At 43.6% G+C, this 495,799-nt stretch overlaps 3 protein-coding genes across 4 annotated transcripts; 1 reads left to right on the forward strand and 2 right to left on the reverse strand.

The window, feature by feature from the left end:
* Positions 1-2,707: 2,707 nt before the first annotated feature.
* Positions 2,708-476,693, forward strand: LOC144936855 (teneurin-3-like). Of its 2 annotated transcripts, XM_078864031.1 has the most exons (30): positions 2,708-2,854; positions 143,186-143,475; positions 161,532-161,654; positions 261,716-262,127; positions 278,477-278,575; positions 286,258-286,496; positions 305,440-305,547; positions 332,696-332,907; positions 341,603-341,774; positions 348,458-348,562; positions 374,989-375,183; positions 380,623-380,823; positions 412,152-412,337; positions 418,510-418,656; positions 423,701-423,923; positions 425,057-425,176; positions 431,992-432,253; positions 435,777-436,040; positions 436,153-436,300; positions 438,878-439,127; positions 441,638-441,658; positions 446,742-446,977; positions 448,228-448,382; positions 450,858-451,735; positions 460,001-460,179; positions 465,060-465,295; positions 468,498-468,794; positions 469,445-471,056; positions 471,735-471,865; positions 473,464-476,693. In XM_078864031.1, the coding sequence occupies exons 2-30, from the start codon at positions 143,235-143,237 to the stop codon at positions 474,220-474,222; spliced, it is 8,211 nt and encodes a 2,736-aa protein (XP_078720157.1). In that variant the 5' UTR covers positions 2,708-2,854; positions 143,186-143,234; the 3' UTR covers positions 474,223-476,693. The 2 variants fall into 2 exon arrangements, with proteins under 2 accessions (XP_078720157.1, XP_078720158.1); XM_078864032.1 differs by lacking the exons at positions 2,708-2,854; positions 143,186-143,475; positions 161,532-161,654 and having other exon boundaries at positions 262,053-262,127; positions 348,461-348,562.
* Positions 476,694-479,953: 3,260 nt separating this feature from the next.
* On the reverse strand, positions 479,954-487,088 carry CYC1 (cytochrome c1). The gene is made up of 7 exons (XM_078864021.1): positions 486,965-487,088; positions 485,307-485,497; positions 484,572-484,698; positions 483,153-483,310; positions 481,584-481,744; positions 480,512-480,612; positions 479,954-480,321 (listed from the first exon to the last, which is right to left on the reverse strand). The coding sequence occupies exons 1-7, from the start codon at positions 487,043-487,045 to the stop codon at positions 480,217-480,219; spliced, it is 924 nt and encodes a 307-aa protein (XP_078720147.1). The 5' UTR covers positions 487,046-487,088; the 3' UTR covers positions 479,954-480,216.
* A 1,787-nt stretch (positions 487,089-488,875) lies between these two features.
* Positions 488,876-493,519, reverse strand: EXOSC4 (exosome component 4). Its single transcript, XM_078863854.1, has 3 exons — positions 493,111-493,519; positions 491,939-492,145; positions 488,876-490,430 (listed from the first exon to the last, which is right to left on the reverse strand). Exons 1-3 carry the CDS (start codon positions 493,279-493,281, stop codon positions 490,074-490,076), a joined length of 735 nt encoding a protein of 244 aa, XP_078719980.1. The 5' UTR covers positions 493,282-493,519; the 3' UTR covers positions 488,876-490,073.
* Between the last annotated feature and the right edge of the window lie 2,280 nt (positions 493,520-495,799).

A 495,799-nucleotide genomic window follows, 5' to 3' on the forward strand; every position in this document is an offset into this window, starting at 1 on the left:
CGTGTTCACCGCTTGCCAGAATGGAAAACAAAACAGCTGCATTGTGGAATCTCCCCGTGGGCGTACGCTCGTGCGAATAGACTGCATATATTTAACATGACATTCGGCACACTTTGCTTTCTTGAGGCAGATTTTCTCACACAATTCAGGGATATCCTATAATAACAGCCAGCCGGGGCACCTGGGAGCCTGCGTTACATGTGGACCCGTGCCCAGGCCACCGTCATCAATAAAATGAAGCTGCTTGCAAATGTATGCAAAGCATTTTAATCTTAAAGTGCCAAGTATCCAGCTTTCAACAATGTAAGTCTTACCTATTCCACTATGAACATGCCATTTCTCTTCCAATTTCTTTTGGTTGCTATTCACGTTTGTTATCCACATTGAAATCACGGTGATTACACGCAGGCTATTTTAATCACAACATATTCGTAATCAGTGGCCCCTCTATACTGGCGGGTTGTTTCGAGCGAGGCCGTGGTTAGCTGTGGCGTGAATGCTGTATACACTATAGCTGGCTTTGTGGTGCCGCTGCATAGAGATACGTGAATACATCATCATCAGCCTTGGTCAATCCACTGCTGGATGAAACCCTAACCAAATCCACAGCCATCTCCACGATGCTGTGTAGTAACCCACCCGGCACCTGTACACACAAGCTGACGAGTTCCATTCCTTGGCTGCCACTCTGCGATCACTCTTGACCATCGGGCACGAAACCTTCGAGTTTACGTGTCCCGCCCAAGCCCACTTACGTTGCCTAACAAGTTATCTTGCAATATTTTCGAGTCCATGTGCTCCTCTGTCTTCTCAGCGGGATTCCAATCACACCAAGCAAATGTGGATGCATTAAACCGCGACATATGTTCATGCGAATCATGATGATCTAAGTTGGATACAACCGATACGGTGACTTAGGATTACACCCAATCTGGAGTCCCTCAACATCTTAACCTTCTAGCTTTAATGTAAATAAGCCCCAGAGCCCAGACCCGTGATTATATATGTTGGCAAGTGTACATTTTATATTTCGTCGAGGTTTATGGATAGTGGTGGCTTAGGGCTATTGCGGTGCTTAGGTTTAATATTGATACAATCAATATTGATCATTGTCAGCCAAATGTCGCCACTTGCTTTCTGCTGCTTTAGCTGATGATTCTGTAGCCGCTTCTGCTTCTTACTGCACCTGGTTCAATATAGCTGCTAATCCACTGCTCTGCTGCTTCCGCTGATACTGCCCTCACTGTTGCTTCTGTTGTTTAAGCATTGCTGTTACAGCTGCCGCTGCGTATTTTTTGTTTACGACTTGTTGTTATGCTTATGATGCTACGTCCACGATTGTTTCTGATATTACTCCCCCTACGAAGCGATTCCGATGCGTCTGTTTCTGATAATGTTACTCTTGTTCCAGCAGCTGCTTCTCTCGTTGGGCTGTTCTGACGTTACGTTGACTACTACAGCTGCTGCTGCTGCTGCTGCTGCGTCCACTGTTATTCGTGCGCTGTTAATATTACGACTGTCATCACCGCTGTTTCTGTTGTTGCCTTAACTGTTTCTCTTCTTCTCTTTCTCGATTGAAAGCTTTCGTGACTTGCAGGGATTCATCTTCTTGGTTCTTTCGGTAAAGTCACGTAGAAGGGAAATAATAAAAATAAAACATAATAAAATAATTCTCACGACGTTTCTTCCCGACAGACCTGTTCTTCACCTGAGGACGGCTGCTTGCGTTGTGGCCGAAACGTCGTGAGAATTATTTTATTATGTTTTATTTTTATTATTTTTTTTATTTCCCTTCTACGTGACTTTACCGTGCCTCTGCTGCTGCTTCTGCGTATGCAGCTTCTGCTGCTACCAATCTTCTTCCTGATATCATCATCAACTACCACCGCAACTGCTCCTACTATTGTCTCTGATATCATCACTACTATGACAGCTGCTTTTTGCTGCTGCTTCTGCTGCTACCACTCTTGTTCCTGATATCATCATCACTACAACCACCAGCCGTGTCTTACTGCTGTTAATGCTGCCGGTCTCACTCTTGGTTATTATATCATTACCGCTTCTACGACCACAGCTGCTAATTCTGCTACCACTCTTGTTTCTGGCATCATCATCATCATCAATGATCAATCGCATCGTCACTCGCTACTCCAATACCAACAGCTGCTTGAGCTGATTCTTCTTCGTCTCCTTGCCGCTTGCTTGCTCGCCGCTGCTGCTGCTCTTTCTACCGCTGCTGCTGCTGCTCCTTCTGTCGCTACTGCTGCTGCTGCTGCCGCTGCTGCTGCTGCTCCTGCTGCTGCTGCTGCACCTGCTGCTGCTGCACCTGCTGCTGCTCCTGCTGCTTCTGCTCCTGCTACCGCTACCGCTGCTCCTGCTGCTGCACCTGCTGCTGTACCTGCTGCTGCACCTGCTGCTGCTCATGCTACCGCTGCTGCTGCTCCTTCTGCCCCTGCTGCTGCTCCTGTTGCTGCTGCTGCTCCTTCTACTGCTGCTGCTATTGCTGCTGCTGCTCCTGCTGCTACTGCTGTTGCTGCTCCTGCTACCGCTGCTCCTGCTACCGCTGCTGCTGCTCCTGCTACCGCTGCTTCGCTCGCTTCTCTCTCTGCTCCCGCGCCCGTGCTAACCCCACCCACTCGCGGGCGGGCGGGCTCAGCCCGCGATGATGTCAGATGGAGCAGGCGGTACCCCCCCCCCCAGTCCGGGCACTGCGCTCATCCCATGCGCACTCGCCACAGAGCAGCAGCAGAAGCAGAAGCCAGCTCAGCTCAGCCCAGCCAGCTCAGCCGGCAGGCAGCTGACACTGCGCGTCGCCGCTCGTGCTCCCGCTCGCCTGCCCGCCGGCTACCGTACGGTGAGGAGTGTGACCTGGAGCATTGGGATTAGAGGCGGGTTGGGAGGGGGGTCCATCGTATGAGAGGGGTGCTTCCATTGTGTACAACTTGCGCGGCGAGTAGCCTCGTCGGTGTGCGGTGGTCGCTGTTGCTTTTTATTTCATTGGCTTTTATTTAACGATGCGATGTGACAGTGGCACATCTCCAGCACGCTGCGAGAGAGGTAGAGAGGTAGACGGAGAGAGAGAGAGGGAGAGAAGGGCTGCGTACAGAGCGAGAGAGAGAGCGAGAGAGTGAGCGAGAGAGTGAGCGAGAGGTGGGGGTTTACATAAAGCAAAGTTATTATTTTAAAAAAAATATTACGAAATGATGAACGAACCAAAGTGCCGAATACACCGAGCATCTTCTTGTTTCCACTGATCGTAAAAAAATGAGCAAGGCATGTTTCTCTCTGCGTTCTGTTACTCGCTCTGGGACGGATAAGATTAACCCTGCCTCTTTTGCCGAGTGAGACACCGCTGTTTGATGCGCGCACTGTGAATGCCGTGACATTTTTTTGTTTGTTGTATTTCTTCGTTGCGAGAAACGATCTCTCCGCTTGCACGTGTTCAGTGAGCGTCGTTGATTGCAAAACGCGCCGTTGCCAAAGCGGCTGTAGCGGCAGCATCGGCGGTGGCGGCATCACAAACAATTGCGTCTGATGATTGACGGGTGGATGAACGGGATGCGTGTTCGTTGGTTCAACCGTGGCCGTTTGTGTACATTTGCAATACCTGCGCGTGCGATTGTGTACACGCGCGCAAATGGTGTGCATCTGCGTGCGTGTGCATGGTGTGCATGTTGAGTATGTGTGTGTGTGGGTCTTGAGCGCGTAAGCTCTGTAATGAATACGCGCATGTGGATATCGAAGCGCACACGTGCAATGTTCTTAGAATGTACACATAGCCGAAGGTAGAGAGTGTAGGGGATGTTCCTGCTCGCGTCAATGTACGTACGCGAATGTAGTGTGCATAAGCTTGCCTATGGTGTGTGTATCGGCTACTGTTTGTGTGCTGGTAATGCATACGCGCACGCGTTTGTGTGAATGTGTCAGTTGTAGAGGTCAGCGCTACGCTGCGCTACGAACCCGGGCGACACGAGTTCGATTCCCGCTCACGGCCAACACCAAGTGACGATTATCTGAACCGGTCATGGGCATCCCCTAGGTCGACTCAGCCTCAAATGAGTACCTGGTTCGGTGCGTAAAAAAATAAAACATCGCCACTGGGGAGACAAAGGCGGCCGGGCGCGGTGTTGACCAACCCACCTCGTGTCCCGTGCCGCCCTTCGTAGCTGCTCGCTAACAGCACTTGCCCCAACAGTCTGGTAAGGCTGTACGGGGGACCTTTGTCGTTGTGCGGGTGTGTTGTGCATCAACGCGCCACCTCCACACGACAATGCGCATGTAACGGTGTGCCCGTGCAATGTGATCGAATGTCATCATCATCATCATCGCCACCGCCACCATCAGCCACGATGGATCCACTGCTTGAATTGAGGCTTCAAACAAGCCGCAAGCGTAACGATACCACACGGCACCTGCCACGCGGGGTGGGGGGGCAGAAGAGCGGCAGATTGTGCCGAGGGTTCCGTGCGACCCGGGCACATTTCTCAAGGCGGTGTTCTTTTAAAAATGTGTTTCCTTTCTTTCTGTTCTCCTCGCGAGCGTTTAACTTGGAACGAGTCCGCAAATCCGAAGGAAGAATGAAAACAAATATCCACGCTGGCCCGACTCGCGAGCGCTATCCATCACCCAGCGTGTATGTGCGTGCGTGTGGTTGTGTGAATGATCAGCACTTGGGGAGATAAAGGCGGCCGGGCGTGGTGGTGGCGGTGGTGTTGGCCACCCCACTCCATGGCGTTTGCCTTTCCTGAATAAGTGCTGGGTGCTACCGAAGCACTTTGCCCCAGTAGCCTGGACGGGCTTTCTCTGTGCGCCATTAGAGCCGGTTGTGTGTTATCACCAGCCACGCAAAAATCCACTGCTGGATGAATGCCTCCCCAAGCCATCGAACATGTCTCACGTTCACGCGATAGTACATCAATCCACGTGACCACCTGCGCACGAGACAATCTCAGCGCTCCATCTCTCTTCGGTGGACGTGCTCTCTCTATCGAAGCCGCGTTTCCATCCCTTGAGCTTGCCAGCCACTTGGTTATTATTTTTTGACCATCGGACCATCAAACCCTTCTCGCGGCGTTGTTATTACCCAAGCCCACACACGCACACGCACTTACTTTAACACGACGCCGTATTTAACCCGCGAATACACGTGCTCACGCATTGTGTATATACGTCGCATTGTGCCTATGTGTGTGTGTGTCAGTCGTGCTTATCCTGTGTGCATGCACGTAGATATAATGCATGCGCTACACGTAGGATTAGTGGAGTGCAACATACCGTACGTATCCTGTTGTGCGCTTCTTACTGGGAGCGGTGGCGCAGAGGTTAGCTCACCGCACCGTGAACCCGGCGACCGTATACGTTCGATTTCCACTCACGGTTAACGTCTGTGGCGGGCGATATCTGGGGCGGCTCTGGGTCTCTCCCGCCCATGCGCCGAACGGCACAAAGCAGCGTGGTGAAGTATGGCCAATCAACCTCTGACGACCGACACGTGGTGGGGGACCCAGTGAACGTGGAACGTGGGGCCAATGTTGGTCCAACGGTTCCAACCTCATGGAAACGTTGGCTGAACGTTTGCGTGTTTGCTGGGGCGGCCTTCATCCAGCAGTGGATTGGCAAAGAGATGATTTTTTTTGTTATAACACGAAGTTAACTGCTCGAGTGTTCAAACGCTTCTCGAACGGGGACGTATTGTCTGAACATTGCCCGACTTACGCAGACCATATGCGGGTTATACGACGCCCTTGTTTCCCCTTGCAATTTAAAGCAAAAGTAGGGGATGCGTCTTATAAGCCAGGAGGCGTGCGCGCACGTGTGCGCGTGTGTGAGCAGTTCCATGTAATTGTATTTACAGCGGGCACAGGTTTGGGAATGTGCCCTACTTTCAAGAGCATCTCATAATCTAGAAAATCCGGCTATAATATGAACAAACATTTATATTTTTGAGCAGGTAAGGCCCACTGAGCGATATAGCTGCTTTTTTTAGAAGCGACCTGGCCACAAATGATAGCTCAACGAAGTGGCTTATTACGTGGAAATGTATAGCAGCAAAATACCCTAAACGCATGTCTCTAAACGTGGAGGGAAAACCGGAGGACCCGGAGATAAATTCACGCGACCACGGGGAGAATATGCATACTCCAAATATATAGGCATCAGGGTTGAGATCGAACCAACGACCTCCTGTATACCAGCCAAGATAGATAACATCTCACCACTGTGACACCTATATGGTGTTAATGACAGGGAATAAATCATTTTCATCCTCAATTAAAATCGTTTTTTTTTGTGGCGAAGGGGCGGGACACAAAGGATAGTCTTGCACAAATAGTAACATCTCATCCTGTGTTCTTGGAATCGCAGAATATAACAAAAAAACGTGAACGATAATAAAACAGCCAAAGTATGACAACTGCTGTTGATATATATATACGGTCACAATTTCCACGTCAGTCATCGCCACTTGGCAAAATGTTTTTTAAATCTTGTGCAGCCGCTGTGCACGTGGTAGGAATATAATCCGGTTGTGGTGTGTGCAATGTGAAATCATGAGCCCTTGCCTCCCTGCCACTTGTGTCGCTGATGCGGTGAGTGTCCTTAGGTTTGTTTTATTTTTTATCCCCAAACACTGAGTTCATTCGTAGAATTAAGGCGTGATTTATGTGCGTGCGTTTGTTTGTTGTTCAGCCTGCCTGAGAGCTGACTCTATTGAAATCGGATGTGATTGTTCATAACACGTCCAAAGGCACTCGAGTTGGATGATATGTTCATTGTTAGTGTACATTCATGTTTTGGCATTTGTAGATATTTGTAGATATTAAGCTTGGTTGCTGGGGTTGTGGGAACACGAGTGTCTTTTTTTCGTGGCTAATTAATCTTATCTTAACTGTATTTCTATAGCACCTCATTATAATGATGTTCAGCCGTTTGTCAGTACACTGCTCGAGGAAGGCATGCCCACACCTTTAAGAGATGGAGGTTGTCTGACGATACTCCACCATGGGATCCAGTGAAGGTTAGTACAAGGGATTGGCCAGGTCTGGCTCAGATATCGGTGTTCTTCGGTGTGGCTGGGAATTGGACTGAGTTTGTTGGCAATACATCTTACACACCTTTGAGTGAACAAGTCATAAGCATGTAAAAAAAAGAAAATTACTTAAAGCTGCTCTGAATGATGCACTTGATGGGAGGCCCAAATGCCAGTGTCAATATGGTAGTTTGCCTTACTAGCCATGGTTCAAAGGTAAAGGTGAGTGCAGCTCACGCCTCTGCCTGTAGAAAGGCCTCACCCAGAGAGGCTGCTCTCGAAGGTAATTTGACCAACTCTCACCAAGCTGGCCCAACCATCTTGAAAGTAAGCAAGTGAGTAAAACTCAGTTTTTTTAACGCAATTCACACAAGGCCCAGCAGCGCTTGTGTTGGGAGTACCCACAGTTTGCTCCACCACATGCAACCTGCCGATCGACTAACTGTTGCGTATTCGGGAGGACAGAGATTGGGGGTCGGGAGGGCATTTAAGAAATGTGCCAATTTATTCAACTGCCATGCCTGGGAGATTGAATAAAACTGGGGAACTCTGGAATGCAAGTCCGGTGTGCTCGCCGTTCTGCCACGGTAGCGTTACATATACATTGCCACAGCTTGGGCTGCATCAGGGAACCGAGTCTTGGTGCCCTTCAAATGAAAGGATACCCTCTGCGTGTGTGCTGCTTTTTCACTGATCCCTGAAACGATGATTGGTTTTATTTCAACATCTCTTCCTGCGGAGCGCGCGTGGAGAAGGGGGCCTCTAAAAATTGCATTAAGGGGGCAGTTCGGGGTGGAGCAGGGCGAATGAAAGAAGGTGACAGTGAAGCATGTTTTAGTCAAATATCTATTAGGCGATGCAACCTCATTTTAACAAATCACCTCATTTGTATGACAGATATGATACATCATGGACAGTGCTGGTGTCTCTGCCCAATGTAATCGGGGTCTCGTGGTGCAAACCCCTCACTTTAATAATCCTGAGAGAAACGTGTCTCTTTTTAATATGTTCCTAAAATTAAGTACCTTCAACCGTTTAAATGTAAAAATTTTGAACTGTAGGGCTTCTTTGTTACCATTGAAACCAGAACCTTCTGCTTACACAGTGAAGCCGCCTTCTTCCCTGTGCCTTTAATGAGTATTATTATTATCCCCTGGAAAGCCATTTGTCCCTCTGCAAATTAAACACCGGCCACTTATGGGCACACCCCCTGTTTAATTATTCCTGGACGTCCCGCCTGTTTTGTGCTCACAACGACTTGGTGAGTGATGTAATTATACATAGTTACAAAATGATCAGTTATGCCTTAATGAGGATCCATAATTTATTTTGTTTATTTCTTTTTATCGTGCTTCAGGACTTAAACAACTAAATTGTTCCGCGAAAGCATATTTAGCAATCGCTTATTGATTGACTTTTCAAGCAGATCGCTGATGGTATTAATGCGTTCCCGCAGCCTTCAGTTGAAAATTCAAATTGGTTATTAGGAGCTAGGGGTGGGAGGTGCAGCCCACTGTGGGAGAGAGGATTTGCTGTGCATTTGTTGAGCAATCATTTGTGGCCAGGTCGCTTCTGAAAAATTTAACCCGTAAAAACAAAGTTTTTCACCATAAATCCTTTATATGCGTGGCGGCTAGAGTCCTCTCGTCCTCTGGCTTGAGATGGCTGCCACCTATGGGTCAGATGATTGCCTGCCACCATTAAGCAATTGGTAATTAAATATAAAAACATTTTCCCTAAAAAGTGTAAAATTTTGGAAAACATTTTTCACGAAAATAAATTGTCACGCACAACGAGTCTGTGTGCAAAATGTCAGCTCGATTGGATCACGGGAAGTGGGTTAAAAAACGACCGAAAGATTTGCATGGTCATAAGCGCGCAAGCAAGCAAGTGAACTTAATATAAAGGATTTAAAAAGAACGAAGAGCTCGGTGGGCTTTACCCGCTAAAAATAAAAGTAGTTTCGTTGTAGTTCGTGTGTGTGAGATTTGATTTTCTTCCGCTTCACTTTGCACTCCTGTTGTAGTTTTGTTTGTTTGTTGCTGTTGTAACCTTCTGACCCGTCCCTACTGGACATCCGTAAAAAAAAAGAGCTTCATAGCTCATGGGATTTCTCCAGGATAAATAAACATTCTCATTCTGATGTATCGCTTCCGACACCGAGCAGCTGGAGGCATTTCATACACGCTGTTGACGGCGCAATTCTTGAGATCAGGTGGTCTGACTTTGTTACAAATATCACTGTCACATCCCGCACTGGTCTTTCCCGACATAGGGGACCTCATCCGACACCTCTATAAGGCCTATTCGGGCGCGTGACTCGTTTTCAACCGGATGTTCCATCTTGCCGTGCCCTGCGGTTGAGTGTCCAAATCAGACCTGGATCAGAACGTGACTGCACGTAGGTTCACCCAAGGGGTCGCCCAGGCTCAACCTGGTGCTGCTCATGGATCACCGCACTCGACGTGGACATGCCTATCCAGGAGGCCTGGCTAGGGCGAAATGTTAACTACCTCGCCTGCCACACAGGAGGTCGTAGGTTCAATCTTGACCCTGACGCCTGTATATTTGGAGTTTGCATGTTCTCCCTGTGGTGGAGTGGATTTTTCTCCGGGTCCTCCGCTTTTCCCCCTCCACGTTTAGAATCAACATCACGCGTTTCGAGTATTTGGCTGCTGTAATTCTCCGCATGATAAGCCACTTCGTCGGGCTGTCATTTGTGGCCAGGTCACTTCTGGAAAAAGAGCTCTGTAGCTCAGTGGGCCTTACCTAGTAACATTTAAATTAGTTTAGTACATATCTTTTTGATTCTTTCGGTAAAGTCACGTAGAATGGAAATAAAAAAAACATAATAAAATAATTACTTTTATTATTTCCATTCTACGTGACTTTACCGAAAGAACCAAGAAGATGAATCTCTGCAGTCACGAAAGCTTTAAATCGAAGTTTAGTACATAGTTTAGGATCGTGACACCTGGGGGAGAATTCAGATTGGTCCATTGATGGCTCAGCGATTGCTTCGACTGCTGCTGCTGCTGCTCTTTGGGAGGAATAGGTTTAGTGGCTTCTTTTAAAAAAAAAATGCTTGAGAAGATGACAATCATTCCTGTGGTTTGCTACCAGTCTTTGACGGCTCGCACTTTCAAATCTAGCAACTCGGAGGAACGGGTATCTGGATCGCGCCGCTGAAGAACGAAGCAGTCTGCTGCACATGCAAGGCCGCCAAGTGCCTGTATGAGGCAGATAGCAAAGCAGGTCACACGTGCGTCTACGCATGCCGCCTTTTTTCCCCTTGTTTGTTTCCTCCCAATGTACGTTAACATACAAAAGAGACAGGTTCAGAAAGGTCATGGTTACACGTGGATTAACCGGCGCTCTCCAACATGTGCTTGTCTATAGAAGAATCGAGTGAGCGGTTGTCGGCGCAACATTTCGCGCGCGCGTTTGTAAAGACTCCGTGCTTGTTGTGGGTTGCGTCTGCAAGTTTTTTTGGGGCAGCCCTTTTTGATCAATTTGGCATGTGTGTGTATAGATAGTGAGTTCCAACCAGCAACACGGCTTTATAGAAAATGTTGTTTATATTGGCTCATCCTTATGGTTACCGCCCTCAACCCCACCATTACGTCAGACACAGCTAAGGCACGAGAGCTTGAAGCCGCAGCTGGAACGCGTAACAAAGAAATTGGCTGAATGTCCCAAGCAGGACCAAGAGCTCCCCTTGGAAATATTATTTTGACTCCGTTGAGGATTTCCTGGGTAAATAATTAATTACATTTTGTAAGTTACTCTGTGTACGCGAGCCACTTCAGGGATGTCAAGGTCCCAAGTGGGACCAGTATTTCCCCAGGTGCCAACCAAGTCAGACTCTTACTGGCCCGGTGCACAGCTCTCTCTTCGGCAGTCAACAATGTGTGCTGTCATAAAACGTGCTCGGGGGAAGCCGGGCCAGGGAAGGGAATCCCTGGTGGCCACAGATTTCTCTGATAGGCAAGATTGGCATTGCCTATGCAGAGGTTAAGGTGTCTGTCAGCGTGACATTGTGCAATTGCTCGGTCGAACTCGGCGTGGGCGCTCCCACAGACCTAGGCAGAACACCACGCTGTAAAATACATGGCTCAAAACATTTGTCTTCCAGAACTTGGAAGCGGGAAAGCAAACAGCAGCGGTAATATTTTTGCAACAACAACAAAAATGGCTTAGAGAAAACGAACGCTCCGCATCGGCTAATGCTGGTAAAAAAAAACCCAGAAGTACATCTGCGTTGGCACAAATCAATTTAACCCCGTGGTAAGGACATCATAATTTGGGGTGATACTACATTCGCGCTGGTGCACAAGCACAAATAACAAAAAACGCAACACGTTCGTCAATAATAACCATGCCCTGGATATAGATGGAAACCAAACAAATCATCGGCGATTCATCTTCTTGGTTCTTTCGGTAAAGTCACGTAGAAGGGAAGTAATAAAATAATAAAATAAAATATAATAAAATAATTCTCACGACGTTTCGGCCACAACGCAAGCAGCCGTCCTCAGGTGAAGACCAGCCCTGTCGGAAAGACAGACCTGGTCTTCACCTGAGGACGGCTACTTGCGTTGTGGCCGAAACGTCGTGAGAATTATTTTATGTTTAATTTTTATTATTTTATTACTTCCCTTCTACGTGACTTTACCGAAAGAACCAAGAAGATGAATCCCTGCAGTCACGAAAGCTTTAAATTGAAAAATCATCGGCGATGTTTCGCGCATTGGCCCTTCGCGATGGTCCCTTTGCTGTGAAGAGCGTGTGTTGTTGAACAGATGGCGAGTTTTGAGGTGTGGGTGGGTTTGGGGGGGAAACGAATTCCCGGGGAAGGGATGTGAATGTGGCTTTCACAGCTGATGACAACGACTTGAGAGTGGCCGTTGGTAAGCTGTTGCTTGTGCTGGGCCCGCCGAGGAACCATAATTAATTGTTAATTCATCCGCAGGGCGCACGCGGGGGCTTGGTCTCCTAAGCGATAAGAAATACCGACCGTGTCCAGGTCGTACGGTCCCCCCCCAACCCCGCCCCCCCCCCCCACGTTTCCCCGCGGCACGCGACCGATCCGCCGGCCGCCTGTTTGAAACTCGCCCGTGCCTTTGTTCAGCTTGTGCTTGTTAGCACAGCGAAGCTTGAGACGATCACAACGGTCAGCAAGATGGGAGGGGGGTGGTGGGTTTACACCCCTTCTGCTTTCCTTTTCCACCCCGTGTGTCCCCCCATTCCCCCTCCCCTCTCCTCCCAAACTCTTTTAAAACCATGATTCGGGGGGGGGGGGGGATTGAGGGGTTTGGGAATATTCTCCTTTGTTGTTTGTTATATATATAAAAAAATGCAACTTCATCTACAGCTCGGCTACGAAACCTGGAAGATTAATAATGACAGCGTTAAAGCGTGAGTGTAGAACGGAGGGAGATTTTAAATCGATAGCTATGGTGTAGCAGCTTCCAAGAAAAAAAAAAAGACTTGTGCTCTAATCACCAAACACCTCACTAAATCCCTAAAGGCACACCGGTGCAAATTTACCATACATAGCCTATATTGTTCATCTGCAAAGAGGTGCAATTACGTCTGCAAAGTTGTGCATTTAAGAGATAAGTATATATGCTGGGGCGTTTAAATGGTAGATGCACTTTCATGCGGCAGGATTGCGAGTTAACCAAGATGCGTGCCACGTTTTATTGTCTTGATTTGCATTGAACAGCGAAGTAATTTATAAAACCACAAGGCATTAAATGCATTTTTTTAAAAAGAAGAACATTTCTGTGACCACGAGCTTTTGCCAAAAATCGCACTTATAATAACATTGAACACTGAATATGTAAATGTTGAAAACTGCCATTCATTCCGAATGCTTCATTATGCCCTTGGTTATTAATTTTAAATGTCAGTGATTAAAATAACCTTTCCACAAAACATTGAACTTTAAAGCCGTAAATGCTATCCACTTTTCATGACATATAACCGCGCTCATTTTTTTTTTCATTTAAGCCCACCTTGTCTACAAACAAGTGGATTTTATTAGCCGCGGTATGTCGACAGGCTGACCACAATTAAACTTGAACTCGTGTTTTCTGATGACTGCGCCGGTTTTTTTCGGGTGGCACTTTGGCGACAAATAATGAGGGCATGGCGGGGCCAAACGACTGTCTCAAGCAAATGCGACAGCGAAGGAGGGTGGAGGTCTCATTGCGAGAGGCTAAGGAATTGATCGCGACCTGCATCTGTTGAGCCGCCGCACCGAGCGAGGCGAGCGCCTTGCATTGGCACCCTGAGTGCTCATTCGCCGGCACGAAGCCGTTGCCGATAGCTACCGGCAGCTCGCACGAGACGCAGGGTCTCCTCCCAGCCAGTCTTAGTTCAATGATAATGTATTTTTTATGCTGTTACGCTTAGAGCGTGTGTGCATGAGTTTTGCGTTTGAATCGATAAGTGATTTGTACTTTCAACATTTGCTCCCCCCCCCCCCGTCCATCGATTTTTTTGATGGGGGGTGCGCTCGCTAACAAATTGTGCGTGTGTGTGCGCGTGTGTGTGTGTAGTGTAGCGGTTAGCGCGCTGCGCTATGAACTTGGCGACCCGGGTTCGATTCCCGCTCACGGCTAACACCGGTGACGACTATCTAAACCGGTCCTGGGCCTCCCCTAGGTCGACTCAGCCTTAAATGAGTACCCGGTGTGGTGTGTAAACATCGCCACTGGGGAAACAAAGGCGGTCGGGCGTGGTGCTGGCCACCCACCCCCTCGTTCGTTTACCGTTCCGGCCTTCATAGGTGCTCGCTAACAGCACTTGCCCCTACAGTCTGTTAAGGCTATACGGGGGATCTTTATCTTTGTGTGTGTGTGTGTGTGCGGAGTTTGGGGTTTGCGGATGGCTTTATTATAGGGGCTCCTTTGTTTGTAGGTGGTGCATCATCCGTCTCGGCGATTACTCGCAAACAGCAAGCTGAGTCAATCTGACCTCTTGTTGGGCCTGACGAAATGAGACATCAATTCTGGGAAAATAAATAACTGCGTGCCCTATGGCACGTAAACTAAAAATTTAAAGAGAACATTCAATAAAAAATATTATAGAAATCGTGATGATTGTAATTTCTCGGCACTTGCTCATTGTTTGCCTTAAGTAGCGTTCATCGCTTCGAGGCAGGGAATCCATTAAAAAGGAAGGATTTAGTGCTTGAGACACATTTGCTCCTGTCGACGCGTTAAAAAGACTTTTGGGTTTTACGAGAACGGCAGTTTGCGGGCGAGGACACTTTTCCGCAACTTTCGCATTGTCAGTTGCGATTTTTCCTGCAATAGGTCTGCGTCTCATGTGTCTTTCCTCCTACGATTGCAATGGGTGTGGATATGTATTGATTTTGATATAAAATATTTAATATGAGTGTAAGTCAAATTCCGCTTCATTCGTGGCATGCTGCGTCCCCTAAGATGCCGCATATTTATTCACACTGTCCTGTAAAGTGTGAGCTAAAGAGGCTTTTAGGAGTTACAGAAGCGTTGCACAGCGAATAGCCAACTTGTCTTTTGAGCAGCATCTGGTAAAGGTCACGTCGAAAGGGCACTGGGGACTCCTACGGGTGTCCGAAATGAACGCAACTCGAAAGAGTTGGAAGAAGGGCACTTGCCTCAAGCTATAGTTCTATTTTATTCTGAAAACATTTTGGCAGTTTAATAACAATAAGTTATTGCATGCACTACATCTGGCGTTCCAGCCAAGACCATTACTTATATTGTGACAGTGTCTCCGGGTGTGTACAATGTATACGTTTTGCATATATTGTATCCGGTAGATGGATTAAGTTGTTCACGGGCTGTTGACAAATAAAATATCCAACATTTGCGCTCAAAGCATCATCCCATGTACCCAGTGTCTGGTCAGCTACGAAAATGCGGGCTACCAGTAATTGGCCGCGTCTGCTATATTTGTTTCAACTCCCCAGTGGAAGGCTTATTTGTTTTTTCGAGCCGAGATAACCGACCCTGGGTGGTCCGTTTTTAAAAAAATCCTTTATATTAAGTTCGCTTGCTTGCTTAGGACCATGCAAATCTTTCGGTCGTTTTTTAACCCACTTCCCGTGATCCAATCGAGCTGACATTTTGCACACAGCCTCGTTGTGCGTGACAATGCATTTTCGTGAAAAAATTTTTCCAAAATTTTACACTGTTTAGGAATTTTTTTAAAATATTTAATTACCAATTGTTTAATGCTGCCAGACAATCATCTGACCCATAGGTGGCAGCCATCTCAAGCCGGAGGACGAGATGACTCTAGCCGCCCCGATGCCACGCATATAAAGGATTTATAGTGAAAAACTTTGTTTTTACGGGTTAATTTTTTTACATTGGTGTGCAACATCCTAATGGCTTTCTGTGGAAATGGTGGAGGAGGGGGCAATTGTCTAAGGGTAACTTTTTTGACCGCCGCTATGGCAGTCTCCTTCAGCGGCGGCACAGTGATGTCGGGAATTTGCCTCCGCGGTCTTCCTGCAGGAACACAGCGCGTGTCTATTAATCACGGTTGTTCAGGCCACTCCGGACGGCATTAATACAATCAATCTTTGGGGTAGTTGTCAGGAGAGTGCAGATTCTGGGTCATAAAATCTAATTTTTGTGACGCATGTTTCGTGAAATCTGATGAATCTCGGCTATGATTGTATTAAAAAAAGATGCTTTAATGAAATAAGGCTATGGCAGTATGTTATATGAATGCCACGAGGCTTTAGTGCTTAATGTAATATTAAATCACGAGACCTAACATTCTGCGATGTTGCCTATTTGGCTGCAAAACTTTGTTCCTTGGCGTTATATTCATAAAGATGTGTTTAAATATTCACAATTTTCTTGAGTTGCTGTTGGCAGGAGTTCTTTTAGATAGCAGGCTTGCTAGCATGTGCCGAGTACATTGCCGTTTAATGAGGAATAAATGTGAGAAACTACTGAATTACTACTGAATTTCCTGATATAAAAATGTAATTACTAATATCACAGATTTGATGGTCAGGCTTGGTCGATAGTTTTTGATAAAAAAATTTGTTTATTTTGAAAATGGTATTTTTGAAAGGAGGAATTGAATTACTAATATCAATACATTCTAGGGTTAGGGTTATGCATGGTCATTCATCCTTTTGACACAAACGTTTTGAAATGAAGATTCAAGTTTTAAGTGCTCCATTCAAACTCAAAAATAAAGTTAACTCTGCGTAAAAAAAGTAGGTGTGATTACACGTCTTTTATACATTTGTACATATAATAGCTGATATGTTTAATTTAAGGATTTATTTAAGTGGAAACTGGATTGACTTTAAACCCAACACAAAGAATAACAATTAAAATGTATCAGTTGGGTGCAAGCCGATATCTTGTCTTCGTAAAATGGCTGTTTGGGATTGATATATAATCAAAACTCCATTATTATTTGCAATTACAGTTTATGTAAGGGTTGTGCATGAACGTTATGAATATTAGTTAGCTATGCCACACACAGCGGGATGCTGGCAGAACAATTTCCCGTCGTGACAGCTTCAACAACCGTGCACATTTCTTAAATTCCTTCCTTCCCCACCTGTGCCAATCCAGCAATATACATTTGTAACTTCACAGTTAAGCGGTCCACGGTTAACCCATCGACATGGTGGGGTAAAGTGTGGGCACTCCAACCCCTTCCAAGACGGTCTGGGGGCCAGCGTGCAAGAGTAGAGATCAACATCCTCTGAAGGAGGGGGGCTTTGTAGAGCGCCCTCCAATGAAAGCCCCTTCCGCCACCAGGGTGGGGAGCAAGTCCTTACTGGGTTGCACCTTTACCTAATGCACAGAAGGTAACATCAACCGAGCAATTAATTCTTGGATATTTTTCACGTGTGGAAGGACTTGCGAAACAAATAGAAAACGTAAAGTCCTCTTCCTTATCATCCTCGTCGTCGTCACACTCGCTTTATTGATCGACGGCTTGGTAAGAACACAATTTCATAGGCGAGTGCAGGAATTTGGAAGGAATAGATGAAAATCAACTCTTTTATCCTGAAGAAGCTCCTAGGACATTGAGCGCAACATTGGACGTTGTGTCTGACAGCACCCGGTACAACACGAAACACACGGCTTGACTGTTCAACGGCGAACACTCGCCATCATCAAGATCAGAAGTCATTGCACTCTAACTTTCCAGACCAAAAAAAATATATTTAATCAGAGAAGCCTGCTTCAGATGGAATTCAGGTACATTGCAGAAAGGTTTGCTCGGTTATCCTCGGTACACGAGGCATCACACATGAATGAGAATTATTCGAATCTGGTATTTATTCCTGACACCAGACAGGTCAACAACCTATTGCTCGACTCCATTGAACAGGCCAAACCCTTGGCCTTTGCAGGAAGATGTCACCACACGCACAATGACGATGTTGACATCTTTCGATTTAAAGCTTTCGTGACTGCAGGGATTCATCGTCTTGGTTCTTTTGGTAAAGTCGTCACGTAGAAGGGAAGTAATAAAATAATAAAAAGAAAACATAATAAAATAAAATAATTCTCACGACGTTTCGGCTACAACGCAAGCAGCCGTCTTCAGGTGAAGAATGAGACACTGCCAAGCTAGGAGCTTATATATAAGCTGGGTTGGAGGTGGAAGAAGAGCGCCTTAACAAAAAGAATGTGCATATCAAGAGGAATTTAGTTGACATCTGCACAATCCACCAGCCTGGATGTTGAGTTGCAGTCATGCGCCACCACGAAGTGAGCGATGAGGAGGGGGGTGAGGATAGTTTGAGAGCAGCGGGCAACCACTTTGCAGGGGTGAGCGGGGGGGAGATCGCAGGGTACAGGAGTGCACTGACAGGTCAGAGGAGTACGGGTTCCAGAGTCCCATGCCACGCGGGAGACATGTTCACCACATCCGGCTGCGAGCTGTGGCAGAACAGTGCAACGGGGGTCTGTCAGATGCCTTTGGCGGCTCCGCTTGTGACCGCGCATTAATATATTTGCATATTTTTTTGTTGAGAACAAAAAAAAACACAACATCCTCCCGCATTAGTCATTCTGCACCAATAGTTTCCAAAAGAGTACGAGGCAGCGCGCTTGACGCGAAAGAGCCAGCCTGTCTGCGGGTAAACACGTTTTGTGAACATGGTCGAAATGCAAATGCCGAGTGAGTGTTTTTTTTCGGTGGTTAATTGGGGTGCTTGCCTCTGACCATTTAATGAGGCCGTCTGATGAACTTGAACAGATGTGGTTTCAAAACACATGCCAGCTTTTGCCTGTGTTGTGTTTGAAGCAAACTGTCTCTCCTCTTGCAGAGATGTTGCACTTACTTGTCTCTCTGTGGATGTACTGTAATCTAAATTATTAAATTTGCATCAGTAGACTATTGTCACCAATGTCCTTGCGAGATTAACCCACTATGCCAAGGAGGCACAACCCCTATTACTATCTCATTGTGATTCCAGTTTTTCAGTGCATTAAAAATATATGAAGGAGAGGGATTCTCTGAGGATTTTTTTTGTATGACCCATGGCCTCCGTGTGAATTCATTGTGCGGGAAGCCGTTCACTTCCGCATGCATATTAAAGAGTGCTTAACAAAACATTAAAAAATCACGGTGAGGAGTGGACGATGACAAAAACTCACAGCGTGATATGGGCACTACCTTCCCTCCCCCCCCTTTCTTCACATTACACGATTTATAATTATTATTTAGTCTGGAATTTGCAAATGCCAACGACTGCTTGTGGGATGAAATCTCGGGCGCGCCTTTTCCTTGCCGAGTCTCGAGTCAGCGGCCAATCCCAGAGGCAAGCTGCGCCTAAATAAAAGCGCATCAGTGTCACGCGGAGACGCACATCGTTGTAAGCAAGGTGGGGGGGGGGGTGTGCAGGGTTGCAGGTGGGCGGGGGTGTTACCGACGAAGTCATTGCATTGCGACAATAGTTGGGAACGGTGGCTGTCAGCCACAGACTGCGGTGTTCACGGCCCCATAGCCTGACCGACGCTATTGTGCGGGCAGGGCAACGCGCGAGTGCGAATGTGTTGATGCTTTTAAATACGACCCGATGCTTGACTGAGAATCGGGGTGAGCTGGGCCAGTCTTGTAAGTGTAAACATCTTATTACCGACCCCAGGAGTTTGCTGTGTGAAGAAGGCATCACCTATGACAAGGGCTGTTTTGTGTTCGGTTCGAGCGTAATGGAGCGTGTTTAGGTTTGGATGGTATAATGCTCTAACAAAAAAAATCTTAGTTAATGTATTAATGTATATATATATGAAAACGTAGAAGCTTTAGAGAATGTTACGTCTCAACGATTCCTAATAAACGGTTGAGTCGGACGCTTCTGTATCTCGCTACTGCGATGAAGCAACATTTTTCCTGTATAAATAATAAAAATAGAAAGTTTACATTGCATCGGAGCGTCTGTGTCATAATTTACAATATCGCTGGAACAAATTGTTATTTTCATTGCGTTCACAAAGCAATTTACAAACAGCTGACGTGCTAGAAAATAATAAATTATACATTGCTCATGATTATTCATCATTCCAAAATCCAGAAGCTAAGACAATCTTGTTGTTTGTCTGCGAAAGTGCTGAGGCGGCTTAGCCTCGTAATTTACGTAAGATTTTCGTTTTAATGTAACGACTAATTGCCTCTGCAGGTCACGGGACAAATAGGTGATACAAAGAAGTGCGCAAACACAAGCCCGACGGCGTAAGGGTTGTGCCGTGGACCCATGATGTCAAAGGGGTAATGCCGCACGCGAGCTAATAAACACTCGGTGGTGTGAGATAAAAATAATACGAAGGCACCTTGGGTTCACGTTGTTAATTCGATGCAAGTAGGGGGACGCGTGGCAAGAGAAGGGTTATTGTTGGCTTAGCGGCCACCGTCTGGGCTAAATGCCTAAGCAAATTATCCCCGTGTGTAGAGTTCACAATATTAATCACCAAGGGGGGGGGGGGGTGGGGGGAAATCTAGATTTCAAAATGATAGAGAGTACTCCAACATTCCGTTTCCTGTTATTCTCCAATGCGCCCGATCTCGACGCATCTCAGAAGCTAAGCAGGTTTTTTGAGCCTGGATAGTGCTCGGACGGGTGACCGTCATCATGCACGCACACAGACACACAGGTTGTCTTGCGAATTGCGAGGCTACGTGGTAGAGGCAGCAGAGGGCTGTGGAGCACAATTCACTGTTGTATTTTACTTCTGTGCTCCCCGACATCGCCGGCTCACAACGACCCAGCGTCATGGTGTATTGACAAACCCACCACTGCGACTGGGCGCGGGTGTGTGGGTGAAGGCTTTCATCCATTCGCGAATTGAAAATGGCTGTGGTTTTTGTTCTCTTCTTGATGTAGACTCTTTCTTTCTTTCTTACGACACAAAAGCGTGGAGGAAATGTGAGGGTGAGAGCCAGGGCACTTGGAATGGGGTTGAGTGGCGGTGGAGAGAGGGAAGAGGGAGTTGGAATTAAATAAGTGCAGCATGCACGGCCTGATGATGGCTCGGTGGGGCGGTGCGATGCACAAACGTTGCCCAATAATGGGCTCGCTCATGTTGAGAACGGAGCTGTAATTAACTGACGTAGCAACCAAACTCCTTTTTATGAGTTTTTGTCGCGTGCAATGACCTCGCAATCAATGGGGGGATGGGTGGGGGGAATATGCAATCACGCTGCGGCGAGGTGAGCAACCCTCTCTTACCCCTGGGGGCCGTGCGATGCTCATCCTTCAAATGTACACAGATTTATTTATCAAGCTCAACCTCAGCAACGAGTAGCAAGCACGACGGCGGGCGGGCGCGATGCAGGTCACATGACCCACACGGGTGCCGTTCAGGCCTTAATAGGTGCTCGCTGACAGCACTTGCCCCAGTGGTTATATGAGGCCTGTCGAGTAGATATTTTGTTTTTATATTGGTGGTGTTATCCCATCAACGGTGCCTCCGAATCGCGGCCATGCGCGTAAGTGGCAGTTGGAAATGGATGTGTCTGGTGTGAGACTCTCTTGGGTTGGACTTTAAATGAGTGCAGTACAACGTCGCATATCCATCCGTCACGTCTCCACGCGGACCAATTAACTGCCCACACTCAGCGCAGTTTATGTGCGTGGTGTAACTGTAATTGTTTTGGATTTATGTTCACACATCTGACCTCATGCCTCGGTCCCCCAAGCCAAGTTGGATATGCGACGTCGTACGTGTGTACAGGGTGGTTCAGATATCTTGTGACCACCCCCCCCCCCCCCCCACAATTAATTATCTTTCAAACAGAAATTAATATGTGAACGAAAAATTATGTTCGGGAATGTCAATTAATTGCGGGGGGGGGTCACAAGACGCCTGGACCACCCTGGGAACAAGTGGCTGGTGTTGCTGTGCTCAAAATCGACACAAAGCACATGGCATTGACCCCCCCCCGCCTGCCATGTTGGTGCCACCAGCATTAATCAATGATTTCCACAAGCGCTTACCGCTGAATACACATAGGCTTACACGGTGATTTATTTCTTTTCAAAATTGTCCCTATTGTACGTACGCAGTAAATGTACCAAGGACAAGGTCAGAAAGGAAAACGCAATGACAATTATGTATTGTGAGAAAACACGGTATTTTTGTTATTCCGCTCGCAGTCATTTTCTGTTTAGAAATCAGTGTCTGGTAGAATAAGAATAATGATGACAATAGGGCCCTTTACCCTTGAAATCCTCGGATGTTCGGCCAATCCTATTGATGACTTTTAGATATGTGGATGGAGGTTAGATTATCCAGAGAACATCTACACACAAGAGGGGGTGACACCCGAAGCTCCACGCAGATAGATTCACGAATCCATTACTCTATTGCCATCTCTTGTCCCATTTTCCAACAGTACTTGCAACTGGGAGGGGGTGATGAGGGCAGAATAGTAAATCGCATCATGATTGCCCATTGAAATAGATGCAGAAAAATGCAAAGACAAAGATTCACCATTAAACGTGCATAGACTGCTGGGGCAAGTGTGGTTAGTGAGCAGAGTAAAGCCAGCATCACGTCCATCCAACTTTGTCTTCCCAGTGCTGATGTTTACACACTGCATCAGGCACGTATTTAAGGCTAAGTCAACCTAGGGGAGGCACAGGGCCAGTTCTCATATCACTCACTGCTAACGTTAGCCGTGGCTATGAATTGAACTTAGGTTTCTGAGACCACAGCATAGTACACAAATGCCCGTGTCACCCCTCCTCGCATAAATGCACGCGTGCACACACAAATAAATGGGTGCGTGTGTATAGGTCATCATTTATCAACTGCTGGATGAAGGCCTCCCGAAGCCGTCACCATCTCTCGCAGTCATTAGTACATTAATTCATCATTTGCCACACGTGGTATTCAATCTCTTCTCATAGAACAGGATTATCACAAAGGCAGCATGTCTCTCAGACGTAAAATGTGACAGCAGGGGGTGACGTTGCTGTGTGTAATCCAAATTTAGTCATTTGCAGCGTAATTATTCAAATTGTACAAATTTGGACCATAGCAACCACCATAATGGCATACTCATTTCGAATGACATCGGGGTTGGGTGGTGGTGGGGGTCACTGATCATCCACTGTAAAGTTTGACGGAGTGCGTCATTAGTATGGTGAATACAACCGCGGCATTAACCAGGGCAGCGTGCCGGATTCGAACCACGTACGTTCGCTGCGATGGTGCCGCCCGTATGGGCGTACACACGAACGCTTGATCCAGTGATGGGCCGAGGCCAGAGTAGGTGGTGCAGTGTGCGTGACGTTAAGCGCCATGCAATGCGTTTCGCTCCTAAATCACTTCTGTGTCTGCGCCATAACCATAAATGGACACTTTTAAAGCCATCATTGGCGCTGCTAATTGTGTTGCTCTTGCCCACAGTCACGTGATGAGTCTAACGTACACGTGCACAAACCGTGCAGACACTTAACTGTGTATATATATATATTTTTTATTTGTGTGGGTGGGAAAAAAACAATCTGCATCCCTGGTGTGCAAGAGATTTAGAAGTTTGTGCTTGGGCAAGCAGAATTCGAATTTTTTTTAAATCTTGCATTAATAACGTCCATGATTTGGTGTTCTCTCTAAATATATTAAAAAAAAACATGCAGTTAGCTGCTGTCCCAAGCATGGATTCATTAAAATATGATATTGAAACTTAACCTAGGAGACACCACGCACAAATACAATTAGCTGATGTGTAAAATCAATGCAGAGCAATGCAATTAAGATATTAGGATAACAAGCTGGGCAAGCAAGCTCAACGATTGGGCCTTCATTTTTTTTTTGTCTCGATAAATCCTTAACGATGGCATGCGAAGGAAATAGATATATCTCAGCATTTGGAAGACGGTCAGGGTTTTTGTGTGTCATTGCGATAACACGGGAGTTATGTGTCAGTGTAAGTTAATGTAGAAACAGCAGAGGTGTGGACTCGAGTCATGTGACTTGGACTCGAGTCAGACTCGAGTCATGAATTTGATGACTTGCGACTCGACTTGGACTTGCATAACAATGACTTTGTCCCACCTATGAGATGTGGACTCGAGTCATGTGACTTGGACTCGAGTCAGACTCGAGTCATGAATTTGATGACTTGCGACTCGACTTGGACTTGCATAACAATGACTTTGTCCCACCTCTGAGAAACAGTAATACAAGCTGAAAACTTCATATTTACTGTATATATATAATACAAAGCTCTCATGTCACCACCAAACAACCCATTTTGATGTGCTGTCTCCAGGTCGTTTCATAGACCTTGGGCTAAGTAAAACTGAGGTCAGTTCAAAGACAAAAATCTTCCATCTGTTGGGGTGAGTGCTGTTAGCAAGCACGTTTGAGGCTGGCATGACTCACGAGGGGATGGTGGTTTGGTCAGCCACTGCACTTGGATACCTTTTAACCACACTCAGTTTAGGCTGAGTCAACTTAGGCGGGAGGCCCATGTTGGCAGGCAATATCAACCGCGTCACTGAAAATGAACACAACGCTCGTATCCCCACGCACATACACACGTGACGGCATTTTTTGGTTTTTAAAATATATATTCCCCTGCAGAGTAGCAAGAGAACGATGACTCAAGCAGTTACAATGTGTGAATATTATTCGCGTATTTAACTTCGTGTTGAAGAGTCGGGTTTGCACGAAAGAAATTAACGCGTTGACGAAAGTGCACGGCGTGTGCATGCAAAGCAGTGCGCTTATTCGCAGGGGTGACTAGCTGGGGGGGGGGGGGGGGCGCTGAGTTGAAGAACAAGATCCTAACGGTTTGCGGCCGTCGACGGTCATGAAACAACATCCGACGCGGCGGTGAATGATGGGCCAGGAACGATCGCATCGGGGTGCCACGCAGTTGCCCCGGATAGCGGGCGGCGTGTCGGAGGCACCCCACCAGTTGTGCTGGGGCACTCGCTTTGTGCTCTGGCTCTGACTGTCTCTCTCTCTCTCAGGAGGTGCATAATGGCCATGTTCTCCTGGTTTTGCGCTTCCTTGGCGACGGTAGATAAACTAAACTGAACTCGATATATTTTTTTTATTTTACCATATAAAACCCACTGAGCTCTACGGCTCTTTTTCAGAAACGACCCGGCCATAAATGATAGCTCAACGAAGTGGCTAATAACGTGGGAATTTATAGCAGCCACACACTCTAAACGCACGCTTCTAAATGTGGAGGCACAAACCGGAGGACCCGGAGAAATATCGATGCGAGCACGGTGAGAGAGAGACACACACACACGCACGCACGCAAACTCCAAATATACAGCAGGTATCAGGGTCTGCATCGAACCCACGGCCTCATTAATACCAGGCCGAGGTAGTTGACATCTCGCTACCGGTGACCTTCGTGAACGGCGTCAGGTCACCGCGTGGACACTGCGGGACACTTTACGCCAAAAGGCGCTGGGCCCCGCAGCGCGAACGCGCCGAACGAGCGGCGTCGCGCGATGCGACGTTTGAGCGAACGAGCGTCCCCTGGTACTCGTTCCCCCAGAAATATCTCCGAGATTTACTCCGCATCTCCCGAGGCCCTTTGACCTTTTGTGTTTAGTGCGTTGTCATTTCCCCCGCACCTCCGTTGAGCGCACGGTTGGCTATACACGGTGCAAAAGAAGTTCAACGTGTGTACCATATGTACGACTGGATAGCAAAACTCAACACAATACGTTTAAATGTCCTTATTTCTCTAAACGACATCATCATCATTTGCGTATACGTAACTGATTGCTAAATAAAACTTGCATTATTCGTGCTCTTCAGGCATTTATACTTACCCTATGTCTAAGTTGTACTTAAATGTAATTGGCTTACCAACTTTTCCGCAGGCTTTGCCAAGAGTTGAGTGCACTCACCAATTAGCACACAAACAAACGACACGATGAACGTAAAATGAATGCGTTTAAAATTATTTGTTTGTAGTACTTTACAACATTTACAGTACACGTCCAGGTTTGCTTTGCCTGTTCACTGTTGAACAAGGATAGATGTTTGCTGTTCTGCCCTCGATAGCTCACAGTGCCTCTTCCACCTGTGTTTGTGCTTGATCGCCCATCCAAGAAGAAGCTATCGTCAGGCCGGCTTAGCTTGCGAGGTCTGATGGGATTGGGCGCCCTCCGTGTTGATTTGGTCATAGGCACTTTAACACAATTAGAGTATCCATTTTTTATTGTTGTAATGTTTTATTCAGATACGCAACACGGCTACAACAATTGGTTCACGGCACAGTGACAAATATAATTACGTACATTAATTTCAGTGGTTATTTAGAACACCATGGCACACCATTGTTACGAACTATAGAGAAGTTTATTTAAGAGTTTTGTTCCAAGCATAGGCATGGGTTTTTCTCTGTTTGAAATGTTAAAGGTGTTGTGTTGTTGCGATTAAGTTGAGCAAAAATCTGCTGAAATATTCATAGGGGGGAAGTCATTATCGTTAGGAAAATGGTCACGGGGAAATATTACGAAAATAAATATTTGCACACGTGGTCAATCCACTGCTGGACGAAGACTTCCCCACCACGCTGCCACGGACACCTCTCACAATCTCACGGTGTAATTATACTCGACCAAGCGCCTGTTTATTGTGCGTCTTTATTGATTATTTTTGGCACGGGTAAAACCCATTGGATAATAAATGCTCCTTTTCGATAGGGACCTGGTTACACAATACAAACAGTGCCTGCTCTCGTACTGATTTCATAGCTCCATCTCCAAGGTGGATTAATCTCTAATAGCTTCCATTCCTTGGCTGCCAAGCCTTTATTTCCGACCATCGACTAAACTAACAACGTGCTTAGACTATTGTGACACAATGACAGGGTACAAATTGGAACTTGCCGTGGAACCGTGAGCATTTTGTTAAACGTGGCAGGAACTCAGCATGCACGGCAATAAAAACAAAGACTCACAGTGAGTGTATCGCACAGGGGTGCATACCTACACAGGGACACTCACCGCAAAATGCCCATCGGGCTTTTGTGTCAGGTCCAATTAGAGAGCCTGATCATTGCTGCATGGTCTGCAAGGAAGGTGAGTGGGTGGCCAAATGAGTGTGTGTCCAGAACCATAAACAATTGCTTTTTCTCCTTAAAATCTGAAAATATTCAACCGGTTCAATCGGGAGTCTGCCATCGCGTGGCACATTAGCCTTTAGGGTGCCAATTTATATTGATCGAGCTGAAACCCAGGGCATATGGAATCAGCATGGAGTCTTCCGCAGCATGTTGGTGGCGAGATATTATCCTCCTCGTCTGCTACGAAAGAGGTCGTGGGTTCGATTCCGATGCTGAAAATACGTGTATATTTGGAGCTTGCATGTTCTCTTTTCACGTGGCCGCGTGCATTTTTTTTCCGGGTCCTCCGGTTTTGCCCTCCACATTTAGAAACAATATGCGTTTAGATTATTTGGCTGCGACTAGAAATTCGCACGTGTGATGATCATACTACATAAGCCATTTCGATGGGCTATATCATGTGTGGCCACGTTGCCTCTGAAAAAGAGCTGAAAGCTCAGTGGGCCTTCACCAGTACATAGAATAGTAAATAGTAGTAGCATGAAATGACGAAGAATAAGCTCGACATTTTGGTGTTGTGTTTATCACGTGTGAAACGCACCCACTAGCCTCCAGTATAAACGCCGCAAATCCAACTCGCTGGGGTCCAAATTATCGGCGGTTATGCGAAAAAGGTCGGATATCCAAACAATTCCAGTTACACCTCTGCGCACAAATAGGTCAAGACATCAAGTGCACACTGCTTTGAACATGGGGCAAATGCTTCACCACCGTGCTGCAGAAGTTAGAGAATGTTGCGCGCGCGGGTGTAAGAGTGCATTACCTCGTGCGAACACTTTGGCTTTGTGAACAGCTGCAGAAAACGACGGCCATCGACACCGCCCGGGGGGGGGGGGTGCGGGGGGGGGGGGGTGCGGGGGGGGGGGGGCGGGGGGGTTGCGGGGGGGGGGGGTGCGGGGGGGGGTGCGGGGGGGGGGTGCAGCAATTCAAATGGCCAGGGCAGGCGTGTGACGGATATGCAACCGTGCTGTGCGTTTCCATCTCGTGGAACCCAGTTTGAATACGCGAATGTAATCCACAGCCCTTTGTCAATTCACGGCTGGCTGAAGGTCTCCCCCATGCCGTGCTCGTCGTTTGAAACGTAAACTTCTTCGTCCCGGTCATTGTGGGGTTGGTGATGGTGGCTGGGAGGCTACCAAGCTCCGGGTCAGACAATCTGCCTGCCACTGGGCGTTAGCCGGGGGACCTGGAATCGAGCTCAAGTCGCCAGGTTCATTGCACACCACGCTCACCCCTGAGTAATGAGTCAGAAAGTTAAAATAATTTTTCACATGCCGTACCAGCATGTATAACCCTCAAAAAACACATTTCTTTCCACGTTTAACTATGCAAGGATATCCCTTTCATATTCCGGACTGCATCGGCCCATGTTATGGGCATGCATAACTGACAATCGATGATTAGGCAGAGCGATATGGGGCAGCGCTCCAGTTCGTGAAATATTTCATTCAAAGTCCACTTTCATCCCATCAACAATTATTACCGCATTGGCCCAGGCCGTTGAAGATTTGCGCCGTGGCGTGTAAAGAAGCCTGCTGTCACTTGCCTGCCTTTTTTTTTATTATTCTGACTGACTTTTCTCGTAATCCTGACAAGCTACCTCTGACTCAACCCCCGCACCCGCCCCCCCGTAGTCTGCCCCTCACCCCCAAGACGCCCACATCCTTCCGCTACCCCCCCCCCACACTTCCCCCCTCCCCCAGCCCTGATAAGGCAGTGAGGCAGCCTCAAGGACGCCACGCAATTAGAATTTCATTTTAGCACGATGGACTGTTGAAACAGAAATTTGATATTTTGATCAAATTGTAATTTGAATTTTTTTTTGCGATATTGCATTCGTAAAGGTAGCGTTTTTGAAATGTAAATTAAATTGCATAATTTAAAGGGGACATTTCATCTTTGCATCTAAGAAGTAGTTACATTACAGAACACAGTTTGTCATTTCAACAGCCTTAAATTGCACAATATAAGGACCTTAAATAGCTTTTGAAGCATTTTTGGGTATTTTGAAAAGTAATCAACAAAGAGCTCAGACCGGCTATTTGTGTCTCTCGCAAGCATTATGACTGCATCTCTAAGCCACAATTAAACCCACGGTAATATCAGCACTGTTAAAACAAGGTGCACAAAGGAGGCCTTTCTCTGTGAAATGTGGGTGCAGAACCAGACCACGTTAATGAAAGTGCGGTCTCTCGCTATAGTAGCTGCTATGTCGAGCATCCAGCACGGGGCTGACCCGTGTGCTGAGGTCGCCTGGGTCATTGTGAGAGAACAGATGCTTTGATTGTGGTGCCTTCGTAGCTAAAGCTGCCTTGCAAGAGAACGTTTCATATCTTTTGAGGGCTAGGGCACCCCGCAAAACGAAGATGGGTGGCGATTTTTTTTTCTCATCTGTCCAAGGGTTGAGCTGGAATCAGCAGATAAAAGATCTCCAGATGAAGGGGAGGGCATCGCTGCTGAGTAATTTCTGCCAGCCAGCGCAGCTTAGGGGTTTGTGCTCGACGGCCAGACGTTTTAGCCTCACCTGAGACGAAGAAAAGTCGTCTCGAGGTTTGTGAGGTATCAGCAGAAGTGGGTTGCGGGTGGAGGGTCCCTGTTTACCCGTCTGTTTTGTCGTTTTAAAGTTTGAAGACTCGAATAATCACTGACAGCAACAGATAAGAACGGTGCCCTGAAAGTCATTCCGAAGTTAATGCTGCAATACCGACGGCACCACAAATGTAGGGGAGTAAACGATAAAATACAATGTAATGATTCGAAAAATGGTGGGGGGTGGGGGGATGGAATGGAATAGAATCTGAAAAGTGCGCAAAGAAGCGTGGAGAGATAGATGCATGTTTGGAATTGCACTGAGAGATGGAATGAGGAACACGTGGATTAAAGAGCATGTACAAGACAGGTTAAAGACATGATTGAAACTGTTAAGGGAAGAAAGTGGATTTTGGCAGGACACATCGCTAGAAGTGATGGTGGCAGATTGGAGAGGCCCTCATCCCGCGGTGGATTTAACATAGGTGATGATGATATGGCAACATGCAAACCTATAGTGCAATATAAATCACTAAAGTTAGTAAATTTGAGCAAGTTGTTTGGAAGTTTATATGTCTGGTGGCATAGTGTGTAAGCTTGTTTACTGCAAGTGTATTTTAGCACGGTAGAATAGTTTTTTTTTATGTTACATGCGTTTATCTATGAGCGTGAATGATTACAACTTCTGCTCGAGCATGGTATATGTATAGTCCAGGGGTCGGCAACCTACGGCTCCGGAGCCGCATGCGGCTCTTTACGGGCTGCTTCTTGACGATATGTACGTATGTACAGTATGTACTCAGATGCATTGCGGCTCTTGAAATACTGAATTTTGTACCGAATTGGAAAGAAATGGCTCTTCTTGTTATTTTGGTTGCCGACCCCTGGTATAGTCGGATAACACACACTGCCTGCACTAGATGGGGAGGGCCATATCCAGCAGTGGATTGATTAGCAGGCTGTACATTTACATTTACACGTGCATCCAAGTGCCGCATGCCTATAATATGTCCGTTATTCAGCCTCAAAATACATTGAGTGATTTTTATTTATTTATGCAGATTGTGCTTAATTTAATATTCTTTGTGGTAATTCGAGCACGTAATTTTCTTTCGAGCATTTGCATACACGAGAAGTAGCTTTTTCTGCTTCGTGCAAATATTCCTCTATATAGATGTGAACACAGTGAAAGCCCGTGGTGCAAAGAAACTGAATAATTGCTTGATCTGCATCAATTACACCTGGCCACGAATGCAACTAATGAAACTCGATGGTTTCTACCACTGAGATTAATTTTCACGAATTATTTTGAGCTCTCACCCGAGGTGTTTTCATGTTGTAACGAAACTGTGGCTGTACCGGACAGCGATGAAAACCTCCGCAGTAACTTACTTTCATTGTAAATTTTAAGTTTTGTACAATACACGTGTCGGTGAGCGCGTGTGTGTGTGTGTGCCTGCGGTGGGGAGCGGTAGTGTAGCAGTTAACATGCTGCACTGCTCTATAAACTCGGCGACCGAGGTTCGATTCCCGCTCACGGCCAAACCAGTGACGATTATCTGGACCGGTCCTGGGCCTCCCATAGGTTGACTGAGCCTCAAATGAGTACCTGGTGCGATGTGGAAACATCGCTACTGGGGTGACAAAGGTGGCCGGTTGTGATATTGGCCACCCACCCCTTCGTGTAATGTGCCGGCCTTCATAGGTGCTCGCTAACAGCACTTGCCCCAAATGTCTGTTAAGGCTATACGGGGGATCTTTGTCTTTGTGCGCGCACGTGTGTATGTATGCAGGCAAGTGTGCTTGGGTTTTTGATGAATAGATATCGTGTTATCCCAGTTGGATCAGAGTATGCACAGTTGTCCAAGGCCTTGTTGCATCCAGACGTAGCCAAGGGCATTCATCTGAAACACTGGAGCCCTGGGATAATGGGGGTAGATATGGATCTAACCAGGGCTTATATATGGTTGTCTTTTCTCAACGTTTCTCGTTCACTATACATAGGAGCAATAGTGTCTGCATGCATGCGTGTGCATATATTAGGAGTCGAATGCTAAATTATTCTATAAATGCCGATTATTTCCCCAAGACAGACTCATTACACGTAGAGCAATGTGTGTGTGTGTTTTTTTTTTAAAGAAGCGTCCTTCTATATCTAAATGGTTGGCCGATGCAATCAATGAGCGTTCGGCTCCACGATGTGGGCTAGAAAGCCGAGAACCCGGAGAAAACCCACGGGCTCGAGGGGACGGTGCTCAGCGTGGCCACTTCGTGGCAGCCCCAGGCCGACAGCACCTGGAAAGTCGTGGCTGGTGGTCACACATCCGAGTACGAAGCAGGCCCTCTGCCCTGTTCGAGCGGGTGCATTTGACCGATGTGGTTACAGGCGCCCTCAAGAGTGATTATTATAAGTTCACGATGCACGCGTCGAATTCTGTACACGTGTAACGACCAAATGTGTTCATGATTATAATTGTATTTGCGTGTGTTTGTAATAGATTCGTGTGATCTCTGCAGTTGGTGCTACCATGTATTGCATCGTTAAAACGTAAATAAATTATGGCATCAAATTTCGACTGAATCAGCGCATTTCATCAAATTGCACACACACCGCACGCTGATTTTCTGTCTTCTCGTGGTGGTTTTGATCACCGCACCTCAAATACAGCGGCAGCACTGGGCTTAGGCGAGCCAAGCAAAATCGTAGGGCCCCAAGCAGCTCAAGGGGCCGTGGCTTTATGCAGCAGCAACAACAACAACAACGAGCAGCGGGAAATTAATGTCCTCATAAACATAAGAAGCTAATTATCTTAAAACAAACAGTACTCTGTCTTGTCTGTCTTGTCTCATCTGCCCTTATGTCTATATTTGTGTGTGTGTATTACTCTTGATCTCACTACGTATGTCGATATCGCTTGCCCATGTTATCTTCTGTTATGGCACCAGAATATTTACACATCGAATGGGGTTGGGGAGGAGGGTGGGAGCGGTGGAAAAAGGAATGTCTCCTGCTTAGAGCCCTCAATGGGAGATCACTACTGCCGCCTCCTCAAAAAGATCCTTGTGAACAGCCAACGCGTTTGTTACGCGGTCTCCTCCTCCGCAATCAGATCAAGGCAAAAGGTTGCAGGATTAAACACGATCTGAGACGCAGGCAAATCCAAGCCGACTCCTGCCGACCCAGAGGCCAACTTGGTCTTCTTACAATGATGCTGCTACCGCTGCCCGTGTGTGTGTGTGCGTGCTCGCGTGCGCATGTCGTTTTCGTCTTCATGAGTTTCGCGTCTTCACGCTGAAAGGAGAGTTGATGCGCGAGGAGGGGTTTTGCAGAGTATCCCATGTTACGGTGGCCACGTGGTCGGCTGGCTGGCTCTCTGGGTTCACTGGATATGTGCGGGAAGTGACGGATTAAGCTCGTGCCGGGCCTGTAGCATATGTTATAAAGGGGCCCCAAATAATAAAAAAAACAATCATATGAAAACACATTTTTGTTACTTGTATTGTAAAGTAATTGTATTTTTTCACTTGCTATACAGCCAGATAATACGTCAAATCGCTAACCTTTAACACCCAGTCGTTCATAAAAGTTGAAGGCAGTATAGTACTATAGTAATAGATCAAGTGCAGAATCACTGAATTTGAATTGATAGCTTGAAAGCATTTAGCGCGGGGCCTTTTGCTCCTAGTGCATGGGTCTCTCTATCTGGCTGTGCGCCTCACTGTTTCTGTATGGCTGTCTTTGTACTCAGATGCCGTTGCAATGGTCTCTCTGTCAGTGAATGATGCACTTTGTATCAATCGTCTGTGTGTAATTTAGGCTCTCCATCCGTCTGTCCTATATGTCTGCGTGTTATTTAGGAACTCGGTGTATCTGTCCGCCTCTGGTGTGTGTCGTTTAGTATGTCTATCGATTGTCCTGTTTCTGTCTATAATGTCCTTCAGTTACTCTGTCTATGTCATAGAGTCTGTCGATTATGTGTATCTGTCTCTTATTCAGGCTGTCTGTGTCTTTCTCCGTCTGCCTCTATCTGTATGTTGAGCTTCTCTAGCACTGTACGTTTATACTGGAAGGAACCTCCTGGTTACACCAGCCCACAGGGGATTATTGTGTCCGTCCGTCCGTCGTGGAGGGAGGGGCTGGGTGGGGAGGGAGGGGCTGGGTGGGGAGGGAGGGGTTGGGTGGGGAGGGAGGGGTTGGGTGGGGAGGGAGGGGTTGGGTGGGGAGGGGAGGGTGGGGAGGGGCTGGGTGGGGAGGGGCTGGGTGGGGAGGGTGGGGAGTGGCTGGGTGGGGAGGGGCTGGGTGGGGCTGGGTGGGGGGTGGGAGGGGTAGGGCTGGGTGGGGAGGGGCTGGTCACCCCGTGGTGCCCTTATAAAACTCAACGTTTAACCTACTCACGCCGGCTTGTGCTCGCCCTCACAGTCGGGCATATTTGCGGAATACACCACGCCGCCGTTGACCCTGGCCATTGACCGAGCAACCCAACGTTCCTAACAGCTCCCTCCCCAGGAATGTGTTTTATCTGTTATTCATTCATTCGGTCTGTCTGTCTGTCTCTGATTCCTGTCTGTGATTAAGTCGTCTGTTTGTCCGTCATTCATTCGGTCTGTCTGCCTGAAAGGTTGTCTGGCAGCCCGCATCCTGGCCACGTGCTCCCCGTTCTTTTGCGTGCAAAGTAACTGAGAGATCAACTGTAATACCAAGCTATTGGAAGTGTTTTAATCTGCTAACAATGGTGTTTTTGAAGTTGAAACGCCGTGTGCTTTTCAAAATTATCATAAAAAATGAATTAACTTTCAAATAAAAGTAACAAATGCTGACACATTGCGGGCGTTTCTGAAGGGCATTGGAGTATTCGGAAGTGCTAAGAGTTGATGGGTTATGACGGGGACACGACTGTTGGGAACACAACGAGGAGGAGAATGAGTCCCGCATTGATTAATGCCGTTGCAAGTGGCTGCTGTAAGTATTGGTCCCTGACAACTGCTGCGACATAGTTTGCGTTTTTTTCTTCTTGGTTCTTTCGGTAAAGTCACGTAGAAGGGAAGTAATAAAATAATACAAATAAAACATAATAAAATAATTCTCACGACGTTTCGGCCACAACGCAAGCAGCCGTCCTCACCTGAGGACGGTGAGGACGGCTGCTTGCGTTGTGGCCGAAACGTCGTGAGAATTATTTTATTATGTTTTATTTGTATTATTTTATTACTTCCCTTCTACGTGACTTTACCGAAAGAACCAAGCAGATGAATCCCTGCAGTCACGAAAGCTTTAAATCGAAATAGTTTGCGTTGCTGTTGTAATTGTACACCCACAAGCTTTCCCTGGCACAGTCAACACATTCACACGCATAGCTTTGAAGATGGATGTTTAACTTCAAAATGAGCCTTGCTGATTGTCAAATTAGCATCTTGGCAACAGCTGCAGCAGCCGCCTTTGTGTCTCCAATGTTGTAGGGAGGACTCTTCCCACACCAGTGCCATCTCTCAATGTCAGTCATGGGGTGGTGTTTTTTTTCCACAAGCCAAACTTTCACAAGCTGCTCAGTGCGGGTTGATGAAGAGAGATTTTGGTTATCCCACCTCTCGCGGAATATCTGGCTTGCCGGTGTGGGTGCCCCAATGCAGTGTGGCTGGCCACTCAGGTGCTGAAGGCTCTTAAACCTTTTTTTGTGCCACATCTACACATCAAGGAAGTGCCCCATCGAAAGAGACAGTGGTATATACAGGGTGCTTCAAAACAAATGTGAACACTTCTGAGAATTTCGATTTAAAGCTTTCGTTACCACAGGGATTCATCTTCTTGGTTCTCTCGGTAAAGTCACGTAGAAGGGAAATAATAAAATAAAACATAATAAAATATTTTATTGTTTCATTTTTATTATTTTGTATTATGTTTTATTTTTATTATTTTATTATTTCCCTTCTACGTGACTTTACCGAAAGAACCAAGAAGATGACTTCTGAGAATTTGCAACAATGCCACAAGAAATGTGCTGCTTCCAGGCTCTGGAGACCACCTGGAGAAGATTCCAGGGCACGCGTTGACAACGATGGCGAACAAGTGGAGACTCTTTGACTTTTTGAAGCTATTAACGTAAAATTTGTTATCATGTTGCAGTGTTTTATTTTCCGTTATTTTTCCATGCAAAACTATAGTCCCATGCAAATGTTAACATTTTTTTGAAGCAAACTGTATTTGCATGTCCCCTCCTCTCCCCTTTGGTCTTTGCAACGGAATAGGCTCACGGTGATGACATCGCCGTTGCTCCATTTAAGACCGTGACAGGAGGACTTCTTCACAATTCTGGCTAGTCGCCTGATGAAGTTGGTTGTTGTGATCGCCAGCGAAACGTCGCGGCACTCGAATTGTAAATGCTGCTGTGGGTTTACTCTCCAGCACACAACCGGTGTGCTGAAGCAGTAACTAATTGGCACGTTTTATTCTACTTTGCAAATCTTTCTAATGTCGGTGGTGGTGGGTTTAACAACACATTCATATTTACGTGATCTAACAAACAAAAAAACCCCTTTATTATGGATATATGCACATACTGTATAGAAATGGTGCTTAAATATTTTTTTTATACGAATATGGGACTATAGTTTTTAATGTAACATGATAACAAATGCAATGTTAATAGCTTCAAAAAGTCAATCACTGTCAACACGTGCCTGGAATCTTCTGCAGGTGGTCTCCAGAGCCCGGAGGCACATTTCTCGGAGCGTTGTTGCAAATTCTCAGAAGTGTTCACATTTTTTTGAAGCACACTGTATATATCAGCCCCCCCCCCCGCCGCCACCCCCAATCAAGGAAAGTAAATGGGCTTGGGGAAGACACATTGCTCGATGAGATGGTGGCCAATGTACGAGACTAGTAACAGAATGGCATCCAAAGGGGTGTAAAACAAATTCAAGAGAAAATGACCATCGCGGAGATGGGGCGGTGAATTCAGTTTACGTTCAGGAGTGGGATTAATGAGAGCAGCAATGGACCGTGAAGGATAGTGGCGGCTTGAGGAGGCCTTCATCCAGCAGTGGATAAACATTGGCCGATGATGATAACGATGATATACTGTACGTGCATTTTTCTTCGACATTTTTTAAAGCATTGCTCTTTCCCATGGAATAATGGGATGTCAGTTTGATTGATGAAGTTCTGCTTTTGCTGTTATTTGTATATTCTTTAGGAACATGCATATGACACAGAGTCCATAAGAGGAGCAGTCAAAAGCTTTTAGCCCAGGTTATTGCTGGTACACACAGAGACTCATGAACATGAATAGAATCAGAGGAAGGATGAGTCACTCTCCGGGAATTGGATTAATAGCCACGATTTAGAGTTGATTTTTTATTAAAAATTAGTTTTATTAATATTAAGATGAATTTTAGTACCTCTAGTGCTTGCAATGGTGTGGGTGAACCCTGAACATGCAATATATATGAATCAACAATAAAAAAATGACAAAATAAAAGCTTCAACGATTGAGCACAAAATAAAGTGTTTTTTTCTACCTATAAGCTACAATTGCTTTACGTTATTTTTGGTTCGTTATGTATTTAAACCACCAACATGCATTAGACTGCATTGTAGAGTTAACATTATCTATGTTACCATCCTCCCCTTTAGAATTATCTGGGATATTGTAAAAATTAAACAAGATTTGATCCCCCAATCTCAGAATTCGACTATACTGTGTCATTGTGATGAATTAATTTTTCATGCTCATGCCGGGGTCGAAACTTGTACCTCATCGGCCCTGGAACATTATCTCTATCCCTCCAAGGCACCCCGATGATTGTAAATCAGCACACTCGTTATTAAACGGCGGCGGCTCAATTTAACGAGCGGTTTAAGTGTGGAGTCCTACACTTCGGTCTTTGCCAATCCTGCGGCTGCAAAAAAAAAATTACATTGGCTGGAGTTTCTGCAGGAGATCAGGGTACTCTGCCATAGCTTTCTTTTTGTTGCATTGAACAGGGCCCCATAGTTTACATTGATTGCTCTTGTCAATTGGATCTGGTAATTCAGCATCATTTAGTTTAACGAGCCCAACTCATCTTCTTGGTTCTTTCGGTAAAGTCACGTAGAAGGGAAGTAATAAAGTAATAAAAATAAAACATAATAAAATAATTCTCACGACGTTTCGGCCACAACGCAAGCAGCCGTCCTCAGGTGAAGAACAGGTCTGTCAGAAAGACAGCGTCTGAATGAACACCACCAGGCTAACTCAGTTGATAAAAACACCAAAAACGCTAACAACAAGTGCAGCGTATGCCCGCTTAAACAACATTAGCCTGGAAAGCCAACGGGCTGATGGACTAAAGTAACGTGTTAATTTGAACGCGAAGACACAGAACGGAGTTCTGCTTACAAGTGCTTCTGCCACAGCGGTGCTGTTTGTCAGGAGGGCACAGAGAGTACTCCTTTCGCTGAGCGCCGTGCAAAGTGCTGCCGAGGCGATCAAGCGATCTTCCAACAGGCCTAATGCACATCCTGTATCTGAGCCGTCAGCGCTGTCATTTTATTGAGTTGCATTTATATATTTCTTAATAATAAAAATAAAATATCTGCACTGATCGAATATGAACTGCAAGTAACGGTAGTTCGTTTTCTCTCTGTTCGCTTTAGATTTTTTTGGGGGTTTGGTCGGTGCAGAATTATTTCATGAGACGTGTTATTTTTTGTTTCATTGCTCGTTTTGAATCATTAGTTTTTTTATCATCGGATGATTCCTTTAAAGGTAAATGGAAAACTGTCCGTACCACTGCAGGCCTCACGTTAATTCTATTGCAACAGCTGGCAACTAAAGCATCACAAAAAAAAACACCCAGACCAATTTGATTTCTTAAAAAAAAAGGTTTTCAGAGCTGGATATGACGTTGAAAGCCGCTACGGATGAGGAGCAGAAGTACATTTTCACGCTGGTAAAGGGTTTTGCTGAGCTAAAACAACAAGTAGCCAGTGAGGAGAGCAGACCATGCTGCCAGCCACATGTGGTCACTGGGCCGCGTAATTACCATTGCGCCTGTTTAGATTTCTCTTCATATTTCGTGTTGTAATAGTATTTATTTTTTTACTTATTTCGTATTTATTTATGATGAGGCATGCGTATTGGGGGAAAACGTTTTTTTCAAAGAATTATTTCTTTCTATTCAGCCAATGGCTTCTTTCAAACATTAGTTATTGAAATTGGCCGAACGCTCAAATTGCAGGAGCCTCCTGAATAATAATCTCCAGACTCAATATCAATTTCCTCGTCAAATAAAGGGCGTTGATGGTTATCCTCCAAGAAATACTGTGTCGTCCTTCCACGTGTTGTGTAGCCCGATGTCTGACGTTTTCACTCCACGTGTTGCGAACTTTGTCCGGCAGCTGAACTGAGGCAAAACTTTTGACACGTCTTGTCAGTCAACACCCGGCGCATCCCGTAAAATACATCTGAGAGCGATACCGCACAAATCCTATGTAGCATGTTTCTGTTCTGGCGACCATCCTGTCGAGTTGTCAATGGTTAACCTCATCAAAACCTTTTTTTTTACATTTTCTTTCCCACGCTCTAAAAATATAGAAATGCATTAAAAGAAATCTGAAATCGTTCATCTGCCTTTTAAAAATACATCCACCACGAGGCACACTGCTTAGTTATTTGCAAAAAAAAAATGTATTTTAAATGTCAAGCTTTTGTGTCATTGAGATGGACTGAAAATAATTCATCGCACACGCGGAAGTTCGTACTGAAGAAGGGACATTTTTTATGCTTCGTGCTGTTGTTACCATTGCTGCTACAGCAGATTTTTTTTTTGGACACACAATGTATTGGTCCTGAGCAATTTCATACCTGCCTGGACGCGTCTCGTCATCTGCTGCCGTTCGTTCACAGGAGCCAAGGCCGTTATTGTTCTGCAGGCAAATGTGCACCGCATTAACTGCGCCCGGACAAAGAGGTCATGCATGCAGGAGTAGTGCCTTTGTCCTCGTTGGTGCCGCATCAGCAGACGTGTGGTTAGAGTAAAAAAATAAAATATGGGATGGCGATCCAATACAAATATTGTATCATATCAATGTAGCAGAGGTTGATACATTGTTTACATGTTTATGAATCGCACACACAACCAAGTTGTAATGGCATGCGTGTGCAAGTTGTCAGCTATGCAGAAGGCTGATGCAGTATCCAAAATGTCAGAATAGTTTCGATTTAAAGCTTTCGTGACTGCAGGGATTCATCTTCTTGGTTCTTTCGGTAAAGTCACGTAGAAGGGAAGTAATAAAATAATAAAAATAAAACACAATAAAATAATTCTCACGACGTTTCGGCTACAACGCAAGCAGCCGTCTTCAGGTGAAGACGGCTGCTTCAGGTGAAGACGGCTGCTTGCGTTGTAGCCGAAACGTCGTGAGAATTATTTCATTGTGTTTTATTTTTATTATTTTATTACTTCCCTTCTACGTGACTTTACCGAAAGAACCAAGAAGATGTCAGAATAGTGGTTATCATACTATGCTATGATGCTGGCTAACAATGTTCGATACCCGGCCATGCATATCTATCTAAACCTGGCATGGAATTGTCCCCGCTCCGCTCAGCCTAAAGCGAGCACTTGTGTGGGTCAACACAAGTACCGAGGAGACATTGGTAGCTAGCTGGGCTGAGTGTTGGCTTCATCGCCACCCCAACGTCGTGTGCCTTAATCCGAATTTTTGTTCGACAGAACTTGTCCCAAACATTCTGGAAAGGTGTAATGGGAGATTTGAAGTTTTCGTGACTGCAAGGATCCATACTCTTTGTTTTTTTCGGTAAAGTCACGTAGGTGAAAACAAAATAAAATTAAAATAAAACAACTAAATTAAATCATATTTTGTTTTCACCTACTTGATTTTACCGAAAAAATCAAAGAGTATAAAATGGGGGAATGTGTATGTATTTTGAGCTTCTTTTGCACCGTACGTAGCCAACCGTGCGATTCAATTTTGCTGTTGGTGGGTGGTGAATGCTTCACATAACTGAGGTCGCACTGTGGAGATGCTGAGTTTGAATCCTGGTGCGCATACATTTAGAAGAAAAAAAACAACTCACGCTAGTCACCAATATCCACACGCACGCACACACACACAAATACCCATCACGTTCGATTTGTTGTTTTCACTCAATTTGGATGATTTCAACATGTGAGAACTCACAACATGTATCGGGTTTGAGTGTCAGGCGATGAACATTTTCTCTGTAGCAGGAGGTGTGTGCATTGATACTGGTCACTTGAAAGGATCCAAGAAGACATTCCGTGACATCAGCTTCCACAGTTAGTTCTTTTGCCCACAGGTTCAAATCTATATTTAAACTATCCACGCACTGTTTCTTTAATGTGGCGTAAAAAGCTAAAATCGAGAGGCTACAATTGTATTTTTTTATTCAAAGCTTTCGTGACTGCAGGGATTCATGTTCTTGGTTCTTTCGGTAAAGTCACGTAGAAGGGAAATAATAAAATAATAGAAATAAAAACTAATAAAATAATTCTCACGACGTTTCGGCCACAACGCAAGTAGCCGTCCTCAGGTGAAGACCAGGTCTTAGCGTCGCGGCATCTCTTCAGAAAGGTGAGAGACTCGATTAGCTGAGCCTTCTTATCCCGGAGTTTGTTGAAAGATCTTAAAGTTTTGTGGAATCCCACCCCGTAGTGGAGGTTAAATTTCGATTTAAAGCTTTCGTGACTGCAGGGATTCATATTCTTGGTTCTTTCGGTAAAGTCACGTAGAAGGGAAATAATAAAATAATAAAAATATAAAACAATTAAATATCTCACGACGTTTCGACTGCAACGCAAGCAATCGTCATCAGGTGTGAAATCCACATCTCTACAATTGTATGTTAAATGTTGTGAGCTCTTCCATGGCATCCGGGGGAGCTGAGTGGAGTCTGCTTGTTCCAGCCAGAGTACACGTACTGTATTGGGCAGCTAACAGTGATGGTTTTCACTTCAACGCATTTATAGTTTGGGCGAGTAATTGATGTTCCATTTATGGAGGAGAAGATCCACACCTTCTATGTGTTGTTTGGACATGGTTGAGGGTGGTTCACCGTCGTCGGGGCAGAAAGAAATCAGGCTCTTCTTTCGATGGGGACTCAATAAGGTGGTCCATGGTTAAATTGGGTTCCCGAATGTAAGTGGGATAATGGTTGTAAGAGCCATCACAACAACAACAACAACAACAAAAACCCCATCTGATTAAATTTAGTTTTCCTCTGAAAATGTAAAAAATATCGTTGGGATGTTTCTCTGTAGCGGGGCATGCGGGAATGTGCAACATTTCCCAATTTTGTGGATTACAAAAGGTTACTTTAAAGGGTCTCAGAAGTAGTTCTGTGAAATCATCTTCCGCAGTCAGTTTCTCTTAAACACGGGCGATGGCACTTTTCCTGCCGAAGTTGCCAAGAGATTCTACACTTTTGTGGCGCAACGCCAATCGCACAAATTGGAATAAAAACTCAGTGGGGAGCAAAGGGGAAGGAACGTTGTGGTTTTTATTACACATTTTTTTAATTGAAAGTTAATCTTATTTAACTAGGAGAGAACTCGAGAGACCAGGATAGAGTCTATTTTGCAACAATTATCCCGGTGACCAAAATTACATGTTGACTCTTGTTGACTCTTGAATAATTTACAATTATATACTGCTTCAACAAAGTGGTGTGCTTTCTTTTTTTCCCAGCATATGCATCGCTGCACTGCCGAAATCCATTACAATGTGAACCGGCTATTTATCTCTCGGTAAGGCCAGCGCTGGCACATGCTCTGGAAGCTTTATTAAAGATTATGGTTCGTGTCACTTGATTTTGTTTGAGGAGGAAAATTCACTGAAATGCGTCGAGATGTTTGTGACAACATCTCCTCTGGCCAGATAGTCGTCTTCCGTGAAACATGTGGAAAATGTTATTTCACATGAAAGAAAGCATTAAATCTCATGCTTCTGGTAATGTGATAATTACGACGAATATTTCTCGAGATAAATGTAAAAATGTTCTCGGTGTATTCAAAGCTGGCTAATACGGGGCACACAAAAGCAGTGCGGACATGGCAGGAGAGATGCAATCTTGACTTATCTTGCACGCTGGTGCTTGACAGTGTTCTGCCTTTGAGGTGGGGTGGGCTGAGATGTCAGCGTGCTGAGTTGGCACTGCTGAGATTCTGGGTTTGGGTCTCGGCAGTCACCTTTAATTGAACTTTGTTCTCAAGTGCAGTGAGTTTGTTGGTCTTTCCCTGGTTACGAATGACTGCACACACAAACAAAACAACAACCCACTGTATTATATTCATTTTTAAACTTAATTCTGCTAAATTTTAGCTCTGAAAAAAAAGATGTGTTTGACTGTAATACAACGAGCATTACTCTCAGTGGAAGAGTGCGTGGGAAAGTGCTGCCCCCTGATGTGTGGAAAGGAGGTCACTCAGAAGTAGCCCTGTTATATCCGCTTCCGTGGGCCATTCTCTAGCACAAAGGGTCTGGGCTGCTCTGCGAGAGTTCTGAATGGATCCTTCATCTCATGGCATGACACTGGTAGCACACACTATAACACAATTGGTGGAAAGGGTAAAACAAATATTTAAAGTGTATTGCTTTGTGGACGTTCCAAGCACACATGCGAAATGTGCGTAGCTCAGAATGGACCAAAGGAATAGCAGCTGGAAGCCACGCATTGAACTGCAAAAACACGATCATCATTATCAGCCATGGTCAATCCACTGTTGGATGTAGACCTCCTCAATCTGCTGCAATCAATCAGGATCCTGTGATGTAAAAAAACTAAAACAGTAATGCATACAGAAAAGACAATATTGAGCAGAAACAATTTAGCACGCTTCGAATTCGAAATGGACGCACAGTGAGTCATTATCAATAATCACAAATGTTCTGGATTGGTAGCTCTGCAGGCAGTGAGAGTTTGTTTTAAGGACGGAGTGTACCCCTGAGAACCTGTGTGTTCATCCTCTTGCGGTAACTGTAGCGGTGAACACGCTGCGCTACGAACCCGGTGACCCGCTTGTGACCAACACCCAGTGACGATTATCTGAACTCGTCCTGGCTGGACCTCCCATGGGTTGGCTCAGCCTCAAAACGAGTACCTGGTGTGGTGAGTAAACATCGCCACGAGGGAGACAAAGGCGGCCGGCCATAGTCCTGGCCCACCCACTCCTTCGTGTGCTATGCTGGCCTTCATATGCTCTCGCTAACAGCACTTGCCCCAATAGTCTGTTCAGGCTATGCGGGGGATCTTTGTTTTTGTCACATACCTACCAAGTCTTCTTGGTTCTTTCGGTAAAGTCACGTAGAATGGAAATAATAAAATAATAAAAATAAAACATTATTTTATTATGTTTTATTCTTTCGGTAAAGTCACGTAGAATGGAAATAATAAAATAATAAAAATAAAACATTATTTTATTATGTTTTATTTTATTTATTTTATTATTTCCATTCTACGTGACTTTACCGAAAGAACCAAGAAGACTTGGTAGGTATGTGACAAAAACAAAGATCCCCCGCATAGCCTGAACAGACTATTGGGGCAAGTGCTGTTAGCGAGAGCATATGAAGGCAAGCATGGCAAAGAAGATGAATCCCTGCAGTCACGAAAGCTTTAAATCGAAATATACCTACCAAGGTTGCCACCTCCAGGGCGTTAAAGACCTGGGCATATCATGGGAAGAAGACTTTCACAATACCAGAAGAGGGGAGAGCACGCAAGTGCACAGTCTTCCGTGGTGTGTTACCACGCAGCTGACGACTTTCAATGAAGACTCGGAGATATCCTCGGACGGCAAACATGACTCTCCAGATGAAAAATTGCTCCAGAAAGTAAGACTCAAAACCAAACTTGTGCCCGGTGTCAATAAAGTTACAAATCTGGTCGTGCACACACACACACACACTTACCAGATTATAAGAGGCACCCCCTACCCCCTCCAACTTTGAAAGTCATGGGGAAAAATATAAATGTATTTTATAATCCAGATAACATGGTGCCTTTAAAAAAACGCAAGGATGTCCTGGGAAAAACCAGGATAGGTGGCAACCCTCCTGGGTTGCTGCCCGTTTGTGCGATAAAATAACATGCGGTACATGTATTTTTAACACGTAGGCTTTCGCGACCAATATTATCCATAATAGAGTTTTTTTTCGGTTAGATCGTGTAAATATTTAAATGTGTCGGTAAACCCGCCACCACCCGACACAGCCAACTTGACAATCCTTACTAGTTGGCTGTGTCGGGTGGTGGCGGGTTTAACGACACATATATTTATTTACGCGATCTAACCTCCAAAAAAACTCAATTTTACGTGTGTTTTGTTAATGCCAGCAATTTTGAGGATTACACAAACACATTTTAATGCTGCGTCGTGCTTGTTGTCTGTGGAAATGTTTATATAGCGGACGGTGAAGCCGATGACTCCGCTGTTGAGCAACGTTCGTTTCTCGAAAACAATTGGAACATCCATTCGTAAAAAAAAATACATATTTAAACATCCGTAATTGTTATCATAAGATATTTAATTGTCGAACTTTAATCTATATTCGTATAGGTCTCTGTTTTCATTCTGCGTTGCAGTGAAAATTCATTTGGTACAATAACAACAGAGCAATTCATTGCAGTTAGTTGATTGCATTGCAGTGAAACCCATTGGGTACAATGATAATATAGCAGTTAGTTCGTTGCATATAGGTTTGCAAACGAATACAGCCAACGGTCACACTATTGCTATTAATACGGTATGAAATGCAGCCCGGCAACAGTCACACATACAGATGTGTGTGTGTGTGTGTGTTTATTAAGCATACAATTCCACGTGGATGCAGGTAAACACAGCATCTATGCAGTGGCAGATTCAAGCGTGCAAATTAACATCAAGGCGAACCTCCCCGCATCCCCATTGCCTGACTGCGCGATCTGCGGCTAATTATACCGCATGTGCGTGCGTGCGTGTGTGCGTGTGTGTGTGTGTGCGTGCGTGTGTGTGCGTGTGCGCGCGTGTCTGCGTGTGTGCGTGTGTGTGTGTGTGTGCGTGCGTGTGTGCGTGTATGTGTGTGCGCGTGTGCGTGCGTGTGTCTGCGTGTGTGTGCGTATGTGCGTATGTGTGCGTGTGTGTCTGCGTGTGTGTGTGTCTGCGTGTGTGTGTGTCTGCGTGTGTGTGTGCGTGCGTGTGTGTCTGCGTGTGTGTCTGCGCGTGTGTGTGTGCGTGTGCCCCATGCTCGTGGCTGGGCGAGCAGGTGTGTGTGTGTGTGGACTGATTACGGAGCATTCCGTCTCTTTCTGCGCTTACAAGTCCCCCCCCCCCTTCCCTTTAATCTCCGCCACCGGTCTGTGTGCTCACGTGCCTCTTGGCGGGAGTTGTTGTTGTTGTTGTTGCCTTGTGCTTTGCTTGCTTGCTGCTTGCGAGGCTGGAATTCCGCTGCTTGTTCGCGATTTAGGGGTCGGACGCAGCCGTCTCTGCGGGGGTCGCATCCGTGACCCCTGCGTGCCGAGCGGTCACGGGGGGCGGCATTTCGGTGTTGCGCTACAATGACTCGCATGCGAGACAGGCGGATCCTATGATAATAGTAATACATGGGTGCTGCACGTGTACGACGAGTGTGTGTGTGAGTGTGGTGCTGGCCACCCCTCGTGTGCCGTGCCGTCCTTCATAGGTGCTGCTCGCTGACAGCACTTGCTCCGACAGTCTGTTAAGGCTACACGGTGGGACCTTTGTCTTTGTACGAGTGTGGGGAGCGGTGGAGTAGCGGTTAGCGCTGCGCTGCGCTACGAACCCGGCGACCCGAGTTCGATTCCCGCTCACGGCCACCAATACCAGTGGCGATTATTTGAACCGGTCCTGGGACCCCTCCCCGAGGTCGACTCAGCCTCAAATGAGTACCTGGTGTGGTGCGTGAACATCGCTACGAGGGAGACAATAGCGGTCGGGCATAGTGCTGGCCACCCACCCCCTCGTGTGCCATGCCGGCCTTCATAGGTGCTCGCTAACAGCACTTGCCTCAGTAGTCTGTTGAACCTACGTAGCATGGCATACTGGTGCTTCATGTCATACATTGGCATAAAAATGTAGTACATTTCGTGTTGCTCTTTGTTATTGGCATATATTGTGAATTTATTTTTAGATGATAGAGCCATGCTGCCTCGAAGCCAGAATGTTTCTGAATCACTGAAATCCCTTTTTTGAATTGTTGTATCAAGACCCTGCACAGACTCTCAATTATTTTGTGCAATGTATCGTGTCAAGTCCTAGCATTAATGCAGTGAACTACGGTTTTATTTTAAAATGTAGACTTCTAAATCGACCGATCTTGAAACTTTTCCGAGGCTCAATTTTTTTAAATGTTTTGACAGGGTATCATCAAATCGCACTTGGGATATACAACACTATTGCTTTGCAGATATTTGGACCAGAGGCATGGAATGATCTGTTTGCATATAAGTGTCTAACCCTGGTAGGTGATGTGGTCTGAGTTGCAATACATGTCCTCATATTATCACCTATCATCCAGCCATGCTTGGCAATTCGTCATAGGTATTTGTCCATGTTTACTGGTTGGGGGGTGTGTGTGTGCGCGCGCATCTGCGTGTGTGTACATGTGAAGTATTGGAAATGACGGCAGGAAACTCCTTTGACGGGAACACACTTCTTTTATTAAATCTTGACTTGAACGATACAACGCGTGGCCTCTCTTCTTCACAGTACGGTCACCATACAACGATACAACTCGTGACCTCTTCTCTCCGCTCCACACTTCTCTCGACTCCCGTAGACTCTGTGCTGCTGGCTCTCTGTGCCTCGTGTAGACTCCGCGCCTCGGCTACACTCTTCTCTCGTCTCGTGTAGACTCTGCGCCTCTGCTACACTCTTTACTCGTCCCGTGTAGACCTTACGCCTCCGCTACACTCTTCACTCGTCTCGTGTAGACTTTACACATCTGGCTACACACTCTTCAGTACCCGTCTCGTGTAGACCTTACAACTCCGGCTACACACTCTTCAGTACCTATCTCGTGTAGACCTTATACTCTCTCTGGCTACACCGTATGCATTACTCGGCTCGTGTAGACCTTACACTCTCTCTGGCTACACCGTATGCATTACTCGGCTCGTGTAGACCTTACACTCTCTCTGGCTACACCCTGTACATTACTCGGCTCGTGTAGACCTTTCTCTCTCTCTGGCTACACCTTGTACGTTACTCTCCATTACTCTACATTACTCTCCATTACTCTCCATTACTCTCCTCTCCGGGCTCTATCTCTGCACCTTCGTCTTCATTCCTAGATGGTTCCACTTCCTCCCTCTACTCCTCTGTGCATCACCTTATATACCCCTTCCTCCCGGGAGACGGAGCGGATGCGGACCTCAACGTCGGCACCGCTCCTCAGTTACCCAATCACCATGCGCTATCTCTACGATCCGTTTCCGCCCAGCGCGTGTTTCCACTCCTCGACCAATCACACCGCGCTGCCACCCGATCACTCCCTCTCAGCGCGTCACCGGCACACAGCCAATCAGCAGCACTACCCCCACCCGCGCTGACGCCTGCTCCTCCCCGTCAGCGCGCGTCACCACACACACACCCGTACATACGCGCTGGCACACGACGTATACCCCCAGCGCGTATCACCACTACACATGTATGTGATGTGCAACTGAAGAATGCTTTGATATAATCGAGTCAAAAATGTATGTACATTCGGTGCATGACCTCCCTATCTGGCTGGGGTTCGATAGTCGGTCAAAAGTCACGAGTCATACTCGCATCGGTGCTTTTCAATATTGCATGTGTTCACATTCCCATTTTAATAACATGACCTCAAAAGTAAAGTAAATTAACGCTGCCATTGAACTTTGCTAAGCTAATTATTGTTGACCAATCGGGCAATGGGGCTGTGATGCCATTGATCTGCAATGTTAATATTAAAACAAATGTGAAAATTACAAGTTAAATGCTATAAACTTCACCACAAACATGAAGTTGCTGTTTTCATCGCAACGTACCCTTTGGTTTTAAAGGTGCAACTGTGATATCACTTCCGTTTAATTTCATTACATATGTTATATTACAGCAGAGAGTACTAATTTATATTTTTATAGCCATAAATGCTCAGTGAAATTGGCTTTCCAGGTGTGAATTGGCAGATAAATTTCCTCCCCCCCCCCCGTCCATTCCCAGCTCTCCCAGCTTATTTGATTTTACTCAGCCCATGGCGCAATAGTCGCCCACACCCTGGGCTTGCCATCCAGAGGTCGCCAGCTCCATGTCCCCGCATTTCCATTTAAATGGGAAACACCGCAGTTATTCAATAGTCAGGTCGCTCGCTTGTGGTGGGGCAAAGTGTGGGTAATAAATTGTTTTAAAGACGTCTGGCCAGCTTTGAAAAGTAGGCCTGAGACATCCTCCAGAGGGGGGTGGGGGGGTTTCTCTTGGATCTCCCCTCGACTGGAGGCCCTCTCTGCGTGCATCTGCAGTGGAGTGAGGAAGCCACTGCCAGGTTGCACTTGCATCCTTGTTTTCGAGATGTTGACTACCTCGCCTGGTATACAGGAGGTTGTGGGTTCGATCCCGACCCTGACGCCTGCTGTATATTTGGAGTTTGCGTCTCTCTATCATCACGATGGCTAGGAGATGTTGACTACCTCGCCTGGTATACAGGAGGTTGTGGGTTCGATCCCGACCCTGACGCCTGCTGTATATTTGGAGTTTGCGTCTCTCTATCATCATCACGATGGCTAGGAGATGTTGACTACCTCGCCTGGTATACAGGAGGTCGTGGGTTCGATCCCGACCCTGACGCCTGCTGTATATTTGGAGTTTGCGTCTCTCTATCATCATCACGATGGCTAGGAGATATTGACTACCTCGCCTGGTATACAGGAGGATGTGGGTTCGATCCCGACCCTGACGCCTGCTGTATATTTGGAGTTTGCGTCTCTCTATCATCATCACGATGGCTAGGAGATGTTGACTACCTCGCCTGGTATACAGGAGGATGTGGGTTCGATCCCGACCCTGACGCCTGCTGTATATTTGGAGTTTTCGTCTCTCTATCATCATCACGATGGCTAGGAGATGTTGACTACCTCGCCTGGTATACAGGAGGTTGTGGGTTCGATCCCGACCCTGACGCCTGCTGTATATTTGGAGTTTGCGTCTCTCTATCATCATCACGATGGCTAGGAGATATTGACTACCTCGCCTGGTATACAGGAGGATGTGGGTTCGATCCCGACCCTGACGCCTGCTGTATATTTGGAGTTTGCGTCTCTCTATCATCATCACGATGGCTAGGAGATGTTGACTACCTCGCCTGGTATACAGGAGGATGTGGGTTCCATCCCGACCCTGACGCCTGCTGTATATTTGGAGTTTTCGTCTCTTTATCATCATCACGATGGCTAGGAGATGTTAACTACCTCGCCTGGTATACAGGAGGTTGTGGGTTCGATCCCGACCCTGACGCCTACTGTATATTTGGAGTTTTCGTCTTTCTATCATCATCACGATGGCTAGGAGATGTTAACTACTTCGCCTGGTATACAGGAGGATGTGGGTTCGATCCCGACCCTGACGCCTACTGTATATTTGGAGTTTGCGTCTCTCTATCATCATCACGATGGCTAGGAGATGTTAACTCTCTCGCCTGGCATACAGGAGGTTGTGGGTTCGATCCCGACCCTGACGCCTGCTGCTGTATATTTGGAGTTCGCGTGTTCTCGCCCGTGGTCACGTGGATTTTTCTTTGGGTCCTCCGGTTTTTCCCTCCATATTTAGAAACATGCGTTTAGAGTATTGGCTGATTTAAATTTCAACATGATATGCCACTAAGTTGAGCTATCGTATGTGGCCAGCTCACTTCTGAAAAAGAGCCATATAACTCAACGGGCCTATCCTGGTAAAATAAAAACATATTAGTTTCACGTATTACTCATATTTACAATAAAATCGCGTACTATCATACAAGGAAGGAAACATAAATGCGAACAAACAAATGACATGTTCATTAGTTTTTAGCATTTCATTTTTTAAACTGACACCATTCGTTTTCCCCTTCCGTGCCACGACCCACAGTATTCTCTTTAAATGTACTTTGCCCTCAACGCGACTTGTTCTCAACAATATTTTTTCACTTTCAAAATCAATAGCCACGTTGAGACCCCCTGGCCCCCATCCATCGTGCTCACGCCCGCACCGATGTAGCCTCGGCCAACGCCGCTCGCCGCTCACCCCAATGCCTCCATCGCTTATTGCGGGGATCGCGTCGCTGCCTCCTGTTTTGCTCCACTTAATGCGTCGACGCGGGGACGCGCGGTATCCACCAGTTTCCCCCTCGGTCACGTGGCAAAGAGGCCATTATTTCCCCACCACCCACCCCACCCCACCCCAGGCAAGGGCCTTTGGGGCAGCGCCGCGTCCTGACGGGAGGCCGACTAAAAGAACGGCAACGATCAGCGGGGACGAGGTCTCGGCGATAAATAAACAGGAGCTGGCGCGGCGCGTAATTCAGGGTTGGCACCACCGGGATTTACACTGGGGCCCTTTCTGCTTTGCGTGACCAACTTCAGGAGGCATACGGTGTGGGGGGTAAGCGCGCTAAATGGAGAGCGCGTTGATCCCAAGCTGCCGTGTATCAGCTGCAACGCGATGAAGACAGATACGCGCGGAGCCCCCTACTGCATTTGTGCCTTGGTTCTAAATCTCTCCTCGGTCAATTGCAAGTGATTTCACCGAATTAATTCCAAACAATCCAAATAGATTCTAGGCGTGCGTGTTCGATCGCTCGAGGTTCCGATTCCTTTTGAGTGGATGGCGTGGGGATATGTTGGCTTCGAAACGGTGGATATGCGATGGAGTTTGTTTGCCGTGCGACACTTACGGTGGCATCGCAATCGCACGGATGGCCATCGGGTGGAACCATTAGTACTCTTAGTTTTTTCGGTAAAGTCACGTAGGTAAAAAATAAAATAAAAATTAATAAAAATAAAAGAATAAAAATCACGACGTTTCGGAGGCAACACAAGCTTCCGTCCTCAAGTGAAACCGTCACAGCAAAATATCTGTATCAAGTGGGATATTTTGCTGTGACGGTTTGACCTGAAGACGGAAGCTTGTGTTGCCTCCGAAACGTCGTGATTTTTATTGGTTCTTTCGGTAAAGTCACGTAGAAGGGAATACAATTTTTTTTTATTGATGTTTTATTTTTATTATTTTATTACTTCCCTTCTACGTGACTTTACCGAAAGAACCAAGAAGATGAATCCCTGCAGTCACGAAAGCTTTAAATCGAAAAATACAATTTTTATTATGTTTTATTTTTATTATTTTATTACTTCCCTTCTACGTGACTTTACCGAAAAAACTAAGAGTATGAATCCTTGCAGTCACGAAAGCTTCAAATCTGGAACCATAAGTAGTTTGCGAGGCTCCCTGAAAGTTTGAAAGAATATTGTTGCAATAAAGGGGGGGGGGGGGGGACGGAATTAAAATACTTGCCGGCACTACACATTGACGTTTGTTCCTGAAAGACTCCGCAGTCTGTAAACTCAACAGTTGGTATATAACGTGTCTTTAGAAAATTCTAAAATAGCAACAATGGCAAGGGGAATTGTTTCACTTTTAAAAAAAAATTATGCCATCAAAATCTGACGCTGAAAGAGACAATGTGTGCACACATATACATAAACACACAGTATATTTATATATTTTTTCCCATTCAGTATCTAAAAAAAAACCCCCACGTACTTTTTCCACTGCTCGCAAATATTCCACCCCCCCCACCCTTTCTGAAAGGACCACGTCCAAGCGTTGTGTTTCCCCAACAATGGGGCATCATCTGACCCCGCAAAAAACCTCGCGCGATCATACGTCTGCATTTTATTTACCCTAGAAGACGTGTGGGGGGGGGGGGGATCCTCATTTCGATTACATCTGACAGAGCAAATTATTGTAATCATATTTGCCCTCCGGGGCACTTGGAGGATTGCCACTTCCACCCCCCCCCCGTTCAGCGTCGTGAGCCACGAGGACTTGCCAAGCGGCGGAGAAGAACGGCGGCTCGCCGCGGGAGGGCTGCTCACCCACTCACCCCCACCCCCGCCCGGCAGGGTATGCACGTGGAACTTCCACCGCACCGTACGTAGCCAACCGTGCTAGTCGGAGGCGTTGCGGGGGAGGGAGAGGCGAAGGTCACTCACCGGCCCGATTTGGAAGTGTCCGCTGATAGAGTCACATGGTACAATCGCAGCCCTTTTGTCCGTCCACTGCTTGCTCGACATTTTATCCCCACGCCTTGGTGGTGGTGGTGAAAGTGGTGGTGGTGGTGGTGAAAGTGGTGGTGGTGAAAGTGGTGGTGGTGGTGAAAGTGGTGGTGGTGGTGGTGAAAGTGGTGGTGGTGAAAGTGGTGGTGAAAGTGGTGGTGGTGGTGAAAGTGGTGGTGGTGGTGGTGGTGAAAGTGGTGGTGGTGGTGATAGTGTTTGTGGTGGTGGTGGTGAAAATGGATGGTGGTGGTGAAAGTGGTGGTGGTGGTGAAAGTGGTGGTGGTGTTGGTGAAAGTGGTGGTTGTTGTTACAATGCTCGCCAGTGCCAGGTGGAGCGGAGACGTGGGAGCGTAGACGTTGAGGGGTAAACACGCAGGGCTAAGACTTCAGCCGGAGCTGTCCAGGGCTGAACACTCGAGGGGAGCGGGATAAGTGGTGGGGGCGGGGGGGGGTCAGGGTCCAGTAGATTGGAGGGGCAGAAAATAACCCATGCTGCTCTGGTAAGAGGTAAAGGGGCAGCCCTGTAATTGGTTGTTTATGTCACTGCTGGTGGACGTTCCCTCACCCATGGAATCTCGAGTAGAACCTTTTGTTTCCTTCCATTTGTATCATCATCATCATCACGATCCATGCGCAGACAGCTCGTAGGTGTCCACTGCACATTCCGTCATTTGTTTCCACTTTCCTCGCTGTCTTGTGCCAATATGAATGTATAAACCCTCATTAATTTGGCTGACAATGTTTTTAAAATAAAAACCCAACGCAGGACCCTCCTAAAAAAGAGTCTTACTTCTCGGCGTGGCGTTCCTGGATTAATAATTCACAAGAAAGCAACGTGACGAGAACAAGTGCATTCTGGGTGAATTGGTCATCGGTGGTGGTGTTACACCATGTGTATATAACTATTGATGTTTAATTAATAACATTAGCTCGGTATTGTCAGGCCATTATGGAGTTGTGGTCCCTTGAAAGCGCTCGTGATTGTATCACAAGGTATTGCCTGCTACGCCCAGTGGCGGTGTAACGATGCATCGATTACATATTAATATACATTCCTGAGCTCTCAATACTCGCATAGCATCGTGTGTGTGTGTGTGTAAGAATCAATGTTTTTTGGTTTATATATGTCGTATGTAATGGGTCCATGGGACCCCTGGAGCCACTAGTGGCTGCGAGATTGATCACAATGCAAAAAAAATGGATCGATCCTGAATCATGAAATTGCTGGTGGGGTGACTAAATTGTCACACCTCTAATACCTCGTCATATTTCTGAACCTAAGGAGGGATTGACCTCTCTGGCCTCTCCATGTGCTGTCAAGAAGGGCCATTGCCAAAATGTCACCTATTATATACTTGTTGTTTGTTACTGTTAAGGCAGTGTTATTGACAGAGGTGTTGAGTTTAGCCAGCATGGACGAGTAGGCCAAAAATCCCTTATACGTGGAGAGCCTTCTGCCAGCAGTCGCATGACCAAACATCGGCAGGGCTGCAACTTTACTTTCTACCAAGAAATCGCCTCTCAAGCGATTTTATTTATTTATTTTAACAATACCCAATATTGCGACACGGATCGCATTTAAGCCGCGTCGCCATCTGGTGTCAAGGCGTCCTCTGTAAAGATCGGCAACACTTGAGAGGCGTTACTTTTGACAACACACGTGTGGCGTTCCCCGCATCCCAGATGCCTCGCTGCACAAACATCATGCGGTCACCCCTCGCGCCGGACGGCTTAAAGATTCCCCCCCCCCTCCCCCGGGTGAAAAATCCAGCGGAGTGCTGTGATAGTCCGTGACGCTCTCCGTCATGCCGGGATGGGTCGTAGCCTCTTTGAAGCGAGCTTTTCACTCACCTTCACCCGCAACTCCGCACCTGCGCGGAGATGACACGGTGTCCTGTTGGCAACAATTAGGAAGAGCAAAGTAGAGCTCGCCCATGATCGGTTATGCCTTGACTGACACCGATTTAGCGAAGGATGCGTGTATAATGCCGTGACAAATAATGATTAAGTTGTCAGCCACTTCGTGTTAAAATTGAGCAGAAGGGTTTTTTTGGGTCATTAAATTAAGTGATATATTTTGACAGTATTTTTTTTTCAACTATATGTTTTAGAGTAACACATTTTTACTTAATGTTTCTTGGCAGTCGGTGAACTTTTTAAAGTTTATTCATCACGCTCATATTCACGTAATTTAAAAGTGGTACAATTCAGGTTGTTTTGAATGCATGACCTGCACTGACCGGTGTTTGCAGATTAATGCATGTACAACGTATCAGTGAATCAATGGAATTTAATTTTAATTTAACGCCCTTCACAATAAAACCGTCACAGAGTACTTCACGTGTAAGCATAACGTTACATGCAGTTCATATTTGAGAAACACGAAGTAGTAAAACATTTACACAGAGTTCTAAAAATATATATATATAAAAAGAGAATTTAAAATATATATTTTGCCTAATTTTTTAAAACGCAATACCTTCCTTATCTTTGTCAACCTACTGGGGTGAAGGCCTCTCCAAGCCATGTCGGTAGTGGGAGTTCTTTCACTATACTTCACCATCCTTTCGTATGCTCTTTGAGGATAATTTATCTCCGGTGGTTTAAATGTCCATTTTCCAACTAAAAAATATTGCCCGAATGCATCGCTTCCTGCCACCTGCTGACTTGGGAGAGACTGGCCCACGCTTTTGTGTTATCCCCACTCGACTACCGCAACGCATTACTGGTTGGGACTCCGAGCAAATTACTGGGAGAACTCCAGCTTGTTCAGAATGTACCTGCTCGAGTGCTTACACCACGTACACCATTACGTGAGCACATTACAGCAGTCCTCTTATCTCTTCATTGGCTACCAGTCAAATTCCGAGTGGATTTTAAGATTCTGCTATTAACCTATACGGATTTAAAAGGGCTCACCCCACATTACTTGCAGGAACTAATACATTTATATATTCCATCAGGGTCCTAAAGATCTTATGATCTACAACTGCTCAGATCTAGGTTGCACTCTTTTTGGTGATCGGGCTTTTGTTAGCGTGGCACCCAAACTATGGAACGCCTTGCCACTTGAAATCAGACAATCACGGTTGGTAGATCGATTTAAGTCTGTTTTGTAAAACCCAACATCTTTAAACTGGCCTTGCCTCTTTAGTTTGGTTGGTTGCCCTGGTTCTGTTTTTGTTTCCTGGTCTGCATGCATTGCGCATTGAGACCCTAAGATGGAATGTGCGTTTTTAATTTTAATTATCATTATTAATAGCAGCAGATGAAAGATGTAATTTCGGATTTGGTGTCCACTCAATTGTCTGTTCAGAATCAGAAGTGGATCTCGTCCGTTCATCCTTTAAAGGAGTGATAACAACAGCAGCGGAGTGTAGTAATAGGTTTTTACCCTTTCAACTGGTACAGAAATTTACACCTTTATACAAAGAATCATGTTTGCAATAACTACAACACAAGCAGTCAAAATGCAAACAAAAAGAAACAACTCTGATAATGATATGCACTGTCCTTGAAGTTGATTGGTCCACATCCGAGACAGCTTTTCTTAGAGCCTAGTCTCCATTGGTGTTGGACCAGATGACGCCAAAAGGCATATCATTATCAGAGTTGTTTCTTTTTGTTTGCATTTTGACTGCTTGTGTTGTGGTTATTGCAAACACAATGCCATGTATAAAGGTGTCAATGTTTGTACCAGTTGAAAGGGTAAAAACCTATTACTATATTTTGCCACTGGTAAAAGGAGATGTCTCATAGTGTAGAACAGCGGAGTGTTTACGACGCGGTCGTAGGTTTTGGGATTCGCGCTCGCATGCCGTCGAATCTTTGCATCGGGTGGCCGCGTTGGTGGCGTGGAAGGTTGATTCCGTGGAAGGGAGGGTCGGCGGTAAGGTCGCCGTGCGAGATGTTTTTTTTGACGTAGAGCGCAGTCCGGACTTGCTTTACATCTCTCGCCTTCATTTGTATTTGTGACGTAGAGCGAGGCTGCTGCTGTGATCCAGAAGGGGTGGTGTGATTTTAGGCGAACAGGCGGCGCTGGGTTGATGTCCCGATGTATCGGAAGGTGCTGGTTGATGATAATTATTTTTGTTAGTGAAGGCAGGTAAGTAATATATATGCACTGGAGTAGAGAAATACAAGAACAACAATGGATTTTTCTGCATTTCTGTCTTCCGCCTACCACTTATCCCTGCAGCCTATAGCAACGGAGCTGTGCGTGGTGCTCACCAATTCAAGTGCTGTCAAAACTCAACCCTGATTAGCTTCAGAGAGCTGATGAGATGGACGCATTCCAGCTGATTTGGTTCAAAGACAGAATAATGCAGAGGATCATGCATTGTTATGTATCCAGCTCCTTTATGAAGCCGACTGCATGCCATATATATATGCAACGAATATTCCGTAATTCTGCATATACACACACACATTCCTGACTTCAACGTACATTATTCACAAATGATTGGTCACAAGGGACCATCATCATCATCATCGCCGTGCCCAGAGAATTCAACTTTGCGAGTGAGTGAACCAGGGCATCCCTTGAGGCTGATAGAGCACATAGCCTTTCTCTCTCAGCAATCACTGAACCTAAACTCTCAAGAGGAGGAGGCAAGTCTGTTTTCTGGGGGTTGAGAGGAGACGCTTACCACATTGCATGTCCCCTATGCACAATCCCCGCAATAGCACAGCAATTCACCGGAGGCCTTTCAAGCCAACTTGACGCCGGAAAACACAGAAGGCAATTTTGAGTCGCACGTCTTTCGATTTGCTTGTAAATGTTTAGACGTGTGTTAATGAAATGCGCAGTGTTTAATCAGGCTCGTTCGCTGTCACAAAAGGAGCGTTGATGTGCGGCTTTTGTTTGCTCGACGATTCAACTGATACACTATTATAATTGACTGCGGAAGTTCTTAATCTAAAAAGGGAAACATGTATTTATTTAATTTCATAAATAATACCTCCCCCCCCCGCTCATCTAATTTAAAGCCTTCAAGTCCCACTGATTGCACTCTTAAATAAACGGAAGCTATGCTCTTTAATTACTGCGGAGTCTACATTGTCAAAGAACGTATTAGCTCGGCTGATGAAGTAAGTGCTGGGGAAGATGAGTGTTGGTTGATACCATCTGCCACTCCCTCCACGTGCCAGCTCCTTGCCACATTTGTTTACGGATGAAGTGCAGGTGAGGCCCTCCCCGGGGGGGGAGGGAGGGGGGTGATGTCAAAAACAGAGTTTGACAGGACGGTTGACGTAGCAGCAGGCACTCAATCTGCTGCTGGGGGAGGGGACCTTCCAGACCCTTCGAGTCGCAAGTTTTCACAACCACGCTGTGATTATGTTGCCCCCTAAAGCATCGAAATCAATCCGCATGCTTTGACAACCTTTTTTTTATATTTCGGTCTGCGCGGAGAGAGATGAGCTGCGTTAATCACGGCTCTGCACACGTGTGAGTATATATGTGTATGTGAGTGTGTGTGTGTATAGCGCGCTGCGCTATGAACCCGGCGACCCAGGTTCGATTCCCGCTCACGGCCAATACCAGTGACGATTATCTGAAGCGGTCCTGGGCCTCCCCTAGGTCGACTCAGCCTCAAATGAGTACCTGGTGCGGTGTGTAAACATCGTCACTCGGGTCACCCACCCCCTCGTGCGGCCTTTATAGGTGCTCGTAAATAGCACTTGCCCCAAAAGTCCGTTATGGGTATACGAGGTATCTTTGTCTCCGTGTGTGGAGCGTGTTAGCATGGTCCGTCAGTTGCGACTATCGACGGAATTAATCCTGGACCTTCTATCTTAAACGAGCACCTGGTGTGATGTGTAGACGTGGACATCGGGGAAGGGGCTCAAAGGTGGCCTGGTATATTTGTGAGCCACACCAGATCTTCACGCTTGCTATTCATAGGTGCTCGCTAACATCACTTTTCCGAACAGTCCATGGAAAGATATTTGTATTCTGTGGTGCTTGTGTGTATATCGTAGCATTGCCACCTCCAAGGTACAAAAATAAATCGGACATTTTACGAAAATAAAAATAACTCACAACACCATCAATGTGGGAGAACTCCGCGTAAATGCATTGCCTTGAGCTGTGTACTATTAAACAACGGCCAAAAAAAACCAGGACTTAAAATAAAAAAAATGTTCCAGGTGGAAGACTCACAGATTTCCCGGGGACAGCCACCATACAAAGAGGACATGCTCAGACAAGCAGGACATGTGGCCATCCCCATGCGACGCTCACCCCGCTGTTGTTTGTCCCAGCCTTGCCCCTGTGCACAACGCAGGCTGCGTGCATGCCGTTCGTTTCGAGTGCTGCGAAAAATGCAGCGATAGGGGCAGCATTTGAAGGCAGTGCTGGCTGGGAGAAGCCCCATCTTCACTTTATATCATTGTCGATGCTCTATGGCCGCAAGCCCCTACTCACTTGTGCAGAGTCCTCACCTGCACTCCATCAGGAACTGAAAAATCGGCTCGTTAAAATCGTCTCCCGGCCTGTAGGAACGCGCCGGTGAAGTGAGGTGGGGTTTGCGTTGCAGCTCGCTCGTGCCCCCCCTGCCCCCCCCCCCCCACTTTCAACCCAGTGATCTGCGCGTCGATCGCAGCCTCTGAGGTCCACATTTCAAGCGGCTTCAATCGGGCCCCGTGCTGGCTGAGGGCCCTCTCCTGGGTCATCTCGACTCTGAATCCGGGCACCTCGCTCCCCCGCTGCTCAGAAGAAGCCGATTGGGGGGAGTTAGGTGGGATGAGAACATCGAAGTGGATTTCCACTACGGCCAATTGTCCTACCATTTAAGGGAATGGTGTACCTAGATATATATATAGATACGGTATTAAACAAATAAAATTTTATTTTAAATGGATTAGTACAATTGTGCAAGCTGTGCCCTTTAGCGAAGGCAGCTGGCACCTAAACAACAGGCGTTCCGACTCGATTATATCTTGGGACGTGTTTATTATTTATTCCGTTTGGTACACAGAAGTGGTTGCGTCAGAATCTTAATTTATGGTGGAGCAATCCGACGAGCTATAAAGCTCTTTTTCGCAGACGTCCAGCACTCACTGGTGTGGTATTCGACATTGGCGTGCGGCTTTACCATTTCATGTTCTGACTGCTTTGGTTGTGACACTGGCAAGCCAAACGTGTGGCGTAAAAAAAAGAAACTCGAAGGCACACCTCTGAAGAAACCCTCATTATTTCCTTCCGTTCTGTTTAATGGCGCAACCTAAAATGTGCTTTCATAAGAGAATACTCGTGAATGGATGACAGCGCGAGTGTAAAACGCCTTCCTGCTTATTCGGGAAAGATAACAAGAAATACGATTGAGGTGGGAGGCTGTCGTGGTGCAACGGTCGGTCAGCAGTGCACCTACGTGACTTTACCGAAAAAACCTAAGAATATGACCTTGCAGTCACGAAAGCTTCAAATCTAGAATTAGTGCACGTTGACTTGCAATCCAGATGCCGCCGGTTGGATCTCTCCGCACGACCAATTGAAGCAATGGGGAAAGTTGATTAAATCCTCTCACCTCTGGCACGCGGCAGTCGATCGGTTGGCCCTGTGTGGTGGGGTAAAGTGTGGGACTCCCCCCCCCCCCCCACACACACACACTGTAATTGAGGCTTGTTTTTGGTTAGATCGCGTAAATGTATAAATGTATAAATGTGTAAAGGAAAGCCGACACAAGATTGCAGGGGGTTCGTCTTTTAATCCTTTTCTCCCATCCACACCTGTCCCCAGCCATCCCAATTTCGTTCCCGCCAAAGGCCCCTTCTTCCCGCCCGTTCTCCCCTTATATCTCCTCGATTACCCCTCCCACTAACCCCCCTCCTATTGGTGGGAATCCTTCCCCTGACACCCCTACAAATGTGTCGTGTAACCCGCCACCACCCGACACAGCCAACTAGTGAGGGTTGTCACGTAAACAGAACGTGGCCAATTCGTCACTAGTACAGCACTAGTGTATAGTGTAGTGTATATTAGTGTAGTGGATAGTAGTGTAGTGTAATGTGTAGTGTATAGTGTTGTAGTGTATAGTGTTGCAGTGTATAGTAGTGTAGTGTATCGTGTATAGTAGTGTAGTGTATAGTAGTGTAGTGTATAGTGTATAGTAGTGTAGTGTATAGTGTAGTATACTAGTACAGCACACCGGTGTGTTGGAGAGCCAGGCCACAACATTTACAATCTGAGTACGACGTTTAACATGATGAACTGCTTTGACTTCCGAACGTACATTTTGTCTCAAAACACGATGCCGAAGTCCCAACTTAAATAACATTTGGGGAAAAGGAAAAAATATAAATAAAACAACATTAACATGAACTAATACATTTCAAATCAGAATAAGGTTACCCCTCCTTTGTAGATGCAGTTACTTTGAAAATAATTGGAATGTCGGAGAGAACAATTTGCGCAATCCGTGCTGTTTAAAGAGTTACTATGTGCCACATTTGAAGATGAAGCCTTGCAGGGATTTTTTTTTAAAGCCGCGGTTGCTTTGAATACTTCCAATTGAAATATTTCTTTCATGTTACTTTGGGTTTAAAAAATGATTTTTTTTATTTTATTACCAAAGATCATACGGAGGATGAGGGAGAAATGGCCAACACCAGGTAGTCTGGCTGCTGTTAGCTAAGTATCTGGAAAAGCATTCAAATTAAGTTTAGAGCCACTTAAGAAGCCACTAACCCAATTCTTGTCTGATAAAACTTGCACCTAATGTTATGTCCAGTTAAACAGAATAACCTAATTATCCAAAGCCACATTCTAGGGAATAAAAGAAAAGATCCGGGATTCTCAGACCGGTCCTGTCAACAATTAAACTACTTCTGCTTTTATAAACTTAAACCACGAATTTTCAATGTCGATGATCACTTCCGAAACCGTTGCATATGTCAATAAAGTGCGAATGAAATTAAAATGGAGTACAGTTTGAGCTTTTAAGATGTTTGTAGCTCCCGTGTGGCACAGATGCCCTGATAGTTTGATTAAAACCAATGTCGTAGTTTAATTTTGACTTGGATTTTAACCCGATGATTTTTGGCTTAGTTTCAAGTGAAACGTTGTGTATCTAATTGCTACATTTCCTTTTGAGAATTGTTATTCAACTCATACCGCTGAGCTAAAACAACAACAATTTGTCGTGTTAAATACTTATTGTATGCATGTACGTTGAACTTCCTTCGCACCGTACGTAGTCAATCTCGCTAATCGGAGGTCCGGGAAATGTACATTGTTGACGATTGAATTTGTTTGGCAAGATCGAGCGGTGGTGAGTCTTGCGACACATGCTTGGTCAGGTCGTTACGTGGCCTCGCCAAAAACAATTAACATGGCTGGGACACTATTACTTGTCTTAGTCTTGGTCTTGGTTCAAATTTACTTCGACATGTTTCCCTCGATTCGCTATGAACGTCGATGCGTCGTAAACAGGAGTATTCGCGAGGTGGATGGGTAACTCGGGAGTCAGAGATTGATGGATTTTGTTTGTTGACGCGAGTAAGAAACACTCGGCCGTAAGCTGTTTTACAAGAATGACCCACAGACCACTGAGTTGGCACTGCCGATTTTGAATCTGGGGCAGCCACCCGTTTGCAAAACCCTGGGTTCTCAGCCCAATTCACAATTGCTATTTCTGCACATACAAGCCATCACTGTTGTCGAGCGTGATCGTTCCACTGCTGGATGAAGGTCTCCCCAAAGCCCACGCCATATCTCTCACGGTCTGGAGATGCAACGATTCGTCTGGCATCGCACGCGAGGCTGATTTCATCGCCCCATCTCCGTTGATGGGTCTACTTCAGGCGTAATATTCACTCATTTGGCTCTGCCACTTCACTTGTAGTCTTGACCACCGGCCATCATCTCCTGGAGCGATGTGTCTGGCTCAAGCCCACTTTTCTCCGCAGTCAACGTGATGTCTCTAACCAATCCACACGCTCCCTATTTTCCTCCATGTAATGCACCTTTCCACGGCGGAAATGTCAGCTTTTGTTCAATTTTCTCTGTCAATGTAAATGTTTCTGATCTGCAATTCGTAGGTAATATACACATATTATATATATAAAACACACTCTCTTCGTGAGACACAATGGTATCCTTTTCATAATAAAGTTTAGCTTCATAAAGCACTTGAGGCTTGTCTTATCTACCACCCCCCCCCCCCCTTTATCAAGTTGATCCTGCTGTCTCGCCAATAACCACACTCGGGGCCTATATACCGATGTGTTGTCCAGTTGATTGTTTAACAAACTAGTTTAACAAAACAAATATTCGAAGGGAATCGAAGTCATGCGCATTCACCGACGTTATTATTCATAGCGATATTAGACGATGTTTTCAGATCATTAGTATTGATGGAACAAAGCCCTAAAATAGTAATTTTGTCTTTTCACTATTTGCTCAAAATTCCATGTCTAATAATGGGGGGGGGGGGGGGGAAGTTAAATTCGGCTTCCATGCAGTGAGCATTTCTACAGCAGTGTGTTTGTAAAAGTGCAACCCACTCGAGTATGAATGAGAGGTCACTGACATGGATCTCGGGAGTAGTTCTATGATAGCACCTTCCCCAGGCTATAAGCTAACATGGGGAGATGCACTCGCTCCGTGAGAGCTGCAAATGGACACTTTGCCTGCACAAGATTATTGCTGTTAGGGGTGGAGGAGCGTGGCAGAGACTGCCCATCCACCCAATAAATAAATGACAAAAAAAAATACAAAAGGTAGTATTGTGGTTAAAGGTAGGTTAGAAAAAAAAATGCAATCACACAATAATTAGTCCACCCTCCGTACGCTCGTCGCGACAACACGGCAGCATGACCTTGCACGACCCTTCTGGGAGTGAAATATAAGCGCACTGCTAAGAGGCGCAAAAGTTAAACCCCGTTGTTTACAGCCATAAATAATAGAAAATGAAATCGCTCGTCGCTACGTACAGTATTTCACGTGAGCCGACTTCTGAGAAGCCGGTTCGAATTTCCTTCGGCGGAAGCGAAGGGCCCAACAACCCCCCCCCCCCCCTCCTTTAATCTGGAAACAAAACCGAGCTCATACTTTACAAACCTGTTTGGAATTTAAAACATGAAAATGGGGGGCGTTTGTTTTTATTTGCGACGCGTTTCTTGTATGCGGGAGCAATTTCTCGACGTCCACTTATGATTTCCAACAGCGTTATAAATCCGTGCGCTGAGAGGGCTGAACCAGAGGTGTGGACTCGAGTCATGTGACTTGGACTCGAGTCAGACTCGAGTCATGAATTTGATGACTTGCGACTCGACTTGGACTTGCATAACAATGACTTTGTCCCACCTATGAGATGTGGACTCGAGTCATGTGACTTGGACTCGAGTCAGACTCGAGTCATGAATTTGATGACTTGCGACTCGACTTGGACTTGCATAACAATGACTTTGTCCCACCTCTGGGCTGAACATAAGGAAGCAGTGCGCTAACTTTGATCAATGTGAAAGGGCCTGATCCGGAAAAGCGCAGACTCACCGGCTATGCCGACATATATTTACAAAAAGTTGTCAACGCTCTGCTGGTGGCCGAGGAGTCTGAGGTTGGCTCTAAAAAAAAGACTCTGCTTCGCTTTTGCACGTTTTGTGTTCCGGGAGGGCTCCGTAAAAAGTAAAAAAAAAAGTGAAAAGGCACGCAGAATTCCCCGCTACGAATAGTTTTTCATCTTGTGAGCACCCAAAGGGAAAGCTTAAGATGCGTACAGTTCGACTGCTATCCTCACGTCGACACACGCCTTCCCCAAAGGTAATGACAGCCGTGTTAGAAGGTATTTTCAGCAATTGGGAGTGGATGAACAGAGGCGTAATTAATTGCGGAGAAAATGTTCACCGTCTGAAACAAAAAATACATACATCTCAAAACAGTTGTCAGTAACTCTGGCTTCAAATGAAAAGTATGAAAACAGTGACGTTTCGGGCAACTCATCCCTTTTCATAACACAGGCTACTTTTAATTTTGTTTTGTTGTGTGTGTTTGTGCACCACTGCCAATGTCAGTATCACCAAAAACAACTTGTTTGGTGAACCATCTCCGTTCTAGATTTGAAGCTTTCGTGACTGCAAGGATTCATATTCTTAGGTTTTTTCGGTAAAGTCACGTAGGTAAAAAATTAAAATTAATAAAAGTAAAATAAAAATAAAAGAAAAAATAAAAATCACGACGTTTCGGAGGCAACACGAGCTTCCGTCTTCAGGTGGGACCGTCACAGCACGATAGCTGTATCAATTTTAATTTTTTACCTACGTGACTTTACCGAAAAAACCTAAGAATATGAACCATCTCAGGTTTGTTGGCGACATCGCCGTGACGTTCGATTGGAGATGAGCTGCAGGAAACACCCAGACGAACCTAATAAAGGAGGCTGCAAAGTTGGGCTCAGGATAATATTATGAGTAAAATCAAAGTCGCACGCAACAAGTTCCGCTAATGTTCAACGTACGATCCTTGCTGTTTTTGCGAAAGGAATGCGGCGTTCCAAACTCGCGAGATATTCTTTTTTAAATTTCGATTGAAAGCTTTCGTGACTGTAGGGATTCATCTTCTTGGTTCTTTCGGTAAAGTCACGTAGAAGGGAAGTGATACAATAATAAAAATAAAACATAATAAAATAATATAATATAATAAAATAATATAATATAATAAAATAAAATAATTATTTTGTTATGCTTTATTTTTATTATTTTATTACTTCCCTTCTACGTGACTTTACCGAAAGAACCAAGAAGATATTCTTTTTTACTTCAACTCTGTGCTAACCGCGTCACATTTCTCCCCTATTACTTCCCGCGGTCTACAAATGGGCCCACATCATGAAAAACGCCCTGCTGATTTGAACATGTAAAAGAGGGCTCTAGGCTTGGTTTAAAAACATTTTCAGTCCCCCCTGTCGCGCGATTTCCCACAGAGCCTGATTCTGTATCGGCAGAAAACAGCACACACCCCACCCCCCTCCACCCTTTTCTTTTGTAGGCAGCGCCAAGCTGATAGGGTGACCATCTGGACTTGAGCCTGTCTTTCACCTGGCCCGGTTCCCCCTTGTGCTCTGACAGGAGCTCTTACAGGGCTTTCATTAAAATGCCAGCGCCATGCGCCTTGTCTGGCTGTCAGCGCCTTGGAACCGGCTCAGGCCACAGACGTGGAGGCTTCTCTGCCTCTGCACACGTTGGAAATAAATGGAAGTAACTATTTATCTGGCCAGCAATCTGGACGTCCTTGCATCCTCGTCCGGCCTCCCTCCCTCCCTCCCCCCACCCCCATGTCTATTAATTCATCCGCCCTTTGTGCGTTCGTTTCGTGCGTATAAACACGTCCGTGTAAGTGTGTGCACGTGTGTGTGTGGGGGGGACGGTGGTGTAGCGGTTTGCGTGCTGCGCTAAGAACCTGGCGACCTTGGTTCGATTCCCGCTCACGGTCAACACCGCTGACCATTATCTGAAACGGTCCTGGGCCTCCCCTAGGTCGACTCAGCCTTAAATGAGTACCTGGTGCGGTGTGTAAACATCGCTACTGGGGAGACAGAGGTGGCCGGGCGTGGTGCTGATCACCCACCCTCTCGTGTACCGTTCCTGCCTTTCTAGCTGCTCGCAAACAGCGCTTATTCCGACAGTCCAGAATGCTTTGATGGTTAATTTTCTATTTTTGTATGTACACCATATACATATGTGTGTATGTGCTCATATTTGTACGTGTTGTGTTTAAAATGTAACTCTCACAAAGTTTTGATTACCAAATATTATCTGCTTATAAAGTTCCACCATCCTCATGTTAGCTATTTTGAAAATGTAATTCAAGTATATACATAACTCGTGTCGACCTCTGTGCATATAAAATGTTCTTCATTGCCTCTTTGTAGTGTATGTCATGTGCGGTAAAAGTCCGTATTGTGTCAATTGGAAGACGTGGCGGCAGTGGTTGGTGCACCGTGCAATGGGCCCAGTCATCCGAGTTCTATCCCTGGTCACAGCTCACATCAGTGGCTAGCAAATTTCTGAACCCACGTTGCCCCCGCACTGACCTGCACAACAGGGTAAGGTCACACGACTCCCGTGACCAGCATGGCATGGAGGGGGGGGGGGGTCTTAATCTATAAATGTATTTGCAAACGGCTGTAACTTATCCTCACGATGCATTATTATTATTGCTGCTGCTGCTGCTACATCCACATGCACCCATAATGCACGATTGATGCTGCGGTGGTGTGGTGGTGAGCACCCCCGGGCTTGCAATCTGCAGGGTGACGATTTGATCTCCTGGTACGGCAGATGGAAACCGTGTGGGCAAGCTTCGTAAATCCTCCCAGGTTTTCTGGGGAGGACCCCCCCCCCCACTCCCCCCACCTGTGTTGTAGAACATCTGGCCAGCACGAAAGAGTTGAATAAAAAATTAACCCGTAAAAACAAAGTTTTTCACTATAAATTCTTTATATGCGTGGCGGCTAGAGTCCTCTCGTCCTCTGGCTTGAGATGGCTGCCACCTATGGGTCAGATGATTGTCTGCCAGCATTAAGCAATTGGTAATTAAATATTTAAAAAAAAATCCCTAAACAGTGTAAAATTTTGGAAAAATGTTTTCACGAAAATTAATTGTCACGCACAACGAGTCTGTGTGCAAAATGTCAGCTCGATTGGATCACGGGAAGTGGATTAAAAAACGACCGAAAGATTTGCACGGTCGTAAGCACGCAAGCAAGTGAACTTAATATAAAGGATTTAAAAAGTGGCGTCTGCTCGAGTCACGCCAGCAGTGGCATGAGCAATAAATTGCATTTACATTTGAATGCACTCCGAGGAAAGTGGCTTTGAACGGTGGAAGCGCACGGGTTGCTGAAGAGCGGAGAGATGCGTGGTCTCGGTGGTCGGCCCTGGCTGCCAAACGAGGCTGATGCACGTGATTTGAAATGAGATAACCGCAAAAGCTGTTTACCACGCAAGCAGCACTGGAGTGGGCCCGCGTAAGCCTAATGGCTGCGAGGTGGGACAGAGCGTACAACACACGTGCTCTTCTTGGTTCTTTTTGTAAAGTCACGTAGAAGGGAAATAATTAAATAATAAAAATAAAACATAATAAAATAATACAAATAAAACATAATAAAATAATAAAATGTCTTTCCGATAGACCTGTTTTTCGCCTGAGGACGGCTGCTTGCGTTGCGGCCGAAACGTCGTGAGAATTATATTTTATTGTTTTATTTTTATTATTGTATTATTTCCCTTCTACTTGACTTTACCGAAAGAACCAAGAAGATGAATCCCTGCAGTCACGAAAGCTTTACATCGAAATTTAACACACGTGCTGTTTTGTACCTAGTGTCCTTTACCACTTTATTATTATTATTCCACTTTTCCCACTCACACAGTGAGATTGCATAGGCCCTCTAAGCTAATACTGTAATAACAACAACGGTAACCCCCCCCCCCCCCAACAAGGACTGTGTGATCCTAAGCGGGTAACAAACAAGGGAATAAACAATGAAAGTTAATGAAACAAACAATGGTGGCATTTATATTGAAAGAAGGTCTGGCTCGTGGCGTGTAAGGCCAACATGCAGTAAGCCGCTTCGCATAATAGAAGGATGTTTATTTACGTAAAACAAAGAGCAAAAACCTTTTCATTTCATGAAATGTCTAATAATGAATCCGTACACGACGTCGTTTCTAACCCCAGGTAATTGTGGTGACGCAACAGCTAACGGAAAAATACTTAATTGATCGCTGCTATCATGCTGCCTGTCATATCTCGGGTGATCGTGTGTGAGTAAGGCATACGCGCTGTAAATTCTCTTGCTCTGGCCACTTTAAGTGTCTGGTTTTGTCTCCGCCTGTGAAATTTGACCCGTCTGATAAGGTGGTGGGTAGAGTAAAGTTCTATCTCTATGGTTTTTGCTCACCCACTGCAATAAAATATTTATCCAGGAATTATCGATCCGAGAATGTGGCCTTGGTATCATAAGACTTTCGGTGTGCATTCAACCACAACAATGCATATTGATTAAAAATTATATACAGTAACATTATTATAGCTAGAATTTTTTTCTGCTGCAAATATTGTCTTGTTGAAATAAAACATTATTTAGTTTAAATGAATGATGTTTCGCTACAAACAATTAGATGTATAATATATTACAATCATAGAAAATCTTTTGCAATTTATTTTTCATTTCATCTGCGAGTTGTTTTATTGATTTACCTTTGTACCTCTTTTTTATATCACATTTTACAATGTCATGGAAACAATTAAACTTCCCATTTATTAATACATTTATTACAGCCCCTGAATGAAGGCCTCCCGATGCCTTGTTGGTCATCATGGTTGGGTGCTGCACGTATACGATGAGTGTGTGTGTGAGTGTGGTGCCCGGCCACCCCTCGTGTGCCGTGCCGTCCTTCATAGGTGCTGCTCGCTAACAGCACTTGCTCCAACAGTCTGTGGAAGGTGGGATCTTTGTGGGGAGCGGTAGTGTAGCGGTTAGCACGCTGCACTACGAACCCAGCGACCCAAGTTCGATTTCCGCTCACCGCCAACACCAGTGACGATTATCTCAATCGGTCCTGGACCTCTCTTAGGTCAACTCAGCCTCAAATGAGTACCTGGTAAAATGTGTAAACATCGCCACTGGGGAGACAAAGGCGGTCGGGCGTGGTGCTGGACACCCACCTCCCTCGTGTGCCGTGCCGGCCTTCATAGGTGCTACTCACGAAACAAAACTTGCCCCAACAGTCTGTTAAGGCTATATAGGGGATCTTCGTCTTTGTCTTGACCTTACTTCACCTGGCCAGGAGTCACTGCATCACCACTAATCACTGCGACACTTCGTCACCACATGATGTATTCTAGTTTCCCCCGTGTTAACGATATAATGTCCTTTATATTTTACCCATCCCTTGTTCCATGTTTGTATTTTCCCCCTGGACTCGCTTGTAAGCAACACGTTGTTTCAATGGGCTCTCACCTGGCTCAGAAGGGCTCTCCCGATGGATCGATTGAAATTAACTTTTAACATTCATCGCGCGAGGCCACGCCTTTTGAGATATATACGGAAATGTATGTAAAATTTAAAATACATAGCAGGCCAAATTATTCGTGTGCCATTTCAATCTCCAGTGAAGCCCCATTGTATGTGTTTCCTTCTGGGAGACTGGCTGTAACTATAAATTGCCTGCACGCCACTCCGCGTGGGGATTTCATGGTGACTGTAATACATTATGCCTCCAGCTGCTGTCAGCAGCCCAGGTCTTTGGTACGCAGAGTGCAACATCCCGGACTCGGCCACCAGTAGTTTGTCCACTGACATTACACAAAGCGCACGCGCGCACACACAACGTGAGTGCAGACGCGCGCGTACAAACGCTTTCTGGCGCAAGTCAAAAAAAGCCCCCAACGCGAACACTTTGACATTGTTCGTGATATTGAAGCGTTATGTAATTACGAGTAAAAAGGCCTCCGTGCGGCCATTTTATTTTTTGCGTTCCTTACCCACGAAGGTCCCCACCCAGTGAGCGCGTGTCATCTGCGTGTTCTTCAATGCGAGGATTAACCTGAACTTCACCCCTGATTAGATGAATGTGCCAGCTCGGGGTTTTTTGTGTGTGTGTCCAAATTACACACGTCAGACGTGGCCAATACAATCGTTTGATTGATATTTTTTTTATTCTCTTCTCTGCGACTTTGACATCAAATCCTTTGGTCACACCTTGTGTCGGCGCTCCTCGGAAGCCCTGGCCCGACTCATTTGGCTAATCGGAGGATGGTTTAAGTTAATCCCTTTGAATCCATAAACATAACTTATTCCGGCAGCATTTTTTTAATTAAAGGTGAGCTGTGGGTCACGCAGGGTGTGCTTGGAATTAAAGCATCTCGCTCAAACAGGCACGTCCCTCGTACCTGCTATGTAAATGAAGTCACGGTGGCAGATGTGCATTGCCGCTCTGATGGCCTTGTTTTATTTAAGAGATCAGCCCGTTTTCGGCACCGCAGTATGCTCATGCTTGCTGCTATACGGTACTACATTTTGCATATCTGTAACTACCAAGTAATTCAGTAGAATACACTGGGAGAAGGTGCAGGAGTCATCCTCAGTCAACAACCGTGATCTATCCACTGCTGAATGAAGGCCTCCTCACATCACCACAATCCATTCAGGGTCTTGCAATGCCGTAAACCAATCTTGTTGCCACACATGAACTGATTTCGTCGCTCCATCTCCGCCGGTGGATGTCTTCTTGAGTCTGTTCTCTGCTTTGACTGCAATTCCATCACGAGACTTGAACCTTCGAGCCAACGATGTGTCCTACACAAGCCGACTAACTTTTTTTTAACAGTCAATATGATGTTTCTGATTTGTATTTATTCCCTGATTCACATGTCCCTCTTTTGATGCATAATGTACGTTAAAATGTTGAACTTCTTTCGCGTCACGCGTAACAGCCAACAACTAAACACCAAAAAATCAGTAAAAAAAACTGTTTGTAAATCTAGATGATTTAAAAGGGCGCGGCTCCAGTTGCTTCGTAATATCGTAAGGAAGAGCATTCCAGGCGGCCGCACAAGCGCATCTGAAAGCGCGCGATGCGGTGACCACCTTCCTTTTGACGATGGCTTTCCAAAAGCCACCGGTGCTTCTGCGAGGGTGACCAGAATTGGCGTGGTTATTGTGGTTTATGCCCCTTGACGAGAGCGGAGAGATTTCGATTTAAAGCTTTTGTGACTGCAGGGATTCATCTTCTTGGTTCTTTCGGTAAAGTCACGTAGAAGGGAAATAATAAAATAATAACAATAAAACATAATAAAATAATTCTCACGACGTTTCGGCCACAACGCAAGCAGCCGTCCTCAGGTGAAGAACAGGCGCCCTTTCCCCTCCAACCCAGCTTAAATATACGCTGCCAAGCATGGTGGTGCTCATTCAGACGCTGTCTTTCCGATAGACCTGTTCTTCACCTGAGGACGGCTGATTGCGTTGTGGCCGAAACGTCGTGAGAATTATTTTATAATGTTTTATTTTTTATTATTTTATTATTTCCCTTCTACGTGACTTTACCGAAAGAACCAAGAAGAGAGCGGAGAGGTATTGTGGCTCATCCATCAGTATAATTCTCAACGAGCAATTCTCTGCGCTTCTTTGCACAGTTTACATGTTTGTCCCAGCGTTTGGTCTGTGTTCTGTTGAACTTCTTTTGCATGGTACTTATCCACCGAGCCAATTGGTGGTGTTGTCTTTGTGGCTATACAATGGGAGCGAAGTAAAGAGGCAAACAGCAACCGGGCAAAATCTGCACTGACAAAATGAATCTTCTGGATATGAGAGGAATGAGAATGGCACATCAACGACAGAATGCATGTGCCCCTGTACAGCTGAAAAATATGTTTTATCTATTAGAAATCTTAGGAAGGCAAAGTAAGAGAAAGTTTATTAACAAACAGTGGGAGAATCGGTGCAGCGCATATTACGTTGATAACGGGTAACTCATAAAAGATATCTCTTAGAGACCAAGGTGGAAGCGTGATGCATGATCAAGACATTGTCATAGCAGCAGTGAAGGCATTTTATGCAGACTCCTTTATCGAAAAAAACCGTATAAATCTACAGGACAACAATCCTCAGTTGAGGAGGAAGAAATGTAAGAACCCTTCACTGTTTTTGTTTTAAAGGGAAAGCTCCCAGGCCAGATGGGATAACTGCGGACAGCATCAAAGAAGCGATGACCAGGTGTTGAAACGTAAAGGGGATGTAGCTGCAAATTGTATAAAGTGGGGGGTCAACTGTCACGATCCCACCATTAACTCGGCGTGGATTCGCTGATTACTCCACTATTCGTGCTACACCAAAGTGTGCACCTGTCACATAAAGGCCGCCACTTTCTTATCGTGGCATCATCTCCTCTCTCTCTTTCTTTCTCGCACCAGCTCCCACGCCCGCTCACCCACTCACCCGCACGCTCTCACGCTCAACAGCTCGCACGCTCATATAATCATCGTCCACCCTTCCGCACGCTGTCCTGCTCACCAGCTCGCATGCTCACTCGTCCACCCTCCCGCACGCTGTCCTGCTCAGCCACCCGCATGCTGGAACGTGGTGCTCAGCTCATTTCGCAATGTTGTGCAAAATGTTTGTAAGGAATTAATTTGCAGTAAAGCAAAGAATTGACCGCGATCCTATCGAAATTGCTTAATGATGCAAGGACTTTTTAATAGCGAGACCCGCTGTAATGTATGGCAATGACAGATTAATGTTACAGTGCAGGGATTAATGCTGTTTGTGCCATGTGAGATCTTTTTGCAGAATGATGCTATTACTTTATGCGATGCCAATTTAGTGGCTGATATACGTTGAGCTCCTGCCTTGTTTTCTGCGACCCCGCGCGGATATGTTTGGGGATTATGTAAAAGAGAAATGGTTTATTGTGTTCTACTCGGCAGCGTTGGCTGACGTGTTCATTTATTTCCAAATTAACACGTCATCTCAGAGGCCACCTTTGCAAAGATTAAACGAAGTTGAAAATGCCGACCTGAAGGCACCTGCAGGAACTCACAGGCCCGGGCTCATGAAAGTAAAACTGCGTTATGACAATGCGATGAAACTCTGCTCGTCATTAATTAAGTGCTTGGAACTGTTTCTTCGTGATGTGCTATGAGATACTTCAACGTGAAAGGCTTTTTATAAAATCGAGGATATTATCACACGATTGTAAAAGCAACGAGGACATTTGCAAATACATTCTTGTCTTGACTCGTTCAACCTGCGCAGCTTAGTGCGGTTTTGCAATTTCGAGCGCGGACTTAAATCCCTGCCTAATTTTCCAGCCGATTTACAAACGCTGACTTTAGCTCGGTCGGAAAAGTTGCCTCCGCTCACCGCTCTCAGGGAAAATGTACGATCGTCTCCACAGCGGTCGACAACCCTCGGCGATCGGGTCTCTCACACGGCGGGAAATTTAAAATGAATACACTTTATTGAAAAACAGAGATTGCCTCTTCTGATAGTTCATCCGATTGCATTTTTTTTTCTCCCCGCAGAAACCATCCTCGGAAACAGCTACATGCAATTTATACGTAACAATGAACACTGCACGAACGATAATAACAATAATACTGCATTCTGTAAACACCGTTATTGAAGGGCCTCGTGTAGAAAGGAACGTCACACGGCAGTTGGAGTTTTGGATAAATAAATATGCGAAGCGCTAAGATTCTAGTTCAACTCCGCTGATGTCCATCTCTGGCCAGGGATGAGAGATTCGCTGGTTTTATGAGAATCTGCAACGGCCCGGAACTAATGAGCGAAAGCAAAACCAGCAGTGCCAACTCCAGATAGGGCACTTTCACTTGTCCACTCTTTTTCTTTATTATCCAAGAGAGACCCGGTGACCCACGCCTCCTTTTTTATGTGTGTGTGAGTGTGGCCACGGGCGCGGTGTTTATTCAGAAGTGGACGTCCGTGCCTTGCCGACTGATTTGCTGGCGAACGGTCGGACCTCGTTGACAATCTGGACATGCCCCTGGGCGTTCGTGCGCACACGGAACACTTTCCCCGTGACTTGTCATCGCTGTTTGAAGCGGCCGTTGAAGTCTCGTCACGGACGCGAAGCTTCATTTATGCCGTGCCACTTCCAGGCCTTTTGTTTCCTGCGCACCTCGGAGCGCCGGGCGCCTTGCATACATTTGTCGAGGGTGCCGTCTCTTCGGAAACCTCACGCAGCAAGCAATACGACGTTTGCGATTGTGGCGTTATAGGAATGTTAAAAAGGTGCCCGTTTAGTGTGCTGGCCACGTGGGGAGCGGTCGTGCAGTTAGCGGTTAGCGAGCTGCGCTACGAACCCGGCGACCCGAGTTCGATTCCCGCTCACGGCCAACACCGGTGACGATTGTCAGAACCGGTCCTGGGCCTCCCCTAGGTCGACTCAGCCTCAAATGAGTACCTGGTGCGGTGTGGTGTTGCTCAACAACCGTCCTCGTGTGCCGTGCCGGCCCTTGCCCCAACAGTCTTTTAAGGCTACACAGGGGATTTTTGTCTTTGTGCTGACGACGCAGTTCGTACACCGCCCTAACTTCTCGGAAAGACACGTGTTCAATTCACGATCACCGTGCACGTCGGCAGAAGCGATACAAATTGGAATTTCGTGAACTTTGCTCGTGTCTCTGGCTTACGAGCATCTGGTACATCCTCACATCTGCCATGGCAGCCTTAAAAAGGTTCCCTTTAATCACAATCGTCTTATTTATTTATTTATCTACTTATTTATTGCAGTACGTATATTTACAGGAAGCCGCCGTGGTGTAAGGGGGGGGGCATCGTGTCGCACTCACAATAAGGTGGGAGCAAGGTCAGATTCTTGGTTCAAAGTGACTGGAACGCCTCGGGCAAATTCATACAAGAGTGGCCTGTGTTCACCGAGCAGTGAATGTACATCATTAAGTTGATTGATGGATCGCTTGTGGTGGGATAAATTGAGGGTACCTCCACCTCTCTCAACCCATCTGACCAACATGAAAGTGTAATAGACATAATCCCCCTTGCATGCTTAATACCCCCATGCCTGCAGTGATTGTTGCACGCTGGGCTGCCCATTTCACCCTTCGTATCTACAGAAATTGCATTTAATTGTGAACATTTTTTATTGCGTACTATACTTTTATTGCTGACTTGAGCATAAAAAAAGCCACCGCATTTGGCAATGCACCATTAATTATCGTAGGTTGTGACACAGTATAAAATTAGTAATGTGACAGCAATTAAGCGAGAATAGTAGGTGTTTCAGCAGAAACAGCTCACCAAATAGATGGTAAGTGAGGTAAAAAAAAGCGTGAGTCATTTATTCAATTATCACTGTGCATAATTGTACTGTGCGCGGTTAAACCGTTTTTTGTTGTGCGTCCATTTACATCAAAAGTCTTTGAAATTGAAATGGCACGTATCACATTTAAATTAGCCTTAATAATATAAGCGGCGTTCTTTAAAATGCCGCCACATGTTTAACTAATGACCGCCCCTTTGAATAGACGCATGAGGCTTTTGGGCGCAATTCGCTTGCATTTTTGTTTGGTAAATGCTGCGGTGGAGAGGAACTAAATTTAGCACGTCGTTGAAGTTGTTATAGTTTCTGTTGCCAGGCGACTGAGTCTCAGGTGATGTCAGAGACTCTGAGACAAACTAAATGAATAATAACATGTTACAAATACTCCTTGCGTGTGTTACATCGCGTCTGGGGAATGCAGCGGTTAGCACGCTACCTGGTGGTTAATTCACTGCACTCTGATTATTGCTTCATACTGGTAGGAACGGCCAGGTTACACCAGCCCACAGGGGATTATTGTGTCCGTCCGTCCGTCGTGCAGGGAGGGGCTGGGTGGGGAGGGAAGGGTGGGGAGGGGCTGGGTGGGGAGGGTGGGGCTGGGTGGGGAGGGGAGGGTGGGGAGGGGCTGGGTGGGGAGGGGCTAGGTGGGGAGGGTGGGGAGGGGCTGGGTGGGCTGGGTGGGGAGGGGCTGGGTGGGGAGGGTGGGGCTGGGTAGGGAGGGGAGGGTGGGGAGGGGCTGGGTGTGGAGGGTGGGGATGGGCTGGGTGGGCAGGGTGGGGAGGGGCTGGGTGTGGAGGGTGGGGCTGGGTGGGGGGTGGGAAGGGTGGGGCTGGGTGGGTGGGGAGGGGCTGGTCACCCCGTGGTGCCCTTATTAAACTCAACGTTTAACCTACTCACGCCGGCTTGTGCCCGCCCTCACAGTCGAGCATATTTGCGGAATACACCACGCCGCCGTTGACCCTGGCCATTGACCGAGCAACCCAACGTTCCTATCAGCTCCCTCCGCAGGAATGTGTTTCCCAGCCTTGACACATCACACCCATGACAATCGTTGTCTCAAGCTGGCTTGGACCCTCCCCTAGGTTGACTCAGCCTTATGCTATGACCCAGTGCAGTGAGTCAGCTCGGGTTGCCACCTGTCTTGGGAAATTAAAGGCGTCAGGATGGTGCAGTGGTTACGCTCGTGCCTCACATCAATAATCACTTGAGTTCGATTCCTAACTCGGGTGCCTTTTCTGTGTGGAGTTTGTATATCCTCCCCTGTTCTACACGGGGTTCGTCTAGGTCCTCCAGTTTCTTCCCATAGCTAAAAGAAATACACACAAAGTAACACACCTCCCAATGCGACAATATTGCCTGCAAATTACTCAATTGTGATTACACATATAGCATCATCGCCTACTACTGGCAGGACCCTCCTTTGAAAAAAGTATTGAGTCTCAGTTGCTGAACAACAATAAAGGATATAAAAAAAAAATTATCAGTTGAATGATACTACAGCACTCAAGGAAATTAATTTTTCTGGTAGCGCTCCCCTGTGAGAGTTTCCTTCTTGTTGTGACGCGTCTCTGTTTTATATTTTGTACCTTGGAGGTGGCAAAGTCTCGCATCGGCACTCAGGAAATGAAGACAGCCGAGTGCCGGCCATGAAACTCTGCCCATTTTACGTGCAGGTCTGCGAGTGGATGCTCGCTAACAAGGTGTGTGCGAGGCAAAGCAGGACGCCACGGTGGCGAAATGTTCACTACCTCGCCTTGTATACAGGAGGTCGTGGGTTCGGTCGAAACCCCCTGTCGCGTTCATTGTGAGATTCGCACATTTGGAGCAATTGTGACTGGCTCACGCCAGTGACTTCCAAATACCTTCAGGATGTTGATTTCCAGTGTTCCTGGATATTCCTGGGCACCACGGTGAGTAGGTGTTAACTACCTCGCCTTGTTTACAGGAGGTCGTGGGTTCGATCGAGGCCCCTGTCGCCTGTATTTTTGGAGTCGGCGTGCTCTCCCCGTGGCCGCGTGGATTCTCCTCCGGGTCCTCCGGTTTTTCCCTCCACATTTAGAATCAACGTGCGTTTGGATTATTAGGCCGCGATACGTTTTCACGTGATAAGCCACTTTGTCGACCTATCATTTGTGGCCAGGAGGTCTCTTCTGAAAAAAAAGAGATATACGGCTCAGTGACGCCTTACCTGGTAAAATACAAAAAGTAGTTTATAGGTTTATCTTTCTCTTGTTGCCTCGCATAAACCGAGGCCGCGTGCCTCTTTCGGTGCCACTCGCTCTCTGAAAATTAGGAATGGGGAATGCCGCTGGCGGCATTGTAAGTTTCTGCACGTCTTCGCTCGCCGGCGTGCCGTTCACCGACAGCGTTAGAGCGATTCTTGGCAAAAAAAGGCAAAAGTGTCGAGGAGGGCGAGCAAGTAAATGCGCAACTTTGTAGTCTGAGCAGGCGCGGTCGCGACAGAAAGCCTCACGGCGGGCGTGCGAGCTCGCTGCAATGGCACCGAAATAATATCACGAAGTGAAAGATCGATTTCTCGTAAAAAGGTGAAAATAAATAAAAGTTATTCCATTGACTCGAAGGTGTGTTAACTTTCACATCAGAATGTAGCAATGAAGGTCGTTCAGTCGTTGGCACTTGCATTGCACTTTATTTCATCTTGTCTGCCGTTTTGTACGTTGTCCGGGGATTATGATCTTGAAAATGGTACTGCTACGATGTTTTTCTTCTTCAAAGATCGAACATTGGGTTGGGATGCTGTGAATTAAAGATTGTCACAGGTGTGTGCACAACATATGTACGCCAGAAAGGCCCCTTGCCTCAAAACATTGGGCAGTTCAGAATTTATTCAAGCAAGCTTGGCTCTCTGCTGGTGAGACGCCGAATGTCAAACTGCTCATGAGTTTGCTCTCATGCAGTATTGAACCAATGCTGCTGATAAAGATGCCCTCCCAGAAGACTATTCAACCGACGGGTTTCTAAAGAAAAATGTTTTATGTGGAGTGACAAATATGGGAAGGAGGCATTATTTACTTTGTAATGTACCACGAGTGCTCACTCTTATCAAAATTTTGGCCAAAATATGTGCTGTCTCCCATCGCCAAGCACTGGGGAAATTTATTCAACGCATGACTGGCCCGATGCCCCGTCTACCGCTGTCCTCATCGGCGTCTGTGCTAATTAAAAAAAAACTCTGTTCCCAAGTCAGCGTTGTTGTCTTTGCCATTTTTATCCGCATCCTCAGAAGACGAAAACGAAGTTCAATAAATCCGTACCGTAAGTCAAGATTATCTTAATCCAGAGGCACACCACCCCCAGCGTCTTTTTTCACACTCTCTGAAGCTCGTTCCCAGAAGCGCACTTGCTCCTGGATTGCAGCAATACCAGGGATCAGGCGCAGTGACGTCATGGCACAAGACAAAGATCCCTCCCCTCCCGTGTAGCCAGCATAGGCCGTTGGGGCAAGTGGTGTTAGCGAACACCTATTCGGGCTGGTACGACACACCAAGGGGGATTCGGTGTTACCAGCGACACGCTCAGCCGCCCTGGTCTCATTTGCACCGACGCTTGCACATTGCACCGGGTACTCATTTAAGGCTGAGTTGATCTATGGGAGTCCCATTGCCCGTTCAGGTAATTGGGAAGTCACGGATGCTAGCCTCGGCCATGAATCGAACACAGTTCGCCGGGGTTTGTAGCGCAGTGTGCTTACCACTATGCTGCCAATCTCCAGGTAAGAAACCTTGCTTGCTGCTCCCGTGTCCACAGGTCAGGTTAGTAGACAATCAGTGGTGATTCATGCCTCCAGACTACAGCGCCGCATAGGTGTTGGCATTCTCGCGGTGCAGTTAAACTCTGATGTGTTTTCTGGTCATTGTCGAGTATTGTTCGGCATGAAGTCTGAAGTCTCGTATCGTGCCAGGAGCTTCGTCAGCGACGGAAGTTTAGTTCCTGAAAACACATCGGAGCACTATTCACGACACACCGTCAATCAAATAAAGATGAATTACTATTATATACAATTGTGCCTAGCTTTTGGAGATCGCGGAAAGGCATTTGGCTGAGTGTAAATTGATTGTAATCCAAGCTCTTATAAATGCACTGGTACAAATGTTTTGTTCCGGAAACTCTTTCACAAACGTTTACAACGACGGAACAGCATCGCCGAGGTTGCGTGATGAAACGAGCTCAAATTAAAAAATCAAGGTCCTGAAGGAGCTCCCGGTGCACGTGGAACGAAACGTTGGACTATCGGTGGAGCTGGGCAAGATAAACTCTTCTTGGTTCTTTCGGTAAAGTCGCGTAGAAGGGAGATAATAAAAGAATAAAAATAAAACATAATAAAATGATTCTCACGACGTGACTTTACCGAAAGAACCAATATGATGAATCCCTGCAGTCACGAAAGCTTTAAATCGAAATTTAAGATAAACTCTGTTTCCAGTCACGGCGAACGCAATGCAGGCGAGAGGCTGGTGATCAGAGCGTGACAGTGCCGAGCCTAACAACGCACCAAGCATTGCTGCTTCTCCCACCCATGGAAGATGCTTTGATGAAGCCGCTTGGCATTCCTTTTCTTTATTCACTCGATTGCGCGTGTCACCTTGTCTTTCCCCATCACACCTTGTGTTGTGTTTCCTCACCGCACCTCCGATTAGCACGGTTGGCGATGTACGATGCGAAAGAAGTTCAACACACATCAATTACATACCTGAGGCTGAGAAAGCCGAGAGCCAGCAATGCCTCTCTCATGCAGCCGCAGTCGTATGTTGTTGCTGCTTCTGCTGCTGCAGTGCATTTTTCCTGCTCAGTATTCACCCAAAGCACATCTCCATGCGATGACATTACTCTCAGAAGCTGATGTTAAGCTGTTTCCATTATCCACAAATTGTTTCATCCCCAGCCTAATATCCTGAAGTGGGATGAATTCAAAAAGTTTAACAATGTTTAAAAAAAAAAACATTATTTAATGCAATTTCGTTTTCAATAGCATCAGTCAGCAAAATATATATATAGACGCTACAGTCACAGTAGTGTGCATAATACGAGTGCTGTAAGAAATACACTTGGTATGAATTTACAAATATATATTTACGAGCTTTGTTCTGCTGAATATATTCGCGTAGTGTTTTTTTCTCCTCTTAACAAAATACGAGAAATACAATTTTATATTATACGACGTTTTTTTTAAAAATCTCTGTTAGAAAATTCCACCGATTGATTGACTGCGAGCATAGCTTCTATGCTGTCCCATAAGTCACGGCGAAAATACCAGCTGAGACCCCCGGCTATTTCCTTAAACTACGCCGCCGTTTCATTATTAACAATAGCAGTAATTAAACGGCGGTACCAGTTATAAGGGCACTTCTCTACGAGACCCAGCATCCCGAGTACGATTTCTGGATAACATCGGTCGTGGTGTGATAACTAATTGCAGGTGGCCTCCACTTGACCAAACTGCAATGACCAGCGTGGTGAGGTATGGTTAAACATCCCGCCCATTACTGACACAGCATGGGGAGGCCTTCTCCCAGCAGTAGATTTGCAACGAGATGTAAACTGATAATTGTTTTTTTTACCCTTTTATCTGGCAACAAAACTGACACCTTTTTTACGAGGAGTCATGTTTGCATGGACCACAATACCTGCAGTCATAATGCAAACAAAAAAGACAACTCTGATAATGTATGCATTGTCCTTGAAGTTTATTGGTCCACCCATGTGAGACTAGGCTCTAAGGAAAGCTGTCTCGGGTGTGGACCAATCAACTTCAAGGACAGTGCATACATTATCAGAGTTGTGTTTTTTGTTTGCATTATGACTGCAGGTATTGTGGTCTATGCAAACATGACTCCTCGTAAAAAAGGTGTCAGTTTTGTTGCCAGATAAAAGTGTAAAAAAACAATAATCATATTTTTTTACTGGCAAATGAGGCATTATTGTTGGGTCTTTTCAACGATAATAACGAACAGTGCGGTGTCTTGTAAGCGTACTGATTTAAGAGGCCGCTGGCAAAATTCCCGAAAGGCAGCTCTGCTGCAAGGAGATAAACAATTGGCATGCAGATGATGAGTCCTTCGCATGAAAGCGCCAACATTATTGCAGAAAACCGACATTTGTTTGAGACCATGTGTGGAATATCGTGCGTGTACTTTTGTTTAATTGAAACCTGCCAATCAGTTCCCTCTCGTTAAATGACGTGAAATTAAACTATTCATGGCCCCGTGAATAGCGTTGGGGTTTCACGGTGACCCAGTCACGCAGCGTGTCCCAGAATTGCTGTCACTTAGTTTTATTACAAAAAAAAGGAAAAAAAATCTGAGCGAAAAGGTTTCTCGGACAAAGGGTTCACAGACTGGTTACGTGATCATAATAACAATAGTAATTTACAACCATGTGTCAATCCGCTGCAGGATAAAGGCGCCATCCGTGTCATGTAGGTCATGGGGGCTTGTTTTGAGCGTACTTCGTGAAGGAGGGCAGGGAAGAAAGACTGGCTCAGATTTCACTCGCCACTGGCTACTAATAGTAGCCATAGGCGGGAATCTAATTCAGGTTTCTGGGTTCATCATGCAGTGCGCTTTACCACCGCACCGCCGCTCCCTCCCCCTCCCCACCAAACACAATTGTGTCCTGCTCCATCTCCTGTTTGAAGACATGCAGGAGGTGCTTTCTCAGCAAGACGGGCACTTCCACGTTGCGGTTCATGGCCCATGAGGTCATGGACAGAGATCATCATTGAGAATGTCTCGGACAAAGAGCGACGAACGAGTGGCACCTTCGTTCACTTCATCTGACTCTGTGCGGCTTCTTTCTGTGGGGACATCTGAAGGAGAACATCTCATCATTAGAATCATCAATAATAGAGGATTTTTTGTTTGTTTGTTTGTTAGATCGCGTAAATATAAATGCGTCGTTAAACCTGCCACCACCCGACACAGCCAATTTCTAAGGTTTATTACGTAAACTAAACATGTAAATTCGTGACTAGTTCAGCACACTGGTGTGTTGGAGAGTGAACCCACAATATTTAAGATTTGAGTACGACTCTTCGCCGGTACTTACAACCAGCCTCATCAGGTGACAACCCAGTAAAACCTCCATTTGGATAATATTTGGTCGCGAAAGCCTACACGTTAAACTGATTACAATCGTCATCGTCATCACCAGCCATGGGCCATCCACAGCTGGATGAAGGCTTTCGGTTCCCCAAGCCGTCGCCATGTTTCACGATCCTGCCTCGTAACGGTAGACTTGGCGCATGCACACGAGCGTGATTAACCACTCCATCTTTCTCTGGTAGAAGTCCTCCCAGACGGCGTTCGATTCCTGGGGGAGGTCCATTCCCACAGAATTTCAGGCCTGCGGCAACGCCAACGTTAGCATTGCATATGAATGTGACACCCCCCCCCCCCCGCCCAGATATTGCGTACATCAGCCCCTTATCAAATGCATATAATGTCTTCAAGAAGATCATAGAGAATTGATTAATCGTCGATTTGGAGGCCAAGCAGCTACAAGAGCAAGCTGTTCTAGATTTGAAGCTTTCGTGACTGAAAGGATTCATATTCTTAGGTTTTTTCGGTAAAGCCACGTAGGTAAAAAACATAAAAAAGTAAAATGAAATAAAAAATCACGACGTTTCGGAGGCAACACAAGCTTCCGTCTTCAGGTGGTACCGTCACAGCCACGAAAGCTGTATCAAGTAAATGAGGGTTATTCTACACATTGCCCGCATATGATCAATGGTATACTAGAGATGATAAATTAACGTAAAATACTGTTTATCAGCTTTTGGTGATTATGAAAAGGCATTTGATTCAGTGTAAAATGATTCACTCATTCAAGATCTCAGTCCGAGGCTGTAATGAAATAAAATATCGACATTATTAAAACCATTTATAAACAAGGGTAAAAGATTCACTGAGAATGCATGATGAAAATAACACGATAGAAACCAGGATTCAGGCAAGAAAATACACTCTTGCAGAGGCTATTGTCAGCAACACTATAATATATTTACAACACTTGTATCGTATCAAAAGAGGAATGAAGATCACTGGTTGAAATATTAACCATCTCACATTTCCCGACGGTAGAATTATTCTAACCACCAATGATACTATAATGAAAGATAGATGATGATGGAACAAGCAAAAAAATAAGCTGTCAGAGCGAAAGGAAACTTTCTGGATGGACACAACTGAAACTGCAACAGGGTATCTGTGTATCGAGGGCAGTCAATCGAAGCTGGACTGGGATTAAAATCATGAAATGAAGAAGCAACGCAGGAGTAGGATGGAGTGCTTTTGGAAAATGTAATTTATAATAAAATTGAACATACCGATGTAGCCAAAGAACATGTTTTAAATCAGCACATATTATCTACCATGACATAAGGGTCAGAAGTTTAGAATCTGACAAAGAATGTGGAACAAAAGCTTAAACATATATACTCGGAAGCACAGAGAGATGCATGCTGGGAATTCATTATTACTTAAACTATTTCTATTTCATTTGATCAGACAAGGCCCACTGAGCTACATAGTTATTTTACAAAAGCAGCCTTGCCACAAATGAAAGCTCAGTGAAGTGGCTTATCACGTGGAAATGTATGAGCAACCAAATACTCTAAACGCACGTTGTTTTTAAATGTGGAGGAAGAAACTGGAGGACCCTGAGAAAAATCCACGCGACCACGGGGAGAGCGTGCATATTCCAAATGTAGAGGCGACAGGGTCGGGATCGGGATCAAACCAATGGCCTCCTGTATACCAGGCGAGGTAGTCAACATCCCGTCACCGTGGCACACATTAGAGACACCAGAAGTGCCGATAGCGACTGGACGAAGACTGTCACCACGGAGATTGAGCGGTAAGATGTCTACATGTGCAGGAGTTTCGATTTAAAGCTTTCGTGACTGCAGGGATTCATCTTCTTGGTTCTTTCGGTAAAGTCACGTAGAAGGGAAATAATAAAATAATAAAACTAAAACATAATAAAATAATTCTCACGACGTTTCGGCCACAACGCAAGCAGCCGTCCTCAGGTGAAGAACAGGTCATTCAGACTCTGTCTTCTCGACAGACCTGTTCTTCACCTGAGGACGGCTGCTTGCGTTGTGGCCGAAACGTCGTGAGAATTATTTTATAATATTTTATTTTTATTCTTTTATTATTTCCCTTCTACGTGACTTTACCGAAAGAACCAAGAAGATGTGCAGGGGTGGCTATGTACCGCGGCATCACGAGACCATGGCGGAACGTGGCCTCCGAATAATGATTACGATGATGTACAATATCATGTGTTGTTATCAGGGCACTGCTGTTGATGACAATTAGCCTCAATCATTTTGTATCGGTAGCCGTTCTTAATACTAATAATAATGTCGGCTTAAATTGTGAACGCAGTTAAACAATTTGGAAACATTTTGCTCACTGAATGAATACATAATTTAATGTATTACGTGTTAAAATAATTCAGGGACACCCCGTAGATGCATTTCTCCGGAGTTAATTGCCCATATGGACTAGCGCACAGCAAGACGGGAAAGTGGAGTACACAAGCTATGGGAGATATGCCATTCTGCTGGTGGTGATGTATGGTTTTGGATCATCGTCTAGATCCACATCAGTGGTGATGTTTGCTCAAATGAGGTTAACGCTTCTGCAGATTTCTACTCAGCCCCTTTGGCCCTTATAAAATAGTTGTCTGATACGTGAATACCATACTGATTCAATAGTGCTTCCTTTCACAAATGCGTCTCTTAGACCTATATCGGTATTTAACCTCATTACGTTTTGCCAATTTTTTCGCGAAGAATATTTCCGATTGCTGTGCGTAATTAGCAATTAAAAAAAATATATTTCTGAAAAGAAATAACTTAACATTCCCTTTGTATGAATTGCATTTTGAAAGGCATGCAATAAAACCGAACGTTCCGCTTGAAAGCCGCGGGTTTCGAAATCGGATTTTAGTAAAATGAGCGAAAAGCTACCAAGCGATCACTTATTTTGATTCTCGATTTCTGGAAAAGGTTTCTAAAATGGTTAATGCCGTGTTGTCTCTGTGGGATATCTTCTACCATTACCAGTGTCAAATGGCAGGTTCCTTTTTTAACATCTGTGGAGCTTAGACACACGTTAATTAACAGGCAGTTTAATGCATTTCATTAATAAATGCCCATTTATTAAATTTACACGAACAAAAAAGCTGTTACACATGCTATAACAATTTAATGGTCTAATTATATAGAATAGCCACAGCCAGTATCTAATTAAGTTAATTTGCAAATTTATAAATTAACTCTAACAAGTTCACGTAGGTTTTAGTGCTTTATTAAACATCTCAATTTGAATAGCATAATATGTACAGTACTGTATTTAAATGTGAAAGCAGCAGAGAACGGCAGTGTCCTGTAGATATATCGTCAATGAGCTGAACGTATGAATTCATCTATCTTTCTAATTGTCAAAGCAGTAGTGGTTTTGCAGCATATTGGACGTACTTATATTTTTCGGGAACACGATCATATGGGCTAGACCTCCGATGTGTTTTCTCGTCGTACCCCACTCTGTTCGGCATCTTGTCCCGACGTGTTTTTCGCTCCACGAGGTTTTTTTCCCTTGTTCAGGCTTCTTCAGGCTACCGCCAATTTGTGGAGCGAAACGTCGAAAAACCCCAAAACAAATTGGCGAGGTATGGAGCGCAGCCGCGAAGACCTACACAGGAGTATGATCTGAGGCTGATACCGGTGGCTCATTTGAGAACCATTCTCAGATAATGTCGTCAATAGTAGCGGCTGTGTGATGCTCTTAGTCACGGGTCAGCTGTTTGATGAATGACACATCATATCCTTAGGCAGATGGATGTGGGATGACCCCCATAGGTGCAAGTTCTCTGGGGGTCAACATAACCCTCTCAACAACCGAGGCACTTGAAGTGTGACCGTCAGACCGTGGTGATGCTCCCAATGCCGTTACTGCTCATTATCTTTATAAATAGAAAAACAAAATGAAAGTGCATCCGTACTTGCTGCTGCTGGCGAACAGAGCCCCGAACCAAGAGTAGCCCTCTAGTGGTTATTCGACCTGCACTTCCACGCCGGCCAGATGTCTTGGAAGATGTGGGAGTAGCTCACATTTTACCCCGCCGCACGCGACCCGCCGCTCTACTTACTGTGGTGTCCCCATTTGTACTGCCGGGTGTAGCCAGAGGCAGTGACGAAACTTGCTCCATTATTTCAACTGCGTTGCCAGAAGACCCAATCAAACTGGTCACCTCTGGATTGTATGCTCGCCATTAAACAGCGGCAGGGTCCCCTATTGCATATATATGTCATACAATACTATTGCATTTGATCTAGAGATAATATTTAATGGAAAAAAGAGCAAAACGATGTTTAGCCGTTTTTTATTTATTTTGGTAGGAGCTTATGTTGAATTGTTGAATAGAGATTCTTCAAAGGGTAAGCAGTACATCGCTTAATTAAAACTGGACATCACATGCTCTACCAAGTATGTTTTTAAATATTTGTTTTGTCTAAGCTGAAAGAGGATGTTGTATTCCTGGAATACAAAGACCATCAAGCAAAATAGTAAAATAGTGTGAAGGTATAATGATGATCAGGGACCTATTCAACTTCATTATTGGCTATGAACAAATGGCACACAAATTTAGCGCCCAAAAAAATGGTGGTAATGTTTCCTACAATTGTGTTATACAGTACACGGTGATTTGTTTATAGATTCCGCAACTGATTTCCAATGACCCCTTTTGCTTCTCATTGAATTTTGTAAGAAAACCAGGCCAGCTTGGTTGATAAAGTAGAGCCAGAGAGTGATACTCGATATAATAAGTCCACCCATGCATAGCGGTTTGAAGTTGTGCTGTGCTTTCGGCTTGTTACTGTTCGCCTTGATGTGTGATGTATCGCTGCACGTGCTGGGAGCTCTTTCAGGAACTCAAGTGCAGTGAGATAGTTGGAGACATGCACTTTATAGGCTTTGCAATAAAATGTTGTCACCTGAAGACGGTTGCTTTGTGTGGCGATCGAAACGTCGGGATCTATTATAATTTTTCTTACCTACGTGACTTAACCGAAAGAACCAAAGAGTATTGTAATTCCCCCGCCTATTATTTCAGAGGGATATCTACACATCGGTCACCCTTTCGTTTGCTGCTCTACTGATGGGCTGTATGTTTAATTCTAGATTTGAAGCTTTCGTGACTGCAAAGATTCATACTCTTAGTTCTTTCGATAAAGTCACGTAGGTAAAAAATGCTATTATTGTATTTTATTTTCATTAATTTTAATTTCATTTTTTACCTACGTGACTTTACCGAAAGAACTAAGAGTATGTATGTTCATTGTAAGCAGAGGCTTGCTGTGCACACAATGGGTAAGAATACAAAAAAAAAACCCTGATTAGCAGAGTGCCGATGGAAGGTGTGTCCAAGATCTTAACTGAGCAATTTGAATGGACTTCAAGTCAATTGCATTGGCACTTCACAAAAGCATTTCATCTACAGCTGCGCAGAGAAACGTATAATGTGGTTCCTCTCTCTATGCTTTCCAGAGACTTCCATTTGAATCAGAGTTTAGCGAGTGATGGACATTTGGCTCTTTGGTTCAGACGCCGTAAATTCTTCAGGGGGAATTTTTTGTTGTTGCTTGCGAGCACTTGCCTCTCTTTTTTTCGGTTGGTGCGCCGCGATGGAGTGGGTGCCTACGCCGAGCTCAGTCACGCTTTACCCCTCGCGATTGCCAATAGGCAACTTGTATCAATAGCCTCATGCCTTGGGTGCATTTGATGCCCTCTTGAGGTGAAAAAGAGAGAAAAAAAACAGCAATTGAATCTCTGCCATTTGAAAATGTTGGCCTCGGAGGTTCAAATTAAAGTGGACATTTACGCAGGAGTAGCAGGCCCAGTGGCTGCCGGCAGTAAATGGCCCTCAGCTTAAATGCAGTCAAAGCGCAGCGAGGCGGCGCAAGTTTTTCAAACTCCTCGTCATTAGTGAGCAATTTATGCATCGAGACTTTGCGTATTCCTCTCTCGGCCACATCTGGTGCGGGTAATTATTTAACATGCGTGGAAGGTCACTGAGCTGTTGCAAATTGTCGTTTAAGCCTCCACTGACCACGGCAGCCCTTTAAGAGACGTGTACGTGTGGGTGGGCGCAGTCAAACGAGTGGATTGGATCAGCGGGGACTTTGGTGTCTCCTGAAATGTTATTGTGATGATGCAATTGGAAAGTATATATGCTAACGAGAGAGTACCGAATCAATGTCTTTATTAATTGTTAATTGTAACGTAATTAGATTAATAATAATAATGTTCAGGCATTTGTTAATCCACTTTTGGCTGAAGCCCCACCCCCACACGAAATAAGTTATGGGGCTTATTTGACCATACTTTACAATACTGTTAGGTTTTTTCGGTAAAGTCACGTAGGTAAAAGAAATAAATTAAAAGTTAATACAAGTAATAATGGAAATAAAATAAAATAATAAATCACGACGTTTTGGAGGCAACACAAGTCCCCGTCATCAGGTGGGACCGTCACATGCAGTAATTTTAGCTGTGACGGTCCCACCTGATGACGGGGACTTGTGTTGCCTCCAAAACGTCGTGATTTATTATTTTATTTTATTTCCATTATTACTTTTATTAACTTTTAATTAATTTTTTTTACTTACGTGACTTTACCGAAAAAACCTAACAGTATGAATCCTTGCAGTCACGAAAGCTTCAAATCTAGAATCATACTTTACAATGTTGGTCAGCGTGGGTTAGCTGAAGGGGAGGAGTAAAAACTGGTTCAGATATCATTCACCAATGATGTTAGCTGTGGCCAGGGAACGAATGTAGGTTACTGGATTTCATAGCGAAATGCGCAATGCACTGCGCTACCACACCACCTCAAAATATTGATATTTGTTTCCATCGTTGCGCGTGCAAATGCTTTATATATTTTTTTTAATAAAATCACTGGCTGAAAAAACTAATGAACGATTTTACACATGATAATTGGTTTTTTACCCTTCTATCTGGCAACAAAACTGACACCTTTTTACAAGGAGTCATGTTTGCATAGACCGCAATACCTGCAGTCATAATACAAACAAAAGAACATAACTCTGATAATGTGCACTGTCCTTGAAGTTGATTGGTTCACACCCGAGACAGCTTTCCTTAGAGCCTAGTCTCACATGGGTTGGACCAGATGACGCCTTTTGGCCTTTTGGCGTCATCTGGTCCAACCCAGTGAGTTTACGAATCGATATTAATCGATGCATGAATGCATCAGCGTACTGCAATATAAATATATACATTTTATCTGATGTCAAATATGGGTAATTGTTCATTTTGAAACCTTTATAAAGAAACAGAGGATGGTGACGCAGTGGTTTGCTGGGCTGTGAACCTAAGCGACATGAGTTCGATTCCCAGCCACTGACTAAGATCAGTGGCGATTTATGTATTGAGCTGGTGTTGGGACCCCCCCCCACCCATTCACAACCCCGCACTGACCGGCATGGCGAAGTTTGATCAAACAACTCCCTAACCAATTTCTGTGTGGGGAGACTTTCGCCCAGTAGTGGATTGACAAAAAAAAAGCATTGAAGTTGTATTGCAGACGCATAGAAGCGTAGACTAAATGCACCGCGGGAAAGGCAAGACCCCAGCTGCTGTGGGGAGCATGCGATGTAGTATACCCATGGTCAAATCTAACCCCCCCATAGTAATGCATACATTTATGAGCTACAAAGCATGTGGCATTTTCTGTGGGTGCTTTCAGACACGGTGTTCTGTTAAGAGTCGTTTCTTGATACCGAGGGGACGGTGGGGTTTTTACCTTGCACTGCCCAGTAGAAAGATAATGAGGCAGCTACCCAGGGAATTAGTTTCATTTTCACATTCTGACCTCACAAATTCAATCTAAGAATCGTTTCTTCTACAGTCTCATTTGTATTTTTCTTGATTTTTTTGTGCCGTCGGTAGGGCTGTGTTCGCTGCTTTCACCTCAATGTGACAGCATCTGTTACATTGAGACTTATACCATGTGGAAAGTATCTTTTTGTTAAGGCGCTCTTCTTCCACCTCCAACCCAGCTTATATATAAGCTCCTAGCTTGGCAGTGTCTCATTTTTCACCTAAAGACGGCTGCTTGCGTTGTAGCCGTAACGTCGTGAGAATAATTTTATTTTATTATGTTTTATTTTTATTATTTTATTACTTCCCTTCTACGTGACTTTACCGAAAGAACCAAGAAGATGAATCCCTGCAGTCACGAAAGCTTTAAATCGAAAAGTATCTATACTCTTAGGTTTTTTTCGGTAAAGTCACGTAGGTAAAAAATAAAATTTAAATTAATAAAAGTAATAATAAAATAAAATAATAAATCGCATGTCGGAAGAAACTGATCCATTGGTGGTTTGACAAAGGGCTCGATATATCATGAACACAAGGTAAAGGTGCAGCCCTGAAACGTCTTGCTCATGCCACTGCTGACAGAAGGGCCTCTCAAGAACCCATCTCACGTGGGAGATTTGGGCCTATCTCTTCCACAATCACTAGACTTTTTGGAAGAGGGCATTTTACCCACACTTGACCCCACCACGCACGACCTGCCGATCATTTAATTGTGGAGTACCCCATTCGTCATAAGCGTAAGAATCAAATTAAGCAAGCCTGCTTGTCCAGCCAGCATGTTAAGACATTTTCTATTCGCTGGATAGAGCACACGGTTCATGGCAATCAATACTCGTAATCTTCACGTGATCCACCAACGCCTCATGGGCAGCCTGATGCCCTTTGATTTAAGCCATCACTTTTGCAACCCTCTTCAGCTTCTCTGATTCTCTTCCTATACACCCGAGATATTCTCCAGGCCGTCACGTGCTGCTTAAATTAGAATACAGTGCTGTCGTTCGCGTGATACTTAAAACTCACTCAAGCAGTAGTTCTCAAGGGAGACACTGCATAACACTGGTCAACAAAAAAAACATTTTTTTTCTGGCCTGGACTTTTGCAGCTGTTTTAGACTAATTTCAGGGTGCTGATTCCAAATCTGATCTCAGATTTGCTCTATCACATCTCATTTTTATGCTATCGGCATATCCCATTTTCATTGAATTTACCCGAAATTAACTCTGTCGCTTATGATTGCAAGTTGTTGCGAGTCAGTGACTGCTTTAGTGTTAAAATATGGTGCTGTATTTTTAGGATAGTCTGTTTATAATATCAATTTATGTAGATATCCACATTTATTTAATATTTTTCTTCTGCAGTTTTTATTGAAAATGTAATATTTGATATCTCAAAAACCTGATGTGATAGACAAAAAATGATGCCAGATTTGAAATCAGCACCCCAAAATTACATTAATACCGTTGAAATACCTTTTGCCAGAAAAAGTGTGTTGACCAGTATAATCGAATGCACCTCTTCAGCGTTCGTGTCGTGCACAATCTTTGCAATTTCTACATGAACGCAACTTGAAGTCACAAAAGAACGGGCAGCAACCACGCCTTTGTCTGCCATGAATTATAGTGCGACAGTGAGACTACGCCACGAATGAAAATGTGGCTCCCCTAATTGGCATGTTCAAGATTCTTGAACACATTTTGGGTGTTTCATTGCACAAGTAAACAAAGGCAAGATTGTGGCGAGGCATTTGCCGCAATAAAGTCGTTGTTTTTCAAAAGCGAATTAACTTTCTGCTTGTTTGCCTTAATGGTGCGTGCACTCCAGCAGTGCTAAGGGTAGAACTAGTTTTCCTGTATTGTGCCGCAGATTGAGAAGAAGTTGAACATTTTTCAGAGAGCCGCACATAAGGTAAAGAAACAGAAGCCTCGGCAGCTCCATGTGAGGCAGAGGTCGCAAACGGGTTTTGATGCCTTACCCGTACCCGTACCCGGCCGCACCAGGGTCGCAAACGGGTACCCGTACCCTACCCGTACCCTACCCGTACCCGGCCGGGTACAGGTAGGGTACGGGTACCCGTTTGCCGGCCGGGTACGGGTAGGGTACGGGTACCCGTTTGCGACCTCTGGGATGAAGCCATGTTGCAGGCGCGGGTGGGTTGATTCTAGGAACTTGAATTGTGAGAAGAGACAAGACGTTGGGAAATGAGTGACAAACAGTTATTCACCGGTGACTCACGGTCTACCCGTACCCGTACCCGGCCACACCAGGGTCGCAAACGGGTACCCGTATCCGTACCCGGCCGGGTACAGGTAGCCGGGTATCGGGTAGGGTACGGGTATCGGGTAGGGTACGGGTATCGGGTACCCGGTTGCAACCTCTGATGTGAGGGTCGGCTATTGCGGGGAAACGTTCTCACGAAGTGCAAATCACGTTTTGTTTGTTTTTCCGTCAGTGTGTTTTTTTAAAATTAATGAATGGATTGGGTCCACTATTGAAAGTGTAGGGGTGTCAGGGGAAGGATTCCCACCAATAGGAGGGTTAGTGAGAGGGGTAATCGAAGAGATATAAGGGGAGAACGGGCGGGAAGAAGGGGCTTTTGGCGGGAACGAGATTGGGACGGTTGGGGACAGGTGTAGATTGGAGAAAAGGATTAAAAGACGAAACCCCTGCAATCTTGTGTCGGCTCTCCTTTACAAAAGTATTGTAAATGCTAAATTGATGACAATTTGTATGCATCTGAGCTTATTTATATATAGTCATGATCAAAGACGAGTAATGCACCGTACAATGTTTTTTAAAAAATTAATACCAGGTGAAGTGTCTGTTGGAACTTAGGTTTAATTAAATAAATCATAACAGAAAACACATTCTAGGGTAACACATTTACATTCAGAGTTAAACATCCTAACAGCAAAATGCTATTAAACATAAAAAATAATTAAATATTATATCAGCAAACTTCTTTAAATGTGACATTTGAATCATCCCACTCAACTGAAAAAATAAAATATTTCCTGAGACATTCGATTTTGATGTTGTCAAGATCTGCATCTATTTATTCTGCTAGTTTTATGATGCTATCGTGCATTCCGCGTCCATCATGCTCTCTGAGGTTTTCCAATCGTGATTTAACCAAATCTCCAACTTCACTTTTTGCCGATTCCATGTTCCCGTTGCTTGTTATGGCATCTTCAATTATTTTTGTGCTGTGCTCTCAATTTTTTTTCGTTGTGGCTCTATGGAGTTCTCTGCGTTCTATCTTTGGCAGATCCATTTTCTGATATTTCCTTTTCTGCAGCGTGCGCTTTAGTTTCCGACGAGTGCTTGACCAACTGTACACATTGGATCCAGTTTGGCACGGACGCCCGACGCAGACAATTAAAAACAAAAAAAGTAACAGCGTTGAGGGATGCATGCTTCGGAACGAATGCAAATTTTCGACGTCATATGAAACTGTGAAGAAAAGTAAGCGGACTTTGGCGGCACAGGTCACGAGTTGGGGATGATGACCGATGGGTGAGATTGGTGATCGAATGGCAGCCACAAGGGGTGGGAGGGGGGGCATGCTTGAGAGGACGACTGCGACGGAGATGGAGCGATAAGATAAGGTCAGTTTCAGGGGAGGAGGGCCTTCGTCCAGAAGTGGATTGATTATAGCTTTTGATGATGGACAGCGAGCATCGTAGCTGCAAGAGGTTCTTGATTCTGAACAAATTCAAATTCAGGGGTCGGTGAAAGGAACAGAATCAATATTATTGCATGAGACCACATCGAAGTGAAAACAAGATCCAAAATTTAAACAACAATACAAAATTAAGAGTACAATAATATATAGAATCAGATAAATAAAAATCATCAAAATATGTTATGTTTTACATTTTTTCGTTTAAATCACGTACATTTTAAAGAGTTTTTTTTTATTGTTGTAATGCTCATAAGCTCGTTCATAGCAATAATAATAGTCTTGTCAGTTATGCAAATTATTTACCCAGGGAAAGCCTCACTGAGTCCGAAGACACATTTTAAACACGTGCCACCGAGTGACGGCGTGTCGTCTTCACATAATGTGTATCCACACCGTACACGGTGACATCTTACCTTTGTTTAACCTTCCGAGCATCGGAACAATAAAAGGTGACATGCATCGAAATGCTCCTCAACATTTCATTTCGATTGCTGAGCTCTGAACCCAAAGGTTTGTCCCGGAGAACATTGATCACTTTGTGTTGTATCAGCGAACGTGACGGAGGGATCCAGGCCTGGGCTCCCTTTTAGTCCATCCAGGTGATTTAAACACAATCATTCCTCTAATGTTCTCCATTCTGTCATATAGAAGTCATTTCCTTTGTTTGAAAAACTACGTTTTCATACACGTCTGTATTTTTTTTGGCAAGTGTAGTTTTTTCATTCAATTGTATATACATATAAACGTGCATTTGTATGTATGTATGTTGAATTTCTTTCGCACCGTACGTAGCCAACTGTGCTAATCTGAGGTGTGGAGGCTAATTGGAAGTGCATTTCAATGCAATTAATCGTCACTTAAAATTCTCAAGGACAAGTCCAAAGCGACGATGATGATAATAATATTAGTTTTAATTATATTAGTAATTTAATCGTACACATTATTTACTCATTAAAGTCTCACTGAGCCTTTTTCTTTCCCATGAGGAATGTTTGACCAATTCCAGACGGGAGTGTTTGGAATTTGGGAGTGAAGTGAAAATTCTATTTTGATGTTTAAAATTCCCCTCCCCATTTGTGGTAAATGCCAGAATTGTGCTTTCAATGTGGTGATTTCACGAAGGTAATTCAAATATAGGCGATGTCTGGTTTACGACGATCCACATTTGCGACGTTGATAGAATGGCACCATGGATCTATTTACGACGCATCTTCCGACATGACTCTTGTTTTTTGTGGATTTTTACCCATTAAACCCCGTTAAATACGGCCGATAAAATGAAAGAACGCATCGGTCAGTGATATTTCTACTGTTTCAACTGTCTATGGTACAGTAGGGTCCGATTTACGACGATCCGATGGGGCTTTTAGCAACGGCTGCCGATATGGCGGTATTTTTTAATTTTTATTTTTCGATGAATATTTTTGAAAAATCCGCAATGCACTGAGGCCGTGAAACTTGAACCGCGAAGTGGCGAGGGATTACTGTAAACCCTTTGCATCTTGGCAGACACCATTGTAGTCTAATTATTACACCAATCACCGTCAAATATCTTATTATCAGGAATTTGTTGATATATATGTACTATCCCCTACTTATCTATACAAGCAAACCTTTTTTCCTCCATATTTTTCCAGGCAAACTGTAGCGACGTAAATTCCACTCCACTTTGGGCAAAGGGGGCCCCCCTGCCTCAATTATATTACTATGATTAAAACCTACAGACAGTGATAAAATAAAGCGTGAAAGATTATTGCTGGGTGTGTGGATGCCCTAGAGGTTGCCTCTTAAGACCAAGGTTGGCTCGTTTAAGCTGTCATCTGGGTCTTCTGACATTATCAAAAATAATCTCACCATCTGTTTGCTCGTGGGCGTTAAGGGCCGAGTGACAACAGCAGCAGCAGTCCTTTGTGAGTTTGTGTTGTCGCGGCAAAAAAAAATGATGTATCCGATATGAGGACCGTTGCAACGCGGTGCCTCCGTTGAAAAGCGAAGTCTGAATGTTGTGATCGAGTAACCATGTACAGCGACGGACGAAACACATTCCTGCGGAGGAAGCTGGTAGGAACGTTGGGTTGCTCGGTCAATGGCCAGGGTCAACGGCGGCGTGGTGTATTCCGCAAATATGCCCGACTGTGAGGGCGGGCACAAGCCGGCGTGAGTAGGTTAAACGTTGAGTTTTAGAAGGGCACCACAGGGTGACCAGCCCCTCCCCACCCAGCCCCACACCTCCGACCCCACACCCAGCCCCACCCTCCCCACCCAGCCCCTCCCTGCACGACGGACGGACACAATAATCCCATGTGGGCTGGTGGAACCAGTGGGTTCCTACCAGTAAAATGTACGTATGTAGGTTGCACTTCTTTCGCACCGTACGTAGCCAACCGTGCTGATCAGAGGTGCGGGGGAAGGCCAACAAAGTAAAGACAAAAATGAGAAAAGCAAACACATAGTGCGTATACGTATACATTGTTTTTATGCACTCAAACGTGCGGATTTAATCCCATTTATCTCCATGCATTCTTTAGATGGCAGTCATGAAAATGAAAAAAAGTGTTTGTCTCTTGTCCACAAAGAGAAGCAGAGCTCATTTCCACCTCTTAAGAAAGAGGCACAGTGATTGATCGAATAGCGATACTCGAATTAGTTAATTACGAAATAACAAAAATTATAATCAGACATTCTCAGCTGAATTGAGAATGCAGTGGTGCTCATCTCGTGGCAATTGCTCAAGGGCACAAGAAAGAAATCCACATTCCTGTGTTTTCATCGTAATGAACCATTCACTGTTGGATGAAGGCTTCATGCTGCTGCCAATGCCTCATGGTCCTGCAATGCCGTAATCCACCTCAATCATGCACATTCACTGATCTCATCACCCTGTGGCCTGTTTTTACTCATTTGGTTGCCTTTCCACCAGCAGTCTCGTGCACCAGCCCAAGCACACTTCCTTTTCTTGTTCGTCAAAATTATCTCTTTGATTTGCATTCGTTCCCCAATCCTTGTGTTCCTATTTTTCTCTTTCAGGTTAATTAAGGTTAATTAGTTTGTAATTATTCAAATGCGCTACCATCTCCGTTTTTTAAAAGGGACAGTGAGGTTTGATTCAGCGATTGAGGAATTAATGTTTTGTGCAAACATTTCATAAATCGGTTCGCTATTTGCATTTGAACAGCTGGTCCTGCTTCTTTGATTACATCCACAGTTATTCCATCTGGCCCAGATCCTCTCACTTTTTTTGTGTGCACGCTGTGAAGGGCAATATCTACATCTTCACTTGCGACATCTGGAACATAATCCTTATCTGCGCAATGATTTTGTACCGTGGGAAAAAATGTTCCTCCAATAGTTTTATTATTATTATTATGTCTTTCATGCATTATGGTTCGATCTTGCTCTTCTCGTTCGGCCATTTGTGATTTACAAATATCCAGCATCAATTGTTTTGCTGCTTATATTATCTTCAATCACTTTGGTGCTGCGTTCTCTAATTTCAGCTGAAATTATTTTCCTAATACGTTTACGCACAGGTCTGCGGTTTCCTATCATCAGGGCTCCCCAGGCCGCCACCATCTCTGATGTAACAGTTTTTCTATGTCATAGTTAAATAGATCCACAGCACCACCTCCGTTCACCTTCCAAAAAGTGATACTCATCTTATCGACCCCATAGGGATGAAGGACGGTGTTGACTCCTGACCAGAATTTGAACTCACAACCTTCCAATTGAGATTCTAACGTAACAGACCACTGAAGAAAAAAAAAATATATTTTTAAAACGTGAGAAAAAGTGAAGAGAGCTGAATGCCTAAATTGGCCAAATGTACATATTTTACGAACAATAATGCCTCTGACACCACTCGCGTATTTCATAAACGATTATTGGTTCAGTAGAACCTCTCTGTTTGGAGAACAAACGATTAACAAACCCCTGTGTCGAGGCAGGCTGATATAATCATTTAATACAGACAATGTGAGCTTTCCTATTAAGTGACTTACATTACATGACCCCCCTGGAGCCAATGCGGATTTCTTTTTTTACGCTGCAACAAATTATATAAATGCAGGTGATCCGCTCTCAGGATAATTCTTACTTCCTTTATCTGCTTACTCAAACACTTTAGCGCTATATTTACAGTTATACGTGTGCTTAACTTTTAATGATATTCAGCAACAAAAAAATGCTTTTTAGCAATAAAAAAAAGGCTTGTTAACCATTTTTCCGTTAAATAAAGGTTTGCTCTAGTTTATTATTGCTTATTTATTGCGCACTATTTCTGCATAATTTGCAAATTAGAGCTTGTGTCGGTCACATTGATATTTTGCTCCGCAACAAGCCCACACCATGCCGGACGGTCTTCAGCAGCTTTCTCTGCTTCACCCCAAGACAGGCCATGGTCTTTAGTTGGTTTTGAGACACTGAGTAGTGGTCGGTTATCTTGAACCCCACGTTGCATCTCAACCCGACAGCGTGACTCCATTTAAACGGGCGGGGGCGGGGGAAACCCAACACAGTCGATGTTAAACAATCTTCAAACAAATGTGTTTCTAATTTGATTTGAAGCTTTCGTGACTGCAGGAATTACTCTTTGGTTCTTTCGGTAAAGTCACGTTGAAAAATTTTTAATTCAATAATAGAATACAACGTTTCGATTGCAACACAAGCAACCGTCATTAGGTATGAATGAATGAGAAAATAAACCTAGAAAACTTGCAATACAACACCGAGAGTCGGCTAACACAACAGTCAACACCCTACCTGGTTGATTACATTCCTCCAAAGATTGCTAAATTTGAGAGAGAGACAAAACACAGACACGGAGACACATACAGACACACAAGCAGATACACACACACATAGGGAATACTGTAAATGCATGTTTATAAATGTGGAGGGAAAAAAACCGGAGTACCCGGAGGAAAATCCACTTGACCACGGGGAAGACCATGCAAACTCCCACAGTACAGGCATCAGGGTTGGGATTGAACCCATGACCTCCTGCATAGCGAGCGAGGTCGTTTCACATTCGCCACTGTGGCTAAAGGGCCGTGGTGGAAATGCACATCTGCAATCCAGCGCTGTAGAGAGCGAGGGTCGTTTACTCTTAGTTTTTTCGGTAAAGTCACGTAGGTAAAAAATGAAATAAAAATTAATATTATTGTTAATATTATTATTTTATTTTTATTAATTTTAATTTCATTTTTTACCTACGTGACTTTACCGAAAAAGACTAAGAGTATGAATCCTTGCAGTCACGAAAGCTTCAAATCGAGGGTCGTATGTTTAACTTTTTTTGCACTGTTTGTAGCCAACCACACTAACCGAAGGTTGGTGGATGGTGGGAAACTTCATTCCCGTGGATGTCGATGAGGCACCATATTCTGTCTCGCATGGAGAATGCGGAACCGCAACTGTGGACTCAATCTGCTCCGTCTGTGTGGGATAGAGTGTTTTCCCCTCGCACGCGTGCGTTCTCACTGGGTGCTCTACTTTCCTCCCACACGTAAACGCTCATTGATTGGCCAATAACACCTCGATATATGGAGGACCACGGAGCTTGGACAATCGTTGAGAGCACCGACTCACTGTGTGGCCGCCTTTCCACCTTGTCTGTGATTCCTCCTCGTGCCCCTTGAGTCATTCTCTCTCTTTGAGAGTGAGCGAACGCTGAGAATGAATGTAAGAATGGGGGGGGGGGGGGGGGGCTCAACATTCAATATTGAGGGGACCAGCTCCCTATAGTTCCACCCAAAATCCACAGGGGCTGCTGCGCCTTCAGTCGATGATGTACTATGTCAAGTGGGAGAGGCAAAGCTTGCTGGGGCCCTACTTCCAACAAAACTGCAAACGCTGATGCCCCTGAGTGGATTGCGTTTGTTTTGAAAATGGCAACTCACGAAACCTTTCGGAAGCCGCCTCTCGCCCATGGCATTCGTCATTACTCGTTGGCAATGGCCCTCCCAAATGTATTGACCCTTTTCACCTTCTCACCCTGTAGGGATGTTGTCCATTGCGGTTCCCACCTACCCGTTTCTCACCACTTTGACTGGGCACCCCTGCAAATTGCTTACAGTCCTCAAAGCACCCAACCCAGACAGCCATTCTCACAATTCCTGGGTTTATTGGCGTTGACATTATAATTTTGACATTTCAGGAATGCCGCGACACGAATGTTGCGTTTAGTGCTGTGTCACTCCGTGAAATGTTCGGAGGTGATTGATCTTTATCACAATAATAATGAAGCATTAACTGCCGGTTGAGCAATTAAAGAGGGAAGGGGTGACATGGCTGACAGGTGGTGGACATGGCCGAGCGTCGGCGCTTTTCCCTGCCTTGTTTCAGGAGGTTCGCGGTTCGAGAATGAGTATATCAACCGTGCAAATACACACACCATCTGCTTCGCATTGGATGTTAAAGATCCTGTGATGCGAGACCCAAAAACACGAGGCCATGTGCGCTGGCGACAAAGTCCAAGTTTGTCAAATTACCCACAAATTACGAAACTCAATTTGTTCAAACCATATGGCAACGTATCCCGACCCCCGCCCCTCCCCCGCACCCACTATAGCAAAACTACTGCAGACGATGTTTGTGAAACATAGTGACCTCCTCCCTCGTGATAGCCTTGCGCCACAAGAACGGGACGATGACAAACGCACGAGTCGTTTGATTTGACGTGGGATTGAGACAGCAGTCAACATTCCACTCGTGGTGGCCAGCGCAACCCAAGGCCAGCGCAACCCAAGGCCACTTGGACACGTGTGCGTCGAGCAACTGAGTGGTCAATATAAAATGCAAAAAAAAAAACGCGTCGTACAAAAACCCATATAAATGTACCATATTTTAGGTTTTTTCGGTAAAGTCACGTAGGTAAAAAATTTAAATTAATAAAAGTAAAATAAAACAAAATAAAAAATCACGACGTTTCGGGAAGCAACACAAGCCTCCGACTTCAGGTGGAACCGTCACAGCCACGACAGCTGTTTTTTTTTACCTACGTGACTTTACCGAAAAAACCTAAGAATATGAATCCTTGCAGTCACGAAAGCTTCAAATCTAGAATTTACCATATTTGTTTTAAAATGCACCATCTTTCTCTACCCGCATACATCTATTCGTCTACACGTAGGCGCATTTATTTCAATGATATTAAAAAAAAAATCTTACAGTTGAAATTACTCGTTGGCATTGCCTCATTAGCAGCCGTCGAGTTGCAGGAGCTTACCTGACGACGAGCGCGACGTTGCAAACGTGCGCTCTTGTTCCGGGCACTTGATACGTTGCCACAGTTCTTAATTAAATGCCGACCGTGGCGGTGTTGCGACGGAAGAGCTCGTTGCAGCCAATCACATGCCGGTGGTTGTAATTGCACGGGATTTCTGAAGAATTCACCGAGTGTTGAGAGGTAAAGCAGAATAATGTGTTATCCGTTTTCTGTTAGAGGATGCTAGGTTTGTTTGCAGTGTTATTGGCTGCACATCTCCCATACGCCGCTCTATTGTCCTCTCTTAAGTGACAGAGGTCATCGCAAAGGCGTCCTTCGTGGGATGCAAGATTCCCTAACCTTGTGGAACACAATCCAACACAACAATACGAACACGGCATTACGCATGCACTGTGTGTATGTGCCTGCAAATCCACACATCTCGCTCCGAATTGGCGCCAGATCTCCTTCGCGTCTCTTCGCGCCGTGATCAATCTGGGTGCATTATGCCCTGGGCAATTTGCGCTGCAGGGAATGTAATATTTAGCTTTTGAAATACGTTGGCAATATTTTTCGATTCCTCATGCGGACGCAGTGGGGTTTTTTTCTCCTTCATTCCAATGTTTTGTTTTGTGTGTGTTTGCGATCGCTTGACTTCGTCGCTGCACTTTATCTCTCGCTCGTGTGTCATTTCGGTGACCCGCGCCACTCCTGCACATTAGACTCCTGTCCGGGTCTCTTGAGTTCTCACCACCTGGTTAAACAAAGTAAATTTTAAACTGGAAGCCTAGCAGGGTTGAGCCTTGTTCGTACTCGGAGGGGTTTTGCTGTCCCCGGAATACCAGGTGTTGTAGGTTTGGGGCTCTGCCGTGTAGCAGGAGATGGGCGCACAGAAAATTGATTCTCCATCGGGGCGACCGCCCTGGGCCCCGCGCTTTGGGGGTGGGGGGGGGCGTGCTTTGAAGGTGTTGGGGCGGGGGGCACACACAGCGTGATTGGCCCTGGGCACTGCATCCCCCCCCCCCCACCTATGGACGTCCCTTCCCGTGTGTTTGTGCGCTGGGTTTTCTCCGGGCACTCTTCACTTCCCCACCACATGCGGCTAAATTCTAATAGAAAAAAAAGAGTTTCGATGTTCAGTGAGGCTTGCCTGGGTAAATAAAGGACGTTACTTTTTATTATTATAATAATCATTACATTCTCTTATTTTAATGAGCCCGCATGCTCAATGTATGCAGCAATGGTATCACCAAGGGTGTTAATGTGTGCGAACAAGTGATTTTCTGCGTAATGGCATCCTTACGCTATATGGCAGCAAAACATAAATAGAATAGTTGTAAGTATACATGTGTATGCGATGTAATTATACTACATACAGGTGTTTTATGGTGTTAGATTTAATTATTGAAGAAACATCGGGGTATCCTGATTTAAAATATATTAAGTGACACATATATTTTGAACGTACTCTTGTTTGACAATAGGATTTTGACATGACTGCGGAGAAAGAGAGAGAGGGGGGGGGGGGTGTAAAGTTTATTTTTCGGAGGTATTTCTATTCATTCATTTGCCCTCCCATACTCATGAGTGGCATCGTGTGCGATGAAAGCATTTCTACTCACAACTGTCACGGCTAACAGTGCAACATCTTGTGTCAGAGAAAGAGTCCCAGAAAATGATGCCACAGCTCTACTTCTGAAGTTTCCAATAGGACTCTGTGTTCATACTGTGACTATGTCTTTCACATCCCAATTTTTCCGATAATTTTTTCCCCTACATATTGAATAAGCTAAATTGGGTAAAAAAAAGCTTGAATATTATGTATGTGTGTTGCAGTCATTTGTGAGCAGACTTTGTCCATCAATTGGCTATACTTGAGAACCCAGTTTAATCACGAGTGCTTTCGCCGATGAAAACGCAGGGACTCAGTGCTTCTGCCTCAGTGATCAGAAATGGTATTAGCCCCTGAACCATCTGGCGAATTTCTAGTTAGCTCAGGGTGTAATGATGCCCATGGTAATGTCCGTGGCCATCTTCTTTTGCTTTCACAACCCAATATAATTTACAAAGAGAAAGTAAAGTTGGACAGTCGTGTTAAGTGCATACAATATATTTATATTCCCTCCATTTTATCCTGATTGTGCTATCGGCATCACACCATGTGTTAAAGTATCCATCCAGATCTCCCACAGAGCGGTGCAACTCTTTGTGTTCGATGAATGGCCTACAGGATGCAGATTTCACAGAGCTAGCTATGAGATCCCTTCAAGTTACCTCTGGTCCATGCAATAGAGCGATGCATTTTTTCCCCCATCCACTCTGCATGACAGTCAAACCAAATATTGTATTCTCCGAGCTGGAATTTAAGCCAAATAAAGCACAGGAAATGATGTAATTTTTTATTTTTTATTTAAAATATATATATAATAATAGCTTATGAAATGGACATGTTCTGAAAGAAACAAGTTATTGTCAATAACTTCTTGCAAAAGAATTGCGGATATCTCCATTGGAGGCTTAATGTTAAACAATGTATTTCTCAGCCTCAGTGGATACATTTTAATGCTTGATTAGTTAATGAAAATAAAATTGGACTTCACATTCATATACTGATTGTATGATTCAAAACAAAGTGGTAATTGCGACATTCGTGAGACCCACCTGGCAGTTACTTATCCACTTTCACTGTTGGATGATGATGGCTGCTCCCTAAAGTAAGTTAAGCCACAGTCGGTAGTATAAGGGACACATTTTAGACCTTCTTCTTGGTTCTTTCGGTAAAGTCACGTAGAATTGAAATAATAAAATAATAAAAATAAAACATAATAAAATAATTCTCACGACGTTTCGGCCACAACGCAAGTAGCCGTCCTCAGGTGGAGAACAGGTCTGTCGAGGAGACAGTCTTAATTGAGATCCCTTCAAGTTACCTCTGGTCCATGCAATAGAGCGATTCAGACTCTGTCTCCTCGACAGACCTGTTCTCCACCTGAGGACGGATACTTGCATTGTGGCCGAAACGTCGTGAGAATTATTTTATCATGTTTTATTTTTATTATTTTCTTATTTAAATTCTACGTGACTTTACCGAAAGAACCAAGAAGATGAATCCCTGCAGTCACGAAAGCTTTAAATCGAAATTTTAGACCTTGTTCACATTTCAGCAAGATGCATACAATACCGTATACACAAAATAATTACGGTCTCATTGATGGCCTCGTGGGACCCACGAGGCCAAGTCTGAGGAGTGTTTTACATTGAGGCCCATGTCAAGGCCAGTCAAAGCCGGATCCTCTGTGCAGAGGCCATTGTCAAGGCTGGGACTTTATAAGCCAAGGCCTGAGACCGAGGCCACCACTTCCGAAGGCAAAGTCAAAGGTCAAAAGGTGAGGCAATGTCCTCAAGTAAGCCTCGCCCTAGGACTAGTCTCAAACATCTTCAACTGCTCATATGCAGACAGGCCTGTGAACCGGCCTGACGAGTAATTTGTGTGCATTTATCACCAGATAACTGCATCATTCTTCGATAAAGTTCTTCATAGTAAAGTAGTGCTCGTTGAAACAGGATTCATTTGTTCCGTATTACAAATGTAAAACTTTTCGTATCATATTTTTCGAAGGTCACGTCAAGGCTGTGAACGCTTTAGGCTTTTGGAGATTATTTTTTTGCACGCATATATTTTTGTGTGCACTGAATTGGTAATGTTTTACAATACAGGAAAGTGTGTTATTTTGTTGGTTAATCCAGTCTGTTTTTGCGAGGAGACCGTTGCCTTTGTATGGACACTGTCAGCAGTTTAGATTAGGTCAGCTTAGAGTATCGATCCAAATTACGCGGGCTATTTCACTGAGCTTCCCTAATTTCCTCTGAGAAAATGGTTTTCCTTCCTTCCATTATGAGACCCTTATGATTCAGCTATTGAACCACCGACAATGTTTATATGTGTTTAAAAAAGTGTACCCACATCATCATCGCCAGTCATGGTCAATCCACTGCTGGATGAAAGCGTCCCCAAGCCGCTACGATCTAATGACGATGCGACGATGTAATAATCCACCCAGCACCAGCTGAATTCATCGCTCCATCTCCTCAGTGGATGTACCCCTACGTATCACAGTATTTGTTGCTTAACATCAATTATAAACAACTGAAAGTTTTGTATTATTTAAGCAATGAGGTATACAACAAGTAGGGTTGTGTACCTTACCATGCAATTGTGGGGTTTCAGCCAGAAAGTCTGGATTCTTCCTCAATTCAAAATGCAAAATGCTTCAGTAAGTGGCCAAACATCCCAATGCAGGACACTGCTGAAGATGTGCCTTGAAACTGAGTGAGGTCCTCATAGATTATGCTCATTATCAGCCAATGATCTAACCACTCTTGAATAGGGCCTCCTGAAGTCATCGTCGTATCTCACGGCCTAGCAATGACCACATTTTTCCTGCGCACGACACGATTTCGTTCTGCCATCTCTGTGGCGGATGTCCTGCCCGATGCTTCACCTCCTTTGAGCTCTATCCTGTCATTTGTCTCATCCATCCGCCATCATCCCGTCTCCGGCTTTGTCCTGCTCATGTACAATTACGCTTCTTAGCAATCAGTGCAACGTCTATGACTTGCACGTGTGCTCTAATATGTGTGGTCTTGTGTTGCAAACATCAATCTCTAGCTCCTACACATGAGCTGATCTCATTGCTCCATCTCCACAGGGCGACGTGCCCTCAGGAGTGTTCCATCCTTAGGCTACCACTGCATGGCCAGTCTTGACCATCGGCCTTCATGCCTTTTAGCGATGTCCTGTGATATGTTTTCTTCTTTCGTTCTGTCACTCGGAAGTGTTACAGGGACTCCACGCATCTTTGCTCAGGTATCACTGTCCACTGATGTTATCTAAGAATCAGTCAGGTGACCGGGTTCGTACTAGTGATACAAAGCAGTCCATATAGAAAATACACACGTCCACCTGTGCGAATGTGTTCAAGTAAAACTAAAATACTGCAAGGAAAGGAATTAACTTTTTTTTTCTCCCAATAGCCTTAAAACTATTGGAAAAGGAATAAAACAGCAAAGTGGTGGCATCCCACCATCAAACGCAATAGATTTATAGACAGTTTACTTGGCAGTGGCAGACTTCATGAAGAGGGGGATGGAGAAGATCCATACCGAGTACTTAGTTTCTGGAGGAACATTGGATGCATTTGCGGACCAATTTCACAGAGCATAGTTTTTTGCATCGCTAAGACACATCTTTAATCTTCGGGTTGAGATCAGCCTCTAGTTAATCGCTGGGTTTGACCATGATGTTAGCCTTCTTGCATGTCCTTGAGGAATATCCTTAATGGATACCTCAAAGATTTTTTTTGCACCAGTTACGCGTTAAGGCAACCTGCAGAATATATTAAATTAAGTTTTTCACTCCCAATCCACTTTCTTTTTAGTTTTAATGCCCGCAGGGTGTTGTTGAGGCTACACACTTGGTCGTTACACATGCAGTGACCTCTTCTTCCACCTCCTCATGTGCGGGCGAGCAGGCTGTCGTGCTGCTCTCTCTGTACGCAGACATCGGATTGCATCCGCTGCCTCTTGCCCTTGTGTGATTAAAAAAAAAAGTTAAAATGTCCCGCTGGCATACTAGAATTCTCTTGCATTCATTTAGCTTTTCTTAATGCATGTTCTGTAAATGCTGTAAGGTACACTGATGTTGTTTCCCATCAATGTGTTCACAATGCGCTCCATTTTTGTTTAAGCACAGCAAAAATTAATTGGTTTTCCTTGCTTGATGGTGCGATTCGTCGACGCTGTCATCACGACGCAAGTGCAAGCAGTCGCGCTCCGGAGATGTCTTGTAAATGGGCTGTCTTGCTCAAGCATGCAATTTTGGCGGAATATACATCTTCGATAAAACGAAAAAAATATAATTCCACTGCACACTTTATTATTTTAGGCAGTTGTCATGTATTAAATCAAATCTGGGCCTCTGGCTCATTGTTGTGACTCTTGCCAAACTGACTCGGCAACCTCATCCAGCTTTGACACATTTGCTAGCGGGCATGAGCGATTACAATGCTTATAAACAAATAGGACTTGAGACTTACGTAAACACGCCGCTTGTAAACGGTGCTCCCGTTAGTACTTTTCGAGCTCGTTTATGTATTTAATTCCCGCCCTAAATTTTTCGCAATCTCGTTGAAGCTTTTTTTTTTACCTGCCCGAGACATCCAGCCGAACCGATCTCCGAGGCAATCTCGACTCGTCTGGCCAGGGATGGACATTTGGACACGCACTTTCCATGCATTGCATGCTCGGCAAGTCTTGGCAGCAGCACCCTGCCCTGCTCTGCGCGACAACTCCGAGTGGTAGTAGGTTTTTACCCTTTTAAACTGGTACAAAACTGACACCTTTATACAAGGCATCATGTTTGCAATAACCACAACACAAGTAGTCAAAATGCAAACAAAAAGAAACAACTCTGATAATGATAATGATATGCACTGTCCTTGAAGTTGATTGGCCCACACCCGAGACGGCTTTCTTTAGAGCCTAGTCCCCATTGGTGTAGGGCCAGATGACACCATAAGGCGTACAACTCAAAGACCAGTTTAAAAGGGTAAAAACCTACGACTATATTTTGCCACTGGTAAAAGAGGTCTCATAGTGTAAACTCCGAGTGGTTCACGCCGTGTGTGAGCAGCACCTATGCACCGAGTAGCCAGCTTGGGAAAAATTCTCCCAACCCCCACGCTCCTTGCGTCGGGGGAGAAAAAAATTAACCCGTAAAAACAAAGTTTTTCACTATAAATCCTTTATTTGCGTGTTAAATGGGCCACAACCCAGCCCACATTGGTCTTTGAAACGGGCGGCTAGAGTCCTCTCGTCCTCTGGCTTGAGATGGCTGCCACCTATGGGTCAGATGATTGCCTGCCACCATTAAGCAATTGGTAATTAAATATACACATTTTTTTCCTAAAAAGTGGAAAATTTTGGGAAAAAAATTTCACGAAAAGAAATTGTCACGCACAACGAGTCTGTGTGCAAAATGTCAGCTCGATTGGATCACGGTAAGTGGGTTAAAAAACGACCGAAAGATTTGCACGGTCGTAAGCACGCAAGCAAGCAAGCAAGTGAACTTAATATAAAGGATTTAAAAAATATATAATTTTAGGAAGGGGAACGCAGAGATCGCCCGTGCTAAGTGAATTGCAATCAAATGTAACTGTGTGGGTGGCTCGCTAATGCCTCTGTCAGCGTGAACTGAGACGGTGGCTCTGCGTTTGAGCCTTCCAGGTGCAGATGCTAATCAAAAACCGATCCCCTCTCCTGAATGACTGACGCATGCATAACGGATCATGATTACTGGAGGTAGTGCAAAGAAAGGCATCGTCAAATTGTTCTTTAGAACTCATTTGTTGCGATTTGAGAGGATATATATACGTGAAGAACAAGCAGTGTATCTGCACACGAGGGCTGCTTTTGTGAATTACAATTGCCCATCCGGACTTACTTGGCCATGGAAGTCTACAAAACTAACAATAGATAACGATTTCTTAGTTTAACTTTCAGAGCGCAATCAGGGACTTGCGTACCACCTCCGCCTTGTCCGTCCTGTTTCACTCCAACTCAGAACAATGTCGCTCACGTGGGCGGTTTGCGGACACATTTGTTAAACTCGCGTCACCGTGGCGTAAGCCTGCACTGCACAATCTCTGGGAATTCCCTGGGGGGGGGAGGGGGGCTATCGGAGTCGGCACGAGCGGCCTGCGTTCAGCCGCGAAGTGCTGTGACACATTGCCACCCTCTGCTGTGTGCCTCGGAAGGCCGTGTGATGAAGGCTTATTGTTTTAAAGGATGTTTTGAAAACAGTCTTGTTTTGGGAGCTGATGAGACTGTGTTCGGGGGTGGAGGTGGGAGGGTACCTGACAGAATGGGAACAAATTGTTCTCCCTTCTTCATTCAGGAGTGTGCTGATTTGCAATGGTTAATGTTGAAATGTAATGCATGTTTCCATAATGCAGGTGTTTTGGGTTAGATCGCGTACATATTTGAATGTGTCGTTAAACCCGCCACCACCCGACACAGCCAATTAGTAAGGTTGTATTTTTGTTGTTGTATTTACTGAATAAAATAAATAATGTAGTCATCTTTGTTGGCTTGTCACACATGAGTGCATCAGAGCTCATTTCCATCTATTCATCTCCGGTAGAATACATGGCTGTCCTGTAATAGGCTCAATACTTTAATTTAATCCAGATTAAAGAGGTTTAATATGTAATCTGATTAAGACTTTGAAAAGTAAAAACCTAAAATGGGACTTGGTAGCCGAATGAGAATTCAGGATTGTGCGGATGGTTTTAATGAGAACTAGTGACTGTGCCAACATCCCCAATGTTTTGCAGATAAGTTGTAAACATTCTGCAACAAACTCTGTGCAGCGCTCAGTGTATGACATGGGGTTGTAAGGCACATCACACTAGGGAGCTGAATAATTTTTCAGTCCACTGTGAAACGAAGGCCTCTCCAAGGTTCCACTACCTCTCGTGATCCTGTAACGTTTAATACCGTTTGAAATAATGTCATTGTAACGTAACAACAAAAGTTGTTGGGCTAGATTGCGTAAATATCAATGTGTCTGAACACACCATCACCCGACACAACCAGTTGCTACGGTTTGTCACGTGAACAAAACGTGCCAATCAGCTATCACTTCGGCACATATGAGTTTGATGGCGAGTAAAACCCACGGCATTTAGAATTTGAGTACGACATTTCCCCTGGTGATTGTAGCCAGCTTCATCAGGCGATTTGCCAAGATTTGTGAAGAAGCCTACCTGCTTCCGGTCTTAAATAGAGCAAGGTGATATCATCATCTTCTTGTGATGAGCTGAAGTAGTATCTAATTGGCACATTATCTTCACGTGACAAACCTTACTGATTGGCCGTGTCAGGCGGTAGCGGGTTTACGCCAACATTTATATTTACGTGATCTTACCCAAAGAACCTTTGTTAGGAATTATATCGGTTGCGAAAGCCGACGTGTTAAAGTGTAATTGTATGTTGGCTTTAAAGCCTACAATTTCAAGTTTCATAATCACGTACAACAGAATTGTGAAACATGTCCCGTGTATTTATGTGAGTCACATTTCTATTCTCGCAAGAGACAATGAATCTCACGCAGCTGTCGGATAATTGCATGTATCAGTTTCCAAGTTGTATGTTTGTCTAGGAACTGAAAAATGGAAATCAAGTCAAAACAAAGACGTACATTTTGATGTATCAAGCAAATAAACAAGCAAGATAAACAAGCACGCGAATGTAGAATTGTACATAAATACACACAATGAATTTCGATGTAAAGCTTTCGTGACTGCAGGTATTCATCTTCTTGGTTCTTTCGGTAAAGTCACGTAGAAGGGAAATAATAAAATTAAAACAAAATAAAATAATTTTATTATGTAAAATTTGTATTATTTTATTATTTCCTTTCTACGTGACTTTACCGAAAGAACCAAGAAGAACACACAATGAAGTTGTGTCCTTGACATGCGCAGTGCTTTTTTATTGGAATGACGAAATTCGCCCCCAGGTGGAGTCGCCTGGTTTATAGTTGGCACACAGCCCGAGAGGATGGCAGCACCACTTATTTATTTATTTACATGCTTATTTGCTTATATATTTTTTTGTGTAGCATCTGATGGATAGAGCCAGCGTGTAATGCGACGCACGAGTAATGTGTTACACTAACACGTACGAGGTTTAACACGTAGCAGGCTTTCGCGACCAATATTATTCATAATCAACGTTTTTGGGTTTAGATCGCGTTATTTATAAATGTGTCGTAACTCTCCACCACCCGACACGGCCAATCACTAAAAAAGTGTCACGTTGACAAAAGACAAATAGTTCACTGCTTTAGCCCACCGGTGTGTTGAAGCGTGAAACCACAACATTTACAATTTGAGTAGTACGACGTTTCGCTGGTAATTGCATCCAGCATCATCGGGCAATTCGCCAGAATGTTGCACGCACGGGGGGTAATGGTGCCACTTCTTGACACCCTCTGGTGATTGCGGAATAAAACTAATTTCTTAATGTGCCTTCGTGTTTCACAGCCACTCCCCCCCCCCCTCACAAAAATAAACACTTAGCAACTTTTATTTTTAAATCCTTTATATTAAGTTCACTTGCTTGCTTGCGTGCGCGCTTACGACCGTGCAAATCTTTCGGTCGTTTTTTAACCCACTTCCCGTGATCCAATCGAGCTGACATTTTGCACACAGACTCGTTGTGCGTGACAATTAATTTTCGTGAAAATGTTTTCAAAAATTTTACACTGTTTATGGAAATTAAATTAAATATTTAATTACCAATTGCTTAATGGTGGCAGACAATCATCTGACCCATAGGTGGCAGCCATCTCAAGCCAGAGGACGAGAGGACTCTAGCCGCCCGTTTCAAAGACCAATGTGGGCTGGGTTGTGGCCCATTAAACACGCATATAAAGGATTTATAGTGAAAAACTTTGTTTTTACGGGTTAATTTTTTCGTAGCCGTTCTTTTGTCGGCTGGTGGTTGCGTAGAACACTGGAACGCACGGCTCTCGGTTCGAAGGTTGTGAGTTTAAATTCTAGTTGGGCTTCAACTCGGTCCGTCTTCCCTCTCATTATCATTACAATCAGCCATGACCAATTCACACTACTGGCCAGATGTCTTGGCAGAGGTGAGGGGTACAAATGCCTGATCCCACAACAAGCGACCTGACAGAAAGAAATAGGAAACATGACCATTGTTTTTTAACTGCTATGCTGGAAGAAATCTTATTCGTGATAGACCTCTGCATTGCAATCCCAAACATATACTACAACCACTGGATACTACCAAAGCAAGACATCATATTCATAGTGGCTGTTGAAGACTCCCGGGTTTAAATAATGTATGGCAAAGTGTGCGAGTGTCATCGCCTAAGTCCATCAATTGATAAGCAATTGCGAGATGGTGGTCCATCAGTTTATGACAACTATGATATTTTTAACCAAAGAAAATATCACTCAAGCGTAGAATTATATAGTTCAAGACAGCTGGGATACATTTCTGATGCATATTTTATGAATGGGGCAGAAGTGGCACAGTAGTTAGCATGCTGCATTGTAAAGCCGGTGACCTGAGTTTGATTACCGGCCGTAGCTAACGGGTGATTGATGGAACGGTCCTGCCACCCTCCTGCCTTGCCAACCTTTATTGGCCAATTTGGTGAAGAATGATGAAACATTCTTCACGTCCAACAGGAGGATGAAGGCCCTCATCCGGCACTGGCTTGACAAAGGGCTGTGAATTATTGTTTAAAAATCACGTCCTGTTCAGCTTACGACTTTCAACTGTTGCTAGTCGTAGCCGGCAATACAATTCCTCTCGCCATGTTCGCAGAGCAGAGCGGTGCTAACCACTGCACCACTACTCCACCCAGGGTATATAAGTGTGTAATACTGGTAGGAACCTCCTGGTTACACCAGCCCACATGGGATTATTGTGTCTGTCCGTCGTGCATCCGAAAATGGGAGGGGTGGGGCTGGGTGGAGAGGGTGGGGAGGGGCTGGGTGGGGAGGGTGGGGAGGGGCTGGGTGGGGAGGGTGGGGGGTGGGAGAGGTGGGGCTGGGTGGGGAGGGGCTGGTCACCCCGTGGTGCCCTTTTAAAACTCAACGTTTAACCTACTCACGCCGGCTTGTGCCCGCCCTCACAGTCGGCCATATTTGCGGAATACACCACGCCGCCGTTGACCCTGCAGGCCATTGACCGAGCAACCCAACGTTCCTACCAGCTCCCTCCGCAGGAATGTGTTAAAATGCCACTGAGGGTGGGATACATGACGTGAAAATGAAGGTCTCTCTTTACACAGAAATATGCTTTGTATGTGATTTTCATTTTTCTTTTTATCATCAAAGGTTGCATATACATTGATTGGGCCACATAATTACTTTACTGCAGTACTTTATGAGAAAATTGTGAGCTGGTTGGAAAATTTAATTCTGGTTTGGATTTGCTTAAATAGATTAGTTGGTAATCCTTTGAATTTGAGCTCATTGTTCGGGGCACAGTAAGTGTGGTAGCTGACAAGTGGAGGAAAAAGTGCTTCATCTCGTCATTATCTGTCGTTTAAAACATTTTGAAACCGTATACCTGAGTCATCCCTTTTAATGCATTTAATATCAATGGTACCTGTCAGTGTGTGAGGGTGCAAAATAATTATATCATATCTTTTTTCAGACTGTCCCTTTAATTAAAAAAAAGCTAACAATATATAAATCTTTATTTAAAGCGTTCGTGACTGCAGGGATTCATATTCTTGGTTCTTTTGGTAAAGTCACGTAGAAGGGAATTTATTTCTAATTATATTTTTATTATTTGATTGTTTCCCTCCTACGTGACTTTACCGAAAGAACCAAGAATATAATATATAAATCCTGAGCAGATCGAAGAGCGGAGACATTGAACCATCTCAGAGATATTGTGGCGTCAAGTTGTTCGCGTGTGTTTTTGTAAAATCTAACAGCGGCTCCTCAATTTTTGTAGCTTTCCTTTGGTTGCGGCGACAGACCTGTGTTAACACCTTGCCACGGCAGACCTTGAGAGGGGGGTACGGCACAGATTTAAATTCTCCCCTCGGCAAAAGCCGCAAGGCCCCTGTGGACTCGATTGACAGGTGTGCGCGCGTCCCGCACGTATCTGCGAAAGGTGTGCAACTCGTTCAAGTTCCGCTCCGCTTCAGAGTGACAATAATATTGCAGGCATTTTTATTATTATTATTTTCGGTTGTTTTTGTTATTGTATTTACCTATTTTAATTATAGTAATAGGTATTTACCCTTTTATCTGGCACCAAAACTGACACCTTTATACAAAGGATCATGTTTGCAATAACCACAACACAAGCAGTCAAAATGCAAACAAAAAGAGACAACTCTGATAATGGTATGCACTGTCCTTGAAATTGATTGGTCCACACCCGAGACGGCTTTTCTTAGAGCCTAGTCTCCACTGGTGTTGGACCAGATGACGCCAAAAGGCGTATTTTAATTATTGTTTTCAAAATGAAAAAAACCAAAACTGAACCAGGATTTAAAAGGATGTCCGCACGTGGTTGACGGCGAGTGGATCCCGAGTAGAATCTATTTGTGATCTAAGCCAGGAAAGAGAAGCAGAGGGAAGATGGGGAAACAAGTGGGAGAGGAGCAAACGAGTGATGTGTGTGGAGTTTTATTTGCATGCTTTCCAACTAAGGTTGAAAGCACGAATGCATTACCTCTGTCCGTCTGTCCACCTGTGTGCGTCTGTTCTGCCTTGTAAAGGGTGGTCATGGTAACTCTCGCAAAGACGATCCAATGTGAATACAATTTTTGCGTGAAGTTGTGTTTGTCTGCAAGGCAAGGGGTAGAATCTTGATTTGAAGCTTTAGTGACTGCAGGAACCCATACTCTTTGGTTCTTTCGGTAAAGTCACGTAGGTAGAAAAATGAAACAAAATAAAAATAATATATCATGACGTTTCGATCGCAACACAAGCGGTCGTCCTCGGGCGAAAAAAAGAATCCAGCAGTAGAACTGCTGAACCTTCAGCAGTGCTGGATTATTTTTTCTGTCCAAGGACGAGCGCTTGTGTTGCAATCGAAACGTCGTGATATATATACATTTTTTATTTTGTTTTATTTTTCTACCTACGTGACTTTACCGAAATAACCAAAGAGTAAGGGGTAGAATGTTAAGAAGAATGTTTGCCGTCTTGATTAAGAGCCCTCCTGTATTTTGGTTTGTTAAACCAAATGCGTTGAAGAGTAAATCTGCTGTGTTCCTCCATGCAAAGGAAACATTTTTTAATGACGTGCAAAGTCAAGAATACATCGACATAAATTACATCTCCTCTTTTTAAATAAATTCTGAATCGTGTGGGTTACACCACAATAGACTGGGCGACACTACAACAACAACCGCCCTTGCTGCTGAATATTTTATGTAAAAAAAAGTGTAAAAAAAAAGTGTAAAAAAAAAAGTGAAAAAAAAAAGTGAAAAAAAAGTGAGAACTGACTCCCATGGGCGCAAGTCAACGGTGTCAGCCCCGCGACAACTTGTTCACGTCGCTGCAGGCGACTACAGTGGTCATCAGCTGGGCAGCGGTGGGCTATGCACGTGGCCTGTAACCCGTGGGCATCGAGGAGGTGCCCAATGCCCCTGGCTCCCCAGGAGAAGGTGGTGCAGCGAGTGGAATAATCGCCATCTGTTTCCATCTGTACGGGGATGAAGCGTTGCCCCCTCGCGCGTGCGGGTTTTCTCTGGGTGCTTGCGCTTTTCCTTCTTCCACTTGTACAATAATCAACGCTCATTGATTGGCTGAAAACATCTTAAGGTAAAAGCAAAACTCAATGCAGGACCCTCCTCAATAAGAATCCCAAAGTCTAGGTGTGGCTTTCGTGGATAAATAAGGACCTTTAATTATTTATCAGCTGGAAACACTCAATAATTGTCTTTGAATCTCGCTGTTGACTTTATGGCAACCTTCTTGGTTACAGAGAGTGGAGGTCCGTGAGAGCTGTTTGCATTATTGCAAAAGGTTCAAGTGTCAGTCTCCGAGACTTGCGCTTATTTGTTGCATGTAATTAATTTCGGCCATGACACTGCACGTGCACCGATAGCCTTCAGAACGTGGCATCGTGAAAACTCTTTAGTATTCAGGAGGACATCCGGCTTAACATCGCCTGGCGAGGAGGGGAGAATGACTGACAATTTTCTGCAGTGTCAATTGCAGTGAGTTTATATATTTCACATAAAAAATAGCCGACTCCGTGCCGCGTGATATATTTACCGGAATCTCTGAAGGAAATTCAAAATTCAATTTAATATTAAATCTGACTATCAACTGATTATTCTTTATTAACCCCCCATCGGTGGAGAAATTATATTTGACGTGGTATGATGTGCAAAGAAAACACACATTGATATTCATCTCCGCGGTGAGTGAAGTACAATCTGCCGTGCTGCGACTTGCGGTCCGCAGAGGAATTCGGGGGAAATTTTACATCGAGGTACAGTCTAGATCTTCTCTCTGTCACCACACGACTGGATACAAATGTAACAATGTATTGGATACTCTTTGGTTCTAGATTTGAAGCTTTCGTGACTGCAATGATTCATATTCTCAGGTTTTTTCGGTAAAGTCACGTGGGTAGAAAAATCAATAATCACGACGTTTCGATCGCAACACAAGCAATCGTCATCAGGTGGAAAGATACAGCAGAAGAACTGCTGAACTGTATTGGATGTTTAATCCATTTAAATTCGAAAATATTGTTATGCTCATGATAAATGCATCGCCTTGTCAATGTAGTAATCGCTGTTCTTAGACTCGTCGCATATTCCATCGTAGCTTTTCATCACCACTGCAGCCACGCTATCATAGACATCGTCTTATGATGTAATTTTTGTCGATTTAAATGCTTAAAGACTTTTGAGTTCTCATGATTACACGCATCAAATTGTGCAAGAGTCACTTTCCTTAGATGTGTATATTCCGCATCTGCCAGTCATCTCCGTCTGTCAACCCGTGACACCTAGGGTCTGTCCCGTGACCTCCTTACCAGCGGGCGTTCGACACTTCACGTGGCCTTAAAGTGCCAATACCAATACCCCGGCCATTCACCACTAAGTGACGGTGACTTCACACCACGGCGCTTATGCCAGGCCAGGTGCACGCTGAGGCCACGTGAAGTGTCGAAGGCTCGCTGACAGGAGGTGACGGGACAGACCCAGCAGGTGCCATGGGTTTGGTGACTGAAATAACCGGTAGATGCACCACCTGTACCACCTACTGTGCCAACTTGCTGCATTTTAGCCGCCCGGCACTCTGCTCGTTGTTGCGAGTGTCGCTCCTCTGCCCTCCGTTGTTGCTGGAGGGCGACTGCCTCCAACTGTCAAGTAGCCTCCAGTAAATTGTACATAGTCGGGCACGAACGCCGTGGTGACGTCACCGACACTTGGTGGCGAATGTTGGGTTGTTGTAATATTCCGTCACGTGTTCGCATCACGACTGCAGCCACGAGAGGCGCTACCATTCGCCAAAATAATTGCTTGATTACACGACTTGAAGGAATGACAGAAATGCACACCACGTTTTCTCATTTCAAATATGCAAATTTCAAAATATCACTGTCCTGGTCACAAAAGCAAAGTTTGTGGGGAATAATTGCAATTTTCTGCACTTTTGAGGCATAAGCAATTAGAAAATAACACTTACTACCCAGGAGCAAAATATATATATTTGTTGTGCAGTGTTATAACTGCAGAAATTTTCAAATCGCTGAGGTCGGACAGAATGGGGAGTGGGGAGTAGGTAGCATCATCAGCCATGATCAATCCACTGCTGGATGAAGGCCTCCCCATGCCACCGCCACCTCTAACGCCCTTGCGATGCAAATATCCGTTCAGCACCTGCATGTGGACTGACGTCATCGTGTTGAATCCCAACGTAAACAGAACAATTCTGGGTTGTTGTTCGCGCACGTTGACGGAGCTTCGAGACTCCGAGATTAGATCCACCTTGGGTACCTTGCAGGCCTCGTTTGATGTGAACAAAAGCGATAGTCGCTGCGTTGGTGTGCTTCAAGTCAAAATACGACAACATGAAACACAAATGAATTGGCATGGTTTATGTGGCATATGCCATACCGCTTTACTGTGAAAAAAAAATACCCCGTGTTAAATATATATTTAAGCAAGCAAAACATTTGCGGCAGCTAATTAAAGTGGGGAGAGAGAGCGAGATATTGTATGATTGTGTAATGTGATTGTTTGCGTCTGCATGCGCTAGAACCATGATGGATGTGAGTGGAAGTTCAGTCAGCTAATAATAATACACAATTAATCTTAATATTTTTTTTTTACATGACTGCGCGATTGTTATTTTTCTAATAATTTTTGGCAGCGTGTCATTGAATGACCTTAGAAAAATCAATAACGGATAGATTTTTTTTTGCTTGACATTGTCTACAAAAAGCATGTGCAGTTGGTGTGTGGTGCCGTATTGGCTTCTGACTTAAAAATAATAATAATTTATTAACAAGGTGTGTTTGCGTAATGAAAACATTCTAAGAAAATGTTGGCAATGTTGTACGTAAAGTTTCTTACACGAAACCCAATGGTTATCATTTTCGTTGGAATTGATGATGCAATTTGAACTTGTTTATGTTTTTTTATTGATTAAAGGGGCATGACGTGACGAGATGTAATTTTTATCGCCTGGTGTGCAGGAGGTCGGGGGTTCGATCCCGACCCTGACGCCTGTAAATTTGTGAGTTTGCGTCTTCTCCCCATGATCACGTGGGTTTTTTTGTTGCTCCGGGTCCTCTGCTTCTTCCCTTCACATTTAGAAACATGCATTGAGATTATTTAGATTATTTTGGTGCTATAATGGTCCAAATGATGGGCCACCTTGTTGAGCTATCATTTGTGGCCAGGTCGCTTCTGAAAAATAAGTGAATATCTCAGTGGGCTTTGTTGTCTGGTAGAATGGGGATGGTTGAGTTTTATTTGTATGTGTTTGGGTGATTTGTTTACAATTTTTTTTACTTTGCACGACTATCATGTTTTTGTACTGTTTGTTGTTGTAACATTCTGACCCGCGCCTGCTGGGCATCTGTGAAAAAGAGCTTTATAGCTAATCGGATTCTTCCAGTATGAATACATATTTTTATTCGATAATAAAAATTTGCATTGCATGTTGAACTTTTAATATTCAAAGCATTGTATACTTCATGGTTATAGGACTATCCCTTATAAGTAATTGAGTGCAAGAAGCCAATTTATTCCAAGTTTCTCAGCTGTTAAAGATTTATTTTCCCTCAGATGCCTCAAAGGTCCACATGGGTTCAGGAATAACAGAAACATTTTGAATTTAATACAATAATTATTTACTGCCCTTTGTCAATCCACTGCTGGATGAAAGCATGACCCACGTTAGTTTACCCCTTTCCAAAATGTTCCGTAGAAATTATATTGACAAAACATGTTTTAAATATGAAGGGGAACAATTACAGAAGCACAGTTGCTGAATTTCTAATGGAAATGTATTGCCATGGGATATCCATGAAAGTCTCCCACACTTTTTTTTTTCCATGTAATTGCCAAAATTTGTGTTCACATTTTTTTCCTCGACCGTCCCACAATAATCGATCCTAAAAAAATTAACCCGTAAAAACAAAGTTTTTCACTATAAATTCTTTATATGCGTGGCAGCTAGAGTCCTCTCGTCCTCTGGCTTGAGATGGCTGCCACCTATGGGTCAGATGAATGGCTGCCACCATTAAGCTATTGGTAATTAATTATAATATTATTGTCCTAAAGAGTGTAAAATTTGACAACATTTTTCACGAACATTAATTGTCCCGCACAACGAGTCTGTGTGCAAAATGTCAGCTCGATTGAATCACGGGAAGTGGGTTAAAAAACGACCGAAAGATTTGCACGGTCATAAGCAAGCAAGTGAACTTAATATATAGGATTTAAAAACATAAACACGATGTGCACACGGATCAATAAACGATGTAAATGAATAGGTGGGATTGATACAAAATGTACGATCCAAATTTGCATATTCACGAATACGGGTACATTAGGCTGGGAGAACATAAACATATACACGAACATATAAAACAGATCTTAATAAAGTTTATTGCCATTTTTTTTCGCATCAACCGACAGTTAGATTTATAACTGCAGTATACTTATATGCATTTAAAACTGTTTTATTTTTTACAATTACTATAGAACGACAGTGTCATTGTTTTGTTTCATGATAAGGCATAAATAATAATAGTAAACATATTTCACAGATAAAAACAGATTATTAAATGTGTGATTTACTCTACTCTAGGGTGGGCAGTGCACTCGGTTGATTTCTCTACAAATGTATCCCTGCACTGCACTGTATCATACCGGTTCTGCACACTCCGTGGTGGAGTATTAAGGAGGTGATTCAATATTTAACATTTGTATATTACATAGAATTTTCCCGTTAAATATTACCGGATTTTATGTCAGATGCCACGTGCAACACACAGGCTTTAACTCGCTGACCTATGCCTAACCTCATCCCGTCTCGTGCAAGAGGCAGTTACATTCGTCTATATTTTAACACCACCTGGCACAAGTGAACGTAATGCATAGCCTATATATTATATATAGCATATATAATGCATATTATAGTACAGCGTGGTTGTTAAGGTAAAAGTGCAGCCGTGCGTTTTGCCTGCTTATGCCTCTGCTGGTGAAATGACCTCCACGGGAGGCAACTCTGGAGAACTCCGAACCACAGTCGACATTAGTTTGGCCTGCTCTGCCACACAGGGCAGATGTCTTGGAAGGGGTCGATGTCCCCTCACTTTAACCCATGACACACGACCTGCCAGTCGACTAACTGTTGTGTACTTATGTATATTTATGTTTTGAGTGGACACGCCTCGGATGGATTCCAAGACACCTGCACCATTGTTCCAACTGCCTCGCTGACAGATTGAACCAATGACCTTTGGATTGCAAATCCGGCATGCTCACCCATTGCTTCAGTGCAGCGTCACCTATTATAGGCATTTAGACGACAATGTATACGGTTATTTATGGTCGAAATAAAAAAATATGTTCTATAGCATAAGCAATAGGAGACACGTGTAATACATTTGTAACTGCACTATTTTGTGGACATTAAATGAAATAAGGTGTATTGGGGCCCCAGAGATTTGCCACATTATAGCACACGATCCAACAATGTGTAATGTGATTAAGCCTTGTAGTTCAAAAATGTGCAACAGCAATGGTATTGAGCAGTATTGACAATGTGTTGTTTAAGATGTTTTTCACATTTCTAAACATTTGTGCGCTGAGTGTGTATTGACTCTCGCGTGTATGAATTGGTGGTGATGGGTTTTCACGTGGAAAACTCGTGGAAGGCAATCATCGGCAAAAGGTTTCCATTGAACATCCAATGGATGTGAGCCTGACCTCAAAGAGTTCAGTGGCAGGCTACGGAATATGAACGGAAGGCGAGAGATGTCCACGGACATGCACTAACTTGCATGGAATTTACATAAAGTATGTAGGTAAGGGACCATACACCAAACGGCGTGGGGTGGTAGGTGTTAGGATGCTAGTTGTAATTACTGGCGAAACGTCGTACTCAGATTGTAAATGTTGTGGTTTTGCTCTCCAACACACCGGTGTGCTGTACTAGTGACGAATTGGCCACGTTCTGTTTACATGACAACCCTTACTAGTTGGCTGTGTCGGGTGGTGGCGGATTTTAACGACACACTTATATATTTACGCGATCTAACCCCGAAGAACTTTTATTATGGATGATATTGGTCGCAAAAGCGTCCTAAGTGTTAAACTGGGTGGTAGGGGGTTGCCAGGACAGATTCAGATGTCATTCACCACTGATATTTGCCACGAGTTGGGAATTGAACTCAGGTGGCTAGGATCATAGTGCAGTGCGCCAGTCGCTCCGTGATCACTCCACCCTGAGACGTATAGATGCTGGAGGTACAATTCTAATTGCTTTTCAGTGAGTATGCTCAAAACGTGCAAACTAGCAATTCTGCAATCAGCGAATATACTCATATAAACCATGAATTTATGTCATAGTTTGTGAACAGATGTTGAGTCATAATTGAAATACATCACACGAACTGAATGATTACGTTTTTTCTGTCATATATATTATACGAGTTTATAAAGCCTGTCTTCGCCAGACAAACGTTTTCACTCAATATAATAATTAACCTGATATGATTTTTTTAAACAATTATTTTATATCTACGATCAGACACTAAAAACTACTGCAAAAGTTGGTATTTTTCCACAAAAAAAATTGTTGACGACTTGATTAAACTTCTTACATTTCAAGATGCACCCCTCCGAAACCGTTCGATTTAAAGATGCCGTTATTTTTTTATTCGAAAGAACAAAAAATATTTAACTTAATTCTCTATGAGGGGAAGCTTCTATCTTTTACCGATTTCAACATCATAACATGCGTATTTCTTCGTTCAAAACCGCTTGAATCCGAAATATCTCAAAAATAATAAAATATAGAATGGTTCTCACTTTTATTTGACTTGCTGTTAAATGCTCTATCAAACGAAAAAAACGTTATATTATATTTTGAACGGTTTCTGAATGATACCCACAAACATTTTTATGGGACACTTAAAGTCGAGATTTGGAAGTCTTGAAATGAAAAAAAATCGGAATTTCTGATTTGTCCTGTTGTTTGTGTCCGAAAAGCTACCTATGTACGACATTTAAACTTTCTACCTTGTCAGAAAGTACCATATAAGTTTTTGAGACATACAGATTAAGGTCTTTATTTATATGCATAATATATATTTTATATTATATAATTCATATTTAATATTAACAGATATTATATAATTTGCCAGCTCGTTGGCAATCCACTTCTGGGATGAATGCCTCTCCAAGCCATGTCAATCATGGAGGTGTATTGACCATACTTCACCAAACTGGTCACTACGGATGAGTGAAGGAAGGGTGGCCCAGATAGAGTATCACTTGCCACTGATGATAGCCGTGGTTGGAAATCGAACTTTGGATTCTGGGTGTGTGGCGCAGTGCGCTAAGTGTTACACCGTCACTGTCCCACCACATATTGCCGTGCTGTCAGGGTCAACAACACTGGACTTTCTTCAATACAGAGGTCACCGGTTCGATCTCCGGGCGTGGCAATTGAAACAATGGGGCATGTTATTAAATCCCCCCCCAATGACTCTGTTCACCCAGCGTCATAATGGGCTCACTAAAGTCGATCAGCCGATCACGTGTGATATCGTGTGGACACTCCCACCTCTCCCAAGCAATCTGACCAACATGGAAAAATAGACCAACATTCTTTCCAGTACTCCCTCGAGTGGAGACCCTTCGACCAGCAGTGGGATGAGCAAGACATTTGAGGGAAAACACCATGATGTTTTATGCATACACCCGTCCTAACCTTGCGTATTTGTTATTTAGTGATGGAATGGCATTTTTATTCTTCATGGCTGCCTTCAGTTTTACAATCATAGGTGTTATTGTATTTCAAAAAGTTTGGTCCGGAGAGCTTTTGTGTGATCATTGGAGAGTCGAATCGTTGCGCACGCCTGGGATATGGAGACGCACGTCACACATTCAGAGGGGATGGCTTTTTTTTTCTCTCCCCGAGGTGAGCTGGGGGGGACATCCAGGGGTCGTGACCTCACATTGCCTTCAGTGCCGCCTTGCTCACAGCTCCTTCCTCTTCAGTGTTATTTGTCATCTGTCAGAAGGACTTTCTCACCTTCAAGGACAGTCTGCGTTTTCAAATCTAGAAGTGCTGGCTTGTGACAGAAACAAAGTTTCGCCGTTGCTCTTCACACTCGGGGTACCGTTGTATTTTGTCGATATGAATCTCTCCGGCGTGTTTTCGGCTTGTTACCGTGCGCCGCTGTCCAGCATGGCGTCCGACGTTTCGCTCCACGTGCTGCGAGCTCCTTCAGGAATTGAATCGAGCAGCTTTGCGTTCTCTCCGTTGGTTTCCGTAGCGTTGCTCGCCGTCAATTGGTCCTCTCCGCGTATTATTGACGCTCGTCGGCTCTCGCCCTCTCTGGCGCAAGTGGGAACGATGTTTTTTTGCTTTGCGCTTCGGCTGAGAAGAAACACCCAACAGCAGCCGTCAACCCCGTTTAATGTGTGTACGTTTGCATGTTGAATTTCTTTCGTCCCTCGTACCTGCTACGTAAATTAAGCCATTGCCGCTCTGATGGCCTTGTTTTATTTAAGAGATCAGCCCATTTTCGGCACTGCAGTATGCTCATGCTTGCTGGTATACGGTCCCATATTTTGCATATCTGTAACTACCAAGTAATTCAGTAGAATACACTGGGAGAAGGTGCAGGAGTCATCCTCAGTCAACAACCGTGTTCTATCCACTGCTGCATGAAGGCCTCCTCACATCACCACAATCCCTTCAGGGTCTTGCAATGCCGTAAACCAATCTTGTTGCCACACATGAACTGATTTCGTCGCTCCATCTCCGCCGGTGGTTTTCCTCTTGAGTCTGTTCTCTCCGTTGACGACAATTGCATCATGGGACTTGAATCTTCGGGCCAACGATATGTCCTACACAGGCCCACTTACTTTTTTTAACAGTTAATATGATCTATCTCATTTGTCATTCCCCGATTCGTATGTTCCTCTTTTGATTTATCACGTATGAATATATGTTGAACTTCTTTCGCACCGTACATAGCCAACCATTCTAATTGAAGATGTGAATCAAGTGAGGTGGTAATCTGCTCAACGGAGTTCCTGGAGATGCTCCCCCCAAAACGTGGAGCAAAACGTCGGGCATCATTCAGAACAACACTTGGTCCAACCTGAAAACTCATGGGGGAGCAGGAGAGCATGGCCATGAAAACCCAAGCAATTGTGTTTTTTCTTTTGGCTTTATAATAACCTTCGGGTGCCAGTTTAGGTGAATGCATAATTTCACTGATGCGATTTTCCACCACGTTTAACGGCTCCGAAAATACATAATAACACAGAATAACAAAAGAGGACCTTGGAAGGGTTATTGCAAAGGCTCACATTTCTTTCATGTGTTTACATTTTAAGCCTCGGTGGAGAATTAAACTCTGTTCATTTTTACATCGGGCGCCCAATGGGACGTGTGCTCGCTCTGACATTGGTGTCACCAACTGAAAGTGTGCGGATGCACTTAATTGTCGTCGTGGTGCGAACCGAGTGGCATACAAAAGCAAGGGAAAACTGGTTAATTCATGAAACTTTCTGTCGCTCAATAGGAGCGAAGTCAACACATGAAAAGCTCGCAAATGCATTGTAGTAGAAATATTTAAGAAGTTAACATGGGGAGCACAAAAAAGATGGTTGTGTGCCTTTGTCTGCACTTTAAATATATATATTTTCCCGTTGATAGCAGCACGCACAGCCTTGATGCACTTTTGTTGTTTCCATCCAACGCGTTGTAGCCATTTCGTATGGCGAGCATCTTCAATGCCTCGCCGTGTGATCTCGCACTCTGCCAGCGGATACGCGGCTCGTGGTCTGATGCGTGACACCCTGCGTGTGACTTTTCTTAGTCCCGGGAGCGCATCAATGATGCTGCTGATTTTTGGGCAGCGTGCATTGGTATCTGCGTGCTGTGTGTATTCTGGTATTAGTTTCTGCACGCAGTGAATTTGCCAGGTCTTGCACTTTCACGCGGGTCTTGACCTTTGGGGCGACTCCTCGTGCTTGTTCTTTGTGCATTCGGAAACGAAGCCCAATATTCAAATGTCTGAATATCTTCTCTCAACAACGAGTAGTGGTATGCACAAATTGGCCATCTGTGCAAAGAAAGATATTTTCGCCTGCTTAAGAGACTCGCAGGAGAGTAAATGATTACATGTATTACTTGGCAGTCACAGAGTATGCAATGTAAACACCTTTTAAAATATAAGTGACTGGAGGTTTGTCACAATTTTTTTTACAATTCATTTAATAGCCAGGCATTACAAATATTTTGACCAACAAGCTGTTGATACAATACTTTGGCTTCCTCTTCTTCGTAATCCACGTGAACTCTACAGAGCACACTCGGCTCACACGTCTGTCACGGCATACACATCTGATTACGCATTTATATGCCTAACCACTGCTCATGCAGGTTCCTAGAATAGTTCTGTTTTTGCAGAGTACATTAGTCGTGTTGGCGGCTTCTGTTGGCAAATCATGCTTTCTGTCACAGCGTGTTTGTCCTACTTTGTGCCAACTTTTTTTTACCGGTTCCATGCCCAGCATTATAAAGGCTTGCATGTGTGCCTTCCAAATGTTGACCTTGGACAATGGGGGCGTACCATCAATTATACTTACGCACTTCTGCTAAGGCAATTTATGTATTTATTTAATTACATGCGTATGTGCACGCACTCATGTGTCAAACAAATTATACTTGCAAAAATTAAAATAAATAAGCATGGCACTGATAAATAACAATGCAAGTGTTTCAATGCTTTCGCTGATGTGGCTTGATGAGTCTAAAATACATAGCCTGCAGGTGGCTTGTTTGGAACTCTAAAGCCATTTTATTGTTATAAAGGAACATCGTGGTATTTGTAACACTTGGGGCAGTCGTTGTCTCTTCAAATCTTGTATTATCTGCTCAGCTGTTAGGAAAGGCTGTGCCGCAAGCAAGGCTTTTATACACCTTCCAAGAAATGTCAAAGGATCGAGCCGCTGGTACTTACAAAGCTACTTCATGAAAGTTCATTTCCTCGTGTCTCGCCTGGAGCAGTAATTTGAGCCAAGCCATTGGTCCCAGTGGCAGAGTCATGTCGACAGTGTGCGCTGAATAATGGCCTTAACTACGGCACCGTTTGTGGCAAGCTCAGCAATCAGGCAACGTATCCCGATGCAGACAGCACCACTGTAACTATCGGATGCGTCGTTAAAATTCCAGTAGCCGGGCAATGATTTCAGCTGTCTTCTGCCTGCGACGTCTGCTGGCCACCAATAGCGTGGCCAGACGGTGCTACTACAAGTAGGTCTCCAAAAATAAATTAAATTCTTACTTCCCCTGCTTCTCTCTTCCCTCTTACTCGTTCAAACGGCTCGTTCTGCAGAAACTTTGGCGACGTGCCGTGGCCGCCCGCAACCTTTGCTTGAGCGTGACAATGAACCCCCACCCCACCGTGTTGAGTGCACGAGCACGACACGAGTGAGACACAGATCACCCCCGTGGTATTGCCTTGGGGCAAGTGCTGTGAGCGAGCACCTATGAAGGCCGGCTCGGCACTTTTAAGGGGATGGTGCGGTAAGCACCACGCCCGGCCCGCCTTGGCTAACGAGTGCCAATGTTTTACACACCACTCCAGGAAAAAAACTCGTTTGAGGCTGAGTCGACTGAACACGAGCGACACACACGCACCGCGCTCGCAGCTTTGCTGAGCAACAAACTCTTGCAAACTGGGCACATAGCCAGTTTAATTGGACACCGCACCCTAGTTTAATGTGGAATTTAAGCAAGCCCACCTGCAACATGGGAGACATTTCAAGAGTATCCAATGAAGAACAATTTTACTCGCAATGTGCCTGCTTGTAGTGTGTAATAGGGCTTTTGTTTTTGCCATTGAATTTATATATTTTCTCTTTACGAATGAATATCTTGCCGCGGTGGTGAGCTGTTAATGACCTCGCCTGGTATACAGGAGGTTGTGGATTCGATCTCGACTCTTGACGCCAGTATATTTGGAATCTGCATGTTCTTCCCTTGGTAGCGTGGACTTTTCTCCGGATCCTTCGGTTTTTCCTTCCACATTTATAAGCTGCGTTTAGAGTATTTGGCTTCTATAAATGTTCACGTGATAAGCTATTTCATTGGGCTATCATTTGTGGCCAGGTCGCTTCTATAAAAGAGCTATATATCTCAGTGGTTCTAACCTTGTAAAATACAATTTTTAAGATAGTTGCTTGCTTAGTTTTGTGGTTTAACGAAGTCGGTCATCATTGTCATCATATTTTCCGCAATCATTGCTTATCGTCATTATCATGAGCATCATCATCATCATTCAAGCATTGACGTGTTTCCAGGTGAATCCTCCCAAGGTGTGTGCAAAAACTTCCACCCCCACCGAAAAGTGATCCTGAAAGGGAGCTATCTGGTAATTTAGTAATTTCCAACAATTTCCCCCCCCCCAAAAAAATTGACACTCATGACACCGATGTCCAATAGTCCAATTTTGCACAAGATATTTCATGTCTCTGCAAATTACACAGCATGTGGCACAGTGGACCTCCGTTTTTTAGCAGATGCATCACCAGTGAGCTGGTTAGAAAGGCTACGAGGCACTGCCTGCCGATGTGTTTTTTTTTGTTGTTTTCAAATATTCAAGGTTCAAGTGCTCGAGCAGACAATCTGTGGAATATCTCTCCTCTTTTCGCGTGCAACTGATTGTGTAACCTTGCTGTGTACATTTGCATATCCTTTTGTAATTCTTCCTCTGTGCAATAATGAGAAACAACACGGAAATTTAATTTCGCGAAGGGTCTGTGTGATGAGCGCACTTTGCGTAGCTAGGTAAAAATAAAAGCCGTAATTGATTTGATTGGGTATTATGGGAAAAAAATATGAAGTGTTTTGGGATTTATTTTAATCGAGGAGACATGAACAAAATGAGTCTTCATGCCCTCTCAAAACAAACCTCCAAAAAACTGTGAAATGAACACTTACATTTCGTTGTTTGTATTAATACCTAGGTCAAATTATGATGCGTTGGCATACTTTAATTGGCCTCTTAAGATGCGAGTCAACCCGTCTTTATAAGCATACAAATTTATTTTGAATCAGATCTTATTGGCTAATTTGATAGAACTACACTTTACATTTGTGTGCCTACAAAGTAAAATGCTGCACGTATTTTCTTTCTGTTTGTAAAGCAGAAATCTGTACGATTGATCATAGATTTGTAGGTTAGTGCTCGTAAGGATCTGGACAAGTTTGTGTTGTCAAGACCCTCCACCACCCCGTACATCCAAAAACACTAAATTGTCCCGTATGTGAGCATTTATCGAACCAACCAATTATTATTGTTACAGCTCACCGGGATATGATGAAGAACAATTATCACAAGCAAAATGTATCTAACTTCTAAATTTGCTCATTAAAATTATTATTCAACTTATATCAGTGAGCTGAAAAAATATACATATATAATTGGTGTGTTGAACGCTCGTGTGTGTGAAAATTGAATTTACTCGGCTGTTTAAGGTGGGGGATGTTCTCAACGCCACGAATTTGGCCAGATGGTTATGTGGACGAACCCAAATATCCATGATGAATCGTAATACTGCCGGCGAAGTCGACATGTTTATGAAATCAATACGGGCACTGTCATCTTGGTTTCTCTGTTTGATTAACGGTGCTCCCCCACATTTCGATCAGATTTCACGACCCCCTGCGATGTTTACATTGCCCGGTGCAGGCCGTCATCCTCGCTTTCATCTCCACCACCATTCCTCCCCTCGTTCGTCTATCCTCCAGCCAACGAAAGCCGAGGAACGGAAGCGAAGTCACGAAAAACGTTAAAATTCCCAAAACACCAAAAACGCCGAGGTGACGTTATTTATTTATCTGTTGTTGTTCAGGGCGGGCTGGCGAGCGCAAGGGAGAGGTTGGCGCGGAATTTGTAAAGTGGTCGACTGATTCTGGATCCCTTCACGGAACGCTGCGGCTGATCATCTCACGTTCTGGGGCAGAGCACCCAGCAGTCTCCTGTAATGCCCATTCAGGCAGCATGCCCTGCTTATTTGATATCGCTGTGTTTGACACGAGCCCAAGGAATGTTGACTCTTATGCTGTACTCTTGCAGCACCGTCAGGCCCATCGTGATAGTTTTTTTTTGTAAGCAGGTTTTTTCTTTTCGAGTATATCTTGCTTGGCCTGTATTTGCATGAGAGCTAAACTTAAATGATGGGATGGGATGCAGGAGCAATACAATCAACTCAACCGCGAGCATGCTTCGGGTTGGTATAACATGTTTATTCTCACATTATCCCCCCAAAAAAGGGTGAAGGTAACTTTTATTACCACATTCATTGCAAGGAAACCAGGTTGAGAAAACACACAGAGAGCTGTTCCAAATCGACTTTTTTGCAATTATAACGGCACTTTTCTCAATGTACCTTCACCACGAAATCACCAGTTGTGAAATCCATCCCATTATGAGCGTGCTTAGTGCACGCTTACATATGTGGGAATTAGTTTAAAAGTAACTTGCGGCTCATGCGGCTAAATGGCACGAGTAAAAAAAAAGAAGAATACATCTCATCTGGCTGTTCTGCTTTTACCTGCACATTAGGCTGAATCGGCTCAGCAGGAGCCGTGAAGTGAAGTCGTCGATGATTGCAGGACGCCGATGTTGATGGCGTGCGCGCCTCTCCTCCTAAGTGCCCCTCGTCGTCGTCCCATGGCTGCAAACGGCTCCGGTCTCTATTAATAGCGAGCGAAAGTGATTTCTGACTGCACACTTAAAATCCCCATGCCAGGTGTGCCCAAAAGGGTTAATGCAACTATACTGCTTTGCAGCCGCTCATTAATTAACTACATTGGCCACACTTGGCATGAATAATTTTGAGGATGTATAATAGATCACTCTTTTCGCTTTGCGAGCGAAGTTAGACCCGTCTTAAAGGTGTGTTTTTTGTTGTTGCGAGATTCATTGCGAGCGCAACGAAATTGCGGGGTGTTGCATTTCACCGTGCAAGTCGGGGGCCCTTCCATCTGTCGCGGTCACCAAGACGACTCCCAACGGCGGGGGGGGGGGGCGGGGGGGCGGCAGGGCAAAGGGCTCCGAGGGCCTTCAACACGAGGCTAAGGGGAGCTGCAGGTGCGGGGCCTTTCTGTGCCCTGATCAAACGCGCTTCGCAAAGATGAGAGTCCGATCGATAATAACGCCCGTGACTTTGATGGTAGACACTGGGGAGATGGACTGGGTGGTTTTTTTTTCCTTCTCCAAGATTGAGCTGAGCCGAGTCAAACTTGGTTAGATGCTCGGGGGAGCCAATTGTCACGAAATGAGTTTTACTTGAATTCACACGTAGCCTATTATCCGAGAAGATGGGAGCAACGAAAAGCAGACTGGTTGGCAATGTTTGATTGCGACGGGGCTTTAGACACAGACGCTGATGAGACACTGACAAAGATGCTGGCAGCAATCAGCATTCATCGTGGGCGAACGTGTAAGTGGGGCTTCGATGTATGGAGCTGAAGGATGCTCTGGCATCTAATGAATTCTGCGGCTGTGTTTTCATTTAGAAAGTCATGCACACCGGCGTGTTTGTGCACGGTACTTTTAGACAAATACTCGTACTGGAAATCCATTAGTGTAGCTTTAATATGCAATTCTTAGCCTGCCCACGCTTGATAACTACAGATATCTACTTGGTTCTTTCGGTAAAGTCACGTAGAAGGGAAGTGATAAAATAATAAAAATAAAACATAATAAAATAATATAATAATATAATATAATAATATAATAAAATAATATAATAAAGTAATTTATTTTTATTATTTTATTACTTCCCTTCTACGTGACTTTACCGAAAGAACCAAGAAGATGAATCCCTGCAGTCACGAAAGCTTTAAATCGAAACTACAGATATGTTTATCAAAAAATATCTTTCATCTCAATACAGATGGTTCAAAGGAGATGAAGATGCGAGTCATGTTGTCAGTGCTCATCCAAATGGACGACGGGACACTTGTTTGTTGACACATAATTATTCCAGACCTTGGTAGATGTGAAGGCTTTGAAAAATTATGTAAAATTTTAATGCTTACACACACAGGGTTAAACCAATGTGAGTGATATTTTTCAGAACGCATTATTCAGATTACGTTTCTTTACACTACTTTAAGGAACTTTACATCAAAGTTATCCAATGCTTCATTTCGAAACTTATCCTGTGAAAGATTTCACGTGGGTCGAAAAAAATAAAGAAAATACTTGTCTGTAATATGTTTCCTGGCAGGATCTAAACTCGCAGGAACCACCCATTTGTACGCTACATTTCCCATCCATTTTTCTTCCTTTGAGCAACAAGGAATGTACACCATCACAATATGACTGTGATATTGAGGACACCCTCACAGATGCACACTCTGAACCTTTTTCTCTCACCACCGCCTAATGGGATTTTAGCCCATTTCTGTTAGCAGCGTAAACAGGCTATTTCTTCGCCTCCACAGAAGTGAACCCATAACCTTTCCTTGTCCCATTCCCTTACTTTATAGATCAGCAGCTTCACAATCAATACAAAACAAAACATGAAAGCAATATGGAACCGTGGTTCTTTTTTTGTGTTTTACTTAAGCCATTGCAGTGATCGATTCGCTGGATGGAGTGATATAATTTCACAAGATGGATGGAATTTTGGATTTCACTCAAAAATGGAAAGTGATTGCTAACTTGGGGCTAAATGATGTCCACTGTTATTTAGGGGACAGATACATCATCAGTGAGCTCTCTGTCCTCAGAGGGAAATTTAGCCTGATGTCCCGTCTGTTTTCCTGGGATGTAACACATCCCACGGTGGTTCTTGCAGGAGTAGGTTATTGTGTTCCAGGGCTGTGGCCAAAATCGGTGATAAAACTGCCCAGACGTGTTCGAATTTTCTATTAAAAAGTGAGACAGAGAGAGTCTTCTTGTAAACAAAGTGTACTCTGCCGAACGGAGCTGTCCTCTACAGATATGTTGAACAATTTAACGAGATTGTATTTAATTAATGACCGTGTCTTTTATTTTTGTGCATTTCAATATGGCGCCATGCAACGTATCTCAAGCAGCAACTGCACAATGAACGTGTGATTCCTGTTGTATGCCAAGACTTGCGCAATCACACGCACAGTTACAGGCGTCAGAGTTCAGTTTTAAACACATTCCTCCTGCGGAGGGAGCTGGTAGGAACGTTGGGTTGCTCGGTCAATGGCCTGCAGGGTCAACGGCGGCGTGGTGTATTCCGCAAATATGGCCGACTGTGAGGGCGGGCACAAGCCGGCGTGAGGAGGTTAAACGTTGAGTTTTATAAGGGCACCACGGGGTGACCAGCCCCTCCCCACCCAGCCCCACCCCCTCCCCACCCAGCCCCACCCCTCACACGCCCCCACCCAGCCCCACCCTCCCCACCCAGCCCCTCCCGACCCTCCCCACCCAGCCCCTCTCCACCCTCCCCACCCAGCCCCTCCCCACCTAGCCCCTCCCCACCCTCCCCTCCCCACCCAGCACCTCCCCACCCTCCCCTCCCCACCCAGCCCCTCCCCACCCTCCCCTCCCCACCCAGCCCCACCTTCCCTACCCAGCCCCTCCCTGCACGACGGACGGACGAACACAATAATCCCCTGTGGGATGGTGTAACCAGGAGGTTCCTACCAGTACATACACACGTATGGACTGAAGCCAAACCACACTTTTTTCAAAAGCGCGTACAATTGGGCGCTTCTATTCGAGCAAATTGAATGAGCGCTAATTTGTCTTGTGAAATACACGTGGAAATGTATTGGCTCCAACCAGATGTGTCTTTTGACAATCGCAGCTGCTGTGTATTTGTTCCACACGTGGACCAAAAATGTGACCCTGAATGAAACAGTCAACGAATATTACGTCTAAATGACATTTTGAGGTAGGGCAATTCCTCCTATCATGCCACGGAGTGACCCAACATAGATTTTTAATATCCCATATGCCAGCTGTGTGAGATGAAGACAATGTTGAGTATTGGGTTGTGCTGCAGAGTAATCATGGTAATTAGCAGAGGAAATGGTATCTGGAATTAACTATTGTGATGAATAAAATAACTCTTGCCGCTAGCAAAACTTGGTCATCTTCTCATCATACCTTAGCGACATCGCTTTCTATTAACGCGTGTTTTTTCCCTCTTGCTTAAAGCGACCAGGGTAATGTATAAATTATACTGTTGTAAAACATAGCGGCGTACATGTATTTATTTGAGTGGGGCTCATTAATGCTGTCGAATGTCCTTGTGTGAGATAAGCCGTAATTATTCGTCAAACGGCTAAATATTGTGTCAAAGTTAAGATTAGGGTGCTGTTTAAAGGGCCGTCGTTTAAAAAAATGTTCCCATTCAAGACTACAAATCAACAAAAGCTCTTGATACACCTACAGTGCTCCATATGCATACTATGTTGATGCACGATCCTTGTCAATCCACTGCTGGGTGCTGGATCAGGGTCTCCCCTACTGTGGGTGGTTGTTTCACCATATTTCACCACGCTGGTCACCAACGCTTGGTTGTGAAGGTGGGTAGCATAGACAGGGAGGATAAAAGTACAATACTGTAATCCACCGCCTATAACAACCTGTTTGTGCGTGGCTTTCACCCATCCCAATACTGTATTAAAGTTTATCAGGTTCACACCTTGCTAAGCTTTCGAGATGTGATGAGTTTGGGCAGGTATTCTGGTTGATTTGGTAATACCCTCCGTAACAGTTGAAATGTCAGCGGAGATTCTAGGTTCATTATTTTGTACAGCTCTTAAGCCCAAAATGTACTCCAATATTTATGACTCTTGTGTCCTGTGCAACATTTAAAAATGATACAAACCTACAATGATACATTCCTTGCCTGGGGAGTTCAATTACTTAGTTGGGTGAAACTGCATAGTAACATCAGCCCCCCATTGCTAGACTACACCCATCTGTGAAACGTTAGTGCCATCATGATCGCCTTGTGCTCTAAGAATGGCGCAAATATCACACGTACGAATAATTTGGATTACAAATTGATTCTCAATTCAACCGTCGCGCCTTGGACTGATAGGTGCTGTCGAATTGTTTACTGTGCATACTTTGGGGACGACGTTTTTTTTAGTTGTTTTTGTTTTCCACCCGCAGATATTAATTGGCCCTTAAAATGCACGTCGATGGTGGGTAGAATTGGCAGCGGTATTAAAGGGTTGCCACGTCTGGTCCAAGGCTGTTGCAATCCATCTGACTCTTGAGGCCCCCCCCCACCCCCTCTCGTTCCCCAATAGAGTAGCTTGTCACACGAGCAGTGGTGGGTTAGCCAACACCGCCCTCTTCCCCTAAGCCCTCCTTTCTGGGGACATCCATCGGTCCAGGGCTCAGGTGTAATGCACCTGTTTCACTCCCCCGCCCAACTGCACTACTGCCCCGAGACAATTCGCTGTATGCCCATTATACAACCTCAGGCAATACATTTATGCCACCGAATTGTGCTTCCTTAGCACAAAGCCCTGGCCCTTTGTTCTAAAAAATCAAATTCTACCGCTCACGTTCTGCTCATTAAACAGAATTAATATTGTTGTAAAACATAGTTATTATTGTTGTTGTTGTTGTACGGATTAAATTATATTATTAAAAATTCTATTTGAGCTTTTTGTTGACGGTATCTTTTTCAAAAGAATGCCGTTCGCTGGCTTGCTATTTAAAGCGTGAACGTAGGAAGGTTGATGTGTAATTAATCCCGCAAGGAGAGCTGTGAACTGCTTCTGGAATTGATTTTTTTCGACCACTGCAGCCGACATTTATCAAGACTCGCTCCATTTTATATGTTTTACATTGCATTTACTGCAAGTGCGAACCCATCAATACAAGGTGGTTTTGTGTGGTTTCTCAAAATCATTTTTGAACGTGCATTACCTGAGAAATCTGTCTCTGTCCGTTATGCATAATATAAGGCCCGCTGACCGCCGGTGTGCGCTGAAGCATACCGATGATCTGGCATCAATGTACAGAGGTGGGCGGTTAAGGGGCGGATGGTAGCTCTCCCGAGAATGGGATCACTGTACCACTTTGCCGTCATGTGCTTTGGTCTCTGCGCCACTGATCTCCTGGCCGTCTCGTCTGACGGAGAGCACCGAGCATGACGAAAGAACAGCACGCCAAGCCCACGCGCTTTCCAAATTAAAGTTCACTCATTACGAATTAAAAGGAGGCAACCATTTTAACAATAAGGGTGTTGTTGTTGATCTTGACCAAATTATGCTCGACAAAAAAAGTTTGCGATGCGCGCAAGCGTGGGCGCTTGTCTTCGCCGATGTGTCTTTGAAGTCATTCTGGCTGGACTCAAATAGTTCAATCATCTTGCCGTGTGTTATTTTACGGCTTCGTTTTTAATTGCCTGATGAGGAATGATTTTATATAATTGCTGGAATCGCCATTTGCTGGTGGGTTATAGCGCTGCAGATGCTTTTAAGAGCTGAGGCAGGGAGTGATGAGACATTTTGGTTATGGAGCAGCGGTTACGTAACTTTTGTTTCAGGTTTCCATTTTTCCTTACGTGAAGAATTACATTGTAAAAACAAGCCATTGCAATCGAATTGTTTAATTCACAGGAAATTGGCTGATGTATACAAACATGTGATTTTATTTTTCAATTTTGTTAGTCTAATTGCCTCGAGGATTATTGTGTTTGTCATTTCTAGCTGTCTGTTAGCAATGTGTACATTTCACGTGAAAATATATAGCTTTAAAAGAGGGCACATCTGGCCATAATTAGTAAAAAAAAAAATCAGCTCTTTACTTTGAACATCCAAAGCTGAAACGGATAATTATACTGCATAGTGTTAATTTATAATGTCATGAAAAATTACGTAATTACGTGCTTAGAGTACGTACTTTGGGACTCGGCTGTAGAAAAAGAAAACCTATGAAATTATAAATCCTCGAATGCCATTTGGTTTGGTTTTCTTTGATTCCAAGGTTGGTTTGTCACTTGTTCAATTACGGTGCCTGTAAACTCTGCTTTTTTTTTCCAGTAATCACGAAAATTTTCATTGCCTCAGGGTAGCTTGAGGGCTTCGTGCCTGCCCTCCTGCTGCCAAGCTGCAGGGAAAGTGCAAAGACAAAAAAAAATTAAGCACGCAAAGCTCCAGAGAAGACTTTGTGCCGGCTGTCCCGTCTGCTCTGGGTATTGGAGACTCCATGGCACCAGCCCCCAGGTGTCAGTTATCTCATTCCTTGGTGCAGTGGCCAAATTAACCACCTGCAAGAAGAAGTCGTATTCCATACAAACATATCACGAGCCCACCCACCCACCCCCCAGATATATAGGCAGGCTGTGTGTATCTTAATTGAGGTGCAGCTTGCATACTGTATTTAAGAAGATAGAAATTAACCCAGAAATCATAATTCAGAAAATATGTTTTTTCGCAAAAACATTTCACTCTGGGTGGAAAAGTAAAGTACGGTGAAAATGAAGAATGGGAATCTCACTATGAGCTTGGAAAAAAACGTTACGGATAACAGGAGCTGCCCTGAAATGACTTGCTCATTTGACCGCTTGTAAAAGGATCTCAATTCTGTGCTTTTACACACTGGGCAGACATCTTGAAATGTGTAGGAGTATATTCTTAGGTTTTTTCGGTAAAGTCACGTAGGTAAAAAAAATTTAATTAATAAAAGTAAAATAAAAAATAAAATAAAAATCACGACGTTTCGGAGGCAACACAAGCTTCCGTCTTCAGGTGGAACCGTCACAGCACGATTGCTGTATCAAGTAAGAGAAATTCCAAGAAAACAGTCCTTGTATATATACTGGTTGAGGGTAGGAGGAGCCAAGGTAGGCCCCTGGATATTATTATTGTGAGGTTCGGTGCGGCTGAAGTACGTTGCTAGGAATGAGCCTTTGTTGTGTAGACTGGTTGAAACGGGTGGTTCCAAGAGTTGTTAAGGTGTGGCTGATGTAAAGGTGCGGCTGCTGCGAATGGGACTGAGCCTTTGTTATGTAGATGAAACAGCACTTTGCTACGTTGCTGGTATTAATTCTAAATTTGCCAAATATGTGTGGTAAAACTTAAAGCAGGAAAACCAGTGTATAGGAGTACCCACAAATTACCCCACCACACACGACCTATCCATCAACCGACTGTGGTGGCCCCCATTTCTACTCCTGAAATTGAGAACGATACCTATTGTTTCAGCGAACGTACCATTGCAACACGAGACAAGTTCCTTATGGACAGGCATTGCTGATGTACATTGAATAAAAAATATATAACGATCACTTGAAATTGCAGTGAAAAACAAACTAAATTTAATTCCAAATGATTTTATTCATAATGCACTATGGCTAGATTTTTGGTTTCTTTTCACATCTATGGATTTTTATGTATCTAAAAATATAATTGTCTTGGGGCACACCCTTTGGCCATTTCTAGTTTTATGATATTCCCTGAATTGCCTCCATTAAATTTTGAATTGTAAGAAATACAATTTTCACGTGTCCCTTCAGGATCTTAAATACACTCGTTCATTATCAGTGTTAGATGCAAATACATCATGCAATGAAAAGCAATCATAAAATATTAGAATTTTACACATGTATTGCAGGATACAATTTATTGAAGCCTTATCTACATTAACGGGTGTGTGTATATTTCAGGATTGTGATAACGCAAAGTATTGAAGATTCCTAATATCTTCAAATAAAAAAAACATATCTGTGGAATGGCGACACGTTTGTATGCAAACATTGTTGTTATTTCAGCCCTGTATTTAACTTACAAAATACAAACACAATTTGAATTCATGCATTTTATCCCAATGAAATTGCTTCTCAAGATGCTGTACACACAGCAGGACATACGCATCACGGGGATAGAAGGGAGATAGTTACATGATTAAAGTAAGGTATGATTGGTTTCACCTTTAAGGTGGTCGTGGGGGGAGGGGAGGGGCACTCAATCACAGGCAAAGGAGAGGACGGTGTTGAGCCAAGACAATAGTAGGGGTAGGGAGACAGCGGCATGGATGGCCAGGGGGAGTAATTAAAACAAACCCGTTATAAAAAATGTATCTATGAAGATATGTAGTGCCCTGGTGTATATCAGTGACACTATAGCTGACCACACAAGACAGGCAGAGGGTGTGAGTTTGGCATTTACGCTGCAAGCAAAGCCACTGGAGGTCATTAAGCTGAAGTGCAACTTCATAATGACCGTATTTACCCATAATTGGAGCGGGATTTTTTTTTTTTATTAAAGTGCAAATCACCCGACTGGCCTTAAATTGAAGTTGGCTGCTGATAATGCACACCTGTGTCCAGTTATGTAACGGCTTTTGCAATGGCACAGGGAGCAATTTAAATGATGGTAATGTTGGGAAATTATATTCTGCAAAGGTGGGACGACAGAAGTTGGAAACTTCCCAGCAGCGGCATTGCTGTTTGTTAATGCATCATGAGCATGACGCTTGCTCACAACACAACCCCGATACTAAAGTAAGTTTATACGTCGCGTAGGCATTATTTTAATGGGTCGCCTTATATCCGCGTACGATGAAATGTGCCAAAATAGCAAGCTACGTGTTCGCGTTGCGGTCGCAAGAGAAGGCCGATTCTGCTCGTTTCCATAACGAGTTACAAGGCGCGTAGGACACAGCAAAATGCCGTGTGTGCGTCACCGTTGTGTGTGCGTGTGCTGTAGTGGTAGCGCGCTGCGGTAGTGCTAGCGGTTAGCGCCACGCTGCGCTACGAACCTGGCGACCCGAGTTCGATTCCCGCTCACGGCCAACACCGGTGACGATTATCTGAACCGGTCCTGGGCCTCCCCTAGGTCGACTCAGCCTCAAATGAGTACCTGGTCCGGTGTGTGAACGTCGTCACTCGGGAGACACAAAGGGCGTGGTGCTGGCCACCCACCCTCTCGTGTGCCGTGCCGGCCTTCATAGGTGCTCGCTAACAGCACTTGCCCCAACAGTATGTTAAGGCTATACGGGGGATCTTTGTCTTTGTGCGCTACCGCTGTACTTGCACACCTGTGCGTGTGCGTTACCGCTGTGTGCGCGCGTGTGTGTGTGTGTGTGTGCGTGTAGCCTAGCTCCACCCCCACAACTCCCAATCGGTGATGGGGCAGTTGTGGAGAGAGTGGAGAGTTTCCCATACCTGGGCAGTGTGCTTATGACCGGCTCCAGTTTATCAGCAGAGGTCTCACTCCGAATCAGTCGAGCGGCAATATCTTTTCATCGGTTGCGTAACGCTGTGTGGAAGCTACCTGGTCTGTCGCTCCGCACGAAGCTTCAGGTCTTCTCGGCCACGGTCATTCCCTCCCTTCTCTACGCTTGCGAAACGTGGACCCCCCTAGTGGAGCATCTTCGCCGGTTGGAAACATTTAGGCTGGCCTGCCTACGATCCATCCTGGGTTTAACCAGGCTGGATTGTGTGAGGAGCTCACAAGTCCTTGAAAGATCTGGGCAAAGTCCTATCAGTGAGCTCCTCCGGCAGGCAAGGCTGCGTTGGCTGGGTCATGTAGCCCGCATGCCCAGCCACCGCATGCCTAAACAGCTTTTGTTCGGCCGGATCGAGGGGGCTAAACGGGCGCGGCACGGGCTAGAGAAGAGATGGAGTGATGTGGTACAGGAGGACGTGGAGCTGAGTGGACTTGCCGATGACTGGTACCAGCGGTGTCAAGATCGGCCTCAGTGGAGGAGGCTCGTGAAGGACGCTACTGGGCAGTTGGAGGCAGTCGCCCTCCAACAACAACGGAGGGCGGAGGAGCGACGCTCACAACAACGAGCGGAGCGCTGGGTGGCTAAAGCACAGCAAGTTGGCACAGTAGGGGGCACAGGTGGTGCATCAGCCACTCGTCTCGGTCATCTCGGTCAGTCGACCCGTGGCACCTGGGTCTGCCCCGTGACCTCCTGCCAGCGGGCGTTCGACACTTCACGTGGCCTCAGGGTGCACATGGCCTGGCACAAGCGTCGTGGTGACGTCACCGCCACTTAGTGGCGAATGGCGGTTGTTGTGTAGCCTAGCCAGGAGCCACCCCTATACTCGCCCTTGCGTTTTCCTCGCGTGAAGTGTGAAGTTCATTGAGTCACTTTTTTTCCTCCAGCCTGCATTGCATAAAGCAAATTGCATATTTGATTTCATACATATAATTTTTTTCGTATAAAAAAAATCTATTCATTTTAAATTACTGTTCCAAACTTTGGGGAGAAGATGAGTTGACCCTGGCACGCCCAGCGTAGTTAATTTACAGACTGAGTCTCATCCTGCGAACATCACGTTCATGGGCACGATGGAATATGACAATTGACTCATTTTTGCTCGTGCGGAGGAGCGAAACTGGAAGCATGGATTTGAAATGGCTTCAATTGAGGTACATGTTAGGGTGACTAAGAGCGAAGCACAGCGTGTTGAGCTCTATGTAGGTAATTATATTTCATTCAGTTACGTACGAAATACTAATATTGAGCAGATTCATCTGGGTTGGTTTCATCTGCAATTGCACAGCTGCATTTGACCAAGTACGCGTGGAAAATGTGATCAATCCCGTACGATGAAATGCAGATTCTGGATTATGTGCCATTTAAAATATTCATATTTATTACAATTTGGTCATTTAAATATTTCACCTGGGAACAATCCCTGAAGGTGGACCGTCTCGTTTGCATTGGTGTCCATGGTAAGGCAGTCGATGGCAACGTCCATCCGTGCGTCAGTGCTTTACGTGTGTGTGTAGGTGAGTGTGTGTAGGTGTGTGTGTGTGTGTAGGTGAGTGTGTATAGGTGTGTGTGTGTATGTAGGTGAGTGTGTATAGGTGTGTGTGTGTGTGTGTAGGTGTGTGTGTGTGTGTAGGTGTGTGTGTGTGTAGGTGTGTGTGTGTGTAGATGTAGGTGTGTGTGTGTAGGTGTGTGTGTGTAGGTGTGTGTGTGTTTGTGTAGGTGTGTGTGTGTTTGTGTAGGTGTGTGTGTGTGTAGGTGTGTGTGTGTATAGGTGAGTGTGTGTAGGTGTGTGTGTGTGTGGGTGTGTGTGTGTGTAGGTGTGTGTGTGTATAGGTGAGTGTGTGTAGGTGTGTGTGTGTGTGGGTGTGTGTGTGTGTAGGTGTGTGTGTAGGTGTGTGTGTGTGTTTGTGGGGAGGAGGAAGTAGTGTAGCAGTTATTTCCCTGTGCTACGAACCCTTTAACCCGAGCTCGAATCCAGCTCACGGCCAACACCGGTAACGATTGTTTGAACCGGTCTGGGGCCTGGGCCTCCCTTCGATCGACTCAGCCTCAAATGAGGAGCTGGTGTGGTGTGTAAACATTAGCACTCAGGAGACAAAGGCGGTCGGGCGTGGTGCTGGCCACCCACCCCCTTGTGTACTGTGCCGGCCTTCATAGGTGCTTGCTAAAAGCACTTGTCCCAACAGTCCATCAAGACTATACGGGGGATCTTTGTTTCGTGTAGCCTTGACAGAAATTGCAACAAACGATAAATAACAACGACAGATTTCACTGACGGCCACGTAACTATGCAGTGCATCGAGCACGCTGCTCAACGTCACAAATGAATTGAATTGCAAACAAATGTTTTGTCTAATTACTTGGTTAATTGTCTAATTAATTAATTGATTGGTTGCAACGTGTGACAGTGCGCTGACCTTTAAATGTCATCCAACAATCTGGGTGTCACATAACACCATGGCCTTTTATTACGGCAATAAAAGCCATGTCCAGGGTGCAGACGTCGCTTGATTTAATTGTTTGGGACTTGGCACGCTCCATCATATTAGAAGAGTTGCCCTTTAAAGCTGGCTTAGGCGGTCGACGCCTCCTCGCACAGCCTGACCCCGCGATTCTTTCGAGGCGTCGAGGGAATGATGATGTTGGAGGGGGCATGGCAAACTAAATTACGTAAAAATGTGGACGCGAGAAATTTGACTCAGGCATGGGTTCAATTTACACTGCTTCGCGCATCATATTTGACATGGACACCTCCATACGGTGCTAATATGTTAGTTAACACACTTCGTTGTTTTAACGCGTAGGCTTTGGCGACCAATATCATCCATAATAGAGGTTTTATGGAGTTAGATTGCGTAAATGTATAAATGTGTCGTTAAACCCGTTACCACCCGACACAGTCAACTAGTAGGGATTGTCACGTAAACAGAACGTGCCAATTCGTCACTAGTACAGCACATCGGTGTGTTGGAGAGCCAAGCCACAACATTTACAATCCGAGTAAGTTAGTTGTAATTACTGGCGACGAATTTACACTTCGTTGTGTTGGAATGATGCCCCCTCCCCCCGCCTTTTAAAATATGGTGGATAAAATTCTAATTCAAGAAGAAGTAGAAGAAAACCTCAATTTCTTGGCAGTGTGCATCATTGCATGGACTCACATGTTTGCAAGGGAGACCCGGTGCAAATTGAGAGCGTTGCCCTTTTTGTGTTCGCCAGTGGAGATTTAGCTACGTGCGCAGAGGGCTTATTGGCCAGACCAATTGGCAGACAGAACATGGGGGCAAAAGCTGCATTTGAGATTCAGTTGTGAGCGCCGCATTGAATCCCAGTGCCCAACAACTTCTCCCCCCCCCCCGCCCCCCGAATTCATATGCAATCATGTTCGCGGTGTATTTGTATTCAAGTGTAACAAGCCTTAATGGACAAGGCACTCACAGAATAAGTGGCCGTGCAGCAGCAGCGGCGGCAGCAGCAAGCAAGCAAGCAACCTCGCCTGCATTTGCATGACAGCATTTCGTGCGTGCGTGCCTGTTGTGTTATTTGCCGCTGCCTCCCCCGTGCGTTACGCAGGTAGCATGAGCGTGTGACTCGGGGCTTGGCGCGTTTCGACCCGCGTGACATGGACGTGAATGAGCACCGGCCGTACCGCTCGCTGACCCAGAGCCGCATGGGGAAGGAGCCTCGCCACCTGGGCCCCTCCATGGATGCGCAGGGTTGCCGTGGACAGCCACCGCACCGGCTGCACAGCGAGGAGTGCATCGCCCTGCCCAAGAAGTCCTACAGCTCCAGCGAGACCCTCAAGGCCTACGATCAGGAGAACCGCTTGCTCTTCGACAGGGAGGAGGAGCTGTCTCAGCAAGGTAAAGTGGTTGGCAACTCGGGTGACCGCAGTTGGGTGGCGTGGCCTTATTAAAACAGGGTGGAGTGGCGGGCGGGGAGGGGGGGGTGGAGATGACCCCGTCGATCTTAAATAAACTTGAAACAAATTTTAAACACCGAGCGGAATGGGTAACGATGCGAGATGATTTTGTCTGTTGTGCAGTCTGCTCTCGCTCTTACACCCTGTGTGTGTATGGTCACATAATGACAGTTGATGGCATCAAGAGTTGCTTGATGTATTGCGCGGTCGTACATCCTACGGGAGGAGGAGGGGGGGGGGGGGGCTTGGTTAACCGTGTCATCGGAGGGCGTCTGCAGGAGTGACCAGCCTCTCCTTTCGGAAGGACCCTCCGCCGGTATTCACTCAAAGCGATGTTGTTCATCGCGTCCCCCCCCACCCCCCCCCCCCCCCAGCGCAAACTGCGTCGCTGATTTTGGTTCCACGGCAACAGAACGCGCCCGTCGACCGGTGGCTCTGCAACGGCTACCGGCGGCGTTGGTCGCTTTGTCTTCTCGAAACTCCCGGCCGACGGCGTGAATTTCTTGAACGCGCCGCGTCACAGCGCGCTCGCGTTGATCGCGCGGAAAAAATGTTGTAATTGGCGAAGTCACCCGCTGGACTCTTCTCACAGTGATGCTGCGCAGGGCTCAGGCGGGACTAAAGTTAAGCGACCTGATACGAGCATTGCTGGAAATGTCTTCGGAGGAGAGATGAAGACGGCTGTCGTTTTTGTGTCGTCGGTCCGATGTCTATTCAATCCTTTTTTTGATACAAAATCTTGCATGTCCAGTGCATTAGACTATCGTGTATGTGTGTTGGTGTGTGTGTTTTTTTTAAGATGTGAATTTAAAATGGTTTTAGATGGAAAAAAATAGCTTGTGCTTTTGTTGTTGGGAGGGTCTTTGCACGAGACGTTATTGAGAGTAGACATTTTTGTAATGCATTTTTAAACTGAATTAATTATGTAGAGGGAATTAATCCACACACTGGGTAGTTTTTAAGCTGTGCCCAGGAATCCCCATAGACCTATTGATGGTAAATTAGGCTTATTAGAATGATTCATTACATAGAAAGAAATCAATTATGTACACAGCTGGGAGAGTGATCAACTAACTCTTATTAAATAAATTTGGGGCATCTTTTATGAATTAAACATGGACATTTTTAGACTTCCCAAGTTTTTCCCAAATGGCTTCTGCTGTGCATAAATTCAGCATTCCCCAACCGGCTCCAGGTCTCGGGGCCCAGTCGAACACGACTCTCCGTGTTCTTGTTTGTCCTTGCATGGGCTCGATCGATCTTTTTCTCGAAGTGGAAAAAGTCACCCAGTTTTTTTTTACCTTTGGAACAGCTGTTCAGAGCCAGAACAGGTAGCATCCCAAAGCATTACAAACTGGACATGTTGTAAAACAATAACGAGCATTGCCTGAGCAATTGTACACGGTCAGGGGCGGTGGGGGGGCGGTGACGTCACCGTAGTGTACTTCCTGGCCCACGCGCCAGTCAGTCAGCCAGCAAAACTTTTATCTCATATTAGTACGGGAGTAACAATGCCCTGCATTTTCCCGGGGAAAACCTCGTCGAGTCCCAAAACTACATTTTAGGAGGGTCTTCCATTTGCATGTTTGGCCAATTCTATTGATGAGTATTCAGCACTTGCGATTAGCACGGTTGGTTACGTACGGCGAGAAAGAAGTTCTACATACATACATTAGCAGCTGGGAGGAAATCAGAGTATGCGGAGAAAACTCAGATATCTGGTGGGCCGGTGATGGCACACACAACTATAATCCAGCACTATGAAGGAGAGAGTTTGTTGATCACAAACATGATGTGAAACTATTATTTGGTTCTTTCGGTTAAGTCACGTCTAAAGATAAAATAATAAATTAAATTAAATAATAGAATACGACGTTTCGATTGCAACACAAGCAATCATCATCAGGTATAATGAAATAGCGACATAAAATCTAACCAGAAAACTATAGACAGACATATTAGCAGACAGATATCACCAAGATACATAGCGGGAGCAACACAGGTAAGAGAGAGGGGTGATCGTCTCTGTGGGGTGGCCTTAAATAGACAGAGGGGGGGGGGGGGGGGGCGGAGGCAGAGAGAAGTAAGGTGGGTTAGAGAAAAAATGTGCATATCAATGAGTGGTCAACAGACGTGGTGCTGCACGGCAAGTAAGCCTGAAAATTGATATGCAAATTTTTTCTCTAACCCACCTTACTTCTCTCTGCCTCCGCCCCCCCCCCCTCTGTCTATTTAAGGCCACCCCACAGAGACGATCACCCCTCTCTGTTACCTGTGTTGCTCCCGCTATGTATCTTGGTGATATCTGTCTGCTAATATGTCTGTCTATAGTTTTCTGGTTAGATTTTATGTCGCTATTTCATTATACCTGATGATGATTGCTTGTGTTGCAATCGAAACGTCGTATTCTATTATTTAATTTAATTTATTATTTTATCTTTAGACGTGACTTAACCGAAAGAACCAAATAATAAAATTAAGAATGATGTGAAACTTCTTTCCCTTGGATGTCGAGATGCCGTACTTTGGCTTACCAAGAAAAGGTGGTGCAGCAAACATGTGGACTCCACATGTTCCATCTCGATGTGATATAGCGTTGCCCCCTCATACACGTGGGTTCTGTCTAGGTGCAGTTGGCCAAAACATCCCAATTTAGGGCCACACAGCCTGGGCAATTGTTGGAGTGAGTTTTTGCTGCCTTCCTGCTTGTCCGTGGTTTCCCATGCCTCTGAATCTACAGAAAACATGCACATTTCGAAATTGTGATTTTTTTTTTTAATATGTAGGCATAACAGCTAAAGTTCCATACAAATAAATTAGATTATCTATCATCGCGCGCTTTCAGATGCGCTTCTGCGGCCGTCTGGAACGCTCTCTTCCTCCGATATAAGCAAGCGACTGGAGCTATGCACTTTTAAATCGAGATTGAAAACTCATTTATTTAGAACTGATGTTTAGTTTGTTGTCCTTCCCGTGCATCTCCGATTAGCACGGCTGGTTATGTATGGTGTGAAAGTTCAACATACATACATACATACTATGACATACTACTATTTCCTGGTCACCTTAAAGGCCATGTCTGCAACGCCTGGAATTCCCAGGTAGTCTATCATCTAAGTATTAACCAGGCTCAACCCTCCGGGAATGTTCTTAAGATTGTATTAACACTTCCTTGGGAACCCCCCCCCCCCCAAAAGTTTATTTAAATATATATTTTCTGAGCGAGCCTCACTCTATGCCTTTCATTTATAGCTAAGCGCAGAAACAATTAGTAATGTATCTTAAAGTGTACCTGCTTTTGGGTTTTGCATCTACATATATATCTGCACGTATACTGTACGATAGTCACCCATCACAGGTGTTATAGGCAAGAGGCTGTTGGTCAGCAAGGTGGACAGCATAGGTCAGTGTAGCAAAATCCATTGTTGTGCTGTTACTTCTATACACCCACATCTCTGCTCCCTGTCTCAAGCAACCCGTCATACTGCCCAGTGTGGTGAAGTACAGTCATCATCGATCAGTCGATTGACACAGGGCTGTACATATACACAAGCTGAGCGCGGTACTCACTGCCTCATAAACACACACTTGTATTTGCATACACGTTATATATATATATTGGCACAGTTGTCAACATGCCTCAATGCCAGCGAGCAGTGCTCAATCAACCTGACCTGTATTGTACATTGACATTTCGCTGTTGTTATTAAGACCACCGAGACCACAGTTCAATGTAAAGATTTTTCTTATGGTTTAAGGAATGATGCATGTATGAGCAGCAATGGCATTTTTAAAAAGCCACATTTAGAATGAACATGAAATCTAGATTTTGTTGTTGTCGTGTCCATGCTACGTGTGACCACCACAGTCAATCCATAGAACTCACATTCCATGCAACGAACACATCTGACGTATGTTGGATTGCCACCTCCAACATACAGAACATCTGGACATATCACAGGATGAGGAATATCCTACGAGACCAGACTAATTCTATTGAGTGATGTAGCATTGTTTTTTTTATTATTACACCACTGACATAAACCAGTACTTTTAATGTCCCGGGGAAAACTTACATATGTATGTCTTGTTGGGACAGCTACTTCAAAATGATGATCCTGGGCAAACCAGGACAGTTGGGCCCTCTAAGACCCACCTGGTTCATTATTATACTGCACTCAGACTCAACGTTGATACCTTCATTATTTATTTTAAAACCCAATGCTTTCATATTTAAATTAAACTGTGAGCTGCTGCTGGTAAGTGCTGAACACAGAAATTGGCTCGTAAGTGCTGAACACAGCTGCTGATGCACCAAACATGTGATAGCATAGTCATCAGATATCACGCTGATATCACTTACATCTTTCCATTATCAATACCTCATTGAATTATTGATCGCAATGTTCGTCACCGATAGAGAGGTACGCATATGTCGGGGTGACCCCTGATGACCTTCTCTCGCTTCATGACGCTTGAGCTCGAAAATCTGCAGCATTACACATTCATACGTTTCATTAATTAACTAATCACAATTATCAATGCGTTCTCATTGCAAACCGTGGAGCACTCTGCTTGTTTATCTCCGTGGGGAAATGTTGGATAGGATTTGGGACCCCCATGGCTATTAAATTAAAGAGTTTAGAAGTCAGCAAGCGAAGGCGCTCGAACTAACAGCAAATGCCGCTTGTCACCTCCTGCTGCGCTCTTCACACTTACCCCTCCCTCCGCCACCCTCAAACTTTCCCTGTTGCCTACTTCTGCCACGACGATCATCACATACCCCGTTCACCCTGTCACCTTTCAACCCAACCCACAACGCTCACTCTCTGGGACACCCAAATGTGAAGCAATGATGAGGTCTCCAGCTATGACACATGCACAGCCTGCACATCAGTGAACTTGTTTAAAGCTCAGTGTATTTATAAACTGTTAAATTGCACGTACAGAGCGAATGCACCCGATTCTTTGAGGATTGATTTAAGGCCGCGAGATATTTTTAACGTTAGTAATTTTGTGTACATTTATGGAAATGGTGCAATTTAACCAACAAAACTGTGATGGAATTCATTTATAATTTCTCTATATACTCATAAATTATTATAAATTTCAGTGGTTGCAGTGGTGCAATTGATAGTTCCTTGTACTATACAATCAGCTCCCTGAGTTCAATTGCCACCCGGTGATTAAAAGGCGTGGTGAGGCCTTAATACAGCAGTGGATTGACAGAGGGCTGTAAATGACTGTAATCAATATATACAGATATAATAAATAATTATAATTTTATTTTTCACCTACATGTCTTTACCGAAAAAACCTAAGAGTATGAATCCTTGCAGTCACGAAAGCTTCAAATATAGAATTCAAATCTAGAAAGATAAAATAAAGTTTACTGAAATTATGCTTCTACATTCTTAAATGGATTGCATATGTAACATGGCATTTCCACAACTCTCCTAAAAAAATTATTGGACGAAGAAACAGAATAGAGAAAAAAAAACTTTAATTAACTTCATTTCCCAGTGCAAGTGCAATGTCCTGTTTTTTTTTTGTAAACCGACCTGAGTAATGATTTTTGAAATATCGACGTTACTGTGAAGCTTTGTACAAAACGCAGGGCTCTTCAGCAGACAGGTAATTTTGTTCACGTGCCAAATTAGAACAAGGTGACTTGATCACTGAGTGTTGATCTTCACGCCTTGAGCTGTCGCTGCCTTGTATAGCACAATGCAAGAGTGAAAAAAAGTAAACGCAACTGCAATTTTGTTCAAATAGCAAAGCATTTATGTGTAAATAAACTTCCACAATGACATTTTCTTGAACACAATGCCTTGAAATTGCTATAAGACCAACACTCCTTCTTGTATAGCAGCATAAATTAGTTGCACAATTTCGATGTTGAAAGAAAATACTTATTTTAATGATAAAAGTTCACACTTATTATTCTCTGGATTATAATATGCATCCAAAACTTGTGCTGGTGTCAACAGATGTATACAAATCTGATCTCACACACGAACGTATAAGATAATAAGACGCACAAAGGGCAGGGCGACAAAAATGCGTCCTATAATCTGGATAATTAAGGGTAACAATTATAGTTATGTGAAATATTTTATTGATACACAAGGAAGAGATATGGAGGAGAGACTTGGGATTCGTTTGCTGTTCTCACCCCGATGCTCGGAATACATTTTCAACCACCAAAGGAGCGACGCTTCGAGCAATTTCGATTTGCGTGCAGGCAAAGTTCCCAACCCAAGTCCGAATTGGCTGAATTCAGTTGCCCTGCTGTGTCTGTGGCGCGGGGCAATACCCCGAGGTGGCCCAAGCTTGATGTTGACTTGCGCGACGCTCTTGACGTTTTATTTTTTAGGCGAACAAAGCTGCGGGCAAAACTCGCGAGCCTCACTTGAAACCGCGCTCCTTCAGAGCCGTTATCAATCCCGTCGGTTATTCACGTGATTGTTTTTTTTTGGTTTGACGTCCGCCTTGAATGAAGTGCTGAAGTGTTCGCGGCTTTGTTTTTTCTTCTTTGTTTTTTTTACTCGAGTGCTCGGCGTTGCGCGACCGTGCACCGTAGCGACGCGAAATCAAGAGCGTGGCGTTTAAAACAAATAACATTTTGAGGGGGTGGCAGCGTCCTGAAACTTTGAAGGGAAAAACTAAATAAAAGCGCGCCCTTTCTTCCATACTTTCCCACCTGACGCTTGTGTTGCGCCCGAAACGTCGTGATTTATTTTATTTTCTACCCACGTGACTTTACCGAACGAACCAAAGAGTAGGGATTCCTGCAGTCACGAAAGCCTCAAATCAAGATTGCTCTCTTCCACGAGTCGAGTGCCACGGCAAACACCCAGAGCCCTCGTCGCTGCTCTCTCCAGTACGGGGGGGGGGGGGGTGAAGAAGGAGCTTGTGGACACAGCCTGCAGCAGGAGTTGTTGGGTGCGTGTGATTGCTTTGCGTGACTCGCTGGGCGAGGGGGGAACTCTGGAGAACCACGTCTCACCCCTCCCTCCGTCCCCGATTTTCTAGAGAGTATTTTTGTTTGTTTGTTAACCGACTCTTCCACGCTCGCGGTTGTGGATTCGGAGAGCAAATGGAGTAGGGGGACCAGTCACGCTTTTACATTTTGTTGCGCGCTGTTACAATGCCCGGAATACAAATCGCAAAGAAGGGGGCTTCTCCCTCCAGGTGAATGAATTTTGTGCGGGCATCGAGCATCTATATGGTAAAAAAAAACCCCAGCAAATGGCAATTGACCCTATTCGAAAAAAAACAATTGGAATTCAGATGGGAAGTAATAATAGCCGTCACCTCCAAGTCCCCGTGCAGAATTGTATCCCTGCACGTTTGGGAGTTCTGCACAAAGATAGAGGAGGCAGCCAGGGCAGGAGGAAGCAGAAAGGTGCTACTGGCGATCAGGGCTATCGCTTACGTGTGCCGATCACGCCCTAAATGCATTCGAGGGTTAATTAATTTCTTGTCACGAGGCTGAGTGGAGCAAAATTACGCTTGAATGCATAAATAATGGCTGGCTTGAGTAGCCGTTGGACGGAAGAGGCGGGGGGGGGGGCCCTAAGCGTGTGAAGGGTAAACAATGGATAGGCGTTGAGGGCGAACTGAAAGTCACGCGAGGCAAGTGATGGTACAGGATGGAATAACGTACAATTACAGCGTAACACGCGGTTCACGAAAAGTAAAAGTACCGGGGGTGATGAGTCAATAAAATTCGACGATAGGGCTTTGTAGAAAGTTGGATAAACATCTGCCTACTAGTGTAATTGGAAGAGTTTCTTCAAGGAAATGTATGTGACCAGCAATCCCTTCGCCAAAGTCTATTAGAGCAACCACATATAATAAAAACAAATTATTTTGACAAATATTCATTTGTATTCATCATAAATTTACACAAGTAGGTTTACAGTGACTGCAGGTTATATGCAGACTGTCTCTCTTGTGGTATATATTCCTGATTTATGCAGCAGCTGCAGTGACAACTCTATATACAAGTAATATATTTTGTATAAACATCTCTTCGTGACCACCAATTTACAATTCCATTAAACCGAGTCATCCAGGGAATACAAAAAAATCACCAAAATACAAATGCGATTTATTTTTTTAATGGACTGAACTATTTCAATTCCTTCGGTGTATTAAATAATAGACAATAATAATTTACGTTCCTTGGCCAACCCACTGCTGGATCAACGCCTCCCCCCACACTGGAGTTGGTGATGAGGGTTTGTTTGACAACGGCCAGTGCAGGTGAGTGCAGAATAGAGCTTCGTTGGACGAATCTGGATATCACCCACCGCTGATTGAAGCTCCCAGCATGTGGAGCAAAACGTCGGACATCACGGCAAACAACACGCGGTTACAACCCCGAACGCTCGTCAGAGACCTAAGCATACCAATGCAGGTGTGGTTTATGCATGCACGCACTTGAATTTGGCAAACTGTTAATCAGAATAATGGCCTATAAAGCTTTCACCTTAAATCACCTCGGTGTATCAGCGCTCTCTCTCTCTCTCCTGGTTCTCTTTGGAGACGAAAAGAATGTCAAACAAATTGCTTCTCAAATATAAAATCTTCCACGAGGAAGTGTCTGCTGATCACATTCTGGCTCTTGAATGTAGATTTGAAATTATTGCATTATAATCAATTTGGCCTTTTCTGATATACGCTTGTAACATTTATCTGTATTGTAAGCTCAATATTGAAGATTTTTTTATTGCTGCCATTTCAGTCGTGCACAGAATAATGGAATGTATGAATGAAATGCTATTTTATCAATTCCACACCACAAAAGATTTTTCAAAAGTTATCACTTTTAATTTTAGTTATTATTTGTTCGACAACTTGGTATCACTGACGACACTTGGACCGATTAACCTCTGTTCGTGATTTTCTTCTCTCATTTTTTGTGGCTGTGGCTCAATCTCATTCGCTCTCCTGAGAATTTTTTTTTTAAGATGACAAAGGGGGTCACTGACATCATCTCAATTTAAAAAAAAAATGTAATGCTGCTCTAGGATTTATTTAATCATGACAACTGCCAAACCTTCCTCATTTAAAACTGGGTGATGATACAAAATACATTTTGAACACCTTAAGGAGCTCGGGAAATAGAGAGGTGCCGACTGTATGAGGATCCACTGCATGGTTAACCTGGGCCATATGAACAATAAAATAAACTACTGAATAGATCTTTGGTCGATCAGCCCAAATTTGATCTTAGAATGTGTGCATTGTTCATTTCAACATATCATTATCATCATTCTCATCTTCACCAGCCATGGTCAGTCCGCTGCTGGATGAAGGCCTCCCCGGGCAACTGCTCTCTCTCTCTCGTGACCATGCATGCAAGGTAACACTTTCACCTGTGACCAAATCGACATTCCAAGGGGCCCTACTTTTGTCCTGAACATTTAAATACATTGGATTTATTTTTTTGGTTTTCAAACATTCTTTAAAAAAAAAACTCGTTGAAGCAACAGCTTCAACAGATGAGAATGCCAGCATATGACTGCAGAATGCTGCATTTAATTTGCATGGACTGCGTGGGGAAATGTGTGAATTTGAAATTCTGTTGTGAATAAACACCTTTGCCAGTGATAATTGCCATTTATGAGCATGCATGGCAGCAGTCTGCTAGGTTGACTCTCTTGACATGGTATCACAACATCGCTAAGGTCATGGGGGCAGTATGTGTTTCATTAAGCTATATGTACAAATACATCATCAGTCGTCTCCTGCCCAATGCGGGACGAAGACCTCAAGTCTTCAACATCCTCGCAGCAGCGGATTTTGGCTAACCATCGAATAAAAACGGCCACCGCATCGCGCGCTTTCAGATGTGCATCTGCGGCCGTCTGGAACGCTCTTCCTTCCAATATTAGGAAGCTACTGGGCGCTACGCACTTTTACATTTAGTTTGAAAACTAATTTCTATTGAACTGCTTTTTGTGTTCAGTTTGTTGTCCTTCCCCCGCACCTCCGTTTCGCACGGTTGGCTACTTGCAATGCGAAATAAGTTCAATACACTTTCATCCCTCCCGTGCCCTGTGATTCCACGATCTATCTCGCTTCTGCGCTCCGGTTTGCTCCCCTCGCTCCTCCGCTGCCGTTGTCCTCTCTCCGGCGTCCTCACCCCTTTGGCTGCCATTCAATCGTCAGTTTCGTCCACCGGCTATCAGCCCGACTCACGATGCATTCTGCCCAGGCCCATTTTCATTTGACTATGATGGCATTCGTTTTAGTTTGTCCCATCGCTTTTTTTCAGCTTTTCTTCGACATTCGTCGTCATATTCCATGTTTTCTATTCATACGTCAAGGCAGGCAATGGTGGAGACAGGATTTTCAAGTGGTGGGGGGGGGGCAACCCCTCCAGCAATGAAAAATGATAGGAGTTGTTAGTAAGTAAGGACTTGTCTCTTGCTATTTATTCGATGTGTGCGCAGCCATCGATCGAGGATCGAATTCGAATCGTGTGTGATCGGTATCGCGCTCGCTGAAGGTGTTTGCCTTCAGGGAAGTCGTGGATTGTATACGCAACTGCGCACAATTCTGAGTCACTTATAACTGCTTTGCCGTTACTTATTGCCAATTATGGACTCAGACTATTGTCCTATCATCTCATAGAGTCCCGGGCACGTAATAATATGCTACACAGTGGCAGTGGGGGGTCGCAAAATGCCGATTTATTACTAATAATCCCTAATGATCCAATCGAAATTAGGGATTTCGATCGGATTATTGGGGGGTGGGGGGCACGTGCCTTACCCCACCCCACCCCCACTGTTTCTTTACGTATATACAGTAGGTACGTTTTTTATTCTAAATTCAAATGTCATTTAACAAAAGCAATCCCTCCTGCTCTTGCTCATCTGTTTATTGAATTACATTATTTTATCCCGTTGTATATTATATGTAATTTATATCACATGATAACAATACATATATGTTACTTTGGGTTTATTTAAGTCATGGATTTAATTATCCTTTGATAAAAATCTAAAATAATCTGCATCCATAAAACGTTTTTTTGGGATCGCGTAAATATAAATATGTAGTTTATTATGTGATGTAACTAAAAAAGTAAACATTTATTACGGATAAAATTGGTGTCGAATACCTACGTGTTAAACTAATCTACATCCCTCTGCAAAGCCTCTGTACAGCACTTTCCATGTAAGTCATGGGTGTAGAGTGACCATATTTCACCACACTGGTCAGCTGGGAGTCCAGGATTGCTTCTGATATCACTCTCCACTGATATTAACCATGGCCAAGAATCGAACTTAAGTTGCTGAGTTCATAGTGCAGTGCGCTAACAACTGCTCTCCTGCTCCACGCGGTTTTTTTCTTTCCAAAACCGCTCTCATCGTCTGGAACGAATTTGCCTAAGTTGTCCACAATTCGAACATTCCCACGTCATTTAAGATTAAAAATTTGGTTCTCTTCTACAGTGCGTCGGACCTCACTTTTCCTGCATACGCAAGCTACATCTCAGCATTCTGTTGCAGCTGTGTTGTAGTGGAAGTGTCAGCGATTAATAACGCAAAGACTACATAAAATAAGGCTATTCTATGTCCTACTTATCGTCACACGAGAGTCTAAGCACTTTGGACGTTTCACTGGTCAGTCTCAGCGGCAACTAGAAGCAATTGACTTCCAGAAAAAAAAAAACTTTTCACTTTATTTTACAAATGAACGATGAGAAAATAAATAAGTACACGCTCTGTCTTGCTGTCAGAAAGCAATATACGTTAATATAATGTATCCACTTGTGTAAAAGATTTGAATCTGCTCTGTGTCAAGTGCGCTTGAGCCTGCTATTTAAAGGGTTAATGTCACAGGCTTGTTTTCCCATTAATTTTTCATTTTTCAAGCGGACTGTTACTAAGCTGGTTCCGATGTTAAGGGCCAATTAAACTGAATGCAGAGCATTTATATTGGGCACTGTGTGCCGTGCACTTAACGCAGAGTGATTGGACAAAATGCACGCTTTAAATGGAGTGAATTTTCCTCTGCGAGAAGCAATCCTTGAGCACTATCATTCAGAGCAGACCGAGGGGAGTGCAGTGGCAATAGAGAACCTGTGCACAAGGTGTTAATTAAGACAGAATATTTGCATGAAGCTCCCCCATCAGGATTATTCATTTTGATGTAAATTTACTCAATTTTCCTCAGATGTCTTTTTTTGTGTAGTCTGGAGCAGACTGTTTGAATGTTTCTGGAAACTGATTTATCATCCTTTATTACAGAAATGATCCTGATGTTAGGAAAAATACATTGTGAATAGGGCCTGTAATGATTTGACTACTTTGTGGGGAAGTCAACAGTGGGTTTTCCTCCAGAGAGACTCGCCACCAACAGTGGAATGGGGAATCTTCACCACCGACTCAGGGATGTGAATGTGAAATGAGAACGCCTCAGTGCTCACATGACACGCTTTGACTCGACTTTGTAATGATTTGCCTCACTTGCGATTTGATGAATTGTCACAATTCTCGGTCACGATTCAATAATTTATTATTTTTAAAAAAACATTGAGTTGAATATGGAATCTCTAGTGGCTACATGGAACACACAAATCCCATTACATCCAAGATAAACAAATACAAAAAAATCATTGATTCTCTTACTTGCACGATTCAATGGGTTTAGTGATTGTGAAAATCTATTTCAGCCGATGAATCCATGGCATCCTTACAGCCCCTAAATGTGAAGCTTGACATGATGGCAGTGCAGGGGGGAACTTCTGATGGAATGGTACTTTGCTAAATAAAATGATAAAAGATGGACGAGTTATAGGCAATACATTTCTCTGTGAAAAATTACCCACCCCCCCCTAAAAACTAAAAAAGTGGACAATTTCTTTTTTAATCACCCATGTTGACAGGAGAAGGAACAAGTTGCATTAGCATACTTACCCTTGGATTGTTACCGTACACCACACAATGTTCAACGTGGAGGCTTTTTTCCCCACTTGCGTGCAGCTTCTTTGAGCCACGCGTCTCCACGTGTTGCTCTCATTTTACGCAGTAGGTGACGATGGTTGTTCACCTCGGGGTCCATTTTTATTAACTTACAAATGTTCCATTTAATTTGACAATGAGCAATATGAACATAGAAGAGGGAAACAACACATGCAAATGTTGTTTTCATTACATGCTATATTTTGCGTCTCGAAAATCTACACTAATAATTATTAAAGCATAAAAAAGGAAATTGCTTAGTGTTCTGTATGTAAATACGTGTTAAAGCATGTCAGCAGCTATATTACACCAGTATCTTTTAATATATAGATAATTGCTATCAGAGATCAATATAAAACGGCTTTCGCTGATTAAAAATTGTGCACGAGCTGTTGCAAAGGGATTAATGACCCCCTGCATTAAAATTAAAGTAAAAACAATTTGAAGGGTGAGGTAATGTCACCACTACCTGCCAGATATTTCAGAATCCTGACAAAAGCCATCACACTCCGCGAGACTTGTTCTTCTGCAACATTGAACTTTTTTTCTTTTTTCTCAAATTGGGTTCGTCTTGCTGTAGGTGATTAATTATACCCCACCGTATTTACCTTTCACTGCGTCGGATTGAGAGTTGCAGTGGCGGGAACAGTAATCTGGGTTTAATTCCCAGTTCCAACACATACGTTTCCAACAGTTTAATTGGATTCTAATTGCTTTCTTTATGCAACAGCCTTAAGCCAATTGCATACAGGGTATCATAACAGACCTCCGTTCAATTTATGCATTCATTTAAGAAATGAAATTACAGTTACATCGTAAGGATGTTCAACATAAAATGCATGTAATTTGCATGCTCAATTTAAAACAAAATACACACCATTGTAAATGTTTTACTCTCGTTGGATTGATGGGGATGATTATGTTTGAAGACCAGTAAATGAGCTTTTGCCAAAACACTGGCCTACCCTGTATTTTTTCTTCTAGTACAGGGCAGCAGAGGTGGGACAAAGTCATTGTTATGCAAGTCCAAGTCGAGTCGCAAGTCATCAAATTCATGACTCGAGTCTGACTCGAGTCCAAGTCACATGACTCGAGTCCACATCTCATAGGTGGGACAAAGTCATTGTTATGCAAGTCCAAGTCGAGTCGCAAGTCATCAAATTCATGACTCGAGTCTGACTCGAGTCCAAGTCACATGACTCGAGTCCACACCTCTGCAGGGCAGTCTTAATTACGATTGCATTGAGGTGTTTTGACCAGGCTTGTACACATTCACAACGATATCCCTCTTGTTATACTTCAGCTTTCGCTCGTAACTTTTGCAGGATAACTTGTTTTATAGTTTTTAGCAATGTTGTTCATGAAGTTTTGCGACAATTTCATGGGAACTGAGGCCTCGGTTATTCCCTCCTCTCATGGAAGTGCGTGCACGTGTGTAAGATGTGTGCATAGTTGCTTTTCCTAGGATAATTCAATAAGGATTGAGGCGCCATAAGGATGAACGGCATTATAAAAAAAAACGGTTGTAGAAGGCCATGAATTTTTATAACCGCATAAAAAAAAACTTATATCAATATAATTCGAATCTAAAATATGATATCGTAGAGAGTATTTTTCCCGGAAATTTAATGAGTTTTATGAATGCATTCACTACAACATAAATATGAAACATAACTAATGTAAATCTAACCCCCGCTCCCCCAACCAAAATTATATACTGCACAGCCTAAGTGTGTTGGATCTTATTCCCCTGGTACATCAATATAGCACAGATCACCTCTGCAGAGTTGCTGGAGGGGACTCAGCCCCCCTCCCTCCGTGCTGAATGCCTCGGCACCCCCATTAAATTCCCATCCTCGGGTAAAGCTATTGGTGGAGCGACATTGAGCAACACGAGTGGTGACAATTACGTAGTGGGCGTTGCAGCCTTTAAAAAAAAAAAATCTAAATTCTGTTTCTGAAATGCATAGGGGTTGAGAATGTACGATAGACAAAAGGCAGACGATGAGGCAAGATGTTATTTCCCTCGCCTGGCATGCAGGGAGTTTTCGAGGGTTCGTTCCAGACCCTGGTGATGCCTGTATATCTGGAATTTGCGTGTTTTCCCCGTTTTCCTCTGGATATGCCCTCCACGTTTTAAAAAGTGCATTTAGAATATTTGTCAACTATACTTTACCACATATGATAAGCCAAGTGGCCACATTTGAGATATTAGAGTTAATAGCTCCGTGCACTTTATCTGGTAAATAAAATAGTTTAGTAAAAAAGTTATTTAGCAGTTAACATTTCTTTAAAGTTAGTTTAAGATTAACTGTATCTACATCACTCTCTGATCTGCATATCTCATCTCTTATTTCACTCCGTCTCTTGCCTATATCTCTTTAGTGCGTCTCACGATGAGTAAATAATTTGAAAGGGGCCCCCCTAAAGTAATTTCTGCTTAGGGCCCCCATTGGGCCTGCTCCACCACTGACTGGCAACCCTACCCTGGGTGTAAACATTTAGCATTTGGTGCGTGAGTGCAAGAGTGCCCGTTACGCTGCGGGGTCGCCCCACCGTTACATTTATGGCACATGTAAATACACTTTCAAGCTTACCAAACGTTTTGGGGTTGCCTGCCTTGTTTAAGATGGACCTGTAAAGAATGGCCGAACCTCCACTGTAATATATATGGGACATTCGTACCAGTACAGTTGTCCAATATCTGTCCGGTTAATACACAAACATATATACTGCAATGCATAATCTACGCATGATCAAAGTTGCAAGATGTATGTATCGTTTATGTCTATATATGCAATGCTCACGTACATTTGTGTTTGTCATGCATAAAAGGGGAAAACTTTAAATTAGCTAATTGGTCTCATAAATTTGGAGAAAGAATACGGTAATGTGCTTGACTCGTAGATAAGTGTATTATAATGAAGCTATACGGAGTCAATCATAGCCTCTGAATGAAGGCCATTATGATCGTTACGTGTAATTGTCTTAATGAAGATTTAAAACATTATTGATTTATATAAAAAATATAGTAATGAAATTTTTACGTTACAAATATGCGGTATAAACGGAGATGAATATGTCTAGAATTTTATGAACTTTCCGAAAATGTTAAATGTCACCAGGGAAAGCGACATTTTAAGAGCATTATCATGGCATGCTCACCTTGTTTGCAAAATGATTTCCTCCCAAATATAAATTCATCGCATATTTTGTTACAATGGGGCGTGAATGCGAGGCAAAATTATACACAACAGTAGTAAGGCACTGACATTCACCTAGGAGATGGAAAAAATTGCTTGTGTGCTGGTGCTGAGAGGTGGCATTAACTTAGGGAGGCATTCATCAAGCAGTGGTTAGACCCCTGGCTGATGATGGTGATGATGGTGGAGGTTTGGGGAGGCCTTCATGCAGCAGGCCATGGCTAACGACGATGATGACAACGACAATGATAAGACACCATGATTGGTGACGTTGAGTTGCGTACATAACAACCTCGCAGGCGTAGTATTTTAAATTATATATGTTTCGTGGAAAGTGCCATTGTGTACCTGCGTTAATGCCAATGAATTGTCTCAATGCATACAAAATTTCACATGACGTAACACGAAATATTTTGTATTTTCATTGGTAATATATTTACGGGCATAAATGTTTAGCACAACAAAGCTTACACACGCAAAAAAGTAATGTGCGTCTGTTGGCTATTTAAGCACGTGTTGGGATTAGGTAATGATGAATCAATCCATTTTCGGAGGAGTTAATCTCGATGCCTGATCCGCACATACAGATGTTCCTGAATAAATAATTCGCCATGTGGCGTGATGTTATATCTGTTCCTAATGTTTTCTAATAAATGTAGGCAGGCGGATAATGAAAAAAAGAATATTCAATTGAAGTGCAAACTTCTGTTTTGGTATGTAAATTTGTAAGTTTGACATTATAATAATGTCTTAACATAATTATTGTTTTGTAGATAAACGAGATGTGCTTTAATATTGGATAAAACTTTTATTTTAACATGCCTAAGACAATCGTAATAGAAATATTTAATAATTATTGTGCTATTTGCTGCATGCAGTTTAAATGGATATTTTATTTTTCTTCTCATTTAATCTTCTACATTAAAGGCATCCGTTTGGATTTGCAGCTTTATTGGCAATGTTGAAGGAGTCCAGCGTTCAAAGATAAAATTATTCAATAACGAATGCATGCAAAAAAGAAAATCAATTATGCCTTTTTATCCATTAATTACTTATTTATGCACCGGCCATTTAAGTTATTTCGTTTTAGGTTTTAGCCAATAAAGCATACGTAGAAAATGTTTTATTATGAAGACCGAGCAAACATTTTAATTTTTTTTTAGTTGCTGATATATATTTGAGGCAAGCATCGAAGTAAAAACGAAGCCAAACACAACGAGACGATGTGCAACCGTGCACGACATCTCGCACGCGAGTCTAACAATCGCTCGCTCGCAAGCGGACCTGCAATCGGCCTCGATCCCAACATGCCCTTTTCACGTGACCTTAGCTGCGCGGGTACTTCCTCGTCGACCCCGAAACGAGCCCCTTTGGCGGTGACCATTAATGTGCGAAGTAAACGGACAGAACTTTCCAAGACGGCGTCGTTCCTCTTCATCACTTCCACCCCATTTGCAGAGGGAGCTGCCACCGAAACGTCGATTCCCCCACCGTGTGTCTCCACGTGGCTTTCACTGGGCAGCTTTCGGTTGACCACCCACGCTGGGGCCAGTCAATCGCCGATGCCCCCTGCTCTCCGTGGCGAGTGGTGTGCCCGCGAGTGCTGTCGGAGCGTTGCAGCCAAACCGCGGACATTTTTTCAGAGCTTTCTTTTGGTGACGTGTCTCATCCTGAATGTTGATAGATGCCGAGTGTGTGATGCAGCCTGCAGGGGAGTGGGTTGTGGGGTTGAGCCCGTGGTGAGACCACAAAGCACACGGAGGTGACCGATGGAGAAGCGTCAATGCTCGCGGCCCTCTTGTTCTCAGATCGCCTGGCGAGGCTTTGGGGCAGGGAGGTGACGGGTGGAAACTCCTGCGTTTCCAGCCGAGCCAACTCGGTCCTCACTCTCACCGACACGGAACACGACAACAAGTCCGACAACGAGACGGGTACTCCTGCATTCACGCACCGAAGCCTAAATGTTTGCACCCAGGGCAGGGTTGCCAAGTCAGTGATGGAGCAGCCCCAACGGGAAAACATATTTTTGGGGGCCCCCTCTTTGAATTCATAAATCTCCGAGTGAGATGACAAATGAGATATCGGCAAGAGATAGAAATGTAGCGAAATGAGAGCAGAGAGATCCAGATCAGACATTGATGCAAGACAATGGACAAGGATGGAGTTCAATGAGCGAACAGAGAAACAAGATGGAGATGAGAGAGTTGAATTAGCTTTATACGTGTTAATTCGCTGTTGATGTGCATTAGGGTTTGAATGAAAGCTAATATTTGCTTTGCCCCAATTATTTTAATGAAGATTAGAACCACCCCATGTTGCCACCGCCGAGGTACGAAAAAAAATCTCGGCATGTGATGGAAATGAGATATCTCACAATGCCAGAAGACGGGAGGGGCTACATGTAGGACACAACGTCTTGGAGTGCCGCATTATTACACAACTGACAAAAAAGCGGGGACTTTTAATGTCCCCGGGAAGACTTATGGATCCCACGACAGCCATCTCGCAAAGAGCATGTCCTGGGAAAAAGCAGCACCAAGTGGCAACTCTAACTCAACGGCAGATTGGACAGTGGCCAAGCTGGGTATGACGACATTGGCATTAGATCACCATGACCTCTTGAACTCAAACGATATGGGATGAGGCTGAGCGGCATGTAGGAATGTTGTAACGTCAGCAGTCGACCGATGTGGTTACTCGATACCATAAGCTGATGCGAAAAAGAGAATGGGGGATGGTGACAACGTCATGATTTGATTTCAACGACAAAACATGAATCTTGTTCCTCTTGTCTTTGTGCTCGTATCGTGGTTGTGCATTGTTTGTTGTTATTACTTGCTCACCCGCCTTCGACTGGACATCTGCGAAAAAGAGCTTTATTGCTCATCGGATTCCTCCAGTATAAATAAAGATTCTGATTCTAACTGATGATACTATTGTGAGCATCGTTGCGAAGTGTACCAAATGCATTTTGTCAAGATGGTCTGCAGCAGGCAATTCTATACATGCGGATGTTGTGTATGTATAATAATTAATCTGCATATATATATACATCTGCTTGGTTTAATGTGATATACTAAATAGGTCCGCATTCTAGTATTGTATTTAAGACCTTCCAATCGTCTTCACACGTACAGGGCACACATTCACATCTATGAAATATTAGATATATATAAATAAATGTTATTAACATGTTGGGCCCTGTGTTACAATCCACTGCTGGACCAATGCCTCTCTCCATGCCGTGTCAGTTATAGAAATTGTTTTGCCATACTTCACCATGCGGGTCAGCGTGGGTTTATTAAGAGTAAAGTGCCTTGGACCAGTTCAGATATCACCCCTAACTGATGTTCACTTATATCGTGACCCTGAATCAAGGCAATACATTGCATCAAAAAGGGGGGTAAATCATGAGGTGCCTAGTGGCTTGCTAAAGAATTCGGCTTCATTGTTAGGTTGAGGTCAGAGCACGCATTCACACATAGAGAGGCATGCACACAAACACGTGTTTGCGCATACACGTGTTTGTCCCAAGCTATTCTTAAGGCACAAACGGCCAAGTCGATTTCTCCCCTCTTCTGTATTGTTTGTCAGGAATAAATGGGATGCTGGTTTCCGATTGATTTGTATTAGCAGTATCCTCGTGTAATATAATTAAAATGATAATAATTCATAGCCCTTTGTCAATCCATTGCTGGATGAAGGCCGCCCCACGCCATCATGGTGGTTGATGGATCATGGCAGTTGATGGATCATACTTGTCCAGGCAGGGCAGTGCTGGTCGGTAATGGTGGGGGGGGGGCAGAATTGGTTCAGATATCACTTGCCACTGATGTTTGCCGTCGCTGGGAATCACATTCCGGTCGCTGGGTTGATAGCGCAGTCTGCTAACCACTGTGCAAGGATCAGATTGTCGCAGGGGCTTAAGGTGCTGCAGATTGAGGCCTCATATGCAGAGGTGCCCCAAAAACTGCATAACCCACGTGTCATGTTTGAAATGCAATACTGGAGCACTCTGATTAATTCTCTCGGTAATTTGGTAATGAAATCGATAATGTCACTACGTGTACTACTCCCAGTTACGTGCCGAAATGAAAATAGTTTTGTTCTTTTAAACTTGTACGCAGCTTTACAATTCGTATCATGGTTGTTTTCTGTCCGTAGATAGGTCCGAGGCACAATAATCTCCGTGTTGCTCTGTCTTCCGCTGCTCTCTTCCACTGCCCGTTGGACATCTTCTCTTGTGGAACACCATCTAGCGTCACGGTTCTTTTCCTGCCCCTTGGGTTTTCCCCCAAAGCATCTTCCCCCGGTCACCACCTTCAGTAATCCGTTCCCCCTCCTCACCACCACCACGTGCACAATCACCTCCTTCGGCAATCCATTCCCCATCACCACCACCACGTGCACAATCACCTCCTTTCGCAATCCGTTACAACCTCACCGCCACCACGAGCCCCAAACCAGATGTCCCCCCTCTTCTTCGTTGATCTAACGAGGTTCACGTTGTTCTCCGACCTGACGCAGCACCTCTCCGCTTGTTTGTTTTTTGATTGTTGGTTTCTGCCCATATTAAATGCGATATGCAATACGTATATCACATTTAACAACAATAACAACAACAAAAACACAACCGAATCTGAAATAACCAGAGGTAAAACGAGAACGGAGTGTTCGACATCGGGCGCGAGCAGTGGCAACACAGGTAAAGGGAGGCAATTGAATGGGCAAAGATTCTCCACCCTCGTCCTCACAGCTCCGAAAGGCCCCAGGGCACCCCCCCCCCCATCCAACTTAAACCAATCCTGCCATTGTGCCACTACTCCCTAACATTGCCAGAGTCGTGCTCTCTTGAGCAAGTGTAGCCGAAACTCGCGCGCGTAATGTGCAGAGAACCATAGGGGTTTACAGTGACTCTTTTTTTGTTTGGAGATGTAGTGCCTTCGGGTGGGATAAGGATTGTTCATTGCCATAGGGAAGTACATCCCTCGGGGAAAACAAATATTCTTCTTAAATAATTTAATAACCGCAAGTTATGGACCAATATACATGGTAAATTCAGAGAAAACGTAGACTATCACATCCACTGCAAGTGGAGGATTCCAGAGAAAGAATGCTCCATGTTTGCACATAAATCAAAATACCCATTAGTGGGCCGCTTTTCATAATAAACGGAACGCAGACGGAGAGCTCTAACCCATTCGCTCACCGTTTCCGAACATCACGGGGCTACGCTAAATGGTGGCATGGCCACATTGTAATTGTTCTTTTTTTCCTTGGTAAAGATTAGGAACGGGCCCGCGACGGAAACTAGGGTCAAGCCACACTGCATCCTGGGGGAAATTATTGGCGGCGGAGAGAAGAACAAAAAAAAACTTGCCTCCAAATGCCCTCTCTGGAGGAGCGTTTGCAACATCTCGATGCTTGGGCGTTCACTGACGTGTCGTGGCGGGGACTGCGCGTGTGTGAGAGGGTTAAATCAGATTGGATACTATTTAAATGTGGGTCCACCACGTTTATTGGTGTGCCGCTTGCGGGGGCCAGTAAGTGCTTTCATTGTGGTGCCTCTTACAATGCAGCTTGCCAAAGCTGTATGTCTGCATAAGGGTTAGCAGACACGGGAGGTATTATCAATGAGTATTATTGTGCACAACAATGAAAGAGCTTTTTTTTATTTTTTGAATACAGCTTTTAGAGATGTGTGCAGATTTTAATGTTAGCAAATATGCAAAAAATGTTAAACGCTCGCGAAGAACGTGGTCAAGAAAGGCAGAGGTTGTGGTAGTTCAATTATGCGTACTTAAAGCCTCTAATTTTTTTCTGCGTATTCTTATTTCCATGGGCATTCACGTTCGATTTTATACTGTAAATAGAGGCATTTTAACCTGAAAATGGTAAAGCCGCTAACAGCTGTCTGAGTAAATGAGTTTTTTAACCGTATTCAGAGAGAGGTTGTTTAAATGTGACGTAAGTTGTAATTACAGTAGTTGTAAACTTTTTATCTTAACGACGCAAATAATGGTGGCAGCTCTGGTTAGGCAAAATCACAAATGTTGCCCATAACAATAACAATCATAACACTTGCTCTGACCTCAACAAAAACGGTTGCTCAAACAACTAACCCTAACCGTAGCACCCTAACCTTCAAAGGGAGACTCAGAAATAGATTTACGTAGGCTTACAACGCCAACCACAAACCTCGAATTTAAATATTATCAAGTGATAACACAACTAATAATATATTCTTGGGGGGAAGGGGAGGGAGGGGGGGAAGAAATCCAGTGGTTAACGCACTGCACTGCAAACCTGGCAATCTTTAAATTGTTAAATTCTCAGCCATTGATAACACCAGTGAGAAACGATGAACTGATTCTGCCCTGGGGCCCCCTGCATCAACCGGCACTTTGACCGGCATGGTGAAGTATGGTCAAAACAACCCCCATGGCTGACATGGTGTGGGGTAGGCCTTAGCCCCGAAGTAGACTCTAAAATAATGTCAATTATTATTTTTAAATGTACATTAAATCTATATTTTTGTGTGTGACAACATAGCATCTATATATTTACTCTTGCAATGTATTTAAAAGACCAGCATATATGTGTTCTGTCTTTTTGTCAATGAAAATAATACCTTTATAGGTTTCAGTAACATATATATATAGATATAAAATGGCACAGATGCAAATAAAACATTGTATTATAAAAGAGGAATTTGTCTCGACTCAGATGCCCTTTGCGTTGTAGGGTCCTGGTCTAATGGTGCATGGCAGTGCTGGTCACGTGATACAAAAGGCAGGTCCAGTGAAATGATGTGCGTATTGTGCAGTGGAGGACAGGTCTCATTGTGCACGGTACAGTGACTGCGAATTGAAATTGGCTTATTCATTCGTGGGACATTTCTGTGTAAGTTCATTAGGAAATGCAGCAGTTGCAAAACTGCAGTGCGGGATATTACACACATTTTTTTTATTGTTGACCACAAGTCCATAAAATGTAGTTCAATTACAGTTAAAAGAGATCCAGTTGTATTTCGTTTCTTTTTCTGCCTCCGTGGAATGATGGATACAGCAGTAATGTTCCACGCCTTTGCGTCCATATTTGTAGTTATAAATTGTACTGAGTTCAATGATTTATCATGCAATGAACATTTTTGTCTTTGGCCAACAGCTGTAAACCACTCCCCCCACACACACACAATGTCTCAAGCTGATTTCATTTTGAATAACAAATGTGTGGTCATTTAGAGAATGGGAAAAATGTCACGGGCTCACAGCACGACTGACTTACTTTAAAGGTTACCTACGGAGACCATGATGCGTGCTGCTACACAGTGTGGTGAGATTGTTTAGACACTGGTGTGAGTTGGGTGGGAAACACGGATCAGTTATATAGCCATAGTTGCCGTTATATTCTTGGTTCTTTCGGTAAATACTCTTAGGTTTTTCGGTAAAGTCACGTAGATAAAAATAAAAATAAATAATAAATAATAAATAATAAAAATAATAGAAGAAATAATAGAAATAAAATTATAAATCGCGACGTTTCGGAGGCAACACAAGCTTCCGTCTTCAGGTGGAACCTTCACAGCACAATTGCTGTATCAAGTAAAGATTATTTCTTATATTGTGTTATTTATTTTTCGATTTAAAGCTTTCGTGACTGCAGGGATTCATCTTCTTGGTTCTTTCGGTAAAGTCACGTAGAAGGGAAGTAATAAAATAATAAAAATAAAACATAATAAAACAATTCTCACGACGTTTCGGCCACAACGCAAGTAGCCGTCCTCAGGCGAAGAGGACGGCTACTTGCGTTGTGGCCGAAACGTCGTGAGAATTGTTTTATTATGTTTTATTTTTATTATTTTATTACTTCCCTTCTACGTGACTTTACCGAAAGAACCAAGAAGATGTGTTATTTATGTTTTACCTACGTGACTTTACCGAAAAAACCTAAGAGTATGGATCCTTGCAGTCACGAAAGCTTCAAATCTTTCGGTAAAGTCACGTAGAAGGGAAATACTAAAATGATAAAAATACAAAACAATAAAATTCTCACGACGTTTCGACTGTAGTCGAAAATTCTCACGACTGCAGTCGAAACGTCGTGAGAATTTTATTGTTGTATATTTTTATTATTTTATTGTTTCCCTTCAACGTGACTTTACCGAAATAACCAAGAATATGAATCCCTACAGTCACGAAAGCTTTAAATCAAAATATAGTTGCCATAGTTTTTTTCCCCTTTTTTATGCAAGAAACTGTTTGAAAACGCCTGATGTGAAATAAAGTTGTGGTCATGAACACCGGCAACTTTTCACTCATCTCAGCCGACGTCATACTCAACATCTTAAAGAACTTGCTATATTTTTTTACGGGCTTCGTGTTATAACATTGCTGTTAACAATAATGGATTTACCAGAGCAACTCTAAAGATCAAAAGTGAAATTTTAGAGATAATTCGGCAATCACCGACAAGAGTTTAAGCTATGGTATGTTGATGCTATACAAGTTCTAAATTCGAATTTGTATCCCCAAATGAAAAAAAACTTCATTTTGAGATGATAATGTTTTTGTGTTCATTTCAGCAGGAAGGGCCCAATACGCCGATAGAGTCTACAGTATGTCGTGGTCATCCTGCGATGGTACAGATGTTGTACAGTACAAATCTTCACTACAATAATGGTTTCATCAGTCGCGATAAAAACAGTGTCGGTATATTCTTTACACGTTACAGGAATAGGGAACCAGTAGAAAACGTAAAAAAGGCCCCACGACTACATTATATTACGAATACAAATAAAGGGAGGGGAAAAAGTGTGATTTAACGGACCAATCTCAATCGGTAACTGGGGAAGCTTAAGTACAATCCACACCGATTTGGGCTCACGCTTCTCTGCCGATTATTGATTACAGCTACGTCTATGAAGGATCTACAGCCCTTGGTGATCCTGCTGCTGTACCCGCATGTGAACATTGTGCTGTGATACTACGGTCAGCGCAGTGTCGGGGTCTCTGGCCCCGGATACCTGGAACCCAGTTACAGGCAGCAGATGTTTGAGGTCTATCCTTGAGCCTGAGCCAGCTTTGCAACAGACTTAAAAGAGTGTTGTTCAAAAGGCCTTGCTACGTGTGATCAGTGTACATTCGTGACTGGACTCATAAGGGCGCAAGGTAACACGTGTTCAGACCGACCTACTTACTCACTCCCCCAATTTTATCAGAATATTTATTTATACTGGAGGAATCCGATGAGCTATGAAGCTCTTTTTCACAGATGTCCAGCAGGTTAAGTGTATATACACGTATATTTATATTTTTGGCGGTTTCCCCATATTGCACGTCTCCCTCTTCTTAAGCAGTGTTATGAGATGAAGTTGCATTTACACGCTATGCCAACCCGAACATGTCTTTACCTACATTGTAATTTCACCTGCAATGCAGCGATTCGTGTTTGCTATGATATTTTCAAAGACGATCAATGCATAAATGATATGCACTTTTATCAACAACTATATGACAATGGAGGCTCGTGATCAAAGCACTATGAATAGGAATGGTATTCAACACGCACACAATTATATTATATATTGTCATCCGACGGTAATGTCAGAAATGAATTTAATTATTTTGGAATGGTGCAGCCTAATGTCTGGTGTAACCTTTTCCCATGACACTTCTTGGTTGCATTGTGAACCCACATTCTGGCCCATTGGCCTGTAAAGCAATTCCAGGGTACAATGCCATCAGCCACGATTACCCCTGGAAACTTCAACTTAGATTGACGGAGATGGTCAGGCAATGTGTGTTGGAGATGGAGCGCACATGTGGTCAAATAACTGTGAAAGTCATTGCATCATTATGGCATTGCCCTTTGAGAATTGACCTTTTTACCTCTCTGCATGCAGACAGACAGACATACAAAGACACAAAAAAGAGACAAGGGTACAGACAGACATACAGACAACACACAGACAAACAAATCCAGAGACAGGCACGAGCAGAAAAAGGCAAACACGCAGACAGAAATAAACAAAGAGAAATACACAGATAGACAAACATACAGACCGACAAGGACACAGTGAGACAAATGCACAGACACACATGCAGATAAAAAAACACAGACAAACTCACAGACAAACTCACACACAGACAGACACATACGTACAGGCAGAGAAAAACACGAAGAAAAACAATCATTCATACAGACACACGTGTAGGCAGATAAGCGAATTAGACAAGCAACACCTAGACCGACAAACACACAAATAACACTCAGACACACACAGAGGAGACACAACGATTATTTTTCACCTGGCAATGTCTTCCCTGAAAGAGGCAGGGGGGGGGTAGGGTATGGCTCTGCATGCATTACATCCCACTGTCAATTTCGTCAAAAAGTGTGTTTGTGTGTTGAGCGTTATTGCCACAATGACCACTTCCCAGGCAGAAAAAGCACGCCTTACGTCTACTTGTTATTGCTTGTGATATGTGCAATTGTAAAAAAAAGAAAGAATACACATGATGCAATTTTACTCTTAATTTTGGAGCTTTCGTGACTGCAGGAATTACTCTTTTGTTCTTTCGGTAAAGTCACGTATAAAGATAAAATAAAAAATTAAATAATAGCATACGACGTTTCGATTGCAACACAAGCAATCATCATCAGGTATAATGAAAAAGCGACACAAAAACGTACATGATGATTGCTTGTGTTGCAATCGAAACGTCGTATGCTATTATGCAATTTTACTTTTTACCGGTGCTTCCCGACTGCAAAGTGCACGTGGAAAGAAAGAAGTTGGTTGCACCGTCTCCGTCTCACACCATTGGCGTGTTAGCACACAGCAGGCAACCGGCATTTTGAGCCGTAAGAACAAAGGCATAATCTCGAAGTTTTTCGAATTGACATTTGCGCCAATGGATGCATCCACTTGCTGTGGCGAAAATTGCGAGACTTATGGTGTCGTGTGAAAGGGCAGGTATGAAAGGCATCAGACTGGGCCAAACAGGAGTGATTCTTTTATAGGATGCAAGCGGCGCTCAAGCATTTTCGCGCTCAGCCCCCAGAGCGAGCGCGGCCTCACCTCTTTGGAGGCTGTCAGCATTGAGGTGCGAAATGAGCTCAGTTGCAACAAATTGGTAGGAGAGTGGATTGGAGCACAGATTCGTGGTGTGCAAGAAAAGAGGCAATTTAATTAACCTCTTTGCCAGTCCGAAGAGTACGCTGAGATAATTGCACCAAGATTCAAATTGGCAACTTGGCGATGTTTACAAAGGTTGTTTTGAGATGAGTAGATTTAAGCAACAACAAAAAATGCAACTCGTTTCTTTTGAGGTGGTTGTAATCACATTCATGTTTGAAAGTCGCCTACTAACGCGGGTAGGAAGTTATGCGCATGTCCATGGGCTTGCCGTTCTCAATGCATTCCTTCGCAGCCCCTCAACCTCCGTTGTCTGTTGTGACATTGAACACAAATGTAAGAGGATGCAACAAACGGGGCACAGTGCCCGACCCGTTGCGAAGTGGCAGACGGTGACATCGCAGAACGCAAGAGGTTAATGGCTTCCTGCGTTTCAAGGCCATTTTTGAAACATTTACACATCGCAGTGAGGTCCTTGGGCCTTGATCCAGAAATAAAATTATAGTATAATTGGAGAAAAATCTATGAATGTCAGAGGGGAAATTAACACCCATTTATAGATATGCCAGGCCGCAAAGAACATGGGGTGTGTTTTCCATTTGCTGTTAAATGGATGCCAATAAGCTATCCAAAACGATGCTTAAGAGACAGTCCAAGCACTGTTAGGGCAGATGCAGTGAGGCCGATTAAAGTTATATATAGCCAGACTGATAATATAGCACTCTTGGGTATTGCAGTAGTACAATATTCAACGTTTCCACACTCAGAGGCCCTGTTCATGGGCTGCAGAACATAACTCAGTTGGTGCAGTGGTTAGGGGGGCTGTGATCTACGTGGGCATGGCAAGTAAAAATACATGAAGTTAAAGGTGCAGCCCCGAAATAGTTCCCAACTGCCGGTAGAAGGGCATCCCTGTTTCACGCTCATCAGACGTTTTTCGGGAATAGATGGGAGTGACCACAATTTAACTCACTGCATGTGACTTGCCGATCATTTAATTAAACTGCTTCGTGGGTAGAGGTGGGAGCGTTTTGGAAATTGGCAGCATTGTTTCAACTGCTGTAAGTACATTTCAATTTAAAGCTTTCGTGACTGCAGGGATTTATCTTCTTGGTTCTTTCGGTAAAGTCACGTAGAAGGGAAGTAATAAAATAATAAAAGTAAAACATAATAAAATAATTCTCACGACGTTTCGACAGACCTGGTCTTCACCTGAGGACGGCTGCTTGTGTTGTGGCCGAAACGTCGTGAGAATTATTTTATTATGTTTTACTTTTATTATTTTATTACTTCCCTTCTACGTGACTTTACCGAAAGAACCAAGAAGATGCTGTAAGTACGTTCAACTTATTCTGCACCGGACGTAGCCAACCCGCGCTACTCGGAGATTCACCAGGAGATCGAGTGGCAGCCTCTGGTCCAATGTGTTAGCCGTTACACCACGACAGCGTCCCTGCCGCTGTAAGAATTGCATGTAAACAGCTCACAACTTCACATGACTCCACAGCCACTGGTGCAAGTGAGAGTGGAGAAATGGACTTGATTTCAAATGTTTGTGTCTTCGGCAGAATAATAATTCTGCGTCCATGTGTCGTTCAGATGTGTTTTTTTTTCTTTCTCTCGCTTGCAGCATTGAAGGCAACCGACAGTGGTTTGTCTATAGGTTCCCTTGTCTTCTTTGATATAAGCCACGAGAAATCTTCCATGACATTTTTTGTAATAGTAGTTTGATAATTTTGACAGCACACTAACTGTAGGCTAACCGCCATACAATACACGGAATCCATACTCTTTGGTTCTTTCGGTAAATCACGTAGGTATGAACCTACGTAGGAATCTTCCTCGGTAACTCTTAAAGGTCACGTAGGTATAAACCTACATAAACCTACATTCCATCTATAAGAAGCGACATCTCAGGTAATGGTTCCTTCTTCATCGCAGAAAGAATCGCAGAAAGAAAGAGAGGTCATTGGTCTCAATGGGTTCTCATTTTGTTATTAAATAATGCAATCTGTCTGTCTAAGTATGCATTTACAATCATACTGGACTCACGACTACAGTTTAATTTAATGTTGGCTGCCACGCGAAAAAGTAAAAAAAATGCCATCATGGAACACAACACAACCTGTGATTAATAGGTGTGAGGCAATTAACATTTCACACCTGTTAACCGTGGAGTGCATCAAGTTTTTTTGTAGAGGTATGTTTTCCGTGTACTCTCTCCCCAGAGCGTTGGCGAGCATGCAAATTCCTGTATTGTCTTCGATGGAAAGTGCACACACACATACACACACTCGGAGAGTTCTCACCTTTAAGAGTTACTGAGGAGGGAAAACAACACTAAGAAGGAGCAGGGGTCGTAGGGTAATGACGGGAGATGGTGTGTGCACGCACGTACGTATGTGCCTTCATAGGTGCTCGCAAACAGCACTTTCTCCTACAGTTTGTTCAGGCTATATAGTGAATATTTGCCTTTGTATATATCTTGGGGGATTTCATTACTACATTCTAATTGGCTCAATCAAAGCTAGCACCAATCACATTTAGAACATGCGCTCGCTTGATTTTGTGATATCCAACACGATTCCTTAATATGTAAATTCTGGCAAATTTGCCATTCTATTTTTCCTTGTCAAAATTTACCAACTGTATGAAAGTGAGACTGTATATTTTTGTTATTCTTCTAATCTCAAAACGATTAATGGAATTCTATGAATTCTACTTCGCTCAATGTGACATTGCATCGCTTGTGAACATGGTCACATAGTAACACAAAAAATAGGTACGGAAGGCAATCTTAAAAGCGAGACATTTTTTATTGTTGCGAGTAGCATTTTGGTGTTCTGTATTGAATAAATAAGTGCTACCACATTTGCAGAATGTAGTGCTATCATTACCTTTCTGTGTCAGTCATATCTTATTCCCATGACCACGTAATACCGAGCGAGCCTGGAAGACAAACTGGGAAAGTGTGCGCGCCCTAGATTCCCACAGGATCCTTACACCGGGCAAAGCTAGCCTCAACTGGACCGCGTAGCCTGCCTTTTAGCTCGCCACGTAGATTTCTTTGCAAAGGGAGCGTCATGCATTTAGCCTGGCCACTGTCAGAATCAGTTGTAATGTTATGAGGTCAGTGCCGATGAGAGATATGCTGTCACGAGTATCTATCAACTTCAGGGCTGTGGTTTTGAAAGCCGCAAAATTGAATGTGATATGATCACAGATGAAACTAATTATTATATAATTGCATGGTTTTCAAGTTGTTGGGTTTTTTTGGAGAATAATAATTTATATGCAGGGGCCTTGGTTGAAGAAAGGTGCTTTTAAAGAAATAAAGTTTGATTGATTGCAATGATAGTCTATGAGCCTGGACAGTGCTTCTGTGGGTGACCACCATGCATGGCTGTCGGAGGACGAGCTGGTGATCAGGAGAGGACAGTGCAACAAAATGTATTGTTTGTTGTGCTGGTCATGGAATGGCCCATTACCTCTCGGGTCTGGTTTCTCATGCCCGTGAGGAAGATGGCATTAGTGGACCGATATAAATACAACATGGGGCTATCCATGCAGATTGCTTTCATGCGTTGACGTAAATGTGGGCATTAGCCATGCATTCGGAAAAAAGACGTTTGTCGCATATTCTGCCAAAAAGTGCTAGAATTACGACCGCCATAGCTACACGGATTAGGCTCGATGCCTGCATGCTGCACAAGTTATCAGCGGGTGTGTGAATACGAGTGGCTCCAATTGTGTTGGAGTTGTTAATAGTCTGAAATATACATCCTTGTTGAAAATACCCCCTTATTTCGGTCGCAAAGGACATCGCTGGCTTTTGTGTATTGAAACATGTTCAAACAATAAAAATACAAGATATTAGGATGCATTAATTCTGCTATGACAAAGTATAATGTCGACTGCTGGCCATTCCGTGTATAATTACCAGCCAGTGTGCACCGCTATGCACACATGGGGTGTTCGCCACATGCATGTTCCACGGGGATTCACACCCGGCCCAGGCATGAGGCTCCAATTAATGCCATTCCCAGCAGGCAGTCAGCAGAAGTGAAAGAACTCGCAACGATGTTTTGTTTCCGAGCACAATACTCGATACGATACAATTCAATGTAAGGCATTCAGGTTGATGGATGATCCAGCACTCCCTGATTAACTCAAGTCACTCGCTTATCAGTAGTCGGTCACCTCCCTATCACTCTTCGATCACTACTACGACAGTTCCTGTGACCAGAAACTTCACTCGATAATTCCACCTATCATATCGCATCTCATCCATGCTGTGTTGACTCACCCCACTGCAGGTCACACCACTTTTCTTTATGCTTTTCTTTCTCCCCGCATTTCGACTTTAGAATTTTCTAGCATCGTTTCCTTCCCCAAGTTCATAATATTGTGCTCACTTCCAGAACTGTATTGCCTTAATGTTACACTTTCAATAGTGCCGTTCGTTACAGTGACCTTGGCATTTTGGGGCTTTGGGCCTGTGCTTATAGCAACCATGATAACAAAAATACAATCCGATGCATATTGGCTAACAGCTAAGGCTGCTTCCGTTTATTTGTATGTACTCCTGCACATAGAGTTAAAAGTGAAACTGCCAAATGTGTAGCGGCACATTTTCCATTGATTCAGAGGCACGGGAAGCCAGACAAGTGGGAAGGACAACCAGAACCCAATGCCGACAACTGCCCAAGCCGAGTGACCCTAATGTGGGTTATGTGGCCAACTCCCATTAAATGCGGGAAGAAACCAGAGCAGGCGGAGAAAGCACACGCGTTTGTGAAGGAAACACTATACGGATGGAACAGATGGGAGCCCGCTCTTGTTCTACCACAAGCCTTTGCCAAGCCAGAGTATCGTAACCTCGACGCTCACGGGAAGGGAGTTTCGCAACAACTGCGCGATCCGCCAAACCTCACTGCTGCCTCTGCGATGTGCTGCAGTACATGCGTGCACTAGCACCGCATTAATCACTTCACATGAGCTGGCAAACAAAGTAAAAATGCGTGGGTTGGAAGCAACCTTTATTGTGCCGCGTGTTTTTTTTTATCTCCACAGTTTGCGGCAACAGAATGCCGATGTCTTCTTGGTTCTTTCGGTAAAGTCACGTAGAAGGGAAATAATACAATGATAAAAATAAAACATAATAAAATAATTCTCACGACGTTTCGGCCACAACGCGATTATTCTCACGACGCGATGCGTTGTGGCCGAAACGTCGTGGGAATTATTTTATTATGTTTTATTTTTATTATTTTATTATTTCCCTTCTACGTGACTTTACCGAAAGAACCAAGAAGATGAATCCCTGCAGTCACGAAAGCTTTAAATCGAAATAGAATGCCGATGTTTAAAAATAACACGTCCCAAGTTTGTTTTTCTTTCCCAAAGCATGGAATGTTCTGTGCGTGTGTGAGTGCGCACATCGCTCTGGTATTGTTATCCGAAAGCGCGAGCGAGCGGAGGAGGAGGGCGAATGTCTGGCCGGCGCGATCTGCCAATGCCCATCCCTTGTGGGGTGCTTCCTGTTTCATTGTCGAGGATTGGCCCGGGTTGCGCTGTTGGGACGATAATTTTTCACTGAAATGCGAGGTGGCGGTGGGTGGTGGGGGTGGTCGCAGATTGTGTGAGGGCGGGAAGTTTTAACACACGAGAGGGTTCAACGCAAATCTCATTGGCAGTCCATAAATACAGGGTTTTTTTGGTAAGATCGCGTAAATATATAAATGTGTCGTTAAACCCGCCACCACCCCACACAATCAAGGAATGAAACCGGTGGACTTCTCCACAAATCTGCCTGTCGCCTGATGAAGCTACTTACTTGCGAAACGTCGTACTCGGATTGTAGATGTTGTGGCTTGGCTCTCCAACACACCGGTGATGCTGCACTAGTATACTACACTATACACTACACTATACACTACACTACTATACACTATACACTACACTATACACTAGTGCTGTACTAATGACGAATTGGCCACGTTCTGTTGACGTGACAACCCTTACTAGTTGGCTGTGTCGGGTGGTGGCGGGTTTAACGACACATTTAAATATTTACGCGATCTAACCCAAAAACCCTGTATGATGGATGATATTGGTCGCGATGTTGGGGCACGCATGCGACCCCCCGCCGGGTGGAGGATCGATAACAAGAAGACGACCACCCGCTATCACATGAAACATTCTGATAATGCCCCTCGCGTTGCGAGACTCGGTGGAAACACGACGAGTCCCTTTGAAACCTTTAACATTATCATTGGGTAACCTTGATTTACAGCTTTCGTGACTGCAGGAATCCATACTCTTGGGTTCTTTCGGTAAAGTCACGTGGGTAGAAGAAATAATCGATCACGACGTTTCGATCGCCACACAAGCAATCGTATTGCACCTGAAGACGATTGCTCATGGTTTAATATAAGCAATCGATCTATTATTTTTTCTACCTGCGTGACTTTACCGAAAGAAGCAAATAGTATCATTTGTGTACTTAGCCTCAGAATTGTTTGACACTTGACGAATCGTGCCTTGTGAAAATATGGGGGCTTTGCGGGGTTGTCACCAGGGGCTGTGTTTGGTTAAGGTCTTGCATACTTTACATAGCAAGTGCCAAATATCAAACTTTTACACACTGATAAAGTATATCACAATTGCTGCACTGTTGTAACGAATAAATAATTGCCAAATTAACATTGAGGCAGTGGTCATCTCCTGTTTCTAGGCCTGAGCCAGTGGTGGAAGTTCCCCAATACTTTTCGATTTCAAGCTTTCGTGACTGCAGGGATTCATCTTCTTTGTTCTTTCGGTAAAGTATTCACCTGAGGACGGCTGCTTGCGTTGTGGCCGAAACGTCGTGAGAGTTATTTTATTATGTTTTATTTTTATTATTTTATTATTTCCCTTCTACGTGACTTTACCGAAAGAACCAAGAAGATGATTCCCCAATCCTATTACAGGGTGAGTCTTTACAAAGGAAAGTCGATGTTGCCTTTTCTACTAAGTTGTACCTATTTTATCAACCCTGGAGGGATTATGGGCTGAATCAGTCCCCAACCAGGAATTTAACTCACGACCCTTCCGATTGCGAGCCAGTCACTCTACCGCTAGTACTGTACTCAGAAAGAGTCAAATACACAACTATTACACGCTGGTATTGCAACGTTACATTATTGAGATGGAATCACAAATACATGCTTTTGTGTGGATATATACAGTATTCATAAAGATCATCCCTTATTTTATTTAAACGTGTTTGGATCTTCACTGCAAACAAAACTTAACACAGCTTTACCAATTTCTTGACAAAGTATAAACATTTCATTACATCTAATCGGATACCACCACTGCCATCGCTGTTAACACAAACTGATTGCTACCCAATTTATTCTAATTAGGCATGTAGTTATATGTAATTAAGAGGACTGTTTTCTTATTACAATAAAGTGCAATGAGTTTAATGTTACAACATCATTGTAAGTGTTTTCAAGGCTTCCAAACAATATAAATTATCGCAAATGTGGCCCCTTCCTGAGTAAAACAAAATCATAATTTACAGGCCCTTGTGAATCCACGACTGGATAAAGGGCCCTCCCCCACGCCACAGCGGTGGTGGCTATGCACGTGACCTGTTGTCCAGCACTGTGGAGGCAGCAAGGGTTGGCGGATCACACAAATGTTGTGATGTCTTCTTGGTTCTTTCGGTAAAGTCACGTAGAAGGGAAGTAATAAAATAATAAAAACAAAACATAATAAAATAATTCTCACGACGTTTCGGCCACAAAGCAAGCAGCCATCCTCAGGTGAAGGAGGACGGCTGCTTGCGTTGTGGCTGAAACGTCGTGAGAATTATTTTATTATGTTTTGTTTTTATTATTGTATTACTTCCCTTCTACGTGACTTTACCGAAAGAACCAAGAAGATGAATCCCTGCAGTCACGAAAGCTTTAAATCGAAAAAAAATGTTGTGATGCTCCCTTCACACCTGTGCGCGTCGAGGTGACCATATACCCTTATGAGCTCGGGGAAGGCGGTCCCGCAGAATGTGAACTCATAGCGTCTTCCCCTTTTGTATGGGATACAGTGTTTCCCCCTCGCACTTGTGGGGTTCTCCCGGGTACTCCGGTTCCCTCCTACACATGTTAATGGTCTGAAAACTACGATACAGGGACTCCTCTACTTACGCACGAGTTAGGTTCCAGAGGTCTAGATTTCGATTTAAAGCTTTCGTGACTGCAGGGATTCATCTTCTTGGTTCTTTCGGTAAAGTCACGTAGAAGGGAAATAATTAAATAATAAAAATTAAACATTAAATAATTCTCACGACGTTTCGGCCACAACGCAAGCAGCCGTCCTCAGGTGAAGAACAGGTCTGTCGGGAAGACAGCGTCTGAATGAAACACCCCAGGCTTGGAGCGTATATTTAAGCTGGGTTGGAGGGGGAAGAGCGCCTCGACAAAATAATTTGCATATCAAGAGGAATTTAGCATATTTATGGGAAATGCAGATATGGGATTAGTACTACTTGTGAAATGCGTAGGAGGAGGTCTGTTCATAACTTTACTCCTGTCGATTCCAAACACGTTGTTCGACATGTACACTGCACACGGGGAATGGCTTTAAACGTTGTATCATTTCCTGTAGATGGATATGCCACTGGTTCGTCATGTTTTGCACTTCACGTTCTGCAGACGTAGATGCCACCACCGCCATCTATTGCGCGGCAGTTGAACTTACGATTTTAGATCTGTACAGGCAACTGGACATACGGACATGTCTGTTCGTATCTCTGAATGTTCGTAAGTCGAATGTTCGTAAGTAGAGGAGTTCATGGATATAGTGAACCGCAAAGCAAGGGCAATTGTTGGCGCCAGCTCACTGCCTGGTCTGCCTTCCAGCTTTTCTGTGCTTCCTTAGAGATTGTGAGCTTTTAATTTGCATGAACGACGCAATACGCTGCTATGCATTAGACGGAACCCAGGACCAATTGAGATGCCACTGATATTAGCCATAGCTGAGACTGAAGCTCAGGCCGATGAGTTCATATTTTGCAGTGCAATAACCACTTTGCCACCTTTTTTGAGTACGATATTCAGTCGACTGTTGTCTAAAGGCATCCTCACGCCGTGTCGATCTTGAGTTTTTTTTTAGCATACTTCACCACACTGATCAGTGCACTCCGGGAGGTGGGGGGGGCCTCTAACTGGTTCAGATATCACTCGCCACAGACGTTCGCTGTGGCTTGGGAATTGAATTCAGCTCGCTGGGTTCATAGCAAAGTTGTGCTAACCACTGCGCCGCCACTGTCACAGCCGGCATCGGCCGTGCAAGTGCGATCGTACTTGCACGCACGTTGTGCATAATCCTCGTACGTTCATCATGGGGTCCTTCTGCGGCGATAAGCCACCGCCATGCGCCTTGCCGCGGTACGTACGATGGTCGCATTGCTGCCAAGAGGAAGTGCATAATTGAAATAGAGAACACGCATGGGCAACAGCTGGGCTCTGCAGGCCCTGATGAATGTTGAATTGTTGCAGCTGAGCCGGGTTGTGCGGGGTCGATGGGTCGATTCCCGCAGTCGCCCGGTAATTTCTACGGGGAATTACCAAAGCGTGCTGTTTGCTGTAAAGTTGATGTTAAAGATCCTATGACATCACTTTCAGGAGTGTGCTGGCGTTTGATCCATTGTTGGTCTTGCTCGTAGCCTGCATACAGAGCAACCTTTCATTGTATTAATATCGGAGCTGCTCTTATAGCAATGTGAAAATCCTGCCTCTGGCTTAAATGGAGCGTTGTACTCTGGGCGGTATAGTTTGTGAAGAACAAACCCTGGTAATGAAGCAATTACATAGACACGCAGTTGACCAACCCTGCCCTTTTGAAACCCCCCTTTTCAATTAATTATGAATATTTTCCTTTGTGAGTGCAGTAATTTGGCTGGCACTCTGGCAAGTGATGACCCAATCTCACAAAGAGTTTTTTGCAGGATACCCAGCAATCCGGGACTAACAAGTAAGCTAATTGCAACACCTCAACTAGCATATAGTTAATTTAAAAGTCCTGCGCTCTGCAGGCAGATTTTTTGTTCATTATGCTGCCCCCTTTATCTCCTTTGTATATATTATTTTTTTTATATAAAAATGCTGTGTTACGAGCATCGGCGGCAGACTGCCAATACTACTGAAGGTTATGCTTCATCTTGCATTTCCATTTGGGAATTTATAAAGTCAATGGTTATTTTTAAAGGGTACAATGCATCCGTGGGTGCTGGCTGACTTGCGATAGCGCTGCTATGGAGGGAGGAAGGGGGGGGGGTGGCGGGTGGCGTAAGATTTGAACGCATCGATTTTTAAAGAGCCGAAAGACATGCCACTCGCCAATATTCACGGGGCGTTATGCCGTGAGTAAGAAACGGCAAATTGCATTTGAAACGACAACGTAAAACGCAGCGTAACAACAACATTGCTTTGCAGCGTCGGAAGAAGGGAGGGAGAGAGCACGATGGCTTAGAGCACAGTGTTGATCGATTCATTGAGACACCTACACACTCTTGGCTTGAGTTCCCAGTAATTTTCACACTAACTTCGCAAGGAGTGTCTGTTACCACCGGTTCGGTCACCTGATCCGAATAGTGCAATGGTGGTCACAGCAACGGGCTTAGAAAGAGCTTCCACATTCAAGCAGGGATTAAGTAGAATCCTCGCGTTGATGAAAGTGGAAGGATTTTTTATTTTTATGGGGGCAACCATAATAGTGTTTTAACCGCACCGGGGATTGTATGATTTAGTAGAATAGGTATGAGCTGTGGGCCTGAATCGGTGCAAGGTTATGGAAGCATGACGGGCAAAATGGGAGGCGAGGCAGCGGGGATTTTATTATTCTTAATTTTTTTGACATTGTACGGTTTTAGTTTCTCCCCAGAGAAAGATCAAATTGTATCATGTATTTTTTAGCTCATAAAATGTGCGTTTATCTACCCTAGAGAGAGTTGAAACTTTTGAGAAGGAGATGCTTGAAAAAAAAAGTGGTGGAAATCTATTTTTCATATCCTTTTTAAAGCCACAATTAATTTTAATGTTAAAAAAAATGTTCCTGGTTTATTATCAATTACTGCTTACAATTGATTTAATAATAATTCAGGGTGGAGTGGTGGCAGTGGTGTGCGGTCAGTAGCACACTGTGCCCTGAGTTCGATTTCCGGTGATGGCTAATATCGGTGGCAGGGTAGGTCCTCCCCACTCGCTGACCAGTGCGGTGAAGTATGGTGAGGATCATTATCTAGCAGTGCATTGACCAAGGGTTGAAATTTACTATTTCTTAAAACTTTAATTAATCCACTATACGTGTGCAAGTATGTATACGAGTATCTCTCCAATGGCTTTGAAGCCACACGGATTACCAGCATTGTTTGGATTTATCTGGTAAAAAAAGGATTAAATTTACCTCATATAAAATCTTGTTATAAGCACTCAGTTTATTATCCCTAGAAATATAACAATTACATGCATTGTTCTCCTTAGACTCTGGTCCTCTTATTGAACATGTTCTGTTGAAGGTGCACGCTAATTGTCTGGATCAGGACCAGCCGCATTTGCCTTTGGGTTTCATGCACATATGGAGAGATTTTCAACCAGGTCAGTAACCGTATTTGACAGGCTTCTTCCTGCATCCCAGGTTCTTCTCATTGCTTTACGTTTTCTTTCGTGACCTGTTTTAAATATAGCTAAATGCCGAAGTAGTTATTTAAAATAACACAGCTTACAAAAAAAAACACTTTTACAAAGCACAAGAAAACCAAAAAAATAATAACACGAAGCATTGCTTCTTTTGGAAACTACAAAGAATAGTTCCAATATTGCACATATCTTGGACTTCAATCCAGATAACAACGCAATATAGAGCGCTCACATTTGTACGACCATTGTACCAAATTCATTGCAGAGCACGGCAGATGCCTGAGAATTACTGTGCATCACTTGCGGCACATTCCATTTCCTTCCATGAGAGTGTGCTGCTATTTTTCCATGCTTAAAGAAGATGCACTTTGGCTCCTGTGTAAGGCTGACTTTATATTACATTTTCAAAGCACACCAATAGCTTTCCTTTTGAACCAAGGCTGCGTATGAGCCAGTGTTGCGTCTGGTGAACACTGCAGCGAGCGCCGGTGGGGTGTCACATCCCAGCCACCAGTGGCTCTCCAGTGTGCTTTTTGGTTGTGCGTTTTTACAAATGCTCGCAACGCGTATAGCCTAGGTTTATCGCGGGAAGGTGCACGTTGTTTGGCACGTTGTCCGATGTTTTGCTCCACGTGCTGGGAGCTTCTCCAGGCATTCGCTTTCCTCAGTTTATCCTCCCCCCTTTTGTACGGCTGATGCAGATTCAGAGCAACAACTAAGACTTCACATGCAGGTGGTCAAGACAGTTAACCGCATCAGGAGTAGTGGTGTATCGTTGTGATGCCTCCTTCGTATTTGTGGATCGGGCATTGCATCGTTATACGTTGCACAGTCTGTTCTGGATGACCACAGTCGCACACTGGAGAATTTTTTATTTTCCATTTGTGCATCGGGTATCCGCGTCTGCCATAGTTTCTGCGGATGCAGTTTAGGGTGCACCATGAGCTTCGTGGAAGACCAAATCCAGAGATCTTCTGCGTTGGGTCTTTCACAAGGTGTTTGTTTGTGAGTCCTTTTGAACTCCAGCTCTCCAAGTGTCATCGGGGTTAAATTTGCCATTGTTTTAAAATTAAGCGCATGGGATCCGAGACGGCTCGTGGTGCCTTCATTATTTGACGAAGCCTAACGGCACACGGTACAAAACTGAACACGCGCCAGGGAGATATACGCAGCCGCAAAAAAATGGCAAAAACCCACAGAGGGCGGACACTGCCAGTGGGCCGCTCATTTTGTCGGCGTGAACGTCGAGGGCCGGGAAAATGCCCTTTCCGAAAAACGCCACGCTCAAGATGTGGCATTTTGCAGCGGGTTTTTTTTTTCTCCCCCGAGCTCGTTAGAAATAACCGCAGCAGTCAGGGAAGACGCGTACATAAAACGAAATAATTGCGCAAGGATTCTGCCGTTTTAATGTGGCGAGACATTTCGAAAGGGGAAGGCATGAAAAGGTAAAGGACTTTGTAAGGAATTGGTAATCTTGAGTGTCAATTGCTGTCTACAGGAATTTAATTATTGACATATATCCACCACTCCCATCTTTTTTTTATATATATAAAACTTCTGCTCCAAACAAAATGGAATTGGCGCATCGTCTATGACTCAGTTAAATCTCTTAGAAATTTGTCGTGAAATATAACATTTCCAAGTGATGCCCGTTTCACTGACAAGTGACCACGTTGCTGTATATAACATTCACCATGTCAAGTTTATTTGGTGTGGATTTACGGATGTTACAAACCAAGTTACGAACCAAACCGAAGGGGAATTCTTCATGTAGCAAACACTGCAGATGCCACTTTTCTGCTTTGCCAAGTTCCCAGGATAGCTTAAAAATTGTCTAAATGAACACATAGCATGACAAGCGTGAGCCTTGCCAAATGTGAATTCATCTTAATTCTAATGTAGAGCCAAACACCCCATTCCTTGCCACGTTGAATTCCATCAGGGATGCACTCTGAAAGACATCATCATATTCAGCATCATCACTAGGGATATCAGGAAAGCAGGCATACGACGTTTGATCCATTTCAGAGGGCATTTAATCTTCTCATCTATGCTGACCAGATGGGTTTACAGAGGGGGCATAGAGGGTAGGCAGGTGGTCATATAACCGATATCTACCCTCGTTTACTGCACGGCGTGGCCATTTTGCCCAGTTTTTTGGACAGTATTCTATCCGAATTATTAAGTACGTAAGTAAATCCTGTAACACGCTCACTTGGTTTTAAATGAAGTCTCAACGAGATGGCAGCGCGGCCCTCCTCACCCTGTGGCCAGAAACGAGCCACAAAAGATGCTCGTGTGATCCAAACCAAACGGGGCCCTTGGCCAACGAGCATCTCCGGTTTGATGCCAAAGCCCCCTTTGAAAGGCTAACTCTCGTCTCTTTGTGATCCAATCCCAGAATGCGTGTCACGCTGTAGCATTTTAAAGGATCATGTATTATTTATTAAACATTCTCGGCACGGCAGTTGAAACAAGGGGAGAGTTTCTTAAATCCCCCCCTCCCTCCCCCCTGTCCCCCCCCCATCTCTGTCCACGCAGCAGTACAAATGGGTATACAGTGCCGCAGTTAATTGATCGGCAGGTCGCTTGTGGAAGAATAGGCCCAAATACCCTTTGGAGGGCCTTTCTAGAGCTCTTTTTAGTGGAGGCTGTTTTTGTCGGCAGTGGCATATAAAGGAATTTGCAGGGCTGCGTTCTTACCTTTACTTACATATTCTTGGTTCTTTGGGTAAAGTCACGTAGAAGAGAAATAATAAAATAATAAAAATAAAACAATACAATTCTCACGACGTTTCTATTGCAACACAAGCAATCGTCATCAGGTGTGGTTGCTTGTGATGCAATCGAAACGTCGTGATAATTTTTTTTTATTTCCCTTCTACGTGACTTTACCGAAAGAACCAAGAATAGGAATCCCTGCAATCACGAAAGCTTTAAATCGAAACTTTATTTACATTTCAAGAAAAGTTTCCCCGGGTTCGACAACGGAGATGCAGCATTATTAACATTCATTGTAGCATGTGTTGTCTCCAGGCGGTTTGTGTCCTCACGCTTCTTTTCGCATTTGCTGGCAGACGTGGCAAATAAGCTTGTGGTCAGATTGTGCAAAATTATCCCTCACGCAGTCTACCAAGTCAAATTCTTGCTTCTGTAGTTTGGAAGATGGCCCATATACTAATGCTTTGAATTGTCCGTAAACCTACCATTTTTGCTTGTGAGCGTACCAAAAAGCCTACCATTTAAGATGCACCCAATTGGACGGCATGTTACATTACGTCATTAGCATTTAGACAGTCGGGCACTTACTTGAAAGGTTAATGCTGTCAATAATTTTTCTTTACAAAAATGAAAGTGCAGGGAATGTGCTCGCCTTGCTATCAGCTGGGGGGAGTGGTAACATTTGGAATTTAAAACGGCTGGAAATCGCTATTCGTTTTGGAGATGTCTGATATAGGCCATGCAGTCGGAGCTAAATATGTGCACACTGATACTGCATTGTCTTTTCTGAAAGCCCCCCACTGTACTGGGCATGCACGAGTCAAATACAGTCAATAGACTTATTTAGTACCGTCTCCTCTATCTGTAATGGCATCTGACCCTGCTCATCATAAGCAGTGTCACGAAATGAGTCCTCACATCTCAGCTGTGTGCAATTCCAAGTATGTTATTTGTAGTTGATACGTGCGTGCACACGGTGCAAGGTTACATTTATTTTTTACTGTTAATGTTTCATTGCGTCTTCATGCCCGGAACAAAAACAAAAAACCCCATAGGGAATCGATAGAGCTGCAGAAATAAGAACTGGCTATTATTGATTCTAAAGAGCAGTGCATGTCTCTAGATTTGCATGACCACGATTACTTTTGTATGAGCGGGGTTCATTTATTCATGATTTTGTACATGAAACGATACCGAGCAAAACAACAACAACAACAACAAAATATGTATAATGCGCACTCCGAAATCGGGAAAAGAAGAAACGGGGCATAGTTTGCTTTGCGCAAGACAGGAGGCTGCTGCCAAAAAAGCATCGCGACTTGTCTCCTTGGGTCCCCTGCGGCTCTGCTCCTGAGAACGATTTCGCGAGACTCTGGGCCCTCTTGGTTCACTGTACCCCCGGTACGTTGCGTTCAGGAGGCACGTACAATTATTGATTCATTTAAGTTTTTCGCTGTTTTTAGCCAAACGGTTTTATATCCGCTCTTGAAAATTTAATAACCTCGTGATAGGCATCTCTGACAGCGTTTGTGAAGGTTTTAGCGTAATCGATGCTCTATTTTTTTGTAGTTTACCACACACGGTCGCTTACGCCCACGCGCAGTGCAATTTTCTCATTTTCGCTGCAAGTGGAGCGACTGACATTTAGAGGCAGCAAGATATGAATTCGTAGAAAATGTTTTCTACCGAATTTGTGTGATATTAATTAAAATCCCAAAAAATGCATAACCAGCTCAGCTACAGCATCCCTGGGTAATAGGCTAATGGAGTGAATGTTGCCACAGCGGTAAGCGCATTCCACTCTGAACTGCGTTGACCTGAGTTCGATTCCCAGCCATGGCTAAAACCAGTCACGATCAGTGATAGCTGCCTCTCCCCCGCCCCTCACCTCTGTCACGAGTGTGGTGAAGGATGGCCAACCGACCTCATGCTGACATGGCTTGGAGAGGCCTCTGTCCAGCATTGAATTGCAATGTAATAATTACTAATAGTTTGCATTGCAAGTATTAACTCTCGTGTTTGTGACATGGTTTCGTGTGATGAGCATTATAACAGCATTCATGGGTGAGAAGGAGAAAATAAACAATTATGGAACCCTAATTACATTTTACAAAGTTGTCTTCAGTATAATTCAATGCAAATGTAAGTGAACGTTTGATCTGCAGAGGCCATATCATGAATATATTAGAATCTATTGGTTTACATTTTTGTATTCGTAAAAATGTATGGTTGAATATGTAAGCTTGCACATTCAACAATGTGTACCATGTCACACACTCTCTGAGACAATTCACAATGTCGCAACATTTTTTGCACACACTGAATCATTCCATGAAAACACACGTGGACCAAAACATCTGCAGTGTGTTTGCTTGTCTAGGGTCACACGACGAAAAAAAAAGCCCAATTTGTTGGTAGATTGGCTGGTTATTCTTGGGTTTTTTCGGTAAAGTCACGTAGGTAAAAAAATAAAATTAAAATTAATAAAAGTAAAATAAAAAATAAAATAAAAATCACGACATTTCGGAGGCAACACAAGCTTCCGTCTTCAGGTGGAACCGTCAAAGAACGCTCGCTGTATCAAGTAAATGAGAAATTCCAAGAGATCCAACCCCGTATATATACTGGTTTACTTGATACAGCAAGCGTGCTGTAACGGTTCCACCTGAAGATGGAAGCTTGTGTTGCCTCCGAAACGTCGTGATTTTTTATTATTTTTTACTTTTATTAATTTAAATTTTTTACCTACGTGACTTTACCGAAAAAAACCCAAGAATATGAATCCTTGCAGTCACGAAAGCTTCAAATCTAGAAGGAATAGATTGGCTGGGTTGACTCAGGTTAGTCGTCGGATGGGTGACCACCAGGCTCTTGCCAAGTATTGTAGCTGTGAGGCTGCAAGATGGGCCAGGAGATGGCAGTGCTGAGTGCTGCCCTCTGATCCGTATGGGGTTTTCTCTGGGTCCTCTAACATCCGCCCAAATTTCGATTTAAAGCTTTCGTGACCGCAGGGATTCATCTTCTTGGTTCTTTCGGTAAAGTAGTCACGTAGAAGGGAAGTAATAAAATAATAAAAATAAAACATAATAAAATAATTCTCACGACGTTTCGGCCACAACGCAAGTAGCCGTCCTCAGGTGAAGACAGGTCTGTCGAGGCGACAGCGTCTAAAAGAAAACACCACCACGCTGTCGCCTCGACAGACCTGTTCTTCATCTGAGGACGGCTACTTGTGTTGTGGCCGAAACGTCGTGAAAATTATTTTATTATGTTTTATTTTTATTATTTTATTACTTCCCTTCTACGTGACTTTACCGAAAGAACCATGAAGATGAATCCGCCCAAATGCCAGATGTAGCAGGACTCTCATTGCAGAGTAAGCCTTGAGACTCGGTGAGGCTTTCCTGGGTAGATAATTTGCTGTATTCCTATCACTATTTGTATGTTTATTTTTTTATTAAAGAGGCATACTAGTAGGGTGTGGTCGACTGATGCAACCAAATCAGTAGAGTAGCAGGAGTTTGGGGGTGGGTCATTCTTCACCAAACTGGTCCGTTTGCACCTTTATAACCATTTTCATCTATTATGATTATTGAATAGCGTTTTCCTCATTTAGTAAAGATAAATAATGATCTAGTTTTTGTTTTTAGAGTGCTGTGCAGTTTTCTGGTAAAAACTATTGAAAGCACCTGTTTTTACTATTGTCAAACATTGCTGGATTTTTTTAAATAAACATTGCTTTTGTGTGAGACTGGTCCAAACGCTATTCGCACTTGCACAGTCAAATAGGCAATCATGCTGTAAAAAAGATAATCTGTAAAATAACAATAGTAATCATCACTGGAAATCATATCCCTTTCACCAAGAATATGCAACTTTGTAATCCACTACTACAGCATTAAGAATACAGAAAAATATTGGGCTGGCATTGACCTTTTTTTTTCTCTGAGATATTACCTGAGGTATGTATCAAGCACACGAAATGAGCTATGCACTTTGGGGATACACAATCGGTTTTTAGCATGCATTTTAAAAACAAAACAAAAAAATTCAGTACCTTGAAAACAGTTAATTGAAAGTATTCAATGAGAAGGTAGCATAAAATATATAACTAAAGAGAGTTATGCGAATGCATGTGTCCTTGCAGTAGAATGAGTATGATTTGTTCTGTGTTTCAAGGTCCCACTAATTCTATAGCTGTATTTGCTTCTCCGTTGCCTTGTCTGCTACAACAGAGTAAAAAAAACAACTCATTAGCAGCCCTCACAGATAAATTTCGTGATCATTGTGTGAAATTGATGTCGTTTTTATTTACCAAAAAAGTAACATTTTAACATACATGTAATATGTGCTAAACTGCCACAAAGATTCTCCAATCAAATTGTATCATCTACCAGCGTGTCTTGATTACAAAGCAGCTTTGAATACCAATACATATGAATATGAATTAAAAATTAATTCTACACAAAATTAAAATGAGTCTGGATTGATTATAAGAGTCTTTAAAATGATCCATGCATACCATTGCAGGACACTTAGGAATCCCTTTTTAGATGACGTAACATGTATTTATTTTTACGAAATATAGTAATTTTTGCTGCATGTTCTTTGAATATATGTAACGCAATTAAAATGTGTGGAGTCATACATTATCATGTGAAAATAAAATAAATAAAGAATACGATGTAATTTAGAAGGAAACCAGCAATATTTATCTCCCATGCAAGTAAATTTGTTTGAAAAAAATATATTTAATAGTTATTTTAACAATTCAATTTCCGAGTGTGTTCATTATATATCATCCTTTTAAAATCCAGAACTCTGCAAAATGGCATGGCCAAGTGCAATTGACGGCAATGAAACTTCTTCTTTGTACATTTATCAGGACATTAAATATGTATGCTTTATTTGAAAGAGTCTCACATCATTAACTTGAAATAAAATAAACACTTCAAAAGTACTATTCATTGCAGATTGCATCGTGCGTTGATATAAATAGTTACAGAAAGAATAAGTATTTTAGCCTTTTCATAAAATAGCTTTATGATAAAGTTTACCCTTATGGAAAGATTGCGACAGTGTTATATTATATATTATTAAGTCCACTGTGGTAGCGTCTCTTTATCTCGATCGGCATCATTGCCACCGTGCGATGTGATTTTTTTTCTTTCTTGAGCCCCGTTGCGTTTGTGCCAATGTGAACACATACTTCGCTACATCGGCAACATTGCCTTAAAAAAACCTCCGTACAGCGGGTTTCTCCGTGGCTGTTTGGGCCCTTTGCACGAGACACATTGCCGCCACGTTCGTTGGCAGTGCTCTATCAAGTCAGAGTGGCTGCTCACGTGACCACTGTTGTCGTTCCCCCGCACCTCCAATTAGCACAGTTGGCTACGTACGGTGAGAAATAAGTTCAACATACATGCGTACATTACAATTCTGCGTTCTTGTGGTGGCAGCGAGTCTATCCACAGCACAAACATTGTTGAATTCCCCCAAAGTGGTGCTCATCTTATTGACGCCAAACGGATAATGCGCTGAGTCAATCCCCAACCAGGATTTCAACTCGCTCCCTTCCGATTGTGAGTTACTCGCTCTACCGCTGAGCAAGCTGGCCTAGCTCGAACAATTGTTCAATCCGTATGCCGGAGAAAATAACCCCATTTGAACGTAACCCCACGATGAGAAACCGGAATCTGGGTAAATAATGACATTTTTGTATTCGGCTGACCTTTGAAACAAATTGATGCGCGGGAAGATATTATAAAGCCAAGGTGGTGGTGTGATGGAGTGTGGGCTCGTGCCGGAAAGAGTCACCGAGCTTTTTCATTGATTACGTGGGCGCTCGGACAAATCTCGCACCTTGAACCTGCGCTCACATTTCAAAAATTAAGGCGTGAGCTGCACGGTGCAGGACAATTAATGGCAGCGCGTGCCGTGGTCCCGTTCACGACCTTGGGAGGAGGCTTCGTGAGAAGAGAGTGGCTGCCCTCGTGAGGCTGCCATGCACGCTTATGACAAATACTTTTTTTTTCTTTTCGCGAAATATTTATGTAAAATAAAAACGAGCAGAAAAAAAATAGGTGGAGGTAATGGACGACTAGGTTTTCCAAGGGGAACGCGTAGAAATGACTATCTGTTCATCTTTGCCTCCATCTTTTAGGGGTTTTTTCACGTTAAAAGAAAATGAACGTGCAGACAAAAATATCCGTTTAGTTGTAAAGGACTACATTAAGAATGTTCTCCAAAGCTTCCCGGATATTTAAGGATTTTAAAGGGCCTCTGAAGATTATTTTTCACTGCTTATTGGTGGAAATGGCGGGGGGGGGGGGGGGTATAAAGATGAATGCTCCAAAAAGAGTGGGAAAGGTAAAATACAATCAGGAAAGCTGTAATGAAATTGGGATGACTGGTGATTTTTGGATTGTGCTCTCTGAAAAAAATGAGCCCTGCAGTAATACAAGCAACTGGATTTTGCTAAAAGACTCCGCTGGGATTCTCAAAATTAGATTTAGTTTAATTTATTGTCGGTATTTGCGAGTGGAGCGAAAATTATTGTACATCCCGAGCAGTGCACAAGAGTAATGATTGCGGTAGTGAATAACGGCTCAGTCATAACCTTCAACCAACTTACATGTGCTTTGTATACATTCACGATGTTTCTTCCCCCGCCGCGTTGTTACTTGATAAGAGATAGAGGTGATAGTTACGCGAATGGATTCATAAACAACGCGAAAATGTCTCAGGGGTAATGATCAACCACGCGTCGTCGTTCTCTGGAAATATCCCCCCCCACCCCCCTCCTAAAAAACCGCAATCACACGACGTGTTCCTTGTATACAGTCAGACGGATCGTGTCCAGGGGTATTAAATACTTCAATTAAAAAGTCATTATCTTCATCGCAATAGCAGATAAAAATAGCAATTAAATTAAGAAACATTTGTCCTAAATACTAATGTCTTACATGTCGTGAATGAGCGCTGTGATCGTTCGATGCCACGTGACATAAAAAAAAAACACAGATTCACGATGAAAAAAATAAATCTGGCGCAATGCAATATAATTAAGCCGTGAAATATTAATTTCAGTACCTTTTGTGAAAATGTTATTCTGCTTGAGAAATGCCTTCTTAGGTTGAACGGTTTGGGTGGCTAATCTCTCCATCATTGCCGTTGCAATTTGTAATACATGCTTGGGGGAACATCGACGGTCAGTCCGTCCATTCCCTTCATTCCACCATTCCCAAGAGGCCATTGACACAACAGATTGCTTGCAAAGGAGGTAAATACAACACTCAACACCGATTGTACCATGATGCACAATTAAAACTGCTTTCTGTGTTTAGTTCGTTGTCCCCCCCACCCCGCATCTCCAATTTGCATGGTTGGCTACGTACGGTGCAAAAAAACTTCCACATACATTGATACATAATATAGGCTTTTTTTTTGGGGGGGGGGGGGTAAGATCGCGTAAATATAAATGTGTCGTTAAATCTAAATGCGTCGTTATATTTACGCGATCTAACCCCCCCCCCCCCCAATTTTTTTTTATTATGTATGATATTGGTCGCGAAAGCCTACGTGTTAAACCAATACATCGGTCCATAAACATACGCACATTATAGTATTGGACCTTCGAAGCCCTATGCTCATTACAACATTGGGCGCGGTTGAGCTTGCAACCACCGCCGTGCTTCAAGAGGGCTTCATTCCGAAGGCTTAGCAATGACCGTGAGAGAAATTGTTTAGGATTGGGCTATACCAGTGTGCCATTGGCTGAGGTGCAAATTACTCTGCCGTGTTTCGGAGTGATTGATTACCGGGCTCAGGAATGGACAGAGCTGGGTGAAAAAGAAAAACTAAGAAAATTCTTTGTGCTGACAAGTGTAAGGGAACCTCACCCTGCGAGCAGTGCTTTTCAACGTGGCGTCTGCCCGCCTACAAAGATGTTCAGTGCATGGACGCCGAATGGATTTCACCGGATTTGCGGGGGGGGGGGCAGGCGCTGTCAGCGAGTGTCACTTGAGAGGCGAGCGCGGGACACGAGAGACGGTCGTGTGGCCAGCGTCACGCCTCGTCGCCTTTGTCTCCCCACTGTTGACAATAACACGCTGTCACGGGCACTCGTTTAAGGCTGAGTCGACCTAGAGGAGGTCAAGGATCAGCTCCAAATACCGCTCGCCACCCATGCGTAGCCATTGCCGGGAATCGATATCAGGTTGCCAGTTTCACGAACCAATGCACTACTTTCTTGCCGACACAAAAGACAAAGATGCCCCGTTATACCCTGTGCTGTTAACGAGCACCTATGAAGGCCGGCACGGCATACGAAGGGGTGGGTGGCCAGCACCACGCCCGACCGCCTTTGCATTCCTAGTGGCTATCTTTACACACCGCACCGGGTACTCATTTGAGGCCGAGTCGACCTAGGGGAAGCCCAGAACCGGTTCAGATAATCGTCACCGGTGTTGGCCATGAGCGGGTCGCCGGGTTCGTAGCGCAGCGCGCTAGCCGCTGCCACTACTGCTTGCCCCGACACACGCACACTCGCCAAACCAATATCACAAAGATACTCGCGAAGATTTGAAATCATAGGCTTTGCTTTTTATATAATAACACGCCCTCCTCCACCACATCCCATTGTAGGCGCGGGAGCTCCGCTTGCCCGTCTGAGGTTGTACCTGTTCAGCAAGCCTTCGCCGCCGTCCCACTGATTAACGTCAGGTCAGCAATGCTTTCCTTACATCGTCGTCCGTTTCCATTCCGCCTTCATCTCCGCCGTGTGATGCGGTGCGTTCATTAAGCTACGTGAAAAATGACTGCTGTCCCCAGGTAGGGTAACACACACGCGCACACGCGCGCGCACGCGTGATCCATTGAATAAATGCGTGAGCGTCAGTGGGCATGAGCATGTTGGTCTCGGCCGATGCTTGTTCTGCTCCACGGAGTGAGAGACCCCCCCCCTCCCCTCTTGTATAACCGCAACACAACGCCATGAGCCACAGCTAGCAAATGATGAAGGACTTCACTCAAAAGCATTTCTCTGCACAGCCGTATTAGTTACACGATGCTGTGCAGCGAGCGTTTCTCCTCGGTCCATTACGCGAGCTTGCTTGCGGAGTTTCACTCCGAAAACAATCGAGCAATGCTTTCTTCTTCTTCTTCAATCTGTGCACTCGCGAAGCACTGTCGATCAACGCTTTGGTCCGACACGCACAACGTCTACGTTTGACGGCTGTATTCCGTGTCGATTGAGCGACCTACAAGCGAAAGTGATCCAAATCTTCTAGAGTAACAATCCAAATCTACAACGGTTACGCCATTGCGTGTCATCGGCTTATGACTGTGAAAACGTTATTCCTGCGTACATTTTTGTTCTTCTAAATTGTATTCAACGTATTATAATTCGCTACCGTTGTGTGTTTGAAATGACAACAGCAACAACAGCAGCAGCAAAACCTTCCCATATTTCAATCTGCAGCCCGATTAGTGCCTCTCCACACACATGTGGGTCAAAGAGGTTGTTTGTCCATGTGGCAGTGCAGGTTGGCGAAGGCGGAGAGCACAGATGTGGAACCAAACAGTGCAACATTTGACTTTGCCGCTCCGTATGCATGCATGCATGTGTGTTGAACTTTTTTGTTGTTCGCACCGTACGTAGCCAACCGTGCTCATCGGAGGTGCTGGGGGGGTTGGGGGGTTAGCTGCAACAAACAAAAGACAAAAATCAGTTTTGCCCTCTGCTTGCCACCACGTGGCCCCGAACGAGTCCTGTCGCAACCTTTGTGTGTGCATGGTTGTCACCTATCCTGGCACTATACAGGCTCGGAGCCTGCTTAGCTTGCAAGATCTGACGAGATCCGACACGTCCTGGATGATTCGGTTATAGACCACCGTTGGCAAATAAACAAATTACATTTGAATAAAAACAGCACTTTAGAATAATAATGTAACTGGCCAAACATCACAATGCAGGGCCGTCTTGAAATAGTCTTGGCACTCAGTGGGGTTTTCCTAAATAAATAACATTATTTGATCTTTTTTTATATTCTTACTGTGAGGCTTATATTTAATGAGTATCCTGAAGGAATGTCAGCCAGGTAAAATATCAACTTTCTCTTTTGCCCATCAGCATAGAATTAATATATATATACTGCAAAGGATGTTACATCCTATATATATATTTTTTTCTCTTCATCTCCATCTCCGTTTTTCTTCCCCTTTTCTTTCCATCACCAGATATTGTCTGTCCTTGCTAGACAGCCGGACAAATTACGTATTTGCCGGACTGTCAGGCATCAGTGCTTTGCCCTGGACAGGTGTGCAATAATTTGTACCCAGTCACTCAGCCATCCAGCCAGTGATGTGTGTGTCTGATGGAGAAAACATCTCATTAGAAGACTCATTACGAGTCCCATTCTGTTACCGCTTATGTGAAGTCCACGTTTAAATAAACGCTTTTAAACACTCATACGTTTAACATGCTCGCACTCTCCTTTACAAACACACATATGTGCACGTATTCAAACAAACAAAGATCCCCCGTATAGCTTTAATATACGTTTGGAGCAAGTGCTGTTAGCGAGCATCTCTGAAGGCCGGCATGGCACACGAGGGGGCGGGTGCCCAGCACCACGCCCGGTCTCCTTTGTCTCTCCAGTGGCGATGTTTATACACCGCACCAGGTACTCATTTGAGGCTGAGTCGACCTAGGGGAGGCCCAGGACCGGTTCAGATAATCGTCACTGATGTTGACCATGAGCGGGAATCGAACTTTGGCGGCCAGGTTCGTAGCGCAGTGTGCTAACCGCTACACGACCGCTCCCCCCACGTATGTACGTACTTACATACACACATACACAGTCCCAAAACAGATGGTTGTACATTACACTCTCTGGAGAGACATATAATTAGACATAAAAAGAAGCCGCTGTATAAATTAGAAGTGATATATTAATAATTTGAGCGACATACAAAGTGGCATTGGGTTGCCCATTCTGCCAATCCATGTTACTCCATGAATATGAATCCATGTTATATTTGTCAAGCCATACTGCAGAAGCCAAATGGAGACCTTGAGAACAAGATCTGCCCACCAAATGCCTATTGCAGGTCTGGGTGGGGAGATATCACATGGGACTTTTTATTGCTTATTGTGGTTATCCAAATGATGTTTGTTGTCGCTGATTGTCGAACCCCCAATCCAAGGATTGAGCCAAAGAACGTGTTCAAAAGAATGATACCCTTAAAATGCATCCTGCGTGTCTTTGTTCTGTGCAACTGTTATAATGCAACACATTTTCAGACAAATTATGAATTATTCGAAAATGCAATACACGCACACGCACGCAAAGGTTTTTTTCCCAATAATATTGCATTCTTGCTTTCATTTTAAATTGTCTGCACGCTTAATTGACCTTCTATTTGCATTCACCCCAGGTACTCTTTTCATTTAGCTGTCACTCACCCCTAGCTAATGATGAATCCTTTCGCAATGTGTTGGTGTTTATGGATGTGTGCGTCTGGGTGCACACTCATTGTTCGGGAAGGCACAAAATCGTACACAACAGTGGCAACCATTTGTCCAGTGAGACAGCAGTAAAGCATAAAAGGCATATAAGATCACTGCGCAATTATTGTCGTGTTGCCAAGAGGCACGTTTTGGCCTAAAGGTAATGAATAAATTAATCAATGTATGTTGGAATTACGGGCAGCAAGCACTTTGAAATATAACCCTCTGAACAAAGTGGATTTTCTTTCAGGGCTATTAACAACACTTAACAATATATGTATGCTCTTCACTGGCTGAACCTAGCTTGGATTAATTCCTTAACAGCCATTCACTCTATTACAATATTACAAAATAGAAATGTTGCAAATGTTTTACGAACCGATATTTCAGTCTCAAAGTCAAAGCAATTTCTCGCCGAGTTTAGTATCCATCTACTATTTATAACAAGGAGTCAGTGGTTGTAATTCCACATTCCTATGATGGGGGTAAGTCTTTCCATTTAGCCATCTGCTGTTGATTTCCTCACAAAGTGGTACTGTTTTCTAGACCCTCTCCTCCTGGGGGATGAAGGGCTTTACCTGGTAAGATAATAATGGTGTATACTCTTTGGTTTTTTCGGTAACGTCACGTAGGTAAAAAAAGAAAACAAATACATTAAATCACGACATTTCGGGCAGCAGCACAAACGTCCTGTCGTGATTTAATATATTTGTTTTCTTTTTTTTACCTACGTGACTTTACCGAAAAACCCAAAGAGAGTATGTATCCTTGCAGTCACGAAAGCTTCAAATCTAGAAATAATGGTTTAGTTTCATTTCTACATTTTTAAGCGATTTATTTACCTTTCCTATGCTCTGCACTCCAATCGTGTTTTTTTTTGTATTGCTTGTTGTTGTTGTAAAGTTCCAACCCGCCCCGACTGGACATCTGAGAAAAAGAGCTTTCTCGCTCATCGGATTACTCCAGTATAAATACATGTTTCTGATTCTGACCTCTGACCAGGACGTGTAATTACCACCCGTCTGATTTGAGAGCCGTGCGTTCTACCACTGCACCACCCGGTCGGATTAAGTCTCCACGCGTCTTAGCAAAATACTAATTGTGGAGGTTTTACAGACGTGCTGTATAACCCTCTGATACGTTTTCTGGTTGTACCGCGAAACATTTTCTTTTTCAAATGTTTCATATTACGCTCCCAGTCTGCCTTGTCGATGCGGTCGCTACAATATGACTTCAGGAGGCACGAAGATGATCCACAGTATTGTCGCTATGTTATTTAATTCGTGCAGTCTGAACATAGCCAGTTACTGACTATCCAGTTTGTGTAGTAATTATTAGCCTGACTCTACAGAAGCTTCCATTTATACTGGTAGGAATCACCTGGTTCTACCAGCCCACATGGGATTATTGTGTCCGTCCGTCGTGCATCCAAAAATGGGAGGGGTTGGGCTGAGTGGAGAGGGGAGGGTGGGGAGGGACTGAGTGGGGAGGGGCTGGGTGGGGAGGGTGGGGAGGGGCTGGGTGGGCTTGTGCCTGCCTTTACAGTCGGGCATATTTGCGGAATACACCACGCCGCCGTTGACCCTGGCCATTGACCGAGCAACCCAACGTTCCTACCAGCTCCCTCCGCAGGAATGTGTTTGTGAAACATTAGAATGGCTATGTTTGCACCGCATGAACACTGCTCTGAGTGTTGTTACAGGCCAACAAGAAGATGCCTGTTACTTTAAGGATATTTCTGCAAACATCACCGTGTTGTAGGGTTTCCATAAAATGGGGTGATGAATATCTCGTTATACCAGAAGGGGAAAAAAATACATGTGCGTATGCTGTATTTCATTCGTCGACAACCATGCTAATTGAAGATGCAATTAAACATGCAAATACATTGTTTTTAGTGGTGCATTATTGCACAGCTGACGCAAACCGGAATATTATTTATGTCCTGAGAAACCTTAGCAATTTCCAAGAATAGCAACCTAAACAAAAGGACGATACTGGGGGGACCAGGACAGGTGACAATCCTATCACGTGCACCTCTTGCTATCACACCATACTGCTGCAAATGTACTATAGACATTTCTGCTTTTCTTAAAAAAAACTAATTCTGATTTTCTTAACTCCAAAAGATAAAAAAAAAAATAATTCAGATGGGGAGGAACAGCGGTGCAGTGGTTAGCACACTGCGTAATGAACCCGGCGACCTGAGTTCACTTCCCTGCCACGGCTAACATTAGTGGCGTGCGATGGGGCTTGTGGCCCCCCCTCCAACAATCCGCACTGACCAGCTTGGGGAAGTATGGCCAAACAACCCCCGTAACTGACACAGCATCGGAAGGATTTCGTCCAACAGTGTGTTGGCTAAAAAGAAAGATCGTACATTAAAAATGTTTCTCCTGAACCTCATGCGTTGCTTGTTTAACGGCACACATCGTTCAAGTTAATACCGCTGAGGATTGATTATTTTCGTGAGTCTTGAAAGACGTGAAGATGAACATATTCAAGACGAGTACAGGGGAGTTTGACGAGAGATTTATGGTTTTCTGAGTGGTCGGTTGGTTGGTAGGAAAGGAGACGTTTTAAGACGGTGCAATACAAACGGGGCATGGCGCAACAGCAACGGCTACTCATGCGCCATTGCGAGTGAGACAAAATATATTCGAAGCCTAGTTAATCCTTCCCATGTAAATGAAAAGCATTGTTGATGTCAGGGTGTAAAGAATACTAAACGTTTGTTTATTATTTTCGTTGAAAGATTGCAATTTAGATACCACAGGAGTCTAGTGTAATCTCATCTGCAACAGTTCTTCAGAGCCAATAGCGCGTGGCACGGCGCTGCCCTGGTGTGTAACTATTGGGTTTCTTGATTTTCTGACACAAAGCGGTCTCTTTACAGCCTCTGCCGAACATAATGGTATGCCAATTTGTGACAATCAAGATGCAAGAGCGATGTTATTGTTGCATTTTCAGCGCCCTATGCATGTAACCGCCCCCCTTCCTCCTCCTCCTCCTCCTCCGGGTATGTGCAGTTGTACGTGACCAGGGTTATATGAATAGTGATATTAATGCAAGAGCAGCGGTGCGGGTGGTTACTGCATTGCGCAATTTAATCGAGTGAGCTGAGTTTCATTCCCAGCCCCAACTAACATCAGTGATGAGTGATGGCACAAACGTTTTTCCTTCACCAACCCAAACTGATGGGCGTGGTAAAATATGATCCAACGACCCAATTTACTGACATGGGTGCTTGTTTATGAATCCTTTCCCAGTGTGACAACTACTTCGTCAATTGCCCCCACTTTGCACAGCTGACCGCTACTTTAAAAAAAAAATCTTTCTGTGGTTTTTACACCTAATGATGATTGCTTGTGTTGCAATCGAAACGTCGTGAGGATTTTATTGTTTTATTTTTATTATTGTATTACTTCCCTTCTACGTGACTTTACCGAAAGAACCAAGAATATGAATCCCTGCAGTCACGAAAGCTTTAAATCGAAATTTTCTCTCACGTTGTTAATTTTACTTGTTATTTATTTTCTGGTAAATGTATTTTATTTAAGTCTCCGAGAGTTACCCATGTAATACCTCGTTTAATTACACGGTGTTCCATCTCATTGTTGGGTGCATTATCGATCACAATGCACTTTTCCAGACAGTTTTTTCTGAATCGAATGTAATGCTTAAGTAAGGATTGTGAGCGGTACGGTATGAGTACTGTTCTGTGCATACAATGGCCAAATGGTGGTATAAGACCACAACATTAATTGTATTGTCAAACTAGAACAAAGTTAACCTATACAAGAGCATTGCAAAAAACGACAAGCAAATGTACGCTTTACAGTAAATTGCATAAACATGGAGAACTTACATTCACCAGTGGAGATGTTGCATTAGATCAGACCTAGAGTAGGCACAAAAATACCTATCACGAGTCACGCCTCCGATTTGCGTGGTTGGATATGTACCTTGCTAAAGAGGTTCAACATGATACGTTTTTAATGGAACTCATCATCATCTTCCATGGGTCAAGCCACTGCAGGATGAAGACCTTCCCAAACCACTGCTATCTCTCCCAACCCTGCGATGTTAATAATGCACCTCGCTCCTGCACACGTGCTGATTTGATCGCTCCATCCCCTCGATGAAAGTTATCTGGGATGCGTTCCAATTCCTTCTTTCCTTCCTTCCCCGGAATAATAAATGCTTGAATATCCCAATTATCATATTTTTTTTACTGGCAAATGAGGTTCCAATGGTGTAAATGCTTACCCCGAGCTCTCATACTCTGATGGTGCATTGTCTTTGAGTTGTGCGCCTTTTGGCGTCATCTGGTCCAACACCATGTGAGACTAGGCTCGAAGGAAAGCTGTCTCGGGTGTGGACCAATCAACTTCAAGGACAGTGCATACATTATCAGAGTTATGTTTTTTTGTTTGCATTACGACTGCAGGTATTGTGGTCAATGCCAACATGACTCCTTGCAAAAAAGGTGTCAGTTTTGTTGCCAGATTAAAGGGTAAAACACCAATTATCATATCCCACTCCTGTCTGATTATAATTTCAATGCAGAATTACCAAGGAGTTTACACTCCCTGTCGTATTGTCTGTAAATAGTAGGTATTGTGTTTCATGTCACAGCCGAGGTCTACTTCATGGAAATTACTCACTTAAACTTTAAAATAGTCGTGAACACCGATAGTGTTATTGGACTACTATATTTGCATACAGCAGGTAAACAAAGGTTACGAGAACTTCCTCCGTTGACTTATACGGACTTTTTAGTTATTAAAATGCTCATAAAGTATGTATTATTTGTTGTTATTGTTGTCTGGTTATGACTATTATTATTATTTGCCTTGTAAGAAAAGTAAGTGGGCTTGGGCAGGACATTGCCGCTTGAATGAATAATATTATCGCTTGAATGAATAATATTATCGCTGTGGGTCATGGATAATAGCAGCGGCAGCCGAGGAATGGAACACATCTGAGAAGATCGTGGGAGTTGGAAGCAACTCGGAGATGCCCCATCCAGCAGTGGATTGACCATGGCCAACGATGAGGAGGATGATGATGCTGACGATCATAACATGGTTGTGCGTTGACGTGTGTTACGATATTCTTAAAATTAATAAAAGTAAAATAAAATAAAATATTTATTTTATTTTTTTATTTTATTTTACTTTTATTAATTTTAATGTTTTACCTACGTGACTTTACCGAAAAAACCTAAGAATATGAATCCTTGCAGTCACGAAAGCTTCAAATCTAGTGTGTTACGATAGTGCCGTAAACACATCAATCAATCTGTTTTGCCTTGGATTCATGCTGAGAGTCTGTGCGTTTACAATAAGAAGCAACTGTGCTTCTAAATCAATGGAGATCCTTCCGTGGATTGCAGTAGGGGATTCTGTAACGGAGGTGTACATTAAGCAGATGAGCTGCAATATCTTTCGTAGATTTTCTTTTTTTTAAAGGACTGGAAAAAGAGCACAAATACCTTGTCGGGGAACGCGATCGGTTGCTTTGTGTCCTTTTAGAGAATTGTCGAGAAGAAGCACAAACACAGACAAAAGTCAGTGTCATGTCGTGGACACTGCCTTATAATTTAGGAATCAGTGTACGCGATAGGAAGGGTTATTTGTCAGTGAATGAATGAGGGCTATTGCTCAAAATGCAGCGTACAAAATACATGTTTTCCCGTAATAAGGCAGTCGTTATAGCTCACGCGAAGCTTTGTTGGGTGTGTTCTTGTGCACTCCTGTAGTCTCTAAATTTTGAATTTTAAGCACCTGTTTTTTTCTTTTAAATAATTGCACATTTCATGCATGTTTCTGCTAACAAAAGCAAATGGAAAGTTGAGCTCTATGAAGTGTTTGCCCTCATTTCCCGTGTTTGTTAAAACGTACGACAAAATCGCATGCGGGACTTAAAAAAAAAATGATGGTAATTGGAGTGGTCACAACACACACGAAATTAAATATTCCTTGCTCGCAACACGTGCATGACAAGCATTGTTGTCAACGTTTCTTTCAACTCAAACAAAAAAATGCTCGCCCATGTTTTTGTTGTTGTTGTTGTTTAAGTCTCGTCTGACACCCATAACGGTAAGGTTAACTACAAACAGCTGCTTTTCACGGTTGAATAGCTGATTCCGCAATTCATTTCCGACTCGAATAGCCAATCATTCCCACGCGATCATCAACGTGGCCTTCACTAATCGGCTGGCCGCACGTGTGGCGCCCATTCGCAACCTTCAGCACAGAGACGCTCACGTTTCATCCGTCGCTCTTTTGACGCCGTCAGTCAATTGCCTTTCAATTTATTGGCAGTGCACGTGGATGTTGGTTTTTTTTCACCGCCCAGAGACGCGGCGGCGGCAGCGGCATGAACAACGGCTCCTCCAAGAAACCCCGGTCCTTATTAAAGCGGAAGTAAATTCCAAGGGGTGGCGTTCCTTTCCCGACTTGTTCTTTGTGTCCTTGCAAAAGAAACACTATTGATTTCTGTTCCATCACGTGAATCCCAGGGTAAGCCGTAAGTAAAACAGTTACTGAGCAGATTTATCTCTTATCATCCGCCCCCCCCCCTCCAGTGGCTGCGAATGTCTGGGATGCCATCTGCTATGCGGCTGGGTCAGCGGGGACTGAGTTGTGATTACAACGTTACTGTCTGCGGTACACTCCCTGCCACGGATTAATGCTTAAGCTGCACCTCCCAGCAAGAATCGAGGCTGCCTGTTCACGTGTGCCGGCGGCCGGAGAATCGTTGTTTTCCGCTGAATATGTTAACCTTGCGAACGCCACGGCATCTCGTTCCCATATAGATGTTCCCTTTGGATTTAATCTAAAATGGATTTTTAAAGTACATTTCATAGGGCTGCCACATCGAAGCACAGTTGTCAATTAATAAATACATTTTGGTTGGGGGATTTGGATTGGGGGGGGGGTATAAAACACGAGTCAATCAGCATGCCCTAACTGCTATGGTACTGACAAACTGCAATCTAATAATACAAAGCATGCTCAGGTTGGGAGGCAGAGTGAGCAGAATCTTCGCACAGAATAAGCTATCACTTTGCACGTTTTTTTTCACCCTGACAGTATTGTGACACACAATGCAAAGCAGTCCTTGCTCTGTCACAAACTCTTTTTTTTTTCACTGTATGTATGTTTAAATTATTTCGCACCGTACGTGGCCAACCGTGATAATCGGAGGTGCTGGGCAAGAGGAACAAATAGCACAAAAAGCAGTTCTGTAGAAATTATATTCTTGGTTTTTTTTGGTAAAGTCACGTAGGTAAAAAATTTAAATTAATAAAAGTAAAATTAAAATAAAATAAAAATCACGACGTTTCAGAGGCAACACAAGCTTCCGTCTTCAGGTGGAACCGTCACAGCACGATAGCTGTATCAAGTAAATGAGAAATTCCAAGAGATCCGACCCCGTATAATTAATTTACATTTTTTACCTACGTGACTTTACCGAAAAAAACCAAGAATATGAATCCTTGCAGTCACGAAAGCTTCAAATCTGTAGAAATTAGTTTTCAATTTAGATTTGATACATCCAGTGGCTTTCTAATGTCGGAAGGAAGAGCGTTCCAGACGGCCGCAGAAGCGCATCGGAAAGCGCGTGATGCGGTGACCGTCTTTGTTCGATGGCCAGCCAAAATCCACTGCGAGGATGACCGGAGTTTGTGTATTGATGGTTTATGCGCCTTGACGAGATCAGCAAGGTATTGTGGTTCATTTGTGGCAAGTACTTTGTGTGTAACGATGTCAACCTTCTAACGTGTTCGTTCGTAAACTGGAAGTCAGTGCAGCTTGGCGAGCACTGGACGGACATGGGATCTTGCAGTACCTGTCACGACGTGTACCAAAGAATTTTGTACACGCTGCATTTATTTTGGGAGTTAATGATACGTATGTATCTGTCCAGGTCGTGCAGCGGTAGTGTGCGCAGTTTGCAATCTGATGGTTTCAAATTCAATTCCTGGCCAGGATATCGACTCAGTGCTTCATTCCTCTGGGCTTGATAAGTTACGTAACACTCTATGGGAAAGTCAACAGTGGTTGTGTTATGGATAGACTGACCGCTGTCATAGGAATGTGGAATTTTCATCAATGGCTCAGATATAAAAGCTGGTCCACACTCAATCAGGAAATTACTTTTTTTTTAATTAAGGCAAATGTGCTTGCTCACACCACTGCCGTCTGAAGGGCCTCCACTCGAGGAATCTCTGGAGATACCCTCGGGAGGGTGTTTTGGCCTACTCTTCCACGCTGACCAGATATCTTGGAAGAGGTGAGAGTACCCACAACAAAAGCTTCCATTCACCACTCAGTGGCGGTGACGTCACACACGGCGCTTGTGCCACGCTAGGTGCCCTTTACCCCACCACACGGGCCCTACCGAGTGACTAACCGTGGCGCACCTGTTTATGCTGCTGCGTGCGTGAGCAGACGAGGCTGGATTCATCTTCTTGGTTCTTTGGGTAAAGTCACGTAGAAGGGAAGTAATAAAATAATATAAATATAAAACATAATAAAATAATTCTCACGACGTTTCGGTCACAACGCAAGCAGCCGTCCTCAGGTGAAGACCAGATCTGTCGAGGAGACAGCGTCTGACGCTGAAACGTCGTGAGAATTATTTTATTATGTTTTATTTTTATTATTTCCCTTCTACGTGACTTTACCGAAAGAACCAAGATGATGAATCCCTGCAGTCACGAAAGCTTTAAATCGAAAATTTGAGGCTGGATTTAATCAACTTGGCCGTTCTTTCGACTGCCCTGCCAGAATATGGAATCAAACTGGTGAACCTCTGGATTGCAAGTCCAGTGTGCTCGTCAATCTACCAGGGCAGTTGTCCTCCTTTAATTAAGTCATGATTACATTCACAATCCCGTCAGTTCAATTCACCGTTTTCAGAAAGTGCGTGGTTAAGTAGTTTATCTGTTGTGCCTGCAGGAAAAAGAGTGGGCTGTTCATTTTAATATCGCACACTTAACGCGCGTTATTAAGAAACCGAACGACTGTTATTAAAAATCTGTCCTAGTCATTGGTGGATGAATGCAGCCATTTTTTTTCTTTCTTCGAAAATTCAATCCTCAAAATGAACCGAATTGCGATGTAATTAATTCCAGATTAACTGTCAGTTTTGCTTTTGAAACCTCGCACTTGAAAAAAATAATGAAGCGTAACACCCTACCAATTTAAAAAAAAAAACTGCCTGAGGAAGAAAAACACAGTCGGTTTATAACATATAACTTGAGCGCCGAGCCAGCGCTTGTGTGTGCGCAGTGTCAAATGTTTTCAGAGCTGTCAATGAACGTGTGACAGATCTCTTGCAACGGACAACACAGCTGCCTGAATGGCAAATTGCGTGGGATTAAGTGCAAAATTAACATTCACGGAAGGCGATGCATTTTTGGACTTTTGCTTACGAGCATGCGTGCACGCATGCTCTGTGGGCACTTGTGTTGGACGGCAACAACCCTGCGGGTAATCCTTCGCAGGACGTGTGTCCTTGGTGCACCTGGAGCGGTTGAGCTACATGCTGATAATGTGATGGACATCAATGAGCAAGCTTCACTATTTACAGCCAGAGGATACGGAGACCAAGGGACACTGGGGGTCGGTAGCAAGGCTTAGAAGACCGATAAATTCTACAAAGTGCTTGCGCCCCGTTTGGAGGGCAGACTGCTTATGTAAGTCATGCTCAATTATTTGGGGGACTGACTGTGTGACCTGGATTTCAGATTTTTTACGTAGATTTTATTTTAGATCTTTTTAATTACTTTTTAATTGTCAAGTTGCAATCCAGTTTTTCATGCTTTTCCCATTGTTATTGTTATTATTGTTGTCGTCTTTTAATAGGGATTTATTTGACATTCACAAACAGGTTGTATTTCTGCTAAACCACATTGTGTTGGTTTTATTCATCACACATGCACATGCTGATGGGTAGGTTAATTGGTAACTCTTGGCAACAGCCACATTGAGATTGACCTTTAAAAAATCAACAGATTTAACCCAGGTAACCTTCAATGGCGCCAATAACACCAGCTTCCGAACACATGATAGGGTTGGTTTCTTTTGTAACCAAACAACAAAGGTCTACATTTCTTCGTATGAGCATTTTTAAAGTTATAATGCACTTAATATTTCAAACATCACAACTGATGTTAACTACCTCACCTGGTATACAGGAGGTCGTGGTTTCCATCCCGATCCTGACGCCTGTATATTTGGAGTTTGCATGTTCTCCCCATGGTCACGTGGATTTTCCTCTGGGTCCTCCAGTTTTTCCCTCCAGATTTAGAAACATGCGTTTAAAGTATTTGACCGCGATAAATTTCCACATGATAAGCCACTTCATTGAGCTATCATTTGTGGCCAGGTCGCATCTGAAAAAGAGCTATATAGATCAATGGACCTTACATGATAAAAACAAAGTTTCGTTTAGGAATACACGTATTTATGCATTTGTAAGAATGCACCCAAAATATGTTGTATGAAAAACGATGGTGGCGTAAAAGTGCAAGTGATGGCTTCACAAGATACCCTTGCTTGGAGACGTCCTGTCTCCACTGCTGTACACATCTCGGGCCCAGTTGTGGCCATTACCCAGAGGTGGCTGGAAGCTCGAAATTACTGGAGCACCGTTAAAATGCAGTCGAGGTCAGTGGATGTTCACACTGAGAAAGGCTCAATTTCAAACAATTGCGGCCAGTTTAGGCGCAGTGTGAATCCACCAAGGGCTTATAATGTTATTAAATGTAATTGGCGTTGCATCGGCTGACTGCCTTTTAACATGGTATATTTCTTGCATGCTGCTCTCAATGATTTTGGAGGGGGTGAGGTGGGCTGGTGGGCGCGGGGGGGGGGGTATTGAGACATTGCAAGTCTTGGCAGCCAATCAGCACATACCACACAATATGATGTTGTCTACATAAAACCCCAATCAGAGCTCAGAAACACAACGACAGCATAGAAAAGCCTTACGATAGCCTGAGATTCATCTAACCTTGCAGCTCAGAGGGTGTGACACCAATGTGTACGGTGTGCGCGTGATGGTATCAGGTCATTGAGCAATGTTTGATCGCTGTTTGCTACAATTGCTTTTGAGCACGTGTCATGCAATGGAAACTGGAAGCCTTAATACCAGCCCCGAGTAAGCCATCTCTGAATCACTTAGCTGTGCGGATAGAGCACATCAGCATAAGAATAGATGTGATAATATTTGCATCAAAGCAAGTTTCCGGCATGAAATCACAATCATAAATGAATCATTTTCGCTTTACATAAGGCCTTACTTTCAAACTGCATTTTATTGGATTTTTTCCCCAATGTTTTTTACAATTGTGATTTTGCTATTCTGTCATAATATGAAGAATTAATGTCGAAATCTTGCAGAGCAGTGTGACCCGTGTATCAGAGCGGAAGATATTTTATAAAAATAAATAAAAATGCTGTAGTTGCCTTGTTTTATCCTTCACACAGTATGCATGGCACTTTTATATACACTCTGCGAGGAGATAGTTTGTTGCGTGACAGTGAAACGAATATATATATAATTGTCAGAGCTGAAATTTTGACAAATGAAATGCAAAACCAAATTTAGTATTGATTGTGATTTTTGTGCAATCAACGGTGATCAGGCAAAGACCAAAAACTTGTTCAACTTGAGAACCCAGTTTGATGACTGTTGGCTGCTCAGATTCAAACCTAGGATATCAGCAATGCCGAATCGGCTCTTTGATCTCGAAACCACCATGCTACCTCCAAGATAAAGAAAAAAAAAATCGAAGTTGCTGATCACAGGCCCAAAAGCATAGAACACAGAGCAGCCAGCAACTAAGCACACCAATAATCGTAAACCGTATTGGAAGAACACATTCAACTCGTTGTGCTCTCACTCACATACAAGTGGGTGGGGGATTGCTTAATTTGGAGCTTTCGTGACTGCAGGAATTATCTTTATACGTGACTTTACCGAAAGAACCAAAGAGTGGGGGATTGCTATTCAACTTCCATGTAGTAGAAATATTGACCGTGGCATTGTTAGTAGGCTCCATGAGTTTGTGAGTGTGTATGTTGAACTTCCTTCGCGCCGTACATCGCCAACCGTGCCATGAGAATGGCTGACGAGAGATGGGAAGAACATCGCTTTGTGGTGGATACTGCAGGAAGGCGAAACAAGCAGAGGGAAGAGAGTGGAAGAGATGAAATGGCAACGTTAAAGAGTTCATAGGCCACTACTGAACTGGAGCTACTCAGGAAATTAAGGAATGGAAGAAAATTGGGGATGCCTTTGCCCAACAGTGCGAATTTACAGGCGGACAATTTCCAACAATGTCAATGAGTAGTAGCAGATGGCCTACTCTGGTCAATGATGTCATGGGGTTTATATTGTTCAATTTATCCAAAATGTCATGTTTTGGTTATTTCCCCGGAGTTATTGTTGGAAATTAAGTAACTGCAGCATACGCGCTGGCTTGGTGTCAGGCATGCTTTCCACTCGCCGATTCAGAAACCTAAAAATGTGGACAACTCTATTGATTTTCTGCAATTCTTGTTTACTTATTTCTCAAGTTTTACTCTCTTGGCAATCAAGGCTGCTGACGTTATGTCTCAGTGGCAGCTTATGCCACCAATTCAACTATGCAGGTCTCGATGTGTATATCAAGGTGCTTAATAGCTCCGTTTTGTTGCTTTTCGACCTGGTTAAGTGGTACATCTCCTCTTATGCAAAAAAAAGTGTAAACATTTATTACGGTTCATGTTGGCCGCTGATAAGATTTGAAACAGCTCAAGTATCAGACAGATAGAAGACCACATGCGCCAGAGATGAATCACAAATTAGAGGCATCATGTCGATGATTAAAAAACGTAGCGTGCTTGAGCAAGAAACATCACGGCTCCAAAGGATGAGAAAAACGAAACTATTTTTTATTTGATCAGGTAAGGCCCAGTGAGCTATGTAGCTCTTTTTCAGAAGCGACCAAATGATAGCTCAACGAACTTGCTGATGACGTGGACATATATTGCAGCCAAATACTCTAAACGCATGTTGATTCTAAATGTTTAGAGAAAAACCCGAGGACCAGGAGATATACAGGCGTTGGGGGTGGGATGGAACCCACGACCTCCTGTATACCAGGTGAGGTAGTTAACATCTCGCCACCGTGGCGCCCTAACGATGTCCGATGGTCAAGACTGATGATGAAGTGGTAGCCAAATGATAGTAACATAAACGCTCGACAGGATGATGACCACGGTGGAGATGGGGCGATGAGATCAACCGGTGTGCATGAACTGGATTCATCATTGCATCAAGAAATCATGGGGGATGGAAAGGTCTTGGGTAGGACGTCATCAAGCACTCCATGCATCGTGGTTGATTAACACATTCCTGCGGAGGAAGCTGGTAGGAACGTTGGGTTGCTCGGTCAATGGCCAGGGTCATCGGCAGCGTGGTGTATTCCGCAAATATGGCCGACTGTGAGGGCGGGCACAAGTCGGCGTGAGTAGGTTATACGTTGAGTTTTATAAGGGTACCACGGGGTGACCAGCCCCTCCCCACCCAGCCCCACCCCTCCCACCCCCCACCCAACCCCACCGCACCCTCCCCACCCCTCTCCTCCCCACCCTCTCCTCCCCACCCTCTCCTCCCCACCCGGCCCCTCCCCACCCAGCCTCTCCCCACCCTCCCTACCCAGCCCTTCCCCACCCTCCCCTCCCCACCCTCCCCATCCAGCCCCTCCCTACCTACCCCTCTCCACCCAGCCCCACCCCTCCTATTTTTGGATGCACGACGGATGGACGGACACAATAATTCTCTGTGGGCTGGTGGAACCAGGTGGTTCCTACCAGTATCATGATGAAGTGTATCAAGCATTAATTCATAGTCATATATTTAATCTTTTGGTAAGATTTAATGATAAAAATAATAATAATAATCATTACATTCTGCAATCTAAAAAAAATACTTAAATGCAATATCATAGCATTTTTCTTTTTCTTCGAGGCTTTAAAATAATTCACTTTAACGTGTGCTGGAACGCACGCAATGTGGATCACGTCTTCTTTTATACTTAAGCCACCTGTTTCAATGCAATTGTATGAACATAGTGGGTGTTTAAAAAATGTCAAATGCAGACCATGCTTAAGTAATCATAAAACAAATATCTTAGATGTGAGGTTTCCACCGACTTTGATTAAAATTCACATTTCAACTTCATTCGGCTGCGACTCCGTTATCAGTTGTGGCTCGTGGTGCTCTCCTTCCTCCCGGTCTCCCGAGATCACAAAAGTATTTTATTATGTTTTATTTTTATTATTTTATTACTTCCCTTCTACGTGACTTTACCGAAAGAACCAAGAAGATCACAAAAGTAGACAACGAATCCATGAGTGGGAATTTCACAGGATGGTAAATTATTCATAATTGGTTTCTTTTGGATGATATCATGGGGGTATAAGTCTATTTTTTACAATACTGTATATATAATGGTTATAGTAAAACAACAATTATTTATGCAATTTTTTCTAATAATTGTTTTTTAAATTATTTAAAAAAATTCACAATTTTGATTAAACGACGATCTAACCCAAAATACACTTTTAGAAATAACTCACTAGCTTTATGTAGTTGCTAACAAAAATAAAGCTAACCAAAATAAACGAATTATGAATCATGATATTGTTCGTGTACCAGAGAATACAGAGTACAGATTATTACTCGAATATGCGACGATGCATGAACCACTTGATGTCAACTGAAGTGCCTTCTGTATCAGAAGCAGCAAATTGTACAGCAGCAGCAGCAGCAGCAACAGTTCAGTACATGAAACCTTTGGCATCAGAAGCAAACATTTTCAGCTTTGATTTGAAGCTTTCGTGACTGCAGGAATCCAAACTCTTTGGTTCTTTCGGTAAAGTCAGCAGTTCTCCCGCTGTGTTTGTCTCACCTGATGACGGTTGCTTGTGTTGCGATCGAAACGTCGTGATCTATTCATTTTCTATCTACGTGACTTTACCGAAAGAACCAAAGAATAGGGATTTCCAGGGGAACATCTTCAGGTCAGAGAGAGAAAGCTTTCTCCCCATCTTCAGGTGAGAGAGAGAGATAAAGTTTTCTCTCTCTCACCTGATGACGGTTGCTTGTGTTGCAATCGAAACGTCGTGATCTATTAATTTTCTATCTACGTCACTTTACCGAAAGAACCAAAGAGTAGTTTCAGCTTTGTTGTGAGTGGTACACGCACACTGGAGAAATCTGGTACAGCCCTACTAGAGTAGCAATTCCAAAACGCAAAGGTATCAAAGTATTTTTGGTTGTTGTTGTTGTTGCAAGCGTGGTGAATATACATGTACATGGGAGATATTGTGTTCATCGGGTTATAAGACAAATGTTTTTTTCCCTGCACTGTGAAATCAAGAGTTCGGGTTGCGTATTATATTCGAATCGGTGAGTGAGAGAGATGGGACTTCTGCAACCGTGTTGATGCCGGGGCACCATTTGGGCTACATCTTAATTTTTGGAGTTCTTTAAAATCTTCGCAATAGGATCATTATTTTTCTACAAACATTAACAAGGTTTGTTTATGAAAAAAAAAACACGTTAAAATATTTGACCTATATTATGCTAGTTTAGTATCATTTGTATTCATCTGCGTTTGTATTTGAGGTTCCCTGGAGATCGTTACAAAGACATAATGTGACGTCTTTTTTTACTCGTGTTATTGTTGATTCGTGCTTTTGTTTTTGCCGATTGTTTGTTTACTTCGGGGAATGAATTGGTCAGGTGTTATTCACATATATGTGATCTGCAAATTTGAACTAAAATAGGCCATCTTAACACCTCGTGCCGCTCTGGAACTTTTAGCATCTGATTTTCGAAGGAAACGCACGCAGAGCAGTAACGAGCCTGCGACGTTCTGCCGAGAGGATGCGGGCAGAAAAGCATTTTCAAATTGAGTTCGTAGGCGCGTCGATACCGTGGATCAACAACTCTCTGCTTGTCTCCATACAAATCCATTACGCCCCTTTTGTCGCGAGAGCACGTGGCTTGATGGCAATAATTGAGTTTGTAAAGATGAGCAATTATTTAAGATCTTGAAGTGCTTTATGTAGAAAGGACTGATTTAATTTTGCTACAGTGCAGCCGGCAGTGTAGTTGTGCACTTTGCGCTACGTGCTGGTAAATCTCCTACATATCCCGGTAGTGCCTTTCAATCACCCGCCGCTGAAAAAAATGAGAGAGCCTCTGACGACAATGTCACTGCACCCTCTACGGATCCACCCAAATTTCTGAAATGCGTCTTTCTCTTGCAAGTGCTCTTGCTTTCGGCGTGTTTGCATTATTTATCCAAAAATAATGTCGCGTTCAACAAATATCTACGTAAATATGCTTTATAGACCACCAGGGAAGCTTTTAGTAAGAGTGCGAATACTGCGGTTGACTTGAAAAGGTAAAAAATCCCGTGGTGGAAAGGAAATTAGGGCATTAAAATTCCTTCGGCGCCGTGAGAGTTTGTGCGGCTGTTTGGTTGACAGCTGTGTTCAATGACAACCTATGCACCGAGAGTCTATAATTTTGTTTATTTTTGCAGCATCAGGGGGGCTAATCAAAAGGTGCGCAGAGGAATAATCGTTTTCACGCTGTCCGCAATGCCCTGTCTGCATTTAAAATATCAACAATTCTGTTCCTGCGGGACGTATTGCGCGGTCATGTGCAGAGCTAAGATTGTCTAGACGTTGCCTTACGACGACAGTGGTCCTTCAACTTTCAAAACGTCTTCGCCGCATTGTTGATTAGGACACAGAAACGGGAGCGTTTGCACAGTGTCATGGCACACATTCACCTTGCTCGGGAACGAGGTACAGGCAAACGTGTGAGAAGGCGGGATACGTGAGCATCTTTGGACAATGGCAGATATATTCTTGGTTCTTTCGGTAAAGTCACGTAGAAGGGAAATAATACAATAAAATAGATTTATTTTATTTTATTATTTCCCTTCTACGTGACTTAATAATAAAATAAAATAAATAGATTTATTTTATTTTATTATTTCCCTTCTACGTGACTTAATAATAAAATAAAATAAATAGATTTATATTATTTTATTATTTCCCTTCTACGTGACTTTACCGAAAGAACCAAGAATATGAATCCCTGCAGTCACGAAAGCTTTAAATCATAAATGGAAGATATGTCGCGCACAAAATAACTGCGCTGGCGTGTGGGCGGTTAAGTGGTCAGTGCTCAATCGCGACAGTCAGATATGCGGCCCGGTATTCTGTTGCGGAGCTGCGCCCTCATGCTCAGCTAAGGTCAAATTATCTGGCCACTTCGACAACTTCCCCAGTGTTGTGAGGCTGAATGTACCTGTTCACCGCAACAATAAGACGTGGTTACAGTATGAACGTTCACGAGATACATTCCTTTAAAAGGAAAGAGACAGGAGTTTTGCTCGCAGCAGTTTATTGCGAGCACTCAAAATTGATGGATGCTTTCACAAACCTTGCCAATATGGCATTCACTTCATGGTTATTCCCACTGTTTCACTTTGCATCCCTGCACTTTTAAACATTTTAGTGTGGCCCGATTCTATCAAGTGTTTGCTAGTCAAGGGTTTTGAGAGCTGTTGCACATCCTGGAGGGGAACGAATACCGACAAACACACACACACACATTTATATTTTCATATATGGTACTTGGAAATGTTTCCACTGCCTGAGGCTGATGTGCAGAGGCAGAATTATTAACCATGAGTCCATGTGAGCCAATTTGTACAACGTCTGTTACATTGCAGCTGCCAAGATCAACAGACCCACCTCACTGTGCACTCGCGGCTGCTGCTGCTGTTGCTGATCTCTTGTCCAATGCCTCTCCAACGGATGGCTGCAATACCCACGTGTGGTCCATTTCCCTTGGCAACGGATCACCGGATCTCTCCGTCTTTTATCTACGAGGACATATCAAAGACAAACTTGTTTACCGCACGGCTCAGCCACGTTGGGGAACAGGCGGGGAGAGGGATGTATGGCATCAATATCGTCTGCGCTCAGTTCGTTGTTCGAACGAGGCCAGTTTTCCTGTCCGTAGCACAGTGGCCCACATTAGTATACTCCCGTGAAAAGTGTCGTGGATTTTTCTTTTTTATCAATCCAATGTATAAAGGTGCACGTTTGTATGCAGTGCATTCTGTGTAAAATGTAAAGGCGCTGCGCTGCAATTTCTCTCTCGTGTCACTGTTGGTGGAATTGGCCTCGACTAGAGGGAGCTCTGGAGAGCCCCCAAAGAAGGCATTTATCTCGATGTAAAGCTTTCGTGACTGCAGGGATTCATCTTCTTGGTTCTTTCGGTAAAGTCACGTAGAAGGGAAATAATAAAATAATACAAATAAAACATAATAAAATAATTCTCACGACGTTTCGGCCACAACGCAAGCAGCCATCCTCAGGTGAAGAACAGGTCTGTCGGCAGACCTGCTTGCATTGTGGCCGAAACGTCGTGAGAATTATTTTATTATGTTTTATTTTTTATGATTTTATTATTTCCCTTCTACGTGACTTTACCGAAAGAACCAAGAAGAAGGCATTTATCCTCCTCTTACATTCTGGCCAGACATTCTGTACGTGCTATAAATGTAATATAAAAAAAAAATTATTTGTCATCTCGACATCAATCTTCTACAGGATAACGGTCTCCTCACAAGACGCTGGATCGTGGGGGTTGTTTGACTATACTTCACCTTTTTGTGTTTAGTTTGTTGTCCTTCAACCCGCACCTCCGATGAGCACGGTTGGCTACGTACGGTGCGAAATCAGTTCAACACGTGTACAGACCTGGTCAGTAGAGACCGGTAAAGGGGAAGCATCAACATACTATGGGAACCTCATTTGCCAGTAAAAATATGATAATTGGTTCTTTACCCTTCTATCTGGCAACAAAGCTGACACCTTTTTACAAGGAGTCATGTTTGCATAGACCGCAATACCTGCAGTCATAATACAAACAAAAGACATAACTCTGATAATGTGCACTGTCCTTAAAGTTGATTGATCCACACCCGAGACAGCTTTCCTTTGAGCCTAGTCTCATATGGGTTGGACCAGATGACGCCAAAAGGCGCACAACTCAAAGACAATGCACCATCAGAGTATGAGAGCTCGGGGCAAGCATCTACACTATGGGAACCTCATTTGCCAGTAAAAATATGATAATTGGTTCTTTACCCTTCTATCTGGCAACAAAACTGACACAATTTTTTTTTTTTACAAGGAGTCATGTTTGCATAGACCGCAATACCTGCAGTCATAATACAGGTATTGCGGTCTATGCAAACATGACTCCTTGTAAAAAAAAAGGTGTCAGTTTTGTTGCCAGATAGAAGGGTAAAGAACCAATTAGCATCAACATAGTTCAGATGTCTCTGGTTACTCATGTTAGCTGTGGCAAAAGTTCACCGCACAGTTCCCTAACCACTACATTACTACTCCACCCCTATCGAAATATAATAGAGTTATGTAGAAATATCTGTTGATGTTATTGAGTGTCCATTCATCGCAGATCGCACAATAAATTAGATATCTAACATTGCATCAATCTGAAATATATTTATGCTCATGATAAATGCATACAATCGATGGATGTAGAAATTGATTGCTTTAATTATTTGCTTGTATATTCAGCACAGTGCATATGTGTTTTTTTTCCATCGCCGGTTGTAATTCCTACAGCCATGGTAGAGTCTTACATGAAAACCAACAAATAATAAAAAGGAATCAATTTTTGAATTGAATCTTGACCCTGAATCACTACAATGCATTGTGGCGTGGAGTGCGGTAAATCATTAGATACCAAGTGTCGAACTAAAGAATTCAGCTTCATTGTTATGTAGAGGTCATGGCGTGCATTCAACACATTTGCGTGTGTACACGAGTGTGCCTTTGTAAGCTGTTCTCGTGGTACCAATGGCCAAGGTTATTGCTCCCCTCATTTGGATTGCCTTCCAGCTACCAATTGGATACTGGTTCCAACTGATATATATATTAGCAGGGTCCTAATGTAATGCAATAATGGTTTTGATTATGGTGCTCATGAGATATACTCAACTAAACTCACTTTTTTTATTTCACCAGGTAAGGCCCACTGAGCTATATAGTTATTTTTCAAAAGCGAACTGGCCACAAATAATAGCTCAACGAAGTGGCTTATCACGTTGAAATGTACAATAGCTCTTAAACGCATGTTTCTAAACCTGGAGGGAAAATTGGAGGGACCGGAGAAAAATCCACGCGACCACAGGGAGAGAGACATGTAAACTCCGAATATACAGAGTGTCAGGGTCAGGATCTCACCCACAACCTCCTGTATACCATCAATCCACTGCTTGATAAAGACCTCCCTACTCTGTATTGGCAATGGAGCCATTTCAACATACTTAACCATCCTCGCTCATATGGGTTGGGGAAGCGGGATTAGGAGTGGGAGATCCGAACCCAACTCTTGGGGTCTTTCGGTAAAGCCACGTGGCTTTACCGAAAGACCCTAAGAGTATGAATTCCTGCAGTCACGTAAGCTTTAAGTCAAGGTTCCGAACCACCAGTTGAGACTTTTTGCTGATGTTAGCCAGAACTGGGAAGCATACTTGTAGTGCCGGGTTCATCGTACACGCGGTGTGCTGACCATTTCACCCCCTTCTCCGCCCCCATATATTGCGGATGTTTTACATATTTATGCACTTTGCTGACATTTATGTGCTGTGAATATGCATGTAAACATATTACGAAAATTATTTCTGTTATTTGTGGAGTGAATTGCTATCATAAGAAAAATGAAACGGTGCTAATGGAGTCTGTCTGGATGTACTATCTCAACTCAAAATGGAAGCGGAGAGGTGAACGAGTTGTTTTTGGAGTCTGCAAGAGTAATCAATTCATCAAAATTATTGGTCTAAAGACACCTTCTCTTGCCTCTGTTGCCTTGCTGATCAAGATTGATGGTGTGCGGCTTTCACGGCAGCTTGTGACAAAGCACTTGTTTGTAATTGGATGTACCGCCACGGTGGCATATGCCACAGATATGACATGCCCCGCGATGCAAAAGCATTCTAATTAAGAACGGTATTACGGTCGGTATAAAGAAGGTTTCATTATCATTGCAGGAGTTTAAAGTCCCCCGCTCGCTCCCATTTTTCAGCAGCACATGGAATTATTAATTTGCGGTTTATAATAGGTTACTGATTGTTCTCAAAGACCCGTCCGATAATTAAGGTGAATAATTGACACTCTTTTGTGTATGCTTTTTTGGAAATCGATTTGATGAGCTTCCAAGGAAGTGACTGAAAAGTATTTATGTTGAGGCTCTGTGCTTTTGTTTCGGATTGATGACACTGGTTCGTGCACTGTACCATGAACCTGGCCCAGCTGAGTTTGATTCCTGGTCATGGCTGAGCATCAGTGGTGAGCGATATCCGAACTGGTGCTGGTCCTCCGATAGGTTGATACAGCCTCAAATGAATACCTTCAATGATCATTGTGTAAACATCAACACAAATGTGCCTAGGTGTGTGGTATACAACTAACCCCCATTAGTGTTGGTTGCATCGCACATTATTTTTTATTTTATTTCACTGGTCAACAAAAATTTTTTTCTGGCCTGGGCTTTTGCAGCTGTCTTAGACTAATTTCAGGGTGCTGATTCCAAATCTGATCTCAGATTTGCTCTATCACATCATTTTTATGCTATCGGCATACCCCATTTTCATTGATTTTACCCGAAATTAACTCTGTCACTTATGATTGCAAATTGTTGCGAGTCAGTGACTGCTTTAGTGTTAAAATATGGTGCAGAATTTTTAGGATAGTGTGTTTATAATATAATTTTATGTAGATTTCCACATTTATTTAATATTTTTCTTCTGCAGTTTTTATTGAAAATGCAATATTTGATATCTCAAAACCCTGATGTGATAGACACAAACTGATGCCAGATTTGGAATCAGCACCCCAAAATAACCTTAAAACCGTTGGAATACCTTATGCCAGAAAAAAGTGTGTTGACCAGTGTTTTCTTACGTTCCACTTGAACCCATGTACAATAATACACGTGCGTGTGTATTGGGGGAGCGACAGTGTCGCAGTTAGAGCACTGCGCTACGAACCTGGCGACCCGAGTTCGATTCCAGCTCACAACCAACACCAGTGGTGATTATCTGAACCAGTCCTGGGCCTCCCCTAGGTCCACTCAGCCTCAAATGAGTACCTCGTGCAATGTGTAAAAACATTGACGGCCGGGCATGGTGCTGGCCATCCACCCTCTCGTGCACCATGTAGGCGTTTATTAGGTGCTAGCTAACAGCACTTTCCACAACAGTATGTCATGGCTATGTAGGGGATGTGTGTCTTTATCTCTGTATCGTTTGGCAGAAAACACACCTCTCGCCGTCCTGCAGTGCGAAACGGCGCACATTTATTCTAGTGTCTGAGCTGGAAATTGAGTGAATCCACTCTTGAAAGCTATTGGCTGGTAAGCACAATGTATATATCGAGAAGGAATTTTGGTGATAAATTAAATACATTACACTTGTGTTAATGTGGAATTCTAATAAGAATGTAACTTGTAAATTAATTTAACGTGAACTATTTAAAATTAAAATGGTCTGCTTATAATCCACTGCTCTGTCAAATTATCGCTGAATGGAAGCTGTGACAGTCACGGTGCTTGATTGACCATTCTTGACCACGCTGGTCAGTGCGGGTTGGTGAAGGGATCTGGGTGGCCTGTTCTGGAATGGTTCAGATATCGGCATCACAGTGGCGAGATGTTAACTACCTCGCCTGGTGTACAGGAAGACGTGGGTTCCAATTCTGACCCTGATGCCTGTATATTTGGAGTTTGCATGTTCTCTCCGTGGTCGCCTGGATTTTTCTCCAGGTCCTCCGGGTTTTCCCTCCACATTTATAAAGACACGTCGAGGGCATTTGGCTGCTATACATTTCCACGTGATAAGCCACTTCGTTGAATTTCGATTTAAAGCTTTCGTGACTGCAGGGATTCATATTCTTGGTTCTTTCGGTAAAGTCACGTAGAAGGGAAATAATAAAATAATAACAATAAAACATAATAAAATACAATTCTCACGACGTTTCGGCCACAACACAAGCAACCGTCCTCAGGTGAAGAAACAGAGCTGTCAGAAAGACAGCGTCTTAATGAGATTAATGAGATTTAGAATTTGTCTTTCCGATAACTCTGTTTCTTCACCTGAGGACGGCTGCTTGTGTTGTGGCCGAAACGTCGTGAGAATTTCATTTTATTATGTTTTATTTTTATTATTTTATTATTTCCCTTCTACGGACTTTACCGAAAGAACCCAGAATACCACTTCGTTGAGTTATCATTTGTGGCCAGGTGACTTCTGAAAAACAGCTATATAGTTCAGTGGGCCTTACTTGATCAAATTAAACTAGTTTAGTTTTACATATCACTGCTTATGTTAGCCATACCTGGGAAGTAAACTCGTGCCACGGGACTCTAAGCGCAGTGCGCTAACAACTGCACTACAATGCTACCCCCCTCCCCAATAATTACACTCAATATCATACATTATGACAGACACAGTATAATTCCTGAGAGAAAAATGAGAAACTAATTGTCTGGTAGCACTATTGCTTCCAATTATTATGATGTCAATTTCAGCAGAATGTAAGAAAAGCAAGGCATGGCTTTTCAATGCCAGTGCTTTTTTTTTATAAACCAAAGTTATTAAGTCATTTTCCAAACACAAATGCACTTGAACCGCTATTCTCACTACTTTGTTGTCTCAACAACACCGGGCATATATGTGTGGATCTGTGAATTTGTACGAGTTTGGGGATTTTGGTCTCAATCATCTTCGTGGGGTTGACACTTACAATCACTGCCTGAAAAATGAGGGACATTTCACCTGAGGGGGCTGAGCGATCACGATTTGGGGGCTAATGAGAGGGAATTAATGAATGCGTAGTGTTTAAACTTTTACAGTAGAAACCGAAATGTTAATAAAACAAATTCCATTCCGCACCACCCTCTGCGAACGCCACGCTATAAATTCCATTTACGCATTTATTCATTTACATTCTCTTTTAAGCAACGGTTCACTGAAAATGAATTCATAGTGAAAACGCTGAGTATTATGGTGTGTTTGCAGTGAGCGGATATTAATCTGCAGCAAATGTTATGCATAAATTGCAATAACTTTGCCTGCAGTTGCGTACTGTAATTGCAGTGTTTATGCCTGCATTATCCTTCACTTGCTTATCTGTGCATGAATGTAAGTAATTTGGTCTGTTTATGAACATTTTCTTTAATGTGTTTTGTGCAGTTAACAAATGTTCCTCCTTAGATACCACAAGGCATTCAATGCCTTTCGGTTATTTAATGCAATTGGCATTTCGTCGTTACAGCTTCGCAAAGCAAATGTCTCCTTATGCAGCCACGTGGACGCGTTTTGCGGCCTCAAACTTTGTTTTAGTTTTTGTTGTTGTTCGGAAACGGTATGGGCACAGCAAGGAGGCTGGTAGCTCGCTCGCTCGCTCCACAGTTCCAGGACGGAACTTTCTGTGCCTGAATGTCCCAGTGGACCTTCGTGATCAAAGCATAGCAGCTCAGAAAGCTTAGAATGAATCAATTTGAAAAAAAAGTGCTCGTTTACAAAATGTTGATTAAAAACAATGAAATGAACAACATCGGTAAAACCACGTAATGACATCACCCCCCTTACTAACGGTTCGTCTGTGAACTTAGCACCTCCATGATCGCCTCGTGCCATACCATTGGGGCAGATACCAAATGTACTGAGTTATTATTATGATGATGATGATCATCATCATGTCAATTCCACCTTTAGGTGTTTTGATCAGCCTGTCAAATGGTGCACACGATGAAACGCTGCAATGCTACTGATGAGCATAATCAAGGCGTGGAAGCATGCTTCAAGCAATCAAGTGGGGCTCAAAGTTCCACGTTTCAATGTTCATATTTCTTGCACTGTGGGGAGTAACTGTCTTGCATTTGCATGGCTTTCTTGTTTGGCCTGACATTGTTCCAGCAAGACATGGAAAGCCTATTAATAGGATCGGTAGCCAGTATAAACCTACAAATATTTATATAAATAACGTCTGTGAACATAAATAAAGGCTGTCCAGCAAATCCCAGTTGATTCACAGCATCTCTGTCTTAAGGCCATCCTTTTATGAGCATAAATTGGAACGTTATGAAAATATTAACTTAGCTCATTTTAACAACCAATGCATTATTTGCCGTGAATATCAGCATGGTGATGTTAATGCATTAACTAACATCGCAACGTTTAAAGGTTCCTGCCTACTAAAAAAAATAGCACTGCTTACAAGTGTTTATGAGGGGAGAAAATCTGCAGAAAATCGTGAAAATAGAGATGGGAAAACTTCAGGGAATCTTTTTTACGTACATTATTAGTTTGATAACACCAATTTTTTTTTTAATTAGGATACATGTCAAATATAAAAGATGAAAAATGTAATACATCTCCATTATGATTGTCTAAATTGCAAAACAATGAGCCTGGAACAATTCCAACCCTCGTCGCATTTTTAAAAAAAAACGTTGACAATCTCATTCAAGACATGGGCTTGTAGTGCCATCTAATAGCTCCAGAGGTCATGTAAACTAGTTACTTGAAACAGCATCATCAACCATGATCTATTTACTGCTGGAAAAAAGGACCTCCCCTAGCTGTCATCATTTCTCATTGGTCTCACGACGTATCAATCCATCTAACGAATGCACAGGAGCTCATATCATCGCTCCATCTTCACCGTGCATGTCCTCTTGGGCAACTTCCCGCCTTTGTTTCGACCAGCAGCCATCTTCCCTTCTACGCGACGTGTCTTGTCCACACCCACTCACTTTTCTTAACTCTCATTCGAAGGTTGCTCGTTTGAATTTGTTCTCTGTAGCTCTCTCTCTCTCTCTGCCATTATAATTCCAAGCGAGCGCCTCTGCGCACCACTTCTGTGCGAGCTGTCGAGTCTTTGTTCTTCTTTTGTCGTCGGTGTCCACGTTTGTCAAATGTTCCGCATACGATAACACAAAGAAAGTAACAAAATACGTCCGGCAAGGCGACACTTTCGCACCAAATTTGTTCGCGAAGATGTGAGAATATGTTTAACAAACATTGGATTGGAGAAATGAAGGCGTTCACATGAATGGGGAAATGATGAACCATTTCAAATTTGCTCATGACATTTTTTTATTTATAACAACCAATGTAAATGGTTTACAAGAAAATGATCGAAGAGCTTAATAAAGAAGGCTGCAAATCTGCGCTCAATAGAAAAAAACATTACGTAAACAAGTTGCGTACGCAAAACATTAAAAAAAACACTTTAAAGACAATATTCGAGGGACGAAAGTGGGAAAACACATCAGAGCATGTATACCTCGAACAATTACTGAACGTGAACCAGGCTCAAATTGATGAAACACAGCTACTGTATATGCAAGTCTAAGATAATTCAGTCACATTACACACGACTCCGCGTGTACATCGCGAGCGTGAGAATCGATTTTAATTGATGAACCAATGCACTTTGGCGTTTCTTGCCCTGCAATAAACGTCGGGCGAGTGCTGCCCGCCGGAGAAATTGCCAATTGTTGTTCTACCACTTGTGTGGAACGTGAAGGCCACACAAACAGAGTTTACAAAGTAATGGGACATGGGAGTTGGGACTTGATCAAAGGGTGGAAAGCAATCGCCTGTTAAACAAATCTTTCTTTGCTTTGTCACTCCACGTAAAAACCGCCTGTGACACGTCCCATGGCATGGCAGCGCGCGGATAAATTATTATTACGTTTCAGCATTTAATGCATCGGGGTCACCGTGCCGCACGTATCAAGCCCCTGCCACCGCCGTGCCGAAATGCGCCCGCATTCTCATCCGCCAGAGCCCGACGCGTTTGTCAGCAAATGGCCCGGAATAAGTATAACCCGTAAAAACAAAGTTTTTCACTATAAATCCTTTATATGCGTGGCGGCTAGAGTCCTCTCGTCCTCTGGCTTGAGATGGCTGCCACATATGGGTCAGATGATTGCATTGCACCATTAAGCAATTGGTAATTAAATATCTTTTTGTTCTAAAAAGTGTAAAATTTTGGGAAAAAAATGTCACGAACATTAATTGTCACGCACAACGAGTCTGTGTGGAAAATGTCAGCTCGATTGGATCACGGGAAGTGGGTTAAAAAACGACCGAAAGATTTGCACGGTCCTAAGCAAGCAAGCGAACTTAATATAAAGGATTTAAAAATAAGAATCTCTACGATGGCACTTGGAGTGGCCATTTACATTTGAGGCATCGTCGTCATTCTCAGGGCAGAAAGGATGAGTTGCGTATGTCTTTGTGTGTCCAGTGCCGGCCTTCATAGGCGCTCGCTACCAGCACTTGCCCCAACAGTGTGGGTATGTAAGTGTAGGCGTATATATGTGGGGAGCTGTAGTGTTGCTGTTAGCTCGCTGCACTACGAATCCGGAGACCCGAGTACGATTTCCGCTCACGGCCAAGACCAGCGACGATTATGTGAACCGCTCCTGGGTCTCCCGTAGATCGACTCAGCCTCAAATGAGTAGCTGGTGCAGTGTGTAAAAACATCGTCACTGGGGAGACAAAGGCGACCGGGCGTGGTGTTAGCCACCCACCCTCTCGCGTGCTGTGCCGGCCTTCATAAGTGCTCGCTAACAGCACTTGCCCCAACAGTTTCTAACAGGCTATATGGGGGATCTTTGTCTTTGTTCATGTGAGTACCTGTGCGCGTGTATGTGCTACGAACCCGGCAAATATCTCAGCCTCGAATTAGTAACTGTAAATATCGGCACTCGGGAGACAAAGGTGATTGGGTGTGGTTATGGCCACGTGTCCCCCCTCGTTACATCCCTCTCAGCCTTCAGAGGTCCTCACGAGCATAATTTCCCTGTTAAATGCCATAAGTGGGATTCTTGTAATTGTATGCGTGGTTGTGTGTGTGTGGGTGTATGTATGTATGTGCTGTGTGGAAGCTACCTGGTCTGTCGCTCCGCACGAAGCTTCAGGTCTTCTCGGCCACGGTCATTCCCTCCCTTCTCTACGCTTGCGAAACGTGGACCCCCCTAGTGGAGCATCTTCGCCGGTTGGAAACATTTAGGCTGGCCTGCCTACGATCCATCCTGGGTTTAACCAGGCTGGATTGTGTGAGGAGCTCACAAGTCCTTGAAAGATCTGGGCAAAGTCCCATCAGTGAGCTCCTCCGGCAGGCAAGGCTGCGTTGGCTGGGTCATGTAGCCCGCATGCCCAGCCACCGCATGCCTAAACAGCTTTTGTTCGGCCGGATCCAGGGGGCTAAACGGGCGCGGCACGGGCTAGAGAAGAGATGGAGTGATGTGGTACAGGAGGACGTGGAGCTGAGTGGACTTGCCTATGACTGGTACCAGCGGTGTCAAGATCGGCCTCAGTGGAGGAGGCTCGTGAAGGACGCTACTGGGCAGTTGGAGGCAGTCGCCCTCCAACAACAACGGAGGGCGGAGGAGCGACGCTCACAACAACGAGCGGAGCGCCGGGTGGCTAAAGCACAGCAAGTTGGCACAGTAGGGGGCACGGGTGGTGCATCAGCCAGTCATCTCGGTCATCTCGGTCAGTCGACCCGTGGCACCTGGGTCTGCCCCGTGACCTCCTGCCAGCGGGCGTTCGACACTTCACGTGGCCTCAGGGTGCACATGGCCTGGCACAAGCGTCGTGGTGACGTCACCGCCACTTAGTGGCGAATGGCGGTTGTTGTTGAATGTATGTGTAGTTGTTTATATGTGAGTGTATGTGTGTATGTGTGTGTGGGTGTATGGCCTTGTAGCACAAGTGAGGAGGAAAGCTGTTGACAGAAATGGGTCACAAGAGGCGAGCCCTGAGAATGGCCATGTGTCAACAAGATCAGTCAGTCTTTCCAACAAGCCCAAGCTCTTGGGCAATTTTCACTGCTGGGATGTACAGAGGTCCCATGTGGGACATCAATTGCTCCTAATCTCATCTCAGCGCTCCTGCAAAAACCTGGAACTGAAAATGTGAAAGGCGGCCAACATAGTGCACACATTACCCTCCTCCGGAGTGGATGTTAAGCCGGCTGTCCAGTTAGCATGTGGACATTAAAGATCCCACGACACTCTTTATAAGAAAAGGATATGTTGTGTCATGGCCAAATTAGCAACCTGTTTCAAGTCGAATACTTGGAAATGGACAAAATCTTGGCCTTTTTCACGATGCCCGCTATCTTTTCAGAGATGGATTTTGGTTGATGAATATTGCCTTTTGGTTTGGTAATGGGTGGAACAGCGGTGCACTTGGTTTCGCGGACTGCGCTATGCAACCCAACGGCACAAAATCGATGCCTTGGTCACGGCTACCATCAGTGACGAGTGATATCAGAATAAGTCCTTTGCCATCTTTCCCCCCTCCCCTCTCAACAACTCACACTGACGAGTACGGTAAAAATATGGTAACACATTTTTGTTACATTAATGGATTAGAAATGGTTGCAAATTATTGTTATTTGAATATTGCAATTTCGTACTGAACGATAAGAGCGACTACATTTTAAATAAGTCCTAATATTATTTTTTAGCTCAAGCCAAAATTGCAAGTTTTGCATTCACGTTATTAATTTTAGTGAAGAAAGCCACTGGAGCTATGCACTTTTAAATCCAGATAGATTTTTTTACAACTGCTTTTTGTGTTTAGTTTGTTGTCCTTCCCCGCACATGCGATTAGTACGGTTGGCTATGTACGGTGCAAAAGAAATTCAACATACATACATTTAATTATGAACCTTCCCAAAAAACGGATTATATAGCCCTAATTTTAGTCCAATACTTAATTTTACCCCAACATACTCTCTGCCTCTTTCGGTAAAGTCACGTAGATAGAAAAAAGAACAAAAGAAAACACGGACGCTTGTGTTGCGACCGAAACTTCGTGTTTTCTTTTGTTATTTTTCTACCCACGTGACTTTACCGAAATAAACAGAGAGTATGGAGTCCTGCAGTAACGAAAGCTGCAAATCAAGATTGACCCCAACAGTGCAATTAAAACGAATACTGCCCTTTAAACAACATTTTTGTTACGGGCTTGTGTCTGTGTGTGTTTATCGCACGAAATGCACTCTCATTGCATTGCCTTGCATACTTTACATTCTTAAGAACGTTTGCATTTACATTTAATCTAATTATATTTCCTCATGTTGTCATGATTAGAATAAAAATAATAAATAGTCACAATGAAATCAAATTGTGTGCAGTGAACGCTGGATCACTACATTGCAAGATCGTGAGAAGATTGACTATTCTAGATTTGAAAGAATCAAAGAGTAAAGATTTACTATGCTGCTGCTAATGATGATGATAATAAATCTTGTAGAGTTCTATGCCAGTCCACTAATGGTTGAAGGCCTTCCCATGCCATTTCAGTCATGGGGTGTTTGTTTGACCATACTTCATAACACCGGTCAGTCCAAGATGACAAATGTGGCCCGAACACCGTTTACAGATGTTACGCACCAGTGATGTTATACATGGCTGAGAATCGGACTCATCAAATCACCAGGTTCATGGCGCAGTGCACAAATCACTGCACCACCAGTCCCCACCGTGCTCAAAATAATATACTTCGTGATCCACTATGTATAATCCACTTTTCTTTTTTATTTCTACCTACGTGACTTTACTAAAAGAACCAAAGAGTATATAATCCATTATTCATAAAATAAATGTTTTAGTTAAATAGCAAAAATAGTGCTGCAGTGCAATGAAATTGGATTGGTTTCACTGTCGATTTGCAGCCTGATTTTTCTGGTTGCCATGCTTTGTCCATTTCTTTTTTTCTTCTGCACAATGACTGTTCGACATGAAGTGAAAACAACTAGGTGTTTCCTATCTGACATCTTGGCGTTGATGCATCACGTTTGTGTGAAAAATAGCATGCCAAAAATACGTTTAAGAATACCTCGGTTTTGACACGCATAACAATTTCTGTCAATCAGGCTTTTCAGCCAGCAAGTGGCCCAAACTCAAAGCATCATATTGTTTTTTTTATGCTTGTTTGCTTTGCTTTCATTATTCATCAATAGACAATTAAACGGTGACATGTTGCTGCCAGCAGCACACACACATCTCCCGATTCGCACGGTTGGCTAGGTATTGTGCGAAAGAAGTTCAACATGCGTACGTGCATCATTAATAAGTAGACCGATTGTAACCCTCCTCGTGGTTAAACCTCAGATGAGGCTGACCAGACAGTTGAGGCCCGTCTTCAGAATTGTGAAAGAGCGAGGCAGGCTGAGCACCATCTGGTGGAGTGAGTTAATGTTGATGGTAATAGCTGACTGGTTGCACAAGTGTTAATTTAGTCAGCCTTTGTTATTTTAGTCGTAGTCTTTGTCTTCTAGTCGACGCCGACCTGTGGAATGTTTAGTCAGGTCTTAGTGGAATTCATTTGACCACTCTCTTCGTCGTTTAAACAAAAGCAGTCAAAAACGGTAGTTCGCACTTAGTGATTCAATGTTGGTTTGAGGGTCACACGATTCAATTTTCACACCACACCCAGTATTAACAGGTGAGCCAATCGGTGAACTCAGTTAAGCACGTTATTTACATATGCAGTTAGTTACCATTTAAAAATAAAAGTCTGCATATTCGTTGACACCTAATGTCGTCTCTTCATAGTCACGCTGTGCTCCCTCATGACGAGTCATAGGCGTCGTCACGCTTGACGATTGTCCTCCACTCATAGTCACCATTGACTCATGAAATAGCATCAACACTTCCTTGACACACGTTTTCACCGTTGATTTAGTTTCCTACTGCTAGTGAATTAAGAATGTTCTCACTCGTCCTTATGATGAACACCCAAAGGTGGTTTATATGCTGAGGCCCGTCGTGCATTGGTGCGCATGCATTTTAGCAACAATGAACCCGTTCATTCAATACACTACTTGCTCAGGGATACTGCTGTGGTGAAACGGTTTGGACACTGCGCTTGCAATCCAGAAGTTGCCAGTTTGATCCGATCTCTCCCCACTGCAGTTGAAACAATGGTGCAACGTTTGTTGAATCACCAAATCCTCTGTCCACTCAGCAACATGAATTTGTAGAACGGTTAATTGTGGGCATCCCCACCTCTTACGAAACGGTTTGGCCACCGCGGGAGACTGGTCGGTCAAAATACTCGGTAGAATTTCGATTTAAAGCTTTCGTGACTGCAGGGATTCATCTTCTTGGTTCTTTCGGTAAAGTCACGTAGAAGGGAAGTAATAAAATAATAAAAATAAAACACAATAAAATAATATAATAATATAATATAATAAAATAATATAATAAAATAATAGAATAATATAATATAATAATATAATAAAATAATATAATATTATTTTATTGTGTTTTATTTTTATTATTTTATTACTCGGTAGAAGTCGAGAGGGTGCCTCTTGAGCTGGAGGGAGCCCTCGAGAATTACCTCTAGGGGAGATTCAGCCAGCAGTGATGTGAGCGAGCAATTGCAGGGCTGCACCTTTGCCTTTTACAATTTGCATCACCCTCTTGGCGTTGCTGTTCTGATGAATGATTCCTGCAACCAGGTCCAGTCGCAGTCATATGCTGCCATTTAAATAGATTTGTAATGTTTAAAATAAAAATAAAAAATATAACCCAGAAAACGTGTTGCTTGAAAATATTGAGGAAACAATTTAAACTGTGAAAGGTAAGCAGACAGTGCATTTGTTTATGCAACAGCTGCTTGTTCCGTAGCCTGAGTGAGGCTGAATTCTCATTACATTTTTTTATAAAGATGTGGTGTTTAAAAAACGAATCTATTCCTCCGCACAAATAAAAAAAATGCAACAATTAACACCGGCAAATGTTGCGGATAGAGTTTGGTGTAAATGCATCCATTGACAAAAGTTTAAATGTTTACATTCGGTGTTGTTTTCTTGTTTTTCTCCCTTGCGGTTTTGTGTAAATGTAGTGAAGGGTTGCTTTTTTGTGCGTGTGTTTTCTGCATCTCTCCTTTGGTGTTTGTCCTGGTAATGCAGTGATATAATAAATAAATAAGGACCCATGCTGTGCCACAATTTAACAGGAACACAGTAGGTTCTTTGTGTTGGCCTTGGACACCTTAATTTGAATAGCCACTTTATTTGTACCTGCATTATCCGATTTTTTTTTAATCTAATTAACAGGCAAATGCCGACAGTGTGAACTACTAATCCAGAAAAGCACCATTGGCTAATTTCAAAGTCAATATAATCAACAAGAATTCAAATTTAGATTGGAAGCTGTTCACATGAAATAAGTCGCCATATATCCGCGCAAAATTAACGAGCTCTACTATTTTTCAACGTGTTTGCACCGGAAAACATCAACACTTGTGTTCGCCAGCTCTTCGTTGTATACTCACCCCTCTGTAGCCACGCATTGAACACATCAAAATGTCACATTGCTTGTAAGCGTGTACTTACCAATTCAGCAGCCTCAGAATATATTATTTTAAATAATGCAATAACAGAGACACCGGATAAGGCTTCACAGTACCAACACAACAATGTCCGTTGAGCATATGTGGTATATCTTGAAAATTGTACGTGTATATAAATTATGTTGGATTTTTAGAGACTTGGTAGGCTGAACGTCGCATATTTCTGTAAGCTATTTATTGAAAGTCATGGAACTTGTAGCCCATTTTGTGTTGCTCTATGTTATGGATATGTTTACATTTTACATATAAACAAAATGCTAATGTTAAAAAGTATTGTAAAAAGGCGTATTATTTAAGTATAAATCAACATTTTTAAAATACTAAATTATGGTTACCTACTCACGTCGCATTACTCATCTAGCCTGAATGGGCATACTACAGAGTACCTAAACTACAATTATTAAATATATTAACATTGTTAATAGGTTGTTTCCTCTTATTTCTGGCAATAAAACAGGTGTTAAGATGTTAAAACATCAACTGAAACCTTTTCCACACCAGAGACAGTTTTCGAAAGGCCTTTTGGCGTCCTCTGGTCTAACACCGTTTGAAACTAGGCTCAAAAGAAAGCTGTCTCTGGTGTGGACCAATCAGTTTCAAAGACAATGCATATATTATCAGAGTATGTTTATTTGTTTGCATTCTGACCACAAGCATTGTGGTTAATGCAGGCATGATTCCTTGTAAAAAGGTTTCAGTTTGCTGATTTAACATCTTAACACCTGTTTTGTTTCCAGAAAAAAGGGGAAAAACCTATTATCATATGTTGGTACTGGCAAAGGAGGTCCCATGATATACATTAATATTAACACAAACTATATACATGCACAGTATCGCATAATCGTTAAACAGCAACACATATTTATTTAAATACAAACGTTAACAATGATCTTCATGAATTGTAATCTAGTGTTACGAATGATTTTGCTTATAAAACGGAAACATTTTCTACTTGCAAAGAAGGAACTGAGAATCCAAATCATTCATTCTCTCTCCAATTGTTTAAATTGCAATGATTTGGTAAGGGTCCATTTTAAATATCCTTCAGCAATGCAATCGCCAGCAGCTTATATTTCTTTTTCTCAGTGCCATTTTAATTCTCTTGTATTATCGTAGCCAATTAAGAAACATTGATGCGGCAATTAGAAATTCCTGTTGATTTATCAACCGTTATTATCTCATGTGCATGTTTTATAAGCCATTGACCATCGTTAATATTCATCAGCACATAATTGCCAATGTGCCCCGGTACAAATGCTTTACGCTCGTATAATTACGTTTTAAAGCACACGTGGATTGTTGTGTGAGAGGGTCGCAAAGACTTGGGGAGGTCCTCATCCAGCAGTGGATAAATCATGGATGATAAAGATGATGATGTCACCTTGATGGACAAGGAAGCCGTGCCAGAGTCTGGCCATATATAATGCCGATGAAGCAAAAACATGCCACCAAATTAAATTGCAAAAAAAAAAGAATCCACAATCGGTGGGGGCAAAATTAACCATGTTTAATTCATGATATTGCGCAAATTAAAATGAGGCTTCCTGCTGAACAAGAGGCAGACATCAGTGATATCCTGCATTCAACTCTGAGCAGATTAAAGCGGGTTGTGATTAAACGGAGTTTTTTAAGTGCAGTGGATGCTGTCATCAGTGATTGTGCAAAATGCGCATTACAGAAACATGACATCGGTTTTCATGTAAGCCTTGTCCAGCTTTGGAAGGTGCTTTATTATAATAGACATCATATACTCTGGATAACACGCATGCACCCCCCCTCCCCCGTATTAAAAAAAATGCATGGGCTCATCTTTATGAAAAAAAAAATCCATTGGGTTTGTGTGTGAGAGACCAGATTTTTTTCAAACTTTTTATTGACAACGGGCGAAATTCTTTGGTTGTGCCTTGCTTTCCGAAGTTATCTAATTACCTGGATAATTCGCTCGAGTGTGACCAATGTGGAAACTTTCCTTAACAGAGCATAATGGAGCTGTTGTTGATCTGTGACGGTTAACAGGGACCAGTGGGTATATTATCAGGACCATTTGCTTACACGATGTGGGTGTTTTCTAACTGACAGAATTATGGTAGAATGCGTTGTTGGTTTAGCTCACAACTTGACTTCAGTAGCACTGCTGCAATGCAATTAATGACAACATTCCAAAGTATGATTTGAAGTAGTTTATATTTAGTTTTTTCACATAGGTGTATTATATGGTAGTAGGGCATTTGCAGTTCTTTAGAAACTCCTTTTTTGTTGCCCATATAATGCACGAGCTTGATACGCGGTGGTTTGTCTGCTGCAGCTCCTTACGATTAAAATGTCCCTCCCTTTATTACTGCTAATCCTACTTCCTCCCTTTATCACTGCTAATCAAACATAATACACTAGCATAATATGGCTTTGACCCCCCCCCCACCACTTACACATTCCACAAGGAGTGACTAATCCCATATCTGCATTTTCCATCAATATGCTTAATTCCGCTGTTGATATGTAAACTCCTTTGTCAAGGCGCTCTCCTCTCCCGACCCAGCTTAAATATACGCTGCCAAGCTTGGCGGTGTTCATTGGGACGCTGTCTTTTCGACAGCTCTGTGTCTTCACCTGAGGACGGCTGCTTGTGTTGTGGCCGAAACGTAAAAATGAATTTTATTTTATTATGTTTTTTTATTTTATTATTTCCCTTCTACGTGACTTTACCGGAAGAACCAAGAAAATGATTTGAAGCTTTCGTGACTGCAGGAATTACTCTTTGATTATTTCGGTAAAAGTCACGTAGAAAGAAATTGAATTAAATAATATAATACGACGTTTCGATTGCAACACAAGCAGTCGTCATCAGGTAGAACTACATTTGAGAGAGAGACAAAACACAAACACGGAGACACAGACAGTCACACAAGCAGAGAGACTCTGTGTGTTTATGTTGCGTGTCTCTCTCTCTCTGTGTGTCTCTGTGTTGTCTCTCTCTGCGTGTGTGTCTGTCAGTGTGTCTCCGTGTCTGTGTTGTGTCTCTCTCTCAAATGTAGTTCTACCTGATGACGACTGCTTGTGTTGCAATCGAAACGTCGTATTCTATTCTTTAATTAATTTTCTTTCTCCGTGACTTTACCGAAAGAACCAAAGAGTAATTCCAAAGTATCTAAGGAACAATTTAGGTAATTATTAGCAAACTGACGGATTTATTATTGGCTTGCTAGTAATTATTTTCAGTGTTGTTTACTCGGAAGAACTGTTTATATATTGATAGCTTTACCACCCGGCTTCGCCCGGGACTTGGATTCTTGTCTTTGATGAATACACAGCCTACGCGAGAGGGTGGGGGGGGGTGACGTCAGCAGACACACTGCGTGACGCTACCGCATGCGGGTGACATCACAGATGTGACGTCAGCAGGCACACTGCGTGACGCTACCGCATGCGGGTGACATCACAGATGTGACGTCAGCAGACACACTGCGTGACGCTGCCGCATGCGGGTGACATCACAGATGTGACGTCAGCAGGCACACTGCGTGACGCTGCCGCATGCGGGTGACATCACAGATGTGACGTCAGCAGACACACTGCGTGACGCTGCCGCATGCGGGTGACATCAGAGATGTGACGTCAGCAGACACACTGCGTGACGCTGCCGCATGCGGGTGACATCACAGATGTGACGTCAGCAGGCACACTGCGTGACGCTGCCACATGCGGGTGACATCACAGATGTGACGTCAGCAGACACACTGCGTGACGCTGCCGCATGCGGGTGACATCACAGATGTGACGTCAGCAGACACACTGCGTGACGCTGCCGCATGCGGGTGACATCACAGATGTGACGTCAGCAGGCACACTGCGTGACGCTGCCGCATGCGGGTGACATCACATATGTGACGTCAGCAGGCACACTGCGTGACGCTGCCGCATGCGGGTGACATCACAGATGTGACGTCAGCAGGCACACTGCGTGACGCTGCCGCATGCGGGTGACATCACAGATGTGACGTCGGCAGGCACACTGCGTGACGCTGCCGCATGCGGGTGACATCACAGATGTGACGTCACCGCTCACTTGCCGTGCAAAATATATCCATTATTGCGCCCACCCTGCCAAAAACGCAAACGTCTATTGTTATACTTTTTGCATTGTGTACAGTCTGGAAGCTACCCACATGCCAAATTTCAAGTTTGTGGCATGTTCGGAAGTATGCTTAACATTTCGACAGCCACACATATTGACAAATGTCCCTTTTATACATGTAGATTAAATGCATACATGTCATTGGCCGGGGTGGGGGGTATTTTATGGATTAACCTTTACAGTTTGAGGGTGCATGACGACAACCATGAGTTTGACGTGTGCCGTTGTTTCAAGGGCGCCGCGATGGTGAGATGTTTACTCCCTCTCCTGGTATGCGGGAGGTCATGCGTTCGATCCAGACCTTGACGATGCCGGTATATTTGGAGTTTGCATGTTTTTCCCGTGGTCACTTGCATTTTTCTCTGGGTCCTTCGGGGTTTCCCTCCATATGTAAAAGCATGCGTTAACAGCATTTGGCTGCTATACATTTCCACATGTTCAGCCACTTCGTTGAGCTATCATTTGTGGCCAGGTCGCTTTTTAAAAAGAGCTATTTAGCTCAATAGGGCTTTACCTGGTAAAATAAAAATAGTTTCGTTTACGAAAAGTTGCATTGATTAAAATAGAGTTTTCAAATATATATATTAATATTGCAATGAGATTAATGTTCCAATATTATCATTATTTCAATGTTTTATCTTTTGTTCATGTCTTTACAAAAGTTGAATTCAATAACATTTTTGAAAGCTAATTCATTTTAGTTACGTGAAAATGTCATACCTGGGTATTCAAAATGTTTTTCTTATCCTTAACTCCCATAGGGTGATGAACATTTATCTTATCCACGTCCAGCACTTTCATACTGGTAGGAACCACCTGGTTCCACCAGCCCACAGGAGATTATTGTGTCCGTCCGTCCGTCGTGAATCAAAAATGGGAGGGGTCGGGCTGGGTGGAGAGGGGAGGGTGGGGAGGGGCTGGGTGGGCAGGGGAGGGTCGGAAGGGGCTGGGTGGGGAGGGTGGGGCTGGGTGGGGGTGGGAGGGGTGGGGCTGGGTGGGGAGGGGCTGGTCACCCCGTGGTGCCCTTATAAAACTCAACGTTTAACCTACTCACGCCGGCTTGTGCCCGCCCTCACAGTCGGCCATATTTGCGGAATACACCACGCCGCCGTTGACCCTGGCCATTGACGGAGCAACCCAACGTTCCTACCAGCTCCCTCCGCAGGAATGCGTTTATCGAGCACTAGTAGTGTCCCCATAAACAAGGGCATATCTTTGCTGGGCTCACTAACTCGGCTGAGAGGCGAAACATTTGGCTAATAAAGTGTAAAGCCGCGTGTGCTTGCGGAATTACTGAGCAGATGTGTGAGCAGTAAAAGTTGTGCAGAGCAATCAGCTAATCTCTAGAGAGTGCACCTTGTAAGAGGCTTGCACAGTGCTAGGCCAGTTAGTGATAATGTGTTGGCCTGCAGTACTAAAACGAGACAGGCCAACACTGGCATATATCCATTATCAGACAGCTCTCATTAAAGGCGTAATTACTTAAACAAACCTCCATTACACTCACGAACAAATTACTTGCAAACTTTTACCAATTCAAACTAAACCCTCCTCCCCAAAATCCATAAAGTTGTTGGAGGTATTGTTGGAGTGTAATGATATCTGGCGAGGGATGAATGAAAAGTCTGATGCAACTGATAGCATTTAATGCCCACGTTTCACCTGTTATGGGCACTGCTCACCTTGACTATACCACACTCCTTGGCCCTGTTAATTTACACCCTCGGCTGATTTTTCCGTTTCACGTTGCTACGTCCGTTGCTTAGCTTTTCTTTGGTAGGGAGGTTTCTATAGAGCTTGCCATTGCATTTCTGGGCATCGAGTAAATTGGCAATGAGCGAGCTTGGTTGTTTACTCAATGGGTGCACAGTATCCCATGGGCATGTGTATTTTGGGCATTTCACAAGCTCTGGATGGTTGGCAATGAAGTAGTGCATACAGCCAAAGCTTCCTTGGTGTACCACATGACCGTGACTGGCCATTACCCCCCCTCCCTACCTTCCCGCAGTGAGTAAAGCCCCAGACACAGTGTGATTTGGGCACCGTCAATGCCTCACCATCCGATTCCACTGAAATTGAAATGCAATTGGTCACACGCCCACTTGCTCTGCCCGCAGCCCCACCTCTCGCTTAGTTTTTTTACTCGCCGTTGCACAAAAAAAGTAGAACCCAGCTTAATTTTGTGGAATAAGTATGGTGGTTTCACTTTTGGTGGCGAAGTGTAATATGTTTTTGTTGGTTTTCATGTAATACATGAGTGCTATGGGTGTAATGGTTAGCACGCTGGACTTGCAATCCGGAGGAGGTTGGTTCGATGAACATCCTCTGGCGTGGCAGTAGAAACAATGGACGAGTTTTTAAATCCCTCCACCTACTGTCCACCACTCTCGTTCGACCAGGAGGGCATGCGTTGGTGGTCAGCGTGGAAGTGTAGATCAAAATAACCCGATAGAACTTCCTCGAAATGTAAGCCCACGTGCCAACGATGGTGTGAGAAAGCATTTGCAGGGCTGCGCCGTTGTCACACGCCTCGTGAGAGGTGTTGCCGCCGTTGACTGTGCCTGTTTTATGGTGACTCCTGCATATCAAGGACTGTTTGTGCATCAATGAGTTCATTAATGTCAATTTGCATTCACTTAGGCAAGGTGTGACACAGGAGAGCAGGTTAATTAATGTCACTTCATGACAATTGTGTGATTGGCATTGGTCTGTGGGTGTATTTATTTTCTTCGAAGTTTGACTTTTTTTATTTTTTTCAACAGTTAATGTTCACGTTTTGTCACGTGATGAACAGCTCACTCCTCAAGATTTTGATTCACGAGGTTATTTGTGAAAATGTAACAAAACACGTCCTTGTAGTTGTTTTCCGTGTCCTTAATTGCTGGGGTGAATATTGAATAGACAGTGTATTACAAATGAAAAATAAATCACAAAAACCAAGTTTCCCACACCAATTTAGGGAGCGTGTTCATCAATGTAGACGCATTTACCATCCACGCCAAAGTTGCATTGATTGATATTGAGTGATGTGATCAGCCGGTACGTGAGAGCAAGATAGATTGTGGCATGGCAAGACCATGAGAACTGGCAAGGTCCTGGGTAGGCCTTCATCTTGCCGGAGATGGGGCATAGATTTTTAATGACGATAATATCTATCCACGCGCTGAACAAAAAACACAAAGTGTGAAGAAGAAAAAGAAAACAACCCCAAAATGCTTGAGTGTAGCTCCAGGTAGATGCTGCATGGCTTTTTCAGGTAAAACCATCACACACACACGCACACCTACGCCACAAGAGAGCGAGTGTTCACGGGGGCCTGTCACAGATTAGCTTCAGGTGAGGAAAACCGATGGGGGAAGGGCGGGGGGGTGTATTCAGCTATAGATGTTGCTGGGCACAAGAGCCCCCCCCCCCCCCCACATTGCCTTGCCAGCGCTCTATCATGCGCAACATTCTGTTTGCATGGTTGCAGACAACGTGAACATCCTCCCTAAAACAATTTGAAACCGTTAACCTTCTAGCTCACAATCAATCATCGTCGTCGTCGTCGTCAGCCATGATCAATCCACAGCTGGATGAAGGCCCTCCACAAACTGCCGGCCCACCTTTCGCGATCATGTCATGTGATGTAATAGTCCACCTAGCACCTGAGCGAGAGTCCATTTCATTGCTCCATCTTCTCGGTGGTTGTCCTCAAGGACTCATTCCATTCCTTGGCTGGCACTCCGTCTCTATGCCTGACCATTGGCCCTCATCCCTGACAGCCATGTGTCCTGCTCAAGCCCTTTAAACAAATTAAGATAAATGGGCCCAAAAATTCAGCTTTGTCGAAGGCATCTATAATAGTTTTTTGGGGTTATATAATATAGAGGTTTTTTGGTTAGATCTAACGCAAAAAAACCCCTCTATTTATGCATGATATTGGTCGTGAAAGCCTACGTGTTAAACTGTTGAAGGCATATTTATAAATTTGTTAAATGTGTGTGATTTTGTTTTTGTTGCAGCATAGTTATTTAAAATCTATTTTGTTTCTGTTTTATTTTCATTTCAACCGCAATGCTGCCTTCGATTTCCTCACTGCGCATTACGAATGCGTGCAGAATGTTGAAAAATCCAATAGAAAATTCCAAAACAACAGCGCCACACTCTGAATATGTAATGAGCCATACTGATGTAAAGCTACATCCACAATGAGGGATGGACCAGAAGCACATCAGACTCGTTACACACTGCCGCATGTATTAAGTTATTGCCTTCAGGCATTTCAGCGTCGGTTGCTAGGTTTTTATGCTGATTGACATGTTTGGGACATTTTTGGCTGAAAGGTTTTTTTTTTTATCAAGTTAATTTGACAATAAGCAAATGTATGCATGCATTATTATCACATGGATAGGTTAGCTACAATAGTGACTAGCCCATGGCAAATGCAGTAAAATAATTTGTCGTGGCTTTAATTAAGGTGTTCTAGTATCGCTTAGGGTGGCAGTGTGCAGTGGTTGGCTCACCGTGCTCCGAGTTAAATTTCCTGCCACAGCTTTCATCCTTCTGCTGTATTTGCCTTAATCACCTTCAGAGTGTCCAGCAATATAAGGAGGAGTGTGGGATTGAAAGAGTTGATACATCATAATACAAGTGAAAATTCTAATTGCTGGTGGTATAAGTTTGCGTGCCACTGTCGAGTGATGTTCTGGCAGATGGCCTGTAGTTTTTTGTTGGTCTTTGAGGGCTGCCTCTGGCTGTTCCCCCATACAAGTGTACCTGCTCTTCTGTTTGGTCAGAGACGCCTACGTTGGGTACACCAGTAAGATCGAGCATCCTGTCTTAAATGGAAGCGCATGCATAATTTACTCCACTTCCTAATGCAGGAAATTCACTGCAGCGTAATTCCAAATGGCATAAATGGTGTAGATAAAACAAGAATTCAAACCACAGTAATTTAATTCAGTGATTACCAGTGTTGGAAGGAGCTGCAATCGTAACTGGCAGGGATATAAAAATGAGATCTTTAGGGACTGGTGCTGCACAGTCGGCTGGCTTCAAAACCAAACATCAGGGCATTGAACTCTCCTCCAACGGCTGTCAGATGCTTGCTATCCAACTAGAGCTTCCCATTAAAGGACCAAAAACTGTGACAGTGAGTGACTACGAACGTGCTATTGCAATTAGTACAGCAACACATATAGCGTGTAATGATAATCATGTATAGCCTAATATCAATCCATTGAGTGATGAAGGCCTCCCCATGCTGTGTGCCTAGGACTGGTTCAGATATAACGCACCAGTGATGTGAGTCGTGGACCTAGAAATCAAATTTAAATTGCTGGATTCATAGCGCAGCGCACAAACCACTGTGCCATTGCAAAAGGCAAAGATCCCCGGTATAGCCTTTAACAGACTGTTGGGTCAAGTGCTGTTAGCGAGCACCTATGAATGCCAGCACAGCACACGAGAGGTGGGTGGCCAACACCACGCCGGGACCACCTTTGTCTCACCAGTGGTGATGTTTACACATACCAGTTATTCACTTGAGGCTGAGTCGACCTAAGGGAGGCCCAGCAACGGTTTAGATAATCGTGACTGGTGTTGGCCATGAGCGGGAATCAAACTCAGGTTACCGGTTTCTGAGCACAATACACTAACCACTATGCCACCGCTCCTACACTGCAAAGACAAATAAAAAGATCCCCGGTATAGCCTTAACATACCGTTGGGACAAGTGCTGTTAGCAAGCACCTATGAATGCACACACGGCTCACGAGAGGGTGGGTGGCCAACACCACGCCCGGCCGCCTTTGTCTCCTTCGTGGCGTTGTTTTACACACCGCACCAGGTACTCATTTGAGGCTGAGTCGACCTAGGGGAGGCCCAGGACAGTTTAAAATAATCATCACTGGTGTTCGCCATGAGCGGAAATCGAACTCGGGTGGCTGGGTTCATAGCGTAGCGCGCTAACCGCTCCACTGCTCAACCGCTATCACATACATATGTGCTTTTAACATGTGAACATTCATGCGTTGTTTCACAAATGCGATAGCCAAGCAATGTAAATATTGAATCGGTGGTGTATTAAGCCGTGCCACAATATTCAGTAAATCACGACTACGAAGAATCTACTCAGGATGTATACGAGGGTTGATGCAATGGAAACCAACACACAGAAAGACAAAAACAAAAGAGGCGAACACCTAGGCTGAGATGGAAAGACACATCAGACAGATATGAGATCTAACAAAAATCAACGGCAGAGAGACGGTGTAAGATTGGAAGAAACTCGCATTGACAGCACAAGCAGAAATGCATAACGCTGCCTCATTATGATGTTTGATGATATTCAGTATTGTACCTGCTGAGGTGCTTGAGACAGCAGCAGTAAGGGCTAGAAGTAAAGGACTGACATCAGAAATAGTGCAACTCAATGTTACATTTGCAAAACTAAAGCAACCTTCACATTGCAGGCGAATCATATAGCTCGTGTTGTGAAGTGCGTCATCTTTATTTTGAAGGGATAGAGTTTGTATTCTTAGGTTTTTTCGGTAAAGTCACGGTTCCACCTGAAGACGGAAGCTTGTGTTGCCTCCGAACGTCGTGATTTTTATTTTATTTTACTTTTATTAACTTTAATGTTTTACCTACGTGACTTTACCGAAAAAACCTAAGAATATGAATCCTTGCAGTCACGAAAGCTTAAAATCTAGGGATAGAGTTTTCTACTTGTTTTGGCCACACGGGTAAGGAATGTGGTGGGGCCTCGTGTTTGAATAGTCGAGTAGAAGAATTTTAAATTCTGACCCATGTTCTGTATCTCGGGCAGTCGAAACGAGCGTTGAGAATGAGGCATCGAAAACATCCTTGGCCTCGTAAATACTCAATATAAGTATATATATAGAAGAAGAAAACGTTTCTTTTTAATATATTTCACCTGGAAATATATTATCACACGAGGATTACACGAGGACAACCTTTCAAAATAAACTGACGATGAGGTTCTCCATTACCGTTTTCAGTGCCTCATTTTCACAACATTTCGACCATTGTGCGTTTTTTTCTCCCCCCCCCCCCTCTTAACCAGGACGATAATTTAGCCATTTTTAATGCGTTTTATATGAAGTGCCCCCCTTTTTATGGCACCATTTTGATGTGCGGACGTCAGCTGAAGCTCGCAGGGTTTCCACACGTGAGTAATTAAACAGCAGACAGTGAGATTGATGAGCAATCACTTAGAGCATAAGCTCTCTGTTGATCAGGATGCACCCCCCCCACCCTGCTCCCCACCCAGAAACTGGCCCGGGCGCTAAGGGCCACGAGTGACATTATCTGCAGTATACAACAAGCAATTAAAAGACACCATCTATTATGGTTAATGACGAGTGATGGCTGCGATTCACCTTGAATCCTGAGACCCCCCCCCACCCACCCGGGGTGCTTTATGGTCAATCCTGCACCGGTCGTCAAGTGGACACTTTTATCACCCACGGCGCCGTAACATCTTGGTGGCGGGCTGGGTCACTGCACGCGCACGAGCCTCCGAGTGAGATCACTCCCGGTTCGATGCCTCGTCGAAGTGGTCGCGCGGCGGTCGCGCGTGCGATGATTCGCTGAGATGGAGACGCGTTCACGCCAGCTACTCTTGAGCCTGCGGCGAGCCACCACGTGCCAGTGTCACGGCCAATATCGTCATCCGAAATGAAAGAAAGTAGATGTAAAAAAATATTGCGCGAAATGATCCCGGCCTTCGGTCAACAAGCTTCGTGCTACCTATGGGTCTGCCGTGCGTAAAAATGTCAAGTAAAATAACGGGAACCGAGACTGTCAATCTGCGACGGTCATGTGATGTGCACCATAGTTAACAACTCTCACGCTTTGCCACTCTGGGATGCTTTAAAATGTTTTTTTTTAATATTTTTTTTAAAAACCCACTCAGAAGGCCTCATCCAGGTGGGGCTGCAACAGCGGAATCACATTTTACGCCGCATAACGCTACTCAGTTATTGATGTTACGTTTGAAACCCAGTTTTTCAAAGGCCTCGCCTTTTTGATGATCTAAACAATATCTTCTATTCATCTGCCGTTGTCTGTTGTGCATTGTGAAGTGTAAATACAATGTGATATATATATTTTTTTCTTTTAATCATCTGAGAATCTATGTCGCTGTACGTGAGAACCATTGCAGACCAAGTAGGCGCCATCCGTTTTGCGCGTGTCCACCCAGCACTTGAACTCATTATCTCAGTGTTGCTGGCCCAGTGCACTGACATGGTTGCTGTGCAATCCCTGAGCCACCCCCTGCCACGAAGGCCCCTTGTCTGGTGCACAACATTTTATCAGCACTTAATTTGTTTTGGGTTCCAGCAAGACCTTTTAAAATGCAAAAAAAAAAGTGTGGCTTTTATGACATCAATTCTCATCGATTTGTCTGAACTAGTGGCCGGTCAAATGGATTTTCTTTTAGATATATACAAATATGTTACCTGGTGATTGTGTACTTTACACAACATTCATTTCAGTGGCCGAGACTTTAACGTAATTAAACGTAACAATGGTATTAGTTGCTCTCTCATAGCATCGTTTGTTGATCAGGATGCATTACCAATTTTTCTTCACCTGTTGGTGCAATTTGGTACCAATGTGTTTTTTATCCAACAATAGTTTGACATTGTTTCTGTAATGTTAAATTGTAAAACAGCCAAAAAGATGTTAAACAAATGATTATTATTATTGCACGGCACTTTGTCAAGCCAATGATGAAATAAGGCCTCTATCCATGTTCTACACGTCACGTGGGCTGTTTGACCATATTTCATCCCACCAGTGAGTGTGGCTTGGTAAAGAGGGGCCACCCAGCACTGATTGAGATGTCACTCGCAACTGATTGTAGCCATGGTCGCGAATTGAACTCAGACTGCCGGCTTCAAAAGCATGAACTGCTGTGCCACGGTGCCACCCCACATTAAGAATAACTCCAGGAGAAATTTCGAGTATTTTCTCAAGTAAGGTTAATTATACCTCATTTATAGTTAAGAAAAATGTATTTGATGGTCCGCTTTAATTACATAATCATTGTGGCAGAATGAATTATAATATAACTTCATTCGCTATAATTATGTTCCAGAAGATTTTTTAAATAATGTTGAATTGCTTTCCATAACGCTAGTATTATTTCACAAATACATTGCTATACTGAAGACTTGTGGAACAAATATAACAGTGTGCAAATTGGCAAATTACATGGGTGTAAACATATTACGTGTGCTAGCTAAAATACTGACGATTTCACATATGGGTTCTCCAGTCCTCTGCAAAGAGGTGACCCAATTATTTTACGATTGCCCAGCGGTATGATGATCTCATCCCTGCTCTGTAGACTGGAGAGATTGATGCCTCGCCGAGTGGTGATATGCTAACCATCTGCTCGGCACTCTATCTGGAAAGTTCGTCTGGTCTTTTGATGCAAAATTTGACCCCCAGCAGTGAGAGTGAATTCCCAGTCTACCAGGATAGATGGGTCAATAATGCGATCATCAGTCCTGTGCGAACTCAAGGCATTGCATGCACTAGATAAACTTTTTTTTTTAAGCGAGTTGATGAATAAGATAAGTGTGTAACGATATTGAATGCATAAGTCATTGTTGCCTGCCCTGAGCCCAGCTCAGTGTATGTTGGATTGAGATAATCCTTGTGTTTACAGGAAGCTATTATTAGTCAAATTACAACATTTCATGGCATGATTGTGTAATAACAATGGGAACAAAGCTATTCGCTAAACGATTCATTATTTAGGATAAATAATTCTCCAATCATCCATGGCAAAGACATTTACTTTTTATTAAATCTTGACAAAGGAGGTCAGAGTACATGGTTGATTTGTCGAAAGGTAGCTTCAGAAGGAGGTCGCTTCATGTTTGACCTCCAGTCTCACCGACTGAAAAAGTTCCAATTAAATCTACAAGGCTGCTTGACCAGAGCAAGGTACAGAGAGTTGACTTTACTTTTGTGGTGGTGGTGGTGGTGGTGGAGGCAGCAAATGGGTGCCTGTGTGTGATTGTTTGTGGAGCGAAATCACACAAACGGCACGACACACAAACACTTTGTGAGAGTGAGCTTTTGTGTTTGCTGGCGTAATAGCCGAACGATCCAACCCCATCAAAGAGATAATGTCCCAAAATGAGAAATTCCTCATTGTGGGAAAGCCCAGCTAAGCCTACTGCACACGTACTGCCTAATGATATTTGGCAGTAATTGGTTTTATTCTCACAGATGGGCACAGGAGGAAGCTCACAGAATTGTATTTTAGCAATTAGATGCGTTTAAATCGTTGCATCCTAAAAATGCCTATAACTTTGAAGTGCGTTAAGACAGCATCAGCAGCTTGGAAGTAATTCATAACTGTGAATTATAAAACCCAATAATTATACCGATGAAAGTTTACGAATCTTTTGTGAGCTGTTATTTTATTTTTTAAACAAATAGAGGGATATTATCACAGCTCAATGAAGCTAGCTATTCTCCACTAAACGTTAATGAATGGATCAGTCGTGCAATACCCCCCCCCCCCAGGCAATATATCTATGCAAGGTCATGCTCGAGCGGATGTGTGTGTGTTAATAACAGCAAAAATATGATGCTTATGCATTCTGAACATTTTTTCAAACATCTCTTTATGTGCGTTAGCACAGATGCATGTTGTATGAAGTGGGGGGGGGGGCGGGTTTATTCTGAAATAATTGCAAATTTAATTAAAAATCAGAAAGGCAAATTGGAGGATATTCCAGCCAAGCCACAGCAAATTCTCGGCACTTGTTTGCTTTGAAGCTTCTTTCATATGCATATAAGTGCCATGTGGGTGTTGCGTGAGATAAATTAGTGCTCTGATAATCCTTTGACTCAGGCCCCTTGCGTGTGCTGTAAAAATAAGTTGCACGCTGATTTTACCTTTTGTTAGAACATGATTTTATCATTATTATTGTAAGTCATGTTAGTAACCATGGCAACGTAAAGATATATGGTGGAATACAGTATTTTAATGTTCAATTGCACTCCACACAGCTTTATTTAATCCCAGTTTAGCAATTCCTTGTTATTGTCTGCAAACTTGCTGATCATCAGTCGTGCTCTATCCACTGCTGGATGAAGACCTCCTGAGGTCACGACCAATGCCACGTCATCCTGCGATGCAGTAATCCACCTCGTTCTTGACCTTCAGCTCATTTCCCCACTCCTTCCCTGCAGTGGTCATCCTCTTGGGTATGTCCTCTGCTTTTGCTGTCATTCTCTCCTGAGTCCTGTCCATCGGCCATCATCCCTCCTTGTCATGATGGGCCCTGTCCCACTTACGTTCATGATATCAACATGGTGTCTTTGAGTTGTGTTTTTTTCTCTCCTCGATGTATTTGTTTCTCTTTCTGTTCCTCCGTTTCTCTTTCCATCTTGTCAGAGTAATTCCCGGAATGCGTACCTCAATGCTTATTTGTGTACTTTTGAGTTTTATTTTTGTGAGCGTCCATGCAACTGATCCACCCGGCGTAGCAGGCAATATTCCCTTATTGCATTTTTTTTCTCCGTTTGAACACATTGATATGCGCATGTGTTTTTTTGTTCTATGGTCATTTCTTTGAAATAAATATAAACAACGGCAAACTTATTTACTTCGCGGGTATTTCGTATTTTACAGCCCTTAGTCAAATCACCGGTGGATGAAGGCCTTACCATTCTGTGTTGGTCATGGCGCTGTTTGACTGTGTTCTGCCATGCTGGTCAATGAGGGTTGCTGAAGTGGGGGTAACTGGGAGGGGGGGGGGATGTAGGTGGGGGCGGGGGGGGCAGGAGGTGTCAGGACTCGCCATTGATGTTAGCCATGGCTGGGATTCCAACTCAAATTACCGAGTTAATAGTGTAAAGTACTAACCACGGTGACATCACTCCACCTCAATAGGCGTTTAGAAGATGTGTGGAATGGGTTGCTTTAATCCACAGAGAGCGCACAGTAACACCGTCGTTGTTTGGTTCTGAGGTCCTTTCTTCTGTGCACACTTGACCTACACGTGAGAATTAAATTTCGTCCGATTAAGATTTTTTTTTTAACTAAAATTAAAAGTGTTATGATTTCATTATTTAGTTTCTGGACCATCTTCAAAATCGAATCAGCTTCCGTCCTCATTATAGCCATGCTGCAATTGAATTTGTCACAGCAATTGGTTTGGCCATCCAGCGAGGTCTCGTGGTTCGAGGATGGCACGAAGCTTTTCTCTCGACAGACGTTTGCACCGCCTCTCAGGCTCTCTCTCGCCTACTTTCGCACTTTCTCACGCGGGGTGTCTTGCAGCGAGTAACTTCCCTTCCAATGCACTTACTTGAAAATGTATCGCAACGGCCTTGGTGTGTGCTCATGTCACTACAGCATTCACGGTAAGATTTTTTTTTTTTTCGAATTGCAGCTTTCGTGCTGCACGCATCAATAAGGACGAGACAACGTGGGCGACGGTGTCACTCACAAAGAAGGCTCCCGTTTTCAGGGCCCCGCATGGAAATGGGTCCGTCACATTTGTGCACGATGCTTGTGTGCAAAGTGAAGAAGAAGAAGAAGACCGGAAGCAACATTCTTGCCCGATGAAGCTGATTGTAATTATCAGCGAAACGTCGTACTCAATTTTTGTTTTTTTAAATGCTGTTGATTCTCTCTACAGCACACCGGTGGGCTAAAGAAGTGAATCTTTTGTCCTTTGAAAAACGTGACACATTTTTTACTGTTTGGCCGTGTCGGGTGGTGGAGGGTTACGACACATTTATAAATAACGCGATCTGACCCAAAAACCTATATTATGAATAATATTGGTCGCGAAAGCCTACGTGTTAAAGATAATTGGAATTGGACAAGTTATATAATCAGGAATGTGTTCCATGTGCTCCTATAATTTCCATTACTCTGTAAATTATTGCATGAGTTTTGAAAAGATACGGTTTGAGAGATCGGCACGTGCCAAGTTTTGATGCTAAAAGGACCCTTTTAAATACGTGCCAATTGTGTTCATACAAAAGCGTGTGTAGTATAGCTTTGCGTGTAGCAATCAGCATCACCATAGCCATGATCTATCCATGATCTATCCACTGCTGGATGAATGCCTCCCTATGTCACCATGATTCCACATGGTTTTACAATGCCCTAATCTAGCTCACGTTATTGCTCTACCTCCACATTGGTCGTCATATGGCTGCCATACAACCACCATTCTCATCCAAGCACGGCTTTAATCTCTACTGGCAATGTGTCCCACCCTAAGTCCACTTCCTATTGTTAACCTTTAATGTGATGTCTCTGAATTGCATTTGTTCTCCCACTTCGGGGTTCCTCCTTCTATCTCTCGGTGTATTTCCCAGCGTGAAACTGTCTATGATCTCTGTATTTACTCATCAGTTTTTGTTTCATCTTCTTGGTTCTTTCGGTAAAGTCACGTAGAATGGAAATAATAAAATAATAAAAATAAAACATAATAAAATAATTCTCACGACGTTTCGGCCACAACGCAAGCAGCCGTCCTCAGGTGGAAAACAGGTCTGTGTCTTCTGTCTTCTCGACCTCTGTCAGCATTCACGCTTCCAATTTATATTGCATTATCTATATGACATTAAGGCCATTTTGCAAAAGCACTCCAACCCACTCTCTCTTGTTTCATTTATTTGATTATTTTGATCCTGATCTACCTTCTAGTTATGTCTATCCAACTCGTATTCGTGCTTCGGAGAAATCTAATGTCGTTTTCATTTATTTATTCTGATATTTATCTGCAGCCCGACTCTGCAGCATTCTTTGTTGAGTTCTTCAATAATTAAATGCCGGGACAAAAATTGCCTTAGAAACCAAAAATATACACTTTAACTGCTTTTTAACATCTTTAGAAGTATATATTTCTTCCAGTGAATTAACATTGTTTGTTGAATGATTGTCGTCAGCAAATTTTAGGTGGTTAAATATAAACGTCTTTGGCTTAAACAATCCAATCCAGTTTCATGAAAATATCCTCTAACATCAATTTGAATACGTTTGGTGAGAGTGGATATCCTTTCCTGGGTGCCTCCTAATGATTTAAATATTTGTTACTTCCTACATGTATCTCAGTGTAACTGTCTCATCTTTAAAAATTGTTTTGATAAATTCTCTCGATATATATTTCATTCGGCCTCGGTTAGTGAGGGCCTGGTAGGAACATTGGGTTGCTCGGTCAATGGCCAGGGTCAACGGTGGCATGGTGTATTCCGCAAATATGCCCGACTGTGAGGGCGGGCACAAGCCGGCGTGAGTAGGTTAAACGTTGAGTTTTATAAGGGCACCACGGGGTGACCAGCCCCTCCCCACCCAGCCCCTTCCCACCCAGCCCCTCTCCACCGTCCCCTTCCCACCCAGCCCCACCCTCCCCTCCCCAACAAGCCCCTCCCTCCCCACCCAGCCCCACGACGGACGGACGGACACACTAATCCCCTATGGGCTGGTGTAACCAGGAGGTTCCTACCTGTATAATATCTGTTCTCATAGGCTACAAACATTAGGCATTCGTTTGTCCTCTGTAGCATTTTATTGGGAGTTTGTGGTCAATGGTGGGAGGAAAAAAACCTCTCCTAAATCTAGCTAGTTCATGTGACTGGTTGGCCTCTAAATTGTCTATTATGTGGTTGTCTGTGATCTTTGTCACGCTTATTGCAAATGTAAAATGGGTGCATTGTTGCATCGCAAGACGTTGGAAATGGTGATGATTTAGAAAGGCTTTCATCCAGCAGTGGATTGATCATGGCTGACGACGATGATGATGATGATGATTTTTTAACAGATGATGAAGGCATCGTTCCACATTCATTTATTTCTCCGTCAACATGTGTTTTAAAAAAAAAATCTGACCATCATGTGGCGAAGTATGCTTAAAAATACCCCAGCTGCCCTCACAAGGGACAAGTCATCCTAAATCACAGTCCCAAGCAATTCTGGTTCCACCAGCCACAGCTTTGGCTGATAGATGAAGGAGCAGAGGGGAGCTAAGATTGGCTGGGTACAAACTGGATTTGGCTCTTGCTGAATATAGTCAAGGCACAGTATTATGTGATTAAATATGAATGAATTCCCGAATTAATTTACATTCATAGAACACCTCGGATTAGCACGGTTGGCTCTGTACGGTGTGAAAGAAGTTTACCTACATATGCACATTCATAGTATGCACTTTTTAGCCGAGCACTGCCAGTTGTGCATGAGAATTGGTCTGTCAGTTATTTTCAAATGGGAGTTAAGCAACGTTACTGGAATGAAATTCCATGGAATAAAGTAGTTTTGCCTTGAAAATAATTTAACATTGCAATTACTGCACGACACGCGTCGTTATCGTCAACTTGTAAACAACCAAAAATGCTTGGTTTAATGCTTTTGCAGATTGCTTAGCGCCAACACGCTTGCCATTCAGCGCAGAGTGTGATTTGTTGGCGCCTACAACAATCAAATTATAGTTGCATGGATTACTTCTATCAATACCATAGAGCATCGATGGCAAACTATAAAGCAAAATATGGGTCAATACTTTGTTTTAGGACGCAAAGAAAAATGCGACTACAATTTGTCTTGTGATGCTGCATTTTTTCTCAAAACTTAAAACAAATTAACGTATTGATTCTAACTTTCTTGTTTACATGTATGTATGTTACAAGTCTGCAGTCGTACAGTATGTTGAAATGAAGGTATTAGTATTATATCTAAATAGCTGTAAATCATTTATATATACAAAATCATCATCATCATCAGTCTTGGTCAATCCACTGCGAGATGTAGGCCTGCCCGTGCAGCCACTATCCCTATGTATGTATGTTAAACTTATTTCACACCGTACGTAGTCAACTGTTCTAATCGGATTTGCGGGAAATGGTCATGCGATGGTATGATCCACCAGGAGCCTGCACACGAGCTGATTTTATTACTCCATCTCCTCATCGGTTGCCCTCTCGGACGCATTCCATTACTTGACGCCACATCATTATTATTCTGGACCATCTGCCACCATCCCTTCAAGTGACGGGCCCTGCCAAAGCCCCACTTACTTTTCTTAACTGTTTAAATGATTCCATTAACCTGTGTAATGCTCTATAATTCACATTAAACGAAACTGATTAAAGCCGTATATATTAGTGTTGTTGGAGTCCTGGAGAGACACCACGTTTTGACGTGTGCCTTGTTGTGCCGGGCTGTTCACGTGCGCACGTGCGTCACTCAACCCAGCGTGATGATGCGGTCATTGTGCGGGGTGCGTGTCAAGTCGAGTGACACGGTGCTCGTCCACAGGGCATCGACCAGAATGGATTTCACGAATTTAGGAGAATGTACGATGACCCTCGCGGTGAGGATAGCATGCAAAAACAATTGCAGGCTGCGCCTGGGGCACAATACTGTACTTATTAATTGTTGCATAACATCGCGCGCGAATCAAACGTGTGAGTTGCAAGCGGATTCGTTCGGCATGAAATTATGTTTGGAATAGAAATTGGAATTTAGGGGGCGCGGTTAAGGTAGCTAACAGAACTGGCAAGTACCACAGCAATGGGTTCGTCGGCATTACCGAGATGCTGGATTTAGAACCATCAGGTGACAAATGTATGCATTATTAATCAGGCTCTCGTTTTCAGTGAGTGTTATTGGTGGTCGCGGCAGAAAGGCACTAAGCAACCCACTTATTTGTCTCCATAGCTTAAGAGGGGATAGTGGTTAAGAAAGCCCCTTGATGGATATGATGTAAATGGCTGCGGTGTCACTTGAGATTTATCCAACGTTGTGGCCATGTTGCAGCAATTCCTCAAGGTAAAATACTTCACTCTTTTGACTGCATAATTGCACCGCAATTGGCATGTGTTTTTGTAAATAAATAAATACAAGTTTCGCAGCAGAAAGTGGCTTGCACTGCCTGCAAGAACAAATATACGTTAAAAAATATTTAAAATCTTTTGATCATTGTCATTACAGCAACCATTGGAATTTAAGCTGAGAGGGAATGAACGGAGGCTTTAATATAATACAAAAAAGCTGCCGACCTGGGTTCTAGATAAACAAGAGAAAAAAGACAGCAACCTACAACAAGTCAACAAAACAATGAAGTTTTTGTTGGGTTAGATCGCGTAAATCTATAAATGTGTCGTGAAAACCCGCCACCACCCGACACAGCCAACTAGTAAGGGTTGTCACGTCAACAGAACGTGCCAATTCGTCACTGGTACAGCACTAGTGTATAATGTAGTGTATAGTAGTGTAGTGGATAGTAGTGTAGTGTATAGTGTAGTGTATAGTGTAGTGTATAGTGTAGTATACTAGTACAGCAACACCGGTGTGTTGGAGAGCCAAGCCACAACATTTACAATCTGAGTACGACGTTTCGCCAGTAATTACAACTAGCTTCATCAGGCGACAGCCAGATTTGTGGAGAAGTCCACCTGTTTCGTTCCTTATATAGAGGCGTAGATGTGGTGAGCACACTTCTGCGCTCTTGCACAAAGTGTGGGGGGGGGGGGATTAATGATTCAACGTACATTATGGATGCCCATTTTGCGAGCCCAAAGAGATAATGTTTGTTTGATGGTAAAAACTCGAAAACATAGCAATGTGGGATCAATACTTTGGTAAGGGCTAACAGATGGAAATGTCCAGGGCGCTGGGGTGGAAAGATGTTAACTACCTCACCTGGTATAAAATAGGTCATGGGTTCGAGCCCAACCCTGACGCCTGCTGTATATTTGGAGTTTGCGTTTGCTCCCCCGTGGTCGCGTGCTTTATTATTTGGGTCCTCCGGTTTTTCCCTCCACATTTAGAAACATGCTTTAAGAGTATTTGGTTGCTGTAACATTTAGACATGATAAGCCACTAAATTTGAGCTATCATTTGTGGTTAGGTCACTTCTGAAAAAGAGCTAAATAGCTCCGTGGGCCTTACCTGGTGAAATAAAAAAACACGTTTAGTTTAATTAGATATAATCATATTGACTGTTCATGAACGTAAGCGGGCTTGTGAAGGCCGAATGTGATGTGAATGGTGATGGAATAGCAGCTCAAGGAGAGAACATGCCTGAGAGGACAGCCACTTTTGAGATGGAGCAATACAATTGTCTCGTGCAGACGTGAGATGGATTGTGGCATTGTATGAATCTTGCGAAATGGTGGCAACATTGGGAAGCCTTCATCCAAAAGTAGATATAACGGCGGCTATCGTTTAGTGCGGTCGTATCACTACAGTTCTCTGCGGTGAGTACAATGTCTTTTAAAAACAGCGGTGCTATGCCTCTCTAAATAAAATGAATGCTAACCGCTTGCACGTTCCGAGATTCAGCGGTGAACGGGACCCCCACCCTCCAACTTGCAGACGTCTCAGAATGGGAAAGGGTTAATATTGTAAAGAGCAAGTACATAGTTCACGTGACGTGTTATTTAGTTAACATCCTGCGTCAAAAATATCCTCTTTACAAATACGGGCACAAAACAAACGTAAATAGATTGAGTCAAGTGATGTCCTTCTTGTAGAAGCTTGAGAAGTGCTGCTTTAAGGCCAATTAAAACCTCGCACTACCTTGGTCATCCAATATGTTCCAGGTGCCTTTAAACAACTTGGCTGACTTTTTTAATTAAGTATTTGTTTCCAGTAGAAAACGCAGCACTTTTTGAGAATGCAGCCAGGTTTTAAGCCTTTAAAAACAAAATCTTGGTGATGCACATTCAGTAATGGAATTCAGCTCGGTGATTGTATTTTACCGCCCATAAATTGGACTGCTGTGTTCAGCAGCCTTTCCTCCAGCCTGGTAACCACACTCCACAATTCAAATTGATTATCAGTCACCGCAACACAGCACTCTCTCAACTCAGCTAATATGAGCGGGCATGCCGAATACGTGTTCCTCGAAACGGGTGGCTCCATCTCGCGAGATCGACTTCACCGATGCCAAAACTTTCACCGGAGCTACGTCTAAACAATAACACCGTTGCTACCACTTTCAGAGCAGCGGCGATCGAACCTTTGGCTGGCTATGTGAGAGGTGGGGGGGGGGGAGTCAAGAAAAAAAAAGATGTGGCTGTCTCATGCTCGTGATGCACAAGGAAACGTGTGAATATCGTTTGGGAACGAGTTATGGTGGGAAGAGGCTCGCAGGTCTGACGTAAGGTTATTCGGCCAAAAAAAAGTGTGATCTCCTAACTTTATCCTTAACTAAGCTCCTTGACATTCGTGGTATTTCTATATTCAGAAAGTACATTGGTGAGCGGGTGTGCACGTTTGCAATATCTCGGACACCAATTCTTTTTGACAGCCACTCATTCAAACTTGCACGTTGCATGAAGCTCACGATATCCAGTTGCTAGAAGCAGCATAAAAAGCCGCCACATTTTTACGCACAAAAAAAAAGAATAACATTTACCATGACCATCTGGCTACCCGCTCAGCCTCCCACCACCCACCTCGATGAGAAAGTTCCTTAACCCAGGAGAGATGGGTAAGCCACGTTTGCTAGGCGCTGTATTAAAATCGCCTCAATTCTCTACCTGCCGCTTATTAATTGAGACCCAGTGGGAAATGCGGCATTACATACAAATGTTGTTTACAAAAATCTGCCATTTGAGAGTTAGTCTCCTGTTAAATGAGGTGGTGAATTATACAAAGCAGTACAAAACAAATATATGTAAATCAGCATTTTCCATTTGTGAATCAAATGTACATTTCATAACAGGTTTCCGTGCTTTATATCCTCCACCACAAAATATGTAAAAGAGGCAGTCTATGAAATCCCAGCCAAATCTTCATAACATTATTATTTTTTTTATCCTATGCTGTGTTATTCTACATATGCACAAGCATGTGCTTATGTGCCTAATCAGCATTACTTCATTCGTTGGACAATACAAATTGGCTGAGATATAATAAAGGTGTGTGTTTTGATAAAATTCCATCTCTCTTCTCAACACATTTGTCAATAACAATGGCATGAAAGAGGTAACAATATATGTAAAAATATTAAATAATATGAGATCATACTATGATTAGATGATCTCTCTGCTATGAAGATGAGCCGTTGTTAAAAAAAACGTCAACTATTATATAATTGTTTCCTTTTAGGACAGTGTTATTGACGCGTGTTGAGTTTCAATTATTGGTGCTTGTGCACCATTTATCCCACGCACTAATTGTTTTTTCTTCTCTTTAGATTCTAATGAGTAAAATACAATTCACATTTTAATGCTGTGCTTAACGGAATTCATATTTATTGCAATTGAAACTATTTCAGTGTTTACATTGTACACATTGCGTGGGTGACAATGCCAGTGGTGCTCAAACATTTAGAATTTTATTCTTCATACAGATGGCTGCTATTTTAATTTCAGGATATTGGAATTCTTAAATGGATAAGCACATCAGCGTAGCTTTATGTCGACCTGTACAATTATCAACCTCTTATTGTCAACATCGACTTAAAGGATTTTTTTTCTTCAGGTCCCATCATTTGGGCCGTTACGAAAAAATCCATTGGACAGATTACATGTATCCCTCTCAGGCCATAATATATAGTATGTTTCTTAATGCCACCACATTATTTCAGTGTCAATTTATCATCCGGGGTTATTGGTGTTTAAATCTGCCCACAATCATGTCATGTGATGGATATCAAATAATCTTCACAATAATCTATGCCAGTTGTACGCATTACTTATGTGTGGTACGAGTTTATTTGCAACTATTAAAAATCCAGCTAAATGTGATGCCTGCAAGCGTAATGAGTAGATTGCGCTGACAGTGACTCAATTCCAAATATTGTGCAGGGGTGAAACCATCCAAATGCACCATTCTTTTCAGTATTTATGAGATTTCTTTTTAGGTGGGGTGTTGGCACAGTGGTTACCAGGGCTGCCAGATTTTTGGTAAATAGCACCCAAACTTATGGACAGAATAGCCAAACATTGCTCCATGTGAGAGGTTGCCAGTTCGATATCCTGGCATGGCAGTTGAAACAATGGTACAATGGTTTGGAATCCCTCCTGCCTCCCTTCACCCAGCATTATAAACGGGTATACTCCCTGCAACTGAAAGTCTTTGCCGGTGGGGTGAGCAAGCAATTGCAGGGCTTGCACCTCGCTGTTAATCGTACGATTTAGTATTGCTTTGCGAGGACACACACCTGAATTTCCACGGACACTTCAGGTGCACCCCTCGAAGAGGAGGGCATCTCCCCACATACACAGAGACACGCGTTTTTTTTAAATCCTTTATATTAAGTTCACTTGCTTGCGCGCTTACGACCGTGCCATTCTTTCGGTCGTTTTTTAACCCACTTCCCGTGATCCAATCGAGCTGACATTTTGCACATAGACTCGTTGTGCATGACAATTTATTTTCGTGAAAAAATGTTTCCAAAATTTTCCACTTTTTAGGAAAAATTTGTTTTCATATTTTATTTAAAATACCAATGTGATAAAAATGAATACTCTTACTCAAGAAAAACAGAAATGAATAATAAAATAAAACCCATGCCACGCATAAAAAGGATTTATAGTGAAAAACTTTGTTTTACGGGTTAATTTTTATTGGTCGTGTTGCCCTGCCCCCCCCCCCCCCAACTAGAAATTAAGCATTGCAAGTGCACGACAGCTCACGTCCTCACTGGGGCCATCCATCAACGGCCACCCTGCAGAGCACGCTCAGAGAATCCTCACCTACCGACCCCCCCTCTTCGCCGCATAGTTCAGACCATAATCTCATCGATTGCCATCTGTTCCCTCGATTGAAGGAGCACCTTTACCAAGAGGCGATCCTCTGTGATAGTGGCCAAGTTTAAATAAATGCCTGCAAGAGGTAGCAGTGAGTCATCAAACGCCCCGGTATCGATGTCGTTCTCAGATTGTGTCGTGGACTCTGCTGTGGGCAGTGGCGGCAGCAGGCTCTGCCTGCCAAATGCTCCCTTTGGCTCGTCTTGTTAGCCAGGAAAGTAATTCAATCGTATCTGCCGTTATATAACTGGTGTTTATGCAATTGGTTATTTTAATGTGTTTCCGAGGCCCGGGTTCCACGTAAAGATGAAGACAATTGGTGTTTGGAGAAGATAATTACTGTAATCGCCGTATTATAAGATGCTCCTCAAAGTCATACGCGTTAAAAACGTGTACGCGGTGTCAATAAAGTTCTATAAATCTGCTCCCGCAACACACACACACACACCTGCTGGATTGCAAGACGCACCACCAACGTTTACTTTATAATTCAGGTGGAAAAAGGTGTGTCTTATAAAATCCTGAGAATATGATAAGTGCAATATAGAGCTTAACGTTGGAATTGATGGCGTGTTAAAAGTGTGAAAGCAGTCTAAGTTTCACATAAATGCCGTTTTTCGTGCTTGCATATATGTTAAATGCATGAACACATTACTGTGGAAGTTGTAATAATAATTCATTGAGAAATAAATTACGCATATTTATAGTCTGTACACACTGTATACAATTATGTTAATTGTGCACGTATGTTACTAACCGAGATTTCTCAGGGGAGCAAGTGCTTCAATTAAAGCATTGGACATGACAGAGGACCGGAGTTTGTAAGGAAAAACAATTTTACAGCAATACAAGACGGCAAGCCTTTTGTCCAATACCCATCACTTTTCATTCAGTGATGTTTGTAAATCGATGACTGAACCTGAATGTGTAATATTGTTTGTAGCTTGGAAACAGATGCGGGGCCCTGCTCTCCTGCTGTTGTATTGAAGAGACCATAATGGTCTGTTCTTTGTGCCTGGAAACCATATTCAATTAAGCATTTTTTTTTTCATATATGCACAGAGCATCGCAGTTTAGAAAAAAGCTTGGCCAGCAAGCCAAAGCTTTTGAGTCTCTTATTGTTGTCATATGTTTTATTTCCATTTGCCGCTTGGCAAGAAATCTGTAAAATTATACTCTGTTTGGGATATGGGGTTCAGTGGTTTCATTACACACATTTGCCTATGGCGCTGATCTGCCAAGGGTCTGTACTAGCAAAATAAACTTTCACATTTATTTAGATCACAATTTACTGAAGTCCATATTTTCTTCAGATGGAAATAGGCGTGTGCAATGTTGTATGAATACTGTATTAACATACATCCAACTTGAATTGTTTACTGCTATGTAATATGAACACACTCCCTCCACAATACGCAGCCATTTTATTTTTTAGTGCAGAATATATAGTACGTACATGAAATACCTATCTCATTTTGAACAATTGTACCACTTTTTATTTGTCTCTTTTTTCATTAATCACAGGAATTTACCTGATACTTCATATTTAAGGAAACTAAATTTTAATTACTTTATTGGCAAAAGGACATCGAAAATCCCCTACATTTCTACGAGGTTTAATCAACCCAGTGCATGCTCACACAATGCATATATTAAGATAAAAACATTGTTATGCTGACTATCCTTCCTAAAAATGATACCTAACGTTTATGCGGGTCACATAATTGAGTTGTGGTCTCTGTGGAAGCATCGCAGCGAGCAGTGGTTAGTGCACTCCTCTGTGAACCCGGCACCCTGAGTTTGACTCCTGGCCACAGCTAACCGCATTTAGCGAGCGATATCTGAAGTGGACCTGGGAACCCCTTTCACCCACCCACACTTACCAGCAGAGTGAAGTATGATCAAACTACCCCCCTGCCCGACACAGCTTAGAGAGGCCTTCATCTAGCAGTGGATGGACAAAGAGACGTAATGTATGGTTATTATTCGTATTATTATTACAAAGACACCAAGGTGCATTATCTTGTCTCATCAGAAATGGATTTCAATTTCAGCCGTCAGGTGTGGGTGTTATCGGCCATCACTCATATTTAATTTACTCCTTCTCCAGCTCTGCTTTCACTTGTAGCCTCGCTAACATTGTTGTTGCATTCGACCTCTAAGAACAGTGTATGAATGCGACGCTTGTCATCAGCTCACACATTGGTTTTTGTTATTCATTGGTTTGCAGAAAGTGTCCAGCATTCGACACTTAGGAAACGAGCATTGTCCATGCAGTTAAATAGGAGTTGCAATAAACTCTTTGTAGTGGCAAGAAAAGCATAGGCTTTCAAGCTGAAGTTATCATATCTGCCACACACCAGAGGTCGCAACCGGGTACCTGATACCCGTACCCTACCCGATACCCGGCTACCCGTACCCGGCTGGGTACGGGTACCCGTTTGCGACCCTGGTGCGGCCGGGTACGGGTACGGGGTAGGCCGTGAGTCACTGGTGAGTAACCGTTTGTCACTCATTTTCGGGTAGGGTACGGGTACGGGTAAGGAATCAAAACCCGTTTGCGACCTCTGCCAAACACACAGTGTCTGGGCTGGCTTGCGGTGTTCAAGCCAGTATGGTTGATGCTGTATGTAAGTTTATATTGATATGACTATGTACGTTTCTGGTCAAGAGCAGGATATGAGAAGCGTGAATTGTTTTATTTAATTGATACAAAGTGTAAGCGAAAAAAACTAAAAAATCTCCCCCCATCAGTAGCAATTTCAGTTTCCATCTCTAACTTGTGTTTTTGCCGTGTACTCCGCAAAGTGGTTCATTTTGGATATAAATGTGCGGCGGCCCGTTTGTATTGCGCACATTATGCAGCCTAATCTAACCTCTACCTGCACCTGATCTCGAGCGCTGTCGCGTTGATGGATGACTGTTTGGTAAAGGCCATTTTTTAAGAGAAATATGATGCTAAAAATGGAGCTTTGTTCTCAGCCAAGGCATTGATGCCCTGCCTTCTAGACGCACCGATTTGAGTTTGCAAATGCTAAACAATGTTTACCGACGAGGAATACATTTGAATCTATTTAATTATGTTGACTACTTTGAAGTAAAAACGTGCATGTTGCGAAGATCCTACTTTAAAAAAATTTTAAACATGTAAATCGCTGCGCGGAGGAAAATATTATATCAAGTGACAAGTGGCAGGTAGTCTAATATTGGTGAAGGTTGTGAAGCATCCTTCCTGTACGCGACGGTTCAGGCAGAGTAATAAATTATAAACAAGATTAATAAAAAATTGCTTCTGTGGGCATGTGCAGAGGGATTTTTCAGTAACAGTAATGAGCATAGATGGACAATTAATCACAATCGTCACGTCAATGCTGGTCAGTCTGATATCCATTTGCTTTGTTATTTGATAGTAAATTTCCCCATTGCTTCTGAAATGGTACGTCTATCTGTATTTTCATTACAGGAGAGCAAGCATGGTTTATATGGAATGCATATTTACAATTTTCATTCATAATTAGTTTATTTTGGGTTAAATTGTGTAGGTCTAATGTAATCTATTTTTGATAACCCCTTCACCACCTTACAGAACAAATCAGATCAAGTTGTCACGTGGGCAAATTTATTTGATTTTCAGCTCCCACATGACAGTTGAGCTTTTTTTCACACCTGATGATGCTGGGTGTAATCTCCATTTAAAGGACAACAATGTCTAAGATTCAGCTGGCTTTTTAACATTCCTCCGGTTTTGCTGGAAAACCCCACAATCAATGGGCATATTCACACCGATGACAACTGGCTTTGATTGGCTCTGTTGGGTGGTGAACATTGTACCTGCACAACGATCTAACCCAAAACAAAGCCTACGTATACAATGTCTAATTTTGTAAAAAAATAAAACATTGGACATACAGCAGCATTAAAATAAAACGATGATATGCATGGGAAATTCAAATTTTGTGGTGACTTCTGCCTGAATTTAGATTTTTGTTTGTGTATTTGAAGTTATATACATGCCTTCCAGAGAATCCTTCCAGGTGGTTTATGAATTTTAAACAAAACAATTTAATGAATTCGGCTCCTGGGGAAAATAAAGGACGCGCTTGGAATTCTGTGACAGCAATTGAATTATATTATTTCTCAACAAAAATAATAGCCGCACAAAACATAGATTGGTGACACTTAAGGTATTTGAAATGTTTTGCTATTTTAATTTTCCTCTGAAGATCAATGGTCCATATTTACAAAGTGGTCTTAGTGTTTTGAAAACCAGCCTTTGAGGCAAGCACCTTTAAAGTGAGGCCTATTTTACTTTCATAAATGTATGCCTTAGGCAGTGGACTAACACTAGGCCTAAGCATTTTGTTTGTTTTGTGATTCCGTATTTATAGGTTTAAAGTGGTCCTGATATCACTTTCGGAATACAAATAAGAGCATCTTTCTCTACACATGCAGTATGTATATAGGACAGTCAGTTACAAACGGTTCACACACCATTTTTTATTCACTTTAATAACTCCTAAAACGAACCTGGGTTTTTGTCATTCAAGTAAAACGTATAGATGAGGTTAAAACAAGAGTACTTTAGTTAAAGTGACTTTTTTAAGTATCTCACAATAAAACTATATCGCTGTCTGTCACGTATGTTGCGTTCTTAGAGAGTAGCGGTAGCATAGCAGTTAGCGTGTTGTGCTACGAACCTGGCAACCCGAGTTCTATTCCCGTTCAAGACGATTATCTGAACCAGTCATAGGTCTCCTCTAGGTCGACTCAGCCTCAAATGAGTACCTGGCACAGTGTAGAAACATCGCCATTGGGGAGACAAAGGCGGCCGGGCGTGGTGTTGGCCACCTACCCCTCATGTGCCGTGCCGGCCTTCATAGGTGCTCCCTAACAGCACATGTCCCAACAGTCTATTAAGTCTATACGGGGGATCTTGTCTTTGTATAGTTCTATATGAGCATCTATAATGTGAACATTTTTTTCGTGCGGCTTTGCTGGCAAGTTCTGAAGGTTAATTTTATAGTCATGGTTGGAGCTGTCACGAAGTATTGGGTGTAGAACACAAACAGTATTTTTGACAATCTTTTAGCGTGTCAGCTCACTAATTTATTCTTAGGTTTTTTCGGTAAAGTCACGTATGTAAAAAATTAAAATTAATAAAAGTTCCACCTGAAGACGGAAGCTTGTGTTGCCTCCGAAACGTCGTGATTTTTATTTTATTTAAATTTTATTTTACTTTTATTAATTTTAATTTTTTACCTACGTGACTTTACCGAAAAAACGTAAGAATATGAATCCTTGCAGTCACGAAAGCTTCAAATCTAGAAGCTCACTAATTTTCAATACATACTTTCGTGCGGGAGCTTTAAATAAAAAATATATACATGAACTCCGTTACATTAAGAGCCCAGCGTTTGAAAACAACCGTCCCCACCATCCCCTTGCTCCTGTCGCTTCTCAGACCCGTTGACTCCATCCAGCCACCAGCAGCCGTCCACGATGCGTCCGCCGCTGCCACCGCATCCCAACGAGCGCGCTCAACACAAGCTCGTCCACGCGCCGAGCCAGCACCTGCCGCACACCTCCAGCCCCCAGCAGTCCTTGCACGCGCCCCACGCCGCCACCAGCAAGCACCACAAGGCGCCGGGGCTGCAGCAGCAGCAGCAGCACGGCCGGCGCGCGTCGGGGCAGCTGGAGCAGCAGCAGCAGCAAGCCTCCTCCGTTGCCCCCGCGCACCAGAACTCGCTGGGAGCACGCAGCTCCCTGCGCGAGCGACGCGGATCCCGGCAGGTGTCCGTGCAGCCCTTCCGAGCGCCCGAGCCTCTGCACCTGCGTGAGAGCTGGGAGCTCGTGAGCATCCCTCTCGACAGCAGGTGCGGACTTTTTGCTGGCTCTCTTTTGAACTCTTTTTTTTATTTAAAAAAAACTATAAAAACTTTTTTTTTTATAAAAAAAACTTTTTTTTTTAATAAATTAAATTTCGCTCTATCCAGTGTGGGTTTTTTTTGGGTTGTGCTGGGTGTTCGGCGTTAACGCCCGAAGTTTTTGCTCTCCGTGCTGGGAGCTTCCGATGCTAAAGAAGTTCCTGAAGAAATTTCCCAGCATGAGAAGCGATGATGATGATGATGTCTGACAGTTCGCTTAACCTGCTGAGAGCTCTCAGCACATCGAGTGCAATGTTGAACCTCACGCCAAGCCACATGCAGTATGCTCGGAAAACACATCAGAGAGCCATTCGGGACTACCGCCAAAACTTGCGCAGTCGAAATCCCATTTCTTTTATACATTTTGCCGATGTATCATCACCACTTGTGGCAGGGAGGAGGTTTCATTATCCGTGAGAAGAACTTCCACTGTGAATATGGCACGCATCAAATTGTTGGAAACAACCCAAGATTGGCAGAGGAGGACTAGGAGTTAGGTCGCTACCTGTTGTGATGCTTATGTCACTTGTGAGCTGTGAAGCAAGTTACATTTTTGCTGCTACCATCGTCACATGTTGTACCAAAAAGTGGACATATCGATTTAATGATATGAACAAATCTGGCTGCTCCCTGATGATACTGGTTGTAATTACTGGTGAAACGTCGTACTCAGATTGTAAATGTTGCTCTCCAACACAGCGGTGTGCTGTACTAGTGACGAATTGGCACGTTCTGTTTACGTGACAAACCTTACTAATTGGCTGTGTCGGGTGGTGGCAGGTTTAGCGACACATTTAAATTTACGTGATCTAACCCAAAAATACCCCTGTATTATGGATAATCAAATAAATTTGAAAATTTTGCCACTGAGAATGATTTCCTTGCCCCACCCAGGACTGCCTAATCTGTGAACACATCCAGTTCAAGCGCGTTGGCTGTTTATTCACAGTGGACATTTAAGATCGACTGATGTCATTCCATGTGACTGGACCGTTGTGCGCTGGCATTATAATCCTCATTTGGCAAATTCTAAAAAAAGACACGCACATCACTCAATCGAAAATGCACATGGCACCATCGCCACCCGACTGTGAAACTACGGGAGAATGCAAATCCTTTTTTTTTGTTGGATGAAGAATGTTCTTTTTGCGCGTGTTTATTTTTTCTTTCATGTTTACATCCAGCAGTGCGCTTCCTCGCGAGCGTATTTTGCACGGAACTCGACTTTATGCATCCTGAGAGCCGTGTGTTCGAGGACATCTGCTTCGATCCTTTCCACAGGCCTCTTCACGTGTGCCTTCATGTGCGCGACGAATTAATGTGGATAAAAAGCGGTCACAAAACTTTTAAGAACAGGATACTGCAGACGTTAAAACGTCGAATTAGGATCACGCTGTGGTCACGTGGTTTATGTATCCCTTTAAAGTTCTCATATCCAAATAGTTAGCGCGTTCAAAAATAAGAAGTGATTGTGAGTGTATGTAAACTGGAATTATCCGGTTCTCAATATATTTTCACCAGCCCTTGTGTGACTAATTCAAGTGATATATGGGCAAAAAAAAAATCAACAGAAAATGAAATTTCTTGAACACAAGAACCTTTATAAAGCTATACGTGCCTAGAACATGCATCTATTTTCGAGAGTCTCTTCCTTTACCAATCACGGCAATACATGATAAAATTGCAGTCACATCACCAATGGTGATATATTCTGTGGACATATTATACTGCAAGTGACATTTTATAGGATTGCATTTAATACAAAACACGCGGTATATCTACTACGTGTGTGGGGATATATATAGGTACAAAATTAAATCACTGACCTAGAATTTTTTTCTGAAAGGTTGAAGTATTCCTTTCCAAACTGTTCAATTATTTGCCACAACCACATTCCCTGCTTGATATCAGGCATAGCTGGAAGTGAATGCTTGGGGCAATCTGTTGAGCCTCCTTGAATGCACGGAGACACATTAACCCTTTTTTTGGCACCCACACTCAGCCAGACACGAGAAGGACACCCATATGATGGCAAGGCAAGGCTCTTTGCCTTTTGCTCGCTCTCTGTTCTAAAGTCTCAACTTGGCAGCTGAAGTCGCCTTGCTCAAGTCTGGCACTTTGATCCCCACGCAAAGTGACCTTGCAGATTGATTTGTCTCTGTTTTTCCTTCATGCAGCCAGATATAATAATAATATTACAAGCGAAAATGTATACGGCGGAGCAGCGAAAGGATTAACCGCGATAAGATATGGTACAGTAGATAGCATTGGATTGGTTGATGCGCAGGCCAGATGAGATAATGTATAAAATTGTGTTTTTAATATCATAAATAGAATTACTGATATCATCGGTTCCAAATTAAATGCCAGCCCTACTTTCCACTTTGATTGAACTGTACTTATATGAGCTAGAACATTACATTCTCAGCCAGTGATGTACAGTAGTTCATGGCTGGTTTGTCATAGTATTCTAATTATGGCCTTTGGGGCTCTGGGGTAAAATACTTTTTTTATGATGCACAGCACTTTTAGCTATAAGTCAACCAGAGCATGAGAAAACCTTTCATCTATAACTTTCCCCCACTGAGAGCAGTGAAGGGAATTAAAGTAGCACAGAGCAGGGGCTCATTTACACGTCGCTATGAAATACATTGTTCATCATCCATAGATTGAGTTTTCCTGGCCCAGTTTTAGAATAAGTGAATTGTCTTTGTTCATGCAGGGATTGTGCTGGGATATGTAAAAAAAATATATACGAAGGCAAATTGGTCAAGTCTTCAGCTCAAGGAGTTCAGTAAATTAAAGCTTTTTCACCCAGTTTTGACAAATTGCAAAGAAAAGTAATGGAAAGCCACGGCAGTGATGTAATTTATGGGGATGGCAACCTGATAAGCAGCCTAAGAGGCTGCAATCGCAGGAAAAAGAAAGACTGTGGGCATTCCTGAAGGATCATCTGGCAATGCAGACCACCTATTGCTTTTGCATAAAAAAAATCCAAACCAAATACATTCGCTCTATATTTCATAGCCTAGCTATATTACAAATTTCACGTGAGTGGTCCGGTCATCTATATGAGATGGAGAGTGTGGTGAGACTTTACAACACACCGCCCATCATGCAACGTCTTTCGAAAATGAGCGCGCGATGCAATTTTCATCGGAGCTGTGTTGAGGAGTGCTGAAGCCAGTGGCTTTAGTGTTTTGCAATAAGCTACCCAATAATTAATTCTAGAATTAAGGCATTAAGCACCGGAATTAATGTCAATAACTATAATTTGAGAACAGCGTTGTGTAGCAAGGTAATTAATACATGTCAGTTGGCCAGACACAGCACTGGCTGCACATGGGAATACGTTTAGACTTGTTCATCCCTGGGCATTATCCAATGTGAATACAGAGAAGTATTGGATGCAGACCTGCTATGGGATTGGTTCACCAAAGCTCATCTCTCTGCCCATTCGTGATGGGGCCTTTTTTTGCCAAATGACAGAGAAATGGTTTGGTATTCTTAGGTTTTTTCGGTAAAGTCACGTAGGTAAAAAATTTAAATTAATAAAAGTAAAATAAAATAATTTTTTACCTACGTAACTTTACCGAAAAAACCTAAGAATATGAATCCTTGCAGTCACGAAAGCTTCAAATCTAGAATTAAATGGTTTGGTAGTTTGATCGCTTTTCGCATCAATTGCAAATTATGCCAAACCACTCAGGGAAATTATATCGGTGCCAAGAAATTGTGGAGCTCTTATCCGGAAGGAATTTCTTCTTGTAAATGCTTGTTGCTGATTAAAACTGATCCCCCGCAGAAAGCCTCGGAGGTTGTAAAATAACATAACAAGGAACGTTGTTCGCTGCCAACAGTTATAAAAACGCAACACTTGTACCAGGTAATTGTTTGCACTTAACAGATCAACTATAGTGTTTATTTTTTTTAAATGCTACCATGTTGTGAAATACTTGCAAAAAAAGCTAAATATCAGAAGTCTGTTGTGGAAAAGTCGAAGACATTAACATGAGGTGAATTATATTCTTTACAATGTAATTGTGTTTTTAGTATTAAAAAAAAGCAAGGTTGCATATCATAACACATTTACTGTACATTCAACAATAATACCGTAAATGACAAGCAAGCATAAGTGTTTTAAGATGTCAGTATAAAGACAAAGATCCCCTGCGTAAGCGTCAACAGACTTGTGGCAAGTGCTGTTCGCGAGCATCTATGAAGGCGGGCACGGCATACAAAGGGCGTGGACGGCCAACACCACGCCCGGCCGCCTTTGTCTCCCCAGTGCCAATATTTACACACAGCACCAGCTACTCATTTAAGGTGTATTTGACCCAGGGAGGCTTCAGGACCATTTCAAATATTCGTCACTGTCATTGGTTGTGAGCGGGAATCGAACTCGGGTCACCGGGTTTGGAGGCCAGTACATGAACCAAGCACTTTACCGACTTTACCAAAAATACGAAAGAGTATGAATCCTTGCAGTCACGAAAGCTTCAAATCTAGAACTGGAGGGTGTGTTTATGATACAGAGGCACTTGTTAGAAGCTTGGAAAGTTATTTTTTTGTCATCAACAATAGGGGTAGAACTGCATCTAATCATAAAGCAGGTCCAACACTGTAGAGTCCACACCTGATTGAGGAACACAATTATAATTTTAAGGGGTTCTGCCGTGAGATTCCCAGCCACGCATCATCCTCTGTACCCTGGCCCGGCCATTAAAAGAAGCAGAGAAACATCCACACGTTTTGAGAGCAAATTAGTCATTTGGCATGCGACATCACTATTAGGGTATTTATCAATCGTGACGCACAAAGCTTTTAGCTAAAACATTGGAGCCCTTGTAATTACTATGCATGAGATCTACACGTAATGAACATTCGGAAGCCATATTCACGGCGGAACATTTCTGCACAAAAACAAAAAGTTAAATATCGCGAACATTCTCTGCACGTGAAACATTAGTTTGATGAGTAGTACTTGACAGCATTTTAAAATTAGGTGATTAAATACATTTACAAGTTTTGTTAAATCTTTATACGTGAATTACGTGTTACATTATGATCAACTTGTGCTCGCAGACATTTATCGGTAGTTTAGTTTTATATTATGATAGTGTAAATATCCGGTGCGTCATGTGGTTATTAATAATTCGTTTTTCGCTTATTAAGAGTTCATTGTTATTCACGTATAGTACGGGTAACTTTAAACATTTTTCTCAAGTAAAACAAATGTGTACATTACTGCACGCGTGTGCGGATGCACATCCGCACGTGGGGAGCGGTGACGCAGTGGTTTGTCCGCTGCGCTATGAACCTAGCGACCCGAATTTGATTCCCGCTCATGGCCAACACCAGTGCAGATACTCTGAAACGGTCCTGCACCTCCCCTAGGTCGACTCAGCCTCAAATGAGTACCTGGTGTGGTGTGTAAACATCCCCACTGGGGAGACAAAGGCGGTCGGGCGTGGTGCTGGCCACCCACCCCCTCGTGTACTGTGCCGGCCTTGATAGGTGCTACTCGCTAACTGTGGTTGCCCCAACAGTCTGTTAAGGCTATTGGGGGGGATGTTTGTATTTGCACATGCGCTATTGATGATAAAAAGTCTCTCTGCGAGATCCGATTCTTCTTGTGGATAGAAAGCAAGGAAACAATTACAGTGTGTGGCACCAAATGGCATGCAACTTGGGAAAGACAATTGGTTAGTTCATTGGCAGTGTCCATAATATGACCAGTAGATAAGCACAAACGTGAAGCAACTGTGAATAGATATGTATATGCGGCTCGCATAAAAATATCCTGTTGGGTTTGAAGTCACTGCTGAAATAATGCTCCTACTTACCATATTTTATGCAGGTAAAATTAAAGTAGTGTTAAGTGTTAGGCTCATATAATAAAAATGGGAAAAGAAAATAAATTTTGCATTAAATACCAACTTAGCAATTCATGAGCGTTCTCAGATCAGGACGTGACCTTTCTAAGCCCGTCCCGTTAATAATCAGAAAGCGCTGGGTGGAAGAAAAGAAAAAAAACTCGGTGCCAGCCTAAACGATCAAATTCGGGCACGCGCTGTGTGAGCAACGAACGCAAGCACACTGCGAAGGCACAAAGCGGCTGCTGCGCAGATGCAGCGGACCGAACTTACTGACCTTATCACTCCGCCTGTGCTCGTGAACTCTGCAAAGTCACGAGGAGGGCCACGTTTTTTTGTTGTTGCGCTGTGTGACCACCGCCACCGCACAGGCAAGTCGAGGAAGCCAAGAGTTGTAAATGCATCGAGGCGCGTGAAGGTGCCGCCAAAGTCACTGACTGCATGGGGAAGGGAGGAAGTTGTCCATGTCCTCCCATGTTAAAATGACACACACTCCACGTGTCCTGTAAATTGAGCCCTGGAACACGATGAGTACACGTCACATGTATTGCACTCAATTTATCTCTCGTCCGTTCACCGGTCGCATTAGCCATTAGGGGCGCTGATGGAGTGGAGGAAGGGGGGGTGGGTGGGAATCAACACCCAGCAGTTTTTTCTGTTTCTCTCACAAGCTGATTCTCTCATGGTCAGTCCACTGCTGGACCAAGGCTTCCCTAAGCTGCCTGCCATCTCTCATGACCTTGTGAAGAAACGAATCCATCTAATACTTGCACAGGGACATGCTTTCACATCTCCGATCACTCCTCGAGGCCGCCGCTCCCCCATTATTCTTGACCGTCAGCCATCATCCATCCTGGAGACGTGCTCTGCCCAAGCACACCTATTTTCTTACCAGTTTTAATGATGCCATTAACTTGCACGGTGCTCTCGGAAGCCACGTGCTCCTCTTTCGGGCTCTCTCGGTGCGATCTGAGCATGCATCTCTCTAAGCTTCATTGGGCACTTTTCAGGTTTTAATGGGTGTGTTTTGTGTTCACGAGGATGTCACCCATGTCTGTTGTGCTCCAACATAATTGCTGTTGCTCTGATTATCTGTGGTGGTATCACAGTTTATGTGGTGTGTCTTGCAATGGAGACATTGTTTGCTTGTAATTATCTAATCCATCGAGCTGCGTATTCAGATTGTTTTCTGAGAGCACATTGCATAACTGATGACAAGACTGCATATCCGCAAGTGCATATTTGTATGAAAACGAATTGTAATCACAGCAATGTGAATTCCAAGATGCAAAATAAACATTAATGTAATGACACATGACTTAAATACAGAAATCAAGCAGATATGCAATTCATGAAAAATTCTAAGGAATGCATAACTCGTCATTATCTTTCTGAGTCATCGGAGTAAATGCTAATTAGTCTCATAGTTTTGACCGAGTTGTTCATGCTGCGATGTTACCTGGAAAGGGGAATGTCAGCATTCCTTTTTAACAGATGACAAGAATTGCTTGATATATAGCATACGTTAAATGCAAGCACATGCATTCAATGAAACTCAAATCAGCATTGTGTTCATATCGAGAGTAAGTCCACATGGGAAAAAATGGAGACATAACTAGATTCAACACCGGCTTCCAGCACTTCCTATAGGTCTTAATAAATCGATCGTGGCAACGCTGCAGTCTAACGCAGTTGGCCACACGACCAGCATTCGAGCTTAATCTTCTGCCCTCATTCTCTCTCCTCGCTCCTTCCCACCCACACTTCACCCTCCGAGCATACGAGTCCCGACCCCGTACATCAAGCTGAAATGATGCCCCTTACGTGCCCCCCTGGGAAAACCAGTGGCATCACGCCACCACCACCTCCACCTCCTCCTATAAATAATCCGGTGCACCTTCCGCACCTCCAGTTTCCATAATCCCCTAGATGTGCCACTTGCCCCTCCCTCTCTTCCTGCCCTCCTTGCCCACCCTCCCCTCTCTCCCTCCCCTCCCTCCCCACCCTCCCCTCCCCACCCTCCCCTCTCTCCCTGCCCACCCTCCCCTCCCCTCCCTCCCCACCCTCCCCTCCCTCCCCACCCTCCCCTCCCTCCCCACCCTCCCCTCCCTCCCCACCCTCCCCTCCCCTCCCTCCACTCCCTACCCTCCCTCCCCTCCCTCCCTCTCCACCCTCCCCACCCTCCATCCCTCCCTCCCCACCCTCCCCTCTTTCCCCTCCCTCCCCTCCCTCCTTCCCTCTCTCCCTGCCCACCCTCCCCTCTCTCCCTGCCCACCCTCCCCTCTCTCCCTGCCCACCCTCCCCTCTCTCCCTGCCCACCCTCCCCTCCCTCCCTGCCCACCCTCCCTCCTTCCCCTCCCCACCCTCCCTCCTTCCCCTCCCTCCCCTCCCCTTCCCTCCCTCCCCTTCCTCCCTCCCTCCCCTCCCCTCCCCACCCTCCCTCCCCTCTCTCCCTGCTCACCCTCCCCTCCTCTCTCCCTCCCCTATTCCCTCCCCTCCTCCCTCACTCCCCTCCCTCTCTTTTTTTTGTGGATGGATGCTTTTTATTATGAACGGCTGTTGATTTACCTTGCATCAACTCCATCATCAACATCATTAACAACATCCAAAACATCATCAACATCAATATTAACACCATCTTCAACATCATCAACATTATCTTCTTGGTTCTTTCGGTAAAGTCACGTAGAAGGGAAACAACACAACAATAAAAACAAAACTCAATCCCCTCCCCTCCCTCCCCTCCTCCCTACCTCCCTCCCTCCCTCTTCTCCCTCACTCCTTGCCCTCCCCCCATTATTCCCTCTGCTATAATGAAGTGGTGCCCCTCTTCTGCACAGTCTTGTTTAATAACCCTTGGATTTCCCTTTGACTGTCATCGATGCAGTATATCCTAGGGCAGTGCGACTGAGAAAATGCTCTGCCCTGACAGAAAACAATTGCTTCTCATATCAAATATATGTTTTGTGTTTTATGTTGGGAAAAAACTATAAAGTTTATATTATTGCCTCGACGATGCTATATCCACAAAACACATTGACAATCCTTGATTTAATATTGTATCAGAAGTGTGTGCCATATAGATGAAACAGATATATTTTTCAATACTTATGAGAAACATACATTTTCCGGATGGCTGCGTTTGAGCTGACCATAGCCTGCAGGATGAAAGAAAATTAATCTTCTGCCGCGAAAGAAACACAACCCAACATTCGTGAGCAATGCCATGGTGGCCGCTAGTCTCACACCCGTGCACAAATATACATGCCACCACAATGAGCTTCACGTTGGATTCTCTATCTTGACATCTTTAATCGCCATATTTTAATGTAAACCTTTTCATATATACTGGATACTCACAATGCATTCAACGTTTCACATATGTGTTTATTTGTATTCCTGGAAGGTTGCTGAGCATAAACATTAATATTGTGGCAGAGACATAACTGGAAAAGCAACATAGTTTTATATACGATGTTGCTTTTCCAGTGTATACACTATGTTGCTTATATATATATCTCTAGGGCTGGAATAAAAAAGGACCGTGAGCTAAATAATTGAATTAAATTCCAATGAAAGTTGGTTCGACTCATACGGGGGAAAAATACATTGATTTGCTAATAAAAAGCAAAATAGCAATGCACCCAAAAGAGTAGAGATGTCAATCAGTACGTACGACCTGTGATGACATATGGATCGGAAACATGGACATTGACACGTAAAATGAAGAAAAAAAAGCGGAATTTTCCACGAGGAAGGGTGGATAAATGATTCCTTGGAATTGCAATGAACAACAGATAGAGGAATTCGTGGTTCAGAGAACAAATGTAATTTCGAGACACATTGACTGAAGTGGCATTGCGCAGGGCAACTGACTACAAAGGATGATGGCCAATGGATGAGACTGGTGATGGAATGGCAGCCAAAGGAGGGTACATGAGGAAGAGGATGGCTATCTGAGAGATGGAGGGTTACTATTGGCCCGTGAAGGAGCTAGAGCTAGATGGATTATGATGATGATAAACTATGAACATTTTAATTTATTTTACCAGGTAGGGCCCACTGAGCTGTGTAGCGCTTTTTCAGAAGTGACCTGGCCACAAATGATAGCTCAACGAAGTGGCTTATCACTTGGAAATGTGTAGAAGCCAAATGCTCAAAATGCATGTTGATAAAAAAAAATATGATTTGGTCATGACTTAATTTAACAGTGGATTTATCATAGTTGTAGTTGATGATTGTTTTCTTTCACTTACAATATTTATCAACTAACCTTGAATTTCCCATCATATTTAGGGCTTAACTTTGTAAGCTAAGAAAGCAATGACTGCTTTCTGCGATTGAAATATCCAGTGTAAGGATGTTCAAGCTACTTTTTCTGAAACAGTGTTCCAGTCAAAAGTAATCTATTACAGTATATTGTTCGTTGATACTTTTTCCAATATGTCTTAAACAAGTATAACATTTATTTTTCTCGAAATGGGTAATCTCCGGGAACAGAATAATTACAACAATTCGGTCAATGGATAGAAACAAATACGTTTCAGATGGTATTCACTCATACATCTTAGCACACGTAGTTTAATACACATGGAGGTCGCGTGTATTGCCACGACTTGGCCACTTAACCATAGCCCCAGATAATTACATTGAAGTCGGATATTTCTCTAGGCAATCTACTTTAGAAGTCACTTTTAACTTTTCCATTGCATAATGTTTCCACGTTTCCCATAACCTCGTAGATTTACATTGTTCAGCCGTTGATATGTAGGAGGTCATTTGAAATTCTCGACGTTTTGTAACCGTTGTCTTCTATGCTTTTTGTTCTTGTTGTTGGGTCGTCCTTTTGGTGCGAAGTAAAAACATTGCCTTTTGTGTGCCCTTGCACAAAACTTCCACTCAGCCAAATAGCACAGCTCAGAAGGACGATGTAAAATATTCAGCCATCTTTTGTTCGCTTTAAATATTTTTTGCAGGTCCCATTTTCTATTTTTTTCCAAGCTGGGCAACTGTGCGGTTGTTCATGCCTTGTTTACAATGTCATCCTCGCGAAAGCACAGGGCGGACTCATTACAGCCAGTCTAGGCAAAAGTATATAAACAAGATACATTGCGTAACATAAGAGCGAGACAACAAATGCACGATGTGTACGCCCCTGTGGAGGCCCAAATAGATGCTGGCCTGCCTGAATGTGCCACAAAGTGAACGCTCGTCATTCTGGAGAGCGATGGCCAGGCCACGTGAATGTAAATAGCAGCCCCTTGCTGCCTGCAATTCTTTCAAAAAATATAAAATGGGTTGCTGATTTGTTTGTTTAAAAACCAAAAAAAACCCCACATGGTTGTAAAATCGGTTTGTAAGAGCATATCTCTGATATTTGCATGCACGTTGAATATGGGCTTGAATTTATGGGCCCATTAACAGAGACCGAGATAATGAACATACTGTAAATGGAATACATTGCAAACTGTTAGGGCCATATTATTATATGGGGACACAGCCGTAATGGTGCAACATTAGCATGACATACTTGGTCTCTGAACACATTTTCCTTTCATAACTGCTAATTTTGTTGTCGTTTATTTGTTCAGTTTTGTCTTTTAACCCACAAAACTACACACAACATCTTTGTAGTATGATGCTCACGCTGCTGTTTAGTGGAGAAAGGGCAGTCAGCTTTGTTTTACAACAAGGGAGCTGGCAAATGGTCTCGGGACATTTCTTCCACTACTCTCTGGATCTTCAAAATTATGTTTAAAAAAAATGTTTTCCCGATATTGGATTGGCAGTAGTACACATAGGTCGAAATACCAAATAACTCAATGCCCCCGCCAATAACATTGCCCTTAAAAGGAAGAGAAATATATATAATGGATGATGTTACAGGAAATGGCCTTTTTTCATAATGGATATATCGCGGATAAAATACCCTTAATTCAGATGTAGGAGCCTTTGGCATTCACAACAATCTTAAATATCCTGGGGATGGTCACGTATTGACTTGAGCAACTTGCAGTCTTCTGTAAAAAACACATTCCTGCGGAGGGAGCTGGTAGAAACGTTGGGTTGCTCGGTCAATGGCCAGGGTCAACGGCGGCGTGGTGTATTCCGCAAATATGGCCGACTGTGAGGGCGGGCACAAGCCGGCGTGAGTAGGTGAAACGTTGAGTTTTTTAAGGGCACCACGGGGTGACCAGCCTCTCCCCACCCAGCCCCACCCAGCCCCACCCCTCCCACCCCCACCCAGCCCCACCCTCCCCACCCAGCCCCTCCCCACCCTCCCCTCTCCTCCCAGCCCACCCCTCCCATTTTGGATGCATGACGGACGGACACAAGAATCCCCTGTGGGCTGGTGGAACCAGGTGGTTCCTACCAGTAACACTGGTTGTGAATATTTTTTTTTCTTCAATTGCTAAAAAAAAAATGTATTCATCAGAGTAGTAATATGTAATACTCGTCTCTTGCATAAACCATCATCACACGAACTCCAGTCATCCTCGCAGTGGCTTTTGGCTGGCCATCGAACAAAGACGGTCACTGCATCGCGCGCTTTCAGATGCACTTCAGCGGCCTTGTTGACCGCCTTTCCTACCGATATGAGGAAGCCACTGGGAGCTCTGCACTTTGAAATCTAGATTGAATACTCATTTCTTTGCAACTGATTTTTGTCTTTAGTTTGTTGTCCTTCCCCCGCACACTTAGTGCTTGCATGCTGTGGCTTCTCCATGCACCACCACTACAGTGGCGCTGCTTTGCGGCAGCCCTCTTGCCTTGTTTGAAATAAAAATTCTTTATTTTCAAGTTTGTAAAAACTACAAGTGCCACTTTGAATTTCTGCATGTCACAAATTGAAGCTTGCGTTTGCAGGTAATGTGTGGATGTAACAGATCGGACGCAGATGTACAGTGTAAAGATAACGGTGTATTTTTCGATTTAAAGCTTTCGTGACTGCAGGGATTCATCTTCTTGGTTCTTTCGGTAAAGTCACGTAGAAGGGGAAAAAAACGTAAGAAAATAACATTTCTTTTATTAAATAATAAAAATAAAACAATAAAATTATTTTTTATTATGTTTTATTATTATTATTTATTTCCCTTCTATGTGACTATACCGAAAGAACCAAGAAGATAATGGTGTATCCCTTGCAATTGCTTGCTCACACTACTGCTGGAACAATGGGCCCTCCACTTGTGGGAGCTTGAGTGAATCCCTCTCGAGGATCGTTTGGTCGACTCGTTCACGCTGGGAAGATTTCTTGGAGGAAGAGGTGGCAGTGCCCACACTTTACCCCACCAAACACCCTGCTGTTCGACTAGTGGACATCGTGGAGATGGAACAAATGACCTAACCATTACTCTGTGGCATCATCAAATATATGCACAGAAACTGAATATATTTGTACCTGTCAGTGGGAAATATCATAATAAATAAATGAAATGCTATATACCACAACATATCGCTTAGCACACATTGGGATCATTGTGTATCATTATAAACGTTCCATTGCATCATCATAGCGCACTTTTCCTGTTAGATGTTTTATTGATCTCATAACCAAGCATAGTTATGTGACTTTGCATTGCTCGGAAAGTTGTTCCACAAAGACAGCATTGGTTTCATTTTACAATTCAAACAAATTGATTTTTACCTCTTAGCATATTTTTCATGTTCCTTAAAATCACTTTTGCTTGTTTTTGTGTTATTATTTCTGCAAATTCGCTATTAAAACCCCAGGTAATGGATTGCATCCGGTGAACGGAAATGCTTGCAAGTGCATTTTTTGTTGTAAATGTCTGGACATGCATATTTTCGACATTTTAAAGTGGCCATTAACATAGAATGCACAGGCATTAAATTTGCAATGTTTGCAGGGGTATTTTTGTGCGTTTCGTTTAAAGGGCTAGTATACAGATCGTTAGCCGATGAGATGAAAATATGTTGTGCATGTTAAATGCCCAATTTGCAACTTCCTGTTGTCATATGTACAGCACTTGCTTTTTACAAATCAATCACACGTGTAGATTATGTTAATTGTGCAGCCAGTGCGTCTCCAAACCTTAAGGTAATGTGCAGTGTACGTGCATTTATATATATATGTACACTTTGGAATATGCAACGCTGTAATGTATACATCGTGTCTGGTTAATATGCACTGCACACATTTTTAGCGAGAGTATCAACTCCAGCAGCGGATATCTTTGCTTTGATTTTCTTTACTTGGAATTCATTTTTTTTTCAAAAACTATGCATTGTGCTTCCTCTTCAGTAATTGTGGGATACGTTACAGGAGCGTGTTTGGCATTTAGGGCGTTTGATTTATAGCAATATAAATACCGTACTGTCAACATGAAGAACCACAGTCGAGGGTGAATTATGAAAGCAGTGCAGGAGTAACCAACCGACCTGTGTCATCATGATTGCAAGAGCGATACCTAATTATGATGACCGAGGCTGAATTCGTTTTTTTGCGAAAAAAAAAAACGTAATAAGTAACCAGCAGGTACAAAATAATAGGACATACATGGGTTCCCGGAACACATCATTAGATCAACACTGGCTTTTGATGTGTTTTCTGGAGTTATTGATTTTTCTTAATGGCTATTGGTCATGTTGTAAAAGTATTACTGTGTCTTCGGTAAAAAGGTTCACCAACGTGCACATCGCTTGAGAGTTTGACGGAAATGTTGTATACGATTCCCCGCTCCGTGTTGCACAGCATGACCTCCGATTTTTTTTCTCTCTCCAACATTTCAAAGTTGGTAAACCGTCTGCTAGTTCCAGTTATTATGATACTTCTTTTCGATGTGATTGTAAACACAGTATAGTTATAGCTCATTCCATGGGGGGGGGGTGTGGTAGGGGCTTGTAACTAAATGCGGTTATGAGTTAAGATTGTAATAATAAGTGTCCTGCTGATAATACCTCATTCTAAGTGGCCATTTAATGGCAATAACACGTTGATGAATGCTCCAGTACTTCAATAACAGTTCATTAATACATAATGAATTTGATCGTAATGAACAGTTATTATGCATTAATTATTGAATTACAAACCTGCTATTAGGGGCTTTAAGATTGTATTAGAACTAAATAAAAAAATGTAGTGTGTGTGTATATATTGTATATACATTCAAAAACGCGCATGCAAATGCATAAATATAATGGCCATTATCCACTGGAGACCTTGCAACAGCTTTTAATTGTGCCTCATTTCATAATCTTTTCCTGCGTCTGCTTGTGCCGGCGAGGTGTGTGCACGTTTCGCATCGTGAGCTCCCTTCTCGTCGGACCGGCTGGCGTTTCCAGGCTGCGTCATGTGCCCAGCCGGGGGAATATTTTATCTGTTTGCCGCTGATAATTGGCACGCAAGAACGCGTCTTTAGGCAGTCGTCATGCGAGGCCACCTTTGCCAGTGTTTCTCACAAGTATTCACAATGTGACGAGAGGAGTTTTTGAATGTTTTTTAAACGAATGGGGGGGGGGGGGGGTGGGGGGTAAAATATCAGGGTTAAATGGGAGGGGGGGGGATAAATTGGGGGGGGGGGGTAGAATGGGGGGTGGGGGTAAAATGGGGGGGAGGTGAAACAAATGGCAGTGGGTGATAGTTTGAGCTCTGCTAGTTCAACCCCTCGGCCTCCCCAGTGCTATGTCACAGCACGTTGGATGTCACAACAATTTGGAGGCTGAATTAACGGAACCTGTAAAAAAAAAAATATCCACAATGCTCATTACAAGGTCAAGACCTTGTGTGTCATTGTTATGGTGAAGGCAACGCTATCGCAAATTCACGTCTTTTTTTTGTCCCCAGGTGGGAATATTCCTGACATGTGTCACCTTCTCCTGTCATTAAAAAAATGTAATTATAAAATAATATCTACGGCACAGCTTTATACACATTAGTATGTGGCTAGTGCAATGTAAGTTACACAGATTGTGATAGGAAATGCTGGAGAAACTACTTACAAAACCAGGACTAAATTCCATGATCATGTCGACGCATTAAACTAATAATAGAGATGCTGCTGTGGTGCAATGGTTAGCACACTGGAATTGCAATCCAGAGGTCACCGATTTTATGCGATGTCCTGGTGCAGCAGTGGAAAATAATGGGCAAATGTATTAAATTCCTAACCTCTGTCCACCCACCAGTGTAAATGGGTATACCCATCGTCGTTGGGTAAGTCACGTGTGGTGGGATAGACTCGTGCGTGATACTCCCACCTCTTCCAAAATGTCTCGTAAGCATGGAAGAGTAGGCCAAATACCCTCTTTAAAGCTGCCTTTTGCGAACCTGTTTTGTTTACCTTTTATGTTATTGAAATTAATTATTTAAAAATACATACTTTAACTACGACCAATCCCTTGTCCTCCCTTGAACACTGACCCCTCCTGTGACCCCGTTGTGCCCACCGACTCACATAGGACGACGGGGAAGCAGGCAGGCATGGAGAATGGGCAGGAGGGCCTCATAGAGATGGCTGTGTTCTCTCCGGCATACCAGGACCTCAGCTACGGCGATGGGTATGCTGCCGTTGGGGCAATGTCTGCACCTCCTTGAATGTCATCTCATTGTCATTTGTTTGCATCGTGCAACAGTGAGCAAAGCAAGTTATACAAACTAAATGTCAAAGTTTTTCCAACTCACTGTCCGATGTGTCTTTTAGGTTGTATCTTGTGCTGTACCGTATGATGCCGGCTCTTTCACTCCATGTGCCGGGAGCTTTTTCAAGAACTGAATTCAATTCTCTCAGATTATGAAACTTTGGACATCGTGCCAACCAACACGCGGTACAACCCAGGATATGTTCAGCAAAAAAAAAAGTGAAAACCTACGAAAGGGTTGTCCCACTCGATGGAGGGCAGGGGTGGGGAGGCACTCATGCCATATTTTCCAGCCCTAAGCCAGCAGTCAAAATGCTATATTCCTATGGTTGGGGTGAATTTTTAATCGGATAATCCCTGTTGACTTGCCCATACATTGGTATTCATTTTGTCAACTCCAAGAGGCATGAATGTTCCACACCGTGAATGTAAGCCCCCACACTCCACCGCTTGAAAACGTGATCGGCTGAAGCAAGAATATTCGATGCAAAATATAACAACGCCACCAAAGTTTCGTATTAACAACATCCATGGCAGTCAATTTAGATGAAACTAAAACAACAACACATTTTATTTTAAATGTTTGTTGTGTGCTAGATATGCATGATGCATCCCGAGTCACGTGATCAAGGCACAGTGCATCACGCAATGTCTCCATCATGTTTAAAAATATAATTATTTTTCCATATTTGCCTAACCTCTTTACATATATAATCAAACTTTAACTATTAGCCGGAATTAATATTTACAGGCACATCACTCCGTGGTTTGTTTCCTGCTCGTATTGGCGTATCCTTGGTGTTCCCTTTCCTCCGCGTGGCATTGCGGAAAAAGCACAACAAATGTAAAACGAGCGCAGCGTAAAGCCACTTGAGAGTCGGCTGCTGCGCGTTGAGTCTGATTGGCAGGCTTTACGGCTGTGCAACGTTGTATCAAGTTTATTTTTGCATTGAAAATGTTGTTGTTTTCGCGTTGGTAGACTTAAGATTATGGATCCATAACAGGTCTCAGCTTTGCAAGTAAACTTGAAATCCAGAGCCACATACAAGCATGCCCGCCACCTGCCCCCCCCCCCCCATAGTTTGAAATAAATGTGTGTGTGCAAGTTTGGGATTTCATGGCATTAGGGGTTAGCCTTGGTTTTTAGAGAAAACACTAGTTTATATGCAGTATTATACAATGTTAAAAAAAGTGAAAGTGAAAAGCAGTATTTGAAGAATGAATAAATAGCGCACAGACCCGGGCAAGGCACCACACCGAGCGACTCCAGCTAATGATCTCACAGGAGAAAAAGGTGTCTTTTCCCATCTCGCTGGTTAATCTTCAAGTTCTCGATTCTCCAAAGGGCCACACCTCGTCCACAGCCGCCTTCAAAGAGTTTGTATGATTTGGAGCACTGGATGCACCCTGCTGATGCAACATAACAGGTTTAAAGCGCTGCTGTTCAGAGCCAGATACGCTTCCAACGGTACGCCGTTGCTGGCGAACACAATATCCGCTTAGCGATGTTTTCCTGCTTATATTCTTGGTTCTTTCGGTAAAGTCACGTAGAAGGGAAATAATAAAATAATATAAATATGAAACAATTAGAATTCTCACGACGTTTCGACTGCAACACAAGCAACACAAAATTTTGATTTACAGCTTTCGTGACTGCAGGGATTCATATTCTTGGTTCTTTCGGTAAAGTCACGTAGAAGGGAAATAATAAAATAATATAAATATGAAACAATTAGAATTCTCACGACGTTTCGACTGCAACACAAGCAACACAAAATTTTGATTTACAGCTTTCGTGACTGCAGGGATTCATATTCTTGGTTCTTTTGGTAAAGTCACGTAGAAGGGAAATAATAAAATAATATTAATATAAAACAATAACAATTCTCACGACGTTTCGACTGCAACACAAGCAATGCTGTGGATTTCACACCTGATGATGATTGCTTGTGTTGCAGTCGAAACGTCGTGAGAATTTTATTGTTTTATATTCATATTATTTTATTATTTCCCTTCTACGTGACTTTTCCGAAAGAACCAAGAATATGAATCCCTGCAGTCACGAAAGCTTTAATTCAAAAAATGTTCTGCTTACTTTGAATTTTGCCCCAACTCTGCAGCATATACATGCACACACGCACGTATTAATTCGGGTATATAAAAAAATATTCTACCCTTTCACAGTCCTCAAATGTGAACAGAAAATATTAATGTGACCATATTTGCTCGTTTTTTTATATAGAAAACATAACAATGACAGTTGTCCGTCACGCTCTATCCACTGCTCTATTAAGCCCCCCCCCCCCCCCCCAAATCATCGCCCACCCCTCTTGGTGTGGTGACACAGCAGTCTGCATAGCTCCTGCATGTGAGCTAATCTCATTGCTCCATCTCCACAGTGGATGTACTTCGGCTATCACTCCATCGCTAGTCCTGACCATCGGGCAGTGTTCCTTGCAGTGGTGTGTCCTGCCTCGGTGTTTTTCTTTCTGTCTCTTCGTGATTCTTTTGCACATTTGTTTAGGCTTTACTTCATTTGCTGTGTTGGAGGTCCATGTTTCCCATATATACGTCCTAACATGCAACACGAACTGATTAAATGTTTTATTCTGTAGGCACAGTGACAAAGCGGGTATTTGGAATTGCATTTCATCATCAACTGCCGTGGCAGTTGAAACAATGGACGGGTCTTTTTTTTTTAACCCCCCGCCCCTGCCTCTGTCCACCCAGCAGCATAATGAATGTACACCACAGTTAGGCGATCCGCAGGTTTTGTATTGTGTAGCAAAACATCGGTATTCGCACTTCTCCCAAGATGTTTGGCCGGCGTGGAAGTGTAGGCCAAATATCCATTACAGGCTTTCTGGAACGTCCGATAGTGGAAGCACTCAAACAGTGCAATATCAGAGTATTGAGAGCTCGGGGTGAGCATTTACACTATGAGATCTCTTTTACCAGTGGCAAAATATAGTAGTAGGTTTTTACCCTTTTAAACTGGTACAAAACTGACACCTTTGTTCAAGGCATCATGTTTGAATAAAGGTGTCAGTTTTGTACCAGTTTAAAAGGGTAAAAACCTACTACTATATTTTGCCACTGGTAAAAGAGATCTCATAGTGTATGTTGAACTTTTTTCACACCATACGTAGCCACCCATGCTAATGAGAGGTACGGGGGGGGGGGGGCAGCGGTCAGGCAAGCAGGGGCAGCAGGGCTGCACCTTTATCTTTTCCTCGTTTAATGAAGCACAGCAGAGTTCTTCCTGGTTTTTTTTTTGCAGGTTATCGTCAGTTCACGCAGGTCCAGACGAGTAGATGCTTACAGCGTCATGAGCTGCCAGGAGATGGCTGGAATATCCATCTGTAAGCCCAAGTCCTTGAACTGTCAATTGAATATATTCTGCTCTCTTCTCAGTTACGATCTGTGAACGTTGTGTTTATAAACATATAAATACGGCTACCCATTATTTTGCCTCCGCTGTCTACATGAATAATGCCAAAGTAATGCTGTGTTTGTGTGCGAGTCTATGTGTGTGCTGGGGGCTGTATGTAGCATTCCTGGACCTATTTGCCAAATTAGTCCACACACCCTGGTTTGTGTGAAAAATTCTGCAATACTGCATTATTTTTCTTCCAGCAAATTGGGTCCCAAAGAACGTGGGTTTAGGTGGCCGGTTTTGAGAGACTTGTCTCAGAGGCAACATGCCCCTCCCGAAGGCCAAGGTTCACTGCTTTAAGTCTTCATCTTGGCCCATAGTGCATGGCCTGTGGGCTAGCGCAACTTGACGATGTATATGTACACCACCATCCTTCGGAGACGTTCCTGAGCCAAACATGTTGTGCATGCATCACGTAATCCCACGATGGTCTTTTACACACGCGAGTCATGGTGGCTGGGGTTGTGTCGTTGCCAAAACGAAGCACTTCCAACAAGTAAAATTCGGTGCTTCTCATTCGCCAATGCGGGTTCTGCTGCAACTTCGAATATTCCTCCGAGGTGGTCTGTGTTGCTCTCAGGGGTCGGAGAACTGAGAAAGCACTGCGGAAATCCTGAGTTATAATCCAGACAGCCAGCTGTGATTAAATCCATTGATGATCTCAGTCCGTTCACAAATGGCTGGACAAAAACCCCCCATAATATTTGATTTGCCTACGTTTCAGCACTGAGAACTAAAAATATTGTTTAGTGTCTCATCTGACAATCTCATAATATAGTTTATGGGAAAATACAACCCCATACCGTGTAAGAGATAAGGCACTTTGGCTGTATTTTTGGCAAGATTCCTTTGAAAATATCTGTAATAACCATTTTCTAAATCGTGGGGATGCGAGATTCATGAATAGATTATTCATACCACGATGTGATTCCAATCGCACAATTTGATTTTTTTAAAAAGACGAAATGAAGCCATGTTGTTCTGGCTTGGCCTGCAATATGAAAAACAAAATATTCGTACTAATGAGGCTTCCCGTTTTGATAATATTTTTTTAAATGCTTTTACTTCCACCCCTGACAATAATAAAATATAGATTTGACCAAAGCTGCATAGCTCGCGCATTTTTAATTACCGTCTTCCATGAGTTTAATCTTATTTTTTTGACAAAGGCCATGTACTTCCGGCCAATTAAGGCAAAGCTAATGTCAAACATCAAGGGAATCAAGGTAACAATTTTGTAAAAAATTTGGACATTGTACGAGATACTTTCGTTTTACAATACTGTATTGTGAGTTGGTCTACTCATAAAACCCACACCCCCACACAGGCTTTTAAATATACACACGTAAGCATAGGAGAGATCGGTAGTGCAGTGGTCAAATCATTGCACTATGAATCCAGCAATCTGAGTTTGATTTCCAGCCATGGTTGACATAAGTCAACCAGTCCTGAGCCCTCCCTCCATCACTTCACCAACACGCACTCACCAGTGTGGTGACGTTTGGTCAAATAACCTCCATGAAGATTTGGTGTGAGGGGGCCTTCGCACTCAACAACAACCAAATTTTACTTTTCTTGACTCGCAGGTCTGTTAAATAATTGTTTTTAAACTACAGTGCAGGTTTATCTTTCAGAGTAGACCCAAACTCTGAATTAAACATCCCGGTGTATCACAAACTAAACCCATAATTTTTGTTTTGTTACGAATGACAGTTGTGAATCGCACGTCAAGAAAATTCACCTTTGCGTTTTTGTCAACTTTTAAGGCTTCGATGCCCCAACATCTAACGATTTCCCATGTTCGCTGTGTGGTGGCAGACCTGAGGGCCAAACGGAGGTGGAATCTGTCCAGATTCGTGGGAAGTGAGCAAATCTGAAAGTAACGACGGACCCCCGCTGAGTTTGAGAAGCTTGTGCAGAAGCACACAGTCTCCCATAGTTAAACGCGTTGCGCCGGCGTGTCGTGATTGCGCGTTGTCCAAATAAATAAAAATCCCCCTGTGGAAAGGTTATGGGAAAGATGGTGTGTGTGTGTGTGTGTGCAAATTGAAACGTAATGCATGGTGGATGCAGACCTCCCTTGCGAATAACGAGTCACCTCCAAAGCAAGAATATGTTTAGCGTGGTCTTGCAGGCGTTAACCCTCCAAGCAATGTCATTTGTTGCGAACCTGAAAAAGCATATTTTGACTTTGGCCAAAATAATACCTCATGCTTTGCCCGTTGAAAAAAAATCTCCTTCCTTTGCTAACTTGACATTTCGTCAATGCCTGCTGAGTCCCAGTGGCTCTCTGATGAAGTTTGTAGTGATACTTCTTGGACAGGATTTTCACAAAGTGTTGCGCAATGCATAGGTGATTGCAACGGTTGCGATTAAACTCAGGGGGGTATGTAGATGTGATTGTACGTGCGGCGACATTGCAAATTTCGTTTTTATACGTATGAGGTTGATTGTGAAAATGATTAACGGTTGAATTAAAAAAATACACTTTTTTTATATTTCTAAATTATAAATGGCTGCCCACTGTTTTAACACTGAGAAACTCTATTTGGTTGAGCTATGGCTACAGCTTGTTATGGTTCATGGAACGTCTATTATTTTACCAATGTTTCACCCTCAACACAGTCAGAAACATCAACACATTTTCTCAACAGAGAATTAGGAGGTTGCACACGTGCACACACATAATTTATCGAAGCTGGTGTATTTATTAAATAGGGTCCATGTCCCTAAGCAAACACTAAAGCTCAACGGCAAATATTCAACACATGGATATCGTATATACACTCACCTAAGTGTGGCCGTACTGAATTTGGGACGGTCCATTTTCACACGCTGGATCAGGCCGTGAGAACATGGCACCATACACCCTGCTCATCTTGGCTAATGGTATGGCTTTCCGATCATTATGGATTGTCAGACCAATGACACGACCTTGCATTTTTTCAGCGTGGCTACATTGTGGTGCATGATAAACGACTCGTCCTGCTTATCGGCTAATTTACATCTCTCCAGCTTGCGATACTTAAACACCGTACATCTTCAATGTTAACAATTAATATGTAATCTTAATAGGTGATTGCTATGATTGTAGTTTTGCATACTGCCTTTCTAAAAAAACATGATGCCAGTAGAAATGAAGATGGTGACCTACAAAATCATAATGCTGACGATGATGTCTTTGATTTTGCAGTGAATCCGAAAGTGATCTTTGGACGTTCATTGCCAATCGATTGCTTTGCGAATTGTGCAACATTAATTCGACAGAACAAGCACTTGTGTGATTATTTTTCAAGGCTCCAAGGGTACGCAGCCTTAACATGTCACAACTCCCGGTTACAGGGCTGCTGTGGGAATAGCAGGTGTACCGTTACCTTGTCATAATTAAATTTCATCCATCCCCTCCGGGGATTTCCGGGTGAATGGGTTAATAACAATCAGCATTATCAGGCCCTTGTTTAACGTGACTTATGTTTTCTAATGATTAATTTCTGCGCGGTAAATTTGCTAAACCTACTTATAGATTCAGTTCAACATACATACATACAGAACGCCTTAACAAGACACTTTTGTAAAGATACCCCCTTTTATACTTTTAATTCAGCCTGGTGGCTAAGGGGTTGAGCTAGCGGCATGCAATTTGAAAAATGTTAAAGTTTAAATCCTGGTTGGGGGTTAACTGAACCACTTTCTGGTGAAATAAACAGCAGTTGTCCTACGGATAGACTCGCTGTCGCAGTGAGAACAAAGAATTCCCACGACTGGCCCAGGCCCTGTAAGCAGGAGATGAGGACTGCCCAATTGCTCGTTCGAACAGAAAATCACCTTGACTTTACTTTTCAATTCTAGATTTGAAGCTTTCGTGACTGCAAGGATTCATACTCTTAGTTCTTTCGGTAAAGTCACGTAGGTAAAAAATGAAATTAGAAATTAATAAAAAAAAAATAAAACAATAAAATCACGACGTTTCGGAGGCAAAACAAGTCTCCGTCATCAGGTGGGACCGTCACAGTCAGATTTGCTGCATCAAGTGAGGCAGGGATTCCAAGATGCAAGCTCTTAAATACAAGTTAAGCGGGAGGAGAGGGGGGGGGGGAGCTTATCAGAATGTGGTAGCCGATGAATGGAATAATTATTTAATTTCTCTCTTTTTCTTTGTCCACAGCCACTTTGCATTTAAGGTGGGCACCAGCTCCACTCCGCTGTTCGGCACGACGGGGCCCGGGTACCCGCTGGGCTCCAACACGGTCTACTCCACCCCACCGCGCCCGCTCCCTCGTGGAACTTTCCCCCGCGCCGCCCCCTCGCTCAAGCCGGCGCCCAGCGCCTGCAGCTGGAGGTGCACCGCCCTGGTCGCCATCTCTCTGGCCCTCGCGCTCACGGTCCTGCTCTCCTACTTCGTCGGTGAGCGCCACGCGGCTTCGCTCTCGATACCCGCGGCCCCGTGTCACGCGCGCATGTGTGGGCTCGTCGCGCGAGAAGCCGAACTGGTTCCGGGCCTCTGCTGGGTCGACTGGGCCTCAAATGATTACCTGGTGCGGCGTGTAAACATTCAAAGTGGGGAGAATGGCTATACATTGATTGTATTTTCTATACCCCATGAAATGTGGATGCCAGTTCGTGGTGAGGAGTAGAAATCCTCTCCAGTCCCGATGCCTGGTGCCATGATAAACCACACCACTAAAAACGGTAAAGGTGCAGCACTGCAATTGTTTGCTCACACCACTGCTGCCAGAAGGATTTCCGCTGGATAGCCCCTATCTAAGGTAATTGGCCTACTCTTCCTTGCTGACCAGACGTCTTGGAAGAGGTAGAAGTACCCACACTTTACCCCATCACGCGCAACCTGCCAATCAGCTGCCTATGGTTGTACCCATTTATTATCCTGGGTGGACAAATATGGGGGGGGAGGAATAAGCAAGTTGCCCAATGCCCACAACTGCTGACCTGGAGATCAAATCGAACTGTTGACCTCTGGATTGTAACTCCAGTGTGCTGACCATGCATCACATGAGCATCCCAACCACATGTAACCCGGGAAAAGGGCATTTCTTATGGTGCCTGCTTAATGGCACCTGTCCTGGTAGATCAGCCAAGTTGGCCAGAATTCTCCGCAATCGTTGACACGCTGTGCTCTCACGGTGGAGATTCATTGATATAAGTTCCTCCAGTGTTTTTGTGACATTACTTATGATTGAACCTAGCCAGACCCAGCCAAACTTGCACCTCATAAAGGGGCCCTTTTGAAAACCTGATATAAAACGTAATTTTTTTCCCTGTTAACCGCCCCGAGGGCTTGAACCCGGGATCAGAGATTTCCTGGCTCAGTAATCTGACACGAGATTTAGATCTGCCACATTCAAGGCCACCTCTAGAAGCGACTTATCCTTTCGGCATTCATTTCAAATCATGTAGCTCCTCACAGGCTAGAATGAAAAGCAAGTTATACGCGATTGCAAGACTATTTGTTTATGTAAATCTGGTACGCGGTTGGCATAGCGTGCTTGGCATAGGCCCTGATTTAAAGAGTAAAATGGGGCCTCGCCAATTTACCCTCAACCCCCCAGCCCCTTTCCGTAGCCCGGTGCCTGAGGGCCCTCTGGCCTTGTGCAGCATCTGTGCAGTGGTGCGCCTGCACACTTCGATAGCTACGTTTCCGCAGACGCTGCCAGGTCTAAGGTTTGATCAGACCTGGATAAGGCTTAGTTCGTTCATGTTTTTGTTGTTAAATATTTGCGTTATATTTTTGCGGTACACAAGAACAAAGGCCCGCCGCAGAACGTTGAGGGCGACAAAAGCCAAAAACCGCACGCGAATATCCACCAGGCCCCATGTACTCGACGCGTCCTGGTTGAGGGGAGGGGGGAGAGGACAGACAACCTGGGGAAAGGGGAGGGGCAGATAAACTACTGTCTCATTTACATAGACAAATCGCGCAGGTAGAACATTCGTTGTCTTGTAACGTAGGGGCGGGCCAGGGGGATGTGGTTAACATACGGGTGGGGATCAGTTTGTTCATGTTTACGCACGTAACAATGTATTCGTTGATTTCGACGAAATGCTTCCCTACGCTTTACGGCGCATTGAATTGTGCACGGTTCAAATTCGTGCAAAATACACGTGTGCACGTTACATTTCGCCTCGCAGTGAAATAAGCTGTACACACAAAACAAAGTAAAACAAAGGATAAACAGCGCAAACAAGACGGCAAAAAACGACGATGAGGATTATATTATTATACTGGATTGTGACAAATGTGCGCATCTCCGGGGGTTGGAGGTGAAATGTTACTTACCTGTAGATGGTGATCAAAATTAAAGTTGAGTTGCTGGATTTAAAGACAGCTAGATCTCATTGAGATCATTTGTCCATTTTGCAAGGGAGACAAACACAAATACAGATATGGATATGGAAGAAGAAACACGCTTTAAATTCCAGCAGTTTTGCCTCCTGTTAGAACTTGATATCCATGGAAATGTATCGGTATTATTGAGTGAACGAAAGTGACTTTCCGCCCGAGATCCGTCACCATTTCTCACACCCGTCGAGCTTCGTGATTTTACAATCGGCAAAACATTTGACTCTCTGAAGACCAGTTCAGCGCAACGTTTGTTTAAGCATCCTTCAATAATGCGCGCTTTTGTGAATGCTCTAAATCTTAAACGGGCCCCACGGTCGTCGTTTTTGGTGCAATAAGCAATCAAGGCTCGGCGCCGCTTGAAAAAAATAAATAAAACTGCAGGCATGGCAGCAGGTGGGAAGGGCAAGTCAACGTTTAAATAATGCAATTAACCTTTTGCATTGCGGCTTAGGAAGTCTAAGCCCCGTTCTCGTTGCCGAGGAATGACACCAATTAGGGTGTGTCACTTAGGCCACAGCGTATTTTGTTGACATTTAATATTTATACCAACATTTACGCGACCAGTGATGCTTGCAATAGTAACAACACGGCCGTCGGAATATGAAGTAACTTTATGTTGTCACACGTGTTTTTTGTGAGCCTTCAAAAAAATGCACGTAATTTGGCAGTTTATCGATTTCTTTCGACGGGGACAAAAATAATGTTTTCCCATTTAAATTCGTGCGCCTTGACAATGAAAGGGACTTTTTAAACGTAAGGGTGGTAATTACTGTGACACTTTTGCAGTCTCTCATGCTTGATGATTTCGATTATTTTCACGCGTGGGATTTCCTAGCGTGTACTTTCATGATAGCGTTAGCGTGCCAAAGCAACAATTATGGGATTCTGAGGTGAGTGGAATATATTTATTCATACTCGTGTGGATGTTGGCATTAACATTCACTTTCCATGCGCGCGGATAGTGAGTAGCAGGATATTTAGCAGCTCGAAGCAGACCTAGCAGCTCGCTTAATGTTCTCTTGCAAGGATGTCGAGCTTCATGTAGTTATACTTCACTAAACCCATCGTCCCGTGGGATGCATGCGTCTTCAAAATTGTGATCACGTTGGGGCATAATGAGGGTAGCGAGACTGCGTTGGTGGTAATAAAACTTGGGCCTCTTTGTCTCAAATGTTGTAAGTTCGTGTTAATCCTCTAAGCTTCAAATGTTAGCCCTCAGATAGTTCGCCCCGTGAGGCAATCCCACTTTCCCCGAATTAAAATCCATTGTCGCTGGGAGATGCGAGAAGGATATCATTAGTCAGACTCGATTTCCATGCTTTCTGCCAGCACTATTCAGCACACCAGGGCACCCCCCCCCCCACCTGCCTCCCCCCCCCCCCCGAGCGCTGAATTGTGGCCCACCAGTTACGAGCTGGCAAGATAGGGCCAATGCGGTCAAGGCTTTAATTAGTGCATTTGCAATAAAATGATGGGCCCGTGTGGTGCAATGGGAGTTTTGTGTGTGTGTGTGTGTGGCCCACAGAGGTGGTTTGCTGTGCTTGCACTAAATAAGGATAACATGCGCTGTACGGATGCCATCATCCACTTAGAGCAGTGTGAATGAATGTTGCAGGAGTGTGTTCTATAATGTAGGCTTATTTGGGTCGTCCTTATTGACAGCATCAGGCATTGCCATCCCTCTCTGGTTCACAAGAGACCCTCCAGGCGTTTGGAGCACATCTTGACACGTCCTTAATGCTAGGAACCGACATCAATCAATGAACACCGATTTAAAATAACGTTCTGAGACTCCCGTCTTTGTGGTCTCGTGGCGGTGAAAATATAACACATCACGAGTGTGGCGAGTTTTGCTTTTTTGTGAAGATGATACCATTTATTCTTGATTTGAAGCTTTCGTGACTGCAGGAATCCATACTCTTTGGTTCTTTCGGTAAAGTCACGTAGGTAGAAAATAAAATAAATCACGACGTTTCGGGCGCAACACAAGCTTCCGTCATCAGGTGGGAAAGCATGATGCTAGGACAGTGATATTTAGAGATTGACCTAACTTCAATGAGAAAACGTGTGCATTTGTGTCATGATGCTTTCCCACCGGATGACGGACGCTTGTGTTGCGCCCAAAACGTCGTGATACGATTTATATTTACTTTAAAGTGTGCTTTTCGGAGGATCAAAGGTTGACCTGATTGAATTGTGTTCATTACTGGGGGGTAGATTTGACCTCAGGTTCTTCAGCGAGTCGGCTAGTCTGAGTTCTTGTTGGGAGCGAGCAGAAATGAGTTCCATTGAAGGTGCGTGCACTCCTTGCAGTGCATGGTTATTTTAAAGCGAGACTTGCATTGAGCAAATTCACACTAGCGAATGCAAAGTTTGTTACATCGTTACTAAGTTGTGTAGACTCTCTAAATATGTAGTTAGGTGTCTGGCACACTACACAAGGCATGTTTTTAACGCTGCTGTCAACTAGTTGTGGGTACGCGCTGGTGTTTTCTGAATTCTTTCATCATGATTTTTTTTTTATCATGAACTCAAAAGCACTTGAACAACTAGCATCATGTGTAATTATTTTGTACTGAACATGCAACATCATGGTTAGGAGGCATTTGAGATTAATGAGATAGAATATGGGCCTAATGTGATTGTATGAGATTAATTAGATATATTATTCTGTAGGTGTGTTGGAGGCATATGGAATTAATTGCAACATTCTGTCTCATTAACTATTTCTTACATTGTCATAACGGTATAGTGAATTCATTTATGCAGCCTGAGGACTAATACTCTGTTTTGGTAAAATTTTGTTTTCTTGTTTGCTTGGTTGCCCCCATGCATTCATGTGATAATTGCCACTTTGTGCTGAAGTAGATCATCAAGACTCCGAGTTCAAAAATGCATTTCATACGGCCTGGTTCCTGCAAGTGCGCCTTCATCTTGGTCGTCTTCACAATGGACATTTTACATTTTGCCCTCTCATTCGCAGTCACTGTCTTTCATCGTCATGGTTATACCACTGCTGAGACCGAAAGAGAGATTGCATTATCTTACATTTGCCAGTCAAGGTTATTCAAAATTAATTGGCCCGACATGCCGAAGCAGTTCACTTAGAAAAATGAGCCTTGCAATTCAGAGTCATTTCTGTGATTTTAAGGTAGGTAGGTACGGCGATGAGGTTGGATGAGTTTTTCTTTGAATCTTACAAAGGAAACAACATGCAATTAATCTTCTCTTAGCGGCCTCCAGATTAAAGTCCTTTGATAGCATCTATATAAACAACAATTTCCCATTTTCAGATAGATCAACTTTGTTTTCTTTTGGCAATTAACACGCCCTGCCTCCTTGATTTTTTTTTACATTCGTAATTTCATTGAGCGAAATTAAAAAATAACGTCCCCCGAAATGTATTGGTTGACGAACTGTTAAAGTAATTGTTAAAAGTGCAATCTTGCAATTACTTGCCCACTTCACTGCTGGCAGAAGGGAGCTCTGGAGAGCCCCTCCAGGGCATATGTGGTCCACTGTTCCATGCTCATCAGACGGTTTGGAAGAGATCTTGTGACCTCCCTTGCCAGTATCAAAATATAAGAATAGGTTTTACCCTCTCTGGCAATAAAACAGTTGTGTTAAGGTGTTAAAACACCAAACTGAAACCTTTTGCAAGGAATCATGTCTGCATTAACCACATATACTTGTGGTGAACATGCAAACATAAAACGTGCTCCGATAATATGATGCATTGTTTTTGAAAATGATTGGTCCACACCAGAGACAGCTTTCTTTAGAGCCTCGTCTCAGACAGTGTTAGACCAGAGGACGCCAAAAGGCAATCAGCACAAAGACAATGCACTATCAGAACATTGGGAGCTCAGTTTGGTATTTTAACATCTTAACACCTTTGATTTAAAGCTTTCGTGACTGCAGGGATTCATATTCTTGGTTCTTTCGGTAAAGTCACGTAAAAGGCAAGCAATATTATTTTATTGTTTCCCTTCTACGTGACTTTACCGAAAGAACCAAGAATATCTTAACACCTATTTTATTGCCAGAATGGGTAAAACCTATTCTTATATTATGGCTTGGAAGAGGTCGGGCTATCTCGACTTTACCTCGCCACATGCAAACTACCGATCAACTTAAGAAAAAAATGTAATCTACAAGTGCCTTTGCTCATATACTTCGGAGCAATTTCTGTATCGTTTCAATTTAGTGTTCAATAATTGTTTCGCGAATGTACATTTAACTCAGTTGTTATTGTTGTAGTAGCAATTGTTTGCCTGCCAGTGCTTGAATTGTTTGATTATACACAGTTGGATTGCAACAAGTAAATGTATAACATAATCCTGCTGGGCAGCACAAGGTCCCCCATGTTATTCCACAGACAGATCCACAACGATGGGCAGCGCAAACTGCATGTTTGTTTAAGACGCATTACCAAAAAAAAAAATGTGCTGCTCAAATTCTGCACGTTATGTCGCCTGCGTTTATATTCGTATCACCGGCCAGCGAAAAAGTGGCGAGTTTCTTAGAATACCCCCTGCAGGCAAAGGCATTTGTCAGAAAGGTTAAGCGACTTCTTGCATCCCATGTTATGGTGCAGAATGGTGGACGATTTGGTAATGAAAATTTGTTTGTAAAAAAATCAGATTTTCTTTTCCACTGTTCTTCTTTTTTCTTCTGTTAGCCTATATGCATTCAAAAAGGGACATTGATGCAGTTTAATTGCATTAAATCTATTACCTTGGTCGGTTTGGAGAGAATGTTGTTGTCATATGTGTTTGAGCGTTTGAACGATGCGTTAATAACTGGACAAGATTTTCTCTGCAGGAGAGAAACTTTGAAAGGGGAGGAATATTTACGAGCAGTTCTAGATGGACCAAATATTAGTTTTTCTTATTTTATGTCTTTGCTTTCTGTACTATTAGTTATCCTCCCATCACTTCTATCTGAATTGAAACGTGTTTGCTTCAGATTTAAATTAGTGTATATATTTAAACACAGATCTGATCTATTCTATGAAACAAAAAAGAATTAAATTTGGCAAAATTTTCCTGCGTTTTATTTTTTACTGTATATGTTTTTTTTCCCCTCTGCAATCTGTAACGTTTTGGCATTAACCTGGGTATTGTAAACAAAAAGTTGTCACATCTTCATCACCATGTCAGGTGTCAAGTGCAAGAACACACGGCTGAGTGCGTTTGACAGTTGCCTTTCTTGATTGACTTCTTACAAGTGGCCTCGTTTGATTACCGTCTACATAGTAAATACTTAACAAACGGATACCGAATTCATGAATCGTGCAAAATGAATTGAAGGTAATATTGTTCTGCCTTGGAACTTTGGCATTTCAACTGATGGTGAAATGAGAAGAAGGCAAGTAAAGATCGAAAAAAAAACGATGTAAGGCAGAGATGATGAGAACACAATTGGCTGCCACAGTGACAGAGATGTCCCTGAGGATGGACTGCATTGCTCTTGAAGCTGCCAAAAATCTTGGGGAATATCACGATCTGTCAGATAAGGGGGCACATATTTTTGATTTGAGCAAAGCTGAAATCGTACTTGTTATAGCTGTACCACTCGGAAGCATGTTCGAAATGGGCCGCAACACCACCGCAGAAGCGTCACGGTGGGGTGAGAAGGCATTTAACTTCATTCAAAAGGGGGGGGGGGGTGGCCTCTTGGGGGCATCCCTTATCTCGCAGAATGAGTAGACAATTAAATGGAGTAAAAAAAACATCACCAACTCATTAAAAATTACCTTTGTGTCAGTTGAGGATGTGTGCTAAAGGGAGAGCCTCGAGGGAAACAATAAAAAAAGTATAATTGTTGTCTACACATATATATCTGTATTATTTTATAATGGCTTGCATGGGTGAAAACAAATAAAAAATAAAGGTTAGAAAGGTAGCCGTTGTAATTCCATGGAGGGGCTCAGATAGGATGCACACTTGTATGCCAAGCCCAAGTATAGTTTTTCTTTACAATAAAAAATTATCGTTCCATTTTGTGATGTTCACCGATTAAACGAGCAGGTTTATGTTTACCAACTGGAGTGCTCTGTCCACCTTGTATTTTTGCCTTTTATCGTCTTAAATAGAAGGAAAAAAAATCCCAATGAATTCCAAGGTGGCATGTCACTAGATAAAAAATGCATTTGTAAATCGCACATGTGCCAGAGAGGAGCATTTGTCACAGGATTTCTATCGCCTTTAGATTTTACAAAGTAGAGGTGGAACAATTTGCCATGCACTCTGCAATGAGATTTTGACATTACAGTCAAAGCAAAATATATATTTCAAATTTTGGAATTTATCCAAATCAAATGCAAAAACCAAATTTAAAACGATTCCTGTAAGAATCGTCCAATTGTCGAATCATCAGAATTAAATATGATTCTTGTGGGAATTTCAAAGCTCTCACCTTGGGGTACTGAATACCATGCTCAAAGCCAGGATTCAAACCGAATTTCAGCAGTGCTATCTCTGACCTCTTGGCCACACGGTCACTTCTTGCTCTTTATCTTCTCATCACGTTCGATATCTGAATATAAATAAACGAAGCATCATACCTGAGTCACAAAGCTTCTCGCAAATGTACTGTATCTTATTTTACTGCATAATGTAACTTTCCACGGCATCATCTTTTTAGTTTACAGTTCGCAATATGTTAATGCAATCAATTAACATTTAATCATGCCCAATTAATGATCTAACTTCATGTTATATTCAATGTAAAACAACTGTTAAAAAAACATAATTACTTTGAAGAAGCTTCATGGCAAATGTACAGTATTAAATATAAAGTGTCAATTTTTGTTGCCAGAAAAAAGGGGAAAACCCTATTAATATATTTTGGTACTGGCAAAGGAGGTCCCATGATGATTTTGACTATCAGTTTGACACTCTTATTCTTTCACCTTTGCGGCATGCGCATATATTGGCAACAATATTAACACCGTTGCAGTTTAATAATGAAAGCGATGAAAGCAGAAAAATAGAACTCACATTGTCCTTTTCATCTCAAAGGTGAGGGCACTAAAAAGGTAGCGTGCTTGCCTCAGGCCACCGACAAAGAGATGGCCTCATTTTATCCTGATGAGCAGAATAAGCACAGCAACCAGCAGGGATATGGGCAAATCACTGAAAGCACAGATTTAGACTGCGAGCAGCCTTATTGATGTTTGTGTAATTATTGGAGTTCATTGAAGGGCATATTTTCTAATCAAGGTTTGTTAATACAAAAAAAAACAAATCAAAGTTTTTTTTGTTACGCAACAATCTCCTGGCGTGTGCACTTTTGTGAATATTCATCATTTTGCAGTGTACTATTTATTTTTCTTCCAGGCATTGCTTTGTTGATGGGGTTGGTGTCATACTGGAAGAACAATTGTTAGACACATCATTACTGTCATAAAAAGTGATTCATGAAAAAAGCCAATTGTTAAGCTAGCCTTTTACAGGTTTATTTCAAAGTCCTGGAAAGAAAATGGCCCATTTGTGCCTTTTGAATGTTGCTGTTAAATGTGAGTTAAGAAGGATTCCTGTCAATTTTAGCCATAAATATCCTTGAATATCCACATGTCTGTGCTTGACCATCACCTGCCACGTATGAAGCGCATTGTCTGTCAATTCAGTTCATTCATGGTACCTTCTGCACCGTCCTTCATCAAGACCTAACAAATAACCGTAGTCACAATGATCCATGAGATTTTTTTTTGGCATAAATATTTTGAATAGAGGTGCAGCAGTGGCACATTTGATTGGTGCACTACACTGTGAACCCGGTGACCTGAGTTCGAATCCCGACCACAGCTAGCATCAGTGGCAAGCGATAGCTGGACTGGTGCTGTGCCCCCCCCCCCCTCCTTTACTGACACACGCTGGCCAGTATGGTGAAATATGGTCAAAAATCCCCCTTGACTAACATGGCATGGGGGAGGGCTTTGCCGAGAGGGTGAATTGACAAAAGCTGTGAATTTATTTCAAATTGAATTATGTAACAATTATATTTGCAAATATAAGTTATTTCGTGAAAGCAATTGCAATTGTGAATGGTGTTTCTTGACTGGGGGTGTGAATGTTATTGTCGTGAGTTTGTGGTCATCTGAGCAATGGAAGCCCTGTATCTAGTGATTTACAAATAAATACTGTCATCCTCATGAGCGCAAAGTAGATCAATTCCTGAGAGAATAAAATCCAATACCCACTTGAAATAAAACAATAACTCGTTTGGTGTGCAGCAAAATATGTTTGGACAATCGTTTAAACGATGTTTTGAGATGCCAACTAATGGAGGAAACACGTAAAAAAAAACCATTCATACAGATTATACATATCCGTCTCTCTCACTTCTCTGCCCAAGGGCAGCTCTATGCCTCTTTGGACCTCAATCCCCATCTTCACGTTTGCAGCACTACACCCCATGCCACTGTTCTTAATCCACAGCCATGTAGCTATAGTTGAGATGTTTGCGCTTGCTTTCCCGAACACTGCGTGTTTTATTTATGTGACACAGATCGCGAGATGCAGTTTACCACCTTACCCAGGACGTTTACACATTAACTATAATATTCATCAAAATAACGCGTTGGTATGCTAGCAACATTGAATGATTTGGACCCCTTGACAAAGAACATGCAAGCTCATAGAGCTACGGACATGCATGTTGGTAGCTTTAAATAAATAGCTAATATATTATCAGCTCGGGTATTTTATTTTTGCTTGAAATGTTAAAATATGCTAATTCATGTTTTATTCTCAGAGGAATGACATTTTTGATCTCCTGTTATTTTTGTTTCACATTGGTATTTAAATGCAATTAAAATGATAAATGAAGCCACCATAACTTTAAAGGCATGAAAGAAGCCATTAATCTTAAATTTGCCAGTTTATCTTTATTTCTTGGATGCTGCACCGTTGTCATTATCTGTTCAAGGTCTATTAAAAAATAATCAAGTATATTTAATGAATAAATTACCTTTAGGAGTGTGCACCTTTGCAACCTATCGTGAGATGAATTTCGTCTGCTACCACCAAAAAACTAACAAGCCACTCTGTCTGTAAATGAACTATTCCACATACACTCAGAGATGATTCGTTGGTTCTTTGCAGGCTGAAAATCGTAATTAAGTAGGCGAAATAATGTATTTTAATTTCACCTAATGTTTTGGGATTGTTTTAATGAAATTAGTGTTTTACATGATGGATTAATAAGCCAATTAAATTTACATTTTTTTAATGCTACAGCATAAAAAAATATATATCTGTGATTGGCAGCATGTTTAATTTAAAAAGTGTGGGTTGGATTAAAAATGTATTATTCAGAAACTTGTCTCCAGGATAACTGCAGTATTGTCATTATCTTTATTAATCCTAATGGAATTTATCAAGGGTAATAAATTAAATAACCATTTTCCATCTCGTAGTTATGTACATCGATTCCAGTCATTGTTCGTGGAAAACCTCCCCAACACTGCAGCTATTGCCACTGGTTGTCTACAATTGTTAATAATGACATTTATTTTTAACAGACATTCAATTCACTAAACACGTGGTTATTACCAAACGCCATGCACATATGTAACATACGACTTGTTTGGGTTAATTAAACATTACAAAATAAATCATAGTCTAACTGGGGTGGGGGGGGGGGGGTGATTAGTGAAACTGTGCTGTGAACCACCCAGCAACCCAACTACGGCTAACATTGGTGCTGAGTGATAACTGAAACCCATTATAGTGCTCACCCCTTCACCAACTAGTGTGGTGAAGTGTGGTCAAACCACCCCCCATGACAAACACAGCATGGGAGAGGGTCTTCATCCAGCAGTGGCTTGATAAACGGCTCTAAAATATTACTGAGTAAAGTAGAATGATATCACAGCGAAACACTCCGCTGCTCCTGATGCAGTTATCTGGCTTGACCACCTGAACGTGAAACTGTGCGTGTTGCTCTGCATCTGCATCCGCCATACGAAAGAAGAAGAAGCAGTGTCAAAATAACCTGCTGAAGAATAAAATAAAGCGAGATTAGCATATAAAACATTAAACTACACTACTAAGCATAGGTGTAATTGAATACGAACATTTATGCCATCGTTGGCAAAATATGGTGTATTTTAAGCCTCGTCTGTTTAAATTGTGAAATTCACAAATATGTGGTTAACATTTTTAAAATAAAATTTTCTTATAAATTACAAGTGCCTACATTGTTTTGAAAGTAATTTCCAGCAGCAAGCACTGAAAGTGCTTCGGTTTCGCTTGACTGGTCGTGGGAAAAAAAAACGAGTCAGTTAATTAGCTTCAAAATGAGCAACACAAGAACGTCCTCGAATAATGTTTTTGTGAGCGCATGTAAACCGATGTGCGCACTGCCACATCCGTGAAATCGCAGTGATCGCGCCACCAGATCACTTGATATGCACCCTCGCTGCTGGAGAAGGGAGCTGGTCCTCACAGGAGAGAGCTGGTCCCCACAGGAGAGAGCTGGTCCCCACAAGAGAGAGCTGGTCCCCACAGGAGAGAGCTGGTCCCTACAAGAGAGAGCTGGTCATCACAAGAGAGAGCTGGTCCCCACAGGAGAGAGCTGGTCCCTACAAGAGAGAGCTGGTCCCCACAAGAGAGAGCTGGTCCCCACAGGAGAGAGCTGGTCCCTACAAGAGAGAGCTGGTCATCACAGGAGAGAGCTGGTCCCTACAGGAGAGAGCTGGTCCTCACAGGAGTGAGTTGGTCCCCACAGGAGGGAGCTGGTCATCACAGGAGAGAGCTGGTCCCTACAGGAGAGAGCTGGTCCCCACAGGAGAGAGCTGGTCCCCACAGGAGAGAGCTGGTCCCTACAGGAAAGAGCTGGTCATCACAGGAGAGAGCTGGTCCTCACAGGAGGGAGCTGGTCCCTACAAGAGAGAGCTGGTCATCACAGGAGAGAGCTGGTCCCCAATGGAGTGAGCTGGTCCCCACAGGAGAGAGCTGGTCCCCACAGGAGAGAGCTGGTCCCTACAGGAGAGAGCTGGTCCCCACAGGAAAGAGCTGGTCCTCACAGGAGAGAGCTGGTCCCTACAGGAGAGAGCTGGTCCCTACAGGAGAGAGCTGGTCCCTACAGGAGAGAGCTGGTCCTCACAGGACAGAGCAGGTCATCACAGGACAGAGCTGGTCATCACAGGATAGAGCTGGTCCCTACAGGAGAGAGCTGGTCCCTGCAGGAGAGAGCTGGTCCCTACAGGAGTGAGCTGGTCATCACAGGAGAGAGCTGGTCCTCACAGGAGGGAGCTGGTTCCTACAAGTGAGAGCTGGTCTCTACAGGAGGGAGCTGGTCCTCACAGGAGAGAGCTGGTCCCTGCAGGAGAGAGCTGGTCCCTACAGGAGAGAGCTGGTCATCACAGGAGAGAGCTGGTCCTCACAGGAGAGAGCTGGTCCTCACAGGAGAGAGCTGGTCCTCACAGGAGAGAGCTGGTCCTCACAGGAGAGAGCTGGTCCTCACAGGAGAGAGCTGGTCCTCACAGGAGAGAGCTGGTCCTCACAGGAGAGAGCTGGTCCTCACAGGAGAGAGCTGGTCCCTACAGGAGAGAGCTGGTCATCACAGGAGAGAGCTGGTTCCTACAGGAGAAAGCTGGTCCCCACAGGAGAGAGCTGGTCCTCACAGGAGAGAGCTGGTCTTCACAGGAGAGAGCTGGTCCCTACAGGAGAGAGCTGGTCCTCACAGGAGAGAGCTGGTCCTCACAGGAGAGAGCTGGTCCTCACAGGAGAGAGCTGGTCCTCACATGAGAGAGCTGGTCCCTACAGGAGAGAGCTGGTCATCACAGGAGAGAGCTGGTTCCTACAGGAGAGAGCTGGTCCCCACAGGAGAGAGCTGGTCATCACAGGAGAGAGCTGGTTCCTACAGGAGAGAGCTGGTCCCCACAGGAGAGAGCTGGTCCTCACAGGAGAGAGCTGGTCTTCACAGGAGAGAGCTGGTCCCTACAGGAGAGAGCTGGTCATCACAGGAGAGAGCTGGTCCCCACAGGAGAGAGCTGGTCCCCACAGGAGAGAGCTGGTCCCTGCAGGAGAGAGCTGGTCCCTACAGGAGAGAGCTGGTCCCCACAGGAGAGAGCTGGTCCTCACAGGAGAGAGCTGGTCCCCACAGGAGAGAGCTGGTCCCCACAGGAGAGAGCTGGTCCCTGCAGGAGAGAGCTGGTCCCCACAGGAGAGAGCTGGTCCTCACAGGAGAGAGCTGGTCCCCACAGGAGAGAGCTGGTCCCCACAGGAGAGAGCTGGTCCCCACAGGAGAGAGCTGGTCCCCACAGGAGAGAGCTGGTTCCTACAGGAGAGAGCTGGTCCCCACAGGAGAGAGCTGGTCCCCACAGGAGAGAGCTGGTCCCCACAGGAGAGAGCTGGTCCCTGCAGGAGAGAGCTGGTTCCTACAGGAGAGAGCTGGTCCCCACAGGAGAGAGCTGGTCCCCACAGGAGAGAGCTGGTCCCTGCAGGAGAGAGCTGGTTCCTACAGGAGAGAGCTGGTCCCCACAGGAGAGAGCTGGTCCCCACAGGAGAGAGCTGGTCCCCACAGGAGAGAGCTGGTCCCTACAGGAGAGAGCTGGTCCCCACAGGAGAGAGCTGGTCCCTACAGGAGAGAGCTGGTCCCCACAGGAGAGAGCTGGTCCCCACAGGAGAGAGCTGGTCCCTACAGGAGAGAGCTGGTCCCTACAGGAGATAGCTGGTCCCCACAGGACAGAGCTGGTCATCACAGGAGAGAGCTGGTCCCTACAGGAGAGAGCTGGTCCCCACAGGAGAGAGCTGGTCCCTACAGGAGAGAGCTGGTCCCCACAGGAGAGAGCTGGTCCCTACAGGAGAGAGCTGGTCCCTACAGGAGAGAGCTGGTCCCCACAGGAGAGAGCTGGTCCCTACAGGAGAGAGCTGGTCCCTACAGGAGAGAGCTGGTCCCCACAGGAGAGAGCTTGTCCCTACAGGAGAGAGCTGGTCCCCACAGGAGAGAGCTGGTCCCTACAGGAGAGAGCTGGTCCCTACAGGAGAGAGCTGGTCCCCACAGGAGAGAGCTGGTCCCTACAGGAGAGAGCTGGTCCCTACAGGAGAGAGCTGGTCCCTACAAGAGAGAGCTGGTCCCTACAGGAGAGAGCTGGTCCCTACAGGAGAGAGCTGGTCCCTGCAGGAGAGAGCTGGTCCCTACAGGAGAGAGCTGGTCCCTACAGGAGAGAGCTGGTCCCTACAAGAGAGAGCTGGTCCCTACAGGAGAGAGCTGGTCCCTACAGGAGAGAGCTGGTCCCTGCAGGAGAGAGCTGGTCCCTACAGGAGAGAGCTGGTTCCTACAGGAGAGAGCTGGTCCCTGCAGGAGAGAGCTGGTCCCTACAGGAGAGAGCTGGTCCCTACAGGAGAGAGCTGGTCCCTACAAGAGAGAGCTGGTCCCTACAGGAGAGAGCTGGTTCCTACAGGAGAGAGCTGGTCCCTGCAGGAGAGAGCTGGTTCCTACAGGAGAGAGCTGGTTCCTACAGGAGAGAGCTGGTCCCTGCAGGAGAGAGCTGGTTCCTACAGGAGAGAGCTGGTCCCTGCAGGAGAGAGCTGGTTCCTACAGGAGAGAGCTGGTTCCTACAGGAGAGAGCTGGTCCCTGCAGGAGAGATCTGGTCCCTGCAGGAGAGAGCTGGTCCCTGCAGGAGAGAGCTGGTCCCTGCAGGAGAGAGCTGGTCCCTGCAGGAGAGAGCTGGTCCCCACAGGAGAGAGCTGGTCCCTACAGGAGAGAGCTGGTCCCTACAGGAGAGAGCTGGTCCCTGCAGGAGAGAGCTGGTCCCTACAAGAGAGAGCTGGTCCCTGCAGGAGAGAGCTGGTCCCTGCAGGAGAGAGCTGGTCCCTACAGGAGTGAGCTGGTCATCACAGGAGAGAGCTGGTCCTCACAGGAGGGAGCTGGTCCCTACAAGTGAGTGCTGGTCCCTACAGGAGAGAGCTGGTCCTCACAGGAGAGAGCACATACAGATGTCCAGTATGGGTGCAAAATATAGAAAGTAAGCAGGTCACTAAATATGAAAAGTATATATACATTAATAAATTAATTACATATATTCGATGTATCATGCTTGGGCAAGACAGCAAGAACGACAACAAAACAATGCCAGACGACACAAAGATAGCACACGATCGCTCAATAAAATGCCACATTAACATCGAGCTGTCGATACACAGGCAAGGATCACGGTTACAAATCACATTTGCAAATGTGATGTTGTCCCAGCACTAATCTTCTGCTTCAGGATATAACATCACCATTAACCTGATCGAAAAGCCAGTTCTGCCTGCTAAAACCAGCACGAGGTCATGCTCTGGTGTCCCTGAACAAGATCAAGTGACAACCTTGGCCAATGCCACCATGCCACCACATCTCGCCATCACCTCATCCCTTCAGCAACATCCTGCGGTTTTCACCTGACCTTGAAGGACCACTTATACAGTATCCAACCATCTAGTGGAATTGTCTTCTTCTAGCTGACCAGCTTCTAGTTGTGGATATTTCCCATCCCTACAATGGGCTGTTAACTGTCCCCCACCCCCCTCTGGGCTTCGCACCTAATTGGCTCACAAGTGACGACATCACATTTATCCCTCAATTTAAGACCGAAACAGGAGGATTTCTCCAATGATCTGTCCGTCGCCTGATGATGCTGGTTGTTATTCCAGATGAAACGTCGTACTCTAATTGTAAATGTTGTGGGGTTGCTCTCCAACGCATCGGTGTGTTGTACTAGTAACGAATTGGCATGTTCTGTTTACGTGACAACCCTTACTAGTTGGCTGTGTCGGGTGGTGGCGGGTTTAGCGACACATTTATATTCATGCGATCTAACCCAAAAACTTCTACTGTGGATAATATTGGTCGCAAAAGCCTACGTGTTAAACTGACCAACCTCTGGTTGTGAATATTTCACATTCCTATAATGGGATGGAACTAATTTATGTTACGTTGTAATATATGAAGTATAGGCAATGTATTAATTACACTGTTACATGCAATTGATATTTTTTAATAATATATATTCCCGTGCAATTAAAGAAGTGTTTTTTTTTGCTCACATGTTTAAAGTTGAGAAGTATGTTTGATGCCTCGGTGGTTTTGGACGTGCAATGAATGTACAGGTGTAGGTGTGGATTTCGATTAAATTATTCCTCTAAAACGTATTCATTTCCCACTAATGAGCCCCTAATGGGATCCTGGTGGTAATGGCAATAATATCCTAGGTGCCATGTATTTAGTTACTCAGGATTTCAAAGTGTATGTTGAAGACGGTCCTCATTAAGTATTAATTGCGTGCAAAAAATAAAGCTGTAAAAGTGTTCTGAAACCCATGAGGAAATGCTTTTTTAGAATAATAAAATAAAAGTCTGCGAGGAAGATTTGATCTCAAATTTGTAGTAGTTATGAACATTACTTTGTTTCGTAAAAAAATATATCGTTTTTCTCAAATAAAATACGAGGAAATATGACCATCAGCTTAATGTGCTGAGATGTATTTGATACGTTCGGCAGAAATTGCAATTCATGCATGAAATTCTAATAACTGCATTGCTAACAAATAGGTCTGACACAGTTCACCTGCCATTACACAGCAGCTCATACATATTAAAGAAAATGCCATGAATATGACATCCACAACAGTATCCCAGCATATAACAAATCCTGTGACATAGCAATGAATAAACAAAAAACAGATCTCCCTTTCGATGCAGAGAAATACACTTTTCCATTCCACGTTGTGCACGATGTCATCTCACGGCGCAATTCATGCTGCCTTTATCGTATCGTGCTGTATTCGAAGGAAGTTTGCTCGCTGGATTCCTGCCTGAGATTCCTGGCTGGTGCGCTGGCAAGTGTGCGGTCAAGTCACCGTGCACATCGAAGCGTTGTGCCGTGTCCCTGCATCGCGCTAACATAGCGTCACCCCACCCACCCACCCTCTACCCCGGCCATGTATCCCACACAAAATGCGCGAGATGCCATCATATAATATACTGCGTAAGAAAAACAAGTTTTGCTCGCTGGCTGAAGGGAGGGGAGAGGACGGTTACGTTCAAAGGACGCAAATGCGATAGACAACAGAGATAGAGGGAGGGAGGGAGATAGAGGACGGATATAGAGGAGGGAGGGGAAAAAATGAAGAGGAATGTGGTGGGTAGAGGGGTGGGGGAGAGGGTGAAAGGGCATGAAACGGAGAGGAAAAATAGACAGAAAAACTGAAAGAGGAGAGCGAGCGAAAGCGACGAAACGGTGGGAGGGAGGATTGTGGAGAGGCAGGAGAGATTGAGAGGTGGGAATAAGGAGAGCAAGGGTGCGGGGGGGGGGAGAGACAGGAATAGAGATGGGGGGGGGAAGCGGGTAAGATAGAATGGAGTGGGGAGAGGGATACAGGGGGAGGGAGAAGTATAGGGGACAGAGGAAGAGAGAGCGAGAGAGAGAGCGAGAGAGTGAGCGAGAGGTGGGGGTTTACATAAAGAAAAAAAATACGAAATGATGAACGAAGCAAAGTGCCGACTACACCGAGCATCTTCTTGTTTCCACTGATCGTAAAAAAAAAGAAAAAACAGAGGCAGAGCAAGACTTTGGGATACACAGTGCAGAGCTGGAGAGAGAATGGTGGGGAGAGCGAGAGAGACAATGATCGCGATATAAAAAAAGTGTTTTCTGGCTGGCTGGAAAGAATGGATGGACTGTCATGTCCAAACGATGTGCGGATTGCTCGTTACATTTTAAAGTGCACTGTCGTGTTACATATGAAATGTCATTTATGCATGCGATGTATGCGAGGATATTTTCAGTCCCGGTCTTCTCCGGCAGAATTTAAGCCCCGCTTTAAGACATGAAAAAATAAAATTGAATCCTGATTGCGGTTCCTGTATTGGAAATTGTTATTGGACCTTGAATCGCTTTCTTCACTGACGCTCTTGGTGCTTCCCGTGTGTGTGTTTCCCCCCCCCCCCCCCGTGCAAATTTGGTGCCGGCGGTGTCGTTTTGTGCAGTGCTTCACGTGTATGGGCTTGACTGGCGCCTGCAGCGACCCGTGGAGGAGGGAGCTGCCGGAAGTCCTGATGGCCCGACCAGAGGTCCCGTCGTTTTCCCTGGAAGAGGTGAGACCCTGAGGTCCCGGGGGGCACAGAGCACCGTGCACTTCGCTCGTTTGCACAGCGCCTGGGCCCGTGCCAGTCACTCGTGGGGGATTGGGGTGCTTTGGATCGATGAGTCTCCCCCAGTTAAAAGTCAAAACGCCTCCAAAAGCAACCCCGCATCGCTTCCCATGTCACTTTTATTTTGACAGACTGTTAACTTTGTCGTCTTATGTTGCTAGCTTTTGTGCCATACGGAGCGTGCGTGGCAGCAGTGTTTCAATTTGGGGCGCCACTGTGGCGAGATGTTAACTACCTCGCCTGGTTTAAATTTGGGGCGCAACTGTGGCGAGATGTTAACTACCTCGCGTGGTATACAGGAGATTATGTGTTTGATCCTGAAGCCTGTATATTTGGAGATTGCATGTTCTCCCCGTGGTACGGGTTTTCCATCAACATTTAGAAACATGCATTTAGTTGGCTGTTATATATTTATATATGACAAGCTAACTTCGTTGAGCTATCATTTGTGGCCAGGTCGCTTCTGAAAAAGAGCTATAAAGTTGAGTGGGCCTTACCTGGTAAAATAAAAATTATTTATAGTTTAGTTTCAATGTAAGAACTCAAGATTCTCACCTCACGGATCCTTTGCTTAAACCCAAGCAATTATGATTAAAGCGCATTCTCAAGTATGTTAATGGTAATTAGTCTGTTCAGCGAAAACTGTACACAAAAACAAAAACCATGGCATAAAAATATACATATTTTGTCATGATAATTTCGAAAAAAAATCCATCTTTCAAAATTTTATATCAGTTTTATAGTCATGCGTGGACGCGTTACACTCGTCCGCAGAGATGGTGGGAAAATGTGTCCCTTTGTGTGAACCAGATGTTGCTTGAAGGGATCTCCCAAGGTAGCTCTGGGGGGGAGGAATTCCATCAAACAACAATGCACGGCTTTTTTCGAATGAAGTTTAATTCTCCGTGAATTCATGATTGGGTTTCAAATGAAAACACCTCCCCCGTGTATATTGTCATTGCATACCTTTGCATTATTTCGCAACATGCGCCATGGAGCTCATTACTGCAGGACATATTTAGTACTGTTGCATGAGCCATGGTGCAAAAGGTCAGACTCACTGGACACAACCAATCCATCCTCCTTCCTTGCTCACAGTTCCGCCCTTGCTCTCTCACGTCAGCATGACTATTCAATTAACAGAATCCCGCGGCATACTCTATTAAATCATGAGGGTGTGCTGTGTGTCTAGCCCGCCGCTCATTACTGATTAACCACTCAGCTCTGCCCACCTTTCAGTTAAATAGCAATTTAAGCCATACTTCCCTCCTAATTATTTAGTTTACAAGCCACTTTTCTGCCAATTGATGGCTGCACTCCCAGTGATATAGCATTTCCTAATAGTAAAGAGTTATTCTGTTGTTGTAAACGATTGCCCTCTCTGGCTACAAGCCTCAAAATCCCATAAATACGCGCTGTGGGCGTCCTGAGATGCTCAGGGCGTCCATGGAGTCAGTGAAGGCTGAAATTTTGCACTCAATCTTACAGAGCGAGGGAAGGCGAATGGCGGCTCTGGGATGCTTCGGGCCAATTGACATGTGCCTGTTAGCGGTCTTCCAGTCTTGTGCCTCTTATGGAGCGTTGAAACGATAGGTACACTTACACGAACGTGCGCGTGTAGTGTAGCGGTTATTGCACCACCAGTGACGATTATTTGAACCGGTCCCGGGCCTCCCCTAGGTCGACTCAGCCTCAAATGAGTACCTGGTGCTGCGATGTGTAAGCATCGCCACTAGGGAGACAAAGGCGGCCGGGCGTGGTGTTGGACACCCACCGCTTCGTGTGCCGTGCCGGCCTTGAAAGTAGTGCTTGCTAGCAGCACTTGTCATTACAGTCTCTTCAGGCTATACGGCGGATCTTTGTCTGTGTTTCAAGTCGGGTGTAACCTCAATACGTCCCATTAACGCTACACCCCTGTATCAGCAGCGAAACGGCCTTGGTGACAAACGGCCACAAGTCAGACCGCACGGAAGTTTTTGGGGGAAAACTTCTGGTTGGCCGGAGAACGTTGGGAAAACTAACAGAAAAAAAATCCGAGCCGGGTCGTGGCAGCCACTTTAGTTGCTGAGGCTGAGTGTTTGTTAGCGGCGTCGTAGCCGCGTGATGAATGTGCAGGCTCCTGCCGACCTCCCCTCCCCACATGCCGCCTGCCACCTCAATTAGCGGCGCCCGTGCACACGGGGCAAGTGTTTGCGTGCACTGCCCGCTTTTGCGATGGCTTTAAGCATTAAACGTGGCCTCCTTTTACACCCATTTCGCGTCGTCGATTTACACCGCACCGCCCCCCACCCCTTTCCTTCCCAACAAATGTGCACGTTCACGTTCGCAGGTATTAACGGTGCAAAAACTCTTTGCATTTTATGTCTGTTTCAGCTACTGCGAGTGCAGTTAACTCGTGCGTTGCATGGTGATGTTACCAGCAAGTGTTGAAGGGAGAAGTGCTTTAATTTAGTTAATTAGGAAGAAAAGTTAGTACAGTTATTGCCTTGGTATTACAGAGGCGCTTTGGGTAATCACTCGAATCCATGGAAGATAGATAATGGTATATCATTTGTTTATGTCAATTTGCTTTTTTCGATTTAGTTCATAAAGCAACTCAAATGTACAATCTAACTGGAACTGGCAAACATCCCAAAGCCCAAACATTTAGCTGTAAATTCCTCAATAGGGATTACACAACAGCAACATCGTCCCTACTGCAAAACACTTGGCAGGACCCTCCTGAATGAGAGTCTTGAGACTCAGTGAGGCTTTACTGGGTAAATGAGCGTCATAATGATACATTAAATCGAAGATGTTAACTACCTTGCCTCGTAGAAAGTAGTTTGTGGGTTCGATCCCGACCCTGACGCGTGCTCTTTATTTGGAGTCGCGTGGATTTTTCTCCAGGTCCTCCGGTTGCTCCCTCCACATTTAGAATCAACGTCACGCGTTCAGAGTATTTGGCTGCTCTACATTTCCACGTGACAAGCCACTCTGTTGAGCTATCATTTGTGGCCAGGTCGCGTCTGAAAAAAGAGCTATATAGCTCAGTGGGACTTACCTTGTGGAATATAAATAGTTAATAGTTTAAAAATATATATATATACCATTGGAACCTCATTTGCCAGTAAAACATATGATAATTGTTTTTTTACCCTTCTATCTGGCAACAAAACTGACACCTTTTTTACAAGGAGTCATGTTGGCATAGACCACAATACCTGCAGTCATAATGCAAACAAAAAACATAACTCTGATAATGTATGCATTGTCTTTGAGTTGTGCGCCTTTTGGCGTCATCTGGTCCAACCTATGTGAGACTAGGCTCTAAGGAAAGCTGTCTCGGGTGTGGACCAATCAACTTCAAGGACAGTGCATACATTATCAGAGTTATGTTTTTTGTTTGCATTATGACTGCAGGTATTGTGGTCTATGCAAACATGACTCCTTGTAAAAAAAAGGTGTCAGTTTTGTTGCCAGATAGAAGGGTAAAAAAACAATTATTATAATATATATAGTTGAAAAACAAGTACATAATTTGGGATCAGTTTTGTAGTGGTTAGCACACGGTGCTGTGGAACAGATAACCTGAGTTTGATTCCCGCCCACGACTAATATAAGTGGCAAGTAATATCTGAACCAGTCCTGTGCCCCATCTTTGCCAACCAGGACTAAATAGTGTGGGGAAGTATGGTTAAATAACCCCCGTGACTGACCCTACATAGGCTTGGGTCATCCAGCAAGGGATTGTATGTATGTATGTTGAACTTCTTTCACGCCATGCCGTGCTAATCAGAGGTGTGGAGGAAAGATAACAAACTGTTTAACAAAGGACAGTAAATTAGCATCGCTATTATTATTGATCTGTACGCAATTATGAAAGGCATGATTCATGAAAGGAAGTGTGTGCTCTATTTGAACTATGCTTAAAATGATATAAAGCCTAGGCAATGGCCTGAAAACCAAAACCAACATTCGACTCAATCTGTGTCTCCGTGTACACAATAACGTCATCACCATTGTTCATTAAATTTATTTGTAAATTTGAAAGTTTTCAGAGTTTTCCATCCTGACCGACACTCGTGCTACATCATGTAGCCTGGACAATGTGTTCCAGCAAATGCTATGAAGTGACATTTTCAAGCTTACCACCCATGTGTGCAATTTGCAAGACATTTTTTCCGTTCTTTTTTTTGCATTTTGTTACATTAGTTTTACGACTTGAACCTCAAAACAATGGAATAATATTTTAAAAGGTCATGTGTCTAGCGTTGCTTCAATGTCCTCGGTAGATGTGATGTTGATCCAATTTCAGATTGTTGCAGGGTGGCCGCAATGTTAACACTCATGCCTCACAGCAAGAACGGACTTGAATCGATTCCTGACTCGGGTGCCTTTCTGCGTGGAGTTTGTACTTGTATGGAGTTTGTATGGAGTTTCTATGGAGTTTGCATGTTGTATGTTCTACCACTGGTTCTGCATCGGTTTCCTCTGGATTCACTTGTTCCCCCCCCACTCCCTTAACTAAAGAAAAACTCGATTAATTACGCACATGCTATTTCATAGCAATCACTGACCCTCTACTGGCAGACATTTACGCCTCGACAAGCCAGCTATTAGGTACATTTATGCCGTACTGGGACAGCTACCACCAGGGCAGTGTTTCCCAAACTTTGTTTGTCCCGCGGACCACTCAGACCTCCCACCCCTGGTGACAAAGCTCATTCACGTATCTCTCTAAATACCAGTAATACAAAATGATTCATATTACCGGAACGTAAAAACATGTTTTTTTTTAGATTTGAAGCTTTCGTGACTGCAAGGATTCATATTCTTAGGGTTTTTTTCGGTAAAGTCACGTAGGTAAAACATTAAAATTAATAAAAGTAAAATAAAATAAAAATCACGACGTTTCGGAGGCAACACAAGCTTCCGTCTTCAGGTGGAACCGTCACAGCCACGACAGCTGTATCAAGTATTGTGATTTTTATTTTATTTTACTTTTATTAATTTTTATGTTTCACCTATGTGACTTTACCGAAAAAAAACCTAAGAATATGTTTCTTTTTATGCAGCTTCAGTTTTTTTATATATATATAGGGGAGGCATTTAGATCTTGGGGTGAGGGTAGTTTAATTAATTAATTACCGTGAGTAAAATATGAATTATTTTGCGAAACAAAAAGTATGCACACAACCTGCGTTTGCATCACAGCCTCACGCACCACCTGGAGGACCGTCGCTGACCTCCTCCGATGGCCTTGGGACCCACACTCCGAGAACCACTGCACTAGGGGGAGATCTGCAGTTGGAAATGTATGGTTAGGTGATAGCGCGCCATATGATTGGACGTTCATTCATCAAACATACAACACACGTGCATGCCGGCACTCATATACAGTAGTTAACACGACCTTGTTTTCGCATAATATACCTAAACTGAAGAAATACGTTTTTAATTAGCACCTTTAGCTTGTAAATTGGATAGACATGAATATTTATACGGTAATGATGCAATCATTGCTCACCAACAGAATTCCTACATTAATGGGGTCAAGGCAATGATGTTTTACATCTTGTAGATTTCAGTAATAACCCTATATACGTGAAGGTATAGACTGAAATAAAAACATACAATAATATACTAACTTATTTATATGTATGCATTGCCATGGTAATTATATATATACTTCTTATAAGTAGAATACGTGATAATATAATATAACCCTGGAGCATTGCGAGTTTTAATTACATTTTTTGTTCTTGTCAAAAAAAGTGAAAGTGATAATATCTTTTTCACTCAATTTAGAACTGAAGCAGTGCTCCTCTTATTTACAGCCCTGAGCAGCAGTTAGACATTTCACACTCCTATAGTGAGGGCGAGTCTCTCCAGAGAAGAGCCACTGTTCACTTTCCCACACAGTGGTACTTTTTTTTATTGACCCCGGTGGGATGATGGGCTCATGAGTCAGTCGCCAAAACATGAATTTGAACGGTGCAACCTTACGATTGTGAGCCGCTCGCTCAACCTGTGAGCCAACAAGTTTGTTGTTGGATCAGTCTCTTCAGAGCAAATAATAATAATAATACATTCTGTGCTGGAAATACTCAAAACACATCATTTCGATAAGATAAAAAAAATTTTTGTCCGAATTTGCACGTGTCACGATGACACACGAAATTATAGTAATTTTTCACACATTTCCTAGAATGGATGTTTTTTCTCACCTATACTTTGAATAACAAGTGAGAGAGTTACGGGTTTCCAATGTGTGGGAAATTATAATGTGAATGAGTAACAGATGGGTTATTGTGGCAACCAGAATTGCCTGCACAATGCTGTGCGGGACCAAGGGCAAGTGGTATGAATCAACACTGCTTGTGGAGGCCTTCGCTAGTGTTGTTTACAACAAGCCTGAGTGGACTGTCATCGCGGTGGGTTTTTTTCCCTCTTTTCTTCTTTTTCCTGGAATGAAATGTCGCACGAATGTGCTTGTGTTGATATGCAAAAGAACATGAGAAAGGTTACAAACGAGAGGGAGGGGGGGGGGTCCATTTGGTTCCGTCTGCCTTGTCAGGTTCTTTATACCCTTAATTGGACTACGCTTCTTATGAAGGACATATCCATAGCCGAGGTGTCCACTTATTACAAATACCCATTGGGAATTTTCAGTCCCAAGAGATTATTCTTGTATCTGTAATATTTAATTCAGCATGAGCGCTGAGTTCCGGCTCAAGCCTGTCAAGTTTTTTCATGTAAGTTAAGGCGTAAAATATCATGGAATCAGCAAAAACATTTTCAGATGCCACACGGTTCATGCTGTTTGTAATGCAGCTGCCTCACTAATGATTTGTCCCACTGAACTTTTGTGAGCGCTGCTTAGTCAGAACCAAAATTAGAAAATTTAAACACGGTGCAGTGTTACTTGAACGTGTATCGGGGTCGTTGCTCTTGAACACGGAAGCTTGTGTTGCCTCCGAAACGTCGTGATTTTTATTTTATTTTTATTTTATTTTTATTTTACTTTTATTACTTTTAATTTTTTTACCTACGTGACTTTACCGAAAAAACCTAAGAATACAAGGTTATCTGTTTATATAACCCACCATTTGTTCATGACCCTCTTACTTGTACTTGTTAGAACACAATGGCTATATTGGACAGAGTAAAACTTGGGAGGAATAATATAGGTAATTTTATTGTTTTGTCTATACTTTTCCCAAGGCCGTAATTATAATATCTACCAGGTTGTTGGGGGGCGCCATAGCCGCCCCCCAACAACGTAGTATGTGGTTGTTCGGGGGCGCCACAGGCACAACCACAGCCTCCGTCGGCTCCACCGGCCCACCCGGCTCCATCGACTCCCTCCGTTGGCTCCCTCGGCCCTCTCACAAACGGCCCCGCCAGCCGCTGCTGGGAGCGCACCCCAGGAGCGCAAGCCTCAGGCGGCCATCAGTGGAGAGCACGGGGCTCCCTCAGGGCAGCAGTGGACGGAGCACGGCTCTGCCTCAGGGCAGCAGCGGAGAGAGCGCGGATCTCCCTCAGGGCAGCAGTGGACAGAGCATGGCTCTCCCTCAGGGCAGCAGTGGAGAGAGCGCGTCTGGCTCCCTCACGGCAGCAGTGGAGACAGCGCGGCTCTCTCTAAAGCCAGCAGTGGAGAGCACGGGGGTCCCTCAGGGCAGCAGTGGACGGAGCACGGCTCTCCCTCAGGGCAGCAGCGGAGAGAGCTCATCTGGCTCCCTCACGGCAGCAGTGGAGACAGCGCGGCTCTCTCTAAAGCCAGCAGTGGAGAGCACGGGGGTCCCTCAGGGCAACAGTGGACGGAGCACGGCTCTGCCTCACTCTCACTCACCAGTCTCCTCACTCTCACTCACCAGTCTCCTCACTCTCACTCACCAGTCTCCTCACTCTCACTCAGCCGTCTCTTGCTCGCGGTCACGTGACGCACTTGAAGCAATCCGTGCCGCATTAATCACAGAATGACAGAATCACAGATAGACAGACCTGGGCGTTTATATATTAGTATTGGGGGGGGGACACATCAAATATGCTCAAAATGCCCCCTCCCCCACAATACGTTGCTATAAAAATATTAAAAATGATAATAATTGCGATGCTATGTAAATAAAAAGAACAATTTGCTCAACCTTGGCCACAATATCTGGACTTGTCTTCATATAACAATGCATAGGTTATGTTTATATGATTGTGGTTATGGTTGTACTTTATGAATCCCTAATCTCTGCCATTACATAAAATGAAACAAGAAAAGGTAAAAAAGAAAAAAACAGCAATGTAATACAATACACTATTAGACATTATTGTAACAACAACAAAAAGTCCATCCCATATGGAAGTGAATTTTTTTATATTTTAGGCAGGAAATGGCAGGAAATGAGTTTTCAAATTTCGATTTTTTTTTTTCTGGGGGGGGGGACCCCAGACCCCCTGGAAGATTTGGTCCCCCCCCAATGTTGACTCCATGGCTACGGCCTTGTTCCCCCCCCCCCCCCCTATTGTGTTCGTACGGATGCCGTTAATTCAGCTTTGTTTTTATTCAGAGCCATGCCATGAGGATCAATGCTAGAAGAGACAAAACATGAAGCCAAGACGTCTGGCAGTTTAGGATAACACCAAAGCCATGGACTTCAATTTGTGGTCCGAGCTACAGCTCGTATCCTTAAATGACTATGCACAGGCAGTGGAGGACCTGTAATTGAGGTCTGATCAGTTATCACAAATGATCGTTTACATCTCTGTATTGATCAACTGGCAGGTGACGGTTTCCCCACGTCACGTTGGCTGTGAAGGTTTTTGAGCAGACTGCGACTGTGCGGGTTGACAAATAGGGGCCCAGCAACAGTTAGAATCGTGGCTCGCCCGCTTGATGTTAGCCATGGCCGGGAATGTAACACGGGCAGACGGTTTCATAGTGCAGTGCGCAAATCTAAAACATCACCACTTCCGCCAAAGCCTGTATAAGTGTATATCGTGGGTGGTGATTAACAACTTTGCATTTATAAGATTTACGTAACATGCAAAATAGGGTAATTGTGCATTCGTCACCGAGACACTCAAAGTGCTTATAATTGTGGCATCCAGCAGATTATTGTCGTTTCAAGCTTCAAAGTTGGACATTCACAACAGACTACATGTACACATCTGTAGTCAATGAAACATTTTGTTTGACAGCAGGAGGTCTTTTTGTTCTTACACATATGCCATTTCCCCGCAGGGATGTGTAAGTCAATTAAACGAATTTAATAACTTGCCATTTTGCACACGTTAATTGAAATAAACTGGTGCTAGACATAGGATGTTATTATTACTTTAAAAAAAGTTAAAGACTAGTTGTGTAATAGATGAGCTTTGTGAGAAAGTCATACTCAAAAGTAAACTTCACAAGTTGTGCTTGTGCAAAATAGAATTGTGCATGAGCGTGTAATCCAGTGATTGGTGTCAAGTCAAATTCTGGTCAGGGATAATTAAGTACAGTACATTAGAAAAGACATTCAAGTTGGTCGAAGAACCAAAAAGTTTAAAGGCATTTTTTTATAAAGTTATATTTTCTATCAAGCTGCACTGATTAGCCTTTTTTTTGTCCATAACATATTTGGACCGAGGAAATGTTGTTTCCTAACTCTTTCAGATACGTGTTATCTTATATATATAGTTTTAGTGTGTGAAGAAAATATAATCGTGTTTGAACAGCACATGCTCTTTAATTGACTACGCATGCCTGCCTATGAAAGCATGCATTTTATTTAAATGTTGGGCAATGTTTATATAGTTTATCAAAGGAAAACACCGATTATATATTGAAAGTATAAGTTGAGCTCTTCAAAACAGACTTAGTGTTTTCTCACACGAAAAAATATAAATCTGTAGCTACATTTTCCACACAACAGGAAACACTTTTGTCACTTGAAGGCATAAAGAAAGAAAAGTTGCAAACCAGAGACAAACACAAAAAGGCCATTACTCCATTGAAATTCCTTTATCGTTTTTGAACAAGCTCTCATTCTGACACTTGTGCGCTGTTTAGTGTTTAACCATTTTTGCCTATGAATTGTATTCATTGAACTCCCACTTCTTCTCGATCAGTTCCATTCATTACATAAAGGATGTGAAGTATAATGAAGCAATGATTTATGGCTGTGTAAAAAAACCAGCATTGTGTTCATTAAAAACAAACTCCCACACACTAAAAATAGGTTTGAAAACTACTCCGGAAATTCAGAGTTCAAAAACGCACAATTTCCGAAATGGTTAAACCTGCCCGAGCTTGTGCTGTTAGTAGCCTTGTCAATTTTTTATTTTATGCTTTGCATGGACGAAATAATCCATAGTTGCCCATCAGCTGGCCCCAAGGCATGCCTTAGCATGGCCCTGAGCTCTCTCTGATGAAACTAGTTTCTGACAACATCCTTCTCATTACCACAAAAAATATGCAAATTACCTGTTGCCCATGCCCCCTTTCTTTTTTAACTTGGAGCCATGTGTGCTGGCAGGGCAGAGCTCTTGAGCATAAACACTCCCAAATGAGACAGCTGTCAGGGTTGGCCCACTTTTTTGCACGGCGCATTGGCTTTGACGTGCGCCTCACGTGACTTGATTTTGCAATTTTAGTCACCGTCTTCTTGGACAAATTTCAGTTTTTGAATCGAGTGCACAGAGCGCATGTCCGATGCCTTACAAGCTCCAAGGTTCCTTCCATATTTGTTTTATTTTATTTTTAAACTATTTAAAATCTGTATTTACCAGAGACATACACAATACATATATAATTTAGATATGAATATATTACAATATGTAAACTCTATGTTTTGGCATGTCAGTGAATTCATGCTACTTTCTCCTTTCAAAGGGTAAGAGTTACCAGTTTCGGTAGCTTACAGTGATAACAGTTCTGCTCAGCGCCACCGCATTGCACACATGCAACGGATTCATTGTGATTGTGTGCAGCGCAGAGAATGCCTTCTTGTGCATCTCACTCTTACAACTCTGCAGAGATGGTTCTATTTGCAATGGTCCCATCACAACCTGATGTGCCAGTCAACATTCTCGAGCATTCATGTTGCACCGGCACATCAAACACTCATCAGGCGGCTGATTCTTGTCTAATGAGTTCATAATTCATCAGCCGTTTTTGAAGTGGGATATGGCCATCACGCTATCGCCTGTTCTCGTAAAAATGTATCACGTTTTACGTAGAATTAATGGATTTTTCGTCTTAGTTTGTGTACACGTGCCATCTGGCGCATCATTAATGCAAGCAAAACTCACCGCGGGAATGTGGTTCGTGTTTAAATATTGGTTGTTGATACTGTTTGGTTCTTTCGGTAGAGTCACATAGATAGAACAATAACTATTAGATCATGACGTTTCGATCGCATATACGTTTGAGGTGGGTACAACCTAAGGGTAAGTGCTGTATTGTTTCACCTGAAGACGATCGCTTGTGTTGCGATCATAACGTCGTGATCTGTTAAGTTATTTTTCTACCTACGTGACTTTACCGAAAGAGCCAAACAGTATGAATACCTGTAGTCACGAAAGCTTCAAATCAAGATTGGTTGTTGAGTTTGCTGACTTCATTTGGCAATCTATTTAGTTCAAAGTCAACCATATTGAGACATGACAAACGGTTAGGTACTGAACTTAACTGTTTTATTATTATTATTATTGGTTCTTTTTATTATTGACAATAGACTCATTGATCAATAACACTGCCCTATATAGGAAACCACTAAATAAAAGGTGATGGTTCAGGCAATGCCTAATCTCCATAGGTAGAAGTGTCAATCATGATCTTTGCTGTGCCTTTGTTATTTGTGCTTGTGCACCATTACCAGAGGAGTATCACAATTTTGTATTCTTTATATTAATGGGAAGACCTATCTACGGCTAAAACAATCAACCATGGCTGGATATATTCGAAAAATCCAACTTACAAGCAGTTTTGTTTCTGTGATATCATCTGACCTTTTTTTGCTTGTATCAGAGTATGAAAAATAAGAATAGCCCCAGTGAGTTGGAGAGCAAATCCACAACATTTACAATCTGAGTACGACGTTTTGCCAGTAATTACAACTAGCATCATGTTTCATTCCTTAAATGGAGGGATAGATGTGATGACGTCACTTGTGAGCCCACACGTGCGAAGGGGGTGGGGATTCATGAATGCATATACATTACAATAGGTATCCATTGTCGGTTGGGTTGTTCATATGGTAATCAACATACATTATGCATGCACATTATGCATGTCCCCCCTGTCGTTTGCGTGAAATAAAATATCAGTACCTGTTAATGTCTGCGTACAGGTAATCCCCATGCATTTAAACAATATTATTTGATGATTCGCTTCCAAGCGGCACTAAACCTGTAGATTCTCTAATTAGTGTTGGCCAGACGTAACGAGTTTTGCACAGAACGTCAATATGATCAACATCAATTGAGTGTCCTTGTTGGCACGTGTGTTCTGATGTAGGGTTGTATTTGTTTCGTTACATATAAGGCTAATTTGTATGTGGCACAGCCTATTGTACTAATTATGGGTCTTAATGGGACATCAGGTTTGTGAATCTTTAGTAGCCCATAACATCTTGGTGGTTTTGACGCCCTTGGTTTGATCAGGTATTGCTATTCCTTTGGAATTGATGACTTGGCAATGATTGCCGTTGTCTTACATTCCAGGTATCTATTTGGTGTTTGAATATATTGACACCTGTTTTATTGCCAGAAAGGGTTAAAAAGAGCTTCAAAGCTCATCGGATTCCTCCAGCCTCAAGAAAGATTTGTATTCTGATCAAGTAATGTTGTTATTCTACAGTGCAGGGATGGCTTCTAGCTATTAAAATAGCCGTTTGATTCCATTTCCCACCTACAACATCACTTTGAATGCTGGGAGTTGAGTGCAAAAATTCAAGTAACACTTTGGGCCATTTTTTTAAGCCACTGAATAGTGGCAAAACGGTTTACAGTTGATATGTCGCGTTGGTTTTTGTTGCTTGTCTATACTTTGGGGCCTGATTCAGAATCAGAATCTTTATTTATACTGGAGGAATGCAATGAGCTATGAAGTTATTTTTCATCAGATGACCAGTAGTTTCACGGATGTAAAGTAGATTAAGGTGTCGGCATATGGCGATGCATGAATTGGTCAATCACAATGGATTCTTACACTCACAATACAGTGATACCTCGGTTCACGAACTTAATTCGTGAACTGACTCTGGTCGCGAACCGAATTGGTCGTGAACCGAGGCACATTTCTCCACAGGGTTCAATGTAAATCCGGTTAATCCGTTCTGACCTTTTTTTGGTTTTTGAAGCACAAAAATATGAAACAAATTACAATACACATTAGTACTGTACAGTATAGTAATGTATAAAGAGAGAACACTAACCTTGCTTGAGATGACTTCAGTAAGCACTCAAACGGGTGAACTGTACAATACAGTAAGTACAGTATTGTACAGTACAGTACAGTAGTACAGTACAGTACTGTATGTGCAAAAAAGCACACCAAAAAGCAAAAAGTCACTGAAAGTGTCTTCACAGTACTCACAGTACTTCTTTCTGCGTCTCTGCTTCTCTCCACGATCTTCCTACAGGAAGTCACGACCACGTGACAGCCTGGAAATAGCATTAAAATGGCCGCGGCACCTGTTCGTGAACCGAAGCGGAGTTCGTGAACCGGAGCAGATTGTTATGAACTTTTCTGTTCGTGAACCGAGTTGTTCGTGAACAGAAGCGTTCGTGAACCGAGGTATCACTGTACATGCATCCAATTATTCGTGTGAGGATTTATTATTTACGATGCATGCAAATTGTTCGACAGTGAAATCCTTGTGCTACATTTAGGCTAATTGAGTTGAACAGAATGGTACAAATGGGGATAGAGCAATGTTTCTAGTGACAGAGCCATTGGCACAATGCACCCATTACTGACAACGTGGGGAAATGTCTAGGTGATGTTTTTCAGCCATTGCAACCACAAACAGAATCTGGCGCAAAATTTCACGATCAACGTGGAATGGTGGGGCATTTGTGAGGACACCACACTATGATCCCAGCCACTGGAGTTTGATTCTCAGCCACAGTTAACATCAATGGTGAGTGATATCTAAACCAGTCCGGTGGCACACTCCAATAATGCGCAATGACCAGCATGGTGAAGTATGGTCGAACAACCCTCCCATTACTGACATGACGTGGGGAGGCCTTCATCCAGCATTTGATTGACACTGGGCTGAACATTTTATTTTAATTTGTTCCATAACTACCCATGATGCTTGCATATTGAGTCCCATTATTTACCCCGATTGTGCCTGTATTCGGTAATATGCCTCAGCCTGAATTCGGTAATAAAATGTGGAAATTTGAATGTCTACAGCAGTTATTGACAAATAATACACTATCTTGCTGATCTATAGATGAGCGCTAGGTCTGAGTCTAGGAGAACACTCAATTACGTGTGTGTGTGTTTATGATTGTGGGTAGCGGTGGTGTAGCGGTTAGCACGCTGTGCTATGAACCCGGCGACCATAGTTATATTCCTGCTCATGGCCAACACCAGGTCCTGGGCCTCCCCTAGGTCGACTCAGCCTTAAATAAGTACCTAGTCTGGTGTGTAATCATCGTCACTGGGGAGTGGTGCTGGCCACCCACCCCCTCATGTACCGTACCGGCCTTCAAGGGTGCTCACTAACAGCACTTGTCCCCAAAAGCCTGCTAAGGCTATACCGGGGATATTTGTCTTTGTCTTGTTCAATATAATTGTCATGCTCAGTGCAGATAGCTACTGTGTGGTGGGTCCAGTACAGAGTAAAAGGCAATTGCTTGGAAATTGAGTAAGTAAATTGTCTGAAAATAAATACTTACATTTGTACATTTTTATATTACGCAATTGATTTACAACTTTAAGTACACATAGGGTGTAAAGAAAATGAATACTTCTTTTTCAATTTTGAAAGTAAATCATGAAATCAAACCCGCAAGAGATAAGACAATGTAATTATTTACAATACTTATTGTTGAATGTTAGACCCAATTGCAGATACGTTCTTACATTCTTGTTACGAACCAAAGCACATCAAACGGCTCATTCTATAAACCCTGAATGTTTGAATCATGATGATTTTTTTTACAAGCCTTTGTTAATTTATTTGCTGGGTTCCTGGGGCTTGCTCCAGTTGCAATCAGCAAACCCATTTGGGTTCTGTTACATTTCATAGCTGTGACAGGGATGTGTTCCAGATACCTGATTGGCAATTGATTTTATAAATGTGCTTTTGTGTTGTAATTACAAAAATTCATTTCAGGTTCATTAGCTGCTTTTATTATTCCCAAATTCTGTAGTGTAAGCGATTTTTGTTGTAAAAAAAACCTGTCTATCGTCCCTTGCTATTCTATAGCAAAACATGATTGTCATAACATATTGGTGATTCTGAAATATTTTCTCAACTTTCACTACTTCATTTATATTATAAAAGCCACAATGATACATTTGATTGCCTCAGCCTGAATTCGCTGTCGTGTAACATTTATGGAGAGACCCTCTTGTTTAATCCGAAACTGCGTTTATGTAAAACAGTACATAGGTTTCCCTCTTTTTTGAAAATCTACTTTGTATTCTGGGTTTCTTTAATGATAATATTTTTTATATATATATAATATATATAGTATACAGGATGAGATTTGCTATCAAAATTTGATCGCTGCTAATAGTGTATCTCCACATTTCATTTCTGCTATGTTTGAATGGCAAGCATAGAATGACATTGGATTTTTGAAATATTGTCGTGTGCTTAAAGCGACTGCATGCAATTGACTGTTTCTCTCTCGCTCTCTCTTCAGGGAATAATTAAATAAAGAAATATACATCCTGCCACTAGGATTCCCATGTTACACTCTTTCTATACAACACCTCGAGATGCCTTTGTATTGAGAAGTTATATATATCCAAATTGTGTAAATTATACTTCCTCAAATATATGGCTCAAAAATGTGTATAGTGCCTAGCACATTAGTTGTAAAGTGTGTCACTGGAAATAAAAGATGAAGCCTCGGCTTAAATTTTTTACAGACAGTTGTTGAACCATTCGAGTAATAATAATAACGATAGTTTGCAGATTGTTGTCTTTCCACTGCTGGGTGAGTGTCTCCCCATGCCCTGTTGGTTGTGATGGCTTTGACCACACTTGATTTTGCTGGTCAATGATTGGTTCAGACAGCACTTGCCCATGACGCTTGCCATGGCCGAGAAAAAAAACTCGGGTCGCTGGGTTCAACGTGCAGCGCACCGACCACTGCACCACTCTTCCACTCCTGGGCTCGTTGAGGAGGCTTAATTATATATTAGGATTTACTCTGGCAATACACGCCTAACTTCTCAAACAAAATATTGGACGTCAAGGAACGTGTTGTCCTAAATCCACATCAAAATGTCGGCACTGTGCAGGAATACAAAGAAAGGCTTTTGATTTCGATGTGTTCGTTATGTAGTGACTGACTTGGAGACATAACTTCTTGGAGGCAATTATTTAATTAAGCACCGAGCACACTTTGCACACTTTATACAATACACACCCTATACTGTTACACTCTCTCTGTCTCTCGCTTATACGCAACTCGACACTTGTTGTTAGCCTACAACACAACGCTCGCTGTCTGACACTGACGGCGCTGAACAGAGACAGCCAATTACGTCTAGCAGCGCAATTATCAATTGACGACGTGACAGCGACGAAGGCACGAGACGACAGCGGCGATGGCGACGATCTTCAACAGCGACGACGACGGGAATCCCACTCCAAACGACAGCCCCGAGCTCTCGCTCGGGGTCCCCTTTTATCCTCCCAGCATGGCCTCGCTCCACCCTGGCCACGCCCCCTTTCTAGAACCTACTAGCGGGTTCCCGACATGTCCCTTCCGTAATCTTTCCCCTAGATCCCTCTCGGGTCTATCACGTGGCCTGCTGTCAGTCAGAGCTGCTTCAAGTTGCAGATGCCCTTCCCTGCCAGCAGAAAGCACTATGCTACGTAGTGACCAATTCTATGTCACTACAGCTAGTTTGTTAATCCTCTTCATCCCCAGTGGGACACGAGGCCGCAATGAGTTCCCTCCACTTCTTTCTGTCCTTGGCAACATGTTAAGCCTCGCCCCAAGAGACGTCGATCACTGCTACCGGCTCGTCCTTGACGGTCAAAAGGAATCCTGGGTCTCCCAGGTTTTTTTTTGCCCAGTGGTGTCTATCTAAGGGCAATTTTTGGTGTATGGTGCCTGGTCCGTTTTAAGAACATGTCTGAGCCATCCAAGTCACCGTCTCTCGATGTTTTGTGTGATATTAGGGCAACCGGTATTCTTGTACACTTCGCTGTTGTGGATTTCGTTTCGCCAGAAGATGCAGCCGATTCTCCTGAGTCATCTGTTATGGAAGGATTCCATCCTCTACCGTGTCGGTCTTGCCATCACGCCAACTATCCGAGCCGTACAACGGTGCCGGTTTAACGTTACTGTTATACGGCTGGATCTCAATGTGCAGCTTGTGCTTGCTCCGTTTCCCAATATTTTATTTAATCTCTATGTTCCTGCAACCACCTGATAGTCGAGTCCAAGCAGATAACCAATGCGTCATGCATCGTCGCCAGAAGTGAGGTTTTACATTTTAACATTTTAAGATTGATGGGAAAGACAATGTGTTATTTATACGGGCAGCCTAATGGAACAGAATGCACTAAAAATACTTATCGAGCGAAAATACAATTAAACTTCTCTTTAATCTGCGTGATAAATTTGCATACGTAATCATCACAACTTAATCATTTGCATCCCTTTCTCAATCCAATGCTGGATGAAGGTCCCCCCCCCCATGCTGTGTTGATCATGGAGGATGTGTGACCATACTTCATCATGCTGGTTAGTGCGGGTTGGTGAAGGGGTGCGGGGGGGGCAAGACCAGTTCAGATGTCACTCACCACTATAGTCATGCATTGAATTATTTTGGACGTGCATGCATATGTGCTAATTGTGGGGCACAGTAGTGTTAGTGTTCGGCCTTCATAGGTGCTCCCTAACAGCACTTGCCCGAAAAGTCAGTTAAGGCTATACGGGAGATTTTTGTCTTTGCCATTTGTCAGATAAATAATTAATTCCTCTGCTGGAGCACAAAACTTCAGTAGAAGTGGCCGTTGTCAGAACATTAAGCCCATTTGTTTGCTAAACATATGAAGAATGGCCCTTTGATACCATTAGAGCACTCATAGGAACTCAGCTCATGAGAGTTGAAAGGAGCACCGTTGTACAATCAATAAGAAACAGAGCTAGCATATGCAGGAAACACAGCATGGTAAACATACGCATGCTGGTCATTACAGGGATACAATACGTAAATCGTACTTGCATGCAGTTAGTGTGGATAACAATGAAATGAATCTAGAATGAAAGGACAATTTACGCGAGTAAGCTGCTGGTACCGAGTAACGCCCCCCATGAACTCATATTGCCAAGGGGATTACCGTTACACATGATCACCTACTGATGCTCAGAAGCTCATACGATATCAGACTATAAGCAAAGGCAAACAGTAGATGCTATTTGCTCAGCGGGCGCCATTTAGGTTTAAGGTGAATGGCATTATCATTTCCCAATCGAATTTTGAATTAGGGAACCCGCTGGAGTGTGAAAGCATATCCAGGCACAGGAGAGCAGATCATGTCACGGAGTTTAAATGTGTGTCCGCGAGCTGCGGATGAAGCGCTGATGGCTTATTTACGTGTACGAAATGCTATTTTCCTGTATTTTAGTCTAGTATCCTTGTAGCACCCCCAACTGCTCCGTAGCGTCGTATGGCTGGAGGGAGCTGAGCCCCTCCTCCACCCCATACAAAGACAAAGATCCCCCTTTGTAGCCTTAACAGACTGTTGGGGCAGGTGATGTTCGCGAGCACATATGAAGGCCGGCATGGCATGCAAGGGGGTGGGTGGCTAGTACCACCTTTGTCTCCCGAGTGGCGATGATAACACACCACACCTGGTACTCGTTTTAGACAGAGTCGACCTAGGGGTGGCCTAGGACCAGTTCAGATAATTGTCACTGGTGTTGGCCGTCAGAAATCGAACCCGGGTTTTCGGGTTTGTAGCACAGCGTGCTAACAGTTGCACCACCGCTCGCTCCCCACGTGTCATGACAACAACAGCCGGCATTCGCCATGAAGTGGTGGTGAGGTCACCACGATGCTTATGCCAGGCCTGGTGCACTTCGAGGCCACGTGAAGTGTCGAAGGTTTGCTGACAGGAGGTCATGGGACAGACCATGGGTTGACTGACGGAGATGACTCGCAGATGCACCAGCTGTGCCCCCTACAGTACCAACTTGTTGCATTTTAGTCGCCCGGTGCTCCACTTGTGATTGTCGCTCCTCTGCCCTCCGTTGTTGTAGCCTGACTCCCTCCAATTGCCCAGTAGCATCCTTCATGAGCCTCCTCTGTAGAGGCCGATCTTGACACCGTTGGTGCCGGTCTTCGGCAAGTCAATTCAGCTCCACATCGTCCTGTACCAAATCAGGCCATCTCTTTTCCGGCCCGTGTCATACCCATTCAGCCCCCTCTATACATCGAAACAGAAGCTGCTTGGGCATTTGGTGGCTGGGCATGCGGGCTACATGACCCAGCCAACACAGCTTGGCCCGCAGGAGAAGCTCACTGATGGAAATGTGTCCAGATCTTTCAAGGATTTGTGAGTTCCTCACACAATCCAGCCTTCAGGTTAAACCCAGGATCGACTGTAGGCAGGTCAGCCTGAATCTCTCTAACCAGCGCAGATGTTCCATTAGAGGGGGTCCACATTTCGCAAGCATCGAGGAGGGGAGGGCATGACTGTGGCCGAAAAGACCCGAAGCCTCGTGTGGAGCGACATATCAGGTAGCTTTCGCACAGCGTTACGCAGCTGATGGAAAGATAATGCCCTCGACTGATTCAGGAACTGAGACCTTTGCTGTCAAGGCAGAGCTGCTGACGTCATGAGGCCACCAATAGCATGGACATATTTCCATCAGTTCGACCAGATTTCTGTAGAGCGCATCCCTAATAGGAACACAACTTCATATTGGATTATCTCTATGGGAGTTACCGAGCCCCCCCCCCCCCCCCCACGTTACAGAAAGGACAGGAGCTATTGCCTTAACCCCTTTCAACCGTAGTTGGAAAGCATTACGAATGGATGAGCAGGGGGTTGTTTCGCGGTACAGTTTTGGATGAGCTGCCACGAGACGGGTCTCGGCACTGTTCACGTTGAATCAAATTTGACCATAACATTTAATCGGAAAAGCAGCTGGTAATTCATGATGTGTTTAAATGCTATAATAAATACCATACGTGAGCTCGTCTCGTGAGTGTCATGCATAATATTATTTTGGATTTCTAGATAGATTTCCATCATACAAAGTTCAGGTCAGTTGATTAAGCCTTGTATATAAAATCTCCTTCCTTTTAAATTTTGACTCAAAACATTTCGTGACCGCAGGAATTCATATTTTTTGGTTCTTTCAGTAAAGTCACGTAGATAGAAAGATACACTTATCTCTAAACCTCTATAAACAGTTTGCCTTTAGAGGCTAACCCCCCTTTTCCTGATGATGACTGCTATTTAAATTACTGAAAAAACAAGAATAAGTCTACATTATAGACTGCCAGTACACTCACTCAGTTTAATAACCATTGCTACAGTCTACATCATAGACTGCCAATACGCTCATCAGCTTAAAACCCAGGCTACAGTCTACATTGTAGACTGCCAGTACACTCACCCAGCTTAATAACCATTGCTACAATCTACATTATAGACTGCCAGTACACTCACAAAACTTAATAACCACGCTACAGTGTACATTAGAGACTGACAGTACACTCACAAAACTTAATAACCACGCTACAGTGTACATTAGAGACTGACAGTACACTCACTCCGATTAAGAACCAGACTACAGTCTACATTTGTGGTTTTTTTGTTGGTTATTATTCTATTTTTTGTTCATTATTTTATTCGTATTCACTTAATTTTTTGTTTATTATAATTTTTCTATCTACTTGACTTTACCGAAAGAACCAAAGAATACTCCTTTTTGTTCTATGGAACCCCTTGTAAAAAATGCTCCTTTCCCGTGTAATGTGCTTGCTACCGAATCAGCCAATAACAAAATGGCGTCTTCGCTTCGTGGGCCTCACCCAAAATAAACGGGCTGACTGAACTTTTGTAAAAAAAAAAAATCTCTAATAAAAGAAAGCTGAAAAAGTAGGGCAGTTGAGAGAAATGCATATTAGAAGCCTCTTTCAACTTTTGCTAAATTACGATCTCCACCCCTTGACTATTCGGTTGCACTGGATTGGATTGCTTGAGTATTTCTGCACACACGTTGGCTCAATTACGTTTTCATATGCAGGCAAAGGCTCCATCCAAGTTTCTGGATAATTTTTTTTCTCTTTCTGAGCTGTACTATTAAGCACCATATGTCGTTTTTTGTAAAAAAAGAAAAAATCCCAGTGGATTTAGCGCTTTTCTACAGCCGTCTTCGGTATTGACAAATCTACAGCACATTTGTTGTCAATCAATATTCTTGCTGACTCTTACCAGAAACTAAATTAGCGACACATGTGTCCGTGAAATAATGGCATGATCAAATTTGCATATATTTGTACAGCATTATGGATTTCTTACAACTCCCGTTGGGTACTTTTTCTGCACGATGCACAATTTGATTACTATTGAAGGCGTTTCATTATTAATGTACACTCACAATTCTATGGATTATTTATATTGAAATAATAGAATATCATCACAATAATTACGTTTGTATCAGACCTTAATAGCATGACAGCCTATTACCAAATCACCTGAAAGGAAAAAAAAGAGCTTGATCTTGTCAAAATCTCACAGGATTTAATCTTGTTGGTGCTTGGATGGGTAACCACTACGCACAAAAACAGGTTTAGTAGGCTTTGTGGGCATAAGGGGGCAGTGCAGCATTAATATTGTTGTGTACTCCGTCCACCTCAACAAACCTACACAGCCACATGTGGAGGCCCTCATCCAGCAGTGGATTGACAAGATGGCCTGTACGTGTGTGTGATCTGGTAAAATCACATCTCAATGAAGTCCGCCTCTCCAAATGTTCACTGACCTCTGCATTTTAATGTTTCAAATTGCATTAACAAATGTTTATTTTATGCCTTAACTCAATCAATCATTGTCTTTAGTTGAATGAATTTTATTCATATCTCATGACATGCCAAAACATTAATTTATAGCACTGTTTAAAGTGTTGCAGTTATTTATTAGACCACTTTACATTTTTTTTATTGCAGGAGATTCATATTTATATTATCAGGAGATACATATTTAACAGACATTTTTGCAATTTATTTGTGGTTTACATTGATTCACTACACTTAATAAATATCACTGCAAAGTATAAAAGAGCGCTTGATTATTGAAACTATTTAAATACTTTGAAGATTAACAAAACAATTCCCCATTGTATTTAACGATATGTTTACGTGCAAAGCGTCATTATTATTTTACGAATTACAATAACTACGTTTAAATAAAGAATGTGTGTGGCTCTCACATAGACAAAGCAATCGCTGCTTTGTAAAAGAGATTATCTAACTTTTAGAAATATGCGTTGTCATCCTACATAGGCTGCTGCCACATTGTAATGGTTAGCACACAGGACTTGCAATCCAGAAGTAGCCGGTTTGAGCTCGTGGCATGCCAGCTGAACCGATGGTACAATTTTCTTATCAGCATCGGAATCTTTATTTATACTGCAGGAATCCGATGAGTGATAAAGCTCTTTTTCAGAGGTGTCAAGGAGGGGCGGGTCAGAAAGTTAGAACAACAAACAATACAAAAACACGATAGGAGTACAAAATATAGGAAAGGTAAGCAAATCACACAAAAAAATAAACAATTTTTATTTGACCAGGCAAAGCCCACTGAACTATTCGCTTCTTTTTCCGAAGCGACCCGGCCACAAATGATAGCTCAACAAAGTGGCTTATCGTCACGTGCAGATTTATAGCAGCCTAATAATCTAAATAACTGTTCCCACCGCGGTCCACCTAGCAGTATAAATGAGTACCCCATAGCTAGTTTATCAGCAGTTAGTGTATGGTGGGATAAAGTGTGGATTAGCACGGTTGGCTGCATATGGTGTGAAAGAAGTTCAACATACATACATAATGGAGGCACCTTCTGCCAGAGTGGCAAAGAATTTCATGAATTCAACTTAATATTTTATCCTATGTCGGGTTCTCTAGAATAGGTCAGGTATGTTGTGCAATTGGATTTTGTGTTTTTTTTTATACATGGGAAATCAATGTTTCTCTTATATCCAAGCCAATTTCAAAACATACCAAGTGGAATCTTTTCAAATTGCATCCCATTACACAGTGGCATTCTTTTCTGTCGGCAGTCATCTTGACATATGCAGCTGCTCTCGTTTTTGTCATCCTTGAATCATATCTAATTAAACAGAAGCTTGCATGGTTGACGTTTTCTCAAGGAATCATTGAAACTGCTTTCACAAGAAGCTTCCTGCCAAGTTAATATTACCTAGTAGTAGTAATATTTCCAAATAATTAGAAGTTGCTTATTATCCGCCATTGTTCAGGTTTTTCTTGTGAACTGTCAAAAGAAGCATGGCGCTACAGGGCATGAGCACAGATGCGAGCACGGTCTTCAAGTGCAGCAATGCATTCTAAGGTTTCCCGCCTTGCTTCCATTGAGACCAAGTGCTCTTCAGTCGAAGCCCAAATCACCAAGGATATTGTTGGGGTACATTTTCCGCACAGCAGCCAGCTGTGGCAAAGAGCGTTGCTCGACAAGAAAGCAGATAGAAAAAAGCAGCCCTCTGTGGACGGCACTCCTGTTGATAACGTTCCCGTAACACAGTGCCAGGAGGAGAGAGGGAGCCTTGTTTCCAGTCGCAAGCAAGCGACGGCCATGCCGCCTACATTAATAAGCAAAGGGCGCCGTCTCATTTCAGAGTTCCAGGAGGGCAACTCGAACTGTAAAATAACACAAAAAAAAATCGGTAATGCACATTTCAAAATTATAATATACGTGCATAATGTATGTTGTTGATTAACTGTAAATAACCCAACTAATAATACAGATGCGTTGTAATTTATATGACTACATTAACCCCCCCCCGCTCCCCCTCTGGTCTTTGACCTGATTGGGTCACAGTGACGACTAAAACAGGAGGATATCTGCACTATTTTAGCTGTCTCCTGATGAGGCTGGCTGCAATTACCGGTGAAACGTCGTACTCGAATTGTAAATGTTCCGGGTTTGCTCTCAAACACAGAGCCGGTGTGCTGAACCAGTAACGAATTGGCACGTTTGGTTTTACGTGACAAACCCTTTACTTATTGGCTGTGTCGGGTGGTGGCGGGTTTTTTTTTTTCTTCGACGCGTCTATATTTTTACGTGATCTCAACCCAAGAGAACACCCCTCCATTATGGATGACTGAATTGAAATTGTATTGAGTGTGAATGCACGAGAGCAATGGATCGGTGCGCATTACTTGACCGCCGACGCACATTAACACACAGGCAGCATTTAGTTGGGGGAAGGGGGGGAAATGTGACATCTTTTGAGTGATTGCAGATTACGCTGGTTCTGCGGCCTCTTGTTAATCCAGAACTCTGCCACAGGGTGAATTTGGTTACGTTCCCAAATGGGATCATGGTCTGCGGCTCGAGATTCAGCTCCCATCATAACCCTCGGCGACGCGCATCAGCGGTTCGTTTGAGAGGGAAGTCAAGTGACGAGACCCACGTGCTAATTGAAAATGTTCACAGAATTTATATTGCTCAGCTCCTTCAAGTAAAATGTGTAAATATAGAAAACTTTCTGCCGGTTAAAATTAATAACAGATTCCTAATTAGAAATTGGCCGCAATCTGAGATTACCGTTGTGTTAACATCACAGGAAGAGGACACTTAATTTTCATTTTAGTTGATATGTGAAAAGGTGTGAAGTGGTGGTGCGGTGGTTAGCGCACTGCATGACGAACCCGACGACCTGAATTTAATGCCCGACTAAGGCCAATGATTAGTGGCAAGTTGCATCTGAACTAGTCCTAATCAACGTTTTTGGGTCAGATCGCGTTATTTATAAATGTGTCGTAACCTTCCACCACCCGACACGGCCAATCAGCAAAAAAGTGTCACGTTGACAAAAGACAAATAGTTCACTGCTTTAGCCTACCGGTGTGTTGAAGCGTGAAAGCCTACGTGTTAAACTGAACTAGTCCTGCCTCCCTAATGCCCCATCACCAACCTGTACTGTCCAGCATAGTGAAGTTGGATCAAACAACCCTCGTGAATGTACAGCAAATGGAGACTTTCATTCGGCAAAGGGCTGTAAAAAAAATTAATTATATTTTAAATCACACCTTTGTAATGAATGTAAATGTACATTCCATAATTATGTTTTTAACACAATCTAGAATGTCCGGTGCTAAAATTTTACGAATGCCTAATCATGTGCAAAAATAAACTCTCCCACCATTTACAAATGTGCAAGTCAAGTAATGATAGCCTTCTTCAATGACTAATGTTGTAAATATATGTTCCTGCAACTTGTAATGAATGCTATTTTAATATTACTGATGAAGTATTTCCATTCAGATGGAGCTGAACCAACCCATGGGAATATTAACGTACAGTGATTCTTTGCATGTATTCTGATCTTTCAATGTTTTGTTGATGTTTCTTGTTTCACCCAATATATATTCAATTGTGCTGTCAGAATGGTGTCATGAGATTAAGAATCCATTTAGAAATCTTGCAGAGTGGTGGGCTCCATGGACTTCTGCGCATGGCAGTAGATATGTCCACAGTACTTCTGAAAAAAAACCTTCAAATGACCTCCATGACCTTTGTATCTTTTCCACAGTTCGGGCCACACTTCTCCATACACTCTGCTATTGAACTGTTTGCCATATGACAAACCAATATTTAAAATTTAACAGAGCTGTAATTTAGCCAAATTAAGTGTAAACATATAATTTAATATCATGGGTTTATTTGTGCAATCATTGAAGATCAGGCTGAAACAATCAACAATTTTCACTTTCGAAACTGGTTTAATGACAGGTGGCTAAAACCCATGTTCAAACCCAGGATCTCAGCTGCACCAATTCAACAATGATCTCTGGGCGACCCGACTACCTACAATATAAAAAAAATTGTGCATGATATCATACTGTTTGGTTCTTTCGGTAAAGTCACGTAGAAGGGAAGTAATAAAATAATAAAAATAAACATAATCAAATAATATAATAATAAAATATAATAATATAATATAATAATATTTTTTATTATGTTTTATTTTTCTTATTTTATTACTTCCCTTCTACGTGACTTTACCGAAAGAACCAAGAAGATGAATCCCTGCAGTCACGAAAGCTTTAAATCGAAAGATATCATCCTGGTGAAATTTCCTAAATCCTTCCCGCCTCTGTCCACCCAGCAATTTATATGAGTATACAATAGTTAGTCTATCGGCAGGCCACGTGTGGTGGGGTAAGGTGTGGGTACTCCCACTTCTTCCAGGACATCTGGCCAGCGTGGTAGAATAGGCCACAACACCCTCTAGGGAAACGCTTCTGAGAGCTCTTTTTGGTGGAGGACCTCCCGACAGCAGTAGCGTTATGTTAACTACCTCGCCTGGTATACAGGAGGTCGTGGGTTTCATCCCGACCCTGATGATGCCTGTATATTTTGAGTTTACATGTTCTCCCTGTGGTTGCGTGGATTTTTCTCCGGGTCCTCCCGATTTTTCCCTCCACATTTAGAAACCTGCGTTTAGAGTATTTGGCTACTATAAATGTCCACATGATCAGCCACTTAATTGAGCTATAATTTGTGATCAGCAGGTTCTTTCGGACAAAAGAGATACAGAGCTCAGCGGGCCTTACCTGGTAAAATAAAAATTGTTCATGTTTTCTTTTTTATATAGCAGTGGCATGAGCAAGCAATTGCAGCGCTGTACGTTTACCTAATGCATTAATATCATGTTTTCTTTTTCATAGGCAAGGCTGGAGGCTCCTCAATGGAGGTTTCCCTGGACAGTGGGAGGTTGGACCCGGGGCAGGTGGTTGTTCAGGATGTTCCCCCTGGAGAGTTCTGGAGGTCTCACCTGCACGTCTCCCAGCCACAGTTCTTCAGCTTTAACATTTCAATCGACATGGACGCAGCACTCGGCTTCTATGGACGTAAAGGGCTCCTTCCCACGCACACGCAGGTGAGTTTGCGCACGTACCTGGGCACCGAGGCTCGCTGTTCCGATAACAGAATGAACGCTATTGTCGGCTGTGAATTCATATTGCGGGGAATATGTCTAAAGTTGGTCGTCAGTGTTAAAAGCCAGGTGCGGTGTTTACAGGTTGGCTGCCACATCAAAACGATGATGACTGCTGGACGATGATGATAATTATAAGAAGATAGACCAGAAAGTTGATGGGTTCACTGACGAGTCCAATGGTGGCTGTACAGCTTTTGCTCCACTCTTGACATGGACTCACATATGCATGTGTGGTTATCTAAGTAAATCCGGGTTTTTTTGTTCTTCCCCTGCACCTCCGATTAACACGGTTGGCTACGTACATTGACATGGAGACTCACATTACATCTTTGGTCAGAGGTGTTTTCTACAGTCTCTTCTGCTTGGTTTCTTAGATGCGTTTGGATTCAAAGGTTGCCACATCGGCCTGAATCAAGGCATGCCCTTTACCGTGAACCATTATTGCTTTTCTTTGTTCAAGTTGTCTGTGTCGATGTCGCATTTGTCTTTACATAGCCGCAAGGACAAAGTACGATAACGTGACACTGCAAATTCCGAGAGCAGTGTTCTTTCTCCACCAATGCATCGATGTGCGTAGCGATATCTAGGGAAGTGACACAATGATGCAAGAAGTTTGTGTATTACCGACTGAAAATATATTGCGCCCGTCTGAGGTAGGTGCACAGAAGACTCTTGTGGATTCCTATAGATGTTTACATCAGAACTGTCTGCCCTTTGCCCATGAGAAATGTACAAACCCCTCATAACACTGCTACACTGCACCGCATTTACCTGCGTTTACAGGGATGGCAGGCAAAGAAAGCAGCGGTACCGATCACAGCGATGACCACAGTTAATACCTCCTACCCATGCGCTACTCTTTGAAGGTTGTGTTGATGTTCACAGGTGTATGACAGTAATTGCGAAGTGAGCCATTTCTTAGTGAAGTGATCCTTTAAACCGCCCACTTGTGATGTATGCCACTGCTGCGGCAGTGAATCTGGCAGCTCAGAGACAGCGCGGTGTGGAGAGGGATTGTATAGTTCTCTCCCAGATATGACATTAACAGGATTGGATTACTTTTAGCAAAAGGTTGACGGTCCATTGTTTGTAGAGAATGTATTGCTCGGATGCAGATATTGGATGCAGAATCCTTTTGTGAAGCTGTGTGCTGCGAGACTCAGATATATAAAAATGACCTTAAGATTTGCGGAAGCTATAGCGTGTTTAGATATGCATCCCAAAATCCTTTCGAAACATCATTATAATTGGATGTAAATAAGGCAAGCCAGCAAGCCAGCCAGTAAAGAGAGTATCTTCTTGAACATGGGCATACAATTTGCTTGAGCAAATTAATTTGCTCGAGCAAATTAATGTGACATTTCAAGCAGCTGGGAAAAATAATATCCTTTAGTGCTTATTTTTAAACATGTCTTACAAAGATATGGTGGGGGGATACATCAGCTTGTGTCTGCTAGGTGGATTATTACATTGCAGAATCATAATAAATGGTGACACCTTGGGGAGGCCTTCATTCAGCAGTGGATTGATCATGGCTGATGATAATGATGAGTAAATAAATGTAGATATTGGCAGTGGTGCTATGGCATGGGCACGCATCTCACTCTCAGAATATTTAAAAGTTCAAATCCATTCACGAGTTGATTCAGCTTCTCACGGCTCCAAGGCAGAAAACATTAATACCACTTTGTAGGTAAACAGTGTTTTTTTTTCCAAAGAAATAAAAGACGTTGCCTTCAGCATCGCAATGCGGAATTTCAAACACTGTACCCGGAGCTGTGAACACGATATTGACACCCCCCCCCCCCCCCCCCTATAAATGATGTATATCGTAAAGTTATCACACGTTGTAATTGTTACCTATATGCAAACTAATGATTGCAAAGCGTATCTTTGGTATGAAGCCCATCATTTGCTACTGCAGCGGTCACCCATTTGCCAAAATTATATTCCTGTGGAATATCAGTGGACTGTGGGTTTCAATCCCACTTCCATAATGCCTCTAATACAAATAAGACCCCTGGGCACCTGCAACATCAATCAAGCATCTCGAGGGCTTCGCGAACAAAAGGAGAAGGTAGATCTCTGGTGGCGGAACTCTAAAGCCCACGTTGGGTTGACAGTTTGCTGCTGATGGAGCTCCGCTGTGTTTTCAGGTTTGCACCGTTGTTGTTCAGGGATATGCTTGTCCGACGTTTTTCCTCCACGTTCTGGGAGCTTCTTCAGGAACTGGGCTCCCAGCGCGTGCAGCAACGCGTCGGGCATCGTGCCGAACAACGCGCGGTAAAGATCAATCAGAGGCCTATATAGCACAACCCCGAACAGCTACGAAGCAGAAATATTACGGACGACCATGACTCACGTGAATCCCTCCAATGCCACCATTTCGCATCATGCACTTATTTATTAACTTGCATAAAAATTCACGCGGAATTAAGGGAATGGTTTCGTATAAGTGATGAATGCAGACTGGCTTGAATGTGGTGAGGTAGTATTGGCGATTCATGGTACACTAACCGGTGTTTGTATTGGCTGGGTAGTTGCGACGCTTTCCCTGGTCTCTGTACGTACGCTTCATTTGGTGCTCATGATTTCCACTTCTTGTAGAAAATGGAACATTTCTTGAGTGTGTGAACCCACTGACCTTGCAAGGCTCACCCTCCTGTGCTCATGAATATAGCCATCAGACGTGTTGATGCTTGCATTTGCAGACACATTTACAAGGGGGAGTTCATGACGGCTAAGAGCTTGCTGAAGGGGGGAGAATGCACAACTGTCAGTGCCACCAATTCCATTCTATTCCCTCAATCTGTATGCTGAGCAATCGGCCGTGACGCTATACTTAATCCTGGTGAGCTGCATCTTGAATTTGTGAATATATAAGAAAAAATTCGTGCCGGTTTCTGACGCCTTAACGGCGGCTCTCGAACGGCCCCTTCCACCGCCGCGACGCAATCTCCCCAGCACTGCCCCCCCCCACCCCCCCGCCTGTGAAGCTGCGAAGAAAAATAAATACTTCTGTCAAGCCCTCGAATGACCGCTTCGCATCTGGGCTCTCATAAACCACGGCGGCGTGGCCTAGGGGGGCCTCGGCCAACGCCTCGCAGCCGCGCACGTGCCCTGCCACCCGCCTTCGCTCTCGTTACGCGCAAGAACTGCGAGCGATCTCATGCAACTAAGCTTGCTGATAGACTTAATAAGTGTCCCCGTAGGGTGCAAGGACAGGAAAGCCAACATGTTAGTGCAGATAATAAAAGGACACATAATAAGTTCATAATTAACACATAATTGAATTGTGTGTGTGTGTGTACGTGCGTGCGTGCGTGGTGTGATCCTTTGCGCATGTGTAGAGTGTGTGTGTGTTTTTGGGAAGGATATATGCGTATATGCATTGGCCATTGGGAAAATATGATCCAATCAAACCCTGCCGATGGGCTTTAGGACACTTGATGGTTAGCCTCAGAGAAGCAGCAGTCCAATTAGGGTTTATTACCTTCCTCTTCAAGATTGTGCCCCTCCAAGATAATTAAAGTTAATTAAAGATTATGTTTTTGAAAGTTTTTTTTTCCAATAATAACCTTACGTACACTTGAGATAGCACAAGTCGCTCGCAGCATTTCAAATGTAAAAAGCACAACAATTTTGTAATACTTTTTTTTTTATCACAGTTAAATTTACAGTCACGAAAATAACATGCAAATCCCAGCAGGATGATGCCCACGTATTATTTTTTTTTAAGAGAAAAGTTTACTGGCAATGTGACAGGACAGACCTCACCGAAGTTTTTTTTTAAGATTCCGGCTTTATCGTCACATGATGGTGGAAATGGAAACCCCTGCCCGTGTTGACACCTGCCTTAAAAAAAGAAATATAGAGGGCAGGGATTTGCTCATAGATGATTGCAATGTTAATAGCTGGAGCGCCACTGTGTGCACGCTGATGACTGATGGCTACCTGTCAGACGTTAGATGGACTGCAGATAGACGGCACGACAATGTTAATGCAATAAAACAACGTGTCACAAAGTTTGCTAATGATCGCATGGGTATTTTTCAGAACTGCCATACAAATAAATTGTCTGATGCCTACAATTCCCCTGGCAGGTCATTATTGCGTGCATATTTTTTTTTAAAACTTCCCCCTTTCACCGCTTTTTTTTATGCCACTCAGTTTCAACCTTGAGAAGGAATGTTTTTTTAGTGAAGCTTCCCCGTGAATTTCATGCGGCAGGGTTGTGACTCACCGCCCGTTAAAATTAGTTTCAATCAGTTTTGGTCAACCTTGTTCTCATCCATCCAACGGATCATATCCATTTGGATCACGTTTATCTCTCACTTAAGAGTGCCAAACTCTGGGGACAATGTGAAAATATCACAGGGTAGTAATGCACATGTTTCAATTGTTAAGCTGTCTTAATAGTGGTCCACACGATATTAATAAAATTCCTCTCCGAGTACATTTTCCAATGATGCAATACATTTCATAGATATACTTAGCAGTGTAGATTACAAAAAATACTCGCCCAAAAATCCCATGGGTGAAGTGGTTAATTGAGTGGCAAGGTGATTGCACACTCAAGTGCTCAGAAAAAGGCAGTTGAGCAGGTGTATGATGGTAGCAAGAATTGTTGTAAGTGGGTCAGGAATATAAGCGCTGACTTTCTGTTTTATTGAACTGTCGCCTGCTAATGGCTCCTGGAGCAAGCGCTGAGTGACCGACCATTGCACCTTTCCCCTTTCACCCCTTCATTATTTAAAATTACAAAGTAAAGGAGCGAGTTATCTGGATGCAATTTCTCCACGGTATGCATTGATTCACACCAGCATTCTGAGTCAACGCACACGTGTCCCAGAGACGTATTTGTAAAGAAAAAATGCTTTATTACGAGCAGTGATTTATACGCGCGCACAAGCGATAATACAGTAGTTATTTCCTCCAGTATGGGGATATACGGTAATTGGTGAACAAACAACCGAAGCAAAGAATAAACCCATGAACACACGCATCTCATGGGGGCATTGTACAGGCCATCCTTGCGGCAAACCAATGAGATGTTTGGTTGCTAAGTCCTCCGGTCGAACGCTCTGTCACAAAGCATCAGGCGCGCTTCATCAACCGCAATGTTCCCTAATAGGCAGCGGGAGCACCTGGTCACCTTGGATGCTTACAATAAAATAAGCTTCTCTATAAATAAAACAAAATATCGATTATAATGCCGGTATGAATAAAAAATTAAAGGGTTTTTCTGCACGGTGCCCTTTATGGCTCTGTTTTTTTTAATCCACGGTGCCACTCGTGTTCTGCGTCGCACGGATTTCGCTATTAGACTCGAGTCCTCTCGAGACTCGTGTAATCGTAGACTCGCGACGACCGCCGTCGCCTGCCTCGCCTGCGACGGCGACGTTGTGCGTAAGCCGTGCGGTTACAAATTGCCGTGAGGATTGTTTTAGTCGGGGGGTCAAATTGGAGGGGGGAAACGTTAATGTCAGGCACACGGCCTCGTAATTTTTTTTTTTTTGCCAATCACGGTAGCTACACACACTTAGAATGTCTGACCCCCCCCTCCTCCCCAATGTTCCATTTAAGCCAGGCTAGCGTTCGTATTAGCTTCTGATTTTTTTTATTGAAATCGGATGGGGACTGGCATCGTGGAGTAGGGACAACAGTGATTTTAACAATTCATTTGGCTTAAATCTGGGGGAATGTGGATCTTGTTCGAGAGGGTGGTTCCATCTTCTTGGTTCTTTCGGTAAAGTCACGTAGAAGGAAAATAATAAAACAATAAAAATAAAACATAATAAAATAATTCTTACGACGTTTCGGCCACAACGCAAGCAACCGTCTTCAGGTGGAGAACAGGTCTGTCGAGAAGGCAGAGTCTGAGTTGTTAGCCGGATTAATTAGACACAAGCGCCAAGAAGATTCAAGAGCCCCCGTGTGTTAAACATGCGTGGCAGTGGTAGGCACATAGGCCGCCATACACTGCTGCGAATCAAGTCGGTGAGATGAATGAGATGAACAATGTCCAATGGAGTTACGTGTACAATACAAACGCACGTTTTATCCAGTCGTCTATATCCAGGTGCGAAGTGTGAAAAACGAACGCGCACTTTTACAATACGTTAATATTGCAATTTACGACGGCGCATCTTCAACGCGTCTGAAAACGCGACCACATCTCAAGACGCCGCACGCGTGCCCACGACGTGTCCATAGAAATCGTCTGAAGAAGAAGAATGTCTTATCTGAGGACAGAGAGAGAGAGAGGAAAAAATTATCGGTGGGAAAGGAAAGGACAGACATTTCAACGACAGTGTGTGGACTTTATTTTGGAGAGGCTTGCATTGCAGGGGGCTTCCGTTGAGATGGAGGGAGAATCGCATCTAGGAACAAGCAACGCTATTTAGAAAATTTTGTTGGGGGGGTACATGTGATGCGCCTAATTTCGATTGCATTGCTTGGAAATGGTTTGACAGGCAGCAGTTGGTAGCAGAGGTAAGTAAATCAGTATTTTCTCTGATAGTGTTTGTTATATCCTCGTGATTTTCGCTTCAGGCGTCTGAGACCGCCAGGGCTGTGGTGACTTGTAGTTCGACAAGATGTCCGACGTTTTGGGAGCTTCATTGAGAACAAGCTTGCAACATGTAGAGTGAAATGGCAGACATCATACCAAACAACACGTGGCACAAGCCTGAAACACATCGGAGAGCTGTACACACAATTGCGTAAACCTACACGGTAATTTTCATGAACGTAATTGTCCAAACGACTCAAAATAGACCTACCGAGTAAACTATTATTTAATTTCTAGATTGTAACCATGACAGCACAGCTGCCAATTAGGCTTTACAGAAGGACAGCCATTAAAACACGATACAATATTTCTTTTTTGAAGATGTAGAATCTGCAGGGCATTCGGCAGGGTTCAAGATGGGATACAGGACACATTATAGATGAGGCTCTCTTCGATAAATAAAAGGTATTATCATTCATAACCATTCATTGACGCATGCCAAGAATGCCTGAGAGGGTGTTGTGACAGGTTTTATACCATAACTACATTTGTCTGAGTGAGAACATCCAGTTACCCTCTGCATTGCCGAAATGAGGATGCAATATCATTTTGACTGATTGTGTTCATGGAATCACAGCAATAATATATATATGTATATGTCTTTGTGAAATTTCTCAGGGGAGAGGCTTTGATAGGCAGAGTCTAATAATGTTTCTACCCCATGTGCATTGGAAGCTCTGAAGATTGTCTCTAATTGTATTTACTGCAACCTGGCAACAGCCCACTCTCCTGACAGCATATCTGTTCCGTCGTTGTGTGTCGTACGGTTTGGTGAGAATATTTCAATATATGGATGACAACAGGTTCATGCTAAGTGGGAGTAATTTTGTGAAAAAAACATATTGCGAGGTAAGGATCAAGTAAACCTCACACAACCTCTTCTTGGTTCTTTCGGTAAAGTCACGTAGAAGGGAAATAATAAAATAATAATGATAAAACATAATAAAATAATTATCACGCCGTTTCGGCCACAACGCAAGCAGCCGTCCTCAGATGATGATTAAACGCTGTCTCCCCGACAGACCCGGTCTTCACCTGAGGACGGCTGCTTGCGTTGTGGCCGAAACGTCGTGAGAATTATTTTATTATGTTTTATTTTTATTATTTTATTATTTCCCTTCTACGTGACTTTACCGAAAGAACCAAGAAGATGAATCCCTGCAGTCACGAAAGCTTTACATCGAAACTCACACAACCTGTCCGTATGTATGTTGAACTTCTTTCGCACCGTACGTAGCCAACCGTGCTAATCGGAGGTGCCGGGGTAAGGACAACAAACTAAACGCAACAAAATTCACGCTTTCACAACAAACCTGCTGTGTTTTAATCATGCTTTTAAACTCTTGCACAATTTCCGATTTCAGGTGGTGGCAGGTGGGGGAGAGGAGTATGTCCTTGGCCCTGTGCGGGTCCACAAGTTCCTTCTTACGTGTGACTGTGCACGGGATCTTGCGTGGTGTATGCCTCCGGGCTAACTGGTTCTCTCCCTGTCAATCACTGACGTTTTAACATTCGGCTCATTTAATCTCCCCCAGCATGGAAGGGCACGTTGAGAAATTGCCACATTTTGTGACACCGTGCAAGAGGGATACTACCGTTGCAAATAAGTGGGCAGTGACAAAAAAAAAGATAAAACAAAAGGTGTTGTTAAAAGATTACAAAAAAAAAAGTTGCACCGGAGAAGATTGTAGGGCTGCTTTTGTAAAAACTGAAATTGATCATGAAATACCAAAGCCCCAATCGTGGATTGGAAACACAGACAGAGATGGAGAAAGTGGAATAAAATCTGAAAAGTACACAGAAAAATCACTGAGAGGCCCTTGCTTGAAATTGCACTGGGTGGCAGTGCAGGAAGACGACATGGATCAACAAAGAAAAGACGACGACTCGATTGCCAATATGTTCGGAATGTCTGTGTGTGTGTGGCCATCCTCCACAGCGTGGTGCTGGCCACTCACCCCCTCTTGTGCCGTGCTGGCCTTCATAGGTGCTCGCTAACAGCACTTGCCCCAACAGTCTGTTGAGGCTATACGGGAGATTTTTGTCTTTGTCCCCCCGCAGTACGACTTCGTGGAGGTGCTCGACGGCAAGCGGCTGGGCCGGGCCAGACGGAGTGCCACAAGCAGCCCCCACGCTGGCTTCACGCAGTACCTGCAGGCCGGCGTTTGGCACCTCGCCCTCTACAACGACGGCGCAGACAAGGAGCACGTGGCCCTCGCTGCCAACGTCGCAGGTCAGAGGCCTTAACTTTCGTTTTTAAATCCTTTATATTAAGTTCGCTTGCTTGCTTAGGACCGTGCAAATCTTTCGGTCGTTTTTTAACCCACTTCCCGTGATCCAATCGAGCTGACATTTTCCACACAGACTCGTTGTGCGTGACAATTAATGTTCGTGAAAATTTGTTTCAAAAATTTTACACTTTTTAGGACAAAAATATTATATTTAATTACCAATTGCTTAATGGTGCAATGCAATCACCTGACCCATAGGTGGCAGCCATCTCAAGCCAGAGGACGAGAGGACTCTAGCCGCCACGCATGTAAAGGATTTATAGTGAAAAACTTTGTTTTTACTGGTTATACTTATTTTATAAATATTTTTTATCACGTTGCCAAATGTGTCCGGCTACAGAGCGCAAACCACGACGTCGGCAGGGGGCCACAGAAACTTTGCGGGCAGAAGTCCGTAAAAACTCTACGCTCCGGGGGTTTAGAGGAAGGGGAGAAATTTGGCTCACTACCCCACCTAGGTGGGGACTGCAAGCGGGAGGAATGCACTTTTATACGGGGAGGGGGGAAGATAAGGGGGGATCAAAAACGAATGCAAATATATTGACAGATACCTGTGACCAAAACACCCATAATGTGCCCAATCTTGTCAGATCTCAGAAGCTATGCAGCTTTTGAGCCTGTACAGTTCTTGTACAGGCTCAAAAGCCTGGGCTGCAGGGCTACGTGGTTGACAGCACAGGACCATGCAGGGAATTTAATTGTTCTGCTGTAGCTTTATGTTCCAACCTCTCTGCTGGACATCTTCACTGCACCGAACAAACATGGTGAGGTATGCTTAATCATGAACCCCATGAGCTGCGATGCTTGCGGAGGCCCTAATCCAGCATTGGATTGGGGAGGAAACATCACGAGAATGTTGATGGCAAATGATCGAAACCAATGATGAATTAGCGGGAAATGGAGGGAACACGTCCAAGAGGATTGCCACCCTGGAGATGGAGCGAAGAGATCAATGCTTGTGTAGTGAGTTCAACTGAGTCGCAGACGTACTCTTTGGAGGCAACACATTAATTAATACCAACACACGGGGTAACTGCCCCTTAACAGAATAACAACCTATGGTGGTGACCACCAGGCTAGCTACACTAGTTACAACGTAACGAGCTACTACGGACCGGACCACAGCTCGGTTGCAGGTCCACGTGTTGGAGACTCGGTAGAACGTAGACGACGGTTTCTTCAGGATGAACAACAGCGCCGGTCCCTCTGGGGGACCCGGCTTATATCCTCTGCGGCGGGGCCGGCTCCGCCCCAGGCCACGCCCACCTTCCAGAATCCCTCGAGCAGGATCTCGATCCGGACCACGTGACCACCCCCAGCCCCCACTTGGGGCCCCTCTGTAGACTTACTCGTTGGTTCTTTCGGTAAAGTCACGTATAAAGAGAAAATAATAAATTAAATACTAGCATACGACGTTTCGATTGCAACACAAGCAATCATCAGGTATAAATGAAATAGAAACACAAATCTAGTATACTTAGAAATGTAATGTAATACAACAAATTAAGTATATACCCCTCTGTAGACTTAACCGGTCACGTGTCCTCTTGGGTCAACCAGTGTGCACGGCCTTCAGTAACCCCTTCCCTATGGCCAGCATTCTCACAGCCGATCCTCTAGGGCTGGCATTGCACGCCGAGCGTGATGGCATCCGGCGCTGTCAATCAGCGCTGAGCGAGCCCCTCTAGGGCCGGTACTGCACCCACATCACAGCGGTGTCTGCGATGTCAAGACACCGCACGCCGTGCCTCTCTGGGGCCGGCATACACAGTGACATCCCGCGATGTCACCACACTTGTACAGGGTCTAGATGGATTGCAGCTCCGAGCGAACATGATCATCCGGTTTGCCCCCCCCCCCCCCCACATTTAAAAGCATGCGTTTCGAGTATTTGGCTGCTATATATTTCCGCATGATAAGCCACTTTATTGAGCTCTCATTAATGGCAAGGTCGCTTCTGAAAAAGAGCTGTATAGCTCAGTGAGCCTTACCTGGCAAAATAAAAACAAATGTAAAAAACCACTAAAAACACATGGGATGGCAATCATTTGGGGAGTTCTTCACCCAGCAGCAGATAGATTAAGGCTGAAGACGAGGATTATTCTGCCTGGAGCCACATTTTATCACATTGTTTAAATAAGAATACGTTCCTTAATCAAATCGTGACCCAGAATCACGACAATTGAATTGCCATAGGGGTGATTCACTACATCCCTACTATATGTGTACGAAATGCTTAGGTGACCAACTTTTTTTACGCTGCGATGGCTAATTCGGCCAGTCCCTTAATTGATATGCATTTCTGGGCTAACTCGATAGCGTTTTATTTTATGCATTTATTTTCATTTTATACCTGGTTATTGCTCACACTGCAAACATTCAAAATACAATTTCTCAGCGTGGATTTCTCTTTTTTTTCCCAGGCGAAGAAATGGAAGTAACTCGTACAGTGATTTAATCACACCAAATTTGTGATTTGGTGGATAGTTGAATTTTTAATGAGAAACTGGCAGCAGCAAATATGAGGCAATTTGGATGACATATGAAAAACGTCTCTGAAAAGGAAGGATATTACCCACCTGAATTAATTAAAGGGATTAAGTGCAGCATATATTTCTCATAAAAAAGTAGCTGAGTCAGTGTGCTATAATTTGACATAGACATTCGTATTGAATTGATGTAGAATACTTTCTCAGGCAGATCACGGAGTTGATGAACAAGATAGCTGTCTTTTTCATTCTGTCAGAGTTAATTTAAAGAACGAAGTGACTACATATCTACATTTATAAATGTGGAGGAAAAAAAACAGAGGACCCGGAGAAAAATCCACGTGATCATGGGGAGAACATGCAAACTCCAAATATACAGACATCAGCGTTGGGATCAAACCCCACGACCTCCTGTATACCAGGCGAGGTAGTTAACATATCACCAATGTAGCACCCAGCCATGGTGGCAGCGCCCATTACCTCCCGTCCAGTGGCACATGTGGACCAGAAAGTGAGACTTTTTCAAAACTAATTTCATACCGTTCGATGAGGTGAGCATTCGAGCGATAATCGGCAGGGTAACTGAATCCTTAAATAAGCAGATAGCCCAGCTCTACGCCAGATGATTGCTACATCTTCAGGCTTTTTAAGTCAACGTTTTAAATGTAAGCCAGTCATTAACACACACTACTTTTCCTTCACATTGCCACCATTCCTGATTTTTTTAAATATATAATTTACCTTTTAACAATGCGTGATTATGTCTGTCGTAAATATTTGTGGTTTACCAATGTATGATGTTTTGGAGTCATCCGCAGTATTATAGTAGCTTCTTCTTGGTTCTTTCGGTAAAGTCACGTAGAATGGAAATAATAAAATAATAAAAATAAAACATAATTAAATAATTCTCACGACGTTATTATGTTTTATTTTTATTATTTTATTATTTCCATTCTACGTGACTTTACCGAAACAACCAAGAAGATGAATCCCTGCAGTCACGAAAGCTTTAAATCGGAAGTATAGTAGCTGTTTGAGAAGATCACTTTCCTTAATTTGTTTTGAGAGGAGGTTACTTGACCCCTCTTGCTTAATTAACATAATTGTCCAAGGCATTAGCACGTTGAAGAGTACGTCAAATATTCACTCAATTACTGAAATTCAGTGAGAAGATAATTAGGTGAAATAGTTCTTGCTAGAGGGAGACCTCGGTAACCGTAGAAGGATGATAACATTAGACAGACAGAAAAACTGCCGTCCAGAACTCCATCGAGCAAGTGAATCAGAGCCGTAGTCTCCAGGCCAGCAGCGCACTCAGCATTTCTCTGCAAAGTACTCTCAGTTTTTAAGACCAATAAGAGCGTCAAGGGAAATTAGATGAATGGAGTCGACGAAACTTTTCTTTTTTAAATTGGCCACCTAAATCACGGAAAACTTGACGCGTAAACATAACGCACGCGCCTTGCGTGAGTCATCAGTGTCATCCCAACAAAAGCACATTGCAGTTTTATTTATAATTCTTACAGTGCTCGCAGTTTGCCAAAGAAACCTGCTTCACGATGATAAAATGTGGCGCAGCTACTTTCGAAGCGATGCGTATGTGGCACGTTGGCCGGAGTCGAACCATTAATTCTTGCAGATATCTTTTCTCGATCGATGTGCGAACGAGTTTTGACAGGGACAAGCTTGTCCACGGTATAATGAAAACAATGGAAGATTTTGCTCCTCTGAATTATTGAGCGTCGCCGGCTGCCCCAGAGCCTTGCTGAGATTAATTGCTTTTGACAAGTCTCTCACATCATTTAGCGGAGAGGAGGGGTGTCATTCTCACAGATGTTTCCATCGGTCTTATTGTGTGAGATATAGATATATATCACTCTTCCATGTGTGCTGTAATTTAAGCAAGTTTTTTTATGATAAATCCATGTTATTCGGTATAGCGGGGCGGGGGGGGGAGGAATTTAATTGGTGTTCACTAAAATTACGACATTCTTCTCACGAGTTATATATGATGAGATCTGAGTTTGGGGGAGGGGGGAGTGTGGGGGGGAAGAAATAATGGTCCCTATGAAATGATTGCCAATCTGGCAATAGCAAAATTTTGACTTCCACATAATGAGTGAACACTGCACGCTCACTTAAAAGAGATAACGGAGGGGACTAAATGATTGTAAAGGGCATTTACCATATTGACCACACCCTGACAGAATGGCCTTGAACGTGCCACCGATTATATTCTTATGTATATTTTTGTTTCATTAGAATATTGTTCATCTGAATTGATGCCACACATAGATACCATTGTCAACACATTCTTGTTTGTATGCGTATCACACCCGTGTGCGTATCGGGATGATGCATTTTCTTCAGTACTTTGTCTTATTCATCTTCGTGCTCATGATGGCATGTCGCAAAAAATGTAAATTGCAACAACCGTGACAGTAAAAGCCTAAATATAAGCAAGAGCAGAATTGGGAATGGGTTTTTTCAGCTTTTTTGTATGAAACGAATTCCCTCAAACCATTTTGTTACGTATGATTTTTTTTAATCATAAAAAACCTCTTGACATTCAACTGTCCTGCATTGCCGAGGTTTCAGGGGTTTTTTTTGTCGGTGGTCTAACAACTGCAGAGCTCAAGGTGAACAGGACTTGGCTTTAAGCGCACTCAGAAACCCTTTCAAAATTTTACAATTGTTCATTTGTCACACGCACAAATTTGGCAGACAGGTTCACATTATTCACAGGTCACACCTTTTCATCAGACACATCCCATTTAAACGTGCGCACGCATTTGCATAGAGAGATGTACATATGTTGGCACGAGTTATAGACACGTGTCTGTACGTACATTGTGCATACATATTCAATTACAAAAAAACACACACGGCCACATTTGCATGAGCAATGTAAAGCCGTTGTAACGGATGTGTTCAAATGGTACACAGTTCCGCGAGAACGGGCAAGCGCGATTTTACTTGAAGCCTTTTAATCTACGAAGGCTGATAATTAGGTGCCGAGTAACATTTTATGTCGGACTACATACAAGTGAAAGATATCGGCGTGAGATTATGACTTGTCAAAACGGCCTTCGTGGACGTTTGTGTACAAAAGCAGATCCTATCCATCGCTTGTAACTGCAGGGAGCTCATAAAGGTATCATCCATCATTACAGAATTATAATTTGACCACAGTTCGAGTGAGGTCAATCAACCTCAAAGACAAAGATTCGCCTATATAGCCTTATGACACTGTCAGAGCAAGTGCTGTTAGCGAGTAGCACCTATGAAGGCCGGCACGGCACACGAGGAGGTGGGTGGCTAGCACCACGCCCGGCCGCCTTTGTCTCAACAGCGGTGATGTTCACATACCGCAGATTGTAAATGTTGTAGATTTGCTCTCCAACACACCGGTGTGCTGTACTAGTGAGGAATTGGCATGTTCTGTTTACGTGACAAACCTTACTAATTGGCTGTGTCGGGTGGTGGCGGGTTTAACGACACATTTATATATTTACGAGATCGAACCCAAAAAAAACCTGTATCATGGATACCACACCAGGTACTCATTTAAGGCTGAATCGACCTAGGGGAAGCCCAGGACCGGTTCAGATAATTGTCACTGGTGTTGGCCATGAACGAAAATCGAACTCGGGTCACTGGGTTCATAGCGCAGCGTGCTAACCGCGACACTACCACAAGAAAGACACACACACATGATAGGGGGCAGACACTGCATACACATAGCCACCATGGCATGTGTGCTGTTGATGATCTCTCAAGCATTTGGTTGAAACAGCTCAAGTATGTGAAGGACACCTCTGCCAACATCTCAACAACAACATTCAAACTTGCGGTCGTAATTGCCGTGCAGGTTTCTTTTCGCGGTTTGTGCCGCTCTGCGCGACGTTTCGCTCAACAGCCTCAGCGTCGCAAAAACGTCGGCCATCGCAGCGAACAAGACGGCAACTGCCCGAAAACAGCTACCGGCCGTCTTTTAATATTTGCGTACCGGATTGCTCCGCTTGCAACCCACGCCACTGTGTTTCTTCCACGGTTGCCGATGCCTCAGCAAGTGCCCCCACCGCCGTCCCCTGCTGCTGTTCCAGCAGACACAGTCGGCTTTGTTGCTGTTCCAGCAGATGCAGTCGGAGGTTGTCCTGGAGGCTGCCACGGCAACGGGGTGTGTCTGGCTGGGATCTGCCACTGTAACCAAGGATTCCTGCCTCCGCACTGCTCGCGAGGTGAGGCCGGAGAGGGCACCGCGGCCTGCCGCCCCCTCCCCTTCCCAGCACTTACAGGCCAAGGGGCAAGTGGTGCCCGCTGGAAAGTTTGGCAGCTTCTACACTCGGGGCCGGATTTATGCAATGGGGGGGGGGGCTTTAGGGGCTTTAGCCTGGGCCCTTGGATGTTGAGGAAGGGGATGAGGGAAAAAATGTATAGACCGCTTTACAATGGTTGAAACGTAATGCTGTGGGAATAAGAATAGGTTTTCACCCTTTCTGGCAAATTAAACAGGTGTTAAGATGGCCAAACACCAAATGGATACCTTTTGCAAGTAATCAAGCCTGCATTAACACTGTGATCCTAAAGTGTAATTACATCCATAGCATCAGATGTGTATTGCTACCAGTTACGTGCCGAAATTAAAATATTCTCGTTTGCTTTAACTTTGATGTAGCTGTCCAATTCGGAACCTCACATTTCAGACCAAAAGGGGAAAAAGCCAAGGTATACATAGCAATGGGGTATTTGGCATTGGGCACGCGTAGTGGTAAACCAGTAAAGGGAAGGAATTTAATATACAAAGAGGGGTCTCCGAAACTATAATAACCCCAGGCTGCCATCAAAGTGAATCTCGCTCTGTCTACAATAAAAATGTTCCCTCCTGCCAGAGTTTCCCCAAAGTGCCATCGCATTGTCATCAGTGCATCTGATTGGTAGTCTGTTGTGTGCATCAACGTCACACCTAAAGACCACACAGATTCCTCCTGGCGTTGTTTTCACATGAAGTGTACATATCCAAACTAGGTAGGAATCTCTCTTCCTGTCCTGCCCGTTTAAAAAAGATCACTGGGTCAACAAACTCCCTGCAGCAGCAGCAGTTCTCCACTGTTGGAAATAATAATATCCCATCGATTTTGTACGTTTCCATGTCATTCCACTCCATTTTAGTGCCTCGTCCTCTACACCATCACTACATCTTTTTCTCGATCGTCCTCTGTCTATGTTACCTTCCACTTGCATCGGTCTGACATTACCATGTAATAGCAGTCTGCATTCATCAATTCTCGATGTTGTTGTTTGAATACGTACTTGGAAAATGTGCACTTCCTGCAGTGTGTTTATATGTGTGTGTGGAGCAGTGGCTTTAAATGAAAGGTTTGAAATATGGGTGCTTATCTTCTTGGTTCTTTCGGTAAAGTCAGGTCTGTCTTTCCGACAGACCTGTTCTTCACCTGAGGACGGCTGCTTGCGTTGTGGCCGAAACGTCGTGAGAATTAATTTATTATGTTTTATTTGTATTATTTTATTATTTCCCTTCTACGTGACTTTACCGAAAGAACCAAGAAGATGAATCCCTGCAGTCACGAAAGCTTTAAATCGAAATTTATGGGTGCTTAGTTTAGGTGCCTCAATGTACGAGTCATTTCACATTTGTTTGAGTGCAAGGCCACTTTCAAAGTAAGTGACAATGATCCATGAGCACCAAGCAATTATCAATTTGCATCACTAATCTGTGAAATCATTTTGAATTAAAGCTTTCGTGACTGCAGGAATTCATATTCTTTGGGTCTTTCTGTAAAAGTCACGTAGATAGTACTCTTTGGTTCTTTCGGTAAAGTCACGTAGAAAATAAAATCAAATAATAATAGAACACGACGTTTCGATTGTAACACAAGCAGGTAAGAATGAATGATAAAACACGGACACGGAAACAGCATAGGCAGACACACATGCAGAGAGACACACACAAAGACACACCGAGCGAGACACACACCAAGACAAACAGAAGTACAATGAATCTGTGCCGAGGCCTTAAATAGAGATAGGGGGAGGGGTCGGGGCAGAGAGAGGACTGGGGAGGTGGGACCAGCGGACAAACGAGGGGACAAGGAGGGAGCAGTGCGGAATTCTGGACCACAGTGGCCGGAGGAGAGACAATGGTTTAGAGCAAGAAAATCGAAAGTTTGAGAAAGCAAATTTACACCATTGGAACCTCCTTTGCCAGTAGCAAAATATGATCATTGTTTTTTTTACCCTTTTATCTGGCAACAAAACTGACACCTTTTTTACAAGGAGTCATGTTTGCATTGACCACAATACCTGCGGTCGGAATGCAAACAAAAAACACAACTTTGATAATGTATGCACTGTCCTTGAAATTGATTGGTCCACACCCGAGACAGCTTTTCTTTTTTTAGCTTTTTTTAGAAAGCAAATTTAGTAAAATAAAAAAAAATTAATGCAATGTAACACAGAGGGTCGGTTAACACACAGTTAACGCATAGCCCGGTTGATTAGTGTTCTTCCAAAGATTGCTAAATTAGAAGTAAAGTGTGATAAAACACAGACACGGAAACAGCATAGGCAGACCCAAATGTGGAAAGAGACACACAACACAAAGACACACCGAGCGAGAAATAGGAAGTTTGACAACAAATTTAGCTAAATTAGAGAGTGTAATGTAATGCAACGCAGAGAGTCGGCTAACACACAGTTAACGCATATCCTGGTTGATTAACGTTCTCCCAAAGATTGCTCAATTATAAGTAAAGTGTGAGTTGTGAGTAAACCCTCCCCGTAGAGGTGGTTCAAACTAGATTTGAAGCTTTTGTGACTGCAGGAATTACTCTTTGGTTCTTTCGGTAAAGTCACGTAGAAAATAAAATGAAATAATAATAGAATACGACGTTTTGGTTGCAACACAAGCAGCCATCATCTGCATGTGTGTCTGCCTATTCTGTTCCCGTGTCTGTGTTTTATCATTAATTCTTACCTGATGATGGTTGCTTTTGTTGCAACCGAAACGTTGTATTCTATTATTATTTGATTTTATTTTCGTGCAGTCACGAAAGCTTCGATTCACGTAGATAGGTTCAAAGAAAATAACAAAAAACTAGGATGTTTCGATCGCAACACAGGCGTTCGTGTTGTGATCATAACGTCGTAGTTTTTTTTTGTTATTTTCTTTGAACCTGTCTACGTGACTTTACCGAAAGACCCAAAGAATATGAAATCTGTGAAAATTAAAAAGTTAAAGTGGTGTCAAATTGCTTGTCCGTTTATGACAAGACAGTGGTTTTTTATCACTAAACTCAACTTAGACAGGTTGTGAAACGGTTTGGGATACATCGCTGCAGATGTGACAAGATCTGAAATCGCTGCAACCCTCAAAAGCGCTAAGATACCAGTCAGCAACATCAGTAAGGAGGAGCGCTTTGAGTTATTTCAATAAAAAAAGATGGAAAATATCGTCATCCTCTCAGTCGACAAGGGTAATGCCACGGTCATCATGGACAAAAACGTGTACAATAGCAAAATTCAGGACCTACTTAATGATAGTCGCTACACAAAGATTAAAAGAGATCCTACCAACTGCCTCGTTACAAAAACGAACAGTATCATCTTTGATTCAGCTTCATTAATTGAACAGACCAAAACGTTTTCCCTAAAACCTTCTGCTGCTAGACCACCCAGACTATATGACTTACCAAAAATCCATAAAGAAGGTACACCCCTTCGTTCCATCGTCTCCACCACTGGCTTACCCACCTACAAACTGGCCCGATATCTGTCTGAGACCTCACAGCCATTCGCTGGTAAGACCACCTCTTCTGTACTTAACTCAGCTCACCTGGTATCGTCAATTAAAGACATTTCACTGTCCCCAGGTGACTTGCTCATGAGTTTCTACGTAGGTTCTTTGTTCATCAAGGTTCCTGTGCCCGATACCATTGCAATAATTCAAGATTTGGTCCAACACAGATTGAATGCTGATGTACCAGCCCTGGTGAGACACTGCCTCACCAATACATACTTCACCTGGAATGGAACATTCTACAAACAAACTGAGTACACTCCAATGGGTTCTCCCTTATCTCCGGATGTGGCCAACATTTACATGGAAAATTTTGAGACGAACGCCATCCAGGCAACCACTCTACGCCCGTCCTTTTGGAAGAGGTACGTGGATGGCACGTTTGTCATCTGGCCACATGGCCGACCAGCTCTGAAACAATTTATCAAACACATTAATTCCATACACCCAGCCATCTAATTCACCATGGAGGTAGAAAAGGATGGTATGCTACCCTGCTTGGATGTTTTAATCAAAAGGAGACCAGATGGCTCAATGAGCCACTCTGTCTACATGAAAGTAAACTATACTGATACCTACTTAAAACCTGATTCCCACCACCATCCATCCCAGAAGAATTCCCTCATCGAAATGCTACACCATACAGCTCAATGTATCTCCAACCATGAACACCTGACCAGTGAACTCAAACACGTACATTGGGCTCTCAAGGCGAATGGATATTCTGACTACACAATCCGCAAAGCCATCAACTCAACCGTGAGGAAGGAGCCATCTGAAGATCCATAACACTGTCACCTTACCTTACATTGCAGGGATAACCAAAAAGATTTCCAAAATCTTGAACAAACACAAGATCCAGGTCCGATTTAACACAGTACACAACATTCGTGACCTGATCCCATCTGTGAAGGACAAGACCCCTGACATGCAGTATCCCAGCGCCTACAAACTAACCTGTACCTGTGGCAGCAGTTACATTGGGGAAACCAAACGACATGTCTCAGACTGTGTTCGTGAACATAAGGCAGATCTGAAACATGGCAGGACCAATACTTCTGCCATAGCTGATCATTACTTTAATGCGGCTGGCTCATGTGAAATAGATTTCTCTAAAACGATGGTACTTTGCAAGCCGACTGGCTATCAACAGAGATTCGTTCACGAAGCCATCCATAAATACAGACACAATTTCAACCGAGACGACGGTTTTAACCTCAGCAATCATTGGCAAGATGTCATCAACCACTTTGGGTCATGATTTGAATTTGTGTTTCCTTGTCAACCTTGTCAACCTCCACCGTCAGCAGTGTGAATGGGCGTAGCGAAGTGCATTCCCCCCCCTCCCATCTCTACCCCTCCCCCCTCTCTCTCCCCCTGTCTGTGAAAGGCCTGCTCGCGCAGGCCTTTCACCCGCCCACTCACTCTGGAGCCCTTATAAGCAGCTGCGTTTGGAAGCTTGCCCCCTCTTTTCTCTCCACCTGAAGAAGACCGCTTGTGTTGCGATCGAAACGTCGTGGGATTTTATGCTTTTAATTTTTATTTTTGTTCTCTATCTACGTAACTTTACCAAAAAAACTAAGCATATAGGTTGTGAAACAGTGCTGGGGTATGTTTACATGCGTCGTGAGTCTTTCAGAGACACTATTTAGGAGACAACAACGTTTATTCTACACTTTATGCAACACCATTATACATGGGACTAAATACACCTTTTCTATCTTGATTTGAAGCTTTTGTGACTGCAGGAATCCATATTCTTTGGTTCTTTTGGTAAAGTCACGTAGGTAGAAAAATAAAATAAAAAAATAATATATCACGACGTTTCGATCGCAACACAAGCGGTCGTCCTCAAGCGGAAAAAATAATCCAGCAGTGGAACTGCTGAACCAGGAAGAAACACAGCAAGAGAGCTGTTACAACAAGATGTTATATATGTGGTGAAGGGCAAGCAGGCGGGGTCTGAGCTGGAAAGGAATTTCATCCCTGCAAGCAAGCACGTCAGTTGTGTTAATAAGGGAGATTAGGGAGAGAGATTAGGGAGAGAGATTAGCATGAAATGAGCTTCCGTCGCCGTGTAAGAGTATCACCCCCACATATGCGCACAACAGCAGTGTTGATGGGAGATTAGCACTATGTTGATGAGAGAGATTCGGCAGATAGATTAAGGTGATTAGCAGGTTAATATCATGTCTATGTGTAACACAAGATGTGGCACTGCCAACTGCACCGTGAGAGACAAGCGCGTCCACGCAAGAGAATCACCGCAACGGTGGTCACGCCAGTGAGACACACAGCCCATCACACAGCCAGAACCATCGATACATCGGGTAGAGGTGGCCATGTTAGTGAGACCAGCCCGTTAATGCAGAGGCATCTAACAGGGCAATGCAACTCAGAGAGTCGGAGATAACAGCCAAACGGAAGGGAAGAATGGAAGCACCACAGCAAGTTACGACTTTGCTTGGTTAACGTCCTTCCAATGATTGCTCAGCTTATACCCATCTTCTCGGTTGAAATTGTCTCTGTGTTTATATATCTGGATGGCTTCATGGACAAATCTTTGATGGTAGCCCGAAGGTTTTCAGAGTACCTTGGTCTCGGAAAAAACAATATCGTGCGAGTCCACTGCGTTATAACAATGATCAGCCACGGCAGAGGTATTGGTTTTGCCGTGTTTCAAATTTTCCTTGTGTTCGCGAACACGGTCCAAGACATGTCGTTTCATTTCCCCAATATAACTGCTGCTGCAGTCACAACTTAATTTGTAGACACCAGGCTATTGCATGTCAGGAATTACATCCTTCACAGATGGGATCAAATCACGGATTTTGTGTACTGTATTGAATCGGACCTGGATCTTGTGTTTGTTTAAGATTTTGATGGTTTTGATTGGGTCCTCAGATGGTTGTCTCCCCATGGTTGGGGATACAGCTTTGCGGATTGTGTGGTCTGAGTATCCATTCAATTTGAGGGCTTGGTGTATGTGCTCCAGTTCACTGGCTAGGTGGTGCTGGTCGGAGATGCAGCGGGCCCTATGGTGTAGTGTTTTGAGGAGGGAGTTATTCTGGGCCGGATGGTGGTGGGAGTCAGGCTTTAGATAGGGATCCGTGTGGGTGGCTTTCCTGTAGATGGAATGTTCCAACGAGCCATCAGGCCTCTTCTCGATCAAAACATCCAGGAATGGTAGCTTGCCATCATTTTCTACTTCCATGGTGAATTTGATGGATGGGTGTATGGAATTGATGAAAATTGGTTGAGTGCTGGCTGGCCATGTGGCCAGATGACGAAAGTGTCATCTATGTATCTCTTCCACAGAGAAGGATGTAGGGTGGATGTCAGGATGGCAGCTGTTTCAAATTTCTCCATGAAAACATTCGCTACCACTGGTGATAAGGGAGAACCCATAGGGGTACCTTCATTTTGTTTTTAAAATGTACCATTCCAGATGAAGTAAGTGTTGGTAAGGCAGTGCCTTACCATTCTCACTCTTGTTAGGCATAGGGCCACAATACACCTATTTATCTCGCATATGGGATAACTATAATTGGGTCAGAGCAGCTAACGTGCTGCCGGACCCACGATGACGTAGAAGTAGCACTTGGGTTCCAATTCATCTGCAGACAGCCTCGATCGCATATCGGGGCTTCCCTTTTATCTCTCTCAGCGCAGCCTGGCTCCATCCTCGGCCGCGCCTACCTCTGGAGTATTCCCGACGGCTCTAGGCTACACCACACCTGTTCCCTCTCTGGCTCCGCCCTTAACCACGCCTCCTTCGGGACCTCTCCAGACGTTCTCAACTACTCTTCCCATGTCCCCTCGTTCACCTTTGGCCCACATTACTCACCCTGGCCCATCACGTGCTTAACCTGTTGCCGGGGTAACTCGTCCTCACATGCCTTCCCCGACCGCCAACCGCCCCCACCACAGTCTCCCAGTGGCCGACTCTGCGGCGATTACCTGCGGCGCTAGCGGAGGCTGTTATCCCCTACTCTTATTATTTGGTTCTTTCGGTTAAGTCACGTCTAAAGATAAAATAATAAATTAAATTAAATATTGTATTCTATTATTTAAATATTGTATTCTATTATTTAATTTAATTTATTATTTTATCTTTAGACGTGACTTAACCGAAAGAACCAAATAATAATTCCTGCAGTCACGAAAGTTCTAAAATTAAGATCCCCTACTCTGTCGGTATGACTCATCTTGCTTTCTTCTGCGAGCACCCAGTACCATGCCCCTAGTGGCTGCACGGTGTTAGTCTCTGCCCATTTCTACGGCACTTGGCGCTACGCACCGTAGTGATCCATTTAACATCACTACACATGTACTATATCACCTCTATGGCACATTCCAAGGACCCACAAATCTGTGCTATAAACACAAGTGCAAAAAATTGTCAGCAATCGTTGGAATTATATCCTCGCAATTGGGTATCAAAATATTTGCTCTTTTATTGTATTCGTCACGCATCTGCGCCAATTATGACAATGTAAGTAGGTTGACCATTTCCATCTTCAATAGATTTTTGACCATCCAGTGTCGAGAATATTTTAATGGGCACTCCTGCGGTTTGTTACCAACATATTTTGGTTCGTAATTTAGTGAAAAGGAGTTCAAGTTTCAAGTTCATTTATTAGGTATAGCCCTGTGAACCATTCGGCTCTTGAATCGGGTGCAACCGCAACAAACAAGAAAACAAAAACATGAACAAAAAACATCTTAAAGTGAATATGTGACTAAGTGCAAACAAAAAGCCAAGAAAAGACAGCAAAATATTGCAGAAAAAAACACCGTACACCAACGCTGTGTGCAAAAATCCCAGGAAAACAAATGGTGTAAACTATCATGAGTGCAGTTGCTTTTAATTTGGCAGTTAGAAATGCCAGATATGCTGTCATAACCGTGGGCGATGCAAGTGATGTTGTAGTTAATAATGGGTGCCGTAGAAGTATGGTAATGACACTTAAAGAAAGATATGGTGATTAATTGCAATGAAATTTTGAGTAATTAGGTGCTGTATATAATGGGCATTTATAAATAAAAGTTGTGCCAGTATATTGGCTAGATAGTATACTGTGTTATGCCAATTAGTCTAAAATGTGTTTTTCCATGTTTTTTATTTGAACCTTCTGATTTTTTTATTCTCACAAGTACATTCAATGATGCACGCCATACGACTGTATATAGTTTGAATGACTTACATTTAGGCTACTGCATTTTTTTTTTACATTTTAACATGGGACACGTTCAAACAAACTTTTATTAACATAGCCATAATTTGATATGTAAAGAATAAAATGAGCATATTATTATTTAATCTGCTGTAGTTCATTTCCTGGATATAATTTAATATTTTGGAATGTGGTTTTTAATATCCGAGGCCAAAGACTTGCCTTTAAGCCTCATTTGAAGAAGTCTGTGCATTTAAATATACGTACATATGATTGAATGTTACTGCACTATAATAACAAGAGGTTGGTTTTTAACACTTTCCGACCAAAGTTGAAAGCGTTGATGTATTTTCTCTATCCGTCTGTGTATGTCTGTATGTGCATCAGTCTGTCTATCTGTAACATGGGGTCACGATTGATTTCGAAGAAGATCAAATACAAATTACATTCTATTATAAAGTTTACTTGCTATGAGGGATTTATTGTAGAAAAAAATAGTCAAATTGATCAAAGTGTTGACAAAAACTTGGCAATCAATAACGAGTCCTTATAAATAGATAAGTGCCTTTTTCAGTCAGAGTGATGACATCATTATGTGTGAAATCACGATATTATGTAATAACGTCTCATGTTATCAGAGGTGTGGACTCGAGTCATGTGACTTGGACTCGAGTCAGACTCGAGTCATGAATTTGATGACTTGCGACTCGACTTGGACTTGCATTACAATGACTTTGTCCCACCTATGAGATGTGGACTCGAGTCATGTGACTTGGACTCGAGTCAGACTCGAGTCATGAATTTGATGACTTGCGACTCGACTTGGACTTGCATAACAATGACTTTGTCCCACCTATGAGATGTGGACTCGAGTCATGTGACTTGGACTCGAGTCAGACTCGAGTCATGAATTTGATGACTTGCGACTCGACTTGGACTTGCATAACAATGACTTTGTCCCACCTATGAGATGTGGACTCGAGTCATGTGACTTGGACTCGAGTCAGACTCGAGTCATGAATTTGATGACTTGCGACTCGACTTGGACTTGCATAACAATGACTTTGTCCCACCTATGAGATGTGGACTCGAGTCATGTGACTTGGACTCGAGTCAGACTCGAGTCATGAATTTGATGACTTGCGACTCGACTTGGACTTGCATAACAATGACTTTGTCCCACCTATGAGATGTGGACTCGAGTCATGTGACTTGGACTCGAGTCAGACTCGAGTCATGAATTTGATGACTTGCGACTCGACTTGGACTTGCATAACAATGACTTTGTCCCACCTATGAGATGTGGACTCGAGTCATGTGACTTGGACTCGAATCAGACTCGAGTCATGAATTTGATGACTTGCGACTCGACTTGGACTTGCATAACAATGACTTTGTCCCACCTCTGCATGTTATGTATACTGTGTGACGAATCTCGTTGGGAGGCTTCGAGCATATCATTATTATCGCGAGGACGAACGAATGTGGGAAAAAGTTACACATTCCATGCATTACACTGTTTGTTAAGCTTAAGGAAAACTATTTAAGGAGGAAAACCATGCATGTGCATGGATTTTGTCTCTTCGATGACAATTTTATTTATTTATATATATTTCGTTCTCAAAGCAATTCAATTTCTACTTGCATGCAAACATTTCTGCGAATATTGGAAGTTACGGATTTGTCAAGCGGCCACTGAAATAACATTTTGCAACATAGTTGCCAACATAAATATGCCTTGATAGGTTTTCTTTGGAGCGCAGACCTGCGGAATTTAAAAGAACGTGAAATAATTGCGCTTTTTGCTGGAATACTCTAACGCGTGCTGTGGGGCACCATGTTTGGTTTTGGTGTGCCGCGCGATATGCAGATGGCTCACAATACAGCATATTGTGAGTCATCTAAATAAGGAATAAGTACATGATCATTTACAATTTATACACTCTTGATTTGAAGCTTCCGTGACTGCAGGAATCCACCGTCCCACCTGAAGACGGTTGCTTGTGTGGCTATCTTAACGTCGTGATCTATTATTATTTTCCTACCTACGTGACTTTACCGAAAGAACCAAAGACAATGTACACGATACAATTACAGTGTTTGCATTACCTAAAATGCAACCTCATCTCAGGACCCTGCACAAAACAGTGCAACAATTGGTATCCTGGGGTAAGGAGGGATGTAAATACCTTTATTTTTTTAGTGACAGTGACAGTCATTCGTAGGCAGGGGGAAAAAGAGGAAGGTCGTCTGGGTTTGAATAGGGGCAAGGAGTCCAACAACGCAGATGGCTGGGGGAAGGGAATACCAGACTGCTGGGAACACAGAAAAGCAGATCGAGCGACCGGCCACTGAGCGGAATTTTACTATGCGTAAGTCGATTAGGCCCAAAACTATCTATCAATACATTACAATTGGTTCGAATGCTGCTCACAATACATGACTAGAATTGCACGCGCAAGTAATCGATTATATGGAACTAATGCGCAATGTTACATTTTGTCTAACGGAGCAAACAAAACCACAACATGAGGCAAAAACCAAGACACAATATAAGCAAGATGGTAAAAATGAGACCAACATTATTGATCCTTGAGGCTAATCAATAATCTTATTATGGTTCAGGGTGGGTTTTTAGGGGGAAGAGGGGCAGTGTGGGTATGAACTATTATGTGGCCTATTTTTCTTTACCAACATGTGAGCAATGCACATCTTTACTACATATCTTAAAACCACAAGGTCACCTGTGTCCAATGTCAAATTCTCCCATTTTCTAAAGTGTGAATTGTGAATGCCAGGTCTGTTTTACACTTTATCAACATTCCGTTTCTTTGAGTTCGTGGTCTGGATAAGGCTGAGTGCTTTTGTGCGTGTTGTTAAGTCTAAATGTCATCGTTGAGTATTCATACACGGGCCATTTAGTAATAATTGTCCTTGATTCTTTTAGTTTGTTTCGTTCCTTCATATGACTTTCATCGATTGGCTCATACCTCGGGAACGTGCAAGTGATCTGGACATGTGTCGGTGAACTGAAGAACAAAATTGTGAGACCCAATTAATTCTGTAAATGCGGCTTTGGCCTTGGTTCAAATAGAGCACGGTGCGTAGGAAAACATTAACTCGCTGTCCTTGAGCAGCCCTAATAGAACCGATATAGGTTTTGCTTTGTGACGGGGAAGCCATTTACATTCTATTGAGGCGCAACAAGGCCTTCAGAAAATCACTTTTTTTTCTTTTCTGGGCGAGCCATACATTACAAAGCTTCTGTTCTCCTCCACCACTCGCGCGCACCTATTCACAATTCTTTGCACGCCTTTGTGGTCAGTGATTTGGAGGCCACTTGTTCATCGAGGGGGGGGGGGGGTCAGCATTTCAACACGTAAGTGTCACAGAGCCCGTGCGCAAGCCGTCTGTAAAATGCCCGGCCTCCGTGCTGGGTTAAAAGAGGACGTCGCCTCGTTGCGGGTGTTATAAATAATATTAATAAGACTGTCGTGGTTAGTTATCATCGTTACACTCGGTCATCGATAATTATTGTCAACGCGAGCCGCGGTATCATTCGTCAACGTTATCCATTTTATCATCGCCGTTCTCTAAAATTGTCTCAAAAATTATTCGCGTTAAAATGCCTTTGATACAGAAACGATGCTATCAGCTGATTTCAAACAGAATGCTTCACGTTAAAATAATAATTTTAGATTGTCGTCATAAGTTATGCATATTTCAGTAACAATTGTGAACGCGCACAAAGCGCGTTTTGAAACGTGTCTTATTTGGGATAAAAATACATATCTTTAAATATGTATTCATTAATTCCCTCAGCTGGTCATTCTTCAAATTGCACATTCCCCCACCCATTTATTCGCGAGCACCTTTCCCCTCGACCCAACCCTGCTACGCCAACACGTTCTCAGACATTCCAGAACATACTCGCTCGCCTCATCCACGCGACTCTTGAGACACATCCACAGCCATCTCCTTCACACAAAGACAAAGATCCCCCGTGTAGCCTTAACAGACTGTAGGGGCAAGTGCTTTTAGCGAGCACCTATGAAGGCCGGAACGGTACACGAGGGGGTGGGTGGCCAGCAACCACGTCCGACCGCCTTTGTCTCCCCAGTGGCAATGTTTACACACCGCACCAGCTACTCATTTGAGGCTGAGTCGACCTAGGGGAGGCCCCGGGACCGGTTCAGATAATTGTCACTGATGTTGGCATTGAGCAGGAATCGAACCCGTGTCGCCGGGTTCAGAGCGCAGCGCGCTAACCGCTACACTATCGCTCCCCACTCTCCTTCACACACACACACACGTGCTCGCCCCCACAGCACACTGACGAAAAATCGGATCGTCACCCCACACGTAGGTGGTCACGCTCCGTTTATTATCCACCCACTCGCGGAGGCGGACCCTCATCCATGTCGAACTCAACGCCCTCCTTCCGCTCACCCACCTGCTCTCCTCCACCACTCTGCTGAATATGCCCAGCTGTTTAGCACACACAACCGATTTGCTCACCGGACTGTTAGCAAGCTTCCAAGCTCACTCACATGATTACACCAAGCCCCGCCTGGCCAGCTGTTGCTCCAACACTCCTTCTCATGGCCACGTGCTTTGAAGACATGCTCGGGTGCCATCTCATCACCGATTCACTCAACACTCTCGTCGGTGTCTCGTGCACGTGCCAGAGATTTCACACGAAATGTAGTCTCGTGTGAAGTTTCGTGCAAGATTTTAAGGCATGTTGTCAATTTTATTTCAATTCACTTTTCTGAAGGAGGAAGAAAAAAAAAGCAAGCAGCATAGATTAGCACAAAGCTCCGAATGAGCCACAATTCTTGAATTTAAATGGACCCACTGCGCATACACACTTGTTTATCAGGAGCCATTGCCACACTCTGAATGACTTCGACACAAACACACACACTGAATATTAAAGAAAACTTACCAATGATGCCGTCAGACAGCAGTTATCACGTAGACATGGTTGTAACTTACACAGCAACATTTGTCCAATATTGATCAAATATTAAACATTTGCGTACCAGATATTCATTTCGGTGACTTTTTCCCATTTGCCATGGCTTTGCAGTTCCATCACTCCACATATTTTACGTGTTTGGGCACAGAGATTATTTTGGAAGAAGTGTTGCCTGCCTCAGCAAACAAACGCAGATGAATCATCCGGAATGCCTTTCCAACTTAAATAACGCATCACTTTAACGTTGCGTACGTGCAGCACTGAAATTACTTGACATACTGAACTGTAGATCTCATGTAAGGTATAATAGTTGTTATCAAATTAATAACTTGCAACCGAATGCGTGCTTATTGATTCTGTCGATTCCACCAACACCTCTGAACTTTAGAGACTTGCCGAGCATACTGCCGTCTTGCTGTAGTGGTCTTTTCTAGAATGCTTCTAAATTTCGAAGCCACTCTGATCGGCATCAGAGAGAGTCACACCACACCCACGCTCCCTTTCTGGCATACTATTCGCTGGCTCCACTATCAAATTCTCCGACCACATCAAGTTCCTCGTTGACACTCCCGACTCAACATTTTCCTTTGACGTCTACGTCAACCACATCGTCAGACCTTGACAACTAAAACCTCAGTGCCCTCCATCATTTACGTCCACTTATCACCTCCGAAATCGACAATACCCTTTCCCTGCAGCAAAGTAAGGCCTGGGCCTCGACTGTTACAGCTCCATCATTGTTCGACCAAGAAACTCCAATGCTTGCAATACATTCTCGTTCACGTCATCCTCGGCATCTGTGATCCTCGACTAGATTCCATCGCCTCCCTCCACTGCCTCCACTAACTTCCCATCGCCAGCAGGGTCAGCGACAATATTGCCTGCCTGTGTCACTGCGCCTCGCTTGCTGTCGCCCCCACCGTATCTTTCTTCTCACCCGTCACCCTGCACTGCAGCGCATGGTAGAGCTCTCCACGGCAGCGCGGCCTCGTCACTACACCAAGGACCAGGGCCACGGCCACTGCCAGACGTCGTTTCTCCAATGCGGCCATCACTGTTGCACATTCGCAGCTTTTGATCTACACCGACCATTTAGGGACACTTCAAGGCCTCCGCCTCTTTCTTGAAGGCCGTTCTCTTTCTTAGAGGCCCCACCTCCTTAACCTGGTTTTGGAGTGACACTGAGCTTGGCTCCATGCATCAGAGTCATTCATTCGCAAACTGAAATTCGGTATGCGAACCGTTACACCATGACAGTAGTTAATGCAAATCAGTAAACATTTTGGTATCTGACTTTAACTGGCATTGGTAGAAATGTAAATTTAACACGTGCTTTGGCTTTGGGTCATTTACTCTGCTGGATATGCACTCCAACTTATTTCACTTCATGCCTTGCGCTCGCCGATTGAGCTGTAGCTGTCAGTCTCTGCAAACACGAGCACACACAGCAAGCGGGGTGCAATGCAAGCACAGTTAACGGGCTCTATTTCCAACAACATTCAACATAAATGTGTGATACTGCATTGGCAGTGGGACACAAGCACACATAACAAAAAAAATCAAACACACGCGTCATTAAAACTACCTTCTTAGCAGAGAGGTATGAAGGCAAGATACGTTGAGTAAATATATGATATAGAGATTGAGTGAATATTTACAAATCTGATGCTGAGTGGTCGATTTTTGGTGGGAATTCATAGTTTCTCATATTTAATCTTGCCTCTAAAAGTATATTTTTGACAAGTGCAGATTGTATTGGGGGGAGGGGGGGGAAGCACCAACTCCGTCCATGATGATATTTATTTATTTCGGCAAATGCAGTTTCCTTTACAAGGCATCCCTTTGTCATGTCAGCTGATGTTTTAATAACAAATAGTGCTGCCCTGTTGTGACCTTTTTGACGGTTGAGGTCAGTGTTCTTGACCATTTTTTTCCGTGACCAAAATATCACAAAGTTCTGCCTTTATAAAGGCCACAGAGATCATTGTATTATATAGTATGATGTTTGGCAGTTGTTGTTATTATAGTGGTCTTCAAGGTTTAAATCATGATGATTATATTTGAGCTTTCACAGCCATTCAAGGCATTCTTTTTGGTTGACTGCCATAGATTGGCTATTTTGTACGTCGTACAAAGCAACACAATATTTCACATTCGGACGGCCTAACGGTACAGAATAAGGTTGTTTTTTTTACAGAATGTATTTTCGATTTGGCGAGTCCTTTGGGAAAATGGGCTTGTTTTGTCACGTTCGTAGAATTGCATCTAGAGCTTGCAAGTATAAAAAATAAAATCATCAAAAACATGAATTGCGATCATAAACGCAACATTTCAACTGTTTTGTGAGCACACACACAACTCGGCCAGAGAATGTGAGGGCCTCTGACGCACGTGCGTGTGTGTCTCTGTGTGTCTGTTTGTTTGCTTTTTTCAGGACAGAGATAATGGATTTTTGTGTAAGCAAAAATGTTTGAGTTTTTAATCCTGTTTGCAAAGCTGAAAGAAATAGAAAAATAAGGGCTAATGCTCCCCGCACCATGCTGAGCGACGGGAATGTGATTCCATTCAAAGACTCGGGGACTCTTGGCACTACAGATTGACTTGCCTGCGGACATTGAGAATTTGCGTCTGCATATCACCCGTAAAATGTGGCATGGCATGTCTTTCCCTCTTAATTTTGCGTGTAATTTTCGTAAAGGATTGTCCTTTACTTATTTTATTCACGTATTGTTTTTGTCCTTCAGAAGATGAATTATAAACGATTGCAATTACCATTTTCTCTGATTTTTTTTTTTACACTTGGAAAATGTAATCTTAATGACAGTGTTTCGGTGAGATTTATATATTCAGCATCCCATTCCCAAGTAGATCAAATACTATTTTATGTTAATGAGCAGTTTATAATTCCTACATAAATGTAATGGGGTTGAAAAAATCAAAACACTAAAAAATTAAATGCATTTGACACTGTTTTGCACACGGGTTGTCACAAATTGCCTTCTAAAACATAAAAAGTATTGAGCAATATTGTTTCAAAATGTAAATTATAAAATAAGGCGTAGATGTCAAAACATATTAAGATGCAAATATAGTACACGGTGAATACCAAGTTTAAATTGGCCCTGAACACACACCCAAAAGGGACATAGCACAAGCACACACAGCATCCAAGCGTACCGCGAATTCAGCTTAGCAGCAGCATTTTGAATATAAATATACTCATCATCATCAACAGCCATGGTCAATCCACTGCTGGATTAAAGCCAGAGGTCGCAAACGGGTTTTGATTCCTTACCCGTCCCCGTACCCGGCCGCACCAGGGTCGCATATGGGTACCCGTACCCGTACCCGGCCGGGTACGGGTACCCGTTCCCTACCCGTACCCCTACCCTACCCGAAATGAGTGACAAACGTTTACTCATCAGTGACTCACGGCCTACCTGTACCCGGCCGCACCAGGGTCGCAAACGGCTACCCGTACCCGTACCCGGCCGGGTACGGGTAGCCGGGTATCGGGTAGGGTACGGGTATCGGGTACCCGGTTGCGACCTCTGATGAAAGCCTCAACAAGCCACCGCCACCTCTCGCGACCCTGCGATGAAAGCGGAATGCGTACGTCAAAATGTTTTGCTTTGCCTTTGTAAAATAATGAAGTGACGTGCAATGTAATTGTTGGATGACATTTATTAATTTCGTTTTTGAGGGGCATGACGGAATTTGACAGGCAACATATTAAATACGCTCAAACTGTATGAAACTGATTTATATTTATTTTCAGCTTCACAAATTTTCAGTTTTAGTCTTTAAATGACAATGCTTGCTGCTATTGTCATCAAACCATGCACTACTGAAGGGAGGTATTGGAAGTCCCCCTGCACCAAAGTTAATTTCACTTCTTTTAGCTTCATGATGTTTTTTTATTCTCATTTATGGCGTCGGTTGTTGAAAGTGTTCATTTTCAGATTATGGTAATTTCACAATTAGGTAACAATCGTGGCAAATTATATTTGAAAACAAAAGTGCGATGAATGTCATACATTTCAAAGACTACAACTGACATGTCTTAAAGTATACATGCCTAAATCTACGGTTATTATGCATCGTTACCTTGCCATTGTGCAGAATTCTATTTGGTGTGACTGACACTAAATGTTCATCGTGTCGTGTCCACGAAAAACAACAGTCAGAAATAATTATGATGTTCAAAGCCATGCAAAGGTGGAGCTTACCCATCTCCCATCAAGGCTTCCCTCCTGCCACTGTTGACCTCCACAGAGATCCCGTCCAGAAGGTCACGCTGAGCCGCAGTCTTTCTCTCTGTCTCCCTACAACACGTGGCAATGTGTTCCACTTAAAACCAGCTGGGATACCTGGATCGTATGGGCTAGTAGTGCTCCAACATAAATATTCGTCGCTAAAAAACCTGTTTTTTTAAATATGTATATTGAACTTCTTTCGCACCGTACGTAGCCAACCATGCTAATCGGAGGTGTGCGGAAAGGACAGCACACTAAACACATGCTACCGTAGTTTAATGGGCTTCTCCTTATGAATGTAAATTATTATTAGACCGAACATACGACGGGTGCAAGTCCGTTGTGTTTAATGGTTAGCACACTGGTCTTGCAATCCAGAGGTCGTAGGTTCGGTCTCCCATTAAATCCCCTTGCCTGTCTCACCAGCAGTGTAAATAGGTAGACCACAGTTAGCTGATTCATCTTCTTGGTTCTTTCGGTAAAGTCACGTAGAAGGGACATAATAAAATAATACAAATTGCTGTCTTTCCGACAGACCTGTTCTTCACCTGAGGACGGCTGCTTGCGTTGTGGCCGAAACGTCGTGAGAATGATTTTATTATGTTTTATTTTTATTATTTTATTATCTCCCTTCTACGTGACTTTACCGAAAGAACCAAGAAGATGAATCCCTGCAGTCACGAAAGCTTTAAATTGAAAGTTAGCTGATTGTCAACTCTAGTGTGGTGAAGTAATTTGCAGGTATTCTGACGTCTTACAAGAAGACATCTCGCCTGCAAGCAAGAGTAGACCAGATGCCCTCTGGAGGTGCACCTCAGAGCTCGATCTCGTCGTGGAAGTCCTGCCTTCTGTGGCATGAGCAGGAAATTGCCAGGCTGCACTTTATTTGCAATTCAATAAAGAGGTGCTTAAAACCAGAGATGCAATGAGTCATTGGCAGCCAAACCACCGTACCAGCGATTTAATTAATTGCCATCATTCAGATTTGCGATTCAATTGAGCAATCATTAATTATTTAATTTGCATTTTGGTGACGTTTCTGCGTTTAGTGGTTAGAACCGGTGACATACCACATATCCAGGTAAGAATACTCACTCAGTCTCACATATGCAATTCAGTACGCATGTATTGAATTGATATTATTTGATGAATCAATGCATGGTTGCACTGCAAGCTTAACACTAATTAGACCACATACAACAATCAGAACAATGTATAACTAATTAGGTTGCATAGAGTCACTAAACATACTATAGATTGATTAAATATACTTGATTTTGTATGTAAATGTGGCCTTATATAAGAGATACTCAATTTGTTTTCCCATGAAAATGTAAAACAAATATTCACGCGATTACTGCCGTTATCAATATTGACTATAATTGGCTAGCGCTAAAATAATATTCGAACAATATTAAGATATTTAGAAGTCATGGGTTTACTTGTCTGTTTAACGTTTTACTTTGCTCTTGTGAAAAGTTCTGGATCATCGTATTCCTTTGAAAATATCTTATCAAGTGCCTAAAAGTTTTAACTTTGTAATTTTTCATCACAACCCATTGTCATATAACACAGATTACATATTTCACGGGGTTTAGCACAAACCACATACATAAAACATTTTTAAAAAAATGTTCAAAGAGCTACACTTCATTAAAGTTGTCACTAAATGCTTGTGCGCCGATTCAGTGTGAGAATTTACACTTTAAAGTCATAAATTCGCGATAGCCTTATGATTAATCTGTATTATTTATGTGCATATATTTTTCGCGTGTTTTTGATAAAACTTTCAAAATTAATGTTTCGCATGCGTGACTCGAAGCTTTTCTATTTAAATGCAACAAAAATAGTATTTCACTTGAGATGAATTTTTTTTTATATTCTTTTAAAATATCGAGAATTTGAATTTCGACATTTCTTTAACTGTTGGATGACTTTTCTGAATACATTTGTACCGGGAAGTATAAAATAGGCATTTACAATATATTTTGGGCCCTTGGGAAAGGTCAGTCAACATGACTTTTAAAACCATTGTCTTCAAAGATGATAAGAAAACGTGACATTGCTAAAAAAAACGTTACGTAAATGTTTTGTTTGTATGAAATAGGTAAAGAAGCCCTCGATGTGTTTCAACATTTCCACTTCTCTTACGTCCACCGTAAGCACCTTGACTGGCCGCTGAGTGTGTTCTCCAGAGACATAAGGCAATTGGATTGTGCGCTTTGTCGAGATGCGCCTGCCTCTTTCAAATACAACTTTGCACTTGAGCTCTCTCGCAGGGAGCACAAGGAGGATATACATTTTCTTGGTCGTTCACAGGGATTAAGTTGGATTCCTTCTCAGGATAAAAAAAAAAACATAAATCCTTTCGGAGTTTCTCTCAGAATATGGTCCTTGGAGACCAAGCCCCTCATCGTGGGGAAGTTTTCGGCTTTCACGAGCTCACTATGTATGGTTCTTTCGGTAAAGTCACGTAGAAGGGAAATAATAAAATAATAAAAATTAAACATTTATTTTTTATTATTTTATTATTTCCCTTCTACGTGACTTTACCGAAAGAACCATACATAGTGAGCTCGTGAAAGCCGAAAACTTCCCCACGATGAGGGGCTTGGTCTCCAAGGACCATATTCTGAGAGAAACTCCGAAAGGATTTATGTTTTTTTTTTTTACCAAAAGAACCAAGAAGATGAATCCCTGCAGTCACGAAAGCTTTAAATCGAGGAGAGACCTGCTTATTATTTTATTTGTATTGTGACGAACACCACAGCGCTGCGCGTGTCTCTTTCGAAGCTCGTCGGCTTTTGCGACCAATGTTATGACTCATCGTTGTTGTTGTTTTTTTTCGGCCTAGGTAGTCGCCCGTAAACCCCTCCACCTGACACATTATCACGTGAATCAAAGGTGCCAATTTGCTTAATGATTTTAGCAGCACCGTTGCGTTAGAGTTAAACTCAGCTATTATTTAATGTATTATTTTATCCTTATACGTGACTTTACCGAAAGAACCAAAGAGTAATTCCTGCAGTCACGAAAGCTCCAAATTTAAGATTAAACTCAGCACTTAAATGGCTAACGACGTTTCGCTGGAGATTACATCCAGCGTCATCTAAAAAAATTGAACAATAGTGTCTTAATAGAATTCACGCGTATAAACAAATAAGTTTGCCACTCGAGATCTGAGCTCCTGTTAATGACCTGATGATGCTGGAATTTCATCTCCAGCGAAATGTCGTTAGCCATGCAAATTCGTCAGTTCGTTCTCCAACAACGACACCAGTGGTGGACCTGAAGAAGTCAATAAACTCGGACCCGTTGGATCCACGTGACACTTTTTATTAATTGGCTGTGTCCGGTGGGGGAGGCTTTAACGACACGTTTATTACACGACCTCATCCAATAAAACTATTATGAGCGTCAGATTTTAGGTAAATTTTTCCACGACTGACGCATTGCAAAGATGATGACGGTAAAAAAAACAATGGTGCATTGAATCCAAAATCATTTACAGCGTCAACTCAAAAGCTTCCATGCGAAGGTTTTGAAAATGTTGGCAGTTTTGCACAACTTAAATTTCTGTGCATCTTTCCACTGAGCGTGCACTCCAAATATATAATGTGTTGCAAACATTGTGTGTTCCCTCATAATTGTAAATGTGGGTTTTAAATTATCAAATAATATTAAGTTGCCAGCAGTGGTTTCAGAGCGAGTTTGTAATGCATCGTTAGTTTTGTAAACTTTTTCATTGCCTATAATCCTATTGCAAAATATAGCGTTATATATTTACAATTATCCTACCTTGTGTTCCATTTGATTTCACTTTATTACGTGGGATGCATTTTTTTTTATGCACTTACGTTCTTTGCACTTACACAACATTCGTACTGTACATGATTCATTTTTCCTTTGTACCTTTCGCAGGTTTCCCTTTTAAAAAGACTCGTGCATGGTTGACTGTAACATGGTGGTGTACACCTGTAATCGAACATTGTGGATGCTTGGGTCGGTAGATCGCACACATATTTTGAAACACCCCATGGGCGTCGAGGTGCCATACCCTGGCTCTCCATGAGAAGGCAGTACAGCAAGTGGACTCATTGCCATCTGGTTCCATCTGTACGGCAATGGAGTGTTGCCCCCTCAAGATCGTGGGGTTTTTCCAGGCACCCCGGTTGTTTCCCACTTGTATGAACGTTCATTAATTGGCTGAAAACATTTGGCTAGCCATTGAACAAAGAAGGTCACTGCATCGCGTGCTTTCAAATGTGCTTCTGCGGCCGTCTGGAACTCTCTTCCTGCAGACGTTAGGAAGCCACTGGAGCTAAGTACTTTTGAATATAGATTAAAAACGAATTTATTTAGAGCTGCCTTTTGTGTTTAGTTTGATGTCCTTCCCCCTTCATCTCCAATAAGCATGGTTGCCTATGTAGGGTGCAAAAGAAGTACAACATACACAATAAAAATCCAAATCGGGACCCTGTTGAAAAAGAGTCATACGACTGTGTGGCATTCTAGGATAGATACTTTTTTTAATCTTGTAATTAGCTTATTCTTTTTTAAAAGAAATATACAACAGATTGGTGGTCTGTGGTCAGGGCTAACAATAGAGTGTGCAGCAAAGGGAGGGATGACACCAGGTGTTGGGCAGGGCTGTGAAAGACGGAGATGGCTTTTGGAGGCCTTTATTCAGCGGTGGATTGATAATGCCGATGACGATGGCGATCATCGGCATCATCAATCCACACTCAAGCTAACCCTGATGACACATGAAGTGGAGTTTAATATTTTTTGCCAAACCATGAACAAAGTCTTCCTTTTATACCACATTTAATACTATCGTTATTCGTGAATATTATTTTTTATTTGCGGTCCTTGGGGTTTAAAGTTCAGGAATGTGGATCAATCCTATTCAATTGGTGCTATTTACTGAGCAAGCCGTTCCATTACAGTTTTTATTTTGTTCTAAATATCTCGAGCACGAGTGATTCCTTGGTATAAAGATATTAAATTACCCCATCTCAATGTGCAAGTGCATTCGGCATTCACGCCATTCTCATAGCACAGAGGCTATCATTAGCACCTGATGGTTGTCTTTCTCATGGCAGCCTCACGTGCTGTTGTCTTCTGCTGTAGATCTTTCAATGCACATTTTATTTTAATAAAAGCCTAAGGACGTCTGCAACAACTCAGTTGGCTTCCAATTATACGTTGCTCTGTCAAGAGTCAGATCGTTTGCTTCACCTAGTGTAGTGTCGGAAAAGAACCCAGAAAATGACGATTGTGTATTTCGACAAATCTATGATTATAAAAATATAAGTTAAACAATTTAAATAAATGGGTGAATGTTTAACTAAGATCTGCTGGATCGTTGCATGTTACGCTGGGTACAGCTAGTATATTTTATTGGTTCTTTACCGTTGACTGATTATACTATACACTACGTTGAGAATACAACGCAGGACACACTTTCATTTTATCTTTCTCCTGATTTTGCAATGTTTAGTGAATGGGCTGACACCAACTAGATTGCCAGACATTTTCCCCTCCCCATCATCTTGTCAAATGTTCCCTCTTCTTCAACGTCATATTTTTGTAACAGTAAGCAAATGGTGTCATCATTTTGTGTTGACGATGAATAACAGGAGGCCAAAACCAATACAAACATTTCATCTGACCAGCCTCTACAAAATGTGATGAATCTCTGTTGGCCACGTTTCATTTTGCAAAGGTTTATTTTTCCCCCCACTGATATTTATTCCGTATAGATGCTATGCTTTTTTTTCCTTCGCCTTTTTTGTCCTGGGGCTTGACCCAGGATCAAAGGAATTGTATTCCTGATGTCAAGTAGGGAAGGTTATCGGTAGGGTTAGGTTTGAGATTTGTTTTTTTGCTCAGAAACATACACATGTACCGTTTTTTTATATATATAAATACAAAAGTAAATGTTACTCCAAAGTTGATTACACGGATTATTAATCTTAGATTGCCATTCTATTTTTAGTGCAATTATAAAATTGTTATAACATTGTTTTCTACGCATTGGCTTACAAGCTATGCGTGCAATTCATTGCAATGCTCTTTAACCATTTGGGAGTCAACAGGAGCTGGCTCATGCATGGTGACGAGCTTCAATCTGTTGTCGTTGTTGCCTCTTTGCCCTACAGACTTGCAACAACCTGCCCGTTGATGCAATAGAGATATGGAATCTCTTGACTCTTGTTTTGAGTGTGTTGTGCTTACTTTGAATGATTTAGGATATTTTTTTTTTTATAAAAGCCGTATACATAAGATCAGAATAAGAATATTTATTTACACTTTGAGGAATCCGATGAGCTATAAAGCTCTTTTTAACGGATGTCCAGTAGGGGCGGGGAAGAATGTTACACCAACAAACAATACACACACATGATCGTAGTGCAAATTGCAAGAAAGTAAAACACATCACCCAAAGACATACAAAGACAAATGTCATGGAGAGGCGTGTAGTTTCTGTCCATGGAGCACTTAATAAAAAAAATGATTAATAGTGCCTTCGGAGAATTGACTCATGAATAAATAAATACTTTGACAAACAGGCTACATCACCTTTTCTTCCATAAGAATATATTTTTTTGAGTCTTCACAATCGATCTAAAATACTCTCCGCAACAACGTTTTCATATCAGGGACATTCGATCGGTGGGGTAGAGTGTGGGTACTCGCACCTTTTACAGGACGTGTGGCCAGCATGGACGAGTCGGCTCTATAGAGCTCCCTCTTGTGGAGCCCCTTCCGCAAGCGGTGACCTGAGCAAGAAATTGCAGGGCTGCGCCTTCACCACATCGTATACTTTACCGAGGACTAAAGCGGGCAGTTAAAAAGTCCTTATAGCTTGGAGACATGAACCAACTTTATATGAGGCAGTGAGCTTACTTTCCACAAAGTTTACAGACCGTCTGTGGGTTTTTTTTCTCCTTTTTTAAACAGCAAACGGATCTAACCAGAAGCACAGCAGAGAGAGCACAGGCATTTGGCCGCACCATCATAAAAAAGTGACGTAAGCTGTTTTGAACCATTTTGGATTTTTCAAAGTTGCCCACGCCAAGGCACAACTAAAGAATGGCTGCGTAACAAAAGCTTTCACTTTAAGTCTTTGGCCGCACCTGGCGTAGGGAATTGAGAAAGCCTTTGACAGAGGTTTCGTGTCTCCTAAATGGATTGCTCTGCAGCTGGTGGTGCAATCAGTTACCGGCAGTGTCTTTAGAAATTTAATATGCAATTCGAAAAATTCAAAGTTTAAAAAAAGTCAAAATTGTCACAGCGTGTGTATGCATATCCATTATTTCACTTTAAAGCGAATTATTTCCCTGCTTAAACTAGTGTAGGGTGGTGCATTTTACTGTTTACAACACTGAGAAAGTAACGTAAATTCCACATTGCCACGGCAGTGGGGGAGACTATCCTCACAAATAAATTGCTGTTGACTTTCCACAAGGTGGTACCCATTTAATGAAACCTCGATGAATGAATGGATGGTTGAGTTGACTCTGACCGGTATTTTAACTTGCAACATTCTGATTGTGAGCAATTTCCTGTTCCCATCGCATCACCCAGCTTAATTTAAGAAAATACATATTTCATGAATACAGTAAAGTTATTCGTTTTTTATAAATTAGTTCCACAAGATGTGTGTTTTCATTCTATAGAGTTTTATTATAAAAACGACGTAAATGAACTTATTACTGAATGGAGAATTATACCAATTCTAACAAAAAATGTTTTGTATTTGGAATGTTTTTGTCACTGCCATTTATTGGTGCTGAGAATTAATTTGAAAATTGAGCTCACATGGCCATGCCATACATAACTCATAACTCATGATCCCATCATGCTCCAAGGCAAGCCTCATCACGTAATGGTAAATATTGTAACAACATAACAACATAAGCAGTCCCTCGACTCATTAAGGCAATGAAGGGAAGCGTGTGCAGATGTTTCCTTAGACTGGGCTTGTTTTCCTCTCCTACACACATCCGCAGACGGTCTGTATGTATGTATGTGTATGTATGTATGTTGAACTTCAATCGCACCGTGCATATCCAACCGTGATAATTGGAGGTGCGGGGGAAGGACACGAAACTAAGTAAAAAAGCAGTTCTAAGGAAATGAGGTTTCAATCCAGATTTAAAAGTGCATAGCTGCAGTGGCTATCTAATATCGGAAGGAAGAGCGCTCCAGACGGCCACAGAAGCGCATCTGAAAGCACACGATGCAGTGACCCATCTTTGTTCAATGGCTCGACAAAGCCACTGCGAGGATGAGCGGAGTTCGTGTGATGGTTTATTGCTCCTTGACAAGGCCGCCCGGAGTTCGCGTGACGGTTTAACCTCCTTGACTTGATGTTCTGACTCTCAGCCACCTCTCTTCTCCGATTGCCCCCCCCCCCCCCCCGTAGCCTCGTGCCCGGTCCTGTGCAGCGGGCACGGGCAGTACGTGCGCGGGCGCTGCCTCTGCCACAGCGGCTGGAAGGGCGCGGAGTGCGACATCCCGGCGTGGCAGTGCACCAACCCGGCGTGCGGGGGCCATGGCTCCTGCATCACTGGCGTCTGTGTCTGCAATTCGGGCTACACGGGCGAAAGCTGCGAGGAAGGTGAGCGGATCCCGTCCATCACGCCTGCCGCCAAAAGTCCGCCGATGACGCCCCCGCTGGATAACCTTTCAGCGGAGGAAACATTAACTCTGGCCGGCGGCGACATCAAAATTGACTCTGCTCGCTCTCGGTACCATTCAGGCCTCCGTGCCAATAGCCACGCCTGCACGTTGTAGCCCTTCTCCCGGTTTTAGCTTTGCCGGCCCCACAAAGAGGCCTTTTCATTCGTCGTGAATGACAGGTGTGGGACAGGGCCATCGTCTCATAGCCCATTATATTTACATATCGGGGCACCGTTGCTGACCTGTCTAATACAAGGCTCACAGCAGCGTGACAGCATTGCCCATACTCGGAAACGTTAGCCTCTCGTATTCAGTCTTTCGCCGTCGTGCTTTGCGGTGCACGTACACAGGGACGGACGCAGGAATTTGCCGTTCACAGCACATGGGGCATGTGCCGAGCGTGCCCCCTCGCCTGGGAAGCACGAGCCCCTGTCAGAGCGCAGAAGTGTGTGAGACGCAACGTCTGTCCCTGCGCCGCTGTCTTCGGTGTGTGTTTTCTTCTCGGCCTTGGCAGACTCCGAGTAGTTGAACTTACCGTCTTGCACGCCGGTCGTGCCCCCCCCCCTGGGAGCATTTTTTGGACATGTTGCCCATCAGTTTGATTCGTGGATACGCGAGCACAAGGTGGGCAAGTGAACACGGGCAGGACCTGGTGGAATAGGCAAAGTAAGTGCGCAGTGTCTGTGTAACGGTCCCCGTAGTGAACAAAAGGCAACTTGCTGCTAAATAATGCACAGGGTCGGGTCGCAGGCATTGGCTGGCTCCTGTCCCACAGCTTTTCCTTACATGTGGCTGCCATCCCACCCCCATTCCAGCGAAAGACAAGAATCCCTTGCTTCATGTACAAAAAAACGTAAACTGTGGCAGAACCAAATAAAGAGATCCATTCATTATTGAATGCTGTAGTTACTGGCACGTAACACGCGGTGCACTTCCAGAATAGATCATGTTTAATTTCAACCAAAATGTGGCCCTTTTTGCTTTTCTGTGACAGGCAAAAGCGTTCTCAAAACGCATGCTTCCTTCTTCCAATGGCACTCAAATGTTGTTGTGCCTCACGAGAGTTGAGGAGTTGATCTGCATACAGGAGTGAGCCATTAATTAGCGATCACTCTCTTTCGAGCTTAGAAGATGTACGCTGTCCTTGATACACAACAAGCGTTGCCGCTTTGCACGGGCCACTTGAGGGACGCCCCCCCCAGCCCCCCCCCCCCCCCCATTTTGGCAACTCCCCCACTCCTTCTCGTTGAGTACCGTAACGTCGAGTGAATTTGCCCACTTTATGGATGCGCCAACCTTAGGCCCCCGCATGCTGGAATGGTGCCACGGAGACTTGGCATCGTAAACATTGAGAGCCGGCATTTCGTGCCCTTGGCAGGCATCCCACAATGCTATTTAAGCGACCGAAGGTGCTGCCTGGCGGCTCACCTGATGCTCAAGGTGCTTGTTGCCGGTGGAGCCCCCTTCGGAAGTAGATTACTCAAGCCCATTTCTGCGGGCCATGGCCGATGGGCACCTCTGTCGTTGGGTAAGTTGCCAACGAGTGAAATCCGTTCTATAACTGCTGAGTGAAGCAGTTGACCTTTGGCACAGACACTAGGCTTATTGTAAAATTGGAGCTAAAACTTCCCTGAGTGCTCTGGGCTGTATTGCACATTTTGTGTCTTTTTGTGCGTAGGCCACTGTTCGGTTTTCCCATGTTGCTTGGAAGCAACGATGTCAAAAAAGTCAAATTATTATTGAAGCAGTGCTCATTATCTCCTGTGTTTAACCCTGAGGCAATGCTCGAAATTCCTCCCTCCTATGGCGGCGGCAAATTCTATCCAAAGGACAGGCACAGTGGACTGCCTGGCAAAGCGGTACTCATTTTGATTGACCCCCGGAGGAATGATGAGCTGTGGCAACCCCCAACCAGAATTTGAACTTGAAACCTTCCTCTTGCGAGCCGCTCGCTCTACTGCTGAGCCACGATGACTGCTCGCTAACTGGCGGGAAAAAACTACTTGACATGAAGTTGTGTACCTCCTCGGGCATGCAATCTGGCTATTTTCACGACCCTCACATCCACGCCGTGAGTAGTGTGTGCCAGTGTGTTTTGTCAAAGTTGACTCATACAAGTTGAGCGCTCCATGTGCCATTTTTTTTATCTTACGAAGCTTTTTCGAAGAACGTTTTATTTCCTGCGTCCTATTTACAGTTATATTGGTACGAACCTCCTGGTTACACCAGCCTACAGGGGATTATTGTGTCCGTCGTGCATCCAAAAATGGGAGGGGTGGGGCTGGGTGGAGAGGGGAGGGTGGGGCGGGGCTGGGTGGGGAGGGTGGGGAGGGAGGGGCTGGGTGGGGAGGGTGGGGCTGGGTGGGGGGTGGGAGGGGTGGCGCTGGTGGGGAGGGGCTGGTCACCCCGTGGTGTTTAACCTACTCACGCCAGCTTGTGCCCGCTCTCACAGTCGGGCATATTTGCGGAATACACCCCGCCGCCGTTGACCCTGGCCATTGACCGAGCAACCCAACGTTACTACCAGCTCCCTCCGCAGGAATGTGTTTTAACAAGCTTTACATTTCTATGAATGGCACGTAAAAAAAAATTGTGCGTATTAGGAACGGGGGGGGGAAACAACTGTAACAAGACGTATCTTTCTTTGGAGCCTGCTTGCGAATTATGCAATTGATCTATGTACAGAGTGATTATGTAATCAGTGCCTTTGTGTAGTTTTGGTAGAGGGGCATTTTGTTTGGTACAGCTGTGGAGATAAGAATGGATCTTTCTTCCGCACAATCAGTTCCATAGAGCCCAGGCTGCGATTAGATACATGAGATGAGGAGGAGTGTAAAGACATACAATCAATGGGACGAGGGTTAGTTATAGCTGTGGGCGAGCAAAAACAAAGGAGGGTCGTTAGATAGAATGATTAGCCTGCCAAATGTGGCGAGAATTGCGTCTGTGGAGTGGTAAGATGGAGATATGGGTGGGGGGGGGTTTGGGACCTCTGTGGTTTTATCGTTGACTGCTTGCAGCGGAAGGAGTGAAATTGCTGTGCGTGGAATTATGCACGCTTGTATTTCTCACCTTTCATTAACAGCATTATAATGTCTTCTTGGTTCTCTCGGTAAAGTCATGTAGAAGGGAAATAATAAAATAATAAAAGTAAAACATAATAAAATACAATTCTCACGACGTTTCGGCCACAACGCAACCAGATGGCTGTCGGAAAGACAGCGTCTGAATTCAGATGCTGTCTTTCCGACAGTCTTTTTCTTCACCTGAGGACGGCTGCTTGCGTTGTGGCCGAAACGTCGTGAGAATTGTATTTTATTATGTTTAATTTTTATTAATTTATTATTTCCCTTCTACGTGACTTTACCGAAAGAACCAAGAAAATGGAATCTCTGCAGTCACGAAAGCTTTAAATCGAAGCATTATAATGCCTCTGCATCCCTTTTTTAGCAAAGTGGTAAATAAATTAAAATAAAACACGTTATAAAGAAAGTTGGTGAGATTTGAATGAGGAAGGTAGTGCCGGGCAATGTTACGGCCAATTGGTCATCGTTGTAGCAAAATTGGTGACTACGTTGGATTTTCCTTCTGTACTCAATTATTTAATTAAATCTTTCTAATTGAAAAAAAAAATTACCCCCTGTTATTTAGGCTAACGCCTGCTCCCGTATTAGAAAAATGTCATTATGATTTGCGGTAAATATAAAATGTAACAATGGTATTCGATCAGCGATGCGGATGCAGAGATGGCTTTTTCTGAAGTTTCCCTTTCAAGTGGTGATTGAGCATTGATCAAACGTCAGGAATTAAAATTGGATGTTATGGATTTAAGATGAAAATATGTGTTATTTTCCTTTTTGATGATGATAATTAGATATTCCCATGATGGATCCAAGCCCAACATTCATTAAGCTGCTAGCTATTTTTGTTCTCTCGGGCACCGAGCAGTGCTGGGACTATCTGACGATGCCGGGTCCGGTCAGAAATGAGCACAAAATCCCAGGCCTATAACATTATGATGATGCATGTGCAATAAAAGTGCACACACTGCATTACATACGGCAATATTCTATATAGCCCAGGGCATGCCTAGAAAACACAGTGGTATTGGTGTATTTCGTTTTTTTTACCCAACGAAAGAAGGTGATGTAAAAAGTATAGCTTATATCGAAATATATTTTTCTCACCAATTATTTGTGGTTTCTAGGCTTTAAATAATATACTTTGTCTCTGGACTGCTCAGAGAATTCTGCCGATCTCCAGCATGCATTATAGATTTGAGTTGGTGGAATTCTGAACACTTCCCATTGTTCAGAAGATTCTAATTTTGCAGCACACGCCGTCTCGTTTGTGCTGAGCATGAAGGCGCTCTTGTCCTTCTATGCTCCCGTGTCTCGTGTTCTTTATCTCACTGTGAATACACAGCAGGGTCATCAGTGAATTAAGTATCGACAACTTGATAAGCAACGAGATTGCAGATCAGCATCTTTTCCCACCAGGCTTTCATTATGGATGGAAGAGGAAGATTTGCGGTTGTGTTATCACATAGATACATTTTAATTATTATTTTCATCAGGGTGTCCACACAACATATCATATGTGGAGTCATATCACATTGTCTAAATATATATGAAATGATTCTCAACGTTGTTGGATATTCATACTCTGAGAGAAGATGAATCTCCCGATGTTGCGATTAAAAAATATCTCCACCTAATATAAAACATTTTGTGGAGTGACTTCCATGATGTGGATTAAAAAAGTAACAGTGTTTCAACACATTTAACGTCAAGTGTTAAACCAGTATGTAGATTCATATATACATCACCCGTAATATTTAGAGATCAAAAACGTACGATTTAACCCAGGACACTGTTGCGAAAAAGGTCGTGTTCATGTTGTCTTCATGGGTTTTTATCCACCTCCTGGTGAAATAAAAGTTTGCCACTGCTGCTGCAGTGCTGTTGCCATGGTGTCATGCTTAGCACACTGCACTTGCAATTGGCTGGATCATTCTCCCAGCATGGCAAGTTTCTTAAATCCCCCAATCTTTGTTCACCGAGTAGCAAAAATGGGTACAGCCACAATTAGTCGATTGGCAGGTCGTGTGTGGTGGGGTAAGTGTGGGTCCTCACAACTATTCCAAAAAGTATGCCCAGTATGGAAGAGTAGGCCAAAAATACCCTCTAGAGGTGCTCTCTAGAGCTCCTCGTAGTAGAGGCCCTTTCGGCCAGTCGTGGCATGAGCAATCAAATTGCAGGGCTGTAACTTTATATTTCATCCATAACACAGGAACCTACTCACGTGATGTGCCTGCTCACCTTGACCTCTCTCTCTGCTCCCGTCTCTCCTGTGACCGCCGACCCCGCTCTTGCAGTGATGTGTCCACATCCAACGTGCTCCGGCAAAGGGGTGTGCGTCCATGGGACGTGCATCTGCCTGTCGGGCTGGGGAGGCCCCAGCTGTGAGACCCGCAAGCCGATGTGTGCCGAGCAGTGCTCAGGACACGGCCTCTACCTGTCGGAACTCAACACGTGCAGCTGTGATGCCAGATTCACGGGCGCCGACTGCTCGACTGGTAAGCTTTTCGTATCACGGGCGGATGTGCACTCGCCGCTTCGAGCACAGGTTGCCGTGAGGTGTCCAAATTTGGTAAGTGCCCTCTGGTCTACAAAGTAGAGGGCAAACACTTTCCCACCCGCTCTGCATACGTCACGTGACAGTCAGTCCGATATCAAGTTCAAGTTCAAGTTTATTTATTAGGTATAGCCCTGTGAGCCATTCGGCTCTTGAATCGGGTGCAACCGCAACAAACAAAAACATGAACAAAAAACATATTTATTCATCAGAGCAAAAAATCTTGCCAAATTAAGCGCATAACCAAATATAACGTGATATACTTTTTTGCGTGTGTGCATTCATTAGTGACTGCGCTGGAGCCATCAATTCACGACTCTTTAATCACCAGGCGACCATCTGGATTAGAACACAAAATCTAAGTGGTGCCAGTTCGGCGCTCTGACCTCTGAGACACCCTCGCTGCACCGCAAGTTGTGAGATCTCCTTTGAGCTGGGTGGGGGGGGGGAACTCATGGCCCATGAATTAATTTAAAACTGCTCACCATATGAGGCTTACCACTTTTAAATGGCACTCAAATTAAACTGATCCATCGTGGCATCTTTGCCGCGTCTTTACTTCCGCACCGTGGCTTCGTATATGTATACACGTATGTTGAACTTCTTTCACACCGCTCGACATCGGTGTGCTAGTGAGAGGGGAGAGCAGCTGATGCAGACATCGCATTCGTGCTCTAAGGTTCGTTGTTTTTGTTGCGTTATTATTTGATAACATTCAGGCTTGTGTTCATGATGTGTGGCCTGCCAAAGGTATTTGAGAGTCCTATTCAGCCCTCAGGAAAAGGCTCCCCCCACAATCCTGCTATGGAGAATTTTAATTAGGGAATTAGTGCAGGTTCAAGGTTTGGCTCTGCCATGCTTGACAAACCCACACGCTCATCATACTTGATCCAGCGGTTTCGTAACACTTTTTGTACATCTGCTTTCTAGGAATGGGCAGCATAGGCGAGAAGCGCTGCATTTGAACAAGTGTGCACGTGCCGTGCAGCATCCCCCTCGGGTCACTCATTGTACCTCCAGCCCTCGTCAAAGTACCATGCTGTGTGCAGTTCTTCCATTATAAGGCCATCACTGTCCGTCCGTAGACAAACTCGTTACTCTACTGTTGAAAAAAAAACACATTACAGCCCTCTACCTAAAGAGGCCCCATGCTGTGCATCGGCATGAGTTGATGTTATGGAGAGGGAATCATCTCCAGGAGCATAAAAGGATCGCCTCTAAAATAGCTCGAGTCACCCTTTGACCACGATGGTTGCCGGAGTGTTGGCGCACAGTTTCTCCGTGCAAGGACTCCTGTTGTACTCCCGATGGAAAAATTCCTCCGGCACACTGAGTTCTGTAAATCTCTGTGCCGACCAGGAATTTTTAGTTTTTTTCATTTTCACATCTCTCCAATGCAACACCTCAGAGTCAAACTCAAGTCAGGGTTGGCTGCGTACGGTGCGAAAGAAGTTCAACGTACATGCGTACAACTTCAAAACTGCCTTTTATGAAATAAAATGCAAATTGCATTTGTTTTATTTTCGAGTGCTTACATGCACATAAGAGTGGCTTCACTGACTCAAAAACCAGAGGGGAATGGGAAAGAGGTAAGAGGCATAGCATCAGGAGGAGGAGAGGGGCAGTGATTAGCATGCTGCACTATCAAATAGCAACCTGAGTTTGATTCCTGACCATGGCTAACATTTGTAGCAAGTGATATCTGAATCGGTCCTCCTTTACCAACCCACACTGATCAACGTTGATAAAGTACGGTCAAGGCACTGAGAGGCCTTTCCCCAGCTTTGGATTGATGAAGGGCTGAAAATGATTGTTTAATTTACGATTTCATAGGGTGGGGTGACTGGATTGTTAAACCTGTAGGAAGTAGGGGCCTACTGCTCATGACGGTGCTGTTTGTCCCCAGTACGTCTGGCGATAAAAGTGTTTCGATGGTGGGTAAATGGATCACATCAAATTCTGGTAATTGCTGTTGAATATTAAACAGCGAATAATTGATTCGTTTGTGTTTTGCTATGAGTATTTTTGGTAATTAGATACTTAGATACCAATTTGGGTATTTTGTCAATTCGTTTTAAAAAGTCCATCTATGGGGTTTTAATCAGTGTGCACTGTCATGCTGTGGCATATGGTTCAGAAACATGGTCGATAATTAAATATCTCACAAAAATGGACATGTGCGCAAAGAGGCATGGAGAGATACCTTCTTGGAATTGTATTTCTAGACAGAAAGAAGAACACGTGATCTTCTTGGTTCTTTCGGTAAAGTCACGTAGAAGGGAAATAATAAAATAATAAAAATAAAACATAATAAAATCTTTTTATTACTTTATTATTTCCCTTCTACGTGACTTTACCGAAAGAACCAAGAAGATGAATCCCTGCAGTCACGAAAGCTTTAAATAGAAATAAGAACACGTGAGTTAGAGAATATACTATACGCAAGTTAATACATATCTCAAACGTATATGTGTTTAGAATGTAATTGAGCTTGGGCCCGACAATTCGCTAAAAGGATTGATGGCAGATAGCCAAGAATAATGATGGGGTGGCAGCTAATGATTGGAATGCATTTGACAAAAATGCTGCCCAAAGAGATGGAGCAATAATATCAGCTCTTGTCCAGGTGAAAGGTGGATTATTATATTACCGGATCATAAGAGACGACAGTGGGATTGGGAAGGCCTTCATCCAGCAGTAAATTGACCATGGCTGATGATATTGTTGTTATAACGTTCTGACTCGCACCTCTTGGATATCTGTGTAAAATAGTTTTATAGCTCATTGGATTCCTCCAGTATAAATATTCTGATTCTGAATGATGATAACGAGGCTTCTAAACATTGACCCGAAGAGTTAAAGCATGCTTCTCTACTATCTGAGTACAGCATAATGCTTTTCATTGGCTTTCATAACTGGGGGAAACATAGAATATCTAGAAATACAACTTGGAATACCCCCTCAACGTTCACCTGTTCAGAGTGTGTGTGGGTGCACTAATGGCATGGGAGCCTGAGTAGTGTAGTCTGTCATCAGGCCTGACATCGCTCAATGTCAGAGAGCCTCACTCTCGCGAAAAGGCAACAGCATATTGCTTACCGGACATGGCGGAAACCCACGGTCTCTAGGCCTCTATTTGCGCCTTTCATTTGTCCATCCATTATGAGATGTTTGATCAGCAAATGTTTTCCTTTAAGTGCATATGCCGATTACGTACCTGCGATCCAAACTTGTCCATAAGAAGCGATTTTAATTCTCAGATCGCAAGACGTGTCGACACGTGTTAGTGCACCCATGCATACGATTTTAAAAATAAACGTGTTTGCGCCCTTGTTGCCTATTAAACGGCAGCGATTTGAAAGCTTCAGTCGCCGTGTAAAGTAATAGCATTTGAGAAATGTGATGCATGTTATTGGGTGGAAATGCCACTCTATGTGACAGGCATGCTGTGGTGTTGCCACAGGCATTGAAAACAGCTTTGATGTTCTGCTCTGGCTCTGGAAAATGTTGCGTTTCCTCAATGCAGGTTACAATGTTGACGCCGTGAGAACGCTGTTGTATTTGCTGCAACGAAAGCATGCCCTTGTTGTGGGCTCTTCCCTTCGGTGATCACACCGGTGAACATTGTTATCAAAATGGTGAAAACAGCACCACGGGTTTGCGAGGAAGTACAAATCACATGCACTCAAAAAAAGGGAAACTTTTGGGATATTGCAAAAAACTTGGATTTTTTCATGCGTAAAAAAAACCTACGGATTTTGTGATGACTGAGCCCCAAGGCAGTAAGAAATCACAGGCCCTAATTATAAGTTTCATAAATGAGCTCTCCGATTAGGGTCATGCTGAGCAGCAGCTGATGTTTTTTACCGCTTTGCTGGTCTGGAGCTGCACAGACCACACAGGCTACACTGCATACATATTAGGCAGACCAAAGGAAATGTTTGGAAGCACTTCGTTTTTCCAAAAAAAAAAGAAGTGGTCGTTTCATAAGTAATTGTTTCCATGAATTGTATATATGTAAATAAATATGTTAGAAATGTGTAGACTTTACATTTAAAAAAAATAAAAGTAAAAAAATGGTTTGATACTATTATCCGTGAGGGTCTTGTACTCACCATACAAACCACATGTGTCGAATGGGCGTTTCAGTACAACATATCACAGTCATCTTTTGTTCAAAATAACATTGAAATTCCCATGCAATTTTTTTCTGAAATTTAAGTGTAATACAAAGGTTATTAGCAACTTGCAGTACACTTCCAAAATTGCTGCTACGGTGTTGCATAGTCCTAGTTCTGTATAGGAGACAGCATATGCTACATGTATAGTATATGATATAAATAATATACACAAAAACAAACTTTAGAGGCTATTTGGTCTACTCTTCTACATTGACCAGACGTGTTTTAAGAGGTGAGAAAAAAAATCACATTTTATACTATATATATACTTATAGATGTGTGTGTGTGTACGGAGTCCCTGCGTTGCGGGGAGCAGTAGTGTAGCGGTTAGTGCGCGCGCTATGAAACCAGCAACCCGAGTTCGATTCCCGCTCACGGCCAACACCAGTGACCATTATCTGAACTGGTCCTAGGCCTCCCTTAGTTCGACTCAGCCTCAACTGACTACATAGTGCGATGTATAAACATCTCCACTGGGGAGACAAAGGCGGCCGGGCGTGGTGCTGGCCACCCACCCCCTCGTGTGCCGTGCCGGCCTTCATAGGTGCTCGCAAACAGCACTTGCTCCAACAGTCTGTTATAGGCTATACGGAGGTCTTTGCAGCAAATCTCCAAAAAATTCTGCAGTGAGTTCAACGCGGGGTGCCCATATGTATGACCCGAGGTCGACTTGGAGCCTCTTCCACCTGACCGCTTCCGTCGACGTCGGGCCCTGCGTGCAACTCTGTTTTACTCCCACCCCCCTTTGTGTTTCTTTTTTGTCTGCGAGCGCACGTCAACACGACGCTTGAGCACCGTCGTCTTACTTGTGCGGCCGCCTCGGCACTCTCGTTCGTTCGTTTCTTGAGAAAGTAGCGACCGTCATTAGCCACTTTGTCGCAATGTTTGCTTGAACTCCTAACGTGCCCTCTGATCCATCACTTTATTAAAGGATGCAGTGGCAGCAACAATAACAAAAAGGCGACGCGTATCGGGAAATTCGCGTTGGATTATCGCGTCCGTTAGACAATCCGCGTTGACAGCTGCATCTCAATAAGAGAATGAGTTACGGGCATCAATCGGTGGAAGAAAATTGCTTTCCTTTCGGTACGTGTGTGTCCCACTGTGAAATATGTGCGAATTTATTGTGTCGTGCAGACTTGCCCAGGGGATCGCCGTGCCGCTTACATTGAGTCAGGCGCTGCGAGCATGTACACACTTGGCCGTGCAAACTCCTAAGCGCAGGACCGGTGCACGAATTCCACATTTTGCACGCTGCACCGTGCTTTTTATTTTATTTAATTAAGGGCTTCTCATTATTTAGACATCTGCGTACACGGCAATTAAAAACTAAAGTGATGATAATTGTAATGTAATGCAGATTATGATTAGTAATATTTTAAAATCGTGTTGACTTGGGTTATCAACCAAATTATTTGTGGCTAATTAACCCATTTACATATTAAATGACAAATATGTCCTCGTGCTTCAAGCTGTTGCAGTATTCTTTCCTAATGGACATGAAGACAGCATCATCACCTTGTAATTTGCGTTGCTGTGTGTGTGTGCACGTGTGCTGAACTTCTTTCGCGACGTACGTAGCCAACAGTGGCAATCGGAGGTGCTGTGTATCGGCAAGGGAGGTGGGGATGTCCTCTCCGAGTGTGTACTTTTGTTGCAACAAAAAGCGGTTCGGTGCTTTTTTTTAGTCTCGAGCATTGAAACTATCCAAAATCTGCAGTCTATAACGCTTGCCTATATAAAGCCACAACAGCAGATCGATCATTCTTTCTCACCTGATGACGGACGCTTGTGTTGCGACCGAAACGTCGTGTTCTTTTATTATTTTTTCTATCCAAGTGACTTTACCGAAAGAACCAGAGAGTATAGTCGATACCTATTCGAGCTATTGATTTCTGAAAGCTGGTCCAATTATGTGCAAAAATTACTTCCCAAACAAAATCGCGAGCGTAAATAAAAAAAAACAATATTTCCACAATGCCAGTAATAGCAATTGATACATTTTTATTACTTTCATATAACAGTGAGGAATTAGAGGGCATGCTTGTGGTGTATCCATTTATGCTGCTGGGTGGACAGCAGTGGTGTGGGGCGGGGGGCGATTTAAGAATCTTGCACAATTGCTTCAACTGCTGCGCCAGATGAGGAAACCAAACCGGCGACCTCTGGATCAGGAGTGCCGGTGTGCTAAGCATTACGCCGTGACAGCTGCCCGTTAGTGATCGCCAACCAGAGGTCGCAACCGGGTACCCGATACCCGTACCCTACCCGATACCCGGCTACCCGTACCCGGCCGGGTACGGGTACGGGTAGCCGTTTGCGACCCTGGTGCGGCCGGGTACGGGTAAGGAATCAAAACCCGTTTTTCGACCTCTGTCGCCAACCCATATTTGTAACCGTCGCTTCTCCCACCCCCTTACGCAAACGCGAGAGAGACGGCGTCGCGCGTTTGGGATTGCAGCGTTAACGTGAGCCGTAATGAAGGCTTCGTCGCGGGTAATGTTCCTGCAGGAACAATGCCGGCGCTTTGCTCAGACGCACCGCTTGGCTGCCCGGCGCGTGCATCTCGTCGCGTCCGTTCTCACTTCGATCTCTTTTGTCGTGGTTGTTAAGGGGGCGTCGTGTCACTCGGTGGGGACAATATAGACACGAGAAACCGACAAGCCCCTGCCCCACAAATTCAGTCGGACGCTTCATACGTGTACGCTTGTCCTGTAGACCCCCTCCGTCAAGTTGTTCACCATCAAGTCTCGAGTGCAGACACGTTTTTGTTGTATTCGTGTGACATTCGATTGCGAGGCACGGAGCAGTGGCGCAGTGGTTGGGCACACTGTGCTTTGTGCCCTTTCCCTTGAGTTCAACTCCAGGCTAACATGAATAGTGAGTGATATTCACCAAATGCACACAGACAGCATTGCTCAATTATAATGAAATAACCACCAAACAGCGTGGGGAGACCTTCATCCATCGGTGTATTCACAGGGGGCATTACATTACTTTAATAATTATTTATTATTCCAATGAACTACATGGCACGGAGAGTCCTTCCTCAAGACGTGAATTGACAAAGGGCTGTAAATAATGTAATGTATTATTGTTATTTGATTGGATGTCAATTTAGTCTCACACAATATCCGTACTGGACATCCATGAGTAAGAGCTAAATTATGTAACAATTGTCTCCACAAATAAAGTTGTGCATAAATCTGTGAGCTCATTGCTCAAGATGGTGATTAATTTTTGTGTCTTTTCTACCCCAACTTTGCACTAAAAAAAGTGCTATCCGCTGAGTTGATTTTTTGTTTTGTAAACATCATCAATATGTTTTACAAATATCTTGTCAAAAGGAAACCAATTTAAAATGATTGCAATTCAATTGACGCTGAAGTTGAATACAAATATAATATACAAACATTTGCAAGTGCAAATATAAAGTGACGTGGTTCAAAATTGTGATTTAAATGTGTACCCCTCAGTGCCGTATTAAATTTCAGCATTTCACTAGAACAGAACTTGGCTTCACTAAATGAAGTCAGGCAGTATTTGTAGCTAAATGCTTTTGCAATGAGGTGTTGAAATAATCACTTGATTAATGCATGTATGATTCCAAGATCAATTTAAGCAGTAACCGTTTTTGCAACACATTTATCCCACGTTCATTACCGCTTTCCTTTTGAACAAAATAACATTTTCAGATGTAATTGTTTGTTCGTACGTTGAGGTTATGAATGGTATATTTTTTCCACAAATGTCAAGTTAAAATGTGATTTTTCTTCTCGGTTTGAGTAAGCTCTTGTCAAGCCCAGGTTTGGTCTAAATTAGTTCATTGATTCTCTTTTAATTCTCTGAACAGGAGGCTATTGTAAAGAGAAAAGATAAACAATCTAAAAATGTATAACTGGTTTTCTCTTCATGGAGTCGGTTTAATAATCATAAATTAAGCAACGCTTTATTACCACATAATTACGCTAAGAATAGGGATGTGTCCTGTAATATATTACTAATGATGTCCACAACTGTGCTTGGTTTTATACAAATTCACAGTAGGTCATTGTAATGTTTCTTTCAAGATTATTATTACAAATAGTTCTGTGTCATCTATTTTATGTTCTTGAAAAATTATTGCAGATGCTGTTATAGACATTAATGCATATGCATTATACAGTTTATTGCACATGCGGTTAACTGCTGTTGCATTGATATATTGTGCATTGCAAATAGAGTCAGTGTGAAGAATGTTGATTACAGTTTATTGAAATTTATATAATGACGCACAGCTCTTTAAAATATATAGAATTATAATAATGTACAGCCCTGTCATTCCACTGCTTGACTAAGGCCTTCCAATGCCATCTCAGACGTTTAACAACTGTACTTTGCCATCGTGGTCAGTATGAGCCCATAGGGGAGGGCCCAAGACTGCCACTTATGTTAGGAATGGCCTGAAATCAATCGCAGGTCATTGGGTTTGTAGGGCAGTACGCTAACCACTTCTCTACCACTTCTCATATATATTTATTGTAAGGATTAGGGATGAGTTTTATGTTTTAAGAAATTAAGATTTTTAGGATGTTATAAGGACAATGTGGATTTATTTTTCAGATCATGTTAAATGTGTATGCGTCTGCACACGAACAAAAGTGTCATCGCCTAGTGCCACGTGGTTTTGGGCAGAAAAAAAAGAAGTGTCCGATTAGTGACTTGACTTTTGCTTTGGAATCTAATCCAAATGACATTTGAATCTTCCAAAATCTTTTATTTAGGCCAGACTTTCAGACTAATTTGAATGTCGGGAGAGCAATATTAGTAGAGAAATGAAGAACACATCCCAGGTAGGAATGCATTCCAGATTTTGGGATGAATCTACAATATCTGAAAATATAATATTTAAGATGGTATGAATAAAATAGTTTCTGGTTGATTGTAAAATATGACATCATGGGAAGTCATGATTCACATGATAGTATCACATAATGTAAATGATCTGAAAATCCCCCAAGACCAGAAATTATCCTTAAAAACCCAAAATAATGTTTTGTTTTTATTTTTTAAAAATGTAATCCCTTACATATAGTACGTCGCTCATATTGCACGTAATATTTGACTGCAGATGGAATTTCTAAATTCAATGCCAAGGGCGGTTGTTTTATCAGTGCTTTCCGTGTTCTCAAACATAATTGTGATGAGAGGTTTAAGACTGAGACTCTCACCACTCTTGGGCGATTTCATGAAAGAGAGATTGCACAATTTCAGCATCTTCCAGCCAGGTGGCTGAGCAGCTGGCTCGAATGTATTTTTTTGTCTTTTTGCCACGGGTGAATTTGTGACCTCCCGGGGTTGTTGTTAGAGAAGGCAGCGTGGAGCCTGCATGTGGCCTGACCTGAGTGAATTACATGAGCCTTGCATATGCAAACCAGGCAATACCGGTCCATGACCGAAACTGTTTTCCAAATCCGAAATATATATAAATATACACTAAAATTATGATATACAGCTGTCACTGTTATTTTCACCTTTGATGGAGTCAACAAGTCAGGATGGCATGAGGAGGTGATGTGTCATGAGATGTGTCGAGCAGAAACACAGCTGTTCTACGATATGTTCACCTATTTTGTTCATCGACCGTGTTTTTGCTGTTTTCCAAATGTAATTCATACTGGACACCTAACTCATGGTGAAAACCACTTTAGATTGGATGCCTGATATAAACATAGGTTGAAGGCTAGGTAGCAAGGCTTAGTACCATACGTATTACCTCATATATGAGAATATTTTAACAATAGCTGAAATATTACTCTCATCACGTAACATTTTTATTTTTGGAAACATGTCGTTCTTGGCATGCCGCGGTGGTAAGATGTTAACTACCTCACCTGGTATACAGGAGTTTGTATGTTCGTGGGTTCGATCCCAACTCTGATGCCTGTATATTTTGAGTTTGCATGTTCCCCCCCGTGGTCGCATGGAATTTTCTCCGGCTCCTCCGGTTTTTCCTTCTACATTCAGAAACACGCGTTTGGAGTATTTGGCTGCTTTACATTTCCACATGATAAACCACTTTGTTGAGCCAGGTCGCTTCTGAAAAATATCTACGTAGCTCAGTGGGCCTTGCGAAATAAAAAATAAAATTTCGATTTAAAGCTTTCGTGACTGCAGGGATTCATCTTCTTGGTTCTTTCGGTAAAGTCACGTAGAAGGGAAGTAATAAAATAATAAAATAAAAATTATTTTATTATAATAAAATGATTATTTTTTTATTTGTATAATTAAAATAATTATTTTTATTATTTTATTACTTCCCTTCTACGTGACTTTACCGAAAGAACCAAGAAAAAAAAAAAATGTTTCATTTACTCTATTTATCCATTCACAGTAAATTAAGCACTTTTTCCAAGGGACAGTTGCATGAAATTTTGCTCAGTGGGATTGAGAGTTAATTTTCTCTACAGCCCATTTGGTTATTACATTTAGCCTATAAAAAGATATTCGTATCAACAGTATTTGCCTATGGATCTGGCTTTTGATCCGTGGCAAAGCGAGGTTAAACAGATAAATGGCTCTCACGCGTCCCATAATACTCTGTTTTCATGTTCGAGCCTGATAAATGTATTTTGTCCTTGCACGTGTTTCTCTAAGCTACGGTTATGAAACTACATTTGACAAATAGACAGGCAGTGAGGGTAATTTTGGTGGACTTAATGGTGCACCCTTTCTACTGTGGAATTGAAGTGCCGTGGCATTTTATCAATTTATGGGCATAGTTCGGATGGTATTATTGGTGTTTGATGTGAAGCAATTTCAGCTCTCTGATGGCTTTTGCTATTATAATGATGTTAATGACCATTTCCAGAATAGCGGAATGTGCTCCGATGAATATCACACTGCGCTATAAACCTGGCAACCTGGGTTTGATTCCTGAACACGGCTAACATCGACACCTCTCCTGGGCTCCCCTTTCACCAACCTGCACTTGCCAGCGTGGTGAAGTATGGTCAAAAAGTCCCCCTTGACAGGCACAGCATGCAGAGGCCTTCATCCCGCGGTGGATTGAGAAAGAGCTGCAAATTAATTTACATTGCAGGGATTAGTAAAAAAAGAATTTGCGTCTTGGACCAGAGACTAATACTGTTTTTTCAAGAGCGGTGTTTGATGTGGCTGAAATATATATCTATTTGGTTATGTATTATGATAATGATGAATGCTACACCGTGGCAGTGTTGTTGCATGAGCATATGCGTGCATTATTTACAATCTGTTACTTTGAAATTTACTAAATTAATCGGGGAAAACTTGGTATGCTTGTCAGGACAAGAAAGAGCATCAGTATTTAATACATTTCATCAAATCTCATTTATATGTGCGTAATGAATTATATATGAGCTCAAACAGGAAGCGTAAGCAATTTGTATCTGTCAGAACACACCTTGTGTATTTATTTATCATTGTGTGCATACATTCTACTATACGTTTAAAAGTATTTGTATTTCAATATATCATTCCTCTGTGATGCGATGCCATAACACACCTAATATGTACTTAAAGGGGTGCACGATGGATTGTTATAATTTTCCTAAATTTGATAGGTACATCATTTCCGTATTTAGTTTTTTACAATTGTTCCCACTGCAGTCCACATTGTAAAACTCAGCAATGATCGTTATAATCCTTAGAATATAGCAATGATAAATATGCATCTGTTTATCTGCCCAACATTTGTATCATTAGGGTGGTTCAAAAAATCTTCTTTGTTCTTTCGGTAAAGTCACGTAGAATGGAAATAATAAAAGAATACAATTTCAACATATTAAAATAATTCTCACGACGTTTCAGCCACAACGCAAGCAGCCGTCCTCAGGTGAAGAACAGGTCTGTCGAGAAGACAGACTCTGTCTTCTCGACAGACCTGCTTGTGTTGTGGCCGAAACGTCGTGAGAATTATTTTATTATGTTTTATTTTTATTATTTTATTATTTCCCTTCTACGTGACTTTACGGAAAGAACCAAGAAGATGAATATGCATCTGTTTATCTGCCCAACATTTGTATCATTAGGGTGGTTCAACAAAGTTTGCAATTTAATGCCACTGTTAGAAATAAGCATTACTTCTGAAAAAACACCACTGTCTAGCTAATATGTTGAGCGTGTGCGCTGTGTGGTGTGCGGTTGTTAGATTTCTTTTTTTTACAAATGATACGTAACTGCAAATCACCTAGGCCTGAAGTTAATTGTATTATAATGATCTTTGGCTATTTATACCCCATCATTCCTAATGACAGCATTATGGAAACGAAGAGTGAGGTTGAATATGTGTAAATACAGAGAGACACCAGAGATACACGTGAAAGGCATCGAGAGACACAGGATTCAGAAAAAATGAGTTTCATGTGAATTCTTCTGAGGCTGTGCAAAGGCAACGTCTTTAAACCACAATGCGACTCACTATTAAACGCCTGCAAAATGCGAGAATATTTTTTTTTTTATAAAAATTGAATGAAAATGACTTTGCATTAATAATAATCGTTTCAGCTCGTAACGTGCACAGGCATTCGCTCACTCTGGAAGAGAGAGAACGACGCGGAGGGTGTGGTGAACCGCAAGTAGGAAAGACAGCCAGGTGGTGAGCTGGCACCAAAGTCCCTCCCCCAAACTCTGGGGTCCTCTGTCTATTAAGGTGTCATTGGCCAATTCATTTAGTGTGTTTATGTGGGACGAAACCAGAGCACCTGGAGAAAACCCACGTGTGCCAGGGATAAACACTCAACCTCATACAGATGGAACAGGTGGGATCCACATTTGCACAACTCGATGTAAGTACGTATGTTGAACTTCTTTCACACCGTACGTAGCCAGCCGCGCTAATCGGAGGTGCGGGGGAAGGACAACGAACTAAATACAAAAAAACAATTATAAAGAAATTAGTTTTCAAGAGAAAAATTATAAATGTTTTATCATGATGCCCAGGGGAAGGGAGTTTCACGACATCTGTGTGATCCGCCAACCTTCAACATCTTCACAGTGATGGATTACAGGCATGCGTCCCCACTCCACATATTCCTTCCACTAGATGTGCTACCAGAGTCAGAGGAAAAACGGTGCATTCATTATTGAACAAAAAGCTATTGTGATTAGCAGGTGATTTTATTTGTTTGTGTTGCTGCAATAAAAAAAAATATTATAATAATCTATTTTTATTCTGAATTTGGAACAAGCTTTTTTCTCCTTTTAAAGCCAGTCTATATTCCTCATTTTGCACAAATGGATTGGTATGCGCAGTGATTGTGTGAACATTGTCAAAAGTTTGTTTCTATAATATTTGGGTGCCTGAAGGCAAAGTTTACCTAAACTAGTTAGGCAATGGTGGCTTAGTGGTAGAGCGAGCAGCTCGCAATCGTAGGTTGCAATTTCAAATCCTAGTTGGGGATTGACTCAGCCCATCATCCCGAAGGGGTAGATAAAATGTATACCACTTTGTGGGGAAGCCAACATTGTTGGCCTGAGAGATACATTTACCCCTGCTACAGGAAACATATGTAGAGGAGATGCCTTCGTGCTCGTTGGAGCAGGAAACCACTTGGACTTTTTGCCGGATTTTCTTTTATTATTAAATCTCGCTGAATAAAGTACCGCACTTACAGCTTCCTGCAAGTTTTCCCATATACCGCTTGAGATGATGAAAGTGAATAATTGTATTTTTCGTACTTACATTACTTTCAGTAAAAGCAATAAGCTTGCTCCCGAGTGCTATATTCGTTTACTTAAACACAGCTTTAATAATGAGATAGGAGTACCATGCTGGGCCATGACCCTGCGCATCACGGAGATGTTTGCTTCCCAGCAAGAGCATAATCATTTTGTTTTTGGTATTTCTCTCTGTGTACCATCTCGGGCTACATTCTTTTTTTTACAACTGATAGAGCTTCAACATGCAAACTGATTAAACACTTTAATCACCAGTCAGCACTACATGTGGAACACCAAATGGCTAATTCACTTAAAACAATTACGGGGATAAAAACACCTTTATGAATATAGACGTACAGGTAAGCAACGGGACAGGTAAACAATGGAATTCGGTCGCCAAATGAGTTAATAATCATCATGTTCTAATACTCAATCGGATTGAAATGAATTCTCATGGATTTTGTGATGTAAAAAAACCTGCATTTCCCACAGTAATCGTGAGATATCGCCTTTGTGTCTCGAGAGACAATTATTTTACGCCTTACAAGGTCAGCTGTAGGTTTTGCAGCACCTAGAACGACTTAGTAGGCCAATCCTTGAGTGACAATCCTTGCCACAGCAATTGCAAGTGAATGCGGTGGCAGCTCCAGAGGTGTTTGTTGCTTGTTCTTTACGACGCTCCCTCTTGGTCTTTTCTCCTCGCCTCTCCTGAGGCCTGTTTTCACAGCCTGCTGCCAGCTGAGTCGGTCGCCGGCAGTTTTCTCCCAGTCATTTGGGTTGATGTCGCAGCTCTTCATGTCCCATTTACAGACATTTTTGAAGCACAGGACTGGGCGACCAGCAGCTTTGGTGGGCAGCCGACCACTTTGAGGAGTTTGAAGATGCCTCCCCTACTGATGAGGTCAAAGGCTTTTGTAAGATCAATGCATGCCAAGTACAGGGGCATTCTCTGTTCTCGAAATTGTTCCTGTAGCTGACGCAAGGAGAAGAGCATGTCAATTGTGGACCTTCCTGATCTGAAGCCACACTGAGCCTCAGGATTCGTCCTCTCAGCTAGTATCTGTAACCTGCTGAGGACCACACGGGCAGAGGTTTTCCCCATGATGCTCAGCAGCGAGATGCCACGGTAGTTGTTGCAGTCCCCATGGTCACCCTTGTTTTTATATAGGGTGATGATGTTGGAGTCTCTCATGCCTTGAGGCATTGCTCCTTCTTCCCCGCACTGGCAGATAAGTTCATGGAATTTTGTGAAGATGGCAGGTTTCGCACATTTCAGTACCTCAGGTGTGATGCCGTCCTGTCCCAGGGACTTGCTGCTGGCTAGTGAGTTGATGGCGTTGTCAAGTTCCTTCAAGGTTGGACCATTGTCCAGTTCGTGTATCGTTGCTAGGGGCTTTACAGCAGCAAGGGAAGCTTCTGACACGCCGTTGTCTCGTGAGTAGAGCTCTGAGTAGTGTTCCACCCATTTGCTCTTGTTTATCAGTGATGATGGCCCCTGTGCTGGCTTTAAGGGGGGCAGTCCTTCTGATGTTTGGACTAAAGGCTGTCTTAATGCCTTCATACATGGCACGCATATTGCCAGTGTCAGAGGCGAGTTGAATCCTACTGCTGAGGTTCAGCCAGTAGTTGTTGGCGCAGCGTCTGACAGTCGTCTGAGTTGCACTTCGGGCAGCTTTCAGAGCCCTTAATGATCCTGTACTTGGGGCTTGCTTGTACTTCAGGAGCGCCATGCGCTTGGCTTGGAGGATGGGTTCCAATATAGCCAGGTGTTCCTCAAACCAGTCTGTGTTCTGGCTTGTCTGCTTGCCGAAGGTATTGATGGCTGCATTGAAGATGGCGTCTCTGATGTACGCCCACTTTGTCTCCACGCTTCCATCTAGTGTGTCATGTAGGGACTGCTCAAGGCTGTGTTGGAATGATTGAGTGAGCTCTGGGAGGGAGGTCTTGGCAGAGTTGATGCGTAGGTAGCGCTTTTGTTTGAGGCGGTGTATCTTTTTTGGGCATAGTCTGACCTTGCAGGATGCCAGCGAGTGATCGGTGTCACAGACTGCGCCGTGGTAGCTGCTGTGTGTGATGAGTACTGAGTTGAGGAGGGCTCGTCGGGTGATGACGAGGTCCATATATGTTCCGTTTAAATGGAAGGAGTGCGCAGAGCAAATGCTCGTATTTATCAGCACTTATAGCTTTAGCCAAGATAATTCATTTCGGAAAAAGAATCAGTGGACAACTTGAGCTGGGAAATGTAATTTGCCCCCTAACATTTCGAACTCAAGGAAGCACAAAGTACCAGGTCTAGACTTTTGGCGTGTCTCTGAAATTGTAATGTTTTAATTAATCCATAATTAAGTACACAACTGTACACATAAAATGCACGATTACTGCAGGCCATGCTCAAGATCGCATAATCACAATACCACCTCAAGTTAGAGATGAGAACCAATATCTGTAGGTGGAATTCACCAAAGAGAACGGCAGAGTTGATGTTGGCCAAAAAGTCTTCGAAAATTTACTATGCATAAAAAAATAACGTAATGATTCATATCCCTTTGTCAATCCACTGATGGATGAAGGTCTACATATATATGGGGCGCCACGGTGGTGAAATGTTAACTACATCGCCTGGTATACAAGAGGTCGTGGGTTTGATTCCAACCTTGACACCTGTATATTTGGAGTTTACATGTTCTCCCCGTGGTCGTGTGCATTTTTCTCCGGGTCCTCCGGTTTTCCCTCCACATTTAGAATTGACGTGCATTTAGAGTGTTTGGCTGATAGAAATATCCACATGATATGCCACTTCGTTGAGCTATCACTTGCAGCCAGGTCACTTCTGAAAATGAGCTATGTCGCTCAGTGAGCTTTACCTGGTAAATACAAAATATATAGTTTTTATTTCGATTTAAAGCTTTCGTGACTGCAGGGATTCATCTTCTTGGTTCTTTCGGTAAAGTCACGTAGAAGGGAAGTAATACAATAATAAAAATAAAACATAATAAAATAATTCTCACGACGTTTCGGCCACAACGCAAGCAGCCGTATTCAGGTGAAGACCAGGTCTGTCGGGGAGAATTCAGACGCTGTCTCCCCGACAGACCTGGTCTTCACCTGAGGACGGCTGCTTGCGTTGTGGCCGAAACGTCGTGAGAATTATTTAATTATGTTTTATTTGAAAGGACCATTTTCCAATGCCCAAAAACGAGGACCGTCGGCCAAAACAGCAAACTTTTCTGTGTAAATGCAGTGTGACTGATGAATGCGGTAAACCTGCGTTTTTTGTTTGCAACTATCTATATTCGTTCGAATGTGTACATTCTAGGTACATATCTAATGCGCCGTTACTTTTTGTACCCGACTGTTGACCTCACTTTGAGTGTAAGTGCAAAAGCGCTCATTGCTGTTATGGCGGAACTCAATTAGTTAAGCACGATCTGCCTCGCATTGCGTCGCAGAGTGACCGGTGTGATATAAACGAAGATTGTTTCTGGTGGTAAGATACTGCAGAGCAAACATTCATGAGAACACTGAGGCAAATGCAAAAACACAATATTGAATTATGCTGCTTAGTAAAAATGGTAGAATGATTTAACATGAATAAATTAAAATGTGTTTATCAAATATAGTTCCAGTCATGGATCTGTTGTTCAATGCACAGGTGCACAAATGTGCACGTGAGAGATACAGACATTGAGAGAGTGTGCATGGTTTACATACGTATACAGTATAGGAATGCCCAGTGCTGTATTGGGATGCTATAGTGGTGTCATTATTAGCAACACTGCACCTGCAATCCAGAGGTTTGCTGGTTAAGTGAAGGGGAGGTGGATACCCATAGGCGGAGTTTGACTTTTATATTTGGGGGAGGGATCAGTGCTTCGCTTTGTCACACACATTAGGAATTGTGGGTGCATATAATTAATTAATGCCTGTTGGTTTTTTCTTAATTGTAAGCTACTAAAAACACTTCTTCTTGGTTCTTTCGGTAAAGTCACGTAGAAGGGAAATAAAAAAATTATAGTAATATAAACATAATAAAATCATTCTCACGACGTTTCGGCCACAACGCAAGCAGCCGTCCTCAGGTGAAGACCAGGTCTGTCGGAGAGACAGACTTTACCGAAAGAACCAAGAAGATGAATCCCTGCAGTCACGAAAGCTTTAAATCGAAATACTAAAAACACATTATTAAAGGTGTCCAGTTTGGGGGGGCGGGGGGGGGGGCATTTCCCCCCTCCATGCAAACTCTGCAAACTCTGCCCATGTTTATATCCCAATGCCTGAACCACTGCACCACGTTAACAACGCTTTGTGTTTATTGCCAATGACAAAGGGGAGCGGTGATGTCGTGGTTAGCGAACTCTGCTGTGAACCCAGCGGCCAGGTTCGACTCCCACTCACTGGGGGCGCATGAAGGTGGCTGGGCTACAGCTCCTGCCTTTGAGCCATGTTGGCATTCATAGGCGCTCGCTTAACGGCACTTGCCCCAACAGTCTGTTAAGCTATAGGGGGGTTTCGATTTAAAGCTTTCGTGACTGCAGGGAGTCATCTTCTTGGTTCTTTCGGTAAAGTCACGTAGAAGGGAAATAATAAAGTAATAAAAAGAAAACATAATACAATTATTTTAATAAAATTATTTTATTATGTTTTATTTTTATTATTTTATTATTTCCATATTTTTATTAAAATAATTGTATTATGTTTTCTTTTTATTACTTTATTATTTCCATTTACGTGACTTTTAATAAAAAGAAAACATAATAAAATGATTTTAATACAATTATTGTATTATGTTTTATTTTTATTATTTTATTATTTCCATTCTACGTGACTTTACCGAAAGAGCCAAGAAGATATAGGGGGGTTATTTGTCTTGTTTATTGACACTGTGAGAATTGTACTGGTTGGGATTAGGACGAGATCCATGTTGTGCGCTTTGACACAATTCCCCCCTTGCATATCCAGGTCACATTCAGCAGTCATTCTTCTTTGACATGCGCTCATTGAAATGAGTTTGCCAGCAAGAATATACCCAGGCTAACTAAACTTTAATGGACGAATGGAACGAATAATTAGGTGACCTTTCATCGTTTCCCTTTCTTTTTTTAAATGTGTCATTGTAGTGAGAAAATTTCAGTTTTATAGAAAATTGCAATGGAAAGTTTCATCGAGTGAAAAAAAAAATCAATGGTAGCATTGTGTGTGGGTGCCCTCATTGTGCAGCTACCAATGTCGCGGTCAATAACCCCTTATACTGGTAGGAACGAAGTGGACCAGACCACCAATAGATTAATGTGTCCGTCCGTCCGTCCGACTGTCCGTCTGTCCGACAAGATGGCCGCCCGCTCCCCCTGCCATCCGTGAACTAAATGAACTAAACAAGATGGCCGTCGCATCCGGCGCAGCCAATGACATCGCCTGTTGCAATCCTTGCTCTGTGGGCGCGCGAGTCAGTGGGGAGGGGGGTGTGGACATCATCGCTCTGTGGGCGCGCGAGTCAGTGGGGAGGGGGGTGTGGACGTCATCGCTAACCCCCATGCACAAATCATTTTCTTTTTAACTCCTCTATACCCGGTCGATATCCCTGTACCGGTATTAGTATTATTCCTACCAGCCCACCCCGCAGGGTCCTGTGCATGAACACGGAAATGGAGATGGAATAATATATATTTTAAAAGATTGAGTGCCTCAGATTGTGGGCTGATAAAATGCTGCAGTTTGAATTTGTTTTAAGTTGCAGCACACATCTTGTGGATTTCATGCATGGTCGAATGATTTCAGACACGTGCCATTTACAGCTTCACATTGGTCCACCTGTCATCATTGCGGAGGCAGGGTAGTAACACTCATGCCTCACAGTCAGGAGGGCTTTGGATGCGATTCCAACATTGGCTGCCTTTTTGCGTTGATTTTGTTATGATCTCCCCCAGTTCTGCATGGGTTTCCTCCCCAGGTTTGTATGTATGTACGTTGAATTTATTTCGCACCATACGTAGCCAACCGTACTAATCAGAGGTGTGGGGTAAGGACAACAAAACCGGTTCTCCGGTTTCCTCCCATGGATAAAAAAAACCCTATCATGTAACTAGAATTGCCATTATCACAATGATAAAAAAACAAATCCCCGCAAAATTACTCAATTGGTATCACACGTAGCAACATCGGCCTCTACTGCAGAAACTTGGCAGGAACCTCCTGAAAGAAGAGGCTTTGGACTCGGTGAAGCTTTCCTGGGTACACAAGCGTAGTGATAATAACAAAAATCATAGTTTATTAATAGCGTAAAGGATCGAAGTGTCAACACAAAGCACCGTTTAGTTATCTAGTTTAAATTGCTAATAAACCATGAATAGCAACGTCACTTCAATTTTTTTCAAGTATAATTTTTTTTTACTTCACTTAAAACTTAGCTTTATATTGCCTCTGTAAGCCATTAATACTCTTTGAGCATGTTGCACGGCTTGATAATTAATTTAAGAACAATGCGTATTAAGGGCATAAAACAACGGTATCTATCGCGTGCTTCAAAAAGCACTTTTTTGTATGTCACTATGAGTAACATCATGGGCTTGAATGAGTCCACCCGCTGTGTTTAGCGCAGACATCAAACCAATATGTGGACCTCTGGGGAGAACAAATCCTTCATGCGGCAGTGTTATTATGCTTTGTGTTTTACTCTATTCTTTTTTATATGTACAATTCTACCAACAGCTGTGCTAGTGCCGTCATGTCACGAGATTAAGAATCCACGCGGAAACTTTCGCATTGTGGTTTCACATCATCCCATGATAGAGGATGGTCTGCGGAAAGAGATATTGCAAAATTACATCTGACATCTGTCATCAAGTTAAAGTGAATCTTAATCTACCTTAGGGGATGGCATTTCCAACCCACCTGTCCTGCTTTTAGAGAGCAATGCTTGCCATGTGATAGTGAAACTGATATATACATTCTCAGAGCTGGAATTAGCCAAATTAAGTACAAAACCGAATTATTTATGAAAGGATTTTTTTGCATCGTCATTGGTAACCGCGTGATCTGATCATGTCAGTCCAGTGCTCGCTGAGCTGCATTGACTCCTGGTTGCCGAACGAATACGTTATAAGTTTACATTCATCACACATAAAGTGCTTGCCACAAATGAGCAGAGGTGGGACAAAGTCATTGTTATGCAAGTCCAAGTCGAGTCGCAAGTCATCAAATTCATGACTCGAGTCTGACTCGAGTCCAAGTCACATGACTCGAGTCCACATCTCATAGGTGGGACAAAGTCATTGTTATGCAAGTCCAAGTCGAGTCGCAAGTCATCAAATTCATGACTCGAGTCTGACTCGAGTCCAAGTCACATGACTCGAGTCCACACCTCTGCAAATGAGCCACAATACCGCTCTGATCTCGCCAATGAACATAAACCATCAAGTGAAGTCCGGTCATCTTCGCAGCAGCGGCTTTTGGTTAGCCTTCGAACAAGGACGGGTTCCGCATCGGGCGATTTCAGATCCGCACCTGCAGCCATCTGGAAAGCTCTCCCTTCTGCTATTAGGAAGCCACTGGAGCTGTGCATTTTGAAATCTAGGTTTAAAACTCATTCCTTTAGAACTGCTTTTTGTGTTCAGTCTGTTGCCCTTCCCCCACGCATACTCTAAGGTTTTTTCGGTAAAGTCACGTAGGTAAAAAATAAAATAAAAATTAATAAAAGTAATAATATAAATAAAAATAATAAATCACGACGTTTCGGAGGCAACTCAAGTCTCCGTCATCAGGTGGGACCGTCACAGCTAGATTTACTGTATCTGAGTAGCGCGGGTGGATACGTATGGTGCGAAAGAAGTTCTACATACATACATGACTTGCACAATGACAGGTGCCTGCTTGGATTCAAACTCAGGCACTCAGCAGCGCCAGCTCAGATGGCCACATTTGTGTTTTACCACAGGTCGTCGATCAGCAGGTCATGTGTGGTGAGGAAAAGTGTGAGAACTCTCATGTCTTCCAAGACGTCTGGCCAGCATGGTGGCGAGATGTTTACTACCTCACCTGGTATACAGGAGGTCGTGGGTTCCATGTCCTCCCCGTGGTCGCGTGAATTTTTCCTCCACATTTATAAACATTCATTTAGAGTACTTGGCTGCGAGATTTCCACTTCGTTGAGCTATCATGTGTGCGCCAGGTTGCTTCTGAAAAAGAGCTATGCACCTCAGTGGGCCTTACCTGGTAAAATAACAAGTCGTTTTTTTTGTTTAGTTAAGAGTAGGCGAGGCCATATTCCATCTAGAAGAAGGTAAAATTTCCCACTCTCGAGGTGATCTCGAGATCTCCCTCACGTGGAGAAACCTTCCGCCAGCAGCAGACGTGGGCAAGCAATTGTAGGGCTGCATCTCTCCTTTGACGTTCTCGGGTCGGCATAAAACCCACGTGTTCACCTCCTCCAGAATGCTGCGATCCGAATTAAAGCACAGGCAGGCAGCATCGCATTCATTTGTTTCCCCCACAGCGGCCAATGCGGTGTATTCTAGATTTGAAGCTTTCGTGACTGCAAGGATTCATATTCTTAGGGTTTTTCGGTAAAGTCACGTAGGTAAAAAAAATAAATTTAAATTAATAAAAGTAAAATAAAATAAAAATCACGACGTTTATTTTACTTTTATTAATTTAAATTTTAAATTTTTACCTACGTGACTTTACCGAAAAAACCCAAGAATATAATGCGGTTTAATCGGGAGGTGGTGTCGTGGAGTCGTGGAGTCGCACCGGTGTGGAGTCGCGTGTGGCCCACGTGCCTTCCAACGCCCGTCGCTCACAAGCTCAACATTTCCAACAACTTGTGAGGGCACCGCTCGGGTCGTCTCAGCCAATTGGAAAGCGATGCCCCGTCACTGGTTTTTGCATGCGCCCTCCGCAAAAACAAGAGGCTCCCAAACCGGTAACCGCGGTGGTTGCGGGTCATCGCTCCCTTTGTGCGCCGAGCTGTGAAAGACATTTTCGCGAGCGCCATTTGAACCGTGCATTCTCGGAGAACTACGTGGTTGTGCAATTTTCAGCCACGACTTAATGTATTTTGAACCTTTGGGGAAATTCATATCTGCACATGGTGGCTTGTTCTAGATTTGAAGCTTTCGTGACTGCAAGGATTCATATTCTTAGAGTTTTTTTCTCGGTAAAGTCACGTAGGTAAAAAATTAAAGTTAATAAAAGTATTTTTATTTTTTATTTTTATTTTACTTTTATTAATTAATTTTTTTTACATACGTGACTTTACCGAAAAAACCTAAGAATATGGTGGTTTGTACTTGTTTTTCGGGAAATGTCCAAATACATATATCTTCATGGTGTGATTAATTCACAATTCCAATGCTATATTAAATGATCATTTTCTTCTGCCAAACTGCGCATGTATTCAGTCTTCAAAGACGAGACCTTGTCCGACATATCATCTCTAGAAGAGTACAGGGTGATTTAAAAATGATTTCTGCATCAAGCCTTAACTGATGGCACTGGCTGGTGTAAATCCCCATAATCGGATGTGTTCATCAGACACGGCTATCGTCACATTTCTAGTTCAGTGCTATTTACTGCTTCCACTTTGACACCGGCGACGTTCGCGGGACATGTGCTCATCTTTAAAGCGTTCGCAATAAGGTGTGCTCTACCACATCCACGCCATCCAGTTGTGCACGTGCGCTGGACATTGACTGCGCCGTTATTAAATACATACAGTTCTATTGCACTGGGTGAAGCGATGGCACACTGCTCATCGTCGTACCCTACTAATAACCCGGTTACCTGAATTAGATCCCTGGCCACGGCAAATATCAGTGGCGCTTGAAATCCTCGCCGGTCCAGCCATTTCCTCTCGCCCCCGACCCCCCGTCTTCTGCCTTCAACAACCTCCCGCAGCACAGACTCAGCAGCGTGGCGAAGAACAATCAAACAACCCCCCATGACCGACACGGCACGAGGTGGCCTCTATCCCCCAGTGGACTGACAAAAGAGCTGTCAATTATCCTCACATTAATTAAACAAAGTTTGAGCTCGATCGGTGAAGCTATAAGCACTCCGTCGCTTGAATATTTTTCATGTCATCGGATTTCATCCCTCAAAGCCTCCACATATGAGCCGTGGAGTTGGCAATGCACATCGTACGGAGATTTGAGAGCGTTCCACATGTTTGCCAATGGTGTGATGGTTTTGAATGCTTCTATTGTGCGCTGTTGAAGATCATTCAAGCCTTTTTATGGTACGATGAAAAAAAACTACTTAAAATTTTAAATTGTTTATGGAATATGTTGGCAACATTTCAAACGCACAGTTTGAACGTCAGATTAATTTTTATTCTTTAATCATAGACGACACCTCCATGGACACCTTGTACATCGATGACTCCATAGGGAATGGCCTCTTGCTCTAAAGGGGAGCTCGATACCTAAATTCAATATGCTTACAACTCCGATCACTAGAAGACAGCGTTTCCTTTTTGGACATCAGACTGTCAATACGGGTAGATAGCCCTTCCAACATCCTTTCTATACACATCTAAAGACTCTTAGTCATATACTTAACGCGTGCGTCATCTCACCCTTCTGGCACTGATAGGACAGTTCTGTTTTCACAATTCCTCCATCTCTGTGGCATGTGCAGTGATGATGACGATTTCTGCAATAGGGCCACGATAAGATGGAGAGGTTTTGTTGCTGCTCAAATACCCTGAAACAACTGTAGGTGGTGTTTGCATTGACCACAATACCTGCAGTCGGAATGCAAACAAAAAACATAACTCTGATAATGTATGCACTGTCCTCGAAATTGATTGGTCCACACAAGAGACAGCTTTCTTTAGAGCCTAGTCTCACATGGTGTTGGACCAGATGACGCAATCTCTGTGGCATGTGTCAGTTTTGTTGCCAGATAAAAGGGTAAAAAAAACAATTATCATATTTTGCTTCTGGCAAATGAGGTTCCAATGGGAACTGTAGGTGGTGTCCACCATCATTTTGCAGGACTGGCAGTGCAACTGATTGTTTTTGGGCGCTTTATAAATTATTATTGTTATTGGTCTGCCGAAGGACTGTGGACAAGTTCCTGTTTGCGATGATGTAAAAAGTTAAGGGTGCAGCCCTGCAATTTCTTGCTCATGCTACTGCTGGTGGAAGGGCCTTCGGTAAAGTGAGCTCTCGAGAGCCCATCTAGAGGCTGATTGGGCCTACTCTTTCCATGCTAGTCAGACATTATAATAGGCGGGGAGTGGCGAACCCGCTACGCACGACCTGCAGATCGACCATTGATGCTGCTGGGTGGACAGAAACGGGGGATTTAAAAAAAACTTGTCCTTTGATTCGACGGCCATGGCAGGAGATTGAACCGCCAACCTCTGGTTTATTAAAGTTGCTTTTGAAGCGAACTTCCACATTGGATGGTGGACGAGTTCAATGTCGTGCTAATATTATAAATGTAAAAAAATATAGTTTTATATTTTTCCTGCACAGTGTCCGACGTTTCGCAGCACATGCTGGAAGCTCCTTCAAGAACTGAAAACATTGTTTAGAGCACAACTGTAAAAGCCTTTGCAGTCATATTTTGTCGATGTGTTCTAAGTGAAGTACACACTAAATGTGACCTGCTAAAATGTTGCCAGTGAAGATATCGCAGAAGAGAATAAAACTAGCGTTTAAGTTGTCCCTCCTCAGGGCAAGTGACTTTTTCAGAATTGCAAATGACTTAACTGTGATGTTCAATTTCTGTATCCAGTCCGTGTAGCCAGCCCCAGTGGTGATGCTAGCCACTGGAGGCCCCGAAGCAGAGATTATTTTTGGGGGGGTCTTCCTTTTCAATTAATAAAATTCATGTCAGGTGACGAGAGAGATATATACACCAGAAATATGGATGTAATGAGATAAGATAAATGTAGTGACTAATTAAGGAAGAGAGATGTAGAAAATTATAAAGATGAAGGAGAGAGTCATTGTCGTTTTCACGTGAATTAGCTGATGTTTATTAGTGTTCAAATTTGAGCTGATATTAGATGCACGACAATTTTTTTCATAAATCTGGGGGCTCTCAAGCTACATGAGGCCTTAAGCTGTTGCTTGGTTCGACTGCCCAGCGCCCTTCCCATAATGCAGTTCTCCAGTCTCAAATTAATACGTATTTTTTATTTCCATGTCATTATGTTTTATCCGTTTTTGAATTTTTGAGGAATTGTTTGCTTCTAAATACTCCATTCTAAGTGAACTGTCCATTTGTCAGTTCACGTGTCATATTTCAGTAAGGTTTTTAAGGCACAAAACTGCAAAGTGAAATATTACACAACAATAATTCAGTTAATCGGTGTGCCTCCTATCTGCTCGAGAGAAGGGTCCTTGCTCAACATCTTTACACTGCTTCACCATGTACGTTACCCTGCAGCATTAATGACAAATGTGGAGAGATTTTTTTTAAATGTGTTTTTAATGCATGAGGTTATCCTATTCAGTAGAAAATCTTCATGTTTTCCATTCATATACAAATTGTCTACTAAGCCTCTTTCATCCACTATCTTTATTTAAAATGACTTATGCTTGGTGTAACAATTTGGTCCTATTTAAAAATGGATGAGCGAGTATTTTATATGCACATGCTTATGTGTAGTGGAGTATATTTACATAGTAATTGTATGTTCACCTCTTAAGCTGCCTCACAGAAGCACTACTTATTAATATCCCCACGCTACACTGCTTCACAAAAAGGCGAGAGCTTGATTTTTTTGTTCAGGAATATTTCATCTGATGAGCTAGTTCAGAAGATGGGTAAAATACGAATCGCTCTCTACAATGCAATACATTGCTCCACTTCCCACCGATACGCACATGTGCAGTTCGTCTTATCTAAGACCGTAGGCTGTGGAGGATTCCATTTTGGACGTGGTTTATTTAGAATTGTGCCACGATATAATACACTTTCTTCCGTGAGTGTCTTTCTGCTTCTCTGCAGTGAAATATAACAATCGTCTGAATATGTTAAAGTCCCAATGAAATAGACGATTTTGTGTGACATTCAATGAAACTTTATACATGCTCTTCTACAGAAATTATAAAGGTATGGAAGTGGCATAGTAATCCTCCAACTCCAAGAGGACATTTTGAAATGTGTGTTTAATATTGACGCAACACCATCATGCAGTTTTGGAATTGTATGCACATTAAATCTACAGGCCCTATATAGATATTTTTTCATGATTTGTTGCACTGTGATATAATATAATTCCTCTTTTCTGTGTTCATGTTGGATTACGTGGTCATGGATGTGAAAATGTAGTCGCAATAATTTTTTTACGCTTTAAGTTTACCATGAATTCTTCAGAATGCATGGATAATAGGAGGAATTGTTGACCCCACGTACAGTATAATGTATAAGAAGATGTAAAGCAACAGAAGCTGCGCTGTATATTAATTTTTTTATTCATGACTCAAAAATAGAGCACAATATTGTAATTACAGATGCACCGCATGTTTTGTCCTATTAGTATTTCACCCTATCTAGCTCAAGATGTCATCAAGGCCAATCTCATGCCACCGCACCTCGCGCCTACACTTTCTACCCTCTTCCAGATCCCACAGCCGCTGCACAGTAGACACGTGACCTCCAAGATCTGCGGTAACAGTATCCCAACGATTAGGTCTTATGTCTCGGTCACTGAACTCGTTTAGCACTAAATCGGAGCTCTTGTTAAATGATGGGACCCCCTCAGGCGGTGTGCAGTTAATCCTTTGGGCAAAGTGAGCTCTTAGAGTTAAAACCAAAATATATGACTGATGACAACGGCTCTGGAAACATTCAACGACAAAAAAACTTCCGCAGTCTTTGTTAAAATAAAGCAGTAGTCTGGGGTAAATTAACAGGAAGCGGGGGAAGGGATGACGGTCAATTGCAAATATAAAGGAGATATATTTGGTGGGACATATTTTTGTCAGGGATGCTGCCATGGTGTAAAGGTCAGCACGTTGGGCTTCCAATACAAAGGTCACCGGTTCGATCTCCCGCTGTAGCAGTTGAAACATTGGGAAGGTTTTTTTTTGTACCAATTTTAACCCCTCCCCCCAACCCCACCCTCTGCCCTGCCAGGAGCATAAATGTGTACACCACAGTTAGTCGATTGGCTGATCGTGTGCGGTGGGGTAAAGTGTGGGTACTCCGATCTAAGATGTCTGGACACTGTGGAAGACGAGGCCAAAGCAAAAAAATTAACCCGTAAAAACAAAGTTTTTCACTATAAATCCTTTATATGCGTGGCGGCTAGAGTCCTCTCGTCCTCTGGCTTGAGATGGCTGCCACCTATGGGTCAGATGATTGCCTGCCACCATTAAGCAATTGGTAATTAAATATAATTATTTTTTTCCTAAAAAGTGTAACATTATGAAAAATGTTTTCACGAAAATAAATTGTCACGCACAACGAGTCTGTGTGCAAAATGTCAGCTCGATTGGATCACGGGAAGTGGGTTAAAAAACGACCAAAAGATTTGCACGGTCGTAAGCGCGCAAGCAAGCAAGCAAGTGAACTTAATATAAAGGATTTAATAAATACTCTCCGGCTGGGCTCTTGTAGAGCTCTCTCAAGTGGGAGGCATTTTTCCGTCGGCGGCGAGCCACCTTTTCTGCGCTACTCAGGAGTAAAAAAAATAAGAAAGATAACTTAAAAAGTCCGTATGAAGTGACAGTGTGAAGAATCGACGCATACTTCTTATTCGACGGTGGCTTGTTACGAAAAGGGTTAACGATCCGCTTGCTACCTGTGATGTGCGATGCGGGCCGTGGCAGCACAGGCATGGCAGAGCAGAATGTGCCACATTTCTCTTTGCAAAAGCAATAGGGCTGAAGAGTGTGATCACCAGTTCATGGGTTTCACACTTGTAATAGAAAACATAAATTAGTTTTCCATTCAGAGCTTTGTGTTCGTTTCCCTCGCCTTTGACAACTGTGCTATCACATTGTGGTCTCTACTGATGGAACCCACATTAAAGCATTTCATTTGGCTCCCCGTTTTTTGTTTTAACGGCATATGTTATAGGTGAATACCCAAATGTGCATTATAAAGCACATTTAGTTTTAACTATGTACTAAATTGTGGGCGAATTTTTTTCACGTTATGACTCACAATTCCTATGCTACCACAGAGAATTGGAAAATTATATTTTTCTTGAATTATTTTCATCACAACTGTGATCGAATCAATCTTGAACTGTCAGCCCTGAAGATGAACGGGTAGTGTTTAAAATTTAAACAGGACCATTAGGCAAAGTAACTTTGACCTCAATTGAATTGGTGATTCAAGTATTACCTTTAATTAATTGTTGAAGATATTTCTGATAAAAAATATATATCTGCTCACAAATGCACAAACATGCCTTGCACATGATTTTGCATGGGTATCTCGGACTCGCAAGGACTGATTTGATTTTAACGATTTAGCCAGTTATGGGAATTTGGCCAGACCAGGGATTTTATTGGCATACAGTGGAATTTTACCAACGACACCAGAACTGACATCTCTGCTCTTATCAAAGAGTGCCGAGGGATCTTTAGTGTCCACAGAGTGGAAGGGATTTCCATTTAGTTTCTCATTTGAATGACAGTACCTCCTACACAACAGTGACCCCTTAGTCTATACTGGGGACATGGCGACACCCTGTCCTACGAAGCAATCAAGTCTATTTTCTCCCTCATTGCTCGGTGGTGTGTACCCATCAAGGTAGTGATGAGGCTTAATTCGTTATGCTTAGATTCTGATGAGATCATTCTCCAAGGTGGTTTGGCAAATATTGATCACCTTGACATACATATCAAAGCGTGTGAAAATCTAAACATGCTCTTGTCAGGTTTATGAGATTCCTGTGAAATTGGAATGTGCTTTCACCGACCATGAATATCTTTGGAATTGTATGAATTGTTTATCGTTTGCCATGCATGCAAATGTTGTTAAACCCCAAAGTATGCATATTAGATATCATCAGAGTTATTCAAAAACAAGCAGACCAACAGTAACGATTAACATTACATTTTTGTGTCTTGTCCTGCTTACTGATGTGGTGAGCTAAAACATTTGCTATGTTCCTCTGGGCTAGCTAAAGAGTGTCCTCTACATGACTTTAGAATCACATGCATTCCTCTAAACATTTTCGGAGTGCAAAATGTGTATATTATTTATTTATTACATAATTCCACAGGGGTGTTTATTCTAATTAGCAAGGATCCTCAGCCGCAACACAATAATAGTTTGATTTACAAACTAATTACGGGTATTTTTTTTTTTACTTTATATCACCAATTTAGCGCTGAACAGCCTACGTTTTTTTCGTGAATTGTGTTTCAATGTTTGTTTGGTTCATTTCATCTACATTTTGGCTCATGCGGAGCAACGTTATGTGGACAGCAGAACTGATATTACCAAACCAATTAAAATTGTCTCAGTGTAAAACATACCAACCACTCTATCATCGAGTTGCAAATTAAAATAAGTTTTTTTAATTATTATTAGAATTATTTATGTGTACACGCTGACTTGTTGGACGTTAAGCGCACCCTCCAAGAGTGAGATTTACAACTGTAACGTAGTGAGGCCCTCTCTTAGATCAAAGTGACCTTATATGAACAAGAGCCCCCTATATTTATAGCATGGGGGCAGGTGATAAAGATGGCCCAGTGCCTGGAGATACCACCCACTGCCTGCCAGCCACTAAATAAATGCATACGAGCAGTGCTTGCCCTACAGTGTTGGAGGGTAAAGCCATGGGATTGCTCATCTCTTTTGTGAATATCTGCTGCCCTCAGGTTGTGCTTGAATTTAAATGATGAATTCATATCCTCCCTGTCAGTGCTGCAGGCACAAAGATTCACGTCACATCATCCCCTTGTGGCATAGTCTGGCCTAAATGGCGGCGAACTTTGGATAGTCTTTTCGCTCGCTGGGGAATGCTGCTGTTGTGTAAATGTTAAGCGCACTGGACTTGCAATCCAGAGATCGCCAATTCGATTCAATAATCCCCGTTAGGCAGTTGAAACGGTGGGGATGATTCATAAATCTCCACTACCTTTTGTTCACCCAGCAGAATAATTGGGCATACCACAGTCCATCGGCAGGTTGCGTGTGGTGGGGTAAATTGTGGTACTCACACTTCAGCTAAGACGTTTCGTGGAGGCCCTTCAACGTGACCAACCAATTGCAGAGCTGCACTTGTATCGTGTTCTGTATTAAGAGTACAGGTTGTTGTGTTTTTTTGTTAAATATAAGTAGGTGATGAAATGGCTTTTGCGCTCGCTGCGTAATTCTTTCGCAATTTCAAATCCTCTTCCAGGCAATCGATTGCAGGGCTGCACCTTTTACCTATTCAGCACACGCGACTCACCCGCGTGTGTGTGACCCCCCCGTCTTCTTTTTTCAGAGCTGTGCCCCGTGGACTGCGGTGCCCATGGCGTGTGCATCGGCGGGAGCTGCCACTGCCAAGAAGGCTGGGGTGGCGAGACGTGCGACCAGAAGGCCTGCCACCGCCACTGCGCCGAGCATGGCGCGTGCCGGGACGGAAAGTGCGAGTGCAACCAGGGCTGGAATGGGGAGCACTGCTCCGTCGGTGAGGCTTTCTGGGGGTTTTTTTTATTTTTTGCTGTGTTCTCATTCGCGACTCGGGCTCCGTGGAATCTCAAATATGGACGGAACAAAGGTCGCCCAAGTTTTCAGAAGTCGAAATTTGTGCGCGCGCCTCTCAAACAAAAACAAATGGATTACGCGAGTGGGAACTATTTCGTTTTTGAGTGCTTCCTCAAGTGTGGTGTTGCAACGAGGTCAGTGGCAAGTTCACTGCACCTCCATCCCCAGTGCCCCCTGGCCTGGGATAGAATATAGATTGGCGAGTCCAAAAATTCAGGTGCTATTTATTTTGGCTCTTATTCGAGGTTCGAGACCTCTTACCTGCTCGACTCAGCTGAAGGAGAGAACATATTCCTGCCAATGTATGTTTTTGCAACGGCAGCTAACCTCCACACAAGGCTTTGAAACACGTGCTGACCTGCATGGAAAATTAGTCCATTATAATATGTGCATGTGCTCCACCTTTGGCCTATTGGTGTACGTCCCAGTATGCGCCTCCACGTTTATTTGTGCACTCTTCACCTTTTGTTCAAATTTATGTATCAGTATTCTGGTCCATGTGTCATCGCAAGTTATAAATACTGGATACAAACTTTTATCTTTCGGTATGTTGGTCTGGTGCTTTTCTAAACTAAACGATCCAACTATTTTTATTTGACCAGGTAAAGCTCGCCGAGCTATATAGTGACATGGCTACAAATTATAGCTCGACGGAGTGACTTATGTAGACATTCATAGTACCTAATTACTCCAAATGCGTATTTGTAAAAATCGCAGGACCCGAAGAAAAATTCATGCGTTTGGTAAAAAAAAAACGTTGCTGCTGTTGTTGTGCCCTCTGACAAAGGGGCCACCGGCTCTCTCATGTGTAAACTAAAACCAAACTATTTTTAATTTAACCAGAAGCGACCTGGCCACAAATGATAGCTCAAAGAAGTGGATTATTACTTGGAAATGTATAGCAAACAAATATTCTAAAGGCGTGACATTGATTCTAAATGTGGAGGTGAAAGCCGGAGGACTCGGAGTAAAATCTACGCTACCATGGGGAGAACATGCAAACTCCAAATATACAGCAGGCGCCAGGGTTGGGATTGAACCCACGAACTCCTGCATACCAGGCGAGGGAGTTAACATCTTGCCACTGTGCGATTTACCATCTCATTGTACCAAGAAACACGATGATGAATGCGTACATCGGAAAACAAATGCTAGTTAGAGGCATCATGTTGACTAAAGGAAAACTAGTAGGCTTGGACAGGCCACATCGCTGGAAGGAATTATGATCACTGGTTGATACTAATGATGGAGTGGCAGCCGAAGGAGGGAATGCTACAGAGGAGATGCCCATCATTGTGATGGAGCAATATTGTGTGCAGAAGGGAGATGGTTTGTCGCATTGTGTGACTGTGGGGGATAGTGATGGTTTGGGGATTCCGTTAGCCAGCGGTGGTTGATGATGATCATGATTATATGTGTAGTGTATGAATGTTAAATTTGTGTTATTTGACCCACGGTATAATAAGAATAAGAATTATTGTTTCGGATTATTATTGTGTATGTTTTGCAGTAATCATAATTATTGTAAATACAGAATATTTATAATGTTTCATACATTCACAATTACTAGGGGTGTGCCACCAGTTTGGAATTGAAATTCACCTGATTTTCGGCCTAACGAGGGTGTCAGTTCGGATGGACGCAAACAGCGTCGTGCGTGATCGGAACAGAGATCTGATCACGCTGATTATGTTAGATCGATCACATCCAAACCAATACTAATTAACTTAAATAAATGGCCACAAGATCAATACAAAGCATAACAATTCCACCTGATTGTTTAGCACGTAAAGATACGGTAAAAGCACCATTATGAATCCATAAAACAGGCATTAACCGTTATAAACATTACAGCTAACTTGGTCTCGGTGAGCAATGCATTTGTGCTTTGCCTCGCTGAAGCTGCAGAATGCATTGCTTAGCGTTTTCTCCGACGTTGATACAGAGCCTTTGATTTCACGTAAAGTTACAGCCAATTGCTGTCAAAGAAAAATGTTAAAGGCGGAGCCCTGCAATTGCTTGTTCATGCTGCTGCTTGCAGAAGGACCTCTACTTGGATGGAGCTCTTGAGAGCCCCTTCTAGAGGGAATCTTTGACCTACTCTTCCACATTACGTTGGCATACTGGTGAATGTAGGGCAGTGGTGGGGCACGCCTGTAATCCAGCACTGTGGTGGCAGCGAGGGCTGGAGGATCACCTCGCAAATTACAAAATAATGCAAAACTCCCTTCCCGCGGGGATCGAGGTGCAATATCCTGACATGCCAGCAGAATACAGTTACAGAAAAGTGTGGACTGACATAATCTGTCCCTTTTCCATGGGATCGAGTGTTGCAAGGGTTTTCTCCGGGTGCTCCGGTTTCCTTCCACATGTGTAAACGTCGATTTAAAGCTTTCATGACTGCAGGAATTAATCTTCTTAGTTCTTTCGGTAAAGTCACGTAGAAGGGAAATAATAAAATAATAAAATAATATTGTTTATAATAAAATAATGCAATAATAACATTATGCTTTCCTTTTATTATTTTGTTATTTCCCTTCTACGTGACTTTACCGAAAGAACCAAGAAGATGTGTAAACGATCACTAATTGGCTGGAAAAAAAAATCTGAATTTATAGCGAACTGCAGACCAGTTGTTGGCGCCAGCTCACCGCCTGGCAGCCTTCCAGATTGTCTGTGGTTCCTTAGCGATGTTGAGATGCAGTTTGCGTTAATAACGCCGTATAATCCTAAATAATTTGATTTTGTTGAGATTACAGCCGGGTGGACAGACGAGGAGAAGATTTTAATCAACTTGCCCATTGCTTCAGCTGGCACACTGAGAGATCAAACCGTTGACCTCGGTATTGAAAGTCCAATGTGGAAATCACTAGAAAGCCACTGGGAGCTATGCACTTTTTAAATCTAGATTTAAAACTAATTTATTTTGAATTGCTTTTCATGTATTTAGTTTTTGTTGTCCTTTCCCCGCCCCTCCGATTAGCGCAGTTGACTACACACGGTGCGTAGAAGTTCGACGTACATACATGTAACTACGTCCGCATCTTCACATTGATATATTTATGCATAATTGCAGTACATTGTAAGCGTACAATTCATTCATTTAAACACGTATCAATACCTGAAATATCATAGGTGTCAGACGTTATGGTCAATCCCCTGCTGAATGACATCCTCCCAATGCCATCCGCCATCCCTCGTGGTCTTTGGATGCCTCAATCCATGGTATTTTCGGCTGCAAAGGTGCTATTTTTAATTTGTCTCTGTAAGACTTTACCTTGAAGTGTTGTATTAACGGGCGGATATTCGTGCGGCCTCATCAGGATTTACAGGCAGGACCACTCCCCAGGTAGACATGCCATCTGCTTCCAAAACCCTTTCACCTGCAACCCCCTGGAAACTGGGTAGGAATAAAATTACGACATCGTCGGTTTCCCGCCTTTGTTCCTGGCAGCTGTTAAGCAATGTGCAGCCTTACAATATTCGGCATTATCATGCAAGCACTGGGTCTTAATTAATTTTCCGAAATTGTCCAAAAGCATTTCAGTGTAGGTGACGTCTGAGACAATGCATTAATGCATTCAGTGAGAACAAGCTTATGCGTGTTAGTGTTTATTAGCCACAGTTATTTATATACTTAATGCCATTAAGTGGGCCCTAGAGGCTCCGAGTTAGCCAAGATTACATTACACATTATAAAAGTTAGTTGCGATCCTATTTAGGCTCAGTTTCTGCTTGAGTGCATTGATCCACGCTGTCAGCTTTTGCTATTGCATTACAGTGGCAGCCGTGTTATCGAAATTGCTCACGTTTGAACCTCTGCACCATCCAAACAGGCGTGCATGTTTCTTTGTGTGCACACGTGTGTTTGTCGACACTTCACGTGACCTCAAATGCATCTAGCCTGGCACACTAGCACCGTGGTGTCGTCACCGCCACTTAGTGGCGAATGGCGTTTAGAATTAGTTGTGTCTGTGTGTACCTGTCAAGGGCATGCAGTGGCAAAGTGCTTAGCGCACTGCGCTACCAACCCGCCGATCTGAGTTCGATTCGCAGCCACATCTTACATCAGTGGCAAGTAATATCCGAACCGGTCCTGGGCTCTCCCCTAGGTCTACTCGTCCATAAATGAGCACTTGCTACAATATGGAAACATCAGCAGTGGGAGACAAAGGCGGATTAGCGTGGCGCTGGCCACACTAAACACTCGTGTATAATTCCAGCCTTGATGTGCTATCTCACAACACGCCTCCCAAAAATACTGAATTATTATGGGGGGAGGGGGTGGTAGGGATCTTTATCTTTATGTACGTGTCAGTGTGCTTATGGAGGTGTGCTCGTAATATTGATCAACAGTTTGGACTTAGGCAGTCTGAGCCCTAATAAGCCTTTTTTCCTGAGTGTGAAGCACGAACGTGGTGACACTTCTCTCTCCTGTACGCTTTATTTACATTCACTCTCGACATAATGGTGCGAGGCGAGAGAAAGAGAGAGAGAGAGAGAGTCAGAGAACAATCATCATTGTCCTTATCCCTCTTTTGTGATGAGATACATTTGATGCACAATTAGATACTGTACTTTCACAAGATCACTTACGGTTTGCGCAAGACATCGCATTTCATCGCGTTCTACTCCCTCTTGCTCCATTATCATCATCATCATCCCACTCAACCCACTCAACCCACTCCCCTGCACCAATCAAAGACTTTAATACGTACCAAGGTCCCATGGTGATGCATCATCATTGATGCTATCACTGCTTTGTGGAACAACAGATTACTCTCCAAGCTTTTTCTTATCAAAAATGATTTGTCTATCTGGCCGTACACCTTAAGTGTGTTATCCATCACGTTACATACAATTTTCTCCGTTAATGGCCTTTGTTGCTAATGACCGTTCCCTAAAGGTAATTCATTTCATGTAGTTAAAAAAAATCTAAATAGAAAGAATACTGCATGGACAATTTAGGTTAATGTCGTACATGTGGAACATTTTTCATGGTCTTGCCAAAGAGCTGATTATGAACTCGAATGACGGGAAAGTTGAATTAATATGTTGGACCTTCAGATGTCTTGATTGTCCACCAGAAATTGTCAGACAGCCAGTGTGTGGGTCTCATTTATCTGCTAAATGTTAACATGGTGATTAGCAGTGGCTGTATTAAAGTTTTTATCAAACATATATTTATCGAAATGTCAGAGATTATTTTTTGAGGGGGCAGGGGAGTAGTGTAATGGAAATATTAGAAGTAAATCTGCACGCCAAACACGAATTAACAAACGCACAAGAATGATTTTGCTTGGTCAAAATAAACAATAACAAAGTAAATCCAATTTGTGCACTTGTATCGATTAGCCCTGGCTCTCAGTTGAGTGGATTTCTTGCCTGTGCCCTACACATTGTGTACATGCCATTGGGTAGTGCATCTGTCGATTGGCACACAATGTGAGCTCGTTTGTGCCAGGTGGACTGCAGTCTCTAAACCCGGTCTGCCACCTCTGTGATGCTCCCTCCCATCAATGCACCCTGTTGCCGATTAGGTGCATGGATGTATTTGACAACTGTTTCCCAAAAAATATTCTCCAGATTGAAATTGTGGTGTCTTTTTTATTGTACGTTATTATTCGTATGTATCTCCTATTTTATCCCAATTGTGCTCTTGGTGTGATATCATGCGACAAAGTGTTTAATTGCATGTCTCACAGGGCAGTGCAACCTTCCCATGTTAGAGGATGTTCCACGGAAGCACATATCAGAGAACTACTTCTGAGATCCCTTTAAGGTGGCAGCACATTCCCACTTGCCCTGAGTAGTGTACGTCACATGACAGTCAAACCAATATTTAAATTCTCATGTTGCAATTTACACAAATTAAATTATAAAGCACGATAATCTATGATGGATTTTTTTTTAGTGCGGTCATCTTGGACCAGGCTTGAAACCTGAAACTCAAAACACTTGATAACCTAATTTAATCACATACGGCTGCCCTGATTTGAACCCAGGATCTCAGCAGTGCCAGCTCAGCACTCTGACCTCTGAGCCACCTGGCCACCTTCCAACGTCTCTCTGCGCCTTGTTGTTTTGTTTTGCAGAAGGTTGCCCGGCAATGTGCAGCGGTAACGGAGAGTGCCGGCTGGCGCAGGGCAGCTGGCTGTGCGTCTGCGTGCCTGGCTGGAGAGGACCGGGCTGTGACACCTCCATGGAGACCAACTGCGGGGACGGAGAGGATAATGACGGAGGTGAGCCAGCCAGACGGCCATCCCGATGCCGGATCGTAGATCAGGGGGCAGGGTGCACGGATGGGTCAAACCAATGTGCACACCCAGTGACTGCCATCGTGAAGGGAAAGTGTGGCCTTGGTTGTCCCTGTCCGCATGGATTTTCCGCAAAATAATTGTGGTCTGGCCAGCGCACCAGGTGCACTGAAATTAATGTGAGTGAATTGAATGGGATGGCGAGATCTGCAGGCACAGCTTTTGAGAGGTCTTGAGGGTTTTGCATTCGTTTCACCCTTTTATTTGGCACTGTTGTGCCACCCCATGCTGCCTCCCGATTGGAGTTTCAGGCACTGCAGCTGTCCGATTCTGTAACCTGTTTAGACGTGATGTCCCCATTTCCTGTGGCTCCCACTGCCATTGCCTCTTCTCCAAATCCTCCTAACCCTCCTTGAACAAAATCCGGGATTTGCCCTTTATCTGACAGCGGCGTATCACTTCGCCACTGCTTAATGTCATCACTGCCTCATATATGTGTTTATTAATGCCTTGCCTACTTTTTCCACAAGTCATAGTCCCCATTAAGGATTTTTGGAACTTTTTAGACTAATTTGTTTTTGCTTTCTGTTCATCTCTAAAACTTAACAACAAAAGGCAGAGATTTTAACTGGCAACCGATCTTAATACACAAGTATCCATTTCAATGGTCCATCAAAGCAATGCCATGTTCATTATCTTCATGCGAAGTGTTTTTTAAGTGGCAATTTTGCCTCAAGGAATGTATAAAAAGCTATGCAAAATCAACAAACTGTTAAAAATGTACATGTATTTTTTTATGTGCTTGTTGTGTATAATGTACACATAGCATGTGCAGAAGGTCACGTGAAGGTGACACCCCCTCACATGAAGTTAGCCGGCAGATCGTGGCGAACATGCACGTGGTATAAGAATTTTCTCTTTGGCACCGTCTGTGCACAGCCGTTTGTTTTAACCGCTGAAGTACATCAACCCTTGTGACCCTCGTGTCAGAGTAATGTGCCGTCCGGGGTCAGAGGTCACCTTCGCAGTTTACTCAGTGTGAAGTATATTTTTGCGACACACACTCACCACCAGCTTTACGGTCAGGATCTCTGTCTTCATAGCCCGCATTCTACGCTGGAGGTACACCCAATGTGCCGTAGGCTTTGCAGCATGGCTGCACAATAGGCATGCCGATTTTACATAATTGGCATGCTCATGCTCCTGGAATTGTCAACCCTTTTGCTCGCGAAGTAATGAGATTAAACGCCAATGCGCTGGTGTAAAATTGTCATGCTCTCTTGCATTGTGATGGCTGGCAAGGGTCCACCCCCTGTATGAAATAGACCCATGCTCACAGATATGAAGCCAATAGATGTTTCCATCTTTGCCTTGTGATGCCGCAAACATGCTGAAATACGGATTGTAGTTGCGCACAAATGAGGCTCGTTCAGATCACGTAGAGGCTAGATAATGCTCACCAAAGCAAAATCCTAGGCAGGTTTTGTTTAGTAAAATCTTGCAATGTGACAGGCCTCATTTCAAGCTTGCGTTGTTTGGTGTGTTTTCATATATGTGTGTATGTACAAGAGTCCCTTGATTATCGCGGGTTTATCGTTCACGGTTTTGACCTATGACTGGCAACCTCTTTGTGTACCAATTTAGCTATCCGCAGGCGTAAGTTTTGGTCTTTCACTGGCATACTGTGCACGGTAGTACCGATCATTGGCTGGTACCGTGGTGCAGGGCGGGTTGGGCGAGGGACGCGAGGCAGTGGCACCTCAACCTTTGCCGTGCAGGCATCTCGCGGACACAGGCAAAGATGCCCCTGCAGCCTAGAAACAGACCGTTGGGGCAAGCGCTGTTAGCAAGGCCGGAACGGCACGCACACAAGGGGGTGGGTGGCGAGCACCAAGCCCGACCGCCTTTGTCTCTCCAGTGGCGACATTCACACATAGCACGAAGTAATCATTTAATGCTGAGTCGACTTAGGGGAGGCCCAGGACCGGTTCAGATAATCGTCACTGGTGTTGGGCGTGAGCGGGAATCGAACTCAGGTTGCCGGATGTGTAGTGCAGCACGCTAACCGTAGCACTACCACTTCCCACTCGCAGTATTTATGCTACAATTTATTGTCTAGGAATGTTTTTTGTATTGGGTTTTTACATGTTTATTTCAATCATTGTTTTTAGTTTATTTGCCATACAGTACTTATTTGTATTGTGTCTATTTTTGGTTGCTGTGTACCTAACCTCATTATTAAGTAAAGGAATAAGTTTTGAATATCGCGGTTGTGGCTTTCGTGACATTTCCCAAGAATGTAATCCCCGCGATATTAAAGGGTCTCCCGTATCTATAATTTCACCTTTAAAGCATAATAAAAATAGTAATATTTGTAGAGTGAAAAGGGTGCAACCATGTCATTTCTTGCTCACTACTCTGCTGCTGGAATGGCCTCAACTGGAGGTAGCTCTCGAGGGCCCCTCTCGAGGGTGCTTGGCCTACTTTTCAACACTGGTCAGCAGAGGTGGGACAAAGTCATTGTTATGCAAGTCCAAGTCGAGTCGCAAGTCATCAAATTCATGACTCGAGTCTGACTCGAGTCCAAGTCACATGACTCGAGTCCACATCTCATAGGTGGGACAAAGTCATTGTTATGCAAGTCCAAGTCGAGTCGCAAGTCATCAAATTCATGACTCGAGTCTGACTCGAGTCCAAGTCACATGACTCGAGTCCACATCTCTGCTGGTCAGTCATCTTCTTGTAAGCGGTGGGAGTATCCACTCTTTACACCATCACACGTGACCTGCCGATTGACTAAATGTGCAGCTGAATTGGGAACAAATTTTAATAGTAACTTTATATTATCATATTTATGGAAAACGTGGTTTACATCGTTGAATAACGTGTCACGATTTCAAACTTGAAAAGACATCCCGAGTCTCATGTCAGATTTACCAACCTATCTGAAGATACTGTTCATATGCTTTTACCCAATGACATCAGACCGAGAGCGAGTCTCAATTGCAAAGTTGCAGGATTCACATGCTGCTATAGCCAGGCGGTTGCAAGATCAGAGGTACTGTAAGAGCATATATGCAGAGAGTGAGTCTAAGGTGTAAAATTCCAAGATTCGTTGACCATTACAGCCAGGTGGTTGCTATATAAAAGTGCTTTTATTGCAGGTTTTACTGTGCATTCAATATTTAAGAGCTTAAAACTGCAAGGGAGGACAGCGGTAGTATATTGTGGCCTCAGTAAGAGGCTTTACTGAGCGTCACGAGCAAAGTGGACTCCTTGAAGGAGTAGACCCCAGAATCCATAGGGAGTTGGTGGCAATTTCTAGAAATTTCAGGCTTTTTTTATTAGTCGCATAAATATTGGATTTTTTTTTTTTGCAATATTTCTGCAGATTTTTCAAAGTATTTCCAATGTAAAAATTGGCTGTACTTCCCACCAAGCGTATGCAGCACGGCACTGGTTAATATGTCTTTCCTATCACGTTATACCCATTTTTACGTTCATTTTTCAACAACCCATTAAAGTCGTTAAGACGCCGTTCCTGGTGTATTTCACGTTGGACGCAGTGTTCGGTATTTTATATCCTTATCAGCACCCCCTGAGCCATGTTCTATACCTAAATTAAATAAATCTTAGAGACAGTAAAAGGTGATGGGCCTGTGACCCTTGCAGCTTTTTTCTTGGCCACTGCTGCCCTCCAGTGATATCAATTAATATGGTACAACCGTGGCCTGGGGGCTCTCGGCGTATTAAACTGCCAGGCGTTATTTACTTTATTTTGTGTTTCTGCGTCAGTTAGAAGAAAAACGAAGTAACAGAGAATTAAAATGATGCGGAGAAACGCACAAGTTGGGCAACGTTTCACTCAACGCACATTCATCGCGACACGAGCTATAGCACGTTCCATCAGCGGATTAAATTGTTTCTCTATAAGAGAGTGCGAGAGGACTCCGTAGAAATCCTCTATGTTTGCGGCTGGGATTTATGGCGTTCGGGTGTGATTTTCATCGTGCTCAATTTATTTACGTCAGAAGACGCACTCGTCCATACATTTCAATCAACAAAAAATGCTGAAATTAACCACATGGTCTCACCACGCATTTCATGTTTAAAAAAAAAATATCCGACAATTATTTTCTACTCTGCATCATATTTTGAGTCTTGAAGCCTGGTGTCTGAATTGCTTGAGGGATGTAAGCACTGTGCTTGAGTTTTGCCTGCCAAATGCCAAGATAAGTACCTTCAATATAAAGTCCCTGAGTTACAGGAAACGCAGGAGAGTACATTGTTGATTTGCATTCCCTGAACAGCCAGAGCACGACAAACATGACATGCATCGGCTCCCATAGGTAAAATAATACTCAAGTTTTACCAAATTTCAATATTATGAGAATATATATGTAAGTGTCCGCATGCTTCCAATATGTGCTTATTTATTTAGACCATTCGGAAGTGTTATAAAGTGTTGTTGGTGTTGTTTTGTCTGTGTGGAAAAGGCAAAACATTTTCAGATAGCCACGAAGGCTATTGGGGCAAATTCTCTATGCACAAGCTCCTGTTCAGGCCAGCACAGCAAATTAAAAGGTGGTGTGGCCCCCACCATGTCCTGCCAATTCTGGGTGTTCACACACTACTCTCTCGCTCCACTGCATGGGGGTTGATGCATTAATTTGTTCACTGCACGAGGACACCAGCAACATGAGTTACATTCCAAACCCATGGCACAGTGGCAAATAGTATCTAAACTCATCTTGGCCTTTGTCTAAGTCGACTGAGCCTTAATGTAGTGCAGTACTTGTGCTGTGTGCAAGCATCAGCATTTGGAAGATGAAGACTGCCAGGCATGTTGGTGGCCACACCACCTATTCATTTGCCATTCTCGCTTTAGTAGGTGCTTGCTAACATCACTTATCCCATCAATCTCCAACTCTATATGGAGGATCTCTGTTTTTGTATGTGCGTGTATGTGCATTGAAAGTTACGTGTTCTGCTTCTAGTGTGGTAAAACAATGAATTCCCGCTTTCTTAGATGGCCTGGCGGATTGCGTCGACCCGGATTGCTGTGGCCTACCGGCATGCCAGGCTCACAGCTTGTGCCAGGGGTCCCCAGACCCAAGGGCCCTCCTCCCTGAGCCTCCCATGGCCTCTCTGAGCCGGCCGCCGCCTGGGCCCGCAGCTACCTTCTATGAACGCATGCGCTTCCTGCTGGGCACGACGCATCTCATCCCTGGCGGGAACCCGTTCCTCGGCCGGTGAGAGATCTGCCGCAGGGCACCTTTTTTTGCCCTGTGACGATCACATACATGTAACGTGTAAGGTTTCTTGACCAATATTAGTCTTAGTAAAGGTTTATGGGTTGGATTGCATAAATATAGGATAACATCACAAACACACCCTCCCCCGCACCCTCGCCCCACAATCTCATGTGGAAAATGGATTTGTATCCCTATGAGTCAAAAGTAGAATGCTACTACTGGTCTGCAAATTCATATTTGTCTACAGATTGGTGAGCAATGCTTTGATGTGGTTTTTCCCAGTTAAATTTGGAAACAAATCGTCCCGTGTCATCGGCACACATAGCCTACTCTGTATCGAATTACATCACGGGAAATTTAAATCGAGGTTTGGCTTTACAATACACAGGCACCCCTGAAAGAAAGAAAAAAACACGTCTTGTTTCTTGGAGTATTTGTAAATTGTTTCTCATTTATTTTCTCCGAACAAATTGCCTTGACAGAACACATGAAAGCTGATGTAATAAAGTGTTAATTTGTCTTGAAAGTTCACCAATTAATACAATCTTGTACTGTTGGCATTGCATATTTGCTTAATAACGTGTCATGCTCACCTCGAACAGTTTGTTTGTATGATGCAAATGTCTTGTTCTTCATTATAAACACGTAAATATATTGCATTCATTGTATATTTAATAATTCAAAAACAATTTAACAATCCATAATTAGTTTAAATATACATCTTGTGTACTTAGCTCTGTGTGTTTTGGAGTAATGAATTCGGAAAATAGTAGTAATGCATCTGTGATTGAATCATTGCAAATGCACCCGGGCATTTAAACTCCCTGCAGCACCGATGTCTGTTGCTTTCCATCAATGAATCCACCCCCCTCCCCGTGTCCCTTCCCATTCTGCAGAGGGGAAGAAAAACAACCTCTTTCTTTAATTTGTTGTTGCTCCTTGGCTTTAGGAGCTATACTGCGTCTTGACTTGTTGACTTATTTGTGTGCAGCCCCCTGTCCCCTTCAGCCTTTTTGCCTTCTTTCGAAAACACAAAAACTGTGAAACCTAAACAAATTTTAGTTTGAGGAAAGAAAATAAAAGGGAAAAAAAAACCCTGTCACCCATCCGCCATTGATGTGTTGTTGCAGGAGTGCTGTCGTGGTACGGGGAGTGGTGCAGACCTCGGAGGGATTTCCTCTCGTTGGCGTGAACATCACCTTCCTTAATGTACCACAGCACGGTTACACGCTCACCCGACAGGACGGCTCGTACGTACCGCACCGCACCGCACTGCACCACCTCACGTCACCTGGCCTCCCATTCCATGCCAGCACTGTGTCGTGAACGTCTAGGTCTGAGAGAGAGGGCGGTAATTTTGCTCACAGCTTTGCCGCTATCCGCATCTTTGTCCACACATCTCTCCGCCAGCGTCAAAGCTCATGCATTTCAAAGCCACCATAGTCACGTCAATGGCACGGCACACAGATGTTGGGTTTGTGGAGTGTATTTCATACCCACTATCAGAGATGCGAGGACGCACGTGTGAATTGATTAAAATCTAATTCTCGCATTCGTGATATGTGCGTCTCAAATGGGGCATATAAAACATGTATTCGAATTTGTGGAAAATATATGCTAATGTTACATTTAGGCCAATGCACTGCACTACAATGTACAAATGAGATGTTAAAAAGCTGACAAACAATCACAAACAGCACCGTTAAAATGGGATAAATTAATTGAATCACAACCACGAATCATGATGATACATTGGAGTGCAAGCCAAGTTATGATGCTGCTAATACGTCGTGGGGAATTTTTTTTGTTTGGTCGAATGTTTGCTTCTAGGTTTGAAGCTTTCGTGACTGCAAGGATTCATATTCTTAGGTTTTTTCGGTAAAGTCACGTAGGTAAAACATGTTTTACCTACGTGACTTTACCGAAAAAACCTAAGAATACGATTGTTTGCTGTTTATGTTCTCAGCTCTCCGATTTAGCATATTGATTTGAGCCTCTCTCCAACCTCACTTGAATACATCTATTTTTAATTTCAAAATAAAAGCCATGGACCATTGGTCAAGTTGTTGAAATAAAGTAATTGGTCCTGGTAAATGAATCTTGCCACTCAAACGCTGAATAGTTTATAAAGCCATTCACAGGGAATATTATTGGCAAACGAACATAATTAGGAGGCACCCTCCTTGACTCTGATGCATCTAAACTCAACTCGTTTTATTTCACCAGGTAAGGCCCACTGAGCTATATAGTTCTCTTTCAGAAATACGGGGGGACCCGGTAAAAATCCACACGACCACGGAGAGAACACGCAAATTCCAAATATACAGTCGTCGCGGTCGGGATCGAACCCACGACCTCTTGTATACCAGGCGAGGTAGTTAACATCTCCTAGCCACTGTGATGCCAATCTGCTGATAAATGCTGAGTACGTTTACAGTACTTGGAATTTGGTAAATAACAATAGGTGGGGGCACAACAACTGCTTATAAGAAAGCTGCTCAAAAGAGACCAATTTCTGCAACTGCTGAGTGACAAACGTGGCTTGAACCCACTTATCATACTTTTAACGCGGTACTTTGCGTACAATTCAGCTGCCTATATTGAATGAGAATGTGTTGGGCGAGGGTAAACATTCATATCATACCCACTCACAATCCGGGCTCAAACTGCTTGGCTTCCGAGGGCTTCCAAGATCTTAACAAGATCGGATGCTCTCCGTGTGATTTGGTCATCGGCACTCTTCATGGATGATATCGGTCGCGAAAGCCGACGTGTTAAACTGACTCTTAACTTGAGCGCGACCTACGAAACTACGCTCCTTTATTTATTCACTGCACCCAGGGAAATGTCACCGAGTCCTGCGAACTCTTAATCAGAAGGACTCTGCCCGGCGATGTTTTGGCCGAGAGAAAAACCCCACGCATAGGAGGGGCGTGGTGGGGGGGGGCAACACTCAAAAGCGCCGCAAAGATTCAGGAATCCTTTTTGCTGGACTACCATCTCCTTGAGCTACCATCTCGCAGCCCACGCTCTTGCCAGTAATTCTAGATTTGAAGCTTTCGTGACTGCAAGGGTTCATATTCTTAGGTTTTTTCGGTAAAGTTACGTGACTTTACCGAAAAAAACTTAGAATATGAGCTCTTGCCATTCCCAGGCAGTCGCCTATCCAAGTACTAACAAAGCTCCGCATAGCTTTAGAGAACTAATGAGTTCGACTCCATTCGGGGTGATTGGTCATAGGCTTATGGGGTGCCAAGATGCATGTGTGAATACTGACCACGCGATGCATTAATGCTGCCTTTTAATATATAAATATATAATTGCCTAGCACAATAGTTTTCAACTGGTGGAATTAGTGCTGCAAGGCAGCATCTCACATGTTCTATGGTGGCATTGTGCAGACATTTTTTTTTAAACGTTGCGTAATTCCACCAATCTGAAATGATTGCATTTTAATGGTAGCGACAGCATTGTTCACTTCTCAAATGCCATCAACCTGGGAAATGCCGTCTAAAAAGGTTTGAAAATACAGTACTGCGATTGCCATTGACTGGGTGGAGGAGTGGCACAGTGGTGAGAGCACTGCATTTTACTGGTAGGAACCTCCTGGTTACACCAGCCCACAGGGGATTGTGTCCGTCCGTCATGCAGGATGGGGCTGGGTTGGGGGGGAGGGGCTGGGTGGGGAGGGTGGGGAGGGGCTGAGTTCGGGAGGGTGGGGAGGGGCTGGGTGGGGAGGGTGGGGCTGGGTGGGGGGTGGGAGGGGTGGGGTTGGGTTGGGTGGGGAGGGAGGGGCTGGTCACCCCGTGGTGCCCTTATAAAACTCAACGTTTAACCTACTCACGCCGGCTTGTGCCCGCCCTCACAGTCGGCCATATTTGCGGAATACACCACGCCGCCATTGACCCTGGCCATTGACCGAGCAACCCAACGTTCCTACCAGCTCCCTCCGCAGGAATGAGTTCTTTAAACCGGGGCAAACCTGAGTTTGATTCACGCCCACTGCTAACGCCAGTGGTGCGTTGATATCTTAACTAGTCCAATCTCACCCCCCTACCCCCACCTCCTCACCTTCACATACCTGCACTGAACAGTGTGGTGAGGTGTGATCAAACAACCTCCACGACTGAAACAGCAATGGAACACCTCTTATCTAGCAGTGAATTGACCATCGAATATAAAGAAGAAGAAAAAATATGTGTAACCATGCAGCTGGGTTCTGGCACACTTTTATTGGCCAATTTCAGTAGTGCTGGGCATGACGACATTAAATGCCTCCTCTGCAATATGACCTCTGCATTGAACCACCCTCCTCTAAGCCATGCCGTAGTCATTGTCTGTGGCTAACAAAGATGTATTAATAAAAAAAAGATCTATTATTAAAATAAGACTTACTTGTTGTGTATTATATAGACCCATTTGTTGCATTTATGCCATTCATTGATGGTGTTCGCATACGTGCACGTGCAACCATTTTGATCATTTTGCTTTAACATTGTACAGCTACACATATCTGGCTTGGTTGTTCCAAAGCTAAATCTTTTAAAGTCTGTTTTGTGTGCAGTTTGTTAATTTCTGCCTGTTAATTGGGGCTCATAGTCAGCAATGCATGAGTTCATATGCCAGTGATCTCGTGTGTAACTCATTAAGTTGAATGTTATTCGAGCTGCCCGTTGGATTATTTTACAGCCAGAGGGGGCAGTGGAAACTCAAACCATTCATCTCGGCCCTGTAAATGAACCTCACACCTCGAGATATGGGATCATTACTCTAACATCGGAGACTCGCAAAACCACCCATCTGTTCAATAAATCAGTGAAATCACAGATTAAATTTCGTTTTGGATTGCTATAAGTGTACCTTAATTAAAGTAAACTCTTTTATACCATCGTCCATATATAACTACCTGTCAATTTCTAGCGGTGTGCATTCACATTGCTGGTCATGTCATAACATTGGCGTCCTTTATGGTATTGAATCCCGCCCAAATGCCAAGTGCCGTTGACGTTCAGCCGTGCAATCTCTGCGGATGCCGCATGACGCTTTCGGTTGTGTCTAGAATTTACATCCTGCTTTAGCAATCTCTCCATCAGAATAACTGTCAACGGCGTATTACAACAAAAGCCATCCATACCTGAAATTACATCAGGCGAATGACTCAGGCCGCGGTATTTGAAGTGTTGTTGACGTGTATTTATGACTTGTACCTTGAAAAATTGCAGGACCGCCGTTTGCAATTGGTGTGCGTGTGGGTCGAAGCGAAATGATGCTGTTTTATGTGCGCGGCTTTCGCTTTCGCGATCCCTGTAATGACTGCAGTATTAATGGTGCTGGTGGACATTACAAATCATTTTCAAATGGTGTGTTTTGACACAAATTATATACATTCTGCTTGTGGCTTTCCTCACACTTGGCTGCATTGAGATGTCCAGCATTATTAAGAGGCGTCATCTGAATAATTTTGTGTATGGTTTTTTTTTTATGCGAAATGCACGTAATTGTTTTGAAGGCTCGTTAATTTAAATGGTAATTTATAGGACACTTAAAACTGAGAGGAATACTGGACTTGCTAATTCATAGGAAAACTGACAAAATGCGTTTACATACACCACAGGGTGAATAGCGATGCAGTGGTGAGCGCACTCTACTCTGAATCCGGCGACCTGAGATAGACATCAGTGGCGAGTGATATCTAAAGGTGGACCCTTGCTTGACCAATTCACACTGACAGGCGTGCTGAAGTTTGGTAAACAACCTTCATGGCCTACACAGGCCTTCATCCATCAACTGATTAACAAAGAACTGTAAATTATCTTATCTCCATAAATATAAAAGGCAAAGTTGTGATTATGTGTATCTGTTCAAAATGTTTAGCGTACTTCCCGACATGCAACAAACTTGAAATTTGCCATGTGGGTACTTTCCAGACTGTACACCATGCAAAAATTATAACAATTAACTTCTGTGTTTTTTTGGGGGGCGGAGCTCAATAATGCAGAGATTTTTTTGCACGGCAAGTGAGCTGTGACGTCAAATTTGTCACGTGACCCGCGCACGTGGAAGCGTAACCCATTGCGCTACGAACCCGGCGACCCGAGTTCGATTCCCGCTCACGGCCACCACCGGTGACGATTATCTCAACCGCTCCTGGGCCTCCCCTAGGTCGACTCAGCCTCAATTGAGTAACTCGTGTGGTGTGTGCACATCGCCACTGGGGGGACAAAGGCGGCCGGGCGTGGTGAATCCAAGTCCCGGGCGAAGCCGGGTAGTAAAGTTAGTCAATTATAATATTGGATCAGCACGGTTGGCTAAATACGGTGTGAAAGAAGTTCAACATCCATCCATACAAAATATTAACAAACATTTGGACTCATATATTGGTCATTCAGCAGTGGTTAGATCATGGCGGCGGCTGATGATGATGATATTTGGCTAATCTGGGGCTCATCTACAGTACTCAAAGCCAATTCCCACCATTGCAAGGAAATGCATTTTCCTTCAGTTGCAAGACAGTTTGCACAATAATCTGTACGGAACAATTGCTAATATTCTGTTCTATAAAATAGCAATTCCTAGATATTTCAGGGCATACTTCATTTTCAAGTTGATCTTAACTCGTTCATATAGAATTTGTGAGAGAAATTTCACTCCGGCTGTATGCACTCGCCCTCCTTGAGTGAAGAGCCTCAGTACATCTCTTCGCTATCGGATGTATATGTTTTGTTGTTGCATCGATAATGTCAATTGCTTCAGTGCTGATCCACTCAGTACGTCGTGCCCCCATTTCCTTTGAAGACACTAGCTCTCCGTCAAGACGCCATTGCACCACATAGACGCGTGTATGTTCATCGCGACTCCATCACACCCCATAGACGCATATTCTTAGGTTTTTTCGGTAAAGTCACGTAGGTAAAACATCAAAATTAATAAAAAATAAAATAAAATAAAAATCACGACGTTTCGGAGGCAACACAACGTCGTGATTTTTATTTTATTTTATTTTTATTAATTTTTATGTTTTACCTACGTGACTTTACCGAAAAAACCTAAGAATATGAATCCTTGCAGTCACGAAAGCTTCAAATCTAGAATTAATGTCCCCATAGGCGCGTGTGCGTGTGTGTGTGTTCATGAACGCAAGAAAGTGACACGCTCGGTGGGATGACACAAAAGTGCAGCGTTGTGTTTGATGCAAGCAATCAGCTGACACATTTTACGGCTTTCACGTGCGTTTTTATTTTTTTGTCAGCTATTGCAAAGATCCGTCACGCTTAAATGAAAGTGTGGAAGTTTTTTTTAACACAAACACACGTGCACACACGTCAGTTGTTCCGTAATGTATTCATGTATTCGGTTTATAATGGGTTGCAAAGCAATTGCATTAAGGCACCAAGTATTTAAATGGAAAATGGTAATGAAGCCAATCATAATAATTAATTACAATAAACCAATAATGGGCTGTATCTTAATCAGGTCTGATTTAAGAATTGTATAAGCTTGCTATAATGATATGCTTTAGTGAATTAGTCATACCGGTTCTTATACAACATTGGTGACCATGAAAAAAAATCAGTATCATCTGGAAAGCACTGCAATGCCAAATGTGAAAACAACAAAAACATCAAGTAAATCCCTCTCACTTAAAATTGTCTCATCACAAGAGATGCATGAAGTGAAATTTCACTTGTCCTTTTTTTCTCTCTCTCGGTATTAATGTTTAATTCAACCCACTGTCTGGTAAGTACGTAGGAAGGCCACTCCTGTGTGACCACCACATTTGAATTAATAGCACTAAGTGTTTTTTAAGTGCATACCAACATGCGTAATGAAAATACATTTTCATTGCGCCAATCTTTATTTATTTCAAATCACAATTATGGGCATTAGTACCGACGACTTAATTGCATCGGGATCGCCTGGTGTCAGGTGGTTGCACCACACGGCCATTCCGCAAGAGCTCTTCATTCTCGTTACGCTTTGTCCGAGCTTTCAACTGCTTAATGGGCTGGCTCCTGGCTTCTTCATTTGATCGTTATTTTGGTTTTTTTCTCGACCCCGGGCCCAGATTCGACCTGATGGCGAGTGGCGGTGTCGCGTCCACCCTGCAGTTTGAGAGGCCGCCCTTCCCCACGCAGCTGCGCACTCTCTGGCTGCCGTGGGACCACTTTGTCGTTATGGAGACGGTGGTGATGCGGCGAGAGGAGAACGAGATCCTCACGTGCGACGTGAGCGGCTTGCCGCGGCCCTCGCCGCTGCTGCTGCCCTCTCTGCTGCCCTCGGGACCCGGGGCGTGCGAGCCCTCGGGCACCGTCGTGCCCGAGATACAGGTGGGCCCCGCTGAGACGTGCGTCCTCGGAAGAAAGTGACAAAAGATGAAAAAAGGAACAAATATATAGTTGATTTGAAGCTTTCGTGACCGCAGGAATCCATACTCTTTGGTTCTTTCGATAAAGTCACGTAGGTAGAAAATAAAATAAATCACGACGTTTCGATTGCAACACAAGCAATCATCACCAGGTGGGAAAACCACAGAAAGATTTTTTTTTGGAAGGATGTTATTAACCAGGTAAAACCCTATCTGCTTTATGGTTGTCGTTGTTGTCTATCATATCTGCCGGGTACTGCTCTATTTTTCCGAGTTATCTCCCCCCCCCCTGCATCCCCAGCTCCCTCGGCCTCCCATTTCCAGCACTGCCCCCCCCCCAGCCTCACGTCCCCTCTCCTCGCGTTCACGCAGCCCCCCCCCTCTCTCTCCCCCCCTTGCCCCTCCCCCCTTTCTTTCCTATATAACCTCTTGCCACGGCAGCTCTCTCTCCCACTTCAGTAAAAAAAAATATTGCTGTGGTTTTCCCACCTGATGATTGCTTGTGTTGCAATCGAAACGTCGTGATTTATTTTATTTTATACCTACGTGACTTTACCCAAAGAACCAACGAGTATATGCAGTTTTTGACATCATATATATTTTTTAAATGGAAGCTGCTGTGGTGTAATGGATAGTGCCACTGCGCTTGCAACCTTAAGGGTGCCGTTTCAATTTGGTCTCTGTCTGTGTTCACCCAGCAGTCGATGCAACTTGCTGACCCTACCCTACTGGACATATGTGAAAAAGAGCTTCATAGCTCATCGGATTCCTCCAGGAATAAATACATGTTCTGAGTATAAATGGCTACACCCTAGTTGGTCAATCGGCAGGTCACATGCAGTGGGGCAAGGTATGGGTATTCCCACCTCTTTCAGGATGTTTAGCCACCGTGGAAGAGTAGGCCAAATTACCTTCGAGAGGGGCTCTCTAGAGCTTGCTCTGCTGGAGATCCCTCTGCCAACAGTGGCGTGAGGAATAAGTTGCAATTCTGCACCGTTACATTTTCACTTTATAAATATATATATTTTTAAAACATAACAACACATCGTCCTTTACCAATCCACTGCTGGATCAAGGCCTCGTGTCAGTCATGGGGGTTGTTTGACCATACTTCACCAGCTTGGTCAGCTCAAGTTGACGAAGGGGTGGTTAGTGGAGGACCGTTTTAGATATCACTCACCGCTGATGTTAGCCAAGTCAGGGAGTCAAACTCAGTTCACCGGATTCATAGTGCAGTGGCGTTAACTCCTTCGCCACCGCTCCACCCCCATCTTACATTAATTGTGAATATTTATTTTAAGTCTGTTTATGTGCAAGCAGGTGCATACTCATCCAAGCGTAGTCCCACAATGCATATGCACGCGTCGTTAACATGAGTATACTAAAATAAATAGCCACGATTCAAAAAATTACGTCAAAACAAAAGAGACATTGTACCAGTGTCCCTCGAGGGGACAAACTCTTGTGAAGTCTTCTGGCCAAACATCATTTGGCAGTGCCAAGGGACTGCGATGTTTTCCTTGGAGAGCCTTCACGAGCCAAAGGCTTCTGCCACAACTGGCCATGTGGGACGGCGTGGACCGGTTCCGACTTCTGCCATCTGGCCGTGTCCCGTGACCTCGTGTAAACAAGCCTTCACCACCCTGCCGTCGTCTTAAAGTGCACACAGCCCCAGGGCAGATGCTCTTCTGATGTGACCGTACAATGTGCACTTGAATGGCGGTTGTTATTGTTGTTGTTGTTATAATTTGTTGCCGGGGACAATTGTGTGCATAAAACCGCCACTTGAAATTAAATACTGTGTTGTACATATTATATTGTGAAAAAATTCATACATATTTTAAAAAAACATTCGATCTTACAAGTGGAAAAAATGCACTGTTCAGTAATACATGTCACTTGGTATATCATTCTCGATTCAAAATAGAGGGAAAGCAATCTGCTGCTAAACATTATGAGACAGAGTAATGAATGCGCGTCTTACTGAAAATGAAAGACTATGAAAATTAATGTCTTCAGGTTCATAGGGCAGCTCCCTTCAACCATTTCCTCATGAAATGTTCTTCCTCTTAAACTATACTAACGACTTCGGCCGTGACATTATAAATAATTCATGCGCAGTGTAACAAAAAGTATTTGGCGGTGCAAACAGTGACGGAAATAAGGCCGCTGATGACAATGGTCACCACAATCTCCGTGACAGCGGATTGAAGGTTGTGGTCATAAATTTCCCAATGGCGTCACTTGCATTATGCCAAGCAAGTTTGGCTGCCACTTCACATCGAGACCTGTTATTTTTTGTTGTTGCTGCTATAAACAGCATTGGCATTCAGAAGTCGATCATTGTTGTCTGATGGCTATGCACAAATTGCATTTGTGGGGGTGGGGGAGGGCAAGAGGAGGCACGTGAGTGAATATACATTTCGACAGTTACTGTGATTAAATAAGTAATATTAAAACAAACTTTTTTAAAAACACGCTTTAAATGAAATGTACCGTGCTAGTAATGGAAGAACTTCACGACTCCGGGAAGTGGCCCCGAAGCTTGCCATAACGTAAGGGACCGTGGTCAGTTACAGCCAACGTCAGTTTACCGTGGGCAATTAGACCCAAGCCGGAACATAACATATTAAAAAAATGTTTAAACATATATATTTTATGATAGAATATAGTATTGTCATCAGCATGACATAAGTATACCAAGTTTGCAGTCGATACCACATTGGGAAGTGGGTTAAAATGGAGTTACAAGATTTGAGGAAACAACAACGACAACAACAACAGACAGAGTGAGTTAAATAAAAGCGTGTAAAAAGGACACAAGTACACAAGATCTCCATTGCCTGCGTAAGTGTGATCAAAGTTGCGAAACATTGGCACCGGTAAACTGCTCTGAGAGCTGAACCATCTTATACAGCTGTCCGCTGATTGGTTTCAAGCTTTAAACGGAAATGGCCAAACATCCCAATGCAGGACCCTCCTTAAGAAGAGTCTTGAAACTCAGTGATGTATTCCTTAATAAGTAAAGGACATCATTATTCAATCTAATGCTACGTGAACCTACGAACAAATTGCCGAGAATGCATCCGATATCGTCTGATCTGGAAGGCCAACCTGGTTTGTGCCTGGATAGTCCTTGGATGGGTGACCACCATGCACAAAGCATATTTCTGCGGGGCTATGAGAGCCCCACAGAACATGTATTATTGTACTGTACTCCAACTCTCCCACATCCATGCTCCCCATCTTTACCAACCCACACTGACCATCACGGTTAAGCATAGTAAAATAACCCCCATGACACACACACGGTGTTGGGGAGGTCATTATGCACCAGTAGACTGATAAAAGGGCTGATCGTGTATGTGTACACGTGAACATGCTAAGTGTAAGGCAGGATTATAGGACACTGGTCCAGTTTCCTAAATGCACAGTCTTACCCTCTGCATTTTGACTGCTACTTTCCCACCTTCTTCCCCCATCAGGCTGTCCAGGACGTCATCCCTCTACCCGGTAGCGACCTCCAGCTGGTCTACCTGAGCAGTCGTGCAGTGGGCTACAAGTCTCTGCTCACCATCATCCTCACGCCAGCCTCCATCCCCTTCAACCTGCTCAAAGTGCACCTCACCGTCGCGGTGGAGGGCCGGCTCTTCCACACGTGGTTCCCGGCGACGCCTGGCCTGCGGCACACCTTCCAGTGGGACAGCACCGACGCCTACGGACAGCCCGTCACGGGACATGCCCAGGCTGTGGGTGAACCTGCAACGCCACCCACTCGCACACCCCCCTCCCCCCCCTATGCTTTCGCCGTCAGAACGAGAGCATCGAGCATCAACCACCCCCCACGTGTGCCCCCCGCAGTTGGTGTCCGTGGGCTACGAGTACGAGCCGTGCCCCACGCTGGTGATTTGGGAGCGACGCAGCGCGGTGTTGCCAGCCCTCACGGTGGACTCGGCCAGGCTGGGAGGATGGACCCTCAGCAACCACCATGTGTTCGATGTACACAGCAGTAAGTGCGCATAATCCATCAATTGCACTCTTCGGGATATGTACGTATATATTTTGCATCTGGTCGATATTGGATTCAAGGCTGGAACCCGTGAGTTGAGGATCGAGGCTGAAAACCACAATGCTGAGGTCAAAGTTTCGTGTAGCAGCCACCAGGTCAAGGCCAAGCAGAGGGCAAGGCCCGGAGCCTTTTATGTTAAGACCAGTCAAGACAAACGTCTAAGGTCATCTGACATTTCAAGTTAAATATGATTTACACAAGCATCATTTGACAAACATTTACAGATGAAGATTGCCATAATTTCCTCATCTCAAAATTGTAATGCTTGAAAATCATTCAGTTTTCAATTGGTTTAGCAATCCTTTACCTGCAGTTAGATCACCTGCATATTTTCTTAATTGTATGTATGTAGAACTTCTTTCGCACTGTACGTAGCCAACCTCGCTAATCAGAGGTGCTTTGCTGCGACCGTACGATCCACGTACGCGTGCCATAATTCTGCGGCAAAATATGCTGGCACGTCTCGTTCCTGAATGGCGGTGGGCTGACATATGGGACTTTATTTATCGAGGTATCAAATCAGTCTCGCTGAGATTCACTCAATTTCGGTTTCTTCACGGTTCGTGTCGTACGAATTCTCAGCGAGCAATATACATCCCTGACCGACAACCGTTCTGTCCGCTTGGCCCAGGAGGGATGGTGCAAGCACATGTGCACGCTTTTTGGATGTGTCGAGGCATATATGACCAAATCTTGCATCACTACCGTGAAGCCTGTAATACAGCTGTTTGTCTTCTTCAATCAAATCTTGTATGTATGTTGAACTTCTTTCGCACCGTACGTAGCCAACCGTGCTAATCGGAGGTGCAGGGGAAGGACAACCAAGTAAACACAAAAAGTCGTATTTTCTACACATGGAGATTCCATATATATCTCCATGAATCTCCATACATGAGGAAATGCTCTTGTGGTTGTGTTACTATGAGGGTTAGTTATGTTACATAACTGGACGACTCATGATCCTCCTTAAATAAAGGAACAGCTCAAACAAATATGTAATTTGGCTTCTATTTACCACCTAGGTGCCCTTGTGCAGGGGTCCATATCCTGTTGTATACATTTGCAGAGCCCTTTTTTCTGTCCTTCTCACTTGGATTGCTGATGGCTTTGAGATCAGAGTTGACCCCCCTCCCACCCTTTCTCTACTCATTTCCTTTTCTGCACAGTTTAAACATTTATTATGTGACCCAATTCATGAAATAATCGTTCAATATTATCACCATAACCGATAATGAATGTGTCGATTCGATGCATAGAAGTGGTTTCCAATCATCATTATAAGTTTAAACTAATGGGGGTTACCACATAACTTGGAAACCGTGATAGGGAATTCTTTTATCATTCTGTTTTCAGTTTAGTTGTATTTTTTGGTTTAGGCTGGTTATTTGGAGCTATATATGAAGTAAAAAAAATATTGCAATAAATCGTAGCACCTCTATTTGCTTCTGCGATGATGTGAACCCATTACATACAACATACATCGATCGTAAACCATTGATCATTACAAAAACAATTATGTGCAAGTATTATGAATTTGAGAACCCACATTAATCGATTCATAATTCCACCCTACTTGTCTTGATAGCTGCTTGCTGACACATGCCCCACAGTACATAAGACTAAACGATGGTTATTATAAACCATGGAAGATGTAGTTTTTCAAATCACTTAAATATGATTAATGTTATATTCTATGGTCCTTTCGGTAAAGTCCCGTAGATAGAACAAATAACAATAAATAATAAAGTGAATAAAATAATATTGATTAATGTTATTTTAATTGCTGAACACTACCACAGCTATTATCACCAACAAACTGCTACCAGGCCATGTTAAGGTTGGGATTATTCTTTTCTAAAATATTTTTTTATCAGACTTACAGCTCGAGTTGTCTGGGGTTGAGCTCTTAAAAATATTTATGTCCCCCCCACCCCACTCCCCGGATATATTCCCGGAGAAATGAACCTTGGTAAGACAAAATAACGATAAGGAAGCTTCTTCTTGGTTCTTTCGGTAAAGTCACGTAGAAGGGAAATAATAAAACATCATAAAATACAATTCTAACGACGTTTCGGCCACAACGCAAGCAGCCGTCCTCAGGTGAAGAACAGGTCTGTCGAGAAGACAGCGTTTTATTATGTTTTATTTTTATTATTTTATTATTTCCCTTCTACGTGACTTTACCGAAAGAACCAAGAAGATTAATCCCTGCAGTCACGAAAGCTTTAAATCGAAAGATAAGGAAGCTGCTGCTGCTGATGCTGCTGCTGATGCTGCTGCTGATGCTGCTGCTGATGCTGCTGCTGATGCTGCTGCTGATGCTGCTGCTGATGCTGCTGCTGATGCTGCTGCTGATGCTGCTGCTGATGCTGCTGCTGATGCTGCTGCTGATGCTGCTGCTGATGCTGCTGCTGATGCTGCTGCTGATGCTGCTGCTGATGCTGCTGCTGATGCTGCTGCTGATGCTGCTGCTGATGCTGCTGCTTTAACCGCGGCGTCGTGCTTGCTCTGCTGCAGGCACGGTGCACAAGGGCAGCGGGGAGAGCGTGCTGGTGTGGCAGCTGCCCCCTGTGATCTCCAGCGTCATGGGCAACGGGCGCCGACGCAGCATCTCCTGCCCCAGCTGCAACGGCGTCGCCGAGGGCAACAAGCTGCTGGCCCCCATGGGCCTGGCGTGCGCGCCCGACGGCAGCCTCTACGTCGGTGACTTTAACTTCGTGCGACGCATCCTTCCTTCGGGAAATGTCACGAGCGTCTTTGAATTGCGGTGAGGTGTCTCAATCTGACCGCGGTATCGTTACGTATTTGTACTCGGTGCATCAACACTTCTTCTTCTTCTAGGGGACGGTTAAAAACACATTTTTTTTAAAGCACGAGGAGATTGAAATGATCCAGGGCAATGGAAGAAAAAAAATCCAATACATTTGTTAAAGTAATAATAATAATGATAACTCTTCTTGGTTCTTTCGGTAAAGTCACGTAGAATGGAAATAATAAAATAATAAAAATAAAACAAAATAAAGTATTATTATGTTTTAAAACATAATAAAATATTATTATGTTTTATTTTTATTATTTTATTATTTCCATTCTACGTGTCTCAATCTGACCGCGGTATCGTTACGTATTTGTACTCGCTGCATCAACACTTCTTTTTCTTCTAGGGGACGGTTAAAAACACATTCTTTTTTTAAAAGGCACAAGGAGATTGAAATGATCCAGGGCAATGGAAGAAAAAAATCCAATACATGTGTTAAAGTAATAATAATTGTTATGTATTGGATAGAGAAGACACACATGCTGCGTTAAAGTCCAGACAACAGCCCGTTCTAGAAGAGCTTTTTTTTACATACATCTGACAGGATATTAGTGATATAATTTGTGACAATGCCCAACAACGAATTAATTAATTAACAGACAATGACATGGGGTTTTTTGGGCATCATATAACCGAATTCCTTGTGGATGCTGCGATATTATTGAGTCGGATAGCGTTGATCCAAGGACATGGATGTGTCCCCACCGCTCCTAACATTGCGGCAGCTGTGACAACAGCATGGTTCATTATACTGAATGTGGCTTTTTTGCAAATAATCTTTCGCATTTTATTTCACCGTTCCCAAGAGACAATATTTTTCGGTTGTTGGTCATTATTTTGTAAAGGTTGTATTCGCCATCACTCTTCGCCACGTCTGGCGGATTCCACCTCTACCCAGATTTCCATGGCGTCACCTCTGTAGGTCCAATTTGCACACGGACACTGTCTCATGTGAACTAATGCCAATTAAGGAATGGGAGCAGAGAGTTTGTACGGCTTACATTGTACCACTGTAAGCAGGAATCAATTTATCGTGGAATATTTCCCAGAGCCCTTCAACCCTGCCCGCCCCCTCCTTCCAGACACTCCTGGAAATGACACATTTTCTGGAACTCTGCCCCTGACAGCTCGGTTTGAAATTAAGCTCTAGTAGTAATATTTCAAGCGTAAAGGGCCTTTTAAGATTCAAGATTTTTCCCACAAGTATTGTAATCTTTGCATTTTTCTTTTATTTTGGCAAACCGATATTTTAGTAGGGGGGGGGAGGCTAAATTGTCTCATTTTGTACAAAGTGGATGTTTATTCTTTATAAAAACCTGAATTTAATTTATTTGAAACCTTAACATGCTTCATATGGCCTGGCATATCTGAAATTTCTTCGAACTAATCAATTAGTTCCCAGCAACGATGCTGGTGCAACTCGAAATTTCTGAAGACAATTAGCAATGTAATTACGCAGCGCTAATGAATCGCAAAACGGATTGTGTGGTATGGTCATCCATAACGATCACAGATTCTTTTTCCTAAATGTTAATGAATAAATGATTAATGTAATGTACTTTCACAGGAGATAAAATAAATTTGCAGGTGGCGTAATTTAGTTTTGAAAAACTGTTATACGTGATATATTTTAACAGTTGTGTGTAATGGAAAAAAAAACTAAAAATAGTTCATAGCTAATAACGTATTCTTTGGTTCTTTTGGTAAAGTCACGTAGATAGAAAAATAATACAAATTAAGTGAATAAAATAATAAAAAGTTTCATAAAAAGATTTGTATTAAAATCTTTTTATTTTATTTTTATAAAAATTATTCACTTCATTTTTATTATTATTTTTCTATCTACGTGAATTTACCAAAAGAACCAAAGAATATGAATTCCTGCAGTCACGAAAGTTTTAAGTAAAAAAAGCTAAAAACGTAGCTTATAGAATTTGGTGTCGTGTAAAAAGAAATCCCTAACTTCCTCAGATCTTTTCTTGCTGCAGTGAACGCATATGTGAGATCGTGAGCATGGAGTTGAGTGGGCATGTGAATGGGTGAGTGAGTAAGTGGATGGGTGGCTATGTGACTGGGTAAGTGGTTGGTTGGGTGGGGTGAGTAGGTGATTGGATGGTTAGGATGAGTAAGTGGATGAGTGGGCTAGTGAGTGGGTGGTTGAGTGGATGGGTGACGAAAAAAGTGGATTGATGGGTGGGTCAGTGGGTGTGTGGACGAGTGAGTGGTTAAATGTATTGGCAGGTGGGTAAATAGATATGTGGGTGAGTGGATGAGTGAGTAGGTGAGTTAATGAGTGGGTGGGTGAGTAATTGAGTGAGTGGTTGGATGAATATATGGTTATGTGGTTGAGTGGGTGGGTGAGTGTGTTTACTTTCCTACTCGTGCTTGATCTATTGCTTCCTCACTAAACTGTTCCTTTTTGTCCTTTGTTTCTGTGCCACTGCCTTCCCTGTTTTCAGGAATAAAGATTTCAGGCACAGGTAAAAAAATGACATTTCCATAGATTCCATTTTAGATCTATTTATTTATATTCACCAACTGTGCACAATTAAGCCTCTTGGCACGTCTGACCATCTTCACAACAAAACAGCATTCATATTGTGGTTCCTATGTAGCCATAAATGCACAGATTAAACACACATACAGCTATATAAAACGTGATCAAACTGTTTGAAGAACTGTAAGTAATAATTAACATCTACTTACTCTTTAACGTAGTATTTGATTGACATTTCAAAACAGGAAACTTCACTATAAGCCCAACGATAAGAGTGTGCAATTAACTTGCACTACAGAGTATCAATACAGCTATCGTGCATTATTAATTATTTTTAATTACACGGCGATTTGTAATTGGTAAATACACCGTACGGCACACACACGTTGTCGTATGAGTATTTATCAGGTACATTTCATCCATCTTATCCTCCACACGTCCACCATGGTATTGGTACAACACCTCATATACAGATTTGAGATGGTCCCAGATGTTTGCGCGAAGTCACAGTCGTGATTGTTTCAAATGCTTTCAAAATAAGTGCTGAAGTATTTTTAAATCCTTTATATTAAGTTCGCTTGCTTGCTTAGGACCGTGCAAATCTTTCGGTCGTTTTTTAACCCACTTCCCGTGATCCAATCGAGCTGACATTTTGCACACAGACTCGTTGTGCGTGACAATGCATTTTGGTGAAAAAAATATTCCAAATTTTTACACTGTTTAGGGAAAAAATTTTAAATATTTAATTACCAATTGTTTAATGCTGCCAGACAATCATCTGACCCATAGGTGGCAGCCATCTCAAGCCAGAGGACGAGAGGACTCTAGCCGCCCCGATGCCACGCATATAAAGGATTTATAGTTAAAAACTTTGTTTTTACGGGTACATTTTTTATCACTCAAGCTTTTAATTGTTCACTCTGTTTTTTTCAAAACTTCACAATTCATCTACGCAGTTCAAACTGTACTAATATTTTCCTTTCATATAATTGCTTGATACCTTCATGCACTCCTTGTATCATGTTTTGTAAACATGTTTTTTAATGTATATATAACCATACATATGTGCACGCACACACACACATTCAGAAACTCACTTTTAATGATCACACCAGTCTCTATCAGCATGGCCGCAACACTACAGGACAGTGTGTCTATACCATGTCCTATATCCTGATTTATTTCCATCGTCTTTGCACCTTCTGGGTATTGGATTTAAAATGTCAGATTGTGACAAACGAAATAGAAAGAGAATGCCATTTAAAGATTATCGTAGACTCCCACCGATGTGATCAATTTGTTTTCGTGTTTATATTTGCAGGGTTCACACGTGGTCTTTTAGAACGCATTGACCTTTAATTGCAGAGGGTGTAGGCAGCGCCAATATAAGTGCTGAGACATTTGATTTGAAACCCACATACTGTCTTTTCAAATTGGGCCATATTCACCCATTCACTTGATCAAATGAGGCCATGGTCCTTTCCTAAAATGTAGTCAATAACAATATGTATCTGGATAAAAGGGTAAGGAAATTCAATTAAATTAAATTTTAAACGACCACAGATTATACCTATTACCAGCGTACGCCCTTACTGTGAAAACCCATCTGTGCATCGAGAGTTATTTGTGTCTTTCACTTCACCTAAAAAAAGAATCCCCAAACTTACCAAAACAATACCAGATGCATAAGTGAGCACATTGCTTGGAAGTGAAAAGTTTATTTTAAAATTATGTAACCCAGAAAAACATATATATATATAACTCACATACACGTGGGAATGAAAAATTACATTGGCTAAACAGAGAGGAATACTGCTGGGATTTGAAATGGCAAAGGATAGACCTCAAGTAAGAATAACGTGTAGAACATTTAAATCACTTGGCATGCTTTGCTTTTTATCATTGATCATTTTTATGAAGACAAACAGCAGCGGGCTGCTCATATAAATGTGTGTTTGTGTAGTAATGTGAATTGCGAGGAAGACATTAAACACAATGCCATAAAATCTTTGGTTCTTTCGGTAAAGTCACGTAGATAGAAGAAGAAAAATTATAATGAAAAATAAAGTGAATGAAAATAAAAATAATAAAATTCAAATATAAAAAAACATGTAGACTGTAGCCTGGTTCTTAAGCGTAGTGAGTGTACTGGCAGTCTATAATGTAGACTGTAGCCTGGTTATTAAGTTTGGTGAGTGTACTGGCAGTCTATAATGTAGACTGTAGCAATGGTTATTAAGCTGGGTGAATGTACTGGCAGTCTATAATGTAGACTGTAGCCTGGTTCTTAACCTTGGTGAGCGTACTGGAAGTCTATATTGTAGACTGTAGCCTGGTTCTTAACCTCGGTGAGTGTACTGGCAGTCTATAATGTAGACTGTAACAATGGTTATTAAGCTGGGTGAGTGTACTGGCAGTCTATAATGTAGACTGTAACCTGGTTCTTAACCTTGGTGAGCATACTGGAAGTCTATATTGTAGACTGTAGCCTGGTTCTTAACCTCGGTGAGTGTACTGGCAGTCTATAATGTAGACTGTAGCAATGGTTATTAAGCTGGGTGAGTGGACTGGCAGTCTATAATGTTGACTGTCGCCTGGTTCTTAACCTTGGTGAGCATACTGGCAGTCTATAATGTAGAATGTAGCCTGGTTCTTTCACCTCGGTGAGTGTACTGGCAGTCTATAATGTAGACTGTAGCCTGGTTTTTAAGCTGGTTTGATTAATAACTCCGATTAAGAACCAACATTAGTGTTTTTTTGTTTTTAAATTTTTAATGACATTTTTTTTCTTTTTTGTTCTTTTCATTAACTTTATTTGTAATTATTATTTTTCTATCTACGTGACTTTACTGAAAGAACCAGAGAATATGAATTCCTGCAGTCAAGAAAATCACAATGCCATATGTGGATTTTTTTTTACTCGTCTGTATTTTCACTTTTACAAAACACATTTTAGAGTTTGTTATGTTTTCTGGAAAGATGTTCACATTACTGCTCATTGTGGGGTTACATGTGCTTGATGCCAACATACTCAGTCCAATTTTATTGCTAAAATGTATGCTTACACACGTATATTTCCTTTAAAAAAACACACTAAAAGTGTAACGTCTTTACTTTTACACAGTTTGATTAAAACTACTAAAATGATAGCTAGTCCCCAGTGGTAAATGAATGTAGAACTATTCCTGGGAGAAAAAAAACGTAAGAATCACTTTGTTTTATCATTTAAATTGCAGTCAAAAGAATTGGCTTCGGAGATGGGGGGGACCAGGTGCTATCCTAGATCTATCTACAAAACAATCTCACATGCCTTGTGCCAAGGACAGTAAATATTTTGTGATTATAATATACTGTACTGATTTTTTAAAGTCCTCATTGTAAGCAAATTATAACGTATCATCCTTGTACGTCTTGTGTGCACGTTGATATTCGGATTTTGATCAATGTTTCGTGAAAATGTCCATTGTCACAACTGTGTGAGCATTGGAGACTTAAGTTTCAAATTATTTGCATCCTCGTTAACCACGGAGGAGAGTCTGGGGCAAAGAAGCAAAGGCACACCGCAGAATGAAAGAGTTCGGAGGCCACTAATAGACAGGAACTGCACAGGCAAAGGAAGTGACAAGGGTTACAACAAAACCAACATTATTCGGAAGCAAATTGGCATTTTTGGAAGAAGTTGCTTGGTCTAGTTGCCCACACAGCATGTCCGCCCACACGTGACTGGAGGATGGGGTGCTTCCACGTGCCCACAGCTGGCAGTGACAGCACCGTTGCTAGGTTACAGCAAGCTGAGAAAATGAGCGCCACTCTCTTGCCTTGTCGCGGTGGGACATAGTCATCGTGACCCCCATTCCATTTCTGGCCAATGGGAGTACCCAGCTGATTACTGTGGTTTTTTTTGTTGTGTTTGAGATTCACACATTTTGAAAGTGTTTTTTTTTTTTTGCAAAAAATAAAAAAAACCATCTGAACTAAGCTGCAGAGAGACGCTTCGAAATAAAACAAAAATGATGTTACCGCAGGGACTAAAAAATAATAGAGTGTATTCTAGATTGGAAAATAAGTGGCAGCGGAAAGCGGAAAGTCTGTCATATGACTTGGAAGGTTATGATGATTACATCTTATAGTTAATATCTTCTATGTGTTTGCGGATTAACGTTGACAAGAATGTATCTTTCCAAGTTTGAGTTTAAGCGCACGCAATCCTGTAAAATTAACTAGACTTATTTTTTCCTGGAAATAGTCAACACGACAGATATAAATGTACACACAGTATATACTTGTCATGTAAAGACCATTTAACTTTCTAATTACCTGTGGATGCTACATCTTTGATATAGTATAAATGCTTAGTACTGTATTTAAACAGGTTTCTTTTTTAGCTGGAAGTGTTCATTCATAAACAATGATGAATATATTTTTAATTTTGTGGACATAATTTTGAATTCCCATCATTATTAACATAACCAGCAGCAGCAGCCATGTTTAACACACGGCTATATTGAAGATCCAAATTCTACTGACACAACTATTTCAATCCATGTGCTCACATACCTACAGTACATATACCCACAGTACACATACCCACCATACATATATCTACAATACATGTCCCTACGGTACACATACCCACAGTACAAAAACCACGGTACATATACCTGCAGTACACACACCTACAGTATAAATACCTACAGCTTTCATCACCCTCTTCCTCGGTTTTAAGAAGTGTAACGTATAGCTGTACCGCGTATTGTTCTTGTAGATGATGCCTGAAGTTCCACTCTACGTGCTGGGCGATTCTTCAGTAACCGAATTCCTGAAAAATCTCCCGGAACGGTCAATTGTATGCCATTAATTGGCGAAGAACCTCCACGCACGTGGAGCGAAACGTCGGACATCGTGCCAAACAATGCGCGGAACAGCTGGAAAACACATCGGATAGCCGAGCAGCGAAACTGCAAAAAAACGAAAGCCCTACGCAACGTGTAACATCGGGAATAGCGGTGCTTCTCCACAGACACGAAAAGGGGCATTGATGACCCTCCTTTTTGCTCATTCCGCAGCACAAATCCCACGCACCGCTACTACCTGGCCGTGGACCCGGTGAGCGGCTGGCTCTACCTGTCGGACACCAGCAGCCGGAAGATCTACCGCGTGCGCTCCGCTCCGGGTGACGGCGCCGACCCCGTGGTGGGCGGGGAGGTGGTGGCTGGCACCGGCGAGCAGTGCCTGCCTCTGGACGAGACGCGCTGCGGAGACGGCGGCAGGGCCCTCAACGCCTCTCTCGCCAACCCGCGGGGTAGCTGCCACCAAAGCACACCGACGGGGTCACGCACGCCAGCTGCTCTACGATGTAGTCCTTAAAAACTAATTTAAAAAAAAACACTTTCCCTTATTTTATCAGGCCATACGTGAGACCGTGCGTGACTTCCTGCTGACGTTCATTCGGGAATTTTGAGCTGCGAATATTTCATGTTTTCACAACTTTAGCAAAAACATCTTGAATATATATTTACTCCCCCCCCCCATCCCCAGTGTTATTCCAATTGTGCTATTGGCGTCATGCTATGAGACTGAGTATCCGTTCGGATCTCTCACAGAGCAGTGTGGCCCCGTGTGCCCAGAGATTGGCTGAAGAACAGATTTCAGTTTTTTTTCCCCCCGTATAGGAATTCTCCCGAAAAAAAATAATTCAAGTGTCCTTTTTAAGTCAAGAATAAAAAGCATTGACATCCGCTCTTCTCTCCACACTTGTATTCTGCGTTAAGCTGACATACAGATCATGAGCTGGCCGTGCTGAAAGGGCTAAATCCGAGCTTAGCTCAGCCGTGCAAGAGCATCTTTAGGGGCGCCACACGGCAGGTGTGAGGTCGAGGGAGGGAGGGGGGCGGTATATGAGACACGGGCACCGCGGGCATTTAACAGGAATTGCTAAACAGCGGCGCGTTAAGTGCGAGGGCAACGCTTCATTTTCAGCGCGACCTTCCGCTGCGGCCAAACGTTGGCCCGAGTTGCGAGATAAATTCTGGGAGAGCGTCTTCTCGGAATGGAAGAAGACAAAATCCAATTTCGGCGTCCAGCGCGGGCATGCGTTGGCGTGCTGTGAAAGGGGGGACCCTGCGCTCAGGCGAGCCACTTTGTGGATTTCCCTCGCAGAGAGGTCAGCGAGTGTAACTTGCGAAGCAGTGTGGGGTTAATAAAAAGACAAAGTGTCAACCGGTGACAATTGGGTGTGTCGGAGACAAAAGTGTTTTTGAAAAGTGGAATGTAAACACGGCAGTTTGCACTCCACCAATATGGAAAAAAAGAGCTCAAACTAAATTTAAATTGCTCTATAATAATCTATTGAACCCATACACGTCGTGGTGTTCCTTACAATACTGCAAGTGTTTGCAATTACGTGTGGATTGCTCCTCTAAGGATTTTTTTGTGTAACTCCCACTGACAGCACCCGCTGCTGCCTTGCATAGTTTATTACAAATGGAAGAGCTTGTGTTTGCACCGTGACTGCCAATGCTGTTTGATTTTGATTTTTTTTCCTTTTCCCAGGGATTGCTGTGGATAAGCACGGTTACATTTTCTTTGTGGATGGGTCAATGATCAGGAAGATTGATGAGAATGAAATCATTTCGACGGTGATGGGATTCAATGACCTGCAGGCTGGCCTCTCGCTCAGCTGTGATTCCACCATGGAGATGTCGAAGGTATTGCACTCATTCCCCACGTGAGACATTTATGAGATTTTTTTTATATCAATTTACTCGTTTATTTCTTGGCTTAGGTTTTTTTTGTAGCTTCGTGGTTTCATACACAGCAATACGATGTCGCATTGTTGTCCGTGAGATGTGTAAGATGATGAGAGCCCAGGGACGTTGCCTTGGTGTAATGGTGAGTACACCGGAGTTGCAATCCAGAGGTCGCTGGTTCATCCTCCCAGTGCAGCAGTTGAAACATTTCCCACCCTCAATTTTATCCTGATTGTGCTTTCGGCATCTGTCGCAGAGAAGTGCAGCCCAACGTGTGTGAGACAGCAGAGATTTTCCACAAAGCAACCTCTGAGTTCCCTTCAAGTGACCTCTAGACCTCACAGTAGAGGGCAGCAAGGTTGGGAAAGTTTCTTAAAACTTTGCCGCCTCTGTCCACCCAGCAGTATAAATGGGTAACGTCAGTTAGGTTTAATCGGCACTTTGCGTACGGTGGGGGTAAAGTGTGGGTACTCCCACCTCTTCCAAGACATCTGGCCAATCATAGAGAGTATCCTGCACCCTTGTATGTGCAGGATGTTTGTTGAACTTCTTTCGCAGAGTACGTAGCCAACCGTGCAAATCGGAAGTGTGGGCGGTAGGGGGGACAACAAACTAAACACAACAAATAAACACCTATGCCTATTAGAAGCTCAGCGTCCATGGCCATGTAGAGGCCATGGACGCAAGGAGAGCGCGTGCGGGGAACCGAAATGGACGTCTACATCCCCGAGTCAATCACCACCACTGGCTCGCGTACGAATAGCCGATAAAAACAATAACCATTCGTCCACAGGCAGTTTCCATTGGCGCAGCGGCTATTGGTGAGATGTCACATCGGTAGCTGTTGGTAATTAGATGCTCGTTCTCCGATGACATGATGGGAAGCATCTTCTGTCCCTCGAGAGACGGTGTGGGAAATTGCATTAAACTTCCTTGACGTCAGGATAGCCCCCGTGTCCGTGGCAACTATCCCACCCTGGGTCAAGAATCGCCTGTCCACAAATGACTGGACAATGAGCACCTTGTCAGCGAGGGCCCACGAATGTTGACCCCTCACGGCCTGCTTCTTTGAGGAAGACATCTTGCAGCCGCTGTGAGCCCAGCTGCAATGTTTCTGTGGAAATAGATTATATATAAACAGGTATATGTGTATGCATGCGCAGTAGTAGTATGCAACGTTCGTGTTGGACAACAATGTTGCATTTCATTTGCCATCTATGCTCACGTGGTTGCTTGGCCGATGCTTGCAAACTGCTGAACTTTCACATTGATGCAAGTATAGCGTCTAAAATGATCTGCGTTTTGTTTATGCATTGTACGGTCAGACTTTTTTTTTACATGGACATCGGGTGCATAGCGGAGCAGTCGGTGTAATCTGTACTCATGTACAGCGAGGGTGGGGGGGGGGAGAGAGGCTTTGTAAAGGGAAGGGCTGTGTACCTACGTGGTATGTGAGGCATGAAATCGCACAAGCTTTGGTCTACAATTTCACGGTAGCAGTTCATGCTGCATGTGGCACATGCATCGCACGTTCCCTTTAGCAAGTGCGTGTTTCATGATGGATTTTTGCACGCACACCTAAACATTTGCATTCAACAGGCCTCGCGTTGTATACATGCGTGCATTACGAGAGCTTTGCTCCCGAATCCTATCACAATATAATCATCTGAATCGCAGCTTATTTTAGATGGATATAAAGAAACGTATTTCCTAATACAATATAGTCCCAAGACGGCAAAATGTTACTTTTAAAGGCACTGCTAAAGTTGTCAACATTAGCATGCTGTTACATTGCCCCTCTTACATGTGTATTCACCGAATTTTTCATTTGCAGGTGCATCAAATCATTCCAAACTATTCGTGCACTCAAAAACACATTTTATTGTCACGCCATTGAGTCGGAAAACCCATTTTTACGCTTGCTTATTTTTTCTGTAAACATTTCTTTTATTGTGTAAATACAACAGCACCTGTGTCGTAATTTGAGTCGAGAGCTTTTTTTTTATAATTCCCTGCATCTCCCCTACGAGCTTTGGGAAGTAAGCGTGATTAATAGGGGGGCACCCATTGAGCACCACAACTACACCCCCAAGCTCCGGTAGACAAACGAGGGTCGTAACAATTAATCAACCTCCCCCCCCCCCTTCATGCCACTGGCAATTCCATAAATTGTCAGAAATCCAGGCCGCTATTGGATTCAAGAATCAATGCTTTTTTTGGTCTCCCCTTTTGCTGCATTCAGGTGCAGACTATTGCACCTCGCTTGTTTTGTTTCATTCGACGGCTCTATGATTAACCAGCCATATATAAATGAGCTCGTTGAGGATGAGATCTGCTCCATGCAGGCTGTGGTCTAACATACGCTTATTGTGCTGTATACGTATAACACCTCGCGTACGAACATTATAATTCCGTCCACGGTGCTGTTCACAGATCCGACTGGAGTGGCCTACGGCCTTGACCATTAGTCCTCTGGACAATTCCCTCTACATCCTGGACAACAACGTCGTACTGCAGGTGACAGAGGACCACCAGGTCCGCGTGGCCGTGGGCCGCCCCGTTCACTGCCCGTTCCACTCGACCGAGCAGCCGTGGCCGATCCGCGTGGCTCGCCACGCGACGCTGCAGGCCCCGACGGCCCTCGCCGTGTCCCACGCCGGCGTGCTCTACATCAGCGAGACTGACGAGAAGAGGATCCACCAGGTGTGGCAGGTGTCCAGCGATGGCGAAATGTCGCTGCTCGCCGGCGCCACCGTGGACTGCGACTGCAACGGCGACCTGAGCTGTGACTGCTTCGCCGGCGAGGAGGGCTACGCCAAGGATGCCCGGCTCAACTCCCCGACCGCCCTGGCCGTGTGCCCCGACGCGACGCTCTACATCGCTGACCTGGGCAACATCCGCATCCGCGCCGTCAGGCAGAACCGCCCCGCGACGGTCGCCGACGGCAAGTACGAGATCGCGTCGCCCGCCGACCAGGAGGTGTACGTGTTCAGCGAGGAGGGGTTGCACCTGCGCACGCAGAGCCTGGTGAGCGGCGACGTCCTGTACAGCTTCAGCTACAGCGCCGAGCGGGAGCTGGTCGGCGTGAGCAGCAGCAGCGGGCGGACGGCGAGGATCCGTCGCGACTCCGGCGGCGCGCCCCTGCGCATCGTGCTCGACGACTCGCTCTACCTGACGCTGACGCTCAACGTGAACGGCGCGCTCAAAGGCGTGGCCGCCCCGGGGGCCGAGCTGGCCTTCCTCACCTACCACGGCAGCTCCGGCCTGCTGGCCACCAGGAGCGACGAAAACGGCTGGACCACCTTCTACACGTGAGTCCGCCCCGGCTGGAGCACCCGCAGCAGCTGGCTCGTCGTGCCACTGTGACACGAAGGGTAGAGAGGTTCTGCAGCTGCTCTCTTTTTTTATATTATTGAACCCTAAACAACAGTCGCAGCAGAGGACACATACAGATGAATTAATGTTTGTTGAACTTCTTTCGCACCGTGAATAGCCAACTGTACTAATCGGAGGTGCAGATTGTCGATAACATCAATATGACAGGGGAATGTGCTCTCTGGGTAGGCTTTCCTCCCTAACCAGGAGCAAGTTAAGGTGGACCAGGTTCGTTTTCTAACCTCGGCCGGCAATGAGGACCAGAAGAGGGGCAAGAGGTGGACAATTCAATTCAAATTTGACTTTTGTGGTATCGCTGATTTTGCTAAACGTGTCATGCCATGAGACGTAAGTATGCCTTCAGGTCTGCTGGATGAAGGCCTTCCCACGCTGTGTTGGTCACGAGGGTCGTTTGACAATACTTCACCATGCTGATTAGTGTGGGTTTGTAAAGGGGCTCCTCAGAACTAGTTCGGATATCACTCACCACAAATTGTTAACAATGGCCAGAAGTCAAACTAGGGTCGCTGGTTTCGTCGTTCATTGTGCAAACCACCATTACCATCATACTACTATTTAAAACAATCGTACGCCTCGAATGTCCTCACTGACTGCTGCCTAGGCTCCTCTCTCTACACCCCAACAACAACAAGTCTCTTGTTAGTGGCTGTTGCCACTAGCAGGGTAACTGGCTCAACTGTATTTTCCGTGCAACAAATTAACATCGAATTTAATTGAAAGGGCGGAAGAATTTCAGAAGGCAATTAATAGAGATACTTAATGGTGGAAGTAACAAACACAAAAGACTGACACGGTTAATTTAAAATGTCTCTATCGTTTTCAATTCGTGCCCCTATTAAAGTAATAATTTCAATCATTTTTTTATTCGATTGAACATTCTTTTTTAAAAACTCATCATTAATATTATAGTGGCAATTCATTGCATAATGGAGCAGATTAATGTTCGTGCTCTGATTATAAGATTGCGAGAAGAGCATGAAAATGACAGCAATCTCTCATTATCCGTCGCAGACCAACGGGATATCTACTAGTGTGCAAAAATAATACGTCAAATTACAAGTTCACTTATTACAGTGCTGATAGAGCTTTTTTTAAACTCCTTTATATGCCCTAACGTTGTCTGTATGTTGGGCCTGCAATAATGCAAGAATCTGGGCTTACTACTCTGCATATGTGCAGATATTTTTGTACGCTGCAAAGGTGGTATAACAGTATCAAATTATGCAAAAGGAGACTCACATTTTAAAGACTGAAATGGAGCAATGGCTAGCTACGGAAATTCTTTATTGTGTATTTATTTTACAAAACGTTTTGAGCACCCATCTTAGATGGGCACCAATCATAACATATGCTTATTATTGGAGTATTGTCTTATTATCTTAAACATTGGACAGAGTATCCGACATTCTGTCCAGTAGTAGACCAGTTGTGAGTTTTGAGGGGCTTTTTTTGGATGAGTGTTAAATGGATATTTAAATTTCCAACGTTACGCAAATTAACGGGTACCATGCCTCGCAAATCTTACCTATTAAAGTCATTTTTTGTTTGTCCATCCATGTGTCTGCGTGTGTGTCTGCGTGTCTGTCTGCGCGGGTACCTTCAGACGTTTTTAACTGACAAACTGTGGGGTTTACGTATCAAAAAAGTACATGGATACCACACCATATGCCCTGGGACGAAAAAGCGCTATTCGTATTTCACATCTGTCAACTTTAAAGTAGTTAAATTAACAATTTTTTTCACTTTTATAAGGACAGGATGGCACCAGAGCACGCATCTGCGCATGTGCGAGAAAGCCGGCTCTGTGGTGTTGGTTGCCCTAGCAGCGCACATACGCGACATGCGGGGGGGGGGGGGGATTCTTATTCGCATTAAAAATGCAAAAAAAATACACAAAACTGAGTAAATTCTTCACAGTGTGATGTCCTCTTCTCCCCAATGTGTGCACTTACTACTATAGGGTCGGTAGATACTACTATTATAGTCCTTAGATAATAATATTGTAGAGCGGGCGGGGGATGGTGGGGGTTGGTAGCAGCCCAGCCCCAGCTGCAAAGGTGCCACCTCGGCCGGCTGGGCAATCTATGCGAGGCGGGGGGCTCTGCACGGTACTAGGCCTCACCACGACACTGTGAAGTTAATTCTAGATTTGAAGCTTTCGTGACTGCAAGGAATCATATTCTTAGGTTTTTTCGGTAAAGTCACGTAGGTAAAACATCAAAATTAATGAAAATAAAAAAAAATAAAACAAAAATCACGACGTTTCGGAGGCAACACAAGTCTCCGTCATCAGGTGGGACCGTCACAGCCGAATTAGCTGCATCAATTCGGCTGTGACGGTCCCACCTGATGACTGTGAAGTTAGTACTATTGTAGAGTTAGTATAGCTACTATTACAGACAGTACACACTGCCATAGAGCTAGTATAGCTACTACTACAGCCAGTACACACTGCTATACTACTCAGTAGATACTGCTATAGAGTCAGCAGGTACTGCTATAGTCAGTGGATACTATAGAGTCAATAGATACGACTACAAATTCCATAGATACTACTATAGCCGTTAGATACTACTGTAGAGTCAGTATTTCTACTATAGAGTTGGTTGATAATACTATAGAGTCGGCAGATACTACTATTGAGTCAGAAGATACTACTACAGTCAGTAGATACCACTATGGTCAGTCAATACTGCTACAGTCAGTAGATACTATGAAACAGTCAGTAGACACTACTATAAAGTCAGTAGATACTACTGTATAGTTAGTAGATACGACTGTCAGTAGATACTACTATGGTTAGTAAATACTATTACAGTAAGTAGATACCACTATAGTCAGTACACTACTACATAGTCGGTAGATACGACTATAGAGTCAGTAGACACTGCTATAGAGTCAACAGATACAGCTATATAATCTGCAGATACTACTATAGAGTCAGCAGATACCACAGAGTTAGTAGTTATTATTATAGTTAGTGGATACTACTATAGAGTCAATATATACTATAGATTCAGTAGATACTGCTATAGTCATTAGATACTCCTGTAGAGTCAGTATTTACTTCTATAGAGTTGGTTTATACTACTATCGAGTCGGTAGATACTACTATAGAGTCGGTAGATACTACCGTAGGGTCGGTAGATACTACTATAGTCAGTAGATACCACTATAGTCAGCAGATACTGCTATTGAGTCTGCAGATACTACTATGCAGTTAGTAGTTACTACTATAGTCAGTAGATACTACTATTGAGTCAATAGATAATGTAGAGTCAGTAGGTACTACTTCGGTCAGTAGTTACTACTAGAGTCAGTAGTTACTACTATACAGTCAGTAGCTACTACTGGGCTCAGTAGATACTACTGTAGAGCCAGATCCTACTGTAGAGTAAAATACTAGCATAGAGTCACTAGATACTACTCACTCTGTTGTATGTAGGTATATATGTGCCTATGCGGGGGTAAAAAAAAATTGAGGGGGGGGCGGATCGACAATTTTCGGAAATCTTTCAGATCAACTATTTACCCCCCACTTTCTATACATTTTTGGAGTTCTGCAAGCCTCATAATTGTGTTGATGGACAAATGGACAGACAAACGGCATGCCGGGCTTTTGCAATAGCTTAGTATTTGTGTATGTATATGTTTTTAAGAGAAGTTTTTAAATATATTTTCCCCCGGGCAACGCCGGGTACTTACCGCTAGTGCTATAATAAAGACACTTAACACTTGTGTGGCCTCTGTTGCCAAATGTATCAAAATAGCATTCGCCCCCCCACCCCCAACTAATTTAAGTATTCCTGACGAAATCACCTCATTAACCGAAACGTTAACCAACTTTCATTTTATTTTTCAGGGTCAATATAAAATGTGGCCTTTGGTTTAACGTTGGTGAAAGAACTCCTTAATTTATTGAATATGAGAAGGGCTTTGCAGTGTGCTCATTTAAATATATATATATGCACTGCTGTGCATACCAATACAGGAGTTGCAATTCCCAGCACAAAGGCAGACACTGCGATTGTTATTGTTTTATAATACGTGGATTTTTCTTCAATTTAAGACTTTCAGAGTCAGTTTAACACATAGGCGTTCGCGACAAATATTATTCATAATAGTGCTTTTTGGGGTTTAGATCCCCAAAAAAAAACTCTCTTATGGATTTAAAAGTCAAGTTGCACGTTTATTTTGTACCAGGTGAGAATTCAAGAGAGCAGGATCGAGGAGTCTCGTTTGCAAGAGTGGCCTAGGTGACCAGAAGGACAAAAGCACAACCGATTAAATAGAGTATCGGCAATTAAGCAAATATAAATCGGAAACAAAATTAACTGCGTAAAATGAAAAATTTACATAAATATCTTTTCACGAGCGTGAATCAATATTACATAATGCATTTCCTGTAAGGTAAGTCAGCTTGGGACAAAAAATTATGCTGATCATAATAGAATTACAAAATTAAGACAAAAAAAAACATTCATATGTAAATAGACAACGAAATTTGCAAATGCAATTTCAGATAAAAAAAAGAATTTCCTTCAGATTTTCAGCTCATTTGCAGCAAACAAAGTATTCATGCTGACAAAACAACAAATCAGATCATCATACATTTCATATCTTGGTCCAGTTTTAGTATTTTTTTGGATTAATCTGAAAATCTGGAATGCACTGTGGTGTACACCAGGAGTTTGTGTTGTATGAGTAGTGGTATGTGTGGTGTGAATAGTTGTGTACACACTGTGCACACTGCAAGTCAGTTTGATGTGTGTTTTCACATTTGGTTCGAGCCTAACTAGTCGTTTTCCAGACGTCACCCACTCAGCAAACGATTGTCAACATCTGCATTTAGGAATGATACTGGTGAAATCAAAATACCATAGTCATACGCAAGGAGAAAAGCGCACACATTCATGTGCACGAGACGGCCCATGCATTCCGTGACAGGGCCTCCTTTTCAGCATGTTGGCAGGGTGTGCCAAATGAAACCGTTCTGTCAGTTTTGTTTTATCTGGCAAGATCCGGCGACAGAAATACTTTCCTTTCACAGCTCCCAATTACTAGTGGCATTTTAAACAAAGGATGTGAAGGTGATCACGAGGCGGCGTCTGCCGCTTGTCAAATCAATGTCACAAAATGACCATTACACTGACAGCGTTGATGTTTGTTGATAAAGTTCACCGCCCCTTTTACGGGACAAATCTATGAAAGGTTTTTCAATTTCAAGAAACAGGCATGAAAAATAATCCTTGAAATGAAATCTTCAAAGTAGTTTTTTTTCTCTCTCTCCCCCCTTTTGAAGCTTTGTATCGAGTGCATCATGCATGTAATTGATTCACGGACATAATTTGCCCAACCTTCATATATATATTTTGTATGCGTAACAAAAAGCCTGCATTGGTTCAAATTTTTGACAAGGTAGTGAATGGAGAGCATCGAGGGATAGTTTCTGCCTTTGTGCATTAAGAGACGCATGCAGGAATTCCATTAAGTTAGTATTATTATTAAACGTTAATCATATTCTATAAAAACTAGAATTTCTGGATAGTGCAGTCTCTTTGCAGTGTCTTTGCGCATCTGCGTTGCGAGCATCGTTGAATGACTCCACTATTTTTTGACAATTTCTCACGCCACATCTTACCACAGTACAGTCTCGCGCCTGTGTTTTATCCAATCACTCGTCTTCCGGTTCACTTGAAGGAGCTCAGGCCTGGTCTGCATACAAATTGTTTTATTATCATCATTACCATTGTATTACCATTCCCTGGATGGAGCAGTGGGTGAGTGGTTAGTGTACTGCACTGTGAACCCCGGTCACCCGAGTTAGATTCCCGGCCATGGCTAAAATTGGTGGTGAGTGATTTTGTTGGAGCCAGTTCTCATCACCAGCGGAGTGAAGTATGGTTAAATAGCCCCCATAACTGACACGGTGTGGGGTGGGTGGCCTTCATGCAGAAAAGGATTGTTAAGAGCTGTAAATTATAAATTAGTTGTATCACCATGACCACACTAAGTAAATAAAACAGTCCGGAACCATTTTAATGCCGCATTGCAGTAATGGTCTTGTGTTACAACGTGTACGCTCAACATCCACACATATAAGCAATGTCTGCCTTTAAAGGGAAAAAAATACTCGGAATGGAAAGTTCATTACTTATATTATTCATGTTCCTCTAATTAAAATATAATGAATGTTATAGTTCCGAAAGGCTCCATGCTCATCCTTTTCCTCCCTATAAATACATTATCACGATCTCTTTCAAAACCTTTGCGGATGTGCTCACCTCTCGTGTGTTACACGAACGTGCGCATCGGTGTAAAGGCATCAACACCTCGTTTCATCTTCACTCAGGAGCAGGTCGCTGAACCACGTACACGTTATTGTCGCGGCTCTACACCTCACATCTTTGCACACTCCTCATATTTTAGCTCTCACGGTGGTACATTTTGACTTGAAACTTTCGTGACTGCAGGAATTCCTATTCTCTTTTTTTCCTCTTTTCTCTCCGCCTAATGAAGACCGATTGTGTTGCTATCGAAACGTCGTGGGTTTTTTGCTTTTATTATTTTCAATTTTTTTTACATTTTATTAAATTATTTGGTTTTATATTTTCTATCTACGTGACTTTACCGAAAGAACCAAGAATATCTCACGGTGTGGTGTTACCCAGAGTAATGGCTCCCCAACGCACGTCACCTGTGCACGGCCTGCCTAGGACAATGTTTTGTCCAGAGCCGCTATCTCATGCCTGCCGAAGCTCCAGGACGGGAGTCGGCTTTTGTTACATATTCATATTGATATTTCAGATGCTGTTTTCACTCTGCTGCTAACAATGAGCATGAGATCGCCGTGTCTGGTTCATATTGAGAATTGCAATTGGCTAGCTATGTGAATATGCCTGATGTGATTATAGGCTGCAAGGTGACCAGGTTTGCAATGCTACTGCAATGGATTTTCAAAGCTATCTGTGCAGAGCTTTGAGTGTTATTCTCTTGTATGCAATGGTTTTTTTTCCTAGAAATCTGGTTTCATTTAACATGAATAAGACTGAATTTAAATAATCAAAACCGGTCTAGTGGCTTCTCTGCCTTGGTAAATGTTATTGAAATACATTTAGCCAAAAAGGTTCACTGGCAGATAAATGTTATTTAATATTATTTTTCGATGGCAAAATAAACTCGTGTCTGTTTATTTGTTATCATCGCTGCAACTGCATAACTGCGCCGCAACATAAGCCATCTCAGCGGGTAAACGTATTTTCATATGGGCGGCAAGCTAAACTTTTTGTTTTGAATTTTGATTTAAAGCTTTCGCGACTGCAGGGATTCATATTCTTGGTTCCTTCGGTAAAGTCACGTAGAAGGGAAATAATAAAATAATACAAATATAAAATTATAAAATTCTCACGACGTTTCGACTGCAACACAAGCAATCATCATCAGGTGTGAAATCCACAGCAAGAAAGTTTGAAAAAAGTGGCGTTTTTTTTTCTTAATGTCAGCACCACGGACAGCGATTTGGCAGTTGGGAGAGAGAATGGAATTTTTGTTTTGAGTTAATGAAATATTTTTCTCCAGTAAACGAAATGTATATTTGCGTTGACGTTTTCTTCATAAAAAAACCAAGAGAGCGAGCACGAGGTGACTACGAGCAGAGCACGTGGTAGATTGACATGCGAGGGCGCAGGTTCGCACCCGGCACCACCACACGCTCTGCGAGTCGTGGCCTTGCACTCCCACACAGAGACCGGCTGTGGGAGGTTTTGCTGTATCGGCGGTCATCCTTGGCTGGCCATCGAACAAAGACGGTCACCGCATCGCGCGCTTTCAGATGCGCGTCTGCGGCCGTCTGGAATGCTCTTCCTTCCGATATTAGGAAGCCACTACGAGAAATGTATTTTAAAATCTAGATTGAAAACTATTTTCTTCAGAACTGATTTTTGTGTTTAGTTTGTTATTCTTCCCACCGCACCTCCGATTAGCACGGTTGGCTACGTACGGTGGGAAAGGAGCTCAACATACATACATTCAAACATGAATAAAAGCCAGTAAATTAGATTCAGGGGCCTAAGGCTTGCTGGCTTTTTAGGCCCCCCCCCCCCCTGCCGCTCACACAGCTGCCACGCAGACCTCGCTAACCAAGCTCCGTCCACCTTGTCCCTGTCGCGCACCGCCCACAGCTACGACAGCACGGGACGCCTGACCAACGTGACGTCGCCGACCGGCGTGGTGAGCAGCCTGCGGGCCGAGGCGGGCGGCTCGTGGCACCGCGTCCACGTGGACTCCTCGGGGGCCGACGAGGACCTCACCCTCACCACGAACCTGTCGCGCGTCGACATCGTCTACAGCCTTGACCGCGGTGATGACGCACGCACGCACGCACCGGCGCGCTCCGGCCGCATCGCCCTGCCCAATAGGGGGCACGGCCACCCGGTTACCGATTCGGGGTGTCCTGCTAGCAATTGCTTCCCGGTGGTTGTTGGGTAGAGTAGCCAGCGGTCCCCAACCTTTTTGGCACCAGGGACCGGTTTCGTGGAAGACAATGTTTTCACGGACCGGGGGGGTGGGGGGGATGGGGTTCATCATTGTGTCTTTCCCGCTTTTCAAAGAAGCTCTCCAGCGACGTTTGTTTTTTACTCATTTTGGCTACTAGGGGTTAGCAGCTTGTGGGCTTACCACAACTGTGACTGAGACAAGTGCGCAGTGCGGGAAAGAGGCGCGGACGCAAGTGGTAAATAAAACAATGGGCGGGCCACACGCGGACTCACCGCTCACCTCCTGCTGTGTGGCCCGGGGGTTGGTGACCCCTGGGGTAGACCACAGATGGGATCTGTGAAGTCATCAAAGAGCATACACCATCATCACGCGAACTCCGGTCATCCTCGCAGCAGAAGCAGCAGCTTTTTTGTCGGCCATCGTACAAAGACGGTCACCACATTGCGCGCCGTCAGATGCGCTTCTGTGGCCGTCTGGAATGCTCTGCCTTCCGATGTTAGGAAGCCACTGGAGCTATAGCACTTTTAGACCAAGATTGAAAACGAATTTCTTTAGAACTGCTTTTGGTGTTTAGTTCGTTGTCCTTCTCCCGCACCTCCAATTAGCACGGTTGCCTACGTACAGTGCGAAAGAAGTTCAACATACATAAAAGTTTGCCCCCCACCACCACTTCATCACTGTTATTTATATTTAAAATTCAAAACATAATAGGCCACGTATTTTCAATGTTTTCTTCGTTAGGGCAGTGCTATTGATGAAAGCGTTTAACTTTTGTCGTTTGCCCTTCTGCATCCCTTGCGTAATTATTGTAGTAAATCTGCGCCTTCTGCTGCTGGCTACTAGCTCAGTACTGAGCCGACTGTGCGCCATTGCGTGCTTAATTGTTCCATCGTCAGCGTAATCAGAGTTTATGTCATCTTGCTGAACGGAGAAAACACTAACTCTAAAATAATTACTCCAAAAATTCTAGGTGTTGCGGATCTCCCTTAGCCATGTCTGAACAATTGTCGGTGCCTGGATCCCACAATACTCTAAACTAAACTTAAACTATTTTATATTTTACCAGGTGTAAGGCCCACTGAGCTACATAGTTATTTTTCAGAAGCGACCTGGGCCACAAATGATAGCTCAACGAAGTGGCTTATCACGTGGAAATATATATAGCAGCCAAATACTCTAAAACGCATGTTTCTAAATGTGGAGGGGAAAACCGGAGGACCCGGGGAAAAATCCATAGGGGGAACTTGCAAACTCCAAATATACAGCAGGCGTCAGGGTCGGGATCGAACCCACGACCTCCTGCCACCGTGGCGCCACTCACAGTGGCTGTGATCCTGCTCCTCAGTGCAAACTTGCTGATGCGACGAAGCCTATCCGTGGCGGGATGGCTTAGGTGACATAAAGTGGCAGATTAACCGACAGTTGGTTATATATATTTTTTCCCATTATTAAAATTGTCTGTGGTTACTGGAGCAGCTGCAAATATATGCACGTATAGACCCCAATTATCATACCTTAAAGGAGACCACAAAACCGTAAGACTTCCCTAAGCAGTACTCCGAGGTGGTAGCAACGTAGCCATACTTTATTTCACTCGTTGAGGTATATTTTTTCCCATTAAAACTCACAGCAGCACATTGCCGTGGTGAGATTGAGGGCCCACGCCCACTGTTCTCTGCTCTCGACTATTGCCCTTCAACGTTCAGGTTCATCAATGGAGAATGCAAAACAGATATAATTTGACGCAAGTGAGCTCTGTAAAACTGCAGACCGTGCTCATCAACACTCTTTCTCTACTTTCCCTCAATGCACCGCAGAAATCCTTGAAGTCAAATTCCCGCGGTTTAGAAAAAAAATCAACTCAGAAAAACATATTTTCCTTTTTTTTTCTTCTCACTGAGCCATCACCCGGTAAAGTTTTCCCCTTGCCGAGCCGCCTCGCGCCGCAGCGAGCCGGCGGATGTCAAAACAGCAGGTTGCAGAGTATGGCCTGAATTAATTTTCCCTCGATATCTCCTCTTCACACTTTCACATTAATACGATTGGCGCCGGGAGCGCAGGGCGTTGGAAGAGAAATGCTTTGCTCAGCAAGCGATCTCGCATCTGGTCAGCCGTTGGCTGTGGTATTCCACTGTGATGCACTCCAGCTTGTCCAATGGACCTCCCCCTCCCCCCCTTTTTTTAATCAACTGGCAAAATATTACTGATTGGGCAGTTGTTCACCAAAAGCATACAGTAGCTGACTTTGTGTAGTAACACTTGCAATGCTCCCTTTGTGTTTTCCACCTCTGCTAGAAAATATTTTACTGCTCTAAGTCGGGGTTCCGAAAGAAGGTTTAGATTCTTACGGGCTTTTATTTTTTGCTAAGTCTCAGTACATTGGCACAGTCCTTGCCCATTTGTCTTGCCAAGCTATGGCCTAAATGAAAATGTGCAGTGTAAGCACTGATGAGCCCAATAACTTAATCATAGTGACAACATTCCCAATTACATTAGAGATTGTGTTCTCGGGATAAAATCCAAAAGGGAGTTGACACTTGGCATTCTCTGGTCTGTGGGTGTTTCATTGACTTTGTACAAATTAAAATGATAACACATAGAAGCTGGCCATGTGGAAGCAATTCCAGGTGTGTTCATATTCGATGTGTGCCTGTATCAGAAGTTGCATTTGGCATTCTCCACCAGCATAATGTATGGATGTGTTGCTTATATGAGAACATAATCTCTTGCTGAAATGAAGACATCTCCATGCTGTGTCGGTAATGGACGTTGTCTGACCATACTCTTACCACGAGACATAGCAGAGGGATTTGGAGAGATGGATCTATGAAGGCGATGTATTGTCAGCTTGTTTTTATTTTACCACGCTCAGCCAGTGAGGGTTCATGATGGGAGTACCTAGCACTGGTTAAGATCTCACTCCCCACTAATGTCAGCCATAGCAGGGAGTCAAACTCAGGTAACCTGGTTTATAGTGCCACGAAGTTACACCCTGCACCACCGCTCTCTCTTCCTTTGACTTTTTAGTCAGAATTTGCGAATGCATTCCTTTGGAGCGGTGTAGCCCATTACGTCTCATTAGACTTTTACCTCCGCTTTTATGGATTCACCGTTAATTTAAGATCGCCCATCAATATCCGATTTTTTCTTTTTACGAGTGCATGCATTTCTACTCCCCAGTGGGTGGGAGTTATCTGTAGTGCGCGATTTTATAAACTGGCATTAATGAAACATCGGCATCGTGACAAAAAAAGTTATTCGGTACAATACGTTGCAACAATTGTGCAGGTTGCAGCGTGCTCACCACAGAAGTCATTAATGCTGCCTCGCCGATGAGATGCACGGGTTAAGCGGTAACGTCTCACGCACTGGCGCTTAACGCCATTGATTGGGCGGTTTTTTTTTCTTTTTTTGGTGACTCTGCATCGCTTCAATGCTGACTTTGTTGGCAGAAAATACTTTAATGAACTACACCCACTCGAGCCCTTTACGTCATACGTAGTAGAAACATGCTTTGAATTCTTTAGTTTCCTCTCGTTGACGCTTTGTTACACATTCGTGTTCTTATTAGATTTTTTTTACACAATATCCTTCCATGTACTTAAAACTTTTTTTATCCATATTTTCCGTATAAAAGATCCATCTTGTGTATCAATGCGTTCTCATCTGGCTTAATAAAACGTATCTGGCTCTCTGCCTACCTATCTCCTGTCTGTCTGTCCTACTGCTTGTCTGCATATGTCTGGCTGCCCTTTGGCCTGCCTATCTGTATATATGCAGATCTGTTTGCCAGCCTGACTATCACCCTGTGTCTGTCTTTTTGCATCTATTGGTCTATCTGTAAATGCCTGTCTGTATGCCTATCTGTCTGTCTGTCTGGCTTTCTTTCTGTCCGCCATTCTACCAGTCTATATGTATCTGTCCATGCTGGCTTTTATCTCTGCTTGTGTGTCACTGCTTATGTCTGTTTTTGCTATTCCGTACCCCCAATTATCACGGTTGGCTACGTACAGTGCGAAAGAAGTTCAACAAACATACACCTACTCATTGTTTTTTTCGGTAAAGTCACGTATGTGGAAATAAAATAAAAAAATGTAAATAAATTAAATTAAAATAAATCACGACGTTTGTTGAGTCTCCCATCTTCTTGTTGCTTTTGCTTACGTGCAGTTTGCCGTTCTATATGTGCTATGTACGTGGTGTCCCCCTGTGCGTTCCTTCGCTATATGTTTCACCCCATTTCCACCTGACGATGAGCGCTTGTGTTGCGTTCGAAACGTCGTGATTTATTTTAATTTTATTTTATTTATTATTATTTTTATACATACGTGACTTTACTGAAAAAAACAATGAGTATAATTTCTGCAGTCACGAAAGCTTCAATCCTAGATTAAACATACACCTGTCTGTCTGCCCTTCTGCCTGTCAATATCTGTCTACCTGTCTGTATCTGTGTACCACTGTCCGTGCTGTGCATTGTACAAGAACAGTGTTCCTCAATGCAAGGCCGCCAACCACTGGCGGCCCCTGGTGGCCTTTAGTGCGGCCCCTAACGATACACACAAATGTGAGAAAAGCACTTGCAGGCGGTGTGGTGGCCCTCACGCTGATGATGTCTTATCGGCGAAAGTGACTTGCCCCCCTCGGAAAGTTAGTGAAGGACACTGCCCCTCAACGTGACGCTGTGCCGCGCTACTCCTGAGCCGGACTCACGCTCCACTTCTGCTGCACGGACCCCCGCAGGCACGATGAACACGCGCTACGTGATGGGCTACGACGGCTCGCTGCGCATGCTCTACCCCGACGGGCTGGAGCTCGGGCTGCAGATGGAGCCGCACGTCCTCGCCGGCACCAGCAGCCCCACCGCCAGCCGGCGCAACCTCAGCCTCCCTGCCGACGGCGGCTCCAGCAGCGCCGAGTGGCGTCTGCGTAAAGAGCAGAGCCACGGGCAGGTCGCGGTGCTGGGACGCAAGCTCAGGGTGAGATCCACCAGCCAACCTGCCCCCCCCCCCCCCGCCGCCCGCCCGATCCCCGTGTGCTCTATTAAGCAAGAGAGCGTGCGAATCAATGACTCTGTGAATATATTAATCAATCGATTACTGGCTCGACCGAGAAATTAACCGGTAAAAATTGATGTGCGCAAGGCCAGTTGTTTATAAATGTCATACTCAATCTTCCCCGGATTGACATAAAAATTGTTGCAATTAAGGCAAATTTATGATTCGAATAGGGATCTTTTCATGAAGGTTGGTTACGTTCGCATGGTTTTTCTTATATGATGGGATCGGATGGAGAGCACTGAGTACCCGTACTAAAACAGCAGCTGTGACAGGCCACTGTGCCCCCCACACACACATACACCCCGGATGAGACGTAATGTGTTGTGAACACGTATCCAAACACTTGTACATTATGCGACACAAAAGAACATTCCATAATTTGTATGAATCTCTCGCCGGTCACTGCTATCCGTGTGTGTGTGTGTGCGCGCGTGTGTGTGCGCGTGTGTGTGAAAAGAGACTGAGTATTGCACGCAGAGTGAGTTTCGCAGAGCCGAATGTGAATGTTGATCATAAATATTGATGCCGCGCACACACGCATTGTGATGGCAGCTACTAGACTCGGCCTGGGAGACACGAGGGACCACTTTCACTCCTCTGCTTTGCTGTAGGATGCATTGCGGCATGGACACCCCCCCCCCACCTCCCACAAATGCAGGGGTACCAGTGCAGCGAGCTCTGTGCTTTTGTTTCACGGGCCCTATGGCAGGAAATACACATCTTGAGATGCTTCTCGTTGGACAGTGAATATGGATGGTTATCCATTGTATAGCATGGGCTTCATTTGTAATATGTATAGTGAGTGTATATATACGTAAATATTTAAACGGAATTACAGGAATAATAAATATCACACACTTCATCATCCAAAATGCTGTGCTCGTGGCAAGAGAAGTAAAATCATTTACATTTTCAAGATCAATAGTTTTTTAAGTCAATCATTAGGATGATTACCATCGCAATACTGTACAAATTAAATTCTAAAGTAGGATTTAATTAAGCAATATAGATCAATTTATTAGGCTCGATTGGGACGACCGTGCCAAACTTGTTTAATTTCCACTTTTTGAGGGATGCTCCCAGGAGGAAGGGATGGTCTCGCTTGAAGTTCCATTTATAAATAAATCAAGCTGACATCATGCTCAGAGCTGTGAGAGAACAGGTGGGCTGTGTGCCCAGAGAGAAATTATTTTTATATTGAGTCTCCTGACAGGCTTCGGAGCCTTGAAGTGGGTGTATCGTTGTTTTTGTCCTCGGCTGTTAGAACCCAGGCACAAATAACCTTGTTACACAAATAACTATTAATGGCACCTCAGCTCAATTAATTCTCACTTTATCTCACTGTGGTGGTGAAATATTAAAGGCTGCTGTCTCCCTAGGTGTGAGGTTGCTAAGTGGCTCCAGTGGTACTCTTTAACGGAATTGACAGCTTCTTGGACAGTCGCTCTGGGTCTGGTTCCCACCACCGCAGGGAAGGAGCTTCGCCGGATAAGTTGAGCCTGGAGCACAGATAAAGAATGAGAGCTGCTGGGAATTATTTGTCCAGCATTGCTTCTGTAGTTCCCTTTTGAAACATCTTGCGCCAATACAAAATTTTCTCCAGTCATTTATTTAATTTCATTTATACTCAAAATGTTTTTTTTTTATGTGGCTGGCACTGGTTTTTTATTATTATTACGTGGTTTATCGTGGCTACGCCGCTCTTGATCTTGGCTCTCTGAGTTTTTTCGGCTTTAATATTTCACCACAGGAATCCTAAATGAGCCTTAGTCTGACTCTGTGAACTTCAATCAAAACAATGGGTCCCCAAGAATTCTGAAGGTGCTTTCGTCTGGTACTCTGTGTGCCATTGCATCATGTATGCGTGAGCAGTGACTAGTCATGTCCCCATAATAATTTGTGTGCAAAAATCTAAATATTTTACAACAGTAGGAATTTAAACATGCCTACCAGATGCCATCGCATCACGCACGCTGTACCATCGGAACATCCATTACGCCGTTGACTCTCTGGCAACAGAGATGACACATTAATGTAGGTAATTATGTGCTGATGCTTTGGCCATGGTGTAATGGTCATCAGACCGGACTTGCAATCTCGAGGACACCGGATTTATTCAAATCTCTCGGCACGGCCGTTGAAAGAATAGGCAAGTTTCTTAAATACCCCCCCCCCCCACATCGATCCACCCAGCAGTGAAAATAAGTTCACCACAATTAGCCCATTGGCAGGTTGTGTGTGGTGGGGCACAGCGTGGGTACTACCACCTCTTCAAAGCCATCTTGGTCAGCGTGGAAGAGTGACGCTCCCTCTCATGGAGTCCCTTCTGCCTGCAGGGGCATGAGTAAGAAATTTCAGGGCTGTAATCTTTATATTGTACATCAGTTTAGCACCTTTGTGTAGACAAAACGTCACCTGAAGGGATCTCAAAAGTAGCCCTGCCATATCACCTTCCACAGGCCATTCTTTAACATTGTATTGCCCTGTGATCATTCTGAATAGCCATGTAATATTTTTCCTCATGACATAATGACAGTGGCACAACTGGCATATAATTGTGGGGAAAAGGCGAGAGAAAATAGATGCTTTGAAATAATGATCTTGTCTTGGTCTAGATGTTACATACATCAAGCTTACGCATGGAAAAAAAATTATCCTCATAATACAAGGAGATCTCTGTCAAAGCAACTTAAGTCCAGACAAGTGACGCACTCACATGCAACGCTTTCCAACGTGCCTTTGTATTTCGAAGTATTTCATTAAAAGTGGGTAAGCTGACAGGTAGCTTCCAGTGCAAAATTCATTTAAATATTTGCAAATAGTCCTGTTTGCTAGAGTTTGTGTCTACAAATTTTGGGCATCCCCTTAATCAATTCGGCCAGTTTTATATGCGGTAACTCCCTACTAGGCACACAGCTGCATATGACTGCTTTGTTTATGTTGGATGGAAGGACAGTGCAAATGCATTAAATCTTTCAACCTCAGTTGTAAAGCAAAAAAAAAACACAGAACATTTAAAATAAAACATTAAAATAAAATCAACCTTTCCCACATGACTCCAAAAGAAAATTACGATTACATCATTACTAATCGTACCTGCCATCTTGCAACAACACACCAGGTGAACGGACGAAACATCCTGTCCATCGATTTCGACCGCGAGACACGGACGGAGAAGATCTACGACGACCACCGCAAGTTCCAACTGCGCGTGGTGTACGGCCCGCTTGGCCTGCCCTCGCTCTGGCTGCCGGGCGACAAGCTGACGGCGCTGAACGTCACGTACTCGGAGCGCGGCCGCGTCGCCGGCCTTCAGTGGGGCTCCATGGTGGAGCACGACCACTACGACAGCCTCGGGCGCGTGGTCACGCGCGTCTTCGCCGACGGAAAAACCTGGAGCTACACCTACCTTGAGAAGGTGTGTGCGTGCAGCGTCCCACCACCCCCACCCACCCCCCCCCCCCCCAGAACGGTTGGCTACATATGGTATGAAAGAAGTTCAACGTACGTACATGGACTCCTCTACTCTCTAACATTCGATTTACGAACTTTCAGAGATACGAACAAACCTGTCCGTATGTCCCGTTGCTTGTTCGGCGGGGGTCGTAAGTTTAACTGCCGCGCAATAGATGGTGGTGGTGGCGGCATCTACATCTGCAGAACGTGAAGAACCAGTGGCATCTACATCTACAGGAGATTATACAACTGTTAAAGACATTCCCCGTGTTTAGTGTACTGCCCTCTGCCACCCACATGTGGACCCATAAGAGATATCAACCAGCATGTATGTACGTTGTCCTTCTTTCGCACCACACGTAGCCAACCATGCTACGTGGAGGTCCGAGAAAAGGACAAATTAAACACAAAAAGATGGTGGTCACCCATCCAAGCACTATCCAAGGTTAACCCTGCTTACCTTCTGAGATCTGACGCGATCGAGCACAATCCAGGTGAGTTGGTGTCACAGGCCTTGAAGAAGGTAGGCAGATTTTTTTTTTTAATCCCTTGCTTTGCCATCATCCCTAATATTTGGCCACCTTCTCGCCCCCCACCCCTCCCCCGCAACAGTCCATGGTGCTGCTGCTGCAGAGCCAGCGGCAGTACATATTCGAGTTCGACGCGGCAGACCGCCTGGTGTCCGTCACCATGCCGAGCGTGGCGCGGCACACCCTGGGCACCGTGCGCTCCATCGGCTACTACCGCAACGTCTACCTGCCGCCCGAGAGCAACGCGTCGGTGTTCCAGGACTTCAGCGAGGACGGGCTGCTCCTGCAGACGGCCTTCATGGGCACGGGCAGGCGGGTGCTCTACAAGTACGCCAAGCAGTCCCGCCTGTCCGAGGTCCTGTACGACGGCACACACGTGACCTTCTCGCACGACGACGCAACCGGAATGCTCAAGCTCGTCAACCTGCAGGACAGCACGTTCACGAGCGCGATACGCTTCCGCCTCGTGGGGCCCCTGCTAAACCGGCAGATCGTCCGCTTTGGAGAGGAGGGGATGGTGAACGCACGCTTCGACTACAGCTTCGACTCCGTCTTCCGCATCGCCAGCATGCAGGTGGTGATCAATGAGACGCCGCTGCCCATAGATCTTTACCAGTACGACGACATCTCCGGCAAGGTGGAGCAGTTCGGGAAGTTTGCAGTCATTTACTTCGACATCCACCAGATCATCACCACGGCCGCCATGACTCTCACCAAACACTTCGACTCGTTCGGCCGACTCAAAGAGGTGCAGTACGAAGTCTACAGGTCGCTCATGTTCTGGATGGTCTTGAACTACGACGCCATGGGCAGGGTGGCCAAATGCGAGCTTAAAATCGGGCCGTACGCCAACACGACAAAGCTCGCCTACGAGTACGACACGGACGGACAGCTCCATAGCGTGTCCATCAACAACCGGCAGAGCTGGAAGTACAGCTACGACCTGAACGGCAACCTGCACCTGCTGAACCCGGGCAACAGCGCCCGCCTGACGCCGCTGCGTTACGACCTACGTGACCGCGTGAGCCGCCTGGGCGACATGCGCTACGTGTTGGACGACGACGGCTTCCTCAGGCAGCGCGGCAGCGAGCTCTTCGAGTACAACTCCAACGGCCTGCTCATGCAGGTGTACAGCAAGGCCAGCGGCTGGAGCGTGCAGTACCGCTACGACGGGCTCGGGCGGCGCGTGTCGCGCAAGACCAACTTCCGGCAGCACCTGCAGTACTTCTACGCCGACCTCGCCAACCCGGGCCGGGTCACGCACATGTACAACCACACCAACTCGGAGATCATCACGCTCTACTACGACCTGCAGGGCCACCTCTTCTCCGTGGAGCTCAACAGCGGCGACGAGTACTACGTGGCCACCGACGGCATGGGCACACCCCTGGCCGTCTTCGACAACGCGGGGCAGGTGGTGCGCTACCTGCAGTACACGGCCTACGGGGAGATCTACTCTGATTCCAACCCAGACTTCCAGCTGCCCATCGGCTTCCACGGAGGCCTCTACGACCCGCTTACCATGCTGGTGCACTTCGGCTGGAAGGACTACGATGTACTCACCGGCCGCTGGACGTCACCCGAGATCGAGCTGTGGAAGGAGGTCAGCGCCCAGCCGAAGCCGTTCAACCTCTACATGTTTCAGAACAACAACCCAGTGAGCGTCGGGCGGGATGCGCACCGATACGTCACAGGTAATAACGCCGCGTCGCTCGTCGCGTTGCACAGTGGTGGGAGAATGTGCAGGTGTCCACCATTCGGCACGACAACGGTTTTCACGCAATGGCATTCACCGCAATGAGATTCCCTTAAATTTGAAACTGTGCGGTTTGTGACATTTTTATCATATTGTTTTTTGTGCTTTACTGTTTTTTCAGTAAACAATAAAATCTATAAGACTGTCATAATATTGTAATCATTGCAACTTTACATTCTCTCGTGTTTTTTAGCACTTCTGCTGTTAATTACACAGGAAATAAACAAATGAGTGTCGAGAATAGTCTTGGCGTATTAAGTTGTGATGTAGAAAAACCAGCGGGTAGATTTGGCAAGCCAGAAAAAAATAAACAAAAAATTCAAATTTAATCATTGTGTTTGTTATTTCACAAATTTTGTCAGGAAATAATATCTTTTAATGAATTTCATTAGCAACGATATGATTCTATTTTGCAAAACTAATAATAACAATTATCAAATAATCACGACAACCCTATTACTTTTAATATGTTTTTTTAATTAATAAATAGAAAACATTAATATAAAAATAACATTCCACCGTGCAATATGACAACGGCGTGCCATGTTAAAGTTGCCTTCGTTTGTTTGCCTAACCGCCTCGTCATTGATCTGCAATGGTGTTTTGCTTTCTGTAGACGTGAACAGCTGGTTGCAGACGTTCGGCTTCCAGCTGCACAATGTGGTCGCTGGCTACCCCAAGCTCAGGACAGAGTCCTATGAACCTTCCCACCGGCTGAAGACAACGCTGGCACCTGCGAGTTCAAAGGTGACTTTGCGGATGCGGAGCTGCGCGTATCGGGGACAGTTCTTTAACGGTGCTGCCGCGCGGGGCGCTCTCTCCCATAGAAGTTACCCAGCTGGTCACTGGATATTTCAGTGAATTAATCTCTCGGGCCAGGCCAGCCAGAATTAGCATTTACTTTGATCAATATTTCAACAGCCGCTGCGTATGCCTGCCGTGCATCTCAGTATTTTCACTTTCAGGCCACTATCATAAATTCTTCAACATGGTGTGCACATGACAAGAATACTCCATGAATTCAAGCACTATACTTTTCTTCCCTTTTTGCATCTGGATATTGAACTTTAACCCTTCGTTCTCGACATGTTTCAATACATTTATTGAATAGCTAAAGGCACTGCCCTGCGATTGCCTGCTTAATGCCACTGCTGGCAGAAGAGCCTCTGCTAGAGCGAGCTCTCGAGGACAGTACCCACACTTTACCCTACCACACACGACCTGCCAATCTACTAATTAAGGTCCACCTATTTAGGTGCACTTATAGGCGGGAGTGGGGTTCAAGAAACATGGCCATTGATTCAACTGCAGGCATCGTAAGATCGAGGCGATTCAGCAACCTGTAGAATGTAAAACTATTTCAGTACGCTGACGATTACAGAAACTCCCCATTGACTAAATGGTGAAGTTTATTTATTTGGTAACAGATATGTTTTTGGGTTTGTTTTGCAGTCCTGTTGCTCTTAAAGGTAGAGGTATTTTTCAAGACCAGAAAATGTTACAACTTTTTTTAATGTAAATACCCATTGATGTTGTGTAGCAAGTAAGTAATGCAATGATGGTTCCAACATCTATAGTTGTCAAATGCTGGATTCTGAGAAAAATGTATAAAAACAACTTTTTGGAATTCAAGACTATTACATTTTGCTCACCAGCCATCAAATGTTTCAAACGCTTTAGCGTTTTACATGGGGAGCGGTCGTAGAGCAATGAGTGTGCCAACACCGGTAATGATTATCTTGAACAAGTCATGGGCCTTAAACGAGTACATGGCGCGATGTGTACACATCGCCACTAGGGAGATAAAGACGGCCGAGCGTTGTGCTGATCACCCACCCCCCTCGTGTGCCATGCTGGTCTTCATAGGTGCTCGCTAACAGCACTTGCCCCAACAGTCCGTTAAGGCTGAGACTGAGTCTTTTTTACTTTATCTTTGCAGCAGGCATCCATTGTTGTAAAGTGGCAATAAACGCTGCTCTGTTGGTTGCTCTGTGTCAATGTAATAACGAAAATTCCAGACATAAAAAAAATCTCTCTCAAATAAATTACAAATATATATCATTCTAATAATGATAGTGGGATACTTTTAGGGCAACTTTTGGAGGTTGCATGTCAAAAGTGCAGCAACTGGGGGATGTGGTCGAGGTTGTAAAACGTTGGCGATGAGGTCTGGTGGCAAAAATGACTTTGGCCTTGATGACATCTTGATCTTTTAATCTTTAATGTTCCCTTCACTGTAAAGTTGTTGAGGTCCCCCAAGTAAACATAAATATGTATTTGGTTCTATGTGCAGTAGTGGGCATTATTGCTTGAGATTAATTGCAAAACGTGGATGTGTTTTTCAGAGCCTGTCCTGGGTGGAGTGTCTTGCGAACAAACAGCTCAAGGCCTTCTTGTCGCTGAAAAGCCTTCCTCCCCACTGGGAACCCTGCCGGCCTGGCCAGAGACAGAAGTCCTCCCAGCGGTGGTTCACACCCATGAGCTCCCTTCTGGGCAAGGGCGTGATGATCGCAAACAACCACGGACAGATTTACACGGACATCATCAACATCGCAAGCGAGGACTGCCGAAAGATCGCCACGGTCCTCAACAGCTCCCACTACCTGGAGCGCTTCCACTTCACAGTGGACGGCAAGGACACGCACTACTTCGTGAAGAGCGGCTCGTCTGACTGGGACCTGGCCGTCCTGGGCGTGAGCAGCGGCCACAAGCTGCTGGAGAACGGCGCCAACGTGAGCATCTCGCAGTCGACCGCCATCGTGAGCGGCCGCAGCCGCCGCTACATGGACGTGTCGCTGTCGGTCGACGCGCTCCTCCTCAACGTGCGCTACGGCACGTCGCCGGACGAGGAGCGGGCGCGGGTCCTGGAACAGGCGCGGCAGCGCGCCCTCGGCCAGGCGTGGGCGCACGAGCAGCAGCGCGTGCGGGACGGCGAGGAGGGCGGCCGCCAGTGGAGCGACGGGGAGAAGCGGCAGCTGCTGGGCGCGGGACGAGTGGCCGGCTACGAGGGCTTCTACATCCTGCCCGTCAACCAGTTTCCAGAGTTGGCCGACAGCGCCAACAACGTCCAGTTTCTCCGGCAGACTGAAATTGGCAGGAGGTAAAAAAAAAAATGGGGGGGAGAGAGAAAAAAATGTGCGCGTAAGAACGTAGTGAAAATATTCCCTGCCGGCATTCAGACATGCCAAAGACAGCCCAGGTGGACTGCACAGAGTAGTTGCACAGTGTGATGGGGTTTATTATTAAAAAAAAAAGCACTACAGTTTTACACTGGTGACTATGAGTTTAACTAATTTAGTTGTGATGTAAAAATTACATATATATACTGTATATATATCACCTGGCACTTCATTGTTGAAGTTCTGCAAATATGTAAATGTATTTTTACAGCAGAGAAACTGTGGTGTTACTTTTTTCAGGGTAGGGGTGACCGTTATGCTTTTGCCTTCAGCTAAAATAGATGTTTATAATATTGTAACTGGTTACACATCAATCAAACGTGTTGGAGATAAGGGCACCGCCGCACCTGACAAACGGGGTTGACGCCGAGGAGGACTGCATTGGCAGTAGAGGAAAAGCCCTGACCGCTTCCCACTCAATTATTTACCTGGCACCAGTCGACAAAAGAAGCTCTAATCAACTTGCTGCGGCTGCTCTGCATCGGTGGTGAGCGAGAGAGGGGGGGGAGCTGAGGATGAGGGTGGGTGGTTTCTATACCGACTGGATAACTCGTGACACAAAGAGCAAAGAATCCTAAAATATTGAAAACAAATTCCCAGTCACTCGTGCCGACTTCCAACTCCCCTCTGCGCCACGTGTCATCCACACGTCTCTCACAAGTTCCCAGACTTCAATTCGGTTCACCAGCGTCTTCTGCCGTGGGTATCCAATAAATAGAGTTGAAAGTTGGAGCTATTGCACGTAGCAGAAGTGTGGCTCCGTGCCAGACTGTTGTTGATTACTCTGATCCACCAAACACCTGTCAAGCATACGCACTCGTCGCATGTATACACCGGATAGAATCCCCAGACTGCTGCAGCTTCAGCGCTTAAGAGAGGAGTGTGCCACTTTGTGCAGGGGTGACTCAGGAAATGCATTTTTGATTTATAAAGCCATGCTGCATGTTTGTCAACGTGTTTGGTGGACCCGTAACCAGATGATGGGCGTGTGAAACCCTGCGTCGCCCCTCCGTGTAGCTGAAGAAGAACAATATGCCACGACCCAACAAGACAATGCATAACCTTTCATCTGTGCGAGACATCTACTGAAAGACGTTTTCTAGTTCGGGGTGACGCAGGATCGGGTGAGATTTGTAGAACCCTTGTGTGTGTTTGGCTTTTTAAATTCTACAAGATTGAAAATACTGTGATGGCACTTTTAATGTGTTGGGTGCTTTAAAGAACATTACATTGTAAAAAATTAAAATCAATCTGTGTGTGTATCTGTGTTTAAATTACAGTGAGCTTTGCACCTAGAAACCTGTTTTTTTCTAGTGAAATATTATCGTCTAATTTTGGGGAATTTAAAGGCTTTGACTTTCTGATAACATTCGTGCAGGCGTAAAAATGTTCCAAGACGAACTGAACACAGTTCAGCAGCAGATTTTGTGAAATAGTATAGCCTACAATATCTAATACCACATGGTGCACATCATGCATACATGCACATAACCAATGTTCGATTGCAGTGGGTGGTTATAATTTCTACACTTTTCTTAATTCACAAATGCGATGCAAAACAAGACACTTGACAAACTGAGAACCTTTAATTAAGATGCTAAATCACCACCAGTCTGAGCATGGCTGGAGCTTGCTGTGAAGATCTGTATATCCTTTCAGTATAATTATATTATCACTAATCCACAGACTGGATATTTGCAGCTTTAGGACTCCAACCACAGCGAATGAGCCTAAAGCAAATTAACGTATCGTTGATTTCTTTAATTTAACAAGCACAGCGACGTTTTTAAAGATGTCGGGGCGAGCTTGTCTTATTTTAGAATGGTTTTTGTTGAGCCATATTTTCAGGGCGTTTGTCTTTGAGGATAGAAACCGCCAGTTTAATACACTGATTAAAAAAAACATGTTGATATCAAACCTTGGCACAATATTTAATAAAAAACAGTTATTCACGAACACATTAACGGTGAGAAAATTGGTGTTAGGTTTCATCTGCAAGCTGTGGCAGGAAGATGTTTTCAATGGGTGGCTGCTTACGCAATGATATGCCTAAATGTACACTTGTGTATAGATTTTTAATTGCTTTCGGAATCTCAAACAGGTTAGAAATATAGTTCCAAAAATAGAAAATCTTAGGAGTGTTCAAAATGTGTTTTTTCATTGGAATAGCTGTCCATACTTTTGTTAATTTTTTCAAGTTGGTTTTCATTCACCGGTAGCTCAATGTGTAATATTTTGTATAAAAAGTCTGAAAATGGCAGTCAATGGATAATTTGCCATTTTTTTTACTAGGATTTGCCAAGATTAAACATTTTGTAAACCATTGCTTGTCATTAACACGCTACTGCTTCATTATGTTCATGTTAAAATGCCGTACTTAAAATAAAATATTTAAGGAAATGACAAACTGCCTTCTTCCTCCGAAACGTTGCGTTCTAACGTTGCTTATTTGAACTCGAATGAGCACATCGAGATCGGCAAGGTGTCATGGTGCTGGAAGAACAGCGCTTTCGATGGCCACTGATACATGTATTTAATTCACAAGGCGGGGATGGGGCAGTGGATGCGACTTCCCAAGGCTGCAGCGCCACACCGTGGATCAGCAATGACCACTCGCAATGGGTAAGGGGCCATCCATTAAGCAGGTACGCAAAAATCTGTCAAAACTTGACCGCTCCCCCCCCCCTCTCCCTGTACGCACGCGGACTTTCTACACCCCCCCCCCCCACCTGCGTACGTTCGCCTGACGCACCCCCCCCCCCCCCCCGAATCCTATAGAACGGCCGATATTTAATCCACGCAGAAACGATCAAGGATTAACAATATTAACGTGTAAAAGCAAACAGTCCACCGCCGGACAAACTGATTTGAAGGCCAATGTAGACAAATTATTACTGGTAGGAACCTCCTGGTTACACCAGCCCCCAGGGGATTATTGTGTCCGTCGTGCAGGGAGGGGCTGGGTGGGGAAGGAGGGGCATGGTTCGGTTGGGAGGGGCTGGGCAGGGAGGGTGGGGAGGGGCTGGGTGGAGAGGGTGGGGCTGGGTGGGGAGGGTGGAGAGGGACTGGGTGGGAGGGGTGGGGCTGGGTGAGGAGGGGCTGGTCACCCCCGTGGTGCCCTAATAAAACTCAACGTTTCACCTACTCACGCCGGCTTGTGCCCGCCCTCACAGTCGAGCATATTTGCGGAATACACCACGTCGCCGTTGACCCTGGCCATTGACCGAGCAACCCAACGTTCCTACCAGCTCCCTCCGCAGGAATGTGTTATCGAGGCTTCACCTCCCCCCCCCGTTTCCTATGCGTACTTTGTCAGTAAACCTCCCATACGCAAGCGGTACGCATTTGGGTTAACCCTCCCCCCTCCATGTGTACGTACTAAATGGATGGCCCCTAACGTCACAGTATAAAGCTTCCATTAGCAGAGCTTTTATGAGAACTGATATCTTCAATGAGGGAACCCAGTACGTAGGCAAATATTGCAGGACAACGATGCATCACTGCATTACAGGAGCTCCACTCGCTCCAACTCACTACCAATGTTTTTTCCCCTTCAAAGATTTTTTGTAACGAGAGCCAAAAATGGCAATGTTGTAAATGCAAAAGGTAAACTTTTGATTTGAAAGGTACCCTTACAGTACCTTGTTACTAATGGGCAACATGGAATCGTTTTGATCTTTGTAGTTGAATTTTGAGTGTAATGTGCACATGGATAATTTTACATGCAGAGGTAAAATGTGTTATCACAATAAAGGTCAAATAAAATTAAATAAAAATCATACCGCTTGGTAAAAATGTGGCCACTGTCCTCCAAAACTGACATTTCTGAAGGTATCATAGTTGTAGATATTGAAGACATTTGATTAAAAGCTATTTTAGGAGTTTCTAACAACACGCAAATGTGTAACATGTAAGCCAGTGTAATATGCAAAAACTCACTATGGGAACCTCATTTGCCAGTAAAAATATGATAATTGGTTCTTTACCCTTCTATCTGGCAACAAAACTGACACCTTTTTACAAGGAGTCATGTTTGCATAGACCGCAATACCTGCAGTCATAATACAAACAAAAGAACATAACTCTGATAATGTGCACTGTCCTTAAAGTTGATTGATCCACACCCGAGACAGCTTTCCTTAGAGCCTAGTCTCATATGGGTTGGACCAGATGACGCCAAAAGGCGCACAACTCAAAGACAATGCACCATCAGAGTATGAGAGCTCGGGGCAAGCATCTACACTATGGGAACCTCATTTGCCAGTAAAAATATGATAATTGGTTCTTTACCCTTCTATCTGGCAACAAAACTGACACCTTTTTACAAGGAGTCAGTTGTCTCGGGTGTGGACCAATAAACTTCAAGGACAGTGCACATTATCAGAGTTATGTTTTTTGTTCGCATTATGACTGCAGAAATTGTGGTCTATGCAAACATGACTCCTTGTAAAAAGGTGTCAGTTTTGTTGCCAGATAGAAGGGTAAAGAACCAATTATCATATTTTTACTGGCAAATGAGGTTCCCATAGTGTAGATGCTTGCCCCGAGCTCTCATACTCTGATGGTGCATTGTCTTTGAGTTGTGCGCCTTTTGGCGTCATCTGGTCCAACCCATATGAGACTAGGCTCTAAGGAAAGCTGTCTCGGGTGTGGATCAATCAACTTTAAGGACAGTGCACATTATCAGAGTTATGTTCTTTTGTTTGTATTATGACTGCAGGTATTGCGGTCTATGCAAACATGACTCCTTGTAAAAAGGTGTCAGTTTTGTTGCCAGATAGAAGGGTAAAGAACCAATTATCATATTTTTACTGGCAAATGAGGTTCCCATAGTGTAGATGCTTGCCCCGAGTTCTCATACTCTGATGGTGCATTGTCTTTGAGTTGTGCGCCTTTTGGCGTCATCTGGTCCAACCCATATGAGACTAGGCTCTAAGGAAAGCTGTCTCGGGTGTGGATCAATCAACTTTAAGGACAGTGCACATTATCAGAGTTATGTTCTTTTGTTTGTATTATGACTGCAGGTATTGCGGTCTATGCAAACATGACTCCTTGTAAAAAGGTGTCAGTTTTGTTGCCAGATAGAAGGGTAAAGAACCAATTATCATGCAAAAACTCGTCAGCATTTCCTGATGAACTGCATTGTGGTCTTAGGTCACCATCAAAATAAATTTAATTTGAGCAAATTGTGGCTGACTGCATGTTTTTTTTTTATCATTTACAGATTTGAAAACTATTTCAGAATTATTAAATATATTTTTAACAGACGATTCGTTTAAATCTATTTTATGTATAATTACAATTGCTAAATGTATGCATAAAACGCATTACAGTACTACTTCAAGCACCATTTGCAATCGGAGCAAAAATCCAATTTTGATCTCGCCAGAGCCAACTGAAATTATTTATCAATACGAGTCTTCCATATCTGGTATTAAGATATCAAAGCTGGATTTCCATAATCTTTCAAACTTGCCATTCATTTTGTATCCACCGAGGGCAGTAGTTTACCAGGGAGGTCGAGGAGGTTCGAGAAGTGGCGTGAGTGCTTACAGGACCAACATCACAAACACAGAAGTCATTTTGTACACACTCCTTTGACACAAGAAATGTTTTCAATCAAAACTCTCGAACAAAGACACACAAGTACAACATGTTTACATAAGATTATGTTTATTTAGCTCCAGCCATCGTCCATGGCTGAAGAAGAGGAACCGAGTTATTGCGCGAGGCGAAAATGATGCAGAAAGTATGAACAGCACAATGCACATCACTCATAGCAGGCTGATCAATGTTAGCGTGTTTTGCCACGAATCCACTTTTGTCATTTCCGTTTATATTTTTATACAAGTTTAGGTGAATTGCATGCCATAAGGCTTTCTGCCGCCTGAGAGCCTGTCCACCAACTGGCACCGGTCTCTACTGGGGTGGCTTGTACGCAATCTTCCTCGACTTGAGTACGGACCATCGAATGCGCTTCATGTAGTAGAACAAAGGCAATACGATGCCCATCAGCATCATGAGCTGTGGGAAGACAGAATCAGGCTCCTTGGTTATTCCACGAACATTTTATTTCACAGCATATGCAGTTGTACCTGGCAGCAACAACATGACCAAAGGAGGCATTAAATCACCAATAATTTATTCTCAACGCAAGCCATGTAATTTTGTAGAGTACATAACTGCAACGCTAGTCATTCAATGGAGAGCTTACCTTCAGGCCCATGCGCTTGCGAGTGTCATGCTCTGGTTCAGCCGCCCAGCGCAGGAAGGTGCACACATCCTTTGCCACCTGGCTCATGCTAGCCGGTGTCCCTGTAATATAACAAGAGATGGTAACTCATTTCTGCAAAGATAACTACATGCAGGGCAATTTTACCAGTAGGTCCTTTACAAGAATATAACTTACACAACCCTCAATTTCAAATGTATTTAGAAATGATCACTTGGAAATCTAATGCACATTCTTTGTTGGAATTATTGGTATGGACATGTAAAATGCTGACAATTTATTTCGCTCCCATTGACACTATTCCACAGTGAAAGATTGTGATAAAAAAATTCACACAGTGCATATTTTTTGTATTACCCGATGAAAGCCAAAATCAATATCGGTAGCTTAAAATATAGGGGTTGCACAAAAATGTAAATCATTATACTGTTCATTAATTTTAATTTATATAATTTTGTATTGTATTCTTGTAAGTGCAATCATTGAACAGAGGTGGAACTATTTCACTCTGCTCAGTGGGCCACATGTAATAAGGGTGGGAGCACTCAACCAGAACCCTTGAGAGATCCTTGGTTTAAAAACAGGTTTTGGATGCCCGTGTTTAAGCCGGTTTCTCAAGCATAGGGAATGAACTTAGCCTGATCAACAATGACTGTGCAAAACTACTACCATATTACAATTTATTTTTCACTTTAGTCAAAATTAAGAAACTGCAGTATGGATTTCACTGCCACCTAAATCACTTCTCTACAGCAGGGCATGTGTGGGAATGTAGTGTCAGTAGTGTGGCTAAAGAGGACACTTGAAAGGTTCCCAGTAGTTCTGTGATATTTCCTTCCACTGGCTGCTCTTTAACCGTAGGTGATTCAATTCAATGCTGGACAACACACTTGGTCTCATGACAACACTGACAGCACAATTGAAATAAAATTTTAATACATTTTTTTAATATGCAAAAAATAATAACATTTAAAAAATACGTCTGTGCAAAACTAAAAATACACATCTAACATTATCATTATCAATACAATACGCAGAAAAAAGCATTACGTACCATCTTCATATTCCAAAATTTCATTGTAAAGAGGTGGAGCCATGCTGATAGCTTGTCCAGGGAAGTATGGGTTGAAATGCATGCCCTCGCGTATGGCCACACCAACTGGAGGCTCGCAGTATCCGGTCAGCAGTGAGAACACGTAATCTTCTCCTCCGTGGCTACACGCGTACATACAAACAAGGCTTTGCTAAACAAACTATAGAAGACCTTGCATAGCTAACAACATCATTGGGTTGGCGGTGTGCCATGAAGCATCTCAAAATACAGGCTAACGCCAACTTAACAGACAACGCAAAAAGACAAATATGAATTTCCACAAGTGTATAATTTGCACAATTTTCATGAGAATGGAGCGTAGTAGGTTCCGACACCGCTGCACAAACCCACACTGACGTCCTGGCCTTCAGTGCCACCCACAGCCTTGCCACTCTATAACCCTGGGAGATGGAGCCAAGGGGCTGGTATGGGTGGACAAGCCACTGGGGGGCCACGCAGACGAACATGAGGAGACCACTGGAGCAATCGGAAGAGCAATCACGTCCAAATAGCACGCCTGGCTGCTATGTACATTGTGTTCTACCAATCACTGTGACCACATATGGGCCAAGTACTGGCCCATCATTGAACTCAAGCTGGCACATCATACCAATCAAGCACTGGCCCATCAAGCTCAAGGTAGCCCATCATACCAATCAAGCACTGGCCCATCATCAAGCTCAAGATGGCACATCATACCAATCAAGCATTGGCACATCATCGAGCTCAAGCGGACACATCATACCAATCAAGCACTGACCCATCATCAAGTTCAAGCTGACACATCATACCAATCAAGCACTGGCCCATCATCAAGCTCAAGATGGCCCACCATACCACTCAAGTACTGGCCAATCATTCCAATGAAGCTGAGAAGTCAATGACAATAACTGGCCCATCAGATGAAGACAACTGTGGTCCATCCTTTCACTCAAATCTGATCACCAATCATTCCATTTACAATAACCATCAACATGATGGCTGTAACCAGTTGTGGTAGCTTGTGTGAGGGGAATCATATGGCTGATGTTTAATTTTTTCTGTTTTTAGGTATTAATGAAATGGATTTACTTTTCTGAGGACTGCTCTGTACAACGTCTGAAGACATTTTTGTATATTAATAATAAATAAACAAGTATTATAATTAATGTAGTGCACACCTTTTGATTTTACAAATCAGATGTAAAATATTGTCCCAAATATATAATAATAAAACGTAATCAAATCGTTTGATACTTAAAATACAATTCTAACATCACAATTTAAAAGCTTGCAGGCTATAAGCTTTTTCCCCTTTTTGGCAACAGGAGTCACTTGCGGGTTTTCATGCAAGTCCACAACAAGCCTGTCCACGGTAGTTAATCATGTAAATCCATTCAACAATTTTAGCATGTCTGTACATAACACATATAAATCAATGCCCACACCTATCCTTGAGCACACTGGGGACACCTGAGCACACATATCAAACCAGGTGCCAAGCAAAAGAAAAGCTTTTGAGTCGTCCTTGTCCGTGCGGGACTAACTTACCGAGCATTGATGATGAGGCTGAGGTCGGGTGGTAGAGCTCCATTGTTGGCAGCGCGAGCTGCTTGCTCATTGGGGTAGGGCTTGGGAAAGTAGTCCGATAGTTTTCCTGGCCTTGTAAACATCTCGCCATTGTCATCCGGCCCATCGACCACCTCAAACTAAATGACAGAAAAATGCTACTGTCAGGAATGCAAATAATAAGTAGCAACAGAAATGTCTTGTTCGTTTACTGTTTTTGCAATAACTAAGGATACTAGTTAAAACGGATTATCAAATTGTGAAATCTGTAAGTCAGAAATCCATACATTTCACATTTTATATAAAAATGTGCACTCTTGCCTTTACACACCATGCAAAAACCATAATCAGTTCCTGAAGAAATGCATTGTGGTCCTGTGTGTTGTTTGAAGCATATGGTTTTCCAGCCGGCACTTACTAGCTAATGGCCCCCAGAGTAATGTGGTGACTCTACATGTTACCCAGAACAAGACTTTTCAGCACTGAGCATTGGTGACTATACTGTACTGATGAGTCCTAATAAGAAATAAACCAGTCTACAGTAGTCTGTGTTCCATTGATGCTCACCAGTCAGCCACATTTGGCCAAATTTATTCTGATCGTGACACACCTAAGGCAAGAGGATCATCATGCATATTTTCAGGGACTGCTGATAGTTTTTGTACACAATGCACAAAGGCCAAGTTATTTTTGCACATGTTTATTGTGTTGTTTGAAACCATATAATTCAATTACATTTCACCAATCCAAATTTAAACTGCTTACAGTCTACACTATGATAAAGTATGCACTAAATTCCTTCTAATCCCACTCCGATACCTGGTAGCCTTTTTCCACATTCCCACAACGGGGAAGTGAACTGGCCTAGTTCATGAACCTCAGTCCAGATTTCCTAATTGGGCCAACCATGTAACAACAGGGCCATGAGTCTCACTTTAACGGACTGCATGGCTCCCTGTCCTAGCTGCGTGGCTTCCTGTCCTCAGAAGTAACTGTGATGTCATGGGTGTGGTTTATTTACATTACATTTAGGACTGTGATTTTGCCTAATCTAAACAGCTATTTACCATTCTTAAAAAAAAATCCATGATTTCCCTTCAGCCGTAGAAGAGCAGCAATGCAGACAACTTAGCAAGAGGGGTCTAACTCACGAAGGCGCGTAGCTCGTAAAGCACTGAGACAGAAAACAACCCACACCTGACTGTTCATGAAAGAGCCAAACATGGTGTGTTGGGTGTGCCTTCTGATGGCCCAGTAAAAATAACACAATCTGGTACCCTCTACTACTCATGTGCAGTTATCAGCATCAGGCCTAAGAGCCACAAACTAGCTGAACTCAAATCCTTGCTGAAACCAATATGCCTTCAATTATCTTTCTCTGCACCATGGCAGTGAACTCACCTCCTCAGCAAGTGCCTTGGCCTCTTTTTCCGTATGCGTCACGTTCACCAGGTTACGGAAGGCTACGTAGTCCATGCTGTGGCATGCCGCGCACACCTGTTTGTACACAAGGTATCCTCTGCGCACACTGCAGAAACACACCCAATAAAATTACAATTTCACTTGTTACATGTCATTCTTAAACTATGCTGCACGGTAGTTATCAATAATTACAAACCCATTAATCAATTACTGTTTAGATTCCAGGGATTAGAGAAATGGTGGTAGTGGTAAGCACTCTACACAATGAACTTGGTCACTGGAGTTCAATACCTGGCCATGGCCAACACTTTACACCATATCACTCAGGAAAATGCACATATCCAGGCAGGGTGAAGTTGTCTTCAAATATAAAATCACTCGTCCATATGGTAATCATGCCGTTCTTATAGCGCAAGGCTATCATATACGTGATGCTTCGTACATGAGGATAATTTGCGTACGAAGTAGGGGGCTATGTTGCTGTGTGGTTTTACCCAACTAGGGAATTTGTAAGTAATGTTCTAATTTGGATTGATGCCAGCAGACATGGCCAATCCTTCTTTGAATAACGTCACAGGATCTTTAAGGTCCAATGTGAATTGGACAGCTGGTATGTTTTGTTAATATACCCGCGGTACCAGGCACGATTGCTGAGCTTGAACCATGAACCTCTGCGACAAGTGGCAATAGCGCTACCACTTTGCATCGTCATACCTGGCTTGGTCGAGTGCGGAAAGAGCACCGTTGTGGTTCCACGGGTACTTGGGCGCATGCAGCTCCAGCTCTTCGGCCTTGATGGTGTGGTGTAGAGCCAGCGCAAGCCCCAGTCCGCCGGCCGCCACCACGCCGATCGTGGACAATGCCACCTTTCTTCCACGGGAAAGGCTCGCGAAGGACATGCCGGCCTGCAGACGAGAGTACCAATTTATCCACGAGTTAGATGTGCTCCCAATGTACTACCACTGAATGCATAGTGGCAAAGCTCCCCCGTGTAGCCTTAGAAAATCTGATTAAATATCATATACCAAAGTAGGAGAGCTTGCCTATAGGCAGTCGTCAACCACATATCTTGAGTGAGTCCCTATTATGGCTTGCCCATTCAGTGATCAAGTTGAACAAAACATATCACTGCATCAGGACAAAAACGTAGACATCTGATTTTTTGTCATGTACAAAAACAACGTCTAAACACAATCAGTAGTCATACAAACACATTTCAGATATTTTAAAATAAACCCAAGCAGTCGGTACAGAAAAATACATAAACGTCAGCCGCGTAGATATAAGCTTAAGTTATTTAACCACTTGGGTGACAGACATTTTATCAGTTGGGTGACATTTAAAACGTAACTGTTATAAAACTACCAAGTAGTATGTCAAAAATTGCAAATATCCACGTTCAATTAACAAGTAAGACGTATCAAACATAGAGTGTAATGCGCCTCGTCCTTCAAGCGATTTTGTTACACGAGTAGCAATGTCAAAGTCCACGAACACGACACTGAATGATACGTTAATTACTCGGTAGATTTAATGAGTGGTTAAACACAAATGAGCAGTGATATTACAGCCACCAAATAAAAATTGCAATGCCCACTAAAATGCCCTCTGGTATTCCAGGGTACAGATCCATTACATGGCAAGGACTGGATTTCACCTTCCTTTACAGCAAGGTTCAACCTCGCTGGCGTTTAACCCTTACACGACATTTCATAACCGCAAGTGTAGGTAAATAAAAAAAGGTCTAGTAAAGCTAAATTACATCCACAGTGAGGTCCTCCTACTCGAATGAGCTTTGACCCAATGTCAAGACATTGTCCATTAGTCCCCAGACCTTACAACATGCAAGTCCCGGATTGAGCACACACTTTGCGCACGTAACTCCGAAAATAAGCAAATAATCGGCGTAATTAAAAAATGAAAAACAGACTTAGCTTCGCAAAAAACACCCTCAACTACGGTCCACCTCCCGTCTTCCTCATCCGAGTTCAGAACCCAACGAATCGCACCAACACCACCACCCCGTTACACAATGCCTGCCGTGGTGGTGGTGGTGGAATCTCCGATTTTGCGAGTAGAGGTCGCGACCCCGAGGTTCTAATTGAACTTAAAAGCCCCGTCGGGACACGCAATCGAGAAGCGGGGAAGAGCTTCCCCGTGCACCCGAGGAGCCCGAGGCTTGTGGCAAGGGGAAGCGTGAGGCCGACCCACCACCACCCGTGCCGTAGTGACCTTGCCTGAGAGCAGGTGAAAAGGACCCGTCACCAACCAACCACCACCACCCCCTCCCTTCCCCCGCCGCTTAACACGGGGACTTAACAGGCAGCGACGGTGTCGACCTTAAGTGCTCGGTTCAATGAAACGTCGCTTACCTTGGGGGTCGTGAGCCCTCCGCCCGGCGCCTGTAGAAGGAGCCGGCCCGTGCAGCGTCCCGCAGCCCTGAGCGCGGCCATCTTCACCTCGAGCCGAGAAGCAACGGAAGGGGGCGGAGTGTAACTCCGACACGCCCCCAACTCACCACCCGCCACCCTCGAGGAGGAAACCCTCCAATGACAACGCCGATGACTCCGCCGGCAGCCATGTTGCTTAGGGAGGCATCACCAATCCCCCACTACCCCCCCCCCCACTACACCCCCCCAATAACCCCCCCCCTCCTCACTACCACCCCACAACACCCACTACCCCCCCCCGCCATTACCCCCCACTTACGCCCACCACCCCCCCCCACTTACCCTCCCCCCCACTTACCTCCACCACCCCCCCCCCCCACTTACACCCCCCCTCCATACGCTTGTACATGGACCAAGCGAGGCCCCCGCGTTACGTCACCCGACAGCGACAGATTGGCGACGTCCCTCAATATAAGCCCGGCGGTTCGTTACCCCCTTACAAACATGGCCGCCGAGGTGTCAACTGCATGACGTCACGCACGGGCAATCGGGTATCTCACCCCCCCGCACCCCCCCATCCGTGTCTACGGGTGACGTCACCGTTGTATTTACCAGAGCGGATAGGGGGAGAATCGGCGCAGAGCGCGGGGGGGGACCAATCCGCGTTGCCGAGAGACGGGAAGTCACGTGGGCAGGGCGCGGGCGAATCGCGAGGCGTCTCGCGGCTTCGAGGGGGCGTCTATGCGTTGTGTGAAATGTAAAGCGGGTGTCCGAGAGGTTATCGGTGAACTGAAGGCTTCGCATTGCTCAACGGTCGTTAATTAAGCGAAGTTTGCAGCAAAAGCCGTGAATGGCAAATTGACCGGCTTAATTGTAATTTGCAAGGTGTAGGCGCTCGCCCTGTGATCTTAAGAGCTTTTTAGGGATGAGAGGATTGGTGGGGGGGTACAACTAAAAGATTAGCCACATCGTGTGGTTACAGCGGCGGATGATTGTGAATTCTTATATGCGGAACTGGTATGTTGCAATATTTCTTGAGATGCTCAGGGATCTCTCCACACTGAAGTTGAATGCACATGACAAAGGATTCGATTTGCAAAGTATCCCAAGGCATGGCCGAAACTTAAATGGTCCTCTATGTTCACGATACGTGCATTGAAACTTGCTTGTTCGAATGACAGATTTTCCAATTTTACGTTTGTAGTTGAGTGATGTAAAGCGACACAATAAACTGATGGCCAGCCCTACATTGCAATAAAACAAATCCTGGATAAAATGTCAGCACAATTATGGCAATGTATTGAATCACGTTGTCACAAGTTACAACACTATATTATATACAGTACTGCCCAGGCTCTGTAAGGTCACGGATCTAGTTCATGTAAAACAGCAGGAGTTAACTTGGCAAATCACATCTGGGGTTAGGAAACATCACCTTTTGAAGCAGCAGCACAATGAGAATTCAGGGAAATGTCCTATGGAGAGGATGCTTTCCACCATGCGAACGTGACATTTTCTCCACTCAGAATTAACAATGAGGGTTATGTTGTCAGCCTGTAACTTTCCACTGACAGGTCAAGACCTTCCCTCCCACCCCCGATTTCACTCCATTCCTTTCTTTCTTGCTGTTTTTGTCCAGTAGTGGCCTCCAAATGTTTTTATTTCATTTCAACTAACAATGCAGGTGAGCATCACCAAATGCTCGTATTATTTTCTGGGCATTTCGACGAGATTAACCTGTTCTGAATATAGACCATCTCTTCCAGTGTGTATGGATATAAGCCATTCATGTCAAAAGGATTTTAAGGTGAGACATGTTGAAACATGTTTGCAGTCCACTACCAAGTACACGTACTTATGCATTACGTACTCAACCACAGTAACTTATTTGCCGTACTTTATTAAGAAAACACCTTAACGGACAATACTTACAAAAAGTACATCCCAATATTCCATTATTTTTGTTCAAAAAACAATTCAACAGGCACTTCACAAAACATCCTAATGGAGGAATAAAATGACCAGGTGGTTCAAGGGTCAAATACCATATCGGAGCACATTGCTGGAACTGCTGAGATTCTGGAATCGATTCTCATCGAAAATTGTGCGTATCAGACTTATTTTAATGGCTGCACATAAAATATTAGATTTATCAATTAAACTTATTCCAGCATGCATAAATAACTTATTTTTGCCACATGACAAAAGTATCTGTGGGTAATGACATGGACAAGCAATAGAGCATTCACATTTCAAACACAATCAGCTGCTCTTATTTTTACCGTGGATGTATTAACTATCAAAAATAGGTACAGTCTGTTTTACAGTGGGCATTGCAGGTCCCATAACGTGATTCACCGATGTGTGCCAGTCCTGGTCCAGATTTCCCACACCTAAAAAAATACCCGAAAAGTACACAAATTTGATTAAACATGCCAACTCTCTCACTCCCAACTCTGAAAACTTGGAAGGGCCCTCCTGAAAAAGTAATGAGACTTAATGAGGCTTTCCTGGATAAACAAGCATAATAATAATCTAAAGATGAACATCTGAGAAGGTATATAACCACCTAATGTTGATAAGATGCAAATGAACGAACCTTAGAATTGGTTATAGCTTTTTCCAAAGGCTGTTTTCTTACATGGGGTGATGATGTAGCACTACTTTCTGTTCGAATTCCACAATGAAAATGTCTTCACTTCATGGAATTAAGCAATAACACAATTATAAGAGGTACAATGTAAATGTGCTGCCCTTCAATTTCTTGCTCGTACTGCTGAAGGATTTCCTTCAGATGATATTTGGACCTACTCTTCCACACAGGCAAGACGTCTTGGACAAGCTGGGAGTAGCCACACTTTACCCGACATGCAATTTGCTCATCAACTGTGTATTCATTTCTACTGCTGGGTGGACAGGCAGGGGGTATTTAAGAAACTTGCCCATCGTTTCAAATGACAGGAGATCGAAATTACAATCTCCAGATTACAAGTCCGATGTGTGCTAACCATGACCCCCATGGCAGCATCCCTATCAGAATAATAAATGGGTACAAACACAACAATGCTGATCCAGTAGTACTCTGGTTTCATTAACCAAGCTGTGACGTGGCCTCCTGCAAGTGCTCGCGCACCACGCGGTCCAGCACGGCGTGCACATCCTTGCAGGCACGCGTGGCGGCCTCCAGTACGGCTGGCAGGTGGTCCTGGTGGAGCCGTGAGTTTAGCTCCAGTAGTGCAATCTGCTCGCTCTTTGGAAGCAGTGCAAGGGCGAGCTCTGGTCCCCCCGCCGACTCCTCCACGAAGCTGATGTCCACGAGAGGAGTGTCATCCACGAAGCCCACCGAGCAAGCACAGACGTAGTCCTTGAGCGGGATTCCCGCGTCCACCAGCGCGAGAGTGGCTGCATTTACGCAGGCGCAGTAGTTGCCTCCGTCTGATTGCAGGATCTGTGTACATGACGAACATTTGTTTAATATAACAGCCGAACAGTAGAGCATATGCTGCTTGTTACAGAAGTCCATGGTATATAGCCAGCAGCCGCCCTGATATATACCTTAATTCTAGATTTGAAGCTTTCGTGACTGCAAGAATTCATATTCTTAGGTTTTTTTGGTAAAGTCACGTAGGTAAAAATTTGTTTTAATAAAAGTAAAATTAAAATAAAATAAAAATCACGACGTTTCGGAGGCAACACAAGCTTCCGTCTTCAGGTGGAACCGTCACAGCACGATTACTGTATCAAGTAAGAGAAATTCCAAGAAAACCGTCCTTGTATATAAACTGATTTATACCGCAGGTGTATCAACTAATAATGTCGTTTGCTTCACAGCAGACATTAAAGATCCTGCGATAATATTCAAAAGAGTAGGTCACGTGCGCTGGCATCACCATGCATCGTTTCTGAACTTTAAAATATTATTGTAAATTATCTACTTGGGTAAAGCCACATAGAAGCATTGGCTCCTACAGTGAAAATACTGTAGACTACGACAATATATTAAACCATAGTGGTGTTGTGATCCCTTATGCTATGATAATGTACTCATTTGATTGTGATCTTTTTTCGTATATGCACATGCAATATATAATACAAATTGTAAAAAAACGTTATGCTTGCATTGGTACAGGCTTTAAGTTGTGGTGTTTATGTTGACGATAACTATACACATTACATGTTATGAATGTGTTCTCAATCATGTATGGCTCATACATTACCTTGCCTATCACTTCCCTTTAAAGAAATGTAATCAAAACTCATCTAATGCGTAGATTGTAACAGTCAGGTATATGGCCCTGCTCAATGTGTTGTGACATTTGAATTTTAAAAAACACTCATTACAGGCTCAGAATTTTGGAATCACCAGGCATGGGGCTGGACGGACCTAGATGGTTATATTTGAACATGAAAATAAAATAATAATTACTGCAGGAATTGTCCAGGGTGGTATTGAAGGTATCAATTAGGATTTCTACAGAAATCAACCAGCTCAACATAACATTTTGTACATGTTTAAACATTTTGGAAGTTATAAAATTGTAAAAAAGAAATAGAAAAATCCTTCGCAATACGGTAGATGTCAAAATTTTTTTTTTATAAACGGACTATATTAGTAAATACCAATAATTCATAAACGCAAAAATGTTTAAAAGCGCAATTCCAGATCGCACGAACACCGCAAATGAAATGACACACATTCACACCTGTCAACCCCTTATCAGTGCCTACCTTATTGCAGACCAAATCAGATCTTATTGGTCACCCCGTGCCCTTATAAACCTCAACGTTCATCCTACAAAGTCCCATCACAAGGTAGACACACAAATAGACACATGTTGCTCGTATTGAAACGGCTGTACGCCATATGGACCTGAAAACGAAATTTCCCTGTACAAGAACACGCGGTGAACCGTATGTGTTGACGCGGTATGCGCATTGGAAAGGAAGCAGACGCACTTGCACATAGATGTCAATCTGGGAGCGTGGGTACTGCTCCGTCATGATCGCCGCCTCGAAGGTCTGCCTCAGGTGCATCGACATCTCGATTGACTTGCGGTCACCGTGAGGCCTCCTCTTGCGCTCGCCCGTGCTGAACGTGGCCATGCTGTACTGGCAGTTCACCAGCGCTCGGTCGTGAATCGCCTTTCCTCTGTTGCCACGCATCTGAAAAAGGGCAAAGTGACACGCTTCAACAAGGTGGTGCGCAACAGTTTAGTTTGTTAAAACCAGGTGAGAACTCAAGACGCCATAACAGCCTCATTTGCAAGAGTGACCTGGGACATATTTAACATCGGACAGCAACGGATTGTTACGGTTAGTATATTATTACAACAGTATAGCAGCCACTGGATTCGAACGGTGAAGACCTGCAACAACGCGCTAGTGTTGGGCCACGACACCGCCCAGGTGATCCGTGCCACCAGAAGACAATTGAGGTTAGGAGGCTGAACAGACACACCTCGTGAGTGGCAGAGATCACAGAGGAGATAGACCAGGAGACAAGATCGAGACAATACGATCAAACGGACGCATTTTGTGGGATCCATAGCCCTCTCGAGATGGGATGGAGAGATGCACGAGAGATCAGATGCCTGATCACACTTGGACAATGAGACCAAAGGGACACATGTTGTGGGATCCATAGCCCTCTCGAGAAGGGATGGAGAGATGCACGAGAGATCAGATGCCTGATCACACTTGGAGCCCAGACATAATGGAATCGGTAGAACTCTGAGGATGTAGCCAATGCGTTCAGATTGGTGAGATCAGGAGGCCAGATACATTGTAAGGCACATCGACCACAGATATCAGAGGAAGAAATGCGATGGAGATCTAGAAACCGGAGGAACCAGGAGACCATGGAAACAATGAGGATAGACACCTTAGGTGAAGCCAATTTATTAAAAAAAAACATGAGAGAAACCCATCGAGATCAATAAGCGATGGAGATTAAACGACGAAAAACCCCGTGGGTCCCATTCGCCTGCACAGACACACAAACGAGACAAGTCCAGAGACACGTCTTCGGGCTCAAGAGAACACAACCACTGGAGTGGCAAACTCTGCAAAGGAGACGTCCTGAGATCATAGACCACGGTGAGCAGAAAGACGACAGCGACAAGACACACCTCGTGGGGCCCGTAGACTACGGCCAGGGCCTTGGTGTTGCCCTGCTCCACATAGGCCGATCCGTCGGCTTGCGCGAACACCCCCATGCGACAGGCGATCTTCCTCAGCTCGGACGCCTTCCTGCCGTCGATGCGGTAGCCCTGGTCTGACAGCAGCTCCAGCCCGGCCATGCTTTGTTATCTGTACGTAGGGACGTTGAACTTCTTTCGTACCGTACGCACCCAATTGTGCTAATCGAAGGTGTGCAGAAGTTCCGTTGTCACGTCGATTTGTGCGAGGGGCTCGACGTGACTCTATGAGACAACTGTAAGCGATGTCGATGTTTGTGCAAGGGATCTGTGATCGATCGTAAGAGCTGTGATCGATCGTAAGAGCTGTACCCGAGTCGAAGCCGCTGTGCGTGGTACAGTGCGCACTGTAGATCCGCGTGCGCGGGTGGGGACCGGATGTGACGTATTCCCAAACTATAAACATAATCGATAAATTCATAATAAATGAATAATATTGGTCGCGAAAGCCTACGTGTTAAAATAATCTATAAAACATGAAAAAAACTATAAAACAGAATAATAATCTGTAAAACATGAAAAACAGAACTATAAAACATAATCTACAAACATTAAAAACTATAAAAACATACACATTACCTATACATATATCAAGATTACCGATAAAACATTAAACAAAAAACTCTAAAACATAATCGATAAAACATTACAAACTACAAAACATAATTTATACATAACTTTTTTTCATAAAATAGAGCGTATACATTTTCCATTGTTTAAAGTCAATTAACGCAACTAACGTTGTATTAAACCTAAGAACAGTGCAGACTGTTTGTTAAGAATTTGGTGAAACTGAGATACTGCAATGTTCTATAATAGATTTTATGCTACAAAGGGGAATTGCCCGAAACGTCGCCTCGCCATATACGATACTTGTTTTCTTTCAAGGCCACGATGTTATTGACGAATGTGAGTTTTTTTGTTAACGGTTTCCATCGTAGTTCATGTGTCAACCTTTATCAATCCACTGCTGGATGATGGGAGGGGGGTCTGTGAGCCCATGCCATTCTCTCACAATCTTTGCGATGTAATTTATAAAATATAATCCACGTGGCACACGAAATTATTCCATACCGTGTCAACCCACACGGTTTACCCGGTATTCTTGTACATGAAGAATTGAGTTTTCAGGTCCATACGGACAAAAATCTATTTTTTTATTAATTTTAATTTCATTTTTTACCTACGTAACTTTACCGAAAAAACTAAGAGTATAACATATGTTTTGTCTATTTGTTTGTGTTTCTCCATCGTAATGGGACTTTGTAGGACGAACGTTGAGATTTATAAGGGCACGGAGTGACCAAAAATATCTGAATCGGTCTGTAAAAAGGTAGGGCACTGATAAGGGGTTGCCAGGTATGGAGTTGGCAGGCAGGTGACATGAAAATAAAGTGTTGGTTGTTTTTTTGCGTGTGTTGAGATAGAACATTTGAAATCAGGGGAGGTACATCAGCATCATCATCATACAGTTTACCCGGTATTCTTGTACTGTCCATGGAAATTTGGTTTTTCAGGTCCATACGGACAAAAATCACATGGCCTAATAAAAAAAAATCTGAATAATTAGTGACAATCATTGGTGACTGATTCTGTAAAGCATTTTCTGACTGTGACAGGAATGTGATTCCAATGGCTCCATCTTCTCTCTGACTCGTTCCGTCCAGCGACACGTGTTGCCCAATATACTTACAGTAGCTGCTGCAGCTCATTACTATTAAAATTCCTTCCCTCTATTACTGCTAACCCTACTCCCTCCCTTTGATGCTGCTAATCCTGCATACTGCATAATGCACGGGCATAATATGACTTTGAAACCCCCCACCACCTACGCATTCCACAAGTAGTGACTAATCCCATATCTGCATTTCCCATAAATATGCTAAATTCCTATTGATATGCAAATTAATTTGTCAAGGCGCCCCTTCCCCCCTCCAACCCAGCTTAAAAATTCGCTGCCAAGCCTGGTGGTGCCCATTCAGACGCTGTCTTTCCGACAGACCTGTTCTTCACCTGAGGACGGCTGCTTGCGTTGTGGCCGAAACGTCGTGAGAATTATTTTATTATGTTTAATTTTTATTATTTTATTATTTCCCTTCTACGTGACTTTACCGAAAGAATCAAGAAGATACTTACAGTACTTTGTTTTATAAAATTAAGTTTCTTTATGCGCCTCTTGATGTAATGCTATTTGTGTACTTTTCAATTGGTTGTTCCATTTTATTTCGTTAATGTCCACGTTTACCGATACGTACTCAAGTGCATTACTCCAGAGGACAACCGCAAGTTGGAAAGCATGACAGAAACCGTGCGTACGCATGGTTTTTCTTCCTTTATTTGTTTATTGATTTCCATTATTTTGGTTTTACAACATAATATGTATTAAAAAAAAAACACTAATTAGTGTGACGGTTTGCCGCGGTACGATGTTCACGATGTGACGATTATCGCGATATCAGTTTCCCCTTTGTAGTTGACATTTGTATCGAGCCGTTATTGTGCTCTTTTGTACTTTCAATAACATTAAATATCATCGCTTTGCTCGTCGGGGATGAACGACTTACCGCAATATCCACGATATATCGTGGTAGGCGATAACCACGATATATCGTGGACATCG

This window comes from Lampetra fluviatilis, chromosome 17, assembly GCF_964198595.1.
Source record: "Lampetra fluviatilis chromosome 17, kcLamFluv1.1, whole genome shotgun sequence".
NCBI lineage: Eukaryota > Metazoa > Chordata > Hyperoartia > Petromyzontiformes > Petromyzontidae > Lampetra > Lampetra fluviatilis.

Excerpts from the sequence above, each read along its gene's own strand:
- LOC144936855 (XM_078864031.1), top strand. The coding sequence starts at position 143,235 with ATGGACGTGAATGAGCACCGGCCGTACCGCTCGCTGACCCAGAGCCGC. Across the intron at positions 465,296-468,497 it reads TGCTGGGACGCAAGCTCAGG|GTGAACGGACGAAACATCCT; the intron begins GTGAGATCCACC and ends ACAACACACCAG. Across the intron at positions 468,795-469,444 it reads GCTACACCTACCTTGAGAAG|TCCATGGTGCTGCTGCTGCA; the intron begins GTGTGTGCGTGC and ends CCCCCGCAACAG.
- CYC1 (XM_078864021.1), bottom strand. The coding sequence starts at position 487,045 with ATGGCCGCGCTCAGGGCTGCGGGACGCTGCACGGGCCGGCTCCTTCTA. Across the intron at positions 485,498-486,964 it reads GAGGGCTCACGACCCCCAAG|GCCGGCATGTCCTTCGCGAG; the intron begins GTAAGCGACGTT and ends TCTCGTCTGCAG. Across the intron at positions 484,699-485,306 it reads TCCGCACTCGACCAAGCCAG|TGTGCGCAGAGGATACCTTG; the intron begins GTATGACGATGC and ends GTGTTTCTGCAG.
- EXOSC4 (XM_078863854.1), bottom strand. The coding sequence starts at position 493,281 with ATGGCCGGGCTGGAGCTGCTGTCAGACCAGGGCTACCGCATCGACGGC. Across the intron at positions 492,146-493,110 it reads TAGTCTACGGGCCCCACGAG|ATGCGTGGCAACAGAGGAAA; the intron begins GTGTGTCTTGTC and ends GCCCTTTTTCAG. Across the intron at positions 490,431-491,938 it reads AGATTGACATCTATGTGCAA|ATCCTGCAATCAGACGGAGG; the intron begins GTGCGTCTGCTT and ends TCATGTACACAG.